The sequence below is a fragment of the Vipera ursinii genome (genome assembly GCF_947247035.1).
Source record: "Vipera ursinii genome assembly, chromosome: 4".
NCBI classification, from domain to species: Eukaryota; Metazoa; Chordata; class Lepidosauria; order Squamata; family Viperidae; genus Vipera; species Vipera ursinii.
In genome coordinates this window covers 67,391,170-67,915,330 of record NC_139514.1, presented here as the reverse complement: position 1 = coordinate 67,915,330, position 524,161 = coordinate 67,391,170, and the positions used below count along the sequence as shown (strand labels likewise).

The following is a 524,161-nucleotide window of genomic DNA, read 5'->3' as shown; positions in this document are numbered from 1 at the left end:
GAAAAAAGCAATATACAGTGGCCTGTATCCATAGTTTAATATAGTTCTGGTTCTTTAATGGATGGGTATATTATCAAAGACCATGAAGTTATTTATTCACAACTGTGTGCTAGGAGACTAACAGGGCATTCTTGTTGATTGGCTAGTTAAGTCAGCCCAGTAGAATTGGTATTAGTTCATTACTAGTTCACAATTATAAATTGTGCACATTGCTACTTAAATTTCATAAAATTATTTACAAAAATAGCAATACTGAAAGGTTTGATGCTTTTGCTTACAAAAAATATTAACATATTAGCCATAGATCAATAGTCATTATTTAAAGGTTACCATGTACAGGTAGTCCTCGGGTTATGAGTATAATGGAGCCTGCCCATTCCACTCATAAGTCAAAAACTCGTACAGTGAATCTCGTTTGAGGTACATTAAGCGAACATGAGGTATCTCAGGATGGGGAAGGCCATGGAGGGCTTAGTGCTGGAATAGGCTCCCAAGGCCTCCCTGACACACTAAAATACTGCATGCCTAGAAGACGCCTCTAGAGCCCGGGGGGGATGTCGCAGAAACCTCCCCGGTCTCAGATCCAGGTTGCAGTGGCCTGGAAAAGGCCTCCAGAACCTGGATCAGGGTGTGTGGGCTGTGTGGATGGATTCCCTGACCTCAAATACAGGCCACAGCAGCCTGGAAAAGGCCTCTGGAGTCACGATCCAGCCTCCGGAGACACACAGAAGCTTCCCCCGGCTTCGGTTCTGTGTTGCAGAAAACAGAGGCCTAAAGTACCATGAGATCACGCGAGATCAGTAGCATGAGATCTCACCACACTGATCTCACATGATCTTGCATTACTTTAGGCCTCCATTCTCTGCGAACACACTGAAGGCCTGGAGCAGCCAAGAAAGCAAAGGATCTCGATCTTCACAGGGTGAGTATTGAAGGCCTGGTGCCTAGGGAGACCCGAGCAGGGGTGGGGAGGGAGGGAATAATAAGGGTGAATGTTGCAGAGCCACTACGGTCACTCGTAAGGGCGAATGACTGCCGTGGTGCTGCAGTATTTGTAACTTCAGGACTTGCTTGTAAGCACTAGGGGCACTCACCATGTAACTTTGAACGAGCGTCAAGTGAACGCTCGTAACTCGGGGATTACCTGTATCTCATTTAAAGCAGAGCAGCTTTGTGTCTAGAATTGTTTGTGTTTAATTGTTGAAGTTATTACCAGTCAACAGGTCATTTCTTTTCCTTTGGGATTAGTATTTTATTAATATGTTGCTTCTGTTATTAAATATCAATTCCACTTAGTGTTCTGGATCCCCCCCAAAAAATTTCCTTATGCCCAATAAGAAACACGGTGCATGTGTATAAGAATGTGGCATATTGTCTGGCTTGCATTAAAATATATAGTACTTGATTTGCATGCTGAGATTACCATGCCTACAGAGAAAGTGATCCTTTAAAGAAAGGGGCACCTAGGAAAGCTTTTTTTAATATTCTGCATTTAAATGTTCATTTTTCTTGCAAATCATTGTACATTACCAAAAATGTGCTCATGATTTAGAATGTGTGTAAAGGAGATTAGCCAATTAACAGGAATAGATATGTAATTAATAGTGACCATGCTACCTCATTAGAACTTTAGTATTCAAGGCAGCGCGCCATAATGCATCAGTTCCTTGGGTTGAGAAGGATAACAAGATAAGGTTGTCTTTGCTCACAAAAGACAGCTATCTGGCTACTATTAAAATGCATGTGGGATTACATTGTCTGTGGATCTGAAACAGACAGGTTCATTTTATAGCCCATGTTATTCATTTTTAGAATCCAAGTCTTATTAACTTGTAAAGCCAGCATAGAATCCAACAACACAAAATCCTGCCCACTTACATTAAACCAATCATTAATTGCTTTCTCTTGTTTTCATACAGTCAAAATCTAAATTGTGTTTCCTGGCCCCAATCACATATGTAACATATGCTTTTATTTAATCCTTGCATCATAAAACAAGAAAGACTCCTGTAAAAATGTCATGCTCTCAAGTGGTGGTGACAGAATTGCACTGCATAAACAGAAATATGAAGCGATTCCTTTAAATGAAAAGTACACTTGATTTAAAATTAAGTTTACACATTAAAAACTCAGGCTAGGTTAACAGATCCTCCAGCTGAATTTTAGATTGAAAAACTGGTTCATTTTATTTTGATGATTAATATACTCATATTATGCATATAAGAAACTTCCTTAGGAGTGCAGTATGTAAATCTTAAACAATGAGCAATTTTAGGCAAACTTTTACATAGGACTACAATACAAATGTCATCAGTTTAAATATACTTCAAGTGGACACAGAACAATGTCTTGATTGGTATTTATACAATGTTGTTTGAAATAGTAATCTAGAAGTGTTATATATAATTCAGAGCTGTTTAAAATAATCATATCAAGGAACGATTTCAATTTTATCAAAACCTTGTGTGCAAAAGTACTTAATTAGACTAAATATATATGTTCGCTTTTTTGGAGACAAGAATAATTACTGCCTACAAGAACATAATTTAGAAATTCCCTCTGAACAATTGGTAGTAATATCCCTTTAAGTATCAATAGTCATGTGTTAATGTATTTCCATTATTTACTCAAATGTGTACTCAGGGGAGTGTGGTTTAGAGCACCTCACCTCTCCACTAATTCTCAACAGCTCCTTGCCAGTGTTGCACTAGGAAACCATAGTTACTGCACCAACAGAAGTACAGGGAAATACCATATTAAAAAGACCGTGTATATACAAGAATCAAAAACTATGTCACCTCCTTCCTGTACGGTGCCCAAAACATGGGCCAGGAATAATGCCAGTTCTGGAGTTACATTTCTTATAGAATAAGTTCCTATATAAAAAGTTAAGCTGTTTATATGTTTGTGTTTCATTTTTGAACTTTTCACTGATGGTCTCATTTTAAGTAAAAAATAATAATCTTAGGCTCCAGTCGCTTTACACCATGAGCATGATTAATCTTGTGGTTTTGGAACATTAACTGCAATGTTTTAATATGTGTTTTTTTAAAAAAAAATAATGTTTATAGAGTTTCTACTATAGGGATAGGCAATTTCTGTCAGTTTTATTTGTCGTGTCAAGAGCCATATTCCAAAAGTAGGTAGGAACAAGTCCCAGCTGGGCAATTTCAAAAGGTTCTAGGTGTGAAATGGATGTTCACAAACCTTTAAGGCACCACTTTAACTCTTAAAACCCTGAACTGCATAAAAGAAAGAAGACTAATTTGGGAGACCCTCCAATTAGGACCACAAGGGGAGGTACATGGGTGTCAGCTTTGCATTGCAACTTTAGTAGAAAATAAAACATAAAGGTTCTAAATAACTAGAATGGGTAGGGTAAGATGTATTTCGAGGTGACTGTCTTGACGAAGCAGAAGAACATGCTCTGAATCCACAATTGCTTTTGACAATGGAAAGAAAAGCAACGAATTACAGTTGATCTAATAGATTTTTGTTAAAGTTATGTATTTCGTCCTTGCAGTGTAAATACTATTTATGTTAGAATTGTCTTCGGCCTATTTTGATTTCTTGTAGACTATTGCATTTAATTTCAAGGAGAATTTTATAGAAAATCTTTGGAAAGAAGTTCTTATATTTTGAATAACCTTAGGATAAGAGTAATATCACCAAATCTTGTTTTAACACAGGCACATACCTACTTTGAAATAAATATTTTTGTTGATTGCTCTATTTAGGAAAGACTGGTAAATAATTAGTGTACTCTATGAAATAAGAGAATCTATTTTGCTAGAGCATGATTATTGCAAGTGATTAACATTATAAAAATATGTTTTACTTGCTATATGATACTGTGCTAATAAAACTACGTATTATGATTTTCACCTCTATCAACCTTTTAGTATATAATAACCTTGAGATCATTATAGTTTTTCAAGCTCCTATACTGTGCTAATACAAATTTTTGTCATTTCAGAAATACAATACAATAACATGTACATCCCTGTATATATGAAGTGTTTTGGTACCCAGAATATATGAACAGAAATATTAGGGCATTGGAAATTAAAGGAGACAATGCTTTATCCAAATATGATCTGAATGTCTGAAGCAATGTCATTCTTCTCTTTCCAAAAGAGGAACAGCTGAGCCCTTGAAATTACCTATTCAATAGTTAGCAGCTGGATATTAGGCTAAGCTGACCCATATTGAGTCACTGGTTTTACCGCTATTGTATTTTTAATATAAATTACTTTTGCTATATTTTCACATTTATTAACACACATTTAGGTTTTAAACAAACTTATAAAATGATTCTACATTTTTTTCTATAGCTAGACCAGGCACAAGAAACAGTCGACTCTGTGCAGCAATGATAGAGTAACACACTGTGCTGAATTGCAATGTATTTTGGTTTTGGCATAGCCTGCTTTGTAAATCTGGTTACTGCAGCCTGTAAACCTGGTTTATGACTGAACATGTTGAATAAACCTAGCCTGCAGCATCATATTAAACAAATAATAACTTACCATGCTTGTGAAAGCAGCCATCCTTTTTCAAAAGCAATTTCTTTCTGCCATGATGGATTTTCCTGAACTAATGGCACAAAGGTACAGGTAGTACTCGACTTACAACAGTTCATTTAATGACCATTCAAAGTTAATAATAATAATAATAAGTTGGAAGGGACCTTAGAGGTCATCTAGTCCAACCCCCTGCTCAGGCAGGAAACCCTATACCATTTCAGACAAGTGGCTGGCCAGTCTCTTCTTAAAAACATCCAGTGTTGGAGCATTCACCACTTCTGGAGGCAGGTTGTTCCACTGGTTAATTGTTCTAACTGTCAGGAAGTTTCTCCTTAGTTCTAGGTTGCTTCTCTCCTTGACTAGGTTCCATCCGTTGCTTCTTGTCCTGCTTTCAGGTGCTTTGGAGAATAGCTTGACGCCCTCTTCTTTGTGGCAGCCCCTGAGATATTAGAACACTGCTATCATGTCACCCCTCACCCTTCTCTTCATTAAACTACACATACCCAATTCCAGCAACCGTTCCCTATATGTTTTAGCCTCCAGTCCCCCAATCATTTTTGTTGCTCTTCTCTGTACTCTTTCTAGAGTCTCAACATCTTTTTTTACATCGTGGTGACCAAAACTGGATGCAGTATTCCAGGTGTGGCCTTACCAAGGCATTGTAAAGTGGTATTAGTACTTCACGCGATCTTGATTCTATCCCTCTGTTAATGCAGCCTAGCACTGTGTTGGCTTTTTTGGTAGCTGCAGCACACTGCTGGCTCATATTTAAGTGATTGTCCACTAGGACTCCGAGATCTCTCTCACAGTTGCTACTATTGAGCAAGGTACCACCTATACTATACCTGTGCATTTGATTTTTCCTGCCTAAATGTAGAACCTTACTTTTTTCACAATTGAATTTCATTTTGTTAGATAGTGCCCAGTGTTCAAGTCTGTCCAGATCCTCCTGTATCTTAAGCCTATCTTCTGGAGTATTGGCTATTCCTGCCAGCTTGGTGTCGTCTGCAAATTTGATGAGTTCCCCATCTATCCCCTCATCCAAATCGTTGATGAAGATGTTGAAGAGCACTGGGCCCAGAACAGAGCCCTGGGGCACCCCACTACACACTTCCTTCCATGTAGATGCAGTTCCATTGAGGACCACACGCTAAGTACGGCCTGTCAGCCAGCTACGAATCCATCTGGTGGTGATGCTATCTAACCCACATTTTTCTATCTTATCAAGTAGTAGGTTGTGATCTACTTTATCAAATGCCTTACTGAAGTCCAAGTAAATTATATCTATGGCATTCCTCTGGTCCACTAGTTTTGTCACTTGGTCAAAGAATGCAATAAGGTTTCTCTGGCACGATCTGTTTTTGACAAACCCATGTTGGCTTTTAGTGATAACTTTGTTCGCATCAAGGTATTCACTGATTTGTAGTTTGATTATCTTTTCCAGAATCTTCCCAGGTGTTGAGGTCAGGCTGATAGGTCTGTAGTTTCCTGGATCTATTTTTTCCCTTTTTTGAAGATGGGAACTACATCAGCTCTCTTCCAGTCCTCTGGTAGTTCCTAAGTGCTCCAGGATCTTTGAAAAATATAGTTCAGTGGTTCTGAGATCACGTCTGCCAGTTCCTTGAGAACCTTGGGGTGTAAATGACTTGTGACCATTTTTCACAAAACCATTGCAGCATCCCAGTGATCACATGATCAAAATTCAGATGTTTGGCAACTGACTCATATTTATGATGGTTAGAGTATCCCAAGGTCATGTGATCACCTTTTGCAGCCTTCTCACAAGCAAAGCCATATTCACTTAACAATCATGTTACTAATTTAACAACTGCAATGATTCACTTAACAACTGTGGGAAGAAAGGTCATAAAATGATCAAAACTCATTTAACGATTGTCTGTCTTAGCAACAGATATTTTGGGTTCAATTGTCATAGGTCAAGGCTTACCTGTAATGACAGAACAAGTACTATGATTAGTAGATCCAAGGAAGTAAAGAAATACATTCTGTGCTACATTTTAATGTTTCAATTTGCAGTGTAAATTTTATGGTGGGCAAGGAAAAAATGGCATCTTCAAAATGTTAACTCCTGTCAAAGGTATAACAGTGGCACTCTAATTAATTAAAACATTACATCTGGGAAGCCTGTCCTGAGAGTTTTATCATTATTGTTCTTGAAAAATAAGACTGTGTGATTAAATCACTTCTTCAAGAAAATCTGGCAGTGGGTGAATTAGCTGATGATCAAGGCCAAGCATTAAAGGGTCTGCATTGAAGCTTTCTCTTAAAGAGGGTCAGGCTCTGTCAACCAGAATAGAAAGATAATTGCAAGATAACCAAGCCCAAAATAAGGTACATTAAATTTGAATGTCTTATACTTTGCAAGTATAAGGTTTACAATCAAGGTAAAAATTTGTTTAATTGCCATTGGCCCCTTAGGAGAAGATAAAGTGGGGGGGAAGAACCCACATTTCCAGAATATATTCACAAACATGTCAGGAGGCCAGAATTAAATCAGGTTTTGTCAAAGGTTATGTACCAACTTCAACATGCTTCCAAATACATACTAGGCAACATAAAATGAAATCTTGTCCAAAATTTTCCTACATTGACTTTCTATAAATGCTGTTGCTGCATTATCATTGCACTGGAAACAAATTTCATTGCATTTACAAAAGGCAGCATGAAAATAGGGTGGTTCATGTCTCCCAACAAGCATGGATTCCATGCTCTCCTGTGTAAAATAGAGTTCACAAAATTCTTCCAACTCAAATTTAGTATGGTGATAACCTGGTACTTCAGTTACTTATGCCAGCTTGTTAAAAAGCTTTGGAACATTTTATTTGCCCTGTATTTAAAATATAGTTCCTTAACAATTGCCTGGTAACAGCTTTGATTATTTTGTGTACATTCTCCCTTTCTCTTTATGGCACACTGGCTGAGGAATTCTGGGAGTTGAAGTCCACAAGTCATAAAAGGGCCAAGTTTGAAGACCCCTGCTTTATGGTAACCGGGCACACAAATATTCATCTCTTAGTGTCTGATATAAATATTCTCTGGTTTACTCAATTGCTTGTATTTAAACAGTGATTCCAGCTTTATTTGTTTGGATTCTCAAATCCCCTAATGATTCTTTTCAGAATGAATCACAATGGTTCCAAATTGTCCATCTATGGAAATCCCCATCACTGTGTTACTCTGACAACCAACCAATCATTTCTATGCTCCATAAGGCCAAGAGTAGCTGGTACTCGTGGGTTGCATTTGCATGCTTTTGTGGCATGTCAACACTACAGCCACAGCTTCCAAATGCTCCGTGCTCCAGTGCAGTCTTCTCTGTTTTCCAAGCACAAGGAGAAAACCTCTTTGCCCTAGTGAAATGTGGCTCCCTGTAGAAATTGTTAGCAGTGTTTTAAGCATTTATGTTTCTTTCTACTCATCACTGTTCTTCCTATTGACCTTGGAAAGGTATGGTAGGTGATGTGGGATAGGCTTTTCTCAGAAGATGGCTTCATTGCTTGATACTGATGTCATGTTCCTCTGTTGAAACTGAAGGCCTAATATCTCAAACCTTATTTTCCACCTGCTATGTAATGCAAGATTAGCCTGTAATAATACCTTATCGATGACCAATTATGGGTGACATATACATTACTAAAACCTGGGGATCACGTTAGGTTTCTCCTCTCAAAAATGTCCCTTTCCTGAGTTTAAAGTGTGACATTAACTACAGTCCTGACCGAGGGTGGTGGTGTGGCTGTTATCATCTTAGCATCTGTGGTAGGTTTCAGGGGAACTGCATCAGCCATAACCAGATGTGAATCCCTGTGAAATTCAACCAAAGAAATCAGTTGGGATTGCAAGCATTGTACCAGCCTTCATGCAGCATAGTAGTTTTCCTTTTCCCAATCGATCCTGTAGCCCAGTTCATGGAATTTCCCAAGCTGTTTTTTCTAGCAGAACTCAACATGCTTTCTCTGGCCAGAGAATCAGAGGTGGGTTGGAGGTTACAGCCACCATGGCAATCTGATACAGATTATTGCATATCCTACTCACAGGAGAGACCATTTTATATTAGATCTGACTTTTGCCTTGGGTAGTGGAAACATAATTTGGGATGCGGTGATGTGACATTTGTCTTTTGTTAGACACATCACTCCCTCTTAGCCTTGGAGTGCCATGTCACTAACCCATCTATAGGGAGGAAGAGCATATCAAATCAGTTCACAGCTGACTGATGGACTCAAAAGGAACTTAGAATTGTCTCTGAAGCTGTGCCATGCAGCCCAACTGAGGTTTTAGTTGCAGCTTGAAATGAGTGGGTGACAATGGCCTTGGACATGATCACATCTGTATGGACTCTCTCTCTCCCACCCTGGGGTTTTCAAAATACGTAAGTAAGTTCAACCAAGTCCAGGTAAGAACTTTTATCAAGGTTTACCTAAAAGCAGCAAATCAGGCTTATTTCTCCATTTTTACGACATCTGCAGAGAGCTGGCAAACAGCACTGTTTCAAGTGATTGGATCCCTTGATAAGAAGGCTGGGGAAACTTTTGCAGGGTTTCTGTGAGGATTCTTCTAAGCATCTGTTAGTTATTTGAAATTGCTCAGAGCTAGATTCTGACTGTGCAGGTTCTATGGCAATGGTCCCCAACCTTTGGGGCACCATGACTGGTTCTGTGGAGAAAGGTTTTTCCATGGACCAGAGAGTGCGTGGTTTTGTGTGCTGCCTGCATCCCACGGATGGGGCTTTGCTTGTTTGTGCGGAGCGGTTGCTGGCATGCCGTGGCCCAGTACAGGTCCACAGACCAGGTGTTGGGGACCCCTGTTCTATGGAACCTACTGAGACATCTATGGAGATTCTAAGTCAGACATGTCAAACACAAGGCCCGGGAGCCGGAGCCGGCCCGCGAAGTGGTTTCATGTGGCCCGGGAAGCCATCCTGGAAAAAGTGAGGGAATGGCCCCCACTGCCTTGGCCCTGGCCCAGAGACCCTCCTTCTGCCAGAGACCCTCAGATCTGCCCCACTCCTGCCCAGGCCCCCATAGGCACCCTTGATGTGAACGATGTAGAGCTGGCCATGCCCACCCAGTAGGCCATACACACTCTAGCCACGCCCACCCAGTAGACCACGCCCACCCAGGCCACACCCACCCGGCCCCTTGAGGGCAACCGCAATGCTGATGCGGCCCTCAATGAAATTGAGTTTGACACCCCTGTTCTAAGTCATCCAGGACATGGTTGTCCCAAAGGTGCTTTTTCAAGAGGCAACTGGACTTTGTTTTTCTTTGAAAGGTTTCACTTCTTGGATGAGAAATGAAACATCTTCAAAGAAAAACAAGTCCACTTGCCTCTTGAAAAAGCACCTTGGGATTACTGAGATGAAGTTTTTGCTTGATTATCTGGGAAGTGTATCAACAGGAGGAAGTCCTTTGGGCTGTGAGTTCTGCCATGTGTTTTAAACTCATATTTCTTCCTGGATGGCGTGAATGCTTCTTTGTATGAAGGGAAGATTTCACCTATATTGTAGAGGGATGGTCATAATTGGATACATCAGTATTAGACAAGTTTTATTAGTCTCCAACCTTCCCTTTGGCAGAAAGATAGTTGAAAGGTTGATCAGCTCTGAGCTTCAAAGGGCCTTGAAGAAAATGAGATATTGGCCCATTTCAGTCTGGTTTCAGGCCAGGCTATAGCACTGAAACAGCATTGTATATGCTTGTAGATTATTTCCACAAGGTTTGGGATGGGATTGGTGCACCAGTTTCTTGTCCACTTGTGTCTCTTAGTAGTAGTAGAGACCAATGATCATGATATATTTCTGAATTGAGGCAGAGCTTTGTGGAAGTTCTCTAGCTGGTGTTGATAATGGGGGAGATATCTAATTCTAAACCTCTGTGGCTACGTGTTTGACTTTTTCCACTGCTGAAGCTACAACTTGAGGTCATCTGTCATGATGAGTATGCTAAAGATACCACTTTTACATCTCCACTCTGGGCTGTACATGTAATGCTGTGGAGATGCTGACCCAATGCCTGAGCCTGCAACTGTGGATGGGGATGAAGAAATTGTGACTCAACTCTTAACAAAACAACCTTGTTCCAGGTTTTCAGAATCTCTGGTTCTGGAGCTGTTATTTCTGAATGGGGTAGTACTCCTCCAGACACACAGTTAGTGTACAATTTGGTGATGCTCCTAGACTCCTGCTTGATGGAACGGGGCAGCTGTGGATTGTACAGTATGTTTTTGCACAAATCCATATTGTACACTAACAGTGTTTATTCTGACTAGGGAGGCTCTGCTCACAGTCAGTTACACCTTGCTCACTTCCCATCTGGATTATTGCAACATGTTTTTCTTGGGTTTGACCTTGAAAAGCATTCAGGAGCTTCAGTTAGTCCAAAATGTAGCATCATGTGCAATATTGAATGCACCATACTACACTGCTTTTAATATGTTTCTAGATGCAATTCAGGGTGCTGTCAGCCTGTGCCTACAAAACAGTTATCTACATTACTGTTTAAGTGTTTATTCAATGTGTAACCTGTTAGTAATCTTCAGCTCATTTTCTTAAATAGTACATGCGGTAGTAATAGATGATAGGACAGATGTTCACCAGCTGTCACCAGAGAAAAGATGAGCAGAAATTAGCAAGCTGTGTTCCTAGCATCAAACTGCTCAGATGAATCAAATATCTCTCCAGTTGCTGATTGTTTTGTAGAAGCAACCATATTTGTAGCTCTCCCTTATTAATTTATTTGGTACTTTTTAAACAACTGCCTGGATTTAATTAATGACATCTGCTTTTTCACAGCAAGGAACTCAAGACAATAAACAGCAAAGGGTTTCAATGGCTTCCTATTCAGACACTGGCTGAATCCTGATCTGCTTTGCTTCCCCAAGGGTCCTATAATATATGCCCTCAGCTCTCTTTAAATAAGAAAACTATATTTTGCTCTTCTTTTAAGGGAAAGTACAATATTGTTCTCTTGGAAAACTTTCCCCCAATTTAAGCTTATGCCATAAAAGCCATTTTATAACTACATTTATATGTTTGATACAACTGTAGCTGCCTTAGCAATAATGCCGTTTCTTTTTCTTAGGTTAGTCCTACTAGTGTCTTCCATGCATGTCTGGATTCAACTCTCAAACTTCCTTATAAATCTGAAAATCTTCCAGGAGGCAAATGGTCCTCTACAATTATGCAAACACAAAGTGTACTATAAAACCTAATGGGCCAAAGCCACAGCAGGAAACAGAACTCAAAGCTATAACAGTATAATGACCTCCCTACTTTGACATTAGCTGTATGGGTTACTTCCAATTATTTATATGCTGCTCCCATTCTGTCACTGTTAGGCACACCGATTATGGTAGTAGCAGAGAAATGAACGGAACCTGCTTTGCATCACATTTTCAGAGAAGGAATAACAAGCTGGATTCAGGAAGGAAAGGCTAAGAGCAAAACAAGCCCTTTAAAAAGAGCTGTAAGAATCTAGACAGCATGAGTAGAAGAGTAGAACACAACGTATTGAGGATGTCAGAACATATAAGCAATTCTATTTTGGGGTCAAGCCATGATCATAAATATACAGCGATCTTGCTTTGGATTTTAAAAAAATCCTGCAAAGCAATATCACTTCACACAATGATTTATATTGCATTACCAGCTGTGAATTATGTGATACATAGTAGATTATTTGCTGATGGATTGTATGTCTTCCAAACTGTCTTTGGAATTATCAGCATCTTTTTTCAGACAGCATGAAATCTGTAGCAATCAGATGACAAGCACAAATTAAAAATAAATGTTTCCCATCACTTGGTGAGAGTAGATTTGCTGTTGTATTACAAACTCAATCTCCATCTAAATCTTTGAGCAGTAGTAGGGTCAACACTGTTTGAAATGTCACCAATTTCTAATGAAAGTCTTGTGAATGTGCCCAAGATTCTTTCTTTGGCACAGTGCCTCCAGATGTTTTGAACTGATTGCCATAATTCTCATTTCCAACATGCACATTCCTGATTTTCACATCCTAACAGCATGTAGAAGAACATCTATTTCTGGCCATTTTTAAAGGGCATATTTAACTCTTAGAAGCAAGGGACACCTTAGTGCAGGGGTGTCAAACTGCCAGCCCACAGGCCAGCTGCATCATAGTGAAACTGCGCTCACCCCATTGCCAGCAATGGAAAAAAAGTGATACGTCATGACACGTCACGTGACGTTGCGAGTTTGACACTCCTGCCTTAGTGGGATGTCATGCCTTCATGTTGAAGAACAACTCCATATGCAAATCTGAACCAGTTTACATTAACAGTTGTTGATACTGTATTAATCTTCTTTGAAATCAGGTAGATGTACTTTTCCATTTCATTTGCTGGTTTTCAATTTCTTTTCACTCTTGCCAGAAAAGGAAGAAGAGAAGAACTAGAAATACAGGACTGGAAAAGAACTTTCTGCCTAGTTCATAATTAAGTCCAGGTTATTAGAATATTTTTTCTTACCATTCTTTGAAAATTTTGTCAGGCAGATATTTACATTCCTTTGAATAGAGAATCTACAATTCCTACTCCACACCTGTTAAAGTTTATTGGACCATGTCAAAACTATAAGAAAAAAACAGCCATTCTAAGCCATAGGTCAAGCAAACTTTCAAGATGTTGGCTGAGAGCTTGGCTTCGGTCTATGTTTAACTAGAAAACAATTCATGCATATATATTCAACCTGTACAGTTTCCAAATAGTGGATATTTTATATGAAATTGGAGTTCAAAAACATTGTCCGTGGCATCTTTTCAACTGTGGGCTCATGCAGAGATGAGGCCCATAACTGACTGAAGTCATCCTTCTTCCTTTGCTGCTGCCAGCGGTAAAATAAAAATTGGAAATAGAGGAAAGTCTGAATAGAAATTTATTCTTTTACATGTAAGCTATAGTTAAATGTCAGAGAAAAGCAGAAGTATTAAAACTAACAGATTTTACATAAAAGTGAATAATTAATAATTGTATAGCATTTTCAGTGTGTTTAAAGAATCTAGACAATTTATTAGTGGGTTTGCTTTACAAAAGGAATACTCAACCATGAGATCCACACAGCCCTGAACATTTATTTGGTAATTCTTGGAATATTTCAAAATTGTCCTGTCAACACCCAGTTTGAATGGTATAATTGAGAGGATAAAATGGGGGTCCAAATAGAAGTATTCTACCTTTATGTGGCAGGTCATGTAAAAGGTCATTTTGACCCTTGACATTCCTCAAACACACCACAGAAAATGATGTTCATATATGTAAGTTTACTATATAGAGTTCCACCAACTGAAACTAAAATAATGAAAATTGCTGCCTTGGGAGAGAAAAGATACCACTTCCCCTTCTTTGATCATGCTGGCTGGGGAATTCTGGTGTTGAAGTCCCAAGTGTTAATGTTGTCAAGGTTGGACACCCCTAATGTAAACCTTGAGAGGATGTAGCTTGATTCAAGCTACTTGGAGGGTTCATGGTCAAAGCAAGATCCAAGTGATGACTCTCCAGTGCTCCTCGTTTCCACTGAAGTGTATTGGAAAGAGAAACTAGAGGATCACATCTTTAAGATGTTCCAGGGATGAAATTTGATATCAAATATATTACTGCTATACTTGCCTTCTGCATAGCCCCAGCTAAAACATTAACTAATATTTGAAATTTGCTGCATTGGTTAACACCATAATTTATATTTTGCCATGTAACATTTCTACAAAATTATATAAAATACAATAGGTTGCTATATTTTTACTTCAAACCTCAAGATCTGAAATTGTTTCAGCAACTGGTAAAGCTGAATTTTCATAAGATAAGGGCTAGCAAGCTATTATTTACAGCAGGGGTCCCCAACCTGTGGGCTGCGTCCCACTACTGGGCTATGCCCACCGGGCTGTGGGACAGGCTGGCCAGTGCGCGCACGTGTGCATGCACTCATTCCCACTCGTGCTAGCACTGCAGCTGTGTAGCCTAAACGAGGCACTGCGCAGCCTAAACAGCACCGTGTAGGGAAAATGGGGCACCACACGGCTTAAACTAGGTGCCGCGCAGCAAAAATGAAACCACACAGCGAAAACAGGGCAGGGCTTGCGAGTGTCATGTGGGCACTAGCACCACCCTGTTTGTATCGTGTGTGCTCACCATCCCGTTTGCGCGCACTTGCACATAAATTGCTTCCCCTTATGTTTCCCTCTGGTCCAGCAACCAAGAAAGGTTGGGAACCTCTGGTTTATGGTATCAAATGCTACTAAACAAATCAGTGGGTAACAAATACAAATACAAAAATCACATCATATTAAAAAAAACTAAAAATGTGGATTAATTTTAAATACAAAGTAAGGATCACCTGTTTAAAATAATATGTAATATTGTTTAATATTTTAGTATAAATTACTGTTGTTTCTTCTGCTGCTGTTATACTTTTTTGTTTTAGAACTAAATTTCTAAATAAACATTTGGAAAATGCAATATCACCCAGCTAAACAAGAAACCCACCTGATCATTTCATCTTTAAGAGCATACAAATTTTTTTTGTGTGAAGGTGGTTATAATTGTATTTGTGCATGATCTCTCAGCTCAGCCAGTTTTGAAGTACTTTTTAAACTAAATTTTGAGCAAAAAGTATCCCAAATTAAACCTTTATTTACTTATTGAATTATTCTATGTATCCTACACCATATTAACAACTCTTAACATAGACTTGCTGGTTAGGAAGGTACCTCAATACATATTTATAACCACTAGATGTATGAGACTGAGTGGATCTATATTGCAATGCAATTCAATTTAATTTTTAGCTCATCCTTTTGTTTCCTATTCACATTTCCCTTTTCAGTTGCTTGTCTGAGAATACACTTCCATTTAGTATAGCATATGCAGTCTCATAGTTGACAACTGCATGTGAATTGTATTTCCTGCCAGGTTCTCTGAATGTTAGTACTGTACTCAGATTGTTACCTGTATTGTCCCTTGTATGCTTCAGTTTCCAGCCACTGATCCATTTTTAAATGCTAGCAGGCTAGCAATGAGTTTATTTTAGAACACTAATTTTAAACATGATATATATATCTCTAATGCCAAATTTCAATTTTTAGTGTTTTATTTTATACAATATAAATTAATGCTTTCTAAATTCTCAAATTCCAGAGATCCAGATACTAAAACTTGATCTGAATATTTAAGAACTTATTTGAGGGAATATCACAAGACAACTCTGGATAATTTGTAAGTCAACATTGCGGCGGCTGAATATTGGCTTGATATGTAAAGTAGGTAAAATGCTCAAAAACACATTAAAATAATCAAATTATGTATAAGCTTTTTCAATAACCATGGGTTTGCAAAGTTTAGTTTAGTTTAGTTTATTAGACTTATATACCGCCCTTCTCCTGTAGGACTCAGGGCAGTTCACAAGGTTTATCATAATGTGTGTATCCAGTTAGTCTGTTTTTTTAAATAATCCCAACATTTAACATTTATTGATGTCCTGTTGTCTGGAGGCGGTTCGGGTCTGGATGGGGAGGAACAGGCTTCGGCTCAACCCTGACAAGACTGAGTGGCTGTGCGTGCCGGCATCTCGGGAAATTCAGATCATTCCATCTCTTACTATGGGGGGTGAGTTATTACCCCCCGTAGATAGGGCTCGCAACTTGGGAGTCCTCCTAGACTCACAGCTTTCTTTAGAAGATCATATAGTAACTGTGACTAGGGGGGCCTTTGCCCAGGTTTGCCTGGTGTGCCAGTTGCGGCCCTATCTAGACCGGGATGCCTTGCGTACAGTCACTCATGCGCTCGTGACCTCTCGGTTAGACTACTGCAATGCTCTGTACATGGGGCTGCCCTTGAGGACCACTCGGAGGCTCCAACTGGTGCAGAATGCAGCCGTGAGAGTTGTGTTGGGGGTCTCCCGATTCTCCCATGTTACACCTCTGCTCCGTGAGCTGCATTGGCTTCCAGTTGCCTTCCGGGTGAGATTCAAGGTGCTGGTAATGACCTACAAAGCCCTACATGGCATGGGTCCGGAATACCTTAGGGAGCACCTGCGGCCGGCATCAACTTCCCTCCACCCAGTGCGCTCCCACAGGGTGGGCCTCCTCAGGGTGCCACCGGTCAGAGAATGTCAACTGGTGGCCCCCAGGGGGAGGGTGTTCTCTGTGGGTGCGCCTGACTTGTGGAACCGTTTACCGGTTGAGCTCCAAATGGCTCCCGACCTTCGCTCCTTCCGGCGTGATCTAAAAACCTACTTGTTTGAACAAGCCGGCCTGGTCTGATGGGTTTGGGTTTTAAATTATTGTTTTAATGTAATTTATTTATTGTATCGGGCACTATGGTTTAATCTGTTCTTAATTTTTGTATTTCGGTATTTTGATATTTATTGCCCTGTTCACCGCCCTGAGTCCTTTGGGAGAAGGGCGGTATACAAATTAAATAAAATAAATAAATTAAATAAATTTATGATGAAATGCGATTTTCATAAGGGTTTTCCCCCCTCAACTGAGTATCTGTCATTTGTTTACCTTAAGATGTACCACATACCACATTTCTCCTGCATTGCTTCCAACTATAGAATGGTCTTTCTTTAAAAATGATCTTAGTGCTTTGTCTCAAGATGCTTCAGAAAGAATTAAGTCACATGAGTTAACCTTTTAAAAACATGAGCAGTGAGCTTGCTAATATTGTTTTAATGCTGTTTTAATATTTTATAGCTTCTTGACGTTTTAATTGTTATGCCTATTTTCATGGAATTTGTCAAGAAGCAGTATTAATACCATAAATAAGGAAGCAATGTAACAAACATCCTTAGCTTTTTCAAAACAAAAAAGCCATGATAAGGAAACCTGGCTGCAATCACCAATCCTGATTCTTGAGATCTTTCTGCACTCAAGATATGATCTCAACCCTGTAACGTATTCGTTTTTTTATTGTTAGTTTGGGGTTTTCAATTATCGTAGGGGGTTTGGAATAAAAATTGTTAATTGTACTTCTATCTTTTTAATTATAGAACCTTTTTTGCTTGTGTTTTAATTACGACATGTTTTTATTGTATTTTACTTGATTGCAAGCTGAAGGGAGTCAGGATGATTTGATGGCACACAAATTTAATTAACAAACCGTAAGCCACATCTGGAATCTCGCTAGAATATCTGTATAGTTCTGTCCTTCTCCAGAAGGATTCCAAGTATGGAATTGCTCACAGCTGCCTGCTGCTTCTTGGACATATGTGGCGTATAGAGCAAGGATGGAAAGCAATGTTGCAAAGAGTGGTGGAAAGTGTATTTCCTGAGATGTCCTGCAGTTAAGGGGAAAGTATCATATCCCCTTCACTGCAATTCAAGGAGGAGGATGGAGAGAAGAAAATGTGTAAGTCAGGAAAACCTTTCTCATTTTGATTTTGTTTTTTAAAAAGGGGGAGGAGTAGAACCTGGAAGATAATTGTGGGGAAACAAGGATATAAAGACCCCTTCATGGATTACTGCCTTGTCGTGGTGAAGGGGCTTGCGTAATTCAATGAAGCTATGAGCTATGCCATGCAGGGCCACCCAAGACGGAAAGGTCATAGCAGAGAGTTCTGACAAAACGTGATCCACTGGAGAAGGAAACGGCAACCCACTCCAGTATCTTTGCCATGAAAACCCTATGGACAGTACCAAAAGGTAAAACGATATGACGCTGGAAGATGAGCCCCTCAGGTTGGAAGGCGTCCAATATGCTACTGGGAAAGAGCAAAGGGCTAGTACTAGTAGCGCCAGAAAGAATGAAGCGACTGGGCCAAAGCCGAAAGGACGCTCAGCTGTGGATGTGTCTGGTGGTGAAAGGAAAGTTCGATGCTGTAAAGATTTTCTCCATAGGAACCTGGAATGTAAGATCCATGAATCAAGGAAAGCTGGACGTGGTCAAACAAGAGATGACAAGACATCTTAGGTATCAGCCAACTAAAATGGACAGGAATGGGTGAATTTAATTCATATGACCATCAGGTATACTACTGTGGGCAAGAATCCCTCAGAAGAAATGGAGTAGCCTTCATGGTCAATAAAAGTAGGAAAAGCAATACTGGGATACAATCCTCAAAATGACAGAATGATCTCAGTTCGAATCCAAGGCAAACCATTCAATATCACAGTAGTTCAAGTCTATGCCCCAACCACCAGTGCTGAAGAGGATGAAATTGACCGGTTCTATGAAGCCCTACAGCACCTTATAGAACTAACACCAAAAAATGATGTCCTTATCATCATGGGGGATTGGAATGCTAAAGTAGGAAGCCAAAAGATAACCAGAATAACAGGCAAGTTTGGCCTTGGAGTACAAAATGAAGCAGGGCACAGGCTGATAGAATTTTGTCAAGAGAATACGATGGTCATAGCAAACACTCTTTTCCAACAACCCAAGAGACGGCTCTACACATGGACATCACCAGACGGTCAACACAGAAATCAGATTGACTTATGTGCTCTGCAGCCAAAGATGGAGAAGCTCTATACAGTCAGTAAAAACAAGACCAGTAGCTGACTGTGGCTCAGACCATGAGCTTCTCATTGCAAAGTTTAGGCTTAAACTGAAGAAAGTAGGGAAAAGCACGAGGCCACTCAGGTATGAATTAAATTATATCCCTCTTGAATATACAGTAGAGGTGACAAATAGATTTAAGGAATTAGATCTGATAGACAGAGTGCCTGAAGAACTATGGACAGAGGTTCGCAACATTGTACAACAGGTAGCAACCAAAACCATCCCAAAGAAAAAGAAATGCAAGAAAGCAAAATGGCTGCCTGAGGAAGCTTTGCAAATAGCTGAGGAAAGGAGGGAAGCGAAAGGCAAGGGAGAAAAAGAAAGATACGCCCAATTGAATGCAGAATTCCAGAGAATAGCTAGAAGAGATAAGAATGCCTTCTTAAATGAACAGTGCAGAGAAATAGAAGAAAACAATAGAATAGGGAGGACCAGAGATCTTTTCAAGAAAATTGGAGAGATGAAGGGAACGTTTAATGCAAAAATGGGCATGATAAAGGACCAAAATGGCAGGGACCTAACAGAGGCAGAAGAGATTAAGAAGAGGTGGCAAAATTACACAGAGGTACTATACAAGAATGAGCTTAATGTCCCTGATAATCACAATGAGGTGATCACTGACCTCAAGCCAGATATCCTAGAATGTGAAGTGAAGTGGGCCTTAGCAAAGCTGAGCAACAACAAATCTAGTGGAGGTGACAGTATTCCAGCTGAGCTATTCAAAATCTTAAAAGACAATGCAGTAAAAGTGCTACACTCAATTTGCCAGCAAATTTGGAAAACTCAACAGTGGCCACAGGATTGGAAAAGATCAGTTTACATTCCAATTCCAAAGAAAGGCAGTGCCAAAGAATGTTCAAACTATCGCACCATTGCACTCATTTCTCATGCTAGTAAAGTTATGCTTAAAATCCTACAAGCTAGACTCCAGCAGTATGTGGATCGAGAACTACCAGAAGCACAGGCAGGATTTCGAAGAGGCAGAGGAACTAGAGATCAAATTGCCAACATACGCTGGATCATGGAGAAAGCTAGAGAGTTCCAGAAAAACATCTACTTCTGCTTCATTGACTATGCCAAAGCCTTTGATTGTGTGGATCATAATAAACTGTGGCAAGTTCTTAAAGATATGGGAGTACCAGACCATCTTATTTGTCACTTGAGAAACCTATATGTGGGCCAAGAAGCAACAGTGAGAACTGGACACGGAACCACTGATTGGTTCAAAATTGGGAAAGGAGTCCGCCAAGGCTGTATACTGTCGCCCTGCCTATTTAACTTATATGCAGAGCACATCATGAGAAAGGCAGGGCTGAATCAAAAGTTGGAATTAAGATTGCCGGAAGAAATATCAACAACCTAAGATATGCAGATGATACCACTCTAATGGCAGAAAGTGAAGAAGAACTAAAGAGCCTCTTGTTGCGGGTGAAGAAGGAGAGTGCAAAACTTGGGTTGAAACTTAACATTAAGAAAACCAAGATCATGGCATCCGGCCCTCTCAATTCCTGGCAAATAGATGGAGAAGAAATGGAGGTAGTGACAGATTTTATTTTCCTGGGCTCCAAGATCACTGCAGATGGGGACTGTAGCCAAGAAATTAAAAGACGCTTGCTCCTGGGGAGGAAAGCCATGGCAAATCTAGACAGCACACTAAAAAGCAGAGACATCACCCTGTCAGCAAAAGTGCGTATAGTCAAGGCTATCGTCTTCCCAGGTGCAATGTGTGGCAGTGAAAGCTGGACCATAAAAAAGGCTGAGCACCAAAGAATTGAGGCCTTTGAACTGTGGTGCTGGAGAAGACTCCTGCGAGTCCCTTGGACTGCAAGGCGATCAAACCGGTCAGTCCTAGAGGAGATCACCCCTGACTGCTCTTTAGAAGGCCAGTTCCTGAAGCTAAAACTCAAATACTTTGGCCACCTAATGAGAAGGAAGGACTCACTGGAGAAGAGCCTAATGCTGGGAAAGATTGAGGGCAATAGAAGAATGGGACGACAGAGAATGAGGTGGCTGGATGGAGTCACTGAAGCAGTAGGCGTGAGCTTAAATGGACTCCAGACAGGAAGGCCTGGAGGAACATTGCCCATAGGGTCGCAATGGGTCGGACACGACTTCGCAGCTAATAACAACAACAAAGGATATAAAGAAGGGATTACTAGAAAGATAGTCACCAAAAATACTGAAAAAAGAACAAAACATTCAGAAAGAGAAAAATGAAAAGGAGGCTGCTGGAAAAGACTAAAAAGTTTCCTTTTGGGTGAGAAGGGGGTCTTGCCTTCTGATAGTTTATTATTCCCCTCTCTCCAGTCCTTTGTCCCCACTTTAGAGGAGCAAAACCTCGATTAGTGTAAAAATGTTCTGCTGCAATTATGACATTATTTCAAGAGAAAGATCTGGATCAGATTAAACCCAGCCATGGGTAGTGGATCCTTTGTTGCTCTGTTTATTCAAACCCATTTCACTGTCCAGGGCGCCATTTTGACTCCAGTGAATTACAAAACCAAAGGAAGGAAATGTGATGCCTGCTTTCCAAAACAGATTAACAATGTGACCTCGGCTGTTACAACCATGCACTGCATTTGTTTTTATTTTGGGAAAGCTGCTTCAGAATGTACACTCAATGCAATTGAGGAATGTTGTTCTGCCCAGTTACTCATGATTAACTTTGAAGATAGAGGCTGTTGATAATTGACCTTTTTGAAAAAAATATATGGGTCAGACCAATGAATAGGTATGTTAAGTATTGGTCCATTGACCTTGGATAATGATGATTGGTAAATGTTGTTGGTTCAAAGGAAAAACTACAGTCCAGGAGAAAAGCAATCCAAATATTCACAAATCACAAAAGCTTTATACAGTATGAACGTGGAAAGACTTTACAAAACAGTCAGGAAAATAAAGATATTACATCCCTAGATGATGAAAGATTTAACTTAATGCCAGGGTTTTTTTGGCAGAGCTACTATACTCCTGTAGGAATGTGTGATATATATTGTTGAAGTGTTTCATTAGCTGCAACTTCTGACAATGATAAAAGATTATGAAAAGTATAAGTTAGCCCCTAAATGTCAAGCAGATTCATATGGGAAGGGCACCCATGACTATAAGATCAATAACCCCATCTACCTCTTCCGGTTTGGTGCAAGCACTTGGAAAAGGCCTTTTAAAACAAACAAAATGATCTAGATAAACATATATACCATGTGATGATTCTCATTTTCTGTAACCTGAAGTACATTAACAGAATGTCTTTTAGAAACACCAATTGTATTCTCTGTCACTTTTCTTTACTTTGTGCTTATACTTTCTCCAATTTCTACTTTCAACTCTTCTTATGTATCCTGCATTCCTTGGCAGGCTGATTCCAAGATTTATTCACCCAGTTGTAGTTTCTGTTTGTTTTCTTGGGCAACAGAACATCTTTGGAGTAAATGAAAGCACTACTTGGGTTTTCTTTCTATAATGGGTTTTCTTTATTTGGTCAATCTATTATTTCACCATGGTTCCAAAAATTTCCATACAGAGTTTGTCTTATAGCTTTGACTCTTCAGTGGAGATTTCCTTTCTGTGCCCCTATTTTACATTTTGACAGATAGTAATTTAGTTCCTCACTCAATCTATTGTACCTATGACCTGCCTGCATTGTCTACTACACAATTTCTCAGAAGTGTCAGCTATAAAGCCATTACTACCATACCTCCTTTATCCCTATATTTCAATTAACATCATATACACCATTCACCCATAGCTACAACCATATAATCTGTAACTCTCCATACTTTTCTCCATTTTGTGTAAATATACCACTATTCTCAAAAACCCTCCAACATTCCTCATAATTAGCCACCATTCTCTCTCTTTGCCTTCAAACTTCAGAAATATGTTATCCCCACCTGTGTTTTTGACCATCTTCTATTATTCATGTCTAATGTGACCTCTTGGCAGTACAGTGAACATGTGACTCAACTCTTCATATCCATCAACTAGTAACTTAATTGATCTTGACCAGACACACTACCTTCACTTTGATGTTTATTTTTTCATATATTCAGTTATCAAATTATCTTGTACTTCTTGAAATAACATGCTGAAATCCATTCATTCCGTTCTATGCCCAGTTACAATTCTGTTATAGGGATGTTACTATAATCATATCTTCCTGTGTTTTAGCAAGCTTGTCTAACATAATCCACATATATCCAGTAGAGCTGTGCAGTGTTTTGGATTTGATATGAAACAGCTGCTTTGGAACACACACAAGTACAATGTGTACAATCCTTTCAAGAGTCATACAGTTGCTGCAAGGAAGTTTCTGGGTGATTCTGGAAACAGACAAGGCTGCTTTAATCACTTGGTCACAGCTGCTCAGTTCACATTCTGTCTTCTGAAATAAGTCCAAAGTATTGCAGACCACTGATGTTCAAAAAAAGGTTAATGTTTTCAATAAAAAAAATGTGAAGTTGTATTTTTAATTTCAGTGAATTTATCTTCACCCTTTTATTATTTCCCTAAGTTATCAGGATAATTCCTATTTGATATGGTCATCAAAATATTGCAGCCACTAACTTAAGTCAAGCCTGCTCATTCATTGGTGTATAAGAAGGAGGACTGGGTACAATACAATCAGATTTGCAAGGTTCTGTCATTATAGCCAATTTCAATAAAAGTAGCTTTAGCCTTCCTGTGGAGTTGTCTATGGAGATTCTCAGTCATCCAGGTCATAGTTGTCCCAAAGATGATTTTTCATGAGGCAACTGGACTTTCTTGTTTCTCTTTGAAGATGTTTCGCTTCTCATCCAAGAAGCTTCTTCAGCTCTGACTGGATGCATTCTTTTAGAGAAGCATTGAGGACACCTGGAGGTTTATCTGTGTCGTCAGGGTCATGTAATTAGTGCAAATGGGTATGGAGCCTTCTTGGAACTGTTGAAAGGATTATGTTGTAGACTGGAGATAGATGATGTCATATCCCTCCCCCTCTGTTGAGAGAGGGCTGTTCAATTTTGACATTTATCCTTGCTTTATTATGAGAATGGTCCACTTCTCTGGCAGAAGAGCTGATTGAATTGCTAAGAAGCCTGCTAACGTCTGTCGCTACTCATTTGCCATAGAAACAGGGTAGAAAGCGTGGAGAGAAAACATAAGTCTAAGAAGCCATCCATAGACTGTGAGAGCCTACAAGAATGCCAAGGTCACTAACGCAGGTGTCTGACAGAGAAGTGGACCATTCTCATAACAAACCAAAGATAAAATGATTGACATTAAACCAATGGCTGAAGCAGAATAAAGTTTCTTTGAAGCTTGACAGGCTGCCCCCCTAGAAACTGGAAGGAACCTAAAAAACAATAAGCACACATTATTTCTCTTGCAAGGGTCCTGGTTTCTGGGGGTACTTATGGAATTTCTCTACTGATCGATCTGCCTTGACATTATGGGCTTTTGTCCACCTAGCCTCTGAGATCGGATAACCCTTCCACTGGATTAAGTACTGTAACTTCCCCTTGTGGATCCTAGAGTCTAGGATCCACTTTACTTCATAGTGTGTTTCCTCCGACACCATTATTGGACCGGGGGTTTCTCTCTCAACTGAGTTCATCCTAGAACTCTGAAATGGCATCAGTAGGCTGCAGTGAAACAGTGGATGTACTTTACCCAATATTCTGGGCAGCTTTAACTCTACTGTAACCAGATTGATGACTTTTACAATAAGAAAAGGCCCTATGTACTTCGGACCTAACTTTTTGCAAGGTTGTCTCAACTTTTAATACTTTGTAGACAGATACATTTTATCTCCTACAAGGACTGTCCCTTGGGGAGCTTGCTTCTTATCTGCCTTTTTCTTCTGGCTCTCTGTTGCTTTGGTTAAGGTTTTCTTTACATTGCTCCAGACACTCTGGAACGAATTTACCCAATCAGTTAAAATACCTGAGGAGGGAGGCTCCTGAGGGCATTCTGGCATAGATGCAAATTCTAACCCCATGGCTACTTTGAAAAGGGTGAAACCTGTGCTACTGTGTACTACATTATTATATGCCACCTCAGCAAATGGCAGGAGCCCTGCCTAGTTAGACTGCTGGTAATTTATATAACAACACAGGTACTGTTCCACCATTGCACTGGCTCATTCTGCAGCCCCATTCGTACTCAGATGAAATGCTGGGAGGACCCAATCATTCTTATAAACTCCCGCCAGAACCTAGCAGTGAACTGGATCCCTTGGTCTGAAATGATGTGCTTGGGCACCCCATGCAGTTGGTAAATGTGCTGCAGAAACATTTTTGCTAGCTTTTGGGTGGAGGGGAGTCCAGGGCATGCAATGAAATGGCCTTGCTTGGAGAACAGGTCCACGATAGTCCAAACCATGGTGTTCCCCCCACTCTCGGGTAGTTCCACACTGAAGTCCATGGCTATCTCCTCCCAGGATCTGGTCGCATAGGCAACTTGCTACAGCAACCCTGGGCTCTTCCCTGGCATCCTCTTACCTCTTACTGCACACACAGCACAGCTTTTCATGTAGCTCTCAATGTCTTTTTCATCTTTGGCCACCAGAAGTGATGGTTGGCTAGATTTAAAGACTTTAGGAATCTAAAGTGGCCATCTTGCTTGGCATCTTGGCTACATTGTAAAACCTGTAGTTGCAGGTTTTCTGGGACATACAGCTTGTCCCTCTTCCTTACCAACCCTTCCCTAAGAGTCAGCTCTTTTTGATGAGCCCCAAACCACATAACACATGTCAGTTGCTGGACAAAGGCCTTGGTAGGAGGTGAGCCCTTTTTTTTCTACGCCGCTTGTTGCCTTATAGGGATGATGGAGTTCACCACCTCCTCTCGGTTACTCTTATACTGAGGCATGCGGGACAAGGCATCCACCAGGAAATTCTCTCCCCCTCCCCCCCAGGATGTATTTCAACTCAAAGTCAAACTGGTTAAAATACTGCGCCCACCAGACTTGCTTGGGAGAAAGTTTGCAGGGAGGATTTCAAAGCCTCCAAGTTTTTATGGTCCGTCCACACCTCAAATGGGATTTTTCTCCCCTCCAGGAATTGCCTCCAGGTTAAAAGCACCCACCACACTGCAAAGGCTTTCTTTTCCCACACAGCCCATTGTCTCTTGATCTTGTTCAGTTTTCTGGACATGTATGCGCATGGTTGTAGCTTCTCCACTTGGTTTCGCTGGAGAAGGACCACTCCTATGGCCACATCACGAGCATTCACTTGAATTAAAAACAGCGCCTCTGGGTTTGGGTATTTTAAAACCAGCTCAGCAGCAAACAGCCCTTTCAGTTTTTCAAATGCTGCTGGGCATTCCATTGTCCAGTTCAAGGGCTGGTTCGGCCAGGGCTTCTCTCCCCCTCCTCCCCTTTTCAATAGTCCTGTGATGGGCAGGCCAATCTTGGTGAAGGGGGGGAGTGAATTGTCTGTAAATGTTTATGAACTCCAACAAGCTCTGTAGCTGCTTGCGGGCCTGAGGAGCTTGTCATTCCAAGATGGATTTCACTTTCTCCAGGTCCATCTCCACCCTCTCCAATGATACTCTGTAGCCTAGGTAATCTAGGCTGGTTTTGTGAAACTCGCTTTTTTACAGTTTGGCACATAGCTTAGCATTCAATAGTTTTTTAGCACCTGCTGCACCAGTTTCACCTGTTCGCCCATTGTCTCAGAGTAGATGAGAATGTCATCCAGATAAACCAAAAACCCCTTGTAGAGATGCTCATGCGGCACCTCATTTATGACCTGCATAAATATGCAGCTGGGGCCCCTTGTAGGCCAAAAGCCTACAAGGGGCCTTGGTGGAGCAGTGGGCTAATGCCTCCTTAAGTAACACCAGCTGCCTGCAATTAGTGCAGGTTCGCATCCCACCAGGCTCAAGGTTGACTCAGCCTTCCATCCTTCCGAGGTAGGTAAAATGAGGACCCAGATTGTTGGGGGCAATTAAGCTGACTTTGTAATAATGCAGCTGGGGTGTGTGTGAAAGCCCTAATAAGCAGGCATATACATAGAATGAAGGCTACTGCTAAGCTTGTAAGCTGCCCTGAGTCTTCGGAGAAGGGCGGGATATAAATGGAATTAAAATAAAAAAATAAAATAAAATAAAAGACATCACCTTAAATTGCTTCTCCCTTGAGATTGGCCATGATTGCATCCACATGGGCCTCATGGTCAGCATACATTGCCCTGTGCCTGTCCCAGTGTGACCACCCCTGGTTCAGGAAAAAATGTTAGCTTCTCTGGATCTCTGTTGAAAGTAGCTCTGAGTAGCGGGGGCTGTGGGGCCTTCAGGGCCCCCAATATACCAAAGACCACCCCAGTCCAAAAGGGAACATCCACAGCTGGGCCCCAAACATTGACTGCTGTGGCTGCTGCTGACCAGCTGCTCTGGCTGCTGGCTTTGGGCCCGCTGCCCCAAGCCCTGGACTGGGACCAGGCTGAGGTGAAGTGATCAGTTGGAGACTAACCATTCAACCAGTTGCAGCCATTACAGTTCTCAGTCGGAGTTGAGGTGGCGAGGTTAGCACAGCTGCTGAAATTTGACCAGATCCCGTCTGCAGTGGTAGATCCAGTCTTCAGAGTGGTCCTCCCCACACTTCCAGGCTAGTGAACCTTTCCCTCAATCATTTGACTGACTGCTGCATGTCACCAGATATCTCCTCTCCCACCATCTTGGTTCTCGGGAGAAGTCAGATCTAGAATAAGCCGGTGGGAACTCAGCTTCGGATGCCTTTCATGCTCCTTGCCAATGCTCCAGGCTTGTCTGGCTCAAGGCTGTGGCCACCCTGGTCCATCCCAGCATCACCAGTGAGTCCATCCCCTCTGCCTTCACTTTGGAATGTGTTGAGGCCATCTGGGCACTAGAGTCTCCCTTGGCTCTGCCTGGAGTTCCATCCTTCAACTCTGTCCCAGCTTTGGCCGGTTGCTCCATCTCAGGCATCTTCTCCTGAGTCTTCACCACGGGTTAGCCAGATGGGGCATAGGGGCTCAGGACTCCTTAGTTAGAATTGAGTTTAAAGGAGAGCTGGTTTACTGTCAAGGTTCCAATTGATGATCCAAACAAAGTTAGCACATTTGAGACATTCCAATCTCTAATGCAAAACTGTTGAGTGCAGCATATCAGCACTGATGAATAGAAAACCAGCTCTGGTTAAATTGGCACCAGGACAGTAAATTAAAAGTATAGAAACTCCCCTTTTCCCTGATAGTGCAAGTCACATTCCACAATTAAACATCAGGCAATTGTTATGAGAGGAATCTTTTGTTACTTCATAAATAATCTGAACAACCTTGATTTCACAGCTCATAGCTGCAACTGCACATTCCATTCACCCTTCCCCCCCCCCCCGGGTCTTTTGGCAAGCTAAGAAACAACAATGGCTGAAGCAAAATCAAGTTTCTTTGAAGCTTGACACAGCTCTCATCATTGTGAATGCAGCCTACTCAGAGGCTTCAGAGAAGACTGTAGCATAGCGGTGTCCGCTATCGAAAAGAAGATCAATGCCACCGCAAAGTCTGGGCAGAACTCTGCCCTGGTGGACTCTGGATTGCAGCCAGCGGTAACACAGTCCATAATGAGAGCATAGAAAGCTGAGTAGCCACCCCAGTGTGAGAAGAGGGAGCTGTGGCAGGATCCTTTCCACACTGGCTCAAAACTCTAATGGACTGGCGGAGTGAAGAAAGCAGCTGAGATGGAATTCCCCCTCATCACACTGGAGGTTGCAATATCCCCGAGGGAGCAAGTAGAAGGCCAAGAGAGCTGATGATTGGGAAGAATCAGCAGGATGTAGATTTCTGACCACCTCCCAGGGCCTTCAGTGGAGCAGCTGCGAGAGAAGCTTGTTGAGAACGAGATGCAAGGAGCAGAACTGTTGAAATCCCCAGCCTGGGGAACAATGCTTAAAATGGGTCAACCTGCAGCAGCTTTCCACCCCACCTGGGTCAGGTGAGTAAGAGTCTGGCAAGAGACCGGGGCACATCTTGGACCCAGGCGGTGGCTGCCAGGCAGACCCAGCTGGCTTGGCAGTAGCAGGAGCTCCAGCCTGTGCCGCCCTTCAAGTTGTGGGGGTGCTACTCAGCAACCTGTTGGTCCAAGATAAAAGCCATGTTTTACGGGTGGCTGGAGAAGCTCATCTATTTCCTGAACCAAGCATTGATCTACCTGGAGCGGCCTGGAGCAGCGTTCTCGGACAAAGGGGCCTGTGTGAATCTATTGCTGCAAATCTGAAAGGAAAAGCTGCTGAGTGGATGGTGGTGCTCCATGGTGAGGGGGCTCTGTAGTTGGGGAGCATTGATGCCTTCCTAGAAGGGCTCTGGGCCAGATTTTGGGATCCCATCCAAGCCTGCCAGGTGGAATCCAATATCCCCTCCATAAGGCAGGAGAACTGGTCCACAGCTGAATACATTCAGGAATTTCACAGCCTGGCCGGGAAGCTGAGAGGGTGGGCAGAATGTCTACTGGTGTACCAATTTCAAGATGGGCTAAACAGAGAGGTGTACCAGAACTGCCTACCCCAAGGGATCCCTGACAATCTCCAAGCATGGTACCAACTGGCCAATGCAGTGGAGCTGGATCTGATGGAGTATTGGTGACACCCTGCATCTGCGAGCCACCCTTGCTGAAGCCAAGAAAAATGCCTGCCAACACGCAGAGGGAGAGGGACCTCTCCTCCGATCACTAGAGAGGGTCTGCATTGCCCTGCAGGAGCTTGCTTCCAATATGGGAAGCCTTTCAAGACCTAAAAACAAAATCCAGGCAGCTCCAGAGCAAAAAGAAGGATCAGCCAGAGGAACCAGAGTGTGTAGTTGGAGAGCCATGCAACCAAAATGGCGGTGGGCACAGTGAGATCTACAGAAATGGCTGCAATCAACCCCGTGGCACAGCAGCCGGCAACCCCCAGGGGGCGAACGCTCCACCAGCCCCCAGAGGAAGAGCCCCACCAGAGGAAGCAAAGCTGGTCCCTCTTGGGTTGAAGTTTAATGGAGACCCCCAGCAATTAGGCTTCTTCCTGGCCCATGTGTTCACCTACATGCAAGTCTATGGGAGAAACCTCCCCAGCGAGGAAGCCAGAGTCAGAGTCATCACCCTAGCCCTAGAAGGGACTGCAGTTCAGTGGATGGTTACCCTGTGTCATGGTTGCAAACATTGACACCCTGCATAACTGCAATGCACCAGAGTTCCAAAACTGTAACCATTTCATGATAGCTTTGAGATGGAGGTTTGAGGACCACCTGGCTGACTGAAATGCATGAGATTGCATAAAAACTGTGAGGCAGGGACCCCGGCCAGTAGCCGAATACATGGAAGAGTTCAGGGACCTGGCATGCCACTTCAACTGGCCTGAAGATATTTTGATCAGCTGTTTCCAGGATGGGCTGAATGATGACCTGTATAATGCATGTGTAGCCAGGGGTGCCCTGGTACGACTGTATGATTGGTGCCTCCTAGCTGAGGAGGTGGAAATCGACCAGAACCACAACCCATACCATTCTGGCAAAGTGTGGAAAAGGTCCTTGCCAGAAAAGAAAAGAGAAGCAACTAAAGCCTCAGCTGCAACTTTAAGTGTGGCAAGGAATGTCATTGCACCATAGAGTGCCCCAGCAAAATTCTGACCAAGAGAAGCAAGCAAGAGCCTGGAGGGAAGCCGACGAATCCCACCCAATGCCAAAAAGACATGGCCCTGAGGAGCGTGAAGATTGTGGAATTCCATCCAACCCCAAAGCCAGGGGGTGGAACTCTGACCCCACCAAAAGATGAATTGGGGGTGCCAAAAAGTGACTATGATGATGACCCATTGGTAAGTGGGCCAGTCACACCAATGGCCATTCTCATAGAACTGTTAATTACAGGCAGAGAAAGAAAGGTGACCCTAACCACTCTTAGATTCAGGGTGTGCCCGATGCCTGGTCAGCCCAGCCCTAATCAGGAAGTTAGGGCTGAGAAGGTTAAAAAAAACCCATTTCATTTTGCCAACTTGACGGGTCCGTCACAGGGGGTGTCCCAGCCACGTTAGCTACAGAACCTCTGGGACTAACCATGGGAAGCCACTCAGAGACTCTAACCTTCATTGTGGCTCCTAGAATGGAATGGGCGCTAGTCCTGGGCTAGCGTGGCTGAGAAAATGGAACCCATTAATAGATTGGTGAGTGGGACATTTGAAGTTCCCTAAAGAGAAAGCCCAGTCACTAAGTCAATGATGCCAGGCGGAAAAGCAAAGAATTCGGGAAATAGCGACTACCTCAAGTGGTGAAGTCCTATGAACCATACCTAGAGAATATCAGGATTGATCCCCCATCAACACACAGATTGTGCCATTGAAATCATCCCAGGGGCTAAATTACCAAAGCCAAAACTGTATTCCATGACCTCTAGGGAGTTTAATGAAGTGCATCAGTTCATTGATAAGAACCTGGCCCATGGGTTCATCCCCCAGATAGACCCCAGGTGGCCACCACCATGTTATTCAGAGAAAAGAAAGATGGCTCTCTTAGTCTCTATAGACTAAGATTATAGAGGTTATAGATAGAGGTTTGAATGCAGTGTGTGTGTGGAAAATGTATACCCACTGCCCCTCGTGAAAGAAATGCTGGCCCACCTATTGAAATGAAAGATATTTTCCAAATTGGACCAACGGGAGGCATACTACCAAGTTAGAATCAAGGAGGGGGATGAGTGGAAGACTGCTTTCAACTGCCCCATTGGCTGTTTCCAATTTAAAGTACTCCCTTTTGACTGGGACCCTGCGGTGTTTATGCAGCTGATCAAAAGGTGCTCCATGAGCACCTGTATGAGGGGTTTTTAGTGTACCTGGACAATATCCTAAAATACACTGAAAAAAGGTAGAACACATAAAATTGGTCAGGGCAGTCCTGAATAAATTCCGAGCAAAATGTGACTTCCACAAAGAGAAAATCAACTACTTGGGCTATTGGTTCTCATAGACAGTCACTTGTCTCAATGGTATAAGGTTCTCCTGCTTGAGCAGGGGGCTGGACTAGAAGACCTCCAAGGTCCCTTCCAGCTCTATTCTGATTGAAATGAAGGGGTGGAGATGGATCTGGAGAAAGTACATGCTGTTCTAGAATGGGCAGCTCCCTGCACCAGAAAGCAGCTACAGAATTTTGGGGCAGTTTGCAAATTTCTACTGGCAATTCACCCCTTCTTTCACCGAAATTGCCCTACCCATCATCAACCTGTTAAAAATGAAAGGAGTTCATAAGCTGAAGCCCAGCCAGCTCCTGAAATGGACAATGGACTGCCAAGTGGCATTTGAGAAGCTGAAAAGGCTTTTTTCAGCAGAGCCAATTTTAAAACACCTAGACACAGAAAAGGGATTTTTAATTCAAGCTGATGCCAGTGACGTGGCCGTGGGAGCAGTATTGCTCCAAGAGAATGAGAAAGGCCAACTGCAGCCATGTGTTTACACCTCCAAAAAATTATCAGAAACTGAACAGCATTGGGAGAAGGAAGCTTATGCAGTGCGCCGGGCCCTCCTTACCTGGAGGCACTTCTTGGAAGGGAGCAAAATCCTTTTCCAAGTATGGACTGACCATAAAAATGTAGAAGCTCTCAAAATGTCCAGGAAGCTGTCGCCTAAACAAGCATGGTGGGCCCAACACTTCCACCAATTCAATTTCACTCTCTGCTACTTGGTGGGGGGTGGGAGAAGAGCTTCTTAGCTGACACTCTATCTAGAATGTCACAATATAATAGCTCCAAGGCTGATGTTGTAAAACCTTTATTACCAGCACAGCAACTAGTGGTCACAAGGTCACAAGGTCAATTTTGCTGGGAGGGGGAGGAGGATGCTTTGCTGTTCTGCTGTTGGGAGGGGGAGGCTGGTACAGGGTGTCAACAGAAGAAGGAATGTGCCTTGGGCCATCTGTCTTATCTCTGTGCTGAAGGGAGGAGATGAAGAGGCCGAGGGAAAATCGAAACCCTGAGAATGGTGCCTGGGAACTATACTTATCACTTTGGTTCCCATAACAACTTTGCACCTGAGAATTGGATGAAATCAAACCAGACTTTTGGCCATTGGGGTGGGGTCTGTTAGGGATTCTTTAATGTAATATTTTGTGTGGGAAAATGCTAGATCTTGCTTTGCTTTCTTGCTGTCACTATCTCTCAATAAAAGTTCCTTTTGAGATGATGCCTTCCTCGAGAGTTCTGCTTTCTTGGGAGGATTACCGTAGCTGAGGCAAGACTTTACAGGTTGTTTTGTTTCCCCAATGTATAGATCTGCACATGACTCACTGCATTGTACTTCATATATCATGTTGCCCAGTTTGTGTCTGGGTGTTTTATCCTTGAGGTGCTGTAGTGTGTTTTTGTGTTTGAAGTGTGCACACATGTTTTGTTGGTTGAAGATCCTCTTGAGCTTTTCCAATATTCCTGCAACATATGGAATGACTACACTGCTTTGTTTATTGTTTCCTTGTTTGTCTGTTATGGAGGAGCTCCTGCTGGGTCTTTTTTGGGATTTGATGGCCCACCTGGTATAGCCACAAGTTCTGAGGACTTCCTTGATGTGTTTTAGTTCTTATTCTTTCCCATCTTTGCTGGTAGGCAGGCCTTCAGCTTGGTGGTGTAGGGTTCTTATAACTCCCATTTTGTGCTCCAGTGGGTGGTGAGAATCAAAATGTAAATGTTGATCTGTATGTGTGAGTTGTAAATGCCCAAAGTTGTGTAGCACCTGAACCTTAATCACATGACTAGAGGACGCTGTGGTGATCATAAGTTTGAGGACCAGTTGCAAAATTACTTTTTCAGTGCTGCCATAACTTTGAAAGGTCACTGAAAGGGCATTTCTTGAGTGAGTTCTGAGCCACTCATTCTGCAAAATACAATTAAGGTATGTATGTATCAATCAAGTAGCGATTATTATTGCCATATTTATCTAAAACAGCAAAGACCACAATCGGGAGAATTTTGGCACTCACAAGTGAATATGGTGCAACCATCAAGATACAAAAATAGCAGGATATGGAACATTAAACAAGAACAAAGGGTGAAGTATCAGGAAATAGTGTACCAGTTGAGTGATTTCTCCTCAAACTACCTTCTAGATCAGGGGTGTCAAACTGCCGGCCTGCGGCTGGATGTATCATTGTGAAACTGCACCCACCCCTTTGCTGGCAATGGAAAAAAAGTCATGATATGTCGTGACATGTCATGTGACGTTGTGAGTTTGACACCCCTGTTCTAGATGTAAAATGCTAGAGCTTATTTACATTTATATTTTAATTGCCTTATGTGGGATAGAAACTGTAAAACTGCAATCTAAATTTAAGAATAATTTAAATGATTTCTGGGAAGAGTAGATTTACAATTTTAGTTATTACCTGAGTTGGTTCAAAATAATTCTGAGTGCATTTGGTACTTGCCTACATGTTAACAGCTCTGTTCTTGAATGAATAGAGAAATATCTGTCAGCATGTAGCTCATTATCCTTCACTTAAACCTACAACCAAGAAAGACATCAGAAGATTATTCCAGCTGCCAAAGAAGGTAAGCAATGCAGTGGCTTCTTAAAGCCAAATACATTAAGAATGCATCTCATGTTGGAGTTTGTGGGAGGAACCACCACATGGGAACCAGATGTGTTTTTCCATCCCTTAATATTCTACCTTTCTAATGAAAGAATAAACTTAAATTATTGCCAAAGATAACAGTAAAGATGAATAAACCTCTGCTAAATATATGATAGGAAATGAAACATGTATGAAAAGTATGTATTGGATTGGAAATACTAATCCTTGTTCATATTGAGATAATTAAAGCAAAACAATTATAATATCAGACCAGTTACTGTTCATTGGTATGAAAAGTAGCACAGTATATCTTCTAGGCTCTCAAATATCTCAGATACTCTTCTTGGGGCTTTACTGCGTGCCAGGATACAATTTCACCTGTGTTGGGTAGTCAAAACAGGTCATTGGCAAGAGAAAAGACTAAGAGTGAGTGATTAAAACAAACCATAATTTAGCATGGTTCATAAACTCAGGCACTCTCATTTCCCTATTTAGCTATGGTTTACAAACCACAATGGTTAGGTCCATACACTATGCTAAACCACAGTGTTATTTGCTTGATTTGGTTTAGTTTGATAAGCTCCCTTCTCCATAAAAGTTGGATTTCATGTTATGTATCAACCAGGCTGGAGACATGGCCGATCCTATGCAGATTAAAATAGTTACACATCAGCAATACCAAGCTCAAATGGTGCTGATGGAGACCAAGTATATACTCAAGTTGCAATAACCTAAACCAGGATTGTCAAACTGCCAGCCTATGGGCTGGATGCATTACGATGAAACCATGCCCTCCCCATTGCTGGCAACGGGGGGGGGGGAAATCGTGATACATTGTGCGACGTTAGGTGACGTCGCGAGTTTGACATGCCTGAGTTCTAAACATTAAAATGGCTTCTAGAGAGGTTGTTTCTTTGATAGCCCCAGCAGCCATCCTTGACCTTGCAGTTTTGAGTTACATATTCTATGGTCACATACACTCATGAAATAATAAATATATGCAGAATAGAAATAGGCCAGCCTTACGTATAAACTATGCATGCCTAATTACAACTTGTAATATTTGACTGTACAAAGAAAAGAATGATAGACTTCTAATTGCCTTTATCTAAATGGAACTTGGAGTTTTAAAAAATAGCAAGCAAACTTCTCATTATTAAGACAAATAATCTTTGCTTTTGAAAGAGAGATATAAGCTCAATAACAATGACAGATTTCAAGTTCATGTAGGAACAAGCATTCTCACTTTGTTTCCCATAATCCATTTCTTCTAATATAAGGCAACCCCACAAATGACACCTGAAAGCATCTGAATGCTGCTATCCATTTATCTCATTTTTTTTCCTGCTTGGCAGACACAAGGACAACAGGTCATACATTTTGGTGTCTTTTACACCACAAAAAGCAAAATGGCTTCATAAGATTTCATCTCTACCTATTTAATGTTGTAATCAGATATCTTTCAAGAAATTTATTTATCTGTAACCAGATAATTAACATAAAACAAGAAGCAAGAATTGCTTTACTTTGGGCCTGATCCAGAGGTGCTTGCCAAAATAGTCATGGAACCAGAAGCCAAGAATTCATCAAGGTGTTTTTGTGGGAGCTATAAAATTGAACACCCCAGAATTTGAAAACACAGCAGAACAAACTGAGGTCAAAATTGGTGCTATATAGGCAAAACCACAAAGATTTTCATGATTTCTCTTGTCAGGAACTCTGACAGTCTTAGCATTCCTGGAGCTGTTAAAATAAACTCCGATTTTTGCAGTTTTCTTCTTTACAGTCACAATGAATACTATGGAAAGTTCTTATGAGTGGGTCCTGACACTTGTGCTTGGCCTAATAAATGTGGCAGATTAGAATATGTGGAGTTTTGCATAGCTCAGTCTGAACAAAGTAATCTCACGTTTCTTTATGGCATAATATTTTATCTAAAATTTTCCAATGATTTGAATTATAAAATGAACTATCCATTCTCAGCTACAAGTATCTTTAGAAACTGTGATCTGTACAGCAGTAGGAAAAACTCTTAACATTACAAATAATTCAAGTGGAGTCTAACTTGAGTTTTTTAAATTCCCTTTGGATGAATGTGTTCAAGCAGAAGTTGGGTAAACATTTCTTGAATACTTAAATTCAGATTCCTGCACTGAACAATGTGTTGTACCTGAAAATCTAAGTAGCTTTCTGATTCTATTTCATGATATAAACAGATTTTATATATTATTAACTTACTACATTCATTGTTAGAGAGTGGTATGTTAAAAGAATGTAATCAAAAACAAAATTTGGGGATCTTACTTTTATGATAAGGACAACACAATAGGAGCAAGTTATTTTCCAGGTCTTGCCATCTGAAATATAATTTGAGAAAAGTGTAGTGAGATATAATTAAGAGACATAGGCCAGTGAGAGTCAGATTCAAGTTCCCACTGAACCATGAGGCTGTCTCCCCACCTACCTCTCTGGGTGACTGGTGGGAATAAAATTAAGTCACATCCCATGAAAATGACTTTAAACTCTCAAGAAAAAAGTAACAGTATAAATGCAATTAAAAACCTGAAATTAATGAAACTTGTTTCCTAATAAATTGGCATAGAATTGGCTGCCAGTGCTGGAATAGGTGACCATATATTTTCTATGCTATGACCATAAGGATTTACCTGTCTAACAAGAATTCTGCACTAAATGAAGAAATAGTGCTGCCTTGGGGATACGTTCACATAAATGCACAGTAAAGGTAAAGGTAAAGGTAAAGGTTCCTCCGCACATGCGTGCTAGTCGTTTCCGACTCTAGGGGCCGGTGCTCATCTCCGTTTCAAAGCCGAAGAGCCAGCGCTTGTCCGAGGACCTCTCCGTGGTCATGTGACTATACGCCAAAGGCGCACGGAACGCTGTTACCTTCCCACCGTAGTGGTCCCTATTTTTCTACTTGCATTTTTACATGCTTTCGAACTGCTAGGTTGGCAGAAGCTGGGACGAGTAACAGGCACTCACTCTGCTACACGGCACTCGGGATTCGACCTGCCAAACTGCCGACCTTCTGATCAACAAGCTCAGCGTCCTAACCCACTGAGCCACCGCGTCCCTTAAATGCACAGTAGTACATGCCAATTCTGAAACTGGACTGAATATATTTATTACTGTACTGATTATGTTCCATGGGATTTTCTCATTACCCATTCTTTATTACTGGCTGTTTTTAAACAACATGTACAAAAATTGTGGGAAAACAGTATGAGATCACTCATTGTATGAAGCTAAAAACCAACATAGTACAAAAAATTTAACTAGTATTATTGGAAGCTGACACATACATTAAGAGAAGTTTGACCCAATGTTGTTGTTCTTCTGGGAAGATTATAGTTAGGTTCCAAAACCTCAACATCGAGTAGCAACCAGATGTTGAGAAAAAAAGTTGAATTCTGATCCAACCATCACAGCCTGGGTCCTTTTCTGATGAAAAAATTAGCCTTCCTCATTTTACATGCAATAATCATGCTAAAATATTTCTACTCATGGATTCAGGCTTATGCCAGAATAATTAAAGGAAACACACGCTTCCTTATTTCAAATACTTTTGCTCTTTTGAGGGATAGGTGGCAATGAGGCTTTCAGAATCAAAGGTTCAGAGGACATCTTCCATCTTTAAAGGCACTTCATTAGCCCTGCTCAGATGTTTAGCTAAACTGTTCTCTAATGAGGTAGAGAACTAAGAGCACATACATAGGTCTGCCCTTCATTTTAACTGCCACAGGCCTGAAGACAAAGCATCTTTGTATTTGCTTGAATGTAACTACAAGTGTCTTCATGATCTAAGACCCTTCTTAATAAACTCCTTATTTCTAGATTGATATTAAAACAATGCTTTATTAGACCAATCTGATCATTTACAAAGACCTTACACCCAAATAAGGCTCACCATTTTATGAACCTTTACTTGGTTAAATCAGGTATCATATTATCTAACTATGGATTTCACCCTTTCCTTTCCTTTCCTTTCCTTTCCTTTCCTTTCCTTTCCTTTCCTTTCCTTTCCTTTCCTTTCCTTTCCTTTCCTTTCCTTTCCTTTCCTTTCCTTTCCTTTCCTTTCCTTTCCTTTCCTTTCCTTTCCTTTCCTCCATGTTAAAGCATTTCTCATCTGACTTCCTAAACAACACAACGTAATATATTTTCCAGAAAACATTTATGTCATAAAAATACTGATTGCCATTCATCAGTAGTTAAAGCTATACATATCTTCAAGTACATGCAGCTACCATTTAGGCTGCTCCTGTCCTGTGCTCAGGTCCCTTTGAGTAAATAAATAAATCCTGCCTTAGCATCAGCCTACAAGACATTCCGTCTAGAATGCAGGCTACCACATCTTTCCATTGATAATTTTCTGTTTCTATGCCCTAACAGGACATAATGATCGTTTTCTTTATCAAAACAATGGTCAGTCATTTCCCATTATCTGGGCAGGTATTCCTGGACATTTTGCTCTATGTGTATAGTATAGATAGTATATAGTATAGTATAGTATAGTATAGATAGTATATAGTATAGATTGTATATTGTGTATACAATCTATACTATACACATAGTATACACATAGTATACTATACACATAGTATACACATAGTATACTATACACATAGTCAGTGGCAGGGGGATGTGTGTAAAGCATAAAAGTAGAAGGCTTTCATCCTAACCTCCAAACAAACCATAGATTGTTTGCGCTGTCCGAAAGCTTAGGGTGAAACCCAGCCCAGGTAACTGGAAAATGAATGAAATGGTGGAACTGTAGAATAGATAAACAAAAGAGAAAGGAAAGAACTTGGAAAGAAAAAAGTAATTACAAAGAAAAGATCTTACTCTGTTTTAAACCAGCAATATTTGGGTTATACAATGAAAGTTTTATTAAGTATATCATTCTAACAAGTGGAATAAAATAGTGCTCCAAAACAATGTTTGTCAACCACAGCACGCTGGCTAGGGAATTCTGGGAGAAGTCCACACATCTTAAAGTTGTTGAGTTTAAGAAACATTGACCTAAAACACTAGTACTGCTACCATTAGATCAGTTGAAGAGATGGTTGTTCCTCTGCAAAGTAGCTAACAAATTGCTCAGGTTAGGTAAAATGAAAGTTTTCTAATTCAGACAAATAGGAATGCTTAAGCCAACATAAGGAAGAAATGTGCGTTTCTAACTAGACCAGAAATATGCATGTGGAGGTTGATTTCAGAATGGGTGAAGAATCAATATCTGTCTCTGTCACTATCAGTCCAGAAATGGTGGCCACAATGCAAGAAGTCTGGATCTGCTGTTACTATGTATTTTCCAGCATATTGCTAATGTAAGGTTATTGAAACAGTACGTATATAAAAAGTATTTATAATCAGCTTGACATAGCAGCACTTGGGAGCTAGAGCACTCTCCTTCTTTTAGATTAATAATGTTAGTTTCCCTACAGTACTGCTTTCCATAGCAGTCTGTGATGCAAAGCAAACGAAACAATATGAAAACTCCATATGAAAGTTAAACCAGCATTAAAAGTTATACTTGCAAGGAGTCCAAATGAAGGCTATACAACTGGGAAGAAAATTTACTGTCCATTGAATTTTTCTTTTCTTTTTACAATCCTGTAATTCCTTTCTTTAGAGTGAGGTCAGGGCAACTGAATGGAGCTGAATGTTTACTGGCTGGATGCCCTTCCTGATGCCTATGTGGAGTATGCAACAAATATTTTCTCTTTGTGCCCTGACAGAGAAACATCCGTCATTGCCTAGAATGAACTCTCAACCTTCCAAGTGGGAGGCAAGCGTCTTCTAGGCTATTGCACTGCTCTATCTATTGAAAATAATAATATTTAAAAAGAGGGTATTGATGGAGTAAACATCATACCTATATGGAAATGAAAATATAACATAATATGTGAGAAATCATAAGGTTTAAGAGGTTGTTATCTTTTATTCTAAAAGAATTATCTCTAATTTAGGATAGTTGCCATTTGCTTTGCACCTTGAAAAGGGTTGGGAGACTGCAGTTAGCATAAAATACAGCTAAAGATGCAGTTAGTTTTGACTTGTTCTTGTGCACAATTCAAGATGCCATTTTGATGCCTGCATATGGAAGCTGCAATCTTCTCCCAAATGCATGTAACTTGATTTGTAGTCATCAGTAGAAATCTTTTGCATCCTATTGCCTGGGTTAGAATGGTGGGACTTCAAAATAGGGCTTTTGCTGTGGCCTTTACTGTAAATTTAACAAATAAAAATAAATCTTCAATAGTGAATTTCCTATAAGAAACAATAAACTAATGCTACCTCTTTAGGCTTGTTGTGAAAAAGATATTTGCAAATGATATTCTTATAAAAAGTTTTATAATGCAAATTTCCATTGTTCTTTGTTATTGTAGCTGAGAAACATTCTGAGAAACACTGTTTGGGCTGGAGTAATGTTAAACTGATAATTTATAATCAAAAGCACAATATCATATTTTTTAAAAAGAAAAGTCATGTAGGAAGCTAATCAATAGAATAGAATAGAGCTGGAAGGGACCTTGGAGGTCTTCTAGTCTAGCCCCCCGCTCAATCAGGAAAACCTATACTATCTCAGGCAAGTGACTGTCCAGTCTCTTCTTAAAAACCTCCAGTGATGGAGCGCCCACAATTTCTGAAGGCAAGCTGTTCCACTGGTTAATTGTCCTCACTGTTAGGAAGTTTCTCCTAAATTCTAGGTTGCTTCTCTCTTTCCAACCATTGTTTCTTGTCCTGCTCTCTGGTGCTTTAGAGAATAACTTGACCCCCTCTTCTTTGTGGCAGCCTCTCAAATACTGGAATACTGCTATCATGTCGCCCCTGTTTCTTTTTTTCTTTAGACTAGCCAAACCCAAGTCCTGCATCCGTTCTTCATATTTTTAGTCTCCAGGACTTGGATCATCTTAGTTGTTCTTCTCTGAACTTTTTCCAAGGTCTCAACATCTTTTTGTAGTATGATGACCAAAATTGATTGCAATATTCCAGATGTGGTCTCACTAGGATTTTATAAAGCGGTACTAATATTTTGTGTGATCTTGATTCTATGTTTATATAACTCAGGATTGTATTAGCTTTTTTGGTGCCTGCTGCACACTGCTGGCTCATAGTCAAGTGATCATCCACTAGGACTCCAAGGTCCCTCTCACAGTTACTGTTTTTGAGCCAGGTCTCACCTAATCTGTACTTACATCTTTGATTTTTTCTGCCTAAATGTAAAACTTTGCTTTTCTCCACATTAAAACTCCTTCCTTCCTTCCTTCCTTCCTTCCTTCCTTCCTTCTTTCTTTCTTTCTTTCTTTCTTTCTTTGATGGTGAGATTTAAGGTGCTGGTACTTACCTTTAAAGCCCTACATGGCTTAGGCCCGGGATACTTGCAGGACCATCTGCTGCCGGGAACGTCTTCCCATCGCCCAGTACGCTCACACAGAGAAGGCCTCCTCAGGGTACCTGTCGGCTAGACAATGTCGGCTGGCGACCCCCAGGGGGAGAGCCTTCTCTGTGGGAGCGCCAGCCCTATGGAACCAGCCCTATGGAACCAGCCCTATGGAACCTGAGCTTTGGATGGCCCCAGATCTCCAGTCCTTTCGCCGCGGCCTCAAAACACTCCTTTTCCACCTGGCTGACCTGGACTGACAGGAATTTTAATTATGTTTTTAATTTTTAACTCTAATTTTTAATTTATTTTAATTTTAATTTTTATTTATTCTACAGGGGCCTTTAATTTTTATTTTTATTTTAACTTCTGTATTTATTGTATGTTATTGTTGTTAGCCGCCCTGAGTCCTTCGGGAGATAGGGCGGCATATAAGTCCCAATAATAAATAAATAAATAAATAATAAATAAATAAATAAATAAATAAATAAATACATACATACATACATACATACATACATACATACATACTGGAACACTCTGCAGAGATAAATACTTTACTGTCAAACAAGCTCTGATTATGGAAGAAATGCATTAAAAAATAAAAAGCACAACAACATGTCTGAATCCTTTAAAAATCTTATTCTGTTTGGAAGGACATCCTTTTTCCCCCTCTTTTCTCTCTGATACCAATAATGATATTGCAGTTCAAGCTCAGCTGATTCTTTGAACTGAAGTTGATGGCCATTATCTTTTCAGATTCAAAGATTGGAGAAATAAAAATTGAACAGCAGAAAATGTAGTTAGGCTACTCAAGGAATGAAAAGAAGTGGGGATAAATATTTCCCAAAGCTAATCTTGTTCTTGTGAACTTGGCTTGTTTAACCGTACAAGGGGCCAGAAGTTTAGTTACCATAATGGTGGTTAAACAACCACATGGTGCAGAGTATCATTTCCATGATGTCACTTTCTGAAGGGCATGTTTGTGTTTTAGACAGTCTTTTGGCTTCTCTAAGACGAGTATATAAAACCTAATTACAGAGTCTTATTCCTATCCAGCAATGCCTCTGCTTCCTTTCTAGCACTCTTATTTAACACCACATTGCTATAATTTAATAAAGACCAGTTTACAGACGAGGGTGGGGAGAATTCAGAAAAAACAGGGACAAAATGTTTTAGTTGATTGCTCTAAATATCTTTCTTCTCCCCCTGACCTTATGTTAGCATTTTATCCTGGGGTAGAGGGATATGTTTACAGTCTGTTTGTCCATCTTTGTTTGCATGGGGGCTGGAACTGCCTAAGTAGCACCCTGAATGCTTACTTGTTCAGGTCTTCAGTCGTTTCCCAAGATGTATGTGGGGTTGAATTAGCACCTTTACCTTTTTTCTTATGTCATTCATTTCTGGAAGGAAGGTACACATACTCCCTGTATGAAATCTACCAATAGATTACTATCAAATGGTCACTGGCTCTAACTTTGGAGCCAGTGACCATTTGACAGTAATCTATTGGTAGATTTCGTACAGGGAGTTTCATTAGTAATGATGTCAATCCATTGGTAGAATGGTAGAATGCATTGACTGCTTAAATCCTAGAGCAAGAAGAATCTCATGTGTGACAACATTAAATCACTTCAACATACATTAAAACTGTGTATTTGATTGCAAAACAAATGACTCTTTAGTGGAGAACTTTTTTGAAACAGGGTTAATAGAAAACAGACCAAATATTTATCAGATTAGATCAGACATGTCTAAAGCAAGACCTGCTGGCCAGATCTGGCCTGTGATTGCCCCAAATCTGGCCCATGGGCTGCCCCAAAGATGGTGAGGGACTGGCCTCTGCTGCCCCAGCCCACCCCAGGCTGGCTGGCCACCCCCCCAGTCATGAACATAGGATGCAGCAAGTGCGTAAGGGCTGGTGGTGCCTGGGACTTCCGGGTGGCAAGGAGTCGCCGCAGGCAGCCATTCTGGCTGTCAGCCCCGCCGGCTCCATAGAGCCACCGACAACAGCGCCGATCAGCTGTTTTGGCAGCTCGGAAGCCCCCTCCTCGGGAGAAGAGGGGGTGAGCACTCAGGTAGGGGTAGAGCTCTCCGGGGCTGCCAGAGCTAAAAGTTTTGGCAGCTGAAGGATTGAGCCCCCCAAAAGCCTGAGTTTACTCCGGACTGCGGGGCACCTCTGCTCCGGGCTTTTTGGAGCAGAGCAGGGCGTCAGCAACCATCCCTGCCAGCAAGAGAGAACCTTTGAGAACCTGGATGCAGGCAGAGCGATACAGGAGATCCAGGTGAAAATGAATTTATGATCTTTAACTCAATGGACTTTGTGGAGTTTGAAAGTGAAAGGGCATAGCAGGCAATAGTGGGTGAAAATGGCTGCCAAATCCTCTAAAGTTCCTAGAAGTGCAGGGGCTTCTCCGGTGCAGCAGTCTTCGTTACAAGCTTTAATGCCCCCTCCCTCTGCACCTGCACCTGCACCTGTACCAACTCTTACAGTTAAAGACCTGCAGGATGTGTTGCAAGAGGCTATGAAAAAGCAATCGCAACAATTAGCTGAGCTTATGGACGAAAAGCTTACAGAGCTTCTGGATGAGAAGTTAACAGAAATTAGGGCAGACATCTTACTTGCATTTCTTTTTTTTATTGAAAAGTTTTAAAATACATTTTATCTTTAACAATCCCCCCTCCCCCCACCCTACCTATCCCTCCCTACCCCTCCCCCCCTTTCCCCCCTACCCCCCCGACTTCCCAGAGCTAAGTACAGGGTATAAAAACAAAAAACAATCATAAACATCCATATGCTACCAACAATAAATTCTTAAATCTATCACTCTCTAGCTCATATAAGATAACTACAAGCAATACTAATATTACATATAAAGAAAAAAAAAGAAAATAGAAAGGAAGACTTATTCAAATGCTAAATGAAACTTTTTAGTCCCATATTTGTTCTGGATATATTCTATCCATTTTTTCCACTCCATAATATAACGTTCTTGCGAATGATCTTTCAAATAAGCCGAGATCTTTGCCATCTCTGCCAGGTCAGAAACCTTTAAAGTCCATTCCTCTATAGTCGGCAATTCCTCCTTCTTCCAATTAAAAGTCTTGCTGCTGTAATTAAATTCAACATCAACTTAGTGTCCACAACAGTAGCATCTGTAATTATACCCAACAAAAAGAGTTGCGGACTAAACTTTATCCTTTGCTTGAAAATCTTCTGCATATTCCACCAAATTTTTATCCAAAAAGCCTTGACCTTTTTACAGGTCCACCATATGTGAAAATATGTTGCATCTTCGCCACCACACCTCCAGCATTTTGGCTGATAATTCGGATACATACTTGCAAGCTTTTTAGGATCTAAATGCCATCTATAAAACATTTTATAAAAGTTCTCTCTTAAGTTTTGAGCTTGTGTAAATTTTACGTTCCTCACCCAGATCTTTTCCCACGTGTCCATTGTAATAACTTCTTGGATGTTCTGGGCCCATTTTATCATACAATCTTTAACAAGTTCTGTTTCTGAGTCAATTTCTATCAATGCAAGATATATCCGTTTGATATGTGCTGGACCCTGATTTCTAATTTGCTTTATCAAATTTTCATCAGTCATTGCAAAACCAGTTTTCTGATCTTCTTTCCACCTGGCCCGTAACTGAGTATATTGAAACCAAGTTTGAACAATCTTCTCATCTCGCAAGAGGTTATACGGCTTCAAACACCAGACATTTCTTTCCAAACTTAAAATCTCCTTATACGTAGTCACATCATGTTTGAAACCAACATTTATGTTTTCTATTGCGTGTTTTGGAATTGCCCACAATGGCATCTTACAGTCTAACTTATGTCTATACTTCTTCCAAACTCTCAACAATGCCTGTCTTAAAATATGCACTTTAAACACATTATCTACCTTCTTATCATACAACAAATATGCATGCCAGCCAAATAACAAGTCGTGGCCCTCAAGATTTAATAATCTCTCTTGTGTCAAATTAATCCAATCACTTATTCCTGCTAACGCAGCAGCTTCATAATATAATTTAAGATTAGGCATTTTGAGACCACCTCTTTCACGAGTATCCTGCATAATCTTAAGTTTAACTCGTGGCCTTTTCCCTGCCCAAACAAATTTATTGATACCCCATTACCATTCTTCCAAATTAGAATCTTTCTTAAGAACCGGTATCATTTGAAATAAGAATAAAAATTTAGGCAGGACATTCATTTTCACTGCTGCGATTCTTCCCAACAAAGACAATTGCAATTTTTCCCAACTCTCCATTTCTTTTTGAATTTTTTCCCATAATTTTTCATAGTTATTTTTATATAACTTTGTATTAGAGGGTGACAAAAACACCCCCAAATATTTGACCCTTTTAGCAATCTCAAATCCAGTTAATCCTTCTAAAAGAGCCTTTTGCGATACTGTCATATTTTTGGCCAGAATTTTAGTTTTTTGTGCATTAACTTTAAATCCAGAAACCTTCCCATATTGCATTATTATCTCCATCAGGTCCACAACAGAGTTCTTCGGCTGGGTCACCGTAACAACCAGATCATCTGCGAACGCTCTCAATCTATAATCCTGATCTCTAATTTGTATACCCTTAATTCTTTCCGAATTCCGTATTTTCACCAGTAATATCTCCAATGTTAACACAAATAATAAAGGCGATAACGGACACCCTTGCCTTGTGCCCTTCTCAATATTACATGCTTCAGTCAAACTATTGTTAACTATTATTCGGGCAGTTTGTTTTTGATATAATGCCCTAATTGGTTGCAAAAATTTATCCCCAAAATTCATTTTATCTAAAACTTTCATCAAAAATTGCCAGTTCAATTGATCAAAAGCTTTTTCAGCATCTAAAAAAATTAGCGCCTCAGGGATCTGGTTGTTCCTTTCCAAAAACTCTAACACATCAACTATATGCCTCACATTATTTTTCATTTGCCTACCACTAATAAACCCAGTTTGATCCCCATGAATCACCTGTTGCAGAACCCTCATCAATCTATTAGCCAACACCTTAGCAAATATCTTGTAATCTGTATTTAAAAGTGATATCGGTCTATAGTTTTTTACTTAGTTTAGTTTAGTTTAGTTTTATTTAATTTATATACCGCCCTTCTCCTTGGTGGGGACTCAGGGCGGTTCACAGGGCATATATAAAAAGACAATACAAAAATTAAAAAAAAGATTAAACCCATGCCCAGTTAAAACAGTGAACAAGTCTAAAACAACTATTAAAACCCATCCCCATCAGGCCAGACCAGCTATTTCGAATAGGTGGGTCTTCAGGTCACGACGGAAAGTTCGGAGGTCTGGTGCCATCCGGAGCTCCACCGGCAGTTGGTTCCATAATGCCGGAGCGCCCACAGAGAAGGCTCTCCCCCTGGGGGTCACCAGTCGGCATTCCCTGACTGGCGGCACCCTGAGGAGGCCCTCTCTGTGGGAACGCACAGGGCGGAGGGGAGTTGACGCCGGCAGCAGGTGGTCCCTGAGGTATCCCGGACCCATGCCATGTAGGGACTTAAAGATCGTTACCAAAACCTTGAACCTCACCCGAAAGACAACTGGTAACCAATGCAGCTCGCGGAGCAAAGGTGTAACATGGGAGTACCGGGAAACTCCCAGGACAACTCTCGCGGCCGCATTCTGTACCAGTTGGAGCCTCCGAGTGGTCTTCAAGGGAAGCCCCATGTAGAGAGCATTACAGTAGTCAAGGCGAGAGGTCACGAGCGCATGAGTGACCGTACACAGGGCATCCCGGTTCAGATAGGGCCGCAACTGGCGCACCAGGTGAACCTGGGCGAAAGCCCCCCTAGTCACGGCCACTATATGATCTTCCAGGGTAAGCCGTGAATCTAGGAGGACTCCCAAGTTGCGAGCCCTATCCACGGGGGGTAAGAGCTCACCCCCCATAGAAAGAGATGGAACATTTTGAATGTCCCGGGATGCCGGAATGTACAGCCACTCAGTCTTGTCAGGGTTGAGTTGAAGTCTGTTCCTCCCCATCCAGACCCGAACCGCCTCCAGGCAACGGGACATCACAGCAAGGGCATCACTGGGGTGGTTTGGGGTCGAAAAGAAAAGTTGGGTATCATCGGCATACTGATGATACCCAACTCCAAAACCACGAATGATCTCACCCAGCGGTTTCATATAGATGTTGAACAGGAGAGGCGAGAGAACCGACCCCTGAGGAACTCCACAAACGAGAGACCTAGGGGCCGATCTCTGCCCCCCTGCCAACACCGACTGCGTGCGTCCCAGGAGATAGGAGGAGAACCACTGAAGAACTGTGCCTCCCACTCCCAATCCCCTGAGACGCCGCAGCAAGATACCATGGTCGATGGTATCGAAAGCCGCCGAGAGGTCTAATAGGACTAGGACAGAGGAATATCCCCTATCCCGAGCCCTCCAGAGATCATTCACCAGAGCGACCAATGCCGTCTCCGTGCTGTACCCGGGCCTGAAACCTGATTGGTAGGGGTCCAGATAATCCGCTTCATCCAGGACCAGAGGGAGCTGATGCGCCACCACACTCTCGACAACCTTCGCAAGAAAGCGAAGGTTGGAGACTGGACGAAAGTTGTTCAAAACAGCTGGGTCCAAGGCAGGCTTCTTGAGGAGAGGTCTCACCACCGCCTCCTTCAAGACGGTGGGGAAATAACCCTCACTCAAAGAAGCAGATATAACCGCCTGGAGCCAGCCTCGTGTCCTCTCCCTAGCTGCATAAACCAGCCAGGAAGGGCACGGGTCCAACAAACATGTGGAGGAGCTCAGCCTCCCCATAATCCTGTCCACTTCATCAGGGGTCACAGAATCAAACTCTTCCCAGATAACATTGACAAGACCGCCCGTGTCCTGATCGCCTGACTCTGCCCAGCTGGAGTCCAAACCGGTCCGAATCCGAGCGATTTTATCCGACAGATGTTGACTAAATTCCTCGGCACGACCCTGCAAGGGATCCTCCCTCACCTCCTGATTAAGAAGTGAGCGAGTCACCCTAAACAAGGCGGCCGGGCGATTATCTGCGGACGCGATGAGGGTGGAGAAGTAATTGCACCTCGCCACCCTCATCGCTGCGAGATAAGACCTAATATAGGTTCTTAACCGCAACCAGTCGGATTCGGATCGGCTAGACCTCCAGCAGCTCTCTAGGCCCCGTTTCCGACGCTTCATCTCCCGGAGCTCCGCGGAAAACCATGGAGCTCGCTGGGATCTGCGCCGGGTCAGGGGCCGCAAGGGTACAACCCGGTCAAGTGCCTCAGTGGCTGCCCTTTCCCAGGCTTCCACTAAGGCATCCGCCGAGCTGTGAGCAGTGGAGGCAGGTGGGGACCCCAGCGCCGCTTGGAATCTATCAGGATCCATTAAGCGTCTGGGGCGGTACCATCTAATTGGCTCCGTACCCGCACGGCGGGGGGTGGCAAAACGGAAGACCAGCCGAGTAGCATCTTGATCTTCCTTCGGAATCAAAGAGATAAAAGCAGTTCTCCAAGACGGAGGCACCTTTCCCCCTCTCTGAATTGTCTGAAACAGTTCCTTTAACGGTTTTATCAACTCTAATTGTAAATTTTTGTAGTAAGCCGCAGTCAAACCATCCGTACCTGGCGCTTTATCCACCTTCAATTCCTTAATTGCTATAAGAATTTCTTCTTCTGTTATCAATTGGTTAATCTCCTCTTTTTGTGCTTGCGTAAGAACCGGGATGCTAGCATTCTCCAAATATACATCAATGTCTTTTCCATTAATCTTCTCCTTAGCATATAATTTAGAATAAAAATCCACAAAGGCTTCCTTAATAAGATCCTGTTGAAACACAACCTTTCCCTTATGTTCAATTTTATCTATATTAGAAGCCCTTTGCTTTTTCCTTAGTCTGTAAGCTAGCCATCTACCTGGCTTATTAGCATTGCAAAAAGTATTATGCCTGGCAAACCGCAAATTGGTTGCCACTTGATCAGCCATCAATTTATCAAATTGTCCTCTTAATAGCTTAATAACCTCCTTAGTCTTCACATCCAATGGATTCAAAATTAAGGCCTTTTCTTTTTCCCTAATTTCATTCTCCAATTCTTTCCTTCTGGCTTCCAAAGTACGTCTGCATTTATTATTTATATATATCAACACCCCTCTCATGTAGGCCTTGCTAGCATCCCAAACCATGTCCATAGAGGTATCCTTGTTCATATTAATTTCAAAAAAATCCTTCATCTGCTGTTTACATTCTTCCACATTTCTCTGATTTCTAAACAAATTCTCATTTACACGCCACGAGCGCCTATCCCTATTGTCCTTATTGATCTCTAACCAAACTGGACTATGGTCAGAAATAGTTCTTGCACAGATCTTTACCTTCTTAATCCTAGGAAAAAAATCATTAGTCAACAAAATAAAATCAATCCTGGAAAAAGTTTGATGTCTGTCAGAAAAAAGAGTATAATCCTTTTCATGTAGGTGTGTGTCACGCCATATATCTCGCAGTTCCAAATCGTCCTTCATTTCAAAAAAAGATTTGGGCAATCTGGCATGACTCGGAACATGCTTAAAAGAACCAGCCTTATCCATCTGTACGTCCAAAACACCATTCCAATCCCCCATAAAAATAAACGATTTGTAATCCAATTGAGTAAGCTTTGTATGAAGTAAACTAAAAAAATCAGCTTGTTGTTGATTAGGAGCATACAGTCCAACTAGAAGCGTTTTTTTACCTTCTAACAGCAAATCTATCATAACATATCTTCCTTGCTTATCTGCTTCAATTAATTCCGCTGTTAGAGTACTTTTAACGTAGACAACCACTCCATTTTTCTTATTCATCGCAGAGGCAACAAATTGCGTGCCCAACCTTGAGTTCGATAAATACTTTTGGTCCATAACCCTAATATGCATTTCTTGCAAGCATATAACATCAATCTTAAATTGTTTTAAATATTGAAAAACTTTCTTTCTCTTCTGTGGTGAATTTAATCCATTAACATTCTAAGTTAGAAATTTAGTCGCCATGCTTGGCGCCCCGAAGCTTTTGGAGCACATCCTCAATAGCCCCTGTATCTTCTTTGGGCCGCGCTCCTCCCACAGCTTCACTATAAGTACGCTTTGAGAGTTCCATAAACTTCTGCTGGTCTTGCTCTTGTACTTGTCTTGCTCGTCTTAAAGCGGCACGCGTCAACCTCTGCTCTCCAGCAGCAGCCGATGAAGCTATAATTTGATCCCGTCCAGCACCATTCTCCTCTGTCTGTCCACCTTCAGCCTCTTGAGGTTTTCCCTCTCCAAATCCCTTTGCAGCTTCCAGGAGTGATAGAGGGGTTACTTTTAAAACATTGCTATAGAAATCACACGCCTGAGTCACAGTAACCAGACGATATCTTTTACCTTCGTGCATCACCACCAATCCGACTGGAATCTCCCATCTGAACTTAATATCGCGTTGCTTAAGTTCCTGTACAAGAAATGCAAAATCTTTCCTTCTCCTTAAAATCTTTGGAGGAATCTCTTTTAGAACCAGGACTTCTTGCTCAGCGACCACAACTTTAGTATCATAAGCAGCTTGAATAACTTCATCTCTAGTTGCTCTCTTTGTAAAATAGACCACCACATCTCTAGGTAGCTTCCTCTGCCTTGCAATCCATGAATTTACACGAAAAATTTTATCCATACATCCCTATATTTCAGATGCTGGCTGGCCCGATACTGCTTCCAAAGCCTCAGAAATCAGCTGCTTTAAGTCTTCTTTAGGATTCTCTTTTAAGCCCCTGATTCTAATAGCATACTGCATCTGATGGTACTGGACAAGGTTCAATTCTCCGTCCATTTTATCCCTTAAATTTTCATTCTCCAGTACATTTATTTCTAGTATAGAGTTCTTTTGACTAAGATCCTCCACTTTTTCGTCCAAACGTTGCACACATTCAGCCACGCTTTCAACTGTAGATAAAATGTCTACCCTCATTGCACTAAACTTCTCTTCCATCCTCTCCTCCATTACATTAAACTTCTCTTTCATCCTCTCCTCCAATTTCTCCAGTTTCTCCTCCAGCTTTGCCATCTTATCATCCATCATTTCTGACATTACCTGGGATTGCTTTGCAAAAGCATCTTGTAAGTCCTTAAGCGTCAATGCCACAGGAGGAAGCAAAGCTTGCAACGATGTCTGTTACACCGGGGAATTTCCCGCACTCCGAAGAACTTTAGAGGAAGATTTAGCCGCCATCTTTCCCCACTTTCACTTGTTGCGTACTTTCACTTTAAAGCTATAAAGTCCATTGAGCTAGGGAGTAAAAATAAAAATCCACTTCGCCTTGACCTCCTGTACCGCTCTGCCTGCTCCTTATTACTCCAAAGTCTTTCCTTCTGGCAGGGGTGGTCGCTAATGCCTGGCTCTGCTCCAAAAATCCCGGAGCAGAGACGCTGAGCAGCTCGGAGCAACCCAGGCTTCGGGGGGGCTCAATCCTTCAGCCACCCAAGCTTTCAGCTCAGGCGGCCCCGGAGAGCTCAACCCCTACCTGAGGCCTCACCCCCTCCTCTTCTCCCGAGGAGGGGGCTTCAAATCCACCTAAACAGCTGATCGGCGCTGTTTTCGGTGGAAAAACACAGCTGCGAAGCGGACAGCCCGAAACGGCTGTCTTCGGCACCGCGCCGCCACCGGAAGTCCCCTTACTTGCATTTCAAGGCGTGGCTGTATGCATAGAACGCTTGGACAAGAGAGTGGAAGATCTCAGCCAAACTAATATTAGATTAGATGCAAAAATGACAGAGACTGAAAATGTGGTGGAGAAAATTGATAGTGATTTGACCTTGGTACAGTACCATGAGATGGAGTTTGCTGTGAGAATGAGAGGCTTAAAAGAGGATCCTAAAGAAAATTTGAAGAAAATAGTTTCTGAGGCTTTGGAAGGTGTGCTGGGGCGACCAGCAGATGCAATTATGGAAGATATAGATAAAATTTTCCGTGTTAATTTGTGGATTGCAAGACAAAGGAAATTACCCAGAGATGTGGTGGTTTATTTTACAAAGAGAGCAATTAGAAATGAGGTTATTCAAGCCTTTTATAATACTAAATTTGCAATTGCTGAGCAAGAAGTTTTGATTTTAAAAGAGATCCCTCCAAGAATTCTAAGGAGAAGGAAGGAATTTGCCTTTTTGGCACAAGAATTAAGATGACGTGATATTAAGTTCAGATGGGAGATACCAGTGGGTATGGTGGTGATGCATGGAGGCATGAGACATCGTCTTACTACAGTGTTGCAGGCATGTGATTTCTATAGTAATGTTTTAAAAGCAGTCCCCATACCACTTTTGGAATCTACAAAGAAGAATGGTGAGGGAGAGCCTCAATTATGTAGTGAGTATTTACAAGGTGCTGAAGGAATGACGCAGCTAGAAGAGAAAGTTACAGGAGTGGATCAAATTTCAGCATCATCGGAGGAGGCCAGAGACCAGAGGATGACGCGTGCTGCTTCGAGACGAAAGCAAGAAAGTTATGATGGCACCTCCAAAACTTACTTATAGTGAAGCTGTGGGAGGAGCGCAACCTAAGAGAGTCCAGGTGATTTTGGAAGAAGCGCTCCAAAAGCTTCGGGTTGCGAAGGATGGTGACAAAGTTTCTAACTTGGAATGTTAATGGCTTAAATTCACCACAGAAGAGAAAGAAAGTTTCTCAATATTTAAAACAATTTAAGAATGATGTTATTTGTTTACAAGAAACACATATTAGAGTTGCAGATCAAAAGTACTTATTAAATTCAAGACTGGGTACACAATTTATTGCATCCGCAACGGATAAGAAAAATGGAGTGGTTGTCTATGTTAAGAATACTTTGACAGCGGAGTTTATTGAAGCAGATAAACAAGGAAGATATGTTATAATTGAACTGTTAATAGAAGGCAAGAAAACACTTCTGGTTGGATTATATGCTCCTAATCAACAAGCAGACTTTTATAGTCTACTACAGTGTTTTTCAACCTTTTTTGGGCAAAGGCACACTTGTTTCATGAAAAAAATCACGAGGCACTCCACCATTAGAAAATGTTAAAAAATTTAACCGTTAATGGTTCCTGAAAATTTTACCGTTAATGGTTCCTGAAACCATAAAAGAAAATAATACTTCTCACCAGTAATTTTCGAGCACTTCTGGGAGTTGAAGTCCATGAGTCATAAAAGAGCCAAGGTTGCCTATCCCTGCTTTAAGGCCAAGCAGAGGGAAGTTAAGAGAGGTTCCTTTTCGTTATAAACAGAAATACTGTATCTTCCCAAACAGCCCTGAGAACAAGGAAGCCCTAGTTTGCTAGCTAGCTAATCATTTTTTTTAAAAAAAAAACTAATGTAATCATTTATCATTATTATGGCGGCCTAAAGCTTTATTAGCGCTTGCGGGCGCTAATGTCATCCCAAAGCCCATCCGCCTTTCTCGGCCAGAAAAAAGTCGGCCTGGGGAAACAGAGACCATCTCCCTCTTTCCCCCCCACTTTCTCCCGCCCTTTTCTTCAGCGCTGAATGGGAAAGGAGGTCGATGACGTCTTCCGCCACCAGGGAAGGATTCGAGCAGAGTTCGGAGAAGCCTCGAACGATCCCACCGCCTCACCCGATCCGTCGCGGCCGTCCTCCAGGGGGTGTTGTGGTAGTGAGCAACGGCGCCCCCTCCCCTTTTCTCCCCGGGAGCTCGAGAGAGAGTTGGGCAGAGAGGGAGGTGGCTGCAAGGCGAGAGACGCAAACAACTTTTTTTTTTGCTTCCAGCGAGTTGCGGGCACCCAGCCCCGCCGTCCGCGGACTTGTAACTTGAGCCTGCAAAACTGACTGGAGCGCGGCGCTGCGAGGCAAGAGGGAGCTGAAAGCCACCTGGGCAGCGGAGAGACCGAACTGAAAAGCCCGCTAAGGGAGGCAACGGCGGTGGCGGGGAGTGGGGTGCTTCCTTTCCCCAGGTCCTAGGCTCACCCCAACGCTGGGCAAGCTGGCAATGGGTAGGAGAGAAAGCTCGTGAACCTCCGGCGAACTTTTCCCCTCCAACATGCAGGGCAGGCGGAGCGGGGCAGGCAGATGGAGGATGTGCTCTGCCCGGCGAGCTGTCTAAGAAGAAGGAGGCGGCGGCGAAGGCGGCGGCAGCGGCGGTGAGGGAAGCACCGGGGAGGACGACGATGAAGTAGCAGCAGCAGCTGCTGCAACTGCAACTGCCGGCCTCGCCGCCTCCGAAGCACTACGGTGCGGGTTGTCCGGAGCCCCGGCCTCATGTGGCCCCGGCTTCTTCGGGTGGACATTTTTTTTAAAAATCTTTCGAATTTTTCCCACGGCACACCAGGCAACATCTCGCAGCACACTAGTGTGCCGCGGAACAGTGGTTGAAAAACACTGGTCTACTACACAGCAAGATTACTCAGTGGGATTATAAATCTTTTATTTTTATGGGAGACTGGAACGGTGTTTTGGATGTACAAATGGACAAGAGTGGTTTTTTAAAAAGTATTCCAAGTCATGCTAAACTGCCTAAATCTTTTTTTGAAATGAAGGATGATTTGGAACTGCGAGATATTTGGAGAGAAAGAAATTTGCAAGAGAAGGACTATACTTTTTTTTCTGATAGACACCAATCTTTTTCTAGGATTGACTTTATACTAATTACTAATGATTTCTTTTCCAGGATTAAGAAGATTAAGATTTGTCCAAGAACTATGTCTGATCATAGTCCAGTCTGGTTAGAGATAGAAAAAGATAATAGAGATAGGCGCTCCTGGCGTCTAAATGAGAATCTGTTTAGAAATCAGGAAAATGTGGAAGAATGTAAAAAACAGATGAAGGATTTTTTAAAAATTAATATGCATAAAGGTACTTCTATTGAAATGGTCTGGGATGCTAGAAAGGTTATATGAGAGGTGTATTAATATATTTGAATAACAAATATAGACACAATCTGGAATTCAGGAGGAAGGAATTAGAGAATGAAATTAGGGAAAAAGAAAAGGCTTTAATTTTGAATCCATCAGATGTGAAGATTAAAGAGGTAATTAATTTATTAAGGGGACAGTTCGACAAGTTGATGGCTGATCAAGTGGCAACTAACTTACGGTATGCTAGACATAATACTTTTTGCAATGCCAATAAACCAGGTAGATGGTTAGCTTATCTGTTAAGGAAGAAGCAAAGGGCTTCTAATATAGATAGAATAGAACATAAGGGTAAGGTAGTGTATCAGCAGAGTCTTATTAAGAAGACTTTTGTTGATTTTTACTCTAAGTTATATGCTAGAGATAAGATTAGTGAGGCAGATATTGATGTATATTTGATGAATGCTAATATTCCTGTTCTTACACAAGAACAAAAGGATGAGATGAATCAATTGATAACTGAGGAAGAAATTTTTTCAGCAATTAAACAATTGAAAGTGGGTAAGGCGCCAGGTACGGATGGATTGACTGCTGTGTATTATAAAAATTTACAGTTAGAGATGGTAAAGCCATTAAGGGAATTGTTTCAGACAATTCAAATGGGAGGAGGGGTGCCCCTGTCCTGGAAAACTGCTTTTTATTTCTCTGATTCCAAACTAATTTCAAACACAGGTAAAATAAAACAATATGGCCTTAGACATATTTATTGTAAAGCATCTTCCATGGGGTTCATTCAAATCTTGGGCATAAGGTTACATTTATGCATGAGTAACCTCAGTTTTATTGATTTCTATTTTCTTGGTCTATCTCAGCTACTGATTTTTTCTTATACCCCTTCTCAGTCCTTACTCAGTCCTTAGATTGTATACAGTAGAGGAAAGACAATTTGGTGTCCATCATTCCTGAGCTGGTTGAGGCTGTTGGGAACATATGGCATGAACCAAGGTGTTTATCACATATTATTTGTTAAATGATTATTCATATTTTTGATAGAGCTAATCCAGTACAGAATCTGGACTAATAACTTATTACTCTTCTATGTAAGGTCTGGTTTTCATTAAGTATGTTTCCGAATTCCAGTCGATTCTTTCCTCTTGCCTCCCTGATACATTCATTTCATGTAATTTCAAACTGACTAGTAAAGGTCCCAGGACCACTGAAACAAAAGAATCTCAGAGTTGCTTTACTGATGAGATGGATGGCATATATATTTAAAAATAAATAAAATAATAAAAGATAATCTTATATCTGACCAATCCCCACATGCCCCATTTCATTTAGTCCTTATATCTTTTAATAATTGTGTAGCCAATCAAGTGATTGTTCACATTTGAGGACTGTGAGATCAAACTGAAAGCCTTGTAGTCCAAACTGTCAAATTAGTTCAGAAAGCTGAATATAAGAACTTTTCCAGATGCATTAATTCCACTCCTTACTTTAGAGTGCTTTTGAAAATATTTGTTTGTTTTCTCCACTTTTCATTGTTTTGTCAATGTTCCCTGTAGATTTAGCATAGACTTAATTTGCTTTCTTCCCTTATTATTGTTGCTATGGTTATATCTTTCATCTTGCTTTTATTCTAACCAGTTTGGCTGTCTAGACAGCTTGCTTTGGAAAAGATTAATTAAGCACACAACATTTTTCAGTGTGTTGATTTTTCCCAATATCTTTTTTTTCCAAACTTTGGCATTAGTGACAAGTTTTTTAATTACAAGTATCCAAGTTCAAGACATACCAGAGGAATACTGGGACCTAGCTGTAGTATTAAGTGAGGAGAAATCTGATGAACTGTCCCTCCCCCCCACAGACCCACAGACTGTTCCATTCAGATCCTCCCAGGGGTGAAATTACCCAAGCCAAAACTGTATTTCATGAGCCCATGGGAGCTAAAGGAGATTCAAAAGTTCATAGACAAAAACCTGGAAAGGGATTTCATCCAGCTGGCAAAGCCCAAGACTGCAGCCCCCGTTCTATTTCGAGAAAACAAAAATGGGACTCTTTGCCTCTTCATGGACTATATATCTCTGAATGCATTGAGCAACAGTAACCTATACCCCTTCCCTCTCATGAAGGACATGCCAGCATACTTATCGAAAAACATGCCAGCATACTTTTGAAAAATCTTTTCAAAACTGGACTTGAGGGAGACGTATTACAGGATTAGAATTAAAGAGAGAGATGAGTGGAAAACCACTTTCAATTTCCCCTTAGGGTGTTACCAGTTCAGGGTTCTACCCTTCGGCCTTCAAGGGGCACCTGCAGTGTTCATACAATTAATAAATGATGTGCTCCAAGAGCACCTTTATAAAGGGGTGCTTGTTTACCTGGACAATATCCTGATATTCAGTGAAACAAAAGAGGAACGTGAAATTAGTTAGAACCGTACTGAAAAAACTCCAGGCAGCTCACCTGTATGCTAAACTGTCTAAGTGTGAATTTCATAAGGGAAAAATTGACTACCTGGGGTATCACATGTCACTGAGTGGCATAGAGATGGACCCTGAGAAAATCCGAGCTATACTATAATGTGCTCTGCCCTGCACCAGGAAGCAATTGCAAAGTTTCCTTGGATTTGCTAACTTTTACCAGCAATTCATCCCCTCCTTTGCACAGATTGCACTGCTCATTACTAACTTGTTAAAGACAAAAGGGGAAGGAAAACCGAAGCCAAGTCAGCCATTGAGATGGACAGTAGAATGTCAAACCACATTTGAAAGATTAAAAAACTATTTTCTGCAGAACCAGTTTTAAGGCACCCTGACATCGAAAAACCTTTCATGATTCAGGCTGATGCTAGTGATGTGGCTGTGGGGGCAGTACTATTACAAGAGAATGATGAAAGGAAGTTGCAGCCTTGTGCATACACATTGAGGAAGCTCACAGAGACAGAGTAAAGATGGGCTTATGCGGTCCGATGGGCCCCTCTAACCTGGTGGCACTTCCTGAAGGGAAACAAAATTCCTTTCCAAGTGTAGACCAACCACAAGAACCTGGAAGCACTAAAAACACCCAGGAAACTGACCCCTAAGCAAGCAAGATGGTCGCAGCATTTCCACCAGTTTAATTTCACCCTAAAGTACTTGCCGGGGGAGAAAGAATTTCTTAGCGGATGCATTGTCCAGACTGCCCCAGTACAATAGCAACCAAACAGAAATAACAGGACCCACTTATGCCATCAAAGCAATTAGCAGCACAAGTCACCACCCGAGCACAAGCCAAACTTCAAAAGCCCCTAGCGAGCCCAGCAAGAATTAAATTCAAAAATGAATGAATGGTTCATAAGCAACAAGAACTTATGCAGTATGACCGATGTTTTACCATGGGTGGGAGGAAAGCTGTACATCCCAAAAAGCCAGAGACTGACATTCATGCAGCTATGCCATGATTCAAAATCATCTGGTCATTTCGGGTTCATAAAAACTTTGCACCTGGTGAAACGGTAGTTTTGGTGGCCGTCAATAAAAAAGGATATTGAAAGTTACATGGTCAGTTGTCCAATTTGTGCTGCGGTGAAGAAAAGGCAAGGAAAGACCCCAGGCTTGTTGCAACCAGTAGCAACCCCATCAGCACCTTGGAGAGAAATCTCTATGGATTTTATTGTGGAATTACCGGAAAGTGGGGGGAACACAGTCATTTGGGTCGTGATGGATTTGTTCTCTAAACAAGTACATTTTATCCCATGCCAAAAAATCCCCAATGCAAAGACACTTGCAAAGCTGTTCGTCCAGCATATTTATCAACTTCATGGGGCCCCACAATGAATCATATCAGATAGAGGGGTACAGTTCACATCAGAATTTTGGAAAATATTCCTGGGACTGTTGGAGACCACACAGGGGTTGTCATCTAGTCATCATCTACAGAAGAATGGTGGGACTGAATGGTTGAACTCAGTACTGGAGCAGTACCTGTGATGTTTCATTAACTACCAGCAGGACAATTGGACTGACCTGCTCCCATTCACAGAACTCGCCTATAACAACGAGTACATTCCAGCACAGGCTACACTCCTTTCCAGGTGGCAATGGACAAAGTTTTAACCTGATGCCTGAACTCCCATCAAGTGACCCAACCATCCCTTCCCTGAAGGATTGGATTGCACAATTGCAAAACACCTGGCCAGTCGTGAGAAAGGCATTAGACAAAGCTAGGGAAGCATATAAATTCCAAGCAGATAAAAAAAGAAGTGAGCCCAAACCATTTCAAGTAGGAGAGAAAGTTTACCTGTCAACAAAATACCTAAAAACCCTGAAGCCCTCAAAAAGGTTAGGACCAAAATTTCTGGGACCATTCCCCATTAAAAGAATAATCAATCCTGTCACGGTAGAATTGGAGCTCCCAAAGACACTCAGGCAGGTTCACCTAATTTTCTGCTGCAGCTTTTTAAAATACGAACTGCAATTGCCCTTAAGGCCAACTGCAGCTCCTGGACTTCCGGTTTGCCATGCAGCCACCATGGACGCCAGGGAGACAACCTCTGTCTCCTCCATCCAGTTTTACATCACTGGGGGACTCTGAAAAGAGTCGAAAGTCACCCTGTAGAGGTGACCAGCAAGGAGGGGCTCTTGCTAGATTGTGGGAAAGTGGTAGCTCTCCCGCTGGAGCCGGCAAATCCTCTCTTAAATCCTAACTGCTTTCTGTACCTACACAAGCTGCTAAAGTACTTTCCCTCCTCTGGAGAGGGAAGGGAGATTTTAGCCCTCCATCCAGACACAGCGGTGACTGACTACCCAGGGGAGTTTAAAACATTGAAAAAATAACTGGATCCTAATTGGGAATCTATTTCTTAGAATTTGTGGATTAAAAGACTCTTTATTTTCTATTTCCTATCTTTCTTCAGTTTTTATTCCCTATTTTTAGGAAGATCTGGGTTTTTTCTTTTAAAATAGAAGAAAAAACTGAAAAGATTAAAATAACGTTGGAGAGACATCTTGTGGCCAAAACTGATATTGCAATCTATTATTGTGTAAAAGAGACTTGGCTGACAGTCCAGAAAATAGATAAGATACATGTAACCTTGAGAAGCTAAACTAGTGGATTTCTTGAATGTAAAGTTTTTTAATTTAAACATAATATTATGGAAGATTATCAGGAATGGATCTTCCTTATGGAAGAAGAGCAGGACCAAACCCTTTCTCTGTTGAAAGAGATTCTTCAAACCTTAATTATAGCTGGTGATGAAATAAGAAGCTACAGAAAAAAAACAAGAAGACAGCCTGGATATGCAAAAGCAAATTATGACTATAACTAAAGAATCATCTACTCAGGATACTACAGAAAAAGTGGAACAATTAAATATCATGACAGAAGACTCAACTGCTCAACAAATACAGACAATGGAAAATACAGAAAAGAATTTGACAAAAGGGAAAGAGGTAAAGACTTTCTTTTTAAAGCAGAAGGAGCCTGAGGATCTAAAAGGAAAACAGATGGAAGAGAAGATAAACAGTTCAGGAAGTGGAAAAACAAGGAGACCAACTGGATCTGCTAGTCCTCTTAAAAATGGCAACTGGATGGTTATTTCAGTGCCAAATAATAGATTTAACAACTCAAGGAGATCTGCTTGATGACCCAAAAGCATGAAAATGGAAGATGATTTGGCAGTGAAAGAAAGCTAGAATAAGACTGAAAAAGAATGGGATTTTGATTTATAGATGAGATTTAAAATAGAAAATGCTTAAATAGATAAGATGGGTATTATAAGAACTTAAGATAGAATATACTTAAGCAGACAAGATGTGTATTTTGCATATAAGATATTGTTATGAGTTGAGATAAAGAAAACTTTGATCAAGTAAAACTTAGAAATATAAAACACTAACAATTAAAACTGAATATTGATTTGTCCATAAAAGACTTATAAAGGTGATTAAGACACATATAATCTAAAACTTTATTGATGAAAGCAATAAATATGTCTGCATGTCTTAAAATAGAATATACTTAAACGGATAAGACGTTTATTTTGAATATAAGATGATGTTATGAGTTGAGACAAAGAAAATTTTGGTTATGTAAAACTCAGAAGTTAAAATATTAAGGTTAATTGGAATATGGACTTGTGCATAAAGATTGTGTAAAGATGATTAAGATATATATATATATATATATATAAGTTAAAATCTTATTGATGAAAGTAATAAATATGTCTTTACGTAGCAGTAAGGGAAAAAATTATTACTTCTAAATATGAGATAGTAGATATAAAGAGGAAGAGGAAATATTAAATGTGGAAATAAAAGAAATTTTGGTTATTAAATTTAAGATTTTAAGATACTTGAGATTTATTAGAAAATAAGAATACTATTATTGCATTATTAACTTGTTGATATAGATAGTGAGAGCTTATATAGATAAGGTGTATCCTGAATATTAGACTTTGGGAGAAATGGTGATAAAGGAATTGGGGTGATCTAAAGTGTGGAAATGACAATTATTAAATGTTAAATTTAAATATTAATGGAAAATTAAAACTGAAAAAAATTGATTAGGTCATTGATTGTCTAAAGATTGAAAGTTAAAAGTTAAGATATATATTAACTAAAATTATTGATAAATGTTAGAAAGTTACTTTCCATTTGATTGACAGAACAAGAATTGTATTAGTTAAAATATGAGACAGTAGATATCAAGGGAGAAAGAGAGGGAATGGGGATTGTAACACTTTGAGATCTGTACTAATGATATCTATGTGTAATAGAATTATTGTCCTCAGCCGCCATGTTGCTCTCAAATATCTAAATGTAATATTAGAAAATCAATAAAATTTCAGTTAAAAAAAGGCCAGCTGCAGCTCCTTCCCCTCCTCTAATCATGGTGGAAGGTGAAAAACATTTTGAAATAAAAGAAATCCTAGATTCCTGGAAGCATCATGGTTCCACCCAATATCTAGTAGCGTGGAAACACCTGCCACCTTCCCAAAATGAGTGGGTTCAGAAATGTCATGTTAGCCCCCCCAACTTCTTAGTAAGTTTCACACTGCATACCCAGATAAACCAGACTAATTCTTGTCTCCCTTGGATCTTTCTTTTTTCCTAAGGGGGGCAGGATGTCAGAACCCATTCTTTTCCTAGGGGGAGATCTATCTCATTTCTTTCCTAATTCATGTATTTCTGAGGGTTCTGCCATTCTCCTGAGAGGGAGGGGGGAAGGCTCTGTGGTATGTTATTCTGCTTTGCTATAATGTATCCTTTCTGCTGTTCCTACATAGTTACTCTTTGAACTATCTCTCCATTGATGTTACCTTGGGGTGAGAAAGGAATGTGTCTCTGGCCATGTGGCTTAGCTCTTGCTGCAGAAGGGAAGGTGTGAAGACCCAACAACATCTTTACAAAATAGGAGGAGGAAAGAGTATTAGGTATGTTCTCTGTCTTGAGTTATTTGTAAAAATAATAAAGGTGGAATACAAATAAATAAATACATATTTCTAGCTAAATTCTGATAAAACTATTGGTCCAGTGCCCCTGAGAATTTGTTTAATCGTATTAAGATTCTTCATTGCCTGATGTTTTTAAATTAACCAAAATAATGCGGATGCGGGGGGAGGAGAATCCAACAAATTCTTATTTGTTTCTATTATTACTATAAACATGTCATTTCTCTACTATGTTACAAAACTATTTTCTTAGTAGATCTTATAAAATATGTAGCATATGTAGCATTATTTATTTATCTCATTCAGAGCCCCCACCCCAGTTAGTATTTAAAATGTTGGATGGAAGAGATTCGGGCTTTCTCCCCTGCCACAGAAGCTCACTGAATGACATTCGGATACTCATGGTCTCTCAGAGGAGTTTACGAGTTTATGCCCAGATGGGGAATTCTAGTATTTGCATTCACACATAATGTAATGAGGTTGAGGACACTGATCTATGATACTGAATGGCTGTTGTGGGGAAATGTTGGAGGCAGCACTACTATGTACATTAATTTCCTAAATGTAGTGCTGTATATAATCAGAACTCCAATGTGTTTTGGAAATCTTATGTGTTTATGATAATGAAATAAGCTATGCTGTCAACATTCCTGTGATTTTTGATAAAATAATGTAATGAAACCTTTAATAAAATTCATGAGGCCAACGAAAGCAGACTAATATATAAAAAAATTGTCTTCAGAGGGCAAACAGTCAGACCATACATGCTGAAGTGTTTATGACTGCTTGACTCATTTCTTTTCATGTTCAAAATTTTAAATCACTTAAATTGGAATATTACGGCATTTTGGAATTCGCCTATAATATAATGGGTATGTGTGTGTATGTGCATGTGCCTGTGCATGGATATGGATATGGGTATTTATATATGATATATTTTTTGCATCCTCTAGACAACTTGGGGATTAAGAGAAATGAGCATGACAGAAGAGATGAAGAAATTGACATAATTACTAATTTAATTTAATTTAATTTAATAATTTGATTTCTATACCGCCCTTCTCCCGAAGGACTCAGGGCGGTGAACAGGGCAATACACAATAAAAATCAAATACAAAAATTAAAAAACCATTAAACATCATGCCCATAAAATCAATACATATTAAGTTAAAAACTAATTTTAAAAACCCAACCCCATCCCGTCAGACCAGGTCAGCTTGTTCGAAAAAGAATGTTTTAAGATCGCGCCGGAAGGAGCGAAGGTCGGGGGCCGTCCGGAGCTCAACCAGTAAGCGGTTCCAGAGGTCTGGTGCACCCACAGAGAACGCTCTCCCCCTGGGGGTCACCAATCAGCATTCTTTGATTGGCGGCACCCTGAGGAGGCCCTCTCTGTGGGAGCGCACTGGATGGAGGGAAGTTGATGCCGGTCGCAGGTGTTGCCGTAGGTAATCCGGACCCATGCCATAAAGGGCTTTGTACGTCATAACTAGCACCTTGAACCTCACCCGGAGAACAACCGGTAGCCAATGCAGCTCGCGGAGCAGAGGTGTAACATGGGAGTATTGGTGGGGTTTTTTAATTTTGTGCTTTAATTTTAACTTGGTGTTTTAACTTGGTGTTTTAGAATTTTTATTCCAACTGTTTTAATATGGGCAATTATTTAATCTTTTTTTAACGTTTGTATTTAGTATTTTATTCTGCCCTGTGAACCGCCCTGAGTCCTCAGGGAGAAGGGCGGTATACAAATATTATTAAATTAAAAAAATTAAAATTAAATTATCGGGAAACTCCCAAGACGACTCGCGCGGCTGCATTCTGCACCAGCTGGAGTCTCCGGGTGGACCTCAAGGGCAGCCCCATGTAGAGAGCATTACAGTAGTCTAGACGAGAGGTCACTAGCGCATGAGTGACTGTGCACAAGGCATCCCGGTCTAGATAGGGCCGCAACTGGCGCACCAGGCGAACCTGGGCAAAGCCCCCCCTAGTCACAGCTCCAATATGCTCTTCCAAAGAGAGCTGTGAGTCTAGAAGGACCCCCAAGTTGCGGGCCCTATCCACGGGGGGTAATAGCTCACCCCCCATGGCCAATGATGGAATAATCGGAATTTCCCGGGATGCCGGCACGAACAGCCACTCAGTCTTGTCAGGGTTGAGTCGAAGCCTGTTCCTCCCCATCCAGACCCGGACCGCCTCCAGGCAACGGGACATCACGTCGAGGGCATCACTGGGGTGGTTTGGGGTCGAAATGAAAAGCTGGGTATCATCAGCATATTGGTGATACCCAACTCCAAAACCACGAATGATCTCACCCAGCGGCTTCATATAGATGTTGAACAGGAGAGGCGAGAGAACCGATCCCTGAGGAACTCCACAAATGAGAGGTCTCAGGGTCGATCTCTGCCCCCCTGCTAACACCGACTGAATGAAACTCCCTGTACGAAATCTACAAAATATCATAGAATATCCATATGTTTGAACTTTAATTCTTGAGTTTTTTGACTGAACAGATTTTTCCCAGTAAGAAAAAATGATGGGACAAAATGTGGTCTCTCTGTGTGTGTTTGTGTGTGTGTGTGTGTGTATGGCATAATGTCTAAAATATGGGCTAAAATTGTATCTACAGGTGCATTGAGATTACTACTGCAATGAACTGTACACATTGAACATTAAAGGCAATTTCTTTTTTAAAAATATAACTTTATTAATTTTTTATAAAAGAAATGTTAAAAAAATAAAAACAATACACATTCTGAAAGAGAAAAGTAACAAAAGTCAAGTCAATAAAAAAGTGCAAAAAAAGGAAAGAGAAAAAAAGGAAAAGTTACAAAGAAGCAGCTTCCAGCTTTCTTAACAGCAGTTATAAGTACATTTATATTTTAGCCTTCTTTCAATAAATAATAATAATAATAATAATAATAATAATAATAATAATAACAATAACAACAACAACAACAACAACAACAACAACAACAACCTGTGGCTGGGCCTGGACGGCTATCGGGTGTGGTCCCTATGGTTATGGGATTACCGGTCTTCAGATTGGTAATGGCTTAGACACTGTGAACCAACCCAGGCACCTCCCATCACCAATGATGAGAAGAAATAAAAAAAATTCCATACTGGATCGGTCGTCGCCCGGGTCAACAAGGACCACGTCAGACGCTATGGCTCCTGGAAATCTTTCGAAAAATGGGCCACAGGGCTGCTGGGGAACTAGAGCGTACAACTGTAAAGCAACTGGAACAAAAGCGCAAAATCTGGACAACCAAAGAAAATCGAGAAATCATCCAATGCTACTACCAGGCAGAAGCAACAGCCAGGAGATTTCAAAAAAGAATGATGCAACTGTGGAAGGAAAAGCACCCAGAAAGTGATATAACCGAACAATGATTAATGGATCAAAGACGTTTCATCATCCGTAATAAAGTTTTTAACAGATGTGGAAATTCAACATCTAGGAACATTGGCTAAAAAGAAAACAACAAGCAATGATGATGGTGAAGAAGGGTGAAGAAATTGTTCCAATACCTGAACAAACAGACCAACAAACTGACCAACCAGTGGAAGAAGCCACCACACAGGATGAAGACTCTTCTGTGCAATAACTCGAAAGTGTAGAGCTAAGTAATCTAGCGAAAATGCTGAAAGAAAAGATTGAAAACCACATCAAAGAAAACACAGAAAGAAAAAGACTGCCTGCCATCCATGAAGTGCATACCAAACGAGTGAAAAATTTACTAAATGCTGTGAACAACATTTTAACTTCCATCCCATCCAGCACACTGTATGAAACAAACCAACTAATGTACAGTACAGCCACCGTTATAACTGCAGAATTGGGTTATAAAATGCCAAAAAAGAAACCCACTGGAACACCAAAGTGGAAAATTCTACTTGAAAATAAAACAAAAAACTACCAGGAAGTGTCAGCAAATTGAAATACTTGAAAGAAGGAAAACTAAAGAATGAAAAGCTGAAAAATAGTTTATACAAAAAATATAACTTGGAGGAAAAAACAATAACGGAAGTCATGGAAAACCTAAAACAGCATGTAATAGCAACAGCAAAGAAAATTGAAAGATTTGAAGGACGAATAAAACAATATCGTGAAAACGTCCAGTTCAGAAGAAACCAACACCTCTTCTATCGGTCACTTGACAAAAATAAAGTCCAGACTACTGTTCTACCATGTAAAGAAAAAACCTTAAACTTTTGGAAAGAACTGTAGGAAAACCCAGTGGAACATAATAAAACTGCCCCCTGGATCAAAGATATCCAAAAACAAGCAACACAAAACAAAATGGAAAATATTGTAATAACCACCGATATGGTTGCAAAACAAGTAAAGAAGATCAAGAACTGGAGTGCACCTGGTCTGGACGAGCTGCATGGATACTGGTTGAAACACCTCACCAGCCTCCATCAACGCATGGCTGCTCAGTTTGATGAAATGCTTCAAAATGCCACAAGTGAAGAATGGTTAACAGCTGGTTGAACATACTTGATAATGAAAGACCCTGAAAAGAGCACAGAACCAAGCAACTACCGCCCAATTACTTGCCTGCCAACAACGTTCAAACTTTTTACAAGAATATGGGCAAATTCAGTATTCAGTCATCTGATGGAAAACAATTTGTATCCCGCAGAACAAAAAAGGAAATTATAAAAAATCAAGAGGAACAAAAGATCAGTTGCTCATTGACAAAATGGTACTTAAAAATGCAAAACAACGAAAAACAAATTTAAATATGGTGTGGATTGATTACAAGAAAGCATTTGACTCATTACCCCACAGTTGGATTAATGCGTGTTTGGAAAACTTTGGAATCAGCAAAAACATCTGTACATTTTTGAAAGCAAATATACAAAACTTGAAAACATTTCTAACAGCAAATGGGGAGAACATTGGTGAAATCAACATCAGACAAGGAATCTTCCAAGGGGACTCACTTTCACCACTACTGTTCAACATCACATTAATTCCATTGACAATAATATTATGAAACACAAAACTGGGATACCACATCTCAAGCCAGCATGGCAAGATAAACCATCTACTATACATGGATGACTTAAAACTGTATGCAAAAAGCCACACTGAACTTGAATCAATACTCAGCACAGTTCAACTGTTTAGCAGTGACATCAGAATGGACTTTGGACTTGGAAAATGTGCTAGATTATCCATGCAGCGAGGAAAAATGGGAAAAATAGAAGGAACAGAACTGGGAAACGAAGTATTATGAAAGCACTAGCAAAGGATGACGGTTACAAATACCTAGGCATATTGGAAGCAGATAACATCTTGAATGGAAAAGTCAAAGAGTCAGCACAAAAGGAATACATCAGAAGAGTCTGCAAAATATTAAAATTAAAGCTGAATGGTGGAAATATAATTAAAGCCATTAATACATGGGCAGTCCCAGTGATACGCTACCCAGCTGGAATTATCAACTGGACATTGGCCGAATTGGAACACCTATTGAGTTTTTTTTAAATGATATGGGTTAAGATGTATATATGTTAATGATAGAATGTAGCTACTATATTTGGATGCAGAGATATGAAGGATGTATTGAATGTTAAAATGGAACAAATTTTGGTTAAGGTTTAATATGTGGAAACTATAAATGAGAAACAAGAATATTTTATTGTCCTCTTTTCTTTTTCCTCCTTTCTTCTTTCTTTTTTTCTTTTCTTTTCTTTTCCTGGAGGAATGGCCATCATATCTATCCCAGGTAGAGAACTACCTCAGGGCAAGTCAGATTGCGGAAGAAGGGCTGAAGGCGCAACTCTACTCTGCGTGTGCAGCCCAGCAATCTTTGATTTGGCCAAGAACCTTTTTGCATCGACACCGATTGAAGTGGTCTTCTACGCAGACCTCAAAAAGAAGCTAACCGGACATTTCCAACCCAAGATGTCTGAAATGGCTTGGCGGTTCAAGTTTGACCAGAGAGTGCAGCAACCGGGGGAATCAGCTTCAGAGTTTATAGCGGGCCTGAGGCAGGCCGCACGGCTTTGCAAATTTTCAAATTTAGAAGGGCGACTATGAGACTGGCTTGTCTGCGGCCTATGGGACAGAACACTTCAGCAGAGACTCTTTACTAGACCCAACTTAACGTTTTCTGAGGCACAAGATGAAGTGATGGCTGCCAAAGCCGCTAGGGGCTCAGTTCAAACAGTACAGCAACCAATCGGATTGAAACCATGCTTGCCACCCAAAGTTGACCAATTGCAGGACCGGAGACGTCCTGTCTGGGTTGCTGGAGAACCGTTAGTTCTCTAGCAATGCACGTGCTGAGGTACCAAAAGCCCAGATCAGGCTATAATATCCTTATTAACTTGACAACAGTCAAGGCTTATGAATCACTCCCAACAACAAAAATACTAAAATAATAATAATAATGCTTGTTAAGCCAAAGCAGTTAGAATGACATTATGCGACCTTTACAGACGTGCCTTGTAGTATGGACTACAATGAGATTAAACAACAGCTAAAATAGCTTGTCAATGCAGTATAACTACAAAGAGATAAAACAACATCTCAATGAACATCCTTGACAGCAGTTACAATTTACTCCCAATTTCTGTAGGTAGTGGTACAATGTCATAGCATTACACATCACTTTATTTTACAATATAGTCTGTAAGATATGCTGGGGGTTTGAGTGGTCTGGAGGAACACCTTGGAGTTCCAGTCACTTTGTGGTCTACCAGCTTACCCGGTGGGCTGGGTAGACCCATGTCCCCTTATGCTCTGTCGTCCAGGGGAATTGGAATGCTCTGGCTAGCCTCTCTAGGTTGGCCCACCCCAGAGTCAGACTGTTTTGCAGAGTAGGCACAGCGGTCACTGAGATTCAGCTGGTTCGCCTGGTCAGGGGTCCCATGTTGCACTTCTGAGCTGCCATGTTCCTTCTCGGAATCAAGTTCTACTGAGAAATGAAAACCCTGGTGGTACTGGTGTGGGCTGGCTTGGGTGCCAGCTTGAGGACTTTGGGAGGGACATGTGCCATAATCCTCACTTAGTGACTGTTCTGGAAACCTCTTCCTAAGTTGGTCAATGTGTCTTCTGACCAGTCGCCCTCCCTCCAACCCCACTTTGTAAAATAGGGGTCTGGATGCTTTGGTCACCTGACCAGGAACCCACAGGCCCATAGTTTCTGGCCCAAACCCAATCACCTATTTGCAGCCCCCTTGGGGGTTTTGGTCTAGAGGCTTCGGATGCCATTCTGTCTGGATGCAACCTGTCCAGTTTAGTAATTAAGCGCCTTCCCCAATGAAGCTCAGCAGGACTTTTACCTGTAGCTGTGCAGGGTGTAGAATGTTGACAGAGCAAGAAATCTGCCAGCCTATGATGCCAATCACCTGTGATAATGCGCTTGCGCGCCTCCTTTGTTGTCCTCACCATGCATTTGGCTTGTCCATTTGAAGAGGGATGAAATGGTGCAGACATTGCATGTCTGATGAGGTTAGCTCTAAGAAAAGACTGAAACTCAGCAGCAGTGAATTGAAGCCCATTATCAGAAACCAAAACATCAGGCAACCCATGTGTTGCAAAGAGTTTTCTCAGCACCTGGATGGTCCTACCAGTAGTCATATTCAGGACTGGAACTACTTCCAGCCATTTTGAGTGGCTATCCACTACTACCATAAAAAGCTGTCCTTGAAAAGGCCCAGCGTAGTCTATATGAACCCTGGAGCAGGGTGTATGTGTTTCCTCCCACCTATGAACTGGGGCCTGAGGCATTTCAGGCCTAGACCTCTGGCAGGTATAGCAGCCATGAACTTGATCCTCTACAGCCTTATCCAGGCCAGGCCACCAAAGGTAGCTTCTAGTTAAGGCTTTCATCCGTACAATGCCTGGATGGCTTTCATGTAAGGATTGTAAGACTCTGTCCCTCAATGATGAGGGAATAATGACTCTGTTGCCCCATAATATGCAGCCCTTGTGTGCAGACAACTCATGTCTCCTGACAAAATAACTTTGGAAATCAGGGCCTGGACTTTTTTCTAACCAGCCTGTGTATACCCATGACAGTACTCTGCTCAGAATTTTATCAGTGACAGTTTCAGCAGCAATGTCCCCAGCATGGAGGGGAAACTCAGGCAAGTCCTGAATGGATAATATTTTAGCAGCAGGAGCTGGATCAGGATCTATTAGTGGTAGTGGTAGTCTGCTGAGGCCATCTGCATGGCCCATTTCCTTCCCAGGTTTGTGAATTAACTTAAATTTGTATGCAGACAAAAATATAGACCATCTCAGCATTCTTGGAGATAGTATGTGGGGAGTTTGCTTATCTGTTGTGAATAGCCCCAAAAGGGGTTTGTGGTCAGTGTAGACAGTGAAATCCCTGCCATATAAATAATCATGAAATTTGTTGACTCCAGCCACTATGGATAAGGCTTCTTTACCAATTTGCGCATAATCAATTAAATAAATAAATAAATAAATAATTACGCTCAGCAGCAGATAAGGTTCTAGAATAGAATGCAATAGGAACTTGTTCCCCATTCTTCTCGATATGGCTTATGACTGCCCCCACCCCGTAGGGAGATGCATCACATGTAAGACATACAGGTTTAGACTCAATGTAATGAGTTACAGTGGACCTTTTTGAAAGAAGGGCCTTGAGATCCTAGAAACTTTTTTCATGTAAGTCAGTCCATTTCCAAGGGGCTTTTTTATCAAGTAGCCTGTGGAGGGACTCTGCTATTGCAGCCTTGTGAGGTAGAAATGTGTGATAAAAATTCAGGAAGCCCAAAAATGCTTACAGCTCTCCTTTTGATTTTGGCCTAGGAGCCATTTTGATGGCCTTTACTTTTAAATCAGCAGGATGAATTCCACTAGCATCGATACGGAACCCCAAGAATTCCATTGATGAGACCCCAATACTACATTTGTTTTTCTTTAATTTGAGGCCCGCATCGCGGAGCCTTTGCAAAACAGCCCTGAGCCTATTGACCAATACTTCTGGGGATTCACCAGCAATGAGAACATCATCAAAATAAGGACAGTCACCCTGTATACCCTTAAGTGTGCGTTCCATACTCCCTTGGAAAATACCCGGTGCAACGCTGACTCCAAACTGCAAGCATTTGACTTTGAATGCCCCTCTATGAGTTACTATTGTTTGAGCCATGGCTGTGGCCTCGTCTACCAGCAGTTGCTGATAAGCCTGTGCTAAATCAAGTTTAGCAAAAATGGTTCCCCCTTGCAAAGAGCCTAGAATATGGCTGACTATCGGGACCGGTTATGCATGTTGATTTAGGGCTTTATTTAATGTGCATTTGTAGTCTGCGCAAATGCGAACCTCCCCGTTGGGCTTTAGTGGGGTGACAATAGGAGTTTCCCACTCCCCCCCATCAACAGGCTGTAATACACCCTGCTCTACTAACTTATCAATTTTGGAATTGATTTTGTGTTTTAAGGCAAAAGGAACCCTGCGAGGCTTGACCCTAATCAGTACAATGTTAGGATCTAATTTAAAAGAAATTGGTGGCCCAGTATATGTTCCCAGTTTTGACTTGAAAACATCCGTGTATTCCTCACAAACAGCCATGAGATCTTCTGTCTGCGTCTGGTTAATGCCTTTTATTTGAATGCCCAAAGCCAGAAACCAATCAAGCCCAATAAGACTTGTTCTTTGGCCCTCTACTACTATGACATCCAGGTGCCCCAAAAACCCTTTAAATTTCACCAATAAGGTGGCTTCACCCTTAACTTTAATGTGAGCATTCTGAAAATCTGTTAAAATAATATTTGAGGGCCTTAGTTTAGCCCACTGGTTGCTGTGTCTGCACACAAAGTTGAATGTGTCATACGAGATTATCGAGACTGCCGAGCCGGAGTCCAGTTCCATTTTACATGGAACCCTTTGTAGCTCTACCAAGAGCTTGAGTTTAGGCTTAAGGGGGCGACGAGCCCCGGTGCAGCAAATGCTTCTCTGGCTCCTGAAGAACCCCACACTAACTGGACCCTGGGCCCCAGTACCTCTCCTAGTCGGTTCCTCCGACTGGTGCTTGGGTGGCCTGTCTCTCTGGCAGGCTCTGCACACCACTGCGATGTGGTCGGTCCTTCCACAAGCTCTACATGTGGCCAAACAGAATCTGTAATTGGCTTGGGAGTGGCTGCTTCCGCACCCCTTACATCTAGGTAAGAGAACTGCCTTGTAATCTTTCTGTGTTGGTTGTCGCGGTTTTGCATGCTTGGCCGTCTCTGGAGCTTGTTTATTTCAGGTTCTTCGTCTTCTGATGATTCTCTGCTGCATTTGGCGACCTCAAGGTGGATGGAATCTTCTATTTTTGAAGATTTGGTGGGCTGCACTGTTTGTACTGCACATCCGGCTGCTTCGTCAGCCATGACCTCGTCCTGTGCTTTGGTGAATGTGAGATTTGGTCTGGCAAACCGTCTCTGCTGCAGGGTTCTGTCTCTCAGGCCACAGATGAGTCGGTCTCTCAGATGTTCCTCTAAATTCAAAAACTTGCAGAGGCGTGCAGCCTGCCTTAGGCCCATGATAAACTCTGATGCTGTCTCTCTGGGAAGCTGCACTTCATTGGTTGAATTTGAAATGCCATGCCATCTTCGACATTTTGGGCTGAAAATGCCCGGTCAGGTTCTTCTTAAGGTCAGCAAACGATACTGCTTCAATGGGCGTTGGCGCAAAGAGATTTTCTGCTAGATCAGAAGTCCCTGGCCCACACATGCACAGCAACGTTGCGGCTTTTATTATTTTATTTTATTTTATTTTAATCCCATTTATATCCCACCCTTCTCCGAAGACTCAGGGCGGCTTACAATTTAAGCACAAACCAATGTGCTTAGCAATAGGCCTTTCTCTGCAATTTTAGGCCTTTCTCTGCAATATGGTTTGCTCATAGATAGTTCTCCACTTGTAAGAGGTAAGACGGCCAATCTTCTGGATGTTTAATGTCGAACTCTCAGCGTTTGCCGACCTTCAGCATCTTTTCCTCGATTCCTGCATTCTTGGATCCTGCTTCTTAGACTCAGGGAATGTGTCCTCTGAGCACGCGGCCGCTAGTGTAGCTTTACTAGCCGGCCTAGGGAGGGAGGAAGATGCCTCTTCCCTCCAACGAGTAATGCCGACCCCTCATGACTTCAGCCCTCAGGTGGTGAAGCAGGATCCCATCCTCATCTACCTACCCTGCTACATGTGGTCAGTTTTTCCAGAGCCATCTTTCTCCTCTTCAATAAAGTACAACCTTTCTAAAGCAGTCTCCATTTTGATTATTCCCGGCTTGGACTGGACCCTGATGAAGATTTTTCTGTAGGTATGGTTAATGAGCCACTGTGTTATTTTGAAGGGTTAAATAAATATGTTCTTATTTTGAAAAATCAAAAGAAATCTGGGTTTATAAAACTAGCTAACCATTTTCTTTTGCAATTTTGTATGACTCAATCTTCATATATGCAGGTGCACCTGCACGCAAACACAGACATATAAAGAGACAGACTGCAAATCTGCTTTAAATCAGTACAAATGGTAAAAACAGTTTAGCTGGTGGGTATATTAACAGCACAAAAGATACCATGACTTTATTTCACTTCTGAATGTATTTCTAATTCCCTCTCCAAACTTAAATTTCATAAAGTAAATTCTGTCATGCATCAGGAATGAAATCAAGTCTGAAGGTGGTGGTGGTTTGGGATTATAGCTTAGCTGCTCTGTCTTTTGGCAATGCAACCATAGCTCAAGCCTTATTGTGAGAGGAAAAGGAAATTGCAAGAGCAGGTTAGAAGATTCAGCCCACAATGGTAACTAAAGTGGGTGGTCCCTGACTCCCTGTGGCAAGACCACATTTCCTGCTTTCTCCACAATCCTTCACAAAGCCCTGTGGAATTCAACACTGAAGTATCTTCTTCATATACTTTTTAGCTGGAGCCTAAAGTTCAGTCCAGAGAGTCTGGGAAGGTTGGTGGAACATAAAACTACCCTGTGCTGTTTTTGGCAAGGATATCATATTTTCTATAAAGGTTTGTGCTGCTTCTTCTTGCTATGTTACTGTATTTTATCTCTCTCCCATATTTTTCTGGCATTACTATATTAATCACTTTAGAATATATGGGCTGTGGTTCAGCAGTCAATGTGTAAAATAGCATGTTGCAAGTGGAACCTCCTTTATTATTTTTTTTTAAAGTATTTACCTGGGAAGGCTTACTGCATATTCAGCATCTAGCCTTGAGCCAGGTTCTGCTTCTGATTTCTTTCTTTACCCATTTTCCAGCTGGGCTGACATAAGAAGAAGGATGAAATGGAGTTTTCAAAAGTTGTGTAGCAGAGGCATGGTTCAACACCTAAGTGATATGGTTCTTCCCCCCCCCCCATTTCCTAGTGCAGAGTTCTTCAACATTTCCGAGCTCATGGCCCGAAGGGGAGAGCAACTTTCAAATTACTGTGTGTGCACGTGCATGCACACACACAAATGGGGCCATGCCCACTGGTGCAGTCCTAGCAGCCGCATTCGCGCATGTGGCTAGTGCCCATGCACATGTGCAAACTGCCGCACACCCTGCAGTGGCTAGTGCCCATCTGCACATGTGCAAATGGGCCACATGCAACCCCCACACTAGCAGCCCATACTCTGTGATTCCTGTCATTGCAACAATAATTTCATTATTTTACTATACAATAAATAAATATAGTAAATAAAATAGTATAGCAAAGTAATAAATATAATAAAGTAATAAAACGTTTTTTTCCTTTTCCTTTTGAAATCTTTGTTTTTAAATATCAAGTCCAGGGCAACCTGATATTGATCACATCCTAGACAACCCTATCACACTTTTTGATTCATAATTTGTTTCCAAATTTAAGGGCAATATATAGATTCCTGGCATCAATTTCTGACATTCAGTTTTCTGAATGTCTTGGATTCTTCCTGGGATTCAGTCAGAGCTAGGTTTTTTAGCAATTTATTTTAATATTGGATTTACTAATGTTTATAATTTTTATATAAGCCACTTTGGGAGAGTTTTTTGCTTAAAGGCAAATGCTATGAAAAGGTTGGCAGTACAGTGAAACACATGCATCTTCATTGAAAAATTGGAAATTTCTTCCTTTTTGTTTGCCTCTATTAGGTCAAGGTGCATCTAATAGCATTGTGGTGGTGAACCTATGGCACATGTGCCACAGGTGGCACACAGAGCCCTTTTTGTGGGCATGTGCGCCATCGCCCCAGTCCTAGGATTTCAGCTGGGTTTTATAAAACCTTTTCACTTTAGGCCTCCACCACCATGTGCAAAAAAAAGGTTCAATCAATCAATCTCAACTTCTTGCAGGAAAAAAAAAGATCTCGCAAAGTTGGAATTGATTGATTGAACTTTTTAGTCCTACCCAGTCTGCGGTTACCACCACAGCCACGTCCACCCAATGGGCCATGTCCACCCAGTGGACCACGCCCACCTGGCACCCAATGATACATAAGTGGGTTTTGGGTTGCAGTTTGGGCACTTGGTCTCTAAAAGGTTTGCCATCATTGTAATGGAAGATAAATATGCTATACTTGCAGTCAACCCAGGAAACTCAATTTACAGATCAAAGAGTCCATTGCCTGTTGATTTCAAATACTGAATTATACTTTTGGAAGAGTTCCTTCTTTTCCTAGGGCTTGAGACAATTATTCCCATTTCTTCCATGTATCCATTTTAGGTGTAAACATTAACTGAAATGCAAAATTCTACAATAAGAGCTGAACCGCAACCAGAATTATTGTGTGAACTAGGTTCTATATGAAGTTTCTCAAACATTAAGGTATTGCAACACGTAAAGTAATACATGAACCAAGTTCCCTCCCATTATTAAAAAAAACTCTGCATTGTTTAATTGAAAGAAGCTTTGTAACAGAAATAATCATGCCACTTACTAAAAGATACATAACTTTCATCATGCTTTTTTGAGTCAGGTTTTACATTTCATCAACACCACTGGTGGTTACATTTGCTTTTTCTCTTTATAACCCAACAAAGCTTTTTAAAACTTTATTTCATAGACTAGACATTAAAATATTGAATGAAAACATTAACCCTGCCACTTGCCCTGACAAAACAAAAACTAAGTTATGCTATTATGTACCAATCAGGAAATCACTAGCCAGCAGGGACCACCCAACAATCGTAATGGAGGTATGATTGCCTATGGTTTTCACAGGAGGCTTGATTCAGAGGTTTAGCTGTTATGTATGGGGTTGAAGCAGCAGCTCAGCAAATACCACCTGGTGGCGCTGTACCATTACCGGATTGGCTGGCTAGCTTTTGGCGGGAGATTCAGATGAAGGGATTGGCCGGGAGCGTACCTGGCAAGGTATATAAGGGGTACAGGTAACCCCCTTTGTTCAGTACAGTCCTACCCACAATAAAGAGCTGTTGCTGTACTCATCTGCCTGCTGTCTTCCATGCGGTCCAGAACCCACTACATAATATAGCTGTCTCTCAAAATGTGTTCTAGACATTGTCTGCCAAAACTGCTATGGAGAAGGAAAAGAAAGAATGTGTTTTGGTGTTCCTGTCTGCGTGTACCTGATTAGTGTTTGTTTTTGATGCAATTTTCCCCATTTGCTCTTGACCTGATCCAATGTGTCAAAGCTTACTATCTGAGAACCCCATGTCCCTGCTTTAGTGGCTTGAGATGAATAACAAATCATCCAACTTTGTGACATGCACATTGATACTAGATTATACAGTTGGTTTTTCATTAAATCAATTCTGGCTTTCATTGGCGAGCTTTATTTCAATGTATGCTGCTGACTTAAGTTATAATGTATTCCCAGATAGTACTATTTTTAGCCACATTTTTTTAATTAAAGCAGTTCAAACATAACCCAAAATAAGGAAAGTCTTATGAGGCTTTGAGCATTCTTAATAAATTCTTCTCATTCATATTTAATGTAAACTTGAGCAGTAGTTTAAGCCGGCTTTGACAAGGATAGAACCTACTATAGCTGCAATTCTTTTCTTTTGAGCTGTATGTTCTCTCTTTATTCTGGAGATATTTCTTAGATTTAGCAAGTCTCCTCTTCTGTTTATAATACTATGTTTTCATATTTACACCATCACAGATTATAAATGTAAATTCATGGACAAGTTACGGCTTGCAGAACATGAATATTTAGCATCAGAAATAATCACAGAAAGGAAAAGAAATATTGGGTAGCCATGTGATGGTATTAAAGTATATGTGGACTGGTTAATTAGAGGGGGTTATGCTATAGAAGTATTTGTTTTATACCTGTTGGTCAGTAGGGACATGTGGGTATTTTTAGTTTTATATGTAATTGCCTCATTTCTGAGGTATTAGGATTGTTGTTGTTAGTTGCGAAGTCGTGTCCGACCCATCGCGACCCTATGGACAACGTTCCTCCAGGCCTTCCTGTCCTCTACCATCTTCTGGAGTCCATTTAAGCTCACGCCTACTGCTTCAGTGACTCCATCCAGCCACCTCATTCTCTGTCGTCCCATTCTTCTATTGCCCTCAATCTTTCCCAGCATTAGGCTCTTCTCCAGTGAGTCCTTCCTTCTCATTAGGTGACCAAAGTATTTGAGTTTTAGCTTCAGGATCTGGCCTTCTAAAGAGCAGTCAGGGTTGATCTCCTCTAGGACTGACCAGTTTGATCGCCTTGCAGTCCAAGGGACTCGCAGGAGTCTTCTCCAGCACCATAGTTCAAAGGCCTCAATTCTTTGACGCTCAGCCTTTCTTATCGTCCAACTTTCACTGCCATACATTGCAACTGGGAAGACCATAGCCTTGACTACACGCACTTTTGTTGACAGGGTGATGTCTCTGCTTTTTAGTGTGCTGTCTAGATTTGCCATGGCTTTCCTCCCCAGGAGCAAGCGTCTTTTAATTTCTTGGCTACAGTCCCCATCTGCAGTGATCTTGGAGCCCAGGAAAATAAAATCTGTCACTACCTCCATTTCTTCCCCATCTATTTGCCAGGAATTGAGAGGGCCGGATGCCATGATCTTGGTTTTCTTAATGTTAAGTTTCAACCCAAGTTTTGCACTCTCCTTCTTCACCCGCAACAAGAGGCTCTTTAGTTCTTCTTCACTTTCTGCCATTAGAGTGGTATCATCTGCATATCTTAGGTTGTTGATATTTCTTCCGGCAATCTTAATTCCAACTTTTGATTCATCTAACCCTGCCTTTCTCATGATGTGCTCTGCATATAAGTTAAATAGGCAGGGCGACAGTATACAGCCTTGCCGGACTCCTTTCCCAATTTTGAACCAATCGGTGGTTCCGTGTCCAGTTCTCACTGTTGCTTCTTGACCCGCATATAGGGTTTCTCAAGAGACAAATAAGATGGTCTGGTGCTCCCATCTCTTTAAGAACTTGCCACAGTTTGTTATGATCCACACAATCAAAGGCTTTAGCATAGTCAATGAAGCAGAAGTAGATGTTTTTCTGGAACTCTCTAGCTTTCTCCATGATCCAGCGTATGTTGGCAATTTGATCTCTAGTTCCTCTGCCTCTTCGAAATCCTGCCTGTGCTTCTGGTAGTTCTCGATCCACATACTGCTGAAGTCTAGCTTGTAGGATTTTAAGCATGACTTTACTAGCATGAGAAATGAGTGCAATGGTGCGATAGTTTGAACATTCTTTGGCACTGCCTTTCTTTGGAATTGGAATGTAAACTGATCTTTTCCAATCCTGTGGCCACTGTTGAGTTTTCCAAATTTGCTGGCAAATTGAGTGTAGCACTTTTATTGCATTGTCTTTTAAGATTTTGAATAGCTCAGCTGGAATACTGTCACCTCCACTAGCTTTGTTGTTGCTCAGCTTTTCTAAGGCCCATTTCACTTCACATTCTAGGATGTCTGGCTCGAGGTCAGTGACCACCTCATTGTGATTATCAGGGACGTTAAGCTCATTCTTGTATAGTTCTTCTGTGTAATTTTGCCACCTCTTCTTAATCTCTTCTGCCTCTGTTAGGTCCCTGCCATTTTGGTCCTTTATCGTGCCCACTTTTGCATTAAACGTTCCCTTCATCTCTCCAATTTTCTTGAAAAGATCTCTGGTCCTCCCTATTCTATTATTTTCTTCTATTTCTTTGCACTGTTCATTTAAGAAGGCATTTTTATCTCTTCTAGCTATTCTCTGGAATTCTGCATTCAATTGGGCATATCTTTCTTTTTCTCCCTTGCCTTTTGCTTCCCTCCTTTCCTCAGCTATTTGCAAAGCTTCCTCAGACAGCCATTTTGCTTTCTTGCATTTCTTTTTCTTTGGGATGGTTTTGGTTGCTACCTGTTGTACAATGTCGCGAAACTCTGTCCATAGTTCTTCAGGCACTCTGTCTATCAGATCTAATTCCTTAAATCTATTTGTCACCTCTACTGTATATTCAACAGGGATATGATTTAATTCATACCTGAGTGGCCTAGTGCTTTTCCCTACTTTCTTCAGTTTAAGCCTAAACTTTGCAAGGAGAAGCTCATGGTCTGAGCCACAGTCAGCTGCTGGTCTTGTTTTTATTGACTGTATAGAGCTTCTCCATCTTTGGCTGCAGAGCATATAGTCAATCTGATTTCTGTGTTGACCGTCTGGTGATGTCCATGTGTAGAGCCGTCTCTTGGGTTGTTGGAAAAGAGTGTTTGCTATGACCATCGTATTCTCTTGACAGAATTCTATCAGCCTGTGCCCTGCTTCATTTTGCATTCCAAGGCCAAACTTGCCTGTTATTCCGGTTATCTTTTGGCTTCCTACTTTAGCATTCCAATCCCCCATATGATAAGAACATCATTTTTTGGTGTTAGTTCTATAAGGTGCTGTAGAGCTTCATAGAACTGGTCAATTTCATCCTCTTCAGCACTGGTGGTTGGGGCATAGACTTGGACTACTGTGATATTGAATGGTTTGCCTTGGATTCGAACTGAGATCATTCTGTCATTTTGAGGATTGTATCCCAGTATTGCTTTTCCTACTCTTTTATTGACTATGAAGGCTACTCCATTTCTTCTGAGGGATTCTTGCCCACAGTAGTATACCTGATGGTCATCTGAATTAAATTCACCCATTCCTGTCCATTTTAGTTCGCTGATACCTAAGATGTCGATGTTCAGTCTTGTCATCTCTTGTTTGACCACATCCAGCTTTCCTTGATTCATGGATCTTATATTCCAGGTTCCTATGGAGAAAAAATCTTTACAGCATCGGACTTTCCTTTCACCACCAGACACATCCACAGCTGAGCGTCCTTTCGGCTTTGGCCCAGTCGCTTCATTCTTTCTGGCGCTACTAGTACTACCCCTCTGCTCTTCCCCAGTAGCATATTGGACGCCTTCCGACCTGAGGGGCTCATCTTCCAGCGTCATATCGTTTTGCCTTTTGGTACTGTCCATAGGGTTTTCATGGCAAAGATACTGGAGTGGGTTGCCATTTCCTTCTCCAATGGATCACGTTTTGTCAGAACTCTCGGCTATGACCTGTCCGTCTTGGGTGGCCCTGCACGGCATAGCTCATAGCTTCATTGAATTACGCAAGCCCCTTCGCCATGACAAGGCAGTAATCCATGAAGAGGAGAATAGTTTTACAGTTCAACATATCTGGGGAGTACCAGACTGTGAGGGTCTGATTGAGTCATTGGTCAAACTAGTTCCATGGCCCAAACAGATCTTGAAAAAATTGCTTCAGTCAAGCCATAGAGAAATGGAACCAGTAAAGAGAAGATTCACATTAAAAGCATCATAGTTTGAAAGCTTGTAGCATGAGGGCACATCCTAATACATTTATTGCCCTATTTATTTATTCAATTTCTATAGCCACCTATCTCAATCAGTGACTCTAGGTAGCTTACAATTTAAAATATATATTACAATTAAAACACTAAAAACATTTTTAAACAATAAAAACATTCAAAATAAATGCACATAATAGTTAAGATACTTGGCCAGTTAACAATACAGCTAGGAAATGGGGTCCTTGGTGCATTCAGCACTACAGGCTCAGGAACATGGTCAGGTTTTTAGGGCCTTATGAAAGACTAACAGGGTGGGACATTCTAATCTCTGAGGGAGGTTGTTTCATGCAGCAAAAGTCACTGCAGAAAAAGCTTGTCTTCTAGTCCAGGGGTCCCCAACCTGTGGGCCATGGCCCACTACCAGTCTGTGGCCTATTTGCAACTGGGCTGTGGAAGTGGCTGTTTGGTGCAAGCATGCGCACAGGCCCACTCACGGGAGTGTCATGGCCGCTCAGGGCCTCATGTGAGTGTCACAGGTGCCTTGTGCGAGCATTGCGGGTGCTCAAGGCCTCACACAAGCATTGTAGGCGCTCGAAGCCTTTCTCATGTGAGCATTGCAGGCATTCACAGCGCCACTCACACAAGTGCTCAAGGCCTCACTCGCACAAACGTCATGGGTGCTCTCGACCCCACTTGCTCAAGCAACAGGTGCTTGTGCATGCACACACATGTGCCTGCTCCTCCCACAAAACCATTCCCTCTTTCTCCCCTTCCCCCTCTGGGCTGCCAATCCAGAAAGGCTGGGCAACTCTATTCTAGTCACCAACAGCCGACACACCTTTATATTTCATATTTATTGGTATGTCCATAACATTTCTGCCTCTATCTATCTGTCTATCTATCTATCTATCTATCTATCTATCTATCTATCCATCCATCCATCTCCTATCATCATCATTATCATCTCTCTCTCTTTTCAAAAGCCTGCTTGATCAGACAATACTATGAATTTAACATTTAAAGGTTTATAAAATAATGGAACAGGAATAGCCAACACCCCAGAAGACAAGCTCAGGATCCAAAAAGATCTTGACAGACTTGAACAATGGGCCCTATCCAACAAAATGAAATTTAATGTGGAGAAAAGCAAGGTTTTACAGATGGGCAGGAAAAACCAAAGGTACAAATATAGATTAGGTGAAACCTGGCTCAAAAACAGTAACTGTGAGAGGGACTTTGGAGTCCTAGAGGTCACTCACTTAAATATGAGCCATCAGTATGTGGTAGCAGCCAACAAAGCTAATACAATCCTTGGTTACATAAACAGAGGCATAGAATCAAAATCATGTGAAGTGTTAGTTCTGCTTTATAAAGCCTTAGAAAGGCCACACCTGGAATACTGCATTCAGTTTTGGTCACCAGATTATAAAAAAGATGTTGAGACTTTGGAAAAAGTGCAAAGAAGAGCAACTAAGATGATTAAAGGCCTGGAGACTAAAGCAAATGAAGAACGGTTGCAGGATTTGGGTTTGGCTAGTCTAGAGAAAAGGACTGGGGGGACATGATAGCAGTATTCCAGTATTTGAGAGGCTGCCATAAAGAGAAGGTGGTCGATTTATTTTCCAAAGCACCAGAGGACAAGACAAGAAACAGGACAAGAAACAATGGATGGAAACTAATCAAGGAGAGAAGCAACCTGGAATTAAGGAGAAACTTCCTAACAGTGAGGACAATTAACCAGTGGAACAGCTTTTCCTTTAGACGTTGTGGGTGCTTCATCACTGGAAGTTTTTAAGAAGAGACTGGACATTTACTTGTTTGAAATTGTATAGGACAGGGGTGTCAAACTGGTGGCCTGAGGGCTGGATGTGTCACACGCAGGTCATGCCCACCGTGGCTCCACAAAGGCAAAAAACATCACGATACATCACAATACATCATGTGACGTGATCAAGTTTGACACCCATGGTATAGGATCTTCTGCTTGAGCAAGGAACTGGACTAGAAGACCTCCAAGGTCCCTTCCAGCTCTATTCTGATTCTGATTCTGATTCTAAATCTTTGAAGACAAGATATATATAGTCAGGACAATGGTGGATGCCACATTTTATCCATTAATGACAGGTACTAGAAATTTGGGTCTATGATGAGTTGATGCTGCTAGCTCAACATGGCCAGCAGGTGGCAGCCTTCTCGTCACCCCTGACTCCTTGCTGCCAACTCACTGTCACCCTCTTTGCAGGATATCTCAACAATTCGCTGTGGGGACAACTCGCTGCGGACCTGGATGGAGAGTCAGGTGGATGGCCGAGTGGGCTGTCAGGGGAGGACGTCGATGAGTTGGGCTGTCCATTAAGCAGATTGCAAAGTTTGCAGCCACATTTAGTTGTGGGTCTAATACACTATGGAAATGGGGCTGCATGGACAGGAAATTTTGGAGTCCAAAGTGAAAAAAAACCCTCATCTCAGCATTATTCTTTTCACAGCATCAGTGTTGGCTTTGGGGGGGTGGGGGTTGAAGCACTCTGGACATGACCAGAAACACCATGAAAGCACTCTGCATATGACCAGAAACACACCATGAAGTCACCCACCTGATTTTGGACAGAAAGCACTCAGTACATGACCAGAAACACTATGATTTCCTAGTCACATGCAGAGTGTTTTCATGGTGTTTCTGGTCATGTGCAGCCTGCTCTCGTTCCAAAGCCAGGTGGATGAATTCATGGTGTTTCTGGTCACATACAGAATGCTTCATGATGTTTCTGGCCACATGCAGAGTGCTTTTCCCCAAAGCTAGGTGTGTGATTTCATTGTGTTATATTCAAAGCAAGATATCTTTAAAGCACCGTGTTGTTTATTCCCGGCTTGGACTGAACCCTGATGAAGACTTTTCCTTCAACACTATTAAATATAAATAATCAGCCAATGGATAAAAACTGAATTTGTCTCTCCAATTTCATTGTGGGCATTTTAACTGGTTGATAATTAACTCATATCCCATCATGCAGAAGCGATCATGAGAATTGTTTAAAATACAAATATAGACAGTCTGTAATCTGTCACGAGCTTACTGGTGAAAAATTAGTGAATGTAGACCGGTGGCTCCCAACCTTTTGAGCACCAGGGACCAATTCTGGGAAAAGAGGTTTTTCAAATATCAGAGACGGTGTGGTTTTGCATGTGGATGGGGCTTCACTGGTTTGTGTGGCCTGCTTTCTAACATGCCACAGACCGGGGATGGTCCACAGACCGGTGTTGGGGACCCCTGATGTAAACAGTCTACAATCTGTGAAGAGTTTATTGGTGAAAAGCTAGTGGTGGTAGCCAAATGAAAATTCTTTTGAGGTAGTTGGCTTATTCCCTGACTCTTCTAAAAGGAATGGTTTTGTGGACTTGTTTTAAACCTATTGTATCACTTCCCAACTGGGCCTCTTCAGCAATAGGAAAATCACAATGTTCAGTTAATTTAATGGTTATCAATCAACCAGAATAGAGCTGGAAGGACATTGGAGGTCTTCTAGTCCAACCCCCTGCTCAAGGAGGAGACCCCATACCATTTCACACTGTCTAGTCTCTTCTTAAAAACCTCCAGTGATGCAGCATCCACAATTTCTGATAGCAAGCTGTTTCACTGTTTAATTGCCCACACTGTTAAGAGGTTTTTGCTTAATTTCAGATTACTTCTCTCCTTGACTAGGTTCTATCCATTGTTTGTTGCCCTCTGGTGCTTTGAAAAATAAGTTGACCCTATCCTCTTTGTGGCAACCTCTCAAATACTAGAATACTGTTATCATGTCCCCCCAAGTCCTTCTTTTCTCTAGACTAACCAAACCCAAATCCTGCAACCGTTCTTCATTTGCTTTAGTCTCCAGGCCTTTAATCATCTTAGTTGCTCTTCTTTGCACTTTTTCCAAAGTCTCAAAATGTTTTTTATAATGTGGTGACCAAAACTGGATGCAGTATTCCAGGTGTGGCCTTACTAAGGCTTTATAAAGCAGTACTAATACTTCACATGATTTTGATTCTATGCCTCTGTTTATGCAACCAAGGATTGTATTAGCTTTTTTGGCTGCTGCCGCACACTGCTGGCTCACATTTAAGTGATCGTCCACTGGGACTTGAAGATTCCTCTGACAGTTACTGTTTTTGAGCCAGGATTTGCTAATCTGTACTTGTACCTTTGGTTTTTTCTGCCTAAATGTAAAACCTTGCTTTTCTCCACATTAAATTTCATGTTTTTGGATCCTGAGCTTGTCTTCTGGGGTGTTGGCTATTCCTGCCAGTTTAGTGTCATCTGCAGATATGATGAGTTTCCCTTCTATTCCCTCATCTAAATCATTTATGAAGATATTGAAGAGTACTGGGCCTAAGACGGAGCCTTGTGGTACCCTACTGCTTACTTGTCTCCATGTGGATATAGTACCATTGAGGACTACTCGCTGAATATTGTTTGTCAGCCAGCCACAAATCTATCTGATAGTGTTGTTGTCTATTCCAGGAATCCTCAACCCCTGGTCTGTAGACCAGTACTGAGCCGCGGCATGCCAGCAACCGGTCCACACAAACAAGCAAAGCCCCATTTGTGGGATGCAGGTAGCACACAAAACCACATTTCTCCCTGGTGCCCAAAAGGTTGGGGACCTCTGGTTTATCCCACTTTTTTCTAGCTTTCTAACCAGCAGGTTGTGGTCTACTTGGTCAAATGCCTTACTGAAGTGTACTGGGTCCACAGCATTTTGCTGGTCTACTAATTTAGTCACTTTATCAAAGAATGAAATAAGATTGGTTTGGCATGATCTGTTTTTGACAAACCGGTGCTGGCTACTGGTTATAACTTTGTTTGCTTCTAGTTGTTCGTAGATCTGTTTTTTTATTATCTTTTCCAGGATCTTCCCAGGTATTGATGTTAAACTGATTCGTTTGTAGTTTCCTGGATCTGTTTTTTTTCCTTTCTTGAAAATGTGAACCACATCAGCCCTTTTCCAATCAGCAGGTACTTCCCCGGTGCTCCAGGATTTTTGAAAGATATGATACAATGGATCTGAGATAACATCTGCCAGCTCCTTCAGAACTCTGGGATATAATCTGTCTGGTCGTGGTGATTTATATTCGTCAAAGTCGGATAGGTGTTCTCTTACCATTTTCTTCCTTATTTTCATTTTTGTTTCTAGCTTGTCTTTTGCAGTAGTTGTTTTGGTATGTTGGGCTATAATTTCTTTTTGTGTGAAGACTGATGCAAAGAATGAGTTAAGCAGTTCTGCTTTCTCCCTACTGCTTGTTACTTCCTTGCCATCTTCTCTCTTTAGTAGACCTACAGTTTCCTTGACTTTTTTCTTGTTATTGATTGTTGAAAGAAACTTTTTTTATTGTCCTTGATTTCTGTTGCAAGTCTTTGTTCATTCTGAGCATTTGCTTTCCTGACTTCATCTTTGTGGATTCGGGCTATCTGCTGATTCTCTGCCTTATGTTATGTCTTCTTCTTTCCATTTTTTGTACTTCTCCTTTTTGTCCTTCAGTTCATCAGAGAGTTCTTTGTGCAGCCAGTCAGGTTTCTTCTTGGATGTCTTGTTTTTCTTTGTCAATGGTATTGTGCTGGTTTGGGCTTTTGTGATCATATTTTTCAGAGTTTTCTATGGTTCTTCAGTTGTTTTCCCCTTTAGGACTTTCATCCATGGAATTTTTCTTACACTCTCTCTGAGTTTGTTAAAATCAGCTCTTTTAAAGTTTAAGACACTTGCTGGATTATGTTCTATTGCTTGTATTTGCATTATATTGAATTCCAATATGACATGGTCACTCTCGCCCAAAGTTCTGGCAACTTCAACTCACTCTATCACTTCTTCTCTATTAGAAAGAATTAGGTCCAGTATAGCTTTTCCTCTAGTTCCCTCCTCTAACTTTTGGATGGCAAAGTTGTCAGCTAGGTTGGTTAGGAATCTGTTTGATCTCCCACCTGCTGCAGAGTTTGTCTCCAGCTGATATCAGGGTAGTTAAAGTCTCCCATTACTACTGTGGTATATTTCCTACAGACATTTGTTAGATGTTTAGTAAAAAGTTCATCAATTTCTTCTTTCTTGGGTGGCCTGTAGAATACACCTATAGCAATGTTATTCTTTTTTCCTTTTATATTGACAAATATGGATTCTAGGAGGTTTTCATCATTGGTTTGGTGGATTTCTTTAGAGATGTAGTGATCTTTTTTATATAATGCAACTCCACCTCCTCTTTTGTTAGGTCTGTTTCTTTTGAATAGTTTGTATCCTTCCATTAGTACATTCCAGTCATGGGTTTCATCCCCTGTTTCAATAATGACAACTACATCATATTTACCTTCATTTACTCATATGTTCTGACCCAACCTTTGTAAGTAATGAGAAACTACTTACTCATGAATAAACACACCCCTTTTATTAAACCAGGCAGAAACAATGTTTTTTTTTACATTGGGGAGACAAAACAAAACAAGTAGTCCCAAAGGGAAGTCTTTTCCCCTTCTGAAACAGGGCAAGAACCATTTCTGTTCACATGAGAACTCCAGATAATAAGTCTTTCAATGATTAACCAAGCAGAAACAGTCTCTGTTCACAAGGGTGGAGACAAATTCACTGTCTATTAGTTCTCAGCAGGGAGACTCAGCTGGCACCTCAAATATGCAGCAAGTAGTCCCGACAAACCTGGGCCTTGGCAAAGGAATCCAACTTGATTGATGTATCTGGAAAATGAGTAGTTGTCTGCAACAACAGGCCATCCCAAACCCCTACTATTTATTTCCCAGACAGGGAAGGGCTGGCTAACTTCTACTTCTTTTCCCTGAAAACCAGCTTATTGCCTTCTGTTGCTCTCCTCTTTTCTTTATGCATACACACACCTGGGGCGGGCCCCATCTGTTCCTCCCCCTCACTCAGTTCAGACCCCAAAGACAGCTGTCTCTCCATCTGGACATGGACTGACAGCCCCGGCTCTGCATCTGCCTCTGATTCTGTTTCCTCATCAGAGCCTTCCAAAGGTTCCAAAGTTGACCTAGGCTCCCCCTCCATCTTTTCCTCTTCCTCCTCCTCGTCTGACTCTGCTGCTAGTATTTCAAGTTCACCCTGTTTGTTCCCTAAGTTTGAACATTCGTGTATAGGCATTTGAGTCCTTTATGGGTCTTGGGTATGTTTCGTATATCTCCTAGTTTGTATCTGGGTTTTCCATCCCTTCCATCATTCTGTACTTCACTGTGTCATTTGGGGATAATAGTACCCTTACAGTGCTAAATGAAAGATATCAGTCCTTTCATGTTCAGGTCTAAAAACTTCCTTCCTAACCCACAGAAGTGAAACTCTCTATGCTCTAATACAAAAGGCATCTATCTTGGTGCCAGAGGATCTCATTCATAAGCATAGTCATCCATTCTACAAATAAATCCAAGGTGGTCTTTTCCTTTCCAAAGAATTCACAAGCTGTAATTACAGAGTGCACTGGGTCAAACTATTTTTCTTTTGATTTGGCTTAATGCAATGTACAAACACAGCCTAGTGTGGCATATTTAACAAACCAAGTTTAAGCCAGTCAGGCTTAGCATAATGCATCAACCCAGCCAGTGTTTCTCTTCAGGGGTATGGGAAGTGTCAGGAACCTATGGCCCTATATATGTTGAAGAACTCTAGCATCTTCTGCTCTCTGTATGAGATGAAGGGGTTCCCAAATAGCAGAGGTGGGGGAATTGTGGCACTTTATGTAGTTCAGAACATAAATGTAACATGACTGCACACCCTTCTGCCTGTCTTGTGGCCATCAAACCCTGTTCATTTCTTTGCCTAATCCTATCAGAACCAAATTCATCTTCCCTGCTTCCAGGCACACATATACCCTCCAATTCCACCTAAACCAAAGAATAGTAACCTTGCTCACTCCAAAGACAGCTCTGACAAGGGAATTGCAACATAGTAACAAAGTAAAAAAACCCATAACACTGTTGTAATGGGATGTGTGAATGACCTTGGGGGAAAAGGGGAAGAGATACTGGCTAGAAAACAATTAAACAAGAAGTCAGAAGCCACAGTCCCTTAGTGGTCAGAGAAAGAAATTTAGGAAGAATCTGTCCTAATGGATCAGGCAGTTAAAAGTAGAGATGGGAAATCTCTGCCTTTAAACCTACAAGATTCTTTAATTTAGCCTTACAGTAAAGTAGCTTATTTCAGGTTGTCTGAAATTGTAACTGACAATTGTATCTGTTCTGTCCACAATCGGGGACATGTGTCCATCTCCTTGACAATGGATTGCAAGTGTGATTTTTACTTAACAAAGAAATTATTCCAGGCATGAAGTCAAGAACCTAATTAGCTTCTCCCAAAGTTTCCAACAAAGCAGATCCTTTGGGTTTTCTGCCTTGTAATCTTTTATAAAACTCCTTATTTTTCCATTTTGGGGAGTTCTTCTTTCTTGTAAAGCTGGCCCCAACAATTATTGAATAAACAGCTGGCATTCTTCTCCTTCCTTCTGAATTTTCCATGCCAGTGTGATTAATAGTGAGGAATACTATGACTTCCCCAGCAACCTGCTGCCATAGATTACCTATATCCAGTGGTGGGATTCAAATATATGAACAACCAGTTCTCTATGTGGATGCCGCTTCCGGGAGTCTATTCTGGGCCTGGGCAACAAAAAATTAGCTACTGGTTCTGCTGAACTGCGAACTGGCTGAATCCCAACACTGCCTATATCTATTCTAGGGCATACTTTTCCTCAAACAAAAACAAAACTCTGCCTTATTCTGGGATAGTCTTTCCCTACTTTCATAATCCACTAACTGCCAGAATGCCATTATGTTGGTATGGATATGTGGGCACTGAAATCAACACATCTAGAGGGACTTCAATTGAAGAAAGCTTGTTTTTTCACAATAATAAAAACTAGGCAACAGCAATTCAGCAGTAGCTAGAGAGCCATGGGTTCTACTGTACATCTCTGAGCAGGGCTTTTTTTCTCATAGAATGCTCAGAACAGAGTTCTGGCACCTTTTTTGGATGGAACCTTGGAGGTTAGGCAAGGCAGGTTGTATGACATGTGTGAGTTCCGGCACCTTTTTCTTTTACAAAAAAAGCACTGTCTCTGAGAAACATAGAAAAGCAAGAATATGACTGCTTATTTATTCAGCAAATAAATAGTATGCTGTATGTAATATATATCCCCTAAATAATTAGATATATTTTAAAAATGAAAACTGAACATTTAGGAGAACAGATTATAATGTATCTGTTAGTTACCTATGATCATGGTTTCTGAAAGAAATAAATTTTTCTTCTGTTTTATAAGTGTTTAGTGATAAAATTAAGATTAAATTCTGTATACTGCTTTATACATACGCATGTGCAACGTATAATCATAGTACTGATTTCAAAGGGCACTGCCACACATACACAACTTTAAATTAAAAACAGCTGTGAAATATTACTCTGTTATAAACTGTTGAAACCTTACCTTCAAAAAACTTTAAGAGTCAGAGTTAAATAACAGGTTTCATAGTAAGTCTCTGAAGTGCAACCTTAGTAAAATCATAATGCAGAGTGATAAAAATCCAACATCTCCATAATCCATGCATGGTTGTGTAAAAAGAAAAATGCATCCTGGGATGTTAACCACCCCAGTTGAAAGCAAACTGATTACTGAGATAGTCACAGTAAGATCTTGAGAGGTGGAGTTGAGGGGCTTTCCTATCCATTCCAAACCATCTACTGGGTATTGTTGTAAAGGGGACTTCTTGCACTACATTTTGAATAGTACCCACATTGCAGAAGATCAAAGTATAATATTACCTTTCAGAAGAACTGGATTAGATTAAATGTCTCCTAGAACAAGTAGAATATTTCACTTTAGTGCATATTTAGATAGATGGAGGGTTTTCCTTCCCTAATAATTTTTCCTTATGAATTGGGCAGGAGATCAGTTTCTAATGTTCGATGCCTAGACCTAGAAAGTTCTTTATGGTTTAGGCATAGGACTTCTGTCAGTGTGCAAGAATTTATGAACTGGAATAGCCATAGCAACAAACCAGCCAATGAGAACTGTTTTTGATTAAGACACAGTATTGACTGTGTGAGGCATGTGATCCAGCCTAGGTCTGGGCATGTCTTAGTCTTCCCTGTGTCCTGATCTCCATGTTAAGAGCTGTTGATGTTCCCCAGAGCTGAATGAAACTGTAAGTGTATCATGTTTATATATATTTTATAGATAAACGTTTTTCTAAACTATGCCTCCTGCACATTTTGAATGTATACTTATTTGGGGGGGGGGGTTATTTTTGCGCTGGAAAGCTGTAAAACTCTAACAGGTTATGGGCCCAGATCCCAGCCAGCCCTTGCACACAGTTCAATCTGAAGAAAAAGATTGAGGCTCAACAAGGAGCTATAATTAAGTTGAAGGACTGTATGAGTTAAATAAACAAGACTGCTCAGCTGAAGACTTGCAGGATGGCTGCTGATTTAAAGGAGAGCTCTCTGCCTTGATTGGGACAGAAGAATTATCTTATTTGGGCTGCAAAAATGGAGTGCTTCCTGAAGGCTAAGGAGCTTTGGGATATTGTGATTAATCCACCCCAGGGGCAATTAGCAGCTGCAGATCAACAGAGGCATGATAAGGCACTGGCTTACATCATCTTAAGTGTGGAAGATGAACAATTCTTAAATGTAGCTGACTTAAAAACTGCAAAAGAAGTTTGGTTGAAGTTGAAAAGCATGCATGTGAGTGCTTCAGCATGCAATATAGTGCAATTATCGAGGCAATTGTACAGAGCCTGGCTGCTGCCACATGACATGAGAGTGTAGAAGAGCATTTGTTCCACATGCAGAAACTGTTTGTTGAATTATAACAGTGAGGAATGCATATTCCTGAGTCTCAGAAGGTGCTGTTGGTCCTAAATAGTCTTAATGAAACATGGGCCATTGCTTCAGCTGTTTTTGAATGCAGACCAGAACAGGAATTAAGTATGGAAGGACTTAAAGCCTGTTTGATTTTAGAAGAACAGAAATGCCATTTTAGAAGAAGCCTCAAGGAGAAATTCCTGAAGTGGGGGTCCAAGGAGCAGAGAGAGCAGAGCAGCAGACTGCCTGTCTACAGAGATCAGATTACATCTCAGCAGAGAATTCTCAAGAGGAAAGAACAGGAGAAAAAGATATGCTTCATCTGTGGGGTTGAAACTCATTTAAAGGAAGACTGTTTACAAGGAAGAACAACAACAAATGGACAAGCTGCTGTTGCAAAAGTTAGCTATTGTAATAGGAGAGACAAATGGTTAATAGACAGTGGGGTAGACAAACAATTGTTAATAATTCTAAGTTATTTTCCAGATTGAATTCAACTGGAGGAGATGCAGTGGTCTTAGCAAATGGCCAGAAGGCAAAAGTCATGAGAAAAGGCAGTGTGCTGATTCCATGTCTGGAGGAAAGGTTTAATAATGTATTATGTGTGCCTGAAATGGAGCATAATGTCAACACTGCAAACATTGGACGTTTTTGCTCTGACAATATAAGAGGCAGCCTTTTTCTTTAAACTGTTTGTTCTGAATATAATGAAGCTGGGGGGAGGAGTATGCTAACCCAGATGTATAAATTAGATAAGAATGGCGTACAAGATAACGGAAGTGAAGCTTGTTTTTGGGCTAATTGGAGAATGTGATTAATGACGTGTAATTAGGGGAGGGAGTTGTGCATGATATGATGGGTTTGGGGGAAGAGAATTCAGATTCTGGCATCCATCCATGAGTGCCGATGCTTCGTTCTCATTATTATAGACTTTTTAGAAAAACAATGCCTGAATGTTGTTTGAACTGTCTCATTAATCGGAACCATGACACATAATTTACCAAGTGTCCCCAGTCTTGACAAACAAGGGTTTGAGACCACATTTGTAAATGGGAAATGTCTCATAAAAAGAAATGGGAATGTATGTGCACAGGGCATAAAACAGGATAATCTTTGTGTGTTGCAGGCACAAAAGATTCAATGTGCCCAAACATTTGGTAATGTGGCACATGATTCATGCATTCATCTCTTGCACAGAAAGCTTGGCCATGCCAGCTTCAGAGTGTTGCATAGGATGCCAGAGTTTGCAGAGGGATTAACCTTAAAAGGGTGTAAGGCATACTTAGACTGTGCATACTTAGTATGTAAATCATTGAAATCCAAGGTGTTCCCAGTGAGCAAGAAGAGCACAAGGCAGACAACAAGGGTTCTAGAGCTGGTACATGCACAGTTGTGGAACTTTCTTGACATTTTCTTTCCCATGCAAATGTCCCTGGCTGTATAACCCATCACACCTATTATGGGAATCTCCAACATATTTTAGGAGTTGGCAAACCTAGGCTGACAAGAAAGGGAAACATTTTTATTTCTGTATTTATAGTTTTCTATAGGAATGAACAGGTAATAAGAAAAAAAAAACTACCATAACTGTAAGATGAACATGACTATGCTCTTATTTTTGTGGCCATGGTTTAAGCCTGTGTGTGCTATTCAGCAAACACCATTTTAGGATTAGGTGGATTTTAAGAAGAAAATCCTTTAGGGCAAAATATTTGCTTTTAGTTTAAATTTCACTTTGGCAAGTAACAAAGTTTGCAGTTCCAAAGTATCCTTTGCTTGACTTAATAAAATGGATACCAGTTTTATTATCCTTAGTATAGGGGGGAGGGGTAAAAATAATATTTTTACCTTTTAAATTCTTTTCATTGATACATATTATTTTAGTATTCAATATTGTTAGCTACCTTGGACAGCTTAGTAGAAAAATAAGGTATAAATTTGTTATGGTAAGATTTTTAATGAAAAATAACCTACGCTTAATAAAAATGCAATGTTAGTTTTTACCTAATGTGTCATGTGAATTCAATTATTGTGATTTTATAAACCTGTCTACTTGTGATTATCTGATTAATCCTTGATTAAAACTACATGTGTATTAAACAAGCTATGTAGTATGCATGCTGGTAGAAGATTTTCATATCTCAAGATGATCTCAGGGTTTTATGAAATTGCCATTTTATAAAAAGGGGTTGTTAGTGATTTTATGTCTCATGGCAATCTATGTGCATCATTAGCAATATCTCTGTGGTGCAGTGCAGGGGAACCTCACTAAGGTATATGAGAACAAACTAACCTCAACTCCCTATCTGCTTCCTAAAATATTCTCAGAATTCTCTGTTTCCTATCTTAGGCATACTTAGTGGTGAATTTCCAGGATTGGTAAGAAATTGGACTAAATGAACTTCAAGACCGTTTCTGGTCTTATTGATTTTCTTCTTTTTCTTGGTCATTTCAGATAAACATAATCTCCTATTTTTCATCTCAATAAAGCACTGAAAGTTTTCCTATCAAACTACTGATGTACTTTTTCATATTTCTGTGTAAGTGAGTAGACATGGACAGATCTCATATGTCCTGGGGTACTCACCAAGTATAATATTATTAGCTATTTAAGTGGATTAACTTTGGGGATGAAAATAACAATTGGTTGTCAAATTAAAAATTTATTTTAATAAATTGAATGGAGCAGATTAAAAACAATCTGGCTAATTAATGGGCAGCTGCAAATATACAGTACCAAATGGTTACCCTACTTTTTTCCTGAAAGGAAAAGAGACAGCTGACTAGCTAATTCAATTCTATATCCTAAGATCTTGTCTTCACTGTTGCCTAGCATGTCATAGACATGGCAACATCTTTTTTCTGCCATGTTCACATGATGTGTGGTCTCTTCAGGTCTTGAATTAGACCGCCTTGATGTGTCCTTAGCTTTTCTGAGGTCCAGGAAGACTTTCCTTTAATTCTAATACAAAAACAAGCAGCTTCGAGGTATATAAAATCTTTTAGGCTTTGTCAATCGTATTACATCAGAAGTAAAGCAGAAGGATGATTTTACTGAAGGTGCCAGTAAAAGAAGAGTAGCAATGGGAAGGGCAAATTTCATACTAGCTTAGTTTTAAGCCAATTTAGGGAAGCATGGAGATGAGCCATAGGGAAAGACTATCCTTGTTAGGCAAACATATGCAATCTGTGGGTTGGATTATTTCTTTTTCAACTAAGACCACAAAATTCAACAGTTACAGCATATTGCAAAAGGCATGTGTTGTGTAGCTGGTTCTTAGCAGGCAATAAGTGAGATGGAAGGTTGCAAACAAGAATATTGCTTTATTGAGGCAAACAGTAACAAAACTGAAACAGAGGCTCCTGCGCAGCTACTTATATGGTTGGCCACTAGGTGGCAGCCAATAGGTTTAAAGGAACCCATTCCCGCCCCAAATCATCCAATGATCTTCTTGGAGACAACAAGTCTGGCTTAGTCAGTGACCGTTACACAAACACACCAATTGAGCAACCTTAAGCAACATTCAAACAGACATGTGAAACAGTTCAAGTAAAAATCCCAATACATTACACCCCTCCCTCCTAGAATGTACACACATTATTTAAGAATATAATCTTGTAAATATTGTGTTGGTCTACGCAACTGTTCAGAATGCCTGGGGGATCCAGGCAACTCCCGGTCTACCAGCTTGCCCGCCAGGTTGGATAGACCGGGACTCTTGGGTTCATGTGAGCTGGATTGACTCGAGTTCCTTTGGCTGGCCATTCCTGGTTGGCCCAAACCAAAGTCCAATGAAGTAGCTTTGTCAGCGAGGCTGCTGCCTTGTTTGGTTTGACCTTCCCCATCAGGAGACCCATGTTGCACTCTCAAACTGTGTCCATCTACGACCACCTCCCCATTGAAATGACTGAATGAGTCCTCAGTCCATGTGAACTGCTCTGTTAGGCTGCTGGTTTCCGGCTCTGTTTGTGGACCTGCTGTGAAGTCCTCGCTTAATGGCCGTTCTGCAAAACACTTTCGCAGCTGATCAATATGGCAGTGAACGACTCGCCCCCCCATCCAGGGCCACCTCACAGGAAAGGGGTCCCAAGATTTTGACAATTTTACCCAACACCCACAAGTTCCCATGCCCGTAGTTTCAGGCCCACACCCCATCACCCACTTGCAACCCTCTTGGTGCCTTTGGACATGCGGTGTCTGCTACTACCCAGTCAGGATGCAACCTGTCCAGTTTCATGATTAACCTTCTCCCCCAGCAAAGCTCTACTGGGCTCTTGCTCATTGCTGTGCAAGGCATAGTGTGCTGGCAAAGCAAGAAATCAGCCAGCCTATGGTGTCAATCCCCAGATGCACTGTGCTTGAGTGACTCTTTTGTCATATGCACCATGCATTCGGCCTGCCCGTTAGTCAAGGGGTGAAAGGGAGCCGACGTTGCATGCCTTATGATGTTAGCCCTCAAGAAGGCCTGAAATTCTGCTGCTGTGAACTGGGCCCCATTGTCCGAGACTACTTACTTCCAACCATTTAGAGTGGCTGTCAACTACTATTAAAAACAGCTGTTCCTGAAAGGGCCCAGCGAAGTCAATGTGAATCCTTGACCACAGTGTATGAGTCTCCTCCCATGGGTGGACAGGGGGCCTGTGGCATATCTGGTCTGGACTGTTGACATGTGTAACACCCATGCACTTGGACCTCAATAGCCTTATCTAACCCTGGCCACCATAAGTAGCTCCGTGCAAGTGCCTTCATCCAGATTATGCCTGGATGGCCCTCATGAAGAGACTGAAGCACACGGTGCCATAATAAACTGGGGACAATAACCCTGCTCCCCATAAAATGCAGCCTTTGTGAGCTGAAAGCTCATGTCTACGAGTGAAGTAGCTCTGGAACTCTGGTCCAGGGCTATTTTCAAGCCACCCGGTGTGAATCCATGACAAAGCTCTACTTAAAACTTTATTTGCAGCAGTTTCTGCAGCCACATCCCCAGCATGGAGGGGAAACTCAGGCAAATCCTGAATTGACAAGATGCGAGCTGCTGGAGCCGGATCTGGCTCCACGTGTGGCAATGGCAGTCTGCTAAGGCCGTCTGCATGGCCCATGTTGTCACTGCACGTTTTTTTTTGTTCGTCAGAAAGTTCATTTCTAACTGTACATTTCCCCTGCTCTCTGCACCTGTTGTGATAACTTATCTGGTAACCATAGTGAATCCCATATGACTAGTTATGTTATGGTTTCAGTCTGTTTAGTGCGCATGTCTAGAAAAAGTTCCCAGTGTTTATCTTTATTGTTTTATTCACTTTGCTGTTACTGTCTGTTACGTTAGGATGTAGTCAGCTAGCTCTCTTTATAATATATATTTAGTTTTTATATTTTTGTAAGTAAAAGTTATTTAGTAAGATTATGCGTCGTGTTTTTATTACCTTCCTGCATGCACATCATGCATTCTCTGAAGCACGGTCCTTCGCCCTCTACAAAGGTGATTTTTTTTTTATTAAAAAGTTTTAACATACAATTTTTTCTTTAAACCCCCCCTCCCCCTCCCTTCTCCCTCCCCCCCTACCACTCCCCCCTCCCCCCCTCCCCCCCGACTTCCCAGAGCTAAATACAAGGTATATATAAAAAAAACAATCATAAACAACCATATACTAACAACCATAAACTCTAAAATCCATCACTCTCTAGCTTATATAGGATACATATATATATATATTAAATATATATAGAAAAACAAAAAAAAAAGAAAAAGAAGAAAAGAAAGAAGACTTATTCAAATGCTACATGAAACTTCTTAACCCTATACTTGTTCTGGATAAACTCAATCCATTTTCTCCATTCCATAATATAGCGTTCTTGCGAGTGATCTTTCAAATAGGCCGAAATCTTTGCCATCTCAGCCAGGTCGGAAACCTTTAAAGTCCACTCTTCTATGGTCGGCAGTTCCTCTTTCTTCCAGTACTGGCCTATCAAAAGTCTCGCTGCCGTAATTAAATTCAACATCAACTTAGTGTCCACAACTGTAGCATCTGTAATTATTCCCAACAAAAAAGGTTTTGCGGACAAAACTTTATCCTCTGTTTAAAAATCTTCTGCATATTCCACCAGACTTTTATCCAAAAAGCCTTAACCTTTTTACAAGTCCACCATATGTGAAAATATGTTGCGTCTTCATCACCGCACCTCCAACATCTAGGCTGATAATTCGGATACATACTTGCAAGCTTTTTAGGATCTAAATGCCATCTATAAAACATTTTGTAAAAATTCTCTCTTAAATTTTGAGCTTGTGTAAATTTTACATTCCTCACCCAAATCTTTTCCCACATGTCCATTGTAATAACTTCCTGAATGTTTTGGGCCCATTTTATCATACAATCCTTAACAAGTTCTGTTTCTGAGTCAATCTCTATCAACGCAAGATATATCCGTTTAATATGTGCTGGTCCCTGATTTCTAATTTGCTTTATCAAATTTTCATCAGTCAATGTAAAACCATTTTTCTGGTCTTCTTTCCACCTGGCCCGTAACTGAGTATATTGAAACCAATTTTGAACAACCTTCTCTTCTCGCAAGAGGCTATATGATTTCAAACACCAAACATTTCTTTCCAAGCTTAGGATCTCCTTGTACGTAGTCACATCATGTTTGAAGCCAGCATGTATATTTTCTATTGCGTGTTTTGGAATTGCCCACAATGGTATCTTGCAATCTAACTTATGTCTATACTTCTTCCAAACTCTCAACAATGCCTGTCTTAAAATATGCACTCTAAACACCTTGTCAACCTTCTTGTCATACAACAAATATGCATGCCAGCCAAACAACAAATCGTGGCCCTCAAGATTTAATAATCTCTCTTGTGTCAAATTAATCCAATCACTTATTCCTACTAATGCAGCAGCTTCATAATATAGTTTAAAATTAGGCATTTTGAGACCACCTCTCTCACGAGTATCCTGCATAATCTTAAGTTTAACTCGTGGCCTTTTCCCTGCCCAAACAAATTTATTGATACCTCGCTGCCATTCCTCCAAATTAGAATCTTTCTTAAGAATCGGTATCATTTGAAATAAAAATAAAAATTTAGGCAGGACATTCATTTTCACTGCTGCGATCCGTCCCAACAAAGACAATTGCAATTTTCCCCAACTCTCCAATTCTTTTTGAATTTCCCCCCATAATTTTTCATAATTATTTTTATATAACTTTGTATTAGAGGGCGACAAAAGCACCCCCAAATATTTAACCCTTCTAACAATCTCAAATCCAGTTAATCCTTCTAAGAGAGCCTTTTGCGAAACTGTCATATTTTTGGCCAAAATTTTAGTTTTGTGTATATTAACTTTAAATCCAGAAACCTTCCCATATTGTGTTATTATCTCCATCAGGTCCACAACAGAGTTCTCTGGCTGGGTCACTGTAACAACCAGATCATCTGCGAATGCTCTCAATCTATAATCCTGATCTCTAATTTGTATCCCCTTAATTTTTTCCGAATTCCGTATTTTAACCAATAATATCTGTAATGTTAACACAAATAACAAGGGCGATAACGGACACCCTTGCCTTGTGCCCTTCTCAATATTACATGCTTCTGTCAGACTATTATTAACTATAATTCGGGCAGTTTGTTTTTGATATAATGCCCTAATCGGTTGTAAAAAATTTCCCCCAAAATCCATTTTCTCTAAAACTTTCATCAAAAATTGCCTATTCAATTGATCAAAAGCTTTTTCAGCATCTAGAAAAATTAGCGCCGCAGGGATCTGGTTGTTCCTTTCCAAAAACTCTAACACATCAACTATATGCCTCACATTATTTTTCATTTGCCTACCACTAATAAACCCCAGCAAGGTGATTTTTACCTTGACATTTTGGTAGCAGAGGATGGTTTGATTTATGTTTTTAGAGATGCATGTTTCTGTGGCTGTTATCAGTTAGTTAGTGCTAGCGAGGCAGCAGTGATTAACTGCTGAAACATGTCAGGAAGGAAGCCACGGCTGAAAGGGAGTCTGCCTGTGGGGCATCTCCCTTCAACTTTAAGAACTCCCATAGCTTCAGCCACACGCCTTGGAGAAGACGCACCTGCTCCTGTCGACGATGGAAGGTCAGTCACTCCTTTTTTCTACTTTTCCAAGCTCCCTGGCAGCTGTTTTTGAAAATGTTCACACTCCAGGGGCTCAAGATGAATTTCAAAGGCTTGGAGAGAAATCTAAAGTTCAGCCGAAGAAAATTCCTTCTGCTCCTTCAAGCCCCAAGCAAACTATGCGGGATAGGGCTATGCAAGGCTACTGTGAACAAATTGGGGGTTTTGAAAAGCGTTTGCAGCAGGCAAAGGAATATGTGTCAATGGTTCAGCAATATGAGAGGAATTATGAGCATGAACCAGCCATATTGCCACACCCACAAGGAGAAGCCATATTGCCTCCTTCTTCCCCAAAGCCAAAGTCTTGCCCATCATTGAGTGTCATGCAAGACGAATGGGAACCGGAGGCTCCTATGTCACGTGATTATGGGCTGTCCCAAAGGCCATACAGAGGCACAGTGATGCCTGAAGCAAATGTTATAGCACCATCTACTGGTGAAGCTGCATTAAGACATGACTTGGAGCTCTCACTTTTGCAATTGTCCATGCAGGAGTCTTTGCTCAGAGATACAAGATTTCTGCCGTTATCTGAGGCTCCAGTCCCTGATGGTGCTAGGATTCCTGTTACTATTGCTTCTCCTGTTAATATTGCTTCTATACAGGTCCCTCTACCTGGCAGAACACAGCCATATTTAACCCACATGCAATTGCCACCGGGTTTTTATATGCGAAGGCCAGTGTCATCTGCAGGTTATGCTAATGCACCAGCGCCAGCTCCAGCACCTCCTGCTGGCCAGGGTAGAATAGCAGCTCAAAGACAGTCACAGCCAGCACCAAGATTACCGGCAGCTTCAATGCAACTGCCGCATGTCCAGGCACAGGCACAGACGCCACTGGTGCCCCCTGCAGGTTATGGTCGGATTGCACAACTTGCACAGCCAGTACCTCAATTGTATATTCCTCATCAAACACCTTCCATTGTACCACTGGCTGGTGATTCAAAATTAAAGAAGTCAGGACAGAATTACAGGGCATGGGTCAGTGAGGTTGGACTTTTGTTACGCAGAGAAGGTACTCACATGATGGTGTTTAATCCTCCTGCCCAGCCATGGACTCCTGACATATGGGACTTGGATAATAGAGCATGCACAACATTATTGATGTCAATGGACACTGAATTGCAGCTCACGTTTTCACATGATGCAACTGCCCAACAAATTTGGACTCAGTTAGAGACATGTTATCGGCCTACATCAATTGAGTCTACATGTTTACTTTTGTCTGAGTTCCATGGTTCCAGATTAAAACCTGGTGAACATATTGGAGCACATTTGACTAAAATGAAAGGTATTAGAAAAGAACTGGGTGAAAAAGGCTATCCTATTGATGATTTTCAAATGATCAGCATTATCATCAATTCTTTGAATCATGAGTGGAAAGATGCTATTTTCAAGATCAATCAAGTGCCTATTGCTCAACGCACAGTGGATCATGTATGCAGAATTTTAGCCGAAGAAGAGGCACTTATGCAAGCTGCGCCACATTTAAGGGAACCACCTGCATCAAGAGCTTCAGCGAGGCGTGCCTTCCGTGGAAGGACCTACGTTCCAAGGATGCCAAGATGCTACATATGCAATCGTGTGGGACATGCCACCCAGGATTGTCCCCAACGAGTTCCAGCGCCCGTCACATACCAGCCCAGAGGAACAGATTCCAGAGGAGGCAGAGGTAGAGGCGGACGACAAGGTCGTGGTCGTGGTTCCAAGCATGATCTACAAGCTCCACTTGTCACATTGGTTGTGACCAACGATCCACAGCCTCAACCAGAGTATGACAGACGACTTCTTTGGACTTTGGATAGCGGAGCAGCATTACATGTTACCTACAGAAAAGAGCTTTACATAGAGATGCACGAGCCTGAATCTGAACTTCGTGAACTTTACTCTTTTTCCAATCATCCTGTTCAGGTCATGGGAAAAGGAACTGTTTATTTATTTTTATTTTATTTATTTATTTTTTATTTTAATTCCATTTATATCCCGCCCTTCTCCGAAGACTCAGGGCGGCTTTACAAACTTAGCAGTAGCCTTCATTCTATGTATATGCCTGCTTATTAGGGCTTTCACACACACCCCAAGCGGCATTATTACAAAGTCAGCTTAACTGCCCCCAACAATCTGGGTCCTCATTTTACCTACCTCGGAAGGATGGAAGGCTGAGTCAACCTTGAGCCTGGTGGGATGCGAACCTGCACTAATTGCAGGCAGCTGGTGTTACTTAGGGAGGCATTAGCCCACTGCTCCAACCAAGGCTCTATATTGAATAGCTCGGTGCTCTCATTCCAAATGTTTACTATGTTCCGTCTGCCAGTAGTAATTTGCTTAGTCAGAGTCATTTGTCTAGGTTTTCTCATTTTTCAGGTCCACCATCTTGAAAAAGCAAGTTATATAGTCAAAGACGGAGATATTGTTGCTGAAACCATGTTGATTGGTGGTGTTTATTACTTAAAACCAAAGTCTAAGCAGCAAGAGCAGGCAAGTATACACGTTCCAAAAAGCACAGGCCCAGAGAGAGACGTCCCAGAGAGAGATCCTGTTGCTACTCCAAAGGTTCCTAATAATGATAAAAATACAAAAAAGACACAGGTTGCTCACAGCAAGCCTGGGGTTCCTAATAAAAATTTATTTATTTATTTTATTTATTTTAATTCCATTTATATCCCGCCCTTCTCCGAAGACTCAGGGCGGCTTACAAGCTTAGCAGTAGCTAATGTTGAGAATTCACTAACAGGTAAACCTTTGCATTCCAGGTGTATCCATAAGTGGCACAGAAGATTGGGTCATGCCAGTTTCCGTGTTCTGAAGAAGATGCCAGAGTTCGCAAGAGGTTTGGATCTAAAGGAGTGTAAGGTGTTCTTGGACTGTGCTGTCTGCAAGAAAGCCAAATCTAAGGCAGCAGCAATTCCAAAACGCGCTACACGCCTGTCAACACGCATTTTTGATTTGGTACACACTGACATAGTTGGTCCTTTTGCACCAACACTTGGTGGTAAAAGATATTTCTTGACAATCGTTGATAATTATTCTAGATATGGATATGTATATCCTATGAATGAAAAATCTGAGACCTTTCAGATCTTTAAAGACTTTGCTAGTCTTGTCTATACCCAATTCGAGGTCAACATTGCCAGAATCCAGAGTGATCGCGGTGCTGAATTCATGTCTCAGCGTTTCCAGGACTGGATGCGTGAGAATGGGATAGTACATCAGACATCTGCTCCTTATACTCCAGCTGAAAATGGAGTGGCAGAACGCAGAAATGGAGTTCTGCAAACCATGATGCGTTGCCTCGAAGATGCTAACCTCAGTCTTCCATACTGGGGTGAAGCTATCAAATATGCTAACCATATCATCAACCATACTTGGAGTAGTGTGATAAATCAGACCCCTTATTTCATGTTGTATGGACACAAGCCTGATCTCTCACATCTCCATATTTTTGGTTCATATGCTATGGTGAATATTCCTTTAGCCCAAAGAAAGAAAGGGGGTCCTGCAGCAAAAAGGATGAGATTTATGGGCATTGATGATAATTCAAAATGGAGCAAATACATTGACTCTCATCATGTTATTGTGGTTTCACAATCTGCTTCTTTTGAGGAAGATGCTGACTGGTCCAGGATTCATTCTAACGATCCTGGAGTTTATTTTCCTAGAGATAATGTTGCTGATGCCACGCAACCTGATGATCAAGATTCACAGGATAATGTTCCTTCCACGAGTTCTTCTCAACCTACTGTTCCGTCTTCGCAAGCCGCTGATGTTGCTGCTGGCGACAATGATGAAGACGAGGACGACACGGAAGAAGAATGGACGGTTGGCCCGAGACATTCCAAGAGGACCACAAAGGGAATCCCTCCAAAACGGTATTCGTGGCAAGTAACAAAAACACCTGTACCTTTGATTTGTAATGTTACACTTCCACCTGAGAAGTTCACACAGATCAAACATCTTCCTGAATCAGAACAAGATAAATGGTTTGAGGCGATGCAGGCTGAAATGGACAGTCTAAAGAAACTTCAAGTGTTTACGCCTGCAAGCCCTCCAGCAAACAAGAAAGTTATTGGTACTCGATGGATCTACAGGATCAGGCCTGTAGGAACATTGTCCATAGGGTCACGATGAGTCAGACATGACTTCGCAGCTAACAACAACAACAACTTTCCCCCCTGTGAAGAGGGAGGGGGAATTTAACCCTCCCTTTGGAAGGAGGCGAACAAACTCAGGGGTGTTTTTTTGGAAACAAAGAACATTTAAGAAAGAAATAACAAAAGAAAAGAACTCTTAAAGTACTTGGGGGACACCCAGTGGCTTAATTTGAAATTGCAATTCTGACTTTCTCTTTTAAAAAAAATCCAAGAAAATATTTAAGAAAATAAGATAAAGAGTAACCTTGGACATCAGATGTGAAAGCTTACAATGGAAGAGTTTCAAAAACAAATTCATGCTTTGTGGAAAATATCTTACCAAACTTATCAGCTCCTTTCTACAGCTGGCAATGAAATAAGAGCTTTTGGGAAAGAATTAGAAAGTATCTCGATGAAACAAACTCAAATTCAAATTGTGACTACAACTAATATTTTACTGGGACAGAACTTAATAGAAGAAATTGAACAATCAAATACACTGACAGAAGAATTAAATAATCAACAAATACAGGTTTTTGAAGATGGTGATGGAGAAAATATGGAAGGAAGTTTATTTGAACCAGGACAATTGTACCAAGAGGTGAAAATAATAAGATTTGGTGCTGTTGGCAGATTCTTTAATTTTTCAATGGTGGAGTCTGGAGGTCCACTTCAATATGAAATAGTAATACAAGAATGCTTTGATGACCCTGAGGCAAAGAAGTGTAAAATGGCATGGCAAAGGAAGAAAGCAAGAATACGATTTAAGAAATATGAACATTTTTAGGAGGCCAAATAGATAATATTAAAATAGACAGGATGGTACTGGGACTACGGGAATGTTTTGATGAGTAGATAAAAATATTGATTAATTAATAAAAAACAAAAATAAAAAACAAAATACAAATGTATGAATATTAACATTGAAATATTGAGCTTTTCTAAATGATATGGATTAAGATGTATATACGCTAAAATGATAGAATATAACTAATATATTTAGATGCAGAGACATGAAGGATGTTTTGAATGTTAAAATGGAACAAATTTTGGTTAATTTTTAATATGTAGAAACTATAAATGAGAAATAAGAATATCTTATTGCCCTCCTCTTTTCTTTTTCTTTTTTCTTTCCTTTTTTCTGTTTTTGTTTTTCCCCCTCTTTTTTTTCTCCTCCTTGTGATATGTATTTTAATAATTACTATTTTAAATATTGTATAATTGTTATAGATATGGAAATGAGAGAAATGAGAACTGGATTACACTACTAGATATTGAAAAGAATTGTATAAAGGAAAAATAGATTTTTTTAGTGATATGAAATTGAGAAATCTTAAACGTTTTAATTTTAATACCAATGTAAAATTAAGCTAGAAAAAATAGATAAGGTGTTTGATGTTCTAAAGATGGAATGTTAAAATATGATATATACTAAAAGATTGATGGATATATATTCAAAAAATAAAATAAAATAAAATAAAATAAACTATTAAATGTTTGATGGATAGCAATAAGAAATATGTTAATTTAGATAAGAGATAGTATATATCGAAGAAAAGAGAGAGGAAGTATTGGTTATAATAATGTGGAGATCTATAATAATATGTATTTGTTTGAAATGGAAATATTGTAACTCGGATACCACGTTGCTTCTTAAAAATATTATTGTAAATGTTGGAAAACTAATAAAATATTATATAAAAAAATAAAGATTCTCAGACTATTAGGGAAAGTCCACCCTGTGTTCCATTGTAGCCTACTGAAACCTTTTCAAGGTTACGACCTCCCCCAAAGAAGGCACCTAGCCCTCTCATGAAAGCTGGACAGACTCATTATGAAGTGAAGTGTATTCTTGATTCTAGACTTTTAAAGGGAAAATTACAGTATTTAGTACAGTGGAAAAGATATCCATTGTTTGAAGCCACATGGGTGAAATCTAGTGATGTGAAAGCCGATAGGCTCATTAGTAAATTCTATGAGAAGCACCCTAATAAACCAAGGGGCAACCCCTAACCTATGCCTTTGTTTAAATTGCAGGATTTGTCCTTTTTGTAAGGTGGGCCGGATGTCAATCCTGTTAACATTGAATGTTCCTGCTCTGACAACTGATGAAAATGCAGCCATTTTCTCTTCTTCTTTACTATGCTTTTTCTGGTATTTAGAAATTAGGTGCAGAAGGGGTGGTGGTGGTGGTGGAATGAAACTCAGGACAAGCTGATAACATTTTGGCGAGTTGAGGAGCTGGGGGAAAAAATCTGTGTTTTAAGCTATTTGAAGAATGTGATTTATGACAGCTTATTGAGGGTGGGAATTCCACTTTGTTACTTTGTATCCAGGGGGAAGGGAATTTAATTTTGGATTCAACTATGTAGTGCCAATACTTTGTTTCCCGAATAAAATGTTCTTTAAGAGAGAATTCTGCCTCAAAGTTCTTTTGATGGGTTTTCATTTATTGGAACCATGACAGTCACTTCAAATATCTCTAAAAAGCCACATCAACAAACACACCTGAGATAAACAGAAAAGAACCCCAGACTGCAGGGGCCCCCAAAAAAAAGAAAGGAGAGTGTTGGTAATAGGAGACTCTATCCTCAAAGGAACAGAACCATCCATCTGCAGTCCAGACATACAATCCAGGGAGGTATGCTGTCTCCCTGGAGCAAAAATCAAAGATGTGGCTGAGAAACTAACAAAAATAATTAGGCCCACAGATTACTACCCCTTCCTCCTTCACCATGTTGGGATGAACAACACAACAAACAACCTGAGTACAATAGTGAAGGATTACAAACAACTAGGCAATAAAGTTAAGAAGCTAGGAGCACAAATAGTGTTCTCATCAGTACTCCCAATGAAAGGCCAACACCAATTGAGGGGGGAAAAGAATTTTAGAAATAAACCATTGGCTAAAGGGTTGGTGTTGCCAAGAAAACTTTGGTTTCTTGGATCACGGACTGCATTTCCTACATGAAAGACTCTTTGCAAGGGATGGGCTACACCTCACGAAAACAGGCAAAAATGTACTTGGAAAAAGACTGTCCCAACTCATCAGAAGGGCTTTAAACTAAAACTGAGGGTGGAGGGTGACCAATTTCTAGAATCTCTAGAACCCAAAACCAATCACAAATCCCAAGAAAACAAATCAAACAATGAGGTAGGCAGTGATGAAAAAAAAGAAAAACTCAAACAACAATCAGGAGATACATGAAACACACCCATGGACAGGCATAAAAGTCTTAAATGCTTATATACAAACACTCAAAGCTTGGGGAACAAACAGGGCTAACTAGAAGCAATAGTACATGAGGGAGGGAATGACATAGTTGGCATTACAGAAACCTGGTGGGTTGAAACCCATGAATGGAATGGACTGATGGATGGATACAAATTGTTCAAAAGAAACAGATCTACAAAAAGAGGTGGGGGAGTTGCACTATATGTAAGAGAATACTACATATCTGCAGAAATGCACATGATCAAAGATAAAATCTCTCCAGAATGTATATGGATCCATATAAAAGAAAAAAAAGTGACATTACCATAGGTGTATATTACAGGCCACCCAACCAATCAGAAGAAATAGATGAACTCTTTGCCAACCAGTTAACAAATGCATGCAGGAAGCATATCACAGTAGTAATGGGAGACTTCAACTATCCAGATATCAACTGGGAGACAAACGCTGGAGTGAGTGGGAGATCACACAGATTCCTTCTTTTTTAAAAAAAAATATTTTATTAATTTTTTACAATAACAATCTTTAGTGCTTTGTGAACAGTGTGCTGTCTGGGTTCATATATTTTAAACAATCAATGATAATTAATTTCTACAATTAATCAATATGTTGGTAATATATTTCTTGATCCTCTCTTCTTCCAGTAATATTCTCCTTTTGTCTACATTATTTTGTTGTTAGTTGCAAAGTCTTGTCCGACCCATCGTGACCCCATGGACAATGTTCCTCCAGGCCTTCCTGTCCTCTACCATCTTCTGGAATCCATTTAAGCTCACGCCTACTGCTTCAGTGACTCCATCCAGCCACCTCATTCTCTATTGTCCCTTTCTTCTCTTGCCCTCAATCTTTCCCAGCATTAGGCTCTTCTCCAGTGAGTCCTTCCTTCTCATTAGGTGGCCAAAGTATTTGAGTTTTAGCTTCAGGATCTGGCCTTCTAAAGAGCAGTCAGGGTTGATCTCCTCTAGGACTGACCGGTTTGATCGCTTTGCAGTCCAAGGGACTCGCAGGAGTCTTCTCCAGCACCACAGTTCAAAGGCCTCAATTCTTTGGCACTCAGCCTTTTTTATGGTCCAACTTTCACTGCCTCAGAATCCTTTTTCAAAGAGATTTTCATTTTGTCCCAAACCTCCTCCCATCCCCTCACCTACTGGTCAAGCGTTTGGGAAGTAGAAGGTCCCTGGGGGTATTTGAGTATTGAGTTGAACTCTCTTCCTGTGGCAACTTTAAAAGGTGTAAAGCTGGTGCTGCTGTGAACAGAGTTATTGTAAGCCACCTCTGTGAAAGGGAGGAGGTCAACCCAGTTCATTTACTGATAATCCACATAACATCTGAGATACTGCTCCACCATTGAGTTCAAGTTTTCAGTTTTCATAGACAAGTGAAAAGCCGACAACAGTCCTTGTTATGAGCCAATTAACTTGAGGAAACCCCTCCAGAACTTGGAAGTAAACTGCACTCCCCATTCTGAGATTATCCGCTTTGGCACACCGTGCAGCCTGTAAATGTGCTTCAGAAACATCTTGGCTAGGGCTGACAGGAATCCTTTGCAGGCAATAAAATAAGTCTGCTTTGAAAATAGATCTATCACAGCCCAAATCACCGTATTTCCCCCTGCTTTCAGGCAATTCCACTATAAAATCCATAGCAATTTCTTTCCATGGCTGGGAAGGGTCTGCAACCAGTTGTAATAGTACAGGTTTTTTTCCCCAGAATTCTTTTCATGATGGCACATACTGCACAGCTCTTGATGTAGTTCTCCATGTCCCACTTCAAATCTGGCCACCAAAATTGTCGACGAACCAGATGCAGCATTTTTAAATAGGCAAAGTGTCCAGCTTGTTTCACATTGTGACTGTACTGCAGAGCATTGAGGTGGATGGTTTCAGGCAAATACAACTTCCCTCCTTTGTAAGCCAAACCATCCCTGCATGTCAAGGAGGTTTGATTGTCCTTGAACCACCAATCATTAAGGAGTTTCTGTTTTAATTTTCTCGTCCAAGGGTCATTGGGGTTTGGGACTTTTAAAGACAGGGCTTTTCATGGTGTTAGTTGACAAGCAGCTTGTGGTGATACAATTGCTTCATTAACTTCTTCACACTGGCTCTCATATTGCAGTAATCTGGATAAAGCATCAGCTAAAATGTCCCCCCCTCCCAGTATGTACTTCAGGGTGAAGTTAAATCAGTTAAAGTATTGCACCCACTGTACTTGCTTTGGGACAGCTTGTGGGGAGTTTTCAGTGCCTCTAGGTTTTTGAGATCAGTCCTTACCTCGAAAGGCACCTTGCTACCTTCTAGGTGGTATTGCTAGTTTAATAGAGCCCAACAAATTGTGAAGGCTTCCTTCTCCCACACTGCCCACCTTCTCTCACAGCTGGTGAACCTTTTCAAGATGTAGGCACAGGGCTTAGGATGCCCTCATGGTTCTTTTGCAATAGTACAGCTCCGATGGCCACATCACTGGCATTGGCTTGAATCACAAAGGGTTTCCCAAGACAAGGACTGGCTCGACTGCAAATAGTCTTTTCAAATTCTCAAAAGCAGTTTGACAGTTCATAGTCCATGTTAGCAGCTGGCCCGGTTGCAGCTTTCCCCCATCTTTGCCTGTTTTCAACAAGTCCACAAGGGGTAAAGCAATTTCCGCAAATGAGGGGATGAATTGTCAGTAAAAGTTGGCAAACCCCAGAAAGGTCTGAAGCTGTTTGTGAGTCTTTGGGGGTTGCCATTTGATTACGGTTTTCACTTTAGCAGGGTCCATTTCAATGCCCTCACTGGAAATTCTATAGGCTAGGTAATCCAGTCAGGTCTGATGGAACTCACACTTCAATAGTTTAACATAAAGTTTGGCATTCAACAACTTCTTTAACACTTCTTAAACTAATTTCACGTGGTCAGCCATATTCGTGCTGTATATCAGGATATCATCAAGATACACCAAAACTCCTTTGTATAAATGATTATGTAGTACCTGGTTGATCAGCTGCATGAAGACAGCTGGAGCCCCTTTTGTCCAAATGGCATGACTTTGAATTTAGCTCCCCATGGGACAGTTAAAAGCAGTTTTCCATTCATCCCCCTCTTTTATTCTTACTCAGTAATATGCTTCTCTTAGGTTCAATTTAGTGAAGATGCTCCCCTTCGCCAGGTGGGTTAGTAGGTCCTTCAGGAGGGGGAGGGGGTACTAGTTTTCTATGCTCACCGTGTTTAACCCTTTATAGTGTACGCAGAGACAAAGTGACCCGTCTTTTTTCTCTTTAAATAACACCGGAGCTCCCACCTGAGATTTGGCTGACTCAATGAATCCTCTTGCTAGGTTCTTTTTCACATACTGCTGCAGTTCATCCATTTTGAGGGGGGTCATGGCATACATACTCAGCCTGGTACAGTCATTGAGCTGATGGGTGCAGGATGTCTCATTCTTTCTCACTAAACACCTCTGCTAGATCCCAGTATTCGCTGGGGATGAGTGGTTCATCTGGTTGAGACAGGGTAGCTATCTTTGCTAACTCGGTGTATGGCTAGACTCTCCAGTAACATTGGCTGAATTAAGGGGGCGGGTTGGGCCCTATAGGTAATCTCACAGTCCTCATCCTCTTTTCCCACCAAATGAACGGTTTCCATTTGTCCAACCAGGCTAGCCCTAGAATCACAGCCTCAGTCATCTTCGGAGCCACCATGAAGTCAATGAACTCCCAATGGTCACCTATTTCTAAGCATATTGGCTGTGTGAGTAAAGTTCCTCCCATTAAAGAGCCATCAGCTTGCTCAAATCCCATTGGGTTGGAGAGCAACCTTGCCCATATACCCATTTTAAAGGCAAGCGGCAAGCTAATAACACACCAGGAGCACCCTGAGTCCACTAGCACTCTCAAATCTACTTGTGCACCTGTCTTAGAGACTATGAGTATGGCAGCGAGAGAAAAAGGTGGAATGGGTCGACTCACCATCGGGTTGTTCTCCCCTTCAATTTTGATGTCGTAGGAGGGCAGAGTGGTGGCAGGTCCAGCTTGGGTCTCAGCGCTCTCCTGCATGGGCAACATGACTTGGGTAATGGGTTCTTGCGTGATCCAGTTTGACTTCTCTTTCGCTGGCTGCCGGGCTGGTTTCTTCCTCACCAGTAGTCCTGATCTGCTTTGCTGTTGGGGATATGGGACCAGGCAACTAGCCGCTCAGTGTCCCTGTTGCCCACATCTGAAGCACTCGATTGGTGGCTTCAAGGATGGGGAAGCTGTTTGCGCTCCATAGATGGGGCTGGGGCTTCTTTTAGGCACGGATTGGTGTCTGCTCCACTGATCTTTGTGACCACTTGCATGCAAAGAGCAAGAGGCTTGCTCCCCACTCCTCACCTCTAGCCTCTCATATCTCTCCACCAACTTTTCCACTGGTTGGCTACAGACTGCGAACAGGTACTTCCACTCTCTGGAGTCCTCAGTAGTTGCCAATTTCTTCATTCTCCAATGGTTTGGAGAATGCAATTCTTGAGAGGTTCCTTCTTGTAAATTGACTTCAGCCACTTTCAAAGAACTTGCTTTTGGCAGGGTGGCCTCAAGGTGCTTGGAGTCTCCATAGGATAGGGTCTATTCTGATGACCAGATCAGCTCTCGCGTCTTGGGTCTTGTCCACACCTGTAAAGCCTGAAAAGATTCCTTCTCCGCCGGTGCACTGGCTTGCATTCCCTCCACTGAGGCAGCAGCCATGGCCGGGGTCCTGGTTTTTCTTCTTTCTCCATGTTGAGATCTTCCCTAAGTCTTTGTCAGCCTACCCGTTGACTTAGGGACTGTGACTGGAGCTCAGGACCCCAAAGTTGTTAAGGTAGAAAGAGGGAGTTTGGGGTTAATGTCATGGTTCCGATAGATGAAAACCGTCAAAAGAACTTCGAGGTAGAATTCTCCCTTAAAGAACATTTTATTCAGGAAACAAAGTATTGGCACTACATAGTTGAACCCAAAACTAAGTTCCCTTCCCCACAGATACAAAGTAAAGTGCAATTCCCACCCCAATAAACTGTTATAAATCACATTCTCCAATTAGCTTAAAACGCAGACTTTCTCCCCAGCTCAACCCGCCAAAGCGTTATCAGCTTGTCCTTGGGTTCCCACAAAAAGTGTTATTATTGTGGCTGAGTTTTCATTCCAACCCTCCCCCCCCCACTGCACCTAATTTCTAAATACCAGAAAAAGCATAGTAAAGAAGAAGAGAAAATGGCTGCATTTTCATCAATTGTCAGAATGGGAACATTCAATGTTAGCAGTGTTGATAGTGACTTTTGGGGGGCTATCTGAAGGGTTCTTTGCTAGGTGTCTGCATACCTTCTTTGTGTGGGGGGTTGTGTGTCTGCATGTTTCCATGTAAAGAAAGAAATCGATTGCTCAGTTTTAATGGGGCTGCTTCTGGTTGGATAGGATTGGGCAGAAGAGGTAGTTTCTGTCATGCTGCCTTGCCTCCACCTGCAGGCCTCCTGGTCCAAAGTCATGCAGCAGGCCACCTGCCAAAAGCAAGACTAGAATTCCTATTTTTAGCATGATGCCTTAAACCAGTACATCTAATAGCTCTTTCAATGTAGGATTACAGCCCTAGAAAATAACATGCCACATTAGTTTTTATCTCTACCCTGGTAGGGTTTTTTTTTCCCTTTTGAGAAAAAGAGATAAACTCCTAAATAACTCTTTATAGTTGATCATTTCACTAATGTTTCTGCAGATCTAGGTATATACTAACTGGATAGCTGTAATTATAAGCAGATGACTTACATGCATTATGTGAAGTTCTCTTCTGGTAGGAAGAGGTAGGAAGTTGGCAAAAGGGCTTTTTATTATCTCTCCAGAGAACAAACTTCCTACCTCACTCTCCCTCCTTCTGGCTTGTCTCTCTGGAAAAGAGAAAATAAAATCTTCTTCCCCCAGTCAATCTTCTCTTCCCCTTTAAAAATACCTCCCCAAGAGCCCCACCCCACCACCAGCCACCGCAGAGGCCTCCAGAGCTCCCAACCTCATTGCCGAATCCACAGAGCTCTGGCAAAGCCTCCCAGCCAGTGCCGATCGCAGCCAGCACTGATCCCCCAACTCCCCTCTTCGCTACACTTTCTTCCTTCCTTCTCTCCTTCTCATATCTTTCCTTCCTCCACGCTCAGGAAGGGGTGATGGGAGGGGAAGAGATTGCCAGTGCTGCCATGTTGCCGCCGGTCTTGCTATCCCGCATGGGGGTGTGTGTCTGTCCCAGTGAAAGGAAAGCCTTGTGGCTGCGAGGCTGAAGGTGCTGGTGGGGGGGGAGGTGCTGATCTACTGCCTGGTTGCATCCATCAAAGCCAGAATGCACTCAGTCTTAAATCCATGGGGCAGCCCCACCCCATCCCCTGGGTGCGTGCGCAAGTAGAGTCCAGCATCCCTGCTGGCTGTCTTGCCCTGCAGGCTGACTTCACCCAGAATGCCGGCACTGGCCTGCTCCTGTGCGCACATCTAGGGGGCAGGACAGAGGTGGCGGGGTAGCTCCTTGCTGGTTCCAGTGATTCTTAGGCTGAGCTCATTCTGGCTTTGATGAACGCAACCAGGTTGTAGATCAGTGCCACCACCACCTCCAGCCTCGCAGCCACGAGGCATCCCTTTCAATGGGACCAGCCCCACCAGCCCAATTGGTATAGAAATGGCCGGCAGCAGCATGTTAGTGCTGGTAATCTCTCCCCCTCCCATCACCCCTTCCTGAGCACGGGGGAAGGAAAGAGATGAGAAGGTGAAGGAAGGAAGGGAGGGAGGAAGGGAGGGAGGGTGGGAAGGAGGGAGGGAGGGTGGGAGGGAGGGAGGGAAAAAGAGAGGGAGGGAGGAAGTAACAGAGGAAAGAACAGGGAAAAAGGAACAGGGTGAGAGGAAGGAAGGAACTGAGGGAGGAAGGAAGGGAGAGTGGGAGGGAAGGAGAGAAAAATGGTGGGAGGAAAGAAGGAACAGGGAGGAAGGAATGGAAGGTGGGAGGGAGGGAAGAAGGAACAGAGGAAGGAAGGGAGGAAGAAAGGAATAAAGGGAAGGAATGAAGGAACAGAGGAAGGAAGGGAGGGTGGGAGGAACCATGTCCTCTGGAGACCCTCAGATCTGCCCCAGTCCTGTCCAGGCAAGCCTGAAACGAGTGATGTCGAGCTGGCAACACCTACCCAGTAGGCCATGCCCACCCAGCCACACCTACCCAGTAGGCCACACCCACCTGCCCCCTGAAAGCAACCACAATGTTGATGTGGCCCTCAATGAAATTGAGTTTGACACCCCTGTTCTAATGTATTTGATACTAAGTTAGTGGTTGCTAATATATAAAGCCATGGTGTTTGACCTGTCACATCAAATTATACATTCCAAGGCCTTAAAATTACTGTAAGAGTGAAATGAGACAGGAAATTAAAATAGTAACTTATCTTACTTATTTAACCATGGGCAAGTCAGTAGGTTCAGAAAAGTATGTTTTAATTAGGGAGGCTCAGCCAATCTCAATATATACGTGGTTGTACTTTGACAATAAAGGTTCATTCATTCACTCAATTAGTGATGACTTATGTTATGTATTGGGCTTGTGGTGTTACACCACATGCATTGCCGGAGGAGCTAACGGCTCTCCAGCAACCCAGACAGGCCATCTCCAGTCCTGCAATTGGTCAGCCCCAGGCGGCAAGTGTGGGTTCAAACCTATTGGCTGCCACCTAGGGGCTAGGCTATATATTGTGGCTGGTTGCGGCCCAAGCTTCAGTACAGTTCCAGCAAGAATAAAAGAATTAGTTTTCCTGTACTCAGACTCGTGTCATCATTCCTGCTCACCAGAGCCCATGACTTAACAGCGGTGACGAGGATGGGATCCTGCTTCGCCAATTAAGGGCTGAAATCAATGAGGGGTTGGCAGTACACACCGGAGGAAAGAAGCATTTCTCCTCCCTCTAGGCCGGCTAGTAAGCCACGCTAGCGGCCATGTGCTCAAAGGATGCATTCCCTGAGCCTAGAAGCAGGATCTGAAGAACGCAGGAATCGAAGGAAGATGCTGAAGGTCGGCAAATTAAGAGAGTTTGATGTGAAGCATCCAGAAAAATGGCCGTCTTACCTCTCGCAAGTAGAGAACTATCTAAGAGCAAATCAAATTGCAGAGGAAGGCCTAAAGGCTACCACGTTGCTTTGTGTGTGTGGCCCAGCAACTTTTCGACCTAGCAGAGAACCTTTTCGTGCTGACGCCCATTGAAGCAGTATCATATGCAGACCTTAAGAAGAAGCTGACCGGGGGACTTCTGGGTGGCAAGGCTCCGTCGATGGCGGCCGTTCCGGCCGTCAGCCCCATTGTTTTCCGTTGGAGCCGCTAAAACACCAACGATCAGCTGTTTTGCGACTCGGAAACCCTCTCCTTGGGAGATGAGGGGGGGTGAGTGTTTAGGTAGGGTTAGAGCTCCCCTAGACCACCAGAGTTCAAATTCTGGGTGTTGAAGGGTGAGAGCCCCCCTGAAGCCTGAACTAGCTTCGGACTCAGGGACTCCTCTGCTCCAAGGCTTTGGAGCAGAGCAGGATGCTGCAACCATCCCTGCAATCAACAATTAACTTTGGATTACCTGGATGCAGGCAGAGCTGTGCAGGAGAATATTGAAACAGCAAGTATTTAAACTTTAACTCTGTTTACTTTGAAAGAAAAAGTTGCAAGTGGTGTGGAAAGTGAAAGTGCACAACAGAAATTAACTGGGTGTTAAGATGACTTCTAAACCAACTAAAGTTCCTAGAAGTGCTGGTGCCTCACCAGTTCAGCATTCTTCACTACAGGCTTTGATGCCTCCTCCTGTGGCACCTGCACCCGCACCCGCATTAACAATAAAAGATTTACAAGATGCTTTAAAAATACAATCCCAGCAAATAGCTGAACTTATTGAGAAGAATACTGAAATAAGAGCAGACATTTTAGCTGCATTTCAAGGGCTTGCAGTCTGTATTGAGCGTCTGGATGATCGCATGGAAGAGCTCAATCAAAATAATTTGAGATTAGATGCTAAAATGTTGGAAGCTGAAAATGTGATGGAAAAGATTGATGATGATGTAGTCATGATACAATAGAGAGATATGGAGTTTGCTGTGAGGATTAGAGGAATGAAAGAAGACCCTAAGGAAAATCTGAAAGAGTTATTGACACAAGCTCTCGAACCAGTTTTGGAGCGTCAAGCAGAAGATATTATGGGGGATATAGATAAAATATTTTGTGTTAACTCTTGGATTGCCAGACAAAGAAAACTACCTAGAGATGTGGTGGTTTACTTTACAAAGAAATCAATTAGAAATGTGATTATCCAAGCCTTTTACAACAATAGATTTAAAGTTGCTCAGCAAGAAGTTTTAATTCTGAACGAGATTCCTCCTAGAATTTTAAGGAGAAGAAAAGAATTTGCTTTTTTGGCAGATGAATTAAAGAAACGGCAATTTCAGTTTAGATGGGAGATTCCAGTAGGCTTGGTGGTGAATTATGCTGGCACGAGATATCATCTTAATACAGTTTTGAAGGCACGAGATTTTTATTCTAACATATTGAAGGCAGGTTCTCCGCCATCTTCAGAATTTAAAGGAAGGAAGGATGAAGGAGAGCATCAGACTCGAGTGGAGAGTATACAAGGAGCTGAAGGACTTACTTTGCAGAAGGATAAAGAATCTCAGCAAATTTCAGAAGTGGAGCAGTCCCAGATGCCATCAGAAGAGGTTAGAGAACAAAGAATGACACGGGCTGCAATTAGACGAATGAGACAAGAACAAGAACAACAGAAAGCTACAATCATATCTCAAGAACCTACTTATAGTGAAGCAGTGGGAGGAGTGAAACTGAAGAGGGTGCAGGTGGTTTTGCAAGAGGCGCTCCGAAAGCTTCAGGTCACAAAAGATGGCGACAAAGTTTCTAACCTGGAATGTTAATGGATTAAATTCCCCATACAAGAAAGTATTTCAGTATTGGAAACAATTTAGAAATGACGTTATTTGTTTACAGCAAACGCACATTCGAGCAGCTGATCAAAAATATTTGATAAACTTTAGATTGGGTACACAGTTTAGTGCGTCTGCTCCAGATAAGAAAAATGGAGTAGTTATTTACGTCAAGAAGAATTTAACAGCTAATTTAATTGATACAGACAAACAAGGAAGATATGTTATAATTGAATTGTTAATAGAAGGCAAGAAAATACTTTCAGTTGGATTGTATGCTCCTAATCAACAGCAAGGAGAATTTTATAAACTTTTACACAGCAAGATAATTCAATGGGATTACAAATCGTGTATTTTGATGGGAGATTGGAATGGTGTCCTGGATGCACAAAAGGACAAAAAAGGTCTTTTCAGAAGTATACCAAATCATGCTAGATTGCCTAAATCTTTTTTTGAGATGAAAGATGACCTGGAATTGAGAAATGTTTGGAGAGAAAGAAATTTGCAAGAAAAAGATTTTACCTTTTTTTCTGATAGACACCAATCCTTTTGTAGGATTGATTTTGTATTAACTACTAATGATTTTTTTCTAGGATTAAGAAGATTAAGATATGTCCAAGATCTCTATCAGATCATAGTCCAGTATGGTTGGAACTGGAAAAAGAGAGTGGAGATAGGCGGTCTTGGAGATTGAATGAAAATTTGTTTAGATATCAAGAAAATGTGGAAGAATGTAAAAAAGAGATGAAAGAATTTTTTAATATAAATATGCATAAGGGTACTTCTATTGAAATGTTTTGGGATGCAAGCAAAGCTTATATGAGAGGAGTGTTAATATATTTGAATAATAAACATAGGCGTAAACTGGAATATAAGCGAAAAGAATTAGAGGAGGAAATTAAGAGGAAAGAGAAGGGTCTAATTTTGAATCCATCTGATAAGAAGATTAAAGAGGTAATTACTTTGTTAAGAGGTCAGTTTAATATGTTGATGGCAGATCAAGTGGCAACCAATTTATGGTATGTTAAACATAATACTTTCTTTAATGCTAATAAGCCGGGTAGGTGGTTAGCTTACTTGTTAAGGAAGAAACAAAGGTCACGTAATATAGATAGAATAGATTACAAGGGTAAAGAGGGGTTTCAGCAGAATCTTATTAAAAAGGCTTTTGTTGAATTTTATTCTAAGTTATATGTTAGGGATAATATTCAAGATGTAGATATAGATAGATATTTACAAGAAGTAAATCCTGTTCTTACACAAGAGCAAAGGGAAGGGATGAACCAACTGATAAATGATGAAGAAATTATTTTAGCAATTAAACAATTAAAGGTGGAGAAAGCACCAGGAACAGATGGCTTGACTGCCGTTTACTATAAAGATTTACAGTTAGAAATGGTGGAACCTTTAAAAGAATTATTTAGAACAATTCAATGTGGAGAAGTGCCTCCATCGTGGAAAACAGCTTTTATATCACTGATTCCGAAGGAAGATCAAGATCTTACCCAAACCAAAAATTATAGGCCAATATCGCTTTTAAATACTGATTATAAGATATTTGCAAAAATTTTAGCAAATAGATTAATGAAGGGATGCAGCAAATGATTCATAGCGACCAAACAGGATTTATAAGTGTTAGACAAATGAAGAATAATGTGAGACATATTGTAGATTTATTGGAATTTTTGGAAAGAAATAACCAGGTCTCTGCAGCGCTGATTTTTTTGGATGCTGAAAAAGCTTTTGATCAATTGGACTGGCAATTTTTATTTAAGGTACTGAAGAAAATGGAGTTTGGGGATAATATTTTACAACCTATTAGGGCAATATATCAGAAGCAAACAGCTCAAATAATAGTCAATGGTAGTTTTACAGAAACATGTAATATTGAAAAGGGTACAAGACAGGGGTGACCGTTGTCACCTTTGTTGTTTGTTTTAACATTGGAAATATTATTGATTAAGATACGAGACTCAAATAAAATTAAGGGAATTAAAATAAAAGATCAAAGATTATAGATTGAGAGCGTTTGCAGATGACTTGGTTATTACATTTAGTCAACCGGCTTACTCAGTTGTAGAATTGATGGAGATAATAATGTCATATGGATAAGTTTCTGGATTTAAGATAAATATGCAAAAAACTAAAATATTGTCTAAAAATATGACCATAGAACAAAAGGTTGTTTTAGAAGAGCTAACGGGATTTGAAATAGTTAAAAAGATTAAATATTTGGGGGTATATCTTTCAGCTTCAAATGTAAAATTATACAAAAATAATTATGAATTGTTATGGTTAAAAATACAAAAAGAGATAGTTGGAAAAAACTACAATTATCCTTATTGGGAAGAATTGCAGCAGTAAAAATGAATGTTTTGCCAAAATTTTTATTTTTGTTTCAAATGATACCTATACTTAAAAAAGATTCAAATTTGGAGGAATGGCAGAAAGGTATTAACAAATTTGTTTGGGCAGGGAAAAGACCAAGAGTTAAATTTAAGATAATGCAAGATGTACGTGAAAGAGGTGGTCTGAAAATTTAAAATTTTAAATTATACTATGAGGCTGCTGCTTTATCATCAGTTAGTGATTGGTTTAATTTAACACAAGGGAGATTATTGAATATTGAGGGTTATGATTTGTTATTTGGTTGGCATGCATATTTATTGTATGATAAGAAGGTGGATAATGTTTTTAAGACACATATATTAAGGTATGCTCTGTTGCGAGTTTGGAAAAAATATCGACATAAGCTAAATTATAAAATACCAATTTGGGCAATACCTAAACATGCAATAGAAAATATAAATGTGGGATTTAAACATGATGTGATTACATACAAAGAAATTCTTAGGATAGAAAGGAATGTATGGCAATTAAAGCCATATAATATTTTAAAAGAAGGAAAGATAGTACAAACTTGGTTCCAGTATGGGCAGTTACAAGCAAGATGGAAAGAAGATCAGAAAGTTGGTATTTCGATAACTGATGGAAATTTGGTAAAACAAATTAGAGATCAAGGTCAAGCACATATAAGAAGGATATATAATGCACTGATAGAAATTGACTCAGAAATGGAACTTGTTAAAGATTGTATTATAAAGTGGGCCCAGAATTTTCAGGAGGTTATAACAATGGATACTTGGGAAAAGATATGGGTCAGAAATGTAAAATTTACACAGGCTCAAAATTTAAGAGAGAATTTTTATAAAATGTTTTATAGATGGCATTTAGATCCTAAAAAATTAGCAAGTATGTATCTGAACTGCCAGCCTAAATGTTGGAGGTGTGGTTGTGAGGATGCAATGTATTATCATATATGGTGGACTTGTAAAAAAGTTAAAGCTTTTTGGATTAAAGTTTGGTGGAATATGCAAAAGATATTTAAGAAAAAGATAAGGTTTTCTCCACAGTTATTTCTGTTGGGTATGATTACAGATTGTACTGTCATAGATACTAAATTGATGTTGAATTTAATTACGGCAGCAAGACTTTTAGTAGTGCAATATTGGAAGAAGGAGGAACGGCCTACTATAGAAGAGTGGACTTTGAAAGTTTCAAACCTGGTGGAAATGGCAAAGATTTCAGCATATCTGAAAGAACAATCACAACAGAGATATATTGTGGAATGGAGAAGATGGATCGAATATATTCAGAATAAATATGGGACTAAAAAGTTTCATTTAGTATTTGAATAATTATTAGTTTTACATGATGTATTATCAGTTATTCATTATTGGCTAGTAATTTAGTTATGTTTAAGGGGAGTTAAAGCGCAATAGAATTTAATATGTTTTTTTAGTTAGGTAGCATATTTTAGCTTAAGTTTGTAAAGTTAATACCCTGTATTCAGCTCTGGGAAGTCGGGGGGGAGGGTTAGGGAGGGCAAGGGGGAGAGGAGGGGGAGGGAGGGAGTTTATGTTATTAAAAATGTATTTTAAAACTTTTCAATAAAAAAGAAGAAGAAGAAGAAGCTGACCGGGCACTTCCAGCCCAAGATGTCGGAGATGGCATGGCGATTCAAATTCGACCACAGAGTGCAGCTACCCAGGGAGACAGCCTCGGAATTTATCGCGGGCCTAAGGCAGGCCGCACACCTTTGCAAGTTCTCAAACTTAGAAGAACGACTAAGAGACTGGCTCGTCTGTGGCCTTCGGGACAGAACCCTTCAGCAGAGACAGTTTGCTAGACCCAATCTCACATTCTCTGAGGCACAGGACAAGGTCATGGCCACCGAAGCCACCAGGTTTGCAGTGCAGACAGTTCAGCCCACCAAACCTTCAAAAGTCGAAGATTCCGTCCATCTTGAGGTCGCCAAATGTGCCAGAGAATCGTCAGAAGATGAAGAACCCGAAATCAACAAGCTCCAAAGGCAACCAAACACGCAAAACCGCAGCAACCACCAGTGAGAGAACGATTACAAGGCAGTTCTCTTACCTAGATGTAAGGGGTGCGGAGGCAACCATCTTCGCACCAATTGCAGATTTTGCTCGGCCACGTGTAGAGCTTGCAGAAGAACAGGCCACATTGTGGTGGTTTGCAGAGCCCGCCAGAGAGACAGGCCACCTAAACACCAGTCGGAGGAACCGACTAGGAGAGGTACTGGGGCCCAGGGTCCAGTTAGTGTGGGGTTCTTCAGAAGCTGGAGAAGCGTTTGCCGCACCGGGGCTCAATGCCCCCTCAAGCCTAAACTTAAGCTCTTGGTAGAGCTACAAGGAGTTCCATGTAAGATGGAGTTGGACTCCAGCTCTGCAGTATCAATCATTTTGCAAGACACATTTGACTTCGTGTGTAGGCGCAGTAAAAATTGGGCTAAACTAAGACCCTCAGATCTCATTTTAATGGATTTTCAGAATGCTCACGTTAAAGTTAAGGGTGAAGCCACATTATTGGTAAAATTTAAAGGGTTTTTGGGGCACCTGGATGTAATAGTAGTAGGGAGCCAAAGAACGAGTCTTATTGGACTTGATTGGTTTGATGCTTTAGGTATTCAGATTACTGGCATAAACCGGACACAAACTGCAGACCTCATGACTGTTTGCAAAGAATACACAGATGTTTTTGATTCAACCCTGGGGACATTCACTGGCCCGCCAATTTCTTTTAAGTTAGATCCTAACATTCTTCCAATTAGGGTTAAACCTCACAGGGTCCCCTTTGCCTTAAAGCACAAAATTGATTCCAAAATCGGGACTTCCGGTGGCGGCGCGGCGCCGAAGACAGCCTCCCCTGGCTGCCCGCGGCTCAGCTGTTTGTTTTTTCGCCCGAAACAGCGCCGATCAGCTGTTCGGGCGAAATTGAAGCCCCCTCCTCGGGAGAAGAGGAGGGGGTGAGGCCCCAGGTAGGGGTAGAGTTCTCCGAGGCCGCCTGAGCTTGGAGCTTGGGCGGCTGGAGGATTGAACTCCCCCGAAGCCTGGGTTGCTCCCAGCTGGCCGTCGTCTCTGCTCCGAACTTCTTGGAGCAGAGCCAGGCGTCTGCGAACCATCCCTGCCTGAAGAAAGGACTATGATTTAAAGGAGCAGGCAGAGCGGTACAAGAGGGAAAGGTGAAGAGGACTATTTTACTATACTCTCGAGTTTGTTGGACTTTCTAAACTTTAAGTGAAAGTGCGTCATAATTGAGGACTAAAAGATGGCGGCTAAACCTCCCCCTAAAACTCTTCGGAGTGGTGGATCCTCGCCGGTGCAACAATCATCACTACAGGCGTTGCACACTCCTGAAGTGCTGACATCGAAGGATTTGCGAGATGCTCTGGATAAACATGCCCAGGTACTTTTGGAATCAATTAATCAATCAATTGCTGATAAATCTGCACAGATGGAGGAGAAATTGGAGAAACTGGAGGAAAGAATGGAAGAAAGGATGGAACAGAAGTTCAGCGTGATGAAGGTAGACATTTTGTCTTCAGTGCATAAAGTGGCGGAATGTGTGGAAGATTTAGATGAAAAAATGGATGATTTGGTTCAAAGGAATGCTATATTAGAAGTAAAAGCATGGGAGAATGAAAATGCAAGAGACAAAATGGATAGGGAGTTAAGCCTTGCCCAATTTTACCAGATGCAGTTTGCTGTCAGAATTAGAGGTTTAAAAGAGAATATTAAAGAAGATTTAAAGCAGCTGATCTCTGAGGCTCTCGAAGGGGTATTGAACCAGCCAGCATCTGAAATAAGAGCAGCTATGGATAAAGTGTTTCGGGTGAATTCATGGATTGCTAGACAGAGAAAGTTGCCTAGAGATGTGGTGGTTTACTTTGCAAAAAGAGAAATTAGAGATCAAGTGATACAAGCTGCCTACAATGCTAAAGTCGTGATTGCTGAACAAGAAGTCTTGGTTTTAAAAGAAATTCCTCCAAGGATTTTAAGGGGAAGGAAGGACTATACATTTCTTGTGCATGAGCTTAAGCAAAGAGATATAAGATTCAGATGGGAGATTCCAGAGGGGCTGATGGTGATGCATGAAGGTAAAAGGTACAGGCTGATCACTGTGAAACAAGCGTGTGATTTCTACAATAATGTCTTAAAAGCAACCCCATTAACGCTTCTGGAAGCTGGAAAGGGATCTGGAGAAGAAGAAGAACAACAGGAGGAAACAGAGGAAAATGGTGCTGGAGGAGATCAAGCTACAATTTCTTTGGATGATCCTAGAGAGCAAAGAGTGACGCGTGCTGCTTTAAGACGAGCAAAGAAAATAAAAGAACAAGATCAGCAAAAGTCTTCAGATTCTTCACAACGCATTCATAGCCAAGCTGTGGGAGGAGCACGGCCTAAAGAAATTAGTCCTATCAAAGCTGTGGTCCAAGAGCTTTTTGAGGATATACATGGCAACTAAATTTTTAACTTGGAATGTTAATGGACTAAATTCACCGCAGAAGAGGAAGAAAGTTTTTCAATATTTAAAACAATTTAAGATAGATGTTATATGTCTGCAAGAAACGCATATTAGAGTTTTGGATCAAAAGTATTTAATGAACTCGAGACTGGGTACGCAATTTGTTGCTTCTGCAGAGAATAAGAAAAATGGAGTGGTTGTTTATGTTAAAAGTGCCTTAACAGCGGATTTAATTGAAGCAGATAAGCATGGAAGATATGTTATGATTGAGCTGTTGTTAGAAGGTAAAAAGACGCTTTTAGTTGGACTATATGCACCAAATCAACAACAAGCTGACTTTTTTAGCTTACTTCACACAAAGCTTACCCAGTTGGATTATAAATCTTTTATTTTTATGGGGGACTGGAATGGAGTTATGGATGTACAGTTGGATAAGGCTGGAGCTTTTAAGCGCATTCCAAGTCATGCTAGACTGCCTAAATCTTTTTTTGAAATGAAGGATGACCTGGAATTGCGAGATATCTGGCGTGAGAGACACTTGCAGGAGAAGGATTATACTTTTTACTCTGATAGACACCAATCTTTCTCGAGGATTGATTTTATTTTGTCGACTAATGATTTTTTTTTTGAGATCTAAAAAGGTGAAGATTTGTGCAAGAACTATCTCTGACCACAGTCCAGTTTGGTTGGAGATTGATAAGGAAAAAAGAGATAGGCGCTCATGGCGTGTGAATGAGAATTTGTTTAGAAGCCAGAGAAATGTGGAAGAATGCAAACAGCGGATGAAGGATTTTTTTGAGATTAATATGAACAAGGGTACCTCTATGGATATGGTTTGGGATGCTAGCAAGGCCTATATGAGAGGGGTGTTGATACATATGAATAATAGACATAGACGTGTAGTGGAGAATAGAAGGAAAGAACTGGAGAATGAAATAAAGGAAAAAGAAAAGGCTTTGATTTTGAACCCAGAGGATGTGAAGATCAAGGAGGCTATTAGATTGTTAAGAGGACAATTTGATAAATTAATGGCTGATCAAGTGGCGACCAATCTGCGGTTTGCTAGGCATAATACTTTTTGCAATGCCAATAAACCAGGCAGATGGTTAGCTTATAGACTGAGGAAAAAACAAAGGGCATCTAATATAGATAAGATTGAGTATAAAGGAAGGGTCGTGTTTCAACAGAATCTTATTAAGGATGCTTTTGTGGATTTTTATTCGAAATTATATACTAAAGAGGACATTAATGCAAAAGATATTGATACGTACTTGGAGAATGCTAGCATCCCGGTTCTTACGCAAGTACAAAAAGAGGGGATTAATCAGCTGATTACAGAAGAAGAAATTTTTACAGCTATTAAGGAACTGAAGGTGGATAAAGCACCAGGCACGGATGGCTTGACTGCGGCCTATTATAAAAACTTACAATTAGAGATGATAAAACCGTTAAAGGAACTGTTCCAGACAATCCAGAAGGGGGGAAAGGTGCCACTGTCTTGGAGAACAGCTTTTATCTCTTTGATTGCGAAGGAAGACCAGGATGCTACTTTAGTTAAAAATTATAGACCGATATCGCTTTTAAATACAGATTATAAGATATTTGCTAAGGTTTTGGCTAATAGATTGATGAGGGTTCTACAACAGGTGGTTCATGGGGATCAAATGGGGTTTATTAGTGGTAGACAAATGAAAAATAACGTGAGACATATAGTTGATGTGTTAGAGTTTTTGGAAAGACACAACCAGATCTTTGCAGCGCTAATCTTTTTAGATGCTGAAAAGGCTTTTGATCAATTGAATTGGCAATTTTTGTTGAAAGTTTTAGACAAAATGGATTTTGGGGAAAAATTTCTACAACCGATTAGGGCATTATATCAAAAACAAACTGCCCGAATTATAGTTAACAATAGCCTGACAACAGCATGTAATATTGAGAAGGGCACAAGGCAAGGGTGTCCGCTATCGCCCTTGTTATTTGTGTTAACATTAGAGATATTATTGGTTAAAATACGGAATTCGGAAAAAATTAAGGGGATACAAGTCGGAGATCAGGACTATAGATTGAGAGCATTTGCAGATGATCTGGTTGTTACAGTGACCCAGCCAGAGAACTCTGTTGTGGACCTGATGGAGATAATAACACAATATGGGAAGGTTTCTGGATTTAAAGTAAACATACAGAAAACTAAAATTTTGGCTAGAAATATAACAGTTTCACAGAAGGCTCTCTTAGAAGGATTAACTGGATTTGAGATTGTTAAAAGGGTTAAATATTTGGGGGTGACTTTGTTGCCCTCTAATACAAAGCTATATAAAAATAATTATGAAAAACTATGGGGGAAAATTCAAAAAGAATTGGAGAGTTGGGAAAAATTGCAATTGTCTTTGTTGGGACGGATTGCAGCAGTGAAAATGAATGTCCTGCCCAAATTTTTATTCTTATTTCAAATGATACCGATTCTTAAGAAAGATTCTAATTTGGAGGAATGGCAGCGTGGTATCAATAAATTTGTCTGGGCAGGGAAAAAGCCACGAGTTAAACTTAAGATTATGCAGGATACTCGTGAGAGAGGTGGCCTTAAATTGCCTAATCTTAAATTATATTATGAAGCTGCTGCATTAGTAGGAATAAGCGATTGGATTAATTTGACGCAACCGAGGTTATTAAATCTTGAGGGCCATGATTTGTTGTTTGGCTGGCATGCATATTTGTTGTATGATAAGAAGGTAGATTCTGTGTTTAGGATGCATATTTTAAGACAGGCACTGCTGAGAGTTTGGAAGAAGTACAGATACAAGTTAAGCAGCAAGATACCATTGTGGGCAATTCCAAAACACACAATAGAAAATATACATGCTGGTTTCAAACACGATGAGACTACTTACAAGGAAATTTTAAGTTTGGAAAGGAATGTTTGGTGCCTGAAATCATATAATTTCTTGCGAGAAGAGAAGGTTGTTCAAACTTGGTTTCAATATATTCAGTTACGGGCCAGGTGGAAAGAAGACCAGAAAAATGGATTTGTAATGACTGATGAAAATTTGATAAAGCAAATTAGAAATCAGGGACCAGCACATATTAAACGGATATATCTTGCATTGATAGAGATCGATTCAGAAACAGAGCTGGTTAAGGATTGCATGATAAAATGGGCCCAAAACATTCAGGAAGTTATTACAATGGACACCTGGGAAAAGATTTGGGTGAGGAATGTAAAATTTACACAAGCTCAAAATTTAAGAGAGAATTTTTACAAAATGTTTTATAGATGGCATTTAGATCCTAAAAAGCTTGCAAGTATGTATCCGAATTATCAGCCTAAATGTTGGAGGTGCGGTGATGAAGATGCAACATATTTTCACATATGGTGGACTTGTAAAAAGGTTAAGGCTTTTTGGATAAAAGTCTGGTGGAATATGCAGAAGGTTTTTAAACGGAGGATAAAGTTTTGCCCACAATTTTTTTTGTTGGGAATAATTGTTGACGCTACAGTTGTGGACTCCAAGTTGATGTTGAACTTAGTTACGGCAGCAAGACTTTTGATAGGTCAATATTGGAAGAAAGAGGAACTGCCGACTATACAAGAGTGGATTTTAAAGGTTTCCGACCTGGCAGAGATGGCGAAGATTTCGGCCTATTTGAAAGATCATTCGCAAGAACATTATATTATGGAATGGAGAAAATGGATTGAGTTTATCCAGAACAAGTATAGGGTTAAGAAGTTTTATGTAGCATTCGAATAAGTCTTCCTTCGCTTTGTTTTTTCTTTTTTCTATTTTAGTTTCTTATATATATTTAATATTGCTAAGGCTTGTTTTATCCTATACAAGCTAGAGAGTAATGGATTTTAGAATTTGTAATTGCTAGTATATGGTTGTTTATGATTGCTTTTTTATATATATATACCTTGTATTTAGCTCTGGGAAGTCGGGGGGGGGAGGGGGGGAGGGGGGGAGGGAGGGGGGCAAGGAGGGAGGGGGGGAGGGGGGGAGGTAGGGGGGAGGTAGGGGGGGGGAGGAGGGTGGGGGAAGGGGGGGTTCTTTAAAGGAAAACTGTATTGTAAAACTTTTCAATAAAAAAAGAAATTGATTCCAAAATCGATAAGCTTGTAAAACAGGGCGTGTTACAGCCTGTTGATGGGGGGGAGTGGGAAACTCCTATTGTCACCCCACTGAAGTCCAACGGGGAAGTTCACATTTGCGCTGATTATAAATGCACATTAAATAAGGCCCTCAAACAACATGCTTACCCGGTTCCTGTAGTCAACCATATTTTAGTCTCCTTGCAAGGGGGAACCATTTTTGCTAAACTTGATTTAGCACAGGCTTATCAGCAATTGCTGGTTGACAAGGCCACAGCTGAGGCTCAAACAATCGTGACTCACAGAGGGGCATTCAAAGTCAAACGTTTACAGTTTGGAGTCAGTGTTGCACCGGGTATTTTCCAAGGGATTTTGGAACGCACACTTAAGGGTATTCAGGGCATCTGCTCTTATTTTGATGATGTTCTTATTGCTGGGGAATCCCCAGAAGTGTTGGCCAGAAGGCTCAGGGCTGTTTTGCAGAGGCTTTGGGTTCTGCATTGATGCTAATTGTATTCACCCTGCTGATTCTAAAGTGAAGGGCATTAAAATGCCTCCTAGGCCAAAATCAAAAGGAGAGCTGCAAATATTTTTGGGCCTCCTAAATTTTTATCACACATTCCTACCTCATAGGGCAGCAATAGCAGAGCCCCTCCACAGGCTGCTGGATAAAAAGGCCCTTGGAAATGGACTAACTTACACGAAAAAAGCTTCCAGAATTTGAAAGGCCTTCTATCAGAAAAGTCCACTGTAACTCATTACATAGAGTCTAAACCTGTATGCCTTGCATGTGATGCATCTCCCTATGGGGTGGGGGCAGTCTTAAGCCATGTAGAGAAAAATGGGAAACAGGTTCCTATTGCATTTTACTCTAGGACCTTATCCTCTGCTGAGCGCAACTATGCACAGATTGATAAAGAACCCTTGGCCATAGTGGCTGGAGTTAAGAAATTTCATGATTATTTATATGGCAGGGATTTCACTGTCTACATTGACCACAAACCTCTGTTGGGATTGTTCACAACAGACAAACAAACCCCCCACATACTATCTCCAAGAATGTTGAGATGGTCTATTTTTTTGTCTGCATACAATTTTAAGTTAATTCATAAACCAGGGAAGGAAATAGGCCATGCTGATGGCCTCAGCAGACTACCACTGCCACTAATGGATCCTGATCCAACTCCTGCTGCTAGGATACTGTCCATACAGGACATACCTGAGTTTCCCCTCCACGCAGGGGATATTGCTGCTGAAACTGCCACAGATAAAATTCTGAGTAGAGTGTTGTCATGGGTATAAATGGGCTGGTTGGAAAAAAGTCCAGGCTCTGAATTTCAAAGTTATTTTGCCAGGAGACATGAGTTGTCTGCACATAAGGGCTGCATTTTATGGGGGAACTGAGTCATAATTCCCACTTCATTAAGAAACAGGGTCTTATACTCTTTACATGAAGGCCATCCAGGCATTGTCAGAATGAAAGCTTTAGCTAGAAGCTACCTTTGGTGGCCTGGCCTTGATAAGGCTATAGAGAGGATCAAGTTCATGGTTGTTATACATACCAGCAATCTTGGCCTGAAATGCCTCAGGCCCCAGTTCACAGGTGGGAGGAAACGCACACTCCCTGGTCTAGGATTCACATAGACTACGCTGGGCCTTTTCAGGGGTAGCTTTTCCCGATAGTAGTGGATAGCCACTCAAAATGGCTGGAAGTAATTCCAGTTCCTAATATGACTACTGCTAGGACCATCCAGGTGCTGAGAAAACTCTTTGCAACACATGGGTTGCCTAATGTCTTAGTTTCTGATAATGGGGCCCAATTCACTGCTGCTGAATTTCAGCCTTTTCTTAGAGCTAACCTCATCAGACATGCAACGTCTGCACCATTTCATACTTCTTCTAATGGACAAGCCGAACGCATGGTGAGTACAACAAAGGAGGCATTCAAGTGTATTGTCACAGGTGATTGGCATCACAGATTGGCAGATTTTTTACTCTGCCAGCATTCTATGCCCTGCACTGCTACAGGTAAAAGTCCTGCTGAACTACGTTGGGGGAGGCGTTTAATTACTAAACTAGACAGGTTGCATCCAGACAGAGTGGCAACAGAAGCCTCTCAACCAAAACCCCCGAGGGGGCTGCACATGGGTGATTGGGTTTGGGCCAGAAAGTATGGGTCAGGGAATTTATGGGTTACTAGTCAAATAACCAAGGCATCCAGACCCCTATCTTATGAAGTGTGGTTGGAGGGAGGGCAACTGGTGAGAAGACACATTGACCAACTCAGGAAAAGGTTTCCAGAATGGTCACTAAGTGAGGACTGCGGCATAAGTCCCTCCCAAGGTCCTCAAACTGGTAGCCAAACCAGCCCACAATGGAACCACCAGGGTTTCCCCTTCTCAGCAGAAGTGGAATCTGAGGAAGAACTGGAAAGCACGGAAGTGCAACATGGAACCCCTGACCAAGCGAGCCAGCCGAAACTCAGCAACCACTGTGCCTACTCTGCAGAACAGACGTGAGGCCAGCCAGAGTGTTTCGATTCCCCTTGACACTGGAGCACAAGGGGACATGGGTCTACCCAGCCCACTGGGTAAGTTGGTAGACCACAAAGTGAGGAGAACTCGAAGATGTTCCTCTAGGCCACACAAGCCTCCTGCGTACCTCACAGACTATACTGTAAAATAAAGTGATGTATAGTGTTGTGAAACGTGTACCACTACCTACAGAAACTTGGGCATTGTGAAACTGCCAGTACTGCTTTGTAAGCATGTTCATGAGACGTTGTTTAATCTCATTGTAGCCCTTACTGCATTGGTAAGTCTGTTCACACGTTGTTTAGTTTCATTGTAACCACAGTGAATTTATGAGTATTATTTATTTATTATTTTTGTATTATTTCATTATAGTTGTTGGGAGTGATTAATAAGTCTTGACAGTTGTTAAGACTATTTTAAGGGGTGTCATGGTCTGATATAAGAAGGGAGGGGTATTATGTATTGGGCTTGTGGTGTTACACCATGTGCGTTGCTGGAGGAACTAACGGCTCTCCAGCAACCCAGACAGGTCTCCGGTCCTGCTTGGTCAGCCCCAGGTGGCAAGCGTGGGTTCAAACCTATTGGCTGCCACCTAGGGGCTAGGCTATATATTGTGGCTGGTTGCGGCCCAAGCTTCAGCCCAGTTCCAGCAAGAATAAAAGAATGAGTTTTCCTGTACTCAGACTCGTGTCATCATTCCTGCTCACCAGAGCCCATGACTTAACAACTTAAAAGCTAGCTGACAGTGTACCTAGGATGAAAGTGTCATTGTGGTTCCAATAATACATGAAAGTGATTGTACAAATACAAATAAATCCCCTGGCCTTGTTATGGCAAAACAACTGCAGCATTATTTTGCTGGCATCTCTCCTAAGTAGAAAAATATTTGTTAGGACAGAATTGGATTAACTCATCCAACACATTGATCTGATAATGGAAGCTTTTCAGCATGGCCTCTGCCCTACTTGGTTCAGAGACACTCCTAATTTGTATTCTGGCTGGCTGAAGGGGATTGTGTGGCAGATATGGGGTCTGCAGGGAGAGGCAGACCCCTGCCTCCCAGTAAACCATTGGCAGATCCCCAGCTGTCACTTAAAAAGAAAAGGTTGGCCTCTAGTCCTAAGGTACCCACATTTTTTCTGGCTGAAAGCTGCTGTTAGTCTTTGAATACCTTGCCAAGAACTACAGACCAAAACAACAACAACACCCTAGTAAATATCTGAGGGGCTGTCACAAAGAAGAAGGGGTCAAATTATTCATCAGACCACCAGAGGGCAGGACAAGAAACAATGGTTGGAAACTGACCAAAGAGAAAAGCAACCTGGAATTAAGGAGAAACTTCCTAACAGTGAGGACAATTAACCAGTGGAACAGCTTGCCTTCAGAAATTGTGGGTACTCCATCACTGGATATTTTTAAGAAGAGACTAGTCACTTGTCTGAAATGGTATAGATTCTCCTGCTTGAGCAAGGGGCTGGACTAGAGGACCTTCATGGTCTCTTCCAGCTCTATTCTATTCTATTTTGGAAGTGTGAGGAATAAAAATTCAACTCCAAGGGTGTTGGAAGGTAATTGCAAATCCCAGAGACCACACTTGAATCAATTTTAACATACATTTTTATTTTTTATTTATTTATTTTTATTTATTTTAATTCCATTTATATCCCGCCCTTCTCCGAAGATTCAGGGCGGCTTACAAGCTTAGCAGTAGCCTTCATTATACCCTGTCCCGTAGAATTACACCACATCCTTCTTCTTCAAACCCAGTAGATAGGTCTGAATTAGTCACATGATTTCCGACCACCTAGCAACCAATTATAAGATCAAAAGCCCCTTTTGTTCCTATCTTATCTCCCTTTCCTTGTCTGTGGCATGATTTGTAACATCCTGCTAACTAAGGGTGTAGCTTATCAACAAGGTGAACTGCTACCCAAACTGGATAATTGCAATTATAAAGGATTTATGTCTTCCCTTGATTATCTATAAGAGTGCCTGCATTTCATCTAGAAGCTATGTGTGTAACAGAGTTCATGCTTTGGTTAAACATGGCTACACTTTGGTTCATAATTATACTTTTAAAATGCTAACTAGGCAGTTTTTATATAAAAATAAACCTTTATATAAATTGAATAATATGTTATTCATAAGCCATATGCTATTCTACAGTAGTGTGCACTATTCTAAAAATATGCTTTGAGTCCGTGTATATAGTTCCTCTCTATTCCTCCAGCTTACTACATCTCCTTTCCTAAAGTACCTTAGCTAAGTGCATCTACATGCCTATTCCTTTAGCAGAAAAGGAAAATTACAACATGTACATTTATTGTGTATCTCACAGAAGGGAAGCTAAAACAACAAAATTTCAGTAATAAAAGGAGGAGGGGAAGGAAGGGGAGGGGCTCCTTTTGGAAAAAAATATAGCATATTAATGGGTGACAGGAAGGGGTAAGAGCTCCTTAAGTCCTATTTTACTTTAGTCCGATGGAGAACTGTACTCTGATGGAACTAAGCAGAAAAATTGACATACGGGGGAAGTGGCAACTCAAGGTCAGTAAAGAAATAGATAATATTGGCTTCTATGATCTACCTTATGTCTGCAGACCAAATCAGTAATAACTGGAAATCTTGAAGGACTTGCAATGTCTTATCTGAGTCCTTTTCCGTGATCTTTGAGAAATCCTAAAAAATGGTGGTAATGCTAGATAATTGGGGAGGGACCCGAGTAATTACAGATTAGTTAGTTTGACACTGATATCAGGCAAAACTCTGGAAGAGCTTATTCACAGTCAGCTCATGTGATGGAATATGTATCTGGAGAAGCTCTTGGGAGGGTGGAGTTTTGATAATACAGAGCTTTTCCAGAGAAAGGTCCAGATTAAGATATTGCATTTAATGGTTCGACAATGAAACTTCTGCCTTGGGAAATTGTGGCCTCTTCATTGGAAGAGCTTATATAGGGATGCTGTTGTGATTGGATTCCTGCACTGTGTTGAATTAGATGATATCCAAGATCCATTTGATCCTTATATTCTGTTACCCTTTTTTTGCTTCTTCAGAATAAGTTGAGAGTTTGAAATACAAGTATGAAAACCTGAAGCATCAGAATAGAGCTGGAAGGGATTTTGGAGATCTTTTAGTCCAACCCCCCCCCCCCCCCCCCGCTCAAGCAGGAGGCCTTAGAGCATTTCAGACAGGTGGCTGTCCAGTCTTCTCTTAAAAACATCCAGTAATGAAGCTCTGCAACTTCTGAAGGCAAGCTGTTCCACTGGTTAATTATTCTCACTGTTAAGAAGTTTCCCCTTAATTCCAGGTTTCTTCTTCCTTGATTATTTTTCATCCATTGTCTTCCCTTTTGGTACTTTGAAAAAATAAGTTGACCCCCTCTTCTTTGTAGCAGATTCTCAAATACAGGAATACTGCTATCATATCACCCTTATTCCTTCTTTTCTCTAGACTAGTATACCCAATTCCTGCAACTGTTCTTCATATATATTTGTCTCCAGGCCCTTAATCATCTTAGTTGCTCTTTGCACTTTTTCCAAAGTCTCAAAATCTTTTTTTGTAATGTGGTGATCAAAACTGGATGCAGTATTCCAAGTGTGGTCTTTCTAGGGATTTATAAAGCAGTACTAATACTTCATGTGATTTTGATTCTATACCTCTGTTTATATAACCAAGGATTATATTACCTTTTTTGGTGGCAGCTGCTCATTACCAGCTTATGTTTAAATGATCATCCACTAGGACTCCAAGGTCCCTCTCAAACTTACTGTTTTTCAGCCAGGTTTTGCGTAATCCGTAATTGTACCTTTGGTTTTTCCTGTCTAAGTGTAAAACCTTGCTTTTCTCCACATTAAATTTCATGTTATTGAATAGGGTCCATTGTTCAAGTCTGTCAAGATCTTTTTGGATCCTGAGATTGTCTTCTGGGGTGTTGGCTATTCCTGCTGTCAAACCTGACTCATTCCATAGTTGCCTGTACTGGCTTTCGCTCACAGCTTTGCCAAATATGATGAATCACATTCATCTGCCAAATAGTGATGGGAATTCCTAAGGGTGGAAGGAGGCTCTGGAATGCAAGTGAACTAAGAGGAGACAGTGGATTAGAGCCACTAATTTCAGCAGAGTATCGCGATCTAACTGAAGTTTTTAGCGAAAAGGAATCAGATGTGCTCCCACCTCACCGACCCACCGACTCTGTGATAGAGATCATGCTAGGAGCCAAACTGCCTAAGTCAAATTGTACTCTATGACCCCCAGAGAGATGGATGAGCTCCGAGTACTTATAGATAAGAACCGAGCACTTATAGATAAGAACCTATAGATAAGAGGGTTCATACAGCCAGTGAAATCAAGAATGGCAGCCCTGTTGCTTTTCAAAGAAAAAAGAAGGATGGGTTCCTTAGACTGTGTGTCGAATATAGGGGGCTGAACTGCATATGTGTGGAAAACATGTACCCTCTTCCCACTTATGAGGGACTTACTAGGCTATTTGGCAAAGGGAAAAATCTTCACAAAGCTGGACTTGAGGGAAGCATATTACCGAGTGAGGATTAAGGAAGAGGACGAGAGGAAAACAGCTTTTAATTGCCCCCTAGGCTGCTGTATTCATGCAACTGATAAATGAAGTCCTGCTTGAGCACCTATACAAGGGAGTCTTGGTGTAGTTGGACAATATATTAATATTCACATGAAGAACATGTGAAGCTGGTCAGAGCCATACTCAGGAAACTGCAAAGCTATCTAAGTGTGAATTCCACCAAACCTGCTTACATTACCTGGGATACCAGATCTCCAATGAGGGAGATGGATCCAAGTAAGGTGAAGGCTATACAGGAGTAGGAGCCCCCTTGGACCAGGAGGCAACCTCAGAGTTTCCTGGGCTTTTACCACCAATTCATCCCCACCTTTGCCCAGATAGTCCTACCAATCACTAATTTGCTAAAGACAGGAGGAGGGACAAAACCCAAACCCAACCAGCCCCTGGATTTGTCCCTTGACTGCCAAGCTGCTTTTGAAAAGTTGAAATGCTTATTTGCTGCAGAGCCAGTCCTGAAACACCCCAACCCAGAGGAGCCATTTGTAATACAGGCAGATGCCAGTGATATAGCAGTGGGGGTAGTCCTACTCCAAAGGAATGCCAAAGGGATCTACAAAGGGATCTATTCTTCAGATAGTCGGGTGTGAATCTCTCTTATTGAGGTTTGGTCCTAGGGCGCAGTTGGGCTTGCTGCTCGCGTACTTTTCGCCTAGTCGCGTAGCAGCAGCCCTGCCTGAGCTTCTCGATATCCTCTCAGGGCTGGTGATTGAGTTTCCTAAACTAATGGTTTTGGGAGACTTCAATCTACCATCCCTGGGAGGAGTATCTGAGTTAGCTCGGGAGTTCATGGCTTCCATGACGGCCATGGACCTGACGCAGGTAATTCATGGACCAACCCATGAGGGAGGCCACACCCTTGACTTGGTTTTCTTATCTGGTCGGTGGTTAGATGATCTTGGTGGGGGCTCCCCAATTGTTATGCCCCTGTCATGGACCGACCATCATCTCCTGCGGCTGGTCTTCCGTTTTGCCACCCCCCACCATGGGGTTGTTGAGCCAACTAGATGGTTCCGCCCCAGGTGCTTAATGGACCCTGAGAGGTTTCAGGCAGCGCTGGGGGCCCCACCTGCCTCCCCAGCTCACAGCTCGGCGGATGCCTTAGTGGAGGCCTGGGAAAGGACGGCCATGGAGGCACTTGACCGAGTTGTACCCTTGCGGCCCCTGACCCGGCGCAGATCCCAATGGGCTCCATGGTTTTCCGTGGAGCTCCGGGAGATGAAGCGTCGGAGACGGGGCCTAGAGAGCGTTTGGAGGTCCACCCGATCTGAATCCGACCGATTGCGACTAAGAACCCATATTAGGTCTTATCTCGCTGCGATGAGGGTAGCGAGATCTAATTATTTCGCTGCCCTCATCGCGTCCGCAGATAATCGCCCAGCCGCCCTGTTTAGGGTGACCCGCTCCCTCCTCAACCAGGAGGTCAGTGAGGATCCCTTGCAGGGGCGTGCCGAGGAATTTAGTCAACATCTGTCGGACAAAATCGCTCGGATTCGGACCGGTTTGGACTCCGACTGGGCAGTATCGGATGATCAGGACACGAGTGATCTTGTCGATGTCATCTGGGAGGAGTTCGATCCTGTGACTCCGGAGGAAGTGGACAGGATCATGGGGAGGCTGAGCTCCACCACATGTTTATTGGACCCGTGCCCTTCCTGGCTGGTTTATGCAGCCCGGGAGGGGACACGAAGCTGGTTCCAGGCGGTTATAGCTGCTTCTTTGAGTGAGGGCAGTTTTCCTGCCGCCTTGAAGGAGGCGGTGGTGAGACCTCTCCTCAAGAAGCCTACCTTGGATCCGGCTGTTTTGAATAACTTTCGTCCGGTCTCCAACCTTCGCTTCCTTGCGAAGGTTGTTGAGAGTGTGGTGGCACATCAGCTCCCTCTGGTCCTGGATGAAGCGGATTATCTAGACCCGTACCAATCGGGCTTCAGGCCTGGGTACAGCACGGAGACGGCATTGGTCGCGCTGGTGAATGATCTCTGGAGGGCTCGGGACAGAGGATACTCCTCTGTTCTAGTCCTATTAGACCTCTCAGCGGCTTTCGATACCATCGACCATGGTATCTTGCTGCGGCGTCTCAGGGGATTGGGAGTGGGAGGCACGGTTCTTCAGTGGTTCTCCTCCTATCTCCTGGGACGTTCGCAGTCGGTGTTGACGGGGGGGCAGAGGTCGACCGCGAGGCCTCTCGCTTGTGGAGTCCCTCAGGGGTCGGTCCTCTCGCCCCTTCTGTTCAACATCTACATGAAGCCGCTGGGTGAGATCATTCGTGGTTTTGGAGTTGGGTATCATCAGTATGCTGATGATACCCAACTTTTCATTTCGACCCCAAACCACCCCAGTGATGCCCTCGACGTGATGTCCCGGTGCCTGGAGGCGGTCCGGGTCTGGATGGGGAGGAACAGGCTTCGTCTCAACCCCGACAAGACGGAGTGGCTGTGCGTACCGGCATCCCGGGATATTCAGGATATCCCACCCCTCATTATGGGGGGTGAGTCATTACCTCCTGTAGATAGGGCTCGCAACTTGGGAGTCCTCCTAGATTCACAGCTCTCTTTAGAAGACCATATTGTAGCTGTAACTAGGGGGGCGTTCGCCCAGGTTCGCCTGGTGCGCCAGTTGCGGCCCTATCTAGACCGGGATGCCTTGCGCACGGTCACTCATGCGCTCGTGACCTCTCGTCTTGATTACTGCAACGCTCTCTACATGGGGCTACCCTTGAAGACCACTCGGAGGCTCCAGCTGGCACAGAATGCAGCCGCGAGAGTTGTGTCGGGGGTCTCCCGATACTCCCGTGTTACACCTTTGCTCCGCGAGCTGCATTGGTTGCCAGTTGTCTTCCGGGTGAGGTTCAAGGTGTTGGTAATGACCTACAAAGCCCTCCATGGCATGGGTCCAGAATACCTTGGGGAGCACCTGCAGCCGGCGTCAACTTCCCTCCGCCCAGTACGCTCCCACAGAGAGGGCCTCCTCAGGGTGCCGCCGGTCAAAGAATGCCGACTGGTGGCCCCCTGGGGGAGAGCATTCTCTGTGGGTGCACCGGACTTATGGAACCATCTTCCGGTAGAGCTCCGGATGGCGCCCGACCTCCGCTTCTTCCGGCGCGACCTTAAAACCCATCTCTTTAAGGAAGCGGGCCTGGCCTGATGGGATGGGGTGGGTTTGTTAGTATGACTTTAATTTTAAATTTGTACTATTTGTACTATGGGCATTGTTTAATCATGTTTTAATAATTTTAACTTTTGTATTTGTCTTTTACGTATTGCCCTGTTAACCGCCCTGAGTCTCTTGAGAGAAGGGCGGTATATAAATTAAATAAATAAATAAATAAATAAATAAATAAATACAACCCTATGCCTACATGTCTCACAAGTTGTCCAATACTGAATAGAACTGGGCTATCTGGGAACAGGAGGCTTATGCAGTCCAATGGGCTCTCCTGACATGGAGACAGTCCCTGGAAGGTAACAAGATCCCCTCCAAGGTCTGGACAGTTCATAAAAACCTGAAGGCCCCCTGGAAGTTATCCTCTAAGCAGGTCCAGTGGACCCAGTACTTTAACTGGTTCAACTTCACACACTAGTATCTGCCAGGAGGGAAAAACTTCCTTGCAGATGCCCTCTCCTGCATGCTGCAATACAACAGAGCTTGAGAGGCAGTGGTGACATCCATCATCCAATCCTAGCAGTGTGCAGCACTGGCTCTCACTCGACAACAAGCAATGCCTCAGCCAGAGCCAGCCCAAGGCTTAGCGCAACCCTTAAAAGATACCTTATTAAGAGATGAGTGATTCCAGCAGCACAAAGACAATCTATCAGTGAGGGAAGGGTTGGCATGGAAGGGCACCAAAATATGTGTCCAAGCCATCCAGCAGACATAGATTTTACAAAGGAGTCATTGATGCAAGGGCAGCAGGACATTTTGGAATCATAAAAACTCTGCAATTTTGACAATTCTGGGGGCCAAAGATAGAAGGACATAGAAGTTTATGTGGCCAGTTGCCCTGTGTGTGTTTCAATGCAACAAATGCCCAGTAAGTCCCCCGGGTTACTGGAGATGGTAGCCAACCCGATGAATCCCTAGGAGAAAATCTCCATGGACTTTATTGTGGACTTGCCAGAGAGGGCGGAAACACTGTAATTTGGATCATTACAGAGTTATTCTCCAAGCCGGCACATTTCATGGCATGCCCAAAGATTCCCTCTGCCTGAACCCTGGCAAAGCTCTTCATACAACATAGTTATCAACTACATGGAGTCCCAAAGAGCATCATCTCAGACCGTGGGGTACAATTCACTACAAAGTTTTGGCAGGAATTCCTTAAGCTGATTGGCTCTTCACAGGGCCTTTGCTCCACCTACCATCCCAGTACCAATGGAGCCTGTAAATAGACCAATTCAGTGTTAGAGTACTACCTGAGGTGTTATGTCAATTATTAACCGATCAATTGGGCCGAATTCCTGCCTTTTGCAGAAGTGACATATAATAATTGCATGCAGATCTCCGGATTTCTAGGCTTAACCATTACACCAAACTGGATCTCTTTGTTACTTATTTATTATTCAAATGTACATGCCACTTTAATTGCCAAGTCTTTTATGCCTTGTTTTCATAGACTATAATCCCGAAGACAGCTTTTTTCCTTGATGGGTGCACTGTCTGTGTTTCGCATCAGGGGACTTCAGCCTGCTAGACCTCAACTTCCAAAATTCTCAGCAGTGGCCACAATGTCTAGGAAATTCTGTAAACTGGCCACACAGCTAGGGGACAGTCTGAGAACTGCCCTGATTTTATAAGAATAAATGGTATTTGTCATTTTTTTCCTCAAAAACCTATTACATTTTGAGTTATGCAATAGCATAAGGAAAGAAAGAAAGAAAGAAAGAAAGAAAGAAAGAAAGAAAGAAAGAAAGAAAGAAAGAAAGAAAGAAAGAAAGAAAGAAGGAGCCATCAGTTAAGGAACATCTACTACTTCCTGTCTTTATTAAGGTTAAGGGAGCACAAATAATATAAGAGCTAGTTTAACACCTAAACAGGAAACTCCAGCTACTTGCATTTTCAAACTGTATAGAAATTCACAACCATGTTTTAATAGGAAAGCTAACAGATACTAACATGTAGGAAATCTGAATGTAAGTGTAATTCAGATTCTAAGACAATGATCACTTGTGAACTACCATGTTTCACCAAAAATAAAACCAGGTGTTATAATTTTTTTGGACCAAAAGGCTCATTAGGGCTTATTTTGGGGGGTGTCTTATTTTGCAGCTACCCACCCACTCCATCCCACTGTCTTGTTGCTTGCAGCCACAATGGGGCAGGAGGGCGTGCATTACACTGGTACCTCCACCATGAGGTGAGCTAAGGCAGGTGGGGGTGGAGCTGCCCCACACGCCCCACATCCACTTACCTCAGGGTGCCCACAGCCAGGCCACTCCCTACTCAGCTACTTCCCCCCACCTGTTCAGTGACCCAGCTGCCCGCCCACCTCTTCCCTTTCGCTCCCCTCCCGAGCTGGACTGCCATGCTATGGAGGATGGGCGGGAGAGGCTCGGTCGCCTTACCCAGTCCCACTCCACTGTTTCAGAGCCAGGTGGGACTGATGATGAAAGGCCTTCATTGCCACTGTACAACAGCTGCATCTGCTTCTGGAGAGGCTTTCTTCAGTCCCCACCAGCCCTGCCCCACCCCATCCAACAGATCACCTGCCCAGTGGTGGCTGCTTCCTCCTCCTCCATCTGCCATTTGAGTCGTGCAGCACTCTGGTGCTCTGCCTACTCCCCATATGTCACCTGTATTGTATGGCTTCAATGGCGGCAGCTCTGGAGGCTAGAGGTAGGCTTTTGCAACATCCCTGGGCTGGTGGTTTTGGCCACTGACCCCCTTTGCGGCTCTGCACACACAGCCACGGGAGAATTATACTAGGGTTGGCAGCGGGGACACTCCAAAGACTGCACTGCCATGACTCCAGCTGCCAACTCTCCTGTGGCTTGTGCCATGACCAGGTGGTGCAAGCCTCCCCTGCCACCTCCCTCCACCTGCCAGACACCCACCGAAGATGGCAGATGGAGATGGCAGGGGAGGCTTGCACCAACTGGTCCTTCAGCTGCCCCTGCCTGTCTGCACCACTCTCCTCCTTGCCTGAAGGCATGTTCTGTTGCACTGCCCTAACCTCTTCAGCATCTGCCCTGGGAAGCCCTGTAAATCATTGTGGCCACAGGCAAGCAGACGGTGGGAGGGAGTGGGCAGGCAGCTTCAGTGGGTTTCTGGCAGGCAGAGGGAGGCAGCAAGGGTGGCTTGCACTGCCCAGTAACAGAGCAAGCCACAGGAGAGTTGGTGCTGGAGTCGGATCACCCCTGCCACCAGCCCTGGTATAACTCTCCCATGGCTGTGTGGGCAGAGCCGTGAAGGAGGCCAGCCCAGGGATGATGCAGAAACCCTACCACTGGCCTCCAGAGCTGCTGCCATTGAAACCATACAATGCAGGTGGCGAACGGGGAGCAGGAAGAGTGTCGCAGCACCACAGGACCCAAGTGGTAGGCAGAGTAGTAGGAGGCTGCTACTGGGCAGGTGCTCTATGGGGTGGGGTGGGCCATCGGGGACTGAAGAAAACCCCTCCAATGGCGAACTGCCCCCTAGCTCCAAAATGGTGGAAGGGACTGGGTAAGGCAACTGAGCTTCCCCCGCCCATCCTTCATAGCATGGAAGTCTGGCTGGGGAGGGGAATGAAAGGGAAGAGGCAGGCCAGCAGCCAGGTCATTGAATGGGTGGAGGGAGGTCACCGAGCAAGGAGTGGCCTGGCTGTGGGGGCCCTGAGGTAAGTGGGTGCAGGGCATGTGAGGCAACTCCACCCCCCACCTATCGCATCTCACCTCATGGCAGCAGCACCGGTGCAATGTGTGCTGTCCTGCCCCATTGCCACTACAAGCAAACAGGCAAATGGGCAGGCTCCTGGTGGACAGGGCTGGTGCTGGTGCTGTCACTGCGCTGTGAGGCAGGTGGTGGGGGGTGATTGGCCTGCCTACAGGGGCCCTGAGGTAAGCAGGTGTGGGGCCCATAGGGTAGCCCTACCTCCCCACCTGCCTTGCCTCAACTTGTGGTGGCAGCACTGGTGTGATGTATGCTCTCCTGCCACATTGCAGCAGTGAGCAACCAGATGGTGGGAAAGAGTGGGCAGGCTCTTAACTAGAGCTTATTTTGGGGGTAGGGATTATATAAGGTGCACGTATAAAAATCATGCTAGGGCTTTATTTTTCGGGAAACACAGTTGTATTTGCAGTACACAGTGTTGTCGTATATACAGGCTAATGATCAGAAGGAGGAAATGGGAACAACTGCATTAAATCACTATGTGCTTTCAAATATATATTATATTGCTTAATATATTTCCAAAGTTACTTTTGCCGTGTTCTGAGCACCTTTAAAAGAGAAGGTATATCTTATTGTATACTTTTTAAACGGCCAATATAACCAGATTTAGTAGTCATCATCTTCAATTCATTTTGAATTACTGCTCGGATTGACCACTCTGTATACCTTTTTTTATTTTAGAATTATCATATCTGTTCTACAAAAATCCATACAATCATTAGATGGCAGAAGAGTTACAGAAAATGCTTAATTCTTTCTGACCTTAAAATAGTGTTGGAAGTAAAATTTGGTCTGGTTCCAAGCTGGGAAAAAGATGCTGGAAAAAGAAATGAATTGGAAGCAGGCTGCAGGAAAGGAGGTCTCCATTTATTTAGGAATCAGGAGTGAAGTAACATAGCAATTGGTTCTGTCATAGCTGATAACCTGGTGGATGGACTTTTATATTATTTTGGGGCTGTATGATTGAGATTTCCAGGCTTGTTGGGCAATAGTTTCAAGTGTGTGTCTTTGGTTATTCTAATTGTGGTGGCTTGGTTTCTATTGTGGCTGGGAGGTCATATGCTCTGTACTTGATTTTGAGTGATTATTGAGTGATTTTACTTCAGGGAAGCCTTTTCTTTTCTAGGGGTGGGATGGGGGGACATTACTTTGCTAATATGGGGGCTTTCTTATATTCTTATATTAAAAGGGGGGATTCTCCTTACAGTAGTTTGATCAAATTTGAGTTTAGGTACTTTGTGTTTACTTAATAAACTATAAGGCACGACTTTGGGTAGTGTGCAAACCTATTGTTAGAAGGAGTGCTTGTCATACTAATCCATAATCCAATTTACCATACTGTGATTTAATTTGTGTGTGAACGTAGCCTAGAAACCAGGACTCTGTGAGTTTTAGTACAGCCTTAGACATGAAAGCCAGCTGGGTGACTTTGGCCTATCACTCTCTTTCAGCCCAACACACCTCACAGGGTTGTTGATATGGGGAAAATAGGAGCCGGAAGCTGCCTTGAGTTACTTATAAAATTAATAAAGGTGGGATAAAAATATAATAAATGAATAAACAGTTGCTATTTACTCTGAGCTCCATAAATCAAGCTTTCCTCTCCAATTTTGGAAACTCATGCAATTATTTTTAAACAAATATTGAGTTTGTTATTTGGTTGTTGCTAAAACGTCACCTTAGATTTACTCTTGGATTTGCCTTGTGACTTATTAGTCTTTCAAAACTAAACATGCTTCCCCATCATTTTTGTTTGGCAAAAATGGCACCTACAGGGAGTGGTATCAAAATGGCAGAGGTGAATTAGGTGGCCCTTTCAACATGTGCATTACATCAGCTAATAGCTGGCTGCCAGAAGTCATAACTCAGTATTATTTTGGTACTCTGTAGCAGGTATCCTGAAGGAATGGAGATTTGCATTTGACATACCAATCTCTGCTGCGGACTGGGAGAATTATTATCAGTGCTTGTTTGCCCCCACCGAACCAGTAAAGAAATTATTTTTAAACAGTGATTTGGTAAATCCTAGAACTCTCCCCCCTTGGCCACCAGTCTCAGAAAAGGAGATACAGTCCATCATTAAAAGCTTAAAGAGCAATAAAGTCCCAGGCGAGGATTTTTTACCAGCAGAATTATTTAAGAAATTTCCCAACTGGTGGGGCCCTGTATTAGCAGGTCTTTTTACACACATAAATAACACCTGCCATATACCAGATGGGTGGAAGATGGCAATAGTTGTCCCCATATATAAAAAAGGGAATAAAAAGGATCCTAGTAATTATAGGCCCATCAGCCTGATTGACATAGTAGCAAAAATATATGCTAGGTACCTTTTGAACAGAATTGAAATCTGGGTAAACAACATCCTCACAGAAGAACAAGCAGGTTTTAGACAAAACAGATCTACTATTGATAACTGCTTTGTCTTGAACCATCTAATTGCCAGATATGCCTATAAGAGGAGACCCCTGTTTGCTGCTTTCATAGACCTTACAGCAGCATTTGATATGGTAAATAGAGACGTACTATGGAGTAAATTGACATCTCTTAAAATAGAACCCAGACTCCTGGCTTTGATTAAAGCAGGTACCTGTTTGAGGGTGCAGTATGGGGTTAGTGGGGCCCTGACTAACAGGATTCACACAAATAAAGGGATAAGGCAAGGATGTATCCTGGCCCCATTATTATTTAATTTATACATCAATGACTTGCCAGGGTTAATGAAAGATACCATGGTACACATGCCGATGATCCTAAATACTTACTGTAACAGCTTGCTTTATGCTGATGATATGATTTTATTATCATACTCACAAGTAGGATTACGTAGGCTATTAAGAAGATTCAACTCTTATTGCCAGGATAACTCCCTAATCATTAGCAAATCTAAATCAAAAATAATGGTGTTTGGAAGAAACCATCAGAGACATAAGTGGCAATTAGATGGTGAACCAATTGAGCAGGTTAATACCTTTGTATATTTGGGAGTAACTTTTTCCAAGACTGGATCTTGGGCCTGCCATCATCAACGGAGTACATTTAGAGCAAAAGCCCATTTGAATTTATTGCTCAAACTAAAGAACCATAGTTACCCAGGGTCCCTAGCTCCATTACTCAAGGTTTATAAGGCTAAGGTTACCACAGTGCTCTTGTATGGAGCAGAAATATGGGGTCTTTACTCAACCACAGTCCTAGAACAAACACAGTCCCAGCATTTGAGATGTATTTTGGGTGTAGATCCAAGAACATCTGCTGCAGCAGTTAGAGCTGAATTGGGAATTCATACAATTCAGGCATTATCTAAAATTAGAGCTTATAACTACTGGTGCAAAGTTAAGGAAATGGAGACTGATAGACTCCCCAAATTATGCCTACTAGAGCAAATAAAACTGCAATCACAAATCTCCTGGATCACCAAACTAACAAATTTTGTAAGAAGCTTTGGCCTTCCTGTCTCTTGCGTAACAGGAGAACAATCTAAAAAAAGAGTTGCCCAAAGAATTAAGGATATAGAAGCACAAACTGATATAGCTATTCTTAGTAAGGTGGGTAACTTGAAATGGCTGAGTAAATACAAATGTACTTTTCAAGTGGACAGTTATTTGAAGTTACAACTCCCAAAACATCTTAGGGAGATATTTACGAGAGCGAGATTCGAACAGCTTGACACAATGGTCAGATATGGGAGATTTCATGCTATACCGTACAATGAGCGTCTCTGCATTTGCGGAGCGGCAGTGGTAGAGGACCTGGCTCACATCCTATTTGACTGTTGTCTGTATAAGAGGGTGAGAGACAGGTATCTTGGTATATATACCAAACGAATGACCCATTGGGATCCGCACATCAAAATAACTTACCTTATGTCCGGTCAGAACTTGAAAATAACATTTAACCTTAGCACAGTACTTAAACAAAATGATCCAGTTAAGATCTGCATATGTGGGACTGATTGGGGTAGATTGCAAGGGCGACTCTGAAATATAATGTTATCATATTTTATCTATATCTTAAATTATTGTACATTATTACAATTTCATTTTAGATTGTATTTTATTACTATTTCATCTTAAATTGTATTTTATTTTAATTCCATTTTAAATTGTATTTTATCAAATTCCATTTTAAATTGTATTTTATCAAATTCCATTTTGGATTGGTTTTATCAAGTTTTGGTGACGGTTTGTTGCTGGAACTTTGCACTTTGATATGGCCCAAGGGCTAATCAATAAAGTTGTTGTTGTACTATCAGAAACAAATTGTATAGAAACCAATGGTCAGGAGGGACCTTGCTATTTAATTAGGAAAATATTTGTATAGAAATTGAGCTAATAGCTCCTACCAATTTGACTTTGTCAAAAGCCTCTGCAGATAATTCTGATAATAATTATGAATTTCATTTTTTCCCAATTCCAATTTCATTCTTTCCCAATTCCTGTTTTATTCTCACAACAATCCTATGAAATAGCTTAGGTTCATGGATTGATTTGTGCATCCTGCAAAAGCCGTTACGTAGTTTGTATGGTTTCAGCTTAGAATGCTGTATAAACTCAGCCACAATAGTTCATCAATTTATGGGCTTAATACAATGCAGAGATCCAGTCAGGTTGGCCAGATCAAGTATAAAGCATAGATCCAGTCAGCTGATGGCCAGATCATTAAATTCATATATGAAATGTGCCTTAATATCCTATCTCATTCTTTAAAATCTCTTTAGAGAAACATGAGACTCAAGAAAGGGTGCAGAGAAGAGCAAACCAAGATGATCAGGAGGACGGAGGCTAAAACATATGAAGAGTGGTTGCAGGAATTGTGTATGTCTAGTTTAATGAAAAGCAGGACTAGGAGTGACATAATAGGAGTGTTCCAATATCTCATGGGTTGCCACAAAGAGGAAGGAATCAAGCTATTCTGCAAAGCACCTGAAGGCAGGATAAGAAGCAAAGGATGGAAAATAAACAATGAGAGAACCAATCTAGAACTAAGGAGAAATTTCCTGACAATTAGAACAATTAATCAGTGGAATGACTTGCTCCAGAAGTTGTGGATACTCCATCACTGGAAGCATTTAAGAAGAGATTGGACAATCATTTGTCTGAAATGGTATAGGGTTCTGCTTGAGAATGGGGTTGGACTAGAAGACCTCCAAGGTCCTTTCCATTATTCTGTTACATGTCACTTGTAGGTGTGAAATATTGTTTGCTTAATATTGTGAAAGCAGAAAAAGGAGACATAATGCATTTTCCCTACCATATTCTGTTGCTCACTTTATTTAATGTGTTTGAGAATGGTCAGATACATTCTCAGTAGCTTTCTCTTCTTTTCCAGACTACACTTGCAAAACAAATGGGAGTTAAGTAATAAACAATTGCCTCCAAAAAAAGAATGAACGTCAAATTAGAAAAGACAATTGATGCGATGGTGTAGGAGAAAATATAATCCATTCACATATCCTTCTGAAAGAAAGCCAAACCAAAATGTGGCAGTAAACAGTAAACAGTTCCCTATAATTTACAACTGAACTGACTCAATCTCATGTTATTATTATTAGTATTTTCTCATACACACACTCAAATGAAGGTGGTGAATCATATCTAATATTCCATGTCTTCTATGGTATGTGGAGATCCTGAAATTACTTAGTTGTTAAAAGTGACTGGGTAAAAAAGAAATAGTTAAACAAATTGATAAAATTTCTGGCTTTATTTTATGTTACAGGCCAGGATAATTCTGCTGGGAAATGAACTATTTGGCAAAGCATAAGATGAAGTTACTTAATGATTTATTATTATAAGCTCGACCACAAATAGCCTCAAGTGGTAGAACAAAGCACCTCCAGAATTAGCACTACTGTAAAAGAATTAGCATGACAGCACAAAAATACATATAATAACACACAAGTTCTGACTATTGCTTAAGCTTCCTTAGACAGAACGTCTAACAGTCACAGTTGACGAAAGTCATCATCTATTAAATCAAAATCTTGACCCATAAACAGTCCCACCTTTTTCAGCCAGGGGGTTTAAAAAGAACCTTCCCCATTTTCTATTCCTCTCATAGAGTCAGCTAGTTCAACTTAACTGCATGCCTCATTTTAAGAAAGGGCAGAATATTTGAAGGCAGGATAGGGTTAGACAACTATTTTCATGCTAAAAACAGAGCAATTATTAAAACAGTTTCTAGGAACACAGTACAGTATCTAAATTTCATATTATCTAAATATGAAAATATGAAGATTTATATTTAACTTACAGACCACTACAATCTAATGACTCCCAGTATATAACAAAAATTAAAGCATTCACAGTATGATCGAAAAATCAATCAATCAATCGATCAATCAATCAATCAGAATACAGCTGGAAGGACTTTGGAGGTCTTCTAGACCAACCCCTTGCTCAAGCAGGAAACCCAATACCATTTCCAACAAGTGACTGTCCAGTCTCTTCTTAAAAAACTCCAGTAATGGAGTACCTACAACTTCTGATGGCAACCTGGCCATTCTGATTTGCAAACCATGGTTGTATGCTACTTGAGTTTTAGTACTTAGATCGATGTTGATTAGCTGTATATATCTATATATATATGGTATCTTAGTCAAGAATGGGGAATCTGTATGTATAGATGAGATAATAAAGTTGCCTGGGAGTAGGATTGCCCTAGTAACTTCCCTCACATCTCGCTATACCTGTGGAATCTTCAGCAAACTTTCTTCCCTTTGGTTTCTGAACGTGGGATATGTAGGCTGCATGTTGCAGGAAGTGTCTTTTTTACTTCTTTTAAAAAGCAGAGCCATTTGCTATCAAATTAGAGGAAGTTGGGTGGCTGCTAAAAGGGACTGGAGCACAAGGCTGTGGATGTGGTCCCTTTACTGATGGAAACAGGTTACTGTGATAAGCATACTCTGGTGGGAGGTGTTGTGTAGTGAGTTCTTTGCTGGCAACAAGCGAGACAAGAGGTTGCAAACAGGAACATTGCTTTATTGAGGCAAACAGGAACAGAACTGAAACAGGCTTCTGTGCAGCTACTTATACGGTTGGCCACTAGGCAGTGGCCAATAGGTTTAAAGGAACTCATTCCTGCCCCACATCATCCAATGATCTTCTTGGAGACAGCAAGTCTGGCTAGTCAGTGACCATTACACAGACACACCAATTGAGCAACCTTAAGCAGCATTCAAACAGACACGTGAAACAGTTGAAATAAAATCCCAATACATTACACCCCTCCCCCCTAGAATATACATACGGTACATTATTTAAGAATATAATCTTGTAAATATTGTGGTGGTCTACGCGACCGTTCAGAACGCCTGGGGGACCCAGGCAACTTCTGGTCTACCAGCTTGCCTGCCGGGCTGGGTAGACCTGGGTACTTAGGTTCACATGAGTCAGATTAACTCAAGTCCCTTTGACTGGCCATTCCTGGTCGGCCCAAACCAGAGTCCAATGAGGTAGCTGTGTCAGCCAAGCTGCTGCTGTGTTCGGGTTGACTTTCCCCATCTGGAGACCAATGTTGCACTCCCGGACTTTGTCCATCTGTGACCACCTCCCCATTGTACTGACTGATTGAATCCTCAGAGTGTGTGAACTGCCCTGTTTGGCTGCTGGTTTTTGGCTCTAATTGCGGACCTGCCATGAGGTCCTCGCTTAGTGGCTGTTCTGCAAAGCCCTTCTGCAGCTGATCAATATGGCGGTGAACAACTTACCCATGATCTAGAGCTACCTTGTAAGAAAGAGTCCAGAAATTTTGAAAATTTTATCCAGCACCCACAAGTTCCCATGCCCATAGTTCCAGGCCCACACCCCATCACCCATTGTCAACCCCCTTGGAGCCTTTGGGCGTGCACTGTCTGCTGCCACCTGGTCATGATGCAACCTGTCCAGTTTTGTGATGAGCCTTCTTCCCCAGTGATGCTCTGCTGGGCTCTTGCCTGTTGCTGTGCAAGGCGTAGTGTGCTGGCAAAGCAAAAAATCAGCCAGCCTATGGTGTCACAATGCGCTTGTGTGATTCTTTTGTCATGCGCACCATACGTTCGACCTGCCTGTTAGTCTAGGGGTGAAAGGGAGCCGATGTTGCATGCCTTATGAGGTTAGTCCTCAAGAAGGCTTGAAATTCTGCCGCTGTGAACTGAGCCCTGTTGCCCGAGAGTATGATGTCTGGTAGCCCGTGTGTGGCAAAAAGCTTTCTAAACACCTGGATGGTCCTAGCAGTAGTCATAGTAGATATAGGAATTACTTACAACCATTTAGAGTGGCTGTTGACCACTATCAAAAACAGCTGTCCCTGAAAGGGCCCAGCGAAGTCAATGTGAATCCTTGACCACAGTGTATGAGTCTCCTCCCATCGGTGGACAGGGGCCTGTGGCACTTCTGGTCTGGACTGTTGACACATGTAACACCCGTGTACTTGGAATTCGATAGCCTTATCTAACCCTGGCTACCATAGGTAGCTCTGTGCCAATGCCTTCATCCGGACTATGCCCGAATGGCCCTCATGCAGAGACTGAAGCACACAGTGCCATAATAAACTGGGGACAATAACCCTGCTCCCCCATAAAATGCAGCCTTTGTGAGCTGAAAGCTCATGTCTACAAGTGAAGTAGCTCTGGAACTATGGTCCAGGGCTATTTTCAAGCCACCCGGTGTGAATCCATGACAAAACTCTACTTAAAACTTTATTTGCAGCAGTTTCTGCAGCCACATCCCCAGCATGGAGGGGAAACTCAGGCAAATCCTGAATTGACAAGATGCGAGCTGCTGGAGCCGGATCTGGCTCCACGTGTGGCAATGGCAGTCTGCTAAGGCCGTCTGCATGGCCCATGTCTTTGCCAGGTTTGTGAACCAGCCTGTAGCTGTAGGCTGACATAAAAATGGACCATCTTAACATTCTAGGGGGCAGTATTTGAGGTGTCTGCCTATCTGTAGTAAATAACCCCAACAGTGGCTTGTGGTCTATGAAGACTGTGAATTTCCTGCCATGGAATTTATTCATCCCGGCCACCATGACCAAGGCCTCTTTGTCAATCTGAGTGTTATTTGGCTCAGCTGAGGACAATGTCCTTGAATAATAGGCAATGGGAACTTGAGTCCCATCACTAGACAAATGGCTTAGTACAGCCCCCACCCCATAAGGGGATGCGTCACATGCAATGCATACAGGCAATGTTTCATTATTATTATTATTATTATTATTATTATTTATTATTAAATTTTTAAATTAAAATGTGTAAGCACTGAATTGGAGGACAGTAGTGATTTTACTGCCTTAAAGTTATTTTCATGAACCTTGGTCCACTTCCATGGGGTGTTTTTGTCTAAGAGCCGGTATAACGGCTCTGCCACTGCGGCCTTGTTAGGAAGGAACACATGGTAAAAATTCAGAAGACCCAGGAATGCCTGAAGCTCTCCCTTTGACCTGGGGCTTGGTGCCAGCTGAATTGCCTTCAGCTTGTATTCTGCTGGCAATAAGCGAGACGAGAGGTTGCAAACAGGAACATTGCTTTATTGAGGTAAACAGGAACAGAACTGAAACAGAGGCTTCTGCGCAGCTACTTATATGGTTGGCCACTAGGTGGTGGCCAATAGGTTTAAAGGAACTCATCCCCCCCCCCAAATCATCCAATGATCTTCTTGGAGAAAGCAAGTCTGGCTAGTCAGTGACCGTTACACAGACACACCAATTGAGCAACCTTAAGCAGCATTCAAACAGACACGTGAAACAGTTCAAATAAAATCCCAATATATTACAGGAGGCACATCTATGATAAATTCCTAACTGCATAAAATGTCCTCAATGATTCATTAGAAATTATGGCTTTCAAATGCTATATCTTTCTCAGGACATTTCCAGGGCAATTCCAGACAACCATTTACTGCTGGCAATTGATCCTGCATCATTCATTTACAAAGGGCTTTATAATCTTTTATTATATATATTAAAAAAAAAGATTCTTGTGGCCCCTTAAAGCAATTTATTATCGTTTATGCTTTTGTGCCAGAAAACTCTGTTGTTTTTCTTGCTGCTAAAAACTAACAGTGTTATCTCTCTGGAAACAGTTTCATTGTACTTGTTATGACCTATTGTACTGTGTTCCAAAATTCCTGGAAAAGCTTATCCATCAAAAGTATATCCACATTATTATATTCATGTAATGGCATTTAATCATCTATTGCTTAGTTTTATATTCTCCTTTTTTCTAAGCGCTCAGGATGGTTTATGTGGAAATCCTTTTTTTTATCCCTGCAAAACAGTTCCAGAAGGTTGCCTGGGTTAACTGCAATTTTCCAGGCTGAGGATGGGCTTGAAGCTGAATATCCTCAGCCTTACCTTTTATGAACCTTCTAATATTTTGAAAACAAACAGTCACACCACTAGTAGCAAAATTAATTCAAACTTCCTGTCAAAAGATGACCCTCTCAAAGGAAGGGATTCATGAACTGGGTCATGAACAAATCACATTCAAAAGATCTCAAAACTCAGGAGGCATGGACCTTTCCTGCAGCCTTATTCTTGGGTTGGTGTGGTCGAAAGAGGTTGGGACTGCAGGTATCAGAACTCACAACTACTTAGGTGGGAATTACAGAGGCGGTAATTCTGGATCTTTGCTTTCAGAGAGAAGATATCTCTGAGTTCCCACTCCTTGGGCTGAAACTGGTAGTCAGCTGGATACTAAGTGGAGTCAATCAGGTTTTGGATGTGAGTCATCCAAGAAATTGTAGAGTTCTAAGCTAGACTACCAAATTAAAGGGCATGGAAACTATGGAAATCCAATTCAAGCAAAAGACATTTTAAACAAACTTTAACTCCATTGAAGAAATGGAGTTGATTTTCCTTCACTTATACCTGACCATTATTCAAGCCATACCCTTTAGCAGCAAGAGATGCAGCCTCGTGCTATTCTGACTGTTTTGGATCCACCTCTAGTGTTCTTGGGCATGGCAACTAAGGCCGATGCAGACAAGAACACAAAAACAGGTGATTGTCAGTTCCTCCCCTAGGTATTTAGATTTAACTGTGATTGGATTGCAGCCTAAACCACAAGGATATTCCTGGGTGGGGGGGAAATCCTCCTCTACCACTTTTTTTTATGCATGCTATTTTAAATGCGCGTGCATCTCTTGCTGTCGTTATGAACCCATCTTGCAAGAGGTGTTTTGCTTTAGCTGTCAAACTTATAGCGGCCTCCCTCCTCTACCTTCCTCCTGGTTTCCTCCTATTGCCCATTGATGATGCATTGGCACACAGCGGCTGCTCGGAATCTGCAGCGACTCCATGCGGCCATGAGGGGGAATACCTCTCGCTTTCTCTTTTAGGCAAGCGCGGGTGTCTCTCCCTGCCTGCCTGCTCCTCCTCACAAAAGATTTGGACGAATTCCTTTCTCCGGGTTTTCAAGCCATCTTTTAAAAATCCATCCCGCTCTCTCGCGTTGAAAACTGGAGCTGTGTCGGGAAGCGAGAGGCGGGAGACAGGAGGAAGCTTGCAGGGAGCAGGAAAAAGAGGGACGGAAGGGGCGATTAGGGAAGCAACCGATAAACGGGCGGCGAAGGTGGCCGGGGACGCGGCGCAGAGGTCGCTTTCCAAAAGCGAAAGGACTCAGACGGCGAAGAAGATCACCATGGGAGATAAGGCGCCTTGCCGTTAGCAAGTGAAGGGCTTGGGAGAGGAGAAGGCGGCAGAAGCAGCCCCCGATCCTGCAGCCGGGTTGCAAAAGAGCACGGAGACCGGAGGCTCGCGGCTTGAAGGGGTGGCTATTGGGCTGGGAAGGGAGAAGCGGCGACATCCACACAGAGTGTGACGCCCCAGGTTTTGGTCATGCCCTTCGCCAAGAGGATTGTGAAGCCCCAGAGGCTGTGCCGGCGGCAGCATATTGCCTCGGTGCTAGACGAGCACTCCGGCTTCGAGCTTCCTCAGCCGGGAAGCTACCGAGAAGAACCCGGGGAGGCGATGGACGAGCCGGAGGAAGAGGCTCCGGCTGGGCTGGCTGCCCCGCTGACCGCCGAAGGGAAGGAGAACCAGGAGGCGGCGGCGCTGATGCTTTTGGATCTGTGCTCGGTTAGCAACGTTGCTCTCTCGCGGATCCTCCGACAGCTCTCCGATGTGGCCAAGCACGCCTGCACCCTCTTCCAAGAAATCGAGAGCGAGATCCAGCTCACTCACCGCAGGGTCCAGGCGCTGCACAGCCGGATTGGCGGCGTCCAAAGCGTTTTACACAGCTTGGATCCGAAGCAGGAGGCAGTGCGTAAGTGGAAGACGCCTTCCTCTCCCTTCCTTCCCCTTGAGGCGACCTCGGCGCTGGCTTACCTTAACCTCCGCTCTCTTTCGTCTGGCTCTTAAGGGGAATCGGGCGCCTGGGAGGCAATCTGTGGATGGCTCTTGGCTTTCTTTTTTCCTTCATTTTTTTTCCGAGTGGGGAGAGGAAGCGAGATTGGCTCTGATGGGTGAGATGCTAGTGCCAAGCGAGGGAGGAAAAGGGGCCGCGAAAGATAAAATGGTGCTGCTTGGGCATCTCGGGGAGGTGTGGCCCTGAATCCCTGAACGCGGCTATTCCCGATATCTCCCCCCCAGCGCCGCCCTTCTTTTTGCTGGAAAAGGATGCAGCTTCGGCAGACAAAGTTTTCCCCTCTGCGGGAAGTGTAGATGGGACAGATTCGCCGACGTGGGGTGTGTGTGTGTAAACGAAGTGGAAGGTTCTGGGGCCGAGATGCGGAAACTTGATTGGGGTGTGTGCGCGCGCCTTTGATTTGAACGACCCATTTCTGTCAAAAGGCTTTAGGGTTGTTTTGGTTTCCCGAGCGATTGCCAGAGAAAACTGGGTGAGCGGCGTGGAGATGAGCCGCGGTTCGCCTTTCAGGCTTCCCGAAACCCCTTCTCCCACCTGCCTCGAGTCGCATCCTCGAGCTCTCGGGTCCACTTGGGAGGAGTGATTTTTCCCCCCGTGGAAAACTGCGCGGCGATGCGCGGGAGACGCCTAACGTGCTGGGAGGGGATCGCTGGTTGATCTCATGCGGAAGAAGGTGAAGCGCGGGGAGAGGAGACAGAGGAGACCCCGGCTACAGCTGCAGGGAAAGGAACGCGGGGGGGGGGGGCTCGGGGACAACCTGCCTTCCGCCACCCGAGACTTACAGCGATCTGCCTGACCCAATTTTCCGCGGCTGAGACTGGTGAGTGGGCAGGGGGAGGCCCACTTAGTGCATGCGTGAGAGAGGCGTGCGGCGCAAGAAGGGGGTCCGCCCCCTCCCTCCTCTGAACTGACAAGGTGACCATTCTGCAGTGATAACAGACGAGCCTCCGTGTGTGCCGCTTCACAGAGAAAGGGGTGGGGATAGTGTAAACTGGAGATACTGAAGCCTCTAAAAGAGGGCGCGGGGAAAGAAGGAAAGCGTTTTAGCGCAGATTTCCCTAGCCTCTACCTGCAAATGGCTGGGATTCCTATACCCAAACTAGCACGCCCAGTCTCTGGAGGACACTGAGTTCCCCAGCCCTTCTTGGTGGCCACTGTAAGCCGCATTGTAAGTGGTCATCCGCCACTCATCTAGTCCATTACGGAATTCTGCACTGCTTTAAATGGGACCAGTAGGATATAATCTGAAGGGATATGCAGTATCCAAAAACAGTCTATAAATAAGGAAATAAATGTTAGCTTTGGTTGGGAAAATGTCGGATGGGCTAGAATCTGTAGACCACACACTCAGGGGTATGATATAAAAAATATTTAGGTTGTTTTAGTTCAGCATTCCAGAATCTGCTTTCCTATTGGTGAGAATTCTGAAAATTATACTCCAACAACAAGGGGTGGCACCAGTGAGGAAGGATGGAAGGGTTTTCCTTTTCAGCAATATCAGCCTTCCCTGACATAATGTCTCTGGATGTAAAAGAAAGGAACATGATTCTATTAGTTGGAGAATAGGAATGTTGTTGGCCAACACATTTAGAAGCATTAGATTGGGGAAGTAATATTAGGGGTTTCATGGATATGTCCTTCTTGCATGTAGTTCTATCTCTCCCTTTGGTTCCTCAACAAAGGATGTTTATCCATCAGATTTTCACCTTCCAAGTTTATCCTTTGAAATTCTCAACTAATTTATGGTTAATAGTCACCTAGAACAGATCATTCACTGATTTGGGGTGACTGGCTACTGCTTAAAGACTGAGATTGGAATAGTTTTTATGAAGCTAGTGTTCTTTTTTTTTATTAAAGAGTTTTACAAAAACAAGATTTTACAATATATCCCCAAATCCCCCCCACCCCAAACCCGCCCACTTCCCCCCCCCACTTCCCAGAGCTAAATACAGGATTATAGTTATAATAATCATATTCTAAATAAAAATTATGCATAATATACAATTAACCAAATTCATAATGTGCTTTAATTCCCCTTTAACATAAATACATACAAAGTACCAACACTAAGATCAATAACAATATCCCTCTAAAATCTACTCATAAGCTAAATGGAACTTTTTAGTCCCATATTTATTCTGAATATAATCTATCCATCTCCTCCAAACTGAAATATATCTTTCCTGTGAATGATCTTTCAAGTAAGCAGAAATCTTAGACATTTCTGCAAGATTCGAAACTTTAAATACCCATTCTTCTATAGTAGGCAAACTATCCTTCTTCCAATATTGTCTCACCAGTAACCGTGCTGCTGTTATCATATTCAACATCAAATTGGTTTCTTTAACATCACAATCTACAACAATACCCAATAAAAACAATTGCGAAGAAAACTTTATCTTTCTCTTAAAAATCTTTTGAATGTTCCACCAAATTTTAATCCAAAAAGCTTTTATATTTCTACAAGTCCACCACATATGAAAATAGGTGGCTTCTAAACTACCACATCTCCAACATTTAGACTGTAAGTTAGGATACATGTTAGACAACTTCTTGGGATCCATCTGCATCTGGAAGCTAGTGTTCTTCAGATATATCAAACCACATCTTTCAGTATTTTTAGCCAACTGGAGTTACAGTCTAGCATATTTGAAAAATGGGGAAAACTATATTAGAACCTCAAGCTCTGTGGTTGAATTCTAGGTTAAAGAAGCATTACAAATAACAGTGTTGGATCTATGAACTTTATAGTATTTCCCATCTTAGCCTTTGGCTGTACTTATACATAACAAGCCATTATGATTCTCTACCTGTTTAATTTCCTTGTCTCCTTTCAAAGAATTAGGTGCTTTGAGTGCCGTAAATATACAGTAAAGGTATTAAAAATTTTCTGCTCAAAGTATTTACCATATTTGCAAAACCACAAAGGGAATTATTACTATACCTGTTTGTTATGGAAGGAGCTGTAATTCAGTAACAGAGGATTTGCTTCTCAGGTTAATTAGTTCTTGGCATTTCTGAGAAGCAGGTTTGATTCATTTCTACAATTTCTGGAGATACTGCCTCTCTGACCTGGAAAAGGTGAATTTTATTTATTCCTCACACTTGTATAGCTGCATAGCTTATAAAAGGTGACTGTCTTATCTGGCATGTGGCTGTTTATGCAAATATCTAGAATTGGATGCTAAAGTTATCTTTTTGGTGATTTGACTGTGGTTCAAAAGGCATATTCTGAAGACATGAGATGTGGTCAACCTGGTAAGTGGTTTTAAGCTACTTAGCATCTGGATGAGAGGTGGGCTGGAAATCCCACATGTGTTATTTGTTTATTTTATTATAAAGCTTACAACAGCAAGCATTCTATAAATCAGTGATGGCAAACCTTTTAGAGACTGAGTGCCCAAACTGCAACCCAAAACTACTGCTAAGGCTACTGCTAAGCTTGTAAGCCGCCCTGAGTCTTCGGAGAAGGGCGGGATATAAATGGAATTAAAAAAAATAATAATAAAAAAAAAACCCACGTATTTATCGCAAAGTGCCAGGGCCGCATCAGCATTGTGGTGCCCTTGGGAGAGGAGGCAGGGAGGCGCCTCTGAATGCTGCCTCTGGCATACAAAAGCCGGGCGACACAGAATGGGCCACTGTGCTGCAAGGCGCAAAAATGGCTGCTGCGGGGTGCAGATACAAGGCGCTGCACCACACAAGAATGGGGCAGGGCTAGTGAGTATCACGCAGGCACTAGCCCCACCCCATTTGCAGCGTTGTGTGCTCTCGGCCCCGTGCGTGCATGCACGCATGTAAAATGCTTCCTCCTCCCTTTTCTTCCAGTCCACCAATCGACAATGGTTGGTGACCTCTGCTCTACCACTTCTACTCGAGCTTGCTAGTGGTCCGCTTTGCCTCCTTTGTGCTGGGCGGGGCTCCTGCGGCGGTGGCAGCCTGATGGACCTGCTGCTGGCGGCGGTGGCACGTGTGCCAACAGAGAGGGCTCTGAGTATCGCCTCTGGCATGCGTGCCTTAGGTCTGCCACCACTGCTATAAATAGTATGTCAGCTGTTGAGGTCCACCATGGAGAAAATGTGGGACATAGACACATTAAACTCAATTTCAGGAAGAATTTGACAGTAGTTTTTTAAGGAAAGATTATATATAAAAATGGAATGAATAATCCAGTGTGATGTTGTAGTGAAGGCCTATATCAGGAGTTGGTTCAAGTCCAACTTCAACTACAGTATTTCTCTGAGTAATTTTGCACCCGTCTTATTTTCAGCTCAAAAGATTACTATAGTGTTAATAAAAGATTGGAGGAAAAAGTGCTATTCATGCTATCTTGAATTTCTTAGGGAAAAGTGGAATACAAATCTAACAATGGCCTGAAAGAAGTCTGCAGGAAAGGCCCATTTTAAAGATCCCTTGATCTCAGAGCTGTGTCTTTTTGGGATGCATAGAAGGATCTTCTTAGTCAGTATTGTCGTCTTTGATTTATTTATTCTTAAACCCGCCATTTCTCCAAACATTTTAATCTTCCTCATAACATGTTCAATGTTCTCTAGCAGGTTTTGCACAATCAGTACCAAATCATTGGCAAATACACATAATTTGTAATCATGCAATTTAATTTGTAGTCCTTTTGCTCTATTATCTTTTCTAATATCTCTAACAGTTCCAATACTAGAATAAATAATAAAGGGGATAAAGGACACCCCTATCTTGTTCCCTTCTAGATTTCATATGGTTTTGTAAAGTCTCCATTCACCATGATTCAAATTTTCTGAAGTGTATAGATCGGGGGTGTCAAACTCGCAATATCACATGATGTGTTGCGATGTGTCATGACTTTTTTTCCCCAAGGCCGGCAATGGAGTGGGTGTGGTTTCAATACAAATTCATCTTTTCCACTACTTTAAACATAGAGGCCCAGTTCAAGTTGTCAAAAGCTTTTTCTGCATCCAGAAAAACTAATGTAACCTGTTTGTCGCTACATTGTTGTAAATATTCAATTATATTCAGAATTACTCTTATATTATCTTTTAGTTGTCTTTTAGGAAAGAAACCACACTACTCTTCATGTATATAATTCTATAAAACTTTTTAAAGTCATTCAGCTAAAATAGATGTAAAGAGTTTGTAGTCATTATTAAGGAGACAAATTGACCTATAGTTCTTCACAGAAGTTAAATCCAATCCATCTTTGGTTATTAAAGAAATGTAGGCATCCTTCCAAGAGTCTTATATAGGGTTCCCTTGTAAGATAAAATTCATTAAGTCTTTCATTGGAAGAAGTAGTTGATCTTCCAAAATTTTATAGAATCCACTCAGTAGGGCTCTGGTTCCGGAGCTTTGCCTTTTAATTGCTTCTATTATTTCAAAAGTTGTTACTGGACTATTCAAAATTTGCTTGTAGTTTTCCGATGGTTTACAAAGATTTTTAGTTGTTACATTCTCCTCCATAGCATTTAAAGATATTTCTTGTTCTTTGTATAAATTGGTATAATAATTCCAAAAAAGTCTTTGAATGTTTTTGTTATTCATATAGATTTTATTCCCCTCTTGAAGCTTGGTTATCATCTTCTTTTCTGTCTATTTTCTTAGTTTGTATGCCAGCCATCTCCCTTGTTTATTTGCATGTTCAAAAAAGTGTTGTTTTGTATATTTAAGTTCCTTTTCAATATCTGAAAGAGTCAATCAAGAAATTGGTTGTTGCAATAATTTTAGTTGATTAAGTATATTAGGAACTTCTGGTGAATTCTGGAGTTCCCTCTCCTTCAGTTTAATTTTTTGTAGCAGATTTTGGATTTTTTGGCCTATCTTCCTCTTAATTGCTGTATTGTATTGTATAAAATGTCCTTGTATTACAACCTTATAAGCATCCCAAACTGTTGTCAAATTGGTTCCTTACCTAAATTATTATTAAAATAGTCTTGAAGTACAGTCTGTGGTCTCTGCAAAACAGACTAATTTAATCTCTATTTAAAAGATTGAAGACCAAAATTAATATGTAAAGACATTGGAAGAATAATAGCTTTAGTTGTTTTGTGAAGCAGATTTTTGTATCCAAATCTTATCAATTCTAGAAAAGGATTTGTGTCTCTCTGAAAAGAAGGTAAAGTCTTTTGTTAGTTCATCTTTATACCTCCAAACATCGATCAAGCCTAAAGTATCAGCTCCAAAAAAGTTTGGGCAGTTTCTCTTGTGTTTCTTTAATTCCTTTATCAGCTGATCAGTCCAGTTGTGGGGTTATATCCCATTGTCATTTCCAATTACACACCAATACTGAAAAAGAGAGCAAGTGTTTAGACAGATGTTTAAAAAACATGGCTTTTTCTTGATGTGGGGTGTATAATCCCACCACAATAGATTTTATTCCCTGTAATTCAATTTGCACAATTATATACCTGCCTTGGTCATCAGCACACAGTAAATGTGGATGTAGTTGGGGTTTTATATACAAAACTACCTCATTATTTTTTTTTCTTTGAGTTAGCAGAAATAAATTCTAGACTCAAGATGTTATTTGTTAAATACTTTTTATCACTCTCTTTAATTTAAGTTTCCTGCAAACATATTATATCATGGTTCGCTTTTTTCAAATAATGAAATAACTTTTTTTCTCTTTTGTGGGGAATTTGCCCCATTGACATTCCATGTCAAAATCTTGCAATCTCTCTGTTATGAAGAGGAAGTTCCAGGAATTCCAGCTGAGGCTCCCATCTCCGCTGCCTGTCCTTGATAAATGTCAACCTCTTTTTATCCTTTTCTTTCTGATCTTTATCTTTTGAGAAATAGTGTAGTTCCGATGCATGTTTTTCCAAAAATCTTGTGCCTTAAGTACTGAATTTAGTCTATACCACTGATTTCTAAAGGTAAAGATAACCCCTTCCAGCTTATTCAGCTGGAGATCTGTCAAGAAAAAATATACTTTATGTTTCCTTGATATTGTAATTATAATTTCTCTGAATATTTGCACTTCTTTTCCAGAAATGTTAAATCTCTGGTGGTAATGTTTCTGAATTACTTGCTCTCTAATAGATTTTCTTATAAATTGGGTCAGAATATCTCTTGGCAGTTGTCTTCTGGTCACATACACTGAATTTATTCTGTAAATCTTGTCTATTTCTTTAGAGAAGTCTGCTTTCTCATCATTAAACAAATCTTTTAGTCATTTCTATTTCAATTACATCACTTAAATTGCGGATCTGCTCAGGAATTCCTCTGAAGCACAGAAAAACTTTCTTCTGTTTCAAATCCAATAAGAGTAAATTTTGGTTAAGAAGGCCTAACCTTGTGTCTGACTCATCCATTCTAATCTGTATATTTTTAACATCTTCTTTGGTTTGTTTTAACTCTGATACTAATAATTCAATTTGTTTATCAGATTTTTATTCATCTCTTTTATTGTTTCTTGTAGCATAGCAAACCTTTTCTCAAATACTTTCATAAGGTGTTTGGTGCTGGGCTCTTCCAAGTTACATTTTAATTCTTTCAATTCCTTCTTAGGGGGAATTTTTGCAAATATCCTCTCTTATAACCAGTTGCTGGCAGCAGAAAAGCAGGCAAAAATACACTATTTTCTTCAGATAAAGAGTTCCAAAAGGAAAACTAAGCAGCTGGTAGGAAAAATAATGTTGATATACAAACTCACAGAGTAAAAAAAAGAAGAGGTTTCTAAGCTTTTAACATAGAAAGCTGAGAATTGTATGCAGAATGTAGAAGAAATAGAATAAAGATATAAAGTCTTTTCAAATTGATAATATATACAGTTTTTTGTAGAAGTTCAGTATAGTTAAGAGTAACTCATTTTCTCAGTAATCTTAAAAAAACCTGTCTTTTCCCTATGGAATGATTAATTATTTGAAGACATTCCTCCAGTGTTATTAAATCAATTAGAGTCCACAAGGAGGGAATGTATCTAAATTCCAGCATACAGCCAGCAAAAAAGCCATTGCAAAGCGTGAAGTTAAAACAGAGGTGTCTTTGAAGACATTGGCTATGTGGACATAATGTCAATCCTCTTCTTTGCCAAACTTACAAGGGAGAAGAAATTTGCTGAATATTCATTCCCCCCCCCCAGCCAAGGAATACCCAAGAAGCTTCAGGGCAATTCTATGCCACTCCTTTTCTAATCCAGGAGTGAAGTAGCTACAGAGACCTGCTCTGTAGTTATGAAACCAGCCGTTTGTCTAGGACACGGGTCGGCCACCTGCGGCTCTGGAGTGTCATGTGGCTCTTTCAGCCTTCTACTGTGGTTCCCAGTCCTCCTCCATTTGCAGAGAGAAAGACAGAGAGAGGCACTTGCGCTTCCCTTCTCTCTCTCTCTCTTCCGATCTTCTGCTCACCTGACCAGCTGGCCTCACACTGTTCTCTGACAAGCTGACAGGCTCCCTGCCCTTGCTGCATCTCCACAGGAAGCAGCAGAAAGCAGCATCTCTCTCTCTCTCTCTCTCTCTCACACACACACACACTTTTACCAAGGGCAGGATAGAGCCAACCCAATAAGAATGTGTGTCAGCTTGTCGGAGAACAGTGTGAGGCCAGCAGGCCAGGTGAGCAGAAGATCAGAGAGAGAGAGAGAGAGAGAGAAAGAGAGAGAGAGAGAGAGAGAGAGAGAGAGAGAGAGAGAGAGAGAGAGAGAGAGAGAGAGAACATATGTTGTCCTTACTGGACTTTTAGTAAAGAATGTTTAATGAAATATTTTGACTTTTTTAAATTAAGAGATGAGGTATGGGGATAATTATGCTGTATTTAAACATGGTAGATAAGCTACTAAAATTGTTTTCACCTGTTGGAATGAAGGAGAAGGGTTTTTTCCCCCTCTTTCTCTGGCATAAAATTGTTTTCTTTGTAGCAGTTCATTGATTTCATAAATGCAACACACTATAGTTTTTTTTATACATAGCATAAAGGTTAAAAAGGATATATGCAGTGTTATCTTCATTTTAGATGTCAAAAGGGTTTTGTGGCTCCCAGTGTTTTCTTTTCTGTGAGAAACGGGTCCAAGTGGCTCTTTGAGTGTTTCAAGTTGCCAACCCCTGGTCTAGCAGAACAAAGATATGTGCTGCTAGTTCAGAGCTCCATAGTGGATGGAGTTCGAACCATGATGCTTTTTGATCAAATAAGTACTAGGATCATTGTCTGGAAGCCAACTGATTGCCCTTCAGATTTGAGCCCTTGAGACCATTTTGTTTCAACTTTGATAGTTCTAAGTACTAGTTATAATCTAAAATATCTGGTGAGCACAAAATTAAAAAAAACACCTACCTAGACCATGTGCTGCTTCAAACCTCCATAAACACACATTTTTTGCTGAACTTGCTGCAGCATAATGTGTACTTATATTTCCAAAAGCTGCTGAGAAATAATGTTTTTAATTAATGCTACAAATTTAGCATGTGTAGACACTCATTTTGTAGGGAAAAAAGTGTTGTTTATTAAGCCATTAGATTGCCTTGCAGTTGTGAAGACAATTGGTGCTGTGACATCCCTAATTGCAGCACAGCAAGGATGCTTGTGAAGCTGAGAAGTGCTATATCTGGGCTTTCCCCCTCATTCTGAAAATAGATTTAATCAGAAATAATTAACTCCATCCCTGCAAAAGAGAAACAACATGACAATGAGTCTACATGGCACAGAATCAAGAGTTGGAAAGGGCCATTGAATTCAACATACTGTTTAATACAAGAATCCAAATTAAAGCTTTGGAGTCTGACCTTGGTTGTTTGCTTGCAGACATTTCATTACCTGACTAGGTAACATTTTCAGGGCTGGAAGGGAGCAGGGTTTGCTCTTTGTTTATATTTGGTGACTTTCTCTGTTAATGTTGCTGGGGGTTTGGTTTTCACCTTGGTAGTTCTTTGATTAGGCTGTTTTATACTGTTAATTTGCTAACAATACTTGATTGATTATCTGAGTATTGATTGCTGGTAGGAAATGTTCTGGTCTTTTATTTCCTTTTTAGCTTTTTCATTGTTTCTTTTGAATGTAAATGTTGTTTATCTCTATATAAACAATATATTTACAATAGACTTGTGTTTCTAATTTATCCATTTTCCTCTATTGATGAGGAGATCCAGGTAGAGTAGTGTGTTGTTGTTTTCTTCCTTTGAATTTTCTTCCTTTGAAAATGTTGTTGATTGTTTCCTGTAACTTCTCTAATTGTTCCTTTTTTGTTATGACAAAGATGTTACCTACATACTGGATCCATACTTTTGGTTGGGAGTGTTGTATTTTCTAGATGCTGCATTAAGTCTCTGCTATGAGTACTGATAATGGTGTACTTACTCTCCTGCTGTCATTAATTCTCAATAAAAGTCCCTTTTGAAACAATGCAAGTTTCAAGAGTTCTGGTTTCTTGGGAGAACTAATTGAGGCAGGTCCTTATAACATGTAAAGGCCTGTTGTCATACATAAAAACAAAATTCCATAGTCTTTTTGTATCCATCAGACCCAAAAGGAATATTTCTGATTTTAATTGTATATTATTTTTTTAATCTTCTGAATTAATGTATGTATTTGAATCCCAAATTGTTAATATTTTTACATGCCCACCAAGCATGATAAAAAGTCCCTCTTTTTGGTTTCATTTCCAGCATACTTTTCAGGTACATGTATACATTTTAGACAATTTTTCTGGTGCTAAATATCAATGGTGCATCATTTTATCATCATTTTATTTAACAGAACATCAATTTCAATCCTTTCATCCACGTATTCTCCCATTATTTTATTTATATATTGTACCCAAAGTTTTTAGCCCATTTGCTCACATATTATTTCACTTATTCATTTTTTATTTCAAATTTCAATAATAGTTTGTACATTTTAGCAATAACATATAACATAACATGACATAACATAACACAACACAACACAACACTATATCAATATCCATCTTACCATATTCAAAACAAAAAGCCCTTTGAATTACTTTGAATCTTTTTAATAGTGGTACATGGACATGTATATTCTCCTGATATCAGATTGAAATTCTTCCCTGGGGATGGAGTTAAATTGTAAATTTTTAACTGTGGATTTTTAATATTGTATGCTGCTCAGAATCACTGTATTTGAGTTGGGAGGCTAAATAAATAAATAAGAGTTCCAAAATATCACCTTAGGTTAATCATTTATACTTGGTTATAATTTCTATAATACACTTTGTGTCATGATATCATAAAGGCACTTTCAGATAAAACCTAAGTTTATATGTACAGAATTCCATACTCTCAATATGGCATGTCTAATAAAATGATTTTTGAAATCCACATTAACCCTAATTTTGTTATACCATCAATAGCCATGCCACCCAAGTGTTAAGTCATGCTCTTCTAGTTCCAATAATCTTCTATTTTTCAGCTCCAGCCACTCCTTCATCCAAATTAAAACTGCAGAATATAATGTCTAATCAGATAGGTCTAACCCTCCTCTCTCTTGAATGTCTTGTAACACATGGACATATATAGGGATAGCGTGGGGTTGGGATTGGGATTTGGGGTTGAGGTTAGGGTTGGGTTTTTCCAAGTAACATTTTCAATATTTAGCAAACAGCATAGTGTCTGGGTACATGTATTTAACTAACAATAATATAGTTTATTATCATAAACAATATTTTAATTAATCACTCAATAGCCTTCTTCCTACTAACATATATTCAAAATTACATATCACGTTCCTTTCTCTCTGACTCGTTTTTCTAGCCATTGATAGAAATTATCCCATGTTCTAAAAGACACTGAATCTTCTTTCTCGTTAACCTTTAAAGTCAATCTATCTATTTCTGCACACTCTAGAATTTTCTTAATTAGTACTTCTTCAGTTGGTAAGTTTTCATTTTTCCAATGTTGGGCAAATACAGTTCTTGCTGCTGTTAATATATGTAGTATTAGATATCTGCAGTCTTTCTCATAATTGGCTCCTATTATTCCTAACAAAAATAATTCTGGTTTAAAGTCTATTTGGTTTTTAGTCATCTTCTCCAACCATAAATGTATTTTAACCCAAAATCTTTTTGCTTTAGGGCATGTCCACCAGATTTGATAATAAGTACCTGGCCTTTGTCTGCATTTCCAACAGTGGTTTGAAGTATTTGTAAACATTTTTGCTAGTCTCATTGGTGTCACATGCCATCTATAAAACATTTTATATAAGTTTTCTTTATATGGCACTGCTTTAAGTTAATTTAATATTTCTTTCCCATAACTTTTGCCACACTTCTAATTCTATATTATTTCCAAAATTCTTTGCCCATATTATCATTGTTTCTTTTACTTGTTCTTCCTCCATCATTAAGTTTAACAGAAATCTATAGGGTTTCTTGATCAACTTTTTTTCTGTTTTTAACAGTATCTGATAAAATTCTGCCTGTTTTTTATAAAATCCCATTGTTTTCACATCTTTTTCATATCTCATTTGAATTTGCAGATATGGCCACCATGCTAAATGAAAACCTTGTTCTTGTAATTCTTGTCTACATAGAACAGGATTAGTATATTCTGATGGTGTTGTAGCTTGGGTTTTAAGCCTGCATGGTTCATGATTTGTTTGTGGGAATGGATAATCTAGCTCCATGTAGCCTAAATTATTTTTCACCAATGGAAGAAACACCTGTTTTCTTACTGATCTAGCAGGATGTTATCAGGAGAGGGGCATGTTAATGCAAATAAAATAATACTGACCAAATCAGTTCAGATCAAACAGTGTAACGTAAACAAGATAACATCTGTACTTCACTGTGGATAGATTGTTTTATTTGTATACAATGATCTTCAGTAAATTATACAATAGAGAAATGATAATTTTATACACTGGCCTGGCTTGAAGAATACTCAAAGTAATGTATGAATTATTTTCCTTGCTTCCTGAATGCTACTATGGATCTCCTTCTACCCCAAAATAACAATATCCTGGGTTAGATTAGGTTGATAGATACTATAATATAGCACATGCATCATCTAAAATATAGTCTGATTTATTTAATTTTGCTTATCATGTTGAATGAACATACGACTGTGATTTGTCAAATGTGCTTTATTGTTTAACATATTGTATTCCCTGGTCAATTGTAGCTTATGCAGTAAAATGGTATTGCCTCTCTTAGTATAGTTGTCTTTTCTCTTCCAAAAGTCTGTGTTCAAAATTATTTTTATTTATAATTTTAATAATAATTTAGTCAACTTACAACTCACCTATAGCCAAAGAGCCAGTCTGGTCTAGTGGTTAAGGCACCAGGCTAGAAACCAGGAAACTTTGAGTTCTAACCCCACTTTAAGCATGAAAACTAGCTGGGTGATTTGGGGCCAGTCACTCTCAATTCATCCCACAGAGTAGTTGCTGTGGAGAAGGAGGAGTAGTATGTTCACCACCTTGAGTTATTTATAAAAATAATAAAGGTGGGATAAAAAAATCTTTAAAAAGACAATCTCAGGGTGAGGTTTATCACAAACATTAAACCAGTAATTAAAAAAAATCACTAGAATCCTATAGATGATAATTAAGCAAAATTAAAAGCAATGGTAAAACATTGTTTATAGAATAGAGAGCAATCTAACAATAAGCAAATACTAGAAGTACATAATTGTGAGAAAGAACAATACTGAGAGTCAAATGGCAGAAAATAGTACAGTATAGTAAACTAAAGTGTTTGAGAAGTTTAAAAAGAAGGTTTTATTTGGCACATCAAATGAAAAGAATATCGTAGATGCCAAGTAGACATCTCTAGAGAAGTTATTATTCTGCAACTAGTTTTTGTTTTGGAACTGTTAGCCCAATGTTCTACTGACCCTAAAAAGAGTCATGTTGAATCAGGCAGGAGGTTTGTCTAATCCAGTATTTGGCTCGTACAGTATACACATCTATTTACAATATAGATGTACTGTATTTCTATCCTGCTCTAGTCCCAAAGTACTCTAGTGTTGTACAAATACAAACAAAGAACATTATAAAATCAACAATACATGCTTATAGACTTTAGATAAGTCCTTAGAAAACTCATACTACTATAATCTACTACTTGCACGTATCAACAATTAGCATGTAATTATTCAGTGCTTCTGCTTCTAATTGTTGTAATATTCCATCTTTCCCTTTATCCTGCAAGAATAGTATTACTCCCCATTAAACCTGGGTGGCAAGTCTTTTCCCCCAGTTTTGCTTCCCATTCACTCATTTTTCTGCAAATGTTCATGCTGTAAAGCTGACCTGAACACTAGTGTATCTAGGCTCTTTGTGCCACTCTCCTACAGGTAGTCCTTGACGTATGACCACAACTGGGACCAAAATTTCCACTGTTAAGCAAGACAATTGTTAATTGAGTTGTACTCAATGTTGCAACCTTTTTTGCCATGTCTGTTAAGTAAATCACTGAAGCTAAGTCAGTCACACAGTTTTTAAGCAAATCCAGCTTCCCCCGTTGACGTTGCTTGTTGGAAGCTGGCTGGAAAGGTCACTAATGGTGATCACGTGACCCCAAGATGCTGCAACCATTGTAAATACATGCCAGTTGCCGAGCACCTGAATTCTGATCACATGACCATATGGATGCTGTGGGTACCAGTTATGACACTTTTTTCAGTGCTGTTATAACTTTAAGCAGTCACTAATCAAATGATTGTAAGTCAAGAACTACCTGTACAATAAATCGAGAATTAAAGGCCTGAATGCAGGTTCAAGGAACTAAGATGAGGATAGAATAGGCTGCTGAGCTCCATGTATAGAAAAAAACTCAGATTAATTCCAAGGTGGGTTTTAAACTTGCATAATAAATCTTTTTAAAACCAACTTATTACCTGTCTTCTAACAATGCTGTACTTCATTTGTTTGTAGCAACAGCACATGACTTTAAAAAGCTAAAACTTGCTAATTATAAAATGTAGCAGTCAGCAATAAAAATAAATTGCTGCACAAAAATTAGACTGAAAACCATGCAGAGAAATCTTGCAACATAATATAAACATTTATGGGTCCTATCTGTTTGTGCAATCTGATAAATAAGCTTAGTTGATTTTCTTATTTTAATCATTAACTTCTTTAGGTATTGATTCTGTATATATTGGCTGATAGGATAAAAGAACAAAATATTAATAGGTGTAATCAGATTTTTTAATGTTTTCCATGCACAGACACAGACATTGGCTCTGATGTCATGTTCTTTTTTAGAAGTAATACGATGCATTTGGAGAGATGTTATCGTATCATATTGACTTGCTTCTGATTGTGCATTTAAGTTATATATGAAAAGCTATATAGTAGAGCAGGGGTGAACAAACCTTTGGGATACTTTTGGTTGCACAAAGGATGGGGCCACAACACACCAGTAGGAAAGAAAGATTTGAAGGGAACTTTGAATATTTTCATCGTATTTGTTTTTTTTTTTACCAAGGATGTGCTTATTTTGGAAGACAAACTACAGTTTTCATTTGTTTCCCATCATAAAATAATTATTTTCAGCAGTCTTATTTAGATGGGGCTCCAAGGGCTACAAAAAGGAGATTTGAATCTATGTATAGTTCTGGGAGTACATGGTGTTCCTTCCTGCTATAGAGAGATTAAGGATTATCGCCATGGATTTCTGTTTTCTGTTTCGCTTTTTACACATAAATATGTAAATAAGTCAACAAAGCTGTCTGCAGTGCAAAAGCCATAAAATGCATGTTAGAAGCTTTGGCAAGTACACATATCCCATTCATCTCAGTGCAATCTGAAAAGCACAACTTTGCACTATGTAATTTTGCTGATTTGTTGTATTTTTAGCATGAATAATTTGAAATCCTTTGCATTGTATTCTGGAAAAGAAAGAAAAACAGACATGCAGTTTACAATGTCTGTCTTATTGTTCTTTTGTGATGGTCACTCTTTCTATCACTAATCAGTCCTCTCTCTCTCTCTCTCTCTCTCTCTCTCTCTCTCTCTCTCTCTCTCTCTCTCTCTCTCTCTCTCTCTCTCATCTATCTATCATCTCTCTCTCTCTGTCTTCATCTTTGCTTGCTCTACCTGTGCCAACTACAACTCCATGTTTGGGCAAATCAGCACAGATTTCTTCAATTTCTAATAGTGTCTGCCAATCCCTGAGTCAGCTTTTGACCTAGAGCTAGAGGAGCTGATCTTGTGATGCTTTGGGAAGCCAGGCCCTGCAATTCATCCAGTTCCAGATGACCACCCAAAGAGTGGAAGCAATAGTTGGGCCAGCTTGAGCCTGCCAGACCACCCTGGATTAGATTTTGTTATTGCATTTTTCTAGGCAGGCCTATATGTAGTTACACAGCCCCATTTTCTTAAGTACTTACATTCAAAACCTATCATTTTCTCCTTTAAAAAGTGCTGATTCTAAATAAATATAATTTATTTAGTTATTATGGCATTGTCATTTTTAAATAGCACCACATTTATTGTTTTAATCTAGAAGCTATTTATCTGTGTCTCTCTTTGTTTCTTATAATCTCTCCCCTCCCCCCCTCTCCTCCATATAACTCACTGGCATGAATGCTTTAGAGATAAGTCATGTATGAAAGATGAAGATTTAAATGTTTAATTTGGGGGGCAATTACTTTAAAGTAGTAGTCACTTTTTTCCTTAAGGTCTGATGCAATCTATACATGAGGGTGCATAATCAAGGCAAAATCAAAAGCAATGTTTAGCATTCCCCCCCCCCCGAAGTGTGATCTGAGGTAATGTACTCTATCCTTGATATTTTATAACTCTGGACTGTATTGGGATACACTAAATAAGACAATCCATGTGGATTGCACACTATTCAGTATAAATACCCCAAATGTCTCAGAAAATGAATGATTAAAAATAAAGCACTTGGTCAAATAATCTGGGAAGTAATTATTTGTTCAAAATAAAATATTTGGTCTTTAGAATTAGGTAAGTGCTCCAAGAGCTTTGGGATGATATGTATGGCAATTAAATTTTTAACTAGGAACGTTAATGGACTAAATTCACCACAGAAGAGGAAGAAAGTTTTTCAATATTTAAAACAATTCAAGATAGATGTTATATGTTTGCAAGAAACGCATATTAGGGTTGTGGACCAAAGTATTTATCGATCTTAAGGTTGGGCACGCAATTTGTTGCTTCTGTAATGAATAAGAAAAATGGAGTGGTTGTTTATGTTAAAAGTGCTTTAACAGCGGACTTAATTGAAGCAGATAAGCATGGAAGATACGTTATGATAGAGTTGCTGCTAGAAGGTAAAAAGACACTTTTAGTTGGATTATATGCTCCTAATCAACAACAAGCTGACTTTTTTAGTTTATTTCATACAAAGCTTACCCAGTTGGATTATAAATCTTTTATTTTTATGGGGGATTGGAATGGTGTTTTGGATGTACAGATGGACAAGGCTGGAGCTTTTAAGCGCGTCCCAAGTCATGTTAGACTGCCTAAATCCTTTTTTGAAATGAAGGATGACTTGGAACTGCGAGATATTTGGCGTGAGAGACATTCGCATGAAAAGGATTATACTTTTTTTCTGACAGACATTAATCTTTTTCCAGGATCGATTTTATTTTGTTGACTAATGACTTTTTTTCAAGGATTAAGAAGGTGAAGATATTTCTGATCATAGCCCAGTTTGGCTAGAGATTAATAAGGAGAATAGAGATAGGCGCTCGTGGCGCGTAAATGAGAATTTGTTTAGAAACCAGAGAAATGTGGAAGAATGTAAACAGCGGATGAAGGTTTTTTTTGAAATTAATATGAATAAGGGCACCTCTATGGACATGGTTTGGGATGCTAGCAAGGCCTATATGAGAGGGGTGTTGATATATATGAACAATAAACATAGATGTGCTGTGGAAGCTAGGAGGAAAGAATTGGAGAATGAAATAAAGGAAAAAGAAAAGGCTTTGATTTTGAATCCAGAGGATGTGAAGCCTAAGGAGGCTATTAAACTGTTAAGAGGAATGGATTGAGTATATCCAGAACAAATATGGGACTAAGAAGTTTCATGTAGCATTTGAATAAGTCTTCCTTTCTTTTTTTCTGTTTTTTTATATATTCTATATTAATAGTGTTTGTAGTTATCCTATATGAGCTAGAGAGTGATAGATTTTAGAGTTTATGGTTGTTAGCATATGGTTGTTTATGATTCTTTTTTTGTTTTTTATACCTTGTACTTAGCTCTGGGAAGTCGGGGGGGGGGGGGAGGGGAGGGGGGAGGGGTAGGGAGGGAGGGATAGGGGAGGGGTAGGGGGGATTGTTAAAGATAAAATGTATGATAAAACTTTTCAATAAAAAAAAGAATTAGGTAATTTTGTGAAATATCTATATTCAGGCAGGCATTACCTGTCATTTAAACTGGTTTGTGCAGTGTGATGGAAGGGACATTCCATCTTAGCACTGTCAAGCTTCCTTTCCATTCATTTTTACATCAAGAAAGAAAAAAGCAAGTACCAGTCTCCAGTATCTTTATTCCTGTATAGTCTATTGCCTTCTAAATTGACCCTATGACCTTCCTTGGAAAATAAAGATGAATGGCAGCTACAATACAGTGTGCAAAATTGAGCAGGCTCACCCAGGTAGAAGCAAAACATTATGGAATATGAATGCAATAGCTATATTTCTTTCTTCTCTCCAGTTTGCAGTCCTAATATTTAGGGTTGACAGGTACCTTATGGTATAGTTTATGTGGAGGAAGAGATTCTATAGCAAGAATACAACATCACACATTTTGTTGTGCTAGAAGAGCTGAGACCAATTGGTTCTAAAGCCCTAGCCATCATAGTCAGAAGTATATGGGTGCTGACGTCCAACAATTCAGGATCTATCTAGTTACTGCTAGAACTGGAGGATGAAAAAGCAAACAAATTTTGTGAAATTTTATTTTTGGTGGTAACTATTTGGTTCCTAGAATATCTATTGCCAATTCTCACATAAGCTCTGCATCATACAGTGATAGAATTGACTGGCCACTTCCCACCCTTGGTTTTTCCGCATAACTTGGGAATATGTTTTTCACAGTTTCCAACCAGCAAAACTCAGATGATGGAGTATAATATACGAAGCACCAGAAATCTGATGATCTTTCTGAGTCTTAAAATAATTGCGGATTGAATCTCACATAATTTGGGGAGTGCTAATATGCCACTACAACTTCCAATGCTTAAACTTTGCTTAGGCTGGTTAAATCTTGTTATATGAGTGAACATCTTCTATTGTTGCTAGTTTTTGACAGCCAACTGCAATTTCTTGAATTTCAAAGCAGTGCAGTGTAGTCCTTATAGTAATGAAATGATTAAGTTCTGTTTTGAGAAAGTATTTGACTATCACTTTTCCATTATAAATGTAACCCCCTTTTCTGATATGGCTTACGCTTACCTTCTCTCCATTGTTTTAGTCTCTGGGACTGAAAAAAATCTCTGCAATATTTACATCTCCCTTGTCTTGAGAGAACTGACTAATTTCACTAAACCAGAGTAACTATGAAATACGACTCCTTTTTGCGCCATTTATTAGTTAGTGGAAATATCTCCCCTATGGCTTTGAATAATGTTGAGAACAGAGTGGGTGTAGTTGTTTAATAGTCCCTGAGTATTATTTCCAAAATGGGGATGGATTGAGAGAAATAAGCCAGCCTACACAACTTCTGCATGCTAAAATACATAGTGATTTCTCCATCATTCCACATATGTGCTGAAAGTGTCTGGAGGTGGAACATTTTTCAACTATATGTTGTGTTACAAGATAAGAACTGTTAAAGCAAGATCCTGGTTGCCCAAAGCATCTGCATTCAAACAAATAGTAAAACCAGTACTACTTCAGTGGCCTTTGTTTATCAAGGGAAGACTAAGTCTGAAATGATGGAGTGAACAAATAAAAAAACAGAGGAAGCAGACACAACATGTTCCTATCTTTTCTGATGTTCAGTCTGTACATCTGGTTCTGAATGGAAGAATATACCTCACATAAATGAACTTTAATAGAGAAAATGAGAAAGCCCGCAAGCATCAATAACAATATAAATAGATATCTGGGAGTTGGCCTTAGATAACTTCATACAAGGTTCTTGGTGTGGAGGTAAAAATGTTTGTTGGTCATCCTCTTTCAAGTGGCAATAATAAAGTTTAGTTTTTAAATATCCATGACTACATTGTCCTAGCAGCTTTGTGTACAGAAATGGGACATTAGAAAGAAGTTTTTCCCCCACAAACAAGCAAGTTTATTTTTGATCGATGGCAGCAACTACCTCTTGAGGATGAAAAAGTGCAGTTGTTTTCCCTACAATGGAACAGAACTCTTACAATTTTCGTGTTAGAAAAAAAGCTGGAATGACCTATCTCTGCAAATATTACAGACCAGGTGTGCAGAATTAATTAAAGTCATGTTGAGATGAGGTAATGTCATGGGAGCTGATTTAATTTAAAAAATAGTGATTAAAAGTTTAATAAATATCTCCTATTTTAGATAGCTGCTGGAGGCTAGGGCTACTTTTTAAATCACACTGGTGTTCAAAGCAGTCACCAAATCTACAATCAGAGATTCAGAGGTGCAAATAGTAGAACTGAGAAAGTAGGCTTAAAGTTTTCCTTGCATTTTAAAAAATACACTTTTTCCTGGCAAATGCATCACAGATTAAAGGGAAAGATAAGAACATCAACTAAACGTGTGTTTCACTTCTACCAAATGACCATCCAGATGTGAATATTAATGTGATATATACACCAAACTCATTCGTTGCCCCAAATCTGATAGGACAGGCAGTTGAAAGAATATTGGTGACTGGAAACCACAACTGAGTGCATGTAGGAGAGAGATTGGCAGAGGAGTCAAGCAAGGAATCAGTTTAGAGTCTCTATGCAGTCACAAAGTCCAAACTCCCCTCCTCCCGGATGCCACTGAACTTTATCTAGTTTTACCCAGGGGCATAGGGTAAAGGCTTGAGCAATAATTTTGAACCTTTTGTATGTGGACCTGGTGTGTCTGACTGCACAGCAGACAGGATGGGCTATGCTGTAAAAATGGTCTTGTTGTCCAGTACTTCACTGAGTCTATCCATGATATAGCAGCTGCCTGAAACAGACATCTATCAAATGGCAGAGTTGATTCTTCTTATAGTGTTTCCCCATAATGCATATTGGGCCTAAACAAAATGTGATCCACCAAGCAGCTTTGAGTGCCTGACAGCATTTTTTTAAAGTCAAATTTACCACCACCACTACTGCTTTGAAAGATGCCGCACCGAGTGCCTCCAATACCACCAGTTTTCACTGCTGCCACCAGTTCCAGCTCTGCTGCTGCTCCACTAGTTACAAGTTGATTGGCATGTTAGGCATTTCTTTGCAGCCTACCATTATTTTTAATTTATCAGTGTGGTCTTTCTACAAATTGTGCAGTTGTGATATGGACAATGTGATTTAATCCTGTCACCAGCACTATGTCTACAAAGGGACAGTCTCCTTTCTGAGTACCCCTCATTATTAATATTAACTAGATTACATACACTAAATCATAATTTTCATCATATGTGATTAAAAGCAGGTTCCCCAGTGACCAGCAAGCTGTAAATATAAAACTAGTATAAATTTGTTTTAAATATGTAAGGTCCCAGTTTCTTACTTGAACTTGAGATATCATGTTAATCTATTCAGATAACCCAAGCGGAGACTTCTTGATCAAGCAGCACTTTATTTGATCAAATTAAGCAGCTGGGTGGCCAACAATCTGGAATGCTGGCAGAGTTACATCCAGAAGTGCCACACATTAGAAAGTTGGTAGCATTGCTTTATAAACTTTGTTAGCCAATGAAAATCAGACAACAGAGCCATTACATCATAAAGAAGACATCAATCATTCCTGTACACTCTCTTATTCCCTCCTTCAGTATATCGCATCCATGTACGTTTCCCATGCTTGCATGAGATTTCCCTGGTGCAAAAGCTGATTACAAAAAGCAAGAAAGCAACAGTTAGACTAAACAATTTCCCTTTGTTCCAGAACCCTTCATTCCCCCCTTTAATTTTGTAACAGAATGCTTTCTGTTACTTGGTGACCAGTGACGTATATTCCTTTATTATTGTTGTGTTAGTCAGGACCGTAGCTGGCTTATGGGGTTTATTACTACTTACAGAGGATGCTATGACCTTCATCCCCAAGATGGTAGAAGTAACCAAGATGAAATGTACTTTGACCTGTGTTTGAGCATGCCCTTTTGGTATTCTAAATATTGTTGCCTGACTCCCATTGTGGCTTAGAGGTCATGTCCTGTCTTTGGAGGTGGGTGGGGAATGTAAATTCTTAATCTCATCAGCTGTGGGGGCTGAAGGCATTTTGTTTATGAATAGATTGACCCAGTCTTTTTTAATAGGTACAAAATATTCATCTCTAAAGACTTGAGATTTCTGCCTGATGCTATTAAGGAAGAATGGGGTTACTTTCTGCCTTTAATATTTTTCTCCATATTCTGCCTTTTTTAAAAATATTCCCCCAAATATTTCATTCTCGGGGGGGCGGGGTGCTGACTTCCTACAATTCATTTAAAAACGCTATTGGTGATTCAGAACCTTGGATGTTTGTGCAAAAAGAAAAGGGATGAAAAATATGCAAGAAGGAAAAAGAAGCTTTCTTACAGCAAGTCATAAAATGAATTCCCTTTGTTAGATTGCTTTTGCAATATTAAACAATATCCAGGCCCTCTAAGGATGCAATACTTATAGGATGTCCTCTTGGTGACAGGAAAGGCCTCTTTTTTTTACTAATTTTCTTGATGACAATCCCTTCCACATCATGAATAACCTGCAGACTTTTTGGAGTAGAATGAGAGACAATGTGGGCAGCTGCAAGGAACAGAAATGGATGGGAGAACAGAAAACGGACTCAATGCAATTTTGAAGAATAGCCTCTATTTTTATTAATGGAGGGAAAGAATCCTTTCTGTTCAAAAACTGCCTTGCCAAGATTTAGGATTGGTTAACTTTTATAATAGATTTTGTATTAATATGATAGGTAAATGTCTGATGTCAATAATAGATTAGCTGGAGGGATTTGAAATTTAATCCAGGCAAAGGGAAGTATTTTTGTGAGTAGTAAGGAAGATTAAAGAAGAGAAGCTTCTCCTGATAGTGGAAAGAATCACCTTACCCTTGAAAAGTCAAATCTTTAGTTCAGGTTTTGGCTAGGAGCCTAAGTTTTGGCAGTCACTCAGAATGTGTTTGCTGATTAACTTAACTGCACCCATTGTGAAAATTTTTGCCACTACAAGGCATATCAGGGTAACATTTTGTTTGAACTATGTCATGACAACATCAGTTTGTTTTGTGGTACAATTGAAAATGTTTTGTGGTACAATTGAAAATGTAGATTGTAAAAAAAAAGACTTCTTAGAGCTTTGAAAAGAAAATATATATATGTCCCAGACAATCTCAATAAGTTGCCCTCCAGATGTTTTAAACTGCCAGTATCAATATTCTGTGCTAGATCCAGTTTAGAATGCAACTGAGAATGTTTGTAGTTAAAGTCTCATATATTGGAGGAAACCAGTGTGAGAAAACAGCCCTAAGGATGCAAGTGGGGGGTCTTAGACTATTTTAGCCACTAAAAGGATAAGTTCACTTGATATTAATATCAGGATTAGTGGCTCTAAGTGTGGAAGTGGACTGAGGTTCTCTTCCAGGGGTAGGTTCATCTTGTCCACTGTGAAGTCAACAAAGTGCAAAGGAAAGGAATATGAATGTCCATCTTTCTATGCTCTATATTGAATTGATAGTAAACCCTTTTATGGGAAAAAAAATCCCCGACAGAGCTGAGATTTCTCATGGGTATCATTTCCTTCTCTGATCTAGCTGCTTTAGCTCTGCAGGAAATGACATTCACATCCAGAGTGTCATTTTTCAGTAAAGAGTCTGACAGGTCCCTGCCTGTGAGCCTGGCACTGGGCACCTTTTCAGCACTGAAAAAGTTATTTTGTTAGTGAAGGATATACTGGTAGGATGGATAGGCTGAATGAAACCTGTTTGAAGTTTTCAAATTCTTTTATGTTTTTTAAAATAATGTTTGAAAAACAGTGCTTTCAAGGTGAGGCCATTATCTCCCAATTCCCTATTCTATTCCTCCATTTTTCAAGAGAGAAGGATCTCTAAAGTTTTAAAGGCTGGACAGAAGGGAGCTTGTACTAAGGATGACTGTTGAAAAGGTCTTGTATACACATGGCACATTGTACAGTATATGGCTTATTAATTCTTAGTTCTCTATGTATTTGGGCAAATGGATAAACAAATGTTCTGTTATACATTGTATATACGTCAAAAGAGAAAATTGCTGTTGTGGAAATAATGTTAAATAAATATTTAAATAATCACTCTTATTGAGAAAGATTAATTTGGGTCTCCAGTTCAGGACAAGCCATTACTAATGAACATGTATACATACAAAAGTGTTTATAGATGCCCTATCTGGCTATTATTTATTTATTTATTTATTTGATTTGTATACCGCCCTTCTCCCGAAGGACTCAGGGCGGTGAACAGGGCCATAAGTACAAAACACCCAAAATACGAAAATTAAAAACAAATTAAACCCTTGTGCCCAAATGCAAAAATAAATTACATTAAAATAATAATTAATTATTAGAATTCTTTGTAACCTGATTCAATATTTTCAGTTTTTTATGATAGAATGTGCTCAAAACGTTTCAAAGTGTGCATTTGAATAGCAGTGGAGCATGCAAATTAAAAGAATAAAAAAATAAGGTGTTGGTTTTCCAGAGAGCCCCACCAGTTAAGGCAGTTTGTCATTTGTATGACCTTTATTCTCTGATTCACATGGCATGATTTCAATACTGGCCAAAAAATAAGGAAAAAAAGAAGAAGGCTACTCTTAAATTTCCCCTTAATGGCACAGTAGGGGACCTATGTAAATGTACAATAAGCAGCAGAAAACTGTTATGAACCTTGAACTCTCTTTGTTATTTAAATGACCGTCTACAGAACTTTTCCTAGCAAAGGCTACTTTACAATGGTTTCCTTCATAGGAAAAGCTGTGCCTGTTGAGAAATTTATGTCAGGAATTCTGAAACCAGAGCTGATTTTGCATATACAATAGAGGGCACTAATTACCCTGAACATGTCTAGCCTCCAGAATAAGAATAATAATCAAAACTACTAGAAGCCAAGAACAGTATTTTCTTTCTGTGGTTAACAATCCTGATTTGTTGGAGGGTTTCCTGTATATATGGTAGTGTCATTTTTTTTAAAAAAAATGCTGCACTAATTAAGTATGCTTTCTTCCAACTGTATTCTTGGAGAACGCTTCAGGATTTTAGCTTCCTTACATAAAATTACAGACTTGTGGCAGTAACTTACCAGAAAGTTTGGACTGTTATTCTTCCTTAATGCAGGTTTATGGCACAAATATCTAAAGTTTTATTTGGTAGTTGCCAAAAAAAAAGTTGGATGAGAGTAAAGAGACAAATGACTGCAACTCTGGGAGGTTCCTGTATAAACTCTCTGTTCTTCTGCTAAATCCAGAGGTGATGAATATTTTATGTCCTTACAAGAGGATTATTTAAAAAAAATTCTTAGAAAAAATTGGGGGCTGCTTGGAATTTTACTGGGAATGGTTCAGAGATTTGGGGAAAAGATTACACGGGCAAAGGCTTCATCCATGGTGGTAATGAAAAGGGCTTACCCATCATTGCACATTTTCCCCTTTAAATATGCAGCCACAAGAATATCTACTGTAGTGCATTTCTAAATCACATGGAATGGCGTTGGGGGCCCAGAGGCCAAGTCAAGCTCTTATATTCATTGGATGGGCACTTTGGAATGTTTATTGATGATGTTCACCGATGTTCATATGGTCAACAGCCCCATGAAGGTAGAGGCTTGCAAACTGGTCCCTATATGGCCTCTTCACTAAATAATATACCACTTAGAAATAGTAAGAGGGCTGCATGCAATTTATATGTCATCTAAAACTTAGTAAATAAAATCTTAGTAAATAGAATTGAAGGCAATGTCTCTGTTTTTGAGGTCTTACCTGTTCACATTTTTAGAAAGTCAGTAGAGAAGCTGAAAAAGAAGTTTGCAAGTGGAAGAAATTTTGGATTTGAGGTCTGTTCCTCCAGTGCAATAATGGATTTCCCCTCCCTTCCATGCAGGAAGGAAAAATCCTCCTGCGTGCCAGAGGAACAGACCTCAAATATGGCCAAAACACAGCAAATGCCATCATTCTTGCTGTCATTCTCATTGGTAGCCAGGAAAAGGGCCCAGACCTCCTAAATGTGATAGGACGCCTAGGCCCTCTCCTGGTGCACTGCTTAATGACCTGCATGTTCACTTATTGACCACAACTGGGAGAGCTGGGATTGCAGTCATTGAGCAAAGTAGTTATATGACATTTTGCTTAAAGATTGCTGTACTCAGTGACCAAAATTCTAGTCCCAGTTGTGATTGTAAGTGGAGGACTGCTGGTAGGAGGCATATACAGTATTTCCACATAGAAAGCTTGGAGCAGTATTTTTTTGTAGTTTGTGAATTGTGCTATTCCATATGGAACTACATTGTAGTAATTTGGTAGCATGTAAGTTTGTCCATCTGCCTGTGTAGATATGTGTTTGGTCGAACTTTAAGGTAAGACAACATTTCAGCTGGGAATTCTGGAGTCTTGATACATCTGACAATTAGGCAAAGTGATACTAAAGACTGTAGCCTGCCATGATGCTCAATGGGATTAATATTAATATTCATACCATAATTGCTATAACCAGCAATCAAGCTGGTGGGGGAATTTTGGGAATTGTAGTCCACAAATCTTAAAGTTGAAAAAGTTGAGAAACACTGGCCTAAACCAAATTAATGTGGTTTGTAACATACATCACCCAGATACACATTGTTCTTTCTCCATATTATCTGACTCCTCCTGTTTCTTTTCTTTCCATCTGTCAGCATTCAATAATCTTGATACTTTGTTCTTAATATCCCCAAACAAAGCAGCTTTCACATGATTATGAACAATAACTGTGATACCTATTCTGACATTAGACTGAAAAATATTAAAAAGCTACTATTAGCACAGCTTTTTCATTCTAATAATTTCCCACACCCATGTCTTTTCTGAGCTTTGTTAAGATTGTCAAATAAAGCCAAATGTTAAAGCACTGATTAATGTACACTATATTTGGCATTAAGCTCAGGATTCTAGATTTTTAATCTCAGCGGGAGTCATAGTTCTAACCTATTGAGGGTTTTTTTTAAGCCTTTGGTCTGAATTTTCACCATATTCAGGTTATGTAAATTTAACTTTTTTGAAATTTTGCTTTATTTGATGTGTAAATGGGTAGGAAGAAATCAGAAGCTATTGGAATTCCTTCTAATGACATTCTCAGGGAGAAATTCAGAACAGTTTTATATATGTTAAATTTGTCTTGCAAGGCTGTGCAATGTGAATAACATCAAATACAGTAAGCCTTTTGAATGGACAGCTTGTGGGGAGCAGCCAAGTGTCACCATGCTCATTTCAGAGGGAGATAGTGATAGCTAAATAAGCTTTAAAAAGTTCAGCAAGCAATTGGATGTCACATTATATCACTTTGTAAATAAGCCAAGTGTCAATTCCAGCTGATCTGCCTTGTTCCTTTGCCAATGAGAATGGCTAAGTAATCTAGGGATAATCCTTCTGTGGTTTGTTTGGTGTTCACAGGCAAACTCTGACTATTTTCTCCTAAAAGGTAGTCAAAAGCTATGGTAGAATTTTAACTCTACTGCAGATTATAAAATAAATAAGCCAGAGTTCCTGGTTTGTATGTAACTATTAGCACACACCTAACTAAGAGGTAAAACTGTGGTGTTTTCAGTCCTCAACATTAAATTAGCATCACAATAATAAATAAAGTAATACAAATATTTTAGTAAGTAGCTGAAATCTTGCAGATTGCAGATGTCCTACATAACTAGAATATTAATTAATTAATTAATTAATTAATTAATTAATTAATTATATTGAATTTATATACCGCCCTTTCCCGTAGGACTCAGGGCAGTTTACAGGGCATAAAAAACGTCAATACAAAAATTAAGAACAATTAAAAGATTAAACTAAATCCCTGAAAAAATATAAAACATATAAAACCCCAGTTAAAACCCCAATTAAAACTCAGCCTGGGCCGGAAAGCTCGAAGAGCCAGGTCTTCAGGTCTTGGCAAAATGATCGAAGGTCGGGGGCAGTCCTAAGCTCTATGGGCAGCTGGTTCCAAAGGGCAGGCACACACACTGAGAAGGCCCTCCCCCTGGGTGTTATCCGCCAGCATTCTTTTACCAGCGGCACCCTGAGAAGGCCCTCCCTGTGGGAGCGCACAGGACGAAGGGAACTTGATGCCGGCAGCAGGTGTTCCCTCAGATATTAATATTCTAGACTAAAATTTTGAGATGAGATCTCATGAAAGTAATGTGATGGCCTAGTGCAGGGGTAGGCAACCTTGGTTTTTTTTATGACTCGTGGACTTCAATTTCCAGAATTCTTGAGCCAGCCATGCTGAGGAGAAAGGGAGAAGTTTCCATGCTGAGCCATATCAGCTCAGGAATTCTGGGAGTTGAAGTCCATGAGTCATAAAAGAGCCAAGGTTGTGTACCCCTGGCCTAGTGATTGCACAAAGATGCCTAAGGCTTGAAAAAAATGGCTGATCTCTTAAGTCAGGGGTGTTAAACTTGCAACATCACATGACTTATTGTGAAGTACTGTGACTTTTTCCGCGTTGCCAGAGCTGGGGTGGATGCAGTTTCGGCATGATACATCCGCCCCATGGGTCAGCAGTTTGACACCCCTGCCTTAAGTGGACAGAGTGGGGTCTTAAAAAAGGAGCAGTCAAGCAGGGGGAGGGGAAAGGAACTCCTGGTTGTGGAATTGCTGGAGGTTTCAGCGGGGGGGCAGGAGGGTATGGTTGGGGGGGCTGCAGGAGTCTCAGACTGGTGTGGGTGTAGGAAGATGGGTCAGCAGGTCCCTGTTGGGAGAAGGTGAGGAGGTCCAGCTGGGGGGGGCGGAAGGTCTGGGTTGCCTCTGCAGAGGAAAGCCGCCTCCCACCGGCCAAGCCTCTCATCCACACCGCAGTCACATAGGATTGTGTAGAAGGGGCACTGGGCAGAGGGCTGGTTGGGGGATAGCCAGCAGGGGGGGAACAGAGCTGTTGCCATCTCTTGCAGTGCAGCCCCATCGGCGCAGGCGGAGACGGCCTAAGGACGGCGGGAAGGAGGCCCTTGCCCGGCCCAGGCTCTGTCTGCTTGTTGGCTCTGATGGGGGCAGCGGTTACTGCTACTCCTGCTGCTCCAAGCCCCTTGACCAGTCCGCCATGCAGGGAAGCAGGAGGAGGAGGCGGTGATGATGGTGGTGATCCTTGTATCACCAGGCCCGACTGGCAGCAGCTCGGGAAGTGAAGCCCATCCTCGTGCTGGTGGGGAGGTGGGGGGAGAAGATAGGCTCTAGTGCACACCTGCCCCTTGCCAGTGCTGCTCCTGTATGCGCCCTGGATCCTTGCTATAGCCGCCCCGGCAGGTGCTGCACTGTGGAAGGGATCTGATGGTGAGAGGCCAGTGGCGCATGCAGGACAATGCAGAGTAGGTGGGCACGTGCAGAGCCCACCTTCCCCTGCTGCCACCACCACCAATGCAAGGATGGGCAGCACAGCTTTGCTTCCGGAGCTGCTAATGGCCAGGCCTGGCAATGCAGGGATCGCTGCCGCCGCCTCTTATTGCTTAGTCCCGCGTGTTGCCCAGGCACTGGTGCCCCATGAGGCTAGGCAGCCAGTGCACAAGATCTGCTGCCTTGGGCTGCTGAGGTGAGGCCAGCTGTGGCCAACAGGCAGCTGAGGTGACTCCAGACACCCGGCTGCCCCTTCGCCACCTGGTTCCCTGCATGGCCGGTTGGTCGAGGAGCTTGGAGGAGCAGGAGCAGCAGCCACTGCTGCCCCATCAGAGCTACCTTCTGGCCATCTCGGGGCCATCTCTGCCTGTGCCAATGGGGCTTTGTGGCCGGTTCTCCATGATGCAGGACAGCGCCTCTTAAGTTTTTGATTACAAGTGGTACCTTCCTTGACCACACAGTCTTCCTGAAAGCGATCAGTTCTAACACTGGACATAGGTGGTTGGAGAAGAAATAAGTTGACATTTGATACCTGCGTTCTTCCTATGGAACCAAAGTTAGCGGGCAAGTGGCTGAAGAGAGGGATGGTTGGGATTCTACGTGCTTTATTAAATATTTTATTAATTTTCTAGTTTTACAGTCAAATACTTAACAGACAACGTGTTGTCTGGGTCCATTAGTAATTCAATGGTGTATATTAACTTCTTCAATCTAGATCCAATATTACACCATCAAATGTTTCCTCTCTTCTTCTGGTAGTACTTGTTTTCCCACACTAGGCAAATACAATTCTTATCATTATTAATCAATATACAATTGAATATCAACATCTTTGTTACATTTTTCTCATAATACCAATAATGTAAGTTTTAGAAAACTTTTCTAACCAAAACATAACTTTTTTTTATTGAAAAGTTTTACAATACATTTTTGAATACAAAAAACCCCCCTCCTCCCCTTCCCCTCTCCCCAACCCCTCCCTCCCCTCCCCTCCCCCCCTCCCCGACTTCCCAGAGCTGAATACAGGGTATAAAAATACAAACAAGCATAATCTAAAATATGCTAACAACAATAAAACATTAAATTCTGTCGCACTTTAACTCTCCATTGTCCAAATATTAATAAAATAACTACTAACTAGTTATACATCAGATGGATCTACTACTTATTCAAATGCTAAATGAAACTTTTTAGTCCCATATTTATTCTGAATATATTCAATCCATCTCCTCCATTCCACAATGTATCTCTGTTGCGATTGGTCTTTCAAATACGCTGAGATCTTTGCCATTTCCGCCAAGTTAGAAACTTTTAGTCCACTCTTCTATAGTCAGCAGTTCTTCCTTCTTCCAATATTGCGCTTCACTGTAAGTAAGTTTTTGAGGTGCCGTCATAACTCTGCTGTTCTTGCTCTTGTCTCATTCGTCTAGCAGCAGCACTTGTCATTCTTTGGTCTCTAACCTCCTCCGATGATACTGAAATTTGATCCACTCCTGTAACTTTCTGGAATTCTCCATCTTTCAGCTGCATAACTCCTTCAGCACCTTGTGTGTTCTCACTTTGTGGTTGACGTTCTCCTTCACCGTTCTTCTTTTTAGATTCCAAAAGTGGTATAGGGACTGCCTTTAAAATATTAGCATAGAAATCACGTGCCTGTAACACTATAAGAAGACGATGTCTCATGCCTGCATACATCACCACCATACCCACTGGAATCTCCCATCTGAACTGAATATCCCGTCTTCTTAATTCTTCTGCCAAAAAAAGCAAAGTCCTTCCTTCTCCTTAAAATTCTTGGAGGGATCTCTTTTAAAATTAAAACTTCTTGCTCTGCAATTGCGAATTTACTATTATAAAAAGCTTGAATAACCTCATTTCTAATTGCTCTCTTTGTAAAATAAACCACCACATCTCTAGGTAATTTCCTTTGTCTTGCAATCCATGAATTAACACAAAATATTTTATCTATATCCACCATAATATCTTCTGCTGGACACCCCAAAACGTCTTCAGGGGCTTCTGAAACTACTTTTTTCAAATTTTCCTTAGAATCCTCTTTTAAACCTCTGATTCTCACGGCGAACTCCATCTCGCGGTACTGCACCAAGGTTAAATCATCATTAATCTTATCCATCACAGTTTCAGCATCCATCATTTTAGCATCTAATCTGATATTATTTTGGCTAAGTTCTTCCACTCTCTCATCCAAACGTTCAATACAAACGGCCATGCCTTGAAATGCTAGTAAGATGTCTGCCCTCATTTCTGTAAGCTTCTCCTCCATAAGTTCAGCTAATTGTTGGGATTGCTTTTTCAAAGCCTCTTGCAAAACGTCCTGCAAATCTTTTACTGTCAAAGCTGGTGCAGGTGCAGGTGCAGGGGGGGGGCATTAAAGCCTGTAACGAAGATTGCTGCACCGGGGAAGCCCCCACGCTTCTGGGAACTTTAGATGATTTGGCAGCCATTTTCACCCACTCAATTCTGTTGCTCACTTTCACTTTTAAAAATCTCCACAAAAATCCACTGAGTTAAAGATCATATACTTGCTCTGACATGATTTTCCTGTACAGCTCTGCCTGCATCCAAGTAATCCAAAGTTCAGTAACCAAAACATATCTTAATTGCATTTGCACTTAATATCCATATGTTCAATCAGTATCCTATTTTCGCTTTTTTTATTTTAATTTCCCCTGTGTTCAAAATGTCTCTATTGTTTATAATTTCAAAGTAAGTTATATTTGGGTAACCAAAAACTTCCCTTATTTAAACTTCATAGCATTTTCCTGTAATCCATCTGGGCCCGGGTCTTATCATTTTTTTTTGTCTTTTTATGGCCTCTGTTACCTCCATTATTGCTATTTTTCCATTTAATATATTTTTGATATTCTCTGGAATTTTTGGTAAGTCTGCTTTTTTTAGGTACTGCTGTATTTTGAATTCTTGATTAGTAAGATGTCTTTACCATTTCCGATCTTCTAGTTCTTCAGTTGTCTGAATCTGTTGGTTAGTTCCTTCCTTTAGGTCCTCCATTTTTGGATTTGCTTCCTCCAGTTTTCCTTCTATTTTCTGAGTTGCTAGTTCCTTCTTTGTAGTTATGTTCTGGGTTTGCAAATTTAGATTAGAAAATTGTTCTTTTATCTCCAACCAAATAATAACTACAACACCAGACATGACCTCTTACCTAAGCCAGATGGATTTGAAAGGAGAAGACTAGATTGAATTAATGACAACTGCACTATGCCAAACATGGATTTACTGGAATGAAAATTTAATGACTACAAAGGGGTCACTCTCTATGAAAAATTGATAACTGGATGGTCTCCCTGGATTCAAACAACGTGCATAGGAAGAAAGGGAGACACATTTGAGAAGTTAAAGGCAATGACATGGAAGCCTGCCTGGCACAAGAAGAAAGCTAGAATTAGATTTTTTTTTTTAAAAATGAATTTTTCTTCTTTTTCTGTTCTAAGTGTTGGAACTTGTAATAATAAAGCTTACATTTTTCTTTCAACGGGCCAAGGGGAATTGTTAAAAGACATAGACTGACTCTATATTTAGGACCTAGATTTTTAAGGGAATGAAAATTAGCCACAAACAATAAAACATACTTTGTTAATTATAGATGAATTGTAAGGATGACAAATAGAATATGTATGTATTTCAGATATGATAATTACTATATAATGAAATAGGTTAGCTATCAGAACATAACTTTGAATTATATTATAGAATTTGCAATGATATAATAAAAAATATCATTTTAAAAATTGAGGAACTATTAAGAGGATAAATAGAATATATTTGTTGTAATGATAGAGCTAAAAAAATTTCTTGATGGGCTAAGGGGAATCTTTAAAAGATACATATTGATTTTATACTTAACTTTTAGACCTTTAAAGGAAAGGAAAGCTAGCTATTAGTATTACAGAATTTGGAAGGATACAACAAAAGATACTTTTTCAATAATTGGTGAACTATTAAGAGGTTAAACAGAATAAACTTCTATAAAATAAGAATGCACTGAAATGAACAATATATGTATTTTAGACAGGATAATTACTATATAATGAAATGTGGGCTACCTGAAAATTAAGTTTTCTTTTATATATTATAGGCTAGTTTGGAATATCCTATTCCAATTAGGTAAAACTCAAAAACAAGACATGGATATGTATATGTGAAAATATATTGAAAATTTTCCTAATTGATTGTGTTATAATTAGAAATGTATTAATTTGATTAATGTGACTATGTTATCATAACTAAGGGAATCGGAGAGGGAATCTTGTTGATGTAACTTGAGCTATCTACAAATGACTTTTTTATTTACTATTGTTTACTTTTAACTACCCAACCACCGTATTGCTTCATAAATATCTGGATGTAAAACTAAAAATCAATAAAACTTGTATTAAAAAAAGAACTCTAAGGAAAAATGGATATTTTAAGAGATGTTGCATTTGCATGCCAATATGTTTTGTGGGCATGCACAGGCCTATAAAGCAAATTCTTGAATGACTCTTCAATAACTACTACTTCTACTTTGTGGGTCTTTGACTATAATTCTGTCACAGTTCACCATTGGCTAAATTTGCTCTTATAAATATTCAAAATTCTGTTTGTCTACACCTTTAATGGGGAATCTGTGGCCTTGTAAATACTGCTGAACTTCATCACCAAACATTCTTACCTGTGGACGTACTGCATGGATTTCTGGGAGTTTGTAGTTCAAAGCAACACCAGGTTCCCTACGTCTGATTTATAAAATACATTCACAAAGTCTTTATTGTATGAAATGCTCAACAAGCCTTTCTCATGAAGATGCTGTCCAGAGGTATTGGACTTCTTTCCCCAGATTTCCATAGTTCCAGAATCAACTCCTTTCTGTAATGTTAGCTTAGTTATGGTATCATTGAAAAAACACAGTAACTACAATTTATCAGATATGCTGAGGTTCTGCTGGTGGGCAGTGCATTTCCCTGTTCTTAAGAATTCTTGCCTTACTTTATCTCCCAAACTTCAGTTGTCCCACCTGGTCTTTCAGGGAGGAAATAGCTTAATTGTTTTTCATATTTCCCTTGTAAGAACACCATATTCATGGGGTATGTTTGTTTTGTTCAGGTATGAGGGGAGTTTCCTTACTCCATGGTTTGCTTAGAATCCTTTGCTCTTTGTTTACAACATTTTGACTTTGGCAGAAGTGAAAATGTTTGTGATCTTCAACCTGCTTTTGAGCAATTGAGACTAGAAACGGTGATGGTACAGCTGCTCCTTAAATTCCAACACATCTTGAGAATGCCACGATGAGGAAAATTCAGTATGTATTGAATTGTATTACTTTACTACCTGAGAAAACAGCTTAGTGTTCCTCTTAGATTGTGTTAGTATTCCCTTTACTTGAATATGGTGGTATTTATTTTACTTTTGTTGTCTGATAAGGCTCGATGTTCTTGATAATTACCAGTGATCCAAGAAGTCTACGGCATTTTCCTTTTATGGTGTATGTTCAGCAAAGCTTGAACTGTTCTTCCCCCACCCCAGGCTTTCCTTTGTTATCATGTCCAGTCTGGTAGCTGAAATGCTATATTTTGTCTAACTGGGGAATGCCTTGATCTAACCTTGGTTCAATTATTTTAAAATGTTTTGATATTGGGAAACAAGGATTGTTTGAAAAAGCTGGAAGTTTTCAATACAATAGTTTAAAGCTTTTAGTTCTAACTTTTTCTGCTGAAAGGAGCATTTCCTCATGGCACGCTTTATACTTCCTGTCTTCCCCACTATTTGTCTTCATTCCTTTACTCGTTAGAGCAGTGACAACATGAAACTCATGATGAGGTGCTCCTGCCAGAAAAGAATGTCATGGATTCAGCACCCCATTCTCTGAATCAATGAAAACAAACTGACCACAAGCTCTGTTCGGCAATGGTGTTGTGCATAAAACTTCACCTTCCTTCTGTTTCTTTAACATTCAATTTTTTTGTAAATCAATTTTTTCCAGAAACTTCTGTTTGAAAACTAAATGGAAACTCTCCCAATTCCCATATAGAAAAAGAAAGTGAGGAAGGAAACGAAGAAGTCCCTTTTTATTCTTTTTCTGAATAGAAGAAACAAACAGATCTGAGCAGCAGCAGGAGAGGTATTATCACTATAGGTGTGCCCTAGAGGGCATCTTGCTTCCTTAATGCTAACAGGCCTATTGCTTTTCCATGGAATCTGATCCTCATTCCTACTTAAAAAATGTTCCAGTGCTTATCTTTTAGGTAATTTAAATATCTAACAGATAAAATTTAAAGGGATCAGGGAGGAGTCTGGCAGCCCCTCTTTTCACCAACAAACAGGTTTTACTACAGTAGAATGGATAAATTATTCTTATTGGAAAGCAGAAATTTTTGCAAGCTTACCTTTTTGCCTATCTAAATTGGTTTCTCTTTGCTAGCTCTTGAACATTTTTCTCCTGTCTTTGAGCTGCCTTCCTTCCACAGTCCAGAGTTGGGATTTGGGGATCCTCATCTCCTTTCAAAGTCAAATCTGACTTTCCCCTTCTGTTTAACATGTGAAACTGCTGTCTGCTGAGCCATACTTGACTTTGCTTCACTTGATAATCACTCAAATTGGGCTGAAAGAGAGGAAAAATAAGTGGGCAAATGTGTGCACAAACGAAAGAAGAAAAAGCTGAGGCAATGAAGAGAGGAGAAATCTTAGGGTTCTTCTGTCAGTTTTTGCTATTAATGCTGGAAGTAAGATAAAAAGAAATTGAACTTGTGTGCTCTCCTCTAGAATCTTATTCATACAGAAGAGAGAACATGAAAGCTTTAAAAAAGCCCACAAGACAAAGAATAGTGATAGAATTCACCGTATGAGTTCCTGCCATACTTTTGCACGTGAACAATTTTTCCAAAGAATAGACTGATCTCTAAAAACATTCTTTTGGTAAAGAGGTATATCTTTAGACAGATACCATTTGAAGTTGAGCAATAAGTAGAAGTGTAGCAAAAAGATAATTCTAAATCATAATATGGCTCTGTTAGGAAGTTCCATTGAATTGTAGGGTGTTCAGTTTTGGTTAATACATAACTACGGTATATATTGCATACTTTGGATGCAGCCTTAAAGACACATATCAGAGAATAAACCCCATTGCATTGGCATGTATTTGTAAATAACAATAGGTTGCTTTATAACTCTGGTACATCAGGGATGTCAAACTGCCGGCCCACAGGCCAGACGCATCACCAGGAAACCATGCCCAACCCATTGCCGGCAATGGAGAAAAAGCTCTGATATGCCACGTGACGTCACGAGTTTGACATGTCTGCTCTACATAGTTGCTGCATGGATATAATTGTAATTTATTCTTGTTTGCTCAGACATAAGTTCAGTTGAGTTTAATGGCATAATCTTTAATGTTAAATGCACTTTGATTTGGCCCATAGAAGTATTGGATGTTCCTGCAGGCAAATCCAAGGCATCTGAGAAGACCTGCTGAAAACTTTACTCCAAAAATATATGCAGTATCAGAACCCAGTCTTTCTATAGGCATGGGATTTCTTATTCTTTCTGGGTTCTGCCATTCTCCTGGGGGGAATGCTTGGGGTGCTGATGTGTATTTCCTGTGCTTTGTTCCTTGCTCTATCCCCTTTGATGTTTCTCTATTGGGGTGAGAATGGAATGTGCTTCTGGCCATCTGCCTTATGTCCGGCCGCAGAAGAAACAGCGCAGAGACCTAACAGCCTTCGAAGCGGTGCCTTATCACTCCGTTCCCACAGCGCTTTCACAACTGTTGGACTGGCCTGTTTGAATCGTCCAGATGGACAGTTGGGGTTATTTTGGACTCTTCTGGCTATTTGATTCACGCGGGAAATCCTCAGATCCTGCCTTCTATTCCTGCTGTCAATATCTCCTAATAAAAGTTCCTTTTGAAATGATGCTGTTTCAAGAGTTCTGCTTCCTTGGGAGGACTGATTGAGGCAGGTCCTTACATGCAGATAAAATACTTAGGAATTTCACCAATTTTTATTTCGATCCAAAAATTTGACATATTTAAAAAAATGTTTGAAAAACAAATTTACTCATGGAACAGGTTTTCTTTCAATATGATTGTCTTCATTGCTCTTAGAAGTCTTAGAAAAATTAGTGATAATTTTAGAAGAGAAATGCAGGAAATCAATCAAAGCCAAGAGAAACAGGTGCTGAAATGACTGTTCTAAAAGCAAATTTCAATGAACATAATGCAAAAATAAGTCTGATCAAGGCTACAGCCACCAACACTCTGGGGATAGAGCCTTGCTGAAATCAAGTCAGTGGGGCTTACCCATGAGAATAGAAAAATGAATTGATTTATACCAGCTTTTAAAAGTAAGGGTGAAATAGAGAACCTGCATGTATTTTCCTAGAATCTCTAAAATGTTTTAATAAAGCTTAAGTTCCATATCATGGAATGTGTAATTCTTCTAAACTTCTAAGGCTCCTTTTGCCTCAAAAAGTTTTATATAGCTGTTAGATGTGTCCTAGAGCTTTTTTATTGGTGTCACAACTGGAATGAATAATGTTGCTCATGTAGTGATTCCTAATATGATGAGTGAAGAAAGATGTCTTGAAAACATTTCTCTCATAGTTTTGATTTATGATTGATAATGCTGTCATAAATTAGTCAAGTTACTTGTATCAAACTCAAGTATCTGCATGATACCTACAAAGCCACTAACTGGGCTAATGCTAACAGGGATTACAGCATACTATGGATTTCAGGTTCTGGGACAAAAAATTAGAGATTATGGTATCTATGCTGTTTTGCTGAAGTTCAGCTGGACGTTGCTAAAATCTAAAGTTTCAGCTATATGAACCTTCTACAGTGTACATACTCTTTATGATGAAGATAAGTTTCTCTCATGAAAGTTTGGTTTTTCTCTGCATTAGAGTTTGGGGGTGGGGTTTTTTTGTCTGGTTTTGTTTTTTTGGGGGGGAATTATGGGTGATTTGAAAGTGTCAGTTTCCAATTTATTTTTATAGTATAGTAGATTTTGGAAAGATCATCCTAATTGGTGTTTCTTGCCTGTAATTTTCTTTTCTGAGGAACTGGGTGGATTACCATGTATTTGCTAAGAGATTAGTGCTGAAATTCTGCTCTCGTGGGAGGACAACTACTGGGCCCCTGTTGCCAGGCTTCACTGCTAACTTGAGGCATTTCATTATCATAGTTGGGAAAGAAAAGTTACAGCTTAGCAACACTGACAGACAAAGTCATTGATTTATAATGTAAAATTGAATATATTAGCTAGGAGAGGGTTGGCTTACAAGTGCTTTATTATCCAGACCAAGGCTTTGAAATTACTACCATTTCTTTTATTAAAACTCACAAAAACTGTTTTATTTATGGAGCTTCAAGAATATGTTGGATTCCTCTGCAATAAAGCTTCACAGTATGCCAACAGGGGATGCAATTATTTTTATGTGTATTTTGCAGATGAGTAAGCAGCATAAATGCTTTTTCTGTGGTGATATAATCAATTATAGACAGCCCTATTATTTCTGTGTAAGACTATTGACTCCCAGGCCAGTGCTGTATATTGTATGACAACAATATCCATTTGTCCAAATAAAACCCCATTAAAGTTCAGGGACCTCGTTCGTATCAAGGATTTTGATTCTTCTCAGTCAGATCATAAGTAACACACCAGTCATTTATTTAGTTCCTACAAATGTGCATTTCTAGAAACAGATGAATTAAAAAAATAAAGAATCCTATTTTCTTCTTGAGACATCTTTGTTTCTTTGACATTCTGTATTAGTTCATCCTTGATTGTTAGTGATGAATTGATCAATGCAATTTGTTGCACAAAATTAATAATCTAGAAAAATCATGTTTGGAATAAAGCAAAACAGTGGAAACCAGAGGCTTTCCTTTTGTAAGCAATATCTTCCAGGTGCACGTGATCAGTAAAGAAATGATGAAATTGCAAAAATAAAAAATCAGGAATAGAAACTGTTGATGGCATGAGCTTAGATTTGGTAAATTAATGTGATTAAATGTTTATTATTCCTGTTTGTTCCATTAAAAAAGGGAGAAAGGGAATATTAATATAACTATTTTAATACTATTCTGTATTTTCATTGACATTTAATACATGAATTATATTTTTATAGTGTATATGAATCTAAATTTGACAACATATTTTCATCTGGAGAGACATTTCTTGAAGAAATTCTTAGAATCATTTGTAGAAATTCTTGACAAAACAAAATTATATCAAAATGATGATGTGGTGTGATGTCATGATGTAGTCTTCCCTTATATACCTGTATCCTAATATAAATTGTGGGTTTTGTGTCATGAAACATGTTTCATAACTTCCCTTTCACTGTTCCAACTCCATAAATGCCTATGGAGTTAGAGTAACATTCAACCTATTTCAATATTGGATTTTGGTTGTAGTGAGTACTGATATGTTCAAGTGCCTTTTCACTCAATAACTGGTTTATGTTAACTTTTGATCCACCTGTTTTTCCCCACATAGCAAACATGAGCAGTGGCTATATTCTTTATAGAATTTAACAGTGAGTATCTTCATTTGTACAAAATTAAACATGTTTAAATTCATTTATATTACTTATTGTTTTCTGAATATATTTTTCAAATGAACAATCCTAATATACTTTCATAAGCAAATCAAGTTGTACAACTGTAAAAAATGTATTCATTAATTCTGTACAACCTCATTTTCCCGTAACATTGGACTGCTCTCTTACTTTATGTCCACTGGTGTTTACTGGGCTGTTCTAGAATGAATTCCAGTGATTACTTTATGATTGATTGATAACAACAACAACAACAAGGTTGGAAGGGACTTGAAGGTCATCTAGTCCAACCCCCTGCTCAGGCAGGAAACCCTATACTATTTCAGACAAATGGCTGTCCAGTCTCTTGTTAAAAACTTCCAGTGTTGGAGCATTCACCGCTTCTGGAGGCAGGTTGTCAGCAACCGTTCCTTATATGTTTTAACCTCCAGTCCCCTAATCATCTTTCTTGCTCTTCTCTGTACTCTTTCTAGAGTCTCAACATCATTTTTACATCGTGGTGACCAAAACTGGATGTAGTATTCCAAGTGTGGCCTTAGCAAGTTATTGTAAAGTGGTATTAATACTTCATGTGATCTTGATTCTATTCCTCTGTTAATGCAGCCTAGTTGGTTTTTTGGCACCTGCAACACACTGTTGGCTCATATTTAAGTGATTGTCCACTTGGACTGCAAGATCCCTCTCACAGTTACTACTATTGAGCAAGGTACCACCTATACTATACCTGTATATTTGGTTTTTCTTGCCTAAATGTAGAACCTTACTTTTTTCACCATTGAATTTCATTTTGTTAGATAGCACCCAGTGTTCAAGTCTGTCCAGATCCTCCTGTATCTTAAGCCTATCTTCTGGAGTGTTGGTTATTCCTGCCAGCTTGGTGTTGTCTGCAAATTTGATGAGTTCCCAATCTATGAGTTCCCTTGTCCAAATCGTTGATGAAGAAGTTGAAGAGCACTGGGCCTAGAACAGAGCCCTGGGGCACCCCACTACACACTTATCTCCATGTCTTTGCAGTTCCATTGAGGACCACATGCTGAGTACGGCCAATCAGCCGCTATGAATCCATCTGGTGGTGATGCTGTCTAACCCATATTTTTCTACCTTATCACATAGTAGGTTGTGATCTACTTTATCAAATGCCTTACTGAAGACCAAGTAAATTATATCCACAGCATTCCTCTGGTCCACTAGTTTTGTCACTTGGTCAAAGAATGCAATAAGATTTGTCTGGCATGATCTCTTTTTGACAAACCCATGTTGACTTTTAGTAATGACTTTGTTTTTATGTACCATCAAATTGGTATTGACCTTTAGGAACCAAGCAAGTAGATTTTCTCCAAGATCTCCTATCTCTAACCTAGTCTTTCAACCTAAAGCAGCTATCATTCCTTCTGTGATCCATTTAACTGACTTGTAGTTTCGTCTTGATGGCAAAAGCCTAATGTGAAACTCGAGCATTCTCAATAAGAGCTACCAAAACTGTCATGAAAGAAAGAAAGGAATTTTGAACACCACATCATAGTAGATGAATTTTATAAGCCTGAGGATCATCAGCATTTACTCTGAAAGTAATTTTTAACAGCAAACTGGGCTCCGGAAAGTGTCATGCAGTATCACTATGTCCTGTACATTTTTTTCTTCTTCTCTTGTATTGTTTAAAAATGTGTTGCTTTCCCAATAAGAAATTTACATTTCCCAACATGGCACTTACATGTATTTTTCCAATATTTCTCAGTATAAGTCAGGATGAGACATAATTATTGGCCACATATGCCAATCAAGCATTAATTCCATCTCTTACTATTAGAACATATTTGTCTTGTCATGAGTACTCGGTCTTGATTTAATTTCTACTTTGCCCGCTTCCCCTTGCTTCTTCTAATTAAAAGGGAGTCACTGCAGCCATGTGGCAGTGAAGATATCACATTTGCATTCTACTAATACTAAAATTGTGGGGAACATGCAAACTTGAATAAATGTTTGGAGACAGATCCACCAAACTATTGCCTGATAAATAAATTGCAGAAAATTTATGAGAGATAGCATCAAGATTGAGTTAATCTTCCCAGCATCTCCTGCCTTTGAGTTTGAACTTTGTAAAGTCTCCCTGTTTTAATTCCATGTAGTTGTAGATCTAATATCAACTAGGTGCTAAACCATAGAGTGCTTAACTGTCGTTTATTGAATAAACCACAATTAGATGAGTATATACAATAAACTGTAAACCATAATTTATAAGCCACAAAGTATCAAAACTATCAAGATTTGTAAGTAAATAATTTTAAAAAATCATACCTTTAATCTTATTATACCCCAGTCTTATGCCCTACAAATGGCTTGGGGCTATATATATCCTATGCAGGCGGAAAACTCAAAAATTTATGGGAGGGTGACTTAACTTCATATGTCCTTTTGAAGAAAAAAAAACCTTTCATGTATTGTAATTCTGATTGACAATAATTTGTTTCTGCAAAAAGGAGCATTACTTCTTAACATCCCTGCATTCTGTTAGAGTGGTTTTCAGCACTTTGATGAATGGAGCGTTGCTTTGACTGATTTTCTTTTAGCTGGTGTATTGAAATTTAATTCTCTAATGGTAATGGTGGTCTGTCAACTCTCTATCTGTGTGGAACACAACCCAGCTGCAAGGTGCAATTAGGGACTGTCTGTTCTTAAACAAATAGGTTTGGTTTCTGTCTTTAAACATCTGGTTTTTCATAATGTAGGGTCCCATTATCTCTTTAATTAGTTGTGCTCTAATTTTACAGCCTGTCACATAGGCAATATTGGGAAAGAGAAGTATTTGAAATCAATAAGCAAATTGTGTCAGGTATTTTGTAGGTATGTTTTGCATTATGAATGTGGGATACTGGATGGTTGGTTGGAGAATTCTGAAGTTCACACATCTTTTAAATTGCTGAGGTTGATACAATTGGTACAATTTAATAAGGGGATGTCCAAGACAGGACACAAAATGTAGAAAACTGTCCAGAGTACAGTAAGTTATTTCAATTCCTTTGGATTACAACATGAAAAAAATAACATTAAAATTACATATGATTCTACAGTATGTCTCTCTGTGTAAAAATTCCTCTGAATTACAGTAGAATTACAGTATAGCAGCCATGCTGACAAGAAATTTGGAATTTAGTTTGAAAGGGACAAATGTGGGCACTGAATAAATAGGGATAAATTTACAACCATGGAAGTGTACAACTCCCAATAAGATGTATTCTAAATTGACTGGTCCTTCATATATGTGAAATAGGGAACTCATTTCAGGCCCACTGATTCCATCATACAAATTATGTGCGAAGTAATGATTAAAAATAGTTATCATAGGGTTGCATCTTTAAAGTAATCTGTTTTTTATGAGTCTTTTTGGATCAGTACCTATTCTTCCACTTGCCCCACCATCACAATTGATGAAACATCTTGGATGAGAAGCAAAATTTCCTCAAAGAAAAAAGAAAACCAGTTCCCTTTTTGGGAAAGCACTTTTGAGACTTTGAAACTGATGTGGTACATACAAAGTAATGTGGTTTCATCACAGCTTTATCATAGCTGTTTTATCACAAATTCATTCCTTCTTTGAGGGATACAAGATGAATATTAATCTCATTTTGCCTGTATTTATGTTAAAGGGGAGTTAAAGTGCATTATGAACTTGGTTATTTATATAATTGGTTAATGTTAGTTAGATTATGATTATTATATTTGTAACCCTGTATTCAGCTCTGGGAAGTGGGGGAGGGAGAGGGGGGGTTAGGGGGGTTGGTTTTGGGGATTATATTGTAACTTTTATAAAACTTTTCAATAAAAAAATAAAAAAAATAAAAAAGATGAATATTAATCTAAATAATCTTATTGATCTAAATATAAATTTTGCAGGTTATTGGAAAGAATGCAAGGATAATAATAATCTCTTAAAGCACTTGTTTCGTCCTATATAGTTATTTTCAAATTAGCATACATTCACTTTTAAAAACAATTTGAGTGGATTGAAATTCTTCTAATTTTTTTATTTTGGAACTTAACCAGTAGTCAGGTAATAAAGCTAAATTGGGTAAGACCAATGCAAATCTGTTGGTTTTGTATTGGGTTTAATACAACCCAAAGATTGTTATCTTTTGGTTTTATAAATGCTTTTGCAATAATAAAAATCATTAGGTGTTTTTAGGTTACTTTACAGACAAAGAAAGAATGAAAAAAAATCTGGTTATGAGATAGATCTTTTTTTTTAAGAAACAAAGGGTCCCCTTCCTGTTTTTTTGGCAAACCTTTCCGAGACATCCTTTTCTTAGACAGCTGGTTCTTTTCACCTTGCAATTATAAACATTTTGATAAAGGCTTTCCAGTTCCCATTTTAAATAATTATTGGTGCTTGTTGCAGCATGCCTCAACTCTGAAGACCATCATTTTTAACCCATAGTTTTTTTGAAATCATTACTAGAATTCAGTATGACTATGTTGCTCTTGAGCGGGGAATAAGTTTATTTTTCAGTTTAAAGAAAATAACTTGAGTCACAGAAAAATCTAACCCCAATGAGAATGAGAAGCAAAACTTCTTCTTCCTCAAGGAAAAACAGTCCAGTTGCCTTTGGAAAAAGGACCATTGAGATAATTATGACTTGCATGACTGAGAACCTCCATAGACCCCTAACCCCAACCCACCTCAAGACATTCCTAATTCCATTGTTTGCTTGTTGAAAAGGAAAATAGAAGGGAAAGCATCCTTATTTGTATATTTTGCAGTTATTGTTATCTTGGGTCTGAATGTTAGGAGAAAATAACCCCTTAATTTCCCAATTTTTATTTTATTCTTTTTTTTTGCTAGCCCTGGTAAATGCCACAGGAGTTAAAATGTTCACAACAATTAGTACCACCTGCTTACAAGATGGTGACTATAAGGGCTTCAAACCATGTTTGTTTCTTGGATTTCTATCTTGCCTTCCAGCCAATTTGTCAAGGCAACCTATACATATTTCCTCCAATGGGATTGTCACAACTATGATCCACTGGGCTGAGATTGGCCTAAGGTTTCCCAGTCCCCTTCTGTGGCTAAGTGTGGATTTGAATTTAGTTCTCCCTAACTTCTACACCATACTAAGGATGCACTGTAAAAAGAAATTCCTTTTGCTAATAATGCTGATGTGATGGATGGTAAACACCAGCTTTAAAAGTATAAAACTAATGTTATTAATCTATGCATCTAAAATTGTAAGGTTCAATTGCACTTCATAGGTTGTAGTTGCACTTCAATATGCATGCAAAAATTCAGCAACTACATGATTATTGGCTGGCTATGATGAATAAACATTGTGTTTTAATAAATAAGCTGGTAAGTTTTACCAAAGAGGATTTTTTTTCCTTCTGTAGTCTCTCTTGTGCTGTCTTCCAGCTTTTCAAGTCAGTATTGGATGTAAACATATGAAGCTGTATATTAAATTACAATAAGTGAATATTAAATAGTGGTATTTACAAACTATCATTAGCTTTTAAGGCTTTAGAAAGATTTTTTTGGGTGGGCGGTGCTGTAGTCTAGGCTATACTTTTATTTTGTTGCCCTCTGGAAACCACGGGGAATTGGCTGGTGACCTTCTGATCTAACTGGAGTGAGTAAGACCAACATTTTTTTGTTTGGTGAGTAGAAATACTTTAAAGCAGTGTTTCTCAACCTTAGCAACTTTAAAATGCACTTCATCCCCCTGAATTGGCTTAGGAGACCTCATCTCCAAGCAGAACTCTGAAGTCCATCTTAAAGTTGCCAAGGCTGAGAAACACTGCTTTAAACATGAAAATAATGTCATACTTTTCATCTGTCTTTTATTCTCCTAAATAGGGATAAAGGATCTGATTTTTTAGGGAGATTTTGCAAGGCTTAACATATTCATTTTATGTATTAATTTCATGATGGTGATGATGATGATGATGATGATAATAATGATAATAATAATAATAATAATAATGATAATAATAATAATAATAATAATAATAATAATAATAATAATAATAGAGAAGCAACAACAGACAGTAAGTGCCACCTGTGGAAAGAAGCTGAAGAAACAGTGGACCACCTGGTAAGCTGCTGCAAGAAGATCGCACAGACTGACTACAAGCAGCGGCATGACAAAGTAGTAACAATGGTGCATTGGAAGATCTGCAAGAAATATCATTTGCCTGCAAGCAAGAACTGATGGGATCATAAAATAAAGAAAGTCATAGAAAATGAAAAAGTTGAATCGCCCTGGGACTTTAGAATTGAAACAGACAGACATCTGCCACATAACACCCAGGACTTAACAATTGTCGGTAAGAAAGACAGAAAAGTTTGGATAGTGGATGTGGCAGTGCCTGGAGACAGCAGAATAGAAGAGAAAGAATGGGAGAAGATAACAAAATACAAATACCTAAAAACAGAAATAGAAAGACTGTGGCAAAGGTAAGCAAGGATAGTACCAATAGTAATAGGTGCCTTGGGTGCAATACCAAAACAACTGGAGCACCACTTGAGCACCATTGGCATTGACAAATTTGCCATCAGTCAATTGCAAAAGACGGCCTTACTGGGAACAGCTTCCATCCTGCGACAATATTTGTAACTCCATCAAACATCCACATCTGCCTATCCCAGGTCAGGACTTGATAGGTAGACAAAAATGCCAAACCCAGTCTGAACAACTGGCTAACTGTGCAATGATTAATAATAACAATAAAATGGAGTGAAAATGTTGGTCCAGTCTCTCTAGAAAAAGTCTGGCCAGCTCTTAGGAGCATTGAATGGGTAGATGCAACCTGCATATTGTGTAGCTGTACCTTAAGGTGTGGGGCTTTCTCTCCAGCACAGTCATCAAGAGCCTTCAACTGGAACTACTGTATGTGTTCTGTCACTGACCTAAAATACTGCCTTGAATATAGGAAATGGGCAATTTTTTTATTGCTGCAGAGCTTAGAAGGCAAGACTGGAAATACAATAAATTGTATCTCTAAGGATCGCTGTATAGGAGATCTATTAATAGCAACAACAACAACAACAACAACAATAAAGTTGGAAGGGACCTTGGAGGTCATCTAGTCCAATCCCCTGCTCAGGCAGGAAACCCTATACCATTTCAGACAAATGGCTGTCCAGTCTCTTCTTAAAAACTTCCAGTGTTGGAGCATTCACAGCTTGTAGAGGCAGGTTGTTCCACTGATTAATTGTTCTAACTGTCAGGAAGTTTCTCCTTAATTCTAGGTTGCTTCTCTTCTTGATTAGTTTCCATCTGTTGCTTCTTCTGTTGCCTTCAGGTGCTTTAGAGAATAGCTTGACTCCCTCTTCTTTGTGGCAACCCCTGAGATATTGGAACACTGCTATCATGTCACCCCTCATCCTTCTCTTCATTGAACTAGACCTACCCAATTCCAGTGGAGGCTGGGTATGACAAGGGGAGGCTAGGAGGGTTGGGATGAGGCGGAGTGGGATGAGGCGAATGAGCTGCAGCTGCCGCCGGGCACCACCATCCCCCAAGCACTCGCCACCTCCTGTGCACGAGCCGGGGGATGCTCGGCCAAATTGGAGTGGGCCTGGGCAGGGGCAGTGGGGGCCGGTCCCTCACTATCTCCAGGGTGACTCTGCAGGCCTTGTGTTTGACAGAAGCTAATACAGTGCCAAATCTTATCATGTCCATGCTTGATAGCATTATGAGGTGTTATGGAACATTTTTAACTTGCTGTTCTCCATGAATTCCATTTTTACCCAGTACTGCCCTTGGAATCATCACTGCGATTAGACAAAGCAGAAGTTCTGGGTTTCTTTCTGATTTCCTAGATGATTTTATGCTGATTTGATAGTGTGATTTTGATTAGACAGCCCTTCTTGGAAGATTCACTGTCCCTAGCATCATGTCTATTTCAATAGTGGACCACTAAAGGTGCAGATATTATAGAAATGGATTAGTAACATTTTCCAGACAGAAAGGTAGCAAAGATTTGTTTCCCCCAGAGGCATTCAAAAATTCCTTTTGAGTAGACATGATGTACATCTGTGTGGTAAGAACATCATTGTTGTGAAAAGAAGAAAAATGTGCGTATTTATTATGTGTTTGTGTATCTCCCTGATATTCGAAAGGCGTGTTGGCCTTTCATACAGGCATGAAAATCTGGCTTTGTGCCTGTGCTTTGAGGTCTTAGGTCTAGATTATAGCCTATCTCTGGTTGTGGGGATGATTGGTAGAGGATACCTGAGTGCTATGTGTTGTTTTTATTTGTTTTTTATATTGTGTATTTGTTTTATTGTTTTGTTGTTTTATTTGCTGCTTGAGCAAAGATGTAAGTTTAGGAGGACATGCAGGCTACTATGGCCCTATGCAGTGCCAAACTGATAACCATCTGTAATCTTCTAGACCGAAACATTTTCCAAACTGTAACTACTAAATCTCCTAAAGTATTTTTTTTCCAGCTGTGAACTGCATGATTCCTGTATTCATCTTTTGTGTAATTCAGAGTCACCTAAATAAGGCAGGAGGATGTCCGTGAAATGATTCCCAGGATATAGATAAGCTGATTATTGATTATAGTTGGATTGATGATCAGATGGCTATTTAATAATTCTGTGTACAAGTAGTCCTCAATTTAGCACCACAATTTATTTATTTTAGGAAATTTTATGTAGCCACCTACTCGTTCATGGTGACCTTAGGCGGCTTACAGACAAAAACACAATGTAGAAGAAATAAAAATAATAAAAAATAATAAAATAATAACCTCCCCCCCAACACACACTCAAATCAGCCATTTAATGGACTCCATCCCACTCTGAGTTCCCCAGACCCACTGATAAAACCCTGTCTTCTGAAAGAGTGTCAGAGTGGTGGCAGTCTAATTTCTGGAGGGATGATGTTCTAGAGGAAGAAGCCACCATGGAGAAAGCCCTTTTTCTGGGTTCCACCAGATGTACCTCCTTAGGGCAGGGGTCCCTATCCTGTGGGCCACAGCCCACTACTAGGCTGGGACAGGTTGGCGGGACAGGCTGGCCAATGCATGTACACACATACACGCACTTACCCCCACTTGCGCTAGCACTGCTGCTATGCAAATGGGGCACTGCATGGTGAAAACAGAACACACAGCGAAAATGGGGCGTCATGCGACAAAACGGGACATGTAAAATACTTCCCCTTCCCCTTCCCTCTGGTCTGCCAACTGAGAAAGGTTGGAGTCCACTGTCTTAGGGGATGGGACCTGTAACATTCCTTGTCTCTCTGCTCTAGTGGATTGGGTGGATGTTACTGGTAAGAGGCAGTCTTGCCAGTCACATCCTGGCATATAACCAGGTCCCAACCCATAAAGGGCTTTAAAGATGACAACCAGCATCTTGAATTGCACCTGGCAGCAAACTGGCAACCAGTGCAGCTCCTGCAGAAGAGGTGAGGTTTGCACAAAACCATGAGGGGCCACTGCATTTTGAACCAACTGGAGCTTCTGGATGATAATTGAACCCAAAGTTTATGTTGCTAGGTAAGACATTTGTTAAGTGAGTTTTGTCCCATTTTATGAACTTTCTTGCCACAGTTGTTAAGTAAATCATTGCAGTTGTTAAGTTAGTAACATGATTGTTAAGTGAATCTGGCTTGCCCGCTGTCTTTGCTTGTCAGAAAGTTGCAAAAGGTGATCACATGACCATGGGACAGTGCAACCATCATAAATATGAGTCAGTTACCAAGCATCCAAATTTTGACCATGTGACCACGGGGATGCTGCAATGGTTATAAGTGTGAAAAACGGTCGTTACTTTTTTTAGAGTCATAACTTTGAATGGTCACTAAATGAATTGTTGTAAGTTGAGGACTACCTGTATGTCTCCATAAAGTGTTGGGGGGGGGGGAGATTTTGCAGACAATATTTGCACTTTTTTATATGTTGCAACAAAAAATGTAATCTGAAATACATGTATTCATCCAGATTCATGTCCTCTGGTTTGCTTATAGCAGTAATTTTAGTCCTTGGGAAAAGTACCCATAGGTTGAGAAGTCAAGAGGGAGCAAAGAATGAAACATAGGTACAACATCAGGACACAAGTACAAAAGGCCAGGATTCCCACTGCAACACCCTGAAATCCATTTTGTCATTTTTACGTCATTGCAACCTGAACCTGGTGCCTGTGATTCTTGGTACTCTTATTACGAATTTTGTAAAAAAAATAAAATAAAAATCCAGTCATATCCCTTTAGTGTATCTTTTAAAAGATATTTGTGTGAATGTTCACTTTAAGATGCTTTGATGTTCAAACATAACAGAATAATTTCAAAATTTGTTTGGAAATTAAATGGAATAAAACATTTATTTATTATTTGCAACCCCATTTGAGCTCTAATGAATTTGCGTGTTTTACAAACTATTAGGTTTTAAAAAATGTAAACAGACTTACCAAAAATTCAAACAATAGTAGTTGACCTTGAGAATATAGTGTCTTTAACATATGGAGCATATTTCCTCAGTTATCTATGACTAATCTATGTCTAGTTCAACTAAATTCTGCTTATTTTCATCATGTTTAACAACAAGCTACCACTCTTTCATAATATACATGGAAAAGTGAACATACCATATAGATTTGGACTTATTCAGCAAGTTCTAAAGTGGAAATTATATCTTAAAATCATTTAATATAAATTTGCTTGGTTTTCATATTTATACAAAGCATGATTATGACCTCCTCCCTTTTCTTCAATTTGCTGCCTTCCCTTAAACATTATTTTTTGCATTATAGTCCTTTGTGGCCTTGAAAGCCACTCATGTTGCAGGATAGGATCTTTGTAAGGTCTCTATGTGGTAACTTCTGCAAAGTTTTGGAGGCAGGAAGTGCAAGAATATACAGTTGTGGTATTTATTGTTTGCACTGTTTTGACCAAATATTATAGTAACCTCATCACATCAACTTGGATATGTAACAATGAATTTCATGCTTAAAGGAAAAAGAAACAAGGTGCAGTCTGTTTAACTGGAAAACATGGAGGGGGGGGGGAAACCCAGAAAGGTCTGGCAGAAGTATCTATTGCTGAAAGTGTACCTAGCCTTTAAGTCATCAAGCTGTAGGCAGGGCTGACTGAAGCAGAGTGAAACAATCACTCCATGGGAAGACTGATAGCTTTTGGTGTGTTTTTTAGATTGATAGTATCTTTCCTCTATAGCTTTTGGTGTGTTTTTTAGATTGATAGTATCTTTCCTCTATAATTCATGACATGGCATGACATAACGTAGTACTCTCTCCAATTTTTGCCTCTGTGAAGTTGGTGGAATTCAGAAGTTGAGTGCCCAAACTCACCCAATGAGTTTCCACTATTTGTTTGTTTTGTTTCCTGCCACTGTTAATTATACAAATAATTCAAGGCAGCAAACATATCCAATACACCTTTCCTCTTCCTATTTTCTCCACAACAACACCCCCGTGAAGAAAGTGTCACTGGCCAATGTCACCCAAATTACTTCCATAGCTAAGGTGGGACTTGAACTCATTTGTCTCCCACTTTCTAGCCTGGTGCCTTAACCACTAGACCAAACTGATTCTCAGTCTATGGTAGGAGTGACAGAGTCTCATATTTTTATATTGCAATGCTGCCATCTACGGGTCACCTGGAGTTTTGCAATTCAGATATGACAACTCTATTCTAGTCCCACTATCTTTAATCCCTATCACACTGGGTCTCAGTTCCTTTTGTGTAATAATTTCTTATCTTTCACCTCTTTGGAGGACAAAGCTGCTTATCACTCATGGCTTGGCCTGTATCTCTAAATTAGCATAGAATATGGTTGCTGTGTTGAGGTAGGTGTTAGAGTTATCAGCCTAACTGGTGTATCTTCCATGACACTGAAGAGTAAAGAGATCCGCCCCTCTGCGGAAAGAAAAAAATGATTTTGTGGGAGGAAGTTAGACAGAATTTAGTGGGATACTACTTATCTGCACTGGTGAAAAGTACATTAATGCAAGTTTCTCTTTGCAAGAGTTACCTATTTGAAGAGCCCCTTTTACTTTTTTTAAAAAAAGTACCCTTATTCCTTAACAATTACTTTCTCATTGTCATCTGGTGCATTGTATTTTTTGTAAGTAAAAATCTTTTGACATTTGCAGGTATATATTAGTATATGCAGCTTGTATTAAACCTAGGTTCTTTTTATTTTTTCCCTTTTCTTGAATGATTACTTTGATAATTTTTCCTTCTATTTCCTACACACCTGATGATGTACATCTGGACAAAGAGAGAAAAAAGAACTATCCTACTTGTGGTCCCTGGACTACCTAAATAATGTCTTCCAAGGAATCCTGCCTCCTTTCTCCCTGATTGAATGAATGCGAATAAGAGCATATAATCCTGCTTTTACAGAAGTCATTTGAGGCAACTATTATTATCTACTTACTCTCATTCTCTTGCTGTTTGTTTATTGTTTGTTTCATTTTTATTCTAGGTCTAGCCAATCCTTTTGGATAAAAAAGATAAAAGGTTGTGATGGCCATATTCCTCTAGGTCTCTCATTTTTTCTTGTCTCCTGGCTCATAACACTGCAAAGTGTTTAAGCTTGTCTGAGCTTGTTGAAGAAGCAAAGTCTTGTTGTTGCTGCTGCTATTGTTAATATCTGCCTATATTTTCTACAACTCAAGGTGGTGGTGTGCAGGTGTTTTGGTACGTTAAACTATAAAACTATACTCTCTAGTATCATAGTGTCATGGTGTCAACTAAAAAGATAAAGTTTGTAATTTGTGGGGATCAGGAAAAATAGTCCCATAGATACTGTGAAAATAGAGAGATAAAGGGAATGCATTCTAAATCTGAAGAGACTTTTATGTATACAATGTAACCATAGTATCAGAACCCATTCTTTCCCTGTGGGGCACATCTTATCTCATTTCTTTCCTAATTCATTTCTTTCTGAGATTCTGCCATTCTCCTGAGGGGGAGGGGGGAAGGCTGTGTGGTATGTTATTTTGCTTTGCTACAATGTATCCTTTCTGCTGTTCCTACATACTTACTCTTTGAACTATCTCTCCCTTCATGTTACCTTGGGGTGAGAAAGGAATGTGTCTCTGGCCATCTGGCTTAGCTCTCGCTGGGGAAGGTAAGGTGTGAAGACCCAACAACATCTTTACAAGCATGGGAAAGGACCCTGTTATCAGCTCCTTTCCCACAGTGAACTTAACACCTGGGGATTGGCCCATTCAAACTGACCTGATGAACTATTGGGTGGGGCTATGCTTGGGACTCTTTTAACCTATTGATCTGAGTGGGAAACCTGCCTATCAAGCCTGCTATCAGCTTCTCCTAATAAAAGTTCCTTTTGGAAAGAAACTGTCCCAAGAGTCCTGCTTTCTTGGGATAAGGTTTTGAAGTGGGCCCTGACGCATAGAATATTTGACATCTAAGATATATAGCAACCTCCATACAAAATGTTTCTGTATAGGTTCTTGTTCCATGCTTCTATAAAATACAGTTTAAGTATATACCTAAAGGCAAATATTTCCTCTTAAAAGATGAGAATAGTTGGTAGTTGGACAGCGCCAAATTTAATAAATTATTATTATGACAACATTTATTGTATACCCCTCTTGCATTTAAAAACCACAAACTAGAACCAGTAGAATAGGTTGTATTATATATCATATTCCTAAAGATCATTTTTATAGTTTCATAAACTAGTTGAGACAACATTAGCAACTTGTGATCATACTCTTAGCAAAAAGATTAATGCAATAAATACAGTCTATTGAAATGTAATCCTGGTTAACAGCTTGTTTATGCATAAATGCTCAGGGCCTTAAATAATAATCACCATTGAAAGAATTGCTCATATTGCCAGTATCACTTGAAATATTATATATCAACAGTTTTCTATTTGCGTAAGTTGTTTGAAGATGAATAATTTGAATATTCCAAGGCTCTGATGGCTACACCTAAGATGTAGTTGGCTATAAGGCTGGCCTCCTCCCTGTTGCAGTTGAGCTAGTGACTTTTTACTTATGCTTTCTGAAGTATTGACTACATGGTTTTAATATTATGCTTTTTAAATAAGCCACTCAGACAATGCATTCTTCTGATTTGAAATTGGGACTCCCAGGGACTTCAATAAGACTTCTCTGATTTTCAGGATTGTAACCTTTTTAGTTGCTTTGTTGGATTGCACTTATTGGTATAAACTGGAGTTCAGACTGAGATGTTTTTATTTCCTAGATACACAAAGAAAACTATAGGTGTCAATCATGTCTCTAGGCGAGTATTTCAACTGCACAATTGATTGATTAGTTTTCCCTTACGTCAGAATGGTCGCATGACGTTTTGCTCCTTGACTTTGGAATCAATTCCCCCTTGAATTATGTTCGGAATTTGAGCACCAGTGGTGGAGTAAGGCTGTTAAAATATTTCTTTTTTCTGGAGCTTTGTGAAACTACAAATACTATTATTGATTGCAATACCTGACATCAATATGAATTATGGTGCTGGTTTAGTTGATGTGTATAAAACGACTTGTTTTGCAACCTAGCAAAACTAAGGGCAGCTGACATGATCCACAATTAAATCAAATGATTTCTGGCTATTATAAAGATTTTAAATTAATCCCATCAAAACTTAACAAGCCTCTGTCAAAAGCTAGCCATGTAATATAATTATTTTAAAGATAAAAGTACATTATTTTGATCCCCCAGATGTTGAGTTCCTTGTAAAACTGCTTATTTTTCTCTCCCTCCTGTTCTCCCTTTCTCTCTTCTGTGAATAAAATCACATTTTTATTTGTGTTAAAATTAGTTCACAAGTTAGAAGAAGTCATAATATGGATAGGATCTTATTTCCTAAGTGGTTGTTATAGTGTTTAGTTATATAGGATTATAGGTGTATTTATGATTATGTGGTTACACATGGGTCGTATTTGCACACACTTGCATGGCTTTTGACAAATATCTTGTCAAACAGGTTAACATTTAGAAGTGACTTGAAACCAGCAAACCTCAAAGATATATTCTTAATGAGAAGAAAGGACCTTTTTTGTTAAGTGTTCATTGAAGAATTCTGGGGATTACTGCTATATTTAGAACTGAACAGCTTAATTTTACAACGGATTGTTTTTAGTATTGTGTAAAATTCTCCATATTTATAATTGGAATTGAATAAGGTATATAAGAAGAAATGTTTGAAACTATATGTGCATTTGTAGAAAATATGGTAATTAATTTTAGATGAAAGAATCAGCATTGTCCTACTGAGAACTTTATTTCTCTAGAAAGTGCTGCTCTCTCTCTTTTCATCTGGAGTAGACTCTTCCTTTTTAGCATTTTAGTTTAAGAAAGGTTTCAGTAGCATGTGCATATGCTTCTTTCAGGTTTTACGTTGCTTTATGGTATTCCTTTGATTCATTTGGTTAGCTAACTGGAATATATTATACAAGTACTGTATATTTGTTTACATTGTATATCAAGAGTCATGGATGAACACACACACACACACACACACACACACACACACACACTCACACTATCCTTCAGCTACTTCCAGCCAACTCTGTACATCATAAAAATAGGGTACTCCCCAAAACACTTAGACTCGAGACCCACTATTTCCATTATCTTGAAAGTTTCCCTTGAAAAATTAGACTGGCTTGCTGGGGAAACCTGTGTAGGATTGTTTTGCTTATGTATTAGAAAAAGTAAAAATGTGCTAAGTATCAGACATCAGGGATTGTGAAATAGAGGAAGACTAAGTAGCAATGGATTTATAAGGAAGGTAGAGATGGCAGGAAAAGTTATTGTTTGTTTGTAAAAATTTTATTGTCTCTTTTCTCCAGGAGATTAAGTTGGCTTACATAGCAATTCTTTTTCCGGTTTACTCACTACAGCACCCTTGTATTATAACTGGTATAATGTCATCTAATGATTGTTTGGAGCTGAGGGTGATCTTGAACTTAGGTCTTCATAAGCCCAGTCAAAATCTTTAATTACTACAGAACCCTGACAAAATGGTTCTTGAGAGAGACTTCAGGGAAGAGTAGAGTTGCATTTAGAGAGGATAACAGTAATTACTCTCTCTTTGCCCCTTGTCCACAGTAGTTCAAGCCATCCGGAATTGTTGTTCCAGAGCCTCTTTCTAGATAGTTCATGTTTTATATACATTGACTTATATTATAAAATGTTTATAGCTGTGAACTATGTCTTCTGTGCCAAAATCATGCATCCCTCTGTTGTATGACCTGTATGAAAATAAGGTTGCTATGGGTTTAACAACCTCTTAAATACTCTGTTTTGGTGTGATATGAAGGACAATCCAAATGGCTACAAACAAATAAGCTCCAAGTCCAATAGAATGTAGTTTGCATTCTGTGAAAAGGTAAGAATTTTGCTTTGAACAATTCTCATTCTCTCACACTCTGCATCTCTGACAAAGAGAGACAGAGCTTGATATTAGTAACAGAAAAGATGCACAGTGAGAGACACTATCTTGCCAATGGAAAAAGAGACATAGAAATTGAACACTGTGCCAGGGTATGGTTGAGAAAATGACTCTTTTATTTATGGATGCAAACTTACAGGATGTGTGGGAATTAGTGGGTGGGAGGTTAGTAAAGCAGAGAGCAGGGTTTGAAGATAGCACCAATAAAATGAGTCTCAAAATATGAGACACTCAAAAAAACCTAGTAGGAAGAGCTGGATCAAAAAGAAGAACAAATAAAATTAGCCTGAAGCAGATGACAAACACTGAAAAGATAGAAAAGATACCTTGAAAAGATAGATTTTATATCCAAGGAAGAAGACCAGAAAGCAAGAGAGTAAAAAAGAGCAATAGAATTAGAGGGAGCACAGACAATATTCTATTTCAAGCATATGCGAAATGTAGTTTGCTTAATTATGCTTTAGCTAGGTTCACACAGGTTTTCATAAATCACCTTTTTTAAAACCACAATGACTGGATTCCTAAAATCACATTATAATTTAATATGTTGGGTAAATCTATGTAGTATTTGTAATCCATATTTTTATATCTGATTAGAGTAAACCAGAACCACTTCCTACTCATGTATCTATAAGACCAGTAATGAATGTTTTTGGTAGGTCTGGGTCAGTGGTAGGGAATCTTGGCTTTTTCATGACTTGTGGATTTCAGTACCCAGAATTCCTGAACCAGCCATACTAACTCAGGAATTCTTGGATTTGAAGTCCACAAGTCATAAAAGAGCCAAGGTTGCCTACTCCTGGTCTAGGTTTACTTTGCTTCCTGAATGAATAGTGCTAGAAAATTGCCCTTCTCCAAAATGATTGGTCTCTAGTTTTCAATTCTCTGTTAGTTTAAGAGAATAACTATGTCCCCTTCTTCCTCTAGACCAGCTTTCTACTTTGCCATTTTTTACTTCTAGTGATAAAAAAAGTCTTGACATTTTTGCAAGGATAATGAATTTTGATGGTCAAAGCTTGTCAATAAAGATAGAGCCTTGGAGCATTTCTTGTTATACAGTATATGTTTTTTTTAAGGCATATCCTAATAGAAAGATAAATTTCCTCTTTTACAAGGGCTAGGTTTTCCATTGAAAATAACTCTGTGGTTTTGAAAAGATTGCCAGAATCTTGCAGGCATTGTTCTTTCTGTCCCACCATAAGTTAATCATTAGATTATAGGAAAGTCCCAGAGATAAAGACTGATTTGCAAGAATTATTGGCCCAGCAATGATTTTATGAAAAGGAACCCTTTCCTTAATTGGAGGATCTTCTTGGATTCATTGTTGATTGTAGACGATTAAAGGTTTATTGGAATGAGGAATCTATCTTGGCTACAGTGAGAGTCAAAGTTCAGCGTAACAGTGAATAAGCTTGGCAGGTTACTTTGGCTAAAAACATGCAAGCAAGCTATCTCCCCACCACTGCCCAGCTCTAACAATCAGTAATACATTACTGATTTAGTTTGGACTTCTTGGCACTGAAAATTATGAAATCTTTTGAAGTGGTATAGAGGAAATAATTTACAAAGGAAATCTGATACGGTTTTAAACAGTTCAGTGTATCACTGTGTTCTGAAGCCACATCTTATCCCTTTTATTGCTACTGCAGTTATATAATAGTACAATAAACTGTGCTTACAGTCAGCAGAAGTTACTCACAGATGAAATATTTCTCAGCCAACCATATCCCTGGTATACTGTATAGTAGGGGTGTCAAACTGCTTTCCCGTGGGCCGGATGCGTCATACCGAAACCTCACCCACCCCAGCTCCAGGAGTGGAGAAAAAGTCATCATACATTGTGACACGTCATGTGACGCTGCAAGTTTGACACCCCTGCTGTATAGTATCTGGCTTGGGAGCCTTATATTGTGCAAATCCCAGTGCTACGTATGCATTCAGAAAAGGCAGGCAAAGCCATGCTTCTCTGTGCATTAATGATTTACCTGTGGAGATGGTTACCAGCATCAAATTCCTGGGTGTGCAGTTAGCAAGTAGGCTGGCTTGGTTGCTCAACAGTGAGACACTGATGAAGCAGGCACAACAGCGTCTGCATTTTCTGCATCACATGAGAAAAGCACATCTTCCTTCCCCTATCCTTACCACTTTCTACAGAGGGATGATTGAGAGCATCCTGTCATATTGCATTACAGTCTGGTTTGGAAGCATCAATGCTTCAGATAGGAAGGCGGTGCAGAGAGTGGTGAGGATGGCTGTAAAGACTATTGGCAGTTCCCTCCCTCCCATCCAGGACACAGCACTGAAGCATTGCTTGAGCAAGGTCCGTACGTTTGTCTGGGACACTACACATCCTTTTCACAACCTGTTTTCCTTGTTACCTTCAGGGAGGAGGCTCCGTGGTATCTGAAGCAGAACATCTAGATTCAGTCAGTTTTGTTCCATACAGTAATTAACCTTGTGAACTCTAAAGCTTCCTCCTTCTGTTATGTATTCAAGATGGACAGTGATTAATATGTTACTTATATGTAAGGTTGTAGGTCTATACATATGTTGTATATAGTATGTTTAAATGTGTGTTATGTATGTGTACACTTTGAGAGCAAGCAACTAAATTTCATTTTTAATGTATGGCATTGTGCCCACAGTAAAAAATGACAATAAAGGTTATCTATCTATCATTTGCTCTCTGCCTCTCGATGTTTTTAAAGACAGATGTAATGAGGTTGCACCATTGCCCAACTGAGATAGAAAGGGTGGGGCATCAAAACCTGTTGTTAGCTGTAGCAGCCTTGCAAAACAAAAAGAAAAAAAAGTGGATAGAGTGGGAATACAGCGGTCAGATACAAGGTGAAAAATACAGATAACTACTAGGGGGTAACAAAGAGTTAGAGGCTTATGTGTTTCTTTAATGCCATCTAGTGGCTCAGTGGGTTAAGACGCTGAGCTTGTCGATCAGAAGGTCGGCAGTTTGGCGGGTCGAATCCCGAGTGCTGCGTAACAGAGTGAGCGCTTGTTACTCGTCCCAGCTTCTGCCAACCTAGCAGTTTGAAAGCGCGTAAAAATGCAAATAGAAAAATAGGGACCATTACAGTGGGAAGGTAACAGCGTTCCGTGCGCCTTTGGCATCTAGTCATGCCAGCCACATGACCACGGAGACATCCTCAGACAAGCGCTGGCTCTTCGGCTTTGAAACGGAGATGAGCACCGGACCCTAGAGTCAGAAATGACTAGCACACATGTGCGGGGGAACCTTTACCTTTTAACCTTAGTGGTTATATGAATTTATGCAATTCTGTTTTTATAGCCTTAGAATATTTACTGTACCAATAACTTTACTGAAGTATGGTAAGTCAGGATTGGTCTGATTGCAGTCTGGTTGGGAAACTAATTGGAAGTCTCACCTTTGCCTTCCTTGACATTATGGATGAATACCAGATAACATGAATAACATTAATGTTTAGTAAACTAGCATGCTTTCAATAGCATGTTGGATAGCTTGATTAAATATAGATGGTCTTCCACTTACAATCCAAATTGGGGCCAGACTATATCCCATAAGTTAGTGCAATGTAAAGTAAGTCATCACATAACTGGACCTGATTTTATGACCATTTTTACCAATGTCCTAAACAAATTACAATTGTCATTAAGCGAATCAAGCAGTCATTAAGCAAATCATTTTCTCCAAATTGACTTTGTTGGAGGCCAACTGGGAAAGTTGCAAATCACAAACATGTGATCACAAGATACTGCAACTGTTATAATTTCAAGCTGATTGCCAACCACCTGAATTGTGATCATGTGGCTCTAGGGTTGATGTGACAGTTGTAATTTTGAGGACGACTTGTAGGTCATTTTTATAAGACTGTTATAAGTTGGAACTATTGCTAAACTATGATAATTTATGCTAAGACATATTGACAACTATCTATAATGAGATTTAATAACTGGAAGGAGTGGTGGCAGAAAGTGAATGTGGTCTACCATGTTATATGACAGCATGCATAAGGACAGAATTTACAGAAATAAATTATTCTAGAAAGAAAGATTAAATACAGTCTCCCAAATTTTCGGATGGGATAATAATGAGTCCATAGAGCAGGGGTGTCAAACTGTGGGCCCATGGGCCAGATGAATCATAGCGAAACTGCCCCCACCCCATTGCCGGCAATGGCAAAAAAAAGTCATGATCCGTCACGACACATCATGTGACATTGCAAGTTTGACACCCCTGCCCTAGAGTATAAGATTTTGCTTTATTTTGACAGTCTCTGGATGCATGTCTCTTGTTCTTTTTCTTTATTGTTGTAGCTTTTTATAATGTAAAGCATCCAGAAGCATTGATTAGGCATTTTTTAAATGTAAACCATACATAAGATAGTGAAAGAAAGATTTAAGATATACAAGATTTGATATGAATCCGAGTCTGTGTGGCCTCAGACTGATTACAAGGCCCACAATTTTGAACTAAGAATCAAATCCAAATCCCTGTGTGGAAATCCCTGAATCTCACATTTACTGTAACTGGAAATGTAATAATATAATTATACTATATATAATATATGTATAATATTTTGTATAAAAATAAAATAATATTTTTCTGTTTCTCCAGTCTGAATAGATTTTCAGAAATAATTCTGGTTTATAATGTGATTGAATTTAGACCACCTAAAAAGAAATCTTCATTGGTGCTCTTGGAAATGGCTATTATGGGCATGTCTCTTATGTTTTGTATCATGAAATCATTTTGACATCATCAGTTTGTTACAGAAGCTGCTACCCACATTTCGCCTTTGCCTACTTTAACAATTACAGTATTGTTAAACAGAACCTTTGGAGAAGCTATAAATCACACCTAAACATGGAAAAACTGCAAGCTAGATACCCCACAAAAGTTCAGATGTTTGAGCTACAGAGTCCTTTATCTTTGCATAGGAGTGAAAAGCATTGTAGTTAACTGAGCTCATTTTTTCAGTCAGACAATGTTGCAGTAGATGATTTGTGAGAAATCTCATCAGGATTAATTAATTAATTCAGAGGGTAAATAGTTTCTCTGTACATTTAAATGTCCACATTTTTAATAAAAAGAAATAGAATATTTACAGTATTGAATACTACTCATGAGAAAGAACATACTACATATCCAATCATATTCGGATAGTATTTTGTATAAGGAGTTTTGAATATATTTGCAGCTTGGTCTGTTTTGACATTCTTAATTGGCAAAGGGTTATAGCAACTGTGCCAATGTAGAACAAGAAGCCAACTCAGTCATCCTTAACTGGAATCATTAAGTTAATTATTGAAGAGGCTTGATCAACAGTGTCTTGTTTTTGGCCTGTATCTAGGACACACTGTTGTTGTTGTATGAGCTTTGCCTAGCCAGTCCTGCCAGCTGCTAGCCTGAAATGAAGTTACATCCAAGTCATTAACTCCCAAAAGGATAACAAGTATAGTTGAGTATAGCTGAATGGGGTAGCCTTCTGCTAGGCTGGACCTGGATTAAGGCCACACTAAGAAACAAGTCAAACCATTGTCTACTTGAATGAGCTGACAGGCAGGAAGAAAGAAGGGAAAACAACCTATTAAAAAAAAACAGATTGCTCTGCCTGGAAAAATCCCACTATTTCACATTTGCTGGGAATGCTACAGAGACATAGCACATGGAGGCAAACAACTCAGCCTATTAGACAATGCTACCATTTCAAGAATCAAGATGTCTGTTGTCCAAGATGTCTGCAGCAGATGGTGATTGCTTCTGAAGATTTTGCTTGGATTGCTCTCTGTCCAATATTACAGCAGCAAGTCTCACTCATTATTTCACTTGGATAATATGCTGTAGATTACAGCTGGGTTACAGGCAATTTTGAATAGCCATTCATTAACAATTCTATACTGTACATCCAGTTCATAGAGGTTACGTCTTATTAAGTGGCTGTAACATTATGGCTTAGTAAAATAACATGCAAATACTCTATAATATAAGAAAAAAAGCCTGTCCAGTGTGATCAGAATCACACATTTGTTGAAACTGAAGAGAAACATCTTTATCAACCTGGTGTCTTTTTAATATTTTCAGCTAAAGTTCACAATAGTCTTTTGACCATGGAATGCTGGGCATGGTAAATTATTCACTGAGAAATTTGAAGCTGCAACGCAACTCACACTTGTTAAGGATAACTGCCTCTGAATTCAGTAGTCAGTTTTCACAGAGTCAGCTTTTCACAAATTCATACTATAGATGAAACCCTCGTTCCTTGGATCTTAAATTCCTTATTAAACTGATTTGCATAACTGTATAAGAATAAATGATTCTGCAGAACAAAAGCCTTAATACAAAATGTGCTTCTTCAGGAAAGTCATTTTGAATCCTCCTTTTTTGCTTACCATATTAAGAGAGAAAACTTGTTGTAAAATGAAATTGCCCTGCTAATAGATCTCCTTACATTTTTAAAAAATTACTTGTTTAAGTAACAAGACCAGATTTAATCAAAAGTTTTAATTGATATGGTTAATCTAATTACATATAGACCGTTTAGTTAGAAAATAAATGATTTTGAAAGGAATGGAAAGCACCAATTGCCTCCGTTGATTTGATATGAGGATTCTTTAGATGGCTAGCTATTAGTTTTAGGTGTTCCACCCCATATTTAATTTTAAAACACACAAGCGTTGAATCACATGCAGTAACATCCAGATAGCGTTGGCTGAAGATATTTCCTTTCGTGAGATGTAGTACACAGTAATAAATACTTTCCATTTCCACAGACATAAGCTGACCAGACAATCAGCAGACTATCTCTACATTAAGGTAAAGGTAAAGGTTCCCCCGCACATGCGTGCTAGTCGTTTCCAACTCTAGGGGGCAGTGCTCATCTCTGTTTCAAAGCCGAAGAGCCAGCGTTTGTCCAAGGACGTCTCCGTGGTCATGTGGCCGCCATGACTAGATGCCAAAGGCACACGGAACGCTGTTACCTTCCCACCGTAGTGGTCCCTATTTTTCTACTTGCATTTTTATGTGCTTTTGAACTGCTAGGTTGGCAGAAGCTGGGACGAGTAACAGGCGCTCACTCTGTTACGCTGGCTCAGGAATTCTGGGAGTTGAAGTCCACGAGTCATAAAAGAGCCAAGGTTGCCTACCCCTGGCCTAAGATAAATTGTTTGTCCTGCCTAAGGGCAATGCTGGCCCTGGTGTTGATATATTTTCTGAAATGAAGATCAGGACCATGAAATGCCAAATAGATACTTGATATCTGATTCTTTCAAATGTGTGCATCATTTTCTCTTTGTATGCCAAACCCATAAACTTTTGCTAAAGTTATATAGTGAGTTCATGAATATTTATTAGCATAGATTAGGAGAATTAGTTTCCTCCATCTGGAAAATGACTTCAGTAAATTAACAAATGCAGGCTTTATAGGAAATAAGGATTCACCCAAGATAGAAAGCTGATATGAGACCATTATTCAATCTTAAATGATTCATATGTTCAAAAATTCATCTTAAGGTAATACAAAGGATTTGAAGCCCCATTTCCAAAGCCTACTTATTAAGTTCTTAAGATTCTTGGAGGGCAGGCAAAATCTACGAAGCTTAAGTGGGAAATGTCTCCATCCTTGGAGAGGAAAAATGGATCTAGACAAAATTTTAAAAGTTTTAGAACTCATTAAGTAGTAGATATGAAAGCTTTTAGAAATCAAGTCTTGCCAGGAAAGCCATATATATATAATATTTGTGGTGACTGGGTTAATCAATAGTTCAATAACATATATAAATCTTTAGTATAAATCTCAAGTTACAACATCAGATATTTCCTCTCTTTTTCCCTTAATATCTACTATCTCATATTAGGCTAATACAGTTCTTATTGTTATCAACTAAGTAAAAACATCTTTGTTATATTTATCAATAATTTTTAGCTTATCAGTAATTGTGTTTGCATTCAATCCTTATATACAATCAATGTCCTGTTATTGCTTTCTTTCCAAGCTTTAATTTCCCGTCAATATTCAAATTAACATTTGGTATTTATAATTTCCAAGCTTTAGGTAACCAAAGATTCCTTATCTCAACTTCTTCCTTTTTCCCTTTTCATAAAAAAAATCTAATATTCTAAATACACATCTTATCTATTTGAATATAGTCTTGTTGTTTTCTAAAAGTTATCTATTTTCCACAATATTAAACCATCTAATTAATAATACAGTATACCCTCTAATAGATCAAAACTATTATATGTATTGTCTGGGTTAACCAATAAATCAGTAATATACATAATTTTTTTCGTTTTGGTCTAATTTTTAAAAGATCAAATGCTCCCTCTCTTTTTATGGTAATATCTATTATCACATATTGGGCAAACAGAATTCTTATTTTCAACTGATTTCCAAATGTTTTATATTAGGTGGCCAAAATTTCCCTTCTCTCAACTTCTCCCTTTTCATACCAAAGTCTATTAGTCTTGTTACACATCTTACCTATTTAATTATAATGTTACTTTATTTTCTAAAAATTATCTATTTTCCACCATATTCAACCCTCTATTTAGTAATATGAAATCCCCTCTAATAAATCAAAGCCCTTATTTTCTTCAGCCTTACTCTGGCTTTCTTCCTTTGCCAACTAACCTTCCATGTCAATGCTTTTGAATCATCAAATAGTTCTCCCTCTATTATTATATATATTATTTGGAATAAGAAAGACCAGTTGATTGCAGCTTTTTTGGAAGAACTAGCCCATTTGTATTCATTAGATCGCCTCCCAATTACTCTAATTTCCCACATTGTCCTGATAGGTTTATCTTCCATTCAATCTGTTATTCTTCCTTTTCCTCAAATTTCTTCTGCTTTTTGTAAAAAGTCTTTTCCATTTTCAGTGTTGTCACTCCCTTTTCTGATTTTTCCATTGGCTGGATCTGTTGGTCAATTGAGTCCTGTTTTAGTATTTAGTTGCTCTACTTCTCCTGTTATTTTCTGCATTGGTAGTTCTTTGGTTGTACTCAAGATCTGGGTTTGTATATTTAAGCTGGCATCTTGTTTCTTTATGGTGCATCTTATTTTGTCACAAGCTGAAAGAATGGTTTCATGTGTCAGGGCCCACTTCAATACCTCATCCTAAGAAAGTAGAACTTGTGAAAGCAGTTTCTTCCAAAATGAGCTTTTATTAGGAGAAGTTGATAGCAGGCATAATAGACAGGATCTGAGGGTTTCCCGCTCAGATCAATAGGTTAAAAGTGTCCCAAGCAAAACCCCACCCCATAGTTCATCTGATCAGTTCAAACAGGCCAGTCCCCAGGTGATAAGTCCGTTGTGGGAAAAAGGACATAATATCAGGCCGTCTGACTGCTGCAGAGGTGTTTTGTTGACTTTTTGCACCTTCCCTTGTGAACACGGAGATAAACCAGTTGCCGTTCCTTTCTTCTCCACCCCCCACCCCCCACTAGCTGACAACAAGGGGAGAGAGAATTCACAGAAGAAATATGCAAAAAACAGCAAAGTGTTACATTGTAGATAGAGGAAGTCAAGTCAATAACCCAAAAGCATTTGCCCCCTCCCCTCCAGGAGTATGGGAGAACCCAGGAAGAAAAGAGAATAAGGTTTGGTTAGAGACAGAGAAGGGGGCTGTTAAGATATGGGTTTTGACATCGTGTATTGATTTCAACATGGAAAGGATTTTTCCCTGATCTTCATCCATATTCTCTTGATAGTATGTTAAGTTGAAGAATCAAACACTAAGAATAGTTTTTTTGTTTTTTATAGCTAGGTATGGGACATCTATTTCATGTGTTATAGGTGGTCTTTATAGTAGAAATTGTCAAGTAAGCGTTTATACTCCAAGGTATTCCATCATCTCGTGTGAAAACATGCTTCTCATGTAAAGAAATAGGAAAGCAATTCCCCACATATAGCTCTGAAAGTCAGTAAAAGTTTACATTCATAGTTCAAACAGGCCAGATATGCTGCCCCAAAGTTTCTTCTTTGCAGCTGAGTTTTTCACAGGTGGTAGCTGTCAAGGTTAGAAAAGTTTTTTTTCTGGAGTCTGGGCTTCAAGCCAACTCTCTTTTAAGCAATAACAAGCTGTAATACCATACTTTGCCACAAGATGACACTGATGCCGTTTAAAAAAATTTAAATCCAAAATTTTTATGATAGTTTTTCAAGTCTTATTATTTTTTTTAGATAAAAACAAACGTCTACGGAACACTTTTAGTCCCTAAGTTTCAAAAGCATATACATCCAATTAGATTAAAATTGTTCTTATAGTTGCTCTGTTTCCCCTGGGTAGTTAGTTGCCACTGTTCTTAGAGGGTGGGGTAGAAATTCCCTTCCCTCTCTCCTCACAGGGGAAAAAATACTTTGGGCAGCTTTTACAGGGAAAAATACTTAAAGTCTTAAAGAGAAGATCAGATCTCACCCAGTTCCATCCGCACTGCTTTAAAGGTGCTTGGTGGTGTTTTTGACTTCAACTGTCAACAGCTTAGTGACAAGCCATATTGCTATGGCTAGTCTTTCCCCCTCCGGTTTGGAGGCTTTCCCCACATCCAACGGAAGGGCCGCCACCCTCCCGTGATCAAACGGGGGTCCCCTCCTTGCTCGTCACCCCTACAGGGCAACCTTTGACCCTTTCCAGAGTCCCCCAGCAGGACGAAACTGGACACAAAAGACAGAGCTTGTCTTCCAGTGTCCACGGTGCCGCGATGGCAAACTGGAAGTCAAGAGAGCCTTATATTTTTTATATATACAGCAACTGAATAGTGTAATGGTTAGAATTCTGACTTTGATGCAGGAGACCAGGGCTCAAATCGGCTGGTAGCTACTTTGGGCAACCCCCCCCCAAATGCTACTCTTGCCTACCTCAAGAATATGAGAGTGGCACAAGCTAGGAGAGTAATGCTGGCTTGGACATCACCAGGATTAAGAAGATCCGCATCAGATGTTGAGGAAGCAGGACAATTTGATAATAAGTGAGCTACTGGAACAAATCATTCATGGATAAGACCATAGAACTGGAAATCAATGAAATGCTATTACAGCATTTCATGAGAGGGGATATATGAAAAGTTTGAGAGAACTATGGTTGGACAAAAAACCTGCATCCACATTAATTGAAAAACAGCTAGTTATCCAATGCTTCAATATAGTGAAGAGGAAGCTGTTCTCACAAGTTGAGATAGTCCAACTACATTTGGAACTTTGGCAACCGTAAACGTACGGTCACAGGGTTGATTACCCGAACCACTTGAAAAGGGCCAAGGAACTTGGGGCCTAACTTCCTACTCGGTACCCACAACTGCAAGTATTTGGTTGACAGGTAAACCCACTCCCCGACCTTGGGGGTTTCGAAGGGTTCCCGTTTCTTGTCTGCCTGCTCCTTCACCCGTGCCTGGGCTTTCGCCATCGCCTCCCTAGCGGTTTTCCAAGCACCCCCTAAGTGGTGTATCCACTCCCCGGGCCCGGTGGGTATCGTCGATTCCCGTCCACACTCAGGGACAGGGACGAAATCATACCCCGCCACCACCTGGAATGGTGGCAAACCCGTGCTGCTGTGCACGGCGTTGTTGTGGGTGACTTCAGCAAACACCAGGAGGTATACCCAGTCTGTTTGCTGGTATGACACGTAACTCCTGAGAAGCCTTTCCACCGTGGCGTTGGCCCTCTCAGCGGCTCCGTTAGTGCTCGGGTTGTAGCCGGAGCTGAGGCCCTGGGTGGACCCGATGTGCCACAGGAACTCCCGCCAGAACCGTGCTGTAAACTGGACCCCATGATCCGAAATAATCCGTCGGGGGACCCCGTGCAGCCGATAGATATGTGTCAGAAATAGTCGTGCCAACCGTTTGGCAGATGGCAGCCCCTTGCAGGAGATGAAGTGCGCCTGTCTGGAGAAAAGGTCGATGACCGTCCAGATCACCGTGTAGCCCCTGATTTCCGGCAACCCGACAATAAAGTCCATGGCAATATCTTGCCATGGCCGTTCGGGGTCCGAAACTGTCTGTAGCAGACCTAACGGCTTCCCGACACGGGGTTTTACTGTGGCACACATGTGGCAGCCCCGGACGTGTTGTTCCACATCCGCCTTCATGCACGGCCACCAGAATTGGCGACGTGCCAAGTGTAAATTCTTTAGGAAGCCGAAGTGGCCGGCCTGCTTGGCGTCGTGACACCGATGCAGAATGGCGGGGCGCAGTGCCTGGGGCACATACAGCTTATCCCCGTGCCAGGCCAAGCCGTTGCGCATAGTGAGAAGGCCGGGATGCTCCTTCAGCCAGGTGTCTGTAGCCAAGGCGTCGCCCATGGCACGGGACAAATCGTCCCCCACGCTGCAGACCACCTGGTCCGCGACCGGGGATACGCCAGGCGGGATGAGCTCTTGCACCACTGCCTCCCGTTTAGTGTTGTATTGCGGCAGCCGTGAGAGCGCGTCGGCAAGAAAGTTTCGTCCCCCCGGCACGTACTTCAGAACGAAGTTAAACCGCCAGAAGAAGAGAGCCCATCTGACATGCTTGGGCGCCAGCTTCCTCGGTGACTGCAGGACCTCCAAGTTTTTGTGGTCCATCCAGCCCTCGAAGGGATGGGCAGCCCCCTCCAATAGATGATGCCACGTCTCCAAGGCCGTGCGCACGGCGAACGCCTTGTCGAGTTCAACAGCGACCCGATACCACTCCAGCAGTCGCTCGGGCACACCACGCACCACGCACGCCCTACGTAGCGCGCTGTCCAACCCCGCCTGGAAGTGGTGCACCAGCAAGCGTCCCGGCCAAGAGCGGAGCTTGCGAGCCACCCGGCGGAACTCCCATACTCAGGAGGACCTGGAAGAACAACTGGATGTGCAGCCAGTCCCTGAAAATGGAATGTCACTTCCATCCTTTCCATTACAGAGCACAACAGCTGATATGAGGCATAAGATCATGGATAAACTAGCTACAGTCAACCTTTGACGTGAGTTACAAAGGCTCAGTAGAGATGTACCATCAGATAGTATGCTAGAAAATGCCATTAGAGCTCTTACAACAATCCCTTCTACCAAGATAACTCAAACCAATGAGCTGACATATGATACAGCCTCTGCAATCCTGGATATGCTTGATTGCACAATCAAGAAGAACATCAGTAAATATCCCCTCTCCCCAAAATGAGGTTAGAGGCTAAGATTAAGGAAATTCAGAGATTAGTCAACTGGTGGAAATACAGAAAGCTGTCAAAATTAGGGATAAGACCCAGCTACTGAAAAGGCCTGAATTCTGAAGCCCTAGAGACTACTAAACAAAGGCTCACAGCACTGTCTATCAGGCTGAGGAGATGCATTAGAGAAGCAGAGATGAAGAAGATAAATGCCTTTCTCTCCAAAGAATCAGCCAAGGTGTACTCCCAACTGCAATGCAATAATGGAGTAACAGCAGAGCCACCAATAGTAAAAACAGTAGTGGAAGAACATATGGGAGAAAGAGAAGATACATAACACTAATGTAAAGTGGCTGCAGAATCTAAGAGCAGATCACAACCATCTCCCAGAACAGGGAATCTGAGAAGCTGGAGAAGTACCCAGGGCCTGAAGGAGGAACTGGAGAGGATGTGGAAAGTAAAACTAAAATGATACCTGTGGAGGTAGGAGCACTTGGGCTGTGATTCCTAAACTGAAAGAGTAGCTACAACAGATCCTAGGAACAACATCAGAATTCTCTGCCCAAAACAGTGCAGTACTGAGAACAGCTAAGATCCTTTGCAGAAATCTCTCCCCACCCCACCCACAGAATGAATGAATTGATTTATTGATTAGAGAATTGCTGTGGACAGAATAAATTTTAATTTCACCAGAGCTTTTGACACATTGTCTATGATTATGGAAATGGATCTACTGATGGATGAACATATTGCTGGCCAATGAACAGTACTGTCAGACTTGCCCCAGTTTGTTCTCTCAGGAAAGTAAGATTCGTGACTCCATTTAGTTGAAGCAAAGGAACTTTTACTGAAAGAAACTGGTTGCAGTAAAGTCAGGCAGAATCTGGTGTTCCCACGCAAAATGCAAAGCTATTCTTTCCAACTCCCAATCCCTCCCCCCAGCCAGCCAATGTGATGCTGGTATGATGAGGTATAAAACTGTTAACATTCCATTCTCAGGGCAAACAGCCTTGAAGATCCTGGTATAAGCTGGTCTTTTTCTGTTGTCACTTCCTCCTCCCTTTTCTCACCATTAGATACAGAGGTGTGGATTGCCCCAAATGCCTCCCTCCTCCCTATCCCTTTGATGGCAGGAACCCAGCAAGGCACCAGGCTGACAATGGAGATTCTGATACGTACCTAAAGAATGCTGCATGTCAGCAGGACAGAAATCACAAGTAGGATGTTGCAAAATTCTACCAAGGCTTAATATATTTCTAACTTGGATGTAGAAGCAAAAATTATGCTTATCAGATTTGCAGATAATACCAAAACTAGCAGTGATAAAATGGACTTAAGATGGTTTTGACAAGCTGGAAAGCTGAGCAAAAACTAGTGTGGGGGGGTGGGAGGGAAAGAGCTGTATTTGATTTAAATGAAAAGGTCTGTGTTTAGATATGAAGAATCAGCTGCATAAATCTAATTGTTAGCAGTTAGTGTTGGTAGACCAAAAATTAAACATGAGCCAGAAATGTGTTGCAGTGAGAAAAAGGCTTGCACAATTCTAGATTACAAAAAGTCAATGAAAATCAGCCCAATGGATTTTCTGTTGCTCCACAGAAAAAGACCTGCATTAAAAGATGCACATAATTAAAAAACCTGATCTATACTAAATGATAGAAAGAACTTCATGACCAGAAGCTCTCACGTGTAACATAGGTTACCTCAAAATGTATTCTCAGCTCTTTCTGCAGATTGGACAAAATGAGTTTGAGGCTTATTCTGAACCTCTGAAATTTCAGAATTACATCAAATCCTTTTTGCCCAGTAGTCTTCTTAGTATGACTATAGTGTGTGTGCATCTTTCATACAAATGTTATGAATTATAAATTTATGATTGGAGTTCTGAGAAGGTGTAGATATGGTTGGAAATTAGATTAAGGACATATACTATAGGTTGGCTGCAAAGATGCCCAGGAAAAATTTCCACACTTCCTCTGCCCATCTCATCCTCTTCCTCCAGCTGCAGGCCTTGAGGCTTGCCACAATGATCACGCTGCTGCTGCTGCTCATGACAAGACGTCGCATGGCTCTTCGCACTGATCACACCGGTGCTGCTGCTTGCTGCAGGAGGCTGTGAGGCTCGTCATGTGGTGCGAGAGGCACAAAGAGCCATAAGGCACTTTGCCATGAATAGTGGCAGCAGCACAATCAGTGCAACAAGCCTCGAGGCCTGCAGCTGGAGTAAGAGGATGAGATGGATGGAGGAAGTGTGGAAAATTTTTCTGGGTCGCAGATGTACCTAGACCTACAAGAACAGCGCCCAGCCTGCAACATCTGGAGGGTCCTCCAGCAATACTCTTCCCCCCAGCACAATAGGAAGTGTGTCCACCCATGCCACAGCCCTGCGGCAGCCTGGATCCGGAACCTATGGAAACCAAGGTGGAGCCAGGCAACAGCTTGCCTGCGAATTCCTTGAGCAGACAGCTTGGAGCTGGGGCACCTCAGGGCCTCTGCCAGTCAGCAGGGCAGCCTAGGCATGATTGGTGCTGCCGAAGCCGACCTGGTGCGTAACAAGAAGGTGAAGTTGGCAGAGGAGGAAGGTGAGTGGCAGCCCCAGTGGCAAAAAGGGCCCTTTCTGAGCTTGCCCGAATCCTGCAGGAATGGTCTCTAGCTTGTTCCTCCAGCCTCCACCGACCAAAGGCACTGAGGAGCCCAAAGTGAACTTCAGGCAAGGCAACGGTGTGCTGAACATAATGGTGGGGGCTGCGGTAGTCTTTTAAAGTGCCCCCGCCAGGGACTCGTAACTACAAACCTCTCCCTGCGGAGAAGCAGAGCCTGCAGAAGCCCCTCTCTGGGCAGAGGAGCTCAGTACCGCCTGTTCTGTACCAGCCTGCTACCGGCCCTGCAGAAAAGGCAGGGACAACCCCTTTTACAAGAAGGCAAGAGGCTGGAACTAAGCCTGCCAAATTTATTAACATAAAACAGAGCAAAGAGAGCAAACACGAACCATGAAACAGGAGCTATTCAAACAGTTGCCTTTAGCAAACCAGCCCTCCCACGCATTCCCCTTTTAAACAGTTCAGGGCGTGGCTTCTCTCTGCCTCCTTCCGAGGTGCCCCATTGCCTTCCTCTGTTTACTCCTGATTGACTGCCTCCTGCGTCGGGCGTCCTTGAACAGGGCCAGCTGTGGGTCATCTTCATCCACGCTGTCAGGCTCACACAGCTGGGTCTGCGTCGTAACCAGGTGGGAGGGGCCTGGCTGAGGGCTCTCATCAGCAAGCTCTCCAACCCCCTCAGCAACCTCTCCAACACCCCCCTCCTCCTCCTCTGAATCGTCCGACCCAACTGCCGAACCCACAGGCTGACCCTGAATCACAACACTGCCTGTCTCCTCAGTGGCGGGACTTTGGCGGTTAGGACAGCAGGGAGCCCAAGTGAGGCCTTTCCCTGTCCTCCCTCTGAGTTTCAGTGAGAGTTGCTCTGGTGACTCAGGAAGAAGGTGAGATAAAGGCTGAGCAATGGCTGGCCACAGAGGGCATTCCCTGGAACTGGGATTTGGTGGAACTGGTCACGCCAGTGTGAATGTAGCGGTTCCTGAAAGAGAGGCTAAGAACATGGGGTTGTGTGTGGGGGAAATGAATTCATTTCCAAGAAAAGGGGAGAGATTTACAAACCAGTCAGCCTTTCAAATCGGTTTGTTGTAAACAAAAAATGGTTATGGTTATGGTAATGGTTCTACCATACCAGTGTGAACCGGCTGAATCCCACCACTGGGCAAACCCTATGTCAGTTCTAGTTAGCTCTTGCTCATTATTTAGGGTTATTTATTCGGGTTCGAGAGAAGAATGGTAAAAAGGTTTATTTAAATTATTTTGATTTAAAGAAATCAATAGACGTTTGCATGGACGTGGACTGAATGTGAGCTGTATAGGTAGATATGCAACTTCACTCTCTTTATATTTTTCTTATGGGGAGATTGTTTTGTAAGTCACCATGCCCAGTTTGTGCCCATGTTGATCTCTGTAAAAAGAATTTGAAAGAGGCATAATTGTACGAGGGAAATATTATACCAGAGCAGAGTGTTTTGTATCTTGACTAAGCTGTTTTGCCAGAAAGGCATGCTAATCTTCGGATTGTACGCTTGAGAAAATAAATTGCATAGTGGCATAAATAGTAATTCTCTTTGTAATTAATTTTCTAAACCTCTTTGAAATAGACAGGAAGCAATTTTTATTGAGATTTAGGCCACTATAGTGTACTTTCCAGGTCAGCTGGTACACCTAATTCTTGCTTCTAAAATAACATAAAATGTTATAGAATATAGAATAAGCCTGCAGAATGTGATTTTTGAGAAGAATTCTTTTCAACTGCTTTAAATGCAGTAACCATAAATTTCATCATGCACAGCTACATTATGCTGCTTCTGCTTCCAGTTCACATTTCTTAACATTTGCTTTCTGAATGTGTGATGTGATCTGGCCTAATTTAGCTGCAAATATCATAGAACTGAAACAGGAAACACTTGAAGAGACAATGTTATATACTCTAAGTCTACTTCAGGCACTATACAAGCTATTTACCAGACAATTAAATGGATACACATGCTAACTCCCTCCCTCCGTCCTGGGATTTTTTACCTGCTCTATGTATGAGATGAAATTCTGAAGCAGTAAATCTGCTTTATCTATGGAGAGAAGATAATGGAAGAATAAAGATTTTAAAAAATCATGTAGAGGGATTCCATGGACAAAAGAGATTCTTTGTTTCAAAAGTTCATCCTGCACATGAGAGAAGTGTTGAAAATGTGATTTATGGAGAGGCAGCTAGCACAATAATTCCCTCTTTTCCTCTGGCACATTGTAGTAACTTTTAGAATGCCCATCAGAGTTATACAAATTGGATTTAGATGTCATATTAAGACATGATTTGATAAGTCATAATGGCTGGGTTCACACAATATGCTACCCCAAAATGAAACTATATCTATATATCTATAGCACTTTTGGTTGTTTTTGGATCTAAATGAGATACTGCTCACCTGTCTGGTCACATGTCAAACTTGCAACGTCACATGACGTTGCACGACGTATCAGAGCTTTTTCGCCATTGACAGCAATGGGGTGGGCACAGTTTCTTCATGACGCATCCAGCCCGTGGGCTGGCAGTTTGACGCCCCTGCAACAGAGAGAGCTCGTACCTAGAGGCAGACTGGTAGGCCCACATGAAGGAACATCTTGTCTCAGTGGTGTGATAGGCTTATTAAAGGTTATTTTGTTTCAGTTGACTGTTGGACCTTAGGATGAGTGGGGATTTTTGTTGTTAGTTGCGAAGTTGTGTCCGACCCATCGCGACCCTATGGACAACGTTCCTCCAGGCTTTCCTGTCCTCTACCATCTTCTGGAGTCCATTTAAGCTCACGCCTACTGCTTCAGTAACTCCATCCAGCTACCTCATTCTCTGTCGTCCCTTTCTTCTCTTGCCCTCAATCTTTCCCAGCATTAGGCTTTTCTCCAGTGAGTCCTTCCTTCTCATTAGGTGGCCAAAGTATTTGAGTTTTAGCTTCAGGATCTGGCCTTCTAAAGAGCAGTCAGGGTTGATCTCCTCTAGGACTGACCGGTTTGATCGCCTTGCAGTCCAAGGGACTCGCAGGAGTCTTCTCCAGCACCATAGTTCAAAGGCCTCAATTCTTTGGCGCTCAGCCTTTCTTATGGTCCAACTTTCACTGCCATACATTGCAATCACTGCCATACATTGCAAGAGTGGGGATAACCATCTATTATTATTTACTATGAATGCTGAATTATTGCATTGCTTTTAAATCATGGATGTTAAATTAGAGAAATTTTGTCATTTGGAGATTTGCTTGGAGATTACTTGATGGCAAGTAATCAATAGTCAATTGACTGATCGGTCATTGGTTTGTTCTGTTGATGCCAAAATCAGTCAGAGTAAAGCATTCCATTATCTTGTTCAAGAAATATAGTAAATGCATACATAACTCACATAAATTTAGCTGCTATTCCCAGAAACTTACTTTCTTTGCCCACTCTCCTACCTTTTAGCAACAGATCTTACTTTTTTAATATCTTATTCTTCACAGAGTAAATTTGAATCAGGCAGAGTTGCAAACCCCACTTCATTTCATATATACGACAAACTGAACTAGATTGGGGTAGATTAAGTGAACCTTGAAATATTGTCTGAGTTTGCTTGCTGATTTTTATTTCATTTCTTTTTAAAGTAACCAATTATGATGGCACTGAATTGCTTGGAAATGGGTATTTCTAGTCAGCATGCTAGGTTTTGGTCTGGTTGTAGTGAGCTTGCTTTGCATGGCTGCCCTTCCTTCAAATGGTTGAAATGACATGCTACAAACTGACAGCATAGGGACATGCAGGGGAGTCGCTTTCTGCAATGCAGCTATTCCATTGGACAGTGCTAAGGTAAAATTTAGAATCTGCTCTTGTGCCACTGGCTGTTCAGTATTCAGTGAAGAGGAATTAATTCATGGATAGCAATACTGCAGCCTCTGAAAGATTTTCTGATATTGCTGTTTATTATATATCTTCAGAATGTCTCAATTTATTTTAAAAACATACAGTACTTAGCTTCCACCTCTCCTTATTTTATTGTTTCATTTAAAATATTGGTGGATCATCATCAGAAATATAAAATCACCATGAAAGCTACAAACCATAATTATTCTTAAAATATATCCATCATATGCATGGCAGGTTTAAATCAGTTCAATTTTATTTAAATTTTGCAATCTGGCTCTTTTCAGAATGCTAGGAACTGTATCTTGATGAAAATTCTTCTGGAGATGGATCTGGGATTAAAATTCCAAGTGCAAAATTTTAAAATATCTAAACAAAGAATAAAACCAAATAAATTCATAAACATTTCTTACGGCCTAGAATGATTGCCGACAATTGCTATGCAATTGTTAATGGGCTGAAAATAATTTGAAGTTTTGTCCCTACAAGAAAGTCAACTCAAGAGTGATTAGTCATCTAATCAAAGAAATGAGAGTTTCTAGTGACATGTTTCCCACTCATTTTCTTAACAAGTCAATAAATCTTGGCAGCCCAAATCATCTATCATGCAAAGGACACTCCAGTAAGCCAAGTTAACATAATTAAGAGACAATGTTATTTCCTGTCATTCATTTGATTTGTTCTTTTTTCAGCACAGTGATAATACTGTTGAAAGAAAAATCTTCATCAGGGTTCAGTCCAAGCCAGGAATAAACAAAATGGAGACTGTTTTAGAAGGAAGATTATAGTTTATTGAAGAGCAGAACCACAAGACATGTGCCCCTGGAGCAGCTGACCATATGTAGCTGGGAATGGTGGGTTTTTATACCTTCTTGGGCTTTTGTGTTTGAGGTTGTTTCCTGTTCCTGTGGCATGAACTTTGACCTGAGCTTTTCAGCATGTCCTTTTGGTATTCTGATGGTGGTGGGTTAATCCTATTAGGTCCCAAAGGCCATCTCTTTAGAGTTTGGGTGGAGGATGTAGATTTTAGGGGTCTTTGTCTTTCTAATCTCATCAGTTCCCAGCTTCCTGGGCCTAGTCTTCCTGAATGAATCACCAAATCTGCATTTGTACAGAGGTGGTTTCTGCTTGGGGCAGGGAGAGGGGGTTGGTTTCTGGGGACTGGTTTTGTGTTAGATTTTCTCCCATTATTCCTTTGGGGAAATACAATATTCTGCCTTTTTAATATTCCCCCAAATATTTCTTTCTCTGGGGAGGGTGCTGTCCTCCCACAATACCATAGGTTATATTTTTTCTGAAATGTTTATCTAATATAACTCTGGACACTTGTGCTTTGTTTGTTACATGGTTCTTCTTTGTATTCTATAGAAAATACATACTGTTAATCTGTTTCTTCAACTATACTTTTTAATATTTTGATGCAAATATTTAATTCACAAAAGTATCAACAGATGTACTTTCATGTAAGTTTGAAATAGGGTTATCTAATTGGATTGTATAAATAAATATGGAAGTGAAGGAGAAGTGGACCGTGGAATATCCAAACATTCTATCCGCACTGCATCCTGTGCCCCATGGTGAGGACTTGCCAGTTCCAGATCCACTAGAATCCTACTCTCTAGACTCAGATGATGATAGAGATGATGAGCAGGATGCAGCTGATCTGGGGCCACCGATGTCAGCGGACCCAAACTTTAGCCCACCGTATGCTCCTCCTGAATCACATCTAATTTCACAGAGTGAACTAAATGACCTGCTCAGGGAATTACCAAAGAGTAAGGCAGAGCTACTGGGCTCCAGATTATAACAGTGGAACCTCTTGTAGAGTGATGTCAGAATCTCCATTTTCCATGATCGCCAAAAAAATCGTTGAAAATTTGCTTAGGTCCTATAAAGCACTTGATGCCAAGATGTCACTGAAAATTCATTTCTTACACACACATTTAAGACTATTTCCCTTTGAACGGTGGGGCAGGGAGTGATGAACATGGGGAGGGATTCCACTAGGATATCGCAGGCATGAAGAAAAGATACCAAAGGAAATGGAGTCTGTCCATGCTTGCCGATTACTGCTGGAAACTCCCCAGGGATGATCCTATTGTAGTTCACAAGAGAAAAGCCAAAAAGTGCAGTTTAGATACCAAATAAAGATGGAACCTTCTTGTTTAATCTGATGTTAGAGCCTGTAAGCTTTTCATGCAAAAAACATGAAAATGTTACATGAAAAACCAAAAAAAATGAATGGAAAGTTATGTCATTGATATCAATAAAAAGATAAATTTATAATGATTGATGTAGCACCATTCTCATTGCTATGTCACATTTTGGAGAAAAGTTATGGAGCATAATCGCACTTCCCTCTCATAATTTTGAATTATTTTGATGCAATTTTGACCTGAAGCTATATCTTGGAAGCTGGAGCCAATTAATTCCCAGGACTTAATTTTCTGTTATTAGTGACCCAATTCTGGTAAAATTTAGATATTTTCATTTCCAAGGCTTTCTCCTTGTAGACCAGGTCTTCTGCGACAAATCCAAAAGGTTTGATGTTACCTTAAAAGCTAGCTATTGTTATTGTACAAGTTTTCACAGGAGAACACTTTGTTCATTTACAATAGTTATAGGGCTATAAGCCACTCCAGTCTCCAGACTTGAGTGGCATTCAGCTCCCACTTATGTATATGTATGGTACCTCAAGATTCTTTACGGTACCTAATATCAAAAGAAGAACAATGCATTTTTTTTGGAAACATCCCAAGTATTTCTTTTGAAACAGTCATTTCTAATGTGCTTCTCTATATGTACTGTAAAAGAACCTATGATTTCAGTAATCATCAGTGCAATTTAAAATGTATTTCACTTCAGTTACTACAGAATAATATGGATGGATTGCTCATGAAGAAGAAAGCAGTTTACAATCAGTATGTTATGACAATCTGATCTGCTAGCTCTTTTTTAGGAAGGGCCCATTTCTTCTTCTCTTCTTTGACAATTAATTTTCACTTGGTGTCTTCTCCACTTTTGGTGAAACTTAACACTGAATTTCTAACTGACACAAGCCATTTCTGGATAAATCTACTTTACGGTTTGTTCCACCTTTATTTTATTTCCATTTTACTCAGCCTTCTCATAAAAGTACTGTAAAATTAGGATAGGTCAACATTTATAATTCCACTATTTAAATCTACCTCTAGGCTGTTAAAATTGCTGCTAGCAAAGAATTAAGCCAGAATGTGTATGAATATCCTAAGGTCACTCATTATCAGTTTTAATTATGGACTCTCTCTCATCTTCACTGCTTAATGAGGCTAAATAATGCCCCCTTAATTTTTTAGTAGTAAATAACATAATAATAGGCATAGTCAAGAAAAATGAGTAGGAAGTGGTTAGCTATGAAAGATGCTATTAGCTTTGTCTTATAAAGTATATTTACCAAGAAAAATTAACAAGAAATCTCTGTTCTACTACTCAAGCAAACTAATATTGTAGACTACATTCATAAGAAAAATATCTCTAAAATATATTCATGTTCCCTAACAGTGAATCATATTTTTTAAAAAATATATTTGGAAACATGCAACAAGGAGAAGGGAACATTTGTAGTTCCTTAAGAGACTAACTATTGTGAAAGTTAGCTTTAAAAAGATGTTCCTTTGTTTTACTACTACAATTTAAGCATATTCACAATAAGAAGTTGACAGTGTATGCCTATGAAAGTGAAATATTTGACTTATTGGTATAATTATGCTTTATGGAAGCACTAAACTTTTCACTGTTTATGTACACTAATTTTATTCCTAGTAATGCTGGTTCATCTCAGAAATATGTGCCTTAGCAGAGTAGGTATCTTCTACTCGATTATCAGTATGTCTGTGCCAAAATAACTCACATTTTTTGCATGTGTATGTACATATTTTCTTAATGCAAACATCTTTTTGTTAATTCAGAACTTTTGCTATTAATCTGAAATTGGTAAATGGTATGTGTAAAATCATAAAATTAGAGCCTAATGTGAGTTCGAAGTTTCCTGTGCATTTGTAAGAAGTAGAAATTTGTTTGCCCTTAATAGCTAGGACTTTGAGTTGGATCGGAGTGGCTCCAATGTTAATATAGCTTAGACCTTTGGGAGACATTGTTCGTCAGACTGAAGGGCAGTAAACACAATGGTGGGGAATATAAACCTGGAGCACTAAGTAAAGTTTATCATAAAAATATTTATAGAGTCCCATCTTCAAAGTTTCTGGAAAGCAGACAGTTAACATATGAAATAAATATCAAATACTTTTGTAATTCCTAAATGTACAGGTTAAAGCAACTGTTTTACTTTGCCTAATGATAGGAATGACCATGGGAGGGATAGTCTTAAGAGCAAAGTGAGTTCCTAGGTATAATATATGGAAACAGCACGCTTCCCAGTTTGGCTTACATTCAGGCATTCATTTCACGATGGTGGTATAAAGTGGCATTGAAGCCCAGTGATAAATAATTCCAGAAGGAATACAGGCATGAGAAAATGGATTGTGTCATTTAGTGAAATTATTATGGTGGTTGTGATTGTGTGATCAAAGCCCCACTCTTTTTTCATAAGTTATAACCCATGAAAAAGGAAAGGGCTTTCATCTCACAGACATGGCTGTCATCTTGACTTTTTTGAATGTCCCCACACATCCCCACAGATGCTCTTTACCACACTGTAAATTTGCCCCTCCCTTAGAATAGCAAAGCAGCTCTATCCACTTGCAAAGAAGGGCTGTTGCCTATTTAGGGCAAGACTTGTGTCACCTGACAGAGAATAGCAGCTGTAAACAGACTGACTGTCTTTGATAGCTGCTTGTTTCTTTTGCAAGTAAAATTAATGCTCTGCTACATTGTTGATGGCTTTTTTTGGCTTCTGTTTTCTGAATAGAACTCTTCTGACTAGTTACAGTAATGTTATTCCTCTGAAGACATAAATAGAAATGCAACCAAGTCCTATTTTTAGTGTGGAAGGGAAATGCCATCCTCTCTTCTTCCCTGGTGACTTATTTTTCTTTTAAAGCTGAATCTTTCTGACATGAGGTTTGTAAAGTACAGAATAGAATAGTGTTTCCCTTTGTCCTCAGTTTTCCAAATGTTTGAAAATGAGAAGACCAAATCAAGGAAGCCTGATATTTTCCCCGTGAACCAGTTATGCCAAGCAGGTGAAAAAATAAGGCTTAAAACTCCACTGGCTGGCCTCTATCTATTGCACGATTAGTCTGAAAAAAAAGGTGAAAAAATACTTTATATCAACTAGAGAATAAAAATCAAACCAAACCAGCATCCATAGAAAAAAACAGTGAATCCCAATATGCAACTTGTGGAAGCCTGCATGTCTTGGTAAAGCAGGTGTGTCTTCAACACATGCTTGCACATGCACACAGACACACATTCTTCAGTGCTGCATGCACACCATCATTAATCTATGAGAGCCAGAAGAAGGGCGGCTTGATTAAGCTTTGGGATGCTGAGTATTTTAAATGTAAATTCTTCTTTCAATTCTTAAAATAACCTCTCTCTTTCCATTGTCATGGGATCTCACATTTGTACATGCTGTGATTAAAAATAAAGATTTGCTGGACCAGCTGTTCCCACATGACTCTGATTCCAAGAGCAGATTTTCTAAAAAGACCAAGAGCATAATCTAAGATTTCCCCACATTTGTTTGTAGACAAGCCTCTTTTACTTAACTTTCCTGATTTCCCCTAATATTTGAAGATGACGGTAATGCTTGTTTTATAGAACTGCTGAAGCCTCAATTGGATAACTTGGATGAAGGCGCAAAAGTACTGTACATAGAAAAAGAAAGTAGAAAGGGAACAGATAAACAGGTTTCTCTCAGATCTCCTTAGCATAGTGTGTTTAAGTTACACTTTTAAGAATAATTTGGATTGCCTTATTTAATTTGCCAATCTGACTATTGAAAATATTGTTCTTGGTTAGTGCTTGGTCTGGCTGACTAATGCATGATGTAGTTCTGTTGCTTTGGGACAGAATTGCACCAGATGGAATGCCCAAATTAACTGTGTATTCCTCTCCCTTCTTCATTATACTATAAAAGAAAACTATTGTTTCACTGTTCTGTAAACTGACTCAGCCCTTAATGAGAATTCCTGATTGCTAGTTATTTTCTTCCTGCATCCTTCTATCTCTTAGGAATTCATGTAATTTAACAGATGCAAACCTTTAGGGACAGGATCAGCCTTTATCTCAATCATCTTTGGCCTACTTCTTCTGGCTTAGCTGGTAAACTTGTATCCAGATAATACCATTTCAGAAAAATAATGTATTTTCCAGTTTTGACGCTGCAGTCAGTGGGATGCAGGGAAGCAAGGCTCTGCCTCCTGCACCTGATTTCTTCCTTCTGGGGCCCCAAAAAGGGTCTGAAGTTGCCCCAAAGAGGCGACAGACCAAAAGGGGACCACTGTAGATCACCGGGGGATGGCAGTCAACCTGCTTGATCCAAGGAAGCCCTTAGAACCAACAGGAGAAAGACTGGCCTCACCCATGAGGAAAAAGCAACTAACAAGCGCAAGCAACATGTCTGATCTGGGTGAGATTATTTTCCTTCATCTAGGTTTGTAAAACCTGTTGTTTTTTTATATCTTGTTCTCCCTTTTTGTTTCAGGGAGCCTACTGGATTAAAGAGACTACAGATAAGAACTATAAGAGTTACTTAAGACAAATGTAAAAGATATATTGTACTGATTTAAGGTGGGCATTGGGGAAAGGTATTAGAGTTGATAAAAGATTTGGGGGGTGGAAACAAAATGAGTGTTCCAAATTTAATTAAAACTGACAAGAAAACACTCTCAGCCCTATCCTCCACCTTTGCAAGCCATGTATCAGAGATCAATCAAATCAATGCTTCAACAAGAAAAATCTAACAACTTTCAGAAGGAGATGCAAACAACATTACAAGCAATCCAAGAGGCAATTTCCTCTCACAAAGAAGATACAAGGAAAAATCATGAGGAGACAAAAGACAACTTTGATAAAATGAATCAAGAAATCCTTAACATAAACTCTCAATTAGAAACCTTTAGACAGATGGTTACAAAGAATGAACAAAGAAAATAGAAGACAGGTCAGTAGATACTGATCAAAAGATGGATGAAATAAAAGATGAAAACCAGAGGCTGATGCAGGCAAATAGAGAATTGGAAGATTCAATGGCAGCTTTGGAAATGGAAAAGACATCTTAAGATTTCAAAACATAACGGAGGATAAAGAAGAGGACCTCACAGACTTGATGACGGAGCTATTGGCTGAAGCATTGGAAATTGGGAAACAGGAAATGGAAGGAGAGATAGATCAGATATTTCGAGTCAATTCAAGCTATGCGAAGAGAAACAAAGTCCCCAGACAAGTACATGTCAGATTTGTCAAAAGATCTATAAGAGATGAGATATTGAGAAGAGTGAGAGATGATCCTTTGCGTTATAAAGAAAAGGAAATCATAGGGTTGAAGCAGATCCTCAGGAGAATAAGAGATTCACAAAGAGAATATCAATTCCTGATCAGAAAATTAATTGAAAAAGGAGTGAATTTTAGATGGCTGATTCCGGAAGGGATTTTACTTAATTGGGATATGAAAAGGTACAGATTGGACACTACACTCGAGGCAATGGAATTTTATGAGAGATACAAAGCATTCTTGGAAGGGGAAAGTCCGGAATTCCATGCAGAAAAAGAAACAAAGAAACAGGTAGAGCCAACAATAGAAGGAGCAGCCAAACCAAGGGAAGAGGAAGAAAGATAAAACACAAATATAGAATAAGGGGCAAAAGCAAGAGAACAGAGGCAGATAAGAACAACTAGAAGAATAAAACCTAAATATAACAGAAGGATATGGAGAAGGAAAATGGGATTTTCTCAATGAATATAAATGGATTGAACTCCCCTGTAAAAAGAAAAAAATTTTTTTTACATGACTACAAAAATTAAAAATGGATATAATTTGTCTCCAAGAAACAACACTATAAACTGTTGAAACAACTGAAAAATGGGAAACTCCACTTCACATTAGCACAAGAACAAAAAAAGAGGAATAGCTTTATATATTAAAGAAATAATGAATCCCAGACAAATCTAGGCAGGTGAAGAGGGAAGAATATTAATGGTGGAAATGATAAATCAAAAACAGATACTGATGGTAGCTAAATATGCACCAGATGACAAACAAGAAGAATTTTATCAAAAACTACATAAAAATAGTGGAATTGAAATAATGGGAGAGTTTAACGCAATTGTAGAAAGAAAGCTGGATTATAGAAGTAGTAAAGTAGGGGAAAAAAGGAAGGAATATACTACCTAAAACTTTCTTTAAAATGGCAGAAGAAATCTGTATACATGATATATGGAGAGAAAAGAATCGAAAAAAACCACAATATACATTTTAGTCAAATAGACATAAGTCATGATTTGGAATAGATATGATATGGATATCTCCTGAATTAAATACGATTGTACAAGAGATTGAGATAGAAACTAATATATGGGCAGACCACAATCCGATAAAGATGACCTGGAGAGGAGCTAAGAAAAACCAATCTTTACTGAAAGAGAAAGAATTTATATAAATATCAACAAAGGAAATGGAATTTTTCTTTAAAATAGAAAAGAGATATCGCTTTAAAATCTATGGGATATGGCTAAAGCATACTTTAGGGTTAGCTGTAACTTACATGGCAAAAAGGAACAAAGAAAAAAAGCAACAACAAACAAAGTTAAAGGAGCAATTTATGAAACTAGAATTAGAATTACAAAAGAAAACACTTAAAAAAACAAATGGAAATAATAAAACATAAATTAAACTTAACTGAGGCAGAAAAAATGGCCCAACAAATTAAAAGGGCAAAACAAAATTTCTTTGAAAATGCTACAGTGGCGTAGCATGGGTTGTCAGCACCTGGGGCAAGGCAAGTAATTTGCACCACCCCCCCTCCACAGTGGGCGGCGACCCGGCGGCTCGGCTCGGATTCGCACAGCCAGCACTGCAGTGAGAGAGAGTGAGTGAGCCAGGCAGGGGCAGAGAGCTGCGAGTGCGAGCGTGCCCCCCCAGATGTTGCACCCGGTGCGGCCGCCCCCCCCCTGCACCCCCCACGCTACGCCACTGAAATTCTAACAAACCGGGTAGGTGGTTAGCATACATATTGAGAAAGGAAAGAATGAAAAAAATGATAAATAAACTGCAAGACTCAAAAGGTGACTTACAATTCCAAAATGACATGATTAAAAAAATAATCAAAGACTTTTATGAGACACTTTACGATACAGAAGAAACTTCTCAAGAAAAAATAAAGCAATACATAAAAAAGCTGAGTTACCCAAAATTCCAGAGAACATACAAAACATACTAAATGAAAAAATATCAATGATGGAGGTAATAGAAATCATAAAAAGGCCAAAAAAAGAGAAATAAGACTCCGGGTACAGATGGGCTACCTGAAGAGTTTTATAAATGTCTACAAGATACATTAAGCCCACTAATGAAAGAACTGTGTAATGAAGTACTCTTAGAGGCTAAAATACCAAAAATGTGGATAGAAGCCAACATTACTTTAATACCCAAAGAAGATTCAGATTTTATGCATATAAAGAATTATAGATCAATATCTCTATTAAATGTGGACTGTAAAATTTTTGCTTCAATAATAGTAGAAAGATTAAAGAAATTTTTGATTGAATTTATACATACAGACCAAAATGGATTTTTATGTAAGAGACAAATAAAAAATAATTTAAGAATGATCTTAAATATTTTGGAATAGTATGAAATGCACCCAGGGAAGCAGATGGCGCTAATATTCCTAGATGTACAGAAGGATTTTGTTAATGTAAATTGGCAATTTATGATTCAACAACTAAACGAGATGGATTTTGGAGAAAACTTTACAAATATAATTAAAACAATTTATCATAGACAAACGGCTAAAGTAATTGTAAATGGAGACTTTATAGAAAATTTTAATGTTAAAAAAGGCACAAGACAAGGATGTCCATTATCCCCATTATTATTTATATTAACATTGGAAGTACCGAATAGAAATATTAGGCAAGACTAAGAAATTAAAAGACTGGAGATAAAAGATGAAAAATATAAACTACAAGCATTTGCAGATGATTTTGTCTTTGTATCAGAGAAACCGCTTGAGACAAGCCTCAAGCTTATAAAAAAGATAGAAGAATTTGGAGAAGTGGCAGGACTGAAAATAAATAGAGAAAAGACCAAAGTGATAACTAAAAATCTTACAGATAAATTAAAAAATCAATTGTCAGAAAAAAGAGACTTTCAAATAGTTAAGAAAATCAAATACTTGAGGATATATTTAACAGCAAGATGTGCAACAATAAAAGAAGACAACTACGTAAAATTGTTAAAACAAATAAAATTAGACCTGGAAAAATGGAAAAATCTACCACTTTCAGTGCTAGGGAGAATAGCAACAGTAAAGATGAACATTTTACCAAACCTGCTTCTTTTATTTCAAACAATACCTATAAAATTGGGGAATATTTTTTGGTGAATTAAATACATTGATTTTGAAATGTATTTGGCAAGGGAAAAAAGCTAGAATTAGTTTGAAAATGCTACAAGAAGCCAAAGAAAACGGAGGATTTGGCCTGCCAGATTGGGGTTTATATTATCAAGCATCTGTATTAACTTGGTTAAAAGAATGGATAACTCTTAGAGATTAAAGATTATTACACCTAGAGGGACATGACCTACAACTTGTATGGCATGCCTTCTTATGGTATGGGAAGAACAAAATACATAGATACTTTCAAAATCACTACATAAGAAACTCACTTCTTCTAGAATGGGAAAAAGTAAAAGCGAAAATCTACATGAAAATACCTGAATGGCTTTCAACAATTGAAGTGTTAATTAATTAACTATGACTTAACACTTAATTAACTATGAGAAAATTGTGACATATAAAGACATTTTGAATACTGAAGGGAAACTAAAACCCAGACAAGAACTGAAAGAACAGGGCATTGATCTATCACGGCGGCCACACCTGGAAATTCAAACGAAATATGAAAAAGAAGTTAAAACATCTGGATTTTATAAAGAACAGATAGAATTTGACCAGATATTACTGACATCAGACAAAAAATTGATTAAGAAACTGTATAAGTATATGTTAGTTTTAGAGATGGAAGAGGAAGTTTGACACCCCTGCTTTAGAAAACGGGATATATTTTATCAATGGCTAGAAAAATGAGATAGAGAGAAAGGAGTTTAACATGTATTAGTAAACTAAAACATTGGAATCCAGACAATATGTTGCTGATAAAATATTAAGGATTTGTAATTATAAAAATTAATAAAATATTGAACAAAAAAGGAGAAAATAATGTATTTGTAGAACTAAATGGTCCTCCACGGGGTTGGAGTGAGGGGGAATAGAGAAGCCTACATACAACACCCCCCTCTCCCCGAGATTGCAGACACATTGTCTAGATCCCATTATTACTGACACTGAGTTTTCAATGTTTAGGGAATATTTTAATTGAAGACACAATTCATGTTTACTCATGAATATGTAGCTGGGTTTCCCTAAGACTCTGATTTAAAATCTTTACAGCATGGCAAGGCAACCTGATTAGCATTGAATTATTAATTTATTGATTTGATTTGATTTGATTTCTATAGCGGCCCATCTCAGCAAATGATTCTGGGCAGCTCACAATTCAAAACAGCCTTTGTGAAATTTGACTGGTCAAAAGACCTATAATTTTTCCAGTTTGGTCAGAATTCAAGCTTCATGGACAGAATAAGTGTAGCCAAACTCACACAAAAATCTTGCTAGTCAGAAGTATGTGGCATCATTATAAATAATGAAGTTAATGGTAAAGCCAACTTTACTGATTTGTTTATCTAATAAATTTATATGGCAGCCCATGTCATATAATGATAAAATAAAAATAAAATAACCAATAATTAAAAACAAAGAACACAATATAACATAAAATAGCAGCTGAGAATAATTGAACACCTCACAATCAATATAACCAAAAAAGCAGGCATTTCACTTTTGTTTAACCAATTGTTGTACTATTCTGATCTCAGTGCAGATTATATAAACAAAACATATAGAAATAAAAGCAAGCTAAAGAAAACATTCATGATGGATCATATCAAGTGAGCTTAAAAGAGAAAAATTAAACATTTTAATGATTTTCTGAAACCCTGGTGATTGAAAGGAGTGTCTTGGATAACAGTACGGGTATAAATGCAGTCTATAGCCAGATTTTGCAAGATACCTGCAATATTATTTTCTTTGCCTATATAAAATTTGATGTTGGGTAGAATAGATAAATTTATGTTCGCCTTCATAGTAGCTTCTCTGCTCTTAACTGATGTTTGGAACTATGATGATGTCAAACTATTCCCATAGAACCTTTCAGATTTTTATGTTTACTGTCCTAAAAAATAATGAGTTTTTCGTATGTAAGTCCATTTGAGAGATTGCCTTTTCTAATAATCTTCTTCCCCTCTCTTCAGATAGGTGAAGTCTTGTAAATTGTAATGCTGCCCCAGGTTGTAATCTGCAAAAGGCTCCAACAATTCTCCCTTGGTGAAAAAGGGTAGAGAACATTGTGGAGAAGGCATGATAGTGGTACTTCATACTTGTTCATTCTCTAGGTGACAATGTACTTACCTAAGCCTAAACTAGCATCAGCTATACATCAAATTAACTTAAGGACTCAAGATGACATAAAATATGAATGGCTATCATCTGGGATGCATAAATGAATCCAGGCTGATAGGAACAGGAGGTAGATTAAGAAAATTAGCAATGGATGTCTATGGAGATTCTCAGTCATCCAGGTCATAGTTGTCCCAAACACCTTTTTCTTATAGTCTCATAAGTGGCAGAGGCAGAACAATTAAAGATGAAGATATCTTCAGCCCTCACCAGTGCCAAAGCACCCCCTTCCAACCTTACAGTTCAAGAAAGGAGAGCAGTGACATCCCTAGGAAGAGACCCAAACATCACTATCCTGCCAGCTAATAAAGGAAAATGTACAGTCATCCTGAAGACAGATGATTACAAGGCCAAGGTGAACAGTCTTCTGAAGGACACTGCCACATATGAGACTCTGAAGAGAGATCCCACCAGCAGTTACAAGAAAAAGGTCATTGATTTTTTTGCAACAACTACTGAAGGACAATTTAATTTAATTTAATTTTTATTGGATTTATACACCACCCTTTCCCGTAGGACTCAGGGCGGTTTACAGGACATAAAAAAGTCAATACAAAAATTAAGAACAATTAAAAAGATTAAATTAAATCCCTGAAAAATATAAAACATATAAAACCCCAGTTAAAACCCCAATTAAAACTCAGCCTGGGCCGGAAAGCTCAAAGAGCCAGGTCTTCAGGTCTCGGCGAAATGATCGAAGGTCGGGGGCAGTCCTAAGCTCCACGGGCAGCTGTTTCCAAAGGGCAGGCGCACCCACTGAGAAGGCCTTCCCCCTGGGTGTTATCCGCTGGCATTCTTGTCAATGCCATTGACAAGCCACAATACTACGATCTTTACCCTGGGGAAGCCACACCATGTATATATGGACTCTCCCAAATCCACAACGAGGGAACACCACTCAGACCAATTGTCAGCAGCGTCAACTCTGTCACCTACAACATTGCAAAACATTTAACCACCTAATTAGCTCCTTTAGTTGGCAATATCACCCACCACATCAACAATTCACACGACTTTGCCAACAAGGTTTGAAAACTAAAACTGGGCCCAGATGAGACCATAGTTTCCTATGATGTGACTTCCCTCTTCACTTGCATTCCAACAACTGAAGCTGTCACAGTAGTGAAGAAACGACTGCTACAATACAGTACCTTAGGTGACAGAACCAACCTCAGCCCTGACTACTTATGGGCCATGCTTGACCTCTGCCTGACCACTACTTAGTTTAAATGCAATGAAGGTTTCTACAGACAAAAACACAGCTGTGCCATGGGTTCACCTGTGTCCCCTATTGTGGCCAATCTCTACATAGAAGAGGTAGAAACCAAAGCCCTAAACTCCTTCACAGGAATTCCACCCATTGACTAGTATAGGTATGTGGATGATATTTGGGTCAAGATCAAAACACAGGAATTGGAAGCATTCACCGAACATCAATTCTGTGGACAGATACATGAAATTCACACAGGAGGATATTAAGGAAAATAGTTTAGCCTTCCTGGATTGTGCAGTACACATTAAAAAGGACAGAAGGCTTAACATTGAAGTTTACAGACAATACCCACATACAAATCAGTATTTACATTTTCATTCTCACCACCCACTGGAGCACAAAATGAGAGTTAGCAGAACCCTACACCACCGAGCTGAAGGCCTGCCTACCAACAAAGATGGCAAAGAAAAAGAACTAAAACACATCAAGGAAGCCCTCAGAACTTGTGCCTATCCCAAGTGGGCCTTCATCAAATCCCCCAAAAAGACTCAGCAGGAGCTCCTCCATAACAAAGAAGAAAACAATAAATGAAGCAACATAGTCATTCCACATGTTGCAGGAATATTGGAAAAGCTCAGGAGGATCTTCAGCCAACACAACATACGTGCACACTTCAAACCCAAGAGTACACTAAGGCAGAAGATTGTCCACCCCAGGGATAAAATACCCAGACACAAACTGAGCAATGTGATATGCAGTACAATGCAGTGGGCCATGTGCAGATCTGCACATTGGGGAAACAAAACAACCACTTCATAAATGCATGGCACAACATAGGAGAACAAATCCATCAGGACAAGATTCAGTAGTCCATCTGCATTTAAAAGACAAAGGCCATTATTTCAAAGACAGCAAAGTCCACATTTTGGACAGAAAGGACCGCTGGTTTGAAAGAGGCCATCTATGTCAAAACTGAACAGCCCTCTCTCAACAGAGGGAGGGATAGCCCATCATCTATCTCCAGTCTACAACATAGTCCTTTCAATAGTTCCAAAAAGGCTCCACACCTTTTTGCACTTCTCAGGTGACTCTGATGACACAGATAAATCTCCAGGTGACCTCAACAACTCTCTAAAAGAATGCAAATGACCAGCTGTCTGCAAGGAGTATAAATCCTTCCATTCCCCACCGTTCAGTCGGAGCTGAAGAAGCTTCTTGGATGAGAAGTGAAATGTCTTCAATGAAAAACAAGACAGTTCAGTTGCCTTGTGAAAAAGCATCTTTGGGATGATTAGCAATGGATGCATATGGGTTTCTTTTTCTGAATGTTTTAAGAACAGCAACAATGAAAGAATGTGATTTCCTTCTTAATTAAGTTGTGAAACTAAAATAGCTTTGTGCAGAAAAAGAGAATTATTTACCTGTGATCTGACTTTTATGGTGGCACAATTTCTAATTTTAGACACATTTCTGGATTGAAGATTCCTTTCTCTGCAATTCTTTGTCTGTTTTACTCAGTCATTCTTTTGCATGTGATTCCTCCAATCTGGGGATTTGAAGAAGGGACCTTACCCAACTTATTGAGAACCTGACTCACAAGTTGGACAGGTCTCAGGTTAGATTTAGATTTTTACTCAGGGCAGTAGAAATAAGATCTGGTGTTGAGAACTAGTACTAGCAGTCACTTCTCATGGATGGATCTTTCCTATTAACTGCAGAGTTTATTATAGCTCCCCTAACCCTATACTAATTCATTTGAAGAAACATGCACAGACTATTATAATGCAGCTTTCCTAAATGCACACTGTACACATTTTTGAGCAGAGTCAGTATGGGTGACCTATTATTTGCTTCCTGCCTGTGACTGAGTCCACTTTATGGTTTGTATCATTACTGTTTCACAATTTGTTCTTTTTTAATAACAATAAATACTGTATATTCCACTTGTATTCTTTTTTTTGCAGTGTTGTAATGCATACTCCTTTTTTCTAAATGTGAAAAATAACAAAAAGGCAGATTCTTGCTAAATGTATTTTCTCAGCTCTGCAACTGAGAAGCAAATTAATACAACAAATTAACCATATTACTTTGCAGTAAATAATACAGAGACTGTACTTATTACTGTTACTGAATCGAGGTTGACTTAGCCTTCTATCCTTTGGAGGTTGGTAAACTGAGGACCCAGATTGTTGAGAGGGCAATATGCTGACTCTGTAAACCGCTTAGAGAGGGCTGTAAAACACTGTGAAGCGGTATATAAGTCTAAGTGCTATTACTATTGCTACTTTGCCCCACTGATGGTATGATGGCTCATCTAGATCAGGGGTGTCAAACTGCCGGCCTACGGGCTGGACACGTCACCAGGAAATTGCACCCACCCCATTGCTGGCAATGGGGAAAAAGCTCCGATACATCAAGCGATGTCATGTGACGTCATGAGTTTGATATGTCTGGTCTAAATGGTTCTACATAGGGAAATTTCTTGAGTGATGGTTACAGTAGTGTTTCCCTAAATGACTTAATATCCTTTTCACATAGAAAAGGGTGTCCATAAATGGTTGGCCATGAATAATTAAGAATTGTGGGAACATAAGGATAGCATTCCAGTAAATGTCTGCTTTGATTTTGTTTACCAAGTCTGCTGGGGACTTCAGGAGCTTTCAAATTAAGATAGACACCAGGACCTGTATATTGTCACATTTTAATATCAAATCTTGTTTTATCTAACCAGAGATGACTGTAGAACTTGCTTTCGTGCTTTTAGCATACCCTTTTACATTGAATCTCTCCCTCTCCCTCTCTTTCCTTTCTGTTTGCCATTTCTACCCCAGGCAGTTATGTTGATTTAACATGGAAGGTCCCAGCAACTGCTGCCATCTGGCATGTGGTTGACTTTTGTCACGAATATTAGTAATGGATAAGATTTTAAGTAAGAGGCTGATTGGATCATTGCTTTTCTGACAGGTCTCTGTTGGAAAGGGACAGAAGGTGTGACATTCAGATGTAGTCCTTCATAACCTTGGGGGCCTCTGTGCTACAACAACAACCTCTGCAGAGAAAGACCGCTATTAGTGAATGATCCTCTGGGGAAAGAGATTGCAAGTCTACAAACATATTTAGAGAGTGCTAGCTGACAATGAATAGGAATGATACTGTTACAAAACAAACATCATAAAGAAATTTATTGTCTAAATTACAAATTATAGCCAACATCCTTTTAGATCCGGTGTAGTATAATATAATCACTACACTCCTGCACTTTCAGACTTGAATATTTTGAAGTTCTTGGTCTTGTTCTCATGTCCTGAAATGTATTGTGACAACATCACGCTAGATTTATAAGTTTTTAAAAATCCTGCAGTTTTTGTGTGTAGTTTTCTTACCTGTTACTAAGCTCCCATTTTGTTGATATATTTAAACTATTATTTATTGTTAATTTAATTTATAAAATTAAATTTAAGATCAAGTAATATTTACATTGTTTGAATTACATGGTGTTTTATAGATTTATATAAATGGCCTCTTTTAACACTCTGAATAGAAATAAATATCTATGCTTCTATCCCTAGCCTCTCAAATGTTGTCTTTGTCTTTCCTGCTTCTTTCACTGGACTTGTTTAAAAAACAACTGTTGTGCATCATTACGTGTTATATCATTAAATACCAAAAGATTCATTATCAATAACCACAACTTTGTAAATTCAGTTTATAAATACATTTCCCTGCATGTGTCATAGAACACTATTGATAATAGAGAAGATATAAATGGAGAGCTGGGGAAAGGTCTTGATGAGTCCTGGCCTAATAAACTATAATAAACTACATAGTCTAATGTCAGGTTTAAGCATGGACACATAACATTACAAATACACAAACAGACCACAGACAAATCTGTGTCATGTACAAGGATGCAAAGAAAATTCATATGTAATGGTCCTTCACATATTAACTGTGTAAAATGGATCATGCTGGAAGTCTACCTTTTGGTTTCAGACTGCTTCCTTGGCTTTGGCCTGACATCTACAGTTTCTCAGCCTGGGATTGTCACAATGATGGAAGCCCTGCAAGGCCTGTCCCTTGGGGCATCCAGGTGACCACATAGGCCATGTAGAAATCCTCCTTACCCTTGGTCTCCCCGCACACACTCCCATGGCTATTGTGGTCCAACATGTTCTACTTCCTAAATAAATGTGCATGTCTGCTTAGTTTAAAAAAATATCTCAAGGCAAATATTTTTAGACAAGATGGGTGGCACATAAATCCAATAAATAAATAAATGATGAATAAGTTTTGTTTAAGGTCTTCACCGATGCCACTCAGCCTTATAGGCTGAGGTTGCCAAGGTTTCTACCACTATCCTACCAAGAAAAAAAAAGTGCCTAAGAGTTTTGGTTTCTTTGTTTTGTTTTTCCTAATAACACATCTATCTTGACCCTTAGAGATGAAAACTACAGAGAGAAATTGCAGATATTTAATTAGTTATAGGGATGCGGTGGCTCAGTGGGTTAGGACACTGAGCTTGTCGATCAGAAGGTCGGCAGTTTGGCGGGTCAAATCCCGAGTGCCGCGTAACAGAGTGAGCGCCTGTTACTTGTCCCACCTTCTGCCAACCTAGCAGTTCGAAAGCACATAAAAATGCAAGTAGAAAAATAGGGACCACTACGGTGGAAAGGTAACAGCGTTCCGTGCGCCTTTGGCGTCTAGTCATGCCGGCCACATGACCACGGAGATGTCCTCGGACAAGCGCTGGCTCTTCGGCTTTGAAACGGAGATGAGCACCGGCCCCTAGAGTCGGAAACGACTAGCACGCATGTGCGGGGGAACCTTTACCTTTAATTAGTTATATTTTTGAATCATCCATCTCCCTCAGAGAGGGACTGTCAAGTATTGGCTTGCACAGTGCTTTTTTTCTAAAAAAAAAAAAAAAAAAGGTGCCGGAACTCAGAGGTGCTATCACTGGGAGCGATGCCGGTGTCTTCCTACGGCGTCGCCGCCCGTCCTTTGCACCCCCGCCCCTGCGGCTCGGAGCCACATGCCATGGGGATTCCCCTCCCCACTGCCGCCATGGGGATTTCCCTCCCCGCAGTTGCCATGCCGCAGCCCATGCTGAGTCCCCACCCGGAGCTACTCCAAACCCCGACCCAGAGCTGTGTTCCTCGTGGCAGTGGTCTCTGGCGCCAAGCAGCTGATGGCCTCTGGCACTCTTTCTTTCCTTCCCAAAAATTGTGTTAATGAGTGCTCTCTAAGCTCTGCTGATCAGCTTGTCCTGGATTGTTTTGCTGCAAAATGGAAAGGTTTGCAAGTTGCAGTTGAGACAGCCCATCTCATTTTAGATATATCACATATAATTGAAGATTGTAATTAGTTGCGTGTGCATGTTCAGCAAGTGTGATGTATTTGTGCTGGCATTTCTAGGCCTCTCTCCAACCACATCCAGAAAAATTTGTAACAAACATTGGAATTCTCAATTCCATGTTTGGTATTTCCCAGCAATCTGTTACTGGAAGGAAAAAGCAATCCCTGCTGTGTTACTGATCCCAGAGAAGCATTTGCATGTATGCAGGATGCGGTGGCTCAGTGGGTTAGGACGCTGAGCTTGTCGATCAGAAGATCGGCAGTTTGGCGGGTCGAATCCCGAGTGCCACGTAGCAGAGTGAGCGTCTGTTACTCGTCCCAGCTTCTGCCAACCCAGCAGTTCTAAAGCACGTAAAAATGCAAGTAGAAAAATAGGGACCACTACGGTGGGAAGGTAACAGCGTTCCGTGCGCCTTTGGCGTCTAGTCATGCCGGCCACATGACCACGGAGATGTCCTCGGACAAGCGCTGGCTCTTCGGCTTTGAAATGGAGATGAGCACCGGCCCCTAGAGTTGGAAACGACTAGCACGTATGTGCAGGGGAACCTTTACCTTTTACCTTTTTAGGTATCCTTAGGGTGCCATAGTTATGGATGAGAAATATTGGTTGCAAAGTTGGCATTTCTGGATGTAACACAGATATTTTGGACATTTTTGTTTCTTTGCATGTTTGATATTTTTAAAAGGCCATATGCTACTGACTACGCTTATGCACATATGTAACATCTTTGGTAGAATACATGACCACTGCTTGTCCAGAATGTGAAGTGAAAGATTGTGACTAAACAAAATTTTAATGTACAGATAATACTACCAAAAATTATTTTAGCCTTTTTAATAAATGTTGTTATTGATGTTAAGCTCACCATGGAAAACATCATATATTGTTATGTATATACTAGGTTAATTATTTAAAGACTGAAGTGCAACATAACTAGATTCTAAATAATCTATTTTTCAAAACACACAACAGTCCAAACGGTGAAGTAAAGTCCAAATTAAGAATATTTCATTCTTAATAATTGTTTAATTTAAAGTGGTTTAGTTGTAATAGATGGTTATAGATTCAAAATAGTTTTCAAGAGTATTTACAAAAGATACTATTTTTTTCTAGCATCAGCTAAATTAGACATATTACATTGAGAAAAATGTTTCTTATTTCTTTCCTGTTACCTTTATTGATTTCATTGCAGAGATGTTAACATAGGAAATAGATTATTTTGTTATCTAATTCTACCTTCAAAAAGACAGAAGCAGATGAAAAATGTGAGGTTCTTTCCTGTTGGCTTTTTTGAATTAGCTGTTTTAGATTCTAAAAGTTTAGTTCCTAAAAAAGTAAACTTGTAAATAATTTTAATGTCCTCCTCTAGTGCAGGGTAGGCAACCTTGGCTCTTTTAGGACTCAAGGACTTCAACTCCCAGAATTCCTGAGCTAGCATGGCTCAGCTTGGAAACCTCTCTCTTTCCCCTCAGTGTGGCTGGCTCAGGATTTCTGGGAGTTGAAGTCCACGAGTCATAAAAAAGAGCCAAGATTGCCTCCCCTTGCAATAGGCTTTTGAAAGCCAATAGAGGGAGCTTTTTTTATTATTATTTGCAAAAAAAAAGTGCCGGAACGCCGTTCTGAGTGTTCTATGAGAAAAAAAGCCCTGGGCTTGCAGAATATGTAACTTGCTGTTGACAGGAAGAGTTTTTCTTCAACTGGATTCAGAGAATAGATTAGCTCTCCAGGGTTTTTACATCCAGTTCCAAATCAATAAATGAACACACTTCCAAACCTGAATTGTGGAAGACCTATGATAATCTCTTTCATTAGTCACAAATTGAATGAGAATAATCATGTTGTCCATTGTTTGGTAATTGATGAGGAAATCCTTAGTTTGTCATCTCTGCACAAGTGAAGGAATGACAGTTGGAAGTAACTCACTCATTTCTTGCTAGTAACTTTCATGTTAGGATTGACTTATTCTGCTTTCTTTTTCATTTTTTTTCAAAAATTATATAAATGGTTCTGAAATTGCTATGTACCTGGGTCTTTGTGTGTGTGCACACTGACATGTATGCAACCCACACAGGGCATGTTGAAAACAATATTTTGCTTTTTAAGATTAATCACATTAATTCAAATGTGATTCATTTCATACCTGTTATAAATCAGAGGCAAATGGTTTTTCATTTTGGCATGTGGAAGGAGAATAGGCATAACTGAATGTGGAAAGTTGCCTTCTTCTTTGGCCTTTTATCTCCCAGAGACATGAAACAGGATTATTGCAAGTACAATTTTGTGCTTTTCTTTAAATTGCCTGCCTATTGATCAAGCTTTCTTTTCCTTAGCCCTTATTAGTTTAAATAGCTGACATCAGTAAGAATTTACTATCTACCACAAGAAGCAGTTTTCTGAGAAATTGAGAGTAACCATAAAATTGTTTCATGGCCTTCTTAACCTTTTTGTATTCTGCATAATCCCTAGTTTATGCTTCCTAGGTAAATGTGAATGTTCCGGTATCCAAGAAGCTCTTGTATGTTAGCAATGTTATACAAGCTTGGAATAATATTCACTCTTCATCCATCTTTTATTTCCTCTCAAGCATTTTTGGTATAGGCCTATGTAAGAGCAGGCCTGGAACATCCAGTAGGGTAACACTAAGAATAGATTAGTAATGTAAAATAAGGCATATCCAAACCCTCCCTAAGACCAAGAGGCAGAAGATGGCTGGCACTGATTCCATGACCAATAATGGTGATGTACATAATACTGGGCTAAGGAGGTTCAATATTATGCAGCCACTTTCTCTGAAAAGAGAAGAGAGCCAGTTTGGTTTAATGGCTAAGGCAGACATGTCAAAAACAAGGCCTGCGGGCTGCATCCAGCCCGATATGTTGTTCCATCCAGCCCGGGGACCTGCTCTGGAAAGAACGAAGGACCGGGCTGCCGCACCTCGGCCACCGCACCTCGGGCACTGATCTACAACCTGGTTGCGTCCACCAAAGACAAAAAATGCTCAGCCTTAAATCCACAGGGAAGATGATTTTATTTTCTCTTTTCTGGAGAGACAACCCAAAAGGAGAGAGAGCGAGGTAGGAAGTTGGCGAAAAGGCTTTTTATTCTCTCTCCAGAGAATAAACTTCCTACCTTGCTCTCCCTCCTTCTGGCTTGTCTCTCCGGAAAAGAGAATATAAAATCATCTTTCCCCAGTCAATCTCCTCTTCCCCTTTAAAAATCCCTCCCCAAGACCCCCACCCCATCCTCCTGCCAGCCACTGCAGAGGCCGCCGGAGCTCCCAACCTCTCTGCCGAATCCGCAGAGCTCTGGCAAAGCCTCCCAGCCAGTGCCAATCCCAGCCAGTGCCGATCCCCCTCTCTGCTGCACTTCCTTCCTTCCTTCTCTCCTTCTCATATCTTTCCTTCCTTCACGCTCAGAAAGGGGTGATGGGACGGAGAGAGATTGCCAGCACTGCCATTTTGTCACCGGTCTTGCAATCCCACATGTGTGGGTGTGTGTCCCAGTGAAAGGAAAGCCTCATGGCTGCGAAGCTGGAGGTGCTGGTGGTGGTGGGGTGTTGCCGCTGATCTACAAGCTGGTTGCATCCATCAAAGCCAGAATGCACTCAGCCTTAAATCCACAGGGCAGCCCCACCCCGTCCCCTGGGTGCGCGCACAAGTGGAGAACTGCTTCCCTGCTGGCTGTCTTGCCCTGCAGGCTAACTTCAACCAGGATGCTGGTGCTGGCCATCTCCTGTGTGCACACCTGGGGGGGGGCAGCTCCTTGCTGGTTCCAGTGGATCTAGGCTGATCGCATTCTGGCTTTGAGGGATGCAACCAGGTTGTAGATCACCACCCCCCAGCACCTCCAGCCTTGCAGCCACGAGGCATCCCTTCCAACGGGACTGCCCCCGCCCACCCACATGGTATAGGAATGGCCGGCAGAATGTTAGTGCTGGCAATCTCTCCCCCTCCCATCACTCCTTCCTGAACATGAGGGAAGGAAAGAGATGAGGCAAAGGAAGGAACGGAGGGAGGGAGGGAGGAAGGAAGGACAGAATGGAGCAACGGAGGGGAGGAGGAAGGAAGGGAGGAACAGAGGGTGGGAGTGAGGGAAAAAAGGGAGAGAGGAAGGAAGGAACAGGGAGGAAGGAACAGTGGGAGGGAGGAAGGGAGGGTGGGAGGGAGAAAGGAAGGGAGGGTGAGAGGGAGGAAGGAACGGAAGAAAGAATGGAGGGTGAAAGGAAGGAAGGAACAGAGGGAAGCAGGAAGGAACAGAGGAAGGAAGGAACGGAGGGTGAGAGGAAGGGAAGGAGGGAAAGTGGGAGGGAGGGAGGGAAAAAGGGAGGGAGGGAGGGAGGGAGGGAAAAAGGGAGGGAGGGAGGGAAAAAGGGAGGGAAGAAGGAAGGAACAGGGGGAAGGAACGGAGGGTGGAAGAAGGAAAGAACAGAGGAAGGAAGGAACAGAGAGGAAGGAATGAAGGGTGGGAGGGAGGAAGGAAGACCCTCAGATCTGCCCCAGTCCTGCCCAGGCACCCCTGAAGCAAGTGATGTCGAGCTGGTCATACCCACCCAGTAGGCCACACCCGGCCATGCCCACCCCATAGGTCACACCCATTCCAGCCACACACACCCCCACACACACCCTCAATGGCAACCACAATGCTGATGCGGCCCTCAAAGAAATTGAGTTTGACACCCCTGGACTAAGGCATCAGGCCAGAAAACAGGAGGCTGTGAGTTCTAGTCTTGTTCTACCATGGAAGTTGTAATTTTCTGGGGGGGGGAAAGCAGACTCTGGACTTGTGGGAAAATGCTAGGAAGAAAAAAAATCCCTCTGAAAAGAGTGGTGTTAGCTATTCTCATTCGATTAGATAACTGCAATAATTTGATTTGTACAACAAGAGCCATACAAATTGAACACGATGGACTTAGGTTAGCTGTATAAATCTGCATAGTGAATAATATATTTGTTTTAGTTATTTGCCTCTGTATTTCCAGAACACACTGGAGAGAAAAATCTGAAATGAAATTCTTGATTTGCCAGGCTGAATCTACTTCAGATCCTTTATTTAGTTAGGAATTCAAATGTATGGGTTCTTGTTCACTTGCACTTAGATGAATTCACACACATGTTCCCCAATTTAAGCAAGTGGAAATGGAAATCTGGGCATCCATATTTGTCTTTATTCAGTGATATCTAGAGGAATTAAATAGACATTTAATTCCTCTAGGTATGCAAATGTGAATTTTCTTTAACTTGAAATACATGGTGAATTAAATCAACTTTGCTTTATCTGCCCAGGTGCAACATAGCATAGCTACTGAATGTGACTCTGTGTTTATCTTTGATTACTTACAGCTGAACTGATTTGTGCATTTTATCTCTTCCATAGAGGTAATGTGCATAGGAGTGAACCTTGCAAAAAGAGGCAAAGTACATCATTAGCATCCATTCATGTAGAACCAGTATACAGTATACAGGATTCATAAGCATAAAAAGGTAAAAGGTAAAGGTCCCCCGCACATGCGTGCTAGTTGTTTCCAACTCTAGGGGCCGGTGCTCATCTCCGTTTCAAAGCCGAAGAGCCAGCGCTTGTCCGAGGACGTCTCTGTGGTCATGTGGCCGGCATGACTAGACGCCAAAGGCACACAGAATGCTGTTACCTTCCCACCGTAGTGGTCCCTATTTTTCTACTTGCATTTTTACATGCTTTCGAACTGCTAGGTTGTCAGAAGCTGGGACGAGTAACAGGCGCTCACTCTGTTACGTGGCACTCGAGATTCGACCCGCCAAACTGCCGACCTTCAGATCAACAAGCTCAGCGTCCTAACCCACTGAGCCACCGCGTCCCCTGTTCATAAGCATAAAAGGGGGAAATATTCACCAAACACTTTATGATTTTCCACATGTCTGTATGTCTGTGGTGAAAACTGCTGTGAAAACAAATTAGGTCTTTCATTCTACTTCTACTGTTAATGCAGGAATTAGCAGCATGAAATTTAATCATTAAATCTGGGGCACTGTAAATTGTAGTCTATTGTAATATACAAAGTCATAATTCATTAGAAGTGAAAAAGAAAAAAGGAGGAAACCTGTCTCTTAGATATCGAATACAAAATGACTATTGTAGTTATATGGAGATGGCTCCAAGTCCTTCTTCAGCTGAATTAATACAGTGTCAGCATCCATGAGGGGAAGGGGGGTATTAAAACTTGCACAGTGCATACTTCACCTCAGAGGTACTTGTGTGTGTGCCACTGTCAAGTACAAAAGTGCAGAGTTCCATAGGGACATCACAGGAAATATTTTAGTGTTTGAGAATAACTGTGGTTAGCCTATGGAAGTGTGATAAATTGATGGATAATAACATAGACTTTTTAAGGCACTTCTGCCTGATGTTGAGTCCACTGTTGCCCTCCAATCTTGCACAAAACATCTTGAAGCCAAAATGTATCATTTTTGCTTCTGCTGGTCTTGCTATGTTAGGATCAGGCAGAGAATGCCATGAGATAATCAGAAGTCCCTCCAACTACTCCATAAGAAAACACAAAAACATCATTCTGTCCCAACTTCAGCCTCCACTAGTCCTAGAGCAGCAAACATCATCTGATCTCCACATTCAATAAGCAAATTAAACAGACTGATAAGCACCATCCCTCTACAAGTTGTTTTGTCAGGACATTACTGAAACATCTGAGCAGCTGGCACGATAGAGTTAGGGTTAAAGTATGCTAGATCAGGGCTTTTCAACCTTCTCAAAGATTGTACCACTTTTAGGATATGGCAATATTCAAGTAACCACCAGTCGCCTAGCAAGGTGTCAAAAACCTGATGAAACCCACCCCCAAAAGGAAAAAAGTGATAAAGTACAGATAGTCCTCAACTTACAACTGTTCACTTAGTAACTGTTCTAAGTTACAATGGCATTGAAAAAAGTGACTTATGACCATTTTTCACTTATGATGGTCACAGTGTCTCAGGGTCATGTGATCCCCTTTTCCAACCTCTTGACAAGCAGAAGGGGGCGTGGCCAGCTCAATGTCACTTAGGTCACGGGGCCCCTGTGGGCGGTGCAGATGGAGCTGTGTGGGGGATCTGGGGGTCTCCAGTGGAGCGGGTGGGACTGGGGTGGGCACCAGGGCTTGGTCCACCAGAGGAACCTCGCCGTCCCTCTTTGGCCACATGGGGGACTCCTGGACAGTAGTATGGGCTTCCTGGAGCCCTGGGCAGCGGAGGGCAAGCGCCCAGCCTGGCCCTCAAGCTCCTGGGTACCAGGACCCTGCAGCCCAACCCACTCCAGCCCCACTTCCCCGAGGGGGCACCTAGTTTCACTTACCTCCTCGTCAAGGCTATTACTGCAGATGAGCCTGCTCTTCTTGCCAGGTTGCTCATGGCTTTGTAACCAAAGCATCCTTAGCAATAGGATGGGAGACCATCAGGATAAGCTAGGAAGAGGGGGCCAGGGGATGATGAAAAGGCAGCAAGGCTGCTTGTGGCCAAGTGCCAAGGCAGGACATCCCTCAGACCCTCCCTCCCTCTCATTCCAATCTCCCTCCCTCCCTCCCTCCCTCCCTCCCTCCCTCCTTCCTTCCTTCCTGTTTTCCTCCCTCCCCCTTCCCTGCCTTCCTTTTTCTCATTCCATCTCCTGCCTTCCTGTTTCCCTCCCTCCCTCCTTCCCTCTTTCTCATTCCCAGCTCCTTCCTTCCTTTCTGTTTCCCTCCCTCCTTCCTTGCCTCCCTCTTTCTTATTCCCATCTCCTTCCTACCTTCCTGTTTTCCTCCTTCCCTCTTTCTCATTCTCACTTGGGTATGGGTAGTCTAAAGAAAAGAAGAAACAGGGGAGACATGATAGCAGTATTCCAGCATTTGAGGGTCTGCCACAAAGAAGAGGGTGTCAAATTATTCTCCAAAGCACCAGAGGGCAAGAGAAGAGGCAATGGTTGGAAACTGACCAAAGAGAAGCAACCTGGAATTAAGGGGAAACTTCCTAACAGTGAGGGCAACTAACCAGTGGAACAGCTTGCCTCCAGAAATCGTGGGTGCTCCATCACTGGACATTTTAAAGAAGTGGCTAGACAGTCACTTGTCTGAGATGGTATAGGTCAGGGGTAGGCAACCTCGGCTCTTTTATGATTCATGGACTTCAACTCCCAGAATTCCTGAGCCAGCTTGGCTGGCTCAGGAATTCTGGGAGTTGAAGTCCATGAGTCATAAAAGAGCCTAGGTTGCCTACCCCTGGTATAGGTCCTCCTGCTTGAGCAGGGGGCTGAACTAGACCTCCAAGGTCCCTTCCAGCTTCTATTCTATTCTATTCTATTCTATTCTATTCTATTCTATTCTATTCTATTCTATTCTATTCTATTCTATTCTATTCTATTCTATTCTATTCTATTCTATTCTAAGCTGTCAGCAATCAATTGTCAGGCTTTATTGTATTTTGTTTTTCTTTGGAACCTTAGCCTGCTGTTTTGATGGGAAGAATGTTTGATTGCACTTGCTATGATATATATTAGGCTGATTCTGTTTAAAGTACCAGATACTTAAGCAAAGTTTTAGAAGTAGGAGAACAGATCTCTTATATTGCTTTGATTGCTAGAGAAAGTCATGCATGACTGATCTTACATAATGTTTACACCTGGAGAATAAGATAATAGCTCTTGCAAGAAATAAATGCCCATTAAATACAGTAAGAATGTGCAGATTTGGGTTTTTAAGATATCTGATTTTCATTCTTCACATTGTTAATTAAGAACTCAGAACAGAGTTATGAAATCTGAGATTTATTCAACAGGATGTTGTGTTCCTTGATTAGAGAGATGTGAAAGTAGTTTCTCAAAATCAAATGCATCCAGGATTGGTTCAATTGTTAGGCAAGGTCAGGCAACAGTTCCTCAAGGACTTGAAAAATTAAACAGAACTATCCTGGCATCTTTAATTAGTCTATGCTGCCCTCAAAATGTGTGTGATTGACTTTTTGGCAACTGCCAAACTTATACTAGAGTTACAGGAAACTGTAAGCAAGCTGATATCATACTTCAACTCTTCTTGAATTAACTCTCTGAAAGAACCAATGTTACCTCTTTCCTTTTCCTTTTCTTTCTCTGCAGCAGAAATAGCTTGTATTCTAATGCAATCTTTAAAAATATCTGTATCCTTGATGGAGCAAAAATACTATTTTTAGGTAGATGTCTTGGTCAGATGGTAGTATGTGGGATTTTTTCCAGAAAGAGTTTAAGAAAGACCAAGAGATTATGTCTGCCAATTTAAAGCATGCAAATATATACTTATTCATTATATCAACTTATATGGCCACTCTTCTCACCAGTTGGGAAAATAAGATTAAAATCAATAAAATAATAAAATATAACAAAATAATACAAGAACATGATGGTACCCAAGGGCAATTTAACTAAATAGACAACAACCACACAAAATAAAGCACAATGACAGACTCACCAAATCTCTAAGCCCATGTTCAAGAGAATATTCAGGTCTTCAAAGATATATAAAATGCCAGGAGGATCAGTGCAAGAAAAGATTAGGAGACATGATGTTCCACATGGCACATACTGCAACAGAGAAGGTATGCTTCTTTTAATATATGGAACCCTGCTACATCTACTGGGATGGGCATAAGCTATTGGAAAAAGACAGTGGCACAAATACTGGTAACCAGGTCTCATGCTATGAAGGGTTTATAGGTAGTTAATAGCAGCTTGAATTCTATCCAGAAGATTAATGGGAGTCTATGTACCTACTAGAGCACAGGTATACCACAATGTACCCATAACTGTCCTCACCACTATATTCTGGACCACTAGCAGTTTTCTAAAGGTTTTTAGGTGCAACTGCATGAACAGCACATTGCAGCAATCCTTTTGGGAAATGATCAAGGCATGAGTCACCATGATTACTGCCTCCTTATCTGGGAAAGGATGCAATTGGTGTAGAAAACAAATGTATGCAAAGATGCCCTTGGTCACACTGGCACCTATTCTTCAAACAGTAGTTGTAAGCATAAGAGAATCCTCAGTTTGTACAATCGTTCCATTCTGGGGCATGATGTAAGGATGAAGGAAAAAAGCTCTTCAATAAAGCCAATTATGAATTCTGCATTAGTTAAACATGCCCAGGAACCATCAGCCCTAGCTTTACTAATTACGTGTCACTTATGGAACATTGTATACTTACACATTTATTATACATTCATTCTGTTTCATAAAAACAGACATGCAAAATGGTAAATGGAAATTCTCTCAACCCAGATGAATCTTTAAAAAAAATATCCACTCCCTTGTCCTAAAGTCTCTTACTTAGCTAAAAATAGAAAATACCTGAAGTATTGTAGGAGATATTTGAAGCAGGTAAATCAAGGTAAATCATCACATCTCTCTTGTCAATGATTCCCAGCAATTGTCTCCTTTCTTCCCTGACCAGTATAAAGAAACATGTAAAAACAGTTTTATCCTTTAGCAGCTGAATTCCTTTTGGAGGTGATGGTCTCTAAGCTGGACTGTAAAAACTCTTTTGTAAACATACACAGGACACAGTATTTCAAATTGCACTCTGTTTAAACTTATGCAGTACTTTTGTCCATATGTGTTTCTGGTAATTTTCTAAATAACTCTTTTTGAAGTGCCTTTCACTAGATACCACTGCAGTACCAGAAGTGATTAGATATTGTACCTGTAGTGAAAGTTAGAGGAATCAGAGTTTTCTTTCAAACCCATCCTAGAACTGTTTCCTCTTTTTTTTCCTCCTTCTCCTCTTTTTTTCTCCAAGCATTAGAATTATTTTACGTAGCTGTGCATATTATCATCTATGTTAGGCTGTTTGTCAAGGAGGGTGAAATATCTAAGCTGAAATAATGTTTGCTTTTTCTCTGATTCTTAGTACAGAAGTAGGGACTTAGGACAGGCACTAGTTGATGCTTTTTATAGGGTGCAATGTTATCCAAAGGCATGGCTTGGTGGTGTGAATTAATGGTTGTTAGTGCAGAAAAGAAAATTAATAAGAAATGTGGATTTAGTGGCTCAGATCCACTCAAAAATGGCCTCATCTTGTTAAGCCTTGGTCCATTTGTGGCTGTGATATATCAGTGATATCACTGCAGCTGCTGCCATAAAAAGATAACTAACCAGTTGTTTTTCTCACAAGAAGAGGGCCTGCTATTTTTATGATTTTTAAAAATATGTGGCCTTTATTCTGTTTGTATAAATGAATTAATCTCCAATTTATCCCTTAGATTTATTTATCTAAGATGAAGATTATATCTTCTTTAAGAACAGTTCATAACTGAAATACAAAGAGACTAGCAATGATCTTTTAATTTTTTTCTTAACATTAGGAAAAAGATATTTCAACACAGAACTAGGAACATTTGGTTTATGACCAAATATGTCAAAATAGATACAAAGGCAATGCTCAGTAAAATATAACGACGTACAATCCTTGCATCAGCTCAAACTCAATAGTAGCAATAGGTGAACCTCAAAGGCCCAACAGAAAAGCTCTGTCCTCACAGATCCAAAGTTGGTGCCATGAACCTTTGGGGACAAAATGGTCCATATATCTCTTGCCACTCATATGTGGGGAGCTAGGGCTGGACACAAATGACTTTCAAAGCACCATATCTTCAGAGAGAATGAGTTGATGATTTGTTCAATTTTTCCAGAGGGAGAAGAAATTTTGTAACAGTTCTTTAAAGGTAGCCTCCTCCCTATCAATGATAGCACCGAAAAGCTCAATGGTAGTTATCACAATGCCTTCCTAGCAAATTTAATTAAAATGTGGGATGGAGGAAGACTGCAGACATGAAACAAGATATTCATGAACATTTCTTGGGTAGCTCATATTTTAAGAGGATCAGACTACACTCATCAGAATTTTATCAAAATAATCTTCAATAAAGAATTTCCAAAGTAGATTTTTTTTTCATCATGCTGAATGGAAACTAATCAGGGAAAACACACAGATTTTCCTCATTCCAGTACTGGTTGGTGAGGCTGCTTGTGGTGCACAGAACTCTGCATAGGGCATTACTAATCCAGAACAGAAGTCATATGCCCAATTTTTCATGACATTGACAAACTTTAATGCATGCAGAGAAAATTCTTGAAATCTTCCCCTGGCTGATACAAGTTAAAATGCCAATGACATTTAACTTGACAAAGAAAAGATTAAGGGAAAGCATGAATGCCATCTTCAAATTTCTGAAATTCTGTTGTGTAGAAGCTAAAGCTGAATTTTTCTTTGTTGCTCAAGGCAGAATTAAAAACATTGGGTAGAAACTTCAGAGAAGTGTGATTTTGATTAAATAGGAAGAAAAGATTCCTAACGGGAGAATACTTTGTCTGAGGAAATTAGGGGCCTCCTTCGCATAGGGGTCTTAATGATGAAGCTGAACTGTTAATCTGTCAGACTTGCAGTAGTTTCATCCTTCATTGAATCAGAGGATTGGATTGCAGGATGTCCAAGGTACTTTTTAATTTTATGATTTCAGGATCAGATAATAAGCAGAGAAATTTAATTACAACATAAGTCTTGTTTTTATGGATATTTTCATGCAGGAATACATAGTAAAATTCCTACAGTTATGTCAGCAGAGTATTCTTTTTTAATTGCCCATGTCTCCAGAATATGTTATCCCTTGCTAGGTCATGACTATGACATTTTGATACTGATACTGAAAAATTATTCTAAGATCTAAAAAAAAAACCATTCTTCACAGGATGTTTACTGAGATCAAGAGCAGGATTTCTCTTGGACTATTGGAACAGAGGATAAATTATAAAAATCTCTTCCAGTGTGACTACATGCTTACAGCTATGTAGCTTTCTTACAATGTTATAAAAGTGGATTGTCATTTCCTTTTTCTAGGACATTTGTTTGTTTGTTTGTTTTAACTGTCCAATTTAGTTCAGGAATCTATGATGGTTTCATTCAAAGCACTAAGCAGCTTCACTCTACTCCACTTTTTGAATTCAAACAGGATTGCTCAGAGTTGCCACCTAGAATGTATTTACAAAGAGGATTTCATAAGAGTTTGGATATAATGGAACTACAGTATATGTGCATTTTTTTATTGTATTCACCAGTAGTAGGAAGAATGGAAGAAATCTCCCATGTCATGTTAGAACATAGACAACTGCTTGTTACAACAGAGAAATATGAATTGAGACAAAACTGTAAGATAACATCCTGACAAGCAACTTTTTCAGCTCAGGATATTCTTCATTGAGCTCTATATGCCAAGCATATTATACACTAACTTGTTGAAGCCTAGCCTGTCCAATAGGTCAAGAAAGCACAAGGCAAACAGTCTCATAGGAGGAAGGTAAAACAAGACGACAGCTGTAAGTTCAGTGGGAAGAACAAACTGACATGAGCCTAAAAGGCTGTGAAGAGAGGAGGAGGACCTAGATGCATTTTAAGGGATGATGAGAGAAATGGGGAGAAGTCACAGCAGCTAGAATACAAATGGCCATGGTAACAGTCCAAAGAAGATTCCAGAAACTATGTAAATGGAGATTATCTATACTCTAGAGAATAAGCAAAGGTGCTTTCATTAAGTTATATTATACCTACCCAGTTCCTTTTACCAATACAAGAAGTGGTCTCATAGGTATTGGAAGTGCAAGAACTTTGTGTACCTAGAGTTTGAAAATAAAAAAAATTATAACTTGGATTGATTATTTATTGATTAAAACCATTGTGGCACAGTGGTTAGAATGCAGTATTGCAGGCTAATTTTGCTGACTGCCGACTGCCAGCAGTTCAGCAGTTTGAGTCTCACCAGCTGAAGGTTGACTGAGCCTTCCATCTTTCCGAGGTTGGTAACATGGGGACCCGGATTGTTGGGGGTGATATGCTGACTCTGTAAACTGCTTAGAGAGGACTGTAAAGAAATATGAAGCAGTATATAAGTCTTAAGTTCTACTGCTATTGCTTTATCAGGTTCATAGGCCTGCAAACCAGTCATAACTGAGCAGAATAAGTCTCTATCCATGTAAACAAATGAAATGACAAAGGTGCTTTTTCAAAAGACAACTGGACTTTGTTTTTCTTGAAGATGTTTCACTTCTCATCCAGAAATCTTCTTCAGTTCTGACTGAATGATGTAGGATAGAAGGGAAAAGACTTTTGGTAAAACCATGACCTGGATGACTTAGAATCTCCATAGACCAGTGATGGTGAACCTTTTAGAGACCGAGTGCCGAAAATGCAACACAAAACCCACTTATGCCAGGTGCCAGGTGGGCGTGGCCACTGGGTGGGTGTGAGTGTGGTCATGGAAGATTGGGTGGGTGTAGCCAAGGTGGGTGTAGTCACCTCAATGTTAATCGTGGGGAGGGATGCCTGTGAAGGGTCAACAGGTTTGGGGGAGATCCAGGGGGTCTCTGGTAGATGGGGCAGTAGGCAGGAGGCTCATCCTGCAGGGTGAGGCGAGGCAGGGTGAGGGTGCCATTGCCATAGGGCAAGGCGAGGGCCAGGGCGGCGGCTGCCTGACACCATTGTCCCCCCCACACACAGAGGCCAGCGAGCGCATGGGGGCCAACAGTGTCCGTCAGCAGCCACAGTCTGCCGGCCCCTCGACCAGAGCACTCTGGGGCTCGGCAGCCTGTTGTAAGCAGTTCAAAGAAGCCGACTCTGAGATGGATGGATGGCCAACAGCTGAGGAGGTGATGCAGTGGGTCGTGCCCAGGAAAAGGAGAGCATGTGAGGCCAGGAGGGATGGGACGGGGTGGGGGGGAGGGAAACCAGCCATACCTTGGCAAGTTAGCAGGCAGCTGGTTGAAAAGGGAGAGTTGCCATCTCCGGGGCATGGTGTGCGTGCTCACAGAGAGGGCTCTGAGTGAAACCTCTGGCATGCATGCCATAGGTTCGCCACCACTGCCATAGACAAAAGAAATGATAATTAAGCATATTCTTTAGCTGACAAAATCTCTTATCTCAGACTCAGGAATAGAATAATTGTGTAAAACCCAATCAACAACTTCAATAACTTGGGGAAAGAAGCCTACAATAATAATTTAACTAAAGCCCTTCCCACCCTACCCCCACTTCCATTCTGCACCTGTTTCAATAGCCAGGTCTTCACAGACTTCCTAAAGCGCTGATGATATTACTAGTTTGGGTAATAAAATGTCTGCAAGAAAACAAGCAATCTCAGAGAGCATCAAGGACTCCCCTCTCTCTCCAGACTTCCTAAATGTCTAAGGGAAAGGGCCATTTGAATGTCTGGGAAAATGCTGTGTAAGGAGGAGAGCAGCAACAGAAAGGACATTCCTGCAGCCTCTGTATTGGAATGAGAATCCAGAGAGAATCCACCTACCTGATCTTATAAGGCAGGCAGATGTTATTGAAAGAAACAGCCTTGTAGATATCATGAAGGATTTTAAATGGAACAACAACTTATACCTTAAATTGCACCTGAATGCCAACTGATATATGAGTGCAGCAAGGAGTGGCCATAGCTACTCAGGTATGCTGATTGAGAAGCAGATTTACTTGCTAGCATTAACATTCTTTCAGAAATGGACCAAATTACAGACTTGGATAGCTTGGGAAGGGTACAGAGAAAGAGAGAGAGAGCTGCCAACATTTTAATCATACTTATTATCATTTAGGAATAGGCTGAGCAGGCCTCCATGAGGTGATATGATTTTATTCTGCCAAAACTGAGCAAAAATTGAATTAAAGTTTTTTTTTTACTGTCTCTGTGTAACATCACAGAGGGCTTTCTGTGGCCTGCTGGGAAGTTGTGCACCATTTTAAAATCCTGGGTTGCCCTAATAAAGTTATCCCTTGTATATGAATTTTGATTTTTTTTCCATTTTGGCCACCAGAGCTGGTTTGACTTTGCTCTAATATTCTCTATCAGCTCAAATCAAGCATGCTTTAAGGCACGGGTGTTAAACTGCCGGCCCATGGGCCAGTTGCATCATGCAGAGACCACACCCACCCCAGCTTCGGCAATTAAAAAAAGTTGTGATACGTCGTAACACGTCACATGATACGGTGAGTTTGACACCCGTGCTTTAAGGTAATCAGTTATGTTGTTTTAGAAAAACTCCAAATTTTGGTGCAAGGTAGCATAATTACTTATTGCTTAAGACAGGTTCTTGGCCAGGACAGACTAGTTTCCTGTACAATTAGTGAATTACAATTAACTGAACTGGTAAGGCAACCATGTGTTAAAACTGAGGCTTTATTAAAATTGACTTAAATAACATTAGGAATTATTATGAGATTTGGCTTGTTTGTTCTTTTCAGTTTCTATTTTATCAGATCCCTCTTTTTTCCAGATTTTCTTCTTTTATAATGCATAGAAGGATTCTTTGTGTACTCAGTTGTTTTTTCCTCATTATTCATTGTTTCTACCAATTTGGCTAAAATAGAGGTTAAACTAACTAGCCTATAATTTCCCATTTCTCTGCTGGATACCTTTTAATTCATTGGCTAGCTTCCAGTTGTTATAGCCCAATTTGAGGACAAGTTACATATTTTTGCCAGGTGGTCAGCTTTTTCACACTTTTTAAAAATGTCTTGGGTGGATGCCTTATGTGTTTGTTATTGCAAAGCCTCTCTAATGTCCCAATACATGTTCTTGTGTTGATTTGCTCTACTTTCTCCAATTCCATTCCTGAGAAAATCAATGCAGGCTCAAAAAAGTTGCATTTTGTTAAGAGCTTACTTGCTTTAACAAAAAGAATGCAATTTTTCTGCAGTCTGTACATCCTCTTGGAGTTTCCTTTTCATTCCTTTGACATCTCTTGGACCAGACTTTCTCTAGCTGATTATCTGATCTGAATAATTTAACATTGTTATTGTTCCCCTTATTAAATGTTTTTAACACCTATTCTTCAAAATCTATTTTGCATTCTTTTTTATCATCAGACACTCATTCTTCAAGAGTTGGGTTCTTTTTGATTCTTATTACAAGAGGCTTATTTCCTCAAGAACGCCAACTTGTCCAGCTTCCTGGACACTATTAGATAGCTAGGTTGATCATGGAGATGGCTGACCTTTCTATGCATTTTTGAGAATGTCAACAAGCATATGAACAGAGATGATCCTGCTGATAGTGGATAGACTTTTCAAAAGCCTTTGAGAGTTCCCTTATCAAACCCTTTTGACTAGAAGTGTGTATGAAGCAGAAAGCGCACAGGTTATGGCTCAAGAGACCAATTTCAGATGGGCCACAGTCTAGCCAAACTGAAATCTAGAACAGAGGTACCCAACCTTAGCAACTTTTAAAGTTTGTGGACTTCAACTCCCAGAATTCCCCAGCCAGCAATAGGGCTGTAAAGATGCATAGACATGTATACACACACACATGGTGGTTGGGATATTCTGGGAGTTAAACTCCACAGGTCTTAAAGCTGCCAAGGTTGGACAATCCTGATCTAGAACCTGTTGGTTATTCTGGGTTTCAGCTGAGGCAAATTCTGAATAGTCATACAAGGTAAGAAGGGCAAGGCTAATGAACTTCATCCCTTTCTCCCCTTTTCTACATAGATCCAATAAAGTATGAGATGTTTGGTACTGTAAGGTCCCTGCCCTTACTTAAATTTGAGATACCATTAAAAGTCTAATCAGGCAACTCAGACGGAGGCTTCTTGAGGAAACAGTGCTTTAATTGATCAAATAAAACAGCTGGATGGCAAACAATCTGGAACACTGGCAGAGTTACGTTCAGAAGTGCCACATCTTAGAAAATTAGTAGCATTGCTTTATAAACTTTGGTAGCCAGTGAAAATCAGACAACAGAGCCATTACATCATAAGAAAGACATCAATCATCCCTGTACACTCCCTTATTCCCTCCTTCAGTACATCCCATCTATGTACATGTTTCCCACGCTTGCATGAAATTTGTCCCCGATGCAAATGCTGATTACAGAAGCGAGATAGCAATAGTTACGCTGAATAATTTTTTTTTCTAGTTACAGAACCCTTCAGTACTACTGATAGGGAAACTATTACAGTCTTAGGTGTTATCAATTATACGATAGGGATTCAAAAAGAGTTAGAGATAAGCTGACTATAAGATCCAAGATGGTTTTATCATTAAGTGGCCCTGTAGTGAGGCCCGTGTTTCTCATATTAGCCTTAATTTCCCATATCAGCCAAAACTACTTACTCATGGTAGGTTTGACGTTGTTTACTATCTTTACTGTAATTTGAATAGCTCCTTTTTGTTGCTCCTTTATATGGAGTTTGTGTTTGGTTTTTACTGCTTGCATTTAATTTTTATGTTTCAAAAGAAGAAATAGCAACAACCTTAATGCCCCCGTCAGTTACTTATTTTTATTAAAGTGCTTTGTTGAAAAACACTTCAGATAATTCTGGAACAGTGTGTAACAATATAAATTGGCAGTGTCTTTTGGCTCCTTGTATATGCAGTATCACAACTGTGCTAAAGTACAGTTATATCATTGTCTATAGTAGACCTGGCATTTTATAGCTCCTGGGCTACATCGTTTGGCTGTCCCTATCCGGTCCATATGAGGTCAATTAGAAATTAGAAATCAAATGTAAATAAGTGTATGCCCTGCATGCAATACAACTTCATTGCATTTATTTTGAAGATGCTTTCTTGTTTTCAATTTAAGCATGTGCCTGAGTGTGTATCTATGCACCTTCACAGTGCTATTGATTGGCCGTCTACAATAGTCCCAGTTTCTCATAAGGCCCCTTAGGAAAATTAATTGCCCATCCTGGTCTATAGTAATGCGAATAAAAGCAGTTGATTGGTGCTCAGGCCAGTTAATTTTTTTTCTAGAGAAAGGTAAACAACTTCCCTGTTTCATTGCCACATCTGAAGCAGGACTTTAACATATGTACCTGTGAAAAAAAAACCAATACCAAACAATAAGAATAAAGTGGGAAGGAAGAGAAATGCCAGATCAGCTGTTTTGCTTTGAAAAACCTGCACGCTTCCTTTTTTGATTAGAGGTCAGCAAACTCTTACAATTATTGTTGTGGAAGGGGGCTTTTTGTAAAGAGGAAAAAGAAAGAAAAAGGCCACGTTCAGCTTCTTTCGCTCTGTGACTGATGTCAGAAGGATTTACCCGTTCTAGGGGACTTGTTTAGGGGGATTGACTGCTTTATGGGAGACAATGATTGGGCGGTACTGTGGTATAGAGCAGCAGGAGACAGGAACATGGCTGGTGAATTGATGCAGTCATGAACAGATGGAGGGATCAGACAAGGAAACAAAAATAAAGCTGCTACTAGCATATTATTATTAACTGGAGGCGAGGATGGGGGAGAGGGATGGAAATCAGTACAGGGCCTCTAGGGAAAACTTCCAGGCTACAACTCTAGAGTTTATCTCTGTGTGCATGTCAGCAGGAGGGAATGCAGTCCTAAGCTTACCCAGATAGCAGAATTTGCAGAAATGAAAGAAAGACTCATATGCAGGATTGTTGGGAACTGGTATTCTAATTTTCCTTAAGTGATGTCACAAATTTGAAATCTTATTACTGGCAGAGAAATTTTTAATGGACTTCATCTTTAAGAGGAACCTTCTGACATGAGAGTTCCAAGGGCTTGGATTCAGACAAAAAGCACATCATGCAAAGTGGGAAGGTGCTCACATTGTCATTAAAAAGAAGGGGAAGAGATTTAAATACTAGCCATTCTGTGTTCATGATGGTGTTACAGTACCATACTACTAGAACTCTGAGAATTCTTTTCCATTCTACTATCTGAAGAGCAGCTCTTCAAAACTTGCCCAAAACTTGAAATGCTATACAGATTTTCTATCTGATTTTAGATATATTATACTGGCTCCTTCAGAATGTTTGGGCTTTTTTCAGTAGATAAGATGTTACACTGGCCTAATTTCTCTGCCTGAAAAATATTTTGTGCACTAATTTATTGATTTGTAACTAATTCATCAACAAGCTTGATTGAGTCTGTAAAATATACATCCCTGCTCTATTTTATGGGTTACTTCTTTTCTGTCATGAAATAATAGAAACATAGTTATAAAATACAAAGCCCTTTATAATTCCCAGATCTGAGATCTTTTCCTTTCATATTTGTGGATGGCAAATGGATACAACTATTTGGAAAGAGAGCTTTGAAAGAATGTGGTAGTGGTTTTGAATTGTGCAATATAGTTCATGGACTGGAATGCCTCCAAAGCCATTAATTGCTGTTTATTGTATTTGAATGTTTGTCTTTCTGTTCCTCAATGAACTCCAAATGTAAAAATATTACGTGTGGGGTGGGATTGAAAATGGATGCTTATCAAACATATCCAGAGGAACTAACCATATTATGTCATAAGAGGCAAGCTGTAGTAAATTGAACAGCAAGGAATGGAATTTATCTGGAAGCTGGAGAAAATCAACAGAGAAAGAAATGAGATTTATATATCTGGCTCATATAGAAAGAATACCACTTTTCTTCATTCATAATGTATGGCACAACATAGGAGAACAAACCCATTAGGACAAGATTAAGTAGTCCATCTGCATTTAAAAGACAAAGGCCATTCTTCAAAGAAGCAAAGTTCACATTTTGGACAGAGAGGGGACCGCTGGTTTGAAAGAGGGGGAGGGATACAACACCATCTATCTCCAGTCTACAACACAGTCCTTTTAACAGTTCCAAGAAGGCTCCACACCAATTTGTACTTCTCAGGTGACCCTGACAACATAGATAAGCCTCCAGGTGGTATCAACTACTCTCTAAAAGACTGCAAGTGACCAGTTTGTCTGCAAGGAGTATAAATCCTTCCATTCCCCACCATTCAGTCAGAGCTGAAGAAGCTTCTTGGATAAGAAGCGAAATATCTTCAAAGAGAAAAAAGAATATCCAGTTGCCTTGGGAAAATGCACTTTTGGGACTATTGCTTTTCTATTTCCTCATTTCTCTTTGTTAGGATGTACTTTGATAGGATGTACTTGTGGACTTCAACTCCCAGAATTCCTCAGCCAGGCACATTGGCTGAGGAATTCTGGGAGTTGAAGTCCACAAGTCAAGGGGTCTTCATACTTGGCCCTTTGATGACTTGTGGACTTCAACTCCCAGAATTCCTCAGCCAGGCACATTGGCTGAGGAATTCTGGGAGTTGAAGTCCACAAGTCATCAAAGGGCCAAGTTTGAAGACCCTTGTCTTAAAGCACCGTGGCTGAAGAATTCTGGGAGTTGAAGTCCACAAGTCATCAAAGTGCCATGTTTGAAGACCCATGTACTAAATGATGATAAGTGTAAACCCGCTCTCTCATACATATAAACAGCCCACTGTTGCTAACTATATTGTCTGCCAGTTTCAATTTGCTTTGAAATGAGAAATATATAAACTTTTTCAGAATTTTAAAATGTATCTCAATGAAACCAATATTTTTTATATTTATTTATATGTTTCATTTGATTATTTCTAAGTTTATGCATTTGGAAGCCCAGCATTAGTCTGGGCTTGGCTGATCTCTATAAAGGAAGCCGGCATAGACCGTTATGGGTGTTATGTTTACCTTATATGCAGCTCTATCATTCATCTCTATTGTATTTGTTTCTTGTGTCACATTGCTACTCTATGATTCATCTTTATTGTTCCTGTGATGCATTTCCTGTTCCTGTAGTTGTATTCTCTCTAAGAAAGATGGCTGTTGGACAATGAGGCATCGTGTTGCATTTAGTGACTCCACATGAAACATGGTGTCTGCGCTGTCTCTACACATTTGATGCATGCCAGTTTAGCACTTGCGGCCCAGTCCTGGAAGCTGAGCATTTGAAACAAGAAAACCAGCATGATGGCAGCTGCTAACAGCATGCAATGAGGGTAAGTGGAGATTGCAGCAGTAACTGGGCCATCTTCAGAGCAGAGTTTGAGGATTACTCCCTAGCCACAGGCTTAACTGACAAACCGACAGCGGTACAGGCAGCTACACTGAGAAGACTTATGGGCAGTGAATGCCTCCATGTTTACAAGCATAATTTAACCCTTACAGAGGAGCAAAAAGTGATACTAAGGCCATCCTAGATGCCTTAGGCTTAGAAGTCTTTTTCACACCTAAAAATGTCATATATGATGTATATATTTATTTGGCAGCTATAAGCAAGAAGAAGGCGAAGCAATATACAGTTTTGTCACACAGCTAAGAGAAAAAGCTGCAAGTTGTGATTATGGCTCTGAGATATGAACTTATTTGTGGTAAAATAGTTCTGGTTATCGCTAGTGAAAGCACACGTCACTGCCTTTTGAGGGAACATGATTTAAGCTTATGAGCTGCAATTGAGATATGTCGTAGCACAGAACTTACAAATGGCTGAGAGCTTGGAGCAGGATAAAAAGATTGGCAGTGTGAATGCAGCCTACAAACAACAGCTAAGCATGAAGAACCACCAGCACAAGCGTCAGCATAAAATTCCTCTACACAACTCACCTGGGAGCAACCCAGTATCGTGCAAGTACTATGACAATGTGCATGTACGAAAGAAAGAGCAGTGTCCTGCATATGAGAAAACCTGCAGAGCATGTGGGAGACCAAATCATTTTGCACAAGTGTGTCTCCCAAGTAAAATGGAAGTGAGGAAGCTACACATAACTGAGCAAATGTCAGATCCTGAGGATGCACACTTGTTTAGCACCAATGTGGTTTGCACAAAAGAATGCATTGGTGCTGTAAACTGGGCAAAAAATGGTTTATAAATCTCAGATTAAACAATATAATCCAACCCTGCCAGCTGGACTCGGGTGCAACATGTGATGTCATGAATTTAATGACAAAATGAAACTGGCACCTGAAATACCTCTTTAGCCTAGTACAGGGATAGGCAACCTTGGCTCTTTTATGACTCGTGGACTTAAACTCCCAGAATTCCTGAGCTAGCATGGCTCAGTATGGAAACCTCCATTTCTCCTCAGCATGGCTGCCTTAGGAATTCTGGGAGTTGAAGTCCACGAGTCAGAAAAGAGCCAAGGTTGCCGATCCCTGGCCTAGTAGCACCAAACTAAAGTTATATTTAGGAGAAGTAATGGAATCATTAGGACTTTTCCAAACAGAATGCAGCATACGTGGGGATATCCACAAACTTGAATATTGAGATTGTGGAAGCTGATCAGAAACCACTATTGTCTGGATCAACATGTGAGTGTCTGGGTTTGATGCAGTTCACTATTTCTGGCTGAGTTACACAATGTCGAGATTCACCCCTCACATCCTTGGCAGATCATCGGTATAGATTTGTTCAATTATGGAGGAAAAGAGTACCTGATACTAGTTGATCATTATTCAGAGTTTTGGGAAATTGAACTTCTTCCTGACTTGTCTGCTGAAACTACCATTAAGAGATGCAAGGCTCAGTTTGCACATCACGGCCAACCAGATAAAGTGATCTTTGAAAATGGCCATCAGTTTGCAAGCCTACAATTTAGGAAATTTGCCACTGAGTGGGAGTTTGAGCATGTGACTTCCTCATCACATTATCCACAAGCTAATAGCAAAGTTGAATCAACTGTGAAGATTGTTAAGGGTTTATGCTAGAAAGCACAAAGTGATGGTAAAGACCCATGGAAGGCCATTCTACATTGGAGAAATACTTCAACGGAGGGAACGGACTGTAGTCCGATACAGAGACTGATGTCAAGGAGACTAAAGACCTCCTTACCAGAGGCAAATAAGCTGCTTGAGCCCTCTGTGATACAAGGTGTCCCAGAAAAATTACAGCTTAAGAGATAAGTGTTCAAGGCAAGATATGACAAATCAGCCAGGGATTTGCCAGCATTGAATATTGGGGAATGAGTCTGTATGAAATGGCTGCCTGGAGATCGAACAGGTCGCTGGAAAATGGGTATCTGTTTACAACAAGTGGCACCATGCTCCTATCTAGTGGACATTGATGGAACACTATTGTCACAATCGTGTGGATCTGCATGTGGCTGAGCAGCCTAATTTGCAGCCTGACTCCATATCCAGTGGACAGGCCTGACACACCTTGAATTACTGGGCCACACTTACCCACTGGCAATAGGGAATGCACAATACTTATGCCACATACCAATGCTAATAACAGTCCTGAGCAAGCTGGTATACCTGACAGCAGTCAAAGGCAGACAGTTCCAATAAGTGGTGAGAAGAGCCCAGCAACCTCAGCGAGGTCGGAGAAACTCTTAGTACAAAAAGGGCAGTCTTAGTACAAAGAGTGGCAGATGTTCACAACCACCCAACAGACTCAACTTATAGGAAGTGTTGTTACTGATTCTCATCCAAAATTTCATAATATTGTTTGGTTAACATGAAAAGGGGAAGATGTTACGTGTGTTATGTTTACCTTATATGCAGCTCTATCATTCATCTCTATTGTATTTGCTTCCTGTGTCGTATCGTTACTCTATGATTCATCTCTATTGTTCCTGTGATGCTTTCCTGTTCCTGTAGTTGTATTCTTTCTAAGAAAAATAGCTGTTGGACACTGGCGCCTTGTATTACATGTATATTTACTGACTCCACATGAAACATAGACCAGGATACTACTTGGATACTAGACCACCAACAAATACTAGATTTAGATGGAGTGGAAAGTTGAAAAAACCTTCCAGAAGAAAGCAACGGTGAACCACCTCTATTTTGCTGCCAAGGAAATTACATGGATATCTTTATTAAGGCACCAAGACTCAACCTTAACGTAAGAGTAGACTTTAAGCAGTAAAGGAAATCATAGAAGGAGAAAATCTGTTTGATTTCAGCTAGATTCAAAGTTGGTCTACACTATATGAATTAGCATCCAGGTTTTAAACATTAGAGCCCATTGGGGTTACACCTTATCTCAGGGGACTCAGAGTTCATATGACAACAGCTCTATGTCAGTCCAGCAAATGCATTTAATTTAATGGGAGACTTTAGTATCTCCATTTCAGAAGTGCGTGCTAAAACTCCCATCATTTTTAGCCAACAATAAGGATTCTGGATTGGAGGAAATCTGTGTGTTTGAAATATTAAGTTGTAGACTACAATCAACACCCTGCGTTTCTATGGAATGCTTTTTATGAGATGAAAACAAGCTATTGTGTGAAATCATGGAATTTCCTGAGTTCTCTTGATTAAACTACTTGTATGGGCAACCTGTGGCACTAGTGCTCCCTGTAGATTCAATTTTTCCCCCTCTTTTTCTTTCTTGTTTGTGGCATGCTCTGACAATGATTGCTGGAAATGCAAAGCATAGGTTCCTGCTGTAGTCTTGAATTTATTAAATTTTGTACAACTCAGAAAAATGATGACATAAGCCCTAAAACAGACATAGGACAGTTAAGTAGAAAACAATATCAAACCAAGTCCCACTCCTATGCGTTATGTGGCTATATCTTCACTTTTACAGTCCTCAGCTTTCTCACTAAATGTTGAGTACAACCTGAGCTTGAAAAATTTACCCATCTTCTTTTATCATGAAAATGTGGGATTTTCTGTAGGTAGGCATAATCCCCTGAAAACTATCCTTTCTTTGGCTCCCATTTTTGCGTCTTCTCAAATCTTGTTGGGCTAAACTGCAGCATATAACAATATCTCTGTTTCTTAATCTTGGGCATGCAAAGGGCTTTATTTTCAGGCTATTTTAGTGCATACTCTTCCATTATGTTTGGTATTTAGTTATTTATGCTATGTCCCCTATTTTCACACAATGCAGCTGTCTCTCTAAGATTCCTCATTAACTGCTAATTCTTTCTAGTTCAACTTGGAACCCTCTCCCCCCCATCTTTTATTAAGTCAAACTACTTTGTTTCCTGTAAACACTTGTTTTTCTTAGACAGTTTTCTCAAAATTCGATGCTGCCATAGTAAGTGCTGTTCAAATTTTTATTACGTGCTTTCCTTCAATAATCAGATTTAATAGATTTCAATCTTGGTTATTCCCAGTCAGTAGACTACATTTTCCATCATTTTCCATCACATGGCCAAAGGCTGTTTTACAATAAACAGTTTATCATGTTTACCTTCCTTTTCTTCATGCTACTTTGAAGAGGAAAACCTAGTTGTTGTAGTGATAGTTTTTGCAGTGTGAAATCAGCGGGAGAATCCCAGATCAGTAAATAAGAGCAGTGATGGGGTTGATTTCACATCTGTTGAATTTTCTCAGTGGTCTATTTCTTCATTTAGAGAGGAACAAATATAAAGATGGTTTTATAACTTCTTGGCTTTTTGTATTAAAAAAAATTCTGATGGACTTTTACTATTAGAATAACAGAAGAGAATATACGAGGTCTCTCTTCATCATATTTCATGGTGTGCTTCTTCCATTTGAGCACTATCTTAAACAGTTAGTCTTTGAGGTTTAATATGGGTTTCTTACAGTTTTCTGAATGAAGAAAAAACGTTTCCTTCTGGATTTTCTGTATTCCCCTGTCTCTTCCACAACATCTGCCACATGAATTCTTCTTGATTTGGTATGTGAATTTCTTCACATACCAAATCAAACACCAAAGCCAGTATGCATTGACTTTTTTATGCTTTTGGTTTGGTATCCTGAGAAGCAGGATTTTTCAAGCAGTCACAAAAACAAAGAAGGAAATACGCATGCAGAATTTCTGTGCAGGCCATAGGACCATATATAATCCCACAAAATGCAGCAAAAATTTAGAAATGTGTTGCCAGGAGAGAAATTGTAGCTATATTATTGGCTGCCTTTCCTCCCCCCCCCCCCCCCCCCCCGATGAACTGTACAGTTCCCGCTGTCTTAGGAAAGCTCAAAATATTCTTAAAGACTCATTTCATCCTGGACATTCTTTTTTTGAACTATTACCATCTGACAGACAGTACAGGATAATAAAAACAAAGAAATAGGCTGAAAAGTAGTTTTTATCCCAGAGCAGTAACCATATTAAATGCTACTGTATAGTGCAACATTGAAGTGCAATATTAGGGGCAGCGCAATAGTAAATAGAATGTAAAGGATGTTTGTATATAATGTATGTTTTTACTTGTAGTTCTTATTTGTGTGCAGTGTGCACTGTGGACAGCACTTAATTTCATTGAGAGATACACAATGACAATAATGATCTTCTCTTCTCTTCTCTTCTCTTCTCTTCTCTTCTCTTCTCTTCTCTTCTCTTCTCTTCTCTTCTCTTCTCTTCTCTTCTCTTCTCTTCTCTTCCACACTCTATGCAGCCTTATTACTGCTTCTGTATTTTAAAAGGTATTACTTTTTGTCCCTTATTACTTATGTCACCTCCCTCCCCCCAATAGAGTTTTCTTTAGAACTATAGTACAAACTTCCCTGCAGTTTATTTATTCAGGTGTACTGGATTGCCATTACCAGCCTTCACAATACTGTGATACTGAACTTGAATGTGCTTTGAGTTAAGAGTGATGACATAAAATTTTAACTCTTTCCACTTACCTACACTTTCATTTTTTCTTTTCTTTTTGTTGAACCCATAAGTATCTACCCAGAACACATTTCTACTTACTTAGTCACACCAGTTTATCCTGATGGCCAAGCACAAAAGGAATCCAGTAACTGCCATGGATCAGAGTGACAAAAACTTTCCTAATATTTTGTAGTTACTACAAAGTCCTTGTACAGAAAGTAGATCTCAATGATCTGGCATTCAGGCATAGGAAAGACTGGCTAAAGGCCACACAAATGGGTTATCTAAAATCTAGAATTCAAAGAATTCTGCCATACCACCACTCTCTTCATTTGAGAGTAATTCTCAGTGCGCTTCAGAACCAAGTCATGATTAATCCGTGTTAACTTTGCCATCCTCATTTTAATCATCATTCATAAAACCCTTTAGTCAATCAGTATTCATTCTTTCAGTTTCACAGTGGCCAATCATTGAATGTGGTACCATAAGAGAATTTCAGCGCCCTCTGAATCCTTTCCCCAAAAGAGAAGTCATGCATTTCTATCCAGTGCTTTTTTTTCTAAAAAAAAAAAAAAAAAGTGCCAGAACTCTCATCTTGGCAGACGCAGGAGGCGGGGTGGGGGAGGCGGTGCTGCTGCAGTCACAGGTGCGAAGGGTGTTGGCGGGCTCCCCTCCCTGGGGCCGGAGCCGGCGCGGCTGGTGCTGTGGGAGCAGTAGAGCCCACTCTATATGGCGGGGCTGCGCAATGCAGGCAGCGGAGGTGGTGAGGGCCAGGCGATGTTTTAATCTTATGATTTAAAAATATATTTTTTCTATTGTAAGTTTCCCCAAACCTCGTCATGTGGATTGCATACAAATATTATATAATTGGTAAATAAAGGTAGAACATATGTTAAATATACATCAAATGATAATATGCTTCCCTACAGTCAATTCTTGCTGAATGACAGACCAAGGAGTTAACTCGGAAAGGCAAGAGGAAAATCTAGAAGAGGTCTGTGCAGCTCTTCAACATCTTCATCAACGATTTGGATGAGGGGAACTCATCAAATTTGCAGACAACACCAAGCTGGCAGGAATAGCCAATACTCCAGAAGATAGACTTAAAATACAGGAGGATCTGGACAGACTCGAACACTGGGCACTATCTAACAATGAAATTCAATTTGAAAAAAGCAAGGTTCTACATTTAGGCAGGAAAAATCAAATGCACAGGTATAGTATAGGTGGTACCTTGCTCAATAATAGTAACTGTGAGAGAGATCTCAGAGTCCTAGTGGACAATCACTTAAATAGGAGCCAGCCCTGTGCTGCAGTTGCCAAAAAAGCCAACACAGTGCTAGGCTGTATTAACAGAGGGATAGAATCAAGATCACGTGAAGTACTAATACCACTTTACAATGCCTTGGTAAGGCCACACCTGGAATACTGCATCCAGTTTTGGTCACCACGATGTAAAAAATTTGTCGAGACTCTAGAAAGAGTACAGAGAAGAGCAACAAAGATGATTGGGGGACCGGAGGCTAAAACATATAGGGAACGGTTGCTGGGATTGGGTATGTGTAGTTTAATGAAGAGAAGGGTGAGGGGTGACATGATAGCAGTGTTCCAATATCTCAGGGGCTGCCACAAAGAAGAGGGAGTCAAGCTATTCTCCAAAGCAGCTGAAAGCAGGACAAGAAGCAACGGATGGAAACTAGTCAAGTAGAGTAGCAACCTAGAACTAAGGAGAAATTTCCTGACAGAACAACTTACCAGTGGAACAATCTGCCTCCAGAAGTGGTGAATGCTCCAACACTGGAAGTTTTTAAGAAGAGACTGGCCAGCCATTTGTCTGAAATGGTATAGGGTTTCCTGCCTGAGCAGGAGGTTGGACTAGTTGACCTCCAAGGTCCCTTCCAACTTTATTATTATTATTATTATTATTATTATTATTATTATTATTATTATTATTATTATTATTATTATTATTATTATTATTATTATTATTATTTTATTATTATATTATTATTATTATTATTATTATTATTATTATTATTATTATTATTATTATTATTATTTTATTATATTCTTTATTTATTAGTCTGTGCTCTGTCCAAGGGTGCTTGGTAGTCTGCATGTACAGGCCTGGTCTAGAATTTATTTTGGAGCATTCAACTATCTAGAGCAGGCATGTCAAACTCATTTTGTTTGAGGCAACTTTTTATAAAAGAATTGCCATTAATTTGTTTTAATAACATAACTTAAATCAATTTTTCACTTGATTTCAAATTAAATGAACGAGATTTTTTTTTAGTACAATTGCCAAATGCAATAAACTGGTTTTAGGTATATGTTACTGGAACGAAAAAGCAATCCTCGTTGCGTTACTGATCCCAGAGAAACATTTGCATGTATGCAGGTATCCTTAGGGTGCCATAGTTATGGATGAGAAATATTGGTTGCAAAGTTGGCATTTCTGGATGTAATACAGATATTTTGGACTTATTTTTGTTTCTTTGCATGTTTGATATTTTTAAAAAGGCATATGCTACTGACTACGCTTATGCACATATGTAACATGATCACTGCTTGTCCAAAGTTTTACTATACAGATAATACCCCCAGAAATTATTTTAGCCTTTTTAATAAATGTTGTTATTGATGTTAAGCTCACCAGGGAAAACATCATATATTGTTATGTATATACTAGGTTAATTATTTAAAGACTGAAGTGCAACATAACTAGATTCTAAATAATCTATTTTTCAAAACACACAACAGTCCAAACAGTAAAAGTAAAGTCCAAATTAAGAATATTTCATTCTTAAGAATTGTTTAGATTCAAAATAGTTTTCAAGAGTGTACAAAAGATACTATTTTTTCTAGAAGCAGCTAAATTAGACATATTACATTGAGAAAAATGTTTCTCATTTCTTTCCTGTTACCTTTGATTTCATTGCAGAGATGTTAACATAAGAAATAGATTATTTTGTTATCTAGTTTTACCTTCCAAAAGACAGAAGCAGATGAAAAATGTGAGGTTCTTTGCTGTTGGCTTTTCTAAATTAGCTGTTTTAGATTCTAAAAGTTTAGTTCTTAAAGAAGTAATCCTGTAAATAATTTTATTGTCCTCCTCTAGTGAAGGCTCTTTTATGACTCGTGGACTTCAACTCCCAGAATTCCAGAGCCAGCATGGCTCAGCTTGGAAACCTCTCTCTTTCCCCTCAGCATGGCTGGCTCAGGATTTCTGGGAGTTGAAGTCCACGAGTCATAAAAAAGAGCCATGATTGCTAGCCATGCAATAGGCTTAGGAAAACCAATCAGGGAGCTGGGTTGTGTTTTGTTTTTGTTTGTTTGTTTGCAAAAAAAGGTTCCGGAACGCAGTTCTGAGCGTTCTATGAGAAAAAAAGCCCTGTTTCTATCACTACCTGCGTCTGTACACTGTTCCAGCATATGTCCAGATAGTGTTGTGTATATTTATTTATAAAATTTATTGATTGCCCACTTTACCACAAGGTAACAATGTTTCCTGTTGTGGAAGATTCCTCTCAATAAACTGTAGTGGGGATGGATGCATCAGAAGAGATATTTTTAAAATAAAAAGTCAGACAAGTCTCCCTAACCTAATATATACTGTATTTAGTGTAATGGCAGATTTGCAAAGACAGCAAGGCAAGTGTTAGATCCAAGCAAATCCTATGAAAGGAGTATGTGAGCAAAAATCCACTCAAGCACTTTTCTCCAAAAGTAAAATTTTACTAAACTGCAGAATCTGGGGATTCCACTATGGAAAACAAATGTTCAGAACATAGAATTAACTTGCTGGAAAGCCAGTTTTAACTGTCTCCAAAGTGACAGCAAAAAGTGCAAGGTTTTTAAAAAATATTTTGTTTTTCAGGAATAATGAGGAACTAGAATTTTGTTTTGTAACAGTAATGGTTGGAAAACAATGTTTGGCAATCAGAAGAAATCGAGTACTGCCATAATGGGAAAAATCACAATCTTTAGGTACATAGTTATTGTTTTTCTTTTATTTTTAAATATATTTTACTGATTTTTTTAACATAATCATCATTAATATTTGGTAAACTGTGTTGTCTCGGTTTATATTTACAAACAATAACAATTAATTTCTATAATTCCATATTCCACATAATAGCTTTCCTTAATTTTCTCTTCTTCCAATAATATTTTCTTTTATCAACCTTAAATTAGTACATTTCTTAGTAATTTTTGTTGTTGTTGTTAGCTGCGAAGTCGTGTCCAGCCCATCACGACCACATGGACAACATTCCTCCAGGCCTTCCTGTCCTCTACCATCTTCTGGAGTCCATTTAAGCTCACACCTACTGCTTCAGTGACTCCAGCCAGCCAGCTCATTCTCTGTCATCCCCTTCTTCTATTGCCCTCAATCTTTCCCAGCATTAGGCTCTTCTCCAGTGAGTACTTCCTTCTCATTAGGTGGCCAAAGTATTTGAGTTTCAACTTCAGGATCTGGCCTTCTAAAGAGCAGTCAGGGTTGATCTCCTCTAGGACCATAGTTCAAAGGCCTCAATTCTTTGGTGCTCAGCCTTTCTTATGGTCCAACTTTCACTGCCATACATTGCACCTGGGAAGACCATAGCCTTGACTATACGCACTTTTGTTGACAGGGTGATGTCTCTGCTTTTTAGTGTGCTGTCTAGATTTGCCATGGCTTTCCTCCCCAGGAGCAAGCGTCTTTTAATTTCTTGGCTACAGTCCCCATCTGCAGTGATCGTGGAGCCCAGGAAAATAAAATCTGTCACTACCTCCATTTCTTCCCCATCTATTTGCCAGGAATTCAGAGGGCCGGATGCCATGATCTTGGTTTTCTTAATGTTAAGTTTCAAGGCAACTTTTACACTCTCCTTCTTCACCCGCAACAAGAGGCTCTTTAGTTCTTCTTACTTTCTGCCATTAGAGTGGTATCATCTGCATATCTTAGATTGTTGATATTTCTTCCGGCAGTCTTAATTCCAAATTTTGATTCATCTAGCCCTGCTTTTCTCATGATGTGCTCTGCATATAAGTTAAATAGGCAGGGCGACATTATACAGCCTTTCTGGACTCCTTTACCAATTTTGAGCCAATCAGTGATTCCGTGTCCAGTTCTCACTGTTGCTTCTTGACCCGCATATAGGTTTCTCAACAGACAAATAAGATGGTCTGGTACTCCCATCTCTTTAAGAACTTGCCACAGTTTGTTATGATCCACACAATCAAAGGCTTTAGCATAGTCAATGAAGCAGATGTAGATATTTTTCTGGAACTCCCTAGCTTTCTCCATGCTCCAGTGTATGTTGGCAATTTGATCTCTAGTTCCTTTGCCTCTTCGAAATCCTGCCTGTACGTCTGGTAGTTCTCGATTCACATACTGTTGGAGTCTAGCTTGTAGGATTTTAAGCATAAGTTTACTAGCATGAGAAATGAGTGCAATGGTGCGATAGTTTGAACATTCTTTGGCACTGCCTTTCTTTGGAATTGGAATGTAAACTGATCTTTTCCAATCCTGTGGCCACTGTTGAGTTTTCCAGATATGCTGGCAAATTGAGTGTAGCACTTTTACTGCATCGTCTTTTAAGATTTTGAATAGCTCAGCTCGGATACTGTCACCTCCACTGGCTTTGTTGTTGCTCAGTTTTTCTAAGGCCCACTTCACTTCACATTCTAGGATGTCTGGCTCGAGGTCAGTGACCACCTCATTGTGGTTATCAGGGACGTTAAGTTCATTCTTGTATAGTTCTTCTGTGTAATTTTGCCACCTCTTCTTAATCTCTTCTGCCTCTGTTAGGTCCCTGCCATTTTGGTCCTTTATCATGCCCATTTTTGCATGAAATGTTCCCTTCATGTCTCCAATTTTCTTGAAGAGATCTCTGGTTCTCCCTATTCTATTGTTTTCTATTTCTTTGCACTGTTCATTTAAGAAGGCATTCTTATCTCTTCTAGCTATTCTCTGGAATTCTGCATTCAATTGGACGTATCTTTCTTTTTCTCCCTTGCCTTTCGCTTCCCTCCTTTCCTCAGCTATTTGCAAAGCTTCCTCAGACAGCCATTTTGCTTTCTTGCATTTCTTTTTCTTTGGGATGGTTTTAGTTGCTACCTCTTATACAATGTTGCGAACCTCTGTCCATAGTTCTTCAGGCACTCTGTCTATCAGATCTAATTCCTTAAATCTATTTGTCACCCCTACTGTATATTCAACAGGGATATGATTTAATTCATACCTGAGTGGCCTAGTGCTTTTTCCTACTTTCTTCAATTTAAGCCTAAACTTTGCAATGAGAAGCTCATGGTCTGAGCCACAGTCAGTTCCTGGTCTTGTTTTTACTGACTGTATAGAGCTTCTCCATCTTTGGCTGCAGAGCACATAGTCAATCTGATTTCTGTGTTAACCGTCTGGTGATGTCCATGTGTAGAGCCGTCTCTTGGGTTGTTGGAAAAGAGTGTTTGCTATGACCATCGTATTCTCTTGACAAAATTCTATCAGCCTGTGCCCTGCTTCATTTTGTACTCCAAGGCTAAACTTGCCTGTTATTCCGGTTATCTTTTGGCATCCTACTTTAGCATTCCAATCCCTCATGATGATAATGACATCATTTTTTGGTGTTAGTTCTATAAGGTGCTGTAGGGCTTCATAGAACTGGTCAATTTCATCCTCTTCAGCACTGGTGGTTGGGGCATGGACTTGGACTACTGTGACATTGAATGGTTTGCCTTCGATTCAAATTGAGATCATTCTGTCATTTTGAGGATTGTATCCCATTATTGCTTTTCCTATTCTTTTATTGACTATGAAGGCTACTCCATTTCTTCTGAGGGATTCTTGCCCGCAGTAGTATACCTGATGGTCCTCTGAATTAAATTCACCCATTTCCTGTCCATTTTAGTTTGCTGATACCTAAGATGTCGATGTTCAGTCTTGTCATCTCCTGTTTGACCACATCCAGCTTTCCTTGATTCATGGATCTTACATTCCAGGTTCCTATGGAGAAAAAATCTTTAAAACATCGGACTTGCCTTTCACCACCAGATACATCCACAGCTGAGCATCCTTTCGGCTTTGGCCCAATCGCTTCATTCTATCTGGCGCTACTAGTACTACCCCTCTGCTCTTCCCCAGTAGCATATTGGACAGCTTCCGACCTGAGGGGCTCTTCTTCCAGCGTCATATCATTTTGCCTTTTGGTACTGTCCCTAGGGTTTTCATGGCAAAGATACTGGAGTGGGTTGCCATTTCCTTCTCCAGTGGATCACGTTTTGTCAGAACTCTCTGCTATGAACTGTCCATCTTGGGTGGCCCTGCAGAGCATAGCTCATAGCTTCGTTGAATTACGCAAGCCCCTTCGCCACGACAAGGCAGTAATCCATGAAGGGGTTAGTAATTTTAATAGATAACAATTGCATATAGACATTTTTCTAGTATTTCTACAAGTAACCTCAATATAAATCTTATTTTCTAATTAATCATCTTAATCACCTTGTCATAGATCCTGTTTTTAAAGTTCTCATTTAAAAATTTTTTTCCCCACAGTGTTCAAAAGACATTTTTCCCTGTTAAGATTTTCTTAGAGTTAATTACACTTAAGTATTTAAGTCTTTTTCCTCAAAGAAGCCATCCCAACACTTTTATGTTTCTCATATTTTAAAACAAAAACAAAAAGAAGAAAAAAGAAAGAATAAAGTACTTGAAAAACATGACCCTCTTAAGCTAAAATACATTTATGTCCAATTTTTTTGTATTCTTTTTAAACATATTCAAACCAATATTTAATTAAGTATTCTGTCTAATAAATCCACAGCTAATCTTTTAAAACTATTCAAAACATTCTTATTAATTAAAAGTTTCTCAAAATCCATTATCCTTAAATATCTAAAACATTTCCCTTCCCATAGTTTTGTAAATATTGTTGTAGGTACAAGATATGAATCAAGTAAGGTGTTTTTGTAGGGATGCTTCACCCCATCATATTTATTGAAAAAAATTCTTTCTTTCTCTTATCATTTTTTGTCTCTCCAGTTCTCGTAGTTTTCCTGACAGCTCTGTAATCCATTTTATTCATTCTTTTTTCTTGTCCTTAGACGTATTTTGCAATCTTGAAGTATAAGTTGTCTTTTCCATGTCCAATATTTCCTGCAAATTTTTCTTCACCATTGTTCCTTCCATTATTAAATTTCATCTTTAAGCCTCTTTCCTCTGGTTTTACTTGATCGCTCTCTTTTGTTGTTTTCTAAGAGTTTGTTGTGAAGTTAAATTGAGGATGTGTTCATTTAAATTTTCAAAATTATTTTTGATTTCCTTGTGATTTGAAGTCATTGTGATTTGTATTAATTGTAACATAGCATACATTTCCTCCTGGAAAGTATTTGTCTTTTCTTGATATGATTTTTCTGCAGACCTCTGATGTTCCATGATAGCCAAAAATCAAAGTTTTCCTTTCTCTGCAAACAGCTTTAAAGTCACAGTTCAATAAGTATTTATAATCCAGGAAGGTCAATTTTTCCCCCAGTTTTATAGTTCTTGCTTTATAGATAGCCCAAAATATTTTATTTTCTTTATTATGGCTGTTCTTTGTTTAGTTAAAATGTTGATGGTCACAATAACACATTATCTTTTCCTAGGCTTGCCAATTCCTGTATTTAGTTCAGCCATAATTATGTATTTTCTTACACCACTAGATGTCAGCACCTGTTCATTTTTCAATTTTCAAAACAGGCAATTGCCTTTTATTTTCATTAATAATCTTTTGCCAGGAAAATCTTAACTATTTCCACCAATTTCACACTTATCCAGCTTTAAGTCTTACTATTTCATTTCAATATGTTTCTTTCCCCCATACAAATTCAATTTGCCACATCCGTCTGTAGGAGGGTGGAGCAAAAATCCCCCTCCTCTCCCTTTTGGAGGATTTTTGTTTTCTTTCTTTTTTTTTTCAGAAGATCAATCGTAGAAGAGAATCAATATTCTTACCCACTTCCAGACATGTTTTGCTTTTTGGCTTCGGCTGCTTATAGCTTGAACTAGACTCTGGAGTGATGCTAGCCTTTCTTCTGTTGGTTTCTGCTTTCCCCGACTGATCAGATCAATTGCTATCTCTCCACGGACAGTGGGGCTTCCTTCCTTCTTTGCCGCCTCTTTGGAGTGACTTTTGGCCCATTTAGGGTCCCAAACAGAGAAGAATCAGTCGTAGGGTGTGAAGCCCCGCAATCCCTTGGCTACTTGAGCTATTGCGTAAAACCGGAAGCCATTATTGTTTTTCTTGATGTGGTGAGTAGTTCATTCTGACTACAAGTGATAGGTGTGAGTGCCTTTGAATCAAATGCTGATTGTTGTGGTCAGTTTTACTCTCAGATGCTTTACCAGAGGTCCCCAACCTTTTGGGCACCAGGGACCGGTTCCATGGAGAGAGGTTTTTCCACAGACCGGAGGATATGTGGTTTTGTGTGCTGCCTGCATTCCGCAGATGGGGCTTTGCTTGTTTGTGTGGACTGGTTGCTGGCATGTCATGACCCAGTACTGGTCCACACATTGGGGGTTGGGGACCCTTGCTTTAGACAGTTATATAAAATGCATTAATGAAGAAATGTGAACCTTCAAAATATATTCTGTGCAACAAATGTTCACTTTCATTAATTGAAGATAGATTTCTAGTATTATGAGCATCAGTACCACACACTTCTTAATGCATTAAATATTTCAAGACTAAGGTTATATTTTCTTGTAAACTACACTAGGGTAATATTTTCTTCTGAAATTAAATTTTGCACCAGCAATAGTCAATAGAAATGAATGGACTTGTTGGTATGGTAAGGTCGCCCATAAATTGCAATAAAATAAAAGATGGAAAGCTACACACTGTCAATCAATCAATCAATCAATCAACCAACCAATCAGAATAGAGCTGGAAGGAACTTTGGAGGTCTTCTAATCCAACCAATGTGAGTCCAGTGGAGCAAGGTAACATCTGGAAGCTGAGATGCTGATTCTATCTGCATTGTATTTAAATTTCCCAGAGGTTCTGGGAAGAGCTGCTAGCTGTGAGTTCATGGGGACTGAGATGAAGTCCAGTGGAGCAACGTAAGCAGCCTGCGCAACTAACAGTGCGAAATCATATAACTAAAAATCTAAAACACCAATAGTACATTTGAGTTAAGTATGGACTAGAAGACCTCCAAGGTCCCTTCCAAATCTGTTATTCTATTCTATTCTAGCCCCCTGCTCAAGCAGGAGACCCTATACCATTTTAGACAAGTGGCTGGCCAGTCTCTTCTTAAAAATCTGCAGTGATGAAACACAACTTCTGACAGCAAGCTGTTTCACTTAATTGTCCTCACTGTTAGGAAGTTTCTTCTTAGTTCCAGGTTGCTTCTCTCCTTGATTAGTTTCCATCCATTGCTTCTTATCCTGCCCTCTGGTGCTTTGGAAAATAAGTTGACCCCCTCCTCTTTGTGGCAACCTCTTAAATGTTGGAATACTGCTATCATGTCCCCCTAGTCCTTCTATTCTCTATACCACGGGTCGGCAACCAGCAGCTCTGGAGCCGCATACGGCTCTTTCAGCCTTCTGCACCTCCCAGTTTGCAAAAAGACAGAGACAGAGAGGAGAGGCACTTGCGCTTCCCTTCTCTCTCTCTCTCTCTCTCTCTCTCTCTCTCTCTCTCTCTCTCTCTCTGTGTGTGTGTGTGTGTGTGTGTAACTCACGCTGTCCGAGAAGATGTCAAGCTTATTGAGTGGGGCTCCTGCCTTTGGTGCCTTCTCCACAGGAAACAGGAAGCAGCAAAAAGCAGCTCTCAAGGGCAGGAGAGCCACAGCTTGTCCAGAACAGCGTGAAGCCAGCTTGCCAGGTGAGCAGAAGATTGGAGAGAGAGAGGGGGGGAAGTGCCTCTCTCTCTCTCTCTCTCACACACACAGACACACAGACAGTGGGGGAAGAGGACTAGCAGACCAAGGGCAGAAAGAGAGGAGAGAGAGAAGGGAAGCACAAGTGCCTCTGTCTCTCTCTCACACACACACACACAAAACACACAAACACAGAGTGGGGGAAGAGAACTGGTAGACCAAGGGCAGAAAGAGAGAGAGAGAAGGGAAGCGCAAGTGCCTCTCTCTGTCTTTCTCTCTCTCTCACGCACATACACAAAAACAAACTGAGTGGGGGAAGAGGACTGGCAGACCAAAGGCAGAAAGTGAGGGAGGAAGAGAGAGAGAGAAAACATGAATATATGTGGTTGTCCTTACTGGAGTTTTAATAAAGAATTTTAATGAAATATTTTGATGCTTTTCTTAATTAAGAGGTGAGGTATGGGGATAATTATGCTGTATTTAAAGATGGTAGATAAGCTACTAAAATTGTTTTTACCTGTTGGATGAAGGAGAAAGGGTTTTTTCCCCTCTTTCTCCTGTCCTTTTCTTTTTTTCCTGCATTTCTTTTCTTTTCTATTTTTCTGTTTGTAGTTTTTATAGTTTGCACCGGCTTTTTATTTCATAAATACGAGGAGGACTCAAATAGACATTTCAGTATTTTATTTGAAAGTAACCTTTGACCCAGTGTCCTTTTTTTTTTGGGAGTTCAAAATGCTTTTGTTGCATGCAGAAATAAAAATTTGTTTTCTTTGTAGCAGTTCATTGATTTCATAAATGCAGCACACTATAGTTTTTTTATTCATAGCATAAAGGTAAAAAACAATATATGCAGTGTTATCTTCATTTTAGATGTCAAAAGGGTTTTGCGGCTACCAGTGTTTTCTTTTCGGTGGGAAACGGGTCTGGTTCTTTGAGTGTTTTAGGTTGCCTACCCCTGCTCTAGACTAACCCTAATTATGCAACTATTCTTCATATGTTTTAGTCTCCAGGCCTTTAATCATCTTAGTTGCTCTTCTTTGCACTTTTTCCAATGTCTCAGCATCTTTTTTGTAATAGGTGACCAAAACTGAATGCAGTATTCCACGAGTGGTCTTACTAATTTAATATTTAATATTTAAGCAATCACTAGGAGTCCAAGGTCCCTCTCACAGTTACTGTTTTTGAGCCAGGTTTTGCCTAATCTGTACTTGTACCTTTGGTTTTTCCTGTCTAGAAGTTCCATACAGAGAGTGCTAAGGACAGCTGAGAAGATTATAGGAAGCTTGCTTCCCGTTATTTAGGATACTGCTTCAAGCACTATGAGGTTAGAGCTTGAAGCATTGTTAGTGATCCCACACAACCACTTTACAGTCTGTTTCTGTTACTCCCCTCTGGAAGGAAGTTTCGAAGTACAGTATTTCTAGCAGGATTACTATAACAGCTTTGTTCCTTATGCCATCCATCTGGTAAATTCGCAGAATTCTTTTTTCTCGCCATACATCCAAACTTGACTGTGTTGTTTCTCTGTTATATGTGTGGGGGGTGGGGTGGGGTGGGGTATATCCTTAATTTTTTTGTCATGTTTATGTGGTGTATATTGGAGGTGGTTACCCTTTGAGAAATGAATACAATAAAATTTCATTTTAATGTATGCTGATTAGTGTACATTTAAAGTGACAATAAAGTTATTCTGTTCTGTTCTGCTCTATTCTATTGTAAAACCCTGCTTTTCTCCACATTAAATTTCATTGTTGGATAGAGCCCATTGTCAGGATAATTATTTAAAGTCTAAACAGCTTATGTAATGATGTAATGTAAGGTGGATGATGCAATTACAGGAATGACTCAGCAGGTGCGTGTATCAATACACCATAGGAAAGGCGGGAGGATTTGTGCACAAGGTGTTAAACAGGATAATTTGTATGTACTAAGGAAGCAATAGGATGGTTGTGCATGAACATTCACGAATACTCCCAAGCATGATAACGGTGTATATTTATTACACAGAAGGTTAGGACATGCAAGTTTTAAAGTGCTGCAGAGGATGCCAGACTTAGCTGAGGGACTTAACATTAAGCAATGCAATACATATTTAGATTGTGCTATATGCAGGGAGTCGAAGTCTAATGTGTATCCTGTAAGTAAGAAAAGCACAAGGTAAACTAAGGGTTTTACAGTTAGTCCACGCTGATTTAATTGGTCCTATGGTGCCCTCTCTTGGAGGAGCTAGGTATGTATTAGTCTTAGTAGATGACTATACCAGGTTTGGGTTCTGCTACTTAATAAAGAACAAAACAGAAGTTCTACAACAGTTTAAGCAATGGGTGAACTTTGTAGAGAGAAGTTATGACCATAAGGTATGCCAGCTGCAAACAGACGGGAACAGTTCATGTCTGATATTTTCCAAAGGTGGCTGAGAAATGTAGGAATAAAGCATAGATCAGGGGTGTCAAACTCAATTTCATTGAGGGCCGCATCAGCATTGTGGTTGCCCTCAGGGGGCTGGGTGGGTATGGCCAGGGTGGGCATGGCCTACTGGGTGGGCATGGCTAGAGTGCATATGGCCTACTGGGTGGGCATGGCCAGCTCTACATCGTTCACATCAAGGGGGCCTATGGGGGCCTGGGCAGAAGTGGGACAGATCTGAGGGTCTCTGGGCCAGGGCCAAGGCAGTGGGGGCCGTTCCCTCACTGTTTCCAGGATGGCTTCGCGGGCCACATGAAACCACTTCATGGGCCGGATCTGGCCCCCGGGCCTTGTGTTTGACATGTCTGGCATAGACGAACAAACCCTTACACACCAGCAGAAAATGGGGTGGCTGAACGGAGAAATGGCATTTTACAAACCATGAAGGACTCACTGCTGGCAGATGTAGGAATGAGTAACACATACTGGGGAGAAGCCATAAAAACAGCCAACTATTTAGTGAACAGGGTACGGAGTATTGCTATCAATGAAACTCCATATTACATGTTGTATGGAAGGAAACCTTCATTGGCTCACCCAAGGACATTTGGCAGTTATGCTTTGGTTCATATTCCCAAAGGCACCAAAAGGAAAGGACAGAAAAAGGCCAGGAAACTTAGGTTTGTGGATATGAGCCAGGTTCCAAGGGATATAAATTTTCAGATGGAACCAAGAAGGTTGTGATATCAAGGTCTGCCAATTTTGCAAAGCAAAATAATTGGGACACCGTGGTGTTCTTGCCAAAAAGTAGCGTTGGTTCTCAGGAAGGAGAGGCTACACTAAGTCCAATGAAGGAAGAACATGATAGCAGGTCAGAAATAGTAGGGATAGATGAGGATAGTCCTGAAATAAAAAGAAAAGTAACAAAAACTCAGGAACAGATGATCCTGAGGAGGTCTGAATGTAGCATTAAAGGAGGACCTAATGATCGATTCACAGCAAGTGGGTTTAGAGCATATAGTATAAGGCAGGCATGTCAAACTTGCGACATCATGTGATGTAGTATGATGTATCAGGACTTTTTCCCCATTGCTGGCAATGGGGTGGGCGCAGTTTCGGCATGACATATCCGGCCCACGGGCTGGCAGTTTGACATGCTTTGTGTAAGGTATGATTCCCATAAATATCAAGAAATGTTATCATTCAAGTAGAAAAGATAAATGGAAGGACACAATAATGAACTGCAGTAAAAGGCAGGAATCTATACAGAGACAAATTGTTCAATTGTTCAAGCTGATATAAAAACATTTGGTTTAACAGCAGTTTAGCTTTAAATGGGAGGAGTCAGGATAATTATTTAAAGGCTAAACAGCTTATGTGATGATGTAATGTAGGTGGATTATGCAATCATAGGAATGACTCAGCAGGTGTATGTATCCCTTTAATAGCCTGAGTATAAAAGGGAATGCTTTTGCTGCTGTGTTCTTTCTTGTCCATTTTCTGGTGTAATTGCTGTATGTTTGAGTTTGCTGAATCATCACGTGTATGTATCTTGTTCCTAGTATATATTTGTAGATAGTGTAATATAAACCACCATTTAATACAAACCACTGTTTACTGTATTTACTCCTGGGTTACCTCAGCGCAATAAGACTGTGCATGCTCTGACTCCCATTGTTCAAGTCTGTCAACATCTTTTTGGAACCTGAGCTTGTCTTCTGGAGTGTTGGCTATTCCTGTCAGCTTAGTGCCATCTGCAAATTTGATGAGTTCCCCTTCTATTCCTTCATCTAAGTCATTGATGAAGATATTGAAGAGTATTGGGTCTAAGACAGAACCTTGTGGTTCCCCACTGCTTACTTCCCTCCATGTAGATGAAGTACCATTAAGGGCGACTCATTGAGTCAGTTTTGTCAGCCACTTACATATCTGGTGGTGATGCTGTCCATTCCACATTTTTGTAGCTTACCAAGAAGTAGGTTGTGGTCTACTCTGTCAAATGCCTTGCTGAAGTCTAAGTATACTATGTCCACAGCATTTTGCTGGTCTACTAATTTAGTCACTTTGTCAAAAAAATGAGATAAGATTGATTTGGCATAATCTGTTTTTAACAAACCCACGCTGGCTTTTTCTGTAGTTGTAACTTTATTTGTTTCTATATGTTTATAGATCTGTTTTTTTATTATCTTTTCCAGTATCTTCCCAGGTATTTATGTTAGGCTGATTGGTCTGTAGTTTCCTGGGTCTGTTTTATTTTTCCCCCTTTTTTGAAGATAGGAACCACAACAGTTCTTTTCCAATCCTCAGGTAATTCCCTGGTGTTCCAGGATTTTTGAAAGATATGGTACAGCGGTTCGGAGATAACATCTGCCAGCTCCTTCAGAACTCTGGTATGTAATCAGGTCCTGGTGATTTATATTCATCAAAATCAGATAGGAGTTCTCTAATCATATTCTTGCTTATTTTAATTTTTATTTCTAGTCTGTCTTTTACAGTTAGGCTTTTGGTAGGTTGTCACCACTGATATAACGGCATAAAACTGAATTCTTAGATGCACATACTATGAATTATGGTCCTACATGTCTCACTCATGCAGTCTAGCAATTATTCTAGGGGGCATTTATGTTTTCAAATATCTTTCTGAACTTCAAGGGCTTGCCCATTCAGGTTAGCAAAAGGGATAATTTCATGTCTTCAAGAAGCACAAGCACAGTTAAACAGCAAGTATTCCTCACTCATCATTTTTAGCATCATTCCAGAAAGACCATTATCTGCCCACCCAAAAAAGTGTCCTAGTGATTGAGAAATGTTGCATTGTATACTAGCCAAAACCCTCCAGGCAATGGGGTTGGGATGAGTTCAGGGAGAAGAGTAAGAGGGAGCAATAGTGGTCCTAAGAGAAAAGCTTACTTGGTCTTATTCAAGATGTTGTTTTAACCATGATAAAAAACAGATGGAACTATTTTTGCTTGGTTGTCTCCCAAGAGATTACTGCTACACAGCTTTCATTCCATTAGGATGTGATGGGGACTTTTTCCAGTCCAAGGGCAAAATTCCAGTATCAAAAAGATCTTGGAGGAAGACACATTCCAGCCCTGATAAAATGAGCAATGACAACAAATGGGCTTTTTATTTTAAACAGAATCTGTTTCCATCCTGAAATCACACCTGCCAGTTTAAAGCACAAAGATTCCTTCCATGCATTCTTTTGAAACAAGGTCCTATGCATATTTGCTCAGAGCACGTTCTGCTGAATTGTCAAACATGTTTCCTGGTAAGTGGAAAAAGCAAGTTAGAATAGAATTCCAAAAGCCAAACAGTAAATTTAATTCAAAGTCTCACTTTCAGATTTATGAAAACTCCCCACCTCCAAAACAAAAATGTATATTTACTTAGAAGCAACATTTTTGCAGCAGTACACCAAGGCACATAAATAACATTTATTTTATTTTTTTATTTTTTTATTTTATTTATTTATTTTATTAAACTTATATACCGCCCTTCTCCATATAGAAATTACTTCTCTGTCATGAAATAATTTACAAGTACCATTTCTGTTTTATACAGCCCAGCCTGCCCTCATAGGAAAATCAGAAAAGGTTGCTAAAATTTTTGTGGGGGAAGTCCTTTAGTCAATTTTGATGCCTAATAACCTCAGTTTTCTTGGCAATATTTTCAAAAAGGTTTGCTAGTATCTTTTTTCTAGGTCTGAACAAGAGTCCTTGGTCAAAAGGTATCCAACTGGCTTCAGAAAGGCTAGAATTTAGATTTTTCTGCTCCTGCTTTGGCACCATTAAACACTACATCAAATGGGATCTCAATTAAGCTTGAACTGTGGCCACATGGGACATTCATGTAGAGAATTTAGAATGGAACACTTCCAGAAAACTGAATAGGCCAAGGAGCTTCACATAATTACAGTATGGAGAGCAGTGGAGAACTGTGAAAAATGATAAACACTTCTGAAACTAGACCAGATTCACATAGTGCTCTAGAAGTATGAGAAAACATTGGCAGCAAACCAGAACACTTAAAAGGAGAATAAAGTAAATACGAAGAAAAAGGGTGAGATGCTGTGTTCAAGGAGAATGATGGAGGAATTTTAAAGAATGGATTGAAAGACCTCATGTACTGGATCTGATCCACAGGCTGGAGGAAACTCCTGTACCAGAAGTCAAATAAGGCACTTTTATTTTTTTTTAGCAATGGACAAAGAATATAAAATACAGTATTTTTCTTTCCTTGAGTTCCTTATCCTATGGCAAAGGAAGATTCCTATTAGAACTATGTTTAGTTATTCATGTGCTGTGTAAACAAAAAGGTTGGGTATGTTGAAAACATGAGATAATCATTAAATCATTATTCATTAAATAACTGTTCCACTTTTTGCTATGTCACTTCACAGAAACTGAGCACTTACTATAGTTTTTAATTACATTTACCTAATGGATCCTTGCCACAATCACACAAAAATACACTCTGTGGGCAGATGCCAGAAGTCAATGTGAGCCATTCCAGTGAGCATCTATTTTGTTTTGCCACTCTGGATCCCAAATATTAGATCAGATATACCCATTTGTTGAATGTTACTGCTGAAGAATAGACTTGATGATCCACCCCCAACTAATATTTTATTTATTTCTACATGCATTATGCCAATTTGATGTCATATATCTTTTCATAATAGCTTTAGCTACCTTTCATCTTCTCATCTGTAGCTTTCTTCTCTGTTAAATGTCTGTGAAACATGGATATCTTCCAATAATACTTTAAAATGTTCAAGTTAAACACCTATCTTAGTTAGGAAGCTTTCTTGTGTTTTCATGCGTGCAGCCCCACTCAACAATGCTTTTGAGATAAAAATCAGCATAAAATGCTAATATTTTTCTTTTCCATTGAAACATATCATGTAGACTTCTGGCATAAATATATATATGTACAAGACAAAAATTATGTAGAGATATGAATATTTTTTCACATTGCTGATTTTGAATTACAGTGTTAAGACAGTTCATAGAATATAGTAGTAGCTGTATTACTCTCCTTCAGTGCTATCAATAAATCTATAGCACTACTGTATTTAATATGGCATAAGCTTTGGTGCATCATAGTCTACTTCAGCATTTCTCAACCTTGACAACTTTAAGATCTGTGGACTTCCATCCCCAGAATTCTCTAGCCAACACTAGTCTACTTCATCAGATCTAAAATCCATCAGGTGAAAGCCATGGACAGGATTTATATCCACCTTTAGTTGGTTTGCAAGTTATGGATTCCTTTCAAATCAAATTCAGATTTATCAAATGTAAAAGGCTGCCCAACTCCATAAAGATTTTGCAAAAAGAGATTCTGAAAATGTACACATTCTTTTACTGTCTCTATTGGATATCTCACTTTATCTAGGACTCCCATGGAGGCTACTCATAAATGCACAATGCTGATGTCATGGTTCCGACAGATGAAACTCTTCAAAAGAACTTTGAGGCATTGTTTATCTTAAAGAATCTTTTATTCAAGTAGCATAATATCGGCACGTACATAATTGAAGCCAAAAACTGAATTCTCCTCCCCTGGGCACATAGTATCAAAGCACAATTCCCTCCTCCAATTTACAGTCATAAATCACATTCCCCAATTAGCTTGAAGCACAGGCTTCCTCTCCAGCTCTCCAGCCCGCCAAGTCTTTATCAGCTCTGATTTCAACAACCTTGATTCTCACGCTAGGTTCAGTGTTGTTATGTCTAGCTAGACTCTCATTCACATCCTCCCTTCTCAGCATCATCTAACTCTAAAAGCAAAAGGAAGAAAATGGCTACATTTCCATCTGTTGTCAATGCAACATTAGCAGCATTGACAGCTGCTGTTTGTTTGATGATAGGCCAGACTTAGTATTGTCATATAATTATGGGAGCTGCATTGGCTATCAGTATGCTTTGATATACTATTCAAAGGGCTAATTATTATTTATATTTATGGGGACATTTGGGGTAAGGTAGAATCTACTTGTTCTGTGAATGCAAGCCATGTCTTCCTGATGACAGTTCCTCCCATCAAGATCTTCCATGGAGGGGCACAGAATTGGGTCTTCTCTGTAGGATCTCCCTTTCTTTGGAACAGCCTGCCTTAGAGGTGGGAGTGGTCTCTTCCCTTGTGATTTTCCAAAAGTTTACTAAAACATGATTGTTCTAGAAACCTTCACAGAATGGAATGGGAACAGAACAGAACAGAATAGAAGGTACTCTGTGTTATCTCAGTAAGTATGGTGCCATCTATTGTATTATATTCATTACCATATTTATACTTATATTTGTGTATGTCTGCTTATACTTACAAATAATTATAATTGAGATGCTTATTTAGATATTTATAGTAGTATTATTGGTTGCATAGTCAGACGTTTAGACTGGATTTGGCATTTTTATCCAGCTATTAGGATAAGCAAATATTGTTGTCTGATAGTCTATCATTGCAGGATGCATAATTATGCTTCTAATACTTGGAATCTGCTAATGAAGCACTATGTAAGTTTCATAAATAAAGGTAGAATATTGGCTATCCAAAAGATTAAGTTCATTAGAATTAAGTTACATTAGAATGTGGCTTTTGTGGCATTAAGATCATCCCATATAAATAATATCTATGCCTCTATTCTCTTTTAAAAAAATTGAAAGATTTCATAGCAATAGTAAAATAAAATATAAACTAAACACAGAAAGAAAGGAAAAAACAAGAAAAAAGAAATGCAGTATAAAGAAGTAGCTTCTGATCTTTATCAAAAATACAAATTTAATAATTCATAATGCCCTGTATCATTACATGCAAGTATCTCTTCTTCCCATATCCCATTTCTTATCCATATGCAAATTCTTAAATGAGTAACATTTCAGTCCTAGTGTCAGAAAAAAATCCATAAAAGGAACCCAGATTTGTACAAACATATTTTGTTACATTAAGGTCATCCATATCAATAAATAATAATAACAACAATAACAATAATAAAGTTGGAAAGGACCTTGGAGATCTCGTCCAACCCCCTGCTCAGGCAGGAAACGCTATACCATTTCAGACAAATGGTTGTCCAGTCTCTTCTTAAAAACTTCCAGCATATTCTCCATTTTCTTCAGTCAAGGCAGCTCAAAACAGGTTGCCAACAAGTTCTCAAGAACTTGTAAAAGTTGCCATCTATTTTGAATTTTAAAAAACTAAATAAAGAATGGAAGTTTTTAATGAGATAATTTCTGAATATTTACAAATTTGAGAATAAGAAATGACCTTGAGAAAGTTTTTTATTTTAACCTCTAAAACAGTGGTGCACTTAACCACTCAGAACTTTTATAATATATTTTTCTCTCACCCAGACTGCTTTTTGAAGTTTGTTTATATGTCTACTCAGCTGACAAGTTATGGGATATCTTTCACCCTATTATTATGTTTTTAGTACACAACATCTTAATTATTGGACAAGCTCCAAAGTCTTTTTTCTTTTGAACAATATTCCATCAATGAGAAAAACTGTAGATAATAGTCCTTAAGTGCAGCTAAAGGCAACATGATGTCTGCAAATGCATACTTGTGGCTTAAGTCTCGGATGATTTCATTAGTGTTAAGAACACTGGACTTAAAAACATTTTGCACCACTGGTAAGATGTCTCCAAACCAAATCTCAGATGCACCCATAGTGATTTGAAACAAAAAGATTGTTATCCTAATTTCTGCAAACTTTAAAAAATCTACAATCTAGAGTGAAAACTTGTACCCTTTCTGGGTATCTGAATTTTGATCAGTGTTTCATATAGGCTATAATTTGGCAGTTGGAGTAATAGTTACATTAACCATACATACTAAAGGCAGACTGCCACAACCTAACAGCAGCCAGATGGACTTTGGCCAAACATATCAGGAAAGTTGATGCCCAGCATTTTTGGGAAGCTAGTTAAAGTAGAATAAGTTTAAACTTGGTTGACACAACATTTATGTAACTTCTCCCTCCCATTGTTCCTCAGGTTTCAACATTTGTTATCATATAACATCTTAATTTAAGAAGTGACTACAGAAATTATGGTTTTCTCAGCTTTCCAGTTGATTCATGTTGAAATTGAAAGAGGCTGAGGCTGGGTGTCATGCTCTCCCACTGATTTATAGTTTTTGGAGAATTGTTAAGTTAGTATGAGGAAAATATATCTTGATTGATGATGAAGGGGAAGCAAATGACATCTTCACTAGTGACTCACACGCACACATTATGTCTAGGTGAAACTCTAATCTTTTTATTTTTCTAAGTAAGAAGGACAGTAAATGGATTTCAGAGCACAAATATCCAGTCAGTTCTTGCAGTTTTATTATGAGTGAGGATTGTTTAGAGAATTTATATTCTGGTCTTTTTCATGGCTAAGGGCTAAACTATTGTTATTCCCTCAAAACAATCTCCCATACAAAGCATTGCTTAAAATGGTCTAGCCACCTAGGCTAAACAGGATCTAGGTTGAGGTATAAGTAAACCAAAAAAATACTCTATCTTTTCCAGATTATCAGAAGGTTGTTAGATATGATCAACTAAATTAATTTGATTTAATAAATTAAACTAAATGTGAGTTGTGCCTGATAGTTCCTGGGTTTCTTTGTGTGTCTTAAGTGTTCATTCTTTGCATCTCATATTCTAACATGATCTTAGAGCAGCTAAACCTCTGCATTTTAAGAAGCCTAGAAAGTGCAAAAGAATTTAATTTAATCCACAACATGAATACAAACAAATGGGAATTGTGCAATGACACAAATGTCATTGAAAACTTTATTCTTTGTCACCTGGGTTTTGCTCCCACCAACCAGGAATCAAAGTGGCATACAATTTACAAAGTTTACATGGTGTTTGTCTTTAACTTAGAAAAGTCTGCCAAAAAAAAAAAGCATCTGATACATTAATTGACGGCACTTTGAGGGTGATTTGAGGACCCCCTAGCTGTAAAGACTGTAAAGCAAGGACTGCATAAAAATCATGCATCAAGGCTGCAGAGTGGTGGTGGAATACAGTGAGGAATTCCATGATTTGGCATGCTGACTGAACGACTGGCCAAAAGACATCCTCATCAGTTGTTTAAAGGATGGGTTGAATGATGACCTGTACAACACCTGTGTCTCAAGGGGAGCCTCCATGACCTCCATAACTGGTACATTCTGGCTGAGGAGGTGGAGATTGACCAGGTGTGCAATAAGTATTGCACGACATGCCCATGAAAGAAGTAGCATCCAGAGAAAAGATGTAGTTTAGTTTAGTTTTAGTTTATTAATATTTCTATACCGCCCTTCTCCCGAAGGACTCAGGGCGGTGAACCGGGCAAGAATAAAATGCAAAGTTACAAATATTAAAAAAAAGATTAAATAGTTACCCATTAAAAACAATTAATACAATACGTTTATAAAAAAACCCAAAAATACAGCAATAAAAAACCCCAGCAATCCCCCATCAGGCCAGGCCGGCTTGTTCGAATAGAAATGTTTTCAGATCGCGGCGAATGTTTTCAGATCGTAGCTGTGGAGGCTGTGTTGCGTCAGAAAAACGAATGCAGCCTGCTGTAACCCTGCTCTTACATCTTCCAGAAACTGTCCAAGTCTGTGCAAAGGTGGGCAGTGTGGGAGAAAAAGGCTTATGTGGAATGCTGGGCTCTTCTAACCTGGAGGCACTTCCTCGAAGGCAGCAAAGTGCCTTTTGAGGTACGGACTGATCATAAAAACCTGGAGGCACTAAACACTCTGTGGAAACTCACCCAAGTAAGTCTGATGGACACAATACTTCAACCAGTTTGACTTTACACTATCATTTGGGGGGAGGGGGAGAATTTCCTAGCTGACACTCTGTTGTATATGCCTCAATACAGTTGCCCCAAGTTGAATATAATCAAACCACTAATCCCATTCTACTAGTTGGCCGCTCATGATAATGAAATCATGGCAGCCCTCAAAATCACCCTGCACGACGACAAATGATTTCAAGATCATAAGTATCAATGCTCACTTCAAGATGGACTAGCTTGGGTGGGAGCTAAGCTGTATGTGCCCGAGTGTCAAAGATTGATGGTTTTGGGGAAAAGTCACAACTCCAAAACTGCTGGGCATTTTGGCTTTGTAAAGATTTTACACTTAATTAAAAGGCAGTTTTGCTGGTAATCCTTAAAGAAAAATGCTACGTGACGAGTTGCTCCAACTGTGCCTCAGCCAAATGCTGGCAAGGGAAACCCAAGGAGTCCTTCAAACAGTGGGGAGCTGTCAGCACCATGGAAAGAGATCTCCATGGACTTCATATTGGAGCTTCCTGAAAGCTCAGGGAATACAATTATATGGGTGATAACTGACTTGTTCTCCAAATAAGTGCATTTTGTTCCATGCCAAAAGATCCCCTCAGCATGGGCATTAGCTAAAATGTTTTTGTATCATGTTTACCGATTACATGGAGCACCTCAGCGCATCATTTCCAAAAGGGAGGTGCAATTCACCTCAACGTTTTGGCAAGCATGTCTAGACTTCCTGGGGACTGATCAGGGGCATAGCTCTAGTCACCACCCGCAAACTAATGGAGGGTGTGAATACATGAACTCAGAACTGGAACAGTACCTCAGGTGTTACATTAACTATCAGCTATCTTTCACAGAGGTGACCTACAGTAATTTGATTCATAGCAGCACAGAGTTTGTTCACAGTGGCTACGGGGCAAGTTTAATGTGATGCCTGAACTACCACCAAATGACCCTCCTATTCCCTCTTTAAAAGAGTAGATGTCTCAACTATGTAATACGTGGCCTGTGGTGAGAAAATCCCTAATGGATGCATGGTAAGCCTATAAAAGTCAAGCTGACAAGAAACAAGTAGAACCGAAACCTTTTAATATCGGTGAATGAGTCTTCCTTTTTACCCATTATCTGCAGTCACCCAACCATCAAAGAAATTGGGGCCGAAGTATGTTGGCCCTTTCCCCATCAAACGCATCATCAACCCAGTGACTGTAGAGTTATACTGTATCTGCCTAAGTCCCTCTGGCGAGTCCACACTGTCTTTCATTGCAGTTTGTTAAAGTCCGAAGTCACCTCTCTCCTTAGGCCTCACCTTCCACCATCACCTGAGCCATTAATGATAGAGGGGGGGAACAGCACTTTGAGATCTGGAATATTTTAGATTCCAGTAGTCATAGAGGAAACCTTCAATATTTTATAGTCCTTACAGAAAATTACAAACTAAAGGCTGAAATTTTCTTGTTGGAATTGTGTAGCCTATTCTTCATCCTGAAAATGGTTCAGCTTAGAGTTGGTCTATCTTGCCACAAGCTCCTTTTCAAAACTTTTCTCTTGCTCTTCAGATTGTCATTTACAATCTGCATGGAAATGTTTTTCTTATTCTAAGTCAGTGATTTCTGTTGTCTTAGTCTTGCTTGTTTTTTCAGACTGATTATTTCTTCTTTGCAATAGTTGAGAATCTCTTTCCCTTTCTTCCTCTACATGAATTAGATTAATGTTTGCATGTTGCCAAGCAGCAATATTTCACAACATAGAATGTCAGGCTTTCTACAGAACTGGCATTAATGATTTTGGCTGCATCTCTGTTATGGTACAATTTGCATGGAACTCACAAGATAAAGCTTTTTAAAAGCCAAATGCATAAGAGTTCAGGAACACCTCCATTTTTCTTTTTCCCTCACCTAACCACAGGGAGGGCAGGTTTAAACTGCTGTGTTCTTAAAACCTCCTGAGCTTTGAGCAACGACACTACAATTTGCATTCATTGGAAACAGACTGGTTAAAATTCTCAATGCTTTTTATGTACCAACATAACCAAGCGATGCTGGAAGTTGGATTGTTTTGGGAATTATTCATGGTGCCAGAATATTGGGATTCAACCAACACAGAGAACAGTGAAGAAGTGGACCAGTTTTAGAAAACTGGTGTTTTGGAAAACACTGTTACTGCTACTATTATTTCCCACTATGTAGAAACAAGAGCTCCTATGATAGTTAATACTTAAAAGTAGTGGACATTTTCTGTTCATCACAGTGCTGCTGGTATGGGGGGGGGTCAAATGAAGTGAAATCCTCATGGAAATCATCTTGAACTCGAAGAAAAAATGGGAAAAATTGGATGAATAATGAGAACCTCACAGAGAGGTTTGATGGAAGAGAGTTCTTTAAGAAAGTTTTAGATATGAATAGAATAGAACAGTGCTGGAAGGGACCTTGGAGGTCTTCTAGTCCAGCACCCCGCTCAAACAGGAGAACCTGTACTGTTAGATACTGGGTACGTTGCTTGATTGATGAGATGAGGCGAGTGAGTTCAGCAAGAATCATTCTTTATTTGGGGGCAGGAACTGAACTGAGAAACAGGGTTGCAAATGCAGCAATTTATACCCTGGCCGCTAGGCAGTGGCCAGTAGGTTTAAAGCAACCTATTGCTGCCCTAGAAGCAGCCAATGGAGGCGCTGGAGATGGGTTGTCTGAGGAGCTGGGAGCCGTTAGCCAGGTTCCCTGCTTAAGTTACCTTCCAACAATTAACCCCACATGATATACTTAAGTAAGACTAAGCCCAATACATTACACCCCTCCCCCCTAGAATGTACACACATAACAACAAAGGAATGATTACAGTAATTACAAGTTTTACAGAGATACAAAAGTAGTATGCAAGCGTACACATTTTCCCATACTTTTTTATTTTTTTTATTTTTAATTCCATTTATATCCCACCCTTCTCTGAAGACTCAGGGCGGCTTACAAGCTTAGCAGTAGCCTTCATTCTATGTATATGCCTGCTTATTAGGGCTTTCATACACCAAGCGGCATTATTACAAAGTCAGCTTAATTGCCCCCAACAATCTGGGTCCTCATTTTACCTACCTCGGAAGGATGGAAGGCTGAGTCAACCTTGTACTTGCTAATACAGAGGCTCTCCTGGCTAGCATCAATCAATGACACATACAACATTATAGCTCAGTTATTTTGGAACAAACTCTTGTAAATATGCAGGAGTCTTGCGAACCCTCTTGGAACGCCTGGGAGAGCCAGGCACTCCCTGGCATACCAGCTTGCCCGCCAGGCTGAGTAGACCAGGGTCCATAAGATCAAGCAAGTCTGGCTGATTTGGAATTCTGTGGCTGGCCATTTCAGGTCAGCCCACCCCAGAGTCCAATCGTTCCGCAGAGTTAGCACAGCGGCTGTAGTGTTCTGGTTGGCTTTCTCTGTCAGGGGTCCCATGTTGCACTCCTGGGCTTTGCCCCCCTATGACCACCTCCCCATTGCTCTGACTGTTTGGGACCTCAGAGCATATGGATTGATCGGCCTGGCTGCCGGTTTGCGGTCCGTGGATAGGACCTGGGACAAAATCCTGACTTTGTGGCCGTTCTGAAAAACACTTTCTAAGCTGATCTATGTGGTGACAAACGACTTGCCCACCCTCTAGGCCCACTTCATATGAAAGGGGCCCCGATGTTTTGGTGATTTTCCCTGGCACCCACAAGTTCCCATGCCCATAGTTCCGGGCCCACACCCCGTCGGCCACTTGCAACCCCCTCAGGGATCTTGGGCGAGAGGCCTCTGCTGCCACCCGATCTGGGTGCAACCTGTCCAGCTTCGTGATTAGTCACCTCCCCCAGCGCAGCTCTGCTAGGCTTTTACCCGTTGCCGTGCATGGCATGGAATCTTGGCAGAGCAAAAAGTCAGCCAGTCTGTGGTGCCAGTCTCCGGTCACTATACACTTCAATGATTCTTTCATGGTGCGCACCATTCGTTCGGCTTGACCATTACTGGATGGGTGAAATGGAGCTGATGTAGCATGCCTAATGAGGTTTGCCTTCAGGAAAGCCTGAAATTCTGCTGCAGTAAATTGGGCCCCATTATTGGACACTACGACATCCGGTAGCCCTTGTGTTGCAAAGAGTTTCCAAAGCACCTGGATGGTTCTAGCAGTAGTCATATTTGCGATTGGTATAACTTCAAGCCATTCAGAATGGCTGTCGGCCACTATAAGAAAGAGCTGTCCCTGAAAGGGCCCAGTGATGTCTATATGAATCCTCGACCAGGGTGTGTGTGTCTCCTCCCACCTGTGGACGGGAGCGTGCGGCATTTCAGGCCTAGACTGCTGACACGTGTAACACCCATGTACCTGAGCTTCAATGGCTTTATCTAATCCTGGCCACCATAAATAGCTTCGTGCCAAAGCTTTCATGCGAACAATACCCGGATGACCTTCATGAAGCGAATGCAATACCCTGTCCCTTAATGAGGTGGGAACAATGACCCTGTTCCCCCATAGAATACAACTCTTATGAGCTGAGAGCTCGTATCTCCTAGTGAAGTAGCTCTGGAACTCCGGGCCAGGACTTTTTTATAACCATCCTGTATGGACCCAAGATAGCACTCTGCTTAGAGTTTTGTCTGCCGCTGTTTCCGCGGCTATGTCCCCCACAAGCAGGGGAAACTCCGCTAGGTCCTGAATGGACAAAATGTGGGCCGCTGGGGCTGGATCTAGCTCGATTTGAGGCAGTGGAAGCCTGCTCAGGCCATCTGCATGGCCCATGTCCTTGCCGGGTTTGTGAATTAGCTTAAAGCTGTAGGCCGATAAAAAAAATGGACCATCTCAACATTCTAGGGGATAAGATGTGGGTTGTCTGTCTGTCTGTAGTGAATAACCCCAGTAGCGGTTTATGGTCTGTGAAGACCGTGAAGTCCCTGCCGTATAGGTAGTCGTGGAATTTTTTTACTCCAGCTACTATGGCCAATGCCTCCTTATCAATTTCTGCGTAATTACGCTCAGTGGTGGACAGTGTCCTGGAATAAAGGGCAATCGGAACTTAAGTCCCATTGCTCTACAAGTGACTTAGGACAGCCCCCACCCCCTATGGGAATGCGTCACCCGCAAGGCATACCAGCATCGATTCCTTAAAGTGAGTGATCATGGAACTGACAGACAGTATTTATTTATTTATTTATTTATTTATTTATTTATTTATTTATTTATTTATTTATTTATTTTATTAGATTTATATACCACCCTTCTCCCGAGGGACTCAGGGCGGTGTACAGGGCAATTAAAATATAACATACAAAAGTTAAAAATAGATTAAATTAAATTTAGCCCCAAACAAAATAAATTATGAAATTTAAAACCCCAATCCCTCAGTCCAGGCCGGCAAGCTCGAATAACCAGGTTTTCAGGTCACGGCGAAAAGAGCGAAGGTCGGGAGCCATCCGGAGCTCCACAGGCAGCTGATTCCAGAGGGCAGGCGCGCCCACAGAGAATGCTCTCCTCCTGGGGGCCGCCAGCCGGCACTCCCTGACCGACGGCACCCTGAGGAAACCCTCATTAATTGCCCTGTAAACTGCCCTGAGTCCTATGGGAATAGGGCGGTATATAAGTCAAATAAAATAAATAAATAAATAAACATATACCATTTCATATAAGTGATTCTAGTCTCTTCTTAAAAATCTCCAGTGATGGAGCATCCACGATTTCTGAAGGCAAGCTGTTCCACTGGTTAACTGTCCTCACTGTTAGAAAGTTTCTCCTTAATTCCAGGTTGCGTCGCTCTTTGGTCAGTTTCCAAACATTGTTTCTTGTCTTGCCCTCTGGTGCTTTGGAGAATAATTTGACCCCCTCTTTTTTGTGGCAGCCTCAAAAATACTGGAATACTGCTATCATGTCACCCATATTTCTCTTTTCTTTAGACTAGCCCAGGGGTCGGCAACCTCGGCTCTTTTATGACTCGTGGACTTCAACTCCCAGAATTCCTGAGCCAGCAATAGCTGGCTCAGGAATTCTGGGAGTTGAAGTCCACGAGTCATAAAAGAGCCGAGGTTGCCGACCCCTGGACTAGCCAAACCCAAGTCCTGCATCCATTCTTCATATGTTTTAGTCTCCAGGCCTTGGATCATCTTAGTTGCACTTCTCTGAACTTTTTCCAAGGTCTCAACATCTTTTTTGTAGTATGGTGACCGTAACTGTTTGCAGTATTCCAGGTATGGTCTCACTAGGATTTTATAAAGTGGTACTAATACTTTGTGTGATCTTGATTCTATGCCTTTGTTTCTACAACCCAGGGTTGTATTAGCTTTTTTGCTTGCACATTGCTGGCTCATAGTCAAGTGATTGTCCTCTAGGACTCCAAGGTCCCTATCATAGTTACTGTTTTTGATCCAGGTGACACCTAATCTATTATTTTTCCTGCCTAAATGTAAAACTTTGCTTTTCTCCACATTAAAACTCATTTTGTTGGATAGGGCCCATTGTTCAAATTTGTCAAGATCTTTTTGAATCCTGAGCTTGTCTTCTGGGGTGTTGGTTATTCCTGCCATTTTAGTGTCATCTGCAAATTTGATGAGTTCCCCTTCTATTTCCTCACCTAAGTCATTGATGAAGAGAGTACTGGACCTAAGATGGAGCCTTGTGGTACTCCACTGCTTACTTTTCTCCATGTGGATGTAGTTCCATTGAGGAGTACTCATTGAGTATGGTGTGTCAACCAGCTACATATCCATCTGGTGGTGATGTTGTCTCTTCCACCTTTTTCTAGCTTACCAAGCAGTAGATTGTTGTCTCCTTTGTCAAATGGCTTACTGAAGTCTAAATATACTGTGTCCACAGCGTTTCACTGGTCTACTAATTTAATCACTTTATCAAAGAATGAAATAAGATTGGTTTGGCATGATCTGTTTTTGACAAACCCATGCTGGCTACTGGTTATAACTTTGTTTCCTTCTTGTTGTTCGCAGATCTTTTTTTGATCATTCCAAGATCTTCCCAGGCATTGATGTTAAACTGATTAGTTTGTAGTTTCCTGGGTCTGTTTCTTTTTTCCTTTCTTGAAGATGGGAACCACATCAGCCCTTTCCCAATCCTTAGGTACTTCCCTGGTGCTCTAGGATTTTTGAAAGATACATTGCAATGGTTCTGAGATAACATCTGCCAGCTCCTTCAGAACTCTGGGATGTAATCTGATTGCTTTTTTATGTACTTTCAAAGAACAATAGATAATCTGTTAAAGGGGGTATGGGACGGATCTATAGAAATGTAATTTATTTATTTATATTTCACCTTTATTATTTTTACAAATAACTCAAGGCAGCAAACATATCCAACACCATCTCCCCCTCCAATTTTCCTTTCAACAAAAACCATGTGAAGTGGATTGGGCTGAGAGAGAGTGACTGACCCAAAGTCACCAAGCTGGTTTCATGGCTAAGGTGGGACTTGAACTCATTTCCTCCTGTTTTCTAGCCTGGTACCTTAATCCCTAGACCAGGCATGTCCAAAGTCCGGCCCGCGGGCCATTTGCGGCCCGCGGGGCGGTTCAATCCGGCCCGCGAACAGCCCTCCCTGCTCTATGTAAATGTGGCCCTCCCACGGCCCTCCTGGCGTCACCGCCCAAACCTGGAAGACGAGCGGCGCAGGAGGGCCGTGGGAGGGCCACATTTACATAGAGCAGGGAGGGCTGTTCGAGGGCCGGATTGAGTGCAGGGAGGTGGGGTGAAGAAACCCGACACCGCCTCTTGTCCGGCTTCTCTGGCTCTGTCTCTCTCTAGCGGGGGGACGATCTCGCTGCGCCTCCCACTCTAAGGACCAGCCGGGCAGAGCCACGCAGGTAAGCCCTCCTCCCTCCCTGGTAAAAAAAAAGAAATGCAGCAAGGAGGTGCCTGGGGCGGACCACCTTTTCCTGGCTGGCCGAACCGCCCCGGGCTTGGCGCAGCGTCTGCCCCGCTGGCCAGGGAGAAAGGGCCTGCCACACGAGGGAGGGCGGTGAGAGGGCCGGCCAGGGAGAAAGGGCCTGCCACACGAGGGAGGGCGGTGAGAGGGCCGGGGAGAAAGGGCCTGCCACACGAGGGAGGGCGGTGAGAGGGCCAGGGAGAAAGGGCCTGCCACACGAGGGAGGGCGGTGAGAGGGCCAGGGAGAAAGGGCCTGCCACACGAGGGAGGGCGGTGAGAGGGCCGGCCAGGGAGAAAGGGCCTGCCACACGAGGGAGGGCGGTGAGAGGGCCGGCCAGGGAGAAAGGGCCTGCCACACGAGGGAGGGCGGTGAGAGGGCCGGCCAGGGAGAAAGGGCCTGCCACACGAGGGAGGGCGGTGAGAGGGCCGGCCAGGGAGAAAGGGCCTGCCACACGAGGGAGGGCGGTGAGAGGGCCAGGGAGAAAGGGCCTGCCACACGAGGGAGGGCGGTGAGAGGGCCAGGGAGAAAGGGCCTGCCACACGAGGGAGGGCGGTGAGAGGGCCAGGGAGAAAGGGCCTGCCACACGAGGGAGGGCGGTGAGAGGGCCAGGGAGAAAGGGCCTGCCACACGAGGGAGGGCGGTGAGAGGGCCGGCCAGGGAGAAAGGGCCTGCCACACGAGGGAGGGCGGTGAGAGGGCCGGCCAGGGAGAAAGGGCCTGCCACACGAGGGAGGGCGGTGAGAGGGCCGGCCAGGGAGAAAGGGCCTGCCACACGAGGGAGGGCGGTGAGAGGGCCGGCCAGGGAGAAAGGGCCTGCCACACGAGGGAGGGCGGTGAGAGGGCCAGGGAGAAAGGGCCTGCCACACGAGGGAGGGCGGTGAGAGGGCCAGGGAGAAAGGGCCTGCCACACGAGGGAGGGCGGTGAGAGGGCCAGGGAGAAAGGGCCTGCCACACGAGGGAGGGCGGTGAGAGGGCCGGCCAGGGAGAAAGGGCCTGCCACACGAGGGAGGGCGGTGAGAGGGCCGGCCAGGGAGAAAGGGCCTGCCACACGAGGGAGGGCGGTGAGAGGGCCGCATCCTGACGGCACCGCCCAAACGTGGAGGACGAGTGGCGCAGAGCGGGCGCCCCGGGCGAGCTCCGCTCGGCAGCAGCGCTGCCCGGCTGGCCGCTCCCTCGGTGCTCTTCCCTCACCGGCGCTCTTCCCTCACCAGCCGCCTCGCCCTGAGCTCACGCTCGCTTGCCGCCTCCGCTTCCCGCACCTTTTCCTGGCTGGCCGAACCGCCACGCTCCTCCCCCCGCCCCGGGCTTGGTGCGGCGTCTGTGCCGGTGCAGCGAGGCTGACGGTGCGCGCCTGGCCTGGCCAAGCGGGAGAAGGGCCTGGCGGGTGGAGTCTCTGAGCTTGCGCCAGGCAGACCTCAACGGCCTTCCCGCCCCCGGAGACGCCCCGGTGGCCAGGGAAAAAGGGCCTGCCGCGCCCTCGGATTCTCTCTGCACTGCGAGCACCGCTCGGTTGCCAGGTGGGCTCCAAGTGGCAATTTTCTTGTCCGCTGCATGGAAAGGGCTCGGCTTGAATTCTTCCCGGATGTTTCTGGTTGGTCCCCTCTCAAGTGCTAACCAGGAATGCAGGTGAAGCCCTTGGTATGTGGCAGCCGAGAAAATTGCCTTTCAGAGCCCCTTTGTGCAATGGTTCTTTTGTCAGCCAGAAACAATTGGTTGTGACCATCTACCTGGGCACCCTCTACTCTTCAGCAGCCTCAAGGCCAGGCAAGGGGTGGGCGTGCGGCGCTGGTTCTCTCCTCGGCAGGGGGGAAGGTGAGGCAGCGGCGGGGCAGAATTTGTGAAGTGGTGGAAGTGTGTGAGCTGTTACCAGAGAGTCTGACCTTGTCAAAGCAAATAACACAGTTTCCATCTTCCAAGGTCAAACAGAAAATGGCGACTATAAATAAGAAAAGGAAAGTTGACAGTGAGGGCCGCCGTTTCCAGGAAAGGTGGAAAGTGGAATTTTTTTTCACTGAAATACGGAATCGCTGTGTTTGTCTGATATGTCAAGAGACTGTGGCCGTTTATAAAGAATTTAATATCAAAAGACACTACCAGACAAAACATAGCACATATGACAAACTAACAGGGCGTGACCGCAGTGAAAAGTTGAAGCAACTTGAAGCAGTTTTAATGTCACAACAGCGATTTCTCACAAGAGCCCGTGAGTCAAATGAAAATGCCACAAAGGCAAGCTATGACGTGGCAATGTTAATTGCTAAAAATTGCAAGTCTTTTGCTGAGGGTGATTTTATTAAAGAGTGCGTTTTGAAAATGGTTGAAAATATCTGTCCCGAGAAGAAGCAAGAGTTTGCCAACATTTGCCTGGCTCGTAACACTATAGCACGGAGAATTGAAGATATTTCATCAGATATTAAGAGACAGTTGACGTCCAAAGGACAGGATTTTGACTTCTTTTCAATAGCCTGTGATGAAAGCACAGACCTATCTGACACAGCTCAGTTGCTGATTTTTTTGAGAGGGGTGGACGATGAAATAAATGTGACTGAAGAGCTACTTGACCTCCAGAGCCTTACGGACCAAACTAGAGGAAAAGATTTATTTGTTGCTGTTAGTTCCGCAATAGATGACATGAAACTGCCCTGGAACAAAATTACTGGGATTATTACTGATGGGGCACCTGCTATGGCTGGTGAACGAAGTGGCTTATCAACCCTAATCTGTAACAAGGTGATTGAAGAAGGAGGCAAAGCTATTAAACTCCATTGTATCATTCATCAACAAGTTCTCTGTGCTAAATATCTCAAATATGATCATGTTATGAAACCGGTTGTAAAGACTATTAATTTTATTCGCGCTAAAGCTCTGTACCACCGCCAGTTTAAACAGTTTCTACTGGACATCCAGGCTGAATATGAAGATGTTTTATATCACAACGATGTAAGATGGCTCAGTCGAGGGTCTGCGCTGCAGCGTTTCTACTCTCTCAGAAAGGAAATAAAAGAATTCTTGGAAACAAAGGGACAACCGATGCGAGAACTATCTGATCCTATTTGGCTGGCTGATTTGGGGTTTCTAGTTGACATAACAAAGCATCTGAATGTACTAAACACGAGTCTTCAGGGAAAAGATGCAGTGGTGAACCAGCTTTATTCACACATCAAGGCCTTTGGAACAAAGCTGCAACTTTTCCAAAGGCATTTGTCACAAACACAGCCCAATACCATACATTTCCCAGCATTGCAGGAAATAATGAACAGTTTTTCACAGGACAATATCAGTGTGCAAGTGAGCAGGTATGCAGCAGACATCGCATCTCTGGCTGGAGAGTTTAAACGGCGCTTTCAAGATTTTGCAGCTATTGAAAAGGAGATCAGCCTTTTCTCCTCTCCATTCTCTGTTGACCCCGATGATGCTCCAGATCAGCTGCAGCTTGAGCTCATTGATCTGCATTGTGACAGTGAGTTACGCAGTCGTCAGCAACAGCTCTCTCTTGTGAACTTTTACCGCCAACTAGATAAGGGCAGGTTTCAGGAGATTCGGACATTTGCAAAGAAAATGCTGAGCTTGTTTGGCTCAACATATTTGTGTGAGAAGACATTCTCTACTATGAACTTTAATAAGAACCGTGTGAGGACAAGACTAAGTGACTCACATCTCCGTGACATTTTGCGTATCAAAACCACTGCCTTTGTACCAGACCGAGCCTATTTGCTGCAGTACAGATCTCAGTTTCACCCTTCACATTAGTGCAGGTAAGTTTTTTTTAAAATTTATTTAAAATACATTGTGAAAACTCAGCTGACAGTTGATCTTAATGTTATAAAATGAAAAGTATGCCATTTGCAATTAACTTGGCATAAAATAATTCATTTGCATTTAATTGCAATTGTTCAAAGAATGTTCGGAAAAATGTTCGGCCCTCCAGCATGTTCACTTCATCCAATCTGGCCCTCTTTGAAAAAAGTTTGGACACCCCTGGGTTAGATGGTATGATCCTGCTAACTCAAGGTAGCAAACTCCCTCAGTTCTTTGGATGCCCCATAGAACTAGCTATGGGCGAGTTCTTTAGTAATTTCCAAACATTAAATCTAATGAAAAAATGATTAATATTTTTAGTTAAATTAAAATTAAATTATTTAATTTATTTATTATTTATTTATTTATTATTTATTATTTTATTTATTTATTATTTATCATAATAGTAAAGTTGGAAGGGACCTTGGAGGTCTTCTAGTCCAACCCCCGCTCAGGTAGGAAGCTGTATACCATTTCAGACAAATGGTTGCTCAATCTCTTCTTTAAAACTTCCAGTGTTGGAGCATTCACAACTTATGGAGGCATGTTTTTATTTTACTGATTAATTAATTAAATCCATCCATTGCTTCTTGTCCTGACTCCAGGTGCTTTGAAGAGTAGGTTGTTTTCCTCTTCGTTGTGGCAACCTCTTAGATATTGGAACACTGCTATCATGTCACCCCTAGTTCTTTTCATTAAACTAGACATACCCAGTTGCAGCAACCATTCTTTATATGTTTTAGCCTCCAGTTCCTTAGTCATCTTTGTTGCTCTTCTCTGTACTCTTTCTGGAGTCTCAATATATTTTTTACATTGTGGTGACCAAAACTGGATGCGCTATTCCAAGTGTGGCCTTACCACAGCATTATAAAGTGGTATTAACACTTCTGATCTTGATTCTATCCCTCTGTTAATGCAGCCTAGAATTATGTTGTTGTTTTTTTGGCAGCTGCAGCCCACTGCTGGCTCATATTTAAGTGATTGTCCACTAGGACTCCAAGATCCCTCTCACAGTTACTATTATTGAGCCAGGTACCACCTATACTGTACCTGTGCATTTGGTTTTTCTTGCCTAAATGTAGAACCCTACTTTTTTCACCGCTGAATTTCATTTTGTTAGATAGCTCCCAATGTTCAAGTCTGTCAAGATCCTTCTGTATCTTAAGTCTATCTTCTGAAGTGTTGGCTATTCCTGCCAGCTTGGTGTCATCTGCAAATTTGGTAAGTTCCCCATCTATCCTCTCATCCAAATCATTGATGGAGATGTTGAAGAGTATTGGGCCTAAGACAGAAACTTGGGGTACCCCACTGCATACTTCCCTCCATGTAGATGCAGTTCCATTGAGGACTAAATGTTGAGTGCGGTTAAGCCTGTTTTTTAAAGTACTGTTTTTGATAGGTTGGACTGCTTTTTCCCTTTGTGTAAAGATGGATGCAAAAAACAAGTTACCGTAAGTAGTTCTACTTTCTCCCTGTTGCTTGTCACCTTCTTGCTATTCCCACTAATGGACCAATCATTTCCTTACTTTTTTCTTGTTTTTTTACATGTTGTTATTTTTGACTTTTGTCCAAGCCTTAGTTCATTTGGAGCCTCAGCTTTCCTCACTTCATTTTTGCAGGCTTGGGCTTTTTGCTGATATTCTGCCTTAGTTATGTCCTTCTCTTTCCACTTTTTATACTTGTCCTTTTGTCTTTCAATTTATCAGAGAGTTCTTTATGCAGCCATGCTGGTTTCTTTTGAGAGCTGTTATTTTTCTTCTTCACTGGTATTGTGATAGACTGGGTTTTATAATGTCACTTTTCAAAATTTCCCAAGCTTCTTCAGTTGTTTTCTCCTTGAGGACTCTCATCCATGGAATCCTTCCCAACCACCTCCTCTTTTATTTGGTCTGTTTCTTTTAAATAATTTAAATCCCTCAAGATGTATTTGTGGGTTTCATCCCACCAAGTTTCTGTAATGTCAACAATATCATATCTACCCTCATTTACCTGAATTTCTAATTCACCCTGTTTATTGCTCATACTCTGGGCATTGGTGTATAGACGTTTGAGTCCTTTTTGATTGACCCTGTTTACCTTACTTTTTTCACTACTGAATTTCATTTTGTTAGAAAGCACCCAATGTCCACGTCTGTCAAGATCCTTCTGTATCTTAAGGCTATCTTCTGGAGTGTTGGCTATTCTTGTCAGCTTGGTATCATCTGCAAATTTGATGAAGATATTGAAGAGTACTGGGCCTAAGACAGAAACATGGGGTACCCCACTGCATACTTCCCTCCATGTAGATGCAGTTCCATTGAGGACTAAATGTTGAGTGCGGTTGGTCAGCTTATTACGAATCCATCTGGTGGTGATGCTGTCTAACTCACATTTTTCTATCTTATCAAGTAGTAAGTTGTGGTCTACTTTATCAAATGCCTCCTGAAGTCCAAGTAAATTATATCCACAGCATTCCTCTGGTACGCTAATTTTGTGACCTTGTGAAAGAATGCAATAAGATTTGTCTGGCATGTTCTGTTTTTGAAAAACCCATGTTGGCTTTTGTTTATGACTTTGTTTGCCTCTAGGTGTTCACTGATTCGTTGCTTGATTATCTTTTTCCAGAATCTTGAGGTCAGGCTGATAGGTCTTTAGTTTCCTGGATCTATTTTTTTCCCCTTTTTTGAAGATGGAAAGTACATCAGCTCTTTTCCAGTCCTCTGGTAGTTCCCCGGTGTTCCAGGAACTTTGAAACATATAGTTCAGTGGTTCTGAGATCACGTCTGCCAGTTCCTTCAGAACCTTGGGGTGTAATCCATCTGGTCCTGGTGATTTGAACATATCTAACGTGGATAGGTGCTTACTTACCATTTTCTTGCCTATTTTGTATTCCTAGCCTGTTTTTTAAAGTACTGTTTTTGATAGGTTGGACTGCTTTTTCCCTTTGTGTAAAGATGGATGCAAAAAACGAAAGCACCCAATGTCCAAGTCTGTCAAGATCCTTCTGTATCTTAAGGCTATCTTATGGAGTGTTGGCTATTCCTGTCAGCTTGGTGTCATCTGCAAATTTGATGAAGATATTGAAGAGTACTGGGCCTAAGACAGAAACTTGGGGTATCCTACTGAACACTTACCTCCATGTAAATGCAGTTCCATTGAGGACAGTGCATTGAGTGTGGTTGGTCAGCCAGTTACAAATCTATCTGGTGGTAATAAGAGTAAGAATAATAACTTTATTGTCACTTTGGATGTATAATAATCGGCATACATTAAAATGAAACTTCATTGCATACAGCTCTCAAAGAGTCACCACCTCCAGTATACACTACATAAATATGACAAAAATAAATAAATAAATACAGAATTATGCATATACCCACATATATTGTATGAACACAGAGAAACAACAGTCTACTTTGGGTTATGTATACATGTGCATGGTGAGAAAAACGAATCTTCAAGTTTACCAGATGGATGGCATAGGGAACAAAGCTATTACAGAACCGGGTAGTCCTGCTAGAAATACTTTGAAACCTCCTCCCAAAGGGGAGCAACAGAAACAGACCGTAAATGGGTGTGTGGGGTCTCTAACAATGCTTAGAGCTCTAAGCATATAGCACTTATAAGCAGCATACTGAATACCAGGAAGTGAGCTTCCTATGATCTTCTAGGCTTCCTTACTATTCTCTGTATGGACTTTCTATCTGGAGTGCTCCTGCCACCAAATCAGATAGTGATACAGTTTATTAAAATGCTTTCAATCGTGCCTCTGTAAAAATTGGCCAGGACAGAAGGAGAAAGATGTGCTTTCCTCATCCGACGCAGGAAATGCAGACACTGGTTTGTACACTTCACTAAGGATGATGTGTGGAGACACCAATTCAGATTGTTAGTTATCTGAAGTCTCAGACACTTAATACTGTTGACCACCTCTACAGTTGCATCCTTGATATTGAGTGGAGTAATACTATGCCAGCTCTTTCTAAAATCTACAATGATCTCCTTTGTTTTATCAACATTTAGAACCAGGTTACTTTTATTGTACCAGTCCACCAGAGCCTTCACCTCTTCCTGGATAAGATCCATCACTGATGTGTCATCTGCATACTTCACAATATGATTTGTAACAGATTTGGTACAGCAGTCATGGGTCATTAAGGTGAACAGTAGCGGACTCAGGACACAGCCCTGTGGAGAACCCATACTCAAGGAGATGGAATTGGAAACTTTCTTTCCAACTCGCACAACCTGTGGCCTATCAATAAGGAAGTGGTTCTTCTGATAGACAAACTGTCAGAGCATGCACAATCTTATTGCACTGAGGTAACCCAGGAGTAAACACGGTAAACAGTGGTTTGTATTAAATGGTGGTTTATATTACACTATCTACAAATATACTAGAAACAAAATACATACGCGTGGTCATTCAGCAACCTCCAGTACACAGCATTTACAGCAGCAAACGGACAAGAGAGAGAACACAGCAGCAAAAGACCTTCCCTTTTATACTCAGGCTCTTAAAAGAGATACAGACACCTGCTGAGTCATTCCTACATTGCATCATCCACCTTACATTACTTACATCATTACATAATCTGTTTAGCCTTTAAATAATTATCCTGACACAAACTGTAATGGGTCAAATGTAGGGGGAAAGCATGAAACCATATAGTCCTTTACCAATATCTCAAAACACTTCATTATAATGGAAGTAAGTGAAAGTGGATGGTAATCATTAAGGCATGTGATTTTAGCTTTTTTGGGCACTGGTACAATGATTGCAGTCTTAAAATATGATGGATGCTGTCTAATCCACATTTTTCTATCTTATCAAGTAGTAGATTGTGGTCTTTATCAAATGCCTTACTGAAGTCCAAGTAAATTATATCCACAGCATTTCTCTGATCCATTAATTTTGTCACTTTGTTAATGACTACAATAAGGAATAGAATAGAATAGAATAGAATAGAATAGAATAGAATAGAATAGAATAGAATAGAATAGAATAGAATAGAATAGAACAAAGCTTGGAGGTCTTCTAGTCCAATCCCCTGCTCAAGCAGAAGAACATCCCGTTGGACCCCATGGTTTTCTGTGGAGCTCCAGGAGATGAAGTGTCGGAGACGGGGTCTAGAGAGCGGGTTGGAGGTCCACCCGGTCCGAATCTGACCGATTGCGACTAAGAACCTTTACAAGGTCTTACCTCACAGTGATGAGGACGGCGAAGTCTAACTACTTCGCTGCCCTCATTGCGTCTGCAGATAATCGCCCGGCCGCCCTGTTTAGGGTGACTCACTCTCTCCTTAATCAGGAGATCAGGGAGGAGCCCTTACAGGGGCGGGCCGAGGAGTTTAGTCATCATCTGGCAGACAAAATCGCTCAGATCTGGGCCGGTTTGGACTCTGACTGGGCATAGTCTGACGTGGAGGAATCGAGCAGTCTTGAGCATGTTATCTGGACTGAGTTCGGTCCTGTTTCCCCCGATGACGTGGTCAGGATCATGAGGAGACTGAGCTCCACCACTTGTTTATTGGACCCGTGCCCCTCCTGGCTAGTTTATGTGGCCCGGGAGGAGATACGAGGCTGGTTCCAGGCAGTAATAACTGCTTCTTTGAGGGAGGGTGTATTCCCCGCCACCTTGAAGGAGGCGGTGGTGAGGCCCCTTCTCAAGAAGCCTGTCCTGGACCCGGCGATTTTGAATAACTATTGTCCGGTCTCCAACCTTCGCTTTTTAGCAAGGGTTGTTGAGAGTGTGGTGGCGCATCAGCTTCCTCTGTTCCTGGAGGAAACTGATTATCTTGACCCGTACCAATCGGGTTTCAGACCCGGGTACAGCACTGAGACGGCATTGGTCGCACTGGTGAATGATCTCTGGCGGGCTCGGGACAGGAGATGTTCCTCTGTCCTAGTCCTATTAGACCTCTCAGCGGCTTTTGATACCATCGACCATGGTATCCCACTGCGACGTCTCAGGGGGCTGGGAGTGGGAGGCACTGTTTTACAGTGGTTCTCCTATCTCCTGGGCCGCTCGCAGTCGGTGTTGACAGGAGGTTAGAGGTCTGCCTCGAGGTCTCTCGTTTGTGGAGTCCCTCAGGGGTCAGTTCTCTCGCCCCTCCTGTTCAACATCTATATGAAACCGCTGGGTGAGATCATTCGTGGTTTCGGGGTGGGGTATCATCAGTATGCTGATGATACCCAACTTTTGCTTTCCACCGCAAACCAACCCAGTGATGCCCTCAATGTGATGTCCCGTTGCCTGGAGGCTGTCCGGATTTGGATGGAGAGAAACAGGCTTCATCTCAATCCTGCCAAGACTGAGTGGCTGTGCATACAGGCATCTCGGGTTAACCAGTTTGTTCCATCACTAATGATGGGGAGTGAGGTGTTACCCCCCGTTGATAGGGCTCGCAACTTGGGCATCCTCCTGGATTCACAGCTCAGTTTTGAAGATCATATAGGAGCCGTGGCCAGGGGGGGCTTTTGCCCAGGTTCGCCTGGTGCGTCAGTTGCGGCCCTATCTGGACCGAGATGCCCTACGCACAGTCACCCATGCGCTCGTGACCTCCCGCCTAGACTACTGCAATGGTCTCTACATGGGGCTGCCCTTGAGGACCACTCGGAGGCTCAGCTGGTACAGAATGCAGCCGCACGAGTTGTGATGGGAGTCCCCCGATACTCCTGTGTAACACCTCTTCTCCGCGAGCTGCATTGGCTTCCAGTTGCCCTCCAGGTGAGATTCATGGTGATGGTGATGACCTATAAAGCCCTAAATGGCTTGGGGCCGGATTATCTGAGGGAACACCTGCTGCCAGCATCAACTCCCCATCGCCCTGTGCGCTCCCACAGGGAGGGCCTTCTTAGGGTACCGCTGGTGAAGGATTGTCGGTGGGTGACTCCCAGAGGGAGGGCCTTCTCTGTGGGTGCACCTGCCCTTTGGAACCAACTTCCTATGGAACTCAGGACTGCCTCCGACCTCCGCTCATTTCGCCAGGACCTAAAACCTGGCTCTTTGAGCTGTCTGGCCTACTGAGGGGTTTTTAATTGGGTTTTAAAGTTTTATTTTTTAACTTTTGGGCTTTAAATTTAATTAATTGTTTTAAATTTATTTTAACTTTTGTATTGTATGGTTTTAATTGCCCTGTAAACTGCCCTGATGGTGTTGTTGTCTATCCCACCTTTTTGTAGCTTATTAAGCAGCAGGTGTCAAATGCCTTACTGAAGTCTAAGTATACTATGTCCACAGTGTTTCACTGGTCTACTAATTTAGTCATTTTATCAAAGAATGAAATAAAATTGGTTTGGCATGATCTGTTTTTGACAAACCCGTGCTGGCTACTGGTTATAACTTTGTTTGCTTCTCATTGTTCGCAGAACTTTTTTTGATTACCTTTTCCAGAATCTTCCAGGGTATTGATATTAGACTGATTGGTCTGTAGTTTCCTGGGTCTGTTTTTCCCCCCCTTTCTTGAAGATGGGAACCACATCAGCCGTTTTTCAATGATTAGGCACTTCCCTGGTTCTCCAGGATTTTGGAAAGATATGGTACAATGGTTCTGAGATAACATCTGTCAGGTCCTTCAAAACTCTGGGATGTAATCTGTCGAGTCCCGGTGATTTATATTCGTCAAAGTCGGATAGGTGTTCTCTTACCATTTTCTTGATTATTTTAATTTTTGTTTCTAGTTTGTCTTTTGCAGTAGGTTTTTTTTCCTGCTTTCTCCCTATTGCCTATTACGTCTTTGACATCTCTCTTTAGTAGACCTACACTTTGACTTTTTTCTTGTTGTTAATAAGTTGAAAGAAACTTTTTTTTATTGTCCTTGATTTCTGTTGCAAGTCTTTGTTCATTCCGAGCCTTTGCTTTCCTGACTTCATTTTTGCATGTTCTGGCTGTCTGCTGATAATCAGCCTTAGTTATGTGTCCCTCTTTCCATTTTTTGTAGTTGTCCTTTTTGTCTTTCAGTTTGTCAAAGAGAGCTTTGTGCAGCCATGCTGGTTTCCTCTTGAATTTCTTGTTTCTCTTTTTCAGTGGTATTGCGCTGGACTGGGCCCCTATGATCATACTCCTCAGTGTTTCCCACACTTCTTGAGTTGTTTTCCCTTCAGGATTTTCGTCCATGGAATCTTTCCTAGGTTCTCTCTGAGTTTGTTAAAATCAGCTCTTTTGAAGTTTAGGATAGGATAGGATAGGATAGGATAGGATAGGATAGGATAGGATAGGATAGGATAGGATAGGATAGGATAGAACTGGAAGGGACCTTGAAGGTCGTCCTAGTCCAGCCTCTCCGGTTGCCCTCCGGGTGAGATTCAAGGTGCTGGTGATGACCTATAAAGCCCTACATGGCTTGGGTCCGGGATATCTGAGGGAACACCTGCTGCCGGCATCAAGTTCCCTTCGTCCAGTGTGCTCCCACAGGGAGGGTTTTCTCAGGGTGCCACCGGTAAGAGATTGCTGGCGGACGACACCCAGGGATAGGGCCTTCTCAGTGGGGGTGCCTGCCCTTTGGAACCAGCTGCCAGTGGAGCTGAGGACTGCCCCCGACCTCCGTTCATTCCGCCGGGACCTGAAGACCTGGCTCTTCGAGCTCTCTGGCCCAGGCTGAGGATTAATCTTATTTTAACTGGGGTTTTATTTATACAGGGAATAACAAATAAAATTTTTTAAACTTGTTTTTAACTTTTGTATCTTGGTTTTTAATTACCCTGTAAACCGCCCTGAGTCCTTCGGGAAAGGGCGGTATATAAATATAATAAAATAAATAAATAAAAGCAAGAGAACCTATACCATCTCAGACAAGTGACTGTCCAGTCTCTTCTTAAAACCTCCAGTGATGGAGCGCCCACGAAGGCAAGCTGTTCCACTGGTTAACTGTCCTCACTGTTAGGAAGTTTCTCCTTAATTCCAGGTTGCTTCTGTCTTTCATCAATTTCCAAGCATTGTTTCTTGTCCTGCCCTCTGGTGCTTTGGAGAATAATTTGATCCCCTTTTCTTTGTGGCAGCCCCTCAAATACTGGAATACTGCTATCACGCCATGTAAATAATTTTGTTTGTCAGTCCTTATAAGAGTCTGTAAAGTGGCACACTACCTTTTTCTGTAGCCAAAAATTCTTGTGCTTGTTGAAATTAGGTGTTGCCTAAGTGTGGCTGCTCCTCTAGTTGGTACTGAGCTCCAGGCCAAACTCTACCAAGCTCCAGGCAGGAATCGCATCAGAATGGGCTGCTTACCATAGCTTGTGGTCCCAATAGTTGACTGATAGCTCTCTTCTTTGCTGGTAATAGTCATACATTCCTATTTCTTGCTTCTGGTATGCTTGATTTTGTCTTCTCTTTCTCCTACACACTTTTGTAGACTAAGGATCTGGATGGGGTGAGGCTGCCTATGGATGTCAGCACATTCCTCTTCATATGTATACATTTTATTAAAAGTTTTACAAAGAACATAAAAAACTTTTAAAAAATAATAAAGAAGGGAAGGGAAGAAAGAAAACAAGCAAAAGTATAGGAAAAAAGAATAAAAGGAAATAGAGTAAGAAGCAACACATTTTAAACAAATGTAAGTACAATCACACAATTATCTCTATGATAACACAAAAACTCACCTTTTTTCTATTTTTCTATTAGGTTTTTTCCTAATAAATAAAGCCATCAGTCAATTTATTTTTCATTCTTTCATGTAAAAAGTTTATAAGGAGTTTCTGGTCAGCAGTAAGGTTTTTTTCCCCTTCAATTAAAGGAGTTAATTTAGCCATCTCCACAAGTTCTATCATATTCAGCAACCATTTCCCCATTCTGGATAGTATTGAACCTTTTCATTTTTGAGCATATAATAATCTCGCTGCAATCATCATATATAAAAATGAAATTCCATGACTTTTTTAGTTGTTTGTCCATTAGTCCCAAAAGAAAAACTTGTGGTTTCAATGGTATTTTACTAATTAAAATCTTTTTAATTAATATACGTTTCTCAGATCTGTTGACTTCTTTACACATCCACCAAACATAATAAAATATCCCTTCACATTTCCAGCTACAATCTTTATATATTCTAGATAAATTCTCTGGTGATATATCATTTTGTAAAACTTGTTTTTAAGGTTAAAACATAATGTAAATTTCAGCCCTATATTATTCCAGCTGTATATTATAATCAAATTTTAAAATCCATTTCATCATATATTCTTTAATTTGTTCTTCTGTCCCATATTTTAACAAAAGTTTATGATGTCAGTAGGTTCCTAAAAATGCCAGGGTGTGGCTCAGTTACTGGTTTGTGAATGCTTGTAAGTAAACTTGGAGTGAGGAAGGAATGAGGCCTTCTCAAGTTTCTGGGCTGTGGACTTTTACTGCTTTTGAGAGAAGGGATGAGCTGAGTCTATTCTTGAGGAAATGGTGTAGGGGGGTGCATTTCTGCCTGGCTGCACCTGCTTTTCCCAAAGGCAGATAGCAAGCTAAGTTTGCTAACCCTCACAGGGCATTTTTTTTCCTTATCAGCAGCCTCTTCTCTTCTCTGACCTTGTTTTTCTTAAATAAAATCTGGGCATTGCTTTTGAATCCTGTCCAAAATGAGTATCTAAACTAAAAAAAATTATTATTTTCCAGATTATGACTAAAATTCTTGAAATAAGTATATACTTACCTAGTGATGAATTAATGCCAGGCACAGAAGCAGAATCTAAAAGTCAGTATAAAGTTGTATGCTTTCAAGCTTTCAGAAAGATATTAAGTTTTCTTTCTAAAAAATGGGGAAAATCACAATTGGAGATTAATGATTTTGCTTCGTAGAAGAAAAGTGTTGTTTTTGTACTAACTTAAGATCTGAAGTCCTTTTTCTAAACAATTTTCAAAGCTTGCACCGCTCTAATATATGGTAACCTATTGAATTATTGGCTAAGCGCCAAAGAATTGAGGCCTTTGAACTATGGTGCTGGAGAAGACTCCTGCGAGTCCCTTGGACATCAAGGCTATCAAACCAGTCAATCCTAGAGGAGATCAACCCTGACTGTTCTTTAGAAGGCCAGATCCTGAAGTTGAAACTCAAATACTTTGGCCACCTAATGAGAAGGAAGGACTCACTGGAGAAGATCCTGATGCTGGGAAAGGTTGAGGGCAAGAGAAGAAGGGGACGACAGAGAATGAGGTGGCTGGATGGAGTCACTGAAGCAGTAGGTGTGAGCTTAAATGGACTCCAGAAGATGGTAGAGAACAGGAAGGCCTGGAGGAATGTTGTCTATGGGGTCGCGATGGGTCAGACATGACTTCGCAACTAACAACAACAACAACAATTGAATAATTGCACTGTTTCCCAATCCATAGAACATAATTATGCTATTTTTGCTTGGTTTTATGTATTATGTATTAACGCTAGATAAAGGCAGCTTGACATCTGCTAGATATTATAAACAGTTCATTGTGGTTTAAAGATACTATTTTAGCCACTTTGTTTAACTGTTTGTTTTCTTATTTTAATTTAAACTGATTTTAATTGTTCCTTGCTTTGTGATGTACTTCTCACTGTTGGAGTTGGTCTAATTTTGTCTAAATAAAAAGAAATAATAAGCAACAAAGTGAGATTTTTGAGTATCTTTTACATCCGTTTATATTAATTTATATTTATAGCTCTTATATTATAGTTTGCCTATTTCATTTTAGTACATCTTTAGGTAACTTATGTCCCACATTACCTGTATGGTCATCTGGTCAAACCTGACTCAACTTCATAGTTGCCTGCACCTGCTCACACTCATAGCTTTGCCAAACAGTGACCGGAGGAGGGTGGTGAATTCCTAAGGGTGGGGAAGGCTATTGAATAGAAGTGAACCTTCTGTTGCTGGAGAGATATTATCTACCTAGGCCAAGTCACGAAGAATATTTGACTGGAGCAGATAGCTTTTCCTAAAGCAAAAAATCTGAACTCAGTCGGTGAATTATGAAATGTGGGTGGCCCAGAGGGGAAAAGGGGAGTTACTTATATGGGTTTTTGTGGGGAAAATCCCAGAACTGACTTTGCTTCTGCTGTGCCTAGATGGATTTTTCAATAAAACTATACTATTGGTCAACCTAAAGAGCCAGGAGCTTCTTTTGTTGAAAGTGCCAAATGGTATGGTTGACACATCCCTCAAATTGAAAACCAGGTTTACACTCTCATCTCAAGGAATTATTTTCTTCTGACATTGTGTACTTAATCTACGTGTTTGGATGTAGACATGGAAGTAACAACTTTTTGGAGAGGAAGATATGTTTCCTTTTTTTCTATGAAAAGAAAAGTCGTATCCTTTGAAGTGTGACCTAAGTTCCATCATTCCTTAACCTCATACCAACAACCTTGGGAAAACATTGATCTGTGGTAAACATGAACACACTTTGGACAAGTGTCCTGGGCTGGAACATGATCTGAATTCAGGTGTCACTTTGGAGTTTGGTTATAAAATAAGTGCAGAAATTTAGAAATAGGAATAATGCATAAAACTGGTTTGCCTGCATTTTATGGAAACCTTTTCATCCAAACAGAGACTACAGCCAAGCCAAGAATCAGAACAAATATTTTCTCGTAGCTCTAAACTCAAGACTGTGTCTTTAATTCATCATTTGAATGAATCATCTTAATATGAATTACACTAAGGCTCTGATGCAGACTGAGTGTTGTTAAGCAGACTAATCATGTACAGTATATATCAAACTAACATATAAGGAACTTGTTTTTAAATAAATGTGAATCAACTCCAACTCCCTAAATAAATGTGAACTTTGACACAGTTTGTAACATATTAGCTCTGTGAATTGCTGTTGTGAAATAAATACAAATCTGTGATCATATCTGAAATATCCTGCATATTTGATATCCATAGTATGAGACAGATATGCATGATATAATACAGTTGTTTTAAAATTTCATTTGCATAGGATTTACAATAAGCAGATTTTAACCTGAAATTGAAAAATTGTTAAATTGTGCTATTCCTTACTTTATTATGAAGCAGAGATCTGTCTATCACTCTAAAGTTCTTATGGTTGGTTTTCACTAAGGGCATTGGATGAGCATCTGTAGCACAACGGCTAGTTCAAAACACATGTTCAAAGATTTTTCCTGAATCAGAGAACTACACATTCAATACTATTTCATTTATCCGTATGGTTTAAGCTGCAGTAGGAATCATCAACATTTTGGAAACACTGAGTATATTTTGAATGTTGAGAGCATGTGAACATGTTACAAATAATTTCCCAAAATACCACCATAGTAATTTGTTGTGAAACATCCTTACTGGGGGAAAAAAGTTACCCAATTTCTGCTATTTGCTAACACCTCAGGATACTTCTTAAGCCTTACTTAAGACCCCACCCATTCCATTACACCTGGTTGCATGAAGTGGGGCGAGGCGCACAGGTAAAAATCAACCTAGGGCAAGGATGGGGAGGTGGAGCTGCCTCGTGCCCCGCACCCACTTACAGTTGCAGAAAGAGTATGGTATAAAAAAATCCTTTTTACATTTAAATTTTAGTCTATTATATGTCTTAAGTTATTGCAAAATTCAACTTGGTTACTGAATTACCTGACAGTTGCCAGAGAAGGGAGATTAGCATCCAAGAAAGGAGAAGGGGGGCGAACAGGGCAGAGGAAGGGAGGGGATCAAAACAAGGAAAAAAAAGATTACATCTGCATCCAGCTTTTTGGGGGGTGGAGTGGGAGATTTTTATTTTTTGCCTCATTTTGCTCTTTTAAAAAGACCACACCCCCAATGCCCTCCCCCACAAAGACAGAAGCCATGCGCCCCAGAGCCCCTCTCTTTCCCTTCCTTTGAAACAAATAATCCCCGCCCCGAATTAAAACAAGAGAAAGCCAAGTTTTTTCTTTTGTGGTCTTTACATATTTAAACTGCTAGAAGGAAGCGGGGAAGAAAACCTTCGTGAGACACTCTTCTGTTTTAACCTTGTTTCCTTGTCATTTTTCGGAGTTTTCATCCTGCTTTCGTGAGATGGCAACATTTGGGAGGGGGATGAAGCTGCCCTCTTTCCCCCCTCCCTGAAGCCACCAGTCGAGCAAGACGCCCATCCAGCTGCACTTTTCTCCCTGTCTAAGGTTTTTGTTGTTGTGAACATTTCTGTTGAGGATTGGCAGCGGAGGGCTGTTTGGTTTTTATTCTCCTCCACACATGTCTGCTGGGAGGTTGCAGCAGGTTTTGGTCACTTCTCTCATGCTGGGAGGTGACCCACGAAGCACATTTGTTTTGGGGGAGATCCCCACTCCAGTTGCTGAGCTTGCTTAAACCCTCTTCCTCCACCTCTTCCTCCTCACCGGAGCCCCCACTTTGTCTGCAAAGGTGGGGCAAAAAGACCCCAGCCGGGCCAGGGATGATGGGGATCTGCCCTCTGCAGAGTAGGGACAGGGTTACTATGTTCCCTGTCAATCAGGTTTGATTTCCTTTTTTTGCCCCACTCCCTCCCATGCTTGTAGCTGCCTCTGAGCCCCTCGTTCTTGGGAGTTAGCATTGCCAGCACCCCTTCTCTTGAGCCCCTCATGCTGGGTTACTGTTAACACCCAAGAGCTGTTTCAAAGTTAGGGAATCTTTGAGGGATAACCAACTAGCACCCCGACACGCCCCCCCATACCCCAATTTCAATGGCAGAAGCCACACACACCCAAAAGCCCCTCAAATCACCTATTGGCAATCGCACACTGCTCCCGCAGCACAATGGCTCTTGCCTGCCACCCATCTGATTGGCTGGCAGCTAACTGTCCCATGCAGCCAAAGGCCTGGGACAAAGGGGGCCTCGGCGAATGGGCCAGGCTGAAGTGTGCGGGCCATTGGCCAGGGAGAATGGGCAGGGGAGGGCCAGCCAAGAAGGAATGCTGGAGGCAAATGGGTGGAGGCTCGAGAAGAATGATGCATGGCCAAAGGTCAGTGCCTAAACATCCCATTCTGAAAAGCACAGTCTTGCAAAAAAGAAAGTGGAATCCAGTTGTTTTCTTTTACCAACAAGAATAATCCTTTTTATTTTATCATTAAAGTTCCTCCATCTCTGCCACCTTGAAAATTGGCTCTCAAATTTCTAGGGCAACATTTCTTAACCATGGCAAGATGCACTTCAATTCCTAGAATTCCCCAGCCAGCATTTAGGAACACAGTTCTAGGGTATAAGGAAAATGTTCAAGATATTTCTGTTTTCCTTTTCATATTAGTGGTAAGTCCAAGATTGTTTATGACCACCTAGTGTGGAAAAGAGGCATATGTGAGCATAAGATCTCATGAAGGCCACAGAAAGAGTAATTTGCATTTCTGAAATGAGTTTAGGATCTCAGGATCTCCCTGCCCCTCCCCACATACATGTCCAGACTCCCCATTTCTCTGTAACTGAATGCAACACAAAAGTTTTCTTTCTTTTCACAATTAATTCATTACTGATATGTTGATTGAAGGTGGTTTCCCCAAAATCACAACATCAAATATATCATATTTCTAATGCTAATTCCAGAAGCAACAGCAGATCAGCTTTCAATAGCTGGAAACTAGTGATTGAACAAGGACAATTCATCATTTCGAAGAGAAGAAACCTGTCATTGGGGCCCTGTAGCATTGACAACACCTGGGCTGCAAGTTGAAACAGCTTAGGTGAACCCTTTTAATCCCAGGAAGGTTGGAAATAACAATAGTTGGATACTCCTAAAGGTTGGGACATGGGAAAGACTGTGTAGATCAGGGATGGGGAACAATTATGACTTGTGGACTTCAACTCCCATAATTCCTGAGCCAACCAGCCAGCCTGCTGGCTTAGAATTCTGGAAGCTGAAGTCCACAAGTTATAAAGGGGCCATCATTCCCCATCTCTCGTGTAGATGAAGAATTCTGGCTCAGGATGTGAGTAAACCAGCTATGCTTCCTTCCAGAAAACTACGTATATTCTATTTCCCTCTGTTTTCTGTCTTGCTTTAACAGATTCTCAAGTTCAGTGTTCATTTTGTTTGTATATGTGTGTACCTACAGATAGTCCTCAATGTATGACCACAATTAAGCCTGGAATTACAGTCATAAGTCTTTGCAGATGTAAATTGAGGTATCACATGACAAAATCCAACTTTTTGATATGTTTTGCAGCAGTTGTTAAGCAAACTCTGTAGTCATAAGTAAATGCAGCAGTCATTCAGCAAGTGCCATGGTTGTTAAGCAAATGTTGCGATCAATAAGTGAATCATTTTCCCCAATGGGCATTTTTTGCTGGAAACTGGAAGTAAACACTGGAAACCTGAAAAAAATATATATCACAAATTACAATCACATGACTGCACAATGCTACCATTAAGGTGAGTTGGTTGCCAAGAGTCAAAAATCTGGTCATGTGACTGTGGAGGTATATATGTGCAGCCTTTGTAACTTTAAAAATGAGCTATAAGCAGTTTCAGGGGTGGGGTTCCATCATAATTTCAAAAAGCTACTAAACCGATTATTAGTCAAGGTCTACCTGAATTCTACTAACTCTTTGTCATGCTGACATCATACTACTGTTTTCCTCATTTCTGATTTTGCTATGTAGGCATGTGTCCATTGATTTGAAGAAATATACTTACAGCTTTTTTACTTCAATATTATATTTTACACATAATAGGAAGGCTCCTTTTACTGAACAACAAACTTTTTTTATCTGTGGAATTCAAATATGTTTATTCAATATGGATTGTTTTATATTTAGCAGTTCAAGCTATTAATGACACCTCTGGTTTTTAAACCTTTTTTCTCCAATTTGGTCCCTCACAGTTTTTATTGCTCTCGTTGTTGTTTACAACACTTGCCTTATTAACATCCATAGTTCCCATCAAGAATAGTTATTTGTCATGCTGAATAGCAATGATGGATACTATAGCCAGACTACCAGAGAAGACTCCTGTGAGTCCCCTGGACTGCAAGGTGATCAAACCGGTCAGTCCTAGAGATCAACCCTGACTGCTCTTTAGAAGGCCAGATCCTGAAGTTGAAACTCAAATACTTTGGCCTCCTAATGAGAAGGAAGGACTCACTGGAGACGAGCCTAATGCTGGGAAAGATTGAGCGCAAGAGAAGAAGGGGACGACAGAGAATGAGGTGGCTGGATGGAGTCACTGAAGTAGTAGGCGTGAGCTTAAATGGACTCCAGAAGATGGTAGAGGATAGGAAGGCCTGGAGGAACGTTGTTCATGGGGTCGCGATGGATCAGACACAACTTCGCAACTAACAACAACAACCAGAGAATGCCAGTTTGGGAACCAACAATACTCTAGCTGATCCTGCCACTTATTCCTTCAGTGAGGAATTCTTTCCAATTTGGTATTAAAATATTGAGATAAATTTTGATAAATGAGCCTTCAGAAGAGAATATAATAATAAACAAGTTCTCTCCAAAAATTAGAAAAGCAACAAAAGGATTCCCTTACATTGTTGGCCTTTGCTATAGTATATTATTTTGCAACCAAACATGCTATAAATACAGATTTTAAAGCAAAATGGCACTCTTAGTGTTAAGTAGAAAGAAATGTAATTTATTGTGATAGCTAAGAAGGAGGTAGGCATAATTGGACAGAGTGGGACAGGCTGATCTAGTTGTTAATGTAGCCTGCCACTTTCATGGGTCTACCCTCGCTGTCCACTTTCTTAAATTATTTGAAACTCAGAGCCCGATTATCTACAGAAGCAGACAGGCAAAGTAATAACTAAGTAGGAAAGGTGGGGGAACTGTCTAAGAGAAGAAGGAGGCAAAAGACAGAGGTAGAAGGAAGAGGAAGTCAGCAAGGAAGGACCTGAATGCTAGTGGGCAGGAGGGGAGAAGGAGAAAGCAAGAGAAAGCCATTGAGAGTCTTTCCAGTTTGACAACCATATAAATCGAATGGATGGGAATTAGCAAGAGAACAAAGGGAAGACATGTACTGTGCTTCCCTGAAAATAAAACTCACCCAGAAAATAAGCCCTAGCCTGATTTTTTTTAGCGTGCACCAAATATAAGCCCTACTCCAAAAATAAGCCTGAGGGGTGGGGGTGGGGGTTGAGGCTGGCACTGGAGACAGTGAGCATGTGGAGGCTGATGGTATCCAGCAGCAGCCAAAGCCCGCACATCACAGGTATGTCTGAACACTGCGACCACCAGACTAGCCCTCCAAGCAGAGGAGCATGGGAAGGCAGGCAATCCAGACACACTGCATGGCTGCCTGAATTGTGGGAGGCTTGCACGGCAGCATCAGCAGTAGGCAGAGGCAAAGGCATGGGGAGGCAAGTGATCTGAATGTGCTACACGGCCACCTGGCTTGTGGGAGGCTCGCACGGCAGCACAGGCAGAGACAGAGGCACAGGGGAGGCAGGTGATCCCAATGCACTGCCTACTCCATCGCACCATCTCAGCTGCACTGGGGCAGGTGGCCACATGGGGTGTTCAGATCACCTGCCTCCCCCCATGTCTCTGCCTCCACCTGCTACCGGGGCCACTCCTTGAGCCAAGTGGTCACGTGGCATGTCCAGATCGCCTGCCTCCCCCCCATGTGTCTGCTTCTACCTGCTGCCTGGACAGGTAATCAACTCACCTGCACTGCACAGGGTGCGTAGCCCCAGAGTGCTCTGGCCAAGGGGTTAGCGGGCTGCGGCTGCTACCACACACCATTGGCCCCTTGCGCTCACCGCCTCTTGTGCACACACCAGGGATGGGGCACCTGACTGGGCTGATCACCCTTATACCATGTTTTCCCCAAAATAAGCCCTAATACATCTTTTGGAGCTAAAAAATAATATAAGACTGGGTCTTATTTTCAGGGAAACACGATAGTACAGCTCCTCTTTAATAGAGCTTGACTAGCCCCAATAGAAGTGGCTGGTCTTTCTGAGCTGCTTGTTGTGATGTGCAGTCAACTGAAGGCCACTGTTACTATTTTGTTGGTGGAATATAGATTCTAGAATGAAGATAATGTTTAAATATATTTGTTCTTTTTATTTGGAGCATGATTGTAGGAATTTCTAATTAAAAATGCAAGGTTATCATTTTTTTATTAAGAAAGTTTTTTAACCATTTAAAAATAGTTTAGTAATTAAAAAGTAGAATTTCAGAAGAACCTGGAGAGAGCACTTTAAGCTGCTCTTTAAAGCTATACCATTCCACAGTTGTCGTGTTAGTATTATATCCCATTTTAGATGTCATGCCATGTGGAGACCATCATGTTGATAAAGGCCAGTAGTGTATACATGAACACATCCATTATAGTCTAAAGAAATTATACACAATTACCAGAATAATAAATAGTAGACCCACTGCCTTCCCGTAGACATTCATCCTTTAATCACAGGCAGGAAGCCAATCGGAAACTTGAAACATAAGCAAAGATCAAAAGTTAAAGGTCACCTCTGTAATAGTTGAATTAATAGGCCAAGTAAGGTTGAAGAAAGGGGTTAGAAACAGCTGTCTCCCAGTTATTGGAAGCGTTAGAGAGATCAAAGGCAAATGCTTTAGAGCTGGTGGTTTCACGATGTCCCAAGGCAATCAAGATACTGTGTTAAATACCAGTAAAAGCTCAACAAATTGCCTTCTAGAGAATTAATAGCTCACCAGAGTGAGGAGGTTGTTTAGGAAACATAAATTCAAATGACTTTATATGGATCATATATTTTGTTATAGTCTTTGCTTTAGGGTCAAATAGCATATTATTCCCTAAGTAAAGGTAGGAGTGAGGAAGGAGAAATAATTTGATTGGGGAAGAAGGATAGGAATCTGAGGGGGGGAATTCCTTACCTAGACTATTGTCCTGGTCTAAATTACACAATTCCTACAATTTTCCTGACTGTTCAATGTTTCAGCGACACTGGAAAAAGTGACTTATTACTGTTTTTCACACTTATGAATGTTGCAGCAATTCCATAGTCATGTGAACAAAATTAAAATGCTTAGCAATTGACTCATTTATGACAGTAGCAGTCTCCCGGAGTCACATAATCACCTTTTATGACCTTTTGACAAGCAAAATCAATGGGGAAACCAGATTCACTTAACAAGGTGTTATTAACTTAACAACTGCCGTGATTCACTTAACAACTGTGGCAAGAAAGGTATTTAAATGGAGTAAAACTCACTTCACATATATCTCACTTAGCAACATACATTTTAGGCTCAATTGTGGTTGTATATCAAGGACTACCTGTAATCTGAGAAAAGAGATTTCAATCAGGAAAATGGTATGAAAAAAATACCCATCCTTCTCCCCCCTCCTCCATTTAAATGTTGAATTTCATAAGATTTGCTACTGTGGAAAACTGAAAATAGACGTACCATCGACTGCTGATTCAAAAGTATTCTGTACTGTAATTTACATACATTTAACATACATTTTTATAATGTTTCAATGGCAGACATATGTTTGTATCCTATTCATGCTTCTTATGAAGAAGTAATTTTTCAAGTTCTTGCTTTAGGATAGCAGATCTGGGCTGTAGAAATCCAGAGCACCGGATGTAACCAAATCATATTGCTTCTCTTGTTTATTTGTGGTGGTTGAAATTTTTGCAGCCCAGATCTAGGAGCACTATTTTTGTTGTCTTTGAGCTTCCTTGGCTAACTTGTGAAAAATTGAAGTGGAGCTGAGATATCCAGAAAATACCCTTCTCTTAAAAATATCTTTCTCTACTAGACCCATAGCTAGAAATGGCTTCATTTGATTAAAATAAAAAAATGCAACTCAGGGAATTATTATTATAACATTACATACAGTCAGGCCAAGCTATCTTGCAGCCTAAAGGCTGAGTCTGCACTTCCATGTCTATTTCACCTAGAGAAGCCAACTAGAAGATTAGTTTTATTACATCAACAATTTCTGATGTTGGCAGAGGGCTATTGTGACGTTTATTATGTCATCACCAGCCATCTTAAAATGTTAAATTTTAAATCTTTAAATGTTTCATTCATTCTAGGATCTTTCCTATTTGACAATCATTTCATGGCCCATATAACTTCCACCTCATATGCCAATGGTTCTTTTTCACGTTTCATCTTGGAGTGCAATGTCATCTCTTTTGTGAAGGTTTTCAGTGTATTATTTATGAGTGTGTTTCTTTTATTATTATTATTATGTTTCATTATTGATTGATTGCCCCTTACGACATTGATACAGGACTGGAACGTTCATATTCCATTTCATATTCCTATTTTTCTTAAACAGATTCATTGTTTTTTCCATTCTGATTAGATGTACCTACTTTCTCTTCTTTCTGTTGTTGGAAGTTTAAATTAAGTTATCTAGGTTTCCTAGATCTCATCTGGTTTTTGCCAGTCTTATTTCTTTAGTTATTTCTATGGCTTTATTTGATGGCTGTTGTGTTCTTCATTTCCTTCTGGTTCTTGTCATGTGCTTTCCAACTTCCTTTTTTACAATAATTCTAGCTCCCACAATTCCTTGGGTTTTCTATCCACTAGATACAGGCCTTTGAGAAAATATAAAATTGAGATTAGAAACATATTCAAATAGATTCTGGGAGATGAAAATAGCACTTGTGCTCCTAATTCTTTAACTTTCTTCCCTAGCTGTTTGTAATGTCTTGTTATTGTTTTCAGATTCATTGCTGTGACATTGGTCCTCAAATGTAGCAGAAGAAAGGAGTAGTAATCAATGTGGTTGATTATGTTAGAAACGTACTCAGTTACATCTTTGATTTTTGCTCCAGGGAGACAGTATACCTCCATAGATTGACTGCTTGGTCTTCAGTCTATAGTTCCTGATCCCCTAAGAACTGAATTTCCTATCACCAATATTTGCCTTGTTTTTCTTAGGGAAGTCTGGGATACTATTCTTCCTGTCACAGGAATTCTGGGTGGTGCCTCTTTTTTTTAGAAACTATTGAAAATGCTCTTTTTTTATATAATTCCATTTATATCCCGCCCTTCTCCGAAGACTCAGGGCGGCTTACAAGCTTAGCAGTAGCCTTCATTCTATGTATATGCCTGCTTATTAGGGCTTTCACACACACCCCAAGCGGCATTATTACAAAGTCAGCTTAATTGCTCCCAACAATCTGGGTCCTCATTTTACCTACCTCGGAAGGATGGAAGGCTGAGTCAACCTTGAGCCTGGTGGAGGCTAATAAAGCAATTGTTCAGTTTCAGAGGGACTTCAAAGGAGTGGCTTAGGGTAGATAGTTGAGGCTTTGCTCTTTTCCCCCCCTAAAAGTGACATGTTTCCATCGGTCTTGTTCTTTAAGTACATATGTAGGGTTGTTTTTTATGGAAGCTGTTTGTTCCCTATTGTGTTCAGTTCGGGTGTATTGATTTTCGTCTTTATGTTCATATATGGGGTCATTTCTTTAGAAGCTGTTTGGTCCCTATTGTGTCTTATTTTGGTGTAGTCTTCTTGTTTAGGTTGGGATTTCTCCTTTCATTGAGTTTCAGAGTGGCTAGAATTGCCTCTATATTCTACTTTTTCTTCAAGTAATTCAAGTAGTTTACATTTGATATATACATATTTTGGGTCTTCTGTGGGCATAGCCTGAAACATATGACACACTTTGCAAGTCAGTGTAGTATCAGTCTCTATTTCCCCTTTTGTTTGTTAAAAATTTCTAAAAATTAAATATTTTCCCTATTGCAAAGTGTCAGTTTACATTAGTTTATAAGAGTTCTTGGTCTTTTGTTCTCTGTGTTGAAAAATTCATCACTATCTTCCCTGTTTTGAAATGTCTGTCTCTTTTCCCATGGTTTATTATTTTTTACTCTTAGATTGTTAAGAATTTAAAAATTTCTAAAGAATTTAAATAAGTAAACTGTTTTTTAATTTTTAAATTGTAAAAAGAATTTAAAAATTAAAAAAAATTAAAAATATTTTTTTACAAAAATTGAAAAAGATTTAACAATTGAAAAAAGAGTTTAAAATTAAAAATTATGAATTTCTATACAGAAATCTATCAATCAACCTTCTCCATAATTAGGGGTTCCTAGTACAGATTTTCCATTTTTTTTCCGTACAAGTTTCTCTTCAACTCTTGCATTAAAGTCACCAATAAGTATTTAAACACACCTTTTTGGTGTTTGATCTAATTACTTGTTACGTTCTTCCATAGAATTCATTAACAACTTCTTCAGCATCCCATCATGGGCACATACATATGAAAAATAATTAGCTATCCTTGAATATTTATGAAAATTAGTGATTCCACAGTTCAGGTGGAAAAATGGGTGCAGATATAGAATATGATATTTGTTTTTACAAAATATTTCTTTCCCTAAAACTATTTTTGCAGTATATTTAAAGTGTCACACATTTAAATATTAAATACATTTTGCATTTTTAATTGTTTTGGGTCATCCTAATTGTTAACACAAACAGGGGAATGCATTATTAATTCAACTGTAATAATTAGATAAAATAAAGGTAATTCACTATTAACTGATTCTGCAGTTAGTGTTGGAGGAGGAGTAGACAGGGAAGTACAGACTGACTCATCTTTATCATGTATATAGACTATAAATCCCTGTGCTGTGAATTTCTCTGTATTCTAGGATTTTTTAATGGTTTTCTTTAGTGCAAGCCTACTAAGTGCTAACATGTGTTTTCATGTATATCTCATGACCAAATAGTTGAAAACTGTGCCTCTGTGCCAATTTTTGATAAGCATGCTATTGAAATTCAGCAGCATATTTGGCATATTCTGCTTGGGATCAGACATAGCCCACCCCTAATTCAATACCAAATTAGTAACCTCCAACTGAAAGTTTTGTCCTAGTGAAAAAAATCTTTATTAAATGTCTTGAAGTCTGTTTGAATTGCTGATGAGTAGACTGTAATCTACCAATCAATAATATTTTAGTACAAATAGGTTTGATGTAAGTACTTTAAACAGCTCTAGGGCTGCTATGTTTTGCATCTTCAATAACAAAAAAATGCCCTGCCCAACTCTCACTCAGACATTATGCTACCCAGAGCATCTAATATGCAGCAAATTAATAAAGGTAAAGTAAAAGGTAAAGTTTCCCCCGCACATGCGTGCTAGTCGTTTCCGACTCTAGGGGCCGGTGCTCATCTCCGTTTCAAAGCCGAAGAGCCAGTGCTTGTCCGAGGACGTCTCCGTGGTCATTTGGCCGGCATGACTAGACGCCAAAGGCGCACAGAACGCTGTTACCTTCCCACCATAGTGGTCCCTATTTTTCTACTTGCATTTTTACGTGCTTTCGAACTGCTAGGTTGGCAGAAGCTGGGACGAGTAACAGGCGCTCACTCTGTTACGCGGCACTCGGGATTCGACCCACCAAACTGCCGACCTTCTGATCGACAAGCTCAGCGTCCTAACCCACTGAGCCACCCATTCTGCATCAATGCTCCCCATTCTGCATCGATGTAATTATAAATGTAGAAAGAAAGATTTCATGCTTACCAAGGCATTGCAATGAAGGATGGGCAGGGGGAAGACTTACTTGAACAGGGTTATATGGATGACAGGAATAAAGGTAAGTCAAGAGCCACCGCCTCAGCCAATTGCCAGCCAGCTTTCCTCCTCCGCAGCCCCTCCCCCAGCAATTCTCCACTGCCAATGGCCCCCTAGCCCTCCACCTATACCCCTTTGCCTGGCCCATTGCCTGAGGCATGGTTGGACCTGGGCATTCAGCTTCATGGGAGCTGCCAGCCAATTGGGCAGCAAGCCTCAGCTCCACTTCACTCTCCCTGCGCTGTTCGCAAGTGGTGGCGGGTGGAGCCATCACAAGGCTGGGAGGGGGGCTGGCAGCCCTCCTTGCAAGGAATGGGACAACTTGCCACAGCTGACTTGCCATGGCCAATTCGCTGCAGCCAACGTATGGCCAATTCACCATAGGACAACTTGTAGCAGAACAATTTAACAATTCTATTTAACTATTTAACATAAATAATAAATATTTTAATTTTTGCCATTCACATTTCAGTAACAATAATAACAATAATAGAGGTCTTCTAGTCCAATCCCCTGCTCAGGCAGGAAACCCTATACCATTTCAGACAAACGGCTGTCCAATCTCTTCTTAAAAACTTCCAGTGTTGGAGCATTCACAACGTCTAGAGGCAAGTTGTTCCACTGATTAATTGTTCTAACTGTCAGGAAATTTCTACTTAGTTCTAGGTTGCTTCTCTCTTTGATTAGTTTCCATCCATTGCTTCTTGTCCTGCCTCCAGGTGCTTTGGAGAACAGCTTGACTATCTTGACCCTCTTCTTTGTGGTAACCCCTGAGATATTGGAATACTGCTATCATGTCACCCCTAGTCCTTTTCATTAAACTCCATCGTGTCAGAGAAAATCTTCGCTAATTTATGTACCCTGGGAGGGTTTAATCCCCTACTATTGATTTGATTCCACTGAGCTCAATTTCCATTACTAGAAATCTACCATAGTCATCTACTAGGACTCCACAATCCATCTCACAGTTACTACTATTGAGCAAGGTACCCCCTATACTATACCTGTACATTTGGTTTTTCTGGCCTAAATGTAGAACCTTACTTTTTTCACCATTGAATTTCATTTTGTTAGATAGCACCCAATGTTCAAGTCTGTCAGGATCCTTCTGTATCTTAAGCCTATCTTCTGGAGTGTTGGCTACTACTGCCAGCTTAGTGTCATCTGCAAATTTTATGAGTTCTCCATCTATCGCCTCGTCCAAATCGTTGATGAAGATGTTGAAGAGCACTGGGCCATGTATAGATGCAGTTCCATTGAGGACCACAAGCTGAGTACGGCTGTTCAGCCAGCTACGAATCCATCTGGTGGTGATGCTGTCTAACCCACATTTTTCTATCTTATCAAGTAGAAGGTTGTGATCTACTTTATCAAATGCCTTACTGAAGTCCAAGTAAATTATATCTACAGCATTCCTCTGGTCCACTAATTTTGTCATCTGGTCAAAGAATGCAATAAGATTTGTCTGGCATGATCTGTTTTTGACAAACCCATGTTGGCTTTTGGTTATGACTTTGTGGTAGAGGGGCTCATAGAGTGGCAGCTCAATAGAGCAGAATTTCATTCTGTCCCTCCTTTTGAATCCTTTCTTTAATGATTCTATTCCACCATTTCTTTGATATTAGTGTAATCCTGTCCCACTCTTGTCCCACAGTGAGTTGTCCTGTGGCGAGATGGCTGTGGAGATTTGGCTATGGAGAGTTGGCTGTGGTGAATTGTCACAGACCCCTCCTTGCAAGCCTTGCCGCTCCACTTTACTCCCCCTTCGCTGCTCACAAGTGGCGATGGTGGGGAGGCGATTTAAATAAAATCTGGGAATCTTTTTTAAGCCAGCAGATTCCTCACCTAGTCATTTACTTATTAAATATTTCTTATCCTGCTTCTTAATATGTGTTTCTTGAAGGCAAATTATATCAACATTAAGTTTCCTCAAATAATGAAATAATTTTTTATGTTTGGATGGGGCATTCTCCCCATTAATATTCCAGGTGATAGCCTTAATCTCCATCTTTGCACAAGGTAGCAGAGTCCTGTACCACTACTGTATCTCAATACTACCCTCTCTCTCTCCCCCTCTACTTCCTTCCTTCCTTCCTTCCTTCCTTCCTTCCTTCCTTCCTTCCTTCCTTCCTATCCTCCCTCCCTCCTTTCCTTCCTTCCTTCCTTCCTTCCTTCCTTCCTTCCTTCCTTCCTTCCTTCCTTCCTTCCTTCCTTCCTTCCTTCCTTCCTTCCTTCCTGGCATTGAACAATTTCCACACAGTTATAATTTTAAATTACCTTCCGGATTTGCCTTTGGATAAAGGAGGTTCAGCTAATGCCTGGTAGAGGATCAAAAATGCAGAGCTCTCACTGAAATGGAAGTGGAGAAGAGGGGAGGAAAGGAGGGGAGATCTTTTACTTCAATTATTCTCGTTCATAAGCTGTTTCCAATGGCTGTTGGGAGGGCTGATACTTTTCTGCAACTAGAGTGTCATGGTAAAGATTCCCAGCTTTCGTTTAGATCACCCCCCATTGCCACTTGCGCACAGTGTGTGGAGAGTAAAGTAGAGCTGCAAGGCTTGCAAGGAGGGCTGATAGCCCCCCACAGCCCCCATGATGGCCTCACCCGCCACCACTCACAAGCAGGACAGGGACAGTAAAGTGTAGCTGCCCAATTGGCTGGTGACTTCTTGTCCCATGGAGCCAAACCTTCAGGTCCAACCATGTACCTTCTCACTGGAAACAGCCATTTCTTCCCACATGCGTTTTGTAGTGGAAGAAGCCCCTGGCCATTCTTGCAATTTGTAACTTAAAGAGACCTTAAATGATTTTGGTTTCTGGTTTACGCAATCCCAGTTTATGCTTATGTAAGCACAAGAAATGTCAACAAATAATTTATGCTGATTGAAATTGCTTACATTATCTCAATTTGATGATTGAGATATCTATTTGACTATTTATTTATTTAGGAAAATTTGCTCAGGCGACTCTAGGCAGCTTGGCAGAAAGAACGCTTGTTTCATATAATTGTCACTAATGGCTGGATTTGTATCTGATAGCTTCTTTCATGTTGTACCGTTAAATTTACACTTATCACTGCTTTAATTTCACTGAGTTCATAATTCCAGCCTCCTTGCATTATCCTCACATCAACCATTCTACTGACTACATACAGTAAATGGTAACTGGCTGAGGTTTACGTCAAACTGGATTGTGGAATTTGAGCTTTTCTAGCCCCACTCTAACAACTGCAACAAATTTGCATCAGTATATCCACACACATACAAACTCTTCTAGTCCAACCATTATTTCTGGAACAGGATAAAGACTGTTGAATGAAAAAGTGGTAGCATGCCTATTATATACCTTAACTTTTTTCAACTGATCAAAACCCTTACATAATCTCATTCTCTACCAGCAGATTATCATCTTGCTTGTTGAAGATGATGGCTTTGTAGTATGCTATCACTGGAATGTATCCACTTCAGAAAATGTAGTTGAACAGAATCTCTAACCCAAAATGTGAAATGAAATGCTGGGCTTATCTCTTGTTCTTGATCCAAAGGAACATTTGTATTTCTTAATCAGTGCATATGGCTCAAGACAAGAGAATAGGCTGGAAACTATTTTTCCCATTCACTCAGATTTCTTTATCTATCCATTTATTTTTATTTGATCACAGAACTTGTAACAAAGCAAATCAGTATTAAGATTCACATTCCCTTTCTCGTGAAATCAGTCTCTGTAGAAATTTTAACTGATCACATACTTCTTGATAGTCTTTCATAATAGTCTCACCCTCAACCCTATCTCTTTCTAATTGACTGGTTGTTTATCATTTCCACATCAAAATGTAAGAATGCACCAAGAAAACTGAAGCAACCGAGAATGCAAAGGGAGTCTAACTAGTTTCATTTTCAAGAAATTCTGGCTTTCAAAAGGTAATGTTTAGATATCATTTACTCCACTGACCTGTTCCCATAAAGAGAACAGCTAATGAAAGACCCCTTTGTGTGTTAATACAGTAAGTACAGACTAAAAGATTTTATAACATAATCATTAAAACATTCTGTAAACCAAAACGGATCTTGATCTATTTTCTGCTTCATAGCTGGGAGTACCTGTTATGTCCCATCTTTTAAAAAACTATTATCTACTTATTCTTTTATTTGCACCCTAGGGGACTTCTTATAATGATGTGCCGCATTCTATTCATTTGTACATATCATAAAACTATTTCAAATTTCCAAGTCATTAGTTGTATGGATACTTAAAATACTATGAGACTGTGCTGTTTATTTCACAAAATGAGATAGACATAAATATGAAGGAAGGCTTTGCCTCAGCTAGAGAAAAAAGAGGCATCTGTGAGCGTTGCAAGTATCAAAAATTATATCTGAGTGATTATATTGGAACAAATAGATACTATTTTGAGTGTTAGCCCCAGTGAATTATTATTTTTATAGCAGATTGGTCCCTTTGTGGGATCAATCTTTCTTATACTTCCTATGACAGGGGTCCCCAAACCCTAGCCCAGTGACAGGCCGCAGCCTGTTCAGAATCAGGCGCGAATGATGGGCGAGCATGCACGCACATGCACGCACAAAGTTGCATTTGTAAAAATGGTGCACGTGTGGAACCATCCCCTCTCATCTTCACCTCACTGCCACCTCCACTGGTCCCCTGAGATGGAAAGGTTGGGGATTGCTAGGCTATGAAATCTAAGTGGCAAAAAGTATAGTTAACTACTACCTAAATGGCAGCAAAGAGTTAGCCCATTTGTTTCACTTCGCTGCCATCCATCAGTCATCTGAAGTTTTGCAGTCTAGATGTGGTAACACTAGTAGAGTAGAAAATGAAGGCCTAGAGTTAGGCTAGGTTTGTAGATAATTGCAACAGCTTGTGATGGAATTCTTAGGGTGGAAATCCAGTCTCAGTGGCAATTAAACTATACGAAGAAAACAGATATGCGAGTCTTCATAGCTCCAGTTATTCCCACCAAGCAAAATAAATGAACATGCTTGAGTAGGAGGAAGGCACTAGGGGGAGACAGTTGGATTTTATCATTTATACCAGGCATGCCAAATTGCCAGCACACAGGCCAGATGTGTCACGCCAAAACCGCACCGTTCCCATTGCTGGCAATGGGGAAAAAGTCCTGATACATTGCCAATGTCACATGACGTCGTGAGTTTGATATGCCTGATTTATACTATAATACAAACAGAAGATGTCTGCCTTTTATACTTTCCACTGTTCTAGTTTACATTGTAAGTCCAACTTCACCCTCAATAAGTGCATTCTGAAGCATGTTGCTTTCCTGTTTATATTTATTTATTTATTTTGACAATTTTGCCAACATGAAATGTATGTGTTTTATTTTCTAAGTGTTTAGTAAAATTTGATATGTAATTGAAATATGCAAACCAAAGCCAATAGGAAAATTTAGTTCAAGATTATACAAATAAGAAATGAAACTGATAGATAGCCAAAGTAAATTTCAGAAATTGGCTATATGTTTTAGTTTCATAAATTACTCTTGACTTTTTAAGGAAAATTCCATCAATCTGGATAAATGAAACTTTAACTTAAGACAAAAACTCTCCTTATCCGTTGAGTTTTTTATCCGGGCTTTCCTGTGGACGGAAAGGCTGGATATCAAGGATGAGGATGAAGATGAGGAGTTGTCACATATTGCATTAAGTGATGCCTTGTTTTAATTATGGTTAGCTGAACAAGCTAAAATAATTAGCTGATAAAACTAAAATACTCTGGTTAGAATAATATATGAGAGTTGTGGAGAGTGCTGATAGGGGCACTTGAGGCACAATTCAAGGGCTCTATACTAAACTGTGTTTCTACTGGCTCTTCCAGTGAAAATAGTGCATATAGGTGGTCCTCAATTTACAACCACAGTTGGGACCGAAACTGCTGTCACAAAGCAATACAGTCATTGGTCACACCCAATTGTACAACTGTGGTTGTTAAGCAAATATGGCTTCCCCTAATTATTTTGCTTATTAGAAGCCCACTTGTGGCCTCTGTAAAGGCCACAAATAACTATCATATGACTCAAGGCTGCTGCAACTGTCATAAATACATTCCAGTTGCCAAGTGCCCAAATTTTGATCATATGACTTCAGGGATGCAGGAATAAACAAACTAAAAAGAAATGGCCTTTTCCCATTTTCTGCTTTAAAAAGGAAGGCAAGCGGGAAAAGACTACATCTGATGGTTATTTTTAAAGATTGGTTCTACATTTCACATAGTTTTCAGATGGCTGTCAACATTATTTTGTTTTTTTCTCACTTATAAGTTGATGGAAGCAAAGCCAACAAGCAAAAAGGAACATATTCACTTTACAATCCTGCACAGCAATGAACGAATTAGACTGTGAAATGCAATTTTGTTATTATCACACAGAAGACTGGAAAGTATCATTTTCATGACTATTTTTCACTTCTGGGATCATTTGGTTAAATTAAATAATTGTGTGAAAGCTGTTAATGACAGGTGTTATTAAGTAAACAGCAGCTACTAGAGCATGGGTGTCAAACTCACAATGTCACATGACGTGTCACAACGTAACGTGACTTTTTCCCCATTGCCAGCAATGGGGTGGGCCCGGTTGTGGCATGATGCATCCGGCCCTAAGGCCAGCAGTTTGACACCCCTGTACTAGAGGAACAGGATATCCCTGAGATCAACAAGGAGCTTTAGGCTCCTTGAGACAGTTTCTTTCTATGTACTTCTTTGGTGACCTGAATTTCTTTCCATATCATGTATCTGTCATATGCACACAGAAACACACATACAAACACCATTTTTTAAACATTCACTAAGCTTTTTGTACACCACAGGCCGTTCAGGTTTTTTCCCATTACAATTGTTTGCAGAACTGTAACAACAATGATGCAAATAAAAAATACATTGAGAACCTAGAATGAGTGCAGAGAAATATAACAAAGATGATTAGAGGGACAAAGGCTAAAACATATGAAGAATGGTTGCAGGAATTGAGTATGTCTAGTTCAGACATGTCAAACACAAGGTCCGGGGGCCGAATCCGGCCCGCAAAGTGGTTTCATGTGGCCTGCGAAGCCATCCTGGAAACAGTGAGGGAACGGCCCCCACTGTCTTTGCCCTGGCCCAGAGACCCTCCTTCTGCCAGAGACCCTCAGATCTGTCCCACTCCTGCCCAGGCCCCCATAGGCACCCTTGATGCGAACGATGTAGAGCTGGCCATGCCCACCCAGTAGGCCATATGCACTCTAGCCACGCCCATCCAGTAGGCCACACCCACCCAGGCCTTACCCACCCGGCCCCCTAAGGGCAACCGCAATGCTGATGCGGCCCTCAGTGAAATTGAGTTTGACACCCCTGGTCTAGTTTAATGAAGAGAAGGACAAGGGGGGACATGATAGCATTTTTCCAATATCTCAGGGGTTGCCACAAAGAAGAGGGAACCAAGCTGTTCTCCAAAGCACCTGAAGGCAGGACAAGAAGCAATGGATGGAAACTAATCAAGGAGAGAGTCAACCTAGAACTAAGGAGAACAATTAATCAGTGTAATGACTTGCCTCCAGAAGTTGTAGGTGCTCCAACACTGTAGGTTTTTAAGAAGAGACTGGAAAACAGATTTGTCTGAAATGGTATAGAGCAGAGTTCCCCAACCTTTCGGGGTTAGTGGCCTGGAGCAGGTGGAGGGGGGAGAGAAGGAATGGTTTTGTGGAGACCCCTGGTGTAGGGTTTCCTGCTTAAGCAGGGGGTAGGACTAGAAGAGGTCTCTTCCAACTCTGTTGTTCTATTAAATACAGCTCTACCTGCTTTTATTATGCATACCACACCCAAGAAAAAGAGTTATTAATGGTCTGTTTTTCAGGATCTCTGAGCCATCTTGAATGTTTTCCTTATAACATTCCTCTATGGGAATTCTCATTACTCTGAATGTATTAAAATCCACTTTTTAAAAGCCCAAATTTTGCTTTATTATTCATATATTTAGTTTTCTTTGAAGCCAAACATTGGGACATTTTGTTCTAGAAGATTTTCATTTCCTTGACTAAGTCAAGGCTGGTTGATACATATGTCCCTTTATCATCTAAACACAAGTAAAGAAGGTTTTGAAAGAACCATATTTGGTAAAAATTTATCTCCTGCAAGATGCTGCAGTAATTACAGTTTTTAATATTATTACTTCATGACCCTTTCAAAAATCTGTAATATGGTTTTGGAAAACATTTTCCATAACATCCCCAAAGTTGATAGAGGACAACAAAGTAATATTTCTTTTATTAGTTCCTCCAGCTATTTTAACCCAAACGGTCTGAATAGTATGCTCAAATTCATTCATTTGAATTTTTTAGTAGATGTGGATGTTTTTTTTTAATTTGTAATATAAATCTTTCTCTCTTTATGTTGCTTCTGGTTTTGTAAACAAATGTTATCCTTCAGTTGCTGCATTACAATCACAGAAGCGATTCCATTAATTATTTTATATCAATTAAATATACCTAAAATCATATTTGTCTTCCTGTATTAAAAGCCAAAACTTAACTTGTTTATTGCTCATTTTCTGAGTATGAGCAGGGCTTTTTTTCTCATAGAACGCTCAGAACGGAGTTCCGGCACCTTTTTTGGATGGAACCTTGTAGGGTAGGCAAGGCGGGTTGTATGACGTGTGAGTTCCGGCACCTTTTTCTTTTACAAAAAAAGCACTGGGAATGAGTATATGGAAAACAACAGTGATGAACTTTGTGTGCCAATGAGAAATAGAAAATTCTGTGTCTCTTCCAGTGGACTTGGGGATTTAAAGTGCTCAGTCTTTTCTTATTTTTATTCTCTCTTTTCAACCTTCTAGACATAGTTGTCATTTTAGGGAGCTGTTTCTTCTAAGCCAGGGGTGTCAAACTCAATTTCATTGAGGGCCGCATCAGCATTGCAGTTGCCCTCAGGGGGCCGGGTGGGTATGGCCAGGGTGGGCGTGGCCTACTGGGTGGGTGTGGCTAGAGTGTGTATGGCCTACTGGGTGGGCATGGCCAGCTTTACATTGTTCGCATCAAGGATGCCTATGGGGGCCTGGGCAGGAGTGGGACAGAGCTGAGGGTCTCTGGCAGAAGGAGGGTCTCTGGGCCAGGGCCAAGGCAGTGGGGGCTGTTCCCTCACTGTTTCCAGGATGGCTTCGCGGGCCACATGAAACCACTTCATGGGCCGAATCCGGCCTCCGGGCCTTGTGTTTGACACGTCTGTTCTAAGCCATCTGCAATGTTCTCACTGACAGTGGTTCTGCTGTTGTATACCACTGTAGTATTATTTTCTGATACACTTTTCATTATATCAATTACCTTTATCCTGCCACAATGCAGAACATCTTTTGAAGTTATATATTGGACCAACTGAGCTGTGGTGTTCCTGGTTCAACAATTTGGATTGAAAAAAGATGTACTTGGTTTTAAAATAGAGCAATAAACATCAATTACTTGCATTATTGCTGATTACACTACTCTAATAGCCAAAAATGCAAAGGTCCTGCAATAAAGGAACACTGAAAAAAAAGGATTAATCTTAAATATAAAGAAGACTTGACCACAGGTGTTGTTGTTCAGTCGCTAAGTCATGTCCGACTTTTTGCAACACCATGGACCATAGCGTGCCAGGCTCTCCTATCCTCCATTGTCTCCCGGAGTTTGCCCAAATTAAAAAAAAACTCTCAGAAAATGATGACAAAGAATGAACAAATAAATCAGACAACAGAACAAAAATCAGAGGAAAGTGACCCAAAGATGGCAGCTACAAATGCAGAAAATCACAGCTTAACACAGACAAAGAAAAATATGCAAGATTTTGCAATAATATTGGAAATGGAAAAGACACTTTATTTTTCGGGACTTCAAAACAAGAAAGAAGATTTGATAAAATGGACTATAGAGCTGTCAGGAGAACCACTAGAGTTTGGGAGACAAAAGATGAAAAGAGAAATTGAGGGAGAAGGAAGGCTTCTTAATGAATATAAATGGGCAAAACTCCCCCTCAAAAACGCCTTACTCAGTTTGTCTTTCCCATTTTTAACAACCTTATAAAAATACAGGAAGAATCCCCTAGCAAGTTGAACACACTGATTTGGAAAGCTGCTTGGCAAAAGAAGAAGGCAAGAGCTAGACTCAAGAGAGATGATTTGACTTACCAGATGGAGTACTACATGACTAAACACTTGTTTGAATATGGTTAAAAGAATAGTTAAATTTTGGATATGAATGGGTTTTATAGTAAGAGAGATGTGATTTATAAGTAGTATAGTATTCTTTTATGATATGGGAAACGTAAAATACTGGAATGATTTAAATGTATGAAATGTTTTGGATATTTAAATATAATCAATTTTGAGAAAACTATAATTGGCAAGAAATATTTTGATTACTGAGGGAAAATTAAGCTTAAATAAGAATTCTGAAAACAGAACCTATAGCGATTTAAATAGGGTGATTTTTTTGCAAACGCAATTGTAAAATAAGCTGATTAGAAAAGATGCTACATATTGATATTATTGTTATTCATATAAATATTAGAAAAATCTTTATAGTCATATGTATGGAAAATATTAAGAACTATATTTGCTCAATGTTGGTAAAAGGAGAATATTATTGGAAGAAGAGAGGATCAAGGAAAGACATTTCTAGTTAGTATGTTGATTATGTAATCATAGAAATTAACTATTATTGTCATTAAATATATGAACCCAGACAACACATTGTTTACCAAGTACTAAAGATTGTTGTTGTAAAAAAACCCAATAAAATATATTTTTAAAAAAAGCCTTCACAGCTCAACAACTCTCTAAAAGAATGTAAATGATGAGCTGTCTGCCAGGAGTATAAATCCATCCATTCCCCACTATCCAATCAGAGCTGAAGAAGCTTCTTGGGTGAGAAGCAAAACATCTTCAAAGGAAAACAAGAAATTCCAGTTGCCTTGTGAAAAAGCATCTTTGGGATCTCCAGTGGTGCTTTACATTTGGAGGAACGTGAACAAGATGCCCCTGCCCTCCTAGGCATTCTACCTTCTCCAAGTTTATCTCTTTCCTCATAGTACACTTTTTTTTATTAACAGAGATTGGATGCACTTTGGAGCAAACCTATAATTTTGCCCATCATCTTCATTTCTCCAGATGGCTTCTAAGGCAGGTAGAAGAAAAGGATATGACAGATCCTCTCCTTGTTCATTTTCAGTATATGGATGGTCCTGAGCAGTGGTGGGATTCAGCCAGTTCGCACCACTTCAGAACCGGTAGCTAATTTTTTGTTGCCCAGGCCCAGAATGGACTTCCAGAAGCAGCATCCACACAGACAATCAATTGTTCACGTATCTGAATCCCACCACTGGTCCCGAGGTTATAGCTCCTGGACATATGTTTAGAGGTTTAGGAGGAGTACTACTAGTAATTGTGAAGTGTGGCTATTAGTTACTGTTGATTTATTTTTCACATCTGCTGAAGTTTGGGGACAAATAGGGGCAGGAGTCAAATAAAGCCCTTTGTAAATATTTCATTGCTATTAGCCCAAAGTAAGAAGCAATATATGGAAGAATACAGCTAAATCTCAATTCAGATGTACAAGGAGGGATGTACTGTATATTATTTTCAAATACCTGTTGAATTATAAACTATGTTATTTGTGATGAATTGCATCACCTGGTTAATATTGCACAAATTGATTATTTTATACAATTTACATCACTAGCAAATTATGCATATTACTGTGAATGATGTAAAATTACAAAATAATGGGTTTAGAAATAAGACAAAATTACACAAGTGATATAAATCATTGCAAATGACATAAGTTGCCCACTGCATAATGACATAATTATGCAAATGACAAATTGCTGCAGATTTAATATCTTGTCTATATTATTTCAGATACAACATACTGTACTTGTTTGCTATGACAGGGCTTTTCAATCTTTTCAACCCATTGTACCACTTTTAGGATATGGCAACATCTGAGTACCACCAGTCGCCTAGCAAGGTGTCAAAAACTTGACCCAAAAAAAGGAAAAAAGTGATGAAGTACAGGTAGTCCTCAACTTACAACAGTTCGCTTAGTGACTGTTCGAAGTTACAGTGGCACTGAAAAAAGTGCCCCCCCAGCCACAGCTGAGCAAGACACCTGCATGCCCACCCGGAGGCACTCTTCCTCCTGCCCTACGTTTTCATTGTTGTGAGCATTTCTGTTGAGGATTGGCAGCGGGGGTGGGGGGGGGTGTTTGGTTTTTATTCCCCCCCCCCCCTCTGTTGGGTGGTTGCAGCAGGTTTTGGTCACTTCACATGACCCTGGGACACTGTGACCGTCATAAATATGAATCAAGTTGCCAAGCATCTGAATGCAAATCACAAGACCCTGGAGATGCTGCAACATTCCAGCTGATCCGCGCTTTTTCTTGGCTCAGCAGAAGTGCCAGGATCAGCGCTGAGCTCCAGCTGGAGCCTGGCGCTCATCCTGGTGCTTCCGCTGAGCCCTGACAGTCCTACAGCTCCAGCCATCTCTCGCTCAGGCTTGTGCGATGCTGCCACCAGTTCAGCTCATTCCCCTCCCCCTCTACCACTTTTCTAGGATGGTCACGTACCATCTGCCAGGTGCCAATGTACCACAGGTGGTACCCGTACCAGTGGTTGAAAAGCCCTGTGCTATGAGGGGGAACTTCCAGACTGAAATTACATTTGTTACCTCTGAAATCTGCTAAATGAACATCTGTTAAATTGAGGTTTCTTTGGAGAATTTAACTATTTCGCAAGGAGAGTTTTGCAGTGGACCTGCTAATAAACCTCTGTTTGCTTCTCTCATCAGACAGGCTACAGTTTTCCAGTTAAAGGCTGTTCTTTCTACCCAGTGGTCATTGTTGAACTGGTAGAGAAACAAATTAAAATAATCACCCTCTTCAACAAAAAAATCCAAGTTAAAGCAGCTGGACAAATTATTGTCCATTCTCTGTTAGAACACAACCCTTCCACCTCCCTAGGTAATTTCTTCAACTGTTTGAATGCTCTCACATGCTCTCCTACATTTGCCAATTCTCCAGCCATGATCTACTCTAAAGCTGGAAGCAATGCAGAATGTTATTGTCCCTGCAGTCAATTTATTATTTAAGAGAAACAATTCTTGTACCTGTATTTCAAAGATTTGTTAGCTGATGTCAGATTTAATGTGAATTAATTAATTTTACTTAGTTTGCTGATCAGCACAATTCTTTTCCCTGAGGCTTGGTATAATCTACTATTGTGCAATTTATAAACCAGACAAACAAATCAACATATAATAAAATAGATTGCTTATTATAATTTATTTTAAACTTGCACATTATTTTTATTATAAGGGAATTTGCAAAGCTACCATTGAATTATTATAAATTATTCTCCATAAATTCTTCATCCTTCGTTCTGAGCCCTGTGATCTGATCTCTTTCCTTTATCAGACTTTTAATGATTTGTTGCTTTTACACTATTCTGATCCTTCCTTCCTTCTTTTTTCTTATCACCACTGGAAGCTGCATTCAGTATTGTTAAATGTAGATAAGTCACCCACATTTAACAAATGTAGCTTTACAGCTGGGTAGAAAAAGTGAATTGTTTTGGTTTCCCATGATCGTAAGTCTTGGGGGAGGGAGGTCAACCCTCAAAGTCTATCTTAATTTTCTTAAAATGGAAGATTCCATACATACAAAATGTGCAATTGGTTTACTATTTGGGTATTCAATTTCTGTGATGTTTCTATTTCAAGGGTTGAAAATAATAAGGGCAGGTTTAGGCATATGATCAGAAATGGAAACCCTGAGAGGAGATATAGTATTCACTGTAAACAGATCTTTGCAACCTTTCTCAAGCTTTTCAATAGCATGGTAGGGATAGCAGCTATGTTTTGATTTAATGAAAATATATTTCAATATATTAGATTATTCTCTATATATCTAATATTTTTCCATCTCTCACAATAAAAAATATCATTCTGCTTGAATTCTTACAAGGATTCTGGGAACTTGACCAGGTCTTTGGGAGATGATATGAGGGCCCCAAGTTGTCTCCCTTCCTCTAAAAGAGAACAAGTTGTAGCAAACCCCAAGCTTCTATGCTTCTACCTTCATCCGTCTGATGAGAGAATAAGGAATTCACAAGCTTTTTGCTCCAAATTGTAAGCATTAAATCATGTCATTTAATTGAATTAATTGTAACAATAGTAGGCTTAATTAAACTTGGCCAGAGGAGTTATAAGATTCTCTCAGCAAGCTGAACTGCAAACGTAAACAAGAATTCAGAGATGTAAGACCTTCCAATGAAAACCTTTATCGCAGAAAAATCCTCACAACTGCTATATATCAAATGCAAGAGCTTATATATATATATATATATATATATATATATATATATATATATATATATATATATATATATATATATATATATATATGGATCCTTGGTTTTTCGGGTTTTTCCCCGCGTAGAATTAAAGGTGTAGGCGCAACGTTTCGATGGAATCCCATCCATCATCATCAGGTTTCTGTTTCCTTCTTCTGGGAGAAGCATGTGGCTGTTTGTTCCTCTTTTTTAAACTGCCAGAGGGGGTGTGTTCTGTGGAGGTGTGCTCTGATTGGGTAGGGGACCAAGTGTGTTCTGATTGGGTGGGAGTGTGTTTTGAATGGTGGGGGTGTTATGATTGGGTGGGGGTGTGTTCTGAGTGGATGGGCTGGTCTCAGCTGCCAGCTCCAGACCTGAGCTGGCAGCTGAGACCAGCCCATCCACTCAGAACACACCCCCACCCAATCATAACACCCCCACCATTCAAAACACACTCCCACCCAATCAGAACACACTTGGTCCCCTACCCAATCAGAGCACACCTCCACAGAACACACCCCCTCTGGCAGTTTAAAAAAGAGGAACAAACAGCCACATGCTTCTCCCAGAAGAAGGAAACAGAAGCCTGATGATGATGGATGGGATTCCATCGAAACGTTGCGCCTACACCTTTAATTCTACGCGGGGAAAAACCCGAAAAACCAAGGATCCACATACAGGCACCCGCGAAAACCTCAGAAAACATATATATATATATATATATATATATATATATATATATATATATATATATATATATATATATATAGGTAAAGGTAAAGGTTCCCCCGCACATGCGTGCTAGTTGTTTCCAACTCTAGGGGCCGGTGCTCATCTCCGTTTCAAAGCCGAAGAGCCAGCGCTTGTCCGAGGACGTCTCCGTGGTCATGTGGCCGGCATGACTAGACGCCAAAGGCACACGGAACGCTGTTACCTTCCCACCGTAGTGGTCCCTATTTTTCTACTTGCATTTTTACGTGCTTTCGAACTGCTAGGTTGGCAGAAGCTGGGACGAGTAACAGGCGCTCACTCTGTTCCGCGGCACTCGGGATTCGACCCGCCAAACTGCCGACCTTCTGATCGACAAGCTCAGACGCCAAAGGCACACGGAACGCTGTTACCTTCCCACCGTAGTGGTCCCTATTTTTCTACTTGCATTTTTACGTGCTTTCGAACTGCTAGGTTGGCAGAAGCTGGGACGAGTAACAGGCGCTCACTCTGTTCCGCGGCACTCGGGATTCGACCCGCCAAACTGCCGACCTTCTGATCGACAAGCTCAGCGTCCTAACCCACTGAGCCACCGCGTCCCTTCTTATATATATATATATATATATATATATATATATATATATATATATATATATATATATATATATATATATATATACATACACATACACATACACATATATATATACACATGCACATACACACACACACACACACACACACACACACAAGGTTCCCCTGCACATACATGCTAGTCGTTTCCAACTCTAGGGGCCAGTGCTCATCTCCGTTTCAAAGCTGAAGAGCCAGCGCTTGTCCGAGGACATCTCCGTGGTCATGTGGCCGGCATAACTAGACACCAAAGACGCACGGAACGCTGTTACTTTACCACCGTAGTGGTCCCTATTTTTCTACTTGCATTTTTTTTACGTGCTTTCGAACTGCTAGGTTGGCAGAATCTGGGACGAGTAACAGGTGCTCACTCTGTTACGTGGCACTTGGGATTAATGGCTTGACCTGGCATCAGGCTCTTTGCTTGTAAAAGTGAACTGACTCTTACACTCTCCAGGTGAGTTGTCTTGAGTCTTTCAGGAGTAAAGCAGGGATAAAACAAGAAACAAAAAATAAAAATACCAAATCAATCTGAAATTTAAAGTTTCCACATAGGCCCCATCAGTGTATAGAAAGAAATAGTTTCTGGCTAGTTTTCCAGTGTTTTGAGAAACATACAGTATGTACATAGATAACTGGCTGAGGAGAAACCCCCAACACCATAATTAGGAAAGGACATGTTCTGTGGCCCCAGAACGGTGATTAACTTGAAAATAAGTTGAAGAACTGCTATTTGATCTTCTTTGAAAAACAGTGTTTCTTTGCAAAAGTAATTGGAAAAGTAGAAAGATAGGAAATTTTTAAAATATGGAATAGGGGGAGAGCGTTGTATTTATGTCCATTAGCCTACTCTGTTATGATGTTAAAAATGAAATCTGAAATTGAGAGTGCTTTCTTATTCTAGGAAACTCATTTTCTGACTGTATTTTTTATCATATCAAATTAATCAAAGAAAAATAGTTGTATCAACAATATAATGTAATTTCAAAATTAGTAAAGATTTTAAAAGAAAAAGAGGATTAATAAAATAATAAAAGCCAGGTTTAACCAAATTTCTTCTGTCTTTGCAGAAAGCTGTAGTGCTCTGCTTCCTGACAATCAGATGTTAACACCATTTGCAATGGATAGGTTTTATATCATTCTTGAGGGACAATTATCAAGCTCCAAGCTCAATAAGACTTATGACCCTCTTTTACCGGTCTACCATAGAGAGGGTCCTCTCATATGGTATTGTGGTTTGGTATGCTGGTCTGACAGCTGCGGACAGGAAAGTATTACAGAGGGTAGTGAGCACAGCACAAAACATTGTGGGCTGTCCCCTGACACCACTGGATGACATCGCCAGGGCTCGTTGCCTTGGAAGAATGAGGAAAATTCTCAGGGATGACTCACACCCTGGACAGTATCTCTTTACTCTCCTACCATCGGGTAGGAGATATAGGAGTATAGCCAGCCGTACCAACAGGCTGAAAAACAGCTTTTATCTGTGGCCTGTTAGGCTTTTAAATGGGACATAATCTTATGCAGAATTGACTTGGGAGACCGGTGTGTGGTGTAGTTGGTTCACATGGTGTGGTAGGATGGAGGGTTTGTTGTCACTGTGTGTTGGGGGTAGAGAGCACGGGGGGAGGCTCAGCTAATCTCAATGTACACATGTTGTACTTTGACAATAAAGGTTTATTATTTTTATTATTATTAAGATTGGTTGTAAATCAAAATTCGTGTCTTACATCAACCCAGTAATACTTTATAGCAGTCCAGCAGGAATTTGTTTCATGTTCAGGAACAGATTTTTTTATAGCTGATGAATCAAACCTGTTTATTGCTTTATTCAGTTCTATGATGCTTTTACAAGAATGGAAAACTTCTAATTCTTTACTAAAATAATGTGCGCATGGAGGTGGTTATTTTGAAACACAGTAAAAGCATCTCACTTTTGGAAACTGCAGCTGAGTCTTCATATTGACTAATCTGTAGCTCCCACCCTAAAAGATAATAAAACTTGTATCCTTTTTACCCGTAGTATGGCCCTGCCATTTCAATTTGGCAGAGTTGGCCTGATTAAACAATGTCCCCTATTGGTGCCCCAGAAGTGTGCCTTCGCCGTGTTTGTCCTGTTCTCTGGAATGAGGTTCCCCTGAGATTTGAATGGCTTCCACCCTGCTGGAGTTTTAAAGGACCTTAAAGACCTGGCTCTTTGCCCAGGTCTTTGGTAAGGATGACTGATGCCCCTTTCTTGGTTTCTGTTCTCTTTTGGAGTTATTTTCTTTGCCATTCTTGTTCTGTCTTGTGCTATTTTTGTGCAGTTTTTTCTATTCTTTGTTTTTAAATGTTTGGCTTATACAGTTAAATTATTATGAAAATAAAAAGCAGGAATTTCATTGCAACATATTAATTAAGTACACCTAGAATTGGAAGATTAAACCTAAGCAAACTGCAGTATAGGCTAATTATACTCTTGTTAGAAGAACTTCCAATAGTTCAGACTTTGAAATTAAAAATAATGAGTTGTGACCACAGTGACAGTATTAACTACTGCAAATAATAAGAGATGAGATGGTAATTGATGCATGTTTTCATAGCATGATATTTTTGACCTTAGAAATAATAGCCATCACCCAGATTCACCGTACTGGTGCTAGTTCAATGCATAATTAAGTATTTGAAAAGAACTTTTCATCATTTTGAAAATGATTTAACAGCACTTGATTAAAATCAATAGAAAATACCCCTTGTTGATTTTAAATACCGCATGATCAAAGGCATCATACAAATTTCTCAATGGGGGAATTTGTCTTTTAAGCCAAAATCATTTCTGATCCAAATTTGTTGTTTTTTTAATGAAATTTTTATTATGAATGTTAATTTACAGTGGTAGAAACCAACATAAATAAATTTAGAAATAGAAATGGAAAGAAAGATTATAAGTGAGAAAAAAAGAAGGAAGAAAAAAAGAAGGAATATAATGAAGAAAATGAAAATATATACATAAAGAAGTGACTTTCAATCTTAATCACAAGTATAAACACATTTAATAAATCTTCACCTGCTATAAGGTTAAATATATATCTTTTCATCCCATCCCATCCCTTATACATAAAATATCAATGTCAACAAAAAGTCTATATTTCACAATTGCAAAAATGTCTTATTTTAATCTTGATCAAACAAACCAACATTATATTCCTTCCTTTTATTTCTAACTGTCTTAATCTTTGATTCAATCAAATATTGTATAGGATTTGATTTCTTTTCGATCCTTCTTTATCATGCTGCACAGATTTCCTCAATGCTTTAACAAGTCTCTTTGTAGATCCAACAAGAAAACTCTGATGAAGACTTTTCAAAGTTATTGTTCCGAAGATCTCTAATTAATATCCAATTTCCAAAAGTGATTAGAAAATGAAATTTGCAGACTCAATGCCCTTCAAAAGTCTCTACCATGGATGGTAGCAAGCAAGATGGCTAATCCCATCATCTTCCAGTGTTGAAACCTGCAGTAAATTCTGTTCTGTAAAATCCTTGGTAGGAGCAGATATGCAAAATATACATGGGAAATCTCCTGCTCTCTCTCTATGACAGACATGTCAAACACAAGGCCTGGGGGCCGGATCTGGCCCGCGAAGTGGTTTCATGTGGCCCACGAAGCCATCCTGGAAACAGTGAGGGAACGGCCCCCACTGCCTTGGCCCTGGCCCAGAGACCCTCCTTCTGCCAGAGACCCTCAGATCTGTCCCACTCCTGCCCAGGCCCCCATAGGCACCCTTGATGCAAACGATGTAGAGTTGGCCACGCCCACCCAGTAGGCCATACGCACTCTAACCACGCCCACCCAGTAGGCCACGCCCACCCTGGCCATACCCACTCAGCCCCCTGAGGGCAACCGCAATGCTGATGCGGCCCTCAATGAAATTGAGTTTGACACCCCTGCTCTATGAGGAAGGGTCCAAGGAATTAGTCTTATCACCTATTCCCTGGTCTTTGCTGTATTCATTGTCTTCACTTCTACAAAGCTATCTTAATTTGCCATACCTCTCCTGGAGGTCCCTGATCCAAAATTCTCACTGCCTTATTAAAATTCATTCCTGTTGCTACTTGTAACTGCACATCCAGTCTTTATTGTCTTAGATTTCTGTGCTGGACCAAGTGATAAAATTTAAAGGTTTAATCCAATTAGTCGTAACATTTCATTCGTTGTGTAGCTTTCAGAACCCTTTGTTCTTGTAGCACCTGTAGTCATTATAGTATCCTGAAGAGTCAGCTACTTTTGTGTTAATAAGATTGTTTGAGGCACTATTTTGAATAAAGATAAGTAAGGCATTACACTCTTAATCTTTTCTCATGATGTTAACAAATGTAGATTAATATTATATTAACAGCAACAGCATATACATAGAATGAAGGCTACTGCTAAGCTTGTAAGCCGCCCTGAGTCTTCGGAGAAGGGCGGGATATAAATGGAATTAAAAATAAAAAAAATAAAATAAATAAACTATTACGGTTCTGCTGATAGATCAAGAAAGATGCTGTGGTTCTGAATACATTATTTATGTGTGCACTACAGCGCTTGCTTCAGAAGATAGCATTAACAGTGATGCATTTTCAAGCAAATAGTGGGAAAAGCTTTCAACTAATTTTATACCAAAACCTTGAAAGAATAAAACAGGTCAAGATGAATATTAAATGAATTCTTGGCTATCTTCCAAAGTGGTTTGGCCCACTTAGAAATCAACAAAACCAAATAGAGCGTTGCTTCTTCACATTCTGATTCCTGCAGGGAGGATTGCTTTGCCTGGATTACAGATTGAACTTGATTCTATAAGTCATCACTTTGTGTGTGTGTGTGCGCGCGCACATATGCACATACACACCCATGAACGGTGCAAGTAGTGGAATAAACTATACTGCAACCTTAAGACTTCTATTATGTAAGCTATATGTTTAAGATTAGGTCATTACAAACTTCCCAACAACACACGAAGAAGAAAAAAACAATCTGCTTACTTTTAACCAGGGCTTTTTTGTCATAGAACGCCCAGAACAGAGTTCCGGCACTTTTTTTGGATGGAACCTTGTAGGGTAGACAAGGCATGTGTGAGTTCCGGCACCTTTTTCTTTTACCAAAAAAGCACTGCTTTTAACCAAGCAGAATATGCTCCTCACCTGTGTTTCTTCTATGTGTATGAAAAGTTACTTATACAGTTACAATTTTATACAAATTAATTTTTGTGGCTACAGAGTAGGTTATAAGCAAGTAGAAAACCGCATAGCAAATAGTGCATTTGTTACCCAATAATCAAATAAAAAATATTTGCCAAGATTCTTTTTGATCAATTTCACCAATAAAGGGAAGCTGTCTGCTCCAAATGCGAATGAAATATTATCAAGTGAACCTCAGATGCAGAATTTTCATTTTAATCCAATCTTCCTATAGTTTATATTTTTCAGTATTTGCAGTATAATAACTGATTCCGTTTGGTGCAAATATAAAGGTAATTACTAATTTCCTCAGAAAGAAGCATTAAGTTGGCTCCAGGGACATATTTCTTTGAGAGGTAACATAAAACCTAGGGAATTTCTTGCACTACAGCAAGCATGTGGAATGGCACTGAGTGATAATAGATGAATATAGTGAACTGCATAAAAAAATGAAATAAGAATACCTGTCAAGTAGGGCTTGATTTTCACTATTATTTTCCTTCCTCACCTTAATCATGTCTGAAATTTCATCCGAGGCTCTAATCTTTGCTGATTTTGCAGACCTGTTTCAAAAGTGTTAACCAGTGTTAGTTTTGTTTTAAGATACAATTCCTAAAATGTAAAATTCAAAATTGGTTTTTGACTTTTTCCTTTCGTAAATTTTATAAAGGAACCATATTAATCAGATTGATGGCAGTAGTATTCAGGAGCAGCTTAGCTTTCGTTTCATTTCATTTCCATGTAGATTTGCTCTTCAGAAAAACTCAGAGTAGGTTGCAAGTAATTATCAATGTATTGCCAAAGACGTTAGGAAAAACACACACCAAAGTTGAATTACTCTTCATTACTTTTCTTGAATTTGAAGAAAGAATTTGGTTAATTTTTGGATGCTTATAATAAATGTAAACATTTAATTTCTTTTTTCTTTTGATCATAGCAAGAATATTTGATATCTTATCTAGTGGCAGGGCCCATTGTCTGGTTCCTCGAGTTATTTTTTCCCACTTTTGGATTGATTATAAATAAAATGCAGTCCTACTGTTAGCAATACATACTTAATTTGCCAAGGTTTTCTCAGGCGCTGACAGCAAATACATCAAATATCACTTTGAAAGAAAATCAACAGATGATATTTCAGCTCTTTAAAACATTACAATCACTTCCTAAAGAAAATATACACCAGGCACTTTTGTTTTCCAGTGGCAAGATTTTGTTTTTGCTTTATCTGGGGAAATAGCTGGATAGTGAGGCAGGAGTTTGATAATGGTAGGTATGTTTAGGAAAGGAAGTATTTGTGTGTGCAGGGGGGACGTTGTGTGTCTGTGCTTAATTAAATAAGGTGACAGGTTGCCTGTTCGAAAATGTTTGATTTCTTGCCCTCTATTCTTGATTTCTTCTTAGAGCACAAGATTATTTAGCACAAGGCAGGAGGGAGGGAAACGGCTTTAGAGCTGCAGTTGCAAAATTTGTAAGAAATGCTCAAGTCTCTGTAAACTCCTAATTTCTTTCTGTTGGGAAGTCTGTATCTAGGTCAAATTCTCCAAACCTGCTGCCTCAGTAATCTAGATTTGGCACACAAGAACTGTTGGTTATCTGGATGGCTGATCTGTGCCAAGGGAATGGTAGCTCATGTATGCCACTTTGTTCATTATTCTGAACTTAATAGCTTGCATTTCACTAACCATTTTTATGCATGTTGTTGTTGTTGTTAGTTGCGAAGTCATGTCCGACCCATCGTGACCCTATGGACAATGTTCCTCCAGGCCTTCCTGTCCTCTACCATCTTCTGTAGTCCATCTAAGCTCACGCCTACTGCTTCAATGACTCCATCCAGCCACCTCATTTTCTGTTGTCCCCTTCTTCTATTGCCCTCGATCTTTCCCAGCATTAGGCTCTTCTCCAGTGAGTCCTTCCTTCTCATTAGGTGGCCAAAGTATTTGAGTTTTAGCTTCAGGATCTGGCCTTCTAAAGAGCAGTCAGGGTTGATCTCCTCTAGGACTGACCGGTTTGATCGCCTTGCAGTCCAAGGGACTCGCAGGAGTCTTCTCCAGCACCACAGTTCAAAGGCTTCAATTCTTTGGCGCTCAGCCTTTCTTATGGTCCAGCTTTCACTGCCATACATTGCAACTGGGAAGACCATAGCCTTGACTATACGCACTTTTGTTGACAGGGTGATGTCTCTGCTTTTTAGTGTGCTGTCTAGATTTGCCATGGCTTTCCTCCCAAGGAGCAAGCGTCTTTTAATTTCTTGGCTACAGTCCCCATCTGCAGTGATCTTGGAGCCCAGGAAAATAAAATCTGTCACTACCTCCATTTCTTCCCCATCTATTTGCCAGGAATTGAGAGGGCCAGATGCCATGATCTTGGTTTTCTTAATGTTTAGTTTCAACCCAAGTTTTGCACTCTCCTTCTTCACCCGCAACACAAGGCTCTTTAGTTCTTCTTCACTTTCTGCCATTAGAGTGGTATCATCTGCATATCTAAGGTTGTTGATGTTTCTTCCGGCAATCTTAATTCCAACTTTTGATTCATCTAGCCCTGCCTTTCTCATGATGTGCTCTGCATATAAGTTAAATAGGCAAGGCGACAGTATACAGCCTTGCCGGACTCCTTTCCCAATTTTGAACCAATCAGTGGTTCCGTGTCCAGTTCTCACTGTTGCTTCTTGACCCGCATATAGGTTTCTCAAGAGACAAATAAGATGGTCTGGTATGCCCATCTCTTTAAGGACTTGCCAGAGTTTGTTATGATCCACACAATCAAAGGCTTTAGCATAGTCAATGAAGCAGAAGTAGATGTTTTTCTGGAACTCTCTAGCTTTCTCCATGATCCAGCGTATGTTGGCAATTTGATCTCTAGTTCCTCTACCTCTTCGAAATCCTGCCTGTACTTCTGGTAGTTCTCGATCCACATACTGCTGGAGTCTAGATTTTTATGCATAAGGCTCCCTAGATATGTTTACTTAAAAGGATTTATATATTAGAAATAAGCTACATCATTTCATTTCAACTTTGTGGAACCATTACCACAAAGTAGAGATGTTGGAAGATTATGATGAAAGAAAAATCTTCAACAGGGTCCAGTCCAAGCCGGGAATAAACAAAATGGGGAATACTTTAGAAAGAAGGTTGTAGTTTATTGAACAGCAGAGCCACAAGACATTTGGCTCTGGAACAGATGACCAGTTGCTGGGAGTGGTGGGTTTTTATACCTTCTTGGGCTTTTGTGTTTGGAGTTGTTCCTGTGGCATGAACTTTGACCTGGGGTTCAGTGTGCCCTTTTAGTATTCTGATGGTGGTGGGTTAATCCTTATGTCCTAAAGGTCATATCCTGCTTCCCTGGGGCTGTGGCTGATGGCTATGTCCTGTGTTGGATTTTTTGGGGGAGAGGTTGCTGGTTCTAGGGATCTTTGTCTTTCTAATTCCATCAGCCCTACACTTCCTGGCTCCAATCTTTCTGAAGGGATTATCAAATCTGCATTTCTACAGACCTAGTTTCTGCTTGGGACAGTCAGACTTGGGCTTGCTTTCCTTTGGGGAAATATAATATTCTACCTTTATAATATCCTCCAAAATATTTCCTTCTCGGGGGTGGGGCTGACTTCCCACAATTACTTAATCATAGTTTTTAGGTGATGAATTTCTACAGATTTGTCTTCTCTCTCATGTGGTTTAATATTCTCATGAGGTTCTGGATGAGACTGTATGTAAATGATGGATATAAGGCAGTTCCAGTACAGAACCAGTATCTATAATCTAGATAAAAGATAGTAAAATTATACATGGTTGTAAAAGAAGATGGAAGTACTGTTTGTTGTTTTTGTTACAAAAAATGAGAAGATCTAGGAAATATTGATCAATATTTGACATCCAAACCATTCTAAAACAATTTCTCCTATACAAACGTCAAGTAGCAACCTAAAGGTACTGAAGAGCTTTTGTTACCAGGAACTCATTGTTTCTTTCATGGTATGTTACATCTTAAAATCATTTTGGTTAGTATTCCCTCTATATTTCCTTCTGAACAAGTTAACCACTTTCTAACTTGCCATAGTACCTGTAAGGTAATTCCTTTGAAGCTAGTCCAAATACAGATTTTCAGAACCACTGCACATCAGATTACTTTGGAAACAAAAGGCTGAGGATTAACTTTCAAGCCCTATTTAATGTGTGTCTTTTCCTGCTGGTAGCATCACAGCAGATCTGGGTACGCTCACCATGATTGCAATGAGGATGAGTGACTCCATCGGCTGTGACATACCATCTCAGGATTGTTCTTCCATCTTGGAGACTTATTTAATATCTACTCCAGTTTGCATTTGTTAACATAAAAAAAGGTAAAGGTTCCCCCGCACATGCGTGCTAGTTGTTTCTGACTCTAGGGGCCGGTGCTCATCTCCGTTTCAAAGCCAAAGAGCCAGCGTTTGTCCGAGGATGTCTCCGTGGTCATGTAGCCAGCATGACTAGACGCCAAAGGCGCACGGAACGCTGTTACCTTCCCACTGTAGTGGTCCCTATTTTTCTACTTGCATTTTTACGTGCTTTTGAACTGCTAGGTTGGCAGAAGCTGGGACGAGTAACAGGCGCTCACTCTGTTACGCAGCACTCGGGATTTGACCCGCCAAACTGCCGACCATCTGATCGACAAGCTCAGCGTCCTAACCCACTGTTGGGTGAATGGGGAGTATGTTTATTTTGTATACCAATAAACATTTTATTTATGGCTTAAAGCTATTGTTTTTATTTAGATTCATTTTCAAATTGCTTTGCTGTTTGTAGGATGGTCAGAAAATGATAATAAACTATAGGTTCTCTGTATCTGGGAGAAATATGTAACAGACAGTCCAGAATTCATCCATTTAGAAAGATTTTTTTCCCCCTCATTTTCTGACCCGTGGAAAACTAAGAAGAATTATTCTGGGACCCAAGCTTATCAAGAAAGCAAAACATTACAGACTCCAGGTATTCTTTCAAAGAGCTATTCCAGCCCCCCATCTTTTCTACTGCTGTAGTATGGACAGTAAAAGGATAGGATTACTGTTTGCTGCTCTGATTTACCATTCCACTGAATGTGAAGAGATTTAGAAAGACACAGAAATTAGGTTAAACCATGTGATATCAAGAAGGATAACCAGAAATGGGTAGATATTTTTGCAGAATGTATGCAAGGCTTACTCCTTGAAAAGACTGGTTTGCCACAAGAAAAGGGAGCAAGACACCCCTGTTCTATTTAAATAAATGCAGAGAGTCATTCACAGGACGGTGTTGTAAATCATTTTAATAAATATACTCCATTAGAACTAAAATATGTCAAAAGAATACCAGCAGCCTTAATAAAGAGGATAATCTCTTGAAAAGTGCCATTGCTTCATTCCTCAGTAGCAAGAATCACTTATAAAAACTCAAACAAACACAGAAGATCCCAAAAGAATATAGATGTTGCCTCAAGGTTAGCACTTTTGCATAGGTAATAGCTAGATATATAATCTGTGGTTCCTGCTATTAGTTTTACATTCAGAACAAGTTTTTACTTTATGGTGAGAATAAATCATTAATGGTTGAAACTGTGCTTAAGCAACCAATTGGTTCATAATACCCAAATGAAAATTTTGGAAAATTTTGGAATGACACTGATGATTATACTCATGTTCTATTTCAGGGGTGTCAAACTGCCGGCCCATGGGCCGGGTGCGTCATGCTGAAACCGCACCCACCCCAGCTCCAGCAACGGGGGGAAAGTCACGATATGTCACGACAGGTCACATGACGTTGCAAGTTTGACACTCCTGTTCTATTTAAATAAATGCACAGAGTCATTGACAGGACGGTGTTGTAAATCATTTTAATAAATATACTCCATTAGAACTAAAATATGTCAAAAGAATACCAGCAACCTTAATAAAGAGGATAATCTCTTGAAAAGTGCCATTGCTTCATTCCTCAGTAGCAAGAATCACTTATAAAAACTCATTACAAACAAACACAGAAGATCCCAAAAGAATTATCATTACAAACACATCTAACACATCTACTCTTAAAAATAACTGTCATAAGGCAAAGAACATTTTGGTGGTACCCACTTTTTGTGAGGTGCCAAAAAGTAAGTGCACCAAAAAAATTTTTGCCTTATGACACTGTTTTACTTTTAGGATTAGATGTTAAGATTGTTTGTAATGATAATTATTCTGGGAATGGAATAGAATGCAAAGATGCCTAGTTATGTGTTGTGAATCTGAACTAGATTAAAAGCCTTTGCTATATTTATTCTAAATGCTTGAAAGATTGAAAGGGTCAATTCTCCAAAGAGCTTTTAAAGTTGAGTAAGTGTCCTTCCTTCTTTCCTTCCTTCCTTCCTTTTTTCCTTCCTTCCTCGGGTAATGTTGAAAAATGGTCCCTATGTTTTGGATTGTACAAACTATTAAACAAGAAACGGAAAGAAACAGAGCTTGTATTAAAAACAAGTTGGTTGGTTTCCATTATTATAAACAGTGAGCTTAAAGCAGGCTTTTCCAGGAGTTGGTCTTTCTTTTCCCCTTGATGAAAGATGCACAAAATATATATATTAAGGGTTTGGTCTTTGCAAAATACAGCATACTTTTTAATCAAGTACAGTAATAAATTTAAAAAGAACAATATCAGGGATGATTCTTTAAGTAAATATAGATACGTTCTTTTAAAAAGAAATGCTACCTTTAAAAAAGTTGCCATAGGCAGCATATGAGATATCAAAGTTGGATTTGAAGTTTACCATGGCAGACTAGATTGGCATTAACCTTCCTCAACATTTCATACAAGATAACAATGACAGAAATATGATCCGTGAAAGAATACATTTTTGATAGCCTTTTAATGTTTCTGATACCAGATATTTGTATGGATGGTAGAAGTTTTGTTGTGATTCAGGGTCAGCCTGTGGGTTCGGCAGTTGGGTCGGATGATTCAGAGGAGGAGGAGGGGGTGTTGGAGACCTTGCTGAGGATAGTATTGAGGCTCCGCAGAGCCCTCAGCCAGGCCCCTCCCATCTAGTCACGACGCAGACCCAGCTGTGTGAGCCTGACAGCGTGGATGAAGATGACCCACAGCTGGCCCTGTTCAAGGACGCCCGATGCAGGAGGCAGTCAATCAGGAGTAAACAGAGGAAGGCAATGGGGCACCTCGGAAGGAGGCAGAGAGAAGCCACGCCCTGAACTGTTTAAAAGGGGAATGTGTGGGAGGGCTGGTTTGCTGAAGGCAACCGTTTGAATAGCTCCTGTTTCATGGTTCGTGTTTGCTCTGTTTGCTCTGTTTGCTCTGTTTTATGTTAATAAATTTGGCAGGCTTAGTTCCAGCCACTTGCTGTTTTGTAAAAGGGGTTGTCCCTGCCTTTTCTGCAGGGCCGGTAGTAGGCTGGTACAGAACAAGTTTGTGGGAAGGAGCAGTCATATCAACCCTCATCTAATATTCAAATCAGATGAGATTGTAGAGGACACATTCTTTCTTGTTAGCTTTTTAAAAGCAGAAATTCAGCTGTGAGAAACGTCTTAGGAACAGCAAAAGGTTGGAGGTTTTTTAAATCTCCTATGGGTCCCTAGTGGTTTACTACTTAGATTATCAAAACACAAAAAATCCATCTTTTAATCAAATACCTAAGAAATAATTAGAAGAGCTCTAAAAAAATTTTATGGGAAAAATAGAGTTGTCCTTTCATCTGAGCGACATTACTGGTGAAAACACACAGAGAAACATATGCTTTTGGGGCAACAGATTATTCATTGATTCCTTGCTCAACTTGCATCTGAAATAGTGCAAGTAAATCAGTGGTTGATTTCACATATAACATTAGATCACAAACCATGGTTTGTTAAAGCAATCGCAGCAATTCCAAAATGAATCTTTTTGGTTCATTGAGAAGGAGAGAGGAACATTTCTGCAAGGTTTTGATTCCTGAGCATAGAGCTTGTGATCTTCATGATTTTTGTCACCTATATTTTTTTTAAACCAGGAAATCTTGGAATCCAATTTCCAGTATCTCTTCCATTGGCAATATTGGTAGGCATGCTGGTTGGGGAGTTGAAGTCTACACATATTAAAGTTGCCAAATTTGAAAAACACTGTTCCAGTTGAATTGTGACTAGAAATTTCAGAATGTTCAAGCACCATGTTCTGACTTTGAGTTGTAGGAGTTGTAATTCAAACACATTTTGCAGCACAGGAAAGTGAAAGCTGCTATTAACTAAAATCAAGAGATTAAAATGTTTTAACATAAAGGGAAGAAGTATTATCATCTCCTAGTTATGTGTAAGAGAAAAAGATTGGCAGTGAACTGGGTTTATGGGAGGAATTGTGAATTTCTTTGAAATGATCTTTCATTAAATGGCTAGCTGTCTTATTTAAACCCTATTGAATTCTTCATTTTACATGTTATGGATATTGTTATATACAGTGCTTTTTTTGTAAAAGAAAAAGGTGCCGGAACTCACACATGTCATACAACCTGCCTTGCCTACCCTACAAGGTTCCATCCAAAAAAGGTGCCGGAACTCCGTTCTGAGCGTTCTATGAGAAAAAAAGCCCTGGTTATATATACATAACCCATATCAGCCTCTCCCAGTTTGGTATACTTAAAATGTTTTCAAGTGTGGTGTCTTAAATTATCCATTCGTTCTGCTGACAGTAGTAGACTAAAAAACAGAACCCTTTGCTTGAAAAACTTCCTTGTAAAGAAATGAATTAGTTCTGTAGTAAAAGTTATTTAGCATTTATTTAATTGTTAAAAACAAATACTACAATCAGCATTAACACAAAAAAGAAAGCTGCAGAAAAACAAAACAAAAACTGTTATTGTTTCCCTCCAGTTTGTCTCCAGAAGAACTTTATTTTTTTCCACATGCTACTTTTAAATGAGTCACTTTTTAAAATGTAACTCATGCTGGACTATTGCTGTGGTTTATTGCATAAAAGTTCAAAAACAATTTGCCTGAGTCTGTTCTGCTCATCCACACTGCACAGAAATCCCAGTAATCCTGGAGCTTTTATTGTGCTTTTAATACTTTTGTCAAAGGGAGATCATTAGTAAATCTAATATGGACCTTTGCTTCAATTCCAAACAGCAGTAATAATCTGAAGAGGATTTAAAAAAAAAGATGTTAGTCACAGTTGACTTGACATGGGTAAGCCAGAAATGAATTTTGTTTCTTCTTTCTTCCTTCAATCCATTTTATTTTCCTATTGTTTTGCTAATTTAGGAACTTAAGATTTTTTTTAATAGATTGATAATAAAACATAATGCTAAGAAAGAATAAGTGTAATTTTAACTGCAGATTTGTTGGGAGTTGGGTGGCATAGAAGATTCATTCATTCCCATTTATTTATTTATTTAGTACCGTATTTTCCGGCGTATAAGACGACTTTTTAAGCCATGAAAATCACCTCAAAAGTTGGGGGGGTCGTCTTATACGCTGGGTCGTCTTATACGCCGGAAAAAAAACCTTCGGATCTTTTCTCTTTTCTGCTGGGCGGCGGGATCGCTGGGTGAATGGAGGTAGGCATGGCGACCCGTGGTAAAGCGGCTGACGGCAAAGGGCGAACGGGTGATGGAGGGAAAACTCTCGTCAGCTTCTGGGGCGGCTACTGCAGCTGCTGCCGTTGCTTTCTCTAGGACTGGCCGTGCTAGCGCCTCCAATGCTGGCTGACAGGTCCCTGATGAGAGGAGCGGGACTAGCCTGCGCCCGTCGTCTCGGGCAGCCGCTGCCGGGGGTGACTTTGTCGTCCTTCCCCAGCGACAGGAAGTTTTCTTCATTCCAGGCGTTTATTTGAAGGCGCGTGTTCGAGACAGGCATACAAAGCCCCGGGCGGTCCGAAGTGGCCCGAGGCGAGGCGGCAGGGCGGGCCGCAGTCCAGGGGAGCCCCTCGGCTTCAGTTCCCCGGGAGAGCCGCTCCTTCGCGCAGGTGCTCGCTCACCACCCAGTCCAGCACGGCGTGGACGACCCTGCAGGCCTTGCGGGCAGCCTCGGCCAGGCACTCCAGGTGGTCCTCATGAAGCCGGCCGTTCATCTCCAGCAGGGCGATCTGGTCGACCTTGGGCAGCAGCGCCAACGCCAGCTGCGAGCCCCTGGCCGCCTCCTCGATGTAGTTCAGGTCGGCCAGCGGGCTGTCCTCCACGAAGCCCGCGGAACTGGCGCAGAAGTAGTCGCACAGCGGGATCCCGGCGTCGATCACCGCGAGGGTGGCGGCGTTCACCGAGGCGCAGTAGTTCCTGCCATCCGCCTGCAAGATCTGCACGTAGACGTCGATCTGGGAGCGTGGGAAGAGCTGCGTGAGGATGGCGGCCTCGAAGTTCTGCTTCAGGTGCAGCATCATCTCGCTGGACTTGCGGTCGCCGTGGGGCCGCCGCTTGCGCTCGCCTGTGCTGAAGGTGGCCATGCTGAACTGCAGTTGACCAGCGCCTGGTCCGGCGGCGCCTTGCCCCGAAAGCTGCGCGCCTCATGGGGCCCGTAGACAACAGCCAGCGCCTTGGTGTTGCCCTGCTCCAGGTAGGCGGAGCCGTCAGCCTGCGCGAAGACGCCCATGCAAAGCATTTCCAAAAAAACTTGCCAAGAAAACTCCAGGGACTTGTCAAGGCAGTCATCAGGAGTCAAGACAGATACAAAGGTTCTCTCAATCCCCTGGAAAAAGAAATGAATAAATGAATAAAGAAGGGAAATGGGAAAGGATAAAAAAACAAGCCATTTAACATCTATTTTCTAAGAAAATAGGGTCTAGGATAGGGGTAGGCAACCTCGGCTCTTTTATGACTCATGGACTTCAACTCCCAGAATTCAGAATTCCTGAGTCAGCTGACTCAGGAATTCTGGGAGTTGAAGTCCATGAGTCATAAAAGAGCCGAGGTTGCCTACCCCTGGTCTAGGACAATTCACTGCAGCCAACTCGCCACGGCCAACTCACTGCAGGACAACTCACCACGGCCATCTCGCCACAGGACAACTCACTGTGGGACAAGAGTTACACTAATATCAAAGAAATGGTTGTTGTTGTTAGCTGCGAAGTCGTGTCTGACCCATCGCGACCCTATGGACAACATTCCTCCAGGCCTTCCTGTCCTCTACCATCTTCTGGAGTCCATTTAAGCTCACGCCTACTGCTTCAGTGACTCCATCCAGCCACCTCATTCTCTGTCGTCCCCTTCTTCTATTGCCCTCAACCTTTCCCAGCATTAGGCTCTTCTCCAGTGAGTCCTTCCTTCTCATTAGGTGGCCAAAGTATTTGAGTTTTAGCTTCAGGATCTGGCCTTCTAAAGAGCAGTCAGGATTTATCTCCTCTAGGACTGACCGGTTTGATCGCCTTGCAGTCCAAGGGACTCGCAGGAGTCTTCTCCAGCACCATAGTTCAAAGGCCTCAATTCTTTGGCGCTCAGCCTTTCTTATGGTCCAACTTTCACTGCCATACATTGCAACTGGGAGGACCATAGCCTTGACTATACGCACTTTTGTTGACAGGGTGATGTCTCTGCTTTTTAGTGTGCTGTCTAGATTTGCCATGGCTTTCCTCCCCAGGAGCAAGCGTCTTTTAATTTCTTGGCTACAGTCCCCATCTGCAGTGATCTTGGAGCCCAGGAAAATAAAATCTGTCACTACCTCCATTTCTTCCCCATCTATTTGCCAGGAATTGAGAGGGCCAGATGCCATGATCTTGGTTTTCTTAATGTTAAGTTTCAACCCAAGTTTTGCACTCTCCTTCTTCACCCACAACAAGAGGCTCTTTAGTTCTTCTTCACTTTCTGCCATTAGAGTGGTATCATCTGCGTATCTTAGGTTGTTGATATTTCTTCCGGCAATCTTAATTCCAACTTTTGATTCATCTAGCCCTGCCTTTCTCATGATGTGCTCTGCATATAAGTTAAATAGGCAGGGCGACAGTATACAGCCTTGCCGGACTCCTTTCCCAATTTTGAACCAATCAGTGGTTCCGTGTCCAGTTCTCACTGTTGCTTCTTGACCCGCATATAGGTTTCTCAAGAGACAAATAAGATGGTCTGGTACTCCCATCTCTTTAAGAACTTGCCACAGTTTGTTATGATCCACACAATCAAAGGCTTTAGCATAGTCAATGAAGCAGAAGTAGATGTTTTTCTGGAATTCCCTAGCTTTCTCCATGATCCAGCATATGTTGGCAATTTGATCTCTAGTTCCTCTGCCTCTTCGAAATCCTGCCTGTACTTCTGGTAGTTCTCGATCCACATACTGCTGAAGTCTAGCTTGTAGGATTTTAAGCATGACTTTATTAGCATGAGAAATGAGTGCAATGGTGCGATAGTTTGAAATGGTAGAATAGAATAATTAAAGAAGGGACAGAATGAAATGTGAATGGCAAAAATTAATGGCAATATTTTTTATTTATTTTAAAGAATTAAATAGAATTGTTAAATTGTCCCACAGCAAGTTTACCTGCAGTGAATTAGCCATGGTGAGTTGTCCCATCGCAAGTTGTCTGTGGTGAATTGGCCAAGGCCAGTTGGCTGTGGCCAGTTAGCTGTGGCAAGTTGTCCCGTTCCCTCCTCAGAATGCTTACAATGGATAGTTTCATTCACAGCCAGATCTTTAATTTTTATTCACATAAGAGCATCTGCATAGATACCAGAGTGATTAAAAAGAAAACATATTTTAGCAGAGTTAAAATCTACAGGACCACAAAACTTTAAGAAAAACACATACAATATATTTAACATATGTATTTTTCTTATATATTCCTAATAAATTGAAATGTATCACCAAAGACAAATGCAGCAGCATTTTTAAATAAAGTTGTTGACTAAACAGACTTGGAATTTAACTCTTCAGCCCCCATGAGGTACCTTATTTTGTGTTACATAATTGCCTGTCAAGTTTACTTCCTCCATCCATTTAATTAATATATTATTCTGTGCTTTCAGCAAGCTATAATTAGCCATTATGTTTGAATAAATAAATTATTATTTCTCCATGCCATCTAAAGTATAGCAATTTACAATCCAACTTTGGTTGACAACTTCAAAAAAATATATATTTTAAATTAGGTGTAATGAAGGAGGAAGAAGAAATATGTGAGATTAGAAATATCAAATAATGCCAAGCCCTTAATTTCTTGAGTATTTCAAAAAAAATTCTTGCATTTGTAGAACCTTCTTAACTTCCTCTTTTACCACCTCTGCTGTTGAGGAATTTGTAGAAACACAGTGGTCAAACATGCAGTTTCTAATATGGAAACATCAATTTAAATATATCGAAGCAGACATTTTAATATATAATTTCATCTTAGCTCAATGAAAACTATATTTCTTTCCTACTTTCACTTCAAATTTAGAGCAGTCTTCCTTAAGCAAATATGTGCAGATATGTTGAAATACAATTTTCATTATTCTTAGACAATATGGCTTGTATCATTCTGGGGAAGGTTCTGTAGACTACTTTTAAATGGATGTCATATGCTTTCCTGTTGACCTTTCATCTAGCAGCCTCTGATGAATGAAAATTGCTTATTAGGTTTGTAACTTACAATTAATGATTGTAACTATGATTATGACCTATGACTATGACCTATGACCTGTTACTTGCTGTTTATATGTACACTGTGAGCTTATGCACCGAAGACAAATTCCTTGTGTGTCTGGTCACACTTGGCCAATAAAGAATTCTATTCTGTTCTATTCTATTCTATTCTATTCTATTCTATTCTATTCTATTCTATTCTATTCTATTCTATTCTATTCTATTCTATTCTATTCTGAAACTGAATTCTATGCACTTATATAAAATAGACAACCACAACTAGGTTGTCCTGATTAGAACCTGCTGCATTGGAAATAAAATAAAATATAAGCAAAGGAATACCAACCAACTCTTATCCCATCTCTTTGAAAAAGAGTTATTTTAACATCCTTTCATGCATATATTGTGTTACCCTTATTGGTAAGTGCTGATTAAATAAATTCATGCTTATTTATTTGATTAGTTGCCTGGAAGAATCATAAATAGAAGAAACTAAAGGAAAGGTTTTCAAGCTTTCACTCTTTAGAAAGCAGATCATAATAATCTGGCTATTTGGACTGAGCTTGTGATTTATATTGATTAATGATGGCATTGGGTAGTTCCTTCGAAGTTCCTGATACCTGCTGCAACTGAGATCTTGGCAATCAATAAAATGGGTATAGTGATTGGCTATGATTCTATATTCAAGAAAAAAGTTCACTGTTCTGAAGACTGAATGACATATGCTAGAAAGAAGCATGGAACAAAAGATTTGGTTAATATATGGGGAGAGGAAAAAAGAGTGCTCCATGAAAACATTCTTCCTTTTTCTTCTTGCTTGATTGCACCCACAACTGGTCAACAAACAATTGTGATTTACATTTTCAGTGCAGAGTAATTGCTCTTAGTCAACACCCTGTGTATGTCTATAAGTAACTATGGATGGCCTCTAACTATTAACAACAATCAATGCCCTTTTGATAGTCTCTCTGGTAAGGAAGAGGTGAGCAATTAATTCTGAAATAAGAATACGCCTGGGAACCAACCTGTGGTTGAAGCTGAAATGAGCTTTCATGAGAAACGTCCTTTAATACAGAAATGGCAGGGACTGGGGGGAGTGTGGAGTATTTCTGTGTTCTATACGTAATTGTCTACATTTCCTGATGGTAAGAAGGAAATTGTTAGAACTAACTAAGGATTATATGAGAAGTGGAATCTATATCCGTTTTCTGATCTGCACAATAGATTTATTTGAGCAATTACTCTCTACTTTTGCAAAAATCAGTTCTAAGGTATGTGTTTTTCTTTTTATTGCTTTTTTAATGTCATATGATCTTTTTATTCAATATCATGAAGATCAGGACTTCAGTGCTTTGAGTAGAATACAATAAATAGATTTGGTAGGTTCAAATTATTTTGCTTCTGAAGCATTCTGATTAGTTGTGTTGTCAAAAACCTTCTGGCTTGAGAATGAAGTCTAGCTTGATTGTCTAAATTCTTTTTGAAGTTGATTTTATTGCCACCTCTAAATCTATAATTCAGATTTAACTATTACAACCCTATATGGCCAATGGGAAAACTATTGCTTTAATTATGCTGGTCTTTGTTGTTACTGACATATTGTTGTCCTTCACCATCATCATCTTGTCTATGATGGTCATTGCTTTCTTCTCTCTTCTTCTCCAATACAGTGACCATCACTTTTCTCAAGCCAAGGACACCTTTGGATTAGAGAGATTTTATGTTCAATAGCTTTATTTCTTCACTGTCAATTCTAAGTTAATTAAATATGCAAGTAGACATCAGTTTTGTCTTGATATTTAATAATAAAAATCACCTTTTTATTTTTATAATTAGTTTTTCTACGTCTTTTTTCTACATTTAGTTAACAGAGTGAAATTTCAGCGTATTGGTATTTCATCCTTCAGATTTAATTCCAGCTATAACTACTTCCAGTCATGCTATTCCTAAATTTAGTGCACAATTAAACCTATGTGAGGACAATATATGCAATGTCTTATTCCATTTCCCATTCTGAATCACTTTATTTCACTACCTACAGTATGCTTTATTCACCGTAAAAAATTCTTCAGAAAAATAGTCAGGCATTCTGGTATAGACATTATCCATAATATATTTCATATTCTGGCATCATTAATTTGACCAAAGGTGTTTGTGAAGCAAAGTAAACCACCTCTTGGTATCGTCTTGCACTTAGCATGGTAACTAATGCCTCCCAGGTTCTCCTGGTGCGCCAGTTGCGCCCCTATCTGGACCGAGATGCCCTACGTACGGTCACTCATGCACTCGTTACCTCTCGGATAGATTACTGCAATGCTCTCTACATGGGGCTGCCCTTGAAGACCACCCGGAGGCTTCAGCTGGTGCAGAATGCGGCCGCGCGGGTAGTGATGGGAGCATCCCGATACTCCCATATTACACCCCTCCTGCGTGAGCTGCATTGGCTACCAGTTGTCTTCCGGGCGAGATTTAAGGTGCTGGTACTTACCTTTAAAGCCCTACATGGCTTAGGCCCGGGATATTTGCAGGACCGTCTGCTACCGGGGACGACTTCCCATCGCCCAGTGCGCTCACACAGAGAGGGCCTCCTCAGGGTGCCTTCGGGCAGACAATGTCGGCTGGCGACCCCCAGGGGGAGGGCCTTCTCTGTGGGAGCACCAGCCCTTTGGAACCAACTCCCCCTTGAGCTTCGGATGGCCCCGGACCTCCGGTCCTTTCGCCGCGACCTCAAAACTTTTTTCTTCCATCAGGCTGACCTGGATTGATGATGGGTTTTTAAATATGTTTTAATTTTTAACTGTGTAGTTAATTTATTTTGGGGCTGTTATTTAATTCTTTTTTTAATTTTTGTATTGTTGTTTTTTATTGTTGTTAGCCGCCCTGAGTCCTTCGGGAGATAGGGCGGCATATAAGTCCCAAAAATAAATAAATAAATAAGCAAAGTAAACCACCTCTTGGTATCATCTTGCACTTAGCATGGTAACTAACGCCTCCCATGTCTCTTTGCTTCTTTTAGAATCTAGAGGGTTTCTGTTATCCCGGTATGGCTTTTGAAAAGACACTGCATGCTTTCACGTGGTGCTCTCGTTGCTTTCACTACAGTAACAACCCATCATTTATGTTCATCATCATCTATAGCCATCTTGTGGATATTAAATAGGTAGTGCAGAATAAAATCAGTCATTTCCAAAAAAAAGCAATAGTAGCAATAATTTTCATTGACAGTTACTAAAATAATACGAAGTCAGTCATATTACTTGGGTCCTCTAAAAGGAATCTTTGATGCTTTTAATGGACTTACTCTGTTTAACGTTTTCCAAGACGCATAGGAAGGAGGAGGAAATATACTATGTTTCAAGACAGCTAGAGAAAGCTTCACTATATCAAAAGCTTTTTCTAATTAAAGATGTCGTGAAGACTTTAGCTAATACATTTTTAACTATAGATTGGATACAAGGTTTAGCCAGGTTAAGTTTAATTCAAAGGTTAATAAGGGCGGCAGCGGTTATGCTATTCAGAGTTAGAATGCTGGCTATCATAGTTAAAGGGTTAATTATTACCAGGCATTTATTCTCTTGAGTAATAATTAATTTGTAGAGCCCTAATATTGAGTTCGAGAAAGTGCTCATGCAGAGACTTGCGAAAGAAAAAGAATTGTCAATAGTTGCCATTAGCACTAGATTTCAATGGGGTATAGCTTAGAATTTCTTCCAAATTGTCAAGGAGAACACAGACTAACCATATATCTGATACGCCTCTTCTGAGAAGTGTGTAGACGACTGCATCACAGCTGCTGTTTCCTTGATGAATGGGAATATAGCAGTTTGTGCCCATAGTGCTTGCGTGGTTCTTTGAAATGATGTTAGAACAATACCATCAAGAAGATAAGCAAAACAAACAAAAAAGTTCAGCAGCTTAATTTTATTTGTACAGAAGGAAGACTTTGTAAGACAAGCTCCTGTGTAGCTGATGTTGGTAAGAAAGTATGAAGCATTTTCTGTGGCAATACCCAGAGAAAGAACTGTAAGCCGTGAGAGATTGGTGTTAGTCCTTCCATAAGCATAGTAATTCTTTTACTGAAGCATTTTGCAGCATGAGTCATAGTATTGCTTCTTTTCTTTTTTTTTCTTTTACATTTGGTGCTGGTTTTAACATGGAAGGAAATTACACTGGTTAACTGCAGTTGATTCTGAACTTTAATTAAATGGAAGATTAATTATTAGCAATTATGTGTGGCTGTAATATGTGAGGCTAAAATCAGGAAAATATTACTGCATCTTTGAGAAAGGGTGAAATGCCGCCCACCATGAAAGAGGCAGTGCTATGCTTTCCCTTGGAAAGAGCATCTATCTCTCCATCCAGTTCTACACAGTTGCTACCATTCTTTAGACAAGGTTGGTGAGAAAGTAGTTTATAACTAGTTCCACTGGCTTTTAGAAGAAATGATGTCTAGATTCCTTTCAAACAAGATTGAGGCCCAAACATGGTATAGAAACAATACTGGTTGCTCTGTTGGATTCATCAGGACCTGGGTGAAAGTAGAATGCCTTTCCTCTTGGTGATATTTAGTACCATAATCATAGTATGCTTGGGACTATCTGCAAGAACTGGGGCTTGCTAATGCTGAATTGTGAGGGTTTCCTGAGCATGATTCCTGTTGGTATTTGTCAAAAAAAAAATCGTCCTTAGTTGCCCCTGCCTGTGGTATTACAGGGCTCAGACCTCTTTCCCATTTTATAACCTTGACAGAAATATGTCAGAACCATTACCTTGACAAAAGGGACCAAAATACCCAGAACAAGATAACATTTAGAAATGGCTCAGACACATGCCTCCCTAATTAACTGGAGTATAAGGAGGAAGGAGAGGCACAGCGCAATCTGACTTGCAAGATTCTGTTACTATAGCCAATGTCAATAAAAGTAGTTTTAGCCTTCATGTGGAGTTGATTTTCTGGTCTAACCTACCTAGTGGGTCTAACAGATATGACTGATGATGTTCTCTTTCAATCTATATATACAGTATATATTACTAGGCCAGGCCAGCAATGCTGAGGAAATCTTGACCCAGTGCCTGAAAGCTGGAAAATGGAAGATAGAAGAAAAAAAGTTTAAATTCTGGGAAGATGGAATTTTCCGCCATTAAAAAGCTATACATATTGCCTTCCATAACATCCAATATCTATGTATGCCACCCAATTGCTACTTTTCTTCTCTGGCATATTAAAAGGGATAGGGAACAGCCAGGGATTTCTCTCATTTGCTACATAGGAAGTTGCCTGCCACCTCTTTAGGGTACTAGTCTATCTAGCTCCATTGAAGGAGGCGGTGGTGAGACCCCTCCTCAAGAAGCCTGCCCTGGACCCAGCTGTTTTAAACAACTATCGTCTGGTCTCCAACCTTCGCTTTCTTGCGAAGGTTGTTGAGAGCATGGTGGCGCATCAGCTCCCTTTGTTCCTGGAGGAAGCTGATTATCTGGACCCGTACCAATCGGGCTTCAGGCCTGGGCACAGCACGGAGATGGCATTGGTCGCGCTGGTGAATGATCTCTGGCGGGCTCGGGACAGGGGTTGTTCCTAGTCCTCAGCGGCTTTTGATACCATCGACCATGGTATCTTACTGTGGCGTCTCAGGGGGGTGGGAGTGGGAGGCACCGTTTTAGTGGTTCTCTTCCTACCTCTTGGGACGTTTGCAGTCGGTGTTGGCAGGAGGGCAGAGGTCGGCCTCGAGGCCTCTCATTTGTGGAGTTCCTCAGGGGTCGGTCCTCTCGCCTCTCCTGTTCAACATCTATATGAAGCCACTGGGTGAGATCATTCGTGGTTTTGGGGTTGGGTATCATCAATATGCTGATGATACCCAGCTTTTCATCTCTACCCCAAACCACCCCAGTGATACCCTCGATGTGATGTCCCGTTGCCTGGAGGCGGTTCGGGTCTGGATGGGGAGGAACAGGCTTCAGCTCAATCCTGACAAGACTGAGTGGTTGTGCGTGCCGGCATCTCGGGAAATTCAGATTATTCCACCTCTAATCATGGGGGGTGAGGTATTACCCCGCGTAGATAGGGCTCGCAACTTGAGTGTCCTCCTAGATTCACAGCTCTCCTTGGAAGATCATATAGGAGCTGTGACTAGGGGGGCCTTTGCCCAGGTTCGCCTGGTGCGCCAGTTGCGGCCCTATCTGGACTGGGATGCCTTGCGTACAGTCACTCATGCACTCATGACCTCTCGTTTAGACTACTGCAATGCTCTCTACATGGGGCTGCCCTTGAGGACTACTCGGAGGCTTCAGCTGGTGCAGAATGCGGCCGCACGAGTGGTGGTGGGGGTTTCCCGATACTCCCATGTAACACCTCTACTCCGCGAGCTGCATTGGCTTCTGGTTGCCCTCCGGGTGAGATTCAAGGTGCTGGTAATGACCCATAAAGCCCTAAATGGCATGGGTCCGGATTACTTACGGGAGCACCTGCTGCCGGCATCAACTTTCCTTCGTCCAGTGCGCTCCCACAGAGAGAGCCTCCTCAGGGTGCCGTCAGTCAGAGTGTCGACTGGCGACCCCCAGGGGGAGGGCGTTCTCTGTGGGCGCGCCAGACCTTTGGAACTGTTTACCGGTTGAGCTCCGGATGGCTCCTGACCTTCGCTCCTTTCGCCATGACCTAAAAACTTACTTATTTGAACAAGCCAGCCTGGTCTGATGGGTTTGGGGTATTTTAATATTAATTTTATTAATTTTACTGTAATTGGGCTACATTATTTAATTCTTTCTTAACTTTTGTACATTGTATTTTTATTGTATTTATTGCCCTGTACACCGCCCTGAGTCATTCGGGAGAAGGGCGGTATAGAAATTAAATAATAATAATAATAATAATAATAATAATAATTATTATTATTATTATTATTATTATTATTATTATTATTATTATTATTATTATTATTATTATTATTATTATCCATTCTAGCCTTTTCCAGATCTGTTATTTTACCTTGTTCTCTTTTACTGGTCTCATCAATCGGAAACATGACACAGAGTAGCAATTAGCAAATTGCATAGTTTAATGATATGGCCTGAAAGAAGAAGCAAACTGGCAACCAATGGATGCATTGATCATGGGGTGCGCATAAGTGCCCATGCAGCCAGTTTTCTACCAGTGGAAGCTTCCAAATATTTTTCAAAAGCAGCCCCTTGTAGAGCACATTACAGTAATGCATATGGGAGGTGACTAAAACATGAGTGGCCATGAACAAGGTTTCCCAGTCCAGGAATAGACACAACTACCATGCAAAATTTTCTTATGCAAAGGCCCTTCTGACCATGACTATCACCTGTTCTTTGAACAGGAGACATGAGTTCAGAAGAACCCACAAATTATGGTTCAGTTTAGGGCAGTGGAACCCAATGGGTTTGGCTAGTCAAAAGAAGAAATAAGGGAGACATGATAGCAGTATTCCAGCATTTGAGGGGCTGCCACAAAGAAGAGGGGGTCATGTTATTCACCAAATCACCAGAGGGCAAGACAAGAAACCTATGGTTGGAAACTGATCAAAGAGAGACGCAACCTGGAATTAAGGAGAAACTTCCTAACAGTGAGGACAGTTAACCAGTGGAACAACTTGCCTTCAGAAATCGTGGATGCTCCATCACTGGAGATTTTTAAGAAGAGGCTAGACAGTAACTTGTCTGAGGTGGTATAGATCAGGGGTGTGAAACTGCCGGCCCGTGGGCCAGACGCATCATGCAGAAACTGCACCCACCCCATTGCCGGCAATGGGGAGAAAGCTGCGATACGTCGTGCGACGTCACATGATGTTGCAAGTTTGATATGTCTGGTATAGGTTCTCCTGCTCGAGCAGGGGGCTGGACTAGAAGACCTCCAAGGTCCCTTCCAGCTCTAGTCTATTGTATTCTAACACTCAAAGCCACTCAGTTTTGCTTGGGTTGTTGTTCTCCTTTCAGACCCTCACACCTCCTGGCTTTGAGACAGGACCTCCATAGCATCGAATCTGTAATCTTAATATTTGCTGATCCCATTGTTGTATCCAGCTACATTTATCAGGGCTTGCCAACAATTGCTGTTCTATCATTCAATCTTCATGACACTTTTTGATATCTGTTATTCTGGTTGATATAGCCCCAGTATATCTGAAAATTGACCCTGTGCAAAAATGTTGGAATACTGATAGCACCCTTGATCTATAAAGATAGTATGGGATGGGGTAGGGGTTTTTTAATGATTGTATTGTATGATGGATCTTTTAATTTTTTTTAAATGTTGTAAGCTGCCTGGAATCACCCATGTGTGAGTTGGGGGGGGTATGTAATTTTTTTAAATAAATAAATAATAATGAATAAATAAATCCCAGCAATATTAGTAGCATAGAAACAGGATACTTAACATAGCTAGGGAGTAAAGGGAGGTGTTAAGACATTGCTATATACTTTCTCATTCACTAAAATAGATCTGTCTTTCTTCTTTCTTCTCAACTACTTCAGTTTGTTATTCTTCAGCTGCTACTGGTTGTTCCTCCTTTCCTTTTCTCTTGGTATTCCCATTCCTATGAGTTAATTGCAAATTAAGACCAGCTTTGAAATCCTTTGCCTTTGCATCACTCACAATTTATCTTCAGCTTCTACTTATTAGAAAGAGTGCAACTAGACATGCTTAACCCCTCCCCTGCTAATCTGCATGCTGAACTCCTGTGATTGCAGAGTTTGAAGGGAAAGGAAATTGCTGTAGAAACTGACAGAAAACTGGCTGCAAGGTCATGAGAACTCTAGAATTACTTAATCAGAGCATGAAGACATTTTCATGTCTTAGTCTACAGCCATACTCCATATTAAAGTCTTCCAGGAGATAACTGTTCATTTTATGCATTTAGGCAGATGTTGAAAAGGGCAGAATAAATAGCCATTTATGTAGTGTGGTGGGCAGTGATGGCTAGGGTTTGGAGAAAAATGTGTAAATATCTCATAATCCTATTTATGCAGAATAGAAAATGCTGCACTTTTGTCTATGTTGTTGAAGGATTCAATTGCCAATCTAGATGGTTTCTGAAGATGGGAAAGAGTTCCATCTTGTCCTTTGGGTGAAATCTTTTGTATCCTGGATACAAATCTCAGACATTGTGGAACTCAGATACCGCTACCCACTTGACAGTCTTGCTTTGAGGCAAAGAGCTTTGTAGATGGGCTTTCAGATGCTGCTATATCTAGTCCAAAGGAGATGTGTGAAGCAACACGTGCTATATTACAGATATGTTCACTTGCATCATGAGGTGAGGATGAAATCTATTCATCTATTCATCAGAATCCAACTGCTTTTAAGATACTTTTTCCCTAGCTGAACAGTTGTGTACCAACACAGAGACAAGCTGAAAGAAAATTTCTTAAAACATTAAAACATTGGGACACCTTAAAGCAGAGGAGTATTAATTATTTTCGCTCCCATGTATTCTCTCCAGACAGTTTACTTGTGAATAGGGCACTTTAAATTGGGATTGCTATTGTATCATATATGTTCGGACCTTCATACCCAGTATAACTGAAACAGACCCCAAAACTACTATTTGATTTATAACTAATCAAGATAACTTTTTCCTCTATAATGGTGAATCTTCCTGCCTAGAAAAACTAATATATGAACTGGAATGGTAGAGTGAACTTTTCTGTAGGTATAAATGAAGTTTGCACAGTTAATTTGATCTTGACAGAAGATGACATTTTCCTTCTGGTGTGTACAGAGTTAGGTTGACAAAAGAAGAGCAAGACCTACTTTAGCAGAATGTTGACCAAAGACTTCAAGTAAAAGTCTCAGATTTTCTTTCAAGAGGGCTAAACAAACAAAAACAATTCAGGAGCCTTGAGCACTAATTTCTAATACCTCCAGCTGGTCTCTCAAGTTACAGTGGATTGTAGGAATAGCATAGGCTAAAAACCAGGAGTCTGTGACTTCTAGTTCCACCTTAGATATGAGGTAACCTTGGGCCAGTCACTTTCTCTCAGCTCTAGGAAAAAGGCAATGGTGAAAACTTCCAAAAAAAAAACACACCTTGCCAACAAAACTGCACAACTAACTCAGGCAATCACCAGGAGTAGCAATGATTCCAAGGTACAAACAAATGTGTAATGTTAGAGACTTAGAAAAACTGCAGAAAAATAATTTTTAATGCTTTTAAGAACCAGAAAAAAATCCATTTATGAAGAACACTATTCAAGTTTAATGTCCCAAGAAACAGAACATAGAGAAAAGGTAACAGTAGAGATTTAGATAAGCCAGCTTCTGTACACGAATAATCTGAATAAAAAGTGAAATTCATAATTATTGTATTATATCACCCTGGCTAACCTATAACTTTCAGATATACTGTATTAGAGGTAACTTCCAGAAAGTTTGAAGTCCATACTTGCTGATAGTTTGAGCAATTGTGGTCCGAAAACATCTTGGAGATTATCAGGCTGAGAAAAATTGTATCACAAACCTCTAAGTTATATAGTATTGGTAGTAGTATCAACTGTCAGTTAGAGAATCTCAATACAGTATTGATTGGAGCTTAAATGAATATTCAGCACTGAGGAAAAATAATTCATTTTTTCCCAGTGTTCCTCCCACTCTGGCCTTTATTTTTTTCTGAACAACCAAAAAAATTGGGAAATAAAGATTATTTATTAATATTTTGTTTTTATAATGTAATATAGTCTAAAATGTTAGATCTTTGGTCTGAATTAATTTGAATATAACAAACTGTATAATAGGAAAAAAAATTAAGTGCACTATACTGTATAGCCTACCTATAAGATTAGACTCACTGGGGATGCGACAGCTGTTCAAAGTGTCTTCTCTCAGCCAAATGTTCATTTATAGCAGCATTTCCTATTTTTTTAATTTCCGTGTGGCAGTTCAAATTTCCATGAATTTTCTGAGATTTAAGAGTATCTACCCATAAAGGGGTTAAAATAAAATCAAAATAATTATGTAGAAGACAGCCAGAAGGGTCTGGTATAAACCATTGCTATATGATCTTGTCTGTCCTGTCATCATCAAATACCTGGCACAAATTGCATTATTTGCATCACACAATTATTCATGCATTTGCACAACATTATGATGCACATGATATTGCTCACCAACCCTTCAGACATCCATGGAAACAACCCATTTGCTTATTTGGGGGTTCCTGAATGAAGTCCCACTGTGCAAAATTTCGTAGGGAATAGCATTAATGATATCCTTGGACACTTGGATGCAGAAAGTCCATGTTCACATCATATCCAGACATGTTTGGGAAGTGCCTATGGCAGACACCATGGAGAGCTAATACTGAACTAAATCAGCCAAGGGTCTGATTCTTATGCCAATGATTCATTAATTTAAATGGACTTATTAAATCTAAGGTCCTTTCTGAAGTCCTAAGAGTAGGAAATTTCCTTGATGGAGAGTGTGATGGGGGATGCAATTTCCCTTTTGTTAGCAAGCTACAAGCTACTAGATATGTGGAATTAATCATGAAAATAATGTATTGAAATGCAACATCTGTTGACATTTACTCTAATGTTGGATTTCTGCTAGTAAATCTTCATTTGCACTAAGAAGCAAAATAATCGATCATCCTACATATTTTATTTCTTTGAATGAAGACTGTATAGCACATATGACGCTACAGGAAAGAAGAGTAGAATATATATTGCATAAGTCCAGTTTCCACAGACTGAGGTTATTTGTATACATGCTGAAATTCCCTCTTGCTGCCACTAATGCTACTGCAGCTGCTTCTGCTTCTGACTCTCTCTTGCTGCTACAGTTAGGCTGAGAATGGCTGAAAGACAAGGTAGAATCAAATAGCTGCCTTCCATTAAGCAACTGAGTCTTGCAAGGATGTTTAGTGCTGCCTCCTGTTCACATCAGGGATGGGTAATTCTCAATACAAGGTCCAACATTACCCAAGGAGAAGATATGCAGGTATGGAGGGGAGAGGAGAAGGGGTGCCTATGGCAACAAATAGGCTGATTAGCTTGTAGTAGGCCTTGTTTATGGCTGGTCTGCCTTGCTGCTGAGAGGTTATGGCTATACACTGAGCCCATAGCTGAATTAATTTGGAGAGAATTAGTAATAGCATCATTTTTACACCTGCCTTTTGAAATACTGAAAAATGAAACTGGGGGGGGCGGTTTCTTGTGGAGCATTGCTTGTTGTGTGTTAATAGATGGTTTGTTTTATGTCCTTGTTGAACAAGAGGTTTTGTTGCAATATTTTCACATTTCAACTGGAATTTTAACACAACCCCAGAAAGATAAATATTAGATGTAAATTCAAGAAAGGGTCCATTTGTAGACAAGTTTACCCAGGGCTAGTATTTGGGGTTTGAGTGCACAGTCTGCAGTACCCCTTCAATTTCCTGATCTTCAAGAAAGATTTTAAAATGCCAGCAGCTTTATGTCAGGCCTGAGTCTGTGTAAAACTGCAGGGATTCTGATTTCTGCATCACAAATTCAGTGCACAACTCCACCGCAAATAGCTTTCATTCAGAATTTTCTCCCCACTACTGTTTTTGAGTTTGAATCGTATTCTGATGATGTAATATTCCAAGAAGAGAGTGGGGGGGGGGGGAGACAGATTGCAGTTTCAATGCAACAAGGCATTAAAAAAAATCAACCCACTCACCCTAGGGCCCCTTTTCTTTAGGAAAGATGACACTTCCCCTCAAAAAAAAAAGATCATTTCCTCTGCCTCTTTAACAATAGTTGGATGGCTCTATAAGGTTGGACACGTAATGAGGTTAGAACAGTTAGGGCTCTGTGGATATCCTGAAACCTTTTGATAGTGCAGTTTTAGCAGAAGTGCTGCAATAGCCTGAGAAGAAAAGCTTCTGTGATGCAGTACTGATCAGCCTTTGCATGGCCAAGTGGTGGAAGCCGGAACTTGGATGATCCTGGTTTTTTGGTCAGCTTGGAATGATCAGAGTAGCAGCTTCAGCTTTTTTAGCAAGTGAATGAGACTAAGAAAGGAAGTGAGATGAACAACTGTGACATCATTTTTAACTAATTCCTTACACAGCTGGGAAGTGAAGTTAAAAAGAAAAGCTGCAATCTCTGGGTGACTCTAAGCATTGACTGGAGAATTTAAATGACCAGGAGTTTCTCCCAATGGTAATACATTTTCTTTCCTATATAGATCACTCCTTGCATAATCCTTTATTTACTCTGGTTAAAACGAATACTGTAGCATGTTTGCTTTCTTAAAAGTAATATTTGATGGTGTTGTTTGGGGAATTTTCAAAATGTTTTGCATTGCATTTTAAGTTTTATTTAATAGAATGCAGAAGCTGCAGGAGCACATTGCTGTTTTCTGTCTGATTCTCTCATTGCCTGCAAGAGTTTAGTATGCAGCATTTCTGCTTGCTGGCAAGGTGTGGAGATGCAGAAGCTGCCAGCCACTAAGAGATACTTGGCACATGGTTATACTTTTCAAATGACAGAAACAAGGGAAGAGAAGAACAACTGCAGTTGAAAATCCATCACAAATGGCATACATTCACTGATTAGTTTTTTTTTTTTAAAAAGATACATCCCTTCCCCAAAACATAAGTAAACATTTTCCTGATTTCTAATCATTTGCAAAATGAATGGTAAAAACCTGTTATTAATTCTATCTCTTCTGGTTCTTTATTTATGATTCAGTTACCTTTCCCCTGATTCCAACAACCCTTATTTCACTAAAAAGCATCATAGATGAGACTGCCTTTTTGGCCATTCTGCATGGTATTGCAAGGTATTTCCCCCCAACACTCCCCAAATTAATATCCCTTTGGGAATTTTTCCTAAGATCATTATAAACATACCCTACAAAATGGAATGATTGTGCAAAGATGGTGGACATTTACAAGATAATTTTAATATTTCTGCTATTTTTGCTGATTGTTCATCATGAGTCTTATATTTTTACATGATATAAGCAGCACAAAACCTATAAAATATGGGTAAAGAGTTAGTAGAAATCCTATCTTTCCTTTGGGAAGGGCATGCCCCCTTGCTTCTTGCTCTGCAAATAACACAGAGCTGTTGATGGAATATATATGACAACCTTGTAATAACATTTAGGATGGCAGCAATGAGTAAGAAGTTAAAAAAGGTTTTTCCCCTCCCTTTTCAAGAATGCAAAGATGTACAGGCAATGAAAATCAGTGGAAAGTAAGAAATGGGTGACTACTGTAACACAGTAACTGAAAGATCTCTTCCACGCTTCCAGTTTACAGAATTTCAGGGAAGACTGCAAAATCCATTGCAATCAAAATCCATTGAATCTTTTCCAGATGCGGGTTGGCTTTGCAGTGATTGCAAAAATCTTAATGGCTATAGAGAACTCTCCTGTCTGCATTTTGGTGCATTGCAAGACAGAATGGGTGCCACCTAATTGTTCTTCTATCTTTAATTGCCCTTGAAAGATGAGAGCAATTATTTTTAAATGGTCAGTTCTCTTAAATTTAGGTGCAGATTCTAAAAACCATTCCATCCAGCTATATGGTTAGTCATCGTTGGTACCTGTATCAAAAAGAATGAGAAGGGAAGGAAGGGAAATTGGAGTATTGTGTTGGTTAAATGACAGCGAGTCTGCCTAAAATTACGGTAGATTCCGGAAATCTCTTACCCTTGTAATATAATGTAATGTAATATTCTTTTTCTTTCTTGCATAAGGTGATCTAGACTAAAGAGATTTTAATTTCCTTGGAATTGGTATATTTTTAATTGATGGGTTGCATGCATAAATGGGGTAATTTATGCTACAAGGAGTGCCCAATAGAAGCATTAATGTAAATATGATGAATACATGTCATAAATATGAAATCAGTCTTCCTCAATAAAATGACCTCCAGACATGTTGTTTCTACAAACTTCTAGAATCACCAATGAATGGTCATTTGACTGGGAATTCTGTGAAGCCATTGTTTGGATTTTAAAGTAGTTCTTTATCCACATATGATGAATTCATTTGTACTGTTCAGTCTGTACTATTTGGTGCCAATTTAATGAACAAATGAATCATGTGTATACTACCTGTAACTGATATTCTTACTATTTAAGATAATTGTAGTATTGATTGAAATATTTTAGATTTGTTTTTTTTTTCTTTCCCTGTGGATGAAAATGATCAGAAATTTTGTGTGTGTGTGTGTGTGCGCGCGCGTGTGCGTGCATACTATGGCTATGGTTAATACAAGTTTATAGTGGTATTGGAGCAACATCATGGAAATATGGGAAATTAATTATTCATACTTGGCCACTGGTGCTAATGTGTTATCTTAAAAAAAAGTCATTTCAGACCATAACCTTTTAGATGGATGTTATAGGAGATATGCAATTTTAGAATATATTTTAAGGCACTGAATAGCAGCTATATGTTGAAATATTATGGGTGTTTTGAGATCCAACAATTTTTAGGACATATTTCGGTTTGCTAACTGGAACCTTTTTGCTTAGTCAGCAGAGACCTGCCAAATAGTCACCTATTTCCAATGTCATTGTGTGTTTATTTGTTTTGCTTCTTCAAACCACCCAAAATATACAATCACACTGGAAGTGGCACCACAGAAAACCCCGCCAAATGTGAAGATGCCAAACTCAGATGAGCCATCCATAACAAGCATTGGGGCACACTGACTTCCAGTGTGGTTTTGGTTCACGATAATGTTTGCCCGCACTCTGCTAGAGGCACCCAAGAACTTCCGAAGCAGTTTTGTTGGGATGTTTTTGATCACCTCCCCATAGCCCAGATTTGGTGCTGAGTGATTACTACTAAGGAGTTTCAAACCTTATAACACGATATGACAAGTGCCTCAATTTGAATGGCAGTTATGTCAAAAAGTAATGTAATATTGTAGTTTTCTAATGCTTATAAAAAAAAGTTCTGTATCTGCAAGTGTCTGTCATTGATAACCAAATGGAGGTTCATTTCCGAATTGCCCTCGTATAACTTGATGCCCTAAGTTTCTTCTTACGATCTAACTATATTCCAACATTTTAGTATGGGAAACCTTTTATTTTGCAGGTGTTGTTGAACTCCCAACCATAGTCAGACTAGCCAATGATCATGGACTATAGAGCAAAAACTGAAGAGTACTGGATTCCCTAATTCTTCTTTACATTGACCATATCATTGAAGTGAGGAGACAAGATGCTGTAGAACTAATGAGCTCATCAGAATAAGACTCATGCAGACATTGGTGACAATAGAATCTTATGAAGGTTTTTCTTTTCTTACTTTTGGCATGGCATGGTATGAGCTTTCAGCTTTTATCTTCTAAATTAGGATTCTACGGTAATTATATTTTGATAAAGATCGGGTGATCCATTGACGATGAAGTGTTAAGCATAGCTGGGATACCAGTGACTCTTGCCTAAGAGAGTGAGGAAGTGTTTGCATGGGGAATACTAACCAGTGAAGTTATCCAAGCTTTTCCAGTAGTGTTTATAACTCAGGCAATGGTTTATGTCCTACTTCGCTATTATTCCAATAGGATGATAAACCATAAAAATGATCTTTTATAAATGAAAAGGTGACATATTCAACATGATGACCACAGATATGTCCTACCTTTTGATATATTGTGGAACTTAGAGGCTAAATATTAATCTTGTTGACACTGCACTACAATTATGTTTATTTTTTAAATTCCCTGATGTCATCCAGGGAGAAACACATTCTCTGTCATTCAGGTCACAGTTGTCCCAAAAGTGCTTTTTCAGGAGGCAACTGGACTTTCTTGTTTTTTCTTTGAAGATGTTTCGCTTGTCATCCAAGAAGCTTCTTCAGCTCTGACTAGATGGTGGGGAATGAAAGGATTTATATTCCTTACGTAAAAGCCTAAAAGAATACAAATGACAAGCTGTCTGCAAGGGATATACTGTATATACTCTCATTCCCCACCATCCAGTCAGAGGTGAAGAAAATTAACAAGAAAGTCCACTTGTCTTCTGAGAAAGCACCTTTGGGACAATAAATGAGGAAAGACTGAGGAAGTGTGCAGTGAAGAGTCCTTTTCCCTTGTGTAAATTTACTGTACAATCCTGTATCTATCTGCATCTTCAATATGAAGGATGATTCTTTGTCAAAACAATCTGCAGTCTTTACTTGCTAAGCCTGCTAATGAAACTGAAAAACTCAGGGATTTTGTTTAGTAGGAAATTAAAAGCAGAGCAATCCATCTCTATTAAAAGATTTGTTCCATTGTGTTCTTCTCTGAATTGCTTCTAAGAATTAGTATTGAACTTTAATCCAGGGGTATAAAAAGTGCAGCCACTAGCATTCACTTTGTGGCCTACAAAGATTCCCAGAGCCAGTCAAAATGTTGGTCCTTTTTTACTTGGAGGGGAACCTGGAAGGGTTTAGAGAGACAGGGGTGCCTTAACAATTCAGTGAAATCCACTTCCTGAGATGTGCCCCTAAATATATTCTAGAAATTTATCATGCAAATTCTGGCTCCTTAACCACTATATACCATACTGGCTGTCATGTATGTCTGTATGTCATTCATACATACCTTTCTATTGAAAAAAAGAAGTGCCCCTGATAAACATTTTAATTGGCAGGTGTGTTGAATAAAGTACAATTTCTAAGTAAGAGAACATAAAATAAAGGGAGAGAAAATGGCAAGCAATTTTCCTTTTTAAGAAAATCAATGTGGAAAAAATAGAGGACTTTTCAAATGGATTTCTTGCATCACTCAGTTTTTATCCTCACCAATTTAAAGTAATTTTAAAATCCTTTTTTAATACAAAGAGGGGAAGATAGTAAAATAACTAGCAGTTTGATCCTTTCTTCCTTCCTTTCTCTTTCTCCTATGTGTTACATGCAAATTGATGGGGCTACTAAGAATTGCAGTCAAGATTCTTAACTAGCTATTCCATAGCAGTAGCACTTAGACTTATATACTGCTTCACAGTGCCACTGAGAATTTTTCATACAGCTGTTCAGAATCAAACTCCTGGAGTGAGCAGTGAGTTAGCCTATAGTACTGCATTCTAGCCACTGCAAAACCATGGCTCTTCTATTCCATGATGTGTTTCAGAGTAGCCTTCAGCCAAGAAGGATGATCCATGATCATCACACAGATGCTAAAGAGCTTCATCATTTTGTTCAATCAATGAAACCATTTTGACTCTACCTGTCTGATGAAATCCTCACTGCTAGAGCTATGAAGGAGAAAATGGTTTGGCTTCCCTATTGAAATCTCAAAGCATATTTAAAAGCAAATAGACAATACTGTGTTTTTCACTCTGAGAAAACCGTTGGATGAGAAAGGGAGGACTACACCTTCATAATTTACTTTGGCGTTTGTAAATTGCCCTTGTTGTTAGTTGCAAAGTCGTGTCCGACCCATGACGACCCCATGGATAACGTTCCTCCTGACCTTCCTGTCCTCTACCATCTTCTGGAGTCCATTTAAGCTCACGACTACTGCTTCAGTGATTCCATCAAGCCACCTCATTCTTTGTTGTCCCCTTCTTCTATTGCCCTCAATCTTTCCCAGCATTAGGCTCTTCTCCCATGAGTCCTTCCTTCTCATTAGGTGGTCAAAGTATTTGAGTTTCAACTTCAGGATCTGGCCTTCTAAAGAGCAGTCAGTGTTGATCTCCCCTAAGGACTGATCAGTTTGATCGCCTTGCAGTCCAGGGGACTCGCAGGAGTCTTCTCCAGCACCATAGTTCAAAGGCCCCAACTCTTTGGTGCTCAGCCTTTCTTATGCTCCAACTTTCACAACATACATTGCAACTGGGGAAAACCATAGACTTGACTATATGCATTTTTATTGGCAGGGTGACATCTCTGCTTTTTAGTATGCTGTCTAGATTTCCCATAGCTTTCCTCCCCAGGAGCAAGAGTCTTTTAATTTCTTGGCTGCAGTCCCCATCTGTGGTGACCTTGGAGCCCAGGAAAATAAAATCTGTCACTACCTCCATTTCTTCCCCATCTATTTGCCAGGAATTGAGAGGGCCAGATGCCATGATCTTGGTTTTCTTAATGTTAAGTTTCAAGGCAACTTTTGCACTCTCCTTCTTCACTCGTAACAAGAGGCTCGTTAGTTCCTCTTCACTTTCTGCCTTTAGAGTGGTATCATCTGCATATCTTAGGTTGCTGATATTTCTCCCGGCAATCTTAATTCCAACTTTTGATTCATCTAGCCTTGCCTGTCTCATGATGTGCTCCGCATATAAGTTAAATAGGCAGGGTGACAGTACACAGCCTTGCCAGACTCCTTTTCCAATTTTGAACCAATCAGTGGTTCCGTGTCCAGTTCTCACTGTTGCTTCTTGACCCGCATATAGGTTTTGCAAGAGACAAATAAGATGGTCTGGTACTCCCATCTCTTTAAGAACTTTCTACAGTTTGTTATGATCCACACAATCAAAAGCTTTAGCATAGTCCACAGGTCGGCAACCCGTGGCTCCGGAGCCGCAGGCTCCCAGTCGCCCGGTCCACACGCACCTCTTCGAACGGGCAGTGGTGCGCGCGCACCTCTCCAAATGGAGAGTGGCACCGCCAATTCTGAGAGGTGCGCGCGCACCTTTCCGAAGGGCGGAGGTGTGCGCGCACCTCTCCAAGCCGCCGCCGTCCCGTCCAGATAGCTGCCGCGTTCGTCAAACACGGACGAACGCGGCAGCTGTGCAAACGGGACGGCAGCGGTTTGGAGAGTGCGCGCGCACCTCTCCAAGTCGCCGCCGTCCCGTCCAGAGACCTGCCGCGTTCGTCAAACATGGACGAACGTGGCAGCTGTGCAAATGGGACGGTGGCGGTTTGGAGAGTGCGCACACACCTCTCCAAACCACCGCCATCCCGTTTGCACAGCTGCCGCATTCGTCCATGTTTGACGAACGCGGCAGGTCTCCGAATGGGACGGCGCGCACCTCTACAAAGGGGAGACCCGTCACCGCGCAGGTGCCTCCCATTTTGCGCATGCGCAAAATGTTTTTTGCGCATGCGTGGGAGTGGATGCACGCGTGCGCACTTTTTGCAGCTCCCACTTTTTTGTTTGTGTGATGGAACCAGTTCTGAGTGGCTCTTTTCCTTTTTCCGGTTGCCGACCCCTGGCATAGTCAATGAAGCAGAAGTAGATGTTTTTCTGGAACTCCCTAGCTTTCTCCATGCTCCAGTGTATGTTGGCAATTTGATCTCTAGTTCCTCTGCCTCTTCGAAATCCTGCCTGTAGTTCTGGTAGTTCTCGAACCACATACTGCTGGAATTGCCCTTACTGGAAGGTTATTGTAGATCAGGGGTGTCAAACTCAATTTCATTGAGGGCCGCATCAGCATTGCGGTTTCCCTCAGAGGGCCGGGTGGGTATGGCCAGGGTGGGTGTGGCCTACTGGGTGGGCGTGGCTAGAGTGCTTATGGCCTACTGGGTGGGCGTGGCCAGCTCTACATCGTTCGCATCAAGGGTGCCTATGGGGGCCTGGGCAGGAGTGGGACAGATCTGAGGGTCTCTGGCAGGAGGGTCTCTGGGCCAGGGCCAAGGCAGTGGGGGCCGTTCCCTCACTGTTTCCAGGATGGCTTCGCGGGCCACATGAAACCACTTCGCGGGCCGGATCTGGCCCCCGGGCCTTGTGTTTGACATGTCTGTTGTAGATGAAGGCATTTAACATCTCTGTTTTGTTGGTTAATCTACAAGGATGTTTTCACTCATACAGTACTTGGTGCTGCAATGATCAATTGCAAGGTATTGTTCTTGGAGTAGTTTCTTGATGTAGAATTCAGTTAAGTATATCAAAGGATAGGTGTGATCTGCTATTTTAAGTTTTAGCTTCTGTAGACAAAACTTTGTCAATACATGGAAATTCATGGAGGAGAGAAAAGTGCTCAGAATTCTGTTGGTAGATGAGTGGCTTTATTCAATAGATATAGGATAGAGATAGATAGATAGATGATAGATAGATAGATGATAGTTAGATAGATAGATAGATAGTTAGATAGATAGATAGATAGATAGATAGATAGATAGGTAGATAGGTAGATAGGTAGATAGGTAGATAGGTAGATAGGTAGATAGAATAGAACCTTATTTTTTCATTCAGGTTGCACAGTCATTAACACATCTGAAATCATTTATTTCACCTTGTTTTAATTTTTTATTAAAAAGTCAGCAAGACTTCTAAAAGGCTCTGAAAATGGGTATTTTTAGTGTTACGTATTCATTCAGAAACTTTACTCCCTTCACAAAAATTCATCATTGATAGGGTGTGAGTGCCTCAGAATATAAACAAAATGACAGCTGTGAAAAGAAGCCACTTAATGTAGCTGCTATAAAAGAAATGAAAGGTGATTTAGGAAAGGAGTTGAGCTGTCACTATATAGAGACAGAGTTGGAGTAGGTTATTGAGAACTCTCCATCTGAATTTTCACAGTACTGCAAAATAATTAGCTTTGTTATTTGCTATAGAGTTTGATGATTTTGGTAAGATGCAACACTTAGGGACTAGTCGGTAAATAAGTCCTGGATGTGCTGTGGAATAGTTAAAAATGATTGGGTTGTCCTATTCCAGTTCTTTAGAGCTTGTATTCTGATCACAAAACTTAATTAGCTATAACTAATCACTGTGCTAATTTATCAGGGATACTAAAAAGCATGTGGATCATGGATGGGTACTGCTCTTTTATTCTCAATAGCAAGTGCTTCAGATGCAAAAGTTGGAAAAACAGAGATGGTATAATGCTTTGTAAGGAACCTACATTGAGATTTTGAGCACTTCAGTAACATGTAACTCCCATTAAAGCAATTTTTAAAAAATGCTGTACAGATAGTGTCAAAGTGCAAATAGCGAACTCAAAATCAAGGAATCTTCAAAACTTTGAAGTGCTATAAAAGATAAAATTTATTGAGTACACATCTCGGAACTGAAGAAGCAAAACCTGCTCTGGTTTTCCCATGCGAAAATCTGCCTAAATAACAATAGATTCCCTTAACCCCCACCCCCCTTTAAGAAGAGACTAGACAGTCACTTCTTTGAAATACTATAGGTTCTCCTGCTCAAGCAGGGGGCTGGAGTAGAAGACTCCAAGGTCCCTTCCAGCTCCTATTCTATTCAGCAATTTTGCAAAGAAGGGATTAGCATAAAAGGTGTATAAGTTAAGTTAGTTTAGCAGGTAAATATCCAGATTTATAAATCAGTTCCCAAGTGTTCTATCTTGTTGCAAGAATAGATTTTTGGGGACATGGTTGCCTCATTATTTGCCAACAATCCAATAAAGTTCTGACACTACAGTGACCTTGCCGAAATTCTTCAGAATCTCAGGTTCAGGAAACATGCTTGTTTTGTTCCCCTGCTCCTTGTTTGTGCCAGCATTTCTATTTGATCTCTTAGCAGTTGTCAAGAGTAAGCCAGGATCTAAGAAAAGTGGCTTTCAGTTCCTCTGAATGATCAAAGTCTCTTCCCAGAGCAGTGTGGGTTTCTTGGCTCTCCTATATAATAAACCAAAAACCTGCCATTTAAAATGACAGCCTCAAATTCCTTCTGGAAGAAAGAAGGATGGGAAAGTAACTGACAGAATATAAAGCAGCTGAAAATGTAGGTGAACTTGAGTTCATTTACTACAGCTTTGGAGGAGGAAGCATGAAAGGGTGCAGTTTTACCAGTGAAGCCTAAAAATATTTGGTAGGTCACATGCCTTCAGCAGCCCTGGGTATTATGCCAGAGCTCTTTTAGACAATTTTCCTGTTTTGCTTACTAAGCCGCTTTGCTCAACAGATTTGCTTCTGCACGTATCCAAACGAGGCTCAGGGAGTGAATAGTGCAGCACACACATTATTGATTATTTCAGATGTATATTAATAGATAAGCCTGTAGCAGTACTTCACACTGTGTCCTGTCTTCATGCATTAGAATCAATGGATAACAGAAGTTTATTCTTAGAGAAATGTTAGTGTATATGTGCTTGTAGGTGCATGCGGTGAAGGAGAGATTGCAATCACCGAGGTGGCAGGCATGGCTGCCAGCTCAATGGAGACAGTGGCAGTTACTCTGGCAGCACAAGAGCAGGGAGCTCCCTGGAGAGCTCAGACCCCATGGCCTAATTTTTATTCAGAGTTTTAACAACAGTAATAAGAACTAATGAAAACTAAAGTAGAACAAGAAAGGATAATGGGAGAAATAAAAGAAAAAGCTAAAAATGCAAAACAAAACAAAGTAAGAGGAAGATAAAAAAGAAAAACTGGAAAAGTAAATTATATAGTAAAAAAGAATAATAAATGTACAGGTAGTCCTCGAGTTACGAATGTAATCGAGCCTGCCCATTCCATTCATAACTCAGGAATTTGTGGGAGTGAATCTCATACCTTGAACGAGATCACTCCCTGCTTTCGCCCATGCATTCACTAATCAAATGCATGGGCAAATGTGTGGTTTGTTAAGTGCACATGAGGTATCTCAGGGTGGGGAATGCCATGGGGGACCTAGTGATGGAACAGGCCCCCAAGGCCTCCCTGACCCCTAAGATACCTCATGCTTTCCCCTCCCTTCCTGCTGCATCAGACTCACCTTGCAAAGATCTGTTTCTTCTCTGCTGCAGTTTCTTTCCCTTTGAGGGAGAGGAGAGTCGGCTTGAAAATGCTTTTCGGACTGAAAATGAAAGCTCCTGGGTATCATAATATCGCACAGGTTCAAACACCCATTCTCTGCAAAAGAAATCATGCCCCCCGGAACCTTCCATTCTCCAGGGGGCAGGGCATGGGGTAGCATTTGCTATGTTTGGGGCAAAGCATGGAATTGGAGTCAGCCAGGTGCAGGAATCAATGCTGTCCATAGACTGGGTGCACTGTTCGCTCATGTATGCCGGCCTTAGTTTGAGAGCAGGAACAAAGCTTTCTATTGAGCGGGGAGGCATCATGGGGCCAGGCCCCTTGTATCTGCACCCAAGCCTGTGGTAACCATGATTTCCCCCCCTCCTCAACGAGCCACATACCCTGCCTGACCTACTCTTTGCCTGGCTGGCTGACTGGCACAAACCTCAACACTCTTCTCCTCGTCGTCATCCTCTACACTCAAGCGGTGGCAGTGACTTGGGTTTCTTGGCTCTTGTCGAGTGGAAGAAAACCGTGGAGCAGCAGTAGGATTGCTCTCAAACAATAAGACCCAGGTGTGCTGCTTGTTCGTGTGCACTGGCTTTATTGAGAGCAATGCCGCTGCTGCGCCTCCGCTTTCTTCCACTTGGACAGAGCCAAGAAACCCAAGCCGCTGCCGCTCAAACACTTTTTATCCAAGCAAAGGCCTTGGGGAAACTGGAAGGTCCATCTGTGAGCAAATGAGGTGGTTGAAAACGCAGGGTTCCACTCTGTTTCTAAGCACGCATTGGCAGAAAGACAGACCTTCCAGTTTTCCCAAGGTCTGAGTCAAAACGCAGTGAATCCAGATTGCAAAAAATGATCATATGACCCCAGGACACTGCAACCATCATAAATATGAGTCAGTTGTCAAGCATCTAAATTTGATCATATGACCATGGAGATGCTACAGTGGTTGTAAGTGTGAAAAATGGTCATGTCACTTTTTTCAGTGCTGTTGTAACTTCAAATGGTCACTAAACGAACTATTGTAAGTTGAGAACTAACTGTACTCCTCCCTTCTCCTATTTTTCCCATAATAACAAGCCTGTGAGGTAGGTTGGGTTGAGGGAGAATGATTGGCCAAAGGTCATCCAGCTGGCTTTCATAGCTAAGGCAGAATTTGAACTCACGGTCTCCCGGTTTCTAGCCTGGTGCCTTAACCACTAGAGCAAACTGGCTCTCAGTCAGACTGGTATCCTAAAGCAGAAGTCCCCATCCTTTTGGGCACCAGGGTCCGGTTCTGTGGAGAAAAGTTTTTCCGTAGACCAGAGAGTGTGTGGGTTTGTGTGCTGCCTGCATTCCGTGGATGGGGCTTTGCTTATTTGTATGGACTGGTTGCTGGCATGCCGCGGCCAGTACAAGTCCACAGACTGGAGGTTGGGGACCCCTGTCCTAAAGCCTCCCCCATCCTTGAGGTACCCCATGCTTTATTTAATGACCCACATGTTTATTTCCCCCTTCATGGATTACTGCCTTGTTGTGGCAAAGGGGCTTTCATAATTCAATGAAGCTATGAGCTATGCCGTGCAGGGCCACCCAAGACAGACAGGTCATAGTAGAGAGTTCTGACAAAACATGATCCACTGGAGAAGGAAATGGCAACCCACTCCAGTATCCTTGCCATGAAAACCCCATGGACAGTACCAAAAGGAAAAAAGATATGATGCTGGAAAATGAGCCCCTCAGGTCGGAAGGCATCCAATATGCTACTAGGGAAGAGCAGAGGGCTAGTACTAGTAGTGCCAGAAAGAATGAAGCGACTGGGCCAAAGCCGAAAGGACGCTCAGCTGTGGATGTATCTGGTGGTGAAAGGAAAGTCCAATGCTGTAAAGATTTTTTCTCCATAGGAACCTGGAATGTAAGATCCATGAATCAAGGCAAGCTGGACGTGGTCAAACAGGAGATGACAAGACTGAACATCGACATTTTAGGAATCAGCGAACTAAAATGGACAGGAATGGGTGAATTTAATTCAGAGGACCATCAGGTATACTACTGTGGGCAAGAATGCCTCAGAAGAAATGGAGTAGCCTTCATAGTCAATACAAGAGTAGGAAAAGCAATACTGGGATACAGTCTCCAAAATGACAGAATGATCTCAGTTCGAATCCAAGGCAAACCATTCAATATCACAGTAGTCCAAATCTATGCCCCAACCACCGGTGCTGAAGAGGATGAAATTGACCAGTTCTATGAAGCCCTACAGCACCTTATAGAACTAACACCAAAAAATGATGTCATCATCATGGGGGATTGGAATGCTAAAGTAGGAAGCCAAAAGATAACGGAATAACAGGCAAGTTTGGCCTTGGAGTACAAAATGAAGCAGGACACAGGCTGATTGAATTTTTTCAAGAGAATACAATGGTCATAGCAAACACTCTTTTCCAACAACCCAAGAGACAGCTCTACACATGGACATCACCAGACTGTCAGCACAGAAATCAGATTGACTATGTGCTCTGCAGCCAAAGATGGAGAAGCCAAAGATGGAGAAGGAACTAAAGAGCCTCTTGTTGCGGGTGAAGAAGGAGAGTGCAAAAGTTGGGTTGAAACTCATCATTAAGAAAACCAAGATCATGGCATCCAGCCCTCTGAATTCCTGGCAAATAGATGGGGAAGAAATGGAGGTAGTGACATATTTTATTTTCCTGGGCTCCAAGATCACCGCAGCCGGGGACTGCAGCCAAGAAATTAAAAGATGCTTGCTCCTGGGGAGGAAAGCCATGGCAAATCTAGACAGCACACTAAAAAGCAGAGACGTGCTTGCTCCTGGGGAGGAAAGCCATGGCAAATCTAGACAGCACACTAAAAAGCAGAGACGTTATCGTGCCAACAAAAGTGCGTATATTCAAGGCTATGGTCTTCCCAGTTGCAATGTATGGCAGTGAAAGTTGGACCATAAGAAAGGCTGAGCACCAAAGAATTGAAGTCTTTGAACTATCATGCTGGAGAAGACTCCTGCGAGTCCCTTGGACTGCAAGGCGATCAAACCGGTCAATCCTAGAGGAGATCAACCCTGACTGCTCTTTAGAAGGCCAGATCCTGAAGTTGAAACTCAAATACTTTGGCCACCTAATGAGAAGGAAGGACTCACTGGAGAAGAGCCTAATGCTGGGAAAGGTTGAGGGCAAGAGAAGAAGGGGACAACAGAGAATGAGGTGGCTGGATGGAGTCACTGGAGCAGTAGGCATGAGCCTAAATGGACTCCAGAAGATGGTAGAGGACAGAAAGGCCTGGAGGAACGTTGTCCATGGGGTCGCGATGGGTCGTACACAACTTCGCAACTAACAATAACAACAACATGTTTATTTCACAGCTACATTAGGGAGAGCAGGAATGGGGATTATTAAGCAAGGCCATCTCACTTAACAGTCATCACCAACTTTAATGGGTAAGTTTCAGAATGGTTATAGGTCAAGGACTACTTGTAGATAATTTGGTACATTTTGACGATCTCAAGAAACTATTTTCAAATCTTCCAGTCACCAAAGAATCCTCCCACGCTCCAATATAACCACCCCTCTCTTTATATATAGTTAGAAAACTTTATTAAGCTTCTTTAATTATAGCTAATATTATTGTCACATCTTTTTCCCAAAATGTTCCCTGTCTGTCTTAATGAAATACTTATTTCTGATTCCATATTTAGGTTCACCTGAGCCTATTTTATTAATTTTTATTAAGTTAGGGCCTTAATAAAATATTAAAAATATTATTGGGGATAATTTAATGTTAGGGATCTTATACTGTAAGTCCTGATTGCTTAGCAATAGTTTTTCTACTTGGCTGTTTCATGCATTTCTACAAAAGTCTAATGTGACATGGGCAACCAGGGCCTCTCTCTATGTTTGTGTATATATAATTTTAGTTTGAACCTCATTCTCAGACATATTAATTAGTGTATCAATTTAACCTATGTCATTTGGTATTCATGTATCTTATATATGGTAATACTTTTGGCCACCTAAACATTCATTCATTATAGATTTCTAGATATGTGACTACTGTGTTATTCTATGTAGAATATGCATGAGATAGCATGCTTGTATCAAATTCCAATTGGAAATCTGATTTACAAATTCCAGTTGTATTTTTTCACATTTTATTTAAGTTTTCTTTGGACTTCTTTGTCTAAATTCAATCACAAAACCTATTATCCTAATCTAACCTATGATTCCCACTGAACCCACATTTTGCATCAATTTGTTCCAGTTGTGTTATGATGCATGTGCATTCCCTTGTCTTGCCAATGTAGCCAGTCTGTCAGAACCCCTCAAATCTCATTTATTTGTTTCCCTTTATTTCTTTCCTGCTTTTGCTTATATATTCATTTTCGGGGTCTGCCATTCTGCTGGGGTGTGTGTGCTTACTATGTTATTTGCCTTGCTCTGTTCTGTATGGGGTGCCTTCTCTCTGGGTGAGAGGAATGTGACATGAAAACATCTGCCTTATCTCCAGACAATGGAGCCTGGCACCGTCAGGACCTTTTGAAATGATGCCTGTTTCAAGAGTTCTGCTTCCTTGGGATATCTAGTTATGGCACATCCTTACATAAAGCAAGGTCTGCAATAGTGCCAAACCCAGAGAGGCATCTGCCCTACCAAGGGGGGCCGTGCACAACATGTCTTTACATGGCAATGAAATGGGAGAAGCTGGAACTGAAGACTGTAATGTGTCAACCATCCAGGTCTATCCTGGAAAGGCTCCTCCACCTGGTTGGAGGAAGCTGCTGCCCTAGAAGACTCCTTGAGGCCGAGATGGTCACTCGGCATTGGTAAAAAGGAGGATTGGGAGGAAAGAACCCAAAGAGTAACTTTCACCTGAGAAGGTCAGAAGAAGACTCAAAAGAAAAGAATGGAAGATCTTTCCAATGATGAAGAGCAGACAGGCAGTTGACCTGATGGAGGGGATCTTGAAGCAAGCCATGCACTACATGGTGGAAGCTTTCAAGGACCTAAAAGCCAGATCCCTGGGCTGCCCAGAAAAGGAGGAAGAACTCGATGAAAGATGGTTTGGCTTGGGTTGGGGAGAAGTTGTATGTGCCTGCAAGTCAGAGACCGAGAATCATGCAGGCCTGTCACAATTCGAAAATAGCTGGACACTTTGGGTTTGTAAAGACTCTTCACCTGCTTAAGCGGCAATTTTGGTAGCCATCCTTAAAGAAAAACATTGAAAGCTATGTGGCTAGCTGCCCGATTTGTGCTGCTGCGAAACAGATGCAGGGAAAACACCTGGCCTCCTGCAGCTGGTACTGAGCTCTTCAGCACCCTAGAGAGAGAAAGTGCTGAAAAGAATGTCATTTGGGTTGTCACTGATTTGTTCTCTAAACAAGCCCATTTTATCCCATGTCAGAAGATCCCAACTGCAAAGTCTTTGGCTAACTTGTTTGTGCAGCACATTTATTGTCTCCATGGTGCCCCAAAATGCATAATATCAGATAGGGGGGTTCAATTCACCTCTAAGTTCTGGAAGGCCTTTTGGGACCTCTTAGGTTCTGATCAGGGACTGTCATCTAGCCATCATCCTCAAATGCATGGGGGGACAAAATGAATGAACTCAGTTGTAGAACAGTATCTCCGTTGTTTTATTAATTATCAACAGGACAATTGTATTGAACTGCTGCCTTTTGCTGAAGTGGCTTATAATAATGCAGTGCACCCAGTACTGGGTTCACTCCTTTCCAAGTGGTTAATGGCCAGAGTTTCACCCCTATGCCTGAGTTAATGAATCTGATATCCCCTCCCTTAAGGACTGGGTTCATCAGTTGCAAAACATCTGGTCAGTGGTTAGAAAAGCTTTGGACGAGGCCAGAGAAGCTTACAAAGCACATGCTGGGGGGGGAAAATGGAGCCTAAGCGTTTCGATGTGGGAGGCAGGGTTTACCTTTCTACTAGATTCTAGATTCTACTACAGTTGCTACAGCCATCAAAGAAGCTGAGTCTGAAGTATATCAGTCCTTTTCCCATTAAATGCATTATCAAGTCCTGTCATGGTGGAGCTGGAACTCCCTAAGAGTTTGAGGCAAATCCACCCGGTTTTCCACTGCAGTTTGTTAAAACCTGAGGTTACTTCTAAATTACGACCTACCACCACTCCTGTCCCTCAGCCCATTATGGTAGAAGGTGAACAACACTTTAAAATTAAAGACGTTTTAGATTCATGCAAACATCATGGGCCACGCAGTATTTAGTGGCCTGGAAAGATTTACCCACTTCACAAAATGAATGGGTTTATAAAAAAACACAATCATGCTCCTAGGTTGCTCAAATGTTTTCATGAGCGCTATCCTGATAAGCCTGACTGATGTATTTGTTTTCTTTTCTTTTCCCCTTCCTGTTCTTGCTTTTCAGGTGGATTTGTTTTTCTATTAGGGGGCCATATGTCAGAACCCCTCAAATACTCATTTATTTGTTTCCCTTTATTTCATTCCTGCTTTTGCTTATGTATTCATTTTTGGGGTCTGCCATTCTGCTGGGTGTGTGTGTGCTTGCTATGTGATTTGCCTTGCTATGCTCTGTATGGGGTGCCCTCCCTCTAGATGAGAGGAATGTGACATGAAAATATCTACCTTATCTCCACACAACGGAACCTGGGACCATTAGGAAATGAAACCAAGAAAGACCTTAAGAAAGGCGCTAAATCTCCAGCTTCTCATAACACTGTAGCACCTGTGGATTGGCTGGATTTCAACTGGATGGTTAGGCACTGGGAGGGAGGAGTTCTGAATTGCCTTTTTGATGTAATCTTCTGTGCGCCAAATCTTTAAACCTTGCGTTGCTTTCTAGCCTTCACTAACTCTCAATAAAAAGTTCCTTTTGAAATAATGCCTGTTTCAATGCTTTCTTGGGAGATCTAGTTGAGGCAGATCCTTACATAGTCCCAAATGCTCAGAGTTTCACAATTTCTGCAATATCAGCAATATTATCATTGTTTATCAATAGTATTAATATTAAGGTAAAGGTTCCCCCGCACGTGCGTGCTAGTCGTTTCCGACTCTAGGGGCCGGTGCTCATCTCCGTTTCAAAGCCGAAGAGCCAGCACTTGTCCAAGGACGTCTCCGTGGTCATGTGGCCGGCATGACTAGACGTCAAAGGCGCACGGAACGCTGTTACCTTCCCACCGTAATGGTCCCTATTTTTCTACTTGCATTTTTACGTGCTTTCGAACTGCTAGGTTGGCAGAAGCTGGGATGAGTAACAGGCGCTCACTCTGTTACGCGGCACTCGGGATTTGACCCGCCAAACTGCTGACCTTCTGATCGACAAGCTCAGTGTCCTAACCCACTGAGCCACCGCGTCCCTCAGTATTAATATTATTGATCAGTAAATTCACTCATTGCTAGAACTTGCAAGACCTGGTTTTCTGATAATGGAATGGCATTAACCATGGTTCTTATTCATGCAAATGTAAGTCCATACCATCTCTAAAGGGAATCATGAAAAGAATACAATTGTGGAAGAATATGATGAAGTACCATGAATGAATGAGATCATTATCTTGTATCCATAATGCAGATGTGTTTTTGAGTTACTGCTGAATGGTAGAAATATATCCTAGGAAACTTATTCAGTTACAAACTAGCCATGAAAAATATATTTAACTGATGAAATAAGGACATGAAAATAAAATTGGGTGATTTATCAGATTCATAATATAAAATTATGACATTGTATACATAAATAATAATGAAAAATCATGTAATGCTTGCTTTGTTTTGCTTAGTTTCTCCTGTTATATTCATAGTTTACTTAAGCTGAGTTTCTTTAAAATTCAGATTTAAGGTATATATATAAACAGTTGTTTTTCTTTTTATGATGCTGTAATCCCTTTTATGGGAGTGGAGTCGGGGTGACTGAATGGAGCTTAGCATTTACTGGCCAGATGCCCATCCTGATACATACATGGAGTTTACAGCACATATTTTCCCTTTGAGCCCTGATAGAGAAACATCTCTCACTGACTAGGATTGAACTCTCAACCTTCCAAGTGGGAGACGAGTGTCTTCACCTCTAGGCTATTGTCACACACACACACACACACACACACACACACACACACACACACACACACCATCTATCAGCATCTAAAAAATAATGAATTCAAGAACCTCTTTCTTTCAGAATTTATGAATGTTTCCTGAACTGCAAATGATAGGGTATATTGATCCTTTTTATTAGCAAGCTAATAAAATATCAAGTGTCAAATATATATTGATATTTGAAATTATACCGATGTATGTAGATATAAATGTATATAGATTATTGAATTTAAAAAGGCCATTGTTGGAAATCTCTTTAAGTATCCTCTTCATTTGTTTCTACAGCTGTCTCAAACTTGGATGCAGAAAGCAAACTGAATGTGTATTATCATGTCCCTTGGCATCAGGAGAGAAACATTTTTCTTCCTTCCACCAGACCAGCATGTGTAGAGGAGCTGCATCGCCATGCCAAGCAGAATTTGAGAGCCTTGAGGAGGGGTAATTTTTAATTTCTGTATAATTATAATTCTGTATAATAGAGGTAGTCCTTGACTTACAACCATTTATTTAGCAACTGTTTGAAGTTACAGTGGCACTGAAAAAAAGTGACTTTAAGACTGGTCATCAAACTTATGACCGTCCCAGCATTCCCAGGATCACATGATCAAAATTTGGGTGCTTGGCAACTGACACATATTTACAATTGTTGCAGCAACTTGGAGTCAAGGGATTGCCATTTGTAACTTTTCCAGCTGGCTCCTGGCAAGCAGTCAATGGGGGAAGCCAGATTGTTTAATGACCACATGATTCAGTTAGCAATTTAGCAGTGATTCACTTGGCAAAAAAGTAATAAAATCAGACATAACTCACTTAACAACTGCCTTGCTTAGCAACAGAAATTCTGGTGCCAATTGTAGCTGTGAGTTGAGGACTATCTCTTTAGGTTCCTGAGTAATTAATGAAATAAGTGCATTTCCTGTAATGGCATGTTAATTCACCTCTACTTTCACCAGCTGTCCTTCATTAGTTAGCTCACAAGTCCAACAAGGCCAATGTAGCCATGACCAGGTCTTGAACATTTTTTATTTTTTAAAATTCTGGGAAGGCTGCAAAATATAGGACAAGGCCAATTTAGATCTTTAACTTTCCTCTCCTCTCATTCTTACATTAAAATCCATTTCCAGACAGTTTCTCTTTGCTACCAAGATCTCTCTTATATATGGATCATTGTTTTCTGCTTAAAAACATACTAGTAAAATAGTATTACAGATTACTTAGTGCATCACTTCACAGGAATGTGAATTTGAAAACCAGCTTGCCTTTAATTTTTTTAGATTGATTAAGTCCATAAATCAGGGTGTTAAACTGCCGGCCTGCAGACCGGATGCATCATCTGGAAGCTGCACCCACCCCATTGCCGGCAATGGCAAAACTGTCCTGATACATTGCGCGACGTCACAAGTTTGACACATCTGCCATAAACAATACATTAATCTTGCAGGAACTTTGATAAACTAGTTAGGAAAAAGAAAATGCTGTAGTTACTTTCAGCCAACAATTCAGTCAGATTAGAGAGAAGCCAACCACACAAAATTCATCTGTAATAAATTAAGTCATATTGTGTCATCTTCACATCATAGGGTTTTTATGAACACCATGTACAGTACATTAAGAAAGTATTCAGACCCCCCTTCATTTTTGTCAATTTTGTTCTGCTGCAGCCTGATTCTGTAGTTGTTGAAATTCAATTTTTTCTCATTAATCTACACTCAGTACCCCATAATGACAAAATGAAAACAGAATTTTAGAAATACCTGTAAATTTATTAAAAAGAAAAAAGTGAAATATCACATTGGCATAAGAATTCAGACACTTTGCAACAACACTTGAAATTTAGCTCAAGTGCCTCCCATTTCTCTTGATCATTGCTGACATGTTTCTACATCTTGATTGGAGTCGTACTGTGGTAAATTAAATTGATTTGACATGTTTTGGAAAGGCACACACCTCTCTATAGAATGCCTCACAGCTGACAATGCATGCTGTAGCAGAGCAAAAACCATGAGGTCAAAGGAACTGCCTGCAGAGTTCAGAGACAGAATTATTTCAAGGCATAGATCTGGGGAAGACTACAATAAAATTTTTTGCTGCACTGAAGGGACCTAAGAGCACAGTGGCCTCCATTATGCTCAGATGGAAGAAGTTTTGCACAACCAGACTCTTTCAAAAGCTGGTTGCCCAATCAAACTGAGCAATCAGGGGAGAAAGGCCTTAGTAATAGAGGTGACCAAGGACCCGATGGTCACTCTGACTGAGCTCCAGAGATCCTGTGTGGAGATAGGACAGAGTTCCAGTAGGACAACCATCACGGCAGTCCTCCACCAATCTGGGCTTTATGGCAGAGTGGCTAGACAGAAACCTCTCCTCAGTGAAAGCTCACTTGGAGTTTGCAAAAAAGCACCTGAAGGACTCTCAGACTGTGATGAACAAGTTTTTCTGGTCTGATGAAACCAAGATTGAACTGTTTGGTCTCAATTCTAAATGTTATGCCTGGAGGAAACCAGGCACCACTCATCACCTGCCCAATATCATCCCAACAGTGAAGCATGATTGGTGGCAGCATCATGCTGTGGGGTGTTTTTCAGCAGCAGGGACTGGGAGACTGGTCGGGGTTGAGGGAAAGCTGAATGAAGCAAAGAACAGGGATAGCGTCAATGAAAGCCTGTTCCACAGTGCTCAGGACCTGAGACTGGGCTGAAACTTCACTTTCCAACATGACATTGACTCTAAGCACACAGCCAAGTCAACACAAGAGTGGCTTAGGGACAATTCTGTGAATATCCTAGAGTGGCCCAGCCAGAGCCCTGACTTGAATCCTATTGAACATCTCTGGAGGGACCTGAAAATGGGGTCCACCGACAGTTGCCATCCAACCTGATTGAGCTTGAGAGGATTTGCAAGGAAGAATGGCAGAAATTTCCCCAATCCAGGTGTGCAAAGCTTGTTGCATCATAACCCAAAAGACTCGAGGCTGTAATTGCTGCCAAAAGTGTTTCAACAAAGTACTGAGAGAAGGGTCTGAATACTTATGCCAATGTGATATTTCAGTTTTTTTTCTTTTTAATAAATTTACAGACATTTTTAAAATTCTGTTTTCACTTTGTCAATATGGGGTACTGAGTGTAGATTAATGAGGAAAAAATGATTTTCAACAACTGTAGAATCAGGCTGCAGCATAACAAAATTGACAAAAATGAAGGGGTTCTGAATACTTTCTGAATGCATTGTAGCTAGTTTAGAACAATATAATAATTTGCCATTATTTTAGTTCATTGTTTCCCCAATCTTGCCTACATCTTGGTATTTCCTGACAATCTTTCCTCCCAGCACTCACCAGGCCTAAACTCTGTTTAACACTTTTCAAGGTAAGCTTGCTTAGTTGTTGCCATCTGCTAAGGCAATAAATTAAGATAAGGTCTATTGTACATAAATTGTCCACCCCACCCACCCACCTCGTTATTGTATACATATACCTGTGGATTTAGATTTTATTCCTTTTGATAGGAATAGTTGATAGGTTCCACTTTTGAATTCTTAAAACATGTCATCCTTAGATATTAACATAAATAATATGTTCTCGTCCTAACATTTCAGAACAATAACACCATATTGAAAATATGTGTAATTGCTTTAAATAATATATTAAATAATTTCACAACAAATAGATGGTGAAGCTTATTTTAATAGGATTGCAAAGAGCTAAAAGGGGAAATATTATTATAGTGATAGTAAAATTATAACAGAGTTCTCTGGATGTTAGCTGTTCTGTTTTAGATAAATTTTATCTTTTTCTGCCATCTTGTGGTCAGGAAATAGCTCCTTAAATAAAGAACGTAAAACAAAAATACATTAAGATCAGGACTTTAATATGTTTCCAAAACACAATGTCATATGTAATGAGAAGTATATATTATACTTCTACTGTACTCTCATTTTAAAATGGTTTCCCAAAATACAATTACATTCAAGTTTGCCTTAAATGTTTTACATCAATCGTAGAACAATTTTTGCCTCTGGAGAGTCAAAGTTACAATATGGCATCTTCATTCCCTACCACGTGGGTTTTATTGATGATAGATGCTGAATGAAAGAGAACAAATGAAAACAGAATTTGTTTGTTTTTTTCATACATGTATTTTTCAAAGATGTTAGTTTCATCATAGCATCCAATAAAAAACAATGTGAAACAGTGGATTTATAAGCAAGCATTTGTGCCATTGTGTCCGTTTTTAATTCCTGGTGACTGACAAGTCCTTGCAGTTTTCTTGGCAATATTGTTTAGAAGTAATTTGCCATTGCCTGGCTCCTAGGGCTAAAAGAGAGTGTCTGGTTCATGGTCATCTGGTTGGCTTTGAGATCAAATGGGACTAAAACTCTCAGTCTCCTGGTTTTTTGCCTGATATCTTAACCACATAAAATTGGCTTTATCAGTGAGGCACCACTTTTTTTTAGAAAATTCCACCACTTTTCATTGAAAGATACAGTGCTTTTTTTGTAAAAGAAAAAGGTGCCGGAACTCACACATGTCATACAACCCGCTTTGCCTACCCTACAAGGTTCCATCCAAAAAAGGTGCCGGAACTCCATTCTAAGCATTCTATGAGGAAAAAAGCCCTGGAAAGATATAATGTAGGAGATAACTTCCAGTTAAATATCTGTGTTTCTGCCATGAGTTCATTCAGAGGCTTTCCATTCTCCCTAACTGAGCCATTTACAATATGAAAGTCAAAATATATTGACAGAACTATGCACAGATAGTTGCTGCATGTAATTCATCACTAAGTGTAATTATCATGCAGTGCATCTAGATTGAAGTTCACACATTTTCTGTCAGGAGCCTATTTTTAAATGTACAATATATCTTGCTGAACAATGGTCTTTCTTACAGAATACCGAAATCAGGGTAATAACCGAGAACAAAAAACTGTGAGCCACACTGTGGTAGCTCCCCCATTTCCGTCTTTTCCCGTGATCTACACTAAGAAGAAAAAAGAGACTAAGGACCATCACTTGCTAAAAGTAAGTTCTTCCTCATCTTCTCAATGCAACTGACGGGGGAAAAATTGCCAGGTAATGCTGCCAAGCCTCTGTTATGTTGTTATTAAAAGTATAAAGGTGAAGCCTAATTATCAGTAGATAACTAAATGAAAAATTGTTCATTTTGTTACCTCAGTTTCCTGCTATTATGTTTTTTTTAATCAAACCACAATTTTTAAAAAAATGTTTACTCTTTATCTTGGTCTCACTATAAATTCTAAATTTAAATACAAGACAATTTTTAACATATGAGTAATCATTTGTGTAAGTCAGAAAGAGCCTCTGCTAGGATATATGCATTTATATGTGACAATAATTGTCAATAAAGCAATAACATGAGGAGTTCTATTGCAAAATAGTCATGCTGGTGTATTAACTAGAGAAGATGCCATCAAATAGTCTTCTTTCATTGAATGATTAATTAGCTTCTTCTAAACTATAATCCTTCAAGTGGGTGGTACTACAACTCTCAGAAGTCAAATTCACACCAAATATGGTAAAAGAAAAATTGTAGTAGTAATACAGACACAAGGCACCATGTTAGAATAGGCTGCTTTTATTACATTTCAAGTTATATAAAAATCACTGAAAGTAAGCGGCCTTGTTACTCTAGGTCTAGGTCAATGTTTCTCAACCTTAACAACCTGAAGATGTTTGGACTTCAACTCGCTGACTTGGGTCATCCAAAATTTTCAAGTATCTACAGCACAGGTGTCAAACTCAATCGTATCACATGAAATATCATGATGTGACGTTTTTTGTCTTTGTGCTGCCTGTTTGACATCCCTGATTTACCAGAATAGAGGTGGTAGTGAGGTTCTGTGGGGCTTTGTTTTGCGTCACGTGACTGAGATATTTACATGAGGAAAGAGGGGAGTTTCTCTTCTCAAACTATCTGAGAATGTATTCTGTTTTGCAGCTCATGGATTGTTTCTTCTTCTTTCTCTAAGTTGGTGCCCTCCAAATATTTGATGATCACTCCCATCATTCTCAGCCATCATGGCCAATTTCAATATTAAGCCACATACACAATGTTATTGATATTTCTACATCAGCTAACAGCAATCAGTTTCATGAATAATGTACATACAATATACAAATTATTGTAAAATAATAAGGGCAACATTATGAAGAAAAATTAAAAGTTGTTTTAATGGGTTAACTAGCTTTTATAAATTATTGTTGTTGTTGTTAGCTGCAAAGTCGTGTCCGACTCATTGCGACCTTATGGACAACGTTCCTCCAGGCCTTCCTGTCCTCTACCATCTTCTGTAGTCCATTTAAGCTCATGCCTACTGCTTCAGTGACTCCATCCAGCCACCTCATTCTCTGTCGTCCCCTTCTTCTATTGCCCTCAATCTTTCCTAGCATTAGGCTCTTCTCCAGTGAGTCCTTCTTTCTCATTAGGTGGCCAAAGTATTTGAGTTTTAGCTTCAGGATCTGGCCTTCTAAAGAGCAGTCAGGATTGATCTCCTCTAGGACTGACCGGTTTGATCACCTTGCAGTCCAAGGGACTCGCAGGAGTCTTCTCCAGCACCATAGTTCAAAGGCCTCAATTCTTTGGCGCTCAGCCTTTCTTATGGTCCAACTTTCACTGCCATACATTGCAACTGGGAAGACCATAGCCTTGACTATACGCACTTTTGTTGACAGGGTGATGTCTCTGCTTTTTAGTGTGCTGTCTAGATTTGCCATGGCTTTCCTCCCCAGGAGCAAGCGTCTTTTAATTTCTTGGCTACAGGCCCCATCTGCAGTGATCTTGGATCCCAGGAAAATAAAATCTGTCACTACCTCCATTTCTTCCCCATCTATTTGCCAGGAACTGAGAGGGCCGGATGCCATGATCTTGGTTTTCTTAATGTTAAGTTTCAACCCAAGTTTTGCACTCTCCTTCTTCACCCGCAACAAGAGGCTCTTTAGTTCTTCTTCACTTTCTGCCATTAGAGTGGTATCATCTGCATATCTAAGGTTGTTGATATTTCTTCCGGCAATCTTAATTCCAACTTTTGATTCATCTAGCCCTGCCTTTCTCATGATGTGCTCCGCATATAAGTTAAATAGGCAGGGCGACAGTATACAGCCTTGCCGGACTCCTTTCCCAATTTTGAACCAAACAGTGGTTCCATGCCCAGTTCTCAGTTGCTTCTTGACCCGCATATAGGTTTCTCAAGAGACAAATAAGATGGTCTGGTACTCCCATCTCTTTAAGAACTTGCCACAGTTTGTTATGATCCACACAATCAAAGGCTTTAGCATAGTCAATGAAGCAGAAGTAGATGTTTTTCTGGAACTCCCTAGCTTTCTCCATGATCCAGCGTATGTTGGCAATTTGATCTCTAGTTCCTCTGCCTCTTTGAAATCCTCCCTGTACTTCTGGTAGTTCTCGATCCACATACAGCTGAAGTCTAGCTTGTAGGATTTTAAGCATGACTTTACTAGCATGAGAAATGACTGCAATGGTGCGATAGTTTGAACATTCTTTGGCACTGCCTTTCTTTGGAATTGGAATGTAAACTGATCTTTTCCAATCCTGTGGCCACTGTTGAGTTTTCCAAATTTGCTGGCAAATTGAGTGTAGCACTTTTACTGCATCGTCTTTTAAGATTTTGAATAGCTCAGCTGGAATACTGTCACCTCCACCAGCTTTGTTGTTGCTCAGCTTTTCTAAGGCCCACTTCACTTCACATTCTAGGATATCTGGCTCAAGGTCAGTGACCACCTCATTGTGATTATCAGGGACATTAAGCTCATTCTTGTATAGTTCTTCTGTGTAATTTTTCCACCTCTTCTTAATCTCTTCTGCCTCTGTTAGGTTCCTGCCATTTTGGTCCTTTATCATGCCCATTTTTGCATGAAACATTCCCTTCATCTCTTCAATTTTCTTGAAAAGATCTCTGGTCCTCCCTATTCTATTGTTTTCTTCTATTTCTTTGCACTGTTCATTTAAGAAGGCATTCTTATCTCTTCTAGCTATTCTCTGGAATTCTGCATTCAATTGGGCGTATCTTTCTTTTTCTCCCTTGCCTTTCGCTTCCCTCCTTTCCTCAGCTATTTGCAAAGCTTCCTCAGACAGCCATTTTGCTTTCTTGCATTTCTTTTTTTTTGGGATGGTTTTAGTTGCTACCTGTTGTACAGTGTTGTGAACTTCTGTCCATAGTTCTTCAGGCACTCTGTCTATCAGATCTTATTTCTTAAATCTATTTGTCACCTCTACTGTATATTCAACAGGGATATGATTTAATTCATACCTGAGTGGCCTAGTGCTTTTTCCTACTTTCTTCAGTTTAAGCCTAAACTTTGCAATGAGAAGCTCATGGTCTGAGCCACAGTCAGCTCCTGGTCTTGTTTTTACTGAGTGTATAGAGCTTCTCCATCTTTGGCTGCAGAGCATATAGTCAATCTGATTTCTGTGTTGACCGTCTGGTGATGTCCATGTGTAGAGCCGTCTCTTGGGTTGTTGGAAAAGAGTGTTTGCTTGACCATCGTGTTCTCTTGACAAAATTCTATCAGCCTGTGCCCTGCTTCATTTTGTACTCCAAGGCCAAACTTGGCTGTTATTCCGTTATCTTTTGGCTTCCTACTTTAGCATTCCAATCCCCCATGATGATAAGGACATCATTTTTTGGTGTTAGTTCTATAAGGTGCTGTAGGGCTTCATAGAACTGATCAATTTCATCCTCTTCAGCACTGGTGGTTGGGGCATAGACTTGGACTACTGTGATATTGAATGGTTTGCCTTGGATTCGAACTGAGATCATTCTGTCATTTTGAGGATTGTATCCCAGTATTGCTTTTCCTACTCTTTTATTGACTATGAAGGCTACTCCATTTCTTCTGAGGGATTCTTGCCCGCAGTAGTATACCTGATGGTCATCTGAATTAAATTCACCCATTCCTGTCCATTTTAGTTCGCTGATACCTAAGATGTCGATGTTCAGTTTTGTCATCTCTTTCTTGTCCAGCTTTCCTTGATTCATGGATCTTACATTCCAGGTTTCTATGGAGAAAAAAATCTTTATAGCATCAGACTTTCCTTTCACCACCAGACACATCCACAGCTGAGTGTCCTTTCGGCTTTGGCCCAGTTGCTTCATTCTTTTTGGCGCTACTATTTAATAATTTAATAATTTAATTTGTATACCACCCTTCTCCCGAAGGACTCAGGGCAGTGAACAGGGCAATACATAATAAAAAACAGAATACAAAAATTAAAAGTAATTAAACTATTATGCCCGTAATAATTAATGCATATTAAAATTAAAACTATTTATAAAAATCCAACCCCATCCCGTCAGACCAGGCCAGCTTGTTCGAAAAAGAAGGTTTTGAGATCGCGCTGGAAGGAGCGAAGGTCAGGGGCCATCCGGAGCTCGACCGGTAAGCGGTTCCAAAGGTCTGGCGCACCCACAGAGAACGCTCTCCCCCTGGGGGCCACCAATCGGCATTCTTTGATCGGCGGCACCCTGAGGAGGCCCTCTCTGTGGGAGCGCACTGGACAGAGGGAAGTTGACGCCGGCCGCAGGTGTTGCCGTAGGTAATCCGGACCCATGCCATGAAGGGCTTTGTAAGTCATCACTAACACCTTGAACCTCACCCGGAGAGCAACCGGTAGCCAATGCAGCTCGCGGAGCAAAGGTGTAACATGGGAGTATCGGGAAACCCCCAAGACAACTCACGCGGCTGCATTCTGCACCAGTTGAAGTCTCCGGGTGGACCTCAAGGGCAGCCCCATGTAGACAGCATTACAGTAGTCTAGACGAGAAGTCACGAGCGCATGAGTGACTGTACGCAAGGCATCCCGGTCTAGATAGGGCCGCAACTGGCGCACCAGGTGAACCTGGGCAAAGGCCCCCCTAGTCACAACTCCAATATGCTCTTCCAAAGAGAGCTGTGAATCTAGAAGGACCCCCAAGCCCTATCTACGGGGGGGTAATAGCTCACCCCCCATGGCCAAAGGTGGAATAATCGGAATTTCCCGGGATGCCGGCACGAACAGCCACTCAGTCTTGTCAGGGTTGAGTCGAAGCCTGTTCCTCCTTCCTACTATGCTCTTCCCCAGTAGCATATTGCATGCCTTCCGACCTGAGGGGCTCATCTTCCAGCATCATATCGTTTTGCCTTTTGGTACTGTCCATAGGGTTTTCATGGCAAAGATACTGGAGTGGGTTGCCATTTCCTTCTCCAGTGGATCATGTTTTGTCAGAACTCTCTGCTATGACCTTTCCATCTTGGGTGGCCCTGCACGGCATAGCTCATAGCTTCATTGAATTACGCAAGCCCCTTCGCCACAACAAGGCAGTAATCCATGAAGGGGTTTATAAATTATGCATGGTTCCATTTCATCAGAAATTCCATGACTAGATTGCTTGAAATTAATAGGCAAAAGTTATAGATCTGATACTCCCCATACCCATTTCCATGGTTTGACTATTTAGTATGACCTAAAACCAGGGCAAATTGAATTAAACAATCAGTGAATGGTTTCCTGCTGTAAGGATGGCATTGTCAACTATCGAGCTTGTGTGGGGAAAAATCTACACACATGATTATTTTTATGTTCATTAACATTCCCCATGTAGCTAACCACTATGTCTAAATATACAGAAATTAAATAGCATATTATGGTTAATAAACAGGTTCTCATGACAAAAACATAATATAAACTTATATTGTTTATTTCTTATGAAGAAACCTTTTAATGCTATAGCATGCATTTCAGATGTACTTTGATCAAAAAGCACAGAAACATTTGTTGTATGTGTTAAATTTTAATCATTTCCCTCTCCCTCCACATTTCATATTTTTAGTTTTATAGAACCCGCTCGTCTTCCCCTACTGAGTGTTGCCACATGACCCCATGGAGTAAAAAGGTATTGGAAGATAAACGAATAAAACCTCCTCATACAATCTGTCCTTTTCACTCCCTATCTTTACTGCTTTTTTGGCTGACTAACTAACTTTATTTCATGCTCTTATCAACAAAGAACATTAACTTTTTTCATCCTCCATGCTAATATGGTGTTAGGTTTTATTAGATTTAATAGACGATGAGCAAGTTTCCTTTTGTCGATTAGTTTTAAATGCCTGAACTAAATTTTTATGTAGCTGGGAAAAAATAGATGGCGATCTCAGAAAACTACAAGAATGCATCCAATGATGTTAAAGCCACAGCATGGACCTAGTCAAAGGACTGTTATCACTGCTATTGTTTGCTGAAGAGCAACCCTGGCAGACAGTCAGAGATTGTGGTCAGGTCACTTCACTCTCTTTGTCCAAAAGACATTGTTATGCAGGGAAAGTATTGGTCACAAAATGCAAGTTAATGCAGGCTATATGCCCCCACCCTTTTTTTTTTTTTTGCATGCACCAACTTTTTAGCTCAGAGGTTACCTAGGAAACAAAATCTTTTGTGCTTGTAGTTTATATGAACTATTCATGGCTGCTAGGAACAGCACAAAAGCTGAAAGAAAGAAAATGGCAATGTTTTCCTAACCTAGAGATGGACAGAAATAGCTTCCAAGAAGACGGGTCCCTTTTACATTTTTGTGTATAATATTACAGGCATTTCTGACAAGGTAAGAAAGCAGCTTGATGTAACTTGGATAAACACTGAAGTGCAGCCTTCAGCTTAGACGTTGGGGGATAAGAACGATTGTAAATCTATTTTGTGCCTTCAGCAGGAATGTTCAGCAGGACACTTCTGACAAAAATAAACTAAAGTTAATTTGAATGTGGGTCTCAGTTATAAAAAATAGAAATATTTAAATGCTTTAACAGACTTAAAGGGACAAGATTTAATCTTTGCACTTTTTAACGAAAACTAAAAGTATGAAATGCCTCTGAACAAACAAAAGGACAAAATATCAAGAAGTCATCAGAACTGAAGCTGAAAACTGAACTTAGATAATATACAGACTTCAGGATGGCTTCTTCCAGTCTATAGAGTATTGTGATAAATTAAGTGAAAAATATGCACTTTAAAAAATGGGAAAAGGTGTATTTATCATTCAAGAAACTGTCATTTTTTAGTTCTCTAGGTATTGTCTAGATTGTCTTAACTTTTTACTCACATAGTAAAGCAACAAAGAACAACAGTCCTTCCTTCCTTTCTTTCTTTCTTTCTTTCTTTCTTTCTTTCTTTCTTTCTTTCTTTCTTTCTTTCTTTCTTTCTTTCTTTCCTCTTTGAGGTAGTTAGTCTCTCTTAGTTCTTCTTTATCTTTTGTCCCTTGTTTAAATTATGTGTTCTGAATTACATCTGGCTGTTAGATATTCTAAAAGTCCTGATTCAAACTTTTACTTTTCAATTTTCTTTTGATATCCAGTATTTATTATTAGATGGCCGTGTTCACATGACATACTTAATTTGGTGACCAAAGCCCCATATTCTGGTTTAACACTGAATTATGAAAATTAATCAAATGAACCAGGTTTGTATTCCACAGCAGCTACTAAAACCAACCCAGAGCTAACATTATTCAAGCTCAGGAGCTGTGAATACAGTCACCAGATCTTGACATGGTTTTAAGTATGTCATATGGATAGAGTGAAAGCACACATTTGAATGACTTTAAATCCGTTGCTCAGGATTTCTATGTTTCAATTCTGTTAATTTCAGAGACTTTACTTTGAAGTAAAATCATATATTTTAAAAATACAAAATATGTATTTCTTTCAAAATATACAAAACATGAGATCAGTTCATAAGGCCATGCTAAAGTTCTACTGAAATCAATGCTGCAGGTTGTGAACCACATGTAAATTGTTCGTTTCTAAGTCTACATGCAAACAACATGACCTGATTAGTTGTTAATGTATATTTTTAACAGAATGAATACATTCAAACATACATACCTCTGCAGAAATGGCATGGATCGTACAGATAGCCCACATTTCTGCTAAGTATACATGATTTGAAATGTTTATTTTCAATTTTGTGTTAATCTTTAATTCCTAAATTAACATTCCATGAGCTACTGCATTCCAGATGCATTGTATTACAATTTTCTCCTTCCCTAACTGAGACAACAAGGGGGAGGGGGGAGAACAGAGATTCATACATCTTAAGGGCTGATAAGTGTTTTCAATAGGTGAGATATTTTGCTCTATCTGCTATGCAGCCATTGAAAGAAAGTTCTTACAAGTTCCAAGGTACTTTCTTCTTCTTCTTCTTCTTAACTTCCAATTCTTACTATTTTGTTGTTTGTGCATGGATGCTAGTTTTGATTGTATTTATTTACAGTCTCACCACCCTTCTGAGGAAGAAGATACAGATGTCATGTCAGGGCAGAGGCTGAAAAATCCAGTAAATAATTTACCTTCTACACTGGATAAACAAACAAATTGGAGCAAAGCACTACCTCTCCCAACTCCAGAAGAGAAAATGAAACAGGATGCCCAAGTGATTTCCTCTTGTATTATCCCCATCAATGTCACTGGTACAACAAATCTTTTGTCCTTTTGTTGTGGTAGTTGATTTGAATGTGTTTTAATAGCTTATTTTATTGCAGTAAATATTTCTCTAAATATAGGATTTTATAAATAGCAAATGTATTTGTTTATAAATTTTATTGCTCCCCCCTATCTTAGCATAGGGTAACTCTGGGCAGCTTACAGTCATAAAAAATGTATCTATCCATATACATTATATACATACATACACATTAAAACATAAATTAAAACCAAACATTAAAATTTAAGGACACGTGGTAGGGACGGAATGTGGGGAGGTGAGATATGTTGTTAATCAACCATCTCCATTGTGCTGTTCCCCCATTGGGGCCCCAAGCCATCTAGCAGAGTCACGACTATAGGCCCTTACAAAAGGATAGGAGAGTATATGTAAGATTTCTGAAAAAAGTCTTTGATAACTTTGATATCTATTAAGATGAGAATTAGCCCCATTAAATTTAATGAGAAAAACTTTCTACATTGTGATTGATATAATTGGACATTGATGCTGATATAATTGTATTAGAAAGGCATAGTTGAATTTAGCAGCCTTTTATACTACGTGATACTCATGTTTGTTATGTGCTGGAATAAAACAGTGCAATATTCCTCACCAACAGTGTATATTATGAATCATAAGTGCTACAGCAAATTAATAGCATTTTAATATTTGCTTCAATGCCTTCCATAATGCTCCAAGGCCAAGAGTGTAGGAATAATATTTTAATTGATGTGTACAATTCATTTTAAAAATCCCTTCACATCAGAATGCAGTATCTGCATATAATATATAGAAATCTTCTTTCTATCTATTATACATGATACATAAAAAGAGGGAAAGAGACAGGAATTTGCAATACAATATGAAGTCAGAATGAAAATCCATGACTAGCAATATTTCTAAATTAGCTGTATTGGCTCATTGGTTCCTTATTTCATTCCATAGATTACACCAAAAATAAATCTGTCATGAAGAGTAGACTAATCTATTCATTTAGATCTCAAAAGGTTCTCTGTACACAGTATTGCCTCTGAGCACTCATGAAAGTTTACACACCATTACACAATAAAATAATAATAATGTCACTACAAGTAAGCAGAAATACAAATAACCACTGTCAGAGTTAATACACTGCTTAACTTATACACTGATAAGAACTAGTGGCATAAAGATTCCTCAGTTGTCTGCCAAGAACAGTTAACAAAGAGCATACCAAAGCATAACAATGCTTTTTTTGAAAAGAGGTATTAGATTTTTCAAGTCATAACCACTAGACCAGGGGTAGACAACCTTGGCTCTTTTATGGCTCGTGGACTTCAACTCCCAGAATTCCTGAGCCAGCTGGCTCAGGAATTCTGGGAGTTGGAAGTCCACGAATCGTAAAAGAGCCAAGGTTGCCTACCCCTGCACTAGACCTATGAAAATTATTTGAAGAGCCACTTTGATTCTCTTGGATGAAGTCCTCAAAATATCAAAGCAACCTCTGGAAGCTTGATATATATCAATTTCAAGTATATCAAAGTCTTAACCAAGGTCTTTGGGAAATGAAGGAGCTCCCTATTTATTGTTGTTATCACCATCACCCACAGTAAATTGATTCCCTGTCTGCTTGCTGCTGTGGGCAATAACAGATCCATCACTGAAGCCCATAAGGGCTGTCCCAATTAAAACATCAATGTGGCAGATAAATTTCTGGAGTCATCATTCAGAAGAATAGGAGAATTATTTATTTATTTATTTATTTATTTTAATTCCATTTATATCCCGCCCTTCTCCGAAGACTCAGGGCGGCTTACAAGCTTAGCAGTAGCCTTCATTCTATGTATATGCCTGCTTATTAGGGCTTTCACACACACCCCCAAGCGGCATTATTACAAAGTCAGCTTAAATGCCCCCAACAATCTGAGAAATGATTCATAGACATTCCACATACAGTGGATAGGGTGGTCCTATAAATGAAGTTCTCAAGGTAAATTCACAGTTCGATATATTTTAAGAAATCGTGCTAAATAACTTTTGGCCAGTCCCATCATACCCACTCAGTAAGAAAACGAACCACATCAAGAGCTATATGAATGACAGACCCAGTGATGCAAGATGGCTACATGGGCAACCAATCCAAATTTAACAAAATTTACAAATTTTATCAAGTGTGACATTTGGCTATACAGTGCTACAGAAAGTACAGTAATAAATTCCTAAACCAACCAGAAGGAAATCTGCTTTGATGTATCTTATAGTATTTGTTCCATTGATCTAGAGACTGAAATCTTGGACTCACTATGACATTTCCTTCTGTAATCAGAAGATGGATCTGATAGACTCACTTATAAAGGAAGCAGAAAATAAAAAATAAACGAAGTGCTAAACATGTTAGTACAGGTTTTATACAGTTAGTAAAGTATATTATTATTTATAAGCCAAAATCAACATGGCTTATGTTCAATATCAGGAATTAGGTTGAATAATTCCTATTACTGAAGGGAAACTACAGTACTTACAGAGAAACACCAGTTTCTTTTGACCATGTCCAGAAAACATTTTGATCAGGGTAGTGTGTGCAGCAAAACCATATGCAGCTGCTTGAAGGCTCCTGAAGTGTGTTCCCATTGAATGCTTTGCCCATGATGAAAATGCCACATTGAATTATCTGCAATGCTTTTATGTATTCTCCTTCAGCCTACCCTTTGTAACTACACAATGCATTAAATGTGTTTCAGCTTTAGTACATCTTTGTAATGTATCAGGTTTTAGTGGGAATACTTGTACAACTTAAACTATTATTATTAACCTACCATCATAATTACTGTGTGTGTGTCAGTATAATGATAAATTTATGAATTTTCTGTGCCACTGCACTCCAAAACAGTGGCATTCTCAGTAAAACACAATGTTGTAAAATGATAATGTAAAATGATGTGTGCAATAATATTGCAATGCAAGTCCCATCATTATGTATTTGTATCATAAGTCATGATACATGTGCACATTTTGTCACTTCTTGCCTCTCAGTCCCCAACAGATAATTCCTGGAAGGTTACAGTTAAAAGGAAGAATTGATAGCTAATTATAAAACAGTTCAGAATAGACCAAATACAGTATTGCACAATGGCACCCAGTCTACCTAGTTAGTACCCTTGACAGATAATGAGAGTATACATTTTTGGATTAGAAATGGAAAGGAGTTTTATTGTTTTTTAAACCTATTTTTATTCATATACTGCTCTTTCAAATCACACCAGATTTTTAGTGTTGAGAAAAGACTGTGACGTATTTGTTTAGAAAATAGTCTTGCCAAATTTATGAATAAATGGAAGCAAGATTCTGTTCATATTATCAATGAGAGGAGAAGCATTCAGTTGAAAATGAACTTCCACTTCAGTGAGATATCATGAGTTTTGCATTCAGGTGGTTCCGTCTTCAGTTCCAACCATTTCCAGATCTAAAAATTAAGTGGCAAATAAATCCTGCCTGGAGCTGTAGAAAACTCTGCCAGTTGGAGGCAAAAAAAATTGCTAATTGGTTGCTCTTTTTCTGTACCAAGAAATCAGTGCCAAAAGATACAACTATGACATCAATCTGATATTTTATATGGATTGACATATGGAAATCCAAAAACATTTGGATTTGTCATAGTATATTAACCTCCCTGCAACATACCAGCAATGCATAGAAACTTTTTTCCTTTTTTTTTTTAGTAATTTACAGCTGAAACTTTTTTGTTCATCCTCCTGAATCCTAATTTTTTATTTTGCACACCTCAGGGCCACTAGAACGTAATTATGTTGAAAAACAATTTGGTAAATAGTCCTTACAAGGAGAGTAACTAACTTCCTCTCATTTCTTTCACTTCCTTCTCTCATTGTGAATGGGATTAGCTGTGGTAATTTTTTGTTTAGAATTGTAAAGTCTGCCTTCTATTTATTTTCAGGCATAATCTGAAAAGTTCACTTGACCCGATGTGGTCTTCCAGTCAAAGCCATTGTTTATTGTTTCTAAAAGCTAATGTCACCTATTTATGGATTGTAGGAATTGGTTTTGACCGAGAAGCTAGTATACGCTGCTCTCTTGTTCACTCCCAATCCGTACTGCAGCGAAGACGGAAACTGAGAAGGAGAAAAACCATTTCTGGCATCCCCAGAAGAGTCCAACAAGAAATAGGTGAAGTATAAATAAAATCATTCCTAGAGAGCTGTAGTACTGTCTTTTTTATATAATATTTTTAGTTAACATCTAAAAAATAAAAGAAAAAGAAAAAATAGAAATAGGGGATTAAGGGAGGGAAAAGGAAAGGGGAAGAGAAGGTATGAGGTACAAGGGAAAAGAAAAATAAGGTGTTGACTTCTGACTCTGTTTATTTATTTATTTTATTTTAATTCCATTTATATCCCGCCCTTCTCCGAAGACTCAGGGCGGCTTACAAGCTTAGCAGTAGCCTTCATTCTATGTATATGCCTGCTTATTAGGGCTTTCACACACACCCCAAGCGGCATTATTACAAAGTCAGCTTAATTGCCCCCAACAATCTGGGTCCTCATTTTACCTACCTCGGAAGGATGGAAGGCTGAGTCAACCTTGAGCCTGGTGGGATGTGAACCTGCATTAGCATTCTAGCCTCAACTTTTTGTTTTTACACATTACTATATAACTAGCTATTTCTATAATGGCAAATCCATCTAATTAACAAAACCAAATTCAAAAATACAATTTTTTATCACAAGTACAAAATCCAGAAATGGTATCCAAATGAAAAACATATTCAAGTATATTCTCCTCTTTAAATGGAATGATCAGTTTAACCATTCTGCTTTAACTTGCTGTGGAAATAGTATATGTTTCTATTTGTCCCTACTAATCTTTGTAAGCTGTCACCATTTCTATTAACAAACTTTCTCAAATTCTTTGACCTTACTAGGAAAAGTATTTTTCCCCACCACTACCCCTTTCTTTAAAAAAAAAGGAAAAGAAAAATGCTAAACTTTCTTTAAGCACTTTTCTAAAATCAAAACTTTCTAATACTTTTTCTCCCTTAAGCTTCTTAACATACAGGCTTTGAATTTCAATATTGAATTTAGCTTCCACCCTCAAAACTATCCTTATAGAATAACATTTTTTTCCTTTTATAAACATCATTTTTAGAGCACAAAGTACATCATTTTCTTTAGCTTTCTCTTAACCGAAGTTTCAAAAACTGTTTCAAGAACAGTTTACATACTTTAAAAATTACTTCATCTATATATCTATCTCTATCTATCTCTATCTTTATGTCTATCTCTATCTCTATATCTATCAATATATGTGTATATATATATATATCTCAAATAGATTTTCAATAATATTTGCCTACTTTAAAAGTTACTTAAACATGTAACTTTAAATGTAATGTAAATTAAAACGTAATGTAATCTTAAGTGTGTGTGTGTGTGTGTGTGTGTGTAAAAGATTACATTTTCTAATTTTGAATTGAATTTTTCTTTCAATTACACATTTGAACAAAGAAAAATCCATCCTCGTTCCAGTTGTCTCATTAAATTTAGGTCACTTCTTCCTGCTTATCTTCATAGAATAAAATCTTTTTCTTGTCTAGAAGTTTTACCCGGGAATTTCTTTTTATCATAGAATCCTCAGTCTTGTTAATGTCCTTAAAGAGAAAGTCCCAAATTTGTCTTTTTTCTTGGCGCTCTTCTTTCAGTTGTGTTGCGAGCTTTATGTTTATACCGTAATCCTCAGTCTTGTTAATATCCTTAAAGAGAAGGTCCCAAATTTGACTTTTTTCTCGATGCTCTATTTTCACTTGTGTTGTGAGTTTTATACACCATAATAGTAAAAGTTAGTATCAGGTTCTTCCAAAACTGTAATCCCCTTCTCTGTATTTTCTGCCTTTTCAACTACTTGTGAAGTTACAGCTATTTGTGAAATTGCCTTGGTAGATTCAGTATGATACAAAATCCTCTCAAATTTACATGTGCTCCACATGTAAATTTGAGAGGATTTTGTATCATACTTAGAGCACAGCTGGTCAACAAATTGGCAAATCTTGTTTAAAGATCTTTCAAGAATATCTCTAATACTCTGTTCATCCATCTTGGCTTCCACTTTTAGTCAGGATCAGAAAATATTTGCCATCCACAGCAGAGAAAACCAAGCTACAAGTTAGTACAGTATTAAACTAAAACCACAGCCTTCATTCTTTATATGTCTCCTTCAGCTTTTTTTTCTTTCTTCACCACACTTCCTTTAAAAAAATGTTTTATTGATTTTTAACATAATGACCTTAATATTTGGGAAACAGCATGTTGTCTGGGTTAGTATATAAAAAACAATAACAATTAATTTCTATAATTCTATAGTCCATGTAACGGCTTTGCTTGATTTTCTCTTCCAATAATATTCTCTTTTGCCAACCATAAATTAATACATTTCTTATTATTTGAATAAATGACAATTAAATATAGACATTTTTTGAAAATAATAACCACATCAATATAAAGCTTCATCTTGATTGCCTCATCATAGATCAGGTTTACAAAATTCTTATTTAAATTTGTTTTCCCCACAATATTCAAAGCATTCTTACTGGTTAAAATTTTCTCAAAATTAGTTACACTTAAGTATTTAAGTCTTTTTTCTCATATAAGCCATTTCAACACTTTTACATTTCTCATATCTTAAAAAAAGAAATAAAAGGAAAACATTTCTTTTATATAAACCATCCCAACATTTTTATATTTCTCATGACAAAAAACAAAACAAAAAAGAAGAAAGAAAATAATACTGTATTACTTGAGGGGTTCATCCCTCTTAAGCTAATCTTCATTTATATCCAAAATCTTTCTCTTTCTTTAACCATATTCAAACAGATGTTTAATTTTTAAATATTCCCTCTGGTAAATCCCATCATCTAATTTCTTAATTCTCACTTTAGCCTTTTTTTTCCCCAAAACATCTTTCCTGATCAACATGCTTCGCTGAATCAAAGAGTCCTCCCATAATCTTGTAAGTGTTGTTGCAGGTACAAAAGACAAAACAGATGAGCTGTTTTATAGGAAGTTTTTGCCCCTTCATATTCATTGAGAATCTTTTCCTTTCTTTCTTTGTTTATAAATCTTTTTAGGCCAATGTCAATGTCATAATTTGTTTGCCAATTGAAAGCTGTGATGACTCACAATATTTTGTCTTTATCCTAGATTCTGATGAATCACCAGTAGCAAGAGAACGGAATGTCATTGTGCATACAAATCCAGACTTCTCTAATAACATCAACAGGAGATCAGCTACCCGAGATTCTGAGTGCCAAACAGAAGATATTCTCATTGCTGCCCCATCCCGTAGAAGAATACGAGCTCAGAGGGGTCAAAGCGCAGTAGCGTCACTGTCTCATTCAGCTGGCAACATATTGGTGCTGACAGATAATGGTGACTCTATGTTTTCATTAATGAGCAATCGTGTTCGATCAAGGAGTCTTCCTCGTGAAGGTGCTAGAGCCAATGAAAAAGACCACAACAATGGTGCCAAAATTTCAGCATATGAGGCAGAACACTTTTTAACAAATCAAAAACGAATCTCCACAAAGAGTAAAGATGCCATTAATAACCATTGTTCACAGGAACACCATCCCAGGGGCTTAGCTTGTTCCCAGCATTTTCATAGTCCAGATCATAACTCAAATGAAAGAGGGAGGTCAAGGTTATCAAGGATGGTAGATTCTGGAAGTTGTGATATTTCTTCAAACTCTGATACCTTTGGAAGTCCAATTCACTCTATCTCCACAGCTGGGGTTCTTCTCAGTAGTCACATGGACCAGAAAGATGATCATCAATCATCTAGTGGAAATTGGAGTGGAAGTAGCTCAACATGTCCTTCCCAAACATCTGAAACAATCCCTCCTGCTGCTTCACCTCCACTGACAGGTTCTTCACACTGCGATTCAGAATTATCACTAAACATTGCCCGTAATGCTAATGAAGATTCAAGTATTTTCATAACTGAACACTATGGTGAACATAAAATTAGAGGTCACAGGACAAGTTCTTTCACTTCTGATCTGCTAGATGATCCTAATAACAGCAACACAAGTGATAGTGAGTGGAATTATTTGCATCATCATCATGATGCATCCTGCCATCAAGATTTCAGCCCTGAACATCCCAAGACTGATAGCCTGGGTTGCCCAAGTTTTGCAAGCATGGCCACTTATGACAGTTTTGTAGAGAGGACTCCATTGGACAAAGCAGAGACTAGCTCACATTTTTCAGTTGATACTGAAGGCTACTATACCTCCATGCACTTCGACTGTGGACTCAAAGGAGATAAAAGTTATATTTGTAACTATGCAGCTGTGGGCTTGGAAAATGGGCAGAATGCAAGTTTTGCTTCCAATCTCACCAACTGTAATTGGCAAGATTATATGGATCATAGGAAGCAAGGAAAACCAAGCATCTCTCTAAAGAAACCAAAGGTGAAGCCAGCCCCACCAAAACGTAGCTCATCTTTAAGGAAATTTGACAGTAGAACCGATATTTCAGAGAAGAAAGAACCAAAGATAACTAGTGGGCAGCAACATATGCCTCATACTTCCAGGGAAATGAAGCTGCCCCTCGAGTTTGCAAACACACCTTCAAGGGTAGAAAGTACTAGCCTGCCAAGTAAACTGAAACAGTCCTGGGATAATCAGGATGAGAATGACATAAAGGGCCTCCCATTTGATTCCATGGACATTGCATCATTTAAAGATGAAGATGCTGAACAATCTCACTATGCAGATCTATGGCTTCTAAATGACTTGAAATCTAATGATCCCTATAGATCATTATCTAACTCAAGCACTGCTACGGGTACAACGGTCATAGAATGCATAAAGTCACCAGAAAGTTCTGAATCTCAAACATCACAGTCTGGCTCAAGAGCCACCACTCCCTCTCTTCCCTCTGTTGAGACTGAGTTTAAGTTGGCATCCCCAGAAAAACTGGCTGGTTTAGCTTCTCCTTCAAGTGGTTATTCCAGTCAGTCAGAAACTCCAACATCATCATTTCCAACAGCATTTTTTTCTGGTCCCCTATCCCCTGGAGGGAGTAAAAGAAAGCCAAAAGTACCAGAAAGGAAATCCTCATTACAACAATCTTCTTCTAAAGATGGCAACATATTTTTAAACAAAGACTTAGAACTTCCAGTTATACCTCCTACTCATCTTGACCTAAGTGCTCTTCATAATGTTTTGATTAAACCATATGCTCACAGACCCCAGCTGCATGCTTTTAATAATAATAAATCAAATGTGGCAGAAGAAGCACTGAATTCTAATTCTTCACCAGCTCTTGCTATTACACCTTCAGTGCTAAAGTCAGTACATCTTCGATCAATTAATAAGCCTGAAGAAAGGAAACAGAAAGACAGTTCAGATTTTCTACCCATTCAGGAATATAGTTTGGTAACTGCTATTTCTTCATGCAAAATGAAACCACGTGTAAGTAAGAAACAAGTGTCACATCAGTTCTTCATGGAAGATGCCATTGTGTCCTATATCAATCCCTCCCCAGTACAGATAAGCCCAGAACAACTACTAGAAGAAGATAGTTTAACCTTTAGTGAAAGAAATACCTGTCAAGAGAATCTAACTTCATTAGTAGAGAGTGTTTTAGCAGCTAAGAGTGTACCAGATCAAATACAATCAGTACATGGGATTTTGCTAGAGTGTACAACTAATAAAGCTTGCGGGGTTTCTGATGAACAATTTCCACAAGGCACAACAGTTTTTCCAAGCAATCTTGAAGGCAAAATTACTTGTGGATCAGAACAGAATAAGAGTTTTGACCCCATGCAGTCTCTGTATGAATTACCTGCACACTGTGAACAAAAGTTGAAATATGAACCACTACATGAAGATATTCCTTGGTCTGACTCCTTAACTTGGGGAGCAGATACTTGTTATCAGCTGAAGCATCAGCTTGATATAAACCAACTTGATGACAAAGTGCCTGAGAATATTAGATATGAATCAGAGATCTCAAATATAGATTCCCTCAGTGAAAAATGCTCTGAAAATGATATCATGTCAGGTATTCCAACCAAAAGTGCCTCAGATGACAGTGATAGCGGAGCAGCTGAGACACAAGGAACTACAGAAGATGATACTTTAAAAGGTTAGTTCTTAATTATTCCTACACTGCTAATGATAGCATTTAATGCTAGAAATAATGTTGCTACTTAATTGTATTAATGGATAATTTCCAGAACTGCATTAATTTCAGTGAAACCCTAACATATTGCACTGATAAATGTATGATTCGTTGAAGAAATATACAGCTAGACCTTGACCTATGATCAAAGTTACCACAAGACTGAACAAATAGTCATTATGACTGGTTCTTGGGGTTCAGCCATCCCAACACCCCCATGGTCTCATGATCACGATATAGGTGCTTGGTGAGTGATTCACACTCACCACCAGTTTTGCAATACATTTTGATCATGTGATTGCAATTTGCAACCTTCCTTGCTGGCTTCTACAGAAAGTCCCCTAGACGCTTTGTGTTTGTAATGTGTTAGCCACTCATGCACCCTCCCTAACCTGTACTAACCCTCTCACATATCCTCATGCATTCTGTTCAATTCAAACTGTGCCTCTCTCACACTCCCTCACACCTTTGTGCACCCCCATGTACCTCTTGTACCCTCTCTGACCCGAAGCATGCTTTTCTAGACTCCCCTTGGTCTCTTCTTCACCAAGCAGCAGCCACCTACCTGCCTGCCAACATGGGACTTACAATTTCCTGCCATCTTTCCCACTGACTTTGGCTGTGGGAAGCCAGCAGGATGTTACCTTGCCTAACAACTGAGGGATTTGGCTAACAATGGCAACTGGGACTGTGGGGACTACTGTTGCTAAGCAATGCAATAATACTTTATGATTGCATGGGTTAGTGATGGAAAATTCCACTTCCAAGTATTGTCATAAGCCAAGGACTATGTAAGGTCATAAGGACTATGTAAGGCTGGAATATACAATTTCTCTCCTACCCAGGCTAGCCCTTCCTGTTCTTGTGGTAAGAATAGAATAGAGCTGGAAGGGACCTTGGAGGTCTTCTAATCCAGCCCCTTGCTCGAGCAGGAAAACCTATACCATTTCAGACAAGTGGCTGTCTAGTCTCTTCTTTAAAATCTCCACTGATGGAGCACCCACAATTTCTGAAGGTGAGCTGTTCCACTGGTTAATTGTCCTCACTGTTAGGAAGTCTCTCCTTAATTTCAGGTTGTTTCTCTCTTTGGTCAGTTTCCAACCATTGTTTCTTGTCCTGACCTCTGGTGCTTTGGAGAATAGTTTGACGCCCTGTTCTTTGTGGCATCCCCTCAAATACTGGAATACGTCTGTCATGTTGCCCCTGTTTCTTCTTTTCTTTAGACTAGCCAAACCCAAGACCTGCAGCCGTTCTTCATGTGTTTTAGTCTCCAGGCCTTTGATCATTTATGTTGTTCTTCTCTGAACTTTTTCCAAGGTCTCAACATCTTTTTTGTAATATGGTGACCAAAATTGGTTGCAGTGTTCCAGGTGTGGTCTTACTAGGGCTTTATAAAGTGGTACTAATACTTCTTGTGGTCTTGATTCTATGTCTCTGTTTATACAACCCAGGATTCTATTAGCTCTTTTGGCTGCTGCTGCATACTGCTGCCTCATAGTCAAATGATTGTCCTCTAGGACTCCAAGGTCCCTCTCACACTTGCTATTTTTGAGCCAGGTCTCGCCTAATCTGTACTTAAAACTTTGATTTTTCCTGCCTAAAGGTAAAACTTTGCTTTTCTGCATTTTGTTGGATAGGGCCCATTGTTCAAGTTTGTCAAAATCTTTTTGGATTCTGAGCTTGTCTTCAAAGTTGTTGGCTATTCCTGCCAATTTAGTGTATCTGCATTTTTTAAATAAGTGTTTTATTCATTTTCTATTATTACAAATCATAAGTGCTTAGTAAACAACATGATGTCTAGGTACATTTATTACTCAATGTTGCATCATATCTTCTTCAATATAAATCTGTTCAATGCTATATAATCCAGTGTTTTCCCCCCTGATCCTCTCTTCTTCCATAGTGTTTTCATTTTCCTAACATTGAACAAATACAATTTTATTTTTATTTTTATTTTTATTTCCATTTATATCCCGCCCTTCTCCGAAGACTCAGGGCGGCTTACAAGCTTAGCAGTAGCCTTCATTCTATATTATCAAAATTGTTTTTAATTTCATCATGGTTTCTACTTGCATCTTCCTTATGTGAAATAATTGTCTCCTGAATTAATTGTGACATAGAATGTATTTCCTTCTGGAAAATATTTACTTCTTCTTGAAGCATCACTCCTGCAGATCCCTGGTAAACCTGGCTGAGGGCTTCAGTTGAGAGTATTAAGTATGGTTTTCTACCACTTTTGGCTAGTTATAAAGGATCCATTTTATTTCCCTGCTGCAGATATTCTGTCAGAAACTGTTGTGATTCCCAAATACTATTCTTGTCTAATACCACCAATCTTAATGTCCATAGAACAAAGTATCATCTAGTTCTTCTAGTCTTTATATATAGCCTTTATAATCCAATAAGTTCCAGGATATAAGTTCACCACTTTAAAGCAATATTTTGTAATAGTCCTTCTGCTCAGGCATCCAGAAAATGTCAATCAGCCGAAGTTTACAAGGTCGGATAGTTGTTCTCTTACCATTTTCTTGCTTATTTTAGTTTTTGTTTCTAGTTTGTCTTTTGCAATAGGTTTTTTTTGTATATTGGGCTATAGTTTCTTTTGTGTGAAGATTGATGCAAAGAATGAGCTAAGCAGCTCTGCTTTATTCCTACTGCCTGTTACTTCCTTGCCATCTTTTCTCTTTAGTGAACCTACAGTTATTACTATATTGAAAGAAACTTTTTTATTGTCCTTGATTTCTGTTGCAAGTCTTTGTTCATTCTGAGCCTTTGCTTTCCTGACTTCATCTTTGCATGTTCTGGCTGTCTGCTGATAATCAGCCTTAGTTATGTGTCCCTCTTTCCATTTTTTGTACTTGTCCTTTTCGTCTTTCAGTTTTCAGAGAGATCTTTGTGCAGCCATTATGGTTTCTTCTTGAATTTCTTGTTTTTCTTTTTCAGTGGCATTGTTTTGGACTGGGCTTTTATGATCATATTTTTCAGAGTTTCCCACATTTCTTCAGTTGTTTTCCCCTTTAGGATTTTCATCCATGGAATCTTTCCTAGGTTCTCTCTGAGTTTGTTAAAAATCAGCTCTTTTGAAGTTTAAGACTCTGGTTGGATTGTTTTATATTTTTTGTGTTTGCATTATATTGAATTTCAGCATGATGTGGTCACTTTCATCCAAGGTTCCAGCAACTTCAACTCCCTCTATCACTTCTTTTTGATTAGTAAGAATTAGGTCCAGTGTAACTTTACTTCTAGTTCCCTCCTTTACCGTTTGGAAGATAAAGTTGTCAACTAGGTTGGTTAAGAATCTGTTTGATCTCCCACTCGTTCCAGAGTTTGTCTCCCAGTTGATGTCTGGATATTTGAAGTCTCCCATTACTACTGTGGAATGCTTCCTACGTACGTTTGTTAATTGGTTGGCAAAGAGTTCATCTATTTCTTCTGATTGGTTGGGTGACCTGTATTATACACCTATGGCAATGTCACTTTTTCCCCATTTATATTGACCCAGGCTAGCCCTTCCTGCATCAAGCAAATGTTCTTATGGTTGAGGAACCACTCATCCTTCTCTAGGGGTTGTTTGAAGGCTAGGGTAGTGGGTTATCAAGGGGCAACTACCTCTTTGCTTGTGCTCTTGTGGTTACTCGAGCTGCTAGTTGCTGTGCTGGGAGCAAAGGTTTAATCAATTCCAATTTTATGCTGTTGTATTGTGGTAGCCTTGACCAGGCATCAGCTAGGACATTTCCCGTCCCCGCCCTAGTAAGTAGTGAAGGGTGAAGTTAAAATGTTGAAAGTGTTGAGCCCACCAGATTTGCTTGTTGGACAATTTCCTTGGGGTTCGTAGAGCCTCTAGGTTTTTCTGATCAGTCCAGACCTGAAAAGGGATTTTATTCCCTTCCAGAAAGTGTTGCCAGGTGAGGAGGGCCCACCTAACTGCATAGGCCTCTTTTTCCTACACTGTCCAACATTTCTCGGTTTCTGTCAGTTTTTTCGATTTGTAAGCACAAGGATGTAGTTGACCATTTTCATTTTCCTGCAGCAGTATTTCTCCCATGGCTACATCACTGGCATCAACCTGAATAACAAAAGGTTTTTCAGGGTCTGGATGCTTTAGACTGGCTCAGCAGAAAAAAAGTATTTTTAACTTTTTGAATGTGGCTTAGCATTCCATAGTCCATTTTAGTGGCTGGCTAGGTTTTGGTTTGTCCATCCTTTCCCCCTTGTATTCAACAAGTTAGTGATGGGGAGGGCAATTTGTGCAAAGGATGTGATGAATTGCCAGTAAAAATTTGTGAAGCCCAGGAAGCTTTGCCACTGCTTTCTGGTGTGACTCTAACATAGCCTGCACTTTCTCCAGGTACATTTATGCCCCCTTGTGGGAAATCTGGTAGTCAAAGCAGTCGATTTTTTATTTGTGGAATTCACACTTTGAAAGCTTAGCATACAGCTTGACACCACAGAGTTTATTTAGAACCACTTTGACCAACTTCACTTGTTCCACTTTCATTTCAGTGTAGATTAATATGTCATCAAGATACACCAAAACTCCCTTATACAGGTGCTCATGGAACACTTCATTTATCAGCTGTATGAACACCGCAGGAGCCCCTTGTAATTCAAAAGGGAGCACCTTGAATTGGAAGCACCCCAGGGGGCAGTTAAAAGCAGTTTTCTATTCATCCCCCTCCTTAATTTTGACTCAGTAATATGCTTCCCGTAAGTCTAGCTTAGAGAATATTTGAAAGGTGGGCCAGCATGTCTTTCATGAGTGGGAGGGACTACACATTTTCCACAAACACCATTTTCAGACCCCTATAGAGAGACGAAGAGACCCATCTTTCTTCTCCGAGAACAGAACCAGGGCAGCCACCTTGGGTCTAGCTGGTTGAATGAACTCTCAGGCCAAGTTTGTGTCTATAAACCTGCGCAGTTCAGTTTACTTTTCGAGGCAGCTGCCACTTCTCTGTGGGGTCCCTCCTTCACTTTCTGGCTGCCACTGCATGAGGCTTGCTCCCTCCTTGGAAACTTCAAGAATCCCTTCCTCCAATCCACCCATGAGTTCCATTTTTTGAGCCAAGCCAATCCTAAGATGAGGGGCCATTCCATTCCAGGTGCCACTATAAAGGTTAGCATCTCAAAGTGGCTTCCCATGGTTAGGCCCTTGGGCTAGATGGTGAAGGGGGCTACAACTGACCCATCTACCTGACAAAAAGCAATTGGGTTCTTTAGTTTCCTCAGGGGGACCCCAGTTTTCCTACTAAGGTTGGGCTTATCAAGCATCTGGTGCACTCCAAGTCTAGCAATGCTTTTAGGGCCACTTTCCTTTCCATGCCTGGGATTAACAGTTCTATGGGCATGGCTACTGGCATGACTGGACCACTTACTAGGAGGTCGTCATTGTAGTTGCTGTCAGAGGGTCCCAGCTCCTCTTCTGATGGGGTCGCAGTTCCCTCAATTGGTTTAGAGGAGGGACGGAACTTTACCACCTCAGCACTCTTTAGGACCATGTCCTTGGCATGCTGGGGGGTTTCATCAGCTTTCCCCCTGGCAGTCAGTCTCCTTTCTTTGCTGGGGTCTTCATCCGGCACTCCGCCAACCGGTGACCCTCTTTACCACGTTTGAAGCAGGCAGTTGAGCGTGGTGGGGCTGTCTGGGCTTTGGCAGCCTCTTCTTCTCTGGTAGAGCCCGATACTGGTTCTACGCCTGATTGATCTCTGCTTCTTTGGCCAGGATGCACCAATTGGGGAGTGAGCAGGGGCCCCTCTGGTGATGCAGGCATGGTACAGGTCGTCATTCAGCCCATCCTTAAAGCAGCTTACCAGGATGTCTTCCAGCTAGTTGAGGTGGCAAGCTAGGTCTCAGAACTCAGTATACAGCCACTGGGCGACAGCCCTACCTCACAGTTATGTTGCGATCTCTAGCTTTCTAGTCTGCCAGGGGGTCTTCAAACCTCCATCTCAATGCTGTCATGAAATGGTTGAAATTTCGAAGATCTGGGGTGTTGGGATTGTGGAGGGTCACCATCCATCAGGCAGCAATCCCCTCCAGGATCATGATGACCACCCTGACCCTAGACCCTTCGGAGGGGATGTCTCACCCATATTCTTGCATATTGGTGAGGATATGGGCAAGAAAGAACCCCAATTGCTGGGGGTCAGCATCAAACTTGATGCCAAGAGGGGGTGCCTTCTGCTGATGGCCCCCCACACCAACTCTCTGGACATTCATACAACCAAGGTCAATTTGGGGAGGGCTGGCTGGTGTGGTTGTCCCCCTCTCTGCGAATTCGGCAGTGCCGGCATCTGTTTCCAGGTTTGGGGAGTCCCCCTTTCTGCATGCAGCTTCCTCTTGCCTCCATCATCCCTTTCCATGCGGGCTATGGCTTCTCGCATTTTCAGGCCCTGAAAAGCTTCCATCATGAAGTGCATGGCTTGTTTCATGAGGCAGTCGCCGTGATCCAGTTCTTCTTCTGGTTTGCCATCATCATACAGCGCTTCCATCTCGTGCCTCCAGCCATGCTGTTGGCTGCTACGGGTGAGGGTGAATCCTTTGGTCCTTCCTTCCCAGTCCTCCTTCTTCCCCATGCAAACAGACCATCTTGGCTTCAAGGAGATCCTCCAGGGCGGCAGCTTCCTCCGTCCATCCGGCGGAGTTTGCGTCGGGGTGAGTTTTGCTGGAGGACTCCCCACAACACTCAGCTTCTTCATGCTCGCTGCCCTGATTAGATATCATGTGCACGGTCCCCACAATAGGGCTGGTGCTGCTCTGGGTTGACCACTTTGCAGATCCTGCTTAAGCTAAGGTCTCATCTCAGCTAGTCCCTCAAGAAAGTCGAATTCTTGAAACAAAAAGCATTTCAAAAGGATATTTTATTGAGAGGTAGTGAATGCAGAGAAAACTGGCAGGTTCTAATTCCTGTGCAAAACATTAGGTTAAACCCCTGATTCAGACCCCTCCCAGCTGCCCAGTCCATTGAGAGCCAATATAGAGATGCGATGGTGTTGAAGACATTGTTCTCAGGCACTGCGACCTTTGTTCTCCAGAGATGAGACAAAGCAGATGGCCACAGGCTCATCCCTCCCCCCCCCATCTCCCAGGAAGATACATCAAAGCAAAAGAGGAACAAAGTAAAATGAATACATCACAGAAAGCCCCGAGGTTCCCCCCTCCCACCAGGATGGCAGTATCCCGATAGGGATCTATGGGACCTGACAGACTATCTATGTATGTTTATACCTAAATCTGCTATTCCCTTTAATTTTTAGCCACAAAAGAGCCCTTTATCATTAATATTAATTTAACAGTTTATCCAATACTTAGCTCTGATTCTTATATTCCTAATTCCATTAATTAAGGAGACTATGTAATCAAATTCTAGTGCCTGATTCTCAGCAGTTTTCTTTATTGCTTTTTTTGAAGAATCTTTTGTGAGTGATGATTCTATAATCTCACCCATAAATGAGGATTCTCAAACTGAAGTAGAAGAGTTTTTGGTGTCTCCAAATAAACCACGAACAACAGAGGATCTGTTTGCAGTAATTCACAGGTAAGTTAATGTTACCATAACTGGAAACTGTACTTTTTATTGTCATAATAGCAATTTATTCAACATAATCGTGATAAAGTGCTTGTTTCAGAAACTTTATTTTTCAGTCTAGACCATGGGTAGGCAACCTCGGCTCTTTTATGACTCATGGACTTCAACTCCCAGAATTCCTGGGAGTTGAAGTCCATGAGTCATAAAAGAGCCGAGGTTGCCTACCCCTGGTCTAGACCAATATAATTATTTCTATAGTTTAAGTAGGAATTGCAGACCATCAGATAAGTATGTTGTTTCCACGAAAATTCAAGGGAAATGCTCCTTAGAAATTTCTTTGTGAAAGTGAAATAAAGTGGCCATATTCCCACATTTCTCCTTACTGCAAGTGCCAGTTGAACCTGCAAAACCCCATGAATTACCTTATCAAAGCAGATGGTTCTGCCTGTTCATTGTTTTGATAGTACAAACCACTATTGATGCCAATCAAAATTGCCTTTTGCAAGCTCACTATGAAAGTTAAGTATTGGACAAAGTGAAAGCATAGATCATGATGCAACTTGTTTACGTTTTTAAACTGTCATTCATAATTACCCCTTTGAATATCCTTTTTTTTATCAAAAAGTATATTGGGAGCAAAGAGAGGGAATAGATTGCTAACCGGAAAGTAACGGTTGGGAGAGGAAAGAGAAAGTGGCTGAATTTCAAACTTTCTCTCAGCCCAACCCACCTCACAGGCTTGCTCTTGTGGAGAAATTAGGAGGAGGAAGGTATGTTGGATATGTTTGCCGCCTTGAGTTATTTGTAAAAATGACAAAGGCAGGATACAAATAAATAAATGAGGAGTCCTTGATGCTCTCTGAGTCTGGCTGCTTTCTTGCAGAATTTCCATTACCTAAACTAGGTAACATCATCAGTGGTATTAATAGAAATAAATAAATAAGCCTCCTGCTACTGCTCTTCGTTTCCCCCCACATGTAATTAATTACCTGAAGATCACACTGTGGAGCTGTGTGAATGCATGCACAACATTGCCTAGGAAAGAGTACAAGCAGTAAGAACCATGCCTGAAGTTACCATTGAAGAAATTCTATTTTACGAACACTATGAAGAGACTGTGCCAAGCACAAATAACCCTACAAAGTAAGAATAAAGTATTGTGGAGGTTTTTTTCAGGAATAAACTGAAGAAAGTATCAGGGAAGTTGCTTCCACTCAAATAAAGCAGGGATGCAAGTACAATGCATGGCTTTTATATTAATTGATTACTTGATTATCTGCCATCCAGTTGGTGTCAGCTTGGATGAACCATACAGACAGACTTTCTCCGGAATGATCTGTCTCCCTCCCCACCATGTTCTATGGCTTCCTCTCCTGCTGTTTTGTATATGTTTTACATAGGGCAATTGGATGTTCTGGAATTCCAATTTTCCTAAGAATATTCCACAGCTTGATATAGTTGAAACATTCAACGGTGTTCAATGTCTCATTGAACATATTATTGATTTCTTTTTGGTATTCTTTGACTTTCCCATTAATGTCTCTTGTTTCCTATTTCTTGTTCAAGGTAGCTTGAACATCTGCTGTCTCCTTTTCCTATGTAGAGTTCTAATTTGTGTCGAGTGATCTTAAGCATTATTTTGCTAATATGTGAAATGTAGCATATTGTACAATATTTTGCATAATCTGGTAAGTCTCTTCTTTGATATTGATATGCAGACTCATGTCTTCCAATCTTGGCCACTGTGTATTTCTCCAGCTTTGCTGCCATAGTTTGAGTAGAATCTTTACTGTTTCTGCTGCTGCATTTCCTGTGGCCATATCTTTGCTGTATTAATTGAGCTTTTCTAGCTCCTTTTACCAATAATATAGTCAATTTTATTTCTGTGTCTGTCTGGGAAGGTCTGTGTACATTGGCATTTTTTTGGTTTGAAGACTATGTAGCAATGAAAAGCATCATTGGATTGGCAAAAACTGGTGCCATTCTTCTGCCTCATTCCTATTTCTTGTGCCATATAGTCCAATTACATCCCTCTCTTTGCTATTTACAACAATGATATTTCAGTCTACAACCACAAGAAGTACAGACTGCTTGCATTTTCTGTCAATTTAAATTTAAACATGAGCATAAATTTCACCAACCTCAGTTCTTTCACATCAGTAGTTGGTGCATAACTTGGATAACTGTTATAGCAAAGAGTTTTCCACTAAGTCATGCTATTCAAGTCATTGACTGTATTTCATGCAAATATAGTTTTTGCTATATTTTTCTGACTAAATCAACATTGTACTTTTTTTGTTTTTCATATTGTAATAAATAGTAAGATCTTCTGATTGAAAGTGGCCAATTTCAGTTCATTACTATTAGATAATGCCTAAAATGTCAATATGTAGCTAATTCATTTGTCTCTTATTGTCTCTCGTGGTGTTGAGCTTTCCCATGTTCATGTTTTCTATATTCCATGTTCCCAGTGTAATTTTATTTTTGCAGTTTTGGATTTTTTTTCCTTCATAGCAGCCTCAGCAGTTAGATGTCAAGATGATTTAATCTAGCCATACCATAAATATTTTTAGTACTCCAAATGATCCTCGCTCATCTTGCATAACATGTTCAATGCCATTTAACCTGACAGGCCACCATCTGACACTAACGCAAATCGCGACTATCCGTGTGATTTTCTTGGTAAAATATAGAAGTGACTTACTATTGCCTTCTCCTCCACAATATGAATCGATGCCTTTGCCATAGTTGCTAAAGTAACCAGCCACTTCTAGCATCTTCTCATATCTCTGCTGACCAATATAGGCATTGTCACATTTTACCTGAGCAGCTGGGATTACTTTCATGACTTGGGCAACCCTACTGGGGGTATATATAGTTTAGGTGTACATTTCCAGCATTTTTTGCTCATCCTTCCTACCTTGATGAGACAGCACAGATTAACTTGAGGGGACCTGAAATCTTACTAATCTTCATATAAGGATACCAAACTCTGTCAAGGAGTTTGACATTTTAAAAAAAATCTTGTAATTGTAGTGATCTAGATAGTCATCATAATTTGCACATCATGACTACCATATATTACTGGCAGCAGTCTTGATCCAAGTTTTTTTTTTTTTTTTTGCTTTGCAGTATTTCCTAAATTATCAGGGGCGAGAGGAGCCACAATATAACTAAATTCCATTTCACCAGCTCTGGTCTTTTTGTTTTACAATTTTTCCATTTGCCTCTCCAATTTAAGCAACATTACCACTTTTAATATCTAGAAGGTAGAGTCCTCATTTCATGGATGATGAATTAGGTTTGTAGGTATAGTTATTAATAGTACAGTAGGGGAGTTCTATAATAGATATAATTTAAATTTCTGGAACTAAGGCAATGGATCCCAAAATGCTATGCCATATAACATATAATTGTATCAAATTTGATTATGTGTGATTAGATAAATTCACATAGATATGATGTTTCTGTTTCAATACCATGAATATTGAATATAATTCTTTTCATAACAGGTCAAAAAGGAAAGTGCTTGGAAGAAAGGATTCTGGAGACCTTTCTTCAAGGAACAGACTGAAAACTTCATCTAGTAGTAATACTGTGTCTTCTGTCAGTAGCACCTCACCTACAGCTAGTATCCCCCTTACTCCTACCAGTGTGGGAAATCCACCTTGCAGCCAGAGGTCTCCTGGACTTATTTATCGGAATGCCAAAAAGTCCAGCACATCGAATGAGGAATTTAAACTACTGCTCTTGAAAAAAGGTAGTCGGTCTGATTCTAGCTACAGGATGTCAGCCACTGAGATATTAAAGAGTCCTATTTGTCCCAAATCTCCTGGAGAACTAATCAGAGATACTGTTCAAACTGCAGATGAATCCTTCCAAGTCTCATCAAGTGCTGAGGCATTAGCTTCTCTCTCTCCTTCTCCCCCAAGGATAAACGCAGAAGGGTTTTCTTCCAAAAGTTTTCTCACATCAGCATCTTCACGTGTAGGACGATCACGAGCACCTCCAGTTGCAAGCAGTAGCCGATACAGTGTTCGCTGCAGATTATATAACACCCCAATGCAAGCTATTTCAGAAGGAGAGACAGAAAATTCAGATGGGAGCCCACACGATGATCGATCTTCTCAAAGCTCAACATAAGTTGCCTAAAGGTCTCAGCACAATTCTGGCTACTAAGTGGAGAACTCTGCATTTGCTAAGCTAAAAAGCATATTCTGTAGAAGTCAAGTACCTTACAAGGCAATATGTGATGCTTGAAAATGTAAAAGATTGCTAAAAAAAATGGGATTAAATGATCTGTACGTATTTATTATGTCCCATTTCCTATGACTAGAAATACATAGTCAATCATTAATTTTCTTTTTTTCCCCATCCCTCTCTGTTCTTTCCACCCTCAGTGTAAATTTATCCAGTTTTCTATATTCCTTTCTTCTCTCCAGAAACATTACATTACTGTTATGCTTCCCACATAACATTGGTGAGGAATTAATATTTTTTTACATTAAAATGAATTGAAACAAAATAGAATGGACAAAACAGATGTACATATCTGTATTTTTGATAAGCAAATGTAAATAAAATCATTGCAGAGAAAAATGTGGTGAGTAGCAAATGAAAACTATCTTAAATGATAAAAAAAGGATAAAAATAACGACTGTATTCTGTGAATACAATTTTCAGCAACTTTATTTACATATCAATCACTACCACTTTAAATAATTAAAGCCTCTAACGTGAATTTAACACTTGGATTAATGGAAATCCTAATAATAGAAACCATGACATTAAATAATATCTGGTTTTCTTTGACAATGTCATTCCAAGCAAGCTAATTTTAAAATGCAATCTGTGAAAAGAGGCTAATTGACAAATACTACAATATTTATAAACCAGGTTTTCTGATCTGGCTTCCCCCCCCCTTAAGAATTCTGAGAAGTATAGCTATGTGGAAGTTTTTTGATATATCTAGAATTGTATCACTTTTGACTGATTTTTTCACTTGTCACTTAAAACCATTTTAAAGTTCCCTAAGGTTTATTTCCATTCTCATTTCTTCATTCAGTTTCTTTCCTTGTCATCCTCCACTTGTTTACATACTACAGTTCTCTGAGGAAATCTTTGTGTTAGTTTTCAGATTTCTGTTGGATTGTCTTCTCCGCAATTGCTGCAGAATGATGCTAATAATAATAATATTTTTGAGTAGTTGTAAACAAGGAATTGCACTGAACATGCAGACTGCATAGAAACTACAGAAGTAGAAACATTAAAGAAAATCTAGATTTTTAATTTTACCCAGTCATATTATACCACAAAGTACAGTGCATATAATAACTCTTTGCAAAGCTAGTACAATCCATAGTATTCCAGCCACAGTCATGCCTATTGCAATATGCTTATAATGGCAAATTTTATTTGTATTAAGAATAAATTTGTTAAGTTATTACAAACTCAGGAAAAATATTTTTTAAAAAAATTACAAAACAAAATCCCATTTATATCAGGATCTCCTTTCTTTACTGCTCCTTAACTATCATAGGAATGCCAAGATTCTGGATTTCTGAGTTGTGTTTTATAGGCTAGCAACACGTTACTATAGGACTTGAAATTTAATTACGAAGTTTTTCTTTAAATAAAATTTAAAGTAGCATTTATACACTTGCTTATTCCACAACAGCTAGAACTTGCTCTGGGTATCTGGAGATTTGGCTCATTACCTGTATTGGTACTACAGATCACCATGAGCTCTGCCTTTAGTTCTCAGGCTATCGATCTTTTTTATCTGTTTCATAAGTTTGCTGTGAGAATCAAATGGGAAAGTTCCTTAGAAGAAAGTTGTGTAGGCTACAAAGGTGATTAAATAGTATGATTAATATTTCTTTTGTGTGCAAGCTATTGAACAATAAAATACATTGCTTTCTAATTCCTGTGATAATGGCATAATTGTCACTTTGTCCATCATCTTGTATATTTATTAATTCAGTGTTTCAGTTCTAACAAAGAACTACAATTCCCAGAGATCTTAGGGGAATAGAATAGAATAGAATAGAATAGAATAGAATAGAATAGAATAGAATAGAATAGAATAGAATAGAATAGAATAGAATAGAATAGAATAGAATAGAATAGAATAGAATAGAATAGAATAGAATGAATAGAATAGAATAGAATAGAATTGGAAGGGACCTTGGAGGTCTTCTAGTCCAGCCCCCCACTCAAACAGGAGAACCTATACCATCTCAGACAAGTGACTGTCCAGTCTCTTCTTAAAAACCTCCAGTGATGGAGTGCCCACGATTTCTGAGGGCAAGCTGTTCCACTGGTTAATCATCCTCACTGTTAGAAAGTTTTTCCGTAATTCGAGGTTGCTTCTCTCTTTGGTCGGTTTCCAACCATTGTTTCTTGTCTTGCTCTCTGGTGCTTTGGAGAATAATGCTTTGGTGAACATCATGACCCCCTCTTCTTTGTGGCAGCCCCTCAAATACTGGAATATTGCTATCATGTTGCCCCATTTCTTCTTTTCCTTAGACTAGCCAAACCTAAGTCCTGCAGTCGTTCTTCACATGTTTTAGTCTCCAGGCCTTTGATTATTTTAGTTGCTCTTCTCTGAACTTTTTCCAAGATCTCAACATCTTTTTTGTAGTATGGTGACCAAAATTGGTTGCAGTATTCCATGTGAGGTCTCACTAGGGTTTTATAAAGCGGTACTAATACTTCTCATGATCTTGATTCTATGCCTCTATACAACCCAGGATTCTATTAGCTTTTTTGGCTGCTGCTGCACACTGCTGGCTCATAGTCAAGTGATCGTCCACTAGGACTCCAAGGTCCCTCTCACAGATACTGTTTTTGAGCCAGGTCTCACCTAATCTGTACTTAAACCTTTGATTTTTCCTGCCTAAATGTAAAGCCTTGCTATTCTCCACATTAAAACTCATTTTGTTGGATAGGGCCCATTGTTCAAGTTTGTCAAGATCTTTATGGATCTTGAGCCTATCATCTAGGGTGTTGGCTATTCCTGCCAGCTTGGTGTCATCTGCAAATTTGATGAGTTCCCCTTCTGTTCCCTCATCTAAGTCATTAATGAAGATGAGTATTGAAGAGTATTGGGCCTAAGACGGAACCTTGTGATACCCCACTGCTTACTTCTCTCATTGGAAGCCATATTCAATGAACAGATATGAGAGCTATAGTGCCACCATAACTATTAGCATTGGTATTTGGAATGAAAAACACACATAGAAAGGACAGCAGAAATACAATTTAAAAAACCCTTCTTTTAAGAAAAAATGTTAGGTATCCAGCTTTTTCTATGATATTTGGCAATTAATATGGCCAGTGATTATAGTTGTTTCATTCTATTATTACAGCTAGATAGTTGAGAAACCTAGCAATGCTCTGATACACAAAACAAAATTAATTTCACGTTCATAGCGAAGTAACTATTAAGCATGCAACAAATGCTGTTGATTCATGAATAAACTGTACAATAATATTTCAGTGAAGCTTTGTATGGACAACATTCATCTACCTGAATATTTATGAAAACTGAAAAAAACAAGATAGGCATATGTATGCATTCTTTATACATCTTATAAACATGGAATGGGGAAAGTCTCTGATTTATATCGTTCAGTTACTTTCTGTTTAGATTTTACTAAAAATGCTTACAATACTAGGAAAGGAGTCTATAGTAGATGGGGTGCAGAAGAAATCAGAGCAAATATTTTGACTAAATGAAAGGAGAGAAAAGCTGCATTTTACTTGAAGTTGCTTGAAGTTTTTTGTCAGAAGACCAAAAGCAAAAGCATGCTGATGAATCAAACTACAATAGGAATTTTTAAGTCATCCAAATATAACCTTTTCCCAAGATACACCACATCAGTTTGCCATGTGTAACCTGCTCTAAAATGAATTATTTGAATCAGGTTGCAGTTCATCAAACTGGAGAACTAATTAAAGCAGAATTTAGGAAGAAAGATTTTGAAACAATTTTGAGATGAAATGTATTGTCATATTCAGACTAAGTGCAGTAACTGATTTAAGTAGGTAGCCACTAGTAGAGAAAGGAAGAGCCTGGGGAAGGTGGCCTCAAACAGAAGTAAATTCTTGTAGGAATCTAGGAAAAGTGGAAGATTATTTCTTACAATGCTCATAATTTAGCAGTGAGAACATTAACTTTATTGAGCAAATTATTACATACTTCCAAAATTTAATTATTTTTTCCTTTATAACAGATTGATAAAAACAGTATTTTTTCAGATTTAAAATCCTCCAGTATGGGAAAAAAATAAAAGAATGGTTAGCATGTGTATAGAAAAAGATACGAGAATAGGGTGCTTGCTCAATTTTAAGATTTGCCACATGGGCAAAGTATTTAGTTGAGCTTATTTGCATAGGTGAGCCAGGATGTCATGATAAACTATCACAATTAATTTGCAATCGGTTAGTTAGGAGAACAATAATTGAGTGAAATAGTATTGGAAAAGCAGAGTGATAGAGTGATTAAAGTGTTGGATTAAGACCAGGGAGACCAAATTTCTAATTATTCTTTGGTTATGGTAGCTCAATGGTTAACTTTGGGTTGATCAGTTTCTTTCAGTCCAACTCTCTGAAAGTACTGAGTACAATGCTTTGAGCTCCTAAATGAAAGGCATGATGGAAGTGTAACAAACAAATGGATAGGAACATATTAATGTGCAGCAATTGTATCTTAACTAATTGAAGCAGAATTTAGGAAGAAAGATTTGAAACTATTTTGAGATGAAATGTATTGTCAAGTTCAGACTAAGTCCAGTAACTGCTTTAAGTAGGTAGTCACTTAAGAAAGGTAGCTCCTGGGGAAGCTGGCTTCAAACAGAAGTTAATTCTTGTAGGAATCTAGGAAAAGTGAAAATTGGGGAGGATTATTTCTTACAATGCTCACAATAAACAGTGAGAACATTTACAATAAATAGTAGGTTGTCAAAAAGCCAGTGAAAGAGAATGTGTTGGAGAGAGAGAAAGATAAATGTAGCATTTTTTAAAAAAATCACGCCATTGGTATGCAAGGCCTAAGTGCTGTTTAAGATCACTTTCCCTAAGATTACAAGAGCTATTTTACTGTTTGATTCAAAGGTTGATTATGTTTTTTAATGCTAAAGTGAGATAGCATCAACTACAATGCTTTGATGTTACAGGCCAATTCAGTACTATTCTCATTTAGGGTCAGAATGCCAAACCTGTTCAATAAAAATGCTACATAAGGTATATTAAAGTTGAATTGGTTTGTTCAAAATACTAGATCAGGGGTAGGCAACCTTTTTATGACTCGTGGACTTCAACTCCCAGAATTCCTGAGCCAACCTAGACATTTCATCCAGGCAATTTGTACAGTTATCTGTATATCAAACCAGAGTTACCCAATCTTTCCATTTTTGCAGACCAGCGGGGGGAGGGGATGGTTCTGTCCGAGCGGCCAGCAATCACACACATGCACACAGCTCCATTTATGCAAGCTGCAGGCACATGTGCCTGCTGTTTGCACAAATGAAATACACATCCTCACCTGCTGCTCGTGTAAGAGGGGATGTGCATGCGTGCACGCACATGCCCAGCATTTCTGCTGCCTGGTTCCAAATGGCTCAGGACCCCTGTATCAAATGATTGCATATAACCATTACAGACTTACTCCTCAGAAACATAGAATTTTAATGAGAAGGCAGATAATTCTATGTAATGCTATCTATCACAACCTCTTACTTTGTTTACAAAAACTCTATTTTTTGTTTATAAAAATAAAGCCTAAACTATGATGGATTATAAATCTACTTTAAATAACTATTTTTGTTATTATTTGCTAACTCAGATTGAGCACTCTGTTATAGGCATCTGAAGTTCTGATGCCACTTGTGAAATCAAGCAAAAGCAAAATTTACCATGTAGAATATTGCTCTCCATTTAACAATGTGAGCAGCTTGTGCTGATAGAGTGTGTTGATAGCAATTATCAAAGACCACAATTACCTAGGAATAAGCTTCACTGAATACAATGAGATTTATGTAAATGTTTATAAGGTTGTGCTGCACCAGTAGGATGTCTTCAGAACCCAAAGAAACTTAACATCTCATCTTGAAACAGAAAATAAACTTAGAAACATTTCTAATTTATGCATCATAATTATAACTTGCAATTCTGTTTGCATTGATGTTTCAAGAATAAGTTTTGAAGCTATGCATTGTTCATTTGATAACATTTATTTTATTTTGTAATATTATGGCAGCATAGAGTATTGACTAATTATAGAAATAAAGCATATGTTTGCATTTGCCAAAGGCCACGCTGATAAGAGTGCATTTGCTGCAATTGTGGCAGATTTAAAGAAATATCTAGGTTATGACTTAAAAGTTTAAAAACTAATTTAAGAAGGTTACAGTGTAACTATTTTGGTACTAGCACCAGTTCATGCTGGCAGAAAAGACAATGGTTTATGGACTTGCATCCATTTTGTATTTTTGTAATATTTGTAAATATAAACTTTTTAAATTGTTGCAAAAAGTTTCTTTTGTAAAATGTTTTCAAAGTTTACATTAAAACCAAGCCAGTTTGTATATTTTAGAACTGAGCAACACTTTAAGTCTTGTATTTATTTTTAGTAAAACAGTGACAGTTTCATTGTGAATCCCCTCTCTAAAATGTGTCAAAAAAGCTCTGATTATCTAGGAAATGTGTATAGAAACTTTAAATAAATGTGACTGCAATTAAATAATTCCAATTTCTTTATTTACCATCAGCCAACAAAAGAAAAGTTCCACTGGCTCATTGTCTAGTGGGCAACACAGATACTTCTGGGATAGCTATGAACAGCATATGAATGGGTGAACTGTTAATTATTTTTCCTCTCATACAGCTGATATGCAAAAGTATAGCTTCTCTTCACCTTCAAATGACATAATAGTCACCAAGTGGATGATTCTATTGAACTATGCTAAATCTTTTTAAAGCCATCCAAACTTAAAGCCATCATCCTGTGGCATAGTAAAATTGGTAATGCAATATGGTTATTAAATCAACACAAATGAACAAATCAACAAAATTAACACTGACTCATAAGAACAACAATAACCCTTGCCTATATACTGTGGGAAGTCAGCCCCACAGAGAAGGAAATATTAAGAGGGCAGAATATATTTCCCTAAAGGATTTTAAAAGCAGAAACCAACTCTGCCCTCAAGTCTCTCTGTCCCAAGCAGAAACTAAGTCTGCAGAAATGCAGATAATCTTGTCAGTAAGACTGGAGTCACGAAGCTGGGATTAAGAAGAAAGATCCCTAGAGTCAACACCAAAAATCTAAGAGTCATCAGCCACAGTCCCAGGGAAGCAGGATATGACTTTTGGGACATAATAGGATTAACCCACCACCATCAGAACACCAGAAAGGCACACCCAGACTCAGGTTAGAATATGTGACACAGGAAATACAAAGCCTGAAACAGGAACAGGAAACAACTCCAAACAAAAGGCTCCAGAGGGTGTAAAAGGGTGAGGGAACCCACCAATTAGGGACTGTGTGAACTGCCACCCAGATTAAAATACTGTGGCCAAAGTGAAGGGAGGATTGAAATTGGGGGAAGGATTTAGCAGGCCAGCTTAATTTCCAGGCATGTATGAAACAAGCAGCTGGACTCCCATACTGACACTCCTGTGTCTCTGCTGAGAAACAAGGCATACCTTACTACCTTTAGCCAGTCTTTGCTTTCTTACTGGCTATTCAGAGTTTCAGCCCTGCAAAGCAAAACTGCTGTTTCTGCTCTGCCTGGTGTGCAGGATCCCAACATCCTTTCCCTTTTATAGCAGTCAAATGTCAAAAGAATCTATCACATTATAGGTAGTCCTCAAGTTACAACCATTTGTCTAGTGCCCATATGAAGTTACAATAGTACTGAAAACAGTGACTTATGACTGTTTTTCACACAATCATTGCAACATCCCCATGGTCATGTGATTAAAATTCATGGTGACAAAGGCAGGCAGGCAGGCAGAAGTGGGACTCTCCTGAATAATATATTTAAAAGCCTAAAAAAAGACCTAAACATGCACAAAATTGCACCCACAGGAAAAAAAGTGAATGGAGGAAAAAACTGGACTTGGCGAGAAGAGAAAACCTGAAATTCAAGCATTTATTTGGATGCAAAGTTTATTCTGTGAGTTCTGCTGAGTTCTGGATAGGGTTTCCTTTGTTTTTGCTGAATAGTCAGCACAGCATCTTAGCATGGAGATATATAGACTGTACTGATTTTCTTCAATATTGACTGCATAGTTCTTTTTACCATTAATAGTGCAGACCTAACACAGACATAACTGAAAAATGAATTAGAAACAGATCTGTTCTCACGCACACACACACACACCAATGAATTAGGCACAGATCTATTTGCAAGGCTTTTTTCTTTGTTTTCTTTTCTCTCTCTGCATATTTATAAGGATTACAGTCTTCATTGACTAAATAATCATGAATGAATTGAATACAAATATTTGTATATGTAGATCATTTTAAAAAGTTGTTGCAACTATCACTGGAAGATTTTAAACTTTTATTGCCTAAACCATAAACTTTATTGCCCTGATAGTAAATTTTATTGCCCTGGGCTGCAATTATCACTCTAGCCTCTTTTCTGGATTACAAATGATCAGAGAGTACAATATTTTTTACAATATTTTTTAATTTTTAAATATCTTACATATCTTTGGAACGGCTTGACTTCAGAGGTGTGGGTGCCCTATCACTGCAGGTTTTTGAGAGGAGATTGGACAGCCAAAGTAGCATAGGTCCCTTCAACTCTGTTACTCTATTATTCTAGTAGACTAACATCTAAGAACAGAAATTTCAGTTTAAATTAGCAGCAGACCAGCAGCTGAAAGCAGCACCGTGGACCCTGAGAAGCAGCTGTGCAGACAGAGCTAAGTGGCAGAGGAGTGGAGTGCCCAATCAGCGATTGAGAGCAGCAGGCCACCCAGATCAGCACAACATACCAGAAAACCCCAGCAGTGGCCAGGCAACTGAAGGCAAGAAAGCAGGGAGGAAAAGTAAGTACATAATAAGTACATAATACTTGGGGACAGAGAGGAAAGGAATAAAATTTCAAGGGTGTAGAGGGTTAAGAGCTAAGCATGTCCTAGAAAAAACTCTGAGATTTCCAACATAAAGAAGTGCATAACACTTCATAAAGGGCCAAGAACTCTTTATTTTTTAAAAATTTCTGAAGATTTTTTAAAAAAATCTTTTTGCCAAATTTTTAAATTTATTAAATTATTTTTTCAATTTTTAAATCTTTTTTCAACTTTTAAATTTCTTTTTAATTTTAAATTCTTTTCAATTTTTAAATCTTTTTTCAATTTTAAAATTCTTTTTTCATTTTTTTCAATTTTTCAATTTCTTTTTTCAACTAAACATTTGAAAAAACACTTTACTTGTTTTTATTCTTTAGAAATTTTTAAATTCTTAATGATGTAAGAGGAAAAAATAAAGAATCATGAAAAAAGAGACAGATACTTAAAACAGGGAAGATAATGATGATTTTTTGAAGATAGAGAACAAAAGGTCAAGAACTTTTGTAAACTATTGTAAGCTGATACATCGCAACAGGGAAAATAAAATAATGTCATCCTCATACACAAAAAAAATCATACACCTGCTCTGCAAAGAAATCTAATCTATAATCAACAAGAGTGCAGTGAATCTATAATTCAACATTTCTGCAGTTACAGAAATGCGACCTTCCCATTTTTTCAGTATTCTCCTAGTGTTTACGACTTCTTTCATTATTTTTCCTTTGAGGCTAATATTTACAACAACCATTTCAAATCCACTCACTGACATAACTGAGAATAGAATAGAATAGAATAGAATAGAATAGAATAGAATAGAATAGAATAGAATAGAATAGAATAGAATAGAATAGAATAGAATAGAATAGAATAGAATAGAATAGAATAGAATAGAATAGAATAGAATAGAATAGAATAGAATAGAATAGAATAATAGAATAGAATAGATCTGGAAGGGACCTTGGAGGACTTCTAGTCCAGCCCCCTGATTGAGCAGGAGAACCTATACCATTTTAGACAAGTGTCTGTCTAGTCTCTTCTTAAAAATCTCCAGTGATGGAGTGCCCAGGATTTCTGGAGGTAAGCTGTTCCACTGGTTAATTGTCCTCACTCTCAGGAAGTTCTCCTTAATTCCAGGTTGCTTCTCTCTTTGGTCATTTTCAAACCATTGTTTCTTGTCCTGCCCTCTGGTGCTTTGGAGAATAGTTTGACACCCTCTTCTTTGTGGCAGCCCCTCAAATACTGGAATACTGCTATCATGTTGCTACTGTTTCTTCTTTTCTTTAGACTAACCAAACCCAAATCCTGCAGCCGTTCTTTGTATGTTTTAGTCTCCAGGTCTTTGATCCTTATAGTTGCTCTTCTCTGTACTTTTTCCAAGGTCTCAACATCTTTCTTGTTCTATAGTGACCAAAATTGGTTGCAGTATTCCAAGTGTGGTCTTATTAGGGTTTATAAAGCGGTACTAATACTTGAGATCTTGATTCTATGCCTCTGTTTATACAACCCAGGATTGTATTAGCTTTTTTGACTGCTGCTGCACATTGCTGGCTGATAGTCAAGTGATCATCCACTAGGACTCCAAGGTCCCTCTCACAGCTGCTGTTTTTGAGCCAGGTCTCATCTAATCTGTACTTAAACCTTTGATTTTTCCTGCCTAAATGTAAAATTTTGCTTTTCTCCATGTTAAAACTCATTTTGTTGGATAGGGCCCATTGTTCAAGTTTGTCAAGATCTTTTTGGATCCTGAGCTTGTCTTCTGGGGTGTTGGCTATTCCTGCCAGTTTAGTGTCATCTGCAAATTTGATGAGTTCCCCTTCTATACACTTGTTTAAGTCATTAATGAAGATATTGAAGAGTACTGGGTACTTGTGGTACCCCACTGCTTACTTCTCTCAATGTGGATGTAGTACCATTGAGGACTACTCACCGAGTACGGTTTGCCAGCCAGCTACAGATCCATCTGGTGGTGATGTCTATTCCACCTTTTTCTAGCTTACCAAGGAGTAGGTTGTGATCTATTTTATCAAATGCCTTACTGAAGTCTAATTATACTGTGTCCACAGCCTTTCACTTGTCTACTGATTTAATCACTTTATCAAAGAATGAAATAAGATTGGTTTGGCATGATCTGTTTTTGACAAACCCATGCTGGCTACTGGTTATACCTTTGTTTGCTTCTAGTTGTTCACAGATCTGTTTTTTGATTATTTTTTCCAGGATTTTCCTGGGTATTGATGTTAGACTGTTTGGTCTGTAGTTTACTGGGTCTGTTTTTTTTCCCTTTCTTGAAGATGGGAACCACATCAGCCCTTTTCCAACCATCAGGTACTTCCCCGGCTCTCCAGGATTTTTGAAAGATATGGTGCAATGGTTCTGAGATAACATCTGCCAGCTCCTTCAGAACTCTGGGATATAATCTGTTGGGTCCTGGTGATTTATATTCGTCAAGGTCAGATAGGTGTTCTCTTACCATTTTCTTCCTTATTTTAATTAATTAATGTATTAGTACATAAGCATTATTATCCCCATACATATACTCTCCTTTCAGCATTCTCTCACTTCATTTTCAGCATACACACAGGAGCCCTGCAGGATCAGAACCTACTAGCTTGAAGTAGAGGCTGTGAAAAAGATTCCAAGGCACTAAAGGGCACCATAAACCAAGATAAAGTTTGGAAACCTCTGGACTGCATTTTTTCAGCTATTTCGTTCTCCCTATTCACATTATACAATATTTTTCTCTGATTCTCATTTTTGCAACAAAGAGGCCTTCATCCTGCAGTGGATAGACAATGGCTAAAATGATGATGATAATTTCTCATCCATTGCTTCTTTCAGTTCGTCATTCCACCCAGCATCTTTTTTCATATTTTGTATCAGTACATAATTTCACACATAATTATGTCTCATTCTATAATTCTTTTCATAATTACGTTCTAGGAAGCTTTCACAGCATCTTACCTTACAACCACCTCCTAGTTATTGTGGTGGGAGATTAATCTATTAGTGTTTGCTCATACAAGACTCATATTTTCTTTTTTTTGCACTACTTCCTGTTTTCACTTTAGTTTCTTCCAGGGTTTTTCTTTTCTCCATCCATGTTTATGTTTTCCCAAGATCCATCACTGGCATGTCTAAAAAATGTCTGTTCCACATTCACAACTTCCTTGAATCCTTCACGAATTCTTTAAATCTTTTATCAACACTGAATCAATATTTTTTAAAAATGTATATTACTCTTATTATTTGGCACTGTGCTTGAAGCATGTGTTTGTTACAAAGACTTGTTTTTCCAAGAAAATACTCAACAGCCACCATTCTCGTTCAGATTTACCATAGAAGATTTGGACCTTTTGTTAATTCTTGCAAATAATGTTGGATCTCATGGATACTATTCTGATATAGTAAGATGAAATTAAAGTTTGTGGTCAAGATATCATATCATATCATACCATACCATAACATACCATTCCATTGCATACCATACCCACACCCATAACCATACCCAACTATAACTATACCATAAGAGACCTTAATTGAATTAGTCATACCTATATTATTAATTTTAAATGCTTATTCCTGCTCTTTACATTAAAAGAGTCAGGAAGTCTTTTCTTTAACAGAAAAGATTATATATATCACATATGGTGACATATGTTATGACTTCTTTAGCCACTGTGTGGCATCAGTGATCTCTGTTTTTCTTAAAGCATATAATAGATAATTTCAAATCATGTTTCTGAATTAGCCAATGGAACACAAATAATTTATAATAATAATTGGTGTCCTACCAATTAACTTTTAAAAATATTGCAATTGGGAAAGAACCAAAAAGTTTTTTTGTTTTTTTAATACAAAACAGTATTATTTACAAATATGACCTGATTAATGTCTGTATCTATATATTTGAGTCTGTGTATTTCCAAAGGTAATCTTAAGGATTTACTGTAGTGCATATATCTCCTGCTTGAGCAGGGGGATGGACTAGAAGACCTCCAAAGTCCCTTCTAGCTCTATTCTATTCTAAAAATATCAGTAGTGGGTAGGTTGAATTATTTTAACTATCTTTGTTGTTGTTTTGTGTGAAATTTCCCTATGAAATATAATAATATTTTCATTGTCTTTGCAGGAGAAGCTTCATTCATATGGGAAAATTAAGAGAATTTTATAGAATTACTTAATTATTGTCAAGTGTTTTCTCATTTTTACTAGTGATATGTAAAAGTATTATGAATGTCTTCTAAGTCTAGAAAGCAATTATAGAATGTGACACCAATTACCTAGTCAAAAAATTCAATGTGTAAATCTCATTAGTTCCCTGGAATGATTCATTCTCACTGTTGTGTAGGAAAGCAAAAAATACATCCTTTAGAATTAGGATGACATTTTAAATAGAGAAGCTGCATATGGGCATCAGACAGACACATTCCCACATATAAAACAGATCAGTGGTGCTCATCTGCCACAAAACACTACATTAAATGTGATGTTGAAAATCCAGTGTGGCGAGTATAAAATTTGTTCCAATGAAAAGCAGTCCTGAATTATTCACCCAGAGGATTTCAGCTGATACAAAAAGGGATTGCTACTTGGTAATTTGGTAATAAAACAATAAATTGCTATGATTGTGGAAGCTTAAGAAAATCTCAGTAATCCTCAGCATTCAGAACTCATCCAAGAGAAAATATTGTATTTTCTCCTCCTTCCATTTACAAGTAGCATTTTTTATTTCTGTGGTACAAATGAAAGGACTATTTACCTCAAATGTTTATTTCCATGGGCAGGGGTCCAGAAAGAAAAGTAGCTCTGTAGGAAAGGAGACAAGAGGACCCAAATAATAGAAAATCACAAGCAAAAGATATAAAGAAACAACAAAGGATATCTAACATGAATATTGGAGAAAAAAGAAAGAAAACAAAACAAAAGAAAACAAAAGAGGATAGGATTGGGCCTATGCTTTGACATAGAAGCTAGAAGCTAGAAGCTCTCTCTTGAAGGAATATCCCAAAAGTTCCCGATAGACAGATGATATAAAGTTATTTGGATCTGAATATATACATGCATATTTACAAAATAATTATTCATATTGTAGCAGGCTGTTTTCCAGAAGGTTCTTTCTCATGTAGCCTGTCATTTATATAGCTGTTCATCTTCAGTACATAACACTGAGCAATGAACAACACATACAAATATAAAAACCCATTAAAATAATATTTTCAAAGAAAAAATAGGTAAGAACCAGGATACCACATAACAATTCCCAAAATCACATAACAGTCCATCTCATCTCACAGGGTTGTTGTTGTGGGGAAAATAGGAGGATGTAGGAGAATTAGGTATGCTCAGAGCCTTAAAGTTATTTACAAAAATAATATACCGGTAGATAGGATAAAAAAAATCCAAACAAATACCTAAAAATATTGGGCTTCCTTAAAATCCTGCCCCTAGCATTTGGTGGGAAAACAGGTTTTAACAGCTGTTTAGAAAGCCAAAAGACTCAATTGTCCCACTGCATTAAACAGCAAAAGAAACTCCTGAGACATTTTTTGTCCAAGAGTATAAGCTTACTGAAAAGCCATATGGGTGTCAGAACCCATTTCTTTTGTTTTCCTTTCCTTTCCTTCTCCTTTCTATTGGTCCTTGGGGGAGGGGGAGGCTTTTGGGGAATTGTATGTGTATTGCCTTTTTGCTTAGCTGCTACAATGTATCCTCTCCGCTTCCTCTATCTGCTTGCTCTTTGAACTCCCCTTGATGCCAATCTGGGGTGAGAAAGGAATGTGCCTCTTGATATCAGGCTTATCTCTCCCTGCAGAAGAGAAGATGTGAAGACCCAACATTTTCACAACCTTGGGAACGAAGTCTTATCAGCCCCTTTCCCACAGCGGACTTAACATCTGGAGATTGGCCTGTTTGAACTGACTGGATGAACTGTTGGGGTGGGGTTTGCTTTTTGTTCCTTTAACCTAGTGATTTGAGCAGGAAACCCTCAGATCTTGCCTTCTATGCCTGCTGTCAACTACTCTTAATAAAAGTTCCTTTTGGGATGAATCTGTTCCAAGAGTTCTGTTTTCTTGGGAAGAGGTCTTGAGGCGCGTCCTTACAATGGATACAGAAGTAGAAAAGCCAATTCTGACATTTTTGCATAAAAACAGCATAGGGAAACTTTTCCTTTGTTCCCTTGACCTCCCATTGTCAATTGTCACCAATCAATTGCACTTGTTTTATTTTGGAAATGACCTGTCTGTCTTGGATGTTACAAGTTGATGACCTTGGGGTTTGGGTCTGTCTCATACTTCCAGGCAGTGCACTTGCATTCCAGAGTTCCCACCCTCCCTTACATTCCAATGCCTTCTCTCCCCCTTCCCATTACTGTTGTTTGGTTGCGAGCAGAGCTGCATAGCGAGTCAACAAGGACATGCCAACCATCCAGAAAGAAGATTAATCTTACAAAGAAACAAATACAGCATTATTTCTATACTACATTCTTTTCACACTAACATCTTATCTGAGTTGATCTGGCATGGAACCTCTAAATAAGCCTAGGGGCATGGATGTTCCTCCCTGCCACCCACTCTGCCTCTACCAAAGAAACCCCCTCCATAAGACTAAATACTGCAACTTCCCTTTGTGGTATTGAGAGTCAAGGATCTCCTTGATCTCAAAACGCTTTTTTCTGCCTACCCATATGGAGAGGGAGGCACCTTAATGGCCATGAGCTATGGAAGTGTTTTAGCAAACTGAGCAGAGTATTGCTGAATCCCACTACTCACAGAAATCAAATTTAGAAAGGCTAATTTGGGGGAGGGGATTTAAAGAGAGCATAAACATTTAAGTAATTTGACAGAACATTAGCGTCTTTCTCTTTTTCTTGTTTAAACTTATTTAACTGCAGATGTATGTTGCAGCTGAGCTCAAATGCCTTATTCCATTGCCCTGTCAAATTCTATTATGTTTTGATAATACAAAAAAAAAGACATTTAGGGCAAGAAAATGGTAGTTGCCATGGAGAAAGGACTTTCACTGTTCCACTGGCACCATAGATTAATTTACAGGGATATGAAATGTTGCCGATGCCAGGACAAAATAATAGATACCACCCTCAACATTCTCAATTAACATCATAGACATATGACCCAAAATTGTATTTTATTTTACATGCCAAACTGAAAGCTGACAATTCACCATGTGGAACTTTTGTCCTTACTAGAAGTTATTAAGCCAAGTACACCCAATTTTCCATTGTAGCCTACTGAAACCAGAAACTCAATCCCCACTGGGCCCAATTTCACCATCATCACCCAAACCACTCATGATTGAGGGGGAACAACACTTTGAAGTTAAGAACATGTTAGACTCCCATAGACACTGAGAAAAACCCCAGTATTTGGTAGCATGGAAGGACTTCCCTCATTCAGAAACTGAATGGGTAGACCTTAAACACATAAAAGCAACCAAACTTCTCAAATAGTCTCACAACCAATATTCAGATAAACCAAAACAGTACCTCACTCTAACTGTATTTATATCTTGTTTCTCTTTTATGTTTTGTCTTTCCATTTGTTCTGCAGGACTAACATCGCTGTCAAAGGGGGCAGCATGTCAGAGCCACCAGCTTCGGCTTGGCACCTTGCTCGGGTTCAGTCATGAACAGGAGAGGAAGGGGGGAAGAAATGGTCAATTTTCTGTCTACTTTTATGGTGGGAAATTAGGAGGGGGGATTGACAGTTGAGGTAGAACAGAGGCAGTTGGTATCCAATTCAAGCTGGTGCTGGCAACTTCAACACTGTTTGCCCTGAGCATTGAATTTCACCATCTCAAATACCTCAGAGTTTCTCATAATATCTAGGCAGTCCTGGATTGGTTATGCAAGGACGGACCATGTGGGAGATGGCTTGGGGAAAACAAGGGTTTAGTTCTGTATTAGTGTGTGTGAAGTTTAGATTCTGCTTGACTCTCCTGCAATCAGGATCTCTTAGTAAAAGTGCCTTTTCACTTCAAATGGAGTTGAGAGTTTTACTTCCCTAAGTGATCAGCCTGTGGCAGGGCTGGCACTTTCATTAAGCAAAGTCATCTGAAGTGACCTAAGAAGGATTTTGTGTCACAGCATCCACTCTCTGAAACATTATTTCTCCAAAGGTTTACTATTCTGACTCTATAAACCTTTAAACTATTTATGAAAACCTGTAAACAGCAATACCAAGCTACAGAATATTCTAGCTCATTGCTGGTGTCTATTTATCACCTCAATTTTGGAATCCCACATCTGGTGGCATCATACTTACTCTCTCTCTCTCTCTCTCTCTCTCTCTCTCTCTCTCTCTCTCTCTCTCTGTGTGTGTGTGTGTGTGTGTGTGTGAGAGAGAGAGAGAGAGAGAGAGAGAGAGAGAGAGAGAGAGATTATCCCATTTCCTTCTTTGATTTGTAGAATTACGTATTTAGCCAAAACATATACATTATACAAGTCCATACCATACAAGTCCATACCTCTTATGCATATAAGATATTATTATGTTTTCTGGATTCTGTTACTGAATTTTCATTTAATGATTTAATAATTATTGATTCTTTAAGAATATATATATAATCAGTGTTCATCCTTGCAGTCTATCAACATCAGTCAGGTTAATATACTTATGGAAGGCAGCTTTTCCATAAATACACGGTAGCATTAACTACTTGATACACTATTAGTACTAGCAGAGGGCTAGTACTAGTAGCGCCAGAAAGAATGAAGCGACTGGGCCAAAGCCGAAAGGACGCTCAGCTGTGGATGTGTCTGGTGGTGAAAGGAAAGTCCGATGCTGTAAAGATTTTTTCTCCATAGGAACCTGGAATGTAAGATCCATGAATCAAGGAAAGCTGGACGTGGTCAAACAAGAGATGACAAGACTGAACATCGACATCTTAGGCATCAGCGAACTAAAATGGACAGGAATGGGTGAATTTAATTCAGATGACCATCAGGTATACTACTGCGGGCAAGAATCCCTCAGAAGAAATGGAGTAGCCTTCATAGTCAATAAAAGAGTAGGAAAAGCAATACTGGGATACAATCCTCAAAATGACAGAATGATCTCAGTTCGAATCCAAGGCAAACAATTCAATATCACAGTAGTCCAAGTCTATGCCCCAACCACCAGTGCTGAAGAGGATGAAATTGACCGGTTCTATGAAGCCCTACAGCACCTTATAGAACTAACACCAAAAAATGATGTCCTTATCATCATGGGGGATTGGAATGCTAAAGTAGGAAGCCAAAACAGGCAAGAATAACAGGCAAGTTTGGCCTTGGAGTACAAAATGAAGCAGGGCACAGGCTGATAGAATTTTGTCAAGAGAATACGATGGTCATAGCAAACACTCTTTTCCAACAACCCAAGAGACGGCTCTACACATGGACATCACCAGACGGTCAACACAGAAATCAGATTGACTATATGCTCTGCAGCCAAAGATGGAGAAGCTCTATACAGTCAGTAAAAACAAGACCAGGAGCTGACTGTGGCTCAGACCATGAGCTTCTCGTTGCAAAGTTTAGGCTTAAACTGAAGAAAGTAGGGAAAAGCACTAGGCCACTCAGGTATGAATTAAATCATATCCCTGTCGAATATACAGTAGGGGTGACAAATAGATTTAAGGAATTAGATCTGATAGACAGAGTGCCTGAAGAACTATGGACAGAGGTTCGCGACATTGTACAACAGGTAGCAACCAAAACCATCCCAAAGAAAAAGAAATGCAAGAAAGCAAAATGGCTGTCTGAGGAAGCTTTGCAAATAGCTGAGGAAAGGAGGGAATCGAAAGGCAAGGGAGAAAAAGAAAGATACGCCCAATTGAATGCAGAATTCCAGAGAATAGCTAGAAGAGATAAGAATGCCTTCTTAAATGAACAGTGCAAAGAAATAGAAGAAAACAATAGAATAGGGAGGACTAGAGATCTTTTCAAGAAAATTGGAGAGATGAAGGGAACGTTTCATGCAAAAATGGGCATGATAAAGGACCAAAATGGCAGGGACCTAACAGAGGCAGAAGAGATTAAGAAGAGGTGGCAAAATTACACAGAAGAACTATACAAGAATGAGCTTAATGTCCCAGATAATCACAATGAGGTGGTCACTGACCTCGAGCCAGACATCCTAGAATGTGAAGTGAAGTGGGCCTTAGAAAAGCTGAGCAACAACAAAGCTAGTGGAGGTGACAGTATTCCAGCTGAGCTATTTAAAATCTTAAAAGATGATGCAGTAAAAGTGCTACACTCAATTTGCCAGCAAATTTGGAAAACTCAACAGTGGCCACAGGATTGGAAAAGATCAGTTTACATTCCAATTCCAAAGAAAGGCAGTGCCAAAGAATGTTCAAACTATCGCACCATTGCACTCATTTCTCATGCTAGCAAAGTCATGCTTAAAATCCTACAAGCTAGACTTCAGCAGTATGTGGATCGAGAACTACCAGAAGTACAGGGAGGATTTCAAAGAGGTAGAGGAACTAGAGATCAAATTGCCAACATACGCTGGATCATGGAGAAAGCTAGAGAGTTCCAGAAAAACATCTACTTCTGCTTCATTGACTATGCTAAAGCCTTTGATTGTGTGGATCATAACAAACTGTGGCAAGTCCTTAAAGAGATGGGAGTACCAGACCATCTTATTTATCTCTTGAGAAACCTATATGCAGGTCAAGAAGCAACAGTGAGAACTGGACATGGAACCACTGATTGGTTCAAAATTGGGAAAGGAGTCCGGCAAGGCTGTATACTGTCACCCTGCCTATTTAACTTATATGCATAGCACATCATGAGAAAGGCAGGGCTAGATGAATCAAAGTTGGAATTAAGATTGCCAGAAAAAATATCAACAACCTAAGATACGCAGATGATACCACTCTAATGGCAGAAAGTGAAGAAGAACTAAAGAGCCTCTTGTTGCGGGTGAGGAAGGAGAGTGCAAAACGTGGGTTGAAACTTAACATTAAGAAAACCAAGATCTGGAGAAGGAGAACATCAAGAGGATGAAGATGGACAGATAGACGAGAATGGTACAGGAGGAGATCAAGCTGCAACTCTTTTGGATGATCCTAGAGAACAGAGGGTGACGCGTGCTGCCTTAAAACGCTCAAAAAAGATAAAAAAATAAGACCAGTAGAAATCTATGGAACTTCCACAATATACTTACAGTCAAGTGGTAGTTGTGTTTTTAAGAGTTTTGGGATGATATGTATGGTAACAGAATCTTCAATTTGGAATTAATGGACAATTTACTACAGAGGAAGAGGAAGAAAGTTTTGTGGGTTAATGCGGGTTAATTTGTGTAAGAACTATCTATTATAGCCTATTTTGGCTAGAGAGGTTAATAGGGATAGGTGCTTGTGATGTGTAAATGAGAATATGTTTAGGTAATAGTGAATTGTGGAAGAACATAGATGGGAATGACGCTAGTTTTCTTTTATTTTAGTTCTTTATACATATTTAGTATTATTAAGGATTGGTTTACTCTATATAAGCTAGAGAGTGATGGATTTTAGAGTTTATAATTGTTAGTATATGATTGTTTATGATTGCTTTTTAGATATATACCTTGTATTTTGCTCTGGGAAGTCGGGGGGGAGGGGGGGAGGAGGGGAAGTAGGGGGGGGAGGCAGGGGAGGGAGGAGGGAGAGGGGGAGGGGGGAGATAGGGGGGAGGTAGGGAGGGGAGGAGGGAGGGGGAAGGGGGGTTTTCTAAAGGAAAACTGTATTTTAAAACTTTTCAATAAAAAAAAAAAAGAAAACCAAGATCATGGCATCTGGCCCTCTCAATTCCTGGCAAATAGATGGGGAAGAAATGGAGGTAGTGACAGATTTTATTTTCCTGGGCTCCAAGATCACTGCAGATGGGGACTGTAGCCAAGAAATTAAAAGACGCTTGCTCCTGGGGAGGAAAGCCATGGCAAATATAGACAGCACACTAAAAGGCAAAGACATCACCCTGTCAACAAAAGTGCATATAGTCAAGGCTATGGTCTTCCCAGTTGCAATGTATGGCAGTGAAAGTTGGACCATAAGAAAGGCTGAGCGCCAAAGAATTGAGGCCTTTGAACTGTGGTGCTGGAGAAGACTCCTGCGAGTCCCTTGGACTGCAAGGCGATCAAACCGGTCAGTCCTAGAGGAGATCAATCCTGACTGCTCTTTAGAAGGCCAGATCCTGAAGCTAAAACTCAAATACTTTGGCCACCTAATGAGAAGGAAGGACTCACTGGAGAAGAGCCTAATTCTGGGAAAGATCGAGGTCAATAGAAGAAGGGGACGACAGAGAATGAGGTGGCTGGATGGAGTCACTGAAGCAGTAGGCGTGAGCTTAAATGGACTCCAGAAGATGGTAGAGAACAGGAAGGCCTGGAGGAATGTTGTCCATAGGGTCGCGATGGGTCGGACACGACTTCGCAGCTAACAACAACAACACTATTAATAAATGTTGACCTTTGACATAAAGCTTCAATTCTAAAGGGACAAAAAAAGAAGAATCACCAAAGTGAGAAAGGAAGTGCATAGGTTGAAATAAATGCTGATTTTAGATATCAAAATTGTTATGATTTGCCCTTAACAGTTTACATCAGTTTTTGTAATAGTGGTAATTATTTAAAAACAACTAGCAATAATTGTGCTAAAAGATTTATTCTGCAAACCTTACAATTATTTTACATTTTTCAGGTGTCTCTCAGTTTCTGTGAAAGTGCACATAAATGCAAAGGAGGACTCTAAACAAAATTATGTTTATGATCTGTCTGATTCAATGTGCATATTAAAAACTGATAAGAAGTCCACTACTTGGGAATGTTTTAAAACCACTTTTCTTATATGTGGTGCCATCCAGATGTTTGGACTACAACTCCTACCAGCTTCATCCAATAAGATTGATGTCAGGTGAAACAGAATAACAGCTTTATTACATATTTCATTTGATAGGTTGATAGCACTCTTAAATAGAGGCAGACCTTAGGTTTCTGTTTTGTTCATTTTCTTTTAGTTTTTTAAACCATTTTTTCCCTGTGAATTATATAAATGTAATATTTCTAATAGGCGGGGATTACAGTTTGTTAAACCATATCCAAATAACTGCCATACTGACCAGGCAAGAAATACCAGCCAATAAATTCTATCAAAAAAAAAATGAAATTTGTTTTAGGTAGTAATGTATACAGTAGATTCCCAAACAGTCCTTTCAAAACATAACATTGGTCTTTTGATTTTAAAGCTTTAGGTTCTTATATTTTTCTCACTTAAATCTTTGGGAACACTGTGGGCGTTGAGAAACTGACATTATAGTTTTCAGTGAAAGTAGACCTTAAGAAGATAGTCCTTGTGATCTGTAATTGGATAGCTTTTAATCCATTCAGAATCAATACATACCTTACTTCTTATTCTATAAATAAGGATATGGAGTAAAGGTAGCAACTGGAGCATTTAAAATAATTTGGAAATCAAAGACCACAAAATTTTAACAACTTTTAATGTCATCTGCTTCTCATAAGATGTTTTGATCTTGCAAATTCATGAGGTACTAACTCTGACCTTTCATTAAACTGTTAGACATTATTTAATGAAAATTATAGTTCCTGTCAGAAATATTCTCCCTCTATTAATTTGATGTTGGGTTTAGCAATGCAAAACAGTTTAATTGCCCTGTGACTACATACCGTTCAATTGTCGAATAATAATTTGAATTTAAATTTTACCACATGAAATGGAAGAATATTTGCATGTACTATGTATAAGGTAAAGGTAAAGGTTCCCCCGCACATGCGTGCTAGTCGTTTCCGACTCTAGGGTCCGGTGCTCATCTCCGTTTCAAAGCCGAAGAGCCAGCCCTTGTCCGAGGACGTCTCCATGGTCATGTGGTCAGCATGACTAGACGCCAAAGGTACACGGAACGCTGTTACCTTTCCACCGTAGTGGTCCCTATTTTTCTACTTGCATTTTTATGTGCTTTTGAACTGCTAGGTTGGCAGAAGCTGGGACGAGTAACAGGCGCTCACTCTGTTACACGGCACTCGGGATTTGACCCGCCAAACTGCCGACCTTCTGATCGACAAGCTCAGCATTCTAACCCACTGAGCCACCGCGTCACTGTACTATGTATATTGAATGGTAATTGCAAGACTCCAAATGCTATGTTTCTCTCTCTCTGCGATTATACCAATGTTGAGCTATTTATTTGCTCCACCATCCAGACAAGTGCTAATTGTCTCCAAAATTTGGGGTCTACAATGAATTGGCTCCCAAAAGATCCGTAAAAAGGGCTTGTAAGTAGCACACATTTTCAGAGCAGTACTTAGTTATTCTCTTTATACACTGAGGTAATAATAAAAGAAAACCAGGATAGGCAGGGATGCCTTATATAAGCTTAGCTGAACTGTGTTCTCCAGTCTCAAGAGGAACACTAACCTAAACTAGCCTTTGGGGAACTGAGATTTCTTGATCAGTTCCCTTCCTTCCAAACTGTTCTATGCAAGGCTTCCAGGAGTAAGCCTCAATTGGATCCTTAAGGTATATTCTGCCCTGCAATTATTCTTTTTCTATAGGATGTTCATAGTTGGGGCTAATTTTCAGTTGTACTTAAACTCTATCATACATAGCTGGAACTGAAAAGGTTACAACAGCTTTCTGTGCCTGGTGCTGATAGGGCAGGGGTCCCCAACCCCTAGTCCATGGACCAGTACTGGGCTGTGGCATTCCAGCAACTGGTCTGCACAAACAAGCACTCACTCTCCGGTCCATGGAAAAACCTTTCTACATGGAACTGGTCCCTGATTCCCAAAAGGTTGAGGACCTCTGTGATAGGACATGTAAAAAGAGAAAATAAAATGACTATCACAAACTGATTTGGAAAGTCTTCCTTACATCCCTTCAGTATCAAATTATTCACCTAAGTCTTTGGGGCCTAGTTTGCGTATACTTCTATGACAGGGAAAAACAGTTCCAGTAGTAAAGCAGTAAAGCTCTACTTAGTTTTTCACATATAGCTTCTCTATTTTGGTTTTCTTTTTGTGAAATAAATGATGACATAGTGTAATATGTTATGTGTTCTTGTTCATCTGAGGTTGTATTTACCTACTTTTAAGAACTGTTAAGGACCAGATGATTTTTAATATGTCCTGATATGTAAAACCATAGAACTCAGAGAGGGTGTACTTATTTTTTCAGATGACTGTATCATTGTTTGTAATAACCTAGGGCAGGGTTAGGCAACCTTGGCTCTTTTATGACTCATGGACTTCAGCTCCCAGAATTCCTGAGCCAGCTCAGGAATTCTGGGAGTTGAAGTCCATGAGTCATAAAAGAGCCAAGGTTGCCTACCCCTGGCCTAGGAGATATGTGTAACCCCTAGTTCTATAGATAGAAATATTTCCTTCACCAGCTCACCCTTCTGATGCCTTCTGAAGGTATCAAACTATAATTTCTCTTATCTCAGCAAATGATACACTGTTTGAGGCAGGAGAAGTCAAAAGAAAAGGCTATGTCCCACCTGCTACAAGACAGTGTGGGAATTAATGTGAACACTACGTATGATGCTCACCAATCTTCTTCACTTTCCAACTTTTTTTAATTAATAAAATGTAAGCAGGAGGCAGGAGTGGTACAAATTGCCAGGCTATCAGAATCATCATTCTTTCTAAGGAGACTAATGTGTGTACCTATTTGAAGATTGAACCCAGATTTTCTATATTCATTTATAACTAAAGAAGATGAGTGTGACTGCCTTAGAAATATCTTTTTAATGATCCTGCAATTAATTTCCATTTTAACACTTATAAAATGGAAATAAGGTTTTATTATTCTGACACGAGATATTCATTGTTTCCTTCTCCTTCTCTCTTGTGTGCCTACAAAGCAAAAGCAAAAACAAGTCTTCCATCCATCTGCAGAAGTTGCAGGTAGGCCATTAATCAAAAACACAGCAGGAATCCTAATGTCATCCCTGCAGCAGGAAACAGAAGAAAACACATCATTATTTCTATTCATACCAGTACCTAGTCAACCTGAGTGAAGACCAGGGTTAAACAAAAGCTGCTTTTAAGCAGCACTACTCACATTTCAATTATCTTACACGTTCAATGTTTTTTGCTGCTTACTGCTTTAAATGGCTAAAATATTTATCATTCCATTTTTAATTTTTTTTTAAAAAACAATAAATACAGCTGCATATTGGTCTGGAAAACAAACAAGTAAAAAAAATATCACACAATTTAAAACAGTATTGTTGGAAGGAACTGCCCCATTTGGGCTCTTCCAGCCGGGATTCCTGCAATCAGAGCCCGAAGAACAAATAGAACGTGAAGCCAGCTACCGGAAAGAGAGGTTTAATCACGGAGATTAAAGTTGAGTGACAATTCAGCATGAATCCCCGACTAGCTAGAAAGAGTGGTCCCCAAGCGTGAGTTTTTATACCTTTTCTTGGTTTTCAAAACTGTCATTTCTGATTCGTGGAGTAGTATCTATTGATGAGTTAATTTATCAGATATTGCTCAGGGAAAGGTTAATCCTTGCCTCTGGGGAGGATTTGATGTGTTCTTATTTGTTATCTATTTGTTATTATTATGCCTCTGTCCTAATCCTATCAGTCTTAATTGTTGATAACTGGTCTCACATTCATGTTTCAGCTTATCTTGAATGTTTTTAAAATTGTTACTTTGTATCTCTTGTGTTAATTGTTTGCTTGCCTGGTGCTGTTTAGCTTGAGTCAGGCCTTTGCATTGGGGTTCTTCTATATTGGTTTATGTATGTTTGATTAAATTGTATTCTTTTATTGGGGTGAAGCGGGTCTCTCATCAGTATTAACCAAGAGTAAAAGAGAACACAATTGGGAACAGTTTGAGGAAGGATCGCATTGTAAGTCCTGTTGACTTCAAAGAGACAAATTTATGGTATCATCATATTCTCCACTGATTCCTATAGTGGGGAATAGAGTTGCTCCCAAATCTTTTGGCATAAGTAGAACACTGTTTCCCTTCTGTTATAAAGAATTAAATTAATAATATGTTGTTCTACTTAATGTTTTTTTATACTTAAAGTTTTTACTTAATGTGTTGTTTCTAAAAATATTACTACTCACTTGACCAGTATTTCTGGGACAAATATCCGCTTTGGGTCCTGATCTGAGGAGTATCATCTGATTTATAATAACATTAAGTGAAAATATATGTTAGTATGAAACAGAGAGAAATAAATTGCAAGAGAAACAACAAACATGATTAAGCTCTTAAGTATGTTTCTAAGTAGCCTCCTATTTCCAAAATTCATCTTAAGGCAATATTTTTTAAAGGCCAGTTAAAACCTCATTTTAAAAAGCCTTATATGTTTGTACACTTTAAAGGAGTTCATCAAGGAAAAGCATTAGGGAGTAAAAAAGGCTGATGATAGCCTGCATCCAGGAGGATTCCTGTATGCAGAGATATTCAAGCAAGCAAGCCAAGAATTGTTTTATAGCATCTGCTGAATCAGATCAGATAAGCTCAGTGGTTGTCACATGGATCATCCCTAAGCAATGCCTCAAGAGCTAGCCAAGGGCTCATCCAATTATTGTCTGCAACTGAGTTTGGAAAACATTCTATAACTCTGCTTGAATGACCAAAACAACATATTGAGAAGAATGTCATGATGCTGTTTGTAACAATTCCAGCCATACGTGGCATTGTTTCGCAACCTTAATGTTAACTTGATTTCTGGCCAAGTCTTGTTCTGCTTTTTGTCTTGGGGGAATACAGTGGGCAAAGTGAAGCAAATGTTTTAGCTATGGAAAAGCAATGACAATCAATGTGTCTTCTGGATAACTGCAGCTTTTCCCTTTGTTGCTGGGCAGAAATACATGTCTTATGACCTGTTCCGGATCCCGTAAACTCATGATAGTTATGATGAAACCTCAGCTATATGTAAGTAAGAATCAACTCATGGCCCAGTCAGTTTCTATCATTGGAATGTGGAAAGGAACATATATATTTAAATATTTGCCTCAGGGAGAGATGCATATATATGTATATACTCTATATATGTATATACATTCTCTCTCTCTCTCTCTCTCTCTCTCTCTCTCTCTCTCTCTCTCTCTCTCTCTCTCTCTCATACACACACACACACACACACATATCACAGCCGTCTGCCAGAACCACAACTGAGACAGCCTGAATGAATTACAAGCTATGGCATCGACACTCGAAGGTGTTCCCCCACAGCGCAAAACCTCCAAACCTGGAAAGAGCAGGCAGACCATGTCTCACACGGAGATCCACCAGCTGCTCAGACCAAAAATTACAGTACAGGTCCATCTGCAAGGGGTACCTTGCACAATGGAGCTGGACTCTGGTTCCGCAGTCTCAATAATCTCATTTGAGACATTTAAAGGAATTTGCGACCAGAGCAAACAGAGGATTCCCTTACAACCCACAAAACTGCTGTTGTCTGACTTCCAACACACCCCCATTAAAATTAAGGGAAAAGCCACCGTGATTGTGGGGTTTAAGGAGTTCCAGGGTCCTTGGGACATCCTGGTAACTGAAGGGAGGAGAACTAGTCTAGTGGGGTTGGATTGGTTTGATGCCCTGGGCATTTGGTTGGGGGGAGTAAATAGCATCCAGCCCAAACGTCTCGAATCCATCTGCAATACATTCACAGACATATTCGATGATAAGCTGACTAAGTACACGGGCCCCCCCATTAAATTTAAGTTAAACCTAACTATTCCCCCAATACGCATCAAGCCCCGGAGAGTCCCCTTCACTCTCAAGCACAAGATTGAGAGCGAACTGGACAAGTTGGTGGAAAAAGGGGTGTTAGAGCCTGTGGATGGGGGAGACTGGGAGACCCCTATTGTGACCCCACTTAAGGCTAATGGGGAAGTAAGAATATGTGCAGATTATAAGGCCACGGTAAACCGGGCCTTGAATCCGCACGCTTACCTGGTCCCAACGGTCCGGCAGGTCCCCTCCGCAGTACAGGATGGCACCATCTTTGCAAAGCTTGATTTGGCACAGGCGTATCAGCAGCTAACAGTTACCAAGGAAACGGCAGACACGCAGACAATAGTGACACATAGAGGTGCTTTTAGAGTTAACAAGTTACAGTTTGGTATTTCTGTAGCTCCAGGAATCTTCCAAGAGGTCATGGAAAAGACTCTGAAGGGCATACCTGGTGTATGCCCTTATTTTGATGATGTTCTCATTGCTGGTGAGTCTGAAGAGATCTTGGCTGACAGGCTGCAGGCTGTTTTAAGTAGATTTCGCTCTGCTGGGCTAAAACTTAAAAAAACTAAGTGCAGCATTTGTGTGGCATCCACTGAATTTTTAGGGTTCAGGATCGATGCCAAAGGAATTCACCATACTGACTCTAAGGTAAAAGCAATCACGTTGGCTCCAACCCCAACCAATAAGACTGAATTGCAAGCTTTCCTGGGGTTACTTAATTTCTATCATGCGTTCTTACCCCACAAAGCAGCAATTGCAGAGCCTTTACATAGACTGCTAGATAAGAAAACCCCATGGAAATGGACTAAGGTCCATGAATAGAGTTTTAGAAATCTCAAACAACTTTTATCCAGTGACTCAACCATCACCCATTTTATAGAAAACAAGCCCATTTGCATCGTGTGTGTTGCATCCCCTTATGGGGTGGGCACTGTATTAAGTCACATAGAGGACAGTGGGGAGCAAAGGCCCATTGCATACTATTCCCAAACACTGTCAAGGGCACAAAGGAATTATGCACAAATTGACAAGGAAGCCCTGGCTATTGTGACAGGAGTCAAAAAATTCCATGACTACCTGTATGGCACGGAGTTCACCATTTTTACTGATCACAAACCATTGTTGGGGTTGTTCACAACAGACAAACAAACACCACAAATTCTATCACCAAGGATGCTTAGGTGGTCAATATTCCTATCTGCCTACGCTTGCAAACTGGTCCATAAACCAGGGACATGGGCCATGCAGATGCATTAAGCAGATTACCATTAAAGAGCACTGACCCAGCACTGGTGGAGCAGATCCTACTCATCCAAGATCTATCAGATTGCCCTCTCCAGGTGAAGGATATTGCTGTCGGCACCGGGTGGCAGGATAAAAGTCCAGGTCCAGAATTTCAGGCATATTTCATGAGAAGGCATGAGTTGTCTTCTCATAAAGGATGCCTGTTGTGGGGTGGCAGAGTTATTATCCCGGAGAAGTTGAGGGAAAAGGTTTTGCAGTCCCTACACGAGGGTCACCCAGGCATTGTTAGGATGAAAGCTTTAGCTAGGAGTTACGTATGGTGGCCTGGTATCAACAAAGCCATAGAGGAGCAGGTAGCGGGGTGTTACACTTGTCAAAGATCAAGGCTGGAACAGCCACAGGCTCCTGTACACAAATGGGAAGCTACACTCACCCCGTGGTCCAGGTTGCATATTGATTATGAGGGGCCCTTCCAGGGTCAACTGTTCTTGGTGGTGGTTGACAGTCACTCTAAATGGCTGGAAGTAGTTCCAGTGTCTAGCATGACAACTGCAAAGACTGTTCAGGTGCTCCGGGGACTATCTGCCACTCACGGGTTGCCTGATGTGTTAGTATCTGACAATGGCCCACAATTCACATCTGCTGATTTCCAGGCATTCACCAGGGCCAACTTGATTAGGCACGTCACATCAGCGCCTTTCCACCCGTCGTCTAACGGTATGGCAGAACGAATGGTGAGATCGACGAAGGACACATTGAGGCGCATCATCAGTGGAGACTGGCACCAAAGGTTGGCTCAATTCCTCCTGGCTCAACATACCACACCATGCACAGCAACAGGCAAGAGTCCTGCAGACTGGGGCCGGCGACTAATGACTAAGTTGGACAGACTTCACCCTGACAGAGTGGCAGCACAAGCTGAGCAACCCCAAATTGTCACCACCAGGGAACTTCACATGGGTGAAATGGTTTGGGCCCAGAGTTATGGACCTGGGCATACCTGGATTCAGGGGGTGGTGGTTCACAAAACAGGGCCTATATCATATATTGTAGAGGTGGAGGGGGGCTGCGAGGTCAGAAGACACATTGACCAGTTGAGGAAGCAGTACCGTGAAAAATCACAGACTGTGAATCCAGAACATCCAACAGTTGGGAATAGTGTTGGTGACAACAGGCAGTTACCTAGTAACACTGACCAGGCTGAACAACAGCTGGCTGGGAAGCCCAATGTGCTATGGACAGGGTTTGGAATCAGGACTCAGTTGTTGACTCAGCGGCAGACCTGGTTGACAAGGACCTGGGGCCAACCTTGAAATGCTCAGCAAGAATCCACAGGTCACCGGCGTACCTCGAGGATTTTGTAAGGTCTTGAGGCAAGGGTTATTAGGTGTCAATCAGGACTCACACTGCTGATGTGTTTTCTCATTATTATTGTTTATTGTTCATTATTGTTCCAGTATGGGGGAAGGGGTGTTATGTACATAGGGGATGTTCCACAGCAATAGCCACTGACACCACCAGGTGGCATGGCACCCTGTCTGGATTGGCAGGGTGGTCCTTGGTGGGAAATCTCGATAAGGGGATTGGTCTCTAGTATATCTGGCTAGATATATAAGTGGGGCCAGTTGTCCTTTGTTTGCCAAGTCTGTGTTAATTCAATAAAGGATAGTATGCTGAACCTTGTTGCCCTGAGTCATCCATCTTGACCATGTGGTCCAGAGCCCACTACGTTACAAAGACTATTATGCCAACACGACCTCACAGTAGCCCACAAATCAGCCACAACTCTCAGACGGACCCTATCAAAACCTAAAGAGCCAATAGAAACAAATCAAAGATCAGGCATCATATACCAAGTTCAGTGGGACAGAACTATGTGGGCAAAACAGGAAAAAAGATATCTACCAGACTGCATGAGCACTCCCTGGCTATCAAAACACACAATCCATTGACCCTCATGTCTGTCCATGAGGACTTGTAAGGACACAAGTTTGATCTACCTGGGACCACAATTATAACCCAAGCAAAGTCAAGGAGAGAAAGAGAATTCCTCAAGGCCTGGTTCTCCACCAACCAATCAGTTACCAGACACATTGACATTGATTTCACCTACCAACCACTGAGAGTGAGAGAGCTACTTCAACTGAAATACTGGAAGCAACATTCCAATTCAAACTGCACCGAAGATGTCCCTCTGAATGGAGACAAAATGTTTGCAACCTAATTATCAAGCCCAGAGATCAAACCAACACCCCCTCCCCCCACATATATATATATATCCCACCTTTAATAAAAAGGCAGGATAAAGGAGCCTTGGTGGAGCAGTGGGCTAATGCCTCCTTAAGTAACACCAGCTGCCTGCAATTAGTGCAGGTTCTCATCCCACCAGGCTCAAGATTGACTCAGCCTTCTATCCTTCCCAGGTAGGTAAAATGAGGACCCAGATTGTTGGGGGCAATTAAGCTGACTTTGTAATAATGCCGCTTGGGGTGTGTGTGAAAGCCCTAATAAGCAGGCATATACATAGAATGAAGGCTACTGCTAAGCTTGTAAGCCGCCCTGAGTCTTCGGAGAAGGGCGGGATATAAATAGAATTAAAATAAAAAAAATAAATGAATAAATATGGACATTTCTAATACTTGCATTTCTACTGTACCTTTCAGCCACAATGAAAGGGAAACCAAAGACATTAAGATTTAGTTGTCATTGCACACTTGAGGGAAAGACTGAAAAAGATGTTCACCTACGCCATTGTAGGTCTTTACAATGGGCCCAAAACTCTGGGTTTAGGAATATCTGAAGATTTAGGTTTTCTGCATGAATCTGGTAAAATTTGGATGAAGCATTTCTAGAGAAAAAATTAAAGCAACAGAGAAAAAAGCAATTTATAATATGGAAGAAAATGAATACTTGGAGTTCTGTCAGTTGTTTGCAACCTTTCTATTAACTAAAGGAGGTATTTATTGAAGCATTGTAAAAGCATTCTATGTGTTTTAGATATCTATAGTTCACAAATTATAATTTTAAATTATAACCATTTTACAATATGTAAATATTAAGTGAAAGAAATAGGAAAAATATTTATTAATTCAAAGAAAGAAAGAAAACTCCCACAATTTAGTGGCATGCACATGACATCTTACTTATATTCTGGTTATAAGTTATAACCAGAAGCCAACATGGGTTTGTCAAAAACATCATGCTGAACAAATCTTATTTCATTCTTTGACAAAGTGGCTAAATTAGTGGATCAGAGAAATGCAGTGGACACAGTATACTTGGATTTTAGTAAAGCATTTGACAAAGTAGACCAAAGCCTCCTTGGTAAGCTAGAAAAGTGTGAGATAAACAGCATCACTACCAGATGGATTTGTAACTAGCTGAGAAATCATACCCAAGGTGTAGTTCTTAATGGAACTACATCTACATGGAGGAAAGTAGCAGTGGAGTAGTCCAAGGTTCTGTCTTAGGCCCAGTAGTCTCCAATATCTTCATAAACTACTTAGATGAGAGAACAGGAGAGGAACTCATCAAATTTGCAGATGACGCAAAGCTAGCAGGAATAGCCAACACCCCAGAGGATAGGCTCAAAATCCAGATGGATCTCGACAGATTTGAACACTGGCTCCTATCCAACAAAATGAAATTCAATGTACAGAAAAGTAAGGTCTTACACTTAGGGAAGAAAAACCAAAAGTACAGGTGCAGATTAGGCGAAACCTGGTTTAGTAAAAGTAACTGTGAGAAGGATCTTGGAGTCCTAGTGGACAATCATTTAAATATGAGCCAGCAGTGAGCAGCAAGGTCTCTTCTAACTTTGATATTCTATATTCTAATACTTTAAACAGTAGATTGGGTCATGTAAAGTATATTTTTACTTATTGCACATGTAGCTAAAATAAAGCAATTTGTACTTTTTACTTCTCAAAGAAATAATGTGAGATAAGTTACTTAGTGGTAATAAGTACAGTTAAACAAAGCAATGAGTCATTATAGTGAATAGCATATTTGCATTTAGTAAATTTAAATGAAAGAAATGCCTTGAATATTAATTTCCTAAATAAACAGAGGGGAAAAGAATTGAGGGGGAGGGAGAATCCAATGCTGTGATATAGCAATGCTGCAGTTGCTATGGCAACAAAAAATACTTGAGTCTCTTTTATCACCTTTGTCTTCCTCAAGCATGCCCTTTTTATATCACTTAGGCTGTAATCCCATACCTGATTATCAGAAAGTAATCCCCATTGACCTCAATGAAGTCTAATTGTGAGTACAAGTTTATTGGATTCTTCCATAACAAAGCAATCAGTAATAGTAAGACATTTCCCTGTTCCTTTTTGCTGAAACCATATCCATTTTTTCATTATGTGTTTATTTTAGAATTGTTTTCTATGCTAATTTTTATTTTTATTGATGCTATATGTTTTAATTGATATGGCAGACAGCTGTATCTGTCATTTCTAAAGGTGAGATATATTGTAAATATGTACAAATGAGAATAAAATATTTCCCCTTAATGTAACCTATCATTATGTTAAATCAAATAAATCCTTACTGTGGTCATTAATAGCACCAGCTAATAGTACAACCAATGCTCAAGTAACATATAGAGGTAGTCCTCGACTTAAAACCTTTCATTTAATGTCTGTTCAAAGTTACAATGGCACTGAATATATTGATATACTGATTGTATTTAAGTACACATAAGAACATTGTTTAGTCATAGCACAAGGCTAAATGCATTCACTGCCTTAAGCAGGTAAAAAGTTAGATTTATCTGTTTCCATGCACATATTTCTTGTATAAATTTACCATGAAGTAAAATTTAATGAATGGAATGAAAGGCAGAGCAAAACTTTGAGAACATGTTTAGAAATCCATTGCTGGTGTTTGCCTGCTTGCCTGTCATGTACATGGTGCCCACTCTTAAAGCATCAGGGCACTTTTACCTACAGATACATAAATATTAAAATCATATATGTGAACATTTAAAACTGAACTGCATAAAATCAGCTGGGGGGATGACTATAGTAAGTAGACCAGACATGTCAAACTCATGATGTCACATGACATCACACAATGTATCTTTTTTCCCATTGCCGGCAATGGGGTGGGCACAGTTTCCTAGTGATGCATCCAGACCATGGACCGGCAGTTTGACACCCCTGAAGTAGACCTTCAGCAAAAAGCAGCCATTAGCATAATTTTTTTTAAAAATGACATTTATTTACATCTGATAAATATCATTTGTCAGACTGAGGCCACTGCTCCAAAATGATATCTGCTAATGTACCATTCCTTCCTTCCCAGACATCAGGCCAGCTTCTAATATTTTGTATTCTTCATTGGCATGATGTCTTGGGATTTCCATACTGTACAAGGCACATACAAAAAGAGAAGAAGGTCAAAGAACACGAGGCAGACCCAAAAGATGGAGAGACAACATGAAAGACACACAACAACAGCATCAAATAACAATGGCTGAGGCCACCAGAAGACAAAAACCAGAACTATGTATTGCCCTCGACACCCTAAGTCAATGTGGCAAACCTTTTAGAGACCAAGTGCACAAACTGCAACCCAAAATCCACATATGTATCGCTGGGTGCCGAGTGGGTATGGTCCGCTGGGTGGGTGTGGCCTGCTGGGTGGGCGTGGCCCGCTGGGTGGGCATGGCTATGGCGGTCATGGCAGACTGGGTGGGCATGGCCAGCTTGATGTTGCTCCTGGGGAGGGATGCCTTTGGGGGCTGGGCAGGGTTGGGGTCTTGGGTGGGTGGGGCAGTGGACAGGAGGGTGCCTTGCTCAGCTGATGGCTTGGGGGAAGGAGGCAGCTACACCCCCTCCCAAACGCTGCCGTCTCAGAAAGCAGGATGAAAACTCCCAAAAGTGACAGGGGGAAAAAGTTAAAACAGAAGTGTGTCTCACAATGGTTTTCTTCCCTGGGGGGGCATGGGGGGAGGCTCCTGAACCCCACAGCTCTTCTGAGGGGGGAGGAGGAGAGTGGGGATGGGCTGTGCTGGGATCGGGGCTCCTCGTGCCTTCCACTGCCCACCTGCACTCTTCTGACACAATGTTGCAGCTTGCATGGACATTGCATCCATTTGTGCTTTGCCGAAGCTTGTGGGGGGAGGAGGATGCGCGTGTTTGCACTTTGGAGAAGGCAGGTGGGACGTAGCACCCATTTGCACTTTGCAGAAGCTCGCAGGATGGTGGTGGAGGACGCATGTGTTTGCATTTTGGAGAAAGGAAGAGAGAGAGAGGAAGGAAGGAGGGGAGGGAGAAGGAAGGAAGGGAGGAGATGGGAATGAGAAAAGGAGACAGGCAAGAAAGGAGGGGAGGGGGGAGGAAGGAAAGAAGGAGATGGGAATAAGAAGGAGGGAGGCACATGACCCTGGGAATGCTGCAACGCTCATAAGTGAAAAATGGTCATAAGCCACTTTATTCAGTGCCTTTGTAACTTCGAACAGTCACTAAGTTAACTGTTGTAAGTCGAGGACTACTGTACTTTACTACTTTTTTTCTTTTTTGGGAGGGGGGGTCATCAAGTTCTTTTTTTTTTATTGAAAAGTTTTATAAAATACAATTTTCCTTTAAAAAAAACCCCCTTCCCCCTCCCTCCTCCCCTCCCTACCTCCCCCCTATCTCCCCCCCTCCCCCTCCCCCTCCTCCCTCCCCTACCTCCCCCCCTCCACTTCCCCTCCTCCCCCCTCCCCCCCCCCCGACTTCCCAGAGCAAAATACAAGGTATATATCTAAAAGGCAATCATAAACAATCATATACTAACAATTATAAACTCTAAAATCCATCACTCTCTAGCTTGTATATAGTAAACCAATCCTTAATAATACTAAATATATATAAAAAACTAAAATAAAAGAAAACTAGCATCATTCCCATCTATGTTCTTCCACAATTCACTATTACCTTAACATATTCTCATTTGCACATTAATAAATAGTTCTTACACAAATTAACCCACATTAACCCACAAAGCTTTCTTCCTCTTCCTTAAAAAAAAAAAATCTATTACCATACATAGCATCCCAAAACTTTTTTTTTAAAAAAACACAACTACCACTTAACTATAAATATTTTGTGGAAGTTCCATAGATTTCTACTGGTCTTATTTTTTTTTCTTTTTTGAGCGTTTTAAGGCAGCACGCGTCACCCTCTGTTCTCTAAGATCATCCAAAAGAGTTGCAGCTTGAACTCCTCCTGTACCCTTCTCGTCTATCTGTGCATCTTCATCCTCTTGATGTTCTCCTTCTCCAGATCCCTCTGCAGCTTCCAGAAGTGTTGATGGGGTTACTTCCAAGACATTATTATAAAAATCATGCGCTTGCTTCACATTACTCAAACAGTATCTTTTGCCATCATACATGAAGCTCAACCCAACTGGGATCTCCCATCTGAAACTTATATCTCTTTGCTTGAGCTCTTGCACAAGAAATATAAAATCCTTCCTTCTCTTTAAAATCTTTGGAGGAATTTCTTTTAAAACCAAAACTTGTTGACCAGCAATCACAACTTTGGTATCGTAGGCAGCTTGTATAACTTCATCTCTAATTTCCCTTTTTACAAAATAAACCACCACATCTCTAGGCAACTTTCTCTGTTTAGCGATCCACGAATTCACACGGAACACTTTGTCCATACCTTGTTTTAATTCAGATGCTGGATGGTTCAATACTCCCTCAAAAGCCTCAGAAACCAGCTGCTTTAAATCTTCCTTAATATTCTCTTTTAGGCCTCTAATTCTCACAGCAAACTGCATCTGGTAAAATTGGGCCAAGCTCTGTTCACTGTCAATTTTATCTTTTAAATCTTCAATTTCCAATACTTTTGCTTCTAATAAAGCATTCTTTTGAATCAAGTCTTGCACTTGATCATCCAGCACCTCCACACATTTAGCAACTTTTTGCACTGAGGACAAAATGTCTACCTTCATTTCTCTAAGTTTCTGTTCCATCCTTTCTTCCATTCTCTGCTCCAATTTCTCCAATTTCTCCTCCATCTGTAGAAATTTAACACCCATTGACTCCAAAATTAACTGGGTATGTTTTTCAAGATCCTTCGATGTCAATACATCAGGAGAATGCAACACCTGCAGCAATGATTATTGTTGCACCGGAGAATTTCCAGCACTCCGAAAAGTTCTAGGGGGAGGTTTAGCCGCCATCTTTTACTTACAATTGTGACGCACTTTCACTTTAAGTTTTAAGCAAAGTCCATCAAGCTTGAGAGTAAAATAAAATCTTCTTCATCTCTTCATCTTTCCCTCTTGTACTGCTCTGCCTGCTCTTTCCCTTTCATAGTCTCTCCTTCAAGCAGGGATGGTCGCAGACGCCTGGCTCTGCTCCATAAAGTCCGGAGCAGAGACGCTGGTCAGCTGGGAGCAGCCCAGGCTACGGGGGAGTTCAATCCTTCGGCCGCCCAAGCTCCAAGCTCAGGCGGCCCCGGAGAACTCAACCCCCACCTGGGGGCTCACCCCCTCCTCTTCTCCCGAGGAGGGGGCTTCAGATTCGCCCGAACAGCTGATCGGCGCTGTTTCGGGCGAAAAAACACCAGCTGAGCCGCGGGCAGCCCGGGAAGGCTCCCTCCGTCGCCGCGGAGCCACCGGAAGTCCAAGTTCTTGATACCTTGTTAGGCGACTGGAAAAGCCCTGAGTTAGAGTACTTGGATTGCAGCTGCTTTCTTGCAGGTTTGTGGAATGGCGTGAGACCCATAGGTTGTGAGGAACTTGGTTACAGCTTATTAGGAAAGATAAAATAGACAACCAAGAACACTTTATTGACCATTCTTCATCCAGATTTTATATCAGTTACATCTGCTAGTACAGGCATTCTGCTTCAGATTTGTTATTTTCAGCATCTGGTAAAATGAATGAGTACTTTTCCAACAACCTGTAAAATCCAAGACACTGTGCTTTCATTGTTTAATTCCCCATACAGTAGTGGCCAAAATTGTGGAAGCCTTTTGGGAAAAGTGTACAGTCGAAATGCCACCTTTGGTTAAGTATCCACCATTTTTTCTTCTAATTTCTTTATAACTGTAGTCTTGTTCACTTAATAATACTATTTTACATCGCTTTCTGGGCAACCAGTCAACTCTTAGCACCATTACTTTAATTTTATTACATTTTACAAGCTCACTAAATGAAAGAACACAACCCCCACCCCACCAACTTGATAGCGATCACATAACACACTGACAAATGTCCTCCTCTCAGCTTCGATACATGACATCAATATTGTGGAACTGCTAAAGAAAGGTGGGGAAAATTACAAAAGATGCATGAAAGAGCTAATCTCAGCAATGAACTGTATTTGATTAGAAAGCTATATGCAGGATTACATAAGGCACACCTTGGAAATGGTTGAATGCCTGAGAGGTTTAGCAGAAGAAATGAAAGATTTTCATGTCACAGCACTATTAGTGGTTTACCAGAAAGTTATGACACACTTGTCACAGCGCTTGATGCACGTCCAGTTCATGAGCTAACATTGGAATATGTTAAGGGCAAGGTTATAGATGAATGTAAGTGTAAAACAGAAAGCATTAATAGTGATGGTGCTTCTGTCGCATAGTCTGTTTTAAAGAAGAAAAATAGAAATAAAAATAGTTATATGAAGCAAGAAACATGTGAATACTTTGTGTGGAAGAAAAAGTGTGATTTAGAAGCAGATTGCAGAATCTGGAAAGCTAAAATGCATAAACTACAAAAAGCCAAAAGTATGAAGGAAGGAAGTGATTTTTCTTCAGATAATGAACATATTTTTCAATCCAAAAATTGCACCTAATTTTTGCAGGCATGATGTGTTGATTCAGGAGCTACGAGGCACATGACAAATGACAGAAATTTCTTTACTCACCTTGACCAGAGTAAAACAGAAAAAATCACCACAGCTAGTGAGCAAATAATAGAAGGGAGGGTTTTCTTTACTATCCTGTTTCTCAAGAGTATCACCAGAAAGATACTTGGGGAAAATTTACTGTATGTCACTGCTCTGGAAACTAATCTTTTGTCAGTGAAGCAGCTCACAAAACAAGGCAATAGAATGACCTTTAAAGTGGACAGTTGTATCATCATAAAAGGGGATATTTTACTTGCAATGACTAAAATTACTGATAAACTGTATCAGCTGAACTGCAATCAGGTGGTTAATACTGCCAAGGAGGAAAAACATTCAGACTGCATTCACATGTGGGGTGGGGAAGGGTCTATTGCTTTTACAGAAACTGCAGAAGACATGCTAGCCTGTGAAGAAAATACATTATATATATTTTAATCTCATGAGCCTAGCTGAAGCTTGAGAATTGTATTTAGGAAGGTCTCTGCTACACTGAAAACCAGTCTTAACCAGCATTTACTGATATGGTAGTAACTTTAGAGACAACCCCTAGGAACTAACAACCATAAAATGTAATTTGTAAATAAGGGCAGGGGGTGAGAGAATTAAAGTAATGGGAGATGTAATCGGGCCGGAGATAATGTATTCACTTTAGGCAGTGGTGTGATTCAAATATGAACAACCGGTTCTCTGTGTGGATGCCACTTCCGGAAGTCCATTTTGGGCCTGGGCAACAAAAAATTAGCTAATGGTTCTGCTGAACTGGTGCAAACTGTCTGAATCCCACCACTAACTTTAGGAGCTTTGGATAGGTTGTGACAACATGATTACAGCATAATTACTAAGCCAATGAAGAAGAGGTGGGAGGTAAATTTGTAATGGCAATGGGTAATATAAAGAAGAATATTGATGGTTTAACGTATGTCTACTGTGTGATTGCATGTACAAGGAGTACCCTCTTTGAAAGGAGTACAAATAAATTCCCCTTCACGGATTACTGCCTTGTCGTGGCGAAGGGGCTTGCGTAATTCAATGAAGCTATGAGCTATGCCGTGCAGGGCCACCCAAGACGGACAGGTCATAGCCGAGAGTTCTGACAAAACGTGATCCACTGGAGATGGCAACCCACTCCAGTATCTTTGCCATGAAAACCCTATGGACAGTACCAAAAGGCAAAACGATATGATGCTGGAAGATGAGCCCCTCAGGTTGGAAGGCGTCCAATATGCTACTGGGGAAGAGCAGAGGGCTAGTACTAGTAGCGCCAGAAAGAATGAAGCGACTGGGCCAAAGCCAAAAGGACGCTCAGCTGTGGATGTGTCTGGTGGTGAAAGGAAAGTCCGATGCTGTAAAGATTTTTTCTCCATAGGAACCTGGAATGTAAGATCCATGAATCAAGGAAAGCTGGACGTGGTCAAACAAGAGATGACAAGACTGAACATCAACATCTTAGGTATCAGCGAACTAAAATGGACAGGAATGGGTGAATGTAATTCAGATGACCATCAGGTATACTACTGCGGGCAAGAATCCCTCAGAAGAAATGGAGTAGCCTTCATAGTCAATAAAAGAGTAGGAAAAGCAATACTGGGATACAATCCTCAAAATGACAGAATGATCTCAGTTCGAATCCAAGGCAAACCATTCAATATCACAGTAGTCCAAGTCTATGCCCCAACCACCAGTGCTGAAGAGGATGAAATTGACCGGTTCTATGAAGCCCTACAGCACCTTATAGAACTAACACCAAAAAATGATGTCCTTATCATCATGGGGGATTGGAATGCTAAAGTAGGAAGCCAAAAGATAACTGGAATAACAGCCAAGTTTGGCCTTGGAGTACAAAATGAAGCAGGGCACAGGCTGATAGAATTTTGTCAAGAGAATACAATGGTCATAGCAAACACTCTTTTCCAACAACCCAAGAGACGGCTCTACACATGGACATCACCAGACGGTCAACACAGAAATCAGATTGACTATATGCTCTGCAGCCAAAGATGGAGAAGCTCTATACAGTCGGTAAAAACAAGACCAGGAGCTGACTGTGGCTCAGACCATGAGCTTCTCCTTGCAAAGTTTAAGCTTAAACTGAAGAAAGTAGGGAAAAGCACTAGGCCACTCAGGTATGAATTAAATCATATCCCTGTTGAATATACAGTAGAGGTGACAAATAGATTTAAGGGATTAGATCTGATAGACAGAGTGCCTGAAGAACTATGGACAGAGGTTCGCGACATTGTACAACAGGTAGCAACCAAAACCATCCCAAAGAAAAAGAAATGCAAGAAAGCAAAATGGCTGTCTGAGGAAGCTTTGCAAATAGCTAAGGAAAGGAGGGAAGCGAAAGGCAAGGGAGAAAAACATAGATATGCCCAATTGAATGCAGAATTCCAGAGAATAGCTAGAAGAGATAAGAATGCCTTCTTAAATGAACAGTGCAAAGAAATAGAAGAAAACAATAGAATAGGGAGGACCAGAGATCTTTTCAAGAAAATTGGAGAGATGAAGGGAACGTTTAATGCAAAAATGGGCATGATAAAGGACCAAAATGGCAGGGACCTAACAGAGGCAGAAGAGATTAAGAAGAGGTGGCAAAATTACACAGAAGAACTATACAAGAATGAGCTTAATGTCCCTGATAATCACAATGAGGTGGTCACTGACCTCGAGCCAGACATCCTAGAATGTGAAGTGAAGTGGGCCTTAGAAAAGCTGAGCAACAACAAAGCTAGTGGAGGTGACAGTATTCCAGCTGAGCTATTCAAAATCTTAAAAGACAGTGCAGTAAAAGTGCTACACTCAATTTGCCAGCAAATTTGGAAAACTCAACAGTGGCCACAGGATTGGAAAAGATCAGTTTACATTCCAATTCCAAAGAAAGGCAGTGCCAAAGAATGTTCAAACTATCGCACCATTGCACTCATTTCTCATGCTAGTAAAGTCATGCTTAAAATCCTTCAAGCTAGACTTCAGCAGTATGTGGATCGAGAACTACCAGAAGTACAGGCAGGATTTCGAAGAGGCAGAGGAACTAGAGATCAAATTGCCAACATACGCTGGATCATGGAGAAAGCTAGGGAGTTCCAGAAAAACGTCTACTTCTGCTTCATTGACTATGCTAAAGCCTTTGATTGTATGGATCATAACAAACTGTGGCAAGTTCTTAAAGAGATGGGAGTACCAGACCATCTTATTTGTCTCTTGAGAAACCTATATGCGGGTCAAGAAGCAACAGTGAGAACTGGACATGGAACCACTGATTGGTTCAAAATTGGGAAAGGAGTCCGGCAAGGCTGTATACTGTCGCCCTGCCTATTTAACTTATATGCAGAGCACATCATGAGAAAGGCAGGGCTAGATGAATCAAAAGTTGGAATTAAGATTGCCGGAAGAAATATCAACAACCTAAGATACGCAGATGATACCACTCTAATGGCAGAAAGTGAAGAAGAACTAAAGAGCCTCTTGTTGCGGGTGAGGAAGGAGAGTGCAAAACTTGGGTTGAAACTTAACATTAAGAAAACCAAGATCATGGCATCTGGCCCTCTCAATTCCTGGCAAATAGATGGGGAAGAAATGGAGGTAGTGACAGATTTTATTTTCCTGGGTTCCAAGATCACTGCAGATGGGGACTGTAGCCAAGAAATTAAAAGACGCTTGCTCCTTGGGAGGAAAGCCATGGCAAATCTAGACAGCACACTAAAAAACAGAGACATCACCCTGTCAACAAAAGTACGTATAGTCAAGGCTATGGTCTTCCCAGTAGCAATGTATGGCAGTGAAAGTTGGACCATAAGAAAGGCTGAGCGCCAAAGAATTGAGGCCTTTGAACTATGGTGCTGGAGAAGACTCCTGCGAGTCCCTTGGACTGCAAGGCGATCAAACCGGTCAGTCCTAGAGGATATCAATCCTGACTGCTCTTTAGAAGGCCAGATCCTGAAGCTAAAACTCAAATACTTTGGCCACCTAATGAGAAGGAAGGACTCACTGGAGAAGAGCCTAATGCTGGGAAAGATCGAGGGCAATAGAAGAAGGGGACGACAGAGAATGAGGTGGCTGGATGGAGTCACTGAAGCAGTAGGCGTGAGCTTAAATGGACTCCAGAAGATGGTAGAGGACAGGAAGGCCTGGAGGAATGTTGTCCATAGGGTCGCGATGGGTCGGACGCGACTTCGCAGCTAACAACAACAACAAATAAATTACCATTGTTTTGTCTTGGAAGATTTGGCTGGTGATTGTTTATTTCAACTAGACAATGAATCCCACACATGGCACAGATGACGGGCACAGAAGTCCTGACCTAATAAATAAATTAACTAAGAAAGACTATCCAAGTGGAATAAAAGAATAAACCAGGCCACAAGAGGTTTCAATCAGGAGGTCCACCAGAAACAATAAAGACATCCCAGCCAAATGTCTGCCCTATGTTGCTCGCAAAGCATTAAAACCCAGAGACAGGAAGGAGAATCTAAAAGAAACTGCAGTCACCACTCTGGTTCTCCAGCCCAGTCAGAGCCAGAGCCAGAACCCCAGCAGCTCCAGTGCCAGCTCTTTGGTGAGTCAAGGTCGAAGCTGGAGCAGTGCCAGCTCAATGGACAAGCAGGACAGCAAGAAGAAGAGGAAGAAGGACAAGAAGAATCATAAGAAACAGGAAACAGAACTAAAATCAGAAATGGGACTATTATAAGGAGTAGTTGTTGGGTGTTGGAATACATGTTAGGATATATTTTGTATTGCAACAACTACAGAATTATTCAGCCAGTAGATGGCAGTGTTTAGTTTGCATCTATGATTATAATCTATGATTCTTTATGTTCTGAGGAAAGTTTCATGTGACAGATGAAAACATTAAGTAGCAAGGCCCATGGTGATTATATAACATACACTTTATTTGATCTGTTTGACTAGTAACTATCCTCTGCTACCAATCTGAATGGATATATAATAATCCTCTGCTATCATTTCTATATAATAAAACAGAATTTCTAGCAGTCGGCATGCAGAACAGAACAGAACAGAATAGAATAGAATAGAATAGAATAGAATAGAATAGAATAGAATAGAATAGAATAGAATAGAATAGAATAGAATAGAATAGAATAGAATAGAATTGGAAGGGACCTTGGCGGTCTTCTAGTCCAGCCCCCTGGTCAAGCAGGAGAACCTATACCATCTCAGACAGGTCAATTTCTGGACAAATAGATGTCCAGACTCTTCTTAAAAATCTCCAGTGATGAAGCGCCCACGATTTCTGGGGGTAAGCTGTTCCACTGGTTGATTGTCCTCACTGTCAGGAAGTTTCTCCTTAATACCAGATTGTTTCAACCTTTGATCAGTTTCCAACAATTGTTTCTCATCCTTCCCTCTAGTGCTTTAGTGAACAATCTGGCCCCCTCTTCCTTGTGGCAGCCCCTCAGATATTGAAATACTGCTATCCTATCTCCCCCATTTCTTCTTTTCTTTAGACTAGCCAAACCCAAGTGCTGTGGCTGTTCTTAATATACTGTATTTTAGTCTCCAGGCCTTTGATCATCTTAGTTGCTCTTCTCTAAATTTTTACCAAATTCTCAACATCTTTTTTGTGATATGGTGACCAAAATTGGCTACAGTATTCCAGGTGTGGTCTTACTAGGGTTTTATAAAGTGGTACTAATACTTCACGTGATCTTGATTCTATTCCTCTGTTTATACAACCCAGGATTGTATTAGCTTTTTTGGTTGCTGCTGCACACTGCTGGCTCATAGTTAAGTGATTGTCCACTAGGACTCCAAGGTCCCTCTCATAGTTACTGTTTTTAAGCCAGGTCTCACCCAATCTGTATTTGTACCTTTGGTTTTTCTTGCCTAAATGTAAGACTTTGCTTTTCTCCACATTGAAACTAATTTTATCAGATAGGACCATTATTCAAGTTTGTCAAGATCTTTTTGATCCTGAGTTTGTCTTCTGGGGTATTGGCTACTCCTGTCAGTTTGGTGTCATCTGCAAATTTGATGAGTCCCCTTCAATTCCTTCATTTCCTGACTTCACCTTTGCATGTTCTAGCTGTCTGCTGATAATTGGCCTTAGTTATGTGCCCCTCCCCCTTCATGGATTACTGCCTTGTCATGGCGAAGGGGCTTGCATAATTCAATGAAGCTATGAGCTATGCCGTGCAGGGCCACCCAAGACAGACAGGTCATAGCAGAGAGTTCTGACAAAATGTGATCCACTGGAGAAGGAAATGTATACTCCAGTATCTTTGCCATGAAAACCCTATGGACAGTACCAAAAGGCAAAACGATATGACGCTGGAAGATGAGCCCCTCAGGTTGGAAGGCGTCCAACAGAGGGCTAGTACTAGTAGCGCCAGAAAGAATGAAGTGACTGGGCCAAAGCTGAAAGGACGCTCAGCTGTGGATGTGTCTGGTGGTGAAAGGAAAGTCCGATGCTGTAAAGATTTTTTCTCCATAGGAACCTGGAATGTAAGATCCATGAATCAAGGAAAGCTGGACGTGCTCAAAAAAGAGATGACAAGACTGAACATCAACATCTTAGGTATCAGCGAACTAAAATGGACAGGAATGGGTGAATTTAATTCAGATGACCATCAGGTATACTACTGCGGGCAAAAATCCCTCAGAAGTAATGGAGTAGCCTTCATAGTCAATAAAAGAGTAGGAAAAGCAATACTGGGATACAATCCTCAAAATGACAGAATGATCTCAGTTTGAATCTAAGGCAAACCATTCAATATCACAGTAGTCCAAGTCTATGCCCCAACCACCGGTGCTGAAGAGGATGAAATTGACTGGTTCTATGAAGCCCTACAGCACCTTATAGACCTAACACCAAAAAATGATGTCCTTATCATCATGGGGGATTGGAATGCTAAAGTAGGAAGCCAAAAGATAACGCAATAACAGGCAAGTTTGGCCTTGGAGTACAAATGAAGAAGGGCACAGGCTGATAGAATTTTGTCAAGAGAATACCATAGTCATAGCAAACACTCTTTTCCGACAACCCAAGAGAAGGCTCTACACATGGACATCACCAGACGGTCAACACAGAAATCAGATTGACTATATGCTCTGCAGCCAAAGATGGAGAAGCTCTATACAGTCAGTAAAAACAAGACCAGGAGCTGACTGTGGCTCAGACCATGAGCTTCTCGTTGCAAAGTATAGGCTTAAACTAAAGAAAGTAGGGAAAAGCGCTAGGCCAGTCAGGTATGAATTCAATCATATCCCTGTTGAATATACAGTAGAGGTGACAAATAGATTTAAGGAATTAGATCTGATAGACAAAGTGCCTGAAGAACTATGGACAGAGGTTCCCGACATTGTACAACAGGTAGCAACCAAAACCATCCCAAAGAAAAAGAAATGCAAGAAAGCAAAATGGCTGTCTGAGGAAGCTTTGCAAATAGCTGAGCAAAGGAGGAAAGCGAAAGGCAAGGGAGAAAAAGAAAGATATGCCCAATTGAATGCAGAATTCCAGAGAATAGCTAGAAGAGATAAGAATGCCTTCTTAAATGAACAGTGCAAAGAAATAGAAGAAAACAATAGAATAGGGAGGACCAGAGATCTTTTCAAGAAAATTGAAGAGATGAAGGGAACGTTTCATGCAAAAATGGGCATGATAAAGAACCAAAATGGCAGGAACCTAACAGAGGCAGAAGACATTAAGAAGAGGTGGCAAAATTACACAGAAGAACTATACAAGAATGAGCTTAATGTCCCTGATAATCACAATGAGGTGGTCACTGACCTTGAGCCAGACATCCTAGAATGTGAAGTGACGTGGGCCTTAGAAAAGCTGAGCAACAACAAATCTAGTGGAGGTGACAGTATTCCAGCTGAGCTATTCAAAATCTTAAAAGATGATGCAGTAAAAGTGCTACACTGAATTTGCCAGCAAATTTGGAAAACTCAACAGTGACCACAGGATTGGAAAAGATCAGTTTACATTCCAATTCCAAAGAAAGGCAGTGCCAAAGAATGTTCAAACCATCGCACCATTGCACTCATTTTTCATGCTAGTAAAGTTATGCTTAAAATCCTACAAGCTAGACTTCAGCAATATGTGGATCGAGAACTACCAGAAGTACAGGCAGGATTTCAAAGAGGCAGAGGAACTAGAGATCAAATTGCCAACATACGCTGGATCATGGAGAAAGCTAGAGAGTTCCAGAAAAACCTCTACTTCTGCTTCATTGACTATGCTAAAGCCTTTGATTGTGTGGATCATAACAAACTGTGGCAAGTCCTTAAAGAGATGGGTGTACCAGACCATCTTATTTGTCTCTTGAGAAACCTATATGCGGGCCAAGAAGCAACAGTGAGAACTGGACACGGAACCACTGATTGGTTCAAAATTGGGAAAGGAGTCCGGCAAGGCTGTATACTCTCGCCTTGCCTATTTAACTTATATGCAGAGCACATCATGAGAAAGGCAGGGCTAGATGAATCAAAAGTTGGAATTAAGATTTCCTGAAGAAGACTTCCGGTGGCGACGCGACGCCGAAGACAGCCGTTTTCGGGCTGCCCGCTCCGCAGCTGTGTTTTTCCATCGTAAACAGCGCCGATCAGCTGTTTAGATGGATTTGAAGCCCCCTCCTCGGGAGAAGAGGAGGGGGTGAGGCCCCAGGTAGGGGTTGAGCTCTCTGGGGCTGCCTGAGCTGAGAGCTTGGGCGGCTGAAGGATGAGCCCCCCCGAAGCCTGGGTTGCTCCGAGCTGCGCAGCGCCTCTGCTCTGGGATTATTGGAGCAGAGCCAGGCGTTAGCAACCACCCCTGCCAAAAGGAAATACTTTTGATTATCAAGATGCAGGCAGAGCGGTACAGGAGGTCAAGGTGAAGTGGACTTTTTATTTTTACTCTCTAGCTCAATGGATTTTATAGCTTCAAAGTGAAAGTGAGTAATAAGTGAAAGTGGGGGAAGATGGCGGCTAAAACTTCTAAAGCTCTCCGGAATGCGGGGTCTTCCCTGGTGCAAGAGACCTCATTGCAAGCTTTGCTTCCTCCTGCATCTCCCCCGGTATTGACGCTTAAGGATTTACAAGACGCTCTTGGAAAGCATGCACAATTGATGTCTGATATGATGGATGAAAAGTTGAAAAAGCTGGAGGAGAAAATGGAGGAGAAAATGGAGAAATTGGAGAAGAAGATAGAAGAGAAGCTGAGAGCAATGAGGGTGGACATTTTGTCTAAGGTTGAATCCGTAGCTGAATGTGTGCTACAGCTGGATATAAAAGTGGAGGATCTCAGTCAAAAGAACTCTATATTAGAAGCAAAGGTATTAGAAAATGAAAATATAAGGGATAAAATGGACGAAGAATTGAGCCTTGTTCAGTATAATCAGATGCAGTATGCTATTAGAATTAGGGGTTTAAAGGAGAATGGTAAAGAAGATTTAAAGCAGCTGATTTCTGAGGCTCTGGAAGGGGTACTGGGCCAGTCAGCATCTGAAATTGAGGGAAATATGGACAAAGTGTTTTGTGTAAATTCATGGATTGCAAGACAGAGGAAGTTACCCAGAGATGTGGTGGTCTATTTTACAAAGAGAGTAATGAGAGATGAAGTCATTCAAGCTGCTTATGATACTAATTTGGTAGTGGCTGAGCAAGAAGTTTTGGTTTTAAAAGAGATCCCTCCGAAGATCCTAAGGAGAAGGAAAGATTTTGCATTTCTGGTACAGGAACTTAAGAAACGTGATATTAAGTTTAGATGGGAGATTCCAGTTGGATTGGTGGCGACGCATGAAGGTAAAAGACATCGTTTGGTTACTGTGGCTCAGGCACGTGATTTTTATAGTAATGTGTTAAAAGCAACCCCCCTATCATTTTTGGAAGCTGCAAAAGGATACGGTGGGGGAAAGCCTCAAGACGTTACAGATAGACAGACAGAGGACAATGGTGTTGGAGGGGATCAAGTCACAGTTTCATCGGTTGCTGCAGGAGGCCAGAAGATGACGCGTGCTGCCCTAAGAAGAGCGAGACGAGAACAAGAGCAAGACCAGCAGAAAGTTATGGAATCTTCAAAGTGTGCTTACAGTGAAGATTTGGGAGGAGAGCGGTCAAAAGAAGTTTTGGGGGTCATGACAGAGGTGCTCCAAAAGTTTTGGGGCGTTAAGATTGCTGATTAATTTTTAGATTAGAATGTCAATGGAGTAAAATTATTATAGAGGAGAAAGAAAGTTTTTTTTTCTTTTTGTTAATATTTTACACAATTTAAGATTGCTTGCTAGAAAAGTATATTAGGGTTATGGACTTAAAGTATGTATTGAACTAAGAATGGGTATGTAAGCTCCTAATTAACAACAAGTTGTCTTAGAGATTGCCTAAATCTTTTTTTATATATATTCTTTGTATTTGAACTTTTATTTGAACTTAAGGATGATTTGGAACTGCGAGACATTTGGCGTGATACATGCAAGAACTATTTTTGATCGTAGTTTAGTTTGGTTGGAGATTATTAAGATTAACAGAGATAGGCGCTTTTGGCGTGTAACTGAGAATTTGTTTGGAAATTAGAGAAAGGTGGGAGAATGCAAATAGCAGGTGAAAGTTTTTTTGTTTTTTTTTCTTTTCTTTTTTCTTTTTTTTGAAATTAATATGAATAAGGACTGGGATTAAGAAAATTTATTTTGAGTAAAGCTCTTTTTCTGTTTTCCTCTTTTTTTTCTCTACTTTATTTGTAATGTTAATATTGTTTGTATTCATTTTATATGAGCTAGAGAGAGATAGAATTTATAGTTTATTGTTGATAACATAGGGGTGTTTATGTTTGTTTTTTGATTTTATGCCCTGTATTTAGCTCTGGGAAGTCGGGGGGGGAGGGAGTGGGGGAGAGGGATAGGGAGGGTTGGATAGGGGTGGGGGAGGGGGGATTAAAGTCAAAATGTATTGTAAAACTTTTTAAATAAAAAAAAGATTTCCCGAAGAAATATCAACAACCTAAGATATGCAGATGATACCACTCTAATGGCAGAAAGTGAAGAGGAACTAAAGAGCCTCTTGTTGTGAGTGAAGAAGGAGACTGCAAAACTTGGGTTGAAACTAAACATTAAGAAAGCCAAGATCATGGCATCCGGCTCTCTTAATTCCTGGCAAATAGATGGGGAAGAAATGGAGGTAGTGACAGATTTTATTTTCCTGGGCTCCAAGATCACTGCAGATGGGGACTGTAGCCAAGAAATTAAAAGACGCTTGCTCCTCGGAAGGAAAGCCATGACAAATCTAGACAGCACACTAAAAAGCAAAGACATCACCCTACCAACAAAAGTGTGTATAGTCAAGGCTATGGTCTTCCCAGTTGCAATGTATGGCAGTGAAAGTTGGACCATTAAAAAGGCTGAGAGCCAAAGAATTGAGGCCTTTGAACTCTGGTGCTGGAGAAGACTCCTGCGAGTCCCTTGGACTGCAAGGCGATCAAACCGGTCAGTCCTAGAGGAGATCAACCCTGACTGCTCTTTAGAAGGCCAGATCCTGAAGCTAAAACTCAAATACTTTGGCCACCTAATGAGAAGGAAGGACTCACTGGAGAAGAGCCTAATGCTGGGAAAGATTGAGGGCAATAGAAGAATGGGATGACAGAGAATGAGGTGGATGGATGGAATCACTGAAGCAGTAGGCGTGAGCTTAAGTGGACTCCAGAAGATGGTAGAGGACAGGAAGGCCTGGAGGAACATTGTCCATAGGGCCGCGATGGGTCAGACACAACTTCGCAACTAACAACATGTGCCCCTCTTTCCATTTTTTGTATTTGTCCTTTTTGTCCTTCAGTTTGTTAGAGAGATCTTTGTGCAACCATGCCGGTTTCTTCTTGGATTTCTTCTTTTTCTTTCTCAATGGTATTGTGCTGGTCTGGGCTTTTCTGATCACATTTTTCAGGGTTTCCCACACTTCTTGGGTTGTTTTCTCCTTTAGGATTTTCATCCATGGGATCTTTCCTAGGTTCTCTCTGATTAGCTTTCCACCTAGCTACTCAGCCATCCAAGGGAGCCTAAGACCGATGGCAGAAGACACCCAGGAACTTGCAGGACTTGGCTTCCTCCTCAGCCAGCTCAAGTCACTCACTTACCTTTCTGTTTTTCACAGAGAGGTGTCTGGCTAATGCAATGCAATATGATTGGATCCTTCAGTTATCCTATGGAGGCTGTGTCATGGCAACCACATGGTATTCTGGAGCCTCCTTAAAATGGAGCTCCTACAGATCACAACAATAGCACCTGTTTGCATAGATTGACTCATTAAAAACTATTAAATAACAGGGAGCTTCATTAGCTGAAGAATAAACTCGGAAGTCTATTAATCTTAAGTGAACACCATCTCTTGCAATGGAATGATAGACACAGGTAACTAGCCTTCATTCACTTGTAGCCTACTTCAGTCTGTCACCTTGTTTAAAATATCCACCTCCTTTTTCAGGGGCCAATGCATCTGCATAAACTATAATCGCTTTTCATAGGCCCTGGATAAGAAACAGAAGGAAAGGAAATGAACAACTGATAAATCTAACAAAGATGGCAGGTCCTTGCCTATCTCCTTGTTTATAATTGCTGTGTAGGGTTCTGTAACTGGAACCAGAAAAAGAAACAAATTGTGTTGCGTAGCCTAACTATTGCTATCTCGCTTCTGTAATTAGTGTCTGTGTCAGGGACAAATTTCATGCAAGCATAGGAAACATGTACATGGATGTGATGTTCTGAAGGTGGGATTAAAGAAGTGTATAGGAATGATTGATGTCTTCCTTATATTGTAATAACTCTGTTGTCTGATTTTCATTGGCTAACAAAGTTTATAAAGCAATGTAACTAACTTTCTAAGGTGTAGCACTTCTGAATGCAACTGCTGCCATTGTTCAAATTGTGTTCCCGCCCAGGACTTATTTCGATCGAAAATAAAGTGCTGTACCTTTAAGAAGCCTCTGCTTGAGTTTTCATGATTGGCTTTTTATGATATCTCAAGTTTTCCCAAGGGCCAGTGACCTTACATATCTGGTACATCGAACGGGGACTTGAAGGTTTTTTCCTTCAAGATGGTCCCCCCATTGTGACCTCCTGTGAATGAGTCCCTTTGTGATTCACAACCTCCAGCTATGACATCCAGGAAAACTGGTGCAGGCCAACTATAAAGTCAAGAGCACTCTCAGACCCTTTGTGTCTGGTGAGTTTTGAATTGGCCAGCAGCCAGAAGACCTGAGATTGTCTGGACCCGAATGTTGAAATAGGCTTACATCTTGTCTCATCCCAGTGAAGATAGGAGGAGACGAGAATACAGGAGGAATTTGGTAAGTAGAAACAAACATTCCAGAATGAAGAGGAGGTTGGGAAAAAGTGTTTGATTTGTGTGTGTGTCTGAAATGCCTGGAATGCAGGGATTTAGTTGCCTGCAACATGATAGAAACGGGTGACTGTTAAGGAAATCCCCTGTAAGGATTCCTGCATAAGAGAGGGTTTGGCCAATCCTGAACTGGTAATCTCTAATGCAGAGACTAGTCAGAGAAATCTCTTGGGAATCCTTCATTTGCACTGAGCAAATGAACCCGTGTTTAGAGAAGAGGAGGAGCTGTGTTTCCAGTATGCTGCAAGTTAACCATTGGAAAGCACTGAAACTAATTGTGGCAATCAAACTAATCTTCAAGAAAGCACAGCTGAAAATCTTTGGGCACCTCTGTTTGGCTAGCTTATCTTTTTAACAACTTCAGACATGGAAGAAAAGAGGGGGGGAAATCAACAAAGAACTGAATGCAAGCTTTTGTTTTCTCTAATCTTTGCCTTTCAGATGGACATTCAGTTTTTTTTCTGTTAGACAATGGCGCCATCTACAGTAAATCTGCTGGGGTGGGACCTGCTGGAAAAATTGGGAGCAACCATCAAACATTCCCTTGACGGACTAAATTAAATAGGGAAGGCCGCATTGGCCTCAAACCCCAAATTGATGTGTTTCTTAAAAAATGACCTTTGTGGGAAATTAGAACTGGAAACCAGAAAATTAAGTGGGCTTCTAAGCTTGTGCTTGAAATGGTGGGAAAAGCAAGTAATAGTTCAGAGCCTAACAGTCACATTTTGACTGGGATAATTTCTTGAGTTTCCCACTTCTTGGAGAACAAACAAGAGGCCTGGAAATATTCTCTTAATGATATTGGTGTATGTGTGTTTGTGATTTTTTGTGCCATTTCTAATACTTGGGAGAGGGACAAGACCCTCTAATAAAAACAAACAAAAAGGCTTTATTTAAAAGCAAACAAAAAGATTTGGAAAATTGGAGATCATTGGTTTGTGAAAAGCTCCCTGATTTGTTTGCCTGGAGAAAGCATAAAATGAAATATCTGTATGTGAAATTGTTTATGTAAGCAGTTTCAATGGAAGTGAATATGTGGGTATGCTGATGTGCAAATGCCTCTTTGTGTTTCTGTGTGTGTGTGTGTGTGTGTTTGTGTGTGTGTGTGTGTGTGTTAGTTCCCTCCACCCCAGACTGTGGAAGAAACAGTAAATTGCAGATTTTTGTTGTTGTGAAATGGAAAGATAATAGCAAGTGTTTGCATGAGGAAATTCCCATGGAGGATATGGGAGAGAAATTCAAAAGGGACTGAGATTCCTGTGCAGTTTTTTAAAAAAATTCTTTCAGCTTCCTTCATTACTGGCTTGCTACATTTTTTTTTACTTTTTGCTTTGGAAGAGTGAGAGAGAGGAAAGGTGGGGGGGGGACAAAGAGGCAGCAGAGATTATAGCTGAACAAAGGAAATCTTATTTGAACAAGAAATGTTACTTATAACCAAATGAGGCTTGAAGAAAAAACTTAACTTTGGAACCCACTGGAAATCTTTGAGGTTTAAAATGTTAGTTAACTTTATATATCCATCAACCGAAAGAAATGACTCTGAATTGTTTTGCTTAGACTTGTAAAAGTTTGATGCATAGTTTCAGCCTCTGCATACTTATATTTTTAGTGCATTAACTCAGAATAAGTTTGTTTCTTTGTGAAGTTGTTTTTATTTTATTTTTTGTCTGATTTATTGATTAAGGGAAGAAATAGACAATAATACCTAAGAGAATTGAAAGAAATGTAACTCAGTCCTTGCTGGAATTGAGGAAATTTTGGGATTATGGATAACTATGTTGTTTTGACTAAAGAGAGCCTAATATTAGACAATGGAAGGAGGATTTGTTCATGGATGGATCTAGCAAAGTAGTAAAGGGAAAGAGACATAATGGATATGGATAGTAGATGGGGAAAGAGAACATGTTAATGGAATAATAAATGGAAAGAACTGACTCCCCTAAAGTTGATACAAGAGCAGCAGGCATGTGGAAGCTGAGGGAAATGGCATGCAGCTGCAAGAAGGAGGAGTTAGAGAATGTGATGTGTTTTTTGGAAGCTTATGTTGTGGGAGATACACAGTGGACAGGTGGTGACATCTAGTGGTGAGGTCATTTCAATACAGGCCTCAGCTCAGCTAAAACTTGCTTTGTCCCCTTTTTGAAATGATGGATGGGAGTTGCATGAAGGTTCAAGAATGTCAATGAAGAAGAGAAGAATGTTACTCAGTATTTGCATAATCTGGCACAGGTTTTGTCTTCTATCTCAGGGCTTTTCAGCCAGTGGTACGGGTACCACCTGTGGTACATTGGCACCTGGCAGGTGGTACGCAACCATCCTAGAAAAGTGGTAGCAGGGGAGGTGAATGAGCTGAACTGGTGGCAGCACAGCACAAGCCTGAGCAAGAGATGGCTGGAGCTGCAGGGCTGATTCTGGCACTTCTGCTGAGCCCGTAAAAAGTGCAGATCAGCTGGAATGTTGCAGCATCTCCAGGGTCTTGTGATTTGCATTCAGATGCTTGGAAACTGGTTCATATTTATGATGGTCACAGTGTCCCAGGGTCATGTGCAGTGACCAAAACCTACCACAACCACCCAACAGAGGGGGGGGGAATAAAAAGCAAACACCACCCCACCCCCGCTGCCAATCCTCAACAGAAATGCTCACAACAATGAAAACCTTGGACAGGAGGAAAAGCACCGCCAGGCGGGCAAGCAGGTGTCTTGCTTGGCTGTGGCTTGGGGGGCACTTTTTTCAGTGCCATTGTAACTTCGAACAGTCACTAAGGGAACTGTTGTAAGTTGAGGACTACCTGTACTTCATCACTTTTTTCCCTTTGTTTTTTGGTCAAGTTTTTCACACCTTGCTAGGCAACTGGTGGTACTCGGATGTTGCCATATCCTAAAAGTGATACAATGGGTGAAAAGGTTGAAAAGCCCTGGTATAGAACTCCTGTTTATATGCTTAATAAAATTATTAGACTGCAAGTTGTATCAGAAATAATTACAAATAACACAGCCTTGACTTTAAATTTGCTTGCTAAAATCAACACCCAATTACATACAGCAGTGTATCAAAACTGCATCCAGTTTTGGTCACCACGATGTAAAAAAGATGTTGAAACTCTGGAAAGAGTACAGAGAAGAGCAACAACGATGATTAGGGGACTGGAGACTAAAACCTATAAGGAACAGCTGCTGGAATTGGGTATGTCTAGTTTAATGAAGAGAAGGACGAGGGGCGACATGATAGCAGTGTTCCAATATCTCAGGGGCTGCCACAAAGAAGAGGGAGTCAAGCTATTCTCCAAAGCGCCCGAAGGCAGGACAAGAAGCAACGGATGGAAACTAATCAAAGAGAGAAGCAATCTAGAACTAAGGAGAAACTTCCTGACAGTTAGAACAATTAACCAATGGAACAACCTGCCTCCAGAAGCTGTGAATGCTCCAACACTGGAAGTTTTTCAGAAGAGACTGGCCAGCCATTTGTCTGAAATGGTATAGGGTTTCCTGCCTGAGCAGGGTGTTGGACTAGATGACCTCCAAGGTCCCTTCCAACTTTACTGTTATGATTATGATTAAAACCACTTGGATTTGGATTTTTTTTATTGAAAAGTTTTACAATACATTTTATCTTTAACAATCCCTCCCTCCCCCCCTCCCTCCACCCAACCCTTCCTAACCCTCCCTAACCCTCCCCCCCTTCCCCCCTCCCCCCTCCCCGACTTCCCAGAGCTAAATACAAGGTATAAAAGCAAAAAACAATCATAAACAACCATATGTTAACAACAATAAAGTATTAAGTCTATCGCACTCTAGCTCATATGAGATGACTACAAGCAATACTAATATCACATAAAAAAAGAAAAAAACTTATTCAAATGCTAAGTGAAACTTTTTGGTCCCATATTTGTTCTGGATATAATTAATCCACTTTTTCCATTCCATAATATAACGTTGTTGCGAATGGTCTTTCAAATAAGCCGAAATCTTTGCCATTTCCGCCAGGTCAGAAACTTTTAGAGTCCATTCTTCTATAGTCGGCAGTTCCTCCTTCTTTCAATATTGACCTACTAAAAGTCTTGCTGCTGTAGTTAAGTTCAACATCAACTTAGTGTCCACAACAGTAGTATATGTAATTATGCCCAATAAGAACAATTGCAGACAAAACTTTATCCTTTGCTTAAATATCTTCTGCGTATTCCACCAGATTTTAATCCAAAAAGCTTTAACCTTTTTACAGGTCCACCATATATGAAAATATGTTGCATCTTCGCCACCACATCTCCAACATTTAGGTTGGTAGTTCGGATACATACTTGCAAGCTTTTTAGGATCTAAATGCCACCTATAAAACATTTTCTAAAAGTTCTCTCTTAAGTTTTGAGCTTGTGTAAATTTTACGTTCCTCACCCAGATCTTTTCCCAAGTGTCCATTGTGATAACTTCTTGAATATTCTGAGCCCACTTTATCATACAATCTTTAACAAGTTCTGTTTCTGAGTCAATTTCTATCAATGCAAGATATATCCGTTTGATATGTGCTGGACCCTGATTTCTAATTTGCTTTACCAAATTTTCATCAGTCATTGAGAAACCAATTTTCTGGTCTTCTTTCCACCTGGCCCGTAATTGACCATACTGAAACCAAGTTTGAACAATCTTCTCATCTCGTAAAAGATTATACGGCTTCAAATACCATACGTTCCTCTCCAAACTTAAGATCTCCTTGTATGTAATCACATCATGTTTGAAGCCAACATTTATGTTTTCTATTGCATGTTTCGGAATTGCCCACAAAGGTATCTTGTAGTTTAGCTTATATCTATACTTTTTCCAAACTCTCAGCAATGCCTGTCTTAAAATATGCACCTTTCCAAAAATTCCACCAAGTCTACTATATGCCTCACATTATTTTTCATTTGTCTACCACTAATGAACCCAGTTTGGTCCCCATGAATCATCTGTTGCAAAACCCTCATCAATCTGTTAGCTAAGACCTTAGCAAATATCTTGTAGTCCGTATTCAAAAGTGATATTGGTCTGTAATTTCTTACTTGAGTAACATCCTGATCTTCCTTCGGAATCAGGGAAATAAAAGCAGTTCTCCAAGACGGAGGCACCCTTCCTCCCCTTTGAATTGTCTGAAACAATTCCCTTAATGGCTTTATCACCTCCGATTGTAGATTTTTGTAATACACCGCGGTCAGTCCATCCGTGCCTGGCGCTTTATCCACCTTCAGTTACTTAATTGCTAAAAGAATTTCTTCTTCTGTTATCAATTGATTAATCTCTTCCTTTTGTTCTTGTGTAAGAACCGGGATGTTGGCATTCTTCAGATATACGTCAATATCTACTTTATTGATCTTATCTTTAGCATATAATTTGGCGACGCGACGCTGAAGACAGCCATCTCCGGGCTGTCCGCTCCGCGGCTTTGTTTGAACTGCTGAAAACAGCACCGATCAGCTGTTTTAGTGGTTCGGAAGCCCCCTCCTTGGGAGAAGAGGAGGGGGTGAGGCCCCAGGTAGGGGTTGAGCTCTCCGGGGCCGCCTGAGCTTTTAGATCGGGTGGCTGAAGGATCGAGCCCCCCCGAAGCCTGGGTTTGCTCCGGGCTGCGCAGCGCTTCTGCTCCGTGCTTTTGGGAGCAGAACCAAGCGTTAGCAACCACCCCTGCCAGAAGGAAAGACTTTCGAGTGTGAAGAGGCAGGCAGAGCGATACAGGAGGTCAAGGTGAAGTGGATTTTTGTTCTCTAGTTCAATGGACTTTATGGACTTTAAAAGTGAAAGTGCGTAGCAAGTGAAAGTGGGGAAAGATGGCGGCTAAAACTTCTAAAGCTCTCCAGAGTGTGGGGGCTTCCCCGGTGCAACAGTCCTCGCTGCAAGCCTTACTGCCTCCTGCACCTGCTCCGGCACTGACGGTTAAGGATTTATAGGATGCTTTGGAAAAGCACTCACAACAAATAGCAGATATTATAGATGGAAAGATGGAAAAGCTGGAGGAGAAGATGGAAAAGCTGGAAGAGAAGATGGAAGAGAAGTTTACAGCAATGAGGGCAGACATCTTGCCTGCACTTGAAGGTGTGGCTTTATGTATTCAATGCTTGGATGAAAAAATGGAAGATCTTAGCCAAAAGAATTCCAGATTAGAAGCAAAAGTCTTAGAAAACGAAAATGTGATGGATAAAATGGATGGTGACTTGACTCTGGTCCAGTACCACCAGATGGAGTTTGCTATCAGAATCAGAGGCTTAAAAGAGAATCCTAAAGAAGATTTAAAGCAGATAGTCTCTGAGGCTTTGGAAGTGGTACTGGGACAGCCAGCAGCTGAAATTGAGGGAAATATAGACAAAATCTTTCGTGTGAATTCATGGATTGCAAGGCAGAGGAAGCTACCTAGAGATGTGGTGGTTTACTTCACAAAGAGAGCAATCAGGAATGAAGTTATCCAAGTTTCTTATGATTTAATTTAATTTAATAATTTAATTTGTATACCGCTCTTCTCCCGAAGGACTCAGGGCGGTGAACAGGGCAATACATAATAAAAACCAGAATACAAAAATTAAAAAGTAATTAAACTACAATGCCCGTAATAAATTAATACATATTAAAAGTTAAAACCGATTATAAAACCCAGCCCCAACCCATCAGACCAGGCCAGCTTGTTCAAAAAGAAAAGTTTTGAGATCACGCCGAAAGGAGCGAAGGTCGGGGGCCGTTCAGAGCTCAACCAGCAAGCGGTTCCAAAGGTCTGGCACGCCCACAGAGAACGCCCTCCCCCTGGGGGCCACCAATCGACATTCCTTGATCGGAGGCACCCTGAGGAGGCCCTCTCTGTGGGAGCGTGCTGGACGGAGGGAAGTTGATGCCGGCCGCAGGTGTTGCCGTAGGTAATCTGGACCCATGCCATGTAGGGCTTTATAAGTCATCACTAACACCTTGAACCTCACCCGGAGAGCAACCGGCAGCCAATGCAGCTCGCGGAGCAAAGGTGTAGCATGGGAGTATCGGGAAGCTCCCAGCACAACTCGCGCGGCTGCATTCTGCACCAATTGGAGTCTCCGAGTGGACTTCAAGGGCAGCCCCATGTAGAGAGCATTACAGTAGTCTAGACGAGAAGTCACAAGCGCATGAGTGACTGTACGCAAGGCATCCCGGTCTAGATAGGGTCGCAACTGGTGCACCAGACGAACCTGGGCAAAGGCCCCCCTAGTCACAGCTCCAATATGCTCCAATATGATACTAAGCTTGTGGTTGCTGAGCAAGAAGTTTTGGTTTTAAAAGAGATTCCTCCAAGAATTTTAAGGAGAAGGAAAGATTTTGCTTTTCTGGCACACGAAATTAAGAAACGTGACATCAAGTTTAGATGGGAGATACCAGTGGGCATGGTGGTGATGCATGAAGGCACGAGACACCGTTTGGTCACAGTGATCCAGGCACGTGATTTTTATAGCAAAGTTTTAAAAGCAACCCCTCTATCGCTTTTGGAATCTGCAAAGAAAAATGGCGAGGGAAAGCCTCAAGGTGCTGAAGGAACACAGACAGATGAGAAAGATATTGGAGGGGATCAAATTACAGTTTCATCGGAAGACGCTAGAGAGCAGAGGATGACGCGTGCCGCCTCGAGACGAGTGAGACAAGAGCAAGAGCAAGACCAGCAGAAAGTTAAGGAACCTTCAAAGCGTACCTATAGCGAAGCTGTGGGAGGGGCGCGGCCTAAGGAAGTTAAGGGACTCCTGACAGACGTGTTCCAGAAGCTTCAGGACACCAAGGATGGCGACTAAGTTCCTAACTTAGAATGTCAATGGTTTAAACTCACCACAGAAGAGAAAGAAAGTTTTTCAATACTTAAAACAATTTAAGACTGATGTTATTTGCTTGCAAGAAACGCATATTAGGGTTATGGACCAAAAGTACCTATTGAACTTAAGGTTGGGTACGCAATTTATTGCCTCTGCAATGAATAAGAAAAATAGAGTGGTTATTTATGTCAAGAATACTGTGACAGCGGAACTAATAGAAGCAGATAAACAAGGAAGATACGTTATGATAGATCTGCTGTTAGAAGGCAAAAAAACGCTTTTGGTTGGACTGTATGCTCCTAATCAACAACAAGCTGACTTTTATAGTTCACTACACAGTAAGATTACTCAGATAGATTATAAATCTTTTATTTTTATGGGAGATTGGAACGGCGTCTTGGATGTACAACTGGACAAGTGTGGTTCTTTTAAACATGCTCCGAGCCACGCTAGATTGCCTAAATCTTTTTTTGAAATGAAGGACGATTTGGAATTGCGAGACATTTGGAGAGAAATACATCTACATGAAAAGGATTACACTTTTTTTCTGATAGACACCAATCTTTTTCCAGGATTGATTTTATATTACTGACTAATGATATTTTTTCTAGGATTAAGAAGGTAAAGATTTGTCCAAGAACTATATCTGACCATAGTCCAGTCTGGTTAGAGATTAATAAGGATAATAGAGATAGGCGCTCTTGGTGCTTAAATGAGAACTTGTTTAGAAATCAGAGTAACGTGGAAGAATGTAAAAAACAGATGAAGGACTTTTTTGAAATTAATATGAACAAGGATACTTCTATGGACATGGTTTGGGACGCTAGTAAAGCTTATATGAGAGGGGTGTTAATATATATGAACAATAAATACAGACGTAACTTGGAAGTTAGGAGGAAATAATTGGAGAATGAAATTAGGGAAAAAGAAAAGGCCCTAATTTTGAATCCATCGGATGTGAAGATCAAAGAGGTTATTAAGTTGTTAATAGGACAATTTGAAAAGTTGATGGCTGATCAGGTGGCAACTAACTTACGGTTTGCTAGGCATAACACTTTTTGCAATGCCAATAAACCAGGTAGATGGTTAGCCTACAGGTTAAGGAAAAAGCAAAGGGCTTCTAACATAGATAAAATAGAACATAAAGGTAAGGTTGTGTATCAACAGGACCTTATTAAGGAAGCCTTTGTGGACTTTTATTCCAAATTATATGCTAAGGATTTGGATTATTTACTAGCAAAAGAAGGAGGCGTTTGTGGAAAGTTCAGTTTGACAAACTGTTGCCTCCAGCTTGATGACCAGGGAAAAGCGATTAAGGAGATCACTTATCAAATGAGAAAAATAGCCCATGTTCCAGTTCAAACCTGGACAGGTGTCATGGACACAAGCTGGTTTGGAGAGATCTTTGGTGATTGGCGAAGGGTAGTTTTTCTGATTGCATTAGCTTTTGGAGATCTTTTGGTTTTGCCATGTTTGATTCCTGTTATCCAAAGAATAGTTACCTCTACCATCTCGGGGATGATGGTCATAACACCCTCTGTAAAGAATGACAAACCCCATAAGCCAGCCAAAGTCCTGACAATCACCGCAGTAACAAAGGAATATAAATCATTGGTCACCAAGTAACAGAAAGCATTCTGTTGCAAAATTTAAAAGGGAGGAATGTAGGGTTCTGTAACTGGAACCAGAAAAAGAAACAAATTGTGTAGTCCAGCCTAACTATTGCTATCTTGCTTCTGTAATCAGTGTTTGTGTCAGGGACAAATTTCATGCAAGCGTGGGAAACATGTACATGGATGTGATGTAGTGAAGGAGGGAATAAGGGAGTGTACAGGAATGATTGATGTCTTCCTTATATTGTAATAACTTGTTGTCTGATTTTCATTGGCTAACAAAGTTTATAAAGCAATGCTGCTAACTTTCTAAGGTGTGGCACTTCTGAACGCAACTGCTGCCAGTGTTCAGATTGTGTTCACCCCCAAAACTTATTTCGATCGAAAATAAAGTGCTGTACCTTTAAGAAGCCTCTGCTTGAGTTTTCATGATTGGCTTTTTATGATATCTCAATGTTGCCAAGGGCCAGTGACCTTACAGTTGCTATACAAAATGCTGGAATCTGGATCTGGAAAACATCCACAGAACCACTGGAAGTTAAAAGATTTTAATGCCATATTTTAAATTCTCCTTCAGTAAAATCTGACAAATGAAAACCCACTTTTAAAAATCCTTCAAAGAAAAAGAAATATCTGATGGAAGTTGTCAAGAGCTCTAAGAAAGGAGAAAGGATTATTTCTGAAGAGAAGTAAACTTTTGAGAAACATTGTTCTTCAAAATTATGATTGCCATATCCCCTGTGGCCACATGATCACATTTTGGGGTGCTTGTCAACTGGATCACATTTATGAATGGTTGAAGCGTTCCGTGGTCATGTGTCCATAATTTATGACATTTTTTGCCAGTTCTGGCAAAAATCATTCAGGAGAATGAATTCAGTTAACAACCACATGATTCACTTAATGAAAATGGTGAGTTGTTTTAAAACTGTTGGAAAAATAGAAGTTAGTAGCATTGCTCCTAGGGGGGCTCCAAGGACCTCAACTTTCCAAAATGTGAAGAAGCCATTCAAGAAGGGGAAGGAGAAATCTCAAGGGGACGAGTTGCACATGAACCTCTATGAGAGCAAAAGCAAGGAAGAAGATGACCTGACCATCAGCCCCATAGCAGCCCAAGCGGAGATTGTAGTGCCTAGCTTGGGAGCGAGGGGAATGGTGAAGGCCATGATAGATTGTAGCTGCACCAGATGCCTGGTTAGCTTGCAAACAGTTTGCAATCTGGAGCTGTGGGTGCAGAAGCTGCACCAACCCTTGAAGTTTGAGCAAGTTGACAGTTCTGTGATAGGGGGATTGCCTGCCTCCTACCTAACTGAGTCGGTGCTCCTGAATTTAGGTGTCCACAAGAGACCATTTGGTTTGTGATGGCACCAAAGATGGCTGAGGCCATGATATTGGGGCTAGCCTGGTTAGCAAAGTGCTATCCTTGTCACAACCCAAGTTGGGGGTGTTTTCTTTATTCTTTATTCTTGCAGGTTCTGTCATACTCCTGGGGGGAAGGGGGATGCCTAGCCACTATAATGTATCCTCTCTGCGTCTCTCTATTTACCTGCTCTTTGAACTATTTCCCTTGATTCCAGCCTGGGATGAAAAAGGAATGCATCTCTGACCATCTGGCTTATCCCTGGATGCAGAAGAAGAGGCATGAAAACCAAAGGGCATAACAACCTTGGGAATGGCATCTTATCAACTGCATTCCCACAACAGATTCACATCTGGAGATTGGCCCATTTGAACTGACCAGATGGACTATTGGGTGGGGTTTGCTAGATGCTCCTTTAACCTATTGATTTGTGTGGGAAACCCTCAGATCCTGCCTTCTTTGCCTGCTGTCAACTTCTCCTAATAAAAGTTCCTTTTAGATTGAAGCTGTTCCAAGAGTTCTGCTTTATTAGGAAGGGGGATTGAGGTCGGTGCTCACAGTCCTACTGTTCATTGGGAAAAGGGCAGGAGATTTATGCTGATGGAGAAAATGGGTTATACCCCATTGGGCAAAAAACACCCCTGAGCTGAACATCATTGGGGGGCAAGGAAAAAGCCAAAGGTTACAAAGGGTGTGTCAGAATGAGCCTCAGAGAGTCCACCCATCCCTAAAGAATACCAGGATTTAGTGGAGATGTTCAGTGAGAAAAGATGCAGTGCCTTCCACCCCATTGTCCCACTGACTGCACAATTGAAACTCCCAAACCAAAAATGTACTCTATGACTCCAAAAGAGATTAAGGAGCTAAGAGATTACAGTAGCAAGAATCTAGCTAAGGGTTTCATCCAGGCCACTAAATCAAGAGTGACAGCCCCATTGCTGTTTAAGGAGAAGAAAGATGGCTTTCTGAGATTTTGCATTGATTTCTGTGAGATAAATGGCTTGTGTGTGGAGAATATATACCCCCTGCCCCTCATGAAGGTCATGCTCGTGTTTACTAAGTTGGACTTGAGGGAAGCGTATTACCGGGTGAGGATCAAGGAAGGTGATGAAAGACAGTCTTTAACTGCCCACTAAGTTGCTAGCAGTTTAAGACGATGCCTTTTGGACTACAAGGAGCCCCTGCTGTGTTTATGCAATTAATTAACGAGGTGCTGCATGAACACCTATACCAGGGGTAGGCAAACTCGGCTCTTTTATGACTCATGGACTTCAACTCCCAGAATTCTGGGAGTTGAAGTCCATGAGTCGTAAAAGAGCTGAGGTTGCCTACCCCTGACCTATACAAAGCAGTCCTAGTGTATTTAGATGACATCCTAATCTATTCTGAAATGATGGAAGAGCATGTGAAGTTAATGTGGCAGGTGGTGAGAAAACTTTTGGACACTAAGGTATATGTTAGGTAGTCAAAATGCAAATTTCACAAGACCAGTTTGGACTATGTAGGCCAGTGATGGCGAACCTTTTAGAGACCAAGTGCCCAAACTGCAACCCAAAATCCACTTATGTATTCTCAGATGCCGGGTTGGCATGGCCCATTGAGTGGGTGTGGCCTATTGGGTGGGCATGACTGCATTGTTAATGGCAGACTGTGTGGGACTAAAAAGTTCAATCAATCAATTCCAACTTTGAGAGAACTTATTTTTCCTGCAAGAAGTTGAAATTGATTGATTGATTGAATCTTTTTTTTTTTGCACACGGTGGAGGCCTAAAGCGAAAAGGTTTTATAAAACCCAGCTGAAGGCCTAGGACTGGGGCAACAGCGCACGTGCCTACAGAGAGGGCTCTGCGTGCCACCTGTGTCATGCGTGCCACATGTTCACCAACACGGATCTAGGCTATACAGTGTCTTGAGAGGGAGTGGAGATGGACTCGGGAAAAGTGAAGTCCATCCTAGAATGGCAAGGTCCCTGAACCCACAATCAGTTGCAAAGCTTTCTAGGATTTGCAAATTTCTACTGCCAGTTTATCCCGTCTTTCGCAAAAATAGCCTTGCCAATCATGGAGCTTTTGAAAAGGGGGGGGAGGGAGATCCTGACTCAGCATGCCATTGAATTGAACAATGTAATGCCAAGCAGCATTTGAAAAGCTTAAAAGACTGTTCACTGCGGAGCCTGTCCGAAAGCACCCTAACCCTGTGGACTCATTTGTAATTCAAGAAGATGCCAGCAATGTTGTAGTGGGGCAGTGCTACTTCAAAAGAACATACATGGACATCTGCATCTGTGTGCAGCCATGAAGTGCAGACCAGGGAAGAGTCTGCGATTGCTGCAGCAAGTGGCTGACCCGACCTGGCCTTGGGAAGAGATAGCCATGGACTTTATAGCCGAGCTTGCAGAGAGTGGAGGAAGTACAGTGATATGGACAGTGGTGAATCTGTTCTCAAAGCAGGCCCACTTCATAGCATGCTCCAGCCTCCCATCAGCCCAGAGACTGGCCAGGATGTTCCTGCAATATATTTACTGGCTGCACCGAGTGCCTAAATGCATAATCTCGGACCGAGGGGTCTAATTTACTGCCAAGTTTTGGTGTGAATTTGTAAAGCTGATAGATCCTCTCAAGGTCTTAGTTCAGCTTTTCATCCAAGTACAAATGGGGCAGCAGAACAAAGCAATGGAATAGTACCTGCATTACTATGTCAGCTACCAGCAGTCTAACTGGGCACAGCTCCTGCCATTCGCTGAAGTACCATACAACAATGCTGTACACAGTAGCACGGGTCTTACCCCATTTAAGATAGCTTCAGGAGTGGAGTTCGTGCCAAAAGTAGAATGCCCAAGAATGACCTCCTCATCAGTGGTATTGACTGATTAGGTAGACTCTTTAAAAGGTACTTGGGATAATGTGAGGACAGCACTAGCCAAAGCAACAGAGAGTCAAAGGAAACAGGCAGATAAGAAACAAGCTGCCCAGGAAATTTTCCATGTAGGGGATAAAATGTATCTGTCTACTAAATATTTAAAATAGAGAATTCCCTGCAAGAAGCTAGTACGTAAGGCCTTTTCAAGTCAAGAAAATTATTAACCCAGTGACAGTAGAGTTAAGCTGCCCAAAATATTGGGTAAAGTGCACCCAGTATTCCATTGTAGTTTACTGAAGCCAGCTAAGGGGTCTTGTAAGGACACACCTCAGCTAACCACCCAAGAAAGCAGAACTCTTGGAACAGGCATTGTCTCAAAAGGGAACTTTTATTAGGGGTTAGTGACAGTAGGGAAGTCAAGGCAAGATCTGGGGAAAGTCCAAAATGGTATAGTTAAACAAGTAATGTTCCTCCTCCTACCAAAGTCATAATGTTCATTTGAAATCCAACCAATCCACAGGTGGTATGATGTGCGGATAACTGGCACAGTTGGTGCGCATCTAAAGGTCTTCTCCAGTTTTGTTTCTTTGTAACCATCTCCCTGATAAGAGAGACACATTCCTTTCTCAAGTGGATAGAGGTGGAAGAAGAAAAGCAGAAAGCAAAAGTTATCCTAAGTGAAAGCAAATATCCCCCTCCCCACAACAGAATGGCAGGCACCAAAGCAAAAGCACAAAAGTATATATGCAAGGAAAACAATAAGGGTTTGGTGACCTGATAGGTCTAGGCTGAGGCCAGTTGAAAAGGAACCTTCTGAACCAATAATAGTGGAGAGTGAGATGCATTATAAGATTAAGTGGCTCAGTGGGTTAGGACGCTGAGCTTGTTGATCAGATGGTCAGCAGTTTGGCAGGTCAAATCCCGGGTGCCGCATAACAAAGTGAGCGCCTGTTACTCGTCCTAGCTTCTGCCAACCTAGCAGTTTGAAAGCACGTAAAAGTGCAAGTAGAAAAATAGGGACCACTACGGTGGGAAGGTAACAGCATTTTGTGCCCCTTTGGCATCTAGTCATGCCGGCCACATGACCACGGAGTCGTCCTCAGACAAGCGCTGGCTCTTCGGCTTTGAAACGAGATGAGCACCGGCCCCTAGACTTGGAAACGACTAGCATGCATGTGCGGGGGAACCTTTACCTTTACTTTTAAAATTCTAGGATCCATAAGGAGAGACTACAGTATCTAGTACACTGGAGGGATTAGTAGAAGAGGCGACATGTGTTAAACCTCACATCAGAGCAGGACGGTTGATTAATAAGTTTCATGCAGAGTACCCACAGAAGCCAGGGACTTCTGAAGTAGGGGGGTGAGGAAGAGGTATAGCTTTATGTGTGTGTTCATTGTGTTCCAGGTTCCTTCCAGTTTTTAGGAGGGTCCGCATGTCAAGTTTCAAAGCACAGTCTTGCTGGTGTAAAAAATACTGCTTTTCAACTTGCCAACAAATCTGGGGAGAGGGAAGGAATTGGAATGTGAGCTGTGAAGATCAAGAGGCCAGACCATGAGATTCAAGGACATTCTACCAAGTGTCTGGTTAGACTTGAAAATGCTTTCTCATAACAATATTTTCCTGCTTGATTGGGCAATGTGCACTGACCAAGAGGGAGGAGGAATAATTCTATGTTTTTACTATGAGGATGTGGGTGGTGACTGGCCAGAGCTGGTTTTGCTTTCATAGTGTGCTGAATTGGTGCACTCAATAATTTTTTATATTAAGAGATTGGAATGTCTTGAAGATGTTTGCTGGTTGGGTTCATCAATTGGAACCATGACATTAAACCAGGTGTTGTATATTTAAAGTTCTGTAAAAGACACAAACGCCATGAGGTAAAAAGGCGCGGCAGCCTTTTAACAAGTTGACAGCTGTCAAAGGGCTGCCGCTCACCCAGCACGCACGCACGGCAGCCGGCTGACAGTACAGCTGTCAAAAGGCCGCCACTAGCTGTCCACGCAGGGACAGAAAATGACAGCTGTCAAGGCTGCCTGCGGCCGCACATGCACATTAGCCCCAGAGCTATCAAAGGCTTGCCGCCAACTGAAAGGAGAGGTGCGGCGGTTGTTGACAGCTGAAGCCACGTGGCGGGAGAACTCTTTGTTGTAATTGGTTGGTTACCTGTCAAAGTTGTGTATAAATAGAGGGAATCCCCGGGCCTGTTTTCGTCTGGTGCCTTCCCTAATAAAAGGTTCGAGAAACAAGCCAGCTGTCTCTCTCGGTCTTTGCCTCACGCTATATTAAGAGATTGGAATGTCTTGAAGATGTTTGCTGGTTGGGTTCATCAATTGGAACCATAACATTAAACCAGGTCTCATTTAAAAAGACTTTCTTAAGGAGTCCTGAGCTCCTGCAGTTATCTGGCAACCTCTGGAAATGCTGTGAAGACTCAAGAGAAGATGGCCAGAATGGGTCTGGCAAAGAGTGTCCAAGCCACAGGCCAGATGGTCTTTGGAGCTCATGTGACAGCCGTAGGAGCAGCCAGCCCCCTGAGGATCATCATCCCTCAGTCCGGTCCAACACCTGTGCAAGAAGCCACCGGACCTCTGCCAACAACCACCCAGCAGCAGGGGCCAGCTGGCCAGCCACCTCTCCAACCCACAGTTGGGTTCATCAGTCAGAACCATGATATGTTGTTCATTTTTTTTCCACTTCATAACAGGCTTCTATTTTGTCAAAGTTCCTTTTTAAAGGTACTTCCCCAGACTCTCCAAAGAATCTTAAGCCAGAAACAATATATTTCTACTAGGTTTTATAATAATATGGTGGGTTCGTTCATAGCACAGGAAATATATACAAATAGTTTATTATGACAGTTTCCATTCCCTTCCTTCCTTTAAAAGAGAGACCCTATTTCATGTAAATGTTGTCACCCTTTATGAATATAGTTAAAATTTAGGGGAAATATAAAACAGAGATGCTAGATTCTTTATCCAACATATTCAGGTATAACTCACCTATATCTATACAGATAGTCCTCATTTAGCAACTACTTTGAATAGTGCCCATTCACAATTACCATGGTGATGAAAGTGTAACTTGGCACCAATCTCTGCATTTATGACAACAAAAGCCTTCAGTGTGAAATTGATTAAGATCTGGTCAGTTTCAAGCAGCAGCTGCCTGGGAAGGTTTTAATTTACTAAGGTCACAGAACTGAATTTGTTAACTCGTAGTTAGCACTTTTTAGAGACTGCTGCATGGTAGAGAAAAGCAGTTCAGAAAGAGTTTAAACTATCTCTCTGCCCTCCAAGGGAACAAAAAAAGGGGGGGGGATGGAATAATGAGTGAGGCACAGGCCACTGTACCAGAGAACTTTAAATGAGATGACAGCCCCCAGCAATCTTCACAAAGCCTCTGGATGTCTTTCAGTCACATAGTTCGCTTAACAACTATTTCACCAAAACCAGTTGCAGACACTGAATGAATATTACCAGTGCACATTGTACAAATCTATTATGCACTACTGGAAGTTTATATTCTTTTAGAGATTAATAAAGTGAAGAAATTCACATGCTATTTCTCAGGTCTTGATCCAGCAATTCTATTCTATTTGCTTTCATCTTTTTCCATTTTATATGCCAGCTCCCACCTCTTTTTGGCCTAAATCCTTGGATTCAGCTCAAAGCCTTACCACTGGATTTCATTTTCGATGCATGTAACTGGCTTCTATCAGTAGAAAAGTAGTTTTTCAATTTGTTTTAAATAATTCAATAAAAGCTTTAAATTGAATGAACAAGGATAGGGCTACCCACTGTGGGCTGCGGAAATCCAGAGGACCACTAGATAAAAGATATAAGAAATTCAGAAAACATTAACTCTTTGCTGGCATCTAATGCCTGGACTTTTACTAGCCAGATCTGGTAGCCCAAAACAGACTGTTCATGAACTAAAATAGACTTGCAGTACATACATGCAATGGTATATGAAAATATAAAAGGAAATCAGAATGCCCAAAGATAAAGCTCCAAAGTTTTGATGATATAAACAGGATGATCCTGGAACACAGGGACAAACCTGCAGTTTCTCAAACTGCCATTTTTTGAATTTTCCATGGCAAATGATAACTGAAGAGTTATGGCCACAATACACCTTCAAACAGCTTTTACGGTCTTTAGGATCTTTGGGAATCTTGACTAATGTTTTAAGATAGCCACGATCCCTTTAGATAATTATGAGTAGTGGAAAAACAGAACGGGGTGAGAACTTTTTTTCATATCACTGCAAAAATAGATCAATGGAACAGACCTATATGCCTGACCTTCACATTTATAGTGTGACTGAATATTACGCACCCATTACAAATAAAAGAGATAAATATGTTTTACTTAGGAGCATCAGAATTTCATTTTTAATGTGTGTCTTTGTCTACATGATGACAATAAAGGTTATCTCATCTCATCTCAATATATCCTACCCTACCCTACCTTACCTTATCTTAGTTTTTTAAAAATGACTATACCTTCAAAGTAAATTAGTAGCGTATGGACTTATTTTTTGGTGAAAATTTATTTACTTTAATTTACTATATTCAGTCTCTGGGAAAAACTATTGTAATCCAAGATTACCTGTAGCTAGTAACCACATGTAAACCAAAACTAAGAGCAGACTAGCTCTCCTTGAAATTGGTATCCTCTTCGGTACACTAAAAATACAGGAACAAGAAAATTAGACTCTGGTGGTTTTTAACTGCCTATAAATGAATTCCATGCATGAAAGCAGTCATTTGCTGGAATTCTTGTATTAGCACGGCAACTTTACTCCTAATAAATCTTATTATCCCAAGCTTAGAGAGAATTGGTCCTTGTTTTTCTTCTCCAGGCCTGTTTGTTGCTAGGGTGATATGACAGCTATTCCTAAGGGGTGGTACCACAATAGCAAAGCACAACAAATCATGCTATAAATTTAGGGTAGAAGGCATTATTAACCATTATCAGTTTTATATTAAGAATTTTATATGAGCTCTGAAAATGTTTAGTTTCTAGTATGCAAATGTAATCTAACAGTATCACATGTCCCTACTATTGTCCCCTTTTTTCCCTTGTGGCAAAGTATGCATTTGTGACATTAATGCACATGATATAGTGCATGTAATGTAATTTCAACTGATATTTACAGTCATTTCTGTAATATCATTAACTGTTATGAGAAATCATTTGCTATTTCCTTTTCTCTAAATACTAAGGAAATCATAATTAGATTGCAAGGTAGTTTGGCATTTTCTCCTCTTCTCTCTCATCCCCATTTTGTTTATAGTTGGCTGCTATTATTCTTTGCAAGATAAAGATGCTGTCACTAGTAGTATTATCACCTAGGAACAATGTCCATGGGTTTTGTATGTATGTTTATAGATGAAAGGTATCAAATTAATTAATGGGGGGGGGCAGACAATGAATGAATGACAATTGACAATTGAAAAGAGAAGAAAAATATATGAATTTACATTTTGGCAATAGAATAATCCTACAGTAGGAATACCAAAACTGGTTTGCCACTGATTCAATATGATAGCAAGCAGTTCAACGTTTGTACAAGTTAATGGTATTAAGATTTTTGCAGCCCAGATATTCACAATCCTGCTAATTTATTCCGAAGAGGTTCAGCATAGACATCCAGAACAAACTATAGTGATGCAAAAATGAGAAAATGTTGCGGTGTAATGCCATAAATGCCATCCTTTGTAAATCACATGGTTTGCATTGCAATGCACATTTTATCAGTTGTTCTGTTTTTCCCCACCCTACCTTAGAAAAGGTGCCCGTTTTTCAGACAAGTCATTTAGAATCTTATGATTACAACTGTCTAAAAATTGAATAACAAAATGAAGAACAGACAGATTGTTTACTGAGAAACCCAAATACTTCAGGCAATTAGAATAAACATACTGAAAGATAAACTAGAGAGTCAAAGTGGAAATGTTATAAGGTAATCTAGGTAAGGTATCATATATATGTCCATAGGGTGAAGAAAATGCAAGATAGTTATTGGTTGCCTGAGTTTCCAGATTTTGATACACTGAGACTAACTTCAAGAAATTAAAGAAACAATTTTCTGGCTCAGTGGGTTTGATCCCTAAGAAGAATATTAGGAGAAAAAAGCGTTACTAAATGAAATGAGTCAGAATTATCTGCAAAATTATAGGGTTAGAAATTCTAGAACAAGGTGTCAAACTCGATCGCATCACATGACATATTGTGATGTATCGCAACATTTGTTGCCTTTGCAGAGAGCTGAGGTGGGCATGGCCTGTGTGTAATGCATCCGGCCCTGTTCTAGACCAAAAGATTTTTAACTATAGTCCTCTGGTATTAGGAAATTTCTTTGACATAGCCCAGTGATTCAGTCACTCTTGGAAGACTATGAACAGATTTTTGTCTTCAGAACACATAGCAAGTGCTTTGTCTTAAACTTGCTATTATTTCTCTCCTTTTGCTTGTTCTTTGGCTGAACCTGCTAAGGATTATTATCCAGATATTTCTATGTATAAGGAGATAACTTAACTCTATGTCTTCACATGAACCTGGAGAAACTGTACAGGTACATAACAGTCAATAGGAAGCAGGTGACCTGGGTGAGAATGTTATTACATGAGGAGTTTCAGTGAGATGATGTTGGCTTTAGATCCAGTGATAGAAAAGTTTCCTGTTCCGAATAAGTTTGCTTTCCTGCAGAGGAAGCAGGTGCATAGCTTTAGGTTTAGGAGACTCATACATTCCAACATATCATCATAGCAAAAAAAACCAATGCCCAAATTTGCCTGGCATGTGAATAGCAGCCTACCTGGATGGAGTAACCTAACAATGGCATGTCCTAATAAAATTACCATTGCATTTTTGCATTCTGCATGGAGCAATGCTTGAAGGTTGCATGGAAATACAACTGGTACAGCAAGCAAACATCTGATTGCCAAGAGACTAAATGGGACTATATTAATTGTTAAATTCATCTGTGAACTGTCAAGCTCAATTGAAGGTATTGATGTCAAATAGTAAAACTTTTAAATGGCTTAGGATCTAAAACTGAAGAGGACCTCTCCCCAATTATCTCCCAATTCAGCTAGAGAAAGGCTTCTTGTGGTCCTTATTCACTGTATAATAATTAGCACACAGCATCTTATCCTAGAATGCTTTTGTCAACGCTGTAAACATTGGATGTTCCCACTCTGACAAATGATGAAAATTGCAGCTATTTTCTCTTTTCTTTTAACATGATTTTTCTGGTATTTAGAAATCAGGTGCAGAAGGGGGTTTGGGATGAAAGCTCGAGCTCATCTAGCCATAATAATAATACTGCTTTGTGGGAACCCAAGGACGAGATGATAAAGTTTTGGCAGGATGAGGAGGTGGGGAGAAAGCCCGCGTTTTAGGCTAATTGGAGAATGTGATTTATGAGAGCTTCTGGGGGTGGGAATTGCACTTTGTTACTTTGTATCCAGGGGAAGGGAATTTAGTTTTTGGGTTCAACTATGCAGTGCCGATACTTTGTTTCCTGAATAAAATGTTCTTTAAGAAATAATTTTTGCCTTGAAGTTCTTTTGATGGGTTTCATCTATCAGAACTATGACAGCTTTACTGCTAAACTCCAGGCTGAAATGGCAACTGAATACCACTTATTTATATGATCATTTACCAGTAACAGGACAGCAAGAAAATGACTCTTACAGAACTACATACTGTATTTTGTCATTCTATTATAGGTTGGATTTCTCTTATTTTTTTTATCTTACTCCATAACATAAAATTTTATTGCTTTCATTTGTTGTGCTATTTTACTATTAATTTTGCCTCAACATGTGGAAGCATTTGGTCAATTTTGTTTACCCTCAGAAACTATTAGAGGCAAGGATAGTTTATATTTGGATGGGAAATGCTTCCTAGGATCTTCCAAGGTTAAATATTTGAGCTGAATAAAGCATCCTAAGAGAAGCAATAGCAAGCTACCTGTGTACTATTATGAAGAAAGCTACTGGTTATATGAAACCTAGTTTGAGGGAGTAATTTTCATCAACATATTGTCATTACTGTGAAATTGCTATGACACTAAATTGACTTTTCCTTGGAAAATTGCTGATTGAACAATCCAGATTCACTTGCGGAGAATTATCTTTATGAGTGTATATTGCTATGTACACACAGAACTTCTGCATGGTGAGTGGGGATCATAACTGATTGGATTACCAGCAGAAACCATGTTGTAGATGGGGAAGAATAGCCTAATGGTCTCAACTGCATACTCATTCCATGCATAGGAGGAAAGCTAGGTAGATTTCCCAGGAGGAAAACTCATTTACAGCACAACTAAATCCATTCTAAAGCAAGGAAGGATAGGATAAACTTTTTCATTAAATTAAATTTGGAATTAAATTCCAAATAAATTATAACTCTTGTGTAAAATTGAGAAAAAAAATATTGTGAAACAATTAGTGCTACTGCTTTGAGACCTGTTTATTTACTAAATACATCTCCATCTATACACAACCTAGGAAAACATAGTTAACTCAGCATTCAGAAAGGTATTTCATTATGGTTATGGTGGTTAGATGATCTTGGGGGGGGGTTCCCCAATTAATTCACCCCTGTCATGGACCGATCATCATCTCCTGCGGATGGTCTTCTGTTTTGCCACTCCCTGTCGTGGGGTTGCTAAGCCAACAAGATGGTTCCGCCCTAGGCGCCTTATGGACCCTGAGCGGTTCCAAACGGCACTTGGGCCCCCACCTGCCTCCTTTGCTCACAGCTCGGTCAATGCCTTAGTGGAAGCCTGGGAAAGGGCAGCCACAGAGGCACTCGACCAAGTTGTACCCATGCGGCCCTTGACCCGACGCAGATCCCAACGGGCCCCATGGTTCTCCATGGAGCTCCGTGAGATGAAGCGTCGGAGACGGGGCCTAGAGAGCTGTTGGAGGTCCAGCCGATCCGAATCCGACCGGTTACGACTAAGGTCGTTTACGAGAACTTATCTCGCAGCGTTGAGGGTGGCTAGGTCTAACCACTTTGCCACCCTCATCGCGTCCGCAGATAATCGCCCGGCCGCCCTGTTTAGGGTAACTCGCTCTCTTCTTAATCAGGAGGTGAGGGAGGAACCCTTGCAGGGTCGAGCCGAGGAATTTAGCCGATTTCTGTCGGACAAAATCGCTCGGATCCGGACCGGTTTGGACTCCGACTGGGCAGAGTCTGACGAAGAGGATACGGGCGGCCTTGTCGATTTAATCTGGGAAGAGTTCGATCCTGTGACTCCTGAAGAAGTGGACAAGATCATGGGGAAGCTGAGCTCCACCACGTGTTTGTTGGACCCGTGCCCATCCTGGCTGACTTATGCAGCTTGGGATGGGACACGAGGCTGGCTCCAGGCAGTGATTACTGCCTCTTTGAGTCAGGGTAGTTTTCCCTCCGCCTTGAAGGAGGCGGTGGTGAGACCACTCCTCAAAAAGCCTGCCTTGGACCCAGCAATTTTAAACAACTATCGTCCGGTCTCCAACCTTCGCTTTTTGGCGAAGGTTGTTGAGAGCGTGGTGGCGCATCAGCTCCCTTTGTTCTTGGAGGAAGCTGACTACCTAGACCCGTACCAATCGGGTTTCAGGCCCGGGTACAGCACGGAGACGGCATTGGTCGCGCTGGCGAATGATCTCTGGCGGGCTCGGGACAGAGGTTGCTCCTCTGTCCTAGTCCTTTTAGACCTCTCAGCGGCTTTTGATACCATTGACCATGGTATCCTGCTGCGACGTCTCAGAGGGTTAGGAGTGGGAGGCACAGTTCTCCAGTGGTTCTCCTCTTACCTTCTGGGACGTTCGCAGTCGGTGTTGGCAGGGGGGCAGAGATCGACCTTGAGACCTCTCATTTGTGGAGTTCCTCAGGGATCGGTTCTCTCGCCTCTCCTGTTCAACATCTATATGAAGCCGCTGGGTGAGATCATTCGTGGTTTTGGAGTTGGGTATCACCAATATGCTGATGATACCCAACTTTTTATTTCTACCCCAAACCACCCCAGCGATGCCCTCGACGTGATGTCCCGTTGCCTGGAGGCGGTCCGGGTCTGGATGGGGAGGAACAGGCTTCGACTCAACCCTGACAAGACTGAGTGGCTGTTCGTGCCGGCATCCCGGGAAATTCCGATTATCCCATCATTGGCCATGGGGGGTGAGTTATTACCCCCCATAGATAGGGCCCGCAACTTGGGGGTCCTTCTAGATTCACAGCTCTCTTTGGAAGAGCATATTGGAGCTGTGACTAGGGGGGCCTTTGCCCAGGTTCGCCTGGTGCGCCAGTTGCGGCCCTATCTAGACCGGGATGCCTTGCGCACAGTCACTCATGCGCTCGTGACCTCTCGTCTAGACTACTGTAATGCTCTCTACATGGGGCTGCCCTTGAGGTCCACCCGGAGACTCCAGCTGGTGCAGAATGCGGCCGCGCGAGTTGTCTTGGGAGTTTCCCGATACTCCCATGTTACACCTTTGCTCCGTGTGCTGCATTGGCTACCAGTTGCTCTCCGGGTGAGGTTCAAGGTGTTAGTGATGACTTACAAAGCCCTTCATGGCATGCGTCCGGATTACCTACGGCAACACCTGCGGCCGGCGTCAACCTCCCTCCGTCCAGTGCGCTCCCACAGAGAGGGCCTCCTCAGGGTGCCACCGATCAAAGAATGCCGATTGGTGACCCCCAGGGGGAGAGCGTTCTCTGTGGGCGCGCCAGACCTTTGGAACAGCTTACCGGTTGAGCTCCGGATGGCCCCCGACCTTCGCTCCTTCCGGCGTGATCTCAAAACTTTCTTTTTCGAACAAGCTGGCCTGGTCTGATGGGATGGGGTTGGGTTTTTATAAATAGTTTTAATTGTAGTATGTATTAATTTTAAGGGCATAATGTTTAATGACTTTTTAATTTTTGTATAATATTTTTATTGTGTATTGCCCTGTTCACCGCCCTGAGTCCTTCGGGAGAAGGGCGGTATAGAAATCAAATTATTAAATTATTAAATTAAAATTAAATTATAAGCATATCTATATAAATATTAATATAAAGAACCCATAATCTGATAGCTGCATTACATATCTGTAACACAAGGAATTGCACATCAGACTTATTTCTTTTTTCTGAAGAGATGTGTGTGTGTGTCTCCACACTTAATAAACCTTGCAGCAAGCCCTAAATTGACCAGCTGTGCAAATCTTATTTGATAGGACCTTGCTGCTGCAATTTGACCTTGTTTTCTTTCGATTAGCCTGTGGCACATAGAAGCACAGTTCCGGGAAATAAGGTAGCAGGTGCAAGTTAATTGAATAAAAGAACCATGCTGCTTCCTACTGGAAGAGGAAGGGTCTGCTTGGGTATAAGCCAAAGAATGTTCATTTAGTCAGACTCATATCTATACTGCATCTACATCTGTGGCTAAAGTGCACTTGCAGGCAAGGGAAGAGGAAAAAAATGGTGTGATGTAGTAAATATTTTAATATCTCTTTAAAAAGATCTCTACTGATTTTCCAACTTATTATTGCTCAGTATGAACAGCAACTGGACAATCTTATACACAATTTTGTTAGAAGATCTCAACAGCAGAAAGAGGCCAGGTTTTGAAGAGAAACTTCTTTATACCTATGATGGTCCAGAAGATATTTGCTGTCACGTTTCCGACAGAATGAGCTTTTCAAAGGACTCTGAGGCAATGTTTACCTTAAAAGACTTTTATTAGCCCTATAACATCGGCAATCCTTGCTAGGAGAAGCTGGAGTTTGAATTCCCCTCCCCCTTAGCACAATATGTTAAGTTCAATACTCCTCCTTTTCATTGCTGTCATAAATCACATTCTCCAATTAATTTGAAGGGTCAGTTTTCCCTTCTGTTAGACAACCTGCCAAATTCTTTTCTTCTCTTGTTTCATAACGACTTTGAGAGACATTCTTCCTCCTCCCTCCCAGCAATACCTAATTCTAGCTTTAACAGTAACACACGTTTAACATATGAAATAGCTGCTTCTTCATCTTTTCTCAAAGCAAGAACTTTCGATGTTAGCAGTGTTGACATTTGCTACATTTACAGCTTTCTAATTTAATGATGAATATATATAATGATATATTCTTGAATTCCTTACAAGGTGAATCATTTGAAAAATGAAGAAATCAAGAACATGATGCTCCTACAACTGAAATCATTGCTTCAGAGGAAAGAGTAGAGCATATTAACTCCAAAGTAAATTATTATTATTATTATTATTATTATTATTATTATTATTATTATTATTATTATTATTATTATTATTATTATTATTATTATTATTATTATTAAATTTTTATACCACCCTTCTCCCGAAGGACTCAGGGCGGTGTACAGGGCAATAAATATCAAAATATACATACAAAAGTTAAAAAAGATTAAACAATTATGCCCAATATAAAACAACAATTAAAATAATGTTAAATCCAAATCCAAACCCCAAACCCATCAGACCAGGCTGGATTGTTCAAATAGATAGGTTTTTAAATCGTGCCGGAAGGAGCGAAGGTCGGAGGCCATCTGGAGCTCAACCGGCAAGCGGTTCCATAGGTCTGGCGTGCCCACAGAGAACGCCCTCCCCCTGGGGGCCACCAATCGACATTCTCTGATCGGAGGCACCCTGAGGAGGCCCACTCTGTGGGAGCGCACTGGACGGAGGGAGGTTGACGCCAGCAGCAGGTGCTGCCGTAGGTAATCCGGACCCAAGCCATGTAGGGCTTTATAGGTCATTACCAGCACCTTGAATCTCACCCAGAGGGCAACTGGCAGCCAATGCAGCTCACGGAGCAGAGGTGTAACATGGGAGTATCGGGAGACCCCCAACACTACTCGCGCGGCTGCATTCTGCACCAGCTGAAGCCTCCGAGTGGTCCTCAAGGGCAGCCCCATGTAGAGAGCGTTGCAGTAGTCCAAACAAGAGGTCACGAGTGCATGAGTGACTGTGCGCAAGGCATCCCGGTCTAGATAGGGCCACAACTGGTGCACTAGGCGAACCTGGGAGAAGAAGAAGAAGAAGAAGAAGAAGAAGAAGAAGAAGAAGAAGAAGAAGAAGAAGAAGAAGAAGAAGAAGAAGAAGAAGAAGAAGAAGAAGAAGGAGGAGGAGGAGGTTGGAAGGAACCTTGGTATAGGGTTTCATGCTATACCATTTCAGACAAATGGCTGTCCAGTCTCTTCTTTAAAATTTCCAGTGTTGGAGCACTCACAGATTCTGGAGGCAGGTTGTTCCACTGATTAATTGTTCTAACTGTCAGGAAGTTTCTCCTTAGTTCTAGGCTGCTTCTTTCCTTGATTAATTTCAATCCTTTGCTTCTTGTCCTGCCTTTGGGCGCTTTGGAGAATAGCTTGAATCCCTCCTCTTTGTGTTAGCCCCTAAGATATTGGAACACTGCTATCATGTCCCCCTCATCCTTCTTTTCATTAAACTAGACATACCCAATTCCAGCAGCTGTTCCTTATATGTTTTAGTCTCCAGTCCCCCTTCCTCCTTGGGGAAGAAATGGAGGTAGTGACAGATTTTATTTTCCTGGGCTCCAAGGTCACCGCAGATGGGGACTGCAGCCAAGAAATTAAAAGATGCTTGCTCCTGGGGAGGAAAGCCATGGCAAACCTAGACAGCACACTAAAAAGCAAAGACATCACCCTACCAACAAAAGTGCGTATAGTCAAGGCTATGGTCTTCCCAGTTGCAATGTATGGCAGTGAAAGTTGGACCATAAGAAAGGCTGAGCACCAAAGAATTGAAGCCTTTGAACTATGGTGCTGGAGAAGAGTCCTGTGAGTCCCTTGGACTGCAAGGCAATCAAACTGGTCAGTCCTAGAGGAGATCAACCCTGACTGCTCTTTAGAAGGCCAGATTCTGAAGTTGAAACTCAAATACTTTGGCCACCTTATGAGAAGGAAGGACTCACTGGAGAAGAGCCTAATGCTGGGAAAGGTTGAGGGCAAGAGAAGAAGGGGACGACAGAGAATGAGGTGGCTGGATGGAGTCACTGAAGCAGTAGGCATGAGCCTAAATGGACTCCAGAAGATGGTAGAGGACAGGACGGCCTGGAGGAATGTTGTCCATGAGATCACGATGGGTTGGACACGACTTCACAACTAACAAACAAAACAAAAACCCCTAATCGTCTTTGTTGCTCTTCTCTGTACTTTTTCTAGAGTCTCAACATCTTTTTTTTACATTGTGGTGACCAAAACTGGATGCAGTATTCCAAGTGTGGTCTTACCAAGGCATTGTAAAGTGGTATTAATACTTCACGTGATCTTGATTCTATTCCTCTGTTAATGCAGCCTAGCACTGTGTTGGGTTTTTTGGGAGCTGCAGCACACTGCTGGCTCATATTGAAGTGATTGTCCACTAGGACTCCGAGATCCCTCTCACAGTTACTACTATTGAGCAAGGTACCCTCTATACTATTCCTGTACATTTGGTTTATCTTGCCTAAATGTAGAACCTTACTTTTTTCACCATTGAATTTCATTTTGTTAGATAGTGCCCAGTGTTCAAGTCTGTCCAGATCCTCCTGTATCTTAAGCCTGTCTTCTGGAATGTTGGCTATTCCTGCCAGCTGCAAATTTGATGAGTTCCCCATTTATCCCTTCGTCCAAATCATTGATGAAGATGTTGAAGAGCACTGGGCCCAGAACAGAGCACTGGGGCACCCCACTACATACTTCCCTCCATGTAGATGTGTTTCCATTGAGGACCACATGCTGAGTATGGCCGGTCAGCCAGCTACGAATCCATCTGGTGGTGATTCTGTCTAATCCACATATTTCTATTTTATCAGGTAGAAGGTTGTGATCTACTTTATCAAATGCCTTACTGAAGTCCAGGTAAATTATATCCACAGCATTCCTCTGATCCACTAATTTTGTCACTTGGTCAAAGAATGCAATAAGATTTGTCTGGCATGATCTGTTTTTGACAAACCCATGTTGGTTTTTAGTAATGACTTTGTTTGCCTCTAGGTCAGGCATGTCAAACCCGCGACATCATGTGATGTCATGTGACATATCGGAACTTTTTCCCATTGCCGAAAATGGGATGGACGCGGTTTCTCTATGACGTTCTGGCCCGCGGGCCAGCAGTTTGACACCCCTGCTCTAGGTGCTCACTGATTCGTTGTTTGATTATCTTTTCCAGAATCTTCCCAGGTATTGAGGTCAGGCTGATAGGTCTGTAATTTCCTGGATCCATTTTTTTCCCTTTTTTGATGATGGGAACTACATCAGCTCTTTTCTAATCCTCTGGTAGTTCCCCAGTACTCCATGATCTTTGAAAAATATAGTTCAGTGGTTCTGAGATCACATCTGCCAGCTCCTTGAGAACCTTGGGGTGTAATCCATCTGGTCCTGGTGATTTGAACTCGTCTAGACTGGACAGGTGCTCACTTACCATTCTCTTGCCTATCTTAACTTGTGTTTCTCTTCTGTTTTTTATGGCACTATTTTTGATAGGTTGGTCTGTTTTTTCCCTTTGTGTAAAGACAGATGCAAAAAACGAGTTAAATAGTTCTGCTTTCTCCCTATTGCTTGTCACCTTCTTGCCACTTTCATGCACTAATGGACCAATCTTTCTTTTTCTTGTTTTTTACATGTTGAAAGAAGCTTTTTTTATTGTTGACTTTGGTTGCAAGCCTTAGTTCATTTTGAGCCTTAGCTTTCCTCACTTCATCTTTGCAGGCTCGGGCTATTGCTGATATTCTGACTTAGTTATGTGCCCCTCTTTTCACTTTCTATACTTGTCCTTTTTATCTTTTAATTTGTCAGAGAGTTCTTTATGCAGCCATCCTGGTTTTGAGAGCTGTTATTTTTTCCTCTTTGTTGGTATTGTGCTAGACTGGGCTTTAATTATCTCACTTTTCAAAATTTCCCAAGCTTCTTGAGTTGTTTTCCCCTTGAGGATTCTCATCCATGGAATTCTTCCCAAGCCCTCGCTATGTTTATTGAAATTAGCTCTCTTAAAGTTCAAGACTCTAGTTTGTCTGTGTTCTATTTTTTTTTAAATTCCATTTATATCCCGCCCTTCTCCAAAGACTCAGGGCGGCTTACAAGCTTAGCAGTAGCCTTCATTCTATGTATATGCCTGCTTATTAGGGCTTTCACACACACCCCCAAGCGGCATTATTACAAAGTCAGCTTAATTGCCCCCAACAATCTGGGTCCTCATTTTACCTACCTCGGAAGGATGGAAAGCTGAGTCAACCTTGAGCCTGGTGGGATGCGAACCTGCACTAATTGCAGGCAGCTGGTGTTACTTAAGGAGGCATTAGCCCACTGCTCCACCAAGGCTCTTGCTTGTGCTTCCATAATATTGAATTCCAATATTGCATGATCACTTCCTCCCAAGGTTCCTGTGGCTTCAACACCTTCTATCATTTCATCTCTGTTAGTGAGAATTAGATCTTTCAGATGCAGACCCCAATGGTAACATGGCTCAGCCCACTACATCAAAAGCTGCAGAATTGAAAGTGGGTGGGGGAAAAGGGAGAAGGATAGTCATTGCTAAGCACATTGGTTTGTGCTTAAATTGTAAGCCACCCTGAGTCTTCGGAGAAGGGTGGGATATAAATGGGATTAAAATTTAAAAAATAAATTAAATATGACTATTGTGGGTCCACTGCTGCTTTATTATCAGTATCATCAGTAAGGATGAGATCCATGAGAGTCTCTGTAAGGTCCTGCCTCGACTACTTCTCCCAAGAAAGCAGAACTCTTAAAACAGGCATTGTTTCAAAAGGAACTTTTATTGAGACATAGTGATAGCAAGAGAGCAAAGCAAGATATAAAGTTTTCCCATGTGAAATGCTACATTAAAACTTTCATTTCACCAAACCCCACCCAGAGTCCAACTGTCCAGATCATGTTCAGCCAATCCACAGGTGTGAAGTTATGAGAACCAGAGCTAATAAGAGACAATTCTCAGGCGCTTTTCACCAGACCTTGCAATGGACTGGAGATAAGGCAGATGGCCCGTGGCACATTCCATTCCTTTTTTCACACCCAAAGAGTTACATGAAAGTTCAGGAAGAATAAAATAGAGGAAGTATAGCCCCAAGCTCCCCTCCCAGCACAGGAAAACCTCCCCCTCCCACTAGAATGGCAGAGCCCCAAAAAGAAACATTGACATGCTGCTCCCCTTAAAAAAAGAAGTCTGCCTGTAGTCTGCCTCCATAATAGAATAGGAAGGAAAAAGAGAATAATAGGTTTATCAGGTTTATCTGGGTAATGAGCATGTAAGTGTTTGAGTAATCTTGGGGCTCTTATGTACCCACTCATTTTGGGAGGCTGGAAGGTCTAGAACTCAAGCCCTGTTCTGTGCCCGAAAGATCCAAAAATACCTTCCAGAACTTGGAAGTAAATTGGACACCTCTGTCTGAGATTATGCATTGGGGGGCCCTCTGTGTAATCAGTAGATACGTTGGAGGAACATTTTAGTTAAGGTTCTAGCGGTTGGGATCATCTGGCATGGGATGAAGTGGACCTGTTTTGAGAACAAGTCAATCACAACCCAAATAACTGTGTTTCCCGCACTGTCTGGCAGTTCCACAATAGAGGCCATAGAGATCTCTCTCCAGGGTACTGAAGGGCTCACTACCAGTTGTAAAAGGCCAGGCATTTTTCCTTGCCTTCCATTTCATTGCGGTGCAAATGGTGCAGCTGGCTACATAACTTTCAATGTCCTTTTTCAATGATGGCCATCAGAACTGCCTCTTTACTAGGTGAAGGGTTTTCATAAACCCAAAGTGTCCCATCAGTTTTGAATCATGGGAGGCCTGAATAATTTTTAGCCTTTGCGTGGCTGAGACATACAGTTTTCCTCCCACCCATGCCAGTCCATCCTGCATTGAGCAGAGGTTCTCGTGCTCTAAGAACCATTCATCTGTCTCTAGAGCCTGTTTGAACACTGTTGAGGCAGCACCGTCCAGTCATGTGAGGGTCCTCTTCTGTGATTTTGTAATGACTGACACTGCCAATTGCTGGCTTGGTAATAGAGGTTTGACCACCTCTGTTTTGGTGCTGTTATATTGTGGCATCCTAGAAAGAACGTCAGCTAAGAAATTCTTTTCCCCCAGCAAGTACTGGAGAGGAAAATTAAACTGGTGGAGGTGTTGTGTCCACCGCACTTGTTTGGGCAACAACTTCCTAGGTGTCTTTAGTGCTTCTAAATTTTTGTGATCAGTCCAAACTTGTAAAGGAATCTTGCTCCCTTCCAGAAAGTGTCTCGAGGTGAGGAGGACGCAGCATACTGCATAAGCTTCCTTCTCCCAAACTGTCCAACGTTGTTCAGTCTTTGGTAACTTTTTGGAGGTGTAAGCACAGGACTGCAGTTTTCCTTGTTCATTCTCTTGGAGTAACACCACTACTACTGCTACATTGCTGGCAAATCCTGGATTACAAATGCCTTTGCTGGGTCTGGGTGCTTCAAAATTGGCTCTGCCAAGAAAAGTCTTTTTAATTTTTCAAATGCCGCTTGGATTCCATAGTCTATTTCAGGGGCTGGCTGGGTCTCAGTTTATCCACCTCTTTTGCTTTTAGCAAATTTGTGATAGGTAAAGCGATCTGGGCAAAACAGGGGATGAACTGTCGGTAGAAATTTGCAAAGCCCAGGAAGCTTTGTAGCTGCTTTCTGGTGTGTGTGTGGGGGGGCACCCAATCTAGGATGGCACATACTTTCTCCAGGTTCACCTCCATCCTGTCATGTGAAATCCTGTAGCCTAGGTTGTCCATTTTCTCTTTGTGGAATTCACACTTTGACAATTTCACATAGAGCTTAGCTGCCCAGAGTTTATTTAGGACTGCTTTGACCAACTTCACATGTTTTGCCTTCATTTTGATGTAAATTAATATATCGTACAAGTATACCAAAACTCCCTTATGCAGGTGCTCATGGAGCACCGCGTTGATCAGCTGCATGAACATGGCTAGAGCCCCTTGTAGACCAAAAGGGAGCAATCTGAATTGAAAACATCTGAGGTAGTTGAAAGTAGTCTTCCATTCATCTCCTTCCTTAATCCAAACTCTATAATATGCATCACATTGGTCCAACTTAGAAAATATTTTTCTTTTTGATAGGTGGGCCTGCAAGTTTTTCATGAGAGGCAAAGGATACACATTTTTCATGCACATAGTGTTCAGACCCCTATAATCCATGCAGAGATGAAGAGACCTGTCCTCCTTCTCCCTGAACAGCACAGGTGCAGCCACCCAGGATCTGGTTGGTTGTATGAACCCACGGGCCAGGTTTTTGCCAATGAACCTATGTAGTCCACTCAATTCCCTGGAGGTCATCAAATACAGCTTTGGCTTTGGTAACTTCACCCTGGGGACAATCTCGATAGCACAGTCTGTGGGCTGGGGGGCATTAGTTCACCAAATCCCTTTCACTGAAAACCTCAGTCATATCTATGGCCTCGTGACTCAAAGTGGCTGCTATCTCCCTGATCTGTTCCCTTCCCAGGTGGATTTGTTTGCTCAGTAAGGGGTTCTTTTCTCTGGGGAATTTCAAATGTCCCTCTCTCCAGTCTTCAGCGGGTTCCATTTTTTTCAGCCACTCCAACCCCAGGATGAGAGGCCACTCCATTCCAGGTGCCACGATGAAGGTTAAAGTCTCTGAGTAGCTCCCCATGATTAACCCAGGGGTTCTGAAGCTAGCATGGCTGGGACACCCCCATGACAGACCCATAAACCTCAGGAGATGGGAAGGAGGTGGGATTTTTTAGCCTCCTTAACTGGACATCTGGTGCATCCTGAGTCTAAAAAGGCAGTCCGGGTCACTTTTACATCTCTGC

At 40.4% G+C, this 524,161-nt stretch overlaps 2 protein-coding genes and 1 pseudogene across 3 annotated transcripts; 2 read left to right on the top strand and 1 right to left on the bottom strand.

Moving 5' to 3' along the window:
- Positions 1–154,907: 154,907 nt before the first annotated feature.
- NHS (NHS actin remodeling regulator) lies at positions 154,908–438,647 on the top strand (the record flags this gene model as incomplete). The annotated part of the gene is made up of 9 exons (XM_083362917.1): positions 154,908–155,334; positions 403,601–403,753; positions 408,204–408,334; positions 414,160–414,222; positions 416,592–416,787; positions 420,831–420,962; positions 423,989–426,940; positions 434,387–434,513; positions 438,017–438,647. 9 exons carry the CDS (start codon positions 154,908–154,910, stop codon positions 438,645–438,647), a joined length of 4,812 nt encoding a protein of 1,603 aa, XP_083219043.1.
- LOC310640341 (immediate early response gene 2 protein-like) lies at positions 227,049–227,862 on the top strand (annotated as a pseudogene). Its single transcript has 2 exons — positions 227,049–227,190; positions 227,329–227,862. The product of its transcript is annotated as an immediate early response gene 2 protein-like (transcript).
- LOC310640340 (exosome complex component RRP41-like) lies at positions 367,996–370,631 on the bottom strand (the record flags this gene model as incomplete). The annotated part of the gene is given in 3 exon segments (XM_083362555.1): positions 367,996–368,598; positions 368,604–368,834; positions 370,614–370,631. Coding segments are annotated over 3 exon segments (762 nt in total). The 3' UTR covers positions 367,996–368,085.
- Positions 438,648–524,161: the final 85,514 nt, after the last annotated feature.